The 429,024-nt window shown below is 37.6% G+C and overlaps 3 protein-coding genes and 1 long non-coding RNA gene across 19 annotated transcripts; 2 read left to right on the forward strand and 2 right to left on the reverse strand.

The window, feature by feature from the left end:
• Positions 1 to 36,456: 36,456 nt before the first annotated feature.
• XRN1 (5'-3' exoribonuclease 1) lies at positions 36,457 to 132,431 on the reverse strand. 9 transcript variants are annotated; one of them, XM_072618192.1, is made up of 44 exons: positions 132,231 to 132,431; positions 119,727 to 119,959; positions 117,001 to 117,098; positions 116,102 to 116,211; positions 115,904 to 116,014; positions 113,161 to 113,243; positions 111,407 to 111,494; positions 111,149 to 111,317; positions 109,800 to 109,867; positions 109,360 to 109,494; positions 106,578 to 106,641; positions 106,305 to 106,410; positions 105,410 to 105,499; positions 103,320 to 103,476; positions 100,044 to 100,163; positions 98,774 to 98,943; positions 97,770 to 97,890; positions 97,562 to 97,660; positions 94,095 to 94,198; positions 91,216 to 91,347; positions 87,409 to 87,571; positions 86,730 to 86,843; positions 86,488 to 86,586; positions 84,768 to 84,883; positions 81,841 to 81,987; positions 79,896 to 79,985; positions 79,393 to 79,528; positions 71,781 to 71,837; positions 71,523 to 71,655; positions 70,562 to 70,631; positions 64,860 to 65,079; positions 61,333 to 61,428; positions 55,506 to 55,623; positions 53,822 to 53,883; positions 52,988 to 53,098; positions 52,713 to 52,832; positions 51,974 to 52,133; positions 46,955 to 47,133; positions 44,278 to 44,391; positions 44,083 to 44,185; positions 42,781 to 42,819; positions 42,248 to 42,411; positions 41,245 to 41,552; positions 36,457 to 37,035 (listed from the first exon to the last, which is right to left on the reverse strand). In XM_072618192.1, exons 1-43 carry the CDS (start codon positions 132,429 to 132,431, stop codon positions 41,250 to 41,252), a joined length of 5,373 nt encoding a protein of 1,790 aa, XP_072474293.1. In that variant the 3' UTR covers positions 36,457 to 37,035; positions 41,245 to 41,249. The 9 variants fall into 9 exon arrangements, 7 of the variants coding, with proteins under 7 accessions (XP_072474293.1, XP_072474294.1, XP_072474292.1 ...); XM_072618193.1 differs by having other exon boundaries at positions 36,457 to 41,552; positions 51,974 to 52,130; XM_072618191.1 differs by having other exon boundaries at positions 36,457 to 41,552.
• On the forward strand, positions 85,601 to 100,048 carry LOC140509980 (uncharacterized). Its single transcript, XR_011969028.1, has 3 exons — positions 85,601 to 86,248; positions 87,359 to 87,505; positions 99,118 to 100,048. It is a non-coding gene; the product is annotated as an uncharacterized lncRNA (long non-coding RNA).
• A 932-nt stretch (positions 132,432 to 133,363) lies between the features above and the next one.
• ATR (ATR serine/threonine kinase) lies at positions 133,364 to 251,728 on the reverse strand. Of its 4 annotated transcripts, XM_072618187.1 has the most exons (47): positions 251,544 to 251,728; positions 243,127 to 243,218; positions 241,512 to 241,661; positions 237,894 to 238,771; positions 236,543 to 236,736; positions 235,888 to 236,079; positions 231,570 to 231,778; positions 230,381 to 230,533; positions 229,993 to 230,191; positions 229,497 to 229,759; positions 228,210 to 228,400; positions 228,018 to 228,118; positions 227,126 to 227,297; positions 226,482 to 226,652; positions 224,668 to 224,862; positions 221,402 to 221,587; positions 220,143 to 220,235; positions 214,612 to 214,742; positions 214,283 to 214,426; positions 212,375 to 212,468; positions 202,945 to 203,070; positions 198,813 to 199,019; positions 197,931 to 198,044; positions 194,871 to 194,986; positions 186,070 to 186,190; positions 179,806 to 179,943; positions 174,687 to 174,897; positions 170,826 to 171,004; positions 170,298 to 170,462; positions 168,942 to 169,033; positions 166,915 to 167,006; positions 166,487 to 166,664; positions 164,405 to 164,584; positions 163,522 to 163,681; positions 160,604 to 160,783; positions 158,610 to 158,752; positions 155,268 to 155,365; positions 154,255 to 154,487; positions 153,379 to 153,513; positions 151,718 to 151,924; positions 150,224 to 150,367; positions 148,183 to 148,333; positions 147,275 to 147,431; positions 147,026 to 147,179; positions 144,967 to 145,118; positions 138,648 to 138,753; positions 133,364 to 133,725 (listed from the first exon to the last, which is right to left on the reverse strand). In XM_072618187.1, the coding sequence occupies exons 1-47, from the start codon at positions 251,600 to 251,602 to the stop codon at positions 133,552 to 133,554; spliced, it is 7,980 nt and encodes a 2,659-aa protein (XP_072474288.1). In that variant the 5' UTR covers positions 251,603 to 251,728; the 3' UTR covers positions 133,364 to 133,551. The 4 variants fall into 4 exon arrangements, 3 of the variants coding, with proteins under 3 accessions (XP_072474288.1, XP_072474289.1, XP_072474290.1); XR_011969025.1 differs by lacking the exon at positions 148,183 to 148,333; XM_072618188.1 differs by lacking the exon at positions 220,143 to 220,235.
• Positions 251,729 to 251,846: 118 nt separating this feature from the next.
• PLS1 (plastin 1) lies at positions 251,847 to 418,078 on the forward strand. Of its 5 annotated transcripts, none has more exons than XM_072618206.1 (16): positions 251,847 to 252,416; positions 357,877 to 357,985; positions 367,779 to 367,942; positions 371,587 to 371,716; positions 373,435 to 373,567; positions 377,440 to 377,521; positions 383,929 to 384,094; positions 384,178 to 384,320; positions 387,614 to 387,709; positions 393,732 to 393,927; positions 399,620 to 399,698; positions 406,821 to 406,935; positions 409,204 to 409,337; positions 409,783 to 409,906; positions 415,709 to 415,833; positions 416,107 to 418,078. In XM_072618206.1, the coding sequence occupies exons 2-16, from the start codon at positions 357,916 to 357,918 to the stop codon at positions 416,240 to 416,242; spliced, it is 1,893 nt and encodes a 630-aa protein (XP_072474307.1). In that variant the 5' UTR covers positions 251,847 to 252,416; positions 357,877 to 357,915; the 3' UTR covers positions 416,243 to 418,078. The 5 variants fall into 5 exon arrangements, with proteins under 5 accessions (XP_072474307.1, XP_072474308.1, XP_072474305.1 ...); XM_072618207.1 differs by lacking the exon at positions 251,847 to 252,416 and adding an exon at positions 271,985 to 272,131; XM_072618204.1 differs by lacking the exon at positions 251,847 to 252,416 and adding an exon at positions 272,493 to 272,591.
• Positions 418,079 to 429,024: the final 10,946 nt, after the last annotated feature.

Genomic DNA, 429,024 nt, shown 5'->3' on the forward strand with positions numbered 1-429,024 from the left:
ATTATCATACATACGTCATGATCATTAGTAGGGATTCACCTCCGTTTTCTCCTGTGACCTCTCAGAAAGCCTGGCTGCCGTCCCCTAAGCATCCCTGCACGGGGCTGGACGCCTCTCCTAGTCATCTCAAACTCTACACACCCAAAACAGAGCTCCTCGCCTCTCCTCCCTGGTCCCAGGCCACTCCGAGGGGCTTACAGGGAAGGTATGCAGCAACTATTTCTGTTTGGGTCAGAAAACCCTCCCGTCTTCCTCTCCCTGATTGATGGGGTTTTTTTGAACTAGGTAAAGAGACCATTCTCTGCCTCATTCTTACCTAGCCAGGGGCAGCTAGGTGGTGCAGTGGACAGAGCACCAGGGCAGGAGTCAGGAGGACCTGAGTTCAAATCTCACCTCAGACACTTGACACTCACTAGCTGTGTGACCTTGGGCAAGTCACCTAACTCCAGTTGCCTCATCTTGGGTCATCTCCAGGCATCCTGATGAATATCTGGTCACTGGATTCAGATGGCTGTGGGGGAGAGGTGAAGCTGGTGACCTGCACAGCCCTCCCTCACTCAAAGTCAAGTGCAAGTCATGTCATCCTTTCTCTGACTTCATGGTCTTCTTCGGCAAGGAAGGAGGAAACACACATACCTAGCCAATCATTTATAGGGTATTGCCTCAATCATACTGGGACTTGTTAAAGACCTTTGCTTAAAAAGGCTAAGGTCTCCTTCTGCATCCAGAACCATGTCCAGTCGTCCTGATCTGTAGCTCACCACTGGACCCAGAGGACTCTGGAGGAGAGAGTGAGGCTGGTGACAGCACAACCCTGCTCCACTTACATCCAGTTCCCTTACATGTCATGGCATCCCCTTCCTGGTATCATGGTCCTCTGAGAAAAAAAAGACAAACAACAGTGGCTGTGGAAGTTGCCACCATTCTCCCAGGTATCATGCTGGATTCCTACTTAACTTAATTCCTTTGCTAAACCTTATCATTTTTGCCATCACATCTCAAAAACATCATTGTTTTTCCTCACACAGCCAATGTCGTAATTCAGTTCCTCCTCACCTCTCACTTAGACTTCTGACCTCCTAACTAGTTTCCTCTTTTGCTCTGGCTTTCTCACCCTAGAAGATAAATTCCCTTCCTCTTACGGGTCAGTTCAGTCTGGAATCCCACCTACCCACCACTCCTGGGCCAAAGCCAGCCAGGTGTACTCCTTTCCTTTCTGGGCTCTGAGACTTCTGATTCTCTTGACTTTTTCCTCCTTTTGGACCTCCCCCAGAGAAGTACCTTCCTTTCAACTTCCAGGTTGTTTTCTCCAATTAAAATGTGAGCCTCTTGAAGGTAGGGACTGTCTTTTTGTTTCTAGTTGTATTCTCAGCATTTAGCAAAGTGCCTGGAACAGGGTGCTTAATAACTGCCAAAGTGCTTTTCCTAAAGTACGGGCCATCCTTGTCATCCAACCTTATTCAATAAACTCTAGTAGGTTCCTATTATCACCAGGGTCAAATGCCTATTTGGACATCTAAAAATCTTCATATTTTCCAGGAGACCATATTCATTATTCCCTCTGTATAGTCTTCTGTCCTCTTACTACCCATTCATCTATTTTTGCTTAAATTTTTCCTTTTTTATAACTGCTCAATGTTGAGGGCCAGGGTGGAGTGGGGTTGACAAGATCAAGATAGACCTTGGGGAAACTGTTCTTAGAGACTGTATTCATTATGATCCAGAATGGCTCTCCATGCCCCCCAGATGTTGCTGTCTCCCTGAGACAAACAATTATAACTACTGTTTGTGAATTTCTCTCTATTTTATTTTTATTCATTATCTTCTTTCCTAGCCTCTCTTTTTTTACCCTATCCCTATTACTTTATCTTCTTTCTCCCCTCCCACTCCTCACTTCACTCACCCCTCCAAGAGTTCCTCCCATTTCCTCGCCTACCCCCCAATCTCAATCCACACAACCCTCCTTTCCCACTCTGCCCCCCAGTTTTCTCATCTTTCTACATGTTCAGAAGTCTTCTACACTCTTCCAGAAGTACATGTGGTTTCCTCTTTGACTCCGATGAGAGTAAGTTTCCAACACTGCCAACCTTCCACCCTGACCTGCTTCCTCTGTGCTATTGTGACGGCATAGCTTACCGAGAGGAGCAAGTCTTATGCCTGACCAGCAGGCTGCTTGTCCTCCTGTGGAGCTCGCAAGTAAAAGAATGAGGCGGGAGAGTGGGTCATGAAGCAACTCCGATTTATTCAAGCAAGCACTCTGATTATACAGTCTTTGCCAGCTAGCCCAGCGAACCATGGTAACACACACAAACAAACCCAAAGCTATAGTAATGAACACAAGGTGGAACTATAGTGACAAAAACAAACCAGGGGTGGGGCCTTCCCTTCCAGCACCATCTTGTTCACCCTTCCCTGCACCGGACTCAGTTTGCCTGATGTCCGTCAGTGTGGCGTCCCAGATGGCGTGGTGGTCAGTGCCCCTTACACTTCTGTATTAGTTCTTTCTTTCATGTCCTGTTTTTATAATAAAATTGTTCCCTTTTATCTTTTCCTACCCAATTTTATTTTTTTAGAATTACCCCATCATACCTAACTCAGCCCCAACCTTTCTTTCAAACTACCTTAGTAATGACGACAGTTTTAAGAATACTAACATTTTCATATATATAATAAGTAAACAGTTTGACTTTAATAAGTGTTTTATAATTAATTAGTCTTTAATGCTTTCCTTCTATTTCTTCTGGATCTTTTCTATCAAATTTTCCATTGAGTTCTAGTCTTTTTATTACAAATACCTGAAAGTCTTTCAGTTCATCAAATATCCATTTTTTTCATTCAGGATTATAATCCACTTTCCTAGTTAAATTATTCTTGGACACAATCCCAGCTCTTTTGCTCGTTGAATCAGAATCTTCCAAAACTTATGGTACATTTAGCATCAAAGCTGCTAGGTCTTGTGAAATCCTGACTCTATTTCCTCACTATTTAAATGGATTTTGGTTTTTTTGTTGCCTGTAATATTTTCTTCTTAACTTTAAACTTGGCTATGACATAATTTCTATCATTTTCCTTCTGGGATTGCTTTCAGGTGATGAATGGCAGATTGTTTTCTATTTCTACTTTATCCAGGATAAATAGGAAATAATTAACAGAAGAAAGACACAAGAATTAGGAGGGATTGGGGAAGGGTTCATGTAGAAGGTGGGATTTTAGTTGGGATTTAAGGAAGCCAGAGAGATAGTACTGTGTCACCTCTGCGTCTTAATTTTCCTGGCTTCCTTTAAGATTTAGCTCAAATCCCTCCTGTAAGCAACCTTTCCTGGTTCTCCCTCCCCCCCACAGCTGCTAATGCCTTCCCCTTTTGAATTACTTTCCATCTGCTCTGTACATACCTTGTATTATGTAGTTATTGACATATTTTCTTGCCCATAAGAATGTACCCTCTTTGAGACCATGGACTGTATTTTGTTGGGGTTTTTTTGTATCCTCAGTATTTAGCACAGTCATGTACCCAGCACATAGTCAGTGCTAATATAAGTATTTACTGACTGACTCACCAAGTGATGATCTGTGGGACTTCAGTGCTGACAAAAATCACAAATCTTTCACTACAATAAATGCCAATAAGAGATATGAACAGAAAGATCAGAGAAGATAAATATGTAAGTAAATAAGTTTAAAGGGAACCAAGCTAGGAGGTGAAGTCTTCCTGGGTTGGAGGTTTGTTTGGGGAATAGGATCATGGAATCTCATCTCCCTCTTAGGTATGTCAATATCAGGAAATCATTCTACTCCAAGTAGGTATCAAGACCTGTATCAGAACTGTATCGGTCCTTAGGCACCTTCTACCCTCTGCTGTTAAGACAACTCAAGTCAGGAACATTGAGGCTTAAGGTATTCTAGTATGTAATAAAATTCATAGTTCCATTCTACAGAACAAAAAAATATCTAGAACAAAGTTCATAAGCAGACAGTGTTCTTTTTAAATAGATTTTTAAAATTAGTATCTTTTGTTTTATGTAACCTAGGTTTCCTAATGAACCATTCTTTATAATAATGAATTTTAAAGAAAGAAGAAAAAGCAAAATCCAAAAAGCTAGTCAGTTCATCATAGGTTTTGGTAGCTTACAGACAGAGCAAGAGGAAATGAAAGGAAGAAATTTAGTAAAATCTGCTCTTATACTTTATAAAAGGAGAAGAACTCTTAAAATTATCATTATAGCTTTCACGATATGATAAAACTTGAATGAGGCCTTGAAGTATAGCAAGGTATAACCCATGTTGGATTCAGAAGCAAAGGGAAAGTAAATGTGAAGTGTAGGCTCTTTCCCTTCCTTCTTATTGGATAAATGGTCATCCAGCCTTTGCCTAAAGACCTCCAGCAGAATCCACTATCCTCTAAGCTGGCCCATTCTACTTTAGGGTAGCTCTAATTGTTAGGAAGCTTTACTTTATAGGAATCCTAAATTGCCTCTTTCCATGTCCCCACATCTAATTCTGACCTCTTAGAGTCCAACGGAACAGAGCAAATCCTATTTCCAAAGGACAGCTTGAAGATAGTTAAGCATCTGAAGTCCCCTGCTGAGTCTTGTCTGTTCCAGCCTAAGTCTCCACAGTTCTTTCAGTATATCTTCATATGGCACGATATCTTAAGTCCTTCCTATCTGGTCATCTTTCTTTCCACACTAATAAGCTGGATAAATATACTGCCTGTTGTTTTTCTAATATTTGACCTTCTAGGTAGTCCTATTTTTAAAAGTAAATTATGCACTGGCCCTGGAATCAGGAGGAAACTGAGTTCAAATCTGGCCCCAGATGCTTAGTAGGTATGCAGCCCTAGGCAAGTAACTTAATTCTGATTGCCTCAAAAAAAAAAGTATTAAGATGAATAAAGATTTTAAAAAGTGAATTTCTTTTTGTACATGCATCCAGGGATTTCGATGCATTCAGGAAATTTTTCTAGGCCCTTGAATCCTTTGAGAACTTTTATTTGACAAGAGAATAAGTATTTTTCTCTCTATACAAAAATAAGTATGGTGTTCCAGAAAGGACAGACTACAGGATTTGGAGGCATAGAAGTTGGATTTGAAGCCATCTTTCAAACTTCCTATCTTTGTGACCTTGGGCAGAATATTTGGATCTGTTTTTTCGTCTGTAAAGTGAGGTGGATAAACTGGATAATATTCAATATCTTTCTAGCTCTAAATATGTGGCCCCTCCTCTTCCGTACTATACAAAGTCCTGGACTTGTAGGTAGAGGAGACCACTGACCATTGATCTGATTTCAGGACAGAAGGTTCCCAGGTTTCACACCCTTCCTCTGCCAGCAGAGGAACTTGAACTAGAACTTCATTTCTTCAGTCAATTCACTCTGGAGCTCTTAGACTGGATAACAACTCCCCACCCACCTAGCAAAGAGTGAATGTAATTACTAAATAGTAATTGTTTCTCTTTTACCCAGGAACCCTGAGGGTCTTCCCCTTCCAGTTTGACTTTTTTTTTTTTTTTTATTAAAGGGTCCATCCCTTGAGTGACTACTTGAAGAAGCTTGTTCTTTGAATGGGTGTATCTCACTCAAAGTGAGAATGCGATAAGACTTTAGCCTGAAAGGGTCAGAGTCTCACATTACATCCTGGGCCATCTCCAGTTGTCCTGATAAATAGCAGGCCACTGGACCTAGGTGGCTCAGGGGAAGAAGGTGAGGTTGGTGACCTTGCACAGACCTCCCTCACTCAAATCAAAGTCAACTGCAAGTCATGTCATCATCTGGATATCATAGTCTTCTTCAAGAATGAAGGACAAACACAACAATTTTAGTAATCACTAGGATCTGAATATAGCTTGGGGACCTGGGTCTTGGCTCTTGTACTTTGTGACCCTGGATGAATCATTTAATTGCTGGGCACATTTAACCTTAAAGTAGGAGTGATATATGTTCTACCTGCTTCATAGGACTATGCTGCTGTGAGGTCCAAAAAAGATAATGATCATCAAAGGCTCTGAAAATCATAAAATGCTATATAGATGTCAGCTAAATGATTCAGTGGAAAGTGAGGGACCTGGAACCAGGAAGACTTGAATTTGAATCCTGCCTCTGATAGAACTCTTGTGAAGCCACGAGGACCAGGAGCTTTTTCTTTGTATAGTTAGATTTATTTGCTTTTTATTTCGGATCTCTATCTGATCTTCTGATAGGTTAGGTTGTTTTTTTATATTTTTGAAGGTATTCCTCTACTTCTTTTGTGTTCTCATTTTGTTAGCAAGAAACTGCATAATATGTTCTAATCCTTTTTATTTCATCTACTTTTGCTGCAATTTCCCCTTGCTCATTGTTATTTTATGTAGCAGATAGCCTGTGTCCCCCCATGGCTCGGTGATGTGATGAAGAAGAAAGACATGGGAGGCAGGAGAAGAAAGACCAACTCCATTCATTGAGCTGAGGGTCAGGGTATTTATAGACAGAAAATGCAAGCCTATGTGACATTCTGCTTGTCTCCTGCCCTAGTGATTTAATCAGTCTTATCTTAAAGACTGAGTCTAGAGGGCATCTATTTTACATATCCCTTGTTTTCTGTAATTCTCTTGTTTGTCTCAGGGAGACAGCAACATCTGGGGGGCATGGAGAGCCATTCTGGATCATAATGAGCACAGTCTCAAAGAACAGTTTCCCCAAAAGTCTATCCTGATCTTGTCAACCCTACTCCACCCTGGCCCTCAACATTGAGCAGTTATAAAAAAGGAAAAATTTAAGCAAAAATAGATGAATGGGTAGTAAGAGGACAGAAGACTATACAGAGGGAATAATGAATATGGTCTCCTGGAAAATATGAAGATTTTTAGATGTCCAAATAGGCATTTGATTTATTGAATAAGGTTGGATGACAAGGATGGCCCGTACTTTAGGAAAAGCACTTTGGCAGTTATTAAGCACCCTGTTCCAGGCACTTTGCTAAATGCTGAGAATACAACTAGAAACAAAAAGACAGTCCCTACCTTCAAGAGGCTCACATTTTAATTGGAGAAAACAACCTGGAAGTTGAAAGGAAGGTACTTCTCTGGGGGAGGTCCAAGAGGAGGAAAAAGTCAAGAGAATCAGAATTCAGCATTTTATGAAGAGGAAAACACAAATTACCAAGTTAAAAAAGCAGTCTGGCAGAAATTAGATTTAGACTAACATCTTACACCATATTCCACAATACATTCTAAACAGATATGTAATCTTAATATTAAAGATCATACTATTAAAAAATTAGACAAGAAACCTCCTATACCTCTCACATCTTTGTGTATTTGTGTATGTACGCATTATATGTGTATATATGTATATATAAAACCTAATAGCCATTTCCCAATAAACAAGTGGCCAAAGGATATAAACCAAAAGTTCTCAAAAGAAATGCAAACTGTAACAACCATATGAAAGAATGCTCCATAATAAGAGAAATGCAAAGCAGAACAATTCTTAAGTTTCATTTCACATCCTGCAAATTTGTAAAAATGACAAAATTTGGCAGTATTCAATGTTGGAAAGTTTATTGAATGATAGGCATATAAATATATTGTTGGTAGAGCTGTCAAGTGATACAATCATTTCTGAGCAATTTGGAATTATGCAATAAAGCAACTTAAATGTTTAAATCTTTTGAATCAGAAACTTGATTACTGAGGTTATACCTCAAGGATCCCATTGATGAGAAGGAAGCCAATATGCTCCAAAATATTTATATTTTGCACTTTTTGGGATAGCTAAGAATTGAAAACAAAGTAGATATTCATCAACTGGACAATGGCCAAACAAATTGTTATGCATGAATATAATGGAATATTACTGTCCTGTGAGATATGTGTGATGAATAGAGACAAGCATGGAAATATCTATATGAACTCATGTAGAATGAAGTAAGCTGATCCAAGAAAACACTATAAATGGTAACTACAAGAATGTAAATGGAGAAAACAATGAATGACAATCCAAACCAAAAAGTAAACGTAACAAAATCATACGATTAAGCATGACTCATGAAGAGATGAGGACAGCTTCAACCCTCCCACTTTTTGGAGGTGGGAGGTTAAAGGTGTTCCATATTGCACATGTTTTTGGACTTTTGCCAATTTTATTGTTCAGTAATGCTGATTTTTTTCCTCTCTAAAAATACTATTTGTTATATGCGGTGGCTTTTTGGAAAGGGGGAGGAGAAGGGATACTTGAGATAATTATGATAATGTAGGAAATAGAAGACAGCAATAAAAATTTATTTTCAAAATAAATATTTGTTATGATTTTCCTTGTTGCATTTGAAAAGGCATTGACAAGCAACTCACCTGGACCAGAAGAGAAGAACTTTTTCACTCTAACTAGATTCTTACTTGAACTTTAACGCCTTAAACAAAATGCAGAAGTCATCAAATGTGGTAGAATGGTATTCAGTAACTCTAAGGACACTAGCTTCTGGGGTAAGGACTCTGTTTTTGACAAAAACTCTTGGGAAAGGTGCAACTGGGTCAGCGAGAAATTAAGTTTCGATCTACATCTTATGCTATGTACTACAATAAATTTCAGATATGTATATGAACTAGGTGATAAGTGACAGCATAAAAAAGTTAGAAACATCTTTCAGAACTATGGCTCATGGGAAGATTCTGACCTAAGCAAGGGATAGTAATGTCCCTAAAATAAGACATGGGCAATTTGAATTATATAATGTTGAAAAGCTTCTGCAAGAGAAAATTAAATGCTATTAGAATCAAAAGGGAAATGATTAGGGGAAAAAATCTTTACCTCAGATTGCCCTTACAAAGGTCCAGTATCCAAGGTCTACAAAGAACTGATACAAGCGTGTAAAACCAAGAGACATTCCCTGACAGATAAGCAGTCAAGGATAGGAACAGACAGTTCCCCAATGAAGAAATGTAAGTTATCAACAACCATATGAAAAAATGTTCCAAATCACTAATAATTAGAGAAATACAAACTGAAATAACACTGAGGTCCTATTTCATATCTACATAAGGCTGGCAAAGAAGACAAAAGAGGAAAACAATTATTGGATGGCAAGAGAACTAGGCCACCATTGATAGAGTTGTGACTTGGTTCAAATGTTCTGGAAAACAATTTGGGACTGTTTCCCAAAGGTCACTCAACTAGATATATCCTGTGACTCCATGAGAGTACTATTAGAGAGATATTGTTGACCTGAAAACTTACCAAGAAAAGGCAACATGGCTAAATGCATACATTTTATGATTTAATTAATTAATCAATTCCCTATTAAAGAAAACAGTAACATAATGCATTATGGAGCCAGAAATGTTCTGGCTACCCAGTGCAGAAATCTTCTGGCTTATGTACATTCTGCCGTGAGAAAGGAACTCTCCTAGTTGAACAAATCATAAATTTAGTAAGACAAGACAATTAACAAAGTAATGTTGGTCAGGCCTTGGGATTCCAGCTGGGTAAGCATATGTCTCGGTGATAAGGAAAGAAACCCCACCACTAGTAAGTGGTAGGCTTCCTCCCTTAAACAGATAATTGACATAGGAAAGCGTAAACAATGTTCAATAGAAATTATGATCTAAGATGTCTATATTTTCTTTATCATTAATATGCCATAACATAGTATATGTCTATAGATCAAAGGAAAGTCCCATTATTCATAACATAGTATGTGTCTATAGATAATAAGATTCATCAAAGGAAAGTCTCATTATCCATCAAAGGAAAGTCTTATTATTCAAGATATAGTGTCTTAGGTTAAAGGTCTCCTTAAGGAGTGTGGAGTCGGCCTTGGCTGGCTTTTGCTGACATAGGAAGAGGCACTCTCTGAGTTTACTTCAGAGAGAACAAAGAGATTATTCTAAAATTTTATATTAAACATTATCAATATGTACCCCCAAGAAGATCAAGGACAGGAAAGAGGAATCACACGTACAAGAATATTTTTAGCAGCACTTTTTGTTGTAGCCGAGAGCTAGAAACTAAAAGAAATGGCTGAAATTGTGGCATATGGTCATAAGGGAATTTCCACACACACACACCCCATGAAAGTGAAGACTATGATGGATTTAGAGAAAAACTTGGGAGTACATGTATGAATTGCTGTACAATGAAATGAGTAAAACTAAGACAACAATTTACATTAGGATCATAATAAAAATGTAAGGGGAAACAATGCTGAAGGACCTTTTACCTCTGACCAAAGTATCAATCACAACTTCCAAAAACTGATTATGACCCTTACCTTTCACCTCTTGGCAAAGGGAGAGAGGAAGGAAAAACATTTAAAATTATTTAATATTTTATTTTCCCCCATTTGCACATAAGAATAATTTTTAGCATTCATTTTTTAAAACGTTGAGTTCCAAATTTCCCTTTCTTCCCTTCCCGCATCATTAAAAAGGCAAATCATAGGTTGTACATGTGCAGTCATGCAAAAATATTTCCATATTAGTCATGTTGTAAAAGAAAACACAAACAAAAAACCCCAAGAAAAATACGGTTAAAAAATATATGCTTCAGTCTGTATTTAGACTCCATTAGTTCTTCCTCTGAAGATGGAAAACGTTTTCTGTCCTAGGTTCTTGTTTAGGCCTTTGTATTGCTGAGAAGAGATGTCATTCAAAGTTTATCATCCTACAATATTGCTTTTATTATGTACATTCTTCTCTTGGCTCTGCTCACTTTATTTTGCATCAGTTCATGGTGAATCTTTCCAGGTTTTTCTGAGAGCATTTTGCTCAATATTTTTTTATAGTAGAATAATATTCCATCACAATCACATACCACAATCTGTTCAGCCATTCTCCAGTTAATGGACATTTCCTCAATAGAAAAAAACATTTATTAAGAGTGGATGAAGTACTGGCAATGCAGTCAGGAAGATTCATTTCCCTGTATTCAAATCTGGCCTCACACACTTACTAGCTGTATGACCCTATTAAGGAATTTAGAGATTAATCATTTTAAGATTGGCAGGGGAGAACTCCTGGAACTTTGGCTAATTCTAGAAACTCCCTCTCTTCTTTTTATCCTATTTCATAAGGTACTTAGCCAAAGCTTAACTTATGTTGAAATATTTTAGTGAGTTCTGGGGTACCACTCTATAAAATTTGTTTTAAGAAAAACAGGAATTCAATTCTGTAAAAATGTCATGGGGTAAAACTCAACCCTGTTTGCCTCAGTTTCTCATCTGTAAAATGAACCAGAGAAGGAAATAACAAACCACTCTAATATCTTCTCCAAGAAAACACCAAATGGGGTCATGGAGAGTCAGACATGCCTGAGAAAATGACCGAACAACAACCGCAGTATGTATCAGGCACTATAAATAATAATATTATTTACCAATTTATGTACATTCTGTTCTCATCGGAGCCTTCATTTTGTGAAGGGGACCAGGCTAACCTGCCTTCATTCTCCTCCCAGCCTTGTTCCTGACTTTCTGACTTCAAATCATGTTCCTAGTGGGGAATACTTTTTCATTCCCCTCCTCCTGACTTTCAGTTCCCTTTCCTGAGTTGAGTTCTCTCATTAGAATGTAAGTTCCTTGTAGGTAGGGGTTGTCTTTCTTTTGGTTTGTATTTGTATCACCAGCGCTTAGCACAGTTCCTGGCGCATGTTCATTGTTTTTCCTTCTACCCTTTCCTCCGTTCCTCTATTACTCCACACTCTCTCTCCTTGACCCATCATGGATGCAGCATTACTTTTCTTTCAAGAGTGTCTCAGGAATACTTGCAGCAGTGACGAGTTTCGATCAGTTAAGCTTCAAAAGAGTCCAGGGTTTTTAAAGGGAAAACGCATCAAATGCCCCCTATTCACAACAGAAGAAACTGTTTTGATGTAGCCTGCATATATAATGGTTCCCAAAGGGAAAATCTCCCTGCAGTAAAGGTTTCGCTGACCCTGAAGTTTAGTCTGTGATGCTGTTTATGATCGCATTTTACTGAAGTCTCCTGAGTGTTGTCTGTTAAGATGAACGGTTATCCTTCATCCGGCACGATGACACCTTGTTTCTTCTGCTTCATCACTTACATATTGTTCTACACTTAGTTGCCCTTTGTTTACACTTGTGTCACAACTAATGGATTCCTGTCAATAGAAAGAGAAGCAATCAGTTATTGACTCAGGTCTAATAATGTAGAAGTCATGCTTCCTATGGACACAAAAGCAATACAGGGAAATGCTGAAAACGTTTACGTAGACAACACAGCCCACTCTTTACAGCATTGAAGACCTTGAATTTAATTAATGAACAGGATGTTTGCTGGGGTTGATTTAATAAGACATTTTTTCAAAATACGCTAAATATCAAACAAAGCCCTGTTCCTACATTTAACATTCAGATTATTTTTGTTCCTTTTTTTTTTTGAATGATAGAAAACTTTTCTATTCTTTCACTTTAGCTCTGAGACTTCTTTCTAGCAGTGGCTGAGAACAGTAATTTATTGGTAATTATGAACAATTGGGTCACAAATGCTCAGAAAAATCTTTGTCTTATTTCGTGTTTAGTATTGTTTGTAGATTCTTCTACCTTGAAAGATTTCTAAAGGGGAAATGCAGCCAGCTAAAGACTTCCGTAAAAAGCTTCAACAAAAGAGTCTAAAATGCGGGGGAAGATTAATGAAGTTTCATAGTCTTATACCTAAAATGTTCTCTCTATCTGTAACCTGTAATCTGATGCCGAATTCTCTGCCCCAGTAAGCAGGAACTAACTCCCACTTTAGGTTTTCAGCAGGAGAGTAGATTTTAAAAAAAAACCAAACCAACAACTTTGCAAGATACTTTCTATTTATTTCTGCTTGCAAGTTTGGGGTTACAGAGATGATAATCAAAGAAAGGAAATTTTTTTTTTTGGTTTGTAGAAATTTGTGGCATTATATAGAGACTGAATTTATAACTAACTTTTTTTATAACCTTTACTGTAAATTTCCAAAGTATGGTAACTATTAAAAACATTTTAGTAGATTTTGAAGGTCTAGAAATTAAGGAGATTGGAAATAAATCATTAAGGAGTTTAGAGATTAATCATTTTAAGATTTTCAGGGGAGAACTCCTGGAACTTTAACTAATTCTACAAACTCACTCCTTTCTTTTTGTCTTATTTGATAAGGCACTTAGCCAAGGTTTAACATATGTTGAAATATTTTAGTGAATTCTGGGGTACCACTCTATAAAATTTGTTATAAGGAAAAACAGGAATTCAATTCTGCAAAAATTTCATGGGGTAAACAACACTTAAATTACTTTTTTTTCCTGAAACTTGATACATCCTTTTGTTTTAGTGTAATGTAGGAAGGCAACTAGTTTTAGAGTAAGCCCAGAGTGAAGAAAAAAAATAGGTATGTGATTTATATTTTAAAGTTATGTGGAACTTAATAGCTACTTCATACTAATCTCTTCTTGACCATAAAAAAGCTTCTTTAAATCAGGGAGCAATTTAAAAATGAGTAAAATTTAATTAAGTGTTAAGTTCCCAAAGACCTCATGCCTGCATGAGATCTTTCTTCCCAGCGCGAATGAACGAGGCGGGAGCAAGGATGGTCAGCACTCCGTTTATTCTCAGCTAGATCAGAGTATATATAGGCATTCTTCTACTTCCTTTCATACAAGAGGTTTGTAAATACTGGGTGCTGAGCTTACGTGCTTGGCTGTTGTTCTTGCTCAAGATAATTGTGAAGGTTGGTTATTGCATAAGGGTGGTCCATCATGTAAGTCAGGCAAGGACATGTCATCTCAGGAGATTTCTCCCAAGGGCATCATGACCCTGATAACCCAAGAGTTCTAGATCCCTTACACTTAAGGAGTGGAAAGGGTGATTTAAACCAAAGATGGGTTTATGAGGAGGGACTGCCTACCCCACCCCCACCATTGACCGAACCCAGACCCTGTTCTAGATAATTCAAACAGATATTACAATGACAGGAGGGGAGGAGGTGATCAGGAACTAGGAATATCTTTTGGAAAGACTGAAGTAGAGCTTACAAAGCCTTATCTGACAGAATTAATTGTTTATGTAAGTTAGAAGCAAGGCCACTAAAGAAAATTAGAAATTGTGCATTTGCAAGTTCTTAGAAACCCAGAAAAGTCACAACTGCAATTAATAGAGGCTGTTTAAAAATTTTTTTCTTAAATTACAAAAAAGAACCATAATGAGTGAAGATTAGTTATTTAGATAATTTGGAATATGATTAGGAAATACAGTACTCTGCCCCTAAAAGGCCATTCTGGGGGGTATATTCGCTAGTGTTTAGAATCTCACGAGCTCCAAAGCAAGGGGATGGGACTTTGAGGCTTCCAGGTGGAATCTCTCACTATCTTTCACCTGAGGGTAAAACTGAAAAGGCTTGGATGCTAGGTTATGAATACAAAAGTAGTTTATTTGGCTATTTAGGTGATCTTTTTTGAAAGAAATTAAAAAGAATATTATGCAAAGGTGAAAATGCTACCAGGAACCTTTTAAGATGAGCTAATTGTTAACTCAGGGCTCTAAATTTTAAAGCCCTATTAACTCTGGGAAATTGAGATTTCTCGGTAAAAGTACAGTAAAAATACAGTAAAAATGTAAAAATACATTTCTCAGTAAAAATACAGATTTAATTTGAATGAATTTTGTTCTGGGACTAGGATAATTGTGGTAAATTAGAACCTAATACAAACTGCATTTGCTATATGGTATTAAGAAATTTATTAGCTGTGAGACTATAAGCAAGTAATTTTATCTCTGTTGATAAATGGTCAAAGGATATGAAAAGGCAGTTTTCAGAAGAAAAAAACCTAAGCTATCAATAGTCACATGGAAAAAATGCTCTAAATCACAACTAACTAGAAAAATGCAAATTAAAATAACTCTAGGATACTGCCTTACACTTATCAGATTGGCTAACATGACAGAAAAAGAAAAAAGACAAATGCTGGAGGGAATATGGAAAAATTGAGACACCAAGGCACTGCTGGTGGAGTTGTGAATTGGTCCAACCATTCTGGAGAACAATTTGGAACTGTGCTCAAGGGCTGTAAAACTGAGAATATCCAACAATATCACTACTAGATGTGTATCCCAAAGAAATCAAAGAAAAGGGAAAAGGATCTATTTTTATAAAAATTTTTATAATAGCTCTTTTTGTGGTGACAAAGAACTGGAAATAAAGGTGCTGCCACATGGAATAGGTTCTATCATAGTAGCAATCCCAACAAATCACTCTCTTTGGTTTATTATGCCTACTCCCACTCCTCTAGTTACTCTGAGAAATATCAAAGCATAGTTTGAGTCCAGATTACCATAAAGGTGAGTCACAGGGTCCCCAGCTCCCCTACAAGCACTGGAGGGAGTAATTCAAATATTAGATACAGGATAGCTTCCTGTACTTCCTCACAGAAAATGGAAACAGCCACATTATCACATAAGCACGAAAGACACCTAAAAGTCTGACAGTAGACCATGAGGGAACTAGGTGGGACTATTTGCTTGAACATTGTATATTATATTGGACTTTTTCAATGTGGTGGTTAGTTTTACCACACTGTTTTCCCCACACCCCTTTTATATTCTTTTTTTGTTGTTTTTTTTTTTTGGAATGGCCCTTCTAGCTATCAAGTTTGCCTGTTGAAATCCTTTCTATCTTTTAAGATCTATTTGGGTTGTATGGTCTGTTGAACATATTGTCTCTCCCTTGTAAAAACTGAAATCCTTACAGGCAGGGGCTGGTGTTTTTTTATCTTGTCCAGCACAGTACCTCCCATTTAATAAACATTTATGTTTCTTGCATGATGAAATTAATCAATGAATGAAAAACATTCAACTGAATGAAAAACTTCCCTGACCCCTCTGATTAGAAATGATTCTGGGCTCCTCAGTCCTCAAATCGTACTTTTGGTTTAATGTTTCTCTTAAACCCAAAAGCTTTTTCTTAGACCTCATTCTTCCCTGATCTTTCTGCAGCATTTGATCTCGGTGATCAGCCCCACTTCCTTTGGCTTCTGTGACACTGCTTTTTTCTGATTCTTCTCCTTGTCTGTTTTTCTCTCTTCTATCTCCTCCTCCTCCTCTTTCTCCCCTTTTGTAAATGTAACTTGTCTCCAAGGCTCTATACTGTCTTCTTTTCCCTCTCCACTCTCCATGGGTGATGTTATATGCTCCCATGGGTTTAATTATCACATTTATTTTGATTCCTCCCAAATCTATACAGTCAGCTTTCATCTTTGAACTTAACTCTTCCCCTGAGTCTACAACTACCTGCTAAACGTCTCCACTTGCTGGAATCTCTAACAACATGTCTGAAATTGATTTCCTACTTCCTGACCTGACCCGCCCCTCCTGTAAATGTCCCTATTTCTGTGGATGGCATCACCATACTCTCAGTCACCCAGACTTGAAATTTCAGAATTATATTATTCAGTTCAACACTCGTTCATCATTTACTGCATGCATTGCAGAGAGTGGGTTAGCTTGGAACAGCAACAAAATGAAACAGTCTCAAGGAACTTACATTCTTGTGAAAGGATACAAAGGGTACATAGATAAATCTAGAACAAGGAAATCTGAGGAAGGAGAGAGCGCTAGCAATTAGATGATCCCAAAGAATGTAGCACCTCACTTGACTCTTGAAGGTACGTTGTCAGCTTTTGGATGGTAGGGATTGTCATTTTTTTATCTTTGTAGTACCATTATCTGGCACAGTGGTCACTTTAATGAAAGAATGAAAAATTTTAGAAGGGAGAGACTCATGTAGTATCAGTAACTGAATCAGAAACAACCCAAGAAATTCCTAAAGAAATGATTAAGTAGGAGTATGAGATAAGGAGCTAGTGCATGGCATTCATGGTAATTGGTACAAATGCACAGAAGTGGGAGATGTGATGTCAAGTAGGATAGCTAATAGTCTAATCCAGAGTGCTTGGAACAAAGAGTATGGGAAGATTGGAGAGGATCTTAAATGCCATAAAGGGTTTGTGTTTTATCCTACAGCTAATTTAATTGATTAGCTTTAAAAAACCCACTTTATTTAGCCCCACTTTGTTCCAGGGACTAGGATTAATATTAGAGTTAAGTAGGAACACTCACTATAGCACTTTGAACAAATGCTCTTTGTGTGAGTTCTAGGAGTCTTGAAAGGAAGAGACTTAATCAATTTCCCTTTATTTCAGTTTAAAAATTTGGTAACAAAGGAGTGATCATGTGGTAACTCAGGATCCTCATCAGGAAAGGGAAACTGTGTTAGACTTAAAGAAACCATAGATAATGAACCAAAATCAATATTAAATGTACATGTACCAACTGACAAAGCATCTAAACTAATAAAGGAAAAATTTATTGAATTGCAAAAGGATATACACAATAACACAATAATTATAGGAGACTTTAATATTCCTCTCTCACAGCTGGACTGATAGTGTGTTGATGACGTTCAGTGATCACTAAGACCTTTGATACTTTTTCAGTTAAATTACTCTTTAGCAAATTTTCTCTAACTTGTATTTCTGAAGTTGATTTTCTTAACCTAAGATTAGGATTTAGTAGATTTGGTTCTATGTTCTAGAGTCTAGATCTTGACTCTAGGAAAGGCAAAGGAAAAGGAAGAAACATTTATATAGTATTATGTGACAAGCACAATGCTAAGCACTTTACAAATATTATCTTAGTTGGTAATATCATCCAATGTGTTTGCTATGTCTGTCAGTTTTGTGTCATGTACAAATTTGTTTAACCTACCATATATATATCTTTAGCTAAATCACTGATAGAAGTGTTACACAGCACAGGGATAAGTACAGATCCCTGGGTCACTCCATTGGGGATTTTCTAATTTGTCCTTGAACCACAGTGCTACGCCTGGAGTCAGGAAGATGTGAGTTCAAACCTGGCATCGGTCACTAGCTATGTGACCTTGAGAAAGCCAGTTAACCTCTGTTTATTTCAATTTCCTCATCTGTCAAATGGGGATAATAAAAGCACCTACCTCCTAGAGTTTTTGTGAGGTTTAAATGAGATAATAATTGTAAAGCACATACCATAGTGCCTGGTACATGATGAATGGTACATAAAACTTATCAGTTAAGAGGAGTAGCTGTAGTAGTAGTAAAAGGAATAGGAGTAGTACTAGCACTAGTACTAGATAACTCAACATATATAATCGACATTTGTATTCTCCCACTGGTCAACTGAGGAGTCAGGCAGTATTCATCAGCTGCTTTCTGGAATCATTATCAATTATTATATTTAATAATGCAGTGATTTTTTTTGAGCTTGAATTGTGTGTAATTCCATTTCCTGCTAATGCATGCCTCCTCTTGGTTGTTTCCATTGCTTTTTGAGATTTTATATGCTCCTTATGGAAAATCTTTGCACTAATTTCACACTGACACATTTTTATATCTTTTAATTTTTACTTAACTTTCTCACCTGATTTTCTACTTTCTTCAAGCCATTTTCATTTAATCTTGTGATTTTCTTAACATGACTAATTCTTGCTTAATTTCTTTTGCACATACTATTTATCTACTCTTGAGATATCTTTTGTAGTTGCTTTTACCACCTCTGATGTTTCCGGCATTTTGCTGATCTAGTTATTCTACAACATTTTAAAATTCTGCCTACAATAGAACCTCAAGCTCTAGGTTTATATGGATTAGACATGTAAATCCCAATTTACTCACCCACCCATGTGGAAAAATGAGTCAAAGGGTGATTCATTAGAATGGGATTTATGCATCCACTCCATGTATGCAGAATTTACCCTGGGATCCTCAGAATTAGGTTTCTTTTCTCCCTGACCCAAGGTCTTCTCTGGGAATATCAGAGTTATTTGGTTTTGGAAATATCAGAACATAGACCTTATCTAGTTCTCTACAGTGGTGATTAAAAGGGACCTTGAGTTCCCATGAAAACACTAACTGTAAAGTCAACAACCATTTGTTAGATATCTGCTCTGTGTCAAGAATTGTGTCCTGGACAATTTTAATTTCACCTTATGCAAAGAATGAAAAAACAAAATAGACTCCAAACCCATAAAGGGTCTAGAGGAGAATATAAAAGTTCAAATAACATTTTTTTCTTTCTGATGAGTCTTATGTTTCCCCTGGGTACTTCTTCACTCCTCCAATCAGTAATCATCAACAAGTTGTGTTAAGCTTATTATGTGCCAGACATTATGTACCAAGCGCCAAAGATAAAAAAGGACATAAATATGGCATCTGATCTCAAGGGGTTCACATTCTAATGGGGAAGATAACTTAAGACAACTACGTACATACAGATATATTCAATCTAAAAGGGAGGTAATCTCAGAGGGAAGGTACATGGGAGTGAGCATGGGGATAAAAAAGACCTTTTGAAAAAGGTGGAATTTTAGCTGAGACTTGAAGAAAGATAGAGAAGATGGAAGATGGAAGAGGTGAGGAGGGAGAGCATTCTAGGCATGAGGGACAACCAGTGAAAATGACCAGATTTGGGAAGTGGAATGTCAATGACCAGGGTCATTGTACTGTGAAGGGCTTTAAATTGCAAGCACAGGATTTTCTGTTTGATCCTGGAAGTAATAGGGAGACGTTGGAGTATAGCGTGTGGGGGTGTGTGTGTGATACAGTTTCAGACTTACAGTACCTCTCAGTGGTTAATAGTCCTTTCAGATAAGGAAACTTTCTCTATCAAAGCAAATCAGCCCTTACTTTTTCAACTTAAGGTCTTGGAGAATCTTAGAGACATTAAGAAACTTGTACAGTATCACAGAGTCAACATGTCAGAGACTACCTTTGAACTTTGGTCTGGTTGACTCAAGGGTAAGTAACCCTTTACATAACATTATACACCTTCCCTTCTTGAAGCTGATCCACTGAGCGTCTTCCTGGTGAGTCTCTCCCCTCCCAAAGAAAGATACAGAGTCCTCCAGATTTATATTGTTCTCTCTAAGGTATAAGGTTTGGCTAAAAGGGAATTTTCTGCTTGAGTTTGCTAAAGAGTCTTCTTTATCACCTTCTGATAACCACCTTCCACATAATTTCCCTAGGTGCTCGTGTAGGTCTTCAGACATATAGTGATACTCTAAAATTTGGGGGATTCTCTTTGAAAAATAATTTGGGATTTTCTAGGGAATCAAGATTCATTATTTCCTGTCAGGTGTGTACATTCCACCCCACATGACTCATGTTAGCAGTGGAGGGTAAGTTTGTTCCTCCACATCATGGCTTGATACTTTTCTATTTCTCCAGCTCCAGGATCACATGATTGCTCTACTTCTCTTCAAAATGCAGGGTCCAGGAACTTGAGATTACCTAGAAAATTCTTCCTCCTCTCTCTAGAAATCTAGTTCTAGAAATCCTTGCCACTCCATTACCACCACTGGCTGCTGTCATCTCTTAGGCCATGTTGCTTTCTTCTCCCCAGAATCACATGTTCCAGAAACTCCTTAGTTGCTCTGACATTCTCTCTTTATGGTTACCATTTTTGGAGTTGAAGAGCTTCCTGGAATATTATGTAGGCAATAACTTTTTGAAGACATCGTTTTGGTTAATTTTTTTAAGTTGAATCTCTAGAGATCTTTTGGTAAACCGTCATATCAACAGCAAAAGTGATCATTTTGTTACTTCTTTGCTTATGCTTTTACCACCAAATTCTTTTTCAGATCTTATGACTATAGCTAGCATTTCTAGAACCATATTAAATAATAGTGATGACCATAGACATCCTTGCTGTACCTTGATCTTGTTGGAAAGGCATCTAGTATTTCTCAATTACGCCAAATACTTGGGTGTTAACCTATCTAGATAAAGGAGCCCTTTGTAAGAAAAGTTACAAAACCAAAAACAAAATAAGCAACCAACAATAAAGTGATTTTGAAGGAAATAAAGTTTCCAACTTCCAGGACTAATTCTCCTGAGTCCAGAGATTTCACTCTTCCCTGGTGTTAGGGGTCAGTATCTCTGCTTCCTGCTTTGGTCGCTGTCTCCCTTTAGACCGTGTGTTTTGATTTATTTACAGTACTGCCTACTGTATGCAAAGAACTGTCCTAGGATCTGTTGATAGAAACAAAAGAAACAATCTCAGCACTCAAGGAATTTATCTTCCTAGTGGGATTGGGAGTGGAACGGGTAGGATACAAATGTACATGGATAAGTAAACACAAAGTGTTACAAAGTAATTTCCAGAAGGATAACTGACAAGGGGGTGGGGGAAGATGAGGAAGGACCTTGTATGAAACAGAATCTGCTTTCCCCACTCCAGAAGCTAAAGATTCTAAGTGGGCAGAGCTGAAGGGAAGTGTCTTCAATACATGGAGGGACAGCCTGTGCAGAGGCATGTGGGTGAGAGATGGAATGTTGTATACAGAAAACAGCTCATCTGATTAGTATGGGGAGCACCAGAAGTGGAATATGAAATAAGACCAAGAAAGTTAGTTAGGAGCCAGGCTGTAGAGAGATTCCAAAGCCAAACAAAGGCTTTTATTTTAGAAGTTACAGGTAGATATAGAATTTTTTTGAGTGAAAGGGGTAGATCTGTGTTTTTAGATTCTTAGTTTAATATGGAAAAGTCCCACGAAGAGACTATATGGAAGGTATGCAATCTTAGTAGGAAAAGTGTAATAGCAAGGATCCCAGAATACACAGCAGGGACTGCTGTACAGGTTCTTAGATCTGCTTTTCTAAAAGGAAGCAACTTTTGAGAGGTCAACAATCACTTTAGTCAAACACATGTACCTTTCAAATATCTGTTTCTGACATGTTGACTCTATGATGCTGTACAAGTTTCTTAATGTGTCTAAGATTCTCCAAGAGCTTAAGTTGAAAAAACAAGGGCTGATTTGCTTTGGTAGAGAAATTTTCCTTACCTGAAAGGATTATCAACCACTGAGAGGCACTGTAGGTCTGAAATCGTATCACCCCTCCCACTATACTCCAGTGTCTCCCTATTACTTCCAGGATCAAACAGAAAATCCTGTGCTTATGATTTAAAGCCCTTCACAATACTTAATATACACAGAAAATACAAGCAGAGAAATAAAGATCAACAGAAAGGGCTTCCAACTGTCTGACCATAAGCAATACATACATCACAGATCAACAGACAGATCCAGCTGTCTGACTATTACATGTATGACCATACATACATAGTTACCAGAGAAAGAAGCACCAACATCTGGGTTTTCAAAGCTGGGTGGCTCCTTAGCAGCTGCCTAGAGTCTTGTCCGGTCAAACAAACACTTCCAATGAGTAAGCCCCAAAGTAAAACCTAACGTGGGAATATTTATACACTTTTCAGAGCCAAAGGACACAATCCTCTGACCCAATGCCTCAATAGAAATTATTTGAGGCCCATTAATGGGCAGAGAAGATCTTTAACTCTTCCCCCCACCCACCATTAACCTTACATTAACATTACAACAAGTGATCATGGATTAAAGTATCAATTAAAAAAAGATTTCACCAGTTTGTGGTTCTCTGGGAGTCTTTTTGGTCAGATAGTTAATTGTAGTACTGTAAAAAAGCTCCAAGTTTCCCATAGCCTTAAAACATATGTATTTTTTAAAAGAAGAAATATGATATATTAGAATATTAGATTAGATAGATTAGATTTGAATTAAAATCCTGATTCTGACACAAACTGGCTGAGTCAATTAATTGCTTGATTAGCTAGCGTTGGACAACTAAGCCCGAGTAACACCTCCTATGTGACTAGCACTGCTTCCAGTTTGACCTTGCAGTTATCTTCCGGGTGAGCAAACTCTATGGAGGAAGCCAGCCCAGCTGAAGCATCAAGGCATCCCAAGGGAGAGACAGTAGGTAACAGAGGCCATGCAGATCAAACCATCACCATCACCTCAACCACAACTTCCCCTTGGGTCTGGGTGGGGATTGCCTAGAGCCCTGGGCACAAAAGCTCTGGAAATAGTGAGGATCCTCAGATCACTGATCTAGCTTCTAGCTTGGTTCTTGAAGCCAGAGGAGGAGCGATGCTTGTGGAAGTATGACCCTTCACATCTGCTGCACCACCTACCTGATCAGTAACTTTGACTCAGAAAAGACAGTTCTTACCTCTAAAGTTGTTGGCACTATCAAATTGTTCAATATCAGAAATAGATAAAAGCTTTATCATTGTGTATGTTCATCATTCGTTGCCAAAGATCATGCCATCAGAGAAATGACATGACTTGCACTTGACTTTGTTTTGAGTGAGGGAGGGCTGCACAGGTCACCAGCCTCACTTCCCCTCCAGAGTCATCTGAATCCAGTGACCAGATATTCATCAGGATGACTGGAGATGACCCAGCATGAGGCAGTTGGGGTTAATTGACTTGCCCAAGGTCATGCAGCTAGTGAGTGTTAAGTGTCTGAAGTGAGATTTGAACTCAGGTCCTCCTGACTCCTGCACTGGTGCTGTATCCACTGCACCACCTAGCTGCCCCAAAAGCTTTATCGTTGAAAATGACACTAAAGAAGGTGTGTTATCATCTGATTTATTGATGAACCCTAAGACCTCCTGGGGCTTTCCATCTGACTTGCCATTGAGACCTCCTATTCATATCTTCTCTCAGTAAATGTGAGTTCCTTGAGAAGAGGGACTATCTTATTTTTCTATTTGTATCCTCAGTGCTGTGGGAAACAAAGGAAGTCGTTCTGTTTCCTCAGGGTCAGAACTCCTCTCAGCTTTAAGGGGTAGCAGTTAATCAGAGTTGTGACCTAGAATGGTCAGATGAAAGGTCAGAAACTTGTGCGCAGGCTTGACAAGCTGTTTGAGGGAAAACCTATCAGAGAGGAGAACATGAAGTCACATGGCCAATAGATGGTGTTGGTGGGAAAGTCAGACCTGGAAAGATGCTTTAAAGGAGCTTGCATTGGTCTGAACAAATTGTAGTTTTCCTGTAGCCTTCCATTCAGTCACAGTGCTTAGCAAAATGCCTTGCACATAGTAAACACTTTATAGATGCCCTACGTAACTCTTAAGGACAGTAAATTATAATTGGATTGTCAAAATTGTAGATTCAGGCCAAAGCAATACTACTACTAATAATGGGGAATAGGGATGGGTGGAAGGCAGAGGTGTTTGAGATTTGAGGAAAGAAAAGAAAGTTTTAAAAAGATGTGGGGGGGTAATAAGGAATTAGTGAGGGAGGAATCAGCTATGGTGAGGAGCCAGTTGAAGTTGGAGAACATGAATATATAATGTACACATACAGTCAGGATGGTTGTGAGACTGAGTTTCGCTCCATTCATCGGCAGGTGAGTAGGAATGAAGAGGTGGATGGTGGGAGTAATTAAAGACTAAAATTTGGGAAGGAATGAGTGGCAATAGGAGAAGAGGAAAGGCTGATCGACAGTGTCAAATGCTAGAAAGAGATCAAGTAGGATGAGGTTTGAGTAAAGGCCCTTGGATTTGGCAGTTAAGAGGTCTTTGGTAACCCTGAGGACAGAAGTATCAAGCAAGTGGTGGAGTGAGAAGGTGGATGTTGAGAGGTGGGGAAATGGAACCCATGAAAAGGAAAAGACATACAGGCTGATAACTTTGGTGCTTGGCAGGATAAATTGCTTATTTACTTTTTCGGTTTATCCTCCTTACAGATAATGCTTGCTTTTGGTTTTAGGTAAATTCTGCTTGTTATTTTAAGAAAAGTTTCCTTATTTCCTATGTTTTCTAGTGTTTTTAATAGGAACAGGTGTTGTATTTTGTCAAAGGATTTTCTATATCTATTGATACAATCATATGATTTTACTGCTTTTGTTATTAATATGATCTATTATACTTAGAGTTTTCCTAACATTGAACCAGCCTTGTATTCCTGGTATAAATCCCACTTGATCATAGTGTATGATCTTTGTGATATAATTGCTGTAATCTCCTTGCTAATATTTTATTTCAATTTTTTTTTGCATTGATATTCATTAAGGAAATTGGTCTGTACAAGGGTGGGGAAATGATTTGTTCTGTGAAGTTTGGATTCACTTAAAGGGCTGCACTTGAGGACCTAGAGGGCCACATGTAGCCTCAAGGCTGCAGGTTCCCCACCCCTGGATAGTTTTCTTTCTGTTTTTGCTCTCCCAGTTTAGGTATCCAAACCACGTTTGTGTCATAAAAGGAATTTGATAGGATTCCTTCTTTCTGTATTTTTTTCAAATAGTTTATATGACATTGGAGTTTTTTTTTTTAAACATTTGGTAGAATTTACTTGCAAATCCATCTGGTCCTGGGGATTTTTCTTTAGGGAACTCATTGATAGCTTGTTCAATTTCTTTTTCAAAGATAATTTAAGCATTTTATTTCCTCTTCTGTTAACTTGGACAGTTTATATTTTTGTAAATATTCATCCATTTGACTTAGATTGTCTGGTTTACTGGCATACAATTGGGAAAAGTAGCTGTTAACAATTGCTTTAGTTTTATCTTAATTGGTGGCACATTCATCCTTTTAATCTTTGATACTGGTAATTTCTTTCTTTCTTTTTTGGAATCAAATTAACCAGTGATTTATTTTACTGCTTTCTCCCCATAAAACCAGCTCCTAGTTTTATTTATTAGTTCTTTTTTTAAACTTTCTGTTTTATTAATCTCTCCTTTGATTTTCAGGATTTCTGTTTTGGTGTTTAGTTGGTGGTTTTTAATTTGTTCTTTTTTCTAGTTTTTAAAAAGTTTTATGCCCAATTAATTGATCTGCTATTTCTTTCTTTTATTGATGTATACATTTTGATATACATTTTCCATGATGGTTTTTAAAGTATAGCAACTGGATGCACCCCTCTCTATGTATATGGAGGCTTGAGGCAAACGACCCCAGGATCCAACTTATTCTGTGGGTCTACATCAATTGAAAAACAGTAGCTCACACTGATGTTGTTTCCTCTCCATTGATGTTTGTTTCTAAATTGTCAGAGGATGCAATTAATTTAAAGCACAGGCACTTAATGAAACAGCATAGTAATTAGAGTAGTAACAAAACATAAATCTGGGGCACATTCTCCCATAAATGCAGAATGGTCATGTCCAGGGAACATTAAGGTCAGAGACATCCACATTCGCAATCTAGGCTGCCAGGAAGCATGCGAGGGAGTCTATGTGCCAAGGAACATGTGGAGTCATGGCAAATAAGTGGAGGGAGCCCTCATAGTCCTGATATTGCTAGGTTGCCTTTGTTTCCTGGGGTTATCATCACCTAGCTCCTGGTGAGTCTGTTTCTTGCTATTTTGTGGCCAACAGTCTTAGCCAGGGAAGTTCTGCTGGGTGCATGGGCATCACATGTAGTGTCTTCTAAGTGTTGCTTCCAGGGGCCACTATCAGGTATGTGAATGTGGAGCCTCTTCTATCTTCTGTGCTATCTCTTCTATCTAAGAAGGACTTCCATTCCATTTTTAGCTCAGAACTCAAAGGCTTAAATTTTAGCTCTTAAGCTTTAGCCTTTTTAGGGAAACAGGTTCTTCACATACTGAGAATCACGCAAGAGAAAAATACTTAGCGGCTTCCTCTCCATAAGGAGAGCTTATTTATTATCAGATGTTTGGTTAAGGTAGGCTTTTCCTCTCCAGAAGGAATGTCTTCAGAGACCAACCACCTTTGGAACACAAAATACCCAGCTAGGTAACAAAGTAGCTCCTGAAGGCATTAAGCCTATCCTTTAATCTTTCCCTTTCTACTAAGTAGGAGGTAAGGTCTCTAGCCCAAGCCCCTCTCTGACTTGGGATTAGGAGGTCTTTATAACTCCTAAATAGTTCCTTCTCTCTGGGCTTACAGGGGATCTCAGCAGGTTCACTTACCTATCCAACTTCTCCTTCTCAATCTCCACCAGGAGATAAGTAAAATAAGGGAGAGAGAAAGAGAGGGAGGGAGGGAGGGAGGGAGGGAGAGAGAGAGAGAGAGAGAGAGAGAGAGAGAGAGAGAGAGAGAGAGAGAGAGAGAGAGAGAAATCCAGAATGATCCCTAGGTTGTGAACTTGTGGGACTGGGAGGATGTTTTCTTCAACAATAATACAGAAGTTGGTGGAGCAGTGGTTCTGGACATCTTGAGTTTAAGGTGTTAAGCAGACATCCAATCTAAGATGTCTGAAAAGCAGCTGTAGATGTGAACCTGGGGTTTAGCACAGAGTTTGTGGCAGGATAAGTAGAGTTGAGAATTAGCTGCATAGAGCTCATAATTAAATTCATGGGAGTTAATGGGACCAGTAAGTGAAGCCATATAGAGGAAAAAGAGAAAAAGCAAGAGAGAACTGTGGGTTACCTATGTCAGATGGTGCAATTTGGATGAGAATCCAGCAAAGGAGATTGAGAAGGAGAAGTTGGATAGGTAGGTGAACCTGCTGAGATCCCCTGTAAGCCCAGAGAGAAGAGAATATCAAGGAGGAGAGGGTGGTCAATAGTACTGAAGGCTCCAGAAAGGTTGAGAAAATGAAGATTAATTAAAAGTCTCTGGATATGGCAACTAAGAGATAATGGGTAACTTTGGAGAGCAGTGATAAGCAATGATACAGCTCCAAGCCTCAGTGTAAGGGGTTAAGAAGAGAGTCACAGGAGAGTGAAGGTACCTACTGGAAATGGCCTTTTCAAGGAGTTTAGTCAGAAAGGGTGTAAGAGATATAGGACAATAGCGGGTATGGAAGGGTCAGGTGAGGGCTTTTTTAGGATGGGGGAAACAATATGTTTATAGGTGGTAGAGAATAAGTCATAGGTAGAGAGATGGAAAATAAATGATATAGGGAGGGAATTGTAGGAAAATATGAGAATAAGTCAGGAAACCACCTAGTTCTTCAAAATTCTCCCACAAAAACAAAACAAAACAAACCAACAAACTTAAAATAATGCCTCAAAGTGAATGTTAGAGCCACAGAATCAAAAGTTGGGATAAAGTCATTGTTCAGTCTAACAGTACTTGGGAGGATGTTAGAAGAGATCTGACCTTCTGGGGTGGCAGTCTGTCCTGACAGAAATGCACATACCTCTGAGTCAAGAAACGGACCTAGGTCAGGCCTTAAGTTCACCCCACAATGAGGGGGTTGGGCAGCTGATCAGGGGAAGATTGGCATGCTGACTAAACAAAATTCCAGGCTGTATTTGTGTGCAAGAAGGCACATGCTGGTGAGTATGGTTGCAAAGAATAGGGGTCCTACTGGTTGTGGTCACTGGCAGGAGAGTTGAGTCCCTTGTTTTAATTCTGTGGCAGAGGGGCAAATGGACACAGTTGCTTGAGGGACTGGAGGGACTCAGAGTGTTTTGTGGTGGCAGTGGTTCTGGGGCTCTGATCAAAACCAGGGGAGGTCTATAAGTGACCTCAGGTACTCATCTGTCATTAGAAAAACAACTGACATGGAAAACAGACCGAGGAGAAATAATATGAGAAATGTTGGACTAACTGAAAGTTGTGACAAAAATTCTAGACACTATACTTCAAGAATATTAAGGAAAATGCCCTAAAGTTAGAGCATAAAATAGAAATTGAAACAATTCACCAATCACTGCCTGAGATTCCAAAATGGAATCTCACAGGAACATTATATCTAAGTTTCAAAGCTCCCAAGACAAGGAGAAACAACTGGGAAGAAATAATTTAAATGTTGTGGAGCTATAGTCAGGATAACACAAGATTTAGAAGCTTTTACACTAAAAGACCAAAGGGCATGAAATATAATATTCCAAAGAGCAGAGGAGCTGGAATAAATGGATAGATTTATCCAGCAAAACTGAGTGTAATACTGCAAGGAAAAAGAAAGGTTATTTAACGAACTAAAGGACTTTCAGAGATTCTTGAGGAAAAGACCAAAATTGAACAGACAATTTTACTTACAAGAATGAGGAGAAACATAAGAAGGTAAACATGAAAGATTATTTATAAGGGATTTAATAAGCTTAAACTGTTTAATTCTTACATGGGAAAAATGGTATTTGTAACTCTTAAGAATGTACCATTACTAGGGTAGTTCAAAAGATTATACATAGATTGAAGGTTTGGGACTGAATTGATTATGATGGGATGATCCTAAAAAATAAAATTGCCTAGGGAGAGGTAAAATGGAGCAAATTATCTCATACAAAAGAGCCATGAATTGAAGAACGGTTACAGTGGAGAGGAGAATAGGATGAAGGGCAAGTAGTGGAAGCCTTATTTGCATCAGAAATGGGTTAAAGAAGAAATAACATCACATTTAATAGGCTGTTCTTAATTTGTTTCTTAATTTTCAGAGAAATAGCAGAGCAAGGCGATAGGATAACAAGGACCATATCTTAGAAGGGTATGCAGAGTAGGGAGGCTGTAGTCAGAAATAAGTTAAATTTCTGAGGAGAGGTAATGTTAAAAGAGTGTGAAAGATAAGCAGAGTGGAAAAATAGGAAAGAGGGAAATACACAACTGTAATTATAAGTTTGAATGTGAATGGGATGAACTCACCCATAAAATGGAAATGGATAGAATGGATCAAAAACCAGAATTCAACAATATGTTGTTTACAAGAAACATTTAAATAAGAAAAACATTTTAAAATGAGAGATACACACAGAGTAAAAGTTAAGAATTGGAGCAGAATTTATTATGCTTCAGCCTACCTAAAATAAAATTTTAAAATTTTAGCCATCATGATCTCAGACAGTTAAAATGCAAAGAGATTTAATTAAAAGAGATAAGCAAAGAAACTACATTATGTTAAAGGATATCATAGATAATGAAGTAATATCAATATTAAACATATGTGCACAAATGTTAGAGAATGCAAGTTTTTAAATGAAAAGGTACATTAATTATAGGTGGAAATAGATAGCAAAACTATAATCATGGGGGATTTCAACCTTTCCCTCTCAGAACTAGATAAATATAACAAAAAAAAAAATAAACAAGAAAGAAGTCAAGGAGATGAACAGAAGCTTAGATTAGCTAGATATGATAGGCATCTGGAGAGAACTGAATGGAAATAAAGTAAGAATCACTGGTACATGGAACCTTTACAAAAATTGACCACATATTAGGACACAGAAATTTTATAGTTAAATGTAGAAAAGCAGAAACATTAAATGCATCTTTTCCAGGTCATAATGCAATAAAAATTACATTTAATACTATGGAAACACATTAAAAACTGATTGGGAGACTAAATAACCAATCTTAGAGAATGAGTAGGTTAAAGAATAAGTTGTAGAAACAAATAATTTTATTAAAGAGAATGATAATAATGAGACAATATCTTATTATTGGGATGTAGCAAAAGGAATGATTGGAGGTAAAATTATATCTCTAGATGCTTATATCAACAAAACAGAGAAATAGCAGATCAATGAATTGTGTATACAAATAAAAAAATTAGAAAAAGAACAAATAAAAATCTTGAATTAAATACCAAATTGGAAATCCTAAAAATTAAAGATGAAATTAATAAAATTGAAGGTAAGAAAACCATTGAATTAATAAATAAAACAAGAAGTTTTTTTGTTGGTTTTATGAAAAAAATAGATAAACCATTGATTAATATGATTAAAAAAGAGAGAAGAAAACCAAATCACTAGTATCGAAAATGAAAAGGGCAAATATACCACTAATAAGATGAAACTAAAGCAATTATTAGGAGTTATTTTGCCCAATTACATGTCAAGAAATTTAACAATTGAAGTGAAATGTAAGAATGCTTACAAAAACATAAATTGCCCAGATTAACAGAAGAGGAAATTGAATATCTAAATAGATCTATTTTAGAAAAAGAAATTTAACTGGCTTTCTAAGTTTGATTCCTAAACTGAATGAGCTTCTTAAGGAAAGAAAGCATCAGGACCAGATAAATTTACAAGTGAATTCTACAAAATATTTAAAGATCAACTAATTACAATATTAAATAAATTATTTGGAGTAATAGGCAAAGAAGGAGTCCTACCAAACTCCTTTTATGGTGCTGATACCTAAACCAGGAAGAGCAAAAACAGAGAAAGAAAATTATAAACCAATTTCACTAATGAATATTGATGTAAAAATCCTAAATCAAAAATTATATATTATGACCAAATGGGATTTATACCAGGAATGCAGGGCTAGTTTAATATAAGGAAAACTATTAACATAATTTATTATTTCAATAACAATAGTAACAAGAATCACATGATTATATCAATAGATGCAGTAAGTGCCTTCGACAAAATACAACACTTATTTCTATTAAAAACACTTGAAAGCATAAGTATAAGTGAATTTTTCCTTAAAATGATAAGAAGCTTCTACCTAAAACCATCAGCAAGCATTATTTGTAATGGGGATAAACTAGAAGCTTTTGCAATAAGATTGAGTGAAACAAGAATTCCTCTTAGCGCCAATATTATTTACTATTATACTACAAATGCTAGCAATTAGCAATAAGAGAAGAAAAACAGAAGAAATCAGAATAAGTGATGAAGTAATAAAACTATCTCTTTTTGTAGATGATATGATGGAATACTTGGAAAAATCTTAGAGATTCAACTAAAAAGGTAGTTAAAATAATTTTAGTAAAGTAGCAGGATATAAAATAAACCCAAATAAATCATCAGCATTCTATACATCATCAACAAAGTCCTGCACAAAGAGATAACAAGAGATAGTTCATTTAAAATAACCATAGATAATATAAAATACTTAGAAGCATATTTGCCAAAACCAACTCAGGAACTATATGATGTGATTATAAAATACTTTTTATACAAATAAATTCAGATTAAAATAATTGGAGAAATATTAATTACTCATAGGGGGGCTGAGCCAATACATCAAGTGATAATTCTACCTAAATTAATCTATTTATTTAGTGCCATCCCAAATGAATTACCAAAAATTGTTTTATTGAGGTAGACAAAATAACAACAATTCATTTGGAGAACAAAAGATCAAGATTGTCAAAGAAATTAATGAAAAAAAGTGAAGTAAGGAAGTTTGACAGTGCAAGATCTTGAACTGTGTTATAAGGTGGTAATTATCAAAACTATCTGGTACTGGCTGAGAAACAGAGATCAGTGAAATAGACATTACAATACAATACACATTAGTAAATGATTATGGTAACCTTGTGTTTGATAAATGTAAAGATTCAAGCTTTCAGGATAAGAATTCAGTGTTTGGTAAATATTCTTTGGAAAACTGGAAAGCAGTCTGGCAGAAACTAGATATAGACCAATATCTTACACCATTTACCAAGATAAGATCAAAATGGATACATGATCTAGATATACAGGGAGACATTACAAGTAAATTAGAAGAACATGTAACACATTATTGATCAGATTTATGGGTAGGACAAGAATTTATGAATAAATAAGAGAGAACACTGTGAGATATAAAATGGATAATTTTGATTACTTTAAGAAAAGTTTTTGTACAAATAAAACCAATGCAGCCAAGATTAGAAGGAAAGCATTAAATTGGGAAAATATTTTTTATAGAAGAAACCTTCTCAGATAAAGGTTTCATATCTCAAATATATAGTTTTGTCAAACTTATAGGAATATGAGTCATTCCCCAACTGATAAATGCTCAGTGAGGTAAGATAAGTGATTCAAATGAAATGAGAGACAGAGTAATTTCTGGATAATTAATAATTGATTTATTAATTAGGCTAGCTGATAATCAACAAACTGATGGTCACTGGTTTCTCAGTAGCCAAACCATGGTGATCGCCAAATGCTTAAATACCTTTGGAAAAGGAGGTGCCCCAACAGGTGAAAATCAACTCTGATTGATGAACAATTAATGAAAGGGTAGACATAGTAATGAGGAGATGGGCTAGAAGTCTTCAGCTCCTCCTGCTGAAAAAGTGGCTTGATCTTGAGACCCTGGTGCCTCCAGCAATCTGGATAAAGGAATCAATTCTACCCAGACCACTCTGGTTGGTTTTTTTCCTTCATAAGTTGGGTTATTCTAACCTTCAGTGGAGGGGTACAATGACATGGGTTTACTTCCTAAGGGCAAGAATTCACCTAGATTACACTCTGAAACAGAAATAAGGTCTTCTTCCTGCCTAAGATTCCAGAGCATGTACCCAGAGCATTTAGGCAATTTCATCTGACTGGCTTACAGGGACTGGTCCCTGAATAAGGAAATAAAGGGGAAAACTTTAATCCTAATTTAATAGTTGGTTATTAATGGAAAATAATTTCTTTCAATATGAACAGGTATTTTGGGGCAAGAAATCAAAGATATATATATATATATATATATATATATACAGATAAAAATGCTCTAAATCATTATTAGAGAAATGTACATTAAAACAACTTTGAGATACCGTCTTACACTCATCAAATTGGCTAGAATGACAGAAGGGGAAAATGACAAATGTTGGAGGGGATATGAAAAATTTGGACACTAATACACTGTCGGTGGAACTGTGAACTGTAAACTGTAAACTGATCCAATCATTTTGGAGAGGAATCTGAAATAATACCCTAAGAGTTCTCTTTGACCCAGCAATACAGCTATTAGATCTGTTTCCCAAGGTGATTAGGGAAAAAGAAAAAGAATCTCTATGTTCTAAAATATTTATAGAAAGGAACTGGAAATTGAAGGGATGTCCATCAATTGGGAAATGGCTGAATAAATTGTGGTACATGATTGTGATGGACATACTGTGCCATAAGAAATTATAAGCAGGTTGATTTTAGGAAAATATGAAAAGATTTGAATGAAATAATGGAGTGAAATGAGCTGAACCAAAAAAATGTTGCATACAGTAATAGCGATATTGTTCCAAGAGTAAATGTGAATGAATAAGCTATTCTCAGTTACACGAATACTCAAATCAAGTACAAAGGACCTATGAGGAATATCCACCTCCAGAGAAAGAACTGATATAGAACGATGGATTGTCTAGTTTCATATGTACATGTGTGAAATGTTGGCCTTCTCTAGTGTGGGGTTGGGAGCGAAGGTGGGAGACAGCTGGAACCCAGATGTAACAAAAAAAAAAAAAAAAGAAAATAACTGATAGAGTAAGGATGACAGAGTGGGGACAGGTTGAAGAGTAAGGCCACCTCATCATGTGAGACAGGGATAAAGGAGATAGTAGCATAAGTCATGTATGAGTGAGATGAGAAAGAGAAAGATCACATGGCATATGGCCTCAATTTTTTTCTGTAAAATATGAAGCAAATTTCTTAGCTGTGAGTGTGGGGAGATGGAGAGCCATGGAGGTTTGAGGAGGGCTGAAAAAGTTTGAGAATTACTTGGGAGAGTATAATAGTGAGCCTAGCAGGGATAAGGGCCCAGTAGAGGTTGTGTAACATAAAGTTGTGGTGGATTGTCAGAATGGTTGTATAGCTTCTCTTCATCTCTGTTCAGCAGCACACGTGTAGGAGCAAAGATGAGAGTGATCCAAGGCTGAGGTTTATCAGGACACAATTGGTGAAATAAGTGGGCTACAGATTCAAGAGAAGACAGGTAAAGTTGAATTGATTCACAAGGAATCAAGGTGGGGAAGAGGAGAGAGTGGCTAGTACAAGACAGATGGCCAGGGTGAGAACTGAGGGTCAAAAGATTGGAGGTTACAGAGTAGACAAAGAATAGGTTTTGGTAAGGTAAGGCAAAGAAATGAAAAGTCAATTGATTATGGTGAGATAAGAGATCTCAGAATTCTTGGAGGCCATAGCAAGATCAAGATTATAACCATCTTTGCATGTGGCTGAAGGGGGGTGGATGAATAGGTCATGGGAAATGAGAGATAAGGAGTTGAATGGTTCAAGTATCTTGAGAAGAGTCAATGCTACTTTGAAGTCCCTCTCACTATGACGGCAGGAATTGGAGAGGAAGAAAAAATTAAGCCATGTACCAAACTCACTGTGCAGATCTGAGAGTCTGGAACTACCAGGATTTTGATACAGATAAATAGTATGAACCTCAAAGTAGAAAATGTTCCCAAATAATGGAAGTAGGAGGAGAATCTGGACATGGCAATGAGGAGGATGGAGTAATTCAACTTCCCCACCTTGGCTACTGAACCATGGGGAATGAAAGTTCAGCCAGTACTGGAAAGAATGGTCAGGGAGGGTGAGTATTGACTGGAAGCCAGGTTTCATTAATTGATAACTAGAAGATGAAGAAATGGAAGAGGAAAAAATTTAGGATGAAGGAAAGTTTATGGCCTATGGACCAGACATTCCACAGTTTATGATGGAAGGGGTAGGTGGTGATGTTTAGTTGAAGTTTTGGGATGGGGATAAGAAATCTGGTGGCATAGATGATGAATGAGCTTTTCATGAGGACCTACAGGGGTTCAAGATCACTGGGATATGTAGGTTAGAACAGCCATAATTAAGAGGAAGACCCCATTCTTTTCAAAAGAGACCATACTGGACGCAAGTGAAGTACGATATAGAAAGGCACATGGTCAGATGGTCATATGGAAGGTCCTTGTCTCTGAAGGCCCGAGGTCCAAGGGAAGGTTGCTCCTCTTTGCACCAGAGATTCTCCATATCTAGTTTAGGGAGATTGAGCTAGCTGCAGGAGGTGTAAGTCTTTGTTTTGAGGTTGATAGAAAAAGCCTGGTTAGCTAGGCCCCTTGCCAGGGGAAATGCCGAGCAGCAAAGCAGGCAGAGGAAAGTTTAGGCCCCTTTTCAGCTGAGGAGGGAGACATCATGGACCCCTCTGGTGAAAACTCTGGGCCCCTGTCAGTATAATACAAATATGCAAAGAATATAATAAATAATACAAAGGAGACCAATTATGTTGAAAGTGACCATTATCTTTTTTACAAGTTTAGGGCTGGAGGGGTGGAGCCAAGACAGCAGAGTAGAAGGACTCAAAATTTTGTGGAAACGAATGTTGAAAACTAAAAATAAAAAAATAAGCATTAAAAAAGTTTAGGGTTGCACCAGCTGTGTTCTCCCTCTTCACCACACCTCCACATACATGCTTATCTGTATATATATATATAGTATCCCCCTTGGTAGAATGTAAGCTCTTTCAGGGTCTGGCTCTTCTGTCTTCGTATCCTCTGCACCTAGAGGGTGCCTTGCAAATCCTAAGAGATAAAATGTGTTGTATCATATCATGTCACATATCGTATCATTCACTGCATTGTATTTACTGGTCTCCAGAGGTAGAACCCGGAGGAATGGGTAAGTTTCAGAGAGCCAGTCTTTGGCTTGATTTAAGGAAATAACAATAATTCAAATGACTGTCAAATGCAAATGCTTCTGAAGGTAGTTGGTTCCCCCTCCCTGGTGTGTGTGCAAACACTGGATGATCATTGGATGGGGGATCGAACAATTAGTTCAGTTCAGTTTAACAAAGTGCTTTCATTCGAGGCAAAGTTGAGTGTCAGCCAAAAGGTTTTCTCAGCCTCTTCTTGAAATGCTCCAGTGACCTTATTTAGACCGAGGAAACACTAAGTGACGTGCTCAAGGTCACGTGGTGATAGGCGCTAGGCTACACTTTTCCCAACTGGTGCCTTCAGGTATGATATGGAAATGACACTAGGTTCTCAAGTTATTCCAGTGGAGAATAAGGTTAAATGTTGTAAAACTGAGACACTTAAATATGAGTGATGGAAAAAGAAATCTTTGAAAAGTTTTTAATGATATGAATCCAAACATACAATAAGAAACATCATCTAGAATGATTATCAATTGTTTAATTACAGATGTATACAGCATTTAAATCTTATGGCTGGTTCTTTTATTCCTCCAATGTATCATATACTTTAAAATACTTTTTGCAGAGTCTTTTAGACAAACTACATACGTAAATGCACAACTTAACACTAAACACAAAAATACACTCTAGATCTACTCAAATACAAGTTTAAGACACTTTGCTTGGCAGATAAACAATGACAGGTATTTAAAAAATCATAAACTACAAAATGAGCACAGAAAGGTTTTTCCTTTGGAATTCTTAATAAAATACTGCTCTGTATAAGTTGTAATGAAAAAATTCCAGTACGTACAAAATATTTATACCTATGAGGATAAAGAAATACTTCAAGATATATCTGGAAAACAACTTAATTACACCGTTTAAAACAAATAAAAAGTTGAAGTCATGGATGATGTAGCACAGATCCATTATTCATATATTAGAACATATAAAAACTAAAAGAAACAATTGGGCATCAGGTAGAAGACACTGTATGCAACCTGTGAATAAAAAGAAAAATGAACTGTAAGGTATGAAGAAGGGATGAATGAAACCCATAGCAAACTATGGTACAAGTTCTCATCGGTTTGATTCTGCATGAGAATCTGGCTTCAGATGATGAAACAGAAGCTTAATTTACTGGCCCTGGTCATTCAGGGAGGATTCAGAGCGGGAAGGGACTTTACAGATTATCTATTCCAATCCCCTCATTTGCCCAGGCAGTGACTTGTTCAGGGTCACACAGGGACTAAGTAAAAGAGCTTGGATTTGAATCTGTCTTCTGCCCCCAAATCTAGTGCTCGCTCTGCTGCCCCAGATTTGTCTCCTCCATCTTACAGCAAATGATGCTAAGCCCTGTGAGCTGGGGGTATGGTACTGCTGAAATACTCTGGTTTGGAAAGGGGCTTACTATAAAGATTTCTCTCCTGCCAATGGGAGAGTTAGCGCCCTTCACAAACTGAACTTCCGATGGCTGAATGCTTTGATACAGCCATGTACTTTATTACCTCTTCAGTTCCCATTCTAAGTGTTGGACGTAATTAAAATGGTTTACCTCCAAATTTTATCCCACTATTATTCTAAGAAACAAAAAATGATTAAAAAGCTACATATTACACAAAGATATGATCTAATTTTCAGTATTGAATCCTGTTTCCTCTACACTAAATTTTTTTTTCCTTCTTAAAGAGCAGTATTATAAAAACCTTTTTTTATTTTAGTAGCCCTACACAATGTAAACAAATTCTATCTTTTGTTATAAAACCATCTGGCTGTTCAGGGAGTCTTTGTGGGGGACCTGATAACTGTGATATGTGTATCTTGTTTCTGGGGTTCAAAGTCTCTGTCTTTAATTAGGAGAGGCACCTTCTAAATAAAAGTCGAGCTGCCAAAGTTCGATCACTAAAGAGAACAAAAATATATCAGCAGCACTAAAGATTCAAATGTTGCTCTCCAAGGCCAGTGAACTGGGACTGGTTTCTTTCTTAGTGAAATGTATTTTCATATGTACCCAGGGTCCTCCCACCTCCACCAAAAAAAAAAAAAAATAAAGGTGGAGTGGAAGTACATTTTGACTGATCAGCAATTTAAAAACACTGAGAACTACAATAGTTTTTAATGAAATGATTTTCCAAATAACCTTTAGAGACAAGGTTATTTTGAACAGGCTAGAACAGTACTGGTCAAGAAAGCAGTGCTCTCCTACATTTTATTTTGATATTCAACACTAGCTTTCTCCCCTTCATACATAGTCCTAATCAGGTATAGAAAGTTCTCAGAACCAAAATGAAAACCATCTTAACATCAAAACATCAACATTTTCACTAGCCGTCCAAAAAACAAATCAACAAAAAGCATTTCCAATCATAATTACTTGGATACCTTTTGTTTACAAGCAAGTTCCAAGATGGAACTAAGGTTTATTTATAGACGAATTAAAATCCTCAATTCATCCATCGTGAGATGCCTAAGTATGTAATGTCTGGATTATTTAATCTATAAAAATAATGATAGATTACAAGTAATTTGGAAAAACATGACAAGTATCCTTGAATGTAGAGATGAATGAATCTGTTAAATCTGGTCAACAAATTAATACATTTTGTTAACCAAGTATGTACCTAACTAGCACTTAAATAAAGAGTTAAGGGGCACTTAAGTATTTTTTCTGAAACACCTAGAGATAAACCACTTTGGGTTTAGCTCTTCTAACACCTAATACATTTTAAGAGTCTAACCACCAAGAAGAGTCTGACCCCTGTAGAAAGGGGGCAGCAAGGTAAACAGCTGTATTAGCCTCCTGGGGGACTAATTTGACCTTGCCTTGGATGAAAGGGTTAACCAGAGAATGTAAGCTCTCAGGCCCCAAATCTCGGTCCTAGGAGAAATTCTTAAGACAACACCAGGCTCATGACCATAAGTGGACACAAAGTCCCTTAACTGAACTAGATGGAGGTGGATAAGCAATCTCAGGGCCTTTAAATCTCCATTTCTAAGGCAAAGTAAGCACCATACTAGCCTCCTGAAGACAGTAGGGGAAAGATGTCCGTTTGCTTTGTGTATTTAATTCGATTTCACCTCTGCAGCCTCATACATACAAGCACTTGGAAAAGATCTTCGAGAAAATAATGAAAGCCCTACAGGAGTTCATCACTGCTGACTCATCACTAGGTGGCAACTGTCTCTCTGAATCAAATCAATCATCTGCTTGGCATAATGCCAGGGCAATTCTGCTCTTCTAAGGTGACATAAAATTTTCAGCAAGCTTCATCAGGATTGATAAAGAATTTAAGACGGTACTAAAAAAACAACCAACTCTTCTTGCAGTTTTGGAAGTTCTTTATGTCCTAAAAGAAGTCTTATCAACATTAATGAGTTAAAATGATTTGTTTGTTAAGTTGACACAGCTGCCAGAGATGAAGATCTTAATATACCACAAATGTAAGTTTTTAGTATTAACATCACTGTTTCTATTAGATTTGTTTTCTCTTGGGTTCCAAAACAGGAGTCAAACATTTCCTATTCCTAAAAAGTGCCCCCTATGTATCTGACAGTCAAGAATTACTGTTGGCTATAGAGCAGTGGCAAGGATATAGGGAGTTTGTAAAAGCACGAAAACAACATTGTGAATTACTAGACTCATTAGACACTGTTCACTGTAACCACAATATACAAAGACTTTCTGAAGAGTAAAAAATAAGGAGTTGGTATTTGAAGAACCTAGAAAATGAATACAGAAGCTGGTGAATAGCTGAAAACAGTAACATATCAATTATGACCATCTCCTTGTGCTAAAGGCACTACTGCTGTGTTAATATCACCTTATATAGCTTGCTAGAGGAGCATTGGAATTGGCAGACAGAGGAAAATATTAAATTAACAAATGAATCTTGAAATAAAATCTGCCTTAAGACCTATAGCAGAACACAAGATCAATGAAGTTGGGTGCAAGATTAAAAAGCAATAGCACATTCAACATGTGCTCCTTTTCTTTCTTTTCTTTTTTTTTTAAAATAAAGCATATGACAATGCCCACTCCTTAAAAAAAACAAATAACAAAGACTAGATTCTTATGTATACAAATTTTGTCTCAGTGACACTGAATTTTTAATAAATTTTAAAATAGTTTCATAGTCACACACCAAATATATATACACTCTCATACATGAATATAAATATAAGAAACATGCAAAGAAAATACAATGCCAGCCGGCCACTAACGCAGCTCCAAGAAAGGGTGTAAAAATGTGGAGCTGACATGAAACGTCTGCCATGGAGATGATACACAAAATAGAAGAGTGACTGATGTTTGCTTCAATAGAAGCACACACCCTGGAATTTAAAGTATATTAAAGATTTCTTTAGTCCCCTAGGCAGCACTGTGTTTGGATGAGAGGCAGGTTCATATGGTGGGAAAGCAGCAGCTGGAAAATCATACAGAAGAATTATACTGACATGATTCATGATTTGCATTATAGTCCAACAGTCTATTCATTTGTAGTAATTGAATCCTGTGGATACTTAAATTAAACTATTATTAATAATGCTGGTTCAAGAGCAACCCAAGTATTTTTTAATTACTCAAATATAATTTGCAATTGTTAAATTTCTACACCTTTAGAGAGCTCAAAGTTCTGGTTGGTATTTGAAAGCAGCTTTGGTATAAAATTTGGATAGGAAGCAAGTCTGGCAGTAGCAGCCCCATCAGGTTTGTTTTCTTGTAGGCTCAAAGGACCTACAGAGTCACAGAACACAAATCAAGATGCAGAGAAGAGCCACTCCTCTCTTCCCCGTCCATTTGATTAAACTGGTAAAAAATAAACTTCAGATCAATAAGTGCTGTGTGAGGCCCTGTTTCGGCTCTACCGCTATCCGCGGCCTCAAATCCGGATTAGAAAATGTTATTATTGCTCACACGATCTCCCAGTCGTGGTGCTAAGATGCTCCTGGAGTCCCAGGCACAGCAGAGGGAGGGAGGGAGCGGCTCATTTTTGAGCTCGCTTCTTCAGTGCCTTTCACAACACACAGTTTTGTATATATACTTTTAACAGTCTGAAAAGAGCTTAACAAGTAAAAGATCTGCGGTTTTTCAATACTACAAACTTTTTTTTTTTATAAATAGTGCATTTTTTTTTAATAGGACATATATGATCCTTACTAAAAAAAGTTTGGGGAGATTTTAAAAGAAACATTAATTTAATCCTAAATACCATATTTATTCTGATGGTTTAGAAACACCAAAGTTGACTGCCAGTTTCCTTAGTTTTCGTCTTGAAGAACCTGGTGTTGATTTACCACGAGGAGAACCGGAGCCTGAAGAGGCTACTCTGTCTTGAAAAGTAACTGTAGTTGGAGGACCTTGAGGTGACTTTAAAGATGAAGAACTCTCCTGGGAAGGGAACTGGGCACCTTGTGGAAGCCCTGGGGCCTCTGCTTGAAGAGAAGTGGCTTGAGAAAGACCACCTTGGGCTCCCTTACACTCAATGTTCCTTCTGCTTGCAGCTCTTTTCTTTGTAACCTTTAAAGAAGACACATTTCATTAATTCAGATTTTTTTTTCCTAATGAAACCACTTATATCAAGCACTCCTGCTGTAGGAATCACCTATCCTAATTTACCAAATACCCACAATTAGGTAGGTATTAGTTCTATGGAACACAAATTATTATGATTTTTAGCACCTTCTCTCAAACAGAGAGACTGAAGAGAGCCACTTGGGGCTCTGAGGGTTAAGTAACTAGTCCACAGTCATACTGGGGAAGACCTTGAACTGGATCCTCCACGTCCAGAGGCCAGCTCTCTCATTACTTGGCCATGCTAGCTTGTAAGAATGCAAATTATTATTTCATAATTCCCTCCAATTCAAAGACTAGCTCTAGAGATGATTTTAAAATCAACCTGCCACCAAACAAGGGGGACACGGCTGCTGCAGGACAGGTGCTAATTAGGGGAGTACTTGAGTCTGAGGTTCTATGTGACATAGAGGTTGAGTTGGATACTAAAAGGAGGCCTCACAAGTCGGGGTGCTCTTAGGACACTCAGGGAGGGGACTTGGCCTATGGTAGGGAGTGAGGGGGATGCTGATGCACTTTCAGCCTGAGTAAGACTGGAAGACTCAGACACACACGCACAAATGAATTAATCAACCAATACATACATACGGACACAAAATAAACCTGTACTTGAAATGGAAAGTACTTTTTTCAGACCTTACCTGAAGAGGTATGAACTGATTGTGAGGCGCAACTGGCACTGGTCCTGTGAGAGGCATGTTTGTGGGGTACGGAGCATGGTGGTGATAAGGCTTCCCAGGAATCGGCATTGGCGATCCCCATGGCACTGAGCCAAAGATGTGAGGGGACGGAGGCATTATATTAGCTGTAAAGAAAAGCACAGAAAATGTGACACTTGTGAATGGAGATTTAAGGTCAAAATTCTCAAGAATCAAGGATCTCCCCAACCCTTTTCTGGCTTTCTTTGTCTCCCTTGTGAAAAAGCCTGCATTAAATCTGCAATTAGCTGTTCCAGCTTAAGACATTCTCCTCCTGGAGCCACTCCAGTGACAGTGAACTGGCCACAGAAGTCAATTTATCATGAATAGTTTTTAAATACAAAGTATTCATTTAGCTTCATGTACTGATATAGATGTCTTTAGGGATATTTGGATTGTTATCAAAAGTAATAGAAGGGCCATTATTGTCCCTAGGGCAAAAGCCTGGGCACAAAGAGCAATCTTAAGGATCTCACCTGCCCCAAAGGCTAAGCTGCTTCCATAGTGATCCCAGCCTATAAAAAACCAAGAAAGCTCAAGTCTTGAAATCAGATCACTTTCATATTAACATGTAAATTACTTTTACCTTCCTCAAATATTAGAAATTAGATAGCTTAAAATTTGTTTGGAATACATGTTCATGAACATCTAATTAAAAAAACATTAAGAGACATTAAATAATGAGAATCTAGTCATCAGCACAGTGTCATTTACAGAAGGCATGCAACCAAGTTCACCCAAAGAGTGTTTCTGGGTAGAAAAAAAGGCTTTAAAAATACAGCTTGTTCAAGATTCCAGGAATTTGGAAATTTTAAGATTAATAGAGGAATTTTACTTAGCATTTTATTAAAACACAACTTCGTAATAAATATGATAACCTTTATGCTAAGTGCACATATTCCAATTCAATGAAAGTAGGTAGAAGTTTTTAAATGTAAACATATTGAAAATCTAGAAAACTAGTCCTTGATGCTATCTACAAATTAACTTGGCTGATGGCAGCTGTAAGTTTAAAATATATGCTATGTTACTGTGATCCAGCATGCAGGTCAACCAGCTTTACTTAATTTTCTAAATATATGGTTTTCAAGTAAAAGATGCTCCCCAGTCTTGTCAAATCTAAAGCATGTTCATAGAAAAATACAAATCTACAAAATATTATCAAAACATTCATTCAATATTTGTTTTTTTATCTTGTTATTTTAGCAGTATTTCAATTACAGCCTCAAAATTCTTTGGAAGATTTAAACAATTAATAGGGATAAAAAGTTTAGAAATATCATGCTGTAAAATATAATTATTCATTAAAGCCAGGGACAGCTATTATTTTTCATAGGTTCTTAAACTATCTTAAAGTGAAAGTTTTAGGAAGAATTTTGGGTTCCTACAAATGTCTGATTAAATTATTTAAAAGCTGAACATGCACTTTATCCATTTTATACTTTGGAAGTGAATAGTCAAATAAGTTTCTGTAAGTACACTTTGTACTTAGTATGCATATTAAAAGATCTATAAAATTTTATATAAAAATATTATCCAAAGGATATTCTACATAAAAAATAGCTTCCAGATTTGAAAAAGAAAATTAAGTGCTAAAAAATTTCAGCCTAAATGGATAGTTTCTATTTTAATGGGAAAACAGTTAATTCATAAAATCTTAAATGTCTAATTATTTTGTGTGGTAAGTATACATATGATTATCCCAAATTAGAACCTTGTAAACAGTTCCAAAAACCAAAACTCCTTTTAAAAATATTTAGAAAAATTTCATATTTTACCAGTAGGTTGGGCAAATACTGGAGGAATGGCTCCGGTGGGTACAGCATGTGGATAATTTGGAAACATTGGTGGAGGCAAAGGAAAATTCATTCCTACAGTGCTCTATGAAAATATAAAAAAGATTATAAGAAAATGTAACTATGTTGTAAACAAAGTAATAAAAAATTAAAATAATAGCAAAGAATTAATATTACCAGGTGTTGTAAAGCAAAAAAAGCAGCTTTCTCCTTGGCTTCAGTTTCAGATGGGCATTGTGGTCCATGGATCAGTAAGCCATTAGATAATTTTACTTGACAAATTGTCATTGTCTATGAAACATAAAATATATACCCATAAGACTACGTCAGCAACTAACAATAATAGAGGGACTCCTCTAAATGAAGAAATTTCCTGCAAATTATATATTTTTGGAAGTAGAAGTTAAAAAGTCAATGGTAAACAGCGATGGTTTCCATAAACAGTTGGACAAAAGATATTTAGTAGCAAGTCTAGCAAAAATTTTGGAACTATTCTCTCAATAACAAAATCAAACAAGGAGATGGATGTTCGGATAAAGGACAGAATAAGAACATGAAGGATTTCAGTGGTCATCTAATACAATGCACTCATCTTCCATATGAGGATGGAGACTCAGAGAGGGCAAGTGACTTGTCCAGAGTCATGAAGGAAGTTATTTATAGAGCCAGGATTTGAGCTTAAGTTAGTCCATCACTCTAACGTTCAAGCCCTTTCTACGGCTCTACATTGCCTGTCCTTGCACAGGGAAGCCCTTTGGAAGGAATCATCAAAAATTGTCCAGCTGCCTATGTAGAGCAGCCTGGAAACACTTGAGCAGAATGCACTGTAACCAAAATTGATAAAGGTGTCAAAGAAACACATTTTAATTTACCAATATAATTTTCCCTTACTGTTGACTAGGCTTTTGCTCTACTGATTTTGGGCATGAACTGGAGACCAAGATATATTATGCTGACATTTAAAATCCTATTGATATTTTCCATAGAATGGAGTTCAATAATTCAGTTAGGAAGAGAAAACCAGCCCTCTGGTTGCTAGGATGCGTTGCCTCCAATATGTTGGTAACAATCTAAACAGTTCAAGGTTGCTCAAAATTCCCTTCTCATCCATGAAAGTTTCCTTGATTAACTCTACCATCTCAAATTCTCATTCACTCAGTGTCCTTCAGCATTCACTATGTATGATCAATTTTAGAAAGCAATGAATGTAATCTGAGATTTGTATTTAATGAGATGTGATGGTTCTTTTGTTTGAATATAAGATGTGGTACTCTGGGAATATAAAAAGGTTAAAACACTTGGGATAGCTGGAATAAAGCAAAAATAAAGAATAAGGTCTACTATCCTTTTTGGAATGACAAAATAAGCTTGTGGTCTTCTTTTCCACTGGCATTTTAGTACTCATATACAAATTCTTAAAAGCAGTGTAGTAGTCTAGTTTGATAGGGGATAACACCAGTGATGCTTTCGTGTGTGTGTGTGTGTGTGTGTGTGACGCCAACATTTAAGTAGCAGAAACAATGAGAATAAACAAATTATACAATTTATAAAATGCAGCTGTGAGGGGTGCTTACTTTCACATCTGACTTTTGGCACTTACATTTTGAACATTTAGCTGTTTTAAAAAATGATGATGAAGTGAAGAGGAACATACATTTGTACTATTTGTGCTAGAAATCCTGGGACAGAATTCAAGATGGGATTAAATAAGGACTAAAAAGGAAGCAGGCCTAGCTAATAATGACAGGCAAGATTATTCTGTCTGCAGAATCTGTCAGGACACCATTACTGAAATTTCTCTTCACAGTATGTTTTAGGCCTTGAACAAGAAACATGATTTCTTTATAATTACCCCTTGTGCAAAAACTGGGTCTGCTGATGTAGAAAATAAACAAAGTAGGAAGCTTTTAACCTACTATTTAGGCAAAAGAATAGCCCGCAATGCAGTGAATAAGAAACCTCATAAGAAGTGGAGGAAATGTTCTACAAAGCCAGGCAGGAACACAGAGAAGGGATCATAGATGTCAGGTCAAAAGAACGAAGACCCGACCAAGAACAAAGCACGTGGGCAAATACCTGCCATGAGAAAGCAGGAACATCCCCTTGTGATACAATCCCTGGATTCCCCTTTTTAAAAGCCATGTGCTCTGATCTTTACTCTCTTGGGTGCATGTGCACATGAGGGTAAATAGAGATGAGATTTACTAATAAGACCTTGGTGCTCAGGATTAAATATTTTTCAATCTTCTTATAGTCTAAGGGGAAGGAAGGAAGATGTAACTTGAGGGATAAAGGAAATACTATAAACCTTTATCCAACACAGCCAAACCTCAGTAAGTCGAGGTAAAACGGAAGGGATGTTGAAGGGCCAAGAATGGTGCCTGCAGATGCAATTCACTGAAGGGTCATTTTTAGGCTTTGGCCTGGTGGGAACCTCATTAAGATCACAAAGTATCTTGGGGAGGAATATCTATCCTGCCCTATGTAGAGTGAATTCAAAGTACCCAGCTCTCAAGAAATTATGTTATTATTCAAGCAGGGAAAAAAATGTTGAGTGCTCTAGGTACTATCCTTACTAAATCCAACAAATGGTTCAGGTCCATCATGTAATACTCCCATTTCAACTTTGACTTTTAGTTTCAAGGCACAAAGTATTTCTCTTACTTAAAGACTGAAGATTTAAAAAATCATATTTCTGGAAATGGTAGCAAAGGCCCAACAATATCTATGTTTTTACTACGTCTGGCTGCTGCTCATAAACTCCCTCTTTGAGTCTCATGTTATTTTCTCTAGAAAAGCTTTGTTCCCCTCTAAAATTCCATTAAGCTGTGATAATGATAAAGTAATACTTTACCTGTGGTGTTCTGAGAAAGGTGAAATCTGGTTGTGGCATTCCAACAAGAGAACAAAGTCGAGAAAGCTCTGATACTGGTGTGGACAAAGGAGGCTGCTGGCTGAGGACAGGTCGGCCTAAATTGTCTATTGCTTGAGCGCTATGGCAGTCTGGATTATGAGGCTTATTCATACAAGCAGCTACCAAAAGAAATAAAAATTTACATTTAATAAGACGACACACAAAACACGCAGTGAGACCTGCTCGATTAAGGCTTATATTGCTACGCGAGGGTTTTTGATCAGGGAAGAGTTAATGGTTACAAGACAAAAAACAAAACAACTCACTCTAAATGAAGCATAAGACTTCCATCCAGCCGGCAGGATGCCTGGAACATCAAAGTAGCTGATAAATGTTTATTGATTGCCTGGTTCAACATCACCTCCAAATACTTGCTTTGGAAATGAAGAACTGCTATATAAAAATGTGTAATTTTTGGCAGCAATTCCTTGCTGTAGGAACAGTCTCTGTACCAAGTATCAAAGCATATAGCAACCCATTTGATTTAAATGAATCTTAGGGAGTTGCTTTATGCACAGAATTAAGTGGCAGGGCAGGATGACACATGTAGAATGTGTTAGACTTGTTTGTTAATGACCAATTCCTTCCTGAATTTACCCTTCTTTCTTTTCCTTCTTCCTGTTTCTATTTCCCTGTTGACTTGAAGGTATTTCTACACTAAACTGTGTGTTTCTGCCCTCTTTTTTACCAACTTAAATGAAAGTGAAGGTGAAAGTTGATGAATGATCCTCCTGTTTTCCCCATATTTGCACGAAGTTCAACTTACATAACCCACTCATGTGTCTTAATAAGTTGTCCCATCTTTTCTCCCACTTTTATAAAAATGAACATTTGGAAGACTTTTACACACTGATGAAGAATGAAATGAGCAGTACCAGGAGGACAATTTATACAATAGCAACACAGTAATTACCGAAACCTGTAACAAACGTGAGGATTGACAAGAACAAGGACCATTCACAACCGAGGAGGACTGATGATGAAACATTATGGAAAGGTGACAGACTTAAGTGTATAATGAGACATATTGTAAATATGTATATGTTTACACACACACACTGAGGAAATTTTTTTTGCTTGTCTACGCACACTGTTATAAGAGGTTGTTTTTCTTTCTTTTTTCAATAGGGTGAAGGACAGAAAGGAAAAAACAAATTATTAATTTAGAAAAGTAGATAGGTGGGAAGGGGCTATAGATGTTAAACACTGAAGCATTTTTACATGAGATCACTGCATTATTTAATTATTTTTCATTTTCTTACAAGAGATCTCTCACAAAGTAGAAACAACAGGTAAATGTCATGTAAAAACAAAACAAAAGAGTGTTAGAAATAAGATTTGAACTTGGGTCTTTCATAAAAAAGTATTTATTAGAAGCTTGCCATGGACATAACACTGTGGTAACTGTTGGGAATACAAGTACTAAAGTGAAGGCACTTCCTGCTCTCAAAGAGCTCACATATTGGGGGGGGGGGGGGGGGAGAGTTGGCGGCTGGGGAATGATATTTTGGTTTGCTAAAATTGCAGAGGTGATGGATGAGTGGAGTCCCTGGGGACTAGAGTGATCCACTCTTTTTTAGGAATAATGACAGAGAGGATCTAATGGTTGCTTCTGAAAAGTAGGGTGGGCTGGGATACTAGTTCACTCCCAGGGGGAGCTCTAGGCATGAAAGACTGAAGTTCTCCAAGATCTGTGTTTCTGGGGGCCAGGTGGCCAGGGAGTGAAAATGTCAAGGCTGATAGGGTTCAGCTGTTTTCTGGTCACTGGATAAGGATATCTGCCAATTAGAATATACCAACAGTAAAATTCAATGGTTTACAAACTCCAAGCTGTTTCTATTATTGTAGGTTAATTTTTCTCTCTCAAAACAGATGACTAGTTACTGATTTGGAAGTTCTTCCAATGATTCAGATTGCAACCCACACCTGCCAGCTCCTCCTGTGTGCCACAGGGCTCCTGGCTAGGTGCTTGTGGAGCCTGCTTGCTGTGCACCTGCCAGTGTTTGACTTTGGTACATGACCAGTCCATTTCCTCTATCATGTTTCCTTGATGCCATCTTTAAACTTTTGTTTTTCTTAGTTCCTCATGTTACATGTTGTAGTTTACTCACCCCTATCATGTGCCTTTCCATTGTCAAAGGTGTGACATTAATTTTAAATTCTTCAGAGGTTTTTGGATTCAACATCTACTGATGTATAGTAGCACTACTAGAATGTTGGTGTTAAGAAGGACTTTGTTTCTGGGGAAAGCTTGGGGGCTTTAAAGGAACTTGGCAATCTCCTGAAGGGTAATCCAGTCTGCTCCCTTCCTCTTGTTCAGCTCTGGGTCCATCTCACCGTCCATTGGCATTATCTCTGTTAGATATATCTAATGATAGGAGGCTATCCATCCAAATGCACATCTGAAAGTGTAAGCAAGGTGGATTTTTGTTATTATTTCTTGGAGTCCAGTTTCCAGGATCTGTGGCCATAACAATCTCTTGTTCCAGGTATTTTATACCACTGTACTCAGGTGCTGAGTGCCTGCTACGCACGTGAGCTCTCATGCCTCTCTACACTGAGCCAATCAGGTGTTGAGTAAAACTGTATATAGAGAGAGCTTTCAAGGAAACGAATGTTGAGCACTGAGATGAGCAGCAGTGGTGGTGGCAGCGGCAGCAGCAGCAGGAACTCACCAAGCAGAGAGGAGACCTCTGAGAGTGGAGAGGAGACTTCTCATAGATCAAGAGTGACCCTATGCTAGCAGCCTCCCTGCAGGCAGGATCTGTGCAGATTAAAGGAAAGTATGGGGTCTAATGAGACTGGGAGAGTTGTCTGTTGTTTCCTAGTTGTTGCATTATCTTTCCTGCAGCTAAAGCTCCTATAGATAACAAAGGAGAGAGGGGAGAGTTGCTTTTGGCCGAAGGAAGAGCTTGAATGGAGGAACTCTGCCCCAAAGTGTGCCTGAGGGGTGGGGGCCCTGGAAGCCCCTCAGGACTTGGATGCCTTAGCTCATTCAAGCATGCGTGCAGTGTGGAAAGGACACACCCTTAAGAAGATTTTTAGGATTTGGAGGGGTTGTAACCTACTGTGACCTAGGGGTGGAGTGTGTTGGGTTCTCTGCTACCCCTGGAGATGTACTGTATTAAGGAAGACCCTGGCCTGGGATCCCCTGATTGTATAAACAAGTATTTTGGGATGTACTGAATAACATGTTTTGTTTAAGGCCATGTGGCCACCCTGGCAATAAGTAGTTATGAATTGTGAATGCTTTAGTTTCTTGAATAAGATTTACTTTTGAACAGAGTGTGATTTCAACCCTTAAAATATATGTGTGCGTGTGCATGTGTGTGTGTGTGTTCTGGAATTTGATGCAATTAGCACAATGTCATCCACAAAAAGTGGTACTTGGGAGCTTACCCTGTTCTCAGAAAAATCCTCTTACACTTAGATTCTGAGCTATATTCCTGTCATGGGGGGGAACACTTTGACATGCATATACATGTGCTTGCTTAAGGCCTTCCTTAGTGTTCATGGTTAGAGGGTCATTCGACATAGGTATTTCCGCTTCAAGGAATCCTAAAGGATTGCAACGTACAGAAGATCTTATTGAAAAATGAGACTGTAAGGTGTTTTCTTGTACTGAATCAAATAGTTTATCATAAAAAAAATCACTAAGTACAACAGAATCTCTCATTCTCTGCATCTTTTAGTCAATTATTAAAAGATGATGATGTAGTCCATTGTTGAAATCTTATGAAAATCTGCTTGTTTTCTGCGAATATTTTCTGTTGTAAAGGTTGTACCTGAAGTCCTTTAGCATGACAGAACCTGCTACATTTTACACTCTTTAGAGAACCCAAGGTCACCTTCATACCATGAGGAGGAATTTGAGTGTGACTTTACAGAGGATAATAATTTTGAAAATTTTCAGTACATGTGTCCGGTAAACAACAAACGTATCTTGAGTGCCTGAAGGCTATTCAACTTTGTTCCAGGGACATCCGCATGATGCACTTGGTTCTAAGCAGATCTATGGCTTAGTCACAGCTTTTATGAAAAAGTTTAAAAAATTTTATATTGAATATAGTTGTTGTTTTACATGCCAAAAACACTTTTTCAAACATATATTAGAAAATAATTCATTTGTTTCTGACATTGGGAACACTTTCATTCTACCCAGAAATGTGTTTTCCCCTCATTCTTTATGACTTTTCAGTGGTTCACACCACCATGTAAAGCAAATAAATGCTCTCAGAACCATCCCCACGTTATAAGATGAGATACATCAAATCAGTTTGGCAATTAAAAATACAATGGAATTTCCTTTATCATACAGGTCTTAGGGAATAAAAACAGTATCTTCTGGGATGTCATTAATTGGTTCTAGGAAAATCAATCACTAATAATGTTATGAAGGCAGGGAGGGCTGTGTCTTGGGAAGTTGATTGAATGCTAAGCAAAATTTTGAAACCTGAGTTTTGCTATGATGCATTAATGATACAACTAACTACAAAACAATATCATTAAGTAATGCAACTGCACCCAGATTCAGTTAATAACAAACTGTGTTATAATTTCAGTCTTTGTAAAACATATCAGAATAGTGAATTCCTAATAACTGGATTACACATATTTCTACCCGAGGTCTTTTTAAGGTTAAATGTAATTGGAAAAAGAAATCTGTGGTTTTAGTAGGAATCAAATATTTCAGAAGAAGCGATTTTAAACCAAGGATAACAGAATTAATGACATTCTTTAGGTTTAATATCTGTGGATATGAAGTGTGTATATGACTGTCTACTGGTACATATTTATTACATACTATAACCAATAACATATACCAAAAGCATATTAAGTAAACAATATATTATAAATTCTATAGTCTGATCTTAGGACAATTATACATGATTAAAAAAAATGACTGGACTTTTATAATTATTTTAGGTGATTAGTACAGGAACTATACATTCTACATACCTAACTTCTTGGTTTGCCTAGGCTGTGAAGAAGATCCAAAGACCTCTTTCCTATTAGAAGAGGCATAAGTTTCATTAACTAACTGTTTTACTTCATTCTTGTGGTCCGCAGGGTCAGAGCCATCAATTTTCAGAATTTCTTTAAGCATCTGTGTTCCCTTCTTTAAGAAAATACAACAAAAATTAGTATTATCCTATTTTTGAGAATTACATTATTTTTCTTTTAATGAGAACATTTCATGGTGAAAAACAGTTATGCTCCTTTCCAATCCCTGATTGGAAATGGGCAGCAGCAATGGAAAGATAGGTATGGTGCCAAGGTAGAAAGGGGTAGTTTCAGTTCCTTGGCATAGCTTTGTTTTGCCCAAAACGCCACACTTAACGAGTAGAACATAAGTGTGTATGACATAGAGGGCATTGTCTAACAAGAAGTTAGATGTTCCCTTTTTATAAGAAAAGCAAACCTTTATTTGCATGCCAACAGGTTTGGTTTGGTTTTTTGCTCTAGAACTGGGACTTCATTAGGATAGTGTACTTTCAGGGAGGAAACTTCTTTGATCAAAGCGCATCGATGACTGTCCTGTCACATTTCACCTCAAACAGTGACCTAGGGCACTGATAAAAGACTTAAGTCATCAGCTAGTATTGGAGCAGAGGCTTGGTTTGAACCCAGATTAGAAATTAGCAACACTAGAGAAATGGCAGAAAAATAAAAAGGAAACATTTTTAAGAAAACTAACCATAGCAAATGACTGTGGTGACAAATGTTCTTCACTTGTTGTTGGCTCCTCACCGTACTGTACTTCATTCTCCTTGGAGATTTTCAAGGACATTAAGAAATTTTCAATTCCAGCGTCAGTCTAAGAGAACAAATATGATTTTAACATGCAGACAAAAACTACAGTAATCTATAAGAGTCTACCAGTTAATATTCAATTACAGGCATTTATTTTTATCCAGTCATAATCTCAGTACTTATGATTTTGAGGAAAGAAATCAGAAATCTTTCTCTTACCTTCCCAACTGTATTTGGATCCTCAGGTATAGCCTTTTGTACTTCTGAAGCACTGGGACTTTCATTTCTCTTCAAAAGTTTAACATTACATTTGGGGGTTCCTCCAAAAGTCTGTAGAAGAGCAAATATAAACCTGACCTATTGACCTCTTTCTTCCAAGAAAATCTAAGTACAGCTTTAAAGGACTGTCCATGTTAGTGAGTTAGGCTTGACTTATAGGGCATGTTTCCTCCTGGCACTGTTCCATCTGGCCACACCCACACATACCCCCCCCCCCCCTTAAAATGTAAATTTCCTTTAAGGGATTATTTCATTCATGACACTAATATCCCCAGTACTTAGCACAATGCCCAATACAGAGCAGACTCTTAATAAGTATTTATTGATTTGAAAACAGGAGAATAAATAAGTATAAAAAGATTCTAAGTTCAAAACTTGTCTATATTTACCTCTAAATCTTCACCCTGCTATAGCCCTCTCCCCTCTCTGACTGGTGACCTAAATCCCCAGGGAACCTCCAGATGATGCCTTCCTCCTTCAGAGTGCCTCCATTCTAGTATATATCTATTCTGTATGTTTCCCTTAGAATGTATGCTCCTGGAGGCCAGGAGTTTACTTTGTCTTTCTTTGCATCCCTTGCCCTTAGCACAGTGCTTGGCACATAGATGAGAGCTTAATAATAAATATCTGGACTGACGGACAACTTCTCAGTCTTCTGCAGGGCCTTGGATATGAAAATAAAAAAAGGCTACAGAACTCAAAAGCCAAGAGGATTTATGCAGAAAGTTGATTAGCTATTAGCGTATAAAAAACAAAAACCAAAGTTTAATTTACCTGTTTATTTGCTGTCTTTTGTGACTGACATTCATTCTTGGAAATTTTGCAAATTTCTTTGTCTAGAAATAGAAACCGATGTTTGATTAAATGATAGAAAAAGAAGCCTCAGCCTTGTTCATCTGGGAAAAACACCTTAGAGCTGGATGGGGATGGAGATGAAGCTGGCTGAGCTAGAAAGCAATGTAAGCTGTAGATAAAACATGTGCTGGCGAGGAGAAAAGAAGTTGCAGAAGGGTCAGGGAAAGCAGGAAGGACCGAAGGAAGGCATGCAGCACGCAATCACAGGACCACAAGGGTCAGCCCAGCAGAATGCCCAGGGGAGGAGAGTCTCAGTCCACAAAGAGGCTCAAGTCTAGAGAAAGGCACAACTTAGGAAACCAAGAGAAAAAAAAAGCCAGAGGAGCAATGACCAGTGGAAGATGGTAAGAGTAAGGATCCCATCATACACTGGTATGGTCCTTGCTCATTTTCAAACATGTTGGGCAACTGTCGATGTCTCCCTGGATGCACAGCAGCCTTGGGGGCAGCTGGTACAGACTTTCCTACAGAGGAGGAAACGGAGCCTACAAGATGAGAGGGAACTTGCCAAGGGTCATAAGATCAAGTGGGGTAGAACATTGGGGACCCTAATTAGTAGTATCCCAGACCAAAAACCAGAATTATTTTATTTATATTAAAAACATAATTAACAAGAGAACATAAAGAATGCCTTTTCAGTCAAATGTAAAATCCTTTTAGAGTGCTCTTTCACCCCTCGCTGCTCTCATTATCAAGGGTGTGTGTGTGTGTGTGTGTGTGTGTGTGTGTGTGTGTGTGTGTGTGTGTGTGTGTGTGTGTGTGTGTGTGTGTGTGTGTGTGTGTGTGTGTCTGTCTGTCTGTCTGTCTGTCTGTCTGTGTCTGTGTCTCTGTGTGTGTGTGTGTGTGTGTGTGTGTGTGTGTGTGTTATGCCAGGGTCTGTGTCTTCATCTAAATGTTACACTGAGTGCCTTGTGCATAGTGCTCAGTTAGTGAAGAGTCTGTCAGCTGCTTTTAGAAAACTTAAAATGACCCCTTTTTCATGAACCCATACACAAACAGGTGAAAAACGATACAGTTATTGGTACAGAGAATCACCTAATTCTTACTCTCTGGCAGTGAAGTGGCACAGTAGATACAGCACTGAGCCTGGAGTCAGGAAGACCTCAGTTCAAGTCTGGCCTTCAACACTTACTATGACCCTGGGAAACTTAATTTCTGTTGCCTCAGTTTCCTCATCTGTGGTGAGGATAAAGTGAGATATTTGTAAAGTGCTCTGCAAATCTTAAAGCAGTATGTCAATACTAGCTATTATTTGTATTAAAAACAGATAAAATGAACGCCTATTCATTTTTCTAGAAATATCAAAATGGAAACTTAAAAAAAATACATTTCTAAAGTAACAGATTTTTAAGATATTCTATAACATGAAATGTTTGGGAGCACTTTCATAAAAGAAAAGGTGTAAAAAAGGTGAGCCATTATTACTGTCTGAGAATTAATCAAGTATTACTATCAGGAACAAAAAGGGTACAGAGATTAGCAGTCATCTGCCACATTCTGAAACAATTGACATGCCTGAACTTTCACAAGAACAGCACTGAGAGCTTGGAAATAAAACAGTGCTTAAAGAAGGAAGCATACTACAGCTCTTAACTGGACTTACATTTTCTGTACTGGTCACATTTTCTTTGCTGACTCTTAACGCTGATGTCACTGAAGCCAGGTTTAGGTGACTGAGTGGTGGGAGCTGCTCTGTTTATTTCTTGAGGTAGAACCAAACCCTGAAAGTTGAAATTCCCATAAATTAGCTAACAAGATACTTTAATAACAATACCACCATTTAACTTAACTATAAATCAGATAACTTAAGAGTTTTAAAATGCTCAACTGAGACTTCCTCTTAACAAGGAAAAAGGATTAAATGAAACTGACAAAAATGACTGTGTCAGACAGGGTCTAAAATATTTTACATCCAACGTTAACCACATTTCTTTATGGAGAGAAGGAACTTGTGTTTCATCATTAGGTTTCAAGGATTGAGACTGGTCAAGAAAAATTACCCTTTACGTTACTGTCATCACTGTTCTGGCTCAGCTTACTTTACTCTTGTGTCAATTCACATAAAAGTTTTTCAATGTTTCTGAATTTTTTTTTTTGATTCTTATAGAAGATGCAAAAAACAAACTCCTTCCCTCCCCCAACCAAGCCACCAGCACCTTCCTCCCAAGGCTGTTTTACACATATTTAGATTGCTTCTGCAGCTACGATCGAAGCTCCTAGAGTGTGGAGAGTGCTTCATCTTTGTCTCTGGATTCCCAGGACCTAGGACAGTAACTGGAGCACAGCAGGAGCAGAATAAATGCTTGCTGATTGTGTACTTAATTTTTCCCAATCATAGATCAGAAATAGGCACCTTATTGTGGAAAATTTTTTTCTATTGGGATATATGCCCAATAGTGGGATTACTCAATTAAAGGGTACGAACAGCTCAATTACTTTCCTTAATTCCAAATTTTTTTTTCCAGAATTAGACCAACTGGATAGATCCATAGCTTCAACCGTAGCTATGATATATCAGTGTGTCCATCTTCCCACGGCTCCTCCACAGATCTATCCCCAAGGGCTATCCCTGCAATTCCCAGGGCAGAATCCTAGGTCCCTACTTATACCTCTGAGATGATTATCTCAGGTTCAAGGTACTTTTTGAATCACAAATTCCCACTGATGTACCCTTTCCATAGCCACTCAGAGGATAAAATTATTAAATTATAAGGGCACTTAATGAAATAGAATAGCAAGAAGATTTACAATGGAACATTCTCTCCTTACTCTCCACCTCCCCCCAAGAAAAATAAAAATACAAAAGTAAAACTCAGGAAGCACTTTCCCACAAACATACATATCACCAAGAGTAACAAGTAGACAGAGAGTGTGCATGTTAAGATCAGCTGATTTAAACATAGCACTTCTGGTGGTAAAGGGAGTGCTATTCCTTTTGTAGGTTTTGTTCTGTTTTTGTTGCCATTTCTTGTACTTTTCTGAGATTCTAATTATAGCTACTATGATGTTTTACTTTTCAGGAGTTTTATTCTAAGACTCTCTTACCTCATAGTATCTCTTCATTGTATTATGAATCTTCTTGGCCATTTCCTCAATCTCTTGGCTTTTTTTGAGGGGCTTAACTCCTAAACTTGTCTTGGAATCAAGGACTTTGAGAGTAGGAAGGAACTTTAGCACCCATTTCGTCCAACCCAAGTATTAAAGGAATCCCCATTACATCATACTGTTTAGTGATGAATGACTGACCAAAACCACCTACTAAAGTATGGAATGGTTATTTATGATCAATCATTTATCTTTTAAAAAAACAATAAAACTCATCTTTCTGTCCTGTCCTATTATACTTGCTCAAGTACTCAGCTGTATATCACTGCAACTACTCAAGAAAAAATCTATTTCCCTAAACTTTCCTTCAAGATCTCCTTATTGCTCTAAAGCAGACTGTTCTGTGAAGTTTGGATTCAGTAAAAGGGCAGCACTTAAGGATCTAGAGGACCACATGTGGTCTCAAGGCTGCGCATTCCTCACCCTTGCTCTAGAGCATTAAGAGTTTACAAAGGCAAAGCAAAGGTTTTTTATACATAGATGGATTCACCAGTCTGTATAAATACATTTGCTAAGATACACAATACTGAACATAAGGCAATAGAAATGTATGTTTATAAATTAAGGAATACTGCTGTACTACTTATATTAAATGCTAAAAGTCATAACAATTTCAAGTAAGTGATGCTGAAATAATTAAGGCTGAAGCTGGATTAAAAAAGTTATTTTTTCTTTTCTGTTCAAGAAACATGTCTTAACAATTCCACAACTAGGTCTGTATCCTAAAGAGATAAAAAAAAAACAACAACAAAAAGAAAAAGGACCTGTAAGTACAAAAATATTTATACCACCCCTTTCAATGGTAGTAAAGAATTGGAAACTGAAGGGATGCCCATCAATTGGGGAACTGCTAAACAAGCTGGGGTATATGATTGTAATGGAATATTATTGTGCTATAAGAAGTGACAACCTGGGGGGTAGAGCCAAGATGGCAGAGTAGAAGGATGCACCTCTAGAAACTCTTCTCCCACAGCCCACAAAATACCTGTAAAAAATGACTCTAAACAAATTCTAGAGCAGCAGAAGCCACAAAATGATAGACTGAAAGAGATTTTCAGCTCAAGGTAGCCTGGAAGGCTGACAGAAAAGGTCTATCATACCAGGCACAGAGAGGAGCATAGCCCAGCCTTGGCCTTGTAACAGCAAGGACAGGACTGGAGCAGGCTGCAAGGCCCCACCAGCAGCAGCTGCAGGTCCCCGATTCCTCAACCCACAAATGCCAAAGGCAGCTTCAAAGGTCAGTGAGAAAGCTCTTTCACCTGGGTTAGAATGGAATGCAGAGGTCTAGCGCTGGCTCCAGGCAGCAGTAGCTTCCATTGTTGGAGCCCTGGCCTAGAGACCCTGGAGAATTTAGCAGCTGATCTGGATCTCAGCCCTGAGTGGTGGCCCTGGGGTAAGGAGGAGAGCTGGCAGTGGAGCTGGAGGAGGCTTTGGAGAGGGAATTCTACTCGCAGAAAAGAGTCCTTGTAGTTGCTCCCAGACCAGAGCGCAGGCCAGGAGAGGAATAAACTCCTCCATGATGGTGCCACCTTGGAGGAACTGAGAACTTACAAGTCCCCAGAGTATACCCTCCTCTTGACAAAGAACTCAAAAGTCAAGTAACTGGCTGGGAAAATGCCCAAAAAAGAGAAAAAAAAAATAAGACTGTAGAAGATTACTTTCTTGGTAAACGGGTATCTTCTCCCATCCTTTTGGATGAGGAAGAACAATGTTTACCATCAGGGGAAGACATAAAAGTCAAGGCTTCTGCATCTAAAACCTCCAAAATAAATATGTGATGGTCCCAGGCCATGGAAGAGCTCAAAAAGGGTTTTGAAAATCAAGTAAGAGAGGTGGAGGAAAAACTGGGAAGAGAAATGAGAGCGATGCAAGAAAATCACGAAAAGCAAGTCAACAGCTTGCTACAGGAGATCCAAAAAAATGCTGAAGAAATTAACACCTTTAAAAATAGACTAACTCAAATGGCAAAAGAGGCCCAAAAAAGCCAATAAGGAGAAGAATGCTTTAAAAAGCAGAATTAGTCAGATGGAAAAGGAGGTTCAAAAGCTCACTGAAGAAAATTTTTTAAAAATGAGAATTGAGCAGAGGGAAGCTAATGACTTTATGAGAAACCAAGATATTACAAAACAAAACTAAAAGAATAAAAAAAATAGAAGACAATGTGAAATATCTAACTGGAAAAACAACTGACCTGGAAAATAGATCCAGGAGACCCAATTTAAGAATTATGGGACTACCTGAAAGCCAGGATCAAAAAAAGAGCCTAGACATCATCTTTCACGAAATTATCAAGGAAAACTGCCCGGATATTCTGGAACCAGACGGTAAAATAAATATTGAAAGAATTCATCGATCACCTCCTGAAAGAGATCTGAAAAGAAAAACTCCTAGGAATATTGTAGCCAAATTCCAGAGTTCTAAGGAGAAAATATTGCAAGCAGCCAGAAAGAAACGATTTGAGTATTGTGGAAATACAATCAGGATAATACAGGATCTGGCAGCTTCTACATTAAGGGATTGAAGGGCTTGGAATATGATATTCCAGAAGTCAAAGAAACTAAGATTAAAACCAAGAATCACCTACCCAGCAAAACTGAGTATAATACTTCAAGAGAAAAAATGGTCATTCAATGAAATAGAGGACTTTCAAGCATTCCTGATGAAAAGACCAGAGGTGAATAGAAAATTTGACTTTCAAACACAAGAATCAAGAGAAGCATGAAAAGGTAAACAGGCAAGTGAAATCATAAGGGACTTACTAAAGTTGAACTGTTTACATTCTTACATGGAAAGATAATATTTGTAACTCTTGAAATTTTTCTCAGTATTTGCGTAGTTGGAGGGATTACACACACACACACACACAGACGGAAGGCACAGAGTGAGATGAATAGGAAGGGATGATACCTAAAAAAGTAAAATTAAGGGGTGAAAGAGGAATATATTGGGAGGAGAAAGGGAGAAATGGAATGGGGCAAATTATCTCTCATAAAAAAGGCAAGAAAAAGCTTTTTCAGTGGAGGGGAAAAGGGGGAAGGTGAGAGGGAAAAAGTGAAGCTCACTCTCTTCACATTCAGCTTAAGGAGGAAATAACATCACACTCAATTTGGTATGAAAATCTATCTTACACTACAGGAAAGCAGGGGAGAAGGGGAGAAGTGGGGTGTGAGAGAGATGATAGAAGGGAGGAAGGGGGTAATTAGAAGTAAACACTTTTGAGGAGGGACAAGGTCAAAAGAGAGAACAGAATAAATGGGGGGCAGGATAGGATGGAGGGAAATATAGTTAGTCTTTCACAACATGACTATTATGGAAGTCTTTTGCAAAACTACACATATATAGCCTATGTTGAACTGATTGCCTTCTCAGTGGGGATGGGTGGGGAGGGAGGAAGGGAGAGAAGTTTTAGGAACAAATGTTGAGAATTGTTTTTGTGTCTACCTGGGAAATAAGAAATACAAGTAATGGGGTAAAGAAATCTATCTTGCCCTACAAGAAAAGTGAGAAGATAGGGATAAGAGAAGGGAGGGGTGTGATAGAAGGGAGGGTGGATTGGGGGAAGGGGTAAACAGAATGCAAAGCATTATGGGGAGAAAGGAGGAGAGAAAACTTGAAACTCAAAATCTTATGGAAATGAATGCTGAAAGCTAAAAATAAATAAATTGAAAAAAAAAAAGAAATGACAAGCTGGATGATTTCAGAAAAACCTGGAAAGACTTACATAAACTGATGCAAAATAAAGCAGCCAGAACCAGGACATTGTACACAGTAACAGCAATAGTATACGATGGAGAATTGTGAATGACTTAAGCATTCTCAGAAATACAATGATGCAAGAGAATCTCAAAGTGTAAATGATATGATCCACTTCCAGAGAAGAACTGATACTGTCTGAATACAGACTGAAACATGTTATTTTTCACTTTCTTTCATTCTTTTTTCTTATTTGAGTCTTCTTGTACAAAATGACTAACATGGAAATGTTTTACATGACTGCACATATATCTGACTGCTTATGTCTCAGGGAGGGGAAGGGGACTAAAAGAGGGAAAGACAGAATTTAGAACTCAAAACTAAAAAAAAAAGTTAAAAAATTGTTTTAATATGTAATTGGTGAACATTAAAATGTCTTAAATCTGTACGTTAAAGATCAAAGGAGTAATTTTTTTCTAAGAAGATATCATTTGTAATTATATATTAATGTTACAAAATTATAACAATAATAATCTATATAGCATTTATCAAAATGGTAGTACTTTTTCAAAAACATTTTTTCTTTGGGTTTCCATTAATTTTTTTTCATACAGTATTAGTTGCCTACTAACCTTCTCCTGTGAATTCTGCTGAAAATGTTGAGGTTTCCCTGATCCTTGTAATGACTGCCAAATACTGCAAAATTCATCATCATCTTTAGTAGGTACCTGACAAAGGCACAACATAAAATATTTAAGGAAACAAAATATAATTATAAGCATAACATAGGGTAATAAGAAAAATTTTTAAAATAGCCACCATTTGTTTATTCAGTTTTCTAGAATCTGTTCTTCATCAACAATAGACCATTAATTTGTAAACTGGCTATCTAAATAACTTTCATTAGCTGTATCTTTCAGAGTTTTTTTTTCCCCTTTGAAATAAAGTGTAGTGGTTCCTGAAATTATGTTTCTAGAATAAGCTCTATTTATGAAAGCCAGCTAAGGTTGTAGGTATAGAAAAGTGATCTTTTGGTAATAGATAAAAGTACTAGAATTGGAGCAAGAAGACCTGGGTTCAAATTCCGTTTCAGACACAACTAGCTGTGTGATATGGGGCAAATCACAACAGCACCTACCTTGCAAGGCTGCTGAGAGGACTAAATTAAAATGTCTGTAAACCTTCAAACACTACATGAACACTAGCTCCTATTATCATACACAATTGGTCTAAGATTTTACACTAAGCATTAAAAATCCCATTCCCAAATAGATAGGCATCCCCTAGACTTCCAAATTGGCTTTCTTGCTGTTTGATACACAAGACATTCCATCTTCATGTCTTTTTCCTCATACTATTTTGCTTGTGATCTCATCAGCTTCTATGGTTTCAATGATCATCTCTATGAAGATGAGTCTCAGATCCATTTCTCTAACTCTAACCACTCTCCTGACCTCCAGTCTTGCTTCTCGAACTACCTAAGGGACCTCCCAAACTGGATGTCCTACAAACGTCTTAAAATTCAGCATGTCCTTAACTGAACTCATAATCTTTCCCTCCAGCCTCTCCCCCTATTTCCAAACTTGCCAATTACTATCCAAGGCACACCATCCTCCCCGTATTCCATATTTACAACTTTGGTGTCAATCTTGACAACTCATTCTCTCTCATCTCCTATATCCAATCTGCTGCCAAGTCCCATAGACTTTACCTTTACAACACTTTTTGTATATGCTCCCTTCTCTCCTGAGACATTGCCATTACCCTACTGGAAGACTTCATCACCTCATGAAACAGACTTCTGATTGGGCCTCCTTTTCTCTCCTAACCCCAGAACATCTTCCATTCAGCAATCCAAATGACCTTTCTAAAGCACAGGTTTGATGATGTCACCCCTTGTCCTCAACCCCCAACTCAAACTCCAGTCACTTCCTGTCACTGCAGGATCAGATAGAAACTCCTGTTTGTCTTTTAAAATCTTTCATAATTTGGCTCCTTGTTGTCTTTCCAATCTTCCTAAAATTTACTTCCTCCCAAGCATGATCCAGTGAAATTGGCTTCCTTCCTATTACTTTCACAAGATATTCCATCTTCCAACAGCATTTTCACTGGCTTTTCCTCAGACCTTGAAAACCACCCTGGCTTCCTTCAAATCCCACCTAAAATTCCATTTTCTACAAAAGGTCTTTCCTGGTCCCATTTAATGCTAGTGCCTTCCCTCTGAGATTACATCAAATTTATTCTGTATATACCCTATTTTACATAGTTGTTTGCATGTTGTCTCCCTTGTTAAATGGTGAGGTCCTTGAGGACAGAGTCTATTTTTGACTCTTTCTGTATTTCGTATTTTGTATTTGATTTGTATTTGATTTGTATTGATTTTTTGTATTTCTTTGTATCCTTATGACTTAAGCTTGGTGCTTGACATATTGTTAAGTGCTAAATAAATATTTGTTGACTTATATTTATTACCTATGTATATATTTGCACATGTACACACCATATCCCTTGCTTGAGGGTAACTGTGGTTTAATTTTTTTGTTTGTATCTCAGTTGCCTAGGACAGTGCACAACATGTTCTAGGCATTTCAAATACGCTTAATTTAACATTCTTTATAAACGGGTTTTTCTTATATCTCATTAAAATTAATAATGACTAATAATAACACACTGTATTTCTACAGTACTTGACAGTGGTCAAAGCATTTCTCAATAGCTCTACATCACTATCCTATAAAGTAGGGGGCTGAACCCGTCAGGATGGCTTGTGACATTTCTAGATGCCTGTGTATTCCTAATGATGAAAAGGAGGACCACCACGTCTTCCAAACTGTCTTTCCACTGCCTCCCCAAGCTACTCCAGGACTTGCCATGAGTTCTGCTGTTTTGTCCTGTGGTCCTGGAGCACTGCTGTCTAAATTTCCCATGTAGCCAAAGGACCTGTGGGCCCTGCCATCGTTCCTCCTGCACTGTCAGTACTTTTGGATCTTCCCATCTTCGAGATCGAACTCCTTGAAAGCAGGACTGTCTTGACTTTTCTATTTGAATTTCTAGTGGTTGGCACATAGGAACTTAATAAATGCTTTTAAAATTATTCATTCACTCATTACTGTTCCCATTTTAGAAATGAGGCAACTCATGCTCAGTTATGATAAGTGATCTGCAAAGGTCAGGTGTGGCTATTAAGTAAAGGAGTCAGGACTGGCTCAGGACTGGTTCTTTGTAGTCTTAATTCAGTGATGCTGCTGTTACATCAATAGGCAAGACATTATCTGTAAGAATTAAAAGTGATACTACTGACTTACTGCTGGTAAGGAATTAAGTTCTGAGAGGTTTTTCCAGCAATGGTAAAGAATTTGTGCTGGTACATACATACTTCTTTATTTAGTGCTTTGCCTTTCTGACCAATTGCATTCATTTGAATATTACTTATGTTATTATTGTTGCGGTCTGGTGCTACAGAGGAGAGACAAAAGCTAAGGGTCCCACCTGGGAAAATACAATTAGACACACAGAACTACAAAATTTAAAATATCTCCCATGAATTTCAAAATGGGAATGGAAAAATGGCTAATATTGAATGACATGCAGCTCTGCTCCCCTTTGGTAGTAGAGAGACAAATTTTAATCACCTGCAGAAGTTTGTAAGAGGTTCTAATGTTCCCTAGGGTGGACAAGCAACATACATGAAAAGGTGGGAAGAACTGATAATGACATTTTTAAATGTGTGCCATTGTGTGCAGCTTTGTATACCCTGAAGAAATGGCTCTATACTTTTTCTAAATAACATTATAGCAAAACAAAAGACAAAGGGATAAAATTTATGGAAATCTAAACTTGTTTCTAGAGTAAATGATTTTGTCCTTTAACACTGGAATTCTATAAATTAAGTGAGAATACCACCAATGTTACTATACTACTCACCAATCTTCCATTAATTTAAGTAAAAACACTCCTTAAGTCATATTTTCACCTTGAGAAGAACTAAATCAAATCTTTCTAAAATAAATGCAGTTTGTGCTTGTGTTCTTTCATCTTTTAACATAATTGGAGAGAAGAAGTAGATCCGGTATTATAGTCAGAAAATTTTGGACTGATTTGAAAAACAAAACAAAATATTAATAGAGCACAACTGAAGATAGGTATGTATATGTCTTACTTGAGAAGGAGTTAAAAGTGATCGAGAATTGTTGGGGCCTACATGGGCTTTCTGAGAAGCTGCAGCAAAAGAACCAGTTGAACTTGAAGTGCATGGATTCACAGCAGGCTGTGGTTTCACTATGGCTGTCAATTTCTGATTTCCAGTCTCTGAGCGATTACCATGAGAAAGGTTAATTAAGGCACTTGTTGGCAGTCGATAACCTCTTGCAGGTGAGCACCTAAAATTAGAGAACAAGCTTAAAAAGGAATCAGAAAGAAACAACATGTAAGATTTATCTAAATTAAAAAAATCATTTTAGGCAATCTAGTGTAGTTCTGGCTAGGCTACATTTCTCCATACTTTTCCCTAGAATATGAGAGATTTTGTCAAATATTTTGCTAAAATCTAGGTAAACTGTATCTGTAGCATTCCCTGGCTCTAATAGCCTAGTAATCCTGAAGAAACTGGAAATGACTTTATTTTGGCACACATGACTCGTTCTTCATGAAACTGCACTGGCTTTCTCTGATCACTGTTTCTTTTTCAAAGATTTTCACTATCCCTTTACATATATTAACACATGTTCAAGAATTTTGGTAGGAATCTTAGTCAAGTTCACTGTCACATATTACATGGATTTTGCTCTCCTAAAAAATCAAGAAAGCTGCCAATCTGGCAGTGGTTTAGTCTTTACATGACCATTTCTTTCAGTTTTGTAAGATGTTGACTATCTAGGCATGGTAATTTTGAAGGCATCATCAAAGAGAATATGACATTCTATCACTCTCCTTTATCTTAGTAACTGTGACTTTCTTAGTGTACAGATTAAAACTGAATTTCTTTTTTTGGTCTACTATCCTGTGTATTATTGAGTCATTAAGCTTTCATACATTAAAACCTTCAGATCATTTTTATACAAACTGCTAATTATCCATTCTTGCCCAACCTTTCAAAAATGATTTTATGAATACAAATTTAGGACTTAATATTTATCTATAATACATTTTATTTTCTTAGTTTAGTCATCATGCAATTCTGGTAAGATAGTCTCATATCCTGATTCTATTGGTGGATGTAGTAGCCATTCCCCTTCCTTGAATGCTCTGCCAAGGTTTACACTGTATGCAAATTTGCTAAGTTTGGCTCTCTTTCTTCATGTAAGTCAAATTTTCTTTGGGATATCACTTTTCTTTTTTTAGGTGGTAAGAGTAAAATACTACTTATCTTGCTATTGTATTCAGAAGAGTTAGTTAAAATTCTGTTATAATTACAGACAGAATTTACATTTGGGAACTGACCAAATTTACATTTGGGAACCAACTTGTAATTTTGTATCTAACTTCATGAAATTTCCAGATAGAATACATAATACTACACTTAAAGGCAAAATGATTTTATAGTTTGCCTTTTAGACCCTACAAATATCCAAAAGAACAAGGATGGTGATGCTACTTGGGGTAGATGGGATAATAATGGATTCAATTTGTTCAAACAATTAAATTTGGTTCAGTAAACACTTATCAAATATTTTATATATGAAAAATATTATGGTAGATGCTTCTGGAGCTTAAAAGGCAAAAATGAAACAATCTATACGCAGAGATGTTTTATTCCAATGGCAAAGGGAGGACTATAGCTACATCTACACAAAGACACACACACATGTGCGCAACTGAAGGAAGGAACACAAACAATTGGAAAACCTGTGCTGAAGCCTAAACAAAAACAGGATTCTAAGAAGCAGAGGTATGAAAGGAATGTACTGCGGGCACAATAAACAAGATAAATAAAGGAACAGAGCTGAGAGACAGAATGCCAACTCAACACTGACTGACATACAGAATGCACTAAGGAGATGAAGTCAGTCCAGAAAGGTAGACTGACCCAATTGGGAATGATTTTAAGTGTCAGGTTGGCAAGTTTGAAATCTTGGAGGTCATAAGAAGTCACTAATGATTTTTGAGTTAAATGGTCATACCTGTGCCAAATTTTTTTTGGCAATTGTGACGAGGGCAAATTATGGAAAGAAGAATCTAGAAGTAGAGAGATGGATTACAAATCCAGGTGTGAGGTGATGACAACCTGAATGAGGTTAGTGGCTGAGTGGGAGCAGTTCTGACGGATGCCAGAGAGGTAGTGGAGGTAGAATTGACAAGGCTTGCGTGACAGAAGATTGATATGGTCTGCTGGTCTCTTCAGCCTGTTACAGACTTTAGCCTCTTAGTAAACTATATGGCACAAGTAAATGGATGGAGGAATAGGCAAGGAAGGGGTAGAGGAAATGGAAACAATGACTTCAGCAAGTGTCCTCGCTTATCTCCTAAAACCAAAATTTAACTTCCTTCTTGAAATCTATATACATTCAGAGGAGTGAAGAGGAGGACTAGATCTCCCATGCAAGAAACTAGGCCTAACACCAGGGGAATCTTCTTACCTGTGTACAAAATAAGGAGACATGCTCCAGCTGGCATCACCTAAACATCACGAGGAAGCCTTGCCTATCTTTTCAGGGAGAAGTTATTGAACATAATGCTGAATGAGAGATTAGGGTGTTATTGGGACAGACCATTTGAGTGGCAGCAGGAAAAACCTCCTTCCATGAAAACCCAGGTAGGAAGCCTTAACCTGGGATCCTCTAAAATGGCATACACAACAAATACAGTATTTCTGGGCAAGTAGGCGGCTCAGTGGATACGACACTGGACCTGGAGTAAGGAAGACGAGTTCAAATCTAAATTCAGAAACTTACTAGCCATGTCACTTAACCTGTTTGTCTCAGTTATTGTGAGGATGAAATGACATAATATTTGTAAAGTGCTTAGAATGAAGTGTTTATTTATTATATCTTAGCTAAAAATGTTAACTATTATTATTTGGAAATGGCCAAGTCTGGGGGAGGTACAATTTTAGGGAACAAAGATAATAACTTTATTTTTTAACCTACTAAATTTAAAATCCAATTGTACATTCAGGAGGAAATGTTCAGTAGGAAGCTGATAATATTGAAGTGGAACTCAGGAAAAGACTAGGATTGTATATTAAGATGGGGGAGTTACCATTGTAATGACAACTGAATCCATGGGAGCTGGTGGAATCATCAAGAAATAAGGTATAGAGAAAAAAAGGAGAGTATCCAGGAGAAAATTGTTTTAAGGATGAGGGAGACACAGGCATAGTGAGGAAGCCAATAGACTGAAGATAGAAGAGAGAGATTAATGGGAATGAGGAAGTTCCTAAAAGACATCAGAGAGCATGGGATGAATGGTATAAAGTGACAAAAATTTGCTTTGATAAAGAGAAGAGCCGCCTCTTCCTCAGGGACTGGAACAAAGGAGAAATAAATGAGTGATGATATAAAGGAGTTTTGAAGTGGGGGAGGAGGAACCCACAGTGGCTGGCCACCCCTGGAAGCAATGAAAGAGTAATGGGAGGCGCTGCAGTGAACAGGTTTCAAACAGCTTCCAGGTGGGCCCTGATCATTAGGGGAGGATCACCGTGCGGCAGCAAGTGCCCAGCTGCCAAGACTTGGTTAACATTTGTAACAGACTTCTTTCAGCAGTATTCAGCACCTTATGAGTAAAATAAGACAAGGCAGGTCACTGGTGGAATGAAGTGATCTGGATAGAAAGCAAAGGGATCAGGGTAGGGGGTAGTGAATAGTTGACCTTTTCAATCATAGTTTTACCTGTGAAGGGATGGGAAGGGAAGTCAGAATAAAGGGATGAACTGGCAGGACATGTAGATGTGAAAGGACTAGAGATCATTAGTAGGATGAAGAATACATTACAGAGAGGCAAATTCGGGACTGATGAAAAGTTTCCCAACAATGAGAGTTATCCAAAGGTGGAACAGATTGCTTTGGCAAATAATAGCTTCTCTCTTACTGGAGAACTTTAAACAAATTCTGAACGACCCTTTATCAAGTATGTTGTAAAAGGGTTTCCTGTTCATTACTAGCGCATGTTGGATTAAAGGACTCTGGGATTCCTTATCAATCCTTGAGATTCTGTGACTCAGTTGTCAAATCTGCTACTCACACTCAAACAGGAGTGGAATCATCGCATACGCCAAAGGCGTAGTACTTCTGAATGGGTACTCGCTCACAGATGGAAGGATTCCTTCTTGTCAAAAAAGGATTACATTCCTGGGGCTATGAAGTCTGAGTGGGTGTTTTCTCAATTTGTGGGGGAGATATTTTCAGAAGTGTGCTTGTGAGTGAAATAGTGCAAGAAAGGCTCACACTCCTTTACTTTCTGGAAAAACTCTGTTCCTGGTGGCCAGGTTCCTTTCCCCATGTTTCCCCATTTGTTTCTTTCTTCCTAGGCCAACGTTCCCCTCAAAAGAGCATCCTCTCTCTTCTGTTCAGAGGCCAATGGGGATGGCTGGCCTACGTCTGAGAATATATATTTGAGCTCGCCTGTGGCTAGGATGGAAAGGGGAGAACACCTTGGAGATGAAAGAAGAGTAAGTCTCACGTGACTTAATTAGTCTAATCTTTAGTCAAATCAATCCTCTTTTATCTTCTTAAGTGTTTTAACCAATTTAGACTGGCATTCTAGTTCCTTTCCATTTCCCATACCCAAATATGAAGGAGTGAAAGGAGTATCCCACAAGGGTTTTCATCTATATATGTATTCCACAGCCCAAAGTCATGAGGATGCTTCCCCAAAGTCACAGGATCTAAAACAGGGTATTAAAGGGGCAGTAATAAGGGGTAACAAGTTCCTCAGAAATCAGCAGTCTTAGATGAGCTTCCATCCAGGAGCTGATTCTTTCTGCTAGAATGATTTGCTCTAGCAACAATGATAAAGGGACCAGAATGAGATCTAACCCTGGGAACCTAGCTATCTCTGTTAATGATTTTTTTTTAGACTAGGATGACAGCCTTCAAAAAAGGAAATGGTTTTTAGCTGATGAGAATGGGCCAAAGCTGCTTCTATCATGTACCTATTAATTAATCAACAAGCATTTTATGAAATATTTGTGTGTACCAGGGAGTGTTAGGTACTAGGGATACAAATAAATACAGAGTATGAAACTCAAGGAGTCTATAGTCTATTAAGAGACAACATACACATCTCTAAGTATATACAGAATAAATATAAATGGATGCTTTAAAAAATAAATATAAGATAATTAATGTGGGGAAGGTAGAGGGGAAAAGGCAGTAGCAAGACCAGAAAAAGCTTCATGTATTCATACTCTCTTGATTCCAAGAGCATGCCTATGTGTCTAGTCATAAAGGAAAGCTTCTAAAGTGAATCACCCCTAGATCAGAAATAAAAATTTTAAAGCTGCATATATAGGCTTCCAATGGCCATTTGGGCATGGCTAAAAACCATATGGAACAGGAAACTGGGGGATGACCAATGGTGGACAAGAAACTGCTGACCATATTGCAGAGAAAAAAGAATTAGGAAGCATAAGTGATGTAAAACACCATAATATTGGCAGTCATCCCCTACAGTAAACACGTGTGATTGCAATTGAGAATCATGATTTTTAAGTGAGGAAATAAGGAAGCACAACTAATGGGATTGTGGGGAAAAAATCCCAATTTCAATACTAAGGTTTCTCATTAATCAAAAGAAAGAACTCAAAGAAATACTTTTCAGTTTTTCTTGTAACATTACAAAGCTCATTTAAAATAAAAAGCAGAAATGAATTTAAATTTAGGTGATACTCATATAACGGAAGCATCATCATTAGGAAAGACAAACCTTATCCTTAAACCTCCATGAAATTCTTCATCAAATAATACTTCAAAAAGCACATCTGCTTCTCTGCTGGCTGTAGAAAAGAGAATCAGCAAAAGGAAAAGTCACTTGATATAATATTGACTAACACTCTTTCACATATTCTTCTGAGATATATTATCACAAGAAACCCTTACATTTTTTATTTTATTCATTAAATGGCTTAAGGTTCAAGGATTTAAATAATTTTAACCAGAAAAAAATGGTTACAGACTGAGACTATGCTCTGAAGAATATTAACTGTATGCTGTAATATCAGTTTTTTCTTATTTGAGAGTTTTCAGAAGTCAAGCAAACACGTTTTTCTTCTAGAAAGCTAAAGATCTAGTTTTTGCTTGGCAATCAACACAATAGGAATCACTTGCATATAGATTATATACATTATCTGACTTATTTTAAACCAATACTAAGCTCAGTTTCCTTGTTGTCTGCTTTGAAAGTCCATTGGCAAACATTCTCCTACTTTTACGGGGGGACGATGATTTCATTTTTCCATAAAAATCAAGAGCCCCTAATGAAAGCAGAGGAATATTTCACTTGTCTCTTAAAATAGTTTTCAGACTGATTAAGTGAAAAACTAAGATGAGGACAATTTTCTCTGATCTCATGAAAACTTATTCATACCTGCTAGAGGTCTTGTATAATTTTAATGTGGTAAATAGAAACCTCCAATTTCTCAGCAGCCCTTTCTCAACTTCCCCTTCTTTTAACCACTCCCCAGATGACTAGGCAAGATAAAAAAGGAGGAGAATTTTTTCAGAAAAGGATAAGCTGAAAATATTAATTAACTTTTAAAAAAGATGATTTTTCCACTTATCAGAATGAAAGTCATTCCAACCTACTTTGCAATGAAAAAACCAAACATGTTTGTTTCCAAGATAACTATAGTTTAAACAAATAACTGGCATCAAAATGAAAATATTACCTCCTTTAATTCCTATAATGGTGCCACGGAGACCCACAGGAACTGAAAAGTTCTCTCTCACATTTACAACACGGTCAAAAAGACGAAATTCTGCATCCCGATCAGGAATAATCCCCTGCTGTTGCTCTAAAGGCTAAGAAGAAAAAATTATTCTAGTATTTCTAAAAATCTCCTGTCCCCAAATACGAAAGACTAGGACATTGCGGAAAAAAGTTAAAGAAGCTGGATTTGCTACATTTTGCTATAAACATCACTTACTCTGTACAGTAAATGGGGTTTCACTGTCACTCGTACCTTCTTATTACTCTTCCTTTGCTAAAGAAATAGAAAAAGACATGCTTAGAAATTCAATAAACAAAGGATACATTCACTTGTAAATACTGTTATCAAGAAGGAAAAGCCTCTAAAATCAAGCAACTCTTTCACAAAGTGAAATGATTCAATTTTGGGGTGTGGGAAGAACATGAGTGAAAGACTGAATTATGATCACCTAAAATAATGACTTTTTATAAAATCTAAAATGGCACCAACCGATCAAAAGATTTTTTGTTGTCAATTAGATTCAACAACCACTTATTAAACTTCCCCTACGTGCAAAGCATTGTGCAAGATCCCAGCAACACCGAGACCAAAAAATCAGTCCCTCCCATCAAGAAGCTTCTATTCTGCTTTGGGATACAACATGTAAATAAGTATCCAACAAGTATTTCTAAAAAATCTACAATGTACCAGGTGCTGTGCTGGGTTTAGAACGTAAGTAGAAAGAATGAAACAACTACTTGCAATGAGTTTACATGCTAAACAGGGAGATAAAAAATACATGCAACGTAAAGTTTAACAAGTACATATGTAAGCATACGCAAACACCTACACACAAAATAATGAAAAATAAAGCAACTTGGGAGGGAGGACATTAGCAGTTAAGGAAATCGGGAAAGGCTTCTTGTAAAACATAGTGCCTGGGAGGCTCCTGAAAAGAAAATACAATTCTATTACATGCAGTTAAGGAAGGAGGGGATTGGGATTCTAGGCATATAGGATGGAGTCAGAAGACGGAGCACTGTGTGAGAGGCACGGAAAAGGGCAGCTTGCAGTGAAGGATGCAGGAAAGAAGTCATGTTCAATGAGAACAGAAAGATAAATAGATGCAAAGTAACACGGGGAACCAGAAAGCCCTAGAACTAGAGGGATTAGAAAAGGGTTCCTAAGCACTTTGAAGGCTGAGGTGAGAGGGGAGGCCAACTGACATATAAAACTATGACAATGCAATGCTATGTTTGAGGAATACTCCAATTTGGTTAGAACACATGGGAGGAGGAAGAATGCCAACTACATATGGAAAGGTCAGCTAGAATGTAAAGGGCCTGAAATGTCCAATATCATAACCCTCCCATACACCTGTGGGTTTTTCTTATTTAAATGTTTCACTTTTTTCTTTGTATACTCTCCTAAAAGCAAGGTACTAAACATTCTTAAGCAGGGGAATGATATGATTAAGCTTGTGTTTTAGGAAGATAATTAGTTTGGCAGTTAGTTATATGGAGGATGGATTGAAGAAAGAAGAGACTAGAAGCAGGGAAACCAATTAGAAGTCTACAACAATAATCCAAGCAAAAGAAGATAAAGACCTCGGATGAAGGGGACAGAATGGGAGAGATGTTGGGGAGGTAGAGGCGATCTGTCTTGGTAATGTGAAAAAGAGGCGGGGTCAAGAATGTTCTTGCAGTTGTAAAATTGTGGGACTCAAGGGATAGTGATATTCTCAACAGAAATGGAAATTTTGAGGAAGGATGAGTTCGGAGGGGTAGGTAATGAATTACATTTTTAACATACTAATCTTAGATGCTGAGAGTACACTCAGGTGTATAGTTAGTAACTTAGGATTTATTAAGTGCCTACTATACATTAAGGGCTAGAAATACAACTAAAGGTAAAATAAGGTAGTCCCTGCTCTCAAGGAGTTCAGAGTCTAATGGGGAAAACAATATGCAAACAACTATATATAGGGATCAATTGGGGGTGGTCTCAGAAGGAAGGCACTAAAATTAAGGATGGGGAAAAGCTTCTTACAGAAAGTATGACTGCAGGTGAGACTTGAAGGACACCAAGGAAGATAGGAAGTGGAGATGAGGAAGGAGTTCTAGGTCTGAGATAACCAGGGAAAGCTCTTGAGAGTTGGGAGATGGAATGTTATATGAGGAACTGCAAGAAGGTCAATGGCAATGGACTGCAGAGATCATGAAAGGGAACAAGGTGTTAGAAGTCTGGAAAGGTAGGGAGGAACCAGGTTATAAGGGGCTTTATAAACCAAATAATTTTGTATTTGATCCTGGAGGTAACTGGGAGCCACTGGAGTTTACTGGCAGATCAGTGTAAAAAGCTGAATGGAGGATGGGCTGGAGGGAGAGATTCTGAGTCATCTACAGAAAGCTGGTAATTGTTCCCAGGGATCTTGATGAGATCATCAAGAGTGATGTTATTGAGAGACATAAGAGAGACCAAGGCAGAGACTTGAAGGTCAACAGTTAGAGTGATGGAAGAGGAGTAATGACCTACCAAAGGAGAGTCAGACGGTCAAACAGTTAGGAGAAACAGGAGACAACAGTACAATTAAAAACCAACGAATGATGTCATCTGGAGAGGGGGAAAGGTGCTACACAGGGTTGAAAACTGTGAAGAGGATGACGAATGTAAAAAAGCTGTTGGATTTAGCAATCAGGAGGTAATTGGTAACCTTGAAAGAACTGTTTTAGTGAGTGTTGAGGTTAGCAGCCAGATTTTAAGGGACTGAGGAGTGGAAAGTAAGGATGCAGAGACAATGACAGAGTTGAGAGAACAGAAGTGGGACAAATGAAAGGAGTTTCCTCTAGGCAGCTGAGAATTTGGAATCACAGAGATGAAGAGAAGAAAAGAGAGAGCTCTGCTAGCCATAGGATGGAGAAGGCTACTTGATGGAGCTCCTATCCTCAAGCATTCTCTGGTGATCGGAGGTATGCTCGTACGCTTTCTCTCAATAATTGACATTTACACAGAGCATTAAAGTTTGCAAAGTGCTTTACAAAGGTCATCTCAATTGTTCTCAAACAGCAAGGGAAGAAGGGAGATGAGGTCAGGTATTTGGGATAACAAAAATACCTTGTAACCAAGTTCCCAGGGGTCTGACAACTAAAATTCAGTGAGAGTCCCTTTATCTCATCTTAAGATAGAAGATGATGCACAATCAGATGATACCTTCCACATGGAATAACTTTGGAATTAGTTCCTGAAATTCTTAAGAATAGAAAACCTGGGTCTTATAACTGTCAGAGAAAATATTGGGGATGTAACTTGAAATCCAATATAAGAGCTGATTTTAAAAGTAATTCTTCCTGAAAACAAGTTCAGTAATTCCTCCTCCCTATCTGATGACATTTAGAATACAGCTGAACACCTGAAAGGTGACAAAAGCTTCTCTGTACTCCAAATATGTGTCACAAAGTTAGTCAATAAATATTTATTAAGCATTATGACCGAGCTGAGCACTGGGGATATGACAAAAGGCAAAAGATGATCTCTGCTCTCGAGGACCTTAGTGTTTGCTAGGTGACAAGAGGCAGGTATTCTGAACACGACAGGAACTGACAGCAGAGGGACACGTAAGAAGTATAAAAAGACATTTAGTACATGGGGAATTGGAGCTGTCCTACATCCAGAGGCTCTGAGGACATCCCTACTTTAAAGCACAATACCATAAATTATATTCTTGGAGATAAACCTTACTGCCAAGAAAAGGATTAACTTTACAAAAAGCAGAAGTATAATTTTAGAAAGGTTTATATCTTTACTAAAGTATTTTGTAAATTTTCAGCTCTGCTTCTGAGAATCCCTAGTTTCCAAGTTGGCTCAAGTGCCACTTTAAACATGAAATTTTTTCGGATAGATCCAGCTCAGGTCTCTCTTCTAAGATTCAGTTCTATTTTCACCAACTGCCTACTAGGCATTTTAAAGTGGACTGTCAAAGTCATCTCAAACTAAAAATGTTCAAAACAAAATTGATTTCTCCCCCTTACCCATATCATATTCTTCCTGAATTTCCCTATTTCTGTCAAGTAGACCACCATCTGTCCAATTACTCAAGTTTCTCACTCTCAACTCTTCATTTTCAATTACCCCACATATTGAAACAGTTGCCAAATTTTGCTGCTCTTTTCACATCTTGTGTATTTATTCCCTTTCTTTACTCATCGAGCCAGCACTCTATTTCAGGCCCTCATCATGCCTGAACTATTCCCCCTAATCTGAACTGTTAACTCTGGGACCAAATATAAACTCCCGCTTGGCCTTTAAAGCTCTTCATGACCTGGCTCCAACCTAACTTTGAGATTTACTACACTTTATCTCTCTCACAAACTTTATGGTCTTTAAAGTCTAAAAAGACTTTATTAAGGCTCCTCGCACATGGCACCTCTTCCATCTTGTACCTTTTCACAGGTTGTCACACACATCTGGAATGCACTCCCTTTCTCACCTCTGCCTCTTAGAACCTATCATTTCCTTTGATATTTATTTAGCTAAAACAACAACTTCAGCACGATGCCTTTTTTGCTAGTGCCTACTCCCTGAAAAGAATGGAAGGTCCTTAAAGACAAGCATGGTTTCATTTTTGTCTTTTTATCCTCTATATGTAGCACAGTGCCTAGCACCATAATAGGGACTAAATAAAAGTTTAGAGATTGATAAAAGGGGTAAAAGGTACCTTTAGAATTTTCTGATCATGCTGGATGGATACTGTTCTAGAAAAGTGCTTAAAAGAAAGAAACACACATTCTACTTTAAAGTTATTTGAAAAAGTAAACACTTAGTGGCATTTGAGCCTGATATCTTTGCTACAGTTGTGGTTACTTAACTTGTATTCACAACTCTTAGGGATTCTGCCTGTCTTCCTGGGGTCAGTGGGATGAGTCAACACGTCTAAAACCGAACTTAGAAACGTGAACTAATGCCTCTTTTCCAACTTTCCTATGTAATACAAGCTTCTCATTTAACATGAACCTTTATGTAATATAGAATACAGGCTTCTTGGGGACAGGGACTCATTTAATCCTTGTTTCCCCAGAGACTGGCAGAATACATGGCACATATTAAAGATCTAACAAATGCCTGCTGAGTATCTTCACTTGTGATTCTTTCTCTTCCCTCACCTCACACATCCAGGCAGGCACCAAATCCTAACTGTTTCTATCTCTGAAAGGTCTCTTTTTTTTTCTGGCCTCTCAAATCCTATCTAACCATCCTACTAGTTTACGGCCCTTCTCTCTTCTTCCTCTAACTTCTGGTAACTTCCTCCACCCTGCTGTCCTGGCAGTCCTCTTGATGGACACTGTTACCACATCATTCTTCTCCTCCAAGCACTCTAATGTCTCTACACAGCTTAAGGGAGAAAGTATAAACTGCTTCTGGCAGTCAGCCTGCCTGTATCTTATGTATTACTGCTCTACACTTCCTTAAATTGGAGCATTTTCCAATTCCTGTTCTTACGCTGCCTTTTCCCATCGTGGCCATTATTCCTGTTGCTTTCCCATTACTGAAATGGAATTTCTATTCCTGTCCGCACAGCTCTGTACTGATGTCCTTCCCTTCAGACCCAATGACTTTCTCGAGGAAGCTTTCACTGATAATCCCAAGTGAAAAGAATCTGTCCTTCACAATGACCTCCTGCTCTCTTATTTGTATCCTTATGCTGTCCTGATTGCAAGTTCCTTGAAGGCAGTACCTATGCTTCATCTACCTTTGTACCCCAACTTCCAGACAGTATATTACAAATGGTCGGAAACTAATAAATGTAGTCAAGTCAAACTTACCCGCAGTTCCTATGAACACAGAATAGTGTTATCAAAGAAAATGCTATAATTGAATGTTAGAAAAATGTAATATTATATTAATTTCATCAAAATAAAACAACATATATTCTGGGAGTTGAGTCAGAAAACAATGAGAAGTGTTTCTCCAAAAATTCTATAAAAAAGCAAAGATTTCTTGAATCTGCTAATGTCTTCTTCTTGCAACTTGCTGCTATGTTATCATTCAAAATGGCTAGAGGCAGTGAAGACTTTAATTTCTTTTCAAACTAAGAGTCTGATCTTACTGTTTTCCATATATTAAGATTTTTTTTGGAAAATGAGCAACATGCTGATTTAGACAAGATGGTTATCAACTCAGATGATAACTTCTCTTATATACAAGTATTTAGCAAATATTCTTTGATGATAAATATGTAAAGAAAATAAACTTACATAAGACTATAATGAAGTATATATTATACTGAGCAGACACAGATACATGGCTAAAAGGCAAAATAGGATTTCAGGTTACTGAAGTGTTGAAATACAGTATACATCATCAAATTCATTGCCTTTTATATATATCCACTTTACATTTATTCAGACTATTATACTTATTTATCTAAGAAATGCATTTTAAATTCATAATAGAGGCAGTTGGAACTTTGTAGCAACCCATGTAAAAATAATTATAAAATTATTTAAGAAGTAACAAATATAAAATAATGAGGTGATAACATGAATTTTGGCTATAATCACCTTGGATCCTTTTGGCTCTCAACTGACAAGCATTTAAGTGCACTATGTGTCAGGCAATATACTAATAAGTACTTATAATAAAAAGAAAAATCATCAACAGTCATTAAGCAGCTCATATTCTAATGGAGGAGGCAGCATATATACAAATTTATAATAACACTCTGTGCACATAGTATAAGTTCAATGAATACTTGTTGAGTATTTCATTAAAACCAAGAAATCTGCATTTCTAATACAATCCTTCTTACATTCTTACCTGTCCACTGCTTTATTACAGAAAAACTTACGTGGGCATTACTGACAAAAATTTTGCCTGTTTCTAAACATTATCTACATCATGCTTTGTATTTGGAATGCTAAACGCTCATTTGAGATATAACTGGATTAATATATACTTAGAAAATTTAATTAGTTCTTGTTTAATCAAGATTAAAATGAAAAACAAAAAAGACATAAATTAACAATCTTATAATCTAGGTTGGATAAGACATTGATTTTGGTCAAAGGCCATTGCAAGATTCACAGAACAGAATAAACAGGAATATCTAAAATAAGACCAAAATTAGTAAAATAACTAAGTTTCTAAGTGTAAGAATGGGTAACATCTTAGAAGTGATTTCATGAAAATATATCAAGAATTTATGGACTTTTTAGGAAGTGCAGTGGGAATTCAGATCTGTGAATTAATTTGCGTAGGAACTTTTGAATAAAGAAAGAAGGCAGATACTTGTATTTAACTTAGTGTTCAAAAAACTGCCTGCATGCAATAAAAGACTGAGTGTCAGCCCAGCAATTACGCATCTATTATATGTCAGGGGCAGGATCTGAACAATGGTCTGTTCGACTCATGGGAGAGATCTCTGCCTTGTACTATCTCTCATATAATCTGGAAGTTTTAGTATGTCTAAAAAGTTTATTCTAAAACCAATGTCTTGTTTAACTTTGTTCTCTAATAACTATTCATACTGAATAAGATCACCTTTGGCTTTCCAAATAATTCAGAGCTCTCCAGCCTCATTGATCTTACTGTAATCATGATATATATATTTTAAAATAAAATAAAAGAAAATAATTATACATCTAGCCCTTGCGTTTGCTGTAAATGATAAATCAAAGTCCTTAGAATTCTTTATACTACACTGTGGAAAGATTGTGATATTACCCAAATCCTAGGATTACTCGGTACCAACCTTTGTCTATTTGGCAGTAATACAAAATAAGTCACTTGCAAAATTTTGCAAATTGTCCTGTTGTATTTCATTTACTCAATCCCATTTATTGAAAATGAGTACCTTGCACTTCTCTACTTCTTCTTCAATCTTCTCCACAATCGCTGCATCCAGAATTTGTAAATCACAAGACGAGCGAGACAAAGCACTGACAGGATGCGCCTTTAGCCACATAACAATTTCTTGAACTTTCTCAGCACTACATTAAAAAAAAATTCATTATTTTTTTCCAGAGAAAAAATGCTCTGAGGGGTTACATATATCATTGCAAATTACAACAGTCTCCAGGTTTATGATCTTAAAAGTTAATCATTTAAGTTTATTCTGGAGACAGAGATGCAGTATAAATTTGAAAATGTTATGTCCTAAAACCAAAATCAACGTAACAGAAATCATATCTTAAAAACATTAATTGAACATATGACATGAAAAAGTTCCCATTAGCATTATGATTAAAACACAATTTATTTTACTTGAAAAATGAAGATTTTATAATTAGTTTTGTTAATAAATGGGACTACTGACTTGAACTGCTGTGTCACTAAAATGACACAAAAATTACGTACCCATTCTCATTTTCCCCAGGCCAAATGTCATCTTCATAGAACACATCTTCTTGGCTGTTCTTAGATACATAACTAAAGAGTTCTGGTACCCTACCAACAACAACAAAATGCATTTTAATTATAGTGCTTCTCCATACCATTTGTTCCCAAGTGCCACAGACGACTGCTTACTCTAGCTAGGGAATTTATAGAGAGATTTAAAAGACTTGAGAGCCAGAAACTGTAACCATTTGTTCAGAAAAACCTCTGCAGGTAGGCTGGTCAAAGAATAAGGCTAATAAAATTAAAAAAAAAAAACTTGTGATATTTTAGCGTTCTTTATTCACTATAATGTGCAAGTGTGAATAAATGGGAGAAAAAAAGGTTTTAAGAGTTTGTTATCTTTAAAAGCAAGTTGAGAGATCATATTACCATAATTCTTAGAGTGATGATTATGACTTTAGCTCACACATGTTTAAATCCAAGTCTAATTTATACTTATCACTAACAGAAAATTTACCTTTCTAGAAATAACTTTATATGATTGGATATGTAAGAAAGAAAAGAATAAATATGAAATTTGATATCCCAGTGAAAAAAATATACACACATATATTTAAAACGTTAGTAAAAAAATTTAAAATCTTCTAGCACTTGAAAACTTGAAAAACTTATTTTGAAAGTTAGTTGCTGAAAATAATATGTTCTGATAATATTATGCGGGGAAACATCTAACATATGAAATAAATTTTTAGTATATTGCAAACTAAGAAAATACAGTAGCAAGAATCCTCATCCCATTCCTTCCTTTACCCTCTCAAATGGTTACAAAATGCAAAAAAACCAATTAGCAATATTTATTATGAGACTCTTATGTGTAGAATTCTGGGATGATTAAATCATTTAGTTTATCAGTATAATTTAAATGGCCAGGAAACGAAAACTTTAAAATCTCATATGAAAATTAACATGCTGAGTTTAGTAAATAGGTAGCCACTTTACAATTTCTCAGGTATTTGAAAATATTAAAATACTTCTTAGCCAACACTAAATTAATTGTGTTCATAAAAATATATTAACAGTTGATATTTATTTAGTACTCTGAAGTTTGAAAAACAATGTGTATCATCTCACTTAATCCTTATAATAGCTCTTAAATACTACAGTTACTATTAGATTCAATTTACAGATGAGGAAATTGAGGCTCAGAAGGGCTAGGTGACGTAGCTATTTAGTTCTAGAAATGGGATTTGAACCCAAGACTCCAAGTCCAACACTCCTCCCACCACATCACATAGGAGGTGATATACAGAGTATTAATATGGTAAAAAAACAGTTAATTGGGAGATTTGGGTCTCTTCAACTAACTAAATATATAACTGAACAAGTCATAATGTCTTGGCTACAGTTTTCTCATTTTTTGGACATTTCAAAGGTCCTTTCCAATAAATAAATAAAATTAAAATTTTATAATCCTTTATGGTCCTAGAAGACCTTAGTTAGTATTTATAAAAATCAGGATAACTCATATAAGACTGAAAAAACTCACTGTAAAAATATGACAATTTTAAAAAAAGATTACAATTAAATTCCACATTCTGATTTTTTTTTACATGAGATTTTTATCTGGCTAAAGCAAAGCTCTGGTTTGGAAACTCTTACCATCAAGAATAGTACAACTTTCAAGATATAGTCATAGAATCGATAGCTCAGTAATTTGAAGTACTTTATTTCTCATTTTTTCTTTAATATTAATTATGGTCAGCATTCACTCTATTTTGTCATATTAAGTGATGTGGCCATCTGTGATGGGGGCACTACTAAGGAAAATCAAGTTATGTTTTAAATGCTTATATTTCATTTAAAACCAAAGAACTGAAATCAGTTTGACAAAATGAATTAATGCCACTAAATGCTAAGATTGTGGGGAGGAATAGGAAGAGGAGCTCATGACATGAGCCATTACCTTTCGAGGTACTCTGCCAGGAGCTGCTCCACAGCACAAGAATACAGCCATTCATTGCTAACTTTCTTGGTGTAGCCAGGAACCTCTTCATTCTTCTTATTAAACTTCAAGTTCAATCCCACATTGGCTTTGTGGTCTCCATGGGGACTATTTAAAAGCAAACAAAAATGGATCATTAATTTTGATCATGTAACAAATTAAAATTGTTTCCCAATCGCAGAAAAGTTTGACTTTGATTCTATATTTTACTTATTGTGGCTATTTTTTTGTGGCAAACAACAGTTCAAAGTAGAAGAAAAACTCCAAAAGCTAAACCAAGAAAAATACAGATAAATCACATACTTCATTAAAGAAGAAAAAAAATTCAACAAGAGGCAAGGAATTGAATTTTATTAGAATTTTAATTAAATTTTATTTTTTCATTCAACAAAAATCTACCTTCTCTTCTACCTCCCCACTTCCCCCCAAAAGTCCTGTTACAAACATACAATCAGGCAGAATATTTCCAAATTGGCCATGTCTATAAAAAAAGATCCCAATCTGCACTCTGAATTCATCACCTCTCTATTAAGAGGTGGGTAGGATGTTTCATTGTTTAAGTCCTCTGGAATTTTGGTAGGTCATTGTGCTGATCAGTTTCTGAATTCTTCCAAATTGCAACACTGTTGTTACTGTATACTTTGTTCTAAAGTTCCGCTCACTTCACTCTGTACCAGTTCATGCAAGTCACTCCAGGTTTCTCTGCAAATATCCCTGACATAATTTCTTACAGCATTCCATCAGATTTATACACTCTAACTTGTTCTTTTTCATAGGCAATTTATAAGCACCCACAGTTCCAATTCTTTGTCACCACAAAAAGAGCTGCTATAAATATTTATAGCTTTAATTGTTTTGCTTAGGACTAATTCCTCTCCTTAACATCCTCCCTCTTCCTTTTCCTTTCTGTTTCCTTGTTGAGTGAAATGTACTTCTGCACTCAAGTGTTTTGTGTGTGTGTGTGTGTGTGTGTGTTTTCATGTTCTTCCCTCCTTTGGCTATTTGGAATGAGAATGAGGTTCAAATGTCAGTCTTTCCTCTCACCCCTTCTCTTTGTTTGTGTAGACTTCTTGTGCACCTGGATTATGGAAGATGATTTTCCTCATCCTTCCTCTCTCCCCCAACCAGTCTATCATATTCCAAGGTCTCTATGTGTTTAAAGTGATAACTGCTAAATCCTATACGATCCTGAAGTAGTTTCTTGGAACTTGAATTTTTCCTTTCAGGTTGCTTGCTGGAAGCTCTGGATTTTGTTTATAATGTTCACTTTTGATTTCTTTCAAAAAGTGACCAGCAGATTCTTTCTGATCATCTTTGCCCTCTAGTTCTAAGAGATCTGTGCAGTTTTTTAAAAAAAAGATTTCTTGAAATATAAGGAGGTAAATTTTTTTTACTTCTTGTGTCGAGCTGTTAATTCCCTTCTAGTTTTTTCTTCCATGGCTCTCATTTCTCTTCCAGTTCTTCCCCTAGGGCTCTCATTTAATTTATAATAATATTTTAAATCCTTCTAAAAACTCTTGCTTCATCTTTTATAGGAATTCTAGGCAAACTTGTACCCGTCTCGTTTTTCTTTGAGACTCTGCTTCTAGATGTTTTAGAGTTATTTTCTCCTGGGTATGTATTGCGTATCTGTCACCTTATGTTTTTTGTGGTGAGATTCTTTTTGTTTGTTTGTTCATTCTTCTAGTCTACATCTTGATTTCAGACTTTATATTAGGACCACTATCTGTGAATTTATGTCTGTTGAGCTTGTGTCTTCTAGAGTCTTGCTTCTGTTTTCTTGGGGAAATTAAGTGTTATATTATTCTAGGATCTCAAGGAGAGCCAAGGTTGCACCTCTGAAATTTTTCAGGGCTCCCAAAGTAATCCAATCCATGAAAAATCTGCCCTCTTTGTCCAAGCTCTGCAATCTTGTGACCTACAATGGGTTCTGAGCAACACACTTACCTATGCTGAGGTTCCAGTAGAGTGTTTCTGGACTCAGCTGCTATCAGGCAGTTGGAAATCTCTGTTGGTTATAGGGACAAAACTGTATTCTCTCCTTTTGTCTGGCTAGTCTGCAGGGTAGAAATAAAGATTCCTGTTCCATTCCTGGGGAGCTCTCCGATTGCTGCAAGCTCCTTGCTTAGTACACAGCTAAGGGACACGACCATATTTCATGATGGAACACCACTTCAGATGCAGGTCCTGTCCTCAGACTGCCCTAGATCTTTTCTGAATAGTGAGTAACATAGCTGACAGTTGGTATCACTTCCTGCACCCTTTGCAAGATAAGGCTCATCTCCCCCTTTGTGCTAAATCCAGGACCTCTTCTAGCTCTCACGTATGGCCTCTCCCTGACTGGAATGTTGTGTCCCTGTTCTTAGCTAGGCACTCGTCTCATCCCACTCCGCACCCCTACTCCTGTCCCAGTGTCCACACACCTCTCTATCTCCTATTGCCAATCTGAGACAGAAAAAATATTCCTTGTGATTCTTTCCCTTGGATTTTCTAATCAGAACTCAGTCTGCTGCATTTTCTGTATCTCTGTGTGTGTGTGTGTGTGTGTGTGTGTGTGTGTGTGTGTGGTGTGTATGTGTATGTAGCTTGACTGTACTCAACTGAAGTTCTTCATTTGGGCTCCACCTTTCAAATCACATTTTTAGAACTTACAGACATTCTGATACCTTTTTTCAAGGTTCAATTAGTTACCTATTCCAGTTAAGAATTATTTTTTTTGGACAAGGCATTTCATAAAAGTTGAATTAGATGAAAAATCAGTAATCAGAGGAATTTATGTAAAAGGCTGAGTTAAGAAAAATTACAATTATATTTTATATCAGTATTGAAACATTAAATATTTCATTTTCTTTCCATCTTATAGTATTAATTATTTTCTAAAAACTTACTTTCTCCTAGATCCTCTTCCAATAAAAATACTTCCTGTAAACCTTGAAACAAGGTATCCACTCACTCCAAGACGACTGGCCAAAACATATCCAGGATTGTATTTTATAGAATATTTCTTTAAATATAAAAACAAAAAAAATCATTATGGTGCAGAGCAGAAACATAGAAGTGCTTTAAGGTAAAGGGTGTGAATCTATCACTATACCTTTGAGTTATATCAATGTAAGGGTTCTTAAATGTAGCTGAGCTATTTAGAAAAAAAAATTTGTATGGAGAGTTTTTGTTTTTTACCTTTCATTAAATACTATGTTCTCAAGAATCAAAAGGAAACATGAAAACCTCTCTTTATATATACAAGGAAATGGAATTAAATCTTGTTTATGCTAGGGAAGATACAATGCAGATAGTCTTATCAAAAAAAAATACTACCAGTCTACAAAATTTTTCACTAGGCAAAAAACTGTATCAATTAGTTCTGTTACAAATGGAACCTACTCCCTGACATCAATGATAACAACAATAATAACTTTAAATCATGCTGTAGTTTGCAAAGAGCTTTTATCATAACAGCTCTGGGAGGAAGGAAGTGCAAGTATTACGTCCCCATTTTACAGATAATGAAACTGGGGTTCAGAATGAGCTCATTTACTGATGAAAATGACATACTTTATCAGAAACTTCATTATCAGAGATAGTGATAAAATAGGAACCACAGAGATTTGTTTTAAGGTATATGGAGATTACATTATGATCAACACTCACTAAAACAATCACAAATGACCTATAAAATACATATTTGTGAGTCTCAGGGCAAAGGAAGGGAGAGGTGGTCTAGAGGAAGTAGAAGAGAGGATAAGGCTGTGTTCAGACAGAAAAGGGAATGAATGGTATCAATAATGGATAAGAGCCATACTCTCTGATGCTACCACCAGGACTGCGGATAAAGAAAATAAGGTCATGGTCACCATCATCAGGAAAAGAGGAGACAGATTATGACCTCATGTAATGATACCCAACACAGACAGCTGTCAAAGCATTAAGTCTGGGGGAGAGTAAGGGAGTAGATAACAGGGAAAAGAGAATCTCTCTGTTTATCAGTCAACACTTTTCTCCCTTGCATGACAGGAACCCAATAAAAGTCCAGAAGGAAGAAAGAAGGAAGAGATTAGAACATTTAATCCTATGGGAAGAAGGGTCCATAAAAGGGGTGCTAAGAAAGAAGAAACTTCAGAGCATAAAATTCTGTCCACAGTTAGACTTGTTTATCTCCAATAGGCAGCAGCTCTACTGAAAACTGTTTTTTATCCTATATGGTTTAAAATACAGGTAACTGTGCTTTGCATGATTTATGAAGTTTGATCTTTGAACCCGGACAATTTCTTCCTGGAGAATTTGTTAGCTATAACAACTCTGCACAAGTCTGAACTAACCTTCACTGAAGGTTTGCATGGGCTTCTGAAAGATAAGTACTAAACATACTGTAAGTATATTCTTTTTAAAACCACTTTAATTTTAGGCATTAGAGGTCTCAATCATCAGCAATGAAAGTCATGAGATGGAAATGTTTTATATTTCTAGTATAAAAAATCTATGTTATTACACAGAATAGTTCATTTGTTAGAGAAAGCTGCATTAAGACATTTTAACTTCTTTAATATCTCATGAACTAAGAGATTCTGACAGAGTATTTGTTTAGACAAGGTGAATGGCTATACTCACATGCTGGTTCTGTATTAAGGCATCAAGATGAGGTTCACATGGAATGTTGAAAACCACACGAATTCTACCTTCTGAGATTACATCCCCTGAATCCTGAACCTTTGGGGAAAAAATAAAAGTTTAAGAACTTTTATATTTTATTTCATGCCTAAATTAAAATATAAGCTATATAATTCTATATAAAAAGCTATATAAAAATATGAAAAGAGAATGGAAATCAGTAATGAATAACAAGAACTAACTTCTCCTGTACAGCCATAGTAAGGAGTCCCCAGCATAAAGACTATACTTCTAGGTGGAAATAGGTCATCCAACGTTTTGATGTTAGAGAAATGTGTCTCAAAAGCACTGATATCCTAAAAACAAAAATAGAAAAAAATACAAAAATCAGTATGAGTAAAATTTTCTAAAGAATTTTGGATTTCTGTTGTGGGTTTGTAACTGTATGGAAAGAAAATTTTACCCAAGATTATTTTCTATGAATCACACAATTAGATACTGTAAAAGGAAAGAGGCATCATGTGTCTTTTAAAGTCCATTGTTGAATATTCAGAGAGTAACTATATCTTAAGGTTACTGCTAAAAAAGGTAATTTTATGTTTACTAATTTATTTAGGCTTATTTTATTTATTTTGGGGGAGAAAAATATATTAATAGCATGCAAATCCTTAAAAAAATTAATGCATAGTTGCAAAGAGTGTTTTTACATTCTGGAAACATCTGGCTACCACAGGCTAAATTCCGTTTTACCATCCTATCTAGAATGTCAGCAATTCAGGAAATGTCACATTTGTAATTATAAATCATGAAGATGATTTTCCATTTTAATACCTTAGAAAAGCTAAGAGGATTTATCTTTTTCTTTATGTAGTATGTAATACTAGGCATCAAGAGGAGATTGAAGCCTAAAAGGAGCCTTACCTTGACAACAGTTTGATAAACAAAAGGAAGAACTTGTTTTGACCACTGTTTCTCCAGATGAACCTCACCATTTTGATTTAATTGATATTTATGACCGGTAAGTAACTGAGCATACACAACAACAGAAGTTTCATTTATTATTATTCCTTTTCTTCTCTGGTAGCTAAAAGGGGGAATACAAGGGAGAAACTTACATACGTAAATAAGTAGGGAATAGAACCCAGTCCCTGTCCAAAACTGTTTTAACTGGATTAATAATTAAATGCCCAGAAAACCTTTAAAAAGTATGTGAATAATTCTGGATATACGTTTCAGGTTTTATGTATTGTTGATGTTCTTCTGCTGTTACCTGATCCTACTCAGAAGTATTTATAGCATATTATGAGAGTATGTAAGAATTACACAGAATGCTTACAGATAAAAGAGAAAAAGCTAAAATAAATTTATAGATATATTCTTATAATTATTCTCTTAAGATACCTATATGTAGAAAAAGGCAGCAGTAGAATAAAACTAGTAATAGTGAAAAAAATTACTTATAGATATTCTGCTTTTAAAACTGTGTAACATTTAATTTGAACATATTTTATATTTTTAAAAATGTACTACAAATTACAGATCTAAATTTACCCAATACTTAATTTAGACATTGACTCCTTTGTAAAAAACAATTTCCAGAAGCATAATACTTGATGATATACTATGCTACTGTCTAATGCAAAATTAAAATTGTACCTGAAAGAAGGGAAAAAAAATCAAGACCAATAATTCTAATACAGATATGTGGATTTACTAAAATATATTTGAAAATATAATCTCTTCCTCTGTATCTTGATGACCAATTCTATTCAATGTAAAGCAACAAACACTTGGCATCTAAGTGTCTACTATGGTCAAGGCACTGTATGTAGTAGGAACTGGGGATATAAAGGAAAAATGAAACACCCCTATCCTATAACATGTATACAGACAAGCGAATGTGAGGCAATTTGAAAAGGTTAAGAATATTAACAATTGGGGGAAAAGGAAAGATTCAACATAGGAAGTAACCTTTGAGTAGAAAGCTTTGGAGAATTCTAAGCATAGTGAGAGAAGAGAATATACTATAGGGAAGAGGGCACAAGGCTATGTGAAGGCATGGAGATAAAAGATAGAATGCAAAATTCAGGGGACAGCAAACATTTCATTTTGGCTGGAATTCAGAGTGCATCAAAAGAAGGAACGTGAGATAAGTCTGAAAAGCTGAGTTAGAGCCAGACTTTGGAGAAGCAACAGACAGTCTATGCTTTGAGAAAATTATTTTGGTGGCTAAATGGAGAGGAGGCTAGAGAAGACAGAGGAATGAAGCAGGGAAATTAGGAGGAAAAGAGGTGACAGACTAAATTAGGATGGTGGCACTGTAAATAAAAATAAGAAGGATGTTGTGAGACTAGAATCAAAACCTGGAAAACAATTAGTCTGGAGATGAGGAAGGGTGAAAAGTGAAAGAGGACTCTGACACTGAGAACTTGGGGAACTGGAAAGAGAGTGATTCCCTCAAGAGAAAAAGTAAAGTCTAGATAACAGACAGACATGATAAATAGGAAATACTGATGATGTATGCAGGTGAAGATTAGCTAGTAGGAAGTTGGCAATAAAGGAATGGAGATCAGTAGGTCAGGATGAGATATATAAATATTGTAATTATTTGAACAGAGGTAACTGAATCCATGGGATGAAATCATTAGAGAGAGAAATTAGAAAAAGACCCATGTGGGAGAGTCACATTTAAGGCTTGACTGATGATGATTCTACAAAGGCAACAGAAAGAAAGGCTAGGAGTTAACAATGTTACAAAAGCCAATGCAGTAATCTAGCAGGAAAAGGTAATTGATAGTATAAAACGTTACTAAGAGTCTAAGTAAGAAAAGACCACTGTATCTAGCAGGTAGAAAGACTGTTGATAACTTTGGAGATTGCAGTTTTAGCAGAGTGATACAATAAAGAAGCCAAGCTACGTAGCGTTTAGAAATGAGTGGAAGGGAAGAAAGTAAAGGCGAATATAAATTTTTTTTTCCTAGGAGTTTGGCTATGAAATGGAAAAGGAAAAACTGGATGATAGCTTGAGGGGATGGCTAGGTTCTGTGAAGGTTTTTTCAGAATGGTGAAGATCTGGGCATGCTTGTAAGGTGGAAGTTAAGAGTCAACATGCCAGAGACCAGAAAAATTAATTTTAGTATAGAGAAGTAAGAGAAAGTGACCAGGTTATCACAGATTGCTGGGGGAAATAACAAAGGTCAAGGGCCTTTCAGAATTCTCTAGCCAGCATAGCTATTGCTATCAGCATAGAATAGAGTGGCTGCTAGGATAAGTTTAAAACAGTTTTCTTACCACAATATTTCTCAATCCCTTTTCCATTTGAGGAAGTGGAGCACTGGAGAGATTCACCTAAACCAGGGGGGGGTTCAATAAGTCTTAAAAACTACAAGGGATTTCTGGTCACAGATTAGGTAACAGTTGAAGTGAGAAACTCAGGCAAGACTGTGGAAGACAAGGCAGTTAAAAGGAGTTCAGCTCAAAGAAGAGTTCAGAAGAAAAAAATCAGTTAACGGAAGAGTTCTAAGAAGAGTTCAAAGGGCAGATCTGATCTTAGGTGAGGCCCCGAGAGCTTTGGAGCAGCTTAGCTGAGCAGAAGAGCTTCCTAGCCATTTGTTAAGAGAGCTCCATAGCTGCTGGCTGAGGATGCTGAATGAGAGCTATCACTTTTCCAGAAGGCTAAATAATCACAGCACAGAGGTCAGAGGCTCTAAAAGAAAACTCTGGGAACAGACTGAAAAAGTTGTGGTCTTCTACAGTACAGGATCCTAAGTGGTGGTAGAGGTAGTTAAAGAGCTGTATGTAACCAAAGCACTGCCAGAGGATGTTGCCTGAGGGTAGTGGGCCCTGAAAGAGCTAAAGATCATCACTATCAGGAACCACGGAATGTAGCTCCAGGATGGAAAGGGCAGAAGGCAACGGAGAGCAGCAAGTCCTAGCAGAGAAGAACACAATGGCATCAGTAGGAATTACAGGGAATTTGGCAGCACTCAAGGTGTGAGCTGCCCCTCGATGTGGCTACTCTGGTTACAGCATCTCCTCATGTGGATGCTCCACACATAATTTCATCTGCACTAAGTGTGCACATAGTTTTTGAAGAATGATTGGTAAAACATAAAACATTACTGGAGGCTTGTGGGCTATGGTTTGGAGAGGGTTCTGTTTCACAAAATACTTAGAACCTGGAGTAGTTACCTGGGGACCCAAAATGGAGTAGGGGGGGTATGGTCTACAAGCTGCATTAATTGCATAGCCAAAATGTTTAGAAACATTCTTACTGTACATACAAAAATATGTTGATTCAAACTTCTAAAAATATTTCAACGGAGACAACACTAAAAGAACAAGGTTTCAGGTAAAAAGAAAACCAAATCCAAGAGAAATGATGATTAGACTAGAAAAATAGGTATGAGAAAATTCCTTCTCTTAATTTATAGTGTGCAAAGTTTAGAAATATTAGTGTATTTTGAGAAGTTACTATAAGCAGAAGATAAATGACCTCAAAATGTTAGAAACCAAGTTTTTTCATGTGTGGCACTTTAGGAAAAACGAAATAATATGTAGTTACCAATAGTAGCTCATTCATAATTACATTCCAGATAATTCTTTGTTCTTTTTCTGAGGAAGTAATATCCTAATTGTTCAGTAATCAGCATAATTATTAATGAATAAATTGGTGAAAATGGTAAAATAATGGTCTGTAATATTAAAATATAAATTTTTAATGCTTACGATTCTGAAATTGCTTGCACTTCCTTCACCCAGTTAGATTGTTCTTTATCACCAACATGAACCACTTTAGTTGGTGGGGCAGTTTTTCCCAAGTAAAGCTTCTGAGTTCCTTGAGTTTCTTCCAAGTAAAACCTTCAAAATCAAAACAATGAAACAGATCTGACAAAACTAGTTTAAGAAGGAACCCTTAAGATAAATTAACTGCACTTCTCAGATACCAGTAAGACCATATGATGTGAAGAACACAACCCTGGGAATTTTTATTTACCTGGGAAGCCCTGGTTATGATTCCACTAAACTAAGTGAATGAGAGAAATCTTTAAAAAAATCAAAATTGGCAAAGTTTGTATTTAACACTTTCTCAAATGCTCTAAAGTGTATATAAATAGTCTCATAAGAAAGAGGCATATCCTTGAGCTGAAAGATAAATAAGAGTTAAGGGAAAGATGACCTAATTTAATGAATTGATTGAAAGCTCAATTTAAAAGAAAAATAGTGAAAATTTTATTTACACCAAGACCAAGATTCCTTAAAAAAGGGTATTTAATCAATTACACAGACTGGCCAGTGCAGGCACATTAGTTTCTTTAGGAGTCACTCCTATTCCCTTTCACCTGGATCATCTGCGAATTTATAGGCAGAATTTCCTTTTTTGAATATAACTTCATCTGTCTTTCCATCAATAAGCATGTATTAAGTACATACTAGGCACAAGGAACAAAAAGATAAAAATTAAATATCAATTGTTCTCAAGAAACCAGAGAATTGTCCACCAGAGAAGGTGACAGGCAGAATGACTTCTTTATGATGATCTGGTCAGAGCAGATATGACAGGAGACAGAACAGAGCTCTCTCTTCTCTGGTTTTCTTAAAATTTGTTTTTCTGTTTCTTGCGGTAAGAGTTTACGTTCTTTAGTTGGTCATCTTCTTCTAGGAATCTTATGATTCTTAAGAACCCTCTTCATATCCTCTCAAGGTTAGTTGCTTTTTCTCATAAAGAATGAATGTATTCTTTTAATGTTGCCTTCTGCTGCTCCTCTGCAAAATTTTCTTCCACCTAAATATATGTGTTCCAAATATATCATCTTCTCTTTCTGAGTCTTCTTTGGAGTGTTTACTATGATCTGTATTCTGTTGCTGGATTTTTAAAATTCTGCATTGAGAGCTTTGATTTCCAACCCTAATTTCATTCCTAATTTTAAAAGTTTTCTCTACTGAATAATTTTGGATTTTTCTTCCTGATGTTCCATGATCAGTGGGAGAAGTTCCCAAAATTCTGTTCTAGATCAGAGAATTCTGGATTAACTTACTTTTTTTGGTGTCTTGAATTTTTATTTACTCTTTCTTCAGTTTTTATATGAGTTTCTCTAATGGTTGTTGCATCTACATTTTACCTTTGACCTTCGGGCATTTCAATCATTCTTCTTAAGGTGTCCTGCATTCTCTGTCCCTTCTCACTTTCACTTCCTTATGAATGACATTTGGCTACTTCCTTAATTGAATCCCCTTCTGGTCACAGCTCTGCATGTTCCCCTTCTCTACCCCCCTTTCTTTTGTGTAACCAGGCAGAATCAAAGTCCCCTGTTACATGTGGGAATGGAGAGTGAGGGCGAATGGGTGGAAAACAATCAAGTCAAATCACTGCCATTGGGAAATTGGTTGAAAAGCTATTTATTACACCCTTCAAACATCACAGAAAGTGTTACATATGAACTGCACTAGTTTTAAAATTTTAAAATGTCTTTCTTATTCATGTTTTTAAAAGAATCATAAGTGGGCTTGGGCAGGGTTTCCCATCCACACAGTGCATTTTACTCTTCATGGACAACCCTAAAGCACAAGCCTATGAAATTCCTCACATTCACTGGATCTAGTATGCAGAGCTATTCGGGGAGCAAGGTAGAAACAAAGGGGAGATCCAGACACTGAAGAAGAACCCTAAATACCAATGGCAATTCATGAAGTTTTAGTAATCATTTAATGCTTATTAGTTGACTATGCTCTTACCAGTCTTCTCCCCTGGAGAATTCAAGGCAATCAGATAGCAGAGTAAATAGTGAACTGGATTTGGAGTCAGGAAGACCTGAATTGAAGTCCTACCTCTGTCCCTTAATTAGCTGTGTGACCCTGGGCAAGTCACTGAACAGCTTATCTTATTTTCCTTTGTAAAATAATGAATAATGGCACCTACTGTGGCTCACAGGGAAGTCCCAAGGACCAAATGAGATAACAAATGTAAAGTGCTTTGAAAACTTAGAATAATGCTTAAATGCTAGTAATCATTACTATTCAATTTTAGCTATTCTATATGTGTACAATAATTCCTTTTTAAAAAAAGGTTCTGGGTTCTGCAAAAAATAATTACTCTGCCATCATACAATACACATGATCTCTTCAAAATGTGCTCTCCTAACTAACATGATGAATTTATTAGTTATTTTGTAAAAAGTTGTACATGGTGGAAATTTGCAGTTTCGCTTGAAGTCCTCTTTTTCTGTTCTATGGGCATAATTGTGTTTGTATTTGCTGGCATTGAGAATGACAAAAAGGGAAAACAGGCTTTTCTAAATTATGTACATACAATATTTAATTCTGTTAGCGTATAAAGTTCTATAAGCATGCAAAATGCTGACATCTAAATCATGCTTCTGAATTAACTTCTGCTTCCTACATCAAATTTCAAGGTTTCTTCCCCATTCAAATAGGATTAAACACGACTCTCTTAACTGACACCTTTATAAAGTTGTGTCCACCGCAGAACGTTTAAACTTGGAGAAAAATATTAGTAGAGAAGAAAATACTGACCTCTAAGGGAAAGATAAGTGAATGGACATGCAAAACACAATTAAGGAAGTTAATTTTTATTACGTTTTACTTACTTAGTTTCTCCATCTGATACTGCTACAACCCTAGCTTCTTCAAGGTGAGGCCAGTTAACAAAGACAGACTTTCCAAGTACCAATGAGGCAACATTTTCTATTTGCTTAAAATAAAAAGCAATAATTTTTATTTTAGCTGTTTCATCAGAAGCAAAATTTTTTAGCACTAAATTTTCTGTGACAAAAATTAAACTATGAAAAATTGAAACTTTAACAAATAATCAATATAGCAAGATCTGTGATTTTATTGATGAGGCTACTTCCAATGCAGACTGTAGCCTCTCTACCGCTTAGCTCACAGTCTCATGAGTTGCTGTGGCCCACTAAAATCATGATATGGTAGCCAACCTTCATGTTTATTGGTTCCTCCACACTTAGCAAGGCTAGTCCTCAGTTGACACAGATAACAGCAGTCTGCAGTTGAGCTGGGATTTGGAGCTTTTACTGCCTGGGAAGACCCGCCTGAGCTTGCACTCTGAGGGCAAGGTTTTAAGAATACAGAATAACCTCCATGCCGTGATGAGCAACAGAGCAAGATTGTAATAGAGCAAAAGTAATTACAATAAATGCAAAATAAAATGGCACAATACTTATTTAATTCTCTTGAGGCTTAAAGATAATATATTATCCTCTTTTACATTCTGTTTTCAACTTAATTTTTTGAAATGTCCCATTTTTCCCCATAATACCCATTTGTGCCAACATTTTGGTTCTTTAACAGCCACTCTACCCACACCCCTCTTAGTAGTTTTGCTTTCCTGAATTCAACCTTATTACTTGCCTTTTCCTTCTCTGCACTTTTTCCCCAGGTTTGTTGTTCTGCAGTTTTACTTTCTCTTGCTCAGTTTGTTCCTGGTTGTTTGCCCTTCACTTTACTCCCTCCAAGCTAGTGCTGGCCAGTGAAGAGCACTTTGGCTACTCCCTTCTCCCTCCTCTCCAAGTCTATCTCTGCCTCTGTCAATGGTCTTCTCATCAGGAGAGAGCTGCTGTGACCAGTTCAAAGTACTTTTCTGTTGTGTGGTGAGCAGAGATACCAGGCAGGTGGCCTGTGGTTCCTGCTTCTCACTTTAAGCGGTTAGCAAGGACTGCCTTTAATCCTGAATGAAAATACTTGCTATGTACCAGGTGGGGAAAAGTAAGTTTCAATACAGCCAAGCTGAACAGTGTTGGTCTACAGGTATATATGCCACTGCCTACATATATCAGTCAATGACAACAAATCTTAAAATTTAGAACCTGAGAGTTCTGATCTCATTATGACTCTAAGAATAAGTTCATTCCCTATATTATATTGCTTTAAATGAAGATTCTATTAAAGCTAAAGTGTTTCATAATTCAGTTTATTTATTATGTCTTCTGAATTATGACTCGATAGCTTTACAATAAGAACAAAATTACAAACAGGCATTCCAAATTAGTATTTTCCCCCATTTAATACTCTGAACCATTATTAATAACAACTATTCCTACTTGAACTACATGAATCGACTACTTTTAGAAATGTATGTTAGTATTACAAATCATCGAGATACTAAAAATAATATGAAACCATTCAATGGAAATATACATAAATGAAGTGTTACATTGAGCCAAGCTAAGACGGGTGTGTGTGTCTGTGTGTGTGTGTGTGTGTGTGTGTGTGTGTCTGTGTGTGTGTGTCTGTGTGTGTGTGTGTGTGTCTGTCTGTGTGTGTCCCCACTGCTAAATCCATTTTCAAGTTTTTGAGAAACAGCTGTTTCTTCTTTTCAAGGCTGATGCCTGTCTTAGTTATTATCTAGGAATACTGAGTTCTTACTGATCTTGCTTTCACACATATTTCTTCCCTTTCAAGTATCTTCAACATCTCCTACTGATTTTTCCTTTGGTTTCACACATACTGAGATCTCTCCTGTCCTGAATAACACTTTGACTTACCCTTTAAAATTTCATGCAATTTCATGTGGTGTAGTAGAAAGAGCATTGAGCCTGGAGTCAGGAAGACCCAAAATCAAATCTGGCCTCAGACACTTACTAGCTGTGTGACACTGGGCAAGTCACTCAATCTCTTTATATTTCAGTTTCCTCGTCTGTAAAACGGGGAGAACAGGACCTACCTCTCAGAGTTGTGAAGATACAATGGAATCTTTTTAAGGTGCTTTGCACACCTTCAAGCACTATATAAATGTCACTATTGTTACCTCCCCCAGCCTTCTGAGGCCCTCACCTTCTAGTTTCTGTCTCCACCACACGACTAACGGGTACGTTCACAATGTTCCCCAAACTCAACAGTCCTTTCTCAGTCCTCTTCCTCATGGAGCTCTCTGCAGGATCTGATAGCAACGAACACCCTTTTCTTCTTGGAAGGTCTTCCTACTTCTCTCGCCATTCAGTCTCCTGTTCTAGGTTCTCTTCCTCCTTTTGCTCTGAATTGTCCACTTCCCAAGACTCCACTGACCTTTCTCGAGACTTTTTTGACATGTCAAGCCAATTCGCTGCTATGGATTCACCTATCATCGCTATTTCAATATTTCTCAAATGTCCAGTTCCAACCTTTTCCTTGAATCTCATTTCTCTACACAGCTAACTATCTTTAGGAATCTCTGTTCAGAAATAACCACGATTATGGGTATCTCAACTTCTCACCATCCCGTTACAAACTAACTTCCTGATTCCCTTTAATGGAAACCATCTTCCTAGGCTATCAATGCTTTAGACCCTGGTGTCATATTTGACTGTGTCCCATTAGTCAGTCATACTGCTTCTTCCTTTGTCATTTCTTCATCAGTAGTTTCCTTTCCAGAGTTTCCTTTCCTGTCTCACCACTATTATTGTATTATAGGCATCCCTATTGGAAGCCACTCCTGAACACATCATACTGGTAAGCCTCTGTACTGCCCAATTCATCCAATTTATGAGCACAACATTACTTAAAAAAACAAAAATCAAACCTATTCCAAATGCTAGCTGAAATTTCACAATGCTAAAAAAAACCCTTCTATTACTTTTCCAAAGTCCAAATTCTTCAGAAGGCATTCAAGGCCTTCCATGATTTGGCTCCATCACAACTCTCTTCTTTCACCTTATCTCTTACTGCTGTCCATCCACCATAAACCCTCTGGCTCCAGTCTCACTGGTTATATCACTTTTCCCATTTCAGATTTCAGGAAAATGACCATGCTGCTCCTCAACCCCAGCATGTCCCTGCTTCCCTTTCCCCTTCTTCCCTGACCCTCGTTCCATTCTTCAGAGACCAAATCAAATCTCATTTTCTCCAGGAATACTTTTCAAGGACTAGAGTCTACACTGACTTTGAATTCCTATAAAACAATGAGTCTATTCCCCTCATTTTGATGCCTATAACCATATATGCCATTGTTACCTATTTGACTTGTCTTCCCAAATAGGTAAGTACTGTTTTTTAAAAAAAAACTCTTCATCTGCTAACATAATGCTACACACAATAACTGCTGAATGAATGACATACTTACAAGTTCATCCGAGTCATCATCAACTAGGATTTCTAACATCATATTCTCTCCACGGCTGCTTTGTTGGAATACTTGTACCCCACTTTTCTTCAGAAAAAACTTTAAAAAAAACCCAAGAATTTAATTCTGTAGCCATTATAGTTTCATAGTAAATAGCAGATATGTAACAATTTTATAAATAATAACAATTTGAAGCTAAATTACTGACCTTGTGTTTGATGTGCTTTAAAGTAGGAAATCCACAGAAATACAGTGCCTTCTGGTCAACTTGAGTTATTTTATTGTGACTAATATCTACATGCCAAGCATCTAAAGATATTATTTTATACCTAAAAAATGAACAGAGTCTTTAGACTGAGGGATAATTATAAGCTTATAAACAACAGCAATCTTTCTACCTTTCTTGATTTTTAAAGATTTGCTTTTAAGGTAGAGAATGATAAATCTCTGCCCTCCTTCCCTCTGTTTTCCCTCAATGCTTTGTTGTTTAACTGCTTTAACTGAGGCAGCTAGGAACTATTCAGCAGGCCACACTATCTGAAAGTGTCTTTCTCTCCTTCGGAATCTGTAACTCCCTCCACCTCCTATCCCCACTCTATCCCTGATGATCAGCAGTGTTTCAGAGAAATCATTTAGAAGGCTGGTATGTGGTTACTGGAGTGGGGAATAGGGGAAGGATGCAGGTAAAGAGAAACCTTCTAGGGAGAATGTACAAAAATTGGGCAAAGGGTGGCTGTGTCAACTAGTAATCTGAGACCTATGTTTACTACCAGAAAAAAAGAGAGAGATAGCTTACTGCAGTCCAGTAACAGTCTAGCTCCTAAGGTCAGAGATTTAGACCTGGAAGAAACCACTTGGTTGAACCCATTCATTGCCAAAGGAGGAAATTTATGCCCACAGGCTAAGTAACTTGGCCAAGGTAACAGACTGAACAGATGAAGTCAACGAGATTTGAACCCAGATCCTCTAAACCCAAAGCCAGAATTGTTTCTACTGCCCCTTTTCCTCCCAGAGCAATTAAATTGTACTGGGACTGAATCAGAGCCACCCCAGAGCAGGTAAGAATTCTACCACTCACTGACTATGGCCATATGTGGCCTGTGGACTCTCAATGGGAATGGGTTTCTACCATAAGGTATTCACTTATTTATTCTCAAAAGGGCTGCACTGCAAGGTCTTTCTTTCTCCCACTTCAGACTATCAGTTTCTTACCTGGTGCGGCACTTCTCCAGGGTCGGGAACTTCTCAGGCCAAGGGGAGGGATACTTAAACTCAGCATCCTGGTCAAACCAGTACATCAGGCACTCACTGTGCCTATTCCTTTTCTTTTCCTCTTCTCTCAAATACTTATTGCAAGCCTCCATGGCTTGCAGTAATCGGGTCTTAAAAAAAATTATAGAGAGTTAAGTTTGCCCCCCAAAAATCCTCAATCAGAAAAAGTGCCTTCTGTGTAATGGAAACATTCTCTATATGGGAACTTTTGGAACACCCTGTATAGAACACACACTTCTGATAAAGAAAATCATCAATGCCAAAACTGTTTTTTTTTTTCCCAGATTTACACCAAAAAATGAGGGATGAATTTCTATTCTTGAAGCCCAGAATACTACTGCTACTGCCACCCACTGAAGCTAATACTCCTGTAGGAGGAGGAGAAGAAAGTCAAAATTCAGAAACTACATATTTAACATAGAGAATTATTTTCAGGTCATATATTATACAATAACCAAATCAACAGCATTACATTGGTTAGCATTAACTTGAGTAAACTGTACTAACTGGAAAACATATTGCAGACAGAAACATTAATAATTTTTTGGAAAACAAAATTACAAAACAACTATCAATAGGCACATGCTTTGAATTGTTTTAAATCCAATCTATTCCATTTGGATACTTTTAGAACTATATTTCTGCCTGTATCCCTGAATTATAATGGGAAAAATATAATCAATTTAAAATAAAATACAAGTGCCACTGAAGAGTACAGGTCTACCCTGTGACTTTTGGGGCAAACATCAAGCAAATGAAAATGTGCAAAGAACAACCCTGAAAGCAGGGAGAGAGAGACGCTGAGCAGACTGTACTAGCTCCAGCTAGAGGTGATGCTGAGGGCAGAACCATTAGAAGACGTTATACTCCATACAGATGGTAGAAAAATGGAAAACAGTTCCCCTCTACACAGACTTGAATGTGTGAAGACAGTCAAATTTTACTAATAAGTTGTATCATGCATAGAATAAGAACTATCAAGAACACAACAATCAATTCCTAAATTCTGTAAGACAAGCAATTATTTTGGAACTGAATCTGTGATTCCATCAGTTTAAGGGAACCCAAAGGGAACATCCTATGACTGGCAGGCCGGCCTGGTGCCCGGGGCCGTTGAGGCCAGAGTCAACTCTCTCTCAAGGGCATCATTCTGTCTGTTAGGTAGAAACTGTTTCAGAAAAAATTCATAGACAGACATTTCTGTACTTACTTCATCGATAAACGGGATTAAAACGACAGCTTCCCATTCTTGTTGTTTTCCATTTAGATCAGTTTTAAAATCGGGGGGATAATATTCTATAATTGGAGATTCTTCACTAGTCATCAAATGCTGTGAACGCAGAAAGTAACAAAGGAAAACTGTTTCTGTGTAAGTATTATCGCCGCTATAATGAGTATATTTCCTTAGAGTGGATGATATTATAATTTAAAAGTTATTTATATTCTGAAAACACAGACGAAATTTATACTTTCTAGTACTAAAGACTGTCCAAAAATGAAGCAACAGAGAGCTATATGCCCTGAGAGAAGCACAGAGGGAACACTGTTTGTGCCTTTTCTATGACAAAATGATCTTTATTCTTATATCCTACTGTTTTAACTTTTCTTTTAATCCTGGAGATTGTCATAAAAATTCTCTCTCAGATTTTCTACTCAACCCCCACCCTGCCCCTCTCCTGTGAATGGCGTATCTGAGATTTTCTTCCATTTATTTTGTATATATCTTTTATGTACCTAGTCTCTCCTCCAATAGAAGGGGAGCTCCTTGAGTCAAAGGATCATGTTTCTGTTTCTGTTTTTTTGTATCCTTGCTGACTATGTGAGTAAAATAATCCCCTACTTCACTGTTTCAACCCACAGTCATTTTCAAGTCCTGACTAAAAACTATTTAATCAGTGAAGTACTTAAATGATTCTTTCTCTGTCTCTTACACAAGTTTCCAAAATTAAAAACTGAAATATAAAATCCATTCCTCACACAATTACTAACACTACTTCTTCTATTACCTAAAAGCACATTCTAAATATATGTTTCACTGTCACTGATACCATGAAGAGAGGTAGAAAGTCTGTCACTCCCCTATACTGTACTGGCTCCCTACTGCCTCTAGGATCACATATGCCATTCTCTTTTTGGTTTTTAAAGCCTTTCATAGCCTGGAGTCGTTCCCACCTTCCTAGTGTTGTTTCATACTATACAGCCCCTCACTGCTTTGCACACTCAGACCCAGTGGTCGTGGCCTCCTTGGTGGTCTTCACATAGACCACTCTCTCCAGACTCTGCACATCTGCATGGCTCCCCCCATTCTTGCACTGCCCTCCTCTCCTCATCTCTTGTCTCCTGGCTTTCTTCAAGTCTCAGCTCAAGTTTCACCTTCTCCAAGAAAGCTTTCCCAGTCCTTCTTATTTGCAGTGGCTTGCTCTGAGATCCTCTCCATTTTACTCCCCACACAGATCTTGTTTGTATACAGCTGTTTGCACAAAGTGATCTTTCAGCTCTTTGGGAACAGAGACTGTTATCAGCCCTTCTTTGTATCCCCAGAATTTACTGCAGTGCCTGGCACACAGAAGACACTTAATAAATGCTTGCTAATCACCAGATGTGGTCATTAAGACTGCATTAATAATTTTGAAGGGAGCAGTTTATTTTGAGAGATGTCAGAAGCCATATTCAAAATGGCTGAGGAGTGAAAGACAGTTTAAGGTGTAGGCAGTGAGAGTAAATAATTTGGCTAATAAAGAAATATAGAATAATAGCTTGAAGGTAGGAGGGTCTAGTGAAGGTTTTTAAGGATGACAATGAACAAAAATAGGACAAGACAGCAAGTCAGGTAAAAGTAGATGAGCTAGTTCACTACAGAGTCAAGAGAGGAGGGGAAAGAAGTTAAGTAAAAGTATATATAATGTTCTAAGAAAGCATGAATGAATGGAGGAATGGATGTCTAGAAGAGGACAAATAATGGGTCTAAGAGGGACAAGGCTTAAAGAGAGGTCAAATTTTCTAGAAACATAAAATACGTATGTGGGAGGCTTGCAGAGGCCAGAGGCAAGGCAAGAGCTGGACTAAGGTTTGGGAAAGTAGAAGAGAAAAAGGAGGGGAATCCTGAAGAACGTGGGAGCCTAACATCACATTAGTGGTAGAGTTTGGGGGCCAGTGCAACATGAGGCCACTGACAAGTGTTTGTTTCATGCCAGTAAGGAAGACTTCCTGTGGGAAAGAGAAGTCAATCCGTTCGAACCAATCCTTTCTCCAGTTTCCCTAAAAGGATTAAATTCCATATCTCTGCAGACCTAGTTCAGTAGATTTGTATAATTTTAGTCTCTCAACTCTAGCCATTCTTTACAAATATCCCTATATGATTACTCGTTCTTGAAATTCCTTTTAATTAGTCAAAAAAATTCATTCTATTTTTTAAAATAGAAAACAAGGATAAAATAAAGATATACAGTTGGTGCTATCACAACAGTAAACTACTTTTGATCAAAGCATAATCAAATGAGTACAAACAATAAAAATTACATTAAATAATTCCCCTATTTTGATAAGGAAGCAGGAAGATGGGATATCTGACAAAGAATCATACTGACAGTGTGAAACTGAGGGGCTTGGAGATTCAGAACAGGAAAGGACCTGAGTAGAAGAAACTGAGGACACAGGATTAAGTGACTTGGCCAAGGTCATAAAAGAACAATTAACTTAGCTGGGGTTGATGACTAGGGCCTTGGATCCTCCCTACATAACGGTGGGAAAGATGCTGGATACTCAGAGAGGAAGACTGAAAGAGAAAGAAGGAACCAGCAGGTTGGAACAAAAATTAACGAAGGCTCTGTCCATATGCAAATTGGACACAGAACAATGAAGTTTGCATAGGGGAGTATTTTAGTTTGGAATGCTATCAGAAGTCCTTTCCTACAGTAACTCTCACTTTCCTTCCGTGGGGATAATCAGGATCTTGCTATCATGAAAGAGCACTGGATAGGAATTAGAAGGATTCATGGGTTCAGTTCCAGCTCTGCCACTTTCTGAGCATGTGCAAGATCAAAGGACACCAGAGCTTTCACTTTGTCCAACCACCTCATTTAGATGAAGTGGAAACAGGAAAGTTAAGAAATATGCTCAAAGTCACAAAGGTAATAAGTAGCAAGAAAAGAACCAGTGGTCTGCCCATTATATTACACCTTCTTTATCTCCAAGTTTCCACATACTCTTGTGAAATATGGAGTCAGCAACATTTCTGACCTGAGATCTACATTAGGGGGAGGAGAACCCATACCTATAAAATCCTATCTTTTTGAAACACTGAATTATTATTACTATGATTAGTATTTAAACCTAAACCAAAAGCATTTAACACAATTACGTCTGTATAAAAAGTAAAACACTCATTTATGAGTTTTAAGCAACCACATTTCTAGCTTTATGGTAAATTAACTAAATTTTGAAAGAATCATATGATGGATAAAATATCTTTAACTCTATATCCCACCTGGTAGCACCCTGGAAGCAAATCCTTGCTGGCTGCTGGCAGTACAGCGAGAAGCTGTTCAAATGGCATGAAAGGCTTTCCTAATTCAAAATGAATTTTTAGTTCACCAATGTTACGAATATCTGACAGATAAGGTGCATAATGGTAAGGGTAATACCTACAAAACAAAAATTATATGCTTAATCAAAAACCTTAAGAGACTGCATCAAGATAACTCAATTTATTTTTAATAATAACGTAGGTAGAATGCAAATAATAATAAAAGACCTGGGGATCAGATACTAAGGGGGGGGCGGGTGTGTGTGTGTGTGTGTGTGTGTGTGTGTGTGTGTGCGTGTGCATAATGGTAAGGGTAATACCTACAAAACAAAAATTATATGCTTAACCAAAAACCTTAAGAGACTGCATCAAGATAACTCAATTTATTTTTAATAATAACGTAGGTAGAATGCAAATAATAATAAAAGACCTGGGGATCAGATACTAAGGGGGGGGCGGGTGTGTGTGTGTGTGTGTGTGTGTGTGTGTGTGTGTGTGTGTGTGTGTGTGTGTGTGTGCGTGTTCATCCTTCCTTGCCAAAGAAGACCATGCCATCAGAGAAATAATGACATGACTTGCACTTGACTTTGTTTTGAGTGAGGGAGGGCTGTGCAGGTCATCAGCCTCACTTTCTCCAGAGCCATCTGAATCCATTGACCAGATATTCATATTCATTAGGATGACTGGAGATGACCCAGGATGAGGCAGTTGGGGTTAAGTGACTTGCCTAAGGTCACACAGCTAGTGAGTGTCAAGTGTCTGAGGTGAGATTTGAACTCAAGTCCTCCTGACTCCTGCACTGGTGCTCTATCCACTGCACCACCTAGCTGCCCAGATACTAAGGTTACATAAATTGTCAAGAATAGGAAAAAGTAGTTTTATCTTATGAGAAAGGACAAATTAAAGATTTCCTTTGCAGTATGGATTTTGCAGAGGCCCTGGGAGGAGCAAACAAAAGAATCAGGCCAATCAGTTCCATATAAATGTATTTTTACAAAACATCCAAATTAAATACCAGTTTTAAGTAATTTCAAATTAATTTAATTTTGATTTTTTGGGGAAGTGTTTTGAATAAAATAAGAGAAATAATATTCTCTACTTCTGGACTTTTGTAGATAGTTTAGGTATTTTAGCACGTTTCCACCTGAAAGAAATGATTATTTCTCTCTTAATAACCAGTTTCTATTGTGGAGATCCAGCATTTTTCCCTTCTTCTTTCCTCATTCTCTACTAGGTCAGATCAGCTGGGGGCATGGGGGACAGCGACTATTGAGAGCGACACAATCACAGTAACATGCCCCCAGCCCTTCATTTGACTAGGCCAACCTCTCATTATGATATTAATCCTTCTCATTAATTTTTAGCCAATCAGAGCTGACCGCCACCTGTTAGAAACATCTCCTTTTTCAAGGGCATATGAGTATCAATGATCTGTCATGATCTGTCTTTGGTGAACCAAACGACCATCCTTTTATGAATTATTCACTAGCCGTAATTAATAAAATGGTTAATTACCCAGAAATTACATCTCTCAAACTTTTTATAAGTCAGATACCCCTCTGGCCTGGATGGGAAGGGTGAAGGAATAAATAACGAAATAGCTGAACATCAGTAATTCATCCCTCCTCCAACTCAAATGACAAGTCATAGACAATTTAGATACTTGGTGTTAAGAGTAAAAATTACATGGACAGAAATCAGAGATTATTCATGCAAATAACCCATTGCAAATAGGACAAGATACTCTACGCTATGAGCCATCTCCCAAAACTAGAAATACCTCAGTTACACAAAACTCTCTGAAATAATTTCCATAATTAACAAAATTTTACCTGTTTTTCAACTAAACTTGACAATATTTATTTCATTTGAAAAGTTACCATAAATGAAAGCAGTATAGAAAAGAAAACTCCAAATGATAATATAGTATATCACAGTAATTACCAAAAGATAACACAACATAAAATTTAAGTCATCATGACATTTTAAGCCAGAAGGGGTCATTAGAGATCTATAACCATTTCATTATCTGGATGAGGCAGGGGTCTTACCAACTCCAGGACTGAACTCCATGATAGTAGTAGTGCAGAATCCATTGTATTGCCTGTACGTAACATTCAGCTTGGTCAGCCAGAAAGTCACTGGAAATGGAAAAGAGTCACATGGACATATTTCCCTTTCTCAAAGCCTGCACAGTTTCTAGGCTGCCTCCAAAGCTGGAACTTGCAGAGAGCTTTCCTGAATGTGCCAGGATGGGCCACCTTCATCCTCTGACCTGACACAAAGCTTTGTGTGACATACTCTGAGGCTCTCATGCCCAGTTACATCTGCATTGGTATCTTATGGCCACCCTGGACCACACACATATAACTCACATTTTTACAGCACTTTAAAATAGATGGAATTCTTTTATAAATTTATTAAATTATTTTATTTGTTTTCAGTTTCCTACAATCGCTTCCATATATCTTAGATTTTTTCTCCCTCTCTCCCCCTCCTTCCTCACTCCCTCCTCAAGATGGCATGCAATCTTATATAGGTTCTACACATACATTCCTATTAAATACATTTTCACCTTAGTCAAGTATCCTTTTTTTTGTAAAACAAAAAGTCTGCGGTAAATGGTATTTGCAAATCTTATTCACAGTTTAATAGTAACAGCTAGCATTTATACTGTGCTCTTTGAAGTCTTGCAAAGCATTTTATACCCATTACCTCACTTAAGCTCAGAGAGGAAACCTGGCCAGTGTCCTGCATCTAGAGGGGCTGGAGCTAGGCAACTATGTCAGGTCTTTGGATTCTAGACCCAGCACTCTGCCCACTCTACTGGGTCGCTCCATGAGGTCAGGGAACGGGCTTATTGATTGAAACTCTGTACCTTGCCCAGCACTTAGAACAATATTCTGCACACGTGATACTACCAGGGAAACTATGAGAGGGGCTTACTCTGAAACGATTTCTACCCCCATCTTTGTCATGTAATATGTTCTCTTGTACTGTCTGAATTCTGTTTCAAAAAGGTCATCATCTTCAGGTTCGTCTTCTACGACACCTGAAACAAAGCCAAGAGAATGAGGATATAGAGGCTCAAAAATTAGTTATAAGGTTCTCCCCCTCCCTAATATTATGAAATTATCTACTTTGGATGCCGATGCAAAAAGGTAGGAGACGTGTTCTGCAGAAATGGAGGATAAATACAAGGGAGAATTTTTTGCTCACTCTTTGAAGCCACCATTTCTTCAGTTTTGTCTAAAGCAGCCAAACACATGGAGTTTTCCTGGTCCTAAAACATAAAAAACTACATAAAACCAATGGAAATGTTTATTTCAAGAAGAACAAGAAAGTTAAAAATATTTCAAATACTTAAATGACATTTGAAAGCCACATATTTTGTATTAGTATAAAATGAACTGGTTTTTTCCCCCATAATCAATACTTAAATTGCACAAATGCTCCGTAGCACACAATCAATAACCAGGGAGACTACACAGATAACTGGGTTTTTCAGAAACAAGGCTTTCCACTATCTCTAATTTTCTACCTTTCTTCTTTCCTGTCATTTCACATCCTTAATGGTGATGCTGTCTTTGTTCCCTAATATTTTGCCTTCAGAATTTAAAAACAAATAAAAATCCAATCCAGAAGAGTAGATCTTTCCTTCAATAGCTATTTCTATACTAGAAAAGTAAAATGTATGATTAGCATAAATGATCAATTCTGCAAAAAAAAAGCAACAAACTTGCAAAATAATGCTATCTTTGAAACTCGATAAATACAGAAAGAATTACACATGTCACTGGTTGATAAGGAACATTCTGATCAGGCACACAAAGAAACTTTGTGAAGCCTGGCATGACCTTACTATGTGGCTTTTGCTCCATCCTCAAAATCCTTATTGATTAAACTTTCTGATGTTCTTCACTGCTCACAGCTAGTCTGTTTTATGATAATGATGATGATAATGATAGCTAGAATTTACACAGTGCTTGCTATTAGAGGCAACGTGCTAACCGCTTTACCAAGATGACATATTTTCTACTCCACTTTATCAACCTCAAGTTCAATGATACAAGTGCAGAGGAAGGGGCAATGAACCTGAGGGTTAATATCCCGGGTCTCAGGGGCCTCACTGACTACTGTGAAAGCGACAAAAGGTAAAGAATTGGACAGAAAATAGATGTGAGACCGAATAAATAAGGGCAGACTAAGAGCACATCGCTCCCAGGGACAAGCTATCTGAAAAGTCAAGTTTTACTATGATACAGTTTATCATGGCAGAACAGTAAAGTATCTGAGGATACAACTGACTTTTACCTTGTTTAGTAACTTGTACAGACTCTGTTACCAGGAAGTGACTGATTAATCTGATAATGTCACTGTAGCTGTGGTTACTTATTGGTCTAAGACAAAACTTTAAAAAAGACCTCAAAATAAAAGGTCTTTAAAAATATTCTGTGTTGATACATTTTTACAAATGGAAGTAAGAAACTTTATGAGTACTATGCTTCTGAATAAAAATAATTGTTTCATAAATGTAACATTTGCTTATAACAAAGTACATGACATACAAAAAATGAGATACAATTACAAATCCTGTTATTAAGTAGTTGGTCACTTTAAAAAACCAGCAAACCCTGGATTACTGTTAATACAATCCTTCTCTGTGGATATTTGTAATATTAGGTGACTAATAAAAACCTGTTCTCTATCTCTTTTGTTGATCACTAATTCTCTGAATTCTTCCTACCTCCTTCTTACCTTCTACCTTTCCCACTCAACTCTTTTTTTCTATTGTCCTTTCTTACTCTCTGATGTGTTTGCTGCATATCTACTCTCCCCAAAATCATCATGGCTACCTTTTCTCCTTCTAACAGTTATGTGATCTCTCCTCCATTTCCACTTTCTCTGCTGCCACCTGTGCCTGTAGCCTTTTATTCTCTGCTTAAGAGAGTCTTAAGAGACTCTCTGTGAAGTCTGGTGAAGAGAATGGAGGATTCAGCTGGAGAGCTACAATGAATGTCATCGTTCAGGATAAGCCACATGTACTGCACTGAGAGTTGCGTGTTCTAGGGAAACTAAGGTGTTTCAAGTAACACAAGATCTACAATGTGCTCTATAAACCCCGAAGTGCTATACAAATGCTAGCAAGGTAGAGTGAGATTGAGGCACCCACAGAGATAAAAAAGAGGGTGGGAAGAAAAGCTGAAGTCAATTAGGGACAAGGCAGTAAACAGATTAAAAAGAGAACTCTATCAATAAATTTCATTAGGACCTACTTCCCACCCAATGACCATAGGTATAACAGAGCTCTATATAACAAAGACCCAAAGTTTCGTGTATAATTTTGTTCTATCACGTTCACCGATGAGATGGCATTGAAGTTTGTTTTGTTTTGCATTTAAGTTTAGAATAAAAATAAGAATTGATGTAAAGGACCACACATCTTGCTTTAAAGACAGAATTTTTAAAAAATAACAAGACTAGTCACTAAAGATGCCCTAAGTACAAGGTATAGGATGAGCACACCCTGCCCACAAGGGGCTTATATTCTACTGGAGTCAGTGAGGAGGAGATCCATGTACACAAAGAAGAGGGACACAAGGTGAGGAATGAGAGAGAGTGAAGACAAGAAGAGATCAATATTTAACTATCAGCTGCTCATGGTGAGGGTCAGAGAAGGCTAATTTGATCATTATCTGGGCTCAGAAATCTAGAAAATTTGAGATGAATAAAGGAATATGATCTGGGGTTCAGAGGAAAGAGGAACAAGCTCCGTAAGTTAGCTCAAAACACTTAGAGGGGGATAAAATGCCTTTCAGAAGACCGGAAAGGATATAAAAAAGGCAAAAGATTTAAAAGGAAAAAAAAGACACACACATACATGCAGTCTACAAATGGGAAGAAATATAAAGAATGAACTAAGGAAACCCTAATACTATGGAAAAGAAAATAAGAATGAGTTTTATAATTGTAATTAAAAATTGAAAAAAAAATGACTAGCCTTTAGTTTCTTTTGTTTGTAGGTCTTTGCTTCCTCTGCTGCAATACCTGCTGCTTCATTGAGGTATTTGTTGCCAACTTTGCTTTCAAACCATTTCAAGTCAACGAAAACTTCACTGAAGTGTTCACGATCAAACTGTACAAAAACATTTTAGTTTAACTTAAAATAACTGTAGTAAGGGGAGACTTCTGATGTGCAAAGCTGCATACACTGATAGATGCAGCCACTTTATCAGTTGGACTTGGCTAAGTTTTCTTTGTTACAAGACATAATTTAATTGAGAGGGTATATGGAGAAATAACTTGAGGAAAAATAGTCATATTATGAGTCACTGGTACTATTTAGAGCTGTTATAGCATACCTTATTATTGCAATTATTTGTTATTCAACTAAAGAGGATTCCTTTGCTTATTTAATATACAAATTTTTAAATTACTTACATCAGACAATTTTATAAGATATTTCTCAAACCGAGGTAAGTTGAGATGGCCATTTTCATTAATGTAACCTGCAGAAGACAAAAAAAAAATTCATTCTAACATCCAAAGATATTTGTAATGTAAAAAAAATTTCTAAAAAATTATATATGTAATGAATAATGAATGGATCAAGGTTGGTATAGTGGAAAAAACACTGAATTTGGAAAAAGAAGTCTTCCTTCACATACTACTATCTGTGTGAAGCTGGGCATATCACTTTACCATTTTGTGTCACAGTTTCATTTTTTTCTTTTCATTCTGTCTTTGTTTTGCCAGGGCCTAACACAATGCTTGGCACAAGGCATATGCTTAATATGTACAGACTGATACGTAAATTATAATTCAAAATGACTGACTTTTAAGGTCCCTTCTAGCTCCAAAATTCTAGACACCCTAAGGCATATAACGACATTCTACTAATTAGCATTATAATGAAAATACCCAATTCAGACCTATAGCCCTAGTTTCTATGTACACATACAGTAGTGTAATGTTAAACAAAATAAATGATAGGGGTAGTTAGGTGGTGCACTGGATAGAGCACTGGTCTTGTAGTCAGGAGGACATGAGTTCAAATCTGGCCTCAGACACTTACTGACTATGTGACCCTGGGTAAGTCACTTAACCCTAATTGTCTCTCCCCTCACCAAAAAAAAAAAAAAATGAGTAAGAAAAATAGAATACAGGTCTACACAACCATAAAATTACTCATAATCCATCTATGTAAGCAATAACAGTGTTAGGGTAAAACTAATTAAATACAAAACATTTAATTATTAAAACTTTATTTTACTATGGCTGGCTACTTTGTCTTGGAAGAACCCAAATCTCTGTTTGATCTACCCTTTTCCCTTTACTGACTCTTGGTTTGCAATGTTCCATCTCCCTTCCTGTCAGTCACTTTTCTTTTCTGTAAAACCTACTGATCCACAATAATTTTGGTTCCAAGTCATCGAAACAGTCAGGATTTTTTTTTAACCTTTTAAAACTTATGATTACTATTATCGTTGTGAAGCTAGCAATTTGTCAGTCTTCTTAATACATGCTTCACCAACTTAAAGGGTTAATGTCAAGAATTACAGTAATTATTAAGGAGGCTATTTAACTTTACCTTCACTATTCACAAGGTAGTTGTGGGCTTAAACAGTGTGCTGTGGAATCTGGAAACTCAAGATTTATTACCCTGACCCACAAGGAACCCACCTTCTTTCCAGAGCAGTCATTTGTATAGCTACCTAATAAACTAAGTGCTATTTTTAGTGTGTATGGATGCTAAATTAGTTTCAGTGTAATTGTTAAAGATTTCTTACCACCAAGTTCTGGCAAGACAGTCATATATGTTCTATAAAGAAGAGGCAGTGCATCATGATTGATATGCAAATGAGGTAGATGAGGAATAAAATCATTGCCAACAAGAAATCCCATTAATATCCAATCGTCTATTATCCTTTCAATGTCATATTTAAAGGAAATCTCGTCCTATTGTAAAATGGAGAAAAAAATAAATGCCATGAAAAATTCTACACATAAGCTTTTTTTTTTTTGCACCTGGTTAGTGTGATACTTACCTTTAATGCTGAAAACTCATAGTCAATATATTCTCTCATTAAAGACAAGTGTAGGAGGTGAAATGTAGTTTCTTCTGGTGCACATACCCTGAAAATTAGACAGATTAAAATAGCTACTTAAATTTTTAAGGTCCGAATATCAAAACAGAAACTGAATATCAAAATTACTTATCAAGAAGATAGTAAAAAATTTATTAAAATTTTATAGTCAATACAATGATAGTATGCTATTATAGATAAAAGCAGATTATATTTTATAATACAGAAAAATTAGAATGAAGTTCAAAATATTATTAGACACTTGTGTCCAATAGCAGAAAAGCCTCAAAATATAGGAACACTTCTAACTTGAGAAAATCACATTATTAAAAAATGATGCTTCAATACTTAATTTAGAACAGAAACATTTTAAGGGCCCAAGATCTCTAATTGGAATATGACTCAGTTAAGGTTGTCAACTAGCAAAGAAAGGAGGAAAAAAAGAAAAAAAAAAGTAGAAAAAAATGCACCCTAGAGTGCAGTATCAGGGTTGTAACAGACAGAGAACAGTTCAGTTCCTCTTCTTACCTCCCTCTACTCTGAAATGCAAGCTGTAACAGTTTAACCAAGTAAGGTGAAGAATTAGCGGCAGCTGGGTAGCAGAGCACATTAGTGTGGAAAGCTCATTTGCCTGAGTTTAAGTCTATCCTCAGACTAACTGTATGACCCTGGGCAAGTCACTTAACCTCATTTGCCTCAGTTTCCTCATCTGTAAAATGAGCTGGAGAAGGAAATGGCAAACCACTTCAGTATCCTTGCCAAGAAAACATCAAAAAGGGATCAGGAAGGGTCAAACACAACTGAAAGGACTTGACAAATGATGAAGGAAAGAGAGAAAATTAAAGCAGCTTTCCACATTATGGGTTGGTGACCATCAGAAGTCCCTGAAGCCAAGGAAGAGGTCAGTTCTCTATTAATAAACAAACAAACAAAAAAAATCTGTCAACCACTGATGGTGTTAAAAACAAGAGGGACATAGCAACTATATGCCATACAAGGAAGCCTCATTAAAGGCGCTCCAACGATGGATAATTTATGATTATTTGAAAAAGCAGGGCAGAAGGGTCATTATCTTCGCATCTGAGTAAGTTCCCAAGAATTGGAGGAGCTATACAAAGGCTATGGGAGATGGAGTCTCTAACATCAAAGAACTTATGATCTTACTGGGAAGAAAAAAACTACTGGATATGAAACAAGTGTAGAGTGGTGTAATATGGCACACCTAAGCTTTGCTGCTGTGATTGCTCTGTCTTTTTTGAGTTGTGTCTCACTCTTCATGACCTCGTTTGGGGTTTTCTTAGCAAAGATACCCGAGTAGTTTGCAATTTCCTTCTCCAGCTAGTTTTACAGATGAGGAAACTGAGGCAAACCAAGCTAAGTGACTTGCCCAGGGTCACATGGCTACTAAGTGTCTGAGGTGACATTTCAATTTAGGAAGAAGAGTCTTCCTGACTCTAGGTCCAGCACTCTAGCCACTGTGCTACCTAACTGCTGCTTTTAAGCTGCGAAAGCTTAAAAGTACATCAAGACTTCTGGATGTATGTAGTGAATGTTTATTGGGGAGAGCAATGGTTCTGGTAGAATGGGAATCAGTAAGGGAAATAATAAGCCTTATTTTTCTTTTACTCTCTCAATAAATTAAATGATGACAAACTATGCTCAAACAATCCTGTCTCATGTTTCCCTAGCACATACTTTCCTAAGGCATGATTTACCTTTGTGTTTTTTTGCCACCAAATCGGACCTCCTCCCTTAAAAGAGAGAAATGTGACTCATGACTTGTTAATCCAAGCATAATCTGTTGAAAAAGGATTTAAGAGAAGTTTCTATTCAACACTTTACAATATCAGATTCACTTTTTTTACTATGAATATTTATTTAAAAAACATTTATGTACATATATTTTTTAAAATATGCTTACTATTTATTAATGCATAAAGTATTGTGAAGTGGGATTCTTATAGCTAGAGACTAAAACAGGTTTCCTTTTGTAGAATGTGATGGCTATGAACAGGGATAAACTGAAATTTTAATTTATGTGATTCATTTATCATTTATGTGATTAAGACAGCAGTGTTTGCATGAGACTCAGAGAAGTAAAGAAGATTCCGTTTCTGCCCCCTCACCCTGAGGGACTTTCACATCGTTCACTGCCTATGGCAACAGAATAGAAAAAAGGGTAAAGGAGCCATCAAGGATTCAGACAAGAAGAATAAAAATGAGAAAAAGATATGCTACGCAATTAAACAAGGTATCCAAAATGGAAAAGGGAAACAAAACTGACAGATTACAATTTTGCACAGAAATCCAACCAATGCAAATCAACTGCTGTAATGAAGAGACCCAAAAGACCCTAAAAATGGATGCATTTTGCAAGTGAAGGGATGGCAGCAAAGGGCAACACTGGCTTAGGTTATAAATTCATTTATGAAAACTTAAAGAGAAGAAAGGTGGGAAATTATGAGTATCACGTCATAAAACAGGAAGAAGCAATGAGACAGGGAAAGAAAAAAAAGAAAGCTTTGTCAGAAACCCTGCTAAGCAGTTATCTTGATGTAGTTTAATGAAAAAAACTGGAACGACAGTAAGCAGATGAAAAATGGAAAATCTCGCTAAGTATTTTTATAATAAACTCTTTTTGCCATTATGGACAGTAAAGCCATCATATCTGAACTTTAATGTAACAGTCCTGAACATGCTTCTTAAAGGATTACAAATGGCATTAAGAAAACAAAGATGGGAAAAGTAGGATGACTAAATTAAGGATGTCTACTTGGAGGTCACAATTTTGAAGGCAATGAAAATAGGGAGAAGTGTCTGAATGAAGAGGGAGATACCAAAGGAAGAGTGGGGAGAATTGAACCTTATTATTACCTCCCAAAAGTGAGAGTACAGCTACATTTAATTGCTAACCTACCTATCTTTGTAAAACTTATGAAAATAAACTAAACGGGTTTCAAAACCATCCACAATAAGAACACTGTAAAGGAACATCACTTGATTTTGCAATAGATATTTCACAGCAAATCACAACTTTACTCTACCACAACTGACTGAAGGAGATAGAATTTACAGTATGCTACTGTACTTTTTATTAGCCTTAAAAAATATTCAATTCTGTAGAGCAAAGTATCATTCTTCCAGAAGGTGCCTCCCACGCACAAGCCAACATTAAATAAGATACTTTAAAAACTTTAAAAAACATAGCAGAGACAACCTCATTCAATGATACTCTGATCTTTCACACCTAGAGAAGTATGAAATAGGGCAATATATGTTCTCTAGACATGCTCATCACCCTCACAGAGGGTGCAATGACCAATTTGAAGAGAGATTTCCCATAGAAGGTGATGCTATATGTAGATGACATTGCTGAATTGCATCAAGTACTGAAACAATGCAAAACCTCCTATATCAGAGCCATAATCAATCAAAAGAAATTGGCCTGATTATCCGCATAGGAAAATAACACAAGAGGAAGAATTCCTAATGACCAGATTATGAGCTATATAGCTGAATATAAAACCTATAAAGTTCTTCTATCAGTATATTGTATATAAACACACACACACTGTAAATGGACAATGAACAAAATTTAATAGAGGAAGAGGGAACTGGACTGCCTTCTTTCAAAGATTCTCAAGCTGTTTTCTAAAGCAAAGGTCTGTTTTCTGGGGGAAGGGAAGGGAGGTGGGGACAGCAGGAGTATATTTTTAACAGCTATATTTCTCTAGTAATGTTGTATGATTTTGAGTCATGGTCTGTGATAGTCTCCAAAGAAGTAAACTGAGCATCACTAATACCATGAGATGAAGTTGCAACACACAATAAAAAAGGAGTTATGCAGAAGTGGTATAAAGAATGTTAGTAAAGCCACGTATGAAGGAATAAAATGGAAAACCAATTAAGCTCTTACTATGTATCAGACTGAAAATACAAATATGAAAGTGAAAAAGTCCCTGCTCTCCAAAAGAAAAAAAAACAGTCATTCATGTGGTAAGACTGAAGGCTACTTGATGGAGAGTTTGTGTGTTTCACTGCCTTTCATGTAAGGTCAGAAGAACATGAGGAACAAGAAACAATGAATGAGCTATGAACTGCATTGTTGTAATACTTACATTAAAAAGGCCACAGATCTACCGGGCTACATGCAAGAAACATTGTTATATGTTAGGGATACAAAGACTGAATTAAAACTTGTCTCAGACCCTTGAGCTGACATTCTAAGGTCAGACACTATAGATTCTTGTGACCAACTCTATTCCTCCTTTAACTAAGAAAAACTCAACTACTTTTCCCAGTGTTTTTTAGTGATTCCTTCTCATTTCTGGAGCTACAATCTTCAGTGAGATCTCATCTATAAGCACTACCAAATTTATGTATAAAGCTTCTATTAATCACTTATACTACTGAAATCATGAGGATAGTAGTAAATTTCAGTATCACAAATATACTTACCAAGTCAGCATCTAAACCATAAAGACAATGTCTGATGTTTGGATCATGATCTGGCTTTCCTTTCTCAGATCGGATAAATTCCATGATTTTGTGCTCTCCTTCTCCTGGAGTCTGAATATAAAGCCAAAAAAAGGGGTAATATGCTGTATTTTAGAAAATGACATTCAGAAAAATGCTTCAGTCAAAAGACAAAATAACCTCATGGCCTGATAAGTAGATAGTAACTCCTTGCCATGACTTGTCTGAGGAAATCTTCATATTTACAAAATACTTCAGATGCTCATGTAATCTGGCCATGAATTCAGTCCCTGTAAAAACAAAACAAAGCAAAACTTATCTAATGCCATTAAGGACAGAGAGCCCATTACCAGCAGCAACAAAAAATAAGGCCTGTGTTCATAATCTCTAAGTGGCAAGATACAAAATATATTTCTTGTGGTACCTGAAATGGCAAGCATAAGATTACAACGAGCAGCAGGGTCTTATACACACAGACACACACACACAGATGATGGTATATTTTTTCCTGGTAAACAGGCTAACAGTTTAGTATAACCTCTGCTAGGTAAACAGTCTATGTCTTTATATCACTGAGATAAAGTACCCTAAAACCGAGTCACTGTCAAACAGGAAAGGCAAAAGATCTGTCTTTGTCATGACCACAGGGTGGTAGGGCTCTTTTGGGACAACAGAATGTAATTTTACTAATCACCCCTCCATACCCTGTCCTTCCTTATAAGATTTCATTTTAAGAAATATAACTTTAAGAGTTGTTAAGAATCACTCCCACTATTGCTGCCATTGCTACTGTCTGTAGGGTTGTTCCAGAGAGAGTAGAGGAAGGGGAACACTGGATCATATAGAACAGAGAGAAATGTTTATTCCCCCGTGGAACAGTGGATTTAGTCATTCAGGAATTTAAAACTAATAATAGGAAACTGATTCATCTAATAATTCTCTGAGATACAACTGGGAAAACACAACAAACTGAACACTGTGTCCAGGATAAAACAACCGAAGAATGAAATATCTTTTTGAAATACTTGTCAATGAACATTTTAAACGTTTCTCAAAATTTTTTTTCTAAATATATTTACCTGGTGTAATACAGTTGGAGTCAAATCTCGCTTCTGCAGGAAGAATTTCTCCCTTTTCTAATGCTTTTTTGATTTTGTCCTCTGCCTCCTTTGCTGCCCTTAAAAGTTAAAGGGGAGGGGGGGAAAAGTGTTTTAAATATCCTGAAAAATGAAAATAATGGGCACTATAAAAGTTAATTTTTTCAGACTTAAGATTTTTAGAAAATTTCCTTCCCAGAACACCGACTCCTCTACACTTTCATTCTGCAATTGTGATATTTTAAAGTTTAAAACTTTTATCTCTTGAAAAATGTTGTGAACAAAAAATATTTGAGATAATTTATAAGATTTTATACTTTGGATGGGACACACGTAAATAATTGAATACCTCATGAAACGACTATTAAATTCTATTGAATTGTAACACTGTAAACAACCTATTCACTCCACAGCATCAAGAACTCCAGAAAATAGCATTAGAGGCTCTTCAAAGCTTTTTTTTTTTAGCTTTAGTAGATTAAAACTGCACTAGGGCTTTTGGAACACCCAAAATATATCTACATGTCAGAAGATAAAATGTCTATATTGAGGTATATTATATATATATTAGAAGCTTATATATTAGAAGAGCTTTGATAAAATTCTAAAAATCACAAAATATAATTACAGAATTTTCTTTTGTCCACCATTTCCTTTCAAAAATGCTTCAAAATAAAAAAATCAAATAACATTAATTACCTGTTACCAAGATGATTTCATTTCTTTGCTGAAACATTAAAACAATATGAACCTAGAAGACCTTTTAGAGAACTGTCCAGGACTAACGCTGCCCTGTCCCATAGCTGTACTCCTCTGAGTGCTTGGACCATAATTCTATGCGATAAAGGACATTTACTTAACTAGTCTCACTAGGCTTCAAATGAAGACTATGGCCACAATATTTTTACTAAATGTTGTGATTTTTCTGTGTGCTGAACCTTACCAACTCTTAATTTATAGCATGATGTTCTTGCTAATATAACTGTGCAAACTATAGAAGGAAACTTAAAAGGATCTCAGAGTCATCACTTTTCAAATTTCCACTCCTATTAAGATAAAACTATATATCCAAATATGAGCAGTATTACTAAAGAGTCTCTCAATTTACAAAAGGATTCACTTCAGGATGTCTTTATATATAACAGTCACCTAAGTACTGGTTTACATATTTTAAATGTATTTGACAGGGGTTACAGACAGCAGAAAAATCCCTCAAGTATTAAGAAAATCCTGCTATGAATTAAGATCCTCTTCTGCTAAATCTATCACAAACTATCTCTGAAATAGCGTAATTCAATGGGAAAATATAATTAGATTTTTAAAAACACCATCTGTCGGTATCATTTTTGAGAACGCCTCTAGAGGACAGAGAGCAAATACCATGTAGAAGAATATGGTGTAAAAGACAATAATCTCTAAGGGCTAGGCACTTAATTTTGCTGAGCCTCAGGTGACTTGCCAGGCTACGAGTTCTAGAAGCGTTGTGATACGGCTCAATGGAAGAAGTTTCCACACTAACAAATTCCTGGATCCTTGAGGTGTTGATGCATCAAATGCTTCAAGTTGTAAACACCTAACCGTTATGCACTTAAAATGGTCAAAATTATACTGCTATGATTCAGCAACTCCTCAATGTGTGACCTATTGACTATTAAATAAAAAATAAACATTTTTTTGCTTTATATAACATAAATTCCTGATCTTAATTTCCTATAAGCTATAATGACCATCTGTTTAAAAATTAGCTAAATGAAATATATTTTAATGAAAGGAAATAGTGATTTCAAAGCCCTATCACAGCTTCACTAAGAACAGTTCATGCCTACACTAACATTATTTCCTTTTTTATAGTTACTAAGCTGGTATAATAGAGAAACACTATAGCTCTAGTTACTTAAGATTGGAGTCAAGTACTTCCTACTATTCTTGTGGAGAAATGGATCATGAGATCACAGATCTAGCCCTGGAAAGGACTCAGAAGCATGTGGTCCAATTCCCTTTTTTTCCAATACAGATGAGGAAACAGAGCCTCAGAGAGATTGTGAAAGGTCACTCATGGAATAAGTGGGAAAAAGATCCAACTCCAGAGTGAGAGCCCTTTCCACTGTGCCAAGAAAGAGAAGTTGTTAAAAGTTCAGTGCCAGGCCTTGTGCTATTTACTTTTCTTACTGATGATTTGAATAAAGACCCTGAATCTAATTCACTTGAGGATCTGTTGAAGAATCAGAGGAAATATCCTGGAGAAGAAAAGGGAAGACTTGACAGTTGTTCTCAAGTATTCGAAGGGCTATGATGTGGAAGAGGAAGTAGATTCTGTTTATTAAGTATCAGCAGGCCCAGCTACACGCAAATTGGCTACAACTTTCAAAGTGGCAAATTTAAGTCTGATGTCAGGAGAAACATCCTAAAAGATATGTATGAAAGTGAAATTGGTTGTTTGGAGAGACTGTGAACTCCTTCTAATTGGAGGTCTTCAAACAGAGTGCGGATGAACAGCTGTCAGGTATGTTATAATGTAGATTTCTGTATGGGTTGGACTAAGAGGTCAGTAATGTCCTTTCCAACTCTAGCTTTTTGAAATTTTTATAAAATTCTAGCTTTATGTTGAAAAAAATATCAATAATAGCAATCTAAATTATTACAAGTAAGCAAAACATTATTAACCTAAGACAATACTTCTAAACAAAAGTTTAAAATGTTCACTTTACCGAAAACGTCTCCCACGTTGCTGGTTCATTTTTGCCCTTGGAGCCACACCATCAACTGCCATAAAGAAAACTTTTCTGGGCTTAATAATACGAAACAATACCTCCAAGTAGTGAAAAATATCAGCAAAAATTTTATCATCGGAAATTCTGAAATGAACGTCATCATCATTAGGGTGTGAACACTGATGTATGATCCCATTCATGTCCAGGTACAAGTTGTCAAATTCAGGAATCTAAAAACAAAGGAGAAAAATTAATTTTAAAAAGATACCTTTTAATGAAAATCAGCCAAGGTTTCATTTGCAAGGGAGAAAATGACATCACTCATCAAGCAAAGTGAGAATGCTAATTCTAGCAAAATCAAGTACAATTGACCAAATAAGAGAATGATAATGTGGAGATGCCAGAACCCACATAGTATGAGCACTCAAGAATGATGTCTTCAGAGGTAATTCAGAATCTGTTTTACTTAAGAAAAGGTCTTCAACTTCTCAAAGCTATGTTTCCTCAATTAAATAAGTAGTGTGTGTAAATCAAATCAAAAGGACACTAAAAGGAAAGGAAGACCAAATGAAAATTTGTCTACATGTAGCCACCAAGTCAAATACCATGTGGCAGAGTTGCAATGTAGGTAAGGCCATTAGGAGAAACAGGGGACCCACAAGAAAGAAGAACTCAGTCCAAACTTGGAAAAGAAATTTCAGTTCAACTCAATAAGCATTTATTAAATAGGTACTATGTGTTGGACAGTCTGCTAGATGCTGGGGATACAAAGACAAGAATGAAGTAGTTCCTGCCCTCCAGAAGCTTACATTATACTTAAGAGAAAAGGAGGGAAAACAACACATCCAATAGAAAGTAAATATAAATTACAAACAAGGTTAAGTATCATTTCAGGTGGGAGGGGGATTAACAACTATGGGAATCTGGAAAGGCCTCTTGAAGGAAATGGTGCTTAAGTTGAGCTTTGAAGGGAGCTAGAGAAGTTTCAAGGGGTGAGGAGAGAGGGCGGGGTGAGGAGAGAGGGCAACCTAAGCAGAGGAAGAGCCTATAGAAACACAGAGATACAATGCCTACATTAGCTAGAATACAGTGTGTGTGAATGTCAAGTCATCAAGCCCTTTTAAGCACTACTATGTGTGAAACAAAAATAGTCCCTGCTCTCCCAGAGATCATATTCTTGTTAGGGAGGCAATTTGCAAATGACTGTAAAAACAAGACATCTGCAGGATAGACTGGAGAAACTCTCCAAGGAAAGGCTCTCATTGAGGGAGATGGGAAGGCTTCTTAAAGAACGTGGGATTTTACTTGAAGCCTGGGAAGGTGGGAGGCAGACCTGAGGAGGGAGAGTATTCCATGGCAGGGGCAACAGCCAAGGAAAATGCAGGAAGGTGAAAGAGAAAGTAGGTGTGTTGATCTACAGTGGTGGCTGTGTGAAAAGAGAGAGGAGGACAGATGAAAAGAGAGATGATATGGAGGTAAAATTGGCAAGATTTGTCAACGAACTGAATTATGAGGACTAAGGTAAAGTGAAGTTGTAAACCTGGGCAACTGGAAGTCAGGAAGAAGAAATGATTTAGAGATAAAGAACATTCTGAGTTCAGTTTTGGACATAACAAGTTCGAGATACATATAGGATACCTAGGTGGGGCTGTAAGTTTGGAGCTCAGGAATGATTAAGCATTTATTAAGTTCTATGTGGGTACATACCCCCACATAAAGGGTAGGACATGGATGATGCTCCAGAAAAAGGGACGGAAAAAGATTACTCAGTCATGATTAAATCCACACACACAAAAATAATAGAGCATCTAGGCTGAAGGAGTTGTCAATAGTGTCAAAGGCTGCAGACAGGCTGAGAAGCATGAGAGAGAGAAAGGCCACTAGATTCAGCAATAATGAGATCATAGGTGACCTTAGTGAGAGTAGCTTCAGTTAAAATGAAGAAGGAATCTAGATTTACGAGGGTAGAAAAGTGAGTCCGAATTAAGAAAGAGTCTTTAAAAAAATTTTTTTTAATCTTTTAGAAGTTGGCTGTCAAAGGAAGAAGAAATAAGATGATATCTTGGGACAGGAGTTGGTGGGATGAAGTGAAGGGCTTTTTTTTCCAAATGATGTGGAAAATCTGGGCATATTTGTAGGGAGGAAATTAATGGATAAGGAGAGATTTGGAAGCTCTTGAAATGAGATTCCAAATGAAGGGCTAAGCTTCCAGAGCAGGTGAGAATTGATAGTAGGAACAAGGTACAAACTGAAGGGTTAGCCTTGCAAAGAAAAGGGCCATCTCTTCCTTAACTGAGGGGAAGAGGAAGTTTATGTCAGATGGCTTCAATTTTTTCAGTGAAGTACGTTGGGAGTTCCCTTACTGACTCCCCTCAGCCTTCAAATCTCAGCCAAGGGCCATCTTCTACAAGAGGCTCTTCCTGCTTCTACCAATTGCTAGAATTCTCCTCTTTAAAGTTACTTGTCTATGTGTTTTCTATATACCTGACATGTTGTTTCCATCATTAGAAATATTAGCTGCTGGAGGGCCAGGACAGCTAATTCCTTTTTAGTCTTGGAATGGTGCCTGGCAATTAAGAGGTGATGCTTAACGGATTGATGTCCCATCAAGATAAGTTGAAGGAACTGGGAATATTTTGCCTGGAAAAAGGAAAACTAAAGGAGGGAGAGTGTGATAACTGTCTTTAAATACAATGGCCATGGATTGTTCTAATAAGGCAGTACTATGGAGAATTTTTTTTTTAAAAGGAAAAGGAATAAGTATTTATATGGCATGCCAGGCACTGTGCTAAGTACTTTTTTTTTTTTAACAAATATTATCTCATTTGATCCTCACAATAAACTTGCAAGGTAGGTACTGTAATTTTGCTCATCTTAGAGTTGAGAAGACAGGCAAATGGAGATTAAGTGACTTGCCCAAGGTCTTACAGCTACTAAGTATTTAAGGCCAAATTTGAACTCTTGTCCTCTGGAATCTAGGCCCAGCATTCTATCCACTGTTCCACCAACAGCCTCCATTTTTTTTTTTTTTTTGGAAAGTGTTCCTAAGAATTAAAGCTTTTCAAAAATGAAATGGCCTGCCATGGGATGTAGTGAGTTATTCCTCACAAAAAGCTTTCAAACAAAAGCTGGTCTGCAGCTCCTCCTTGCTTTTCTGATGGACTACTGCAATAAGTCTGTTTGTTTTCCATTCCTGGTACTCCTCTGCTTAATAAACTTCAGTGATTCTCTGTTGCTGATGGGGTACAAGCCTAAGTCAAAATCTTTTCCCCTTTGTATTGGGAGGGCTTTTGTCCCGTTAGTCTGAAAGGCCCCCTGGAAAGTCTGGTCTTTGGGGGGGGCTCCTTGGATTCCCCTTCCATTTCTCCCAGGCCAGATACTCCATATCTTCTATTTAGCATTCTTTTGGTATTCCTCCCTTTGATCCTATTACCAGACACTCCCATCAGGATCCTCCCTGGGTTTGATCTATGGAGACCCTCCCTGGGACCCCAGACTACCTGGCAACACCTGCTTCTGGACCAGGCCCTCCATTGTCTGATATCTCCTGATTGCCTCCAACCCTTGACCAGTCAAGTCACCTTCTCCTTGGACTTCTCCTCAAGACCCTCCCTAAACCCCTCCTCCCATTACCCTAGACTACCAGACCACCCCCAGATCTCTCCTACAGTCATTTGTGTATTTCAAGTCCATTGTGCCTCCATGAAAGCGCTCAGATTCAATCCAGCTCAGACTCTGTCTAGTTGGGATTCTATCTTGTGAAGACAAGCATTACAAATGCTTAGACTCCTTAAAAGCCAACCCAAGGTGGCGAATCTTTAATAAACTTTGTTTTCTTTGGCTTTAAGAAGGCTTGAGTCGAATTCATTTGAGCAGGACCCGGTGTGTAGGTATTTTGGGGTCCCCAGCACCCCAAAACCTCATCATTGCCTCTAGGATAAAATACAAATTCCTATTTGGCCTTCAAAGTCCTTCTCACTCTTGGGTTCAGTTTTCCTGCCCAGCCCTGCCTTCCATTGTATGGCTAGTTTGGCCTGCTCACTGCTGCTCATAGTACTCCATCTCCTTTCTGCCTCTGGGCTAAAGCACAGGCTAGAACGATGGAGTACTCTCCCTCTTTTCTTCTGTCTCTTAGAAATTCCCTTTACCTTTAAAGCTCAGTTCAAGAGACAAAATAGTGTAGATTTGGGAGTTAGGAAGACCTTGGTTCAAATGTCACTTTAGATACTACATCATTTTCAATCCTGGGCAACTCCATTATCTTTCTGGGTTTCAGTTCAGTCACCCATAGAATAAGGAGGTTCAACTCAGTGAACTCCCAACTCTGAATATATGATCCCACATTTGACATGAAGCCTTTTCAGATTTCGCTAGCTAGTAGAACCTTCCCTCTCCCCCACCAAAAGACCTAAACTCAAGTTCCACCTCTTACTTCTGACTGTGTGACTCTGGTCAAGATATTTAACCTCTAAGTACTCTGGGCAACTCTTTAAGACTAGAAATTGTAGAGAAGGTGCCAACATACACTGACAGAGTTTCATCTTCCAGAAGCTCTCTCAATCAATGAAATCACAACTCCAGTTCTCCCAGTGTATATTGTTTATGTTAACAAATTGTCTTTACCCTCAATGTGTAAAAAAGGGACTGTTTCATTTTCATCTTTGAATGCTCTCCCGTATACTTCTTAGATGATCTCATTGGTTTCCATGGTACCATTTTTATGCTCATGATTTTGTGTATTTCACCTCTCAAATAGGACCTCTTTTCTTCTCTGACACTGTCACCACTATAGTGCAGGCCCTCATCACTTCACACCTGTATTACTGCAATAATCTGCTAGTGGGTTTGCCTGCCTCAAGTCTCTCCCCATTCAATCCATCCTCCATTTGGCCACTAAAATGATCTTTTTAAAAAATTCATTTATTTTTAGTTTTCAACATTCATTTCCATAAGATTTTGAGTTCCAAATTTTCTTCCCATCCCTCCCCTCCCCTGACCCCAAGACATATATATCTGACACAGGCTCTACTAATACATTCATATTAAGCATTTTCATATTAGTCATGTTTTAAAGAAGAATTAGAACCAATGGAAGGAACCACAAGAAAGAAGAAACAAAAAAAGAGAGCAAATAGTATGCTTTGATCTGCATTCAGACTCCATAGTTCTTTTTCTGGATGTGGATAGCATTTTCCATCATAAGTTAAAGTGATTTTCTTATGACAAAGGTCCTACCATGTCACTCCCTACTCAATAAACTTCAGTGGCTCCTTACTGCCCTCCAGGATCAAATATACAAAATCCTCTGTATGTAATGTTCATAACCTAGCCCCTTCCTACCTTTCCACTCTTCTTACATCTTAATGCTTAATACATTCAGTGGTGTTGAATGTCCAGCTAACAACAACACACTGCATGTATTGGCTCCAGGCATTTTCTCTGGCTGTCCCCATGTCTGAAACACAATGCCTCCTCCACCATGAGGTGTCAACTAACCTACCTGGTTTTCTTTTAAGTTTTCAACTAAAATTCCACCTTCTACAGGAAGCATTCCCCAACCCCTTTAAATTCCAGTGCCTTCCCTCTTAATTATCTACTAGATCCTTGAAGGCAGGGACTGTCTTTTGCCTATTTTTTTCCCTAGTACTTAGGTGTTTAATAAATGTTCACTGACTGATAGAACAGTGTGTGGAATATAATTAGCCCTAAATAAATGCTTATTGCTGACTGATCACTCGTTGGAAAGAGTATCCTGATTCACATATGGGTTGGATTAGTGGACTTCAATAGTACCTTCTAATTCTGAGATTCTAAGATCTATAACATTCAGCAGGCAACTATATAATCAAAACATCTTGCAAATATTAAAAAAATTTATTATCTTATTACCCAAAAGCCTCCCTACATGGTCCTTTACTCATATGTGTGTTTGCTTTTAGGACTTCCATGGATCTTGTTAATAGTGCCTAGTTTTTCCCTACTTAAATGTTCTTGGAAAAGCAAAGTGAAAATTGAGTGACCACTGAATGAACATACAATGATACCACACACACACACACACAGACACACACACACAGAAATAAAATACACCCAGTCAATTATTTTGGTCTTAGTTGACCTATCCATACAGAAGCAACTGTATTCTAGCAGAGGTAAAGAAGAGGAATGCAACCGCAAAGATTGGTAACACCTACCAAAATGTACATTAAGGAAATTCTCCACTAGTTTAGGGGCTAACAATTCCACACAAAGACTATTTAATGAAGAACTGACAAGTAGCAGATTGTTGGTGATCCTGAGACTGGCCATTTATAGCTCAGCAGAGGCAGATTCCAAGGACGTTAGCCGATGTGGCAGGGAGAACAAAAAGCAATCTTACTCATCACTGACCTTTTTTGTTCCTCTCTGGCAGTTCAATGTCTCAGCTGAACACCCAGAATGCATCTTGCGTACATGTTCCTTTGGCTTAGGAGGCTCTGAATCTTTTATTACTTGATTAAGGGCCTACTATTTGTCAGACATTGTTATCAGGCACAGGGAGACAAAAACAAAAGAAAAGCCCTGGGCCTAAAGGAGCTTCCATTCTGTTCTTCATACCAGGTACGCCACCTCTCAACTTTGGAACTGGCTCTCTCCCCTTTGCCTCATAGAACCTGCCTCTGCAACTCATGCATCACCTTCTACGTGCAAATTTGCCTGATCCCCACAATGTGAATGCCCCCCTCCCCCTTCCTGCTTTGTAGTTATTCTCTTTCTATTTACTAAGAGGCAGCTTGAAATAGTGGATAAAGAGCTGGTCTCAGAGTCAGAAAACTATGGATTCAAGTCATATCTGTGATACATGCTGGCCTTAGGAGCTAGGCCAGTCACTCAACACCCTAAGCAATTCTCTAAAGCTACAGAGCAGGTATAAAATGGTGGAGTAAATTCCCACACAGGAGGAATTACATAATTCCAATGAAATAGATCTGGTCTGATCCCCAAAATTTACTGATCAATGTACTTCCTTCATTTATTGTCTCCCTCGACTAAGCCTGGATTCCTTGGAAGTGGGGACTGTTTCATTCTCTGTGTACCTATCTGTAGCATATTGCCCTATCTCCAGCATGTCGCAATGTGCCTAAGCTTAAGAGGAAGCACTTCATGCTGGCTGATGGTTTGGTTCCAAGGTGAGCAAACAGTAAATACACAGGAAAATGAATATAAAGAAAACACAAAGTAACAGAGGGGCGCGGGGAGGAGGAATGGGGGCCCTAAGCACACCAGGATGGGAGAAGTGGCAGCAGAAAAGCCTTGGGCAGGAGGAGGCTTTGAGTTAGCCTTGTTCAGTATTACACGGGGTCTGAGGCCACATTTGAACTCCGGAAGATGAAACTTCCTGACTTCAGGCATGGAGCTCTATCCATTTTGGAGAAAAGCTGGGATTGGAAGAAGTACAAGTGACCACCCCAGGCACATGGCATGTAGGGAACAGCAGGAGACTCTTCCTGTTCCGGTGCATTTTCTCCCTGGAGCATATGCTTCTCCTTTCAGCCTGCTGAAATCCTTCTCTTTCTTCAAGAGCCTGCTCAGAAGCCATCTTCCCAAAGTCTTCCCTCATCCCTAACTTTCCTTCTCCCTCTCTCCTCCAAGATGGGGGTGCTGGGGTACTGGAGAGAGGGTGGAAAGCAGAACCAGAAATTTGACTACAGAAGAGAAAAGTGAATGAAAATGACTGGACAAGAAGTCTTGACAGGACTTTGGGGGAGTGACTGAAAAATGTGATAGGTAACAAAATTATTTCAATACAGTTACGAAATAAGGTTAGTTGGTTGTATTGACATTTCATGTTAAGTTTTTAATGAAACTTTAAAAAACAGTACACATATAGTGTATTAGTCCATAAGCTCTACCAAGATAGGGACCATATCTTATTTAAACTTTCTATTTCTGGCTGAGCTTAGAATAAGAGTGAGCATACAGTAGGCACTTGATAAATGTTTGCTGAATTGAATTGTCCTTCCTTGTCACATTCGTGTGTGTGTGTGTGTGCGCGCGCCATATTCTCCCAATTAGATTGAAGGGCTTCTAGAGAACAGGGACAGCATTATTTCCCCCATCCTATTTTTGTACCTAGCATGTACATAGTGAGTGCTTAATAAATGTTGAATCTGATTCAGGTGACAAGCTACTGCCAGAAATGCAATCTCTATTTTAGCATTCAGAGGAAAAATTACCATCATCACCACTACAACAAAAAACCCGGAAAATCTTATTGAAGGACTCTAGAACATCAAACTCACTATGCCCCAAAATGAATTCTTTTGTCTTTCCACACAAACCAACTCACAGATTTCTGTGAGGAGTATCACCAGTTTTTCAGTCACCATACTTTTCCAGCTCAGTCATTCCCTCCTTCCCCAAATTCAATCACTTTCCAAGTCTTGTTTGATTCAATCACCATCACTTCTTAGTATCCTTTCCCTTTTCTCCTCTCACATAATCTCCACTAAAGTTTAGGTCCATATTTTTTTCCCTTTGCTAGTTTACCTTCCCTTAAGTTAAGGTTTGACCACCAAAGGCAGGATGACATGGTTGATAGAGACCTGGTCTGGAGGTCTGGAAGCCCTGGGTTCAAGTCTGGTCTCTGACACAGGCTCTCTTACTGAGGATAGGTTATGTAGTCTCTGTGTCTCAATAAATTGTGGAGCAGTTTCAGTTTTGCATTGGTAGGAGTTTCCTCATTGCTAATTGACCTATGTCAAAGAAATCGAAACCCTCCAAAAAACAAACAAAAATAAACCCCACAGGTCTATGTCACTTTCTTCCTCAAAACGCTTCAGCCCCTCTCTGCTGTGTACAGTACAAACTCTCCTGCCTGGCATTTAAAGTTCTTCACATCTGGTTCCAATCAAACTCCCTAGACTGATTTCTTATCATTCATCTTTCACACTTATGTCCCAGTTAAACAGGCTGATTTGTTTCCCTACACATTCCCTGCCATTTCCTGACTCAGTGCCTGGTTACCTTGCACAAAATACTTTCCCTGACCATCTCTGTTAGAATTCCTGTATTTCTTCAAGAAGGAGGTCTCGATCCTTGTCAAATGATCTCTTCCTCCACCAAATTACTTTGTATTTACTTTTAACATTCTATAGTTACTTATCTGTGTATATATTACGTCTTCCAAAAGAACATAAGGTCCTTGAGAAAGGGATTACTTCATTTTATCTTTTATTCCCAGTGCCTGAAACAGTGTCAGAAACGTAGAAAAAGTGCTCAATAAATGCTTGTTGAATTGAACTTACTTTTAGCAAGCTACTTACCCACCGCTAAACATCATTTCCCTCATATGAAACCTGAGGGGTTGGACTAGATCTTAATATGTCCCTTCTAGGGATAACATTCTATGATTCTACCTGAAGATCCTGGCTCTGGGATTTTTAGTTCACCGCTTTATTAATCCTTCACTTGCTTAATGATCTCAGAAACGGAAGCACTTCTTTCACTAATGCAGGTCTCTTTCGTAACTTCTTATGCTGTGAGATTCTCATGCACATCCTTTTGTAAATCCTTAACAGATGTTTTGTCATTTCATGGATATGAGTGTAACTCCTGGGCTGCTACATGACTGGTGACATTCCTTTACTCATCATATCTGTCCTTGAAGATATCTTTTCTGCCATTACTTCTGCATAGTCACATTGGTAATAGGCTTTATAACACCTACTACATTGAATAACCTAGATAGAAATTATTGCAATATTATTCAATGTGTTGAAACCTATATATAATGTATTCCTAGAAACAATGACATGAGTGTTGAGAAGGAAGTTATGATTTTAATATTAATTGAGATGTGTAATGAATACACTAATTACTTAGTTTTCTCAAGAGGCGCTTCTCTGGCTTGGGAGTCAGAGCTCACAATTCAGCTTGAACTGATCAATCAAACCTTTGACAATGCTCACAATCACCAGGTCTTAAGTGAATCGAATTAAGACTTGTAGAACCTGTTCCCTCCCTAGGGGAAGTGATCATGACCCCAAAAGACTTGACTCTAGAATTGTTGTATCAAAGGATTTCTTGTGGGAAACCATTAAAGGACTGTTTGTGATCCACCTTCCCCCCCCTTTCCCCACCTGTGATGTATATAACCTGTGCTTTTACTTCAGTTTAGAGAATATTTGTCACTTGGAAATTAATTAATTAAACTACTACTTGATTGCTGGCATGCCTGTCTCTAGGCAGCTCTAAGCATTTGGAGACTGAGTCAGTAAAAATCCGTTAACAGTGTGCTTTAAAGACATAATAGGCTTCAGAGGTATAAACAACTTTGGAAACCAGAGAGCTCAACCTCTTCATTTTACTAATGAAGAAACAGTCAACAATTCAGAAATTCAGCAATTAAATGGGGAAATCTGATGGAAACAAAGACCACTAGCTGAGAAGTCAGAAGAGAGAGGTTTAAGTTTTATTTTTCGTCTCCCTCACCCCCAAATATACCCATCCAATAGTAGGGTACCGGTTAAATTAGACTACATGGTCTCTGAGGTCCCTTCAAACTTAAAATTCTCCGTAGAACCTCCTCTTAAAAATGGTAAACAAAACCATTCACTGTATCAATTGTAGCTGACACCACAAGTAACTTTCTATGCTAGCAGTACACCATTTCTTAACAGAAAAAGAAGTGTGTTTTAACTCCAGCATCTGGAACTTATACAGACGATTATATTTGACCGAAATTATATAAGCCTTTATTGTAGTCTTTGTTTATGTCATCGTGGTGTGAATATCCTTTCAGTTCTGCTTCCTTTGCTCTGCATCTGTTCATATGAGACTTCCCATGTCTCTGAATTCTTCATGTTATTGCACTATGGTGCTATCATATTCTATTTATATATCACAATTTGTTTAGTTATTCCCCAATCAACAGGCAACTGCAGACTACTATAATCAAGTCCTAATTGGCCTCCCTGCTGTTCTCCTCTCTCCAATTTAGCCCCCACACAGCTGTCTGGTTTTTAAAGCCCCGCGCAGGCTGGCCCTCCCCCGGCCGGCCCCCGCGCAGGCTGGCCCTCCCCCGGCCGGCCGTCCGCGCCCCGCGCAGCCTGGCCCTCCCCCGGCCGGCCCTCCGCGCCCCGCGCAGGCCGGCCCTCCGAGCCCCCGCGCAGGCCGGCCCTCCCCCGGCCGGCCCTCCGAGCCCCCGCGCAGGCCGGCCCTCCCCCGGCCGGCCGTCCGCGCCCCGCGCAGGCTGGCCCTCCCCCGGCCGTCCGAGCCCCCGCGCAGCCTGGCCCTCCCCCGGCCGGCCCCCGCGCAGGCTGGCCCTCCCCCGGCCGGCCGTCCGCGCCCCGCGCAGCCTGGCCCTCCCCCGGCCGGCCCTCCGCGCCCCGCGCAGGCCGGCCCTCCGCTCCCTCTCCACTCCCGCGGCGTACTCCACGACGCAGCGCTACCGGCCTCCCCGCTGTTCCCGGAGCGAGCTGCCTTCCACCTCTCCGCGGCTCCTTTTCACTAGCTTTCCCCCTTGCCTGGAATGCTGTCCTCCCCGGCTTCCCTCAGGCTCCACCATATTACGCAAGAAGTCTTCCCCAAGCCCTAGGATGTGCCGGCGCCGGCCCGCACTCGATCCCGTGTATTCCCCGTGTATTCCCCGTGCACGGCGGCTGGCGGGCGGTCTCCCCAGCAGAATGGGGATTCCTGGAGGGACTGGCCCGGTTTCGCCTCTCTAGCGTCGTGCGTAATTTACACGTCGACCTGACTCCGGTCAGTGGAGTCTGCTCGCGCCGTTCCCCCGGCTCCACAGACTCCGGGGCTCCCCTATACCTCCCGGGGCCCGGGCACCATCCCTCGTTTCCACCTGTCGCACCCACCGTGGCACAGCCCGGCCCACCAGCAGCGCCTGCCGCCTGACCCTCCCCATCCCTCCGGCGGGCGCTACTTTTCTCCAAATTCGGCTGCAGGGGCCCTTCCCCACCAAGAGTCCCCGAGGCTCTGGGATGCCAATGTCCTTCCCCCACTCTCCGGTCTTCTGGGCACAGCCGCCCCCCCCCCCCCCCTCCGAGAACGGAAGCTCCTCGGGGGCAGGAACGACTCGGCCGCCCCGGAGCCCCCCACGGGCCTGCCCCGGCTCTTTAACAGACGCTCGGCGCCTGACGCAACCCGACGGGTCCATTAGGAAGACTAAAGACTCCGCCCCTCTCCCACTTCCTGAAGACAAGGCTCTGGGAAGCGGGTACGAAGGGCTCCTGGTGGCCCCCTCCCCCGGCCCTTCCCTCGGACGCGACGAGTCGGACTTTTGCCCCCTAACCCTAACCCCCGCACGCCCCGACGGGGCCCCGAGCAGGACACCCTCGGGGCCGAGCCCTCCGCGGCCCGGGCCAAAGTCCGGCAGCTCCAAAGTCAAACGGAAACAAAGGGGCCCGGACCCCGACGGCGCGATCGGCGCCGCCCGTCAAAGCCCCCCCGCTCCGCCCCCCCCAGGCCGGGCGCGGGCTGAGGGGGAGCCGCCGCCCCCACACACACCTGATGCTCCTTCACCACCTCGCTGAGGCAGGGATAGCGCTCTGAGATCCAGCGGTAAAACTTAGGGACTCCCATGTCGACCGTCACCGACCCTGCCAGCAGCCGCCGCCAAACCGAAACCAAACCCCCCGCCCGGGCCTCGGCCGCCGCCTCCGCCGTCGCGCCGCCGATGACAACACAGGCCCCGCCCTCCCAGACCATAGAGAACGCCGCGCCGCCGCCCGCCGGGAGCCTAGAGAGGCCGTGTCCGCGCCCCTCCCCCCCGCCTCGCGCCCGAGCCTCTGCGGGCGGCCCCCCGGCCCGGGCAGAGGCGGAGACTGGCTGAGGGCCAAGCCCTAAAAGGACGGGGACTCGTGGGGGCTAAGAGCCCTTGAGGGCGGGGCTTCCTAAAGGCGGCGATGGGGGCGCGCACGGGTGAAGTCTCGTGCCCCGCCAAGGCTGGCCCCAAGGGCGGCAGGCGCCGGTGCCCCCCCCACCCCATCTCGGGCCAGCTGTCTTCCCGATGACACGCACTTGGGGCCCCGGGCATGGAGGCATCAATGGGCATAACTCGGGGCACGTGCCCCATCCACCACGGTGCCAGCAGGCGCGCAGTTCTGAAAAGATTCCCGTTTGGGCTGAACGTAAACCACGTGGCTCACTCCAGATCGGGGGCTTCTTTGGTAATTTCACTTTTCCGTTGCTTGTGAATCATGCTAAACACTGGAAAAAAGTGACTTAAAGATACACGAAGACCATCGAGTGAGGTTTGTAAGAGGCTGCTAGAGGAACGCGTGCCAGTGCTGCCCGCCGCTCCATCTTCGACTTGAATTTTCCGTGGGGAACATCTCTCAGAACCTTGTTCACACAGGTCCGCAAATACCCACTGTTCCTTACTTGCCATGGGCATGCCACACAAACCACGACGCACTCAAGAACTGTCGCGTATGCCAGTCCCAAACCCACGGTTATCACACGGTGGTTCTACTGAATATGGAAGTCTGGGACAGACCTGAAACATGCCCAATGTATTCACGCCAAGGTTAGACTCGAAATACTGTTACAGTATCATTTTAGACAGATGCCTTCCCCCCTTGTGTATATACAGGGATAATGCTATTTACGTGGTTACAATACATATTTTTCTAAAAAAATTTACATCTGAACGTGTAGTTTTATTTTTGTAGTCCTTTAACAACTGAAATAACATTTTCTGAGAAGAAAGTATAGCAAGTGATCTAGAACAGTAATGAATGCAGGTGGCAATCCGGAACTGAATCACTGTAATAACACCACCTTGGAGTCCAAGCAGAAGGTGTTAACTCGTAACCACAGCTCCATTTCATAAATACGGAGTCCAACCAAGATACATCTGGCACAGCAGGTTTTCGTCAGTTGCTTCTTGAATGAGGTGGTGCACGTGTCCTTCAATGGACAAAGGCAGCCCGGTTACTCTGTTCCTAGCTTTGATTACACCTCGAAGGCGCTGCTCGATGTCATGGACATGAGTCTTGGCCTAGAAATGAGAAAACAGAAATAATGTCTACACGTTAAGGTATGGATGACTATATTTTTTAATTCCTCAAATCTATTCCTCAGCTTCTTTGCTTTGTTTTAACCATTTTTGGTCATATCAGAGACCAACACTTTTTCTGGAATGTAGACAAGAAAGGAAAAAAGAGGAAGATACATTTCAGAAGTTTAGGGTTTGGGCATGGATTCGGACTCAGTCAGTAAACATTCATTAAGCACCTAGCTGTGTACAGAACTATGTTGTAACCACTGGAGATAGGAAGAAAAGGTAAAGGGCAGTCCTTGGCTTCAAGGAGCTCACAGTAGAATGATAGGCAACATGACTTGCAAACAACTGTGTACAAATAAGCCACATGGATGGAGGACATGTTAGAAAGAAGTAGAAAGAAGACACCGGAATTAAGAGGGATTGGGAAAGGCTTTTTGTAGAAGGTAAGATTTTGGCTGAGACTTTGAAGGAAGTCAGAAGATGAAGATGAATAGGGAGAGGATGCCGCGCATGGGGGACAAGACAAAAAATGCCCAGAGCCAAGTGATGGACTTCTGTGTCTTCTGTGAGGAACAGAAAAGAAACAGTGTCACTGAATGAAGTGGGGGGGTGGGGGTGGGGCAGATTATGAAGGGCCAAACAGGACTTTTTTTGATCCCAAAAGTAATGGATGGGAAGTGAGCAAGGGTGGGGGAGATGACATGGTCCACTTTGCACTTTAGGAAGATAACTGTCAGCTGAGTGGAGGATAAAAGGGAATGGGGAGAGACTTGAAGCAGGCAGACCCACCATCCAACTATTGCAATAGTATAATAATAAGGTGGGGAAGGTCTGTACCAGGGTGGTGGAAGGGTCAAAGAAAACGAGGCACAAGAGATTGGAGGATGACACCTACATTTTAAACCTCAGTGACTAAAAAGACAGCACTGCCCTCAACAATAATAAGGAAGTTAGGAAAGAAGTGGACTTAGAGGGAAGATAGTAAATTAAAATTTTGGACATGTTTAGTTTAAGATGTCTACAGGACAGATATCCAGCTTATGATGTCAAATAGGCCGTTGGAAATGCAAGACTGCAGGTCACACCAAAACGGTCAGAGCTACATAAATAGATTGTGAGTCTTCAGCATAGAATAGATAACTGAATCTGGGAGCTTTAATTTCTACCTCATGTATCCAACTCTGATTTAATGCTACTTTCTAGACTGTTTGGGGAGATGTGAAAAACTACAGATTGGGACGTGCATGAACTCCCCACACTTCCAAAAGCCCATTCATTAAATAAGATGTTCAAGATAACTTTCTAAGAAATAAGGGATGGTGGCAGTTCGGTGAAGGAATGAAGAACCTGTTTATTGAGAGACAAATGGTGCTTTGACAAAACTTTCATTCAACAATTATTAAATGCCTCCCTGTGACCAGTATATCATACTGTCTTATATAAAGCTTGAGTGTATACGAAGCTTTAACTCTGGGGATTTCGATTCTTCTTGTGACAAGTTAACATGAAAAGAAGGTACAGAGAACCCTGGCACATAAAGAGGGTGGAGGGTTTCAGAAGAGATGGAGGTTCCAGACAAGAAGACTCATGTTCGCTGTGACAACAGTGCTATCTGTGGAACTTTCTTTCCAGCCCAGAGATCTGACTTTAAAAGTCAGGTGACTTTAACTTTGGATTTTGAGTCTTAAAAGGCTACAGCAACCCAATGAAGTGGACATTTTCCTAGACTATTAAAACATCAAGTCCTATCTGTCCTTCATATTATCATCTTATAGAAATTAATTTTGTTTTCCATTGTGCTAAATATACAGTTTTAAAGAATTCTTTCATGTTTAAAACTCAGTTAAAAATTTAAGTGGAAACTTCATTATATCCTTTCAGTCACCATTTATTAGGTGCTAATGTGAGGATATGAATACAAAAATGAAAGTCTTTGCCATAAAATAATTTACATTCTACTCAGGAGATAACATGTATACCGATAAGTAATAAAAGGCACTTTGAGGAAGAAAAGAGTACTAACAACTGGGGGATATGAGACAAAGCTTTGTGTGGAACATGGCACCTGGGTTAAACTTTCAAGTAATGGAGATTTTAGGAAGGAGAGCATCCTGGGCAGGAGAGAGAGCCTGTCTGTAGGCATGGAGACCAAAGATGAAATAACAAGTTTGTGGAGCAACTAGTAGGCATGTTTGACAAGGAGGTAGAGGGCATGAAGGGGAATGATATACGCTAAGTTTGGAAGGGTAGGTTACACTTTGAGTGTGGAAAGCTTTAAATGGTAGGTAGGCTAAAGAGTTTGTATATTATCCTATGAGCAGGGAAGTGACATGGTCAGAAGAAATATCAACTTGGAAGTTATGAAACTGTACTCTTTGGTCTACTATTAAGCATATACCCCGAGGAAGTCAAAGACTTCAAAAGAAAGGACCTAAATGTATGCGAGTATTTATAGTAACATTTTTTTTGCTTGTTTTAGAAATAAGACACCCATCAGTGAAGGAACAGAGGAGGAAACTGGTATAAACGTGCAATAGAATATTGCTGCACTTTATGAAATGACAAATGACTGATTGAGAGAAATCTGGGAAGACTTGTATGAAATGATAAAGAATATAAAGTTCTGAAGGGGATAAACAAAAATTTTGCTACTGCTTTGTTAATTTTATTATACAAACATTTTGCATTATGTAAAAGCTCATAATTTCATATATAGTCTTTTTGTTTTTCTTTGTATATTGAAATGTTTGATGATTGTTAAATTTGTAATTTGAAATGTCAATTTGTTAGTGATTGTTAAATTCATAATCTGAAATGTTAATCTGGGAACCACATGGAGGATGTATTGAAATGAGGAGGCACTAGAAGTAGGGAGAACAGATAGGAAGCAGTGACAAACTGACCCAGGGTCATGGCCATATGGAATCTAATTTGCATATTCTTTTCAACTTTCCATGAGCTTGGGAAATTTTTGGTCAAGTTTTTCATTCATCATTTTAAACAACTATGAGCTGTCTAGTTTAATTTGTGTCTGCAACTTTTTTGGCTACATAAATGCTAATGATATAATCAGCAATCATGACAGAAGTCAGTATATGCAGCATTCACAAACTTAACAATACCAAAGAACAGAATAGTGGCTTCTCCCATTTATACGGTGCTCTGAGGTTTGCAATATGCTCTTGTCACAATCCCTACGTGAGGAATGTAATGCCGTGTTATCCCAGATTAAGAAAACTGTTAGCAGAAGGTACAGTGGAGAGAGTGCTGGAATAACAAGAGGAAATCAAAGCCGTGTGCCTCTGGACAAGTCATTTCATCTTTGCCTCAGTTTTCTTACCTGCAAAACAGGAGTAATCAGCACCTACTTTGTACAGGGGTGCTGCGAGAACAAAATGAGAGTGTCTGGGAGGTGCTTGCAAACCTTGAATGCTAAAGAGATGCTAGTCATCATTATTATGATATTACTGTAAAAATGAAGACTGAAGCACACGTTAAGTGGCTTGCTGAGGGTAGTTAAGGTGTTCTAGGTGAGACTTTAACTGAGGTTATGTGACTTTGATAAGGTAATCAAGTTAAAATGTACTTATAGTTCATGATTACTGAAGCCTATAAGGGAGGTAGTCTGGTATAGGGGAAAGAATGCTGAACTAGCAGCCAGACTACCTGAGTTCAAGTACTCCTTTTTCACCTAGTACCTTTGTGACCCTGGGGGAAGTATTATAACTGTTCAGATCCTCAGTTTCTTCATTAGTAAAAAGTGTATACACAGCAAAGTGGCATAGTGGATAGAATGCTTAGTTAGGCTGGAGTCAGGAAGACTTGATGGGGTGCTTGGATGCCTGTGCTTAGATCCCAATTCTAAAATCACATTTCTCTTAAAAAATCCTATTTCTCCCTAGCCTCAAAACTATCCCAGTCAGTTTCTCCCCAGCCCAAGGACACAGCCTGCCCCAGCAACAACTGTTATCTCCTTGCTATAGCAGCCAGCTGCACCTACAGAACTTATTAGTCTGAACCAGCTGTGTACTGGCTGAGCTGGCTGTGCACTGGGTCATAATGACATTTACTTTTACTACCCACTGACCAATCATATGTATCCTAGACATAGCCATACGTATACTCTCTTACATTTATCTTGTCTAACAAGACGTTGATGAGAATACCCTGTAATTTCTTGGTCATCCCTGACCATTAGTTAACTTAGTTTCCTTTCAGGCCTAAAACTACACCTCCAGGTAGCCCCTGCCTTGGGCTATTTCCCAATGAATTCTGGGTAAAATACCTGTGCAGCAGATACCAAAAGTGCATGTTCCTTTAAGAACTAACCACTCCTTAGCCACTCCCTAATCCCACCCTGAATCACCCACTTAGTATATCTGGCCTATTGAATATCCTATTACCTGTACCCCTCTAAAGTTGCAGGTTCCCTAAGAACTCTTGCCCGCTGAAAAGCATAATTAATTACCTTGACCTCAACAATGCTTGAGTCCGTGAATTCTTCTCCAGGCAGCGCACAGCAGAGAATTCCAGTTCTGGAGTTCCTGTAAACCCCCCTTCCCCCTCCAGCCCTCATCAGACTCATCTTCCTGAGTTCAAATCTGGCCTTAGAAACTTACTAGCTGTGTGACCCTGGGCAAGTCACTTAACCCTGTTTGCCTCAGCTCCTCACCTGTACAATGGAATGGAGAAGGAAAAGGCAAATCACTCTAGTATCTTTGCCAAGAAAATCCCAAATGGGGTCATGAAGAGTTGGACATACAGGAAATGACTAAACAATGACAACAAAAATTCATTTCCTATCTCATAGAGCTGTGAGGATCAAATGAAATGATACAAGTGAAAGCATTTTGTAAAGTGTAATGTGTTATGTACATACAAAAGATTATCAATCTCCATAAGTTATATCTTCTAACCTTTTCGTTGACAACTTCCCCTGTTTCATTCAGTTGTGCTTTTGAACTCCCTTTTACTGGTTTACTCCACTCCACAAGAGGATCATGAATAAAAGTCTTTAAGACGCTAAAAACAAAAACAAATATTCTTAGTAGCATAGACAAAATATAAATTCTATCAATCACAAAGACACAGAAACAGATAATTTGAACATTATTCAACAGATTTCTAGGTAATACTAATTTCAAAGTGATTATCAGGAGCCAATTATAACATCAGTACAAGCAGACACACTGTAATCTTTCCAGTAAAGAAATGAGTGTTTTTTAGGAAAGGAGAAACTTAGAATGCCCAACAGAACAAGGTCAGAAAAACCCAGAGGAAAAAGTATGGAGAAGTCAGGTAAAAATTAGAGTAAAAGTTTTCAGCAAGACCAGCCACTTCTCTACCTCTTTGCCAGTAGCCTTTCCACCTGGAAATCCTGAGACCTTGGGGCCTGCCCTCCCTAGTTCAGAATGACATTTCAGGAGGGAATTCAGTTCTCTCCCAGCTTGACTTACTCCCCACACTTCACCTCCCCACCAAAATCCTTATACCTTCAAATCCCTGCTTTCTAGCTTCCCTTTATGACTTGTCTTCCCTCATTAAAAGTTCCTACCTTGAAGGTAGGAACAGTCTCATTTGGTTATACTTTTATCTCGTATGCTTAGCACAGTACCTGGCACATAGGAAGTCCTTAATAAATGCTCTATCTTATTGATAACTCAAAAACATTTTTTAAAATGCCAAATAAAGTAGATCAGTAACTAAGAGAGAATAACAAAAAGGAACTCTCATAAGTAACTGTGATGGGGAAAAAACTTGCCAAGGGGGCACCCTGTCAGCCACAGTTTCTCTGACTCTTCACCCTTAGCTGAGAGTTAAAGTTGAGCTGAGGGTGTGAGACTCCTTGCTGCAGGGTGGAGGCTTCATCTGGCAATAAGATGCCTCTGAATGTGATGATTACCACCTTTGGGCTCAATATGGGTGTGGCTCCAGCAGGTGTGAAAGGCTTAGAAGTTTTGTAGTCTTTTGTAAACTAGCCTTAGAGGAGTCTGTGGCTTGGTGGTAATTCAATCTGAACACGACAATCCTGAACAAGAGAAAGTTTAGAAGTTAAGATTCTGCTGTGGGCAATGGAGGAGAGAAAGAAGCAAAAAAAGAAAATGTTAAAGCAGGGAGACTAAGGAAATGAGCAAACAGGAAAACTACTAACATACTGAAGGAATCCCAGGATAACCCTGCAACAACTACAAGTAGAAACCTAGAAAATAAAAATAACAGAATTTCATTTTGTAAAAATTTTATTCAACAACAACAAAAAAATTACCTACATCAGTTCTGAGAGTGGTTGGAAGCCCTCCTATGAGGATGAAGAAAGATAGATATGAAATTAGAGCTCCTGCTAAGGATAATAAAGAGCTTGGGACAAAAGCTATAAATACCCTAACCACATGAACAACTTGGAAAAAGAATGGAGGAAACACAAGTAAAAATTAAAAGTGATAGAAGAAATACCTGACCCAAGTCAAAAGACAGGAAAAAAAAACTGGAAGATGGGATGTATGATGAAATATTAGTGATCTGGGACACAAGCCATGAAACAATAAGAATTATCAGACCCTCAGAAAAAAATAACGAAACAAAAGACCTGGATACAACATTTCAAGAATTCAGAAAAGAATTGGCCAGAATTTCTAGAACACTCTTGAGTGCAAGGTGAAAACAGAATCCAAACATCATTTCCCGAAGAAACTTTCAATTCTACACACACTGAAATGTGACTGTAAAACTCCAGAGTTTCCAGGTCAAAGAAAAAAAACTGCAAGAGAATAGGAAAAGACAGATAATACAGCACAAAACAGCAATCAGAATCACAGAGGACTACACATTTAATAGGAGAAACAAAGACCAGAATGGTAAGTCAAATGAAAAAGGAAGGAACACTTTAATCTGCCAAGCTGAATATTATCTTATAGGAAACAGCAGATTTTTAACAATTTGATACTTTCTGCAAACATTTCTGCCTGAAAACCAGAGCTGGATCAGTATTTGAAATCCAAGTATAGCAGATAAAAGAAAGTCAGAAAAGTAGGCAAGTTTGAAAAACCTGAATATGCTTACATCCTGAAAGAGACTTTTGTCTCCTAAATCCCACTGTCTCTTAAAGGCCAATGAAGAAACAATGTAAAATAAGCTCAGTTATTAGGAGTTCAAAAAAGAAACTAAGACAAGAATGCAAAGGAAGAGGGAGCAACTTACTACCCTCATTCCTTGGCTGACACAGGGGAAGACTATTCAGGTATGGTGGTGGGAAATCAGGAATTTGGAATCTCATGAATTTCATTCTTAATTGAGCCAGGCAAGGAAAGGCTGAGGGTGGGATAGGGAAGAGACTAATTGGTTAGGACAGAGGAAAGGAGTTTCAGAGGAAAGGCAGAGCTGGAGAAGGAAGTCATTAATGTAGATTTGTTTTGAATGACTATGCTAATTTGTGGCAAAGGAGGGATTTTTTTTTAATTGTAGGGATTGAGAAGGATTAATGATGTATGTATATAAACACATACACATATATATCTATGTAATAGAGATGTGATTTCATATGTAGCCCCTTTCCTGTTCTTTCTGTATGGAGATGTTTATGTTTATTAGTGTCTGTCACATTCAGATTAACAAAAAAAATTATTAAGGCAAAAAACTGATCGGAGCAGATTTTATTATGCCCCAACTGAATACAAAGAAGCAAAGATGGCAATCATAAATTCAAACAAAGTAATAGTGAAATTGGACAGTTAAACAGGGTAAACTCTACAGTGTTCAAAAGTATCCCAGATAATGAAATTATTTACATTATATTGTAAATATAATGTATGTATGTACCAAATGGTATAATTTTTAAGTATTTAAAGGAAATGCTAACCAAACTAAAGGAACTCCAATAAAACAGTAATTGGTAAGTACTTCAACAATGCCTCTGTCAATTTTAAGAAAAAACATCACCAGGTATGGTGGAACAAAGCTAATTTCTGCTGCCACTGAAAGATCACTTGAGTTTGAGAGATTTCAGTAGGCTAAGCTGAGTGTGTGAACCAATAAGCACCAATAGGCTGCCTAAGGAGAATGAATTAGTCCAGGTTAGAAACAGAGCAGGTCAAAGTTACCATGATGATCAGGTCTACGAGTGGCTACCACACTTTCAGGCTGAATAAGAGAGGGCCCAGTCTAATTAAAATAAAATGAAATAAAACAAAAATCTAATGAACGTGAACAATATAATTATTTGAACAGACTATTTAAAACATATTGAAAATTTTAAGGAATATGTGTTTATGTGTACATATATATATACACACAAACATATACATATATACATATATATGTGTATGTGTGTGTATGTATATATATCTATATACACACACATTTCTTTGTATTTCAGAATTACGGCTCTTATCTAAAAACTGGTCATGTACAAGAGCATAAAGGATTCATCTATAAAAGCAGAAATGCAGCAAAATTAAACATCCTCTATAGATCACAACATAATAAAAATTATAATCAGTAAGAAAAATATGAAGGATTCAGACTTGCTGAATGAACAAAGAAAAGAAATTATATATAAGATAAATGATTAAATTAAGGAACAATCATGAAGAATGGATTGAAGTGTGACGTAAGGCAAAGAGAAGGCTAAGCTGAAGGCTGCAGGGAGATGGACAGAGTGTGCCTTAAGGGTAGCAACCATTCATTTTTGTCTTTATCACCACTGTCTAATATAGAAAGCCAAAGTTCAGTAACAGTAGGTGCTAAGTGTTTATAGAATTAAATATAACCTGCCCCCTCCCATTTTAGAGATGAAGGAACTAAGCCACAAGGAGGTTAAGTTACTTAGGTTACACACTGAACCCATGGCAGACTGCAGACTGAAACCCAAGCCTCTTTAGTACCAGTATCACGTCATTTTGACCAAATTCCATTAAATCTCAATGGAAAATATGGTATGTCTTAATTTAAAGGGCTAGCAAGAGGTCTTGCCTCTTCCTTATGGAAACACTTTAATTCTTGTAACTAATTAAATCAACATTTTCTCCATTTATGTAGTTTACAGACAAACTTCAATAAACAATTTTTATTCTATTCTAAAAATCTGATTTTAAAAATTATGCATTTCTACAAGGATTGGCTGGGAATATTTGTATACCATCAGGAGATCCTGAAGAAACTCAAACAAATCTGGCCCTGAAAGGTTAAGAGATATGCTGAAGCCAAAATAGCTTTACTCGCTAGCTATGTACCTGACTTTCCTCTTTTCTCCTTAATAATACTGTTCACCTTCCTTAACTATACTTCCCAACTCCTCTTCACCTACCTAAATCATATTTATTCTTTAAAATCTCATTTCCCTGTGAAGTCTTCTAACATGACCTTTCTCTTAAGAATGTAAGGATTCTATGCACTGGATCCAGGGGCTTTGACAGATGGAAGAATTACATGGTTGGTTAGCACTAAGATTTTTTGATATGGCTTCTTGTAATTCTTAACCAAATTTCAGACTGTAAATTGTTAATATTGTGACCACAAATCAAAAATATGAAATTCCTAATTATAAGATGACAGTTAAAGGGCAAGAGAAACAAAGAATAGAAGAAAAGGTAAAGACAGAGGATAGAAGGTCAACAACTAAAGGGTAATTATGTATTACAAATTATTAATATTAATAATTTGGCAATCCTTGGGCAAACTATGCAAATGGCAGATTTCATCATCTTCAGGAAAAATTTCTCCTTAGTAATCAGAAGTTCCTTCTTAATTCTTTCATAGTACATTCCTTTTCTTCATACTCTACACCCAACTAACAAGTTACTAATACATAAAAGTACATTCTTTAAACCCAAATTAAACCAAGTCTGATAACTGCTTGATACTTACCATGAAGAAACAATATGTTTAAATATACTTACTTTAAAAAACCCATAATATTTGTCATGACACATGACTATTTTCTAATGAAAAACTCTCAACTTAAAAATAACTAAGATTTTTTTTAAACCTTGTACTAAAAATGATACTTAAGTATAACCATGAAAAGAAAATCGAAGTTCTTTTTGCAGTGGCAAAGAGTTGGGAGCTAAGGGGGTGCTCAGCGATTAGGAAATCACTGAACAAATTATAGGCTGTGAATATAATGGAATACTGCTGTGTTGTAAGGAATAATGAAGGGGACAGTTTCAGAGGAACCTGGGAATACTTGTAGGAACTGATGAGAAGAGAAACAAGCAGAATCAGGAGAACAATTTATATAATGTTATTGTATACAACACTGTAGGACTCAAGATGAAACATTTCTTCCTGACAGAAGAGATGGACTCAGGGTAGAGATTAAAATTTATTTCTTCACATGGCCAATGCAGGAATTTGTTTGGCTTTGATGATGCATGTTTGATTACGAGGGTTTTGTTTTTCTCTTCTTCTCAATGATGGTTGGTGAGTAGGAGAGAGAAAAAATACTTTTAATAACTGAAAAAAATTAATTTTTTAAAAAAAGAAACCAGCCCTTTTTAGAATGTTTTCTTCTGTTATGTAAATAATGACAATGCCTTGAATAATGCTTAACAGGAACCTAATAAATATGGGATGATCTGATCATCAGAAAAAAAAAGGATGTTTTATTTGTTAACATTTTATTTATCCTGAACACGATAAGCTCCCCTGCATTGTATTTCCAGCAACACAACAGTATCCAGAGTTCTTTCTGAAGCTGAAGAAATTCTATCTAGAGAGTGCATATCTTTCATTTCAGATTTGAGTTTTATAGTTAATATAACTTAACTTTATGGATAATTTGTCAGTTATGAATTAATTTAGGTCTTCTTTAAGGAAAATTATATACCAAGTCACACATAAAACTCCCAAATTTAGAGGATGGAATGATGATGGAATGACAGGAAATATAAGAATCCAATTTCTCTCTTTTTCCTAGAATCTGTTTTTAGTTTCCAGTGCCATGCAATACCTAGTTTATTTTCAGAATGGCAAAAGCTTTGAAATTTCTGTTAGAGTAGTAATTTCTATGACCCCAAGCCTTTTTTGCTTACAATAGAGATGCAAAAAGTTGCTAATACTACTGAATATATTAGTCATGAAAGAAATTAAAAGAGGAGTGAGAATAGTGCCATTTCATTATATATGTATATTCTGCACAATGCCACAAAAAGAGAGGGATTCTCTCCTCCAACAGAGACTAATTTAATATGCAACTGACCAAGAGGGAAGAGTCGCCTAAATTCATTCTTTACTAGTTACCTCATTAAAGGTTCTCTTTGATCACGCATCAGTCTCATTGTTACTTCACACGCTCTTCGAAAAAGACCTTCTGTTCCCATTGGACCCATTCCATTGACCATGTTATGAGTGAGGCGAAATGGAACAATCTCCGGAACTTCAAAAGTTTCTCCCTTAACAAGCATAATTTAAAAAGAGACATAAACTTAGGATTGTGCCATATGCATAGAATTTATCATCTGCTTTATTTAATTGGAATAGTAACAATAAAATGTCTAAATGATTTATGCTAACATGCTAGGAATTAACAGACCAAAAAGACCCCTCATGAAATGTAACCACTGGAAATCAATTTTGTAAATTTTTGTAGTTGTTGTTCAGTCATGTTCCATTGTGTCTGACTCTTTATGAACCATTTCAGTTTTCTGGGCAAAGATACTAGAGTGGTTTGCCATTTCCTTCTTCAGATCATTTTACAGATGAGGAAACTGAGGCAAATAGGATTAAGTGATTTGTCCAGGATCACATAGCTTTTAAGTGTCTAAGGTTCGATTTGAACTCAGGAAGATGAATCTTCCTGACTCCACACCCAGCACTTTATCCACTGTGCCACCTAGCTGTCCTTTCTAAGTATAGTGGAGACCTATTATAATGCTAACCAGAGAAACCTTTTTACACAACAGTTTTAGAGCCAGGACTGGCCTAAGAAGTACTTTTGATATTTGCAAGCAACTTTGAATCTAAAATACTGTAACTTATCTCCAATTCAATTTTACAGTAAATGTTACTAAAAAAACTTCCCATGTATATAAATTTTATACTCCACCTAGAAAAGAATTTTAACTTTCTGACTGAAGGAGTTGATCAAACTGCTTATATTTCCTGTCTTGTAGAAACCCTGGCAAACATTCCCCCTACACATACGTCACAAAATTAGAAGAGAAATCAGAAACCATTAATTCCAATCCATACCTGATGAAGAACCCTCTACGATATAATCTAGCAAATAGTCACATAGACCAGCCTGCCATCACACTCTTGAGTGTGACCCAAACGAGATTAAAACATAATTGGGAAATATTTAACAAATCAATGAATTAATTTAAAAAAGGACTATATAAACATGGTTTTTCTAAATAAACATGATCCATAGGGATCTTTATGTATGATTTAATGACTCTTGTTTCTATTTGACTTTGACACCACAGCTCTACACTGTGCTTGAAGACATCTTGTGAGGACTATACCTCTTAAGGTAATTCACTCCACTTTTGAAAAGCCATATTAGAAAGTTTTTCCAATATTAAGCCTTATAATTTGTTTATTTGCAATTTCCACCCCTTGTACCTAGTTCTGCCACTTGCAGCCAAATCAAACAAGTCAGATTCCTGTTTCAAGGGATAGCCTTCAAATAGCTGAAGATAGCTGTCATGCCTGCCCCAGGTGTGTCTTCAGGATATAGCTCCCTATCTCCTTCAACTGGTCCTCATATAGCCTGATCTGAAAAACCTCCCTAAGATGTCCTTTGCCCTGAGATTTTCATATTTTTTCATCCTTTCCTCCCCTGATTTTCTATCCGTTTCCTCTTGTGCTGGCAACCTGTTACCAACTAACAACAGGTCTACTACCATTCTTGGTTCCTTGGTAGCTGAAGGAAGTTGTCTCTGGTACCAAGGAGAAATTGCTAGACAGCATGTTATATAGTGGAAAGAGACTTTTATCTCAGCTCTGATACTAACTTTGTGACCCTTAAATCTCACAGGCCTCCATTTCTTGATCTGTAAAACAGGCATAATACTGCCTTTTCTGGCCAAACAAGTCTGTTGTAGGGAAAACACTGTAAACCCTAAGGTGAACTCAGTTTGCTTTTCCTGTCTACAATACAAAAAGAGCTTTGGACTCTCCTACCCCAAATACTATCCATTAAGAGAGGTGTGAACTCTATGATAGTCAAGAAATTCCCTGTCACACCTGCACTTATATATGCTATTGATAACTAGACTAGAATTAGTAAGGGTCAATTACAGAAACCAACTTGGAGGAAATCTTTGAAGTGACTAAAGTAAGTCATATCATTTACCTTATTAAATAGACAGTTGAAATCCACATGTATACATTCACCAGTCAAAGAATCAAAAAGAATGTTTTCACCATGACGGTCTCCGAGACCCAGTATGTAACCAACCATAGACATTACCGCTGTGGAACGGCAATATGCTGATCGACTACTGTACCTGGATGGAACAAAACACAATGAATGTGGCTGCTGTTTGCTGCATTAATGGAGCTGTGAATATAAGCATCTGGCTAAAACAGGTAACCAACTGACCATGAAGTTGGATCAGGGAATGTCCTCAGAAACCACTCATGGAAAATAGAAGGGTGCCGTGGTAGCAAAAATTCTTGGAACACTTTCAATTTTTCAGATAAAGCAGCTGTCTTGGGCAGCATGCACTGGCGAAGCTCCTTTCCTGTCATGTATACTCCTACAGGGCACAAATTTTGTTCAGTCGTGTTAACCAAATATGAAAAGGAACAAAATTTTCTATTAAAATATGAGACAAAAAAATGTTTCACATCAACACTGTCTGAAAACAACTAAGAGATGAACATCAATAAAATACATAGATAACTGGAGAAGATTTCCGTTATAATCAAGGTAAAAAAAAAATTGCTGTTCAATACAACCCTCCCCCAAAAATACAAGACTGTATCTTCATTTACTAATTAGTCCAAGTCTAATCCCTGAACTATGAAAGTCAACATCAGGTGAAAAAGGAATAGCATCCTCTTGTGATTATCAACATGTGATAAAAATTAGGGAACCCATTTTGCTGTAGAATTGCTTTGAACAATCCATTCTAGTTCAGAGACAGCCCCAGAGGTCCAAAAGATGGGCCCTTTTGCAAATCCCACAGGAAACTGCATCAACTGTAGGAGAGAAACAATTTTCTAAATTCAAAGCTGTTCTGACCAGTAACTGAAAGACCCAGGGTGGAATGGGTTCCTATGAGACACTCTAACTTGAGGCAGGCCTAGAGCTTCCGAAATAGTGTCAGGATAGAGACCATATTAGATTGATGTATTCTATAATTCAATGAGTCCCACTAAGTTTACTTCAGGATGCAAGACATGGAGAACAACTCAGTACAAGCAAAAAAAAAAATATAGTGCAATGTGTTAGCTGAAATTATATACCTATGTTATAAATTAAGAACAAAGAATGTCTTTCAGTACCTTTTTCTTTATATAGTTTAGTAAGAATAAGTCTCAAGCCGGCGGTGTTGTTAACCCATTCAATGATACCACATTCATCATTTAGGGGAATAACTGCATATGTTCGGATATGAAGCTCTCTTCTGCGAGACTCTGCATCTTTTCTTAAGCACTATATATTTTTTCAAAACGGCAAGCAAACAATATCAAAACAGAATAAAAAGCTATAAATTTCAAGATGTTTCAATATATCCAACTGCTACTCTTTTCCTAATAAGAATAATATAGGTTAGCTTACAATCCCTTCAAAATGGTACAGAAGAAAATTATGCTTCTTTAACAAGAAAAAATCATGGTTACTTTATTTCTTAGTGTAACACTAACACAGAAATGTTTAATTCTTTGGAATGAAAACTGCCATCTAATTTTTGTGAGTATAAAACTATTACCAAAAATGGAAGGGGAAGAAATACATGACACCAATAATTGACTATGTTTTTGTCTTAGTTATTCATACTATATTTCTACCACTTAAATATTCTAGCTTCATATGAAAACATCTTCCAACCGAATTGAAAGCTATACAAGTCTTACCTAATTCATGGTTATAACACTCCTAAAAGGGTGGCAGGAATAGTTTTCCCTCTAATTTTATAACTGAAAGGAGTAAACACTGAGATAATAAGTACAGCTCCCTCACATGCCACCTGCTCAATTTCAAAAGAGCTGTTTAGTAATTTTATTTTTCAGGGTTAATCAGAAAACTCTATTTCACACCTATTAGGTTAAGTAGTTACTGGCAAAATGAATGACACTACATTGAGACCTCATTAAACCACTGTTTACTCTAACAGTATATTTAAATTCGTATGTTTAATACACCAATATTTCACATATAAGGCATATTTAAATACGACCCTAAAATTCTTTTAATTACTGAAATATCAAAAGAACTTTGGCATAAGGCAATTTGGCTTAGAAGATAGTCCTATGGTATGGGTTCGCTAGATCAGATTACAATAAAATACCAGAGTTTTGTAAATAGACCACCTTAATACACCTCCAAGTTTATTTTTCTTTCCTAATGATGACAGAGGCAAAGTCCAGAAGAAAAACTGGGACAAATTTAACTAGAGGCCAGGAAAAGACTCAGAAATATCAAGTACCTAAAATCAACAAATAACTACTGAAAAGATCTGTAATTAAGGTACTTGCCATTCTGGTAAAGAAAAAGTAAACTCCTTTGAAATACTGGCTTTAAAAACATTGATTTTGATTTTTCTGTTACTTTTGATTCAGCCAGATATAAACATAATTTGTTGAATTATTTTGTCAATTTCATGATACTATTATTTTGGGCCCGTTAATTTTACTTTATTTGAAACAAGTTCAGGAGCAGCTAGGTGGCATAGTCAGCCACTGGCCCTGGAGTTGGGAGGACCTGAGTTTAAATCTGGCCTCAGACACTTGACACTTACTAGCCATGTGATCTTGTACAAGTCACTTAATGACAATTGCCTCGCCTTCCCCCTCCAAAACAACAACAAAACAAGTTCAATGAACTAGATGAGAGAAAACATGAAGCTCATATCAGACAAGTAAAAAGAGTACTTATTTCACTGCAAAGCTCTGGAAATACTTACCCAAGGAAATAAATGATATTTAGTGCTCAGCAATGCCTGGATTCACAGAAACCTAAATAATGTTACTAAAGGGGTAACTTTGCATTATCTCTTTAAGACAGCTAATTAATCAAGCCTCATGTCACATATGGGGGAGATGGATTTTCAAATCAAATAACCACTACATTGAATATTCTATGAAAATTAATTTTCTTTTTTTGCACTATGGCTAATATGGAAATGCTCTGTATGATTTCACATGTGTAACTGATATCACATTGCTTGCCTTCTCAATGGGTGAGAGAAAATTTGGAATTAAAAAAGTTAAGTGAAAAATAAATTTTACACACACACACGCACACACCATTTTTTTTTGGTGGGGGGGGGGGAAGGAAAACTTGGTATACAAATACTAAAATAAAAGTAAATTATTTCCAAACCTTATTAATCAAGGAATTAAACTCCATAAGTCTACAGTCTTTTCTTAGGTCATCTTTTGGCTTACACATCATGATATAGAATTTTCCATCTGATCCTTTTAAAGATATCTTTTTTGGTTTCTGAAGAGAAGGAAGAATTTCTACCTGAAAGATAACCATTTGAGCATTTGAAATTCAATGGTAAAAATGTAACATATTGAGGGTATTAGTCATAACTGCAGAGTTAAAATAATGAAACAACTGACATGGTTTATAAATTTGCTATTTTACCAATTTTGTTCAAGGCTTGACAGTTTCCCAGTGATGTAGCTCACAGTTCTTAAGAGCACCGAGGCTTACAAAAGGCTTTCCTCTCAACAATTCTGGCAGGTATGAATTCTAAGATCTGAAGTCAGACCTTTTGATAACAGTCCTTTACCCACCACATGACCTTATTTCCTTAGGAGTGGCAGTAGCAGTATTTGGATCAACAGAAAAACTATAAGGTGTGATATAGGGCAGTGATAAAGGTACCAGACTATTTATGTCCAAACTGAGTTATCACACTCAGGAGGCTACAGAAAATGATCCAATGATGAAACATTGCGCAAACTGTTTTGGGAGCTCTTCTTTTGGAATTGTCCTATAGGAACATTATTCTGAATGACTGGAATAATAACAAAAGGAGACAAAAGTAATTTCTGAGACAAGTATGATGAATGAGGTAAATGCTCAAGCCAAGTAAACTCAGGCATGGTTAAAAATGAGACATAAATAAATAAGCCTGATTTTCTTCTGCAGCTTATCAATTGGCTGTGAAGGAAAATTCCAAAAGTATTTTGAGCAAAGGTAGCAGAGTAAGTAAGGTTTTGGTGTCAAAAGGTGATTGTACTTTGAGAACAGTCATTTAAATATATTCACATGTTTGTTTAATACACTCATATTTTATTCTCCCACACCAGGGGCAGTGTGGCAGCTTCCTGGGGTCTGATTCAGCCCTTCAACTTACCACACATCTGCTGAGGGGAGTTCTGAGCCTCAGTTTCTTCATTTGTAAAATGAAGGACCTTCCCCAAGGACTATATGACACAATGTAAGTGACCTGTCACCATCAGTAATTTTTGGAAATAAGACTTGCCTAGTTTTATTCTTATTCCCTCTTCCCCCATTTCCTACCATCGAGCATCTTGTGTTTTTTTCCTCACTTACATTTTCTCCTTTGGGACAGCAAGGACTGTTAGTAAAAAATTTTAATAATTTTAAGAAAAACATACTAGGTTTCATTTTAGTAGCATTTTATAATCTGGATACAAAATGCTTTTAAAGTTAAAGTTCAATTATCTGAAGAAGCGATCAAGTACTGCTTAACAACACTGAATTTTCACAGGGAATGAATACATTTTGACATTGCAGTTATGACGTTTTCCGAAAAAAATGAACACTCATGTAGTGATGAAGAAAAGCAACAAAAACATGTGGAAATGAATGATATAGTCACATAACACCCAATCTTACCATATCATCAAAGCCTGAAATATAGGCCCAGTGTCCAGGAAATGGGTCATGGTTTACATGAGTGCCAGGAGTTGATGGAAGAGTTGGTATCATTACAGATTGTAAAGGAATGAGTATTTCACTAAATGTTGGTTCTTCTACCAGCTTTTTAAGGGTTTTGAAATGAACATTCATGCTTAAAGTAGAACTACTACCACCTCCATCAACCTAGAAAATAAAGACAGTACATTTTTTTACCTCACAGTTCTCAGATGTTTTTTAACCAAAAATCCTAACCAAGCTTTGCCACCACAGTTTCTCAATCATTTTTCCCTACCAGCAAAGCCTTCAATTAAAGTCAGTAAACATTTATTAAGTGCCTGTTACATGTGAAATACTGTAATGATGATAAAATAATATCACAATTAAAATATTCTACTTAAGCTCAAAGTTCTATCAAGGACTTTAAAAAATTGGTCACAAAAATCCTAATGATATAGATAGACGTTAGATATTAGGACTTCAATATGAAGATGAGAAAAGCTATAGTACCAAGCGATTAATAACTGGGCAAGAATTACTTTCCCATTTGACCACAGAAAAAGGATCAGGAAAAAAGTAGCTTCTAAAAAATTATTCGGCAAAATAACAACAAACTCCAGGGAAATATTTGGGCATCTTCAAGGTCAGTTCTGTGCATCAAAGTAAAAGGATAAATGCTAGACAACTTAAACGTTCACTTTGGAAAAGAAACCTGTTATTAAGTTTGGCTATGCCTATATTGATGGTACTGAAAAAGAGCGATTGCTCAAAACTCAGAGATCAATATGAAATAAATCTTTTGACTGATGAACCTACTAACCCTAGGTTAGGATGAACTAAGACTAGGTTTAGTAGGATGAACCTACTAACAGTACTAATCTATTCATACAGCTATTGGTAAGGAATAAATTAAGAATAACTTAAATATTTAAATAAATAAGAATTCATAAGAATAAATTCTTTCTCATTTGATTCAATGCTTGTAATTCAGTGGTTTAAAAGTATACAACAGAACAAGGAAAAAAACCAAGTGACCTCAGAATCTTCTAAGTACACCTTTAACCCCTGAATAATTGAGTTATTGGATTGTCTTTACATAAATAACCTGGTATAATAAAAAGCCACTGACGTTTGAGTTGCTACCAAATTACCATACGTATCAGATATCAGAAACCTGCATACCAGTCAAATGGCAGTAGATACCTCACAAATGAAGCAACATTTTCAAAAGTTTTTTCCTACTATAAAAATGGCCCAGTTTTTCTTAGGATTGTTATTGTTTTTAATATAATATAATTCTATAGCAACCCTTATTATTATATAGAGATCAATGTTCTTTAAATATATTAAAGGTTTAGAAATGAAAAGATGAGTCAGAAGTAGGAGAGACAAACTTTAAAAATCTAAAAATATTTTATGAATAAATATTTAAATAGGTTTTTTAAAAAAAATCCCATACTTAAGGATGGTCCTGATAATAAAAGCTCATTGAACGTTAATAATGCAGAGCTAATTCAGGAGAAGTATACAGTAAAGTAGCTGTTATGAGAGATAAAATAATTCAAATCATGACACCAAAAATTCTCTACAAATACTACCCTGTGGTTAATCTGTAAATAAAATAAGACTTTTTACTGTACCGATCTATTGCACAATTCTAGAAGTTTATCTGTTAGGCGAGTTGCATCACCGATGAACTTTCCTAAAGATTTCTTCATTTGAATAGCTTTATTTAAAATTTCCTTGCATCTGTTTACACGCATGGGATAAGAGGACTGGAAGAAAAAAATATACTTATCAAATTCAATTTACATATTTACTTCTAAAATAAAACTATTCCTGAAACTCTGAAGTATAATATAAATCAAGTGCAAAGGAAATGAATTTTCATTAATAATTCACAACTGAGTCATACACAAATGAGTTAAGGAGCTCACATTTCAGATGACATATAATAAGAACATTAACAAAATATATTGTCATTTGTCATAGTGTCAAATTGTTTGACTGTAGACAAAACCTGTGTCTATTATCTAAACCTTATTAATGTATTAATTACCTCAATTTCCATGGAAATTGTCTATAAAGTACTAAAATGTTAAACTGTGGTGCTTTAAAAAACCCTCACACATGTCCATTTTCACATGTTTTAGTGGGTAAGAAAGGTTTGGATTTGTGATTTCATTGGCATAGCGAATTCCAAGTGTCAAAACTTCCTTCAGTACTGCAGAACAAGCTCCTGTGTAATCAAGTCTTGGACAGCAGCCTGGGGCACAGAATAAACGACAGAGGCAGGCCTTGAATCCCAAGTTTGCCTGAATGCAAAACCAGCTCCTTAGCTGTCTTGCCATGCTGCCTCTATTTTGCTTTACAATACTCCAAAAGAGGGAAAGAACTTGGGAATTTTTTAAATTTACATATTAGTATTAAACTGCTAGTGATAATTAACATGATACAACTACTTGTAGCTTATTTTTTAACTTTATAAACACAAGTGCCCATAGTTCTTAAGTTACCTTCGACACGGCGGTCATCATCCACATTGCTTGCTGGGGGTAGGTTAGAAACACTTTGACAATAATTTCCATCAAAACAACAAAGACCTCATCATGAGAATGACAGATTCGAGAGATCAGCTGGGAAAAAGCCGTTAGGAACTGGTAGGGTGCCAAATAATTTGTGTGCTCTGTGATCACCTTGTTTATTTTGGCCAAATCAGTTCTCATTTGTAAACGATCAGAACGAGCAGCTAAAAGAAACACGACAGTAAATCAGTCTTACAGAAGTATACTTTTCTTTTAAAGTTTCAGAGCTTAAAAAAAAATCTTTCCCAAACCTTCACTTCTGAACCTGTTATAATCATATGCAAAGTCTATGTGTCTGCCTATTTCTGTACATGAAGGTATTCTCTGGCCATATACTGAAGTTTGGAGACCCATTTAAGGCTATCAGCTGTAATCTGAAATAAACAAGATAAACTACTCTACATATGGAAACTCCTTCGAGCCGCTGTCATTGACATTGAAAGAGTCAGAATTTTAGAACTCTCATCAAATATAATCGCTTTGCCGGGTTAAATGGGAATTGAAGTCTAGACAAAGTATTATCTCAAGCCACGAAATTCTTTAGAGGCAAAGTTGTCAAAGCTAAGTTTATTTTTTGCATAGTCTACTTAGCTCGAATTATGGGTAACCAGACATTTCCACTACCCTGAGCCCCATTAAAAAATGCACTAAATCTTCAGTTAGTATGAATTATCCTAAATTCATCTCTGGATTAGGCAAGCCTCATTTGCCCAGATATAGGAAGGCACACTTATCCAGGTAAGGGTGTGTTTTCACTTAGGGGCTCCAAGACATATTATATGATAAATATTCCTAGGAATCAAACTGTATTTATTTAATTTGCCATTAATCTAATTAGTCTCTACACAAAACTTTCACAACTTAATAGATTATTAGTATAAATTTGATTTTACAAAAAAAATTTTCTTTTAAAATTATTTGTCATATTGTAGAAAAAGTTATACCTTTTTCCCATTCGTATGCTTTAGCACCATAATCAAGCCACAGCGATAACATCCTAGGCATTGATTGATATATGAATTGGTTACCATATTGCAGAGACCTGTAATCACACAGTCAAAAAGTATTAGTACATCATTCTTTTTACATTATAAGGTTTGAAATCTAGAGTACATATAGAATTCTGAAAAATCAATTAATAAGCATTTATTAAACTTTTACTAAGAGAACTTAGTAAGGTTCTTACATTGTGCCAAGCATTAGGGGTACAAAGAAGAAGCAAAAAAAGTTCCTGCTCTTAGGGAGCTTATACTCTAAAGAAACAACATGTAAGATGCCTAAAAAATAGATTGCAGCTGAGGGGGTTCAGAAAGTCTTCCTGCAGAAGGTAGTATTTGAACTAAGTTTTTAAAAAAAAGTCTTGAAGTTATCTGATTTGGACCTCTACCTATCCAGTGCCAAAGTTCTACCTTGCGATGGATGGCCTTTGGCTGAAGTCAACTAAGTTTTTAGTTAGACCATGCTCTGTATAATCTTTCTCAATCTTTCTCATCCAGTCTTTCCTTTCTATTCCACTGACATAAGTCTAGTCTGGACTCTTACTATCTCATTCCTGGTATGGTAGAAGCAATATTCCAACTCTTTCCCCCATGAAAGTTAATCTAGTTTTTCCCTGAAAGGTAATTAAAATGTTTCCTGGGGTTGACTGGCCCAGGCCTCCCTTAAAGTAGCTTCCTGAGAGTTTCTCGAGATTCTGACCTAGCTTCCTGGTCATCTAAGAGCATGAGAAGGCCCACCTATGTGTAGCTGGTGCCTTGGACAGACAAGCATTTACATTTTCCTTTAGATTATGATGAGTCATCACATCCTGCCCAGGTACTAACCAGATGGGTTTCTATATGGAATGAGATTCTTCTCCTCAAGCTAAGCACAGGAGTACCCTGGTTAAATATCCTACTTATGCTATGGCTAAGTAAACTTCCTTTTGTTAACTACTGAATGACCTATGAGCCATTTTTGGTTCTAATGCTGATCAAGAAGTAAGGAGGTACCAGCCTGTGTCAGGTCAAGCCTGTCCTTTAGGCCTAGAGAATCACTGACGCGACTTTCTAGGGGACCCAATGGCCTCCAATCTCTTCTCTTCCTGGCCCTGTCAAATGACACTAGACTATTTTTCTGAAATAGTGATTTCATCAAGTTGCTCAGTTTCTAAAAATCTTCAATAGCTCCTCTCTGCCTACACAGAAAAGCTCAAACTCTTCAGTCTTCTGCTTGAAGCCTTCTGCAATCTGACCTTTAACTACCAGTTAACTTAATTTTCCACTAACCATCCCCCTTTCCCATCATGAATCACACGTTCCAAGGAGATTGGAGGTCTTTTTGTGTTATAGACCTTTCTTGTAGCTGGCTAAAGCCTGTGGATCCCTTCCAAATTGAAGGAAATGCTAGAGATTAGTAAAAACAAAAGTATAATTTTGTTCTGATCCAAGTTCAGAGAACCTCCTTGCCTTCTGATATCTCTATATAGGAACTTTGGGGAGTAAGGAGTAGTTTGTAGAACCAAGAGATAGACCTGTGATTTAACCAGAGGTTCCCAAAGTAGACGTTCCTGCCCAGTGGGAGGTGCTGGAACGATCTGGGGGGGGGAGTAGTAGTAGCCTCATATGCAACTGGGGGATATTGAATAAAAATAAGGGGACAGTGGAAGAATAAGGAAAGAACAGAAGAAAATTTTGAAAAACCATTCATACATGTTTCATCTGTTGTACAGCAGAGTTAAAGTCGCAGTGATTACATTATTTTCCAAATAAACACATAAAATGCAAGTTATAACTGAACAGTGGTCAAGTCTGCTGATAAGTCCTAACAAGCAAGTATGGGCAGGTGAATGTGTCAGCATTGTTGGGAAGTCCAGCAGGCATTGGCAAGAATATGTGTGTATAAGACTTGTTTACAATATGATACTATACAGTTTCAAGATGCAACACTGCATCATCAAAATTTCAATGCAGGAAAAAACCCACAAATTTACAATAAATTATTAAAGATATATCATTAAAAAAAATATGTATTTTTTGAAATGAGACAAATTAAAAAACCACAACCTTTAAAGGTTAAAGATTTCTGTTGGGGGGGCATTGAGTAATTTTTATTCTGAAAAGGGGGTGGCAGGTCAAATAAGTTTGGGAACCTCTGAGCTACACCAGTATCCTCACTTTCTTCCAAATACAGCACATTAACTACTGCCTCTGTACATCTGTATCTATAAGAGTTCTGGAATTTTCTCCTTGCAACATTTTGGATATAAAACTGTCTAAAATGTGTCAAACATTTTCATGCCTTTAAACAATGAAAGCAAGATATTACTGCACCTTTTACAAAATCTTTCACAGCACCTAGAAGAATGGCAAAAGGTACTCAACAGAAAAAAAAGGCATATAAAATATAAATTGATATCCAAGATGACACTTTCTAAGACATAAAGCTCAAGTTCAGGCCATTAATTACAGCAGGATAAAACAATCAACAAATACATTTATTTTTCTTCTGTTTACACTTCAATTCTGCAGCAGAGGTATATAAAGATTTCTGCCTCAACTACAAGCTGGATTCATTAATGTCTGAATTTTGTATTAGGAACCTAGTGAAGCCTGGTCAAGACTCTGAAAGGTTAAAACCTCTGATCCAAGTATACTATTTTATTAAAATAATTCTTGCTAATATTGTTGATAAAAGCCAACTGAATAAATTACCCTGATCAATCTTTGTAAGTAAGAATTTAATGTAAGCAGACAGAAGTAGGCAAGGATTATATAAACAAGTTTCAACTTACAAATGAGTTTGGTATTTAAAAGTCCATTTGTTGATTGTTTAGAATTAAAAATGCATTTTCTTATAAAAACATCTTTTCACTAATTTCTCCAAATTAAAAATGTTCAGGTTCAGTGACTAATTAGTGAGAAAAATCTCAGAAGTCTAGAAGGAAATATAGTCATCTGCTTTTATTAACTGCAAATGTTCTATTTCTGCCAAATCCATGGCAGCTCTGCCATTTCATTCAATTTCTAATAAATATAATTTGGTCAGCAGTATGGGAAACAAGTAGCCTTTATTAAAGATGTTGCATTAAAGATATCATTGCAGATATTTTCAAAAATTTTCAGATTTCAAATGAGATATCTAAAAATTTTCAATTTAAATATCCAGTTAACAAATTATATCATAGGTAAAGGAAGAAATAGAACCATTAAAATCCTAAATGCAACAGTTTGCTATGTGAGTATATATATATAAGCCAGTCAGCTCTGCATATTCATCAAGCAACAATATTACATCTTAAATTTTACCTTCCAAAGTGAAGAACAATATATCTTATCAAGTCTCCCTGCTTCTCCATTTTGTTGTCAGTGACCATGGGCATCAATTTGTCATAGTATTTGGCTAGATAAAAGTGTCCATCTTCCCATTCTGGCAAGAATAAGGTTACATCCTGAAAATGATAAATTGGGAAACTTACCTTAGGAAATACTTAGAATATGTGATTGGAAATTCGAATGAGAAGTCTTCCTACAGAAATCTCTAAATAAAACTTTATAGTTTCTCCATAATTTTTCATAACAACCTTGTGTGGTAGGTAATAACACTGGAAAAACTTACTTAAAACACAAATCTTAGTCATGTAACTAACAAGATGAAAGACTAGGCATTTTCTCAAGTTCTCACAAACTCCCCAAAAGAGGAAACTGGGTGTAAGACCAAGAGATCACAGAGTCCAACAAGGTAAGAACTTGATGAATTAGGCAGAGAAGCCTAATGATGCTCATTCCCACACTGGGCAGGAAGACAGACACAACATGTTTTGCCAGCGTGTGCTCTGGGATCCATTCAGCAATTTGTGTGTTGCTAAGTCAGAAACTCCACCCCTGTCTTCACCTTGTGGCAAAGGGCATCAACAAGTAGCAGACCTCAGCTATGCCCACTCCCTTGCCAAGGAGAAGGAAGTATAGGGAAGAAGAAGAGAATTCTGTTTGGGGTAGCAATGTACTGTAGCAAGGCTGAGCCGGAAAACTAAAGAACAGAGGGAAATGCTCACAAGTGCGTGGAGGAAAGGGACTGACACCCAAAGAGGCAGAAGAACCTGTGGACTTCCAAAAGCACGTGGAATCACAGCATAATGTTCCCAAATGGTTCAAGAGAGAAACAGGAATCTTGAAAATAGAGGCTAAGAGATAATGAACGGTAGAGATTATGGCCTACACAGTAGAAATAATTAGCAGAATAGAAAAACTTAAATCCAGGGTGGCAAGAAATGAAAGACAGAACAATTGATTTATAATCCAAAAATACTGGCAAAGGACAATCTGGAAGAAAAAAGTAAAAGGCAGTAATGTTAAAAGAATATGTGATCTCTATAAAAAAGCAAATCATTGATCTTGAAGATCACAAGATATGTTGAAACAATTTAAGTATTACAGGTCACCCAAAAGAACATGAACGTCATAATGCAAGAAATGCAAAACTGTCCAGAATTTTTTAATACAGAAAACAAAATGACAATCAAAAAAACCTCACAGATTACTCCAGAAAAACAAACTTTAACTGCCCCACAGGGTATTTCTCCTACCATTATGTTTCTACATCATTGAGCACACAGGAAGTCTTCAGTAAAAAGAGGTAGCAGCCAGGTGGCTCAGTGAATAGACATGGCCCTGGAATCAGCAAGAACTGCTTTCAAATGCAGCTTCAGACAGGAACTATGTGGCGCTGGGCAAGTTACTGAAACCTGATTGCCTCAGTTTCCTCACATAACAACAGCACTTACTTCCCATGGTTGTTTCGAGGATCAAATAAGATATTGTTTGCAGAATGCATAGTACAATGTCTGCACTTAACAGATGCATTTTAATTTCTTTTCATGTTGTACACAAACTCTCTTTTAAGCTACTCAAACAGAGCTCTCAATAAATATTTCAATAATCATCTTATTATTAAAAAAACTGGTTAAAAAAACTTCATGAAAGCATTTTTCAACATATATTGGGATACAAATGATCAATAATGTTGATGTTTATCCATAATTTTAGTGAATGTCCCTTTCTCATTCTGGAGAGTTCTGAAAATTTTGAGACCATTCAACTGTCCAAATATATATTCTGGTTTTAGTTTAGTATGCTGCTCAAGTTTAAATATTTATCAGTTGCGATCATAATACCAAGATGAATCCTAACTACAAATCTTAAAATACGTAAAATATAAAATAGGAATTGTAATCTATTATCTGCTCTTGATTATTCATGTTAAAATTGTAATTTCTGTTCTCTGAGTAAAGAATTCAACTTACCTTATATTTTTTCATAATTGAGTTGCTTTCAGAGTTGGCTGTTTCTTCCATAAACCGACCCACAAGTAGCATAGCTCGACCATGGATCAACTTATTCTTGCTGTCAGTCGGAGCTTCATTCTCAGGAAAACATAACTCAACCCCTTTCTGAAGAACAATTAATGCCTGGTGAACATCACCCTAAAAAAAAGATTAAAATGTAGAGATTTAACATTCTTGTCTGTAACAGTAAAATACAGTCTAAACTGTTTGAGTTAATATTGTGAATCTACAAGGTTATGAGCCTACTTAATGTCTACTACCATTTGCTCTTCTGACTTGATTCCCACTTAGAGTATTGAGGCAAGTAAAATTCTGTTTCTAAAATAATAAACTCCTAAGGGCACAAGAATTAGAATATTATGTAAAATCCCACAGTAGTACCATGAAACATGCAAAATGATTTTTATCAGCTAGTGATTTATGCTAAAGATTGATTTTTTGTTCCTTGATGGGAGAGATCACTATTTCCTCTTTTAAATATTTATTTAACGTTTAATATTTCTTCTCTTCATCAATAATCCTGTTTTTGAGAGGATTACAAGCATCCACAATTGGTAAATATTGCAGCCTCAACATAGTATGTAATATAGGTCATATTTCCTTCATAATTCCTTACTAATGGTGAGTACTTGGAAGTATGTAGCCTGGGAATTAAGATCTGTTTGTTACACCAGCCCTCATGATAGTTCCTCCTTCATTATTTATACACCTGATTTGAGAACCAAAGGGTGTTTCAGTCTCTATGACCAGAGGTACTGCATGGCTTCAGAAGTAAGGTTTTACTTCAGAGTATCTTTTTTCAGATGCAAGAAAATAGTAAGTAAACTGAGAAATGTCCCTAGGAAGTTAGTCTCATCCTGGGAGAGACTGTGGGACAGCTAAGGGAGAGAGAAATTCTCAGCTACGATGTAAGGAGATGAGAACTGAGCTTGGAATCAGGGTGTCAATATGAGCCCTCAGAGAAAGATGGATGATCTCCCAACCTAAGGCCAGGAGTTAGGAGGAGAAATGGATGTGTTTGCAATCCCCTCACTCCCCCTGTCCTCATAGCTTAAACTCTAGGAAACAAGGAATGGTTAAAAATAATTGGGTGCCAACTACATTGAAAGAATCCACAGATCACCTCCTGAAAGAGACCCAAAAAGAGAAACTCCTAGTAATATTGTAGCCAAATTCTAGAGTTCCCAGGTCAAGGATAAAATATTACAAAGCACCCAGAAAGAAACAATTCAAGTATTGTAGAAATCCAATCAGGATAACACAGGATTTAGCAACTTCTACACTAAGGGATCGAAGGGCTTGGAATATGATATTCCAGAGGTCAAAGGAGGTAGGATTAAAAACAAGAGTCACTTACCCAGCAAAACTGAGCATAATACATCAGGGGAAAAAAATGGAATTTCAATGAAATAGAGGACTTCCAAGCATTCTTGCTGAAAAGACCAGAGCTGAATAGAAAATTCAACTTTCAAATACAAGAATCAAGAGAAACATGAAAAGGTAAACAGGAAAGAGAAGCCTAAAGGAACTCAATAAAGTTGAATTGTTTACATTCCTACATGGAAAGATGTTATTTGGTCATGAGAACTTTTTCAGTATTAGGGTAGCTAGAGAGAATATATATGTGTAGGTGTGTACGAGTATGTATGTATATGTATATTATATATGTGTAGGTATGTATATGTACATGGGTATATGAGTATATACATATGTATATGTATGTGTGTATATACATATGTACACACATAGAGGGCACAGGGGGAGCTGAATATGAAGGAAGAATACTTAAAAAAAAAATTTACTGTTGAATGGAATGTACTAGGAATAAGAGAAAGGGAGAGGTAGAATGTAGCAAATGACCTCACATAAAAGAGGGAAGAAACAGCTTTTACAATGGAGGGGAAGAGGGGGGAGATGAAAGGAAATAATTGAGCCTTACTCTCATGGGATTTGGTTTAAGGAGAGAATAACACACACTCAGTGGGATATGGAAACCTATTTACCCTGCAGGAAGGCAAGGGGAAAGGCGATAGGAGCAGGAAGATAATAGAAGGGACAGCAAACAGGGGAAAGGATAATGAGAAGGAAACACTATTGTAGGAGGACAGGTCAAGGGAGAGGATGGAATAAATGAAGAAATGTGATTAGTCTTTTATAACATAACTATTATGGAAGTGCTTTGCATTGTTACACATGTATGACCTATGTAGAATTGCTTGTTTTCTCAATGAGGGTGGATGTGGAGGGAGGGAGAGAATATGAAACTCAAAGCTTTAAGAATGAATGTTAAAAATTGCTTTAGCATGCAACTAGAAATTAAATTATACAGGCAATGGAGTATAGAAATCTATTTTGCCCTACAGGAAAATAGAGGGGAAGGGGGATGGAAGAAGAGTGGGTAACAGAAGGGAGGACAGACTGGAGGAAGGGGTAGATTGAGGTGCATGCTATCCTGGGGTTGGGGATGGGGAAAGATGGGGAGAAAATTTTGGATTCAAATTTTTGTGGAAGTGAATGTTAAGAACTGAAAATAAATAAATTACGTATTTAAAAAAAAAAAAAAAGAGTAAAGGGTATGTCAATATTGCTTTTGTACAAGACTAGGAAGGCACCCAGGGGCTTCCAAAAGACAAAGAAGCCAGGGACCTGGACCATAATAGCACCAAGAGTCCTTGGTTTCATACAGGATATGGTAGCTAAATGAGGAAGAAGGCTGAAACAGGCTTAGGCATCATCTCTGCCACTAAGCAGGAATGGAGTATTATTTCCAAACCCGTCAGTTCTTATTCCTCATGAGAGGATAGCAGGCAGAGTGAAGCACAGTTAAGACACACAATATATTGGTCATACATTGGTAATACAGTCTTCTTTATTACCTTGGACCACAGCCACTTTGCTCTTTCCACATATAATTCAGCAAGTCGTGATTCTCCTGCATTAAGGAGAGAATTGTAGGCTGTCTGGTGATGGCCAGCCTTTCGGGCAACTCTGGCACTCTGCAGCCAGCATTCTCCAACCATTTCACTGTAGTCTGGTCTAGAGTAATAGTTCAAAGTGCATATGAATAGCTGAAGTGAAATATCTGACCTCAACATTCAATTCAATTCAACACCCATTTATATGAAAAGTACTAAGATACAAACTAAGGAAACAAAGACAAAAATTAAAAACAGTCCCACATACAAGAAGGATGCATAATTTTCCTTCAAAGGAATCTAATAAATATTTCTTTTAAATGCTTACTTATAACTTTAAAAAATATTTACCTTTCATATGTTCTAGGCCCATGAAAATTGATCATAATGAATTGATCTGTATATAAAGGTATAAAAAAACCTTTAAACACAGACATGAACGAATGAACTAGGTTAGAAGCAGTAAAAATAATAACAGCTCTTCACATTTCCTTCTGTGTCCCAATTTGCAAAGTTGTTTTTGGGTTATAATTCTGTGAAACAGATATTGCTAACCTTATTATTCTAGTTTTCAAAAGAAAATCGAGGCTCTGATGAACTTCCTCTTAGTTGTACAGTTAATAAATATAAGCTTCAGGTATGTCGATCTCACATCTCATGTTCCTTCTACTAATCCATGTTGTATCATGGATTAGTATCATGACAGAAGTGTACTTTTGATAACACAAAAGTACTCACTGACTCAGACAACAACCTAGGATACTTAAATATCCCCAAATAAAACTTACAAATAAAACACTGAATTCCCAAATTCAACATGAAGAAAAGAAAGCACAAAGTGCACCTTTTTTGGAGACTCAGTAACGCTCGGCGGAGTGCCAGGATGGGCTCTTTGGCTCGGTAGGAATTCTGGGTCATTTCTAGACGAGCGAACCAGTTGAGGGAGTCTTCTTGACTACTTTCCCCTGTAGACTGCTGAAACAAAGGTCTGATACTATGTTCCAATTCACAGAGCATATGCAACCTAAGGGGAGAAGAGGAATTGATTCAAATTGAAAACTCATCATTTGGTCAAATGAATCAAACCAATCATGAAGAATCAAATGAATGCTGAATTCAACGATTCAAATGTGCAGGGCTAGGAGCTACAGAACTAGTCTCAGAGTCAAGGAGAACTGGGTTCAAATCCTGCCTCAGACACATCTGGGTTGGCTGACCCCTGAGCAGGTCACTGAACCTCTCCAGGTTCTGCGCCAGAGGAGTCAAATGCATGGCCTCCAATACTCCCAAGTGTAGTAAGAATCAGATGAAAAGTGTAATTGGGAAATATGTAACAAAATAAATAAAAATAAAATAAAACACATATACCACACTTAAAACTAAGTTAATATGTGGCCCACAGGGATCATTAAGCACTGATCAGTGTCTTTGATTTCTATTTGAATTTGATGCCACTGCTCTAGACAACTAAAACTTTAAATTCCAGAGAAGACGCTGACCAGCAGAGACAGAAAGATCTTCTTCAACCAATTAAGTTACATGTATAGTCCCTGTTCTTATTTATTCTTGATATGTAAGTGGTAAAATTTTAACACTAAAAACTGCAGAAAACATTAATTTACCAAGCTAGTTCTCTGCTATTCACAATTTTTAAAATTAACTACAATTTAGAAAAAAGAAAGACTTCAGCATACAAGCAACAGTATTAAAAAACAAAAGACTTTTGCATATACATGCAAAATGTCTGGTTTCATGATTGATATGACTATTTGTGGTTATTACTTTGAATTTTCTTTCTAATTGACGTAGTGGGTGTTTTCTATAAGCCCTTGTAACCAACCACATAAATTTAAGCATAAATAGCAAAATCTGTGGAGTACAGACATTGGCAGCGGCATACATACTTATTAACTTAAGTTCTGCCACCCTGGCCTCACTGGCACAAAATCTAACAAAGGGAGCTAACAAAAAATACTGTATCATGCACATATGCAGCTGTCCATATACATATATATATATCAGATTAGTAAATAAAAAAAATCATTAAAATAGCATTTTTCTCCTAAGCAACCCAAAAACTAAAAAAAAATTTTTTTTGTCATTTTTCCCCTCAGGTATAAACAAATACATTAGAATTTATTTTCTGATTGGATATTATTTCTCTGGGAAATAAATGGGAAATAATCAGGTCATACTACAATAGCACCAATAAAATATTTGATGTCCTTTTCCATTAAACGCCTGAGAAATTGTTTCATTATAGGTAACTAAAATTCTTAAAACTGAATCACAATGATATAAATACTACATTACTGAATTAGATGGAACCCAGATTTATTTTGTTGTCTTAAAAAAATCTGTCAATAGACAGTAAGTAAGGTTCTATTCTAATGCATCATTATGAAGTGGAAATAAACCTGGGTTCTCAAAAGGCTATTTGTTCTAGTCAAGTACAAGCAATCATGTCCATCAACCTGAATAGGTTTCAAAGAATGGGTCACTCACACAATGTATTTCTGCAAACAGCATAAGTAAGAAAAAAGTATATTAATAAAGGGCTGGCCAACAGGGGATGACTCCTTTTGGCTACAGCAACTTGTTTTCTTATCTACTAAAATGTGGAAGAAGTACAATTTAAATCAAGTAGGAAAACCCGCAAAGATGAAGTTATAGACCTGCAAAATACTACTGGCATTAAAAACAATTCCTTAAGTGCATCTGAGATTAAAAATGGTTGGCCAGAAAGGTGTTTTCTTTTTAGTAAATACTAGTGATTTCAAGGTAGAAACAAACAATTCAAATTCAATTTAACCAGATATGATACATTATCAACATTTGCTATGAATGGAATAAGTTGTAGACTTGTCAGGTAAGATTTTAAAATAAATTTATAAAAATATCAGATCTGGGGAAACCAAAAAAGCACCTAACAATATATTCATATCCTCGCTGGTAGGAGCCTCTTTCAAAACTTGCTGCTGAAAGAGGTACAATTTGTTCTGATCTGACTAGTTTCAACGTCTCATAGAAAGTTGTTGTGTCCCTTTTTTTGGCTGATAACAACAGCTGTCCCAGTCTCACACTCCATGTTGTTGATTTCCCATCTGAAAAATAAAGAATCAAATAATTTCGTATCAGGTTACAACAGTTAGTATACAATTACCTGCCTCATTTGGCAAAATGTTTACTAAGAATCCTCAGTTCAATTCATCTAAAGTTGTTTTTAAAATGAGTACTTGATTCTACTTTAAAGTATCTAAACAGAAAAAGGACAGTAGCACAGAGGGAAAGACGAATCATGAACACTGGCTGGCTACGTGTATTAAAACTGCTTGTATTTCAGCCTGTTTTTACCTGCTGCCAAATAGTTTTCTACTAAATCCCACTGTGACAGTTTCCAAGCTGCCTCCACTCTGTATGTGTTTAATTCATCTGTCCACTCAGACCTATTAGGAAAAAAACCTCAATCAGTCATTCTATTTAAGTTCTAAGTAGAGATTTTGAAAAGATTCAAGAACAAAGTGTTTTGCTACACAATGTCCAGAAATAATTCAGTTAAGTTCTAAATTTTCCTTTAGTCTTAAGCAACTTCTCCCCCCAGTGGTTGTTTCTGTAATTCTATTAGTCTACGCTCTAAGAACACATTCTAGTTCTAGGAACATACAGTAAATTGTCATTATGATTAGTGAGTTGTTTGCTTTAAATAAAAAGACAAAATCAATTACTGATAAATCAATAAACATTTATTAAATACCTACTAATATTTTCTAGCCACTGTCCTAAGCATTGGGGATACAAATAAGAAAGTGATACAGTACCTATCATGCAGACAGGTAAAAGGATACATGTTAACTGGTAGTAGTAAAATTAGGAAGATTTTTTTGGAAAAGAAGCAACAACTTGAAATTGAAGACAGATTACAAAAAGAGTAAAGTCAGTATCAGATTCAAAGCAGGAAGAAGCACAGGTATAAAGTAAGGCCTTAGACTGTGAACAGCCAGTGAGGCTTTACCAAGGCATATATAAAAGAGAACAGGAACAAAGTAAAGTAGCTAGTTAACTTAGCTTTTTCTATTAAAAAATTATTAAAGTAATAGCACATATATCCATTTATCTCTTCAAATGTCTAAATATAAATACAATAGCAAGGTTTAAAGAAATGTAATGCTATATACAAAATAAGTATTTTTAACCAATGAAATTCCCTTTTCTCACTTTCAGAAACAAAGTGAGTCCTTGTGGTTATATAAAAAGGTACTACCAATAGCTTTATTTACTTTATGTGCAACTTATTAAAAAAAAAGAATTTGTTTCCTATGAACTAAAAATTAGTTCATGTTTACTACTTCCCTGTCTCTTTTTGGAAGGGGAAACAAGTTTTCTGGAGATAATGGCTCTATTATACATTGCTTGGCATTTGCGATGGAGAGCCATTATGCAGACTAACTGTACATGCGTCTGTAACACAGAGACATTTACTGTCTAACTTTTTCTCACTCAAGAGGTTACTCTGGAAACCCTACTCTGATACCATTCATGCTTGTTTGTGTTACTACAAGAACTGCTACTCAGCCTGCTTTTTCAAAGTGATTTGCCCTTTGAATTGTACTTTCTAAAGAAAGAAATTAACTGGCTCTATAGTAGTTTCTTTAATATCTTCTTCTGACAATATGCTAGAAACTAGGTCCGGCGCTTTATTTATCACCAGCGCTTTTTAAGTGATACGCTTTAAATGCGAAATGCTTTTGGAAATTTGTTACCAGAAGGTTTAAATGGCATGATACAAAGATCACTGGACTTCTAGGATCAAGTCATAAAACTCAACCTCTTTAAGCCTTAGTTGCCCCATCTACAAAATGGGATTCGTAACTTTTAAGTGAATATTCTTACAGGGTAACTGTGAGCAAAGTGTTCTCTAAACTGTATCAAACAAATATATCTAAGATATTTTTATTAATTTATAGGACAAAGATCTAATTAATGATGACAATGGTTGCCACCTAGAGGGGAGGTCTTTCCAAATGAACTACAGATAATTTAGGTATTAGACTAAAAAGCACCAAAAGACTAATAAGAGTTCTGCATACAGCAGTCATTCCCTCAAAAGGCAATTTCAAAAACAGCATGTAGCTCCTAAAACAAGAGGTTAAATCAGAAGCTAGGTTGTGAGGACCGAATAAGATAACGTGTATAAAGTAGTTTGCTAACCTTCAAACACCAAGTAAATGTAAATTATTATTATTATTGTCATGAAATAGAATAACATGTCTTTTTTGGAGCAATGCTGCACTGATGATCATAAGCCCTACGTGTTTCATGAGTTTAGAAGATAGTTCATTAAAGAAGACAACTAAGGAAAATTATTTCTTTAAAAATATTACCTGTTAGCATGCACGCCATTCACCTGAGTGATTACGGTGGATAACTGACCAAGACCTAACATGGACTTCACTACACCATGATAATGAACGATCTATAAATTGAAAAATATTAAAAATATCAATGCAACCATAGTTACATCAAGTGAACAAAACTGAAAAACATTTAAAATGTCAATGCGATTATAGTTATAACCAAGTGAACACAGAACTGCTTAAATGATAACGTAATTAAAAATATCATCCACCATTCTATGACTGTTATTATTTGTTTAACAACTGGTTGGTTTAGCAAGATAATCAAGTAATCAATCAATAAGCACTTATGAAGTGCAAACTATGTGTCAGGCATTGTGCTAAAAAGAAGGATACAGACACCAAAACTAGGGAGAGACAAATACATCTGGGAATCATCTTCATAGAGATGAGATTATCATTTAACCCATGAAAGGTGATGAGATCATCCAGTGAGAGAGTATAAAGAGAAAGGAGAAGAAGGCCTAAGACAGAGTCCTTGGAAGCAACCCATATTTAGTGGATGTGGCATCTCTTAGAGAGGAGATTGAGAAAAAAATGGTCAGCCAGAAAGAGAACCAAAATTGAGCAGGATGATCAATAGTAACAAATGCTGCAAAAGTCAAGAGAATGAGGATCAAGATAAGCCCACTGGATTTAGCAATTAAGAGATTATTGGTTAACTTCGGAGAAAGAAATTTAAGTTAACTAATGAGGATGGTGAGCAAGATAACAGAAAATTTAGGAGAGAATGTAGGAAGTATAAGCAAATATACTCAGTTATAATAAGCACAGACACTTTTTTTAAAAGGAGTTTAGAGGAGAATGGGAGGAGAGTTATGATCACAACTACCCCACCTCTACATGCTGAGGTACTCTGGTCCATCTAGAAATCCTCCAAATACGTCTATCCCAGAGAATATGTGTTTGTGTGTGTGTGTTTGTTGACACATACAATACATATGTGTATAATTGTATGCATGTACATATTTACATATACTCAGAAATGTATATAATGACATATGACTTTAAAAGTCAAAGTCTTAAAAGCCAAACATTAAAATTTTGATATAGAGACCACAGTTTTCAAAGTACTTTTATGTATATCATGTTATTTGATCCTCATAACAACCCAATTTGGTAATCACCATAGAAATAAATAAATAAAAAGATATAGATACCTATGAATCCGTATGGTAATGTCGCAAAACTCCTTCTGGCCAATTATATAAATAAGGAAACTGAGATTCCCTGATTAGCCATGAACTGGAATTATAACCCTATACTCCCAAACTCCTAATTCAATGTTCTTACCACTACATTCCTCTACAACTTTTATCTCACCTGGTCAGGTTCTAGTTGAATGGCCCTATCATAACAGGCTGTGGCGTCCCGCAGTAAACCAATGCTTTCATGTTCAAGGATCTGCTCTTTCAGAGATGGTTCTGCTTTCCGAATTGCACTTACTCCAGCCACTCCATCTGGTTCATGCATTGCAGCATATAATTTCTATGTTCAAACATTTAAAAAATATCACAATTATAAAATGCAAAGAAAAGGGTCAATTAAGAATTTTTTTCCTCAATTAAAAAAGATACTGAAAGTAAAATTACTGTTCACAAGTAACATTTTGGCATTCTTTCTTATCTGGTCATGGCCAAAACACTGTATTAATAATGTACATTCAGAGATGCTCATCTATAGCAAAATAAATGATGTTCATAAAAAATGAATTTGAGTAACTACAACATCCTGAAGTCCTTTCTGAATCAGATAAGTATGAAATTATATTAAGTTAATTTTTCCATCGTTTTTGGAATTGTTAAAAATATTCATCATGACTGTTAGTATCTCAATATTTTATTATCAAACCTGTAGAAATCCAAGATGCTCTTGAATATTTTGTTTTTTTTCTGTAATGAATGATTCAAAGTGCATCACCGCTCTTGTGTATGCTTTAGATCGAAAGGAAGCTACTGCTAGTGTGTCCTGAGGTATAAGATCAAGAAAACGTGCCACGCTTTGATAGTTTTCATGGTCCACAGTAGACACTATGTTAAAAAAAAGACAATGCAGTAATTAAAAACTGACAAGAGACAATGAATAAATTTATGTGTAAGTCACCAAAGTTCAGTCTATCTTCTTAAATTAATCTACATACTTTATGTGCATATAATTGTTATAGAGATGCCTACAGGGCAATATTCTGGAGAAAATGAAAAGACTATCACACTAGGAATCTGAAAAATTGGACTAGTTTTGTGACCATATGCAAATCACTTTTCCTCTCTAAGTCTCAATTTCTTCCTCTATAAAGTATTTTGTGCTCAACTCCAATCTTTAAGTGGGAAGGCACCATGTCTGTATTTCCCTTAGCACTAACAGGCATACAATAAGCATTTTTAAATCTCTGATGAACTGGCAGAATTTTCACTTGATCTGCCAAGTGTACTTCACCGGGTCACTGAGAAGCATCCAATGAGATAATAAATTCACAAATTTCTAGCTGGAAGGTCTCAAAAGGCATCAAATCTAACCCTCCTCATTCTACAGATAAGGAAATTAAGGCACTAGGGAATTAAGTGACTTGATCAAAGTCACATAGTAGTAAGAATTTGAACTCAAGTCCTCAGACTCCAACGTCATTTCTCTTCCTACTATACCACACTGCTACCCAGATCACCTATGTGAAAATAGATTTAAAACTACAGAGTTATACAAATACAAAGTGTTACTCACAAAAAAGCACACATCTCTGGGCTTGAAACATAAAACCTGGCTAATAATATTGGCAAATAAAAGAATAATGGGAATGTGCTTCATTTCTAAATATCATTTCCTATTATATTATCACCCATAAAAGAAAGGCTAGTTACATTTTCATAGGAGGTGAGGAAGGCAACTTGGGGTCAAATCACAATGACCTGCTATTCTATCTGCTCCCTGCAGAAATGTTGATGGTGTTTTGAAACACCAACCACCATCAATGATTAATACGACTAGGATACAATTCTTCTCACCCATGTCCCTAGGTAATAGCTGGCAAGGTTACAGATGTTGCTTTGGGATTCTGATAGAGATTTTTAAAAGAGTAACGCAGAGAAAACTAGTATTTATAGGTAGTACAAGAAAAAGAGTACTCAGATAAAAATGCTTCAAAGTCTTTAAGTTGCTTTGTACTATATCAGGCAGTAATGCAAGCATACAAAAGAAAGACAAAATACAGCCCGTACTTAAAATTTGGAATCGCAAAAGTTATAATCTAGGGGGAGATAAACGTACTTCAAAATATTTTTAAAAATTATGCAACAAATCAATCCATTAGAAATAATATAGATATAAATTATATTAGGGTTCTGTTAGTAAAGCAAAGGTATCATCAGACTAGGTGAGAAGTAACTGAGAAAGATATGCTAAAAGAGAATATTTGAAAATGTTTCAGTGACTGAGAAATATGGACACAGTACACGGTGACTCATATGATCTGCGATTCATCACTGTGGGTATTCCCTCCAATGGTACAGATTACAAATGTCCTATGTAACACATCCACGGCCTCCAGTAAATTCACTGTAGAAGCTGCCAACTGTGTGATGACCTTACTGGGGTTCTTCTGACATCTCAGGGATGCGAGTAGAAGAGGGACATTACCAAGGAGTTACTCCTTGTTTTGATCATGAAAGAATTTCTCTATTTTTGTTCATATGCTTCTTTATTGATACCTTTTATACCACTTCTTTGTCAATTTTTGTCTGAATGTATCACAACCTTCTCACACCCAACATGCCCTCTGAGTGAGCTTTAATTCAATTTCTCAGAGAACTGAAGCCATACAAATCACCAGAAGAATCTCTGTATTATTAAAAAGATGGGCCTTAATTCAGGGAGAAGCTTGGGATCATTTAAAGAACTCTGAAATTTCCCAAAAGCAAAGCAACCCACATTTCTTCCCTTGCCCATTTAATTCACTGTCCATGTTCAGTGCCTCTGTTTGTGTGTGTAATTATTCATTAAACACACACATAAGCTCTAAAGGTTGTCCATCCAGTAGTGTATTCTCATCTGGATAGTTTTGTTATTATTGAGTCATTTTACTTCTGTCCAACTCTTTGTGAGCCCTTCTCGGGGGGTTTTCTTGGCAAAGATACTGGATTGATTTACCATTTCCTTCTCCAGCTCATTTTATAGATGAGGAAAGTGACACAAACAAGGTGTCCAGGATCGTAAGTGTCTGAGGCCATATTTACACTCAGGAAGACGAGTCTTCCTGACTTCAGGTCCAGCTGGTGGTGGGGGTTGGAGGGGTGTAGCTCTTTCTATTGTGAAACCTAACTACCCAATCTGGACAATAATCATTCTTTTGATCTATGTGAAAGGCCAAACTATTTAGAATCTCTTTTTCTCATTTGCTTTCCAGAAATGTTTTGGGGTCTTAATGCAATCAACAAAAAGTCACCTATAAACAGGAAGTTCTAAAAGGCTTAACTATTAAAAAAAAGGTTTAGCTATCTCTAAAATAATCTTACTTGGATTTTTCTCTGATCTGCTCTACTGTACTGGTGAATGCCTTTGCTGAATAAATGTCTTTCATGTTTTACTTGAAATATTAATAACCAGAGACTGACCAAATGAGGTTATTGTTATCTTTCAAGGAATCTTGAAAAATTCCAACCAAAAATAAACACATTTAGATTTTGTATTCTCTACAGCTAATAATCAATTAAATAAATATGAAGATGAGATCTACTATAAAATATTGCTTACAAAAGCTTCCTGTTCCCTTACAATACCTCCACTAAGATATCTTTCATTTGTGTTTAGATAATCTCATAAAAAGTTTGATATTAAAAGGAAAGTAGGAATGTGGGTGGATAGTCATTGATGCTCCAGGTCACCATTTTTGGTAGTCGTAAGGTCTGAGATCTCTTCCAAACCTTTGGTAGCTTCCTCTCCTTTAGAAATGTTAAGAATCTATCTTTTCATAGCCTCAAAATCTCATCACTTTAACCACACAAGCTACATGTAGCCTGGTCTAGGGCAGCTGCTTTTCTTACCTGTGTTTCCAATGCCGTTCATGTCCACTATATAGCAACATCTGGGTCAGTGAACTTAGAGTGCAAATGAGGAAACTTCATTATCTCTGACAGTAAAGAGGCTCTGTTATGAAAACCTGCCCAGTACTTTTCCATTTTTATCCGTTTTCCATTATTCTTTCAATTTCATTTTGCCTACCTCTGGAATGATTCTGCTTAGTTTGATGGCTTGCTAAGCTTTCCTTAAAATGGTCTCTAATCTTTGGTACTTATTGCTTATTGTTGTTATTATTGCTTATAATCCTCCACCAACTTTCTCTAAAGTTTTTAAAAAAATATTATAAAAATCAGTGTTGCCATTGGCTAACAGTTTCTCACCCTGGCATGTGAGAGAAGTGTTTGCTGAATAAAGTGGTTTTTAGGTTCCTTTGGTCCCCTCATCACAGCAATTGATTTATGATGGTTAAGTTTTTATATGAAACTGTTTCAATAACTGTTGATGTCTCTTCTTTCAACCTTTTCCCATTTTAGAAAATAGAAAATAGTAAATAGAAAATAATATTTGAGCAAATAAGTGATTAAAAAAATCATATTTGAGGAAAGTTCTTTTGGCTGCTCTCTGCAGGAAGAATAGGGACAGCAGATAAAAAAGTAAAGAACATCAGAACAATTAAACAGGCAAACTGAAATCACCACTCACCCTTTGGTTCTCCTTTCTCTTTGTTTGATTTGCTAGACTGAATTTCTGCAGCATTAAGTACTTGAAATGTGTGCCTAGCCCACTGTGTGAGATGATCGATCATGGAAAACACAGTCTGCGTGCTTAGCTGACTCAAATCCGATGCGCTATCTTGTAGTCTTACACTGTTCTGATCGTCATGCTTTAGAACTGCCATAATCTCTGCATACACCTGCAAAGAAAACATGTTACAGATCAATTCAGACTTCTAATACGAGCAAGACAGTGTACCAGGTGCTCAAAGAACAAAAACGAAAAAGACCACAGCTGATGATCTAAAGGAGCTTACAATCCAGAGGAGGAATACTGTATGCCCCTAAATAACATACCTGGGGCTTACTATGATAAAAGTAAGGATCCAAACAAAGTGGTCTAAGAAAATTTAAGTAGTAGTAAAAAAAACCAATTTCAGCTGGGACGATAAAGGAAGGATGCATAGAGGCAGTGGTACCTAAGATGAGTAATGAAAAAATAATAAAGAATTCAATAGACAGGTGAAGAGGGTGTATTTTTTTGGTTATGATAATATCTTGCCTAAATACACAGAGCCCAAAAGAGGATGAGATCAGTAAACCTCTATAGTTCACTTTATATTAAACACAGAGGGCATGAAGGGAAGGAATTTGAATTGTGTATTAAAAAGTACCAAGAGTTACATTGTGAAACACTTTAAGTCCCAGGGTAAGGAGTTTTTATTTTATTTTGTATACCTACGGTCCCTAAATATCTCTGCTGACACACCTTTGTCAGTAAAAAGTTTTTGGGCACACACAGTAATATCAGTCACTCAACAAGTATTTGTTACTAACGTGTATATGCACGCAAACACAAATATGAGAATCTAAAGAATTAAGTTGAGAGTCACTCAAAGGTCAATTAGCCTACCACATACTACCAACGTAAAACTGTGCCAAGAGAAGTGATAAAAGAAATATCAGCAGAGACATTTATGACCTTAAGAGAAGACAGTTCAGTCCCAAATCAGGGGTTTGTCATGATCAATGAAAACCCCATGTGCTCCAGTGGTATCAATTCAGTGTTGAGAAAACTAGAGAAAACTCCTCCGCACTTCAGGTGAACCCTTAAGGGACAACATGGACAAGAGTCACACAGGTGGATTCATCCAAGAATCAAACAAAATTCTCCAATGATGCCACACTCTATGGCTATGATTTATAAAATATCTCCATCTAGGATGTGGAAAAATAGGCAAATTAATACACTGTTGGTGGAGCCTGAACTAATCTAACTATTCTGGAAAACAATTTGGAACTATCCCCCAAAAGCTAACTGTGCATATCCTTTGACCAGCACAGCTACAAGGCCTCTACCCTACAAAAATCAAAGAAAAAGGCAAAGGAGCCATATGTATAAAAATATTTATAGAAGTTCTTTTCTTTGCAGACAAAGAATTGAAAACTGAGGGGTTGCCCAAGAAATGGCGAATGGCTAAACAAATTATGATATATGAATGAGGGAATACTATTATGCTTATAAGAAATGATGAAGGGGATGGTTTCAGAAAAACCTGGGAAGATTTGTACGAATTGGTACAAAGTTAAGTGAGAAGAACCAAAGAACAATTTATATCACACAGTAACAATATAGTAAAGATAATCAACTGTGAAAGACTTAATAACTCTGACCATCACAATGCTCCACCACAGTTCCTACGGAATCATGATGAAAAATGCAATCCACATCCAGAATAAAAGCACTTTTTTCTCTTTCTTTTTTTTGGGGGGGAAAGAGGGTAGGGGTCTCTTGTGGTAATTTGTTTTGTATGACTTTGTATTTGTAATGAGTTTTGTATTTCTTGACTTCTCAATGGGTAGGGCAAGAGGTGGGAGGAGAGAATCTGGTGCTGAAAATAAAATAAAATTGAATGTAAAACACCTAATAACTAAAATAAAATAAAGCATTCCCATAAAGAAAAAATAAAAATTACAGGTAATCCAAAGGAAAATAGAAAGCCCAATGGTGGATATAAATTAGCGGCAATGTATTACCAATAATGACTCCTTAGGGAATATAGACACAAATGACATGTATATGACGTTTAAAATTAATTATTAAAGTTTACACAGCAAAAATGAGAAATAACAGGTGCACAGCTCTAGTACTACATTAGAACATGAAAATATAAGGAGAAAAAAAACCAGAAAAAAGTACCTAGCATTCTGAGTGCATCCCCTATGGAGCACATAGGAACTACACAGGATGAAAAAGATTTTTAAAAAATCCACAACACCACACAGAATGAAACAAAGAATGAAGGAAATGAAGCAAAGAAGGGCTACAATAAATGAAAGGTTTACCAATACAAATTAGGTCCTAGAACTAACAAAATAAGTGTTCATATACGTGTTGTATATTCTAAATGAATTATTATTCAATCTATGACTAAAAATTACAGAGGACCTTACAAAAGATGGAAGAAAAACCATCTTCAAAATTTATACTGGATGAAATGCAAATAAATAAATTTGGAGTGCTTTGTGTTACAAGTCTAAGAAAGAATATTTCAATTTGTTATTACGCCTCCTGAGCTGATGAATTCTAAATATATGAAAAATGATAAGGGCCAAATGAGATTTTAATGGTATAAATTTGTTTCATACCTCCACTGGCCCCACCTGATTACCTCCAAAAATGTTATCAATGTAAACCATGGGAGGCCCTTTCTTTTTATGGGTCTACAAGAAATATAATAACTCTTCAGGAATTAATAAAACCTAAGTCAATGATATTTGACAGAAATATCTTTACTCAACGTATACAAAGCAAAATTTTAAGAGACTGACAAATACATTGTTAATAGCCTGTCTATATTACTTAGAAATATCAAATACTGAGTACTTCAAATTTTATTAGCAGGTGGTATAAATTAAGATTCAAATAACAAATGCCTTTTTCATTAGAAAAAGGTGTCCAAAAAGCTAAAATGGATTCAGAGCTTTAATAAATAAACAATATCTTAAATCAACTGTTAACTATTCTATTTGGTAGCAAGAAGTCCACCTTTTAGCTATAAAAACCTTGGGAAGCCGACATTTACAAAGATAAAGCATTTCCAGTTTCTGTTTTTCTACCACTTTGTATTAGTTCATTGGACCTTCCTACTATTCTCTGGAAATGTCTCTATTTGTCCAAATGTCTCCAAACGACAACCATTAATATTTATTTAGTAGTCTAAGTTTTACAAATTGCTTTTTTCACAGCAATCTTAAGAGGCAAATTATACATACACTATCATTCCCACTTTATACATGACGATGAGGCTCAGCGAGGTTGAATGAGCAGGGAAACCTTTCCCCCCTTTTTATCATCTGAACAACTATCTACAACGTAAGTGCTCAAACAACCTCCAGACAGCTGAACGAGTACTTATTATGTACCCAGAATTGTACTAGATGCTGTGGAAAATACATGGTGTGGAACCTTCGTGAATGAGGTAAAAGGCTAGCAGACAAGAAAATGAAACAAAATATAATCCATACTCATCTATATGACACTGACTAGAAATGACAGAGAGAGAAGAGATGCTCACAAGGCAGAGAAATCAGGGAAGTTTTCACTGAGGAGGCTGACCACTGAACTGGGGCCTTAAAGACATAGAAAAGATTTCAATTTAGAGGAAAACCAAGCAAAGCAACAGAGGCAAGAAGGGTCATCGTGTATGTGGGGGAGACAATAAGGCTGGCCTGACTGAAGTTGAACACGTACTATTCAATAGTAGAAAAGAAAGCTGTCAGGGTGACTTCATATCCAATTCAGCATGAAAAGAGGAAAAAGATTTCTCTGCAGGGATGGTAACATAACATATCCAGAGATTTAAGAAAAACAGTCTAATAGGAAAGGAGGCTTTTTATTATTTGAGAGGAGAAAGAACAGAGGAAGGGAGACAAATTCTTGCAATAAAACGGGGAAAATGAACAGAACTAGGATGGGATTGAGTATAGTAAGTAAAAGAACTTGAAACACTGATTATAGAGAATGAAAAATTTATTAAAAATCAAAGGTACCACTTCAAAGGTGGGGTCCATGGATGCGGAACACATGACATATATAACATATAATAACCAGACTCTTTGATGTTAATTTGTTTTGCGAATTTTTTTCTCTTCCAATATTTTAATTCTTTTTCATAAGGAATGATTCTCTGGGAGGGACAAAGAAGATGGAAAGAAATATGGAGAAATGTAGGTGATGTAAAAGCAAAAGAGCAACAAAAATCTTTCTAAAAAAATAAAGTATAATACCATGATTTCTGTAATAGGATCCTATTTAAAAAGGCAGTATGCCTCACAAAAAGGAACTTGGAATAGGGAAATCATTTTTGGGGAGAAGGAAGATTAATTCAATTTTGGATATATGATACAGGTGACTTTTAAGACAGATAAGTGGCAAATGTTAAAACAAGGTTTCATCTTTACATAAGATTAATCAGTAAAAGGAAAATTTGCTTTAAAAAGAACTTTATACAGAGCTGTGATGGTTGCTGAGTGCTTTTCTCATAGCTGGGTGAGGGAGATATTTGAGTCTTTTTATTGCCATTTAGAAAATAAGGAAATTCTGGCCCCTGAGTTGAAGTAATTTGTCTATTTTCACACAGCTACCATCTGCGTAAAGGAGTCAGAATCTGAACCCAATTCTTGTGACCTAAAGTCAAGAATTCTCCATTACACCATACTTCCTCCTTGAAAACAGGTCAATGAAGACATCACTTTCTTTTTTACATTTTATTAAAAAGTTTTAAAATAACTTTTGCTTTTATAATACTTTTTAAATACATCCCTCACCTCTTCATTTAGCAATCCTTTGTAATGGAAAAGAAGAAAAACAACCCAATTCAACAAAGGTAAATCAATCAAGTCTAACAGTATTTGAATTTATGCAAATATTTTTTTAAAAATATACACCAAACCTGGTGTCAGATCTATTCTGTTTTTAAAACTACATGCTACCCAATTACAGGCACAGCTCTGGATAATCACCTACATTTATTTCTATTTTACTTCTCTTCAATATGAACTGTATTAGGCACATTCAAAAAACAAACTAAAATGAAGTCTCTCACCTCTTGTTGGTCTTCTTGAGTACACCCCAGCAGAGCATAGACAAGAATGTGTGGAAGAAGATAGATGGTGACCTTGAAGTCATGTTTCATCATAATGCCACAGCAGTTAAACACTTTACTAGCAAGGTCATGCCGCACCTGTAACCCCCCAGATAATCAAGATTTTAGTGTGCATATTACTTTAAAAAATCTGAAGACATAGGGGAAAATTTATGGACAAATGCATAATAAAAAAATACAGGATCTCAACTCCCCCTCCAGACCCATTCTACCTCCTCCCTAGTAGCCTTGCCTACTTCAAGATGTCTTCACCTGGGGACTACTCTCCTGAATGGAGGGTCCATGGCCAGGATCATTATTTCATGAATGACCTCTAACATACTCATACACTCTCAGTTCAAGCGTCCAGTTCAAGATCAGATTGTACCAACAGCCGAATCCTTCTTTCCTTCTTCTATATCTCCTCCTTTTAAAGTCTCCTCCCCTTTATATTGTCTTACTCTATTAAACTATAGATGGACAGTAAGATAGTGCAGTGGACAGAGTTCTGGACCATAGACAGGAAGACTTATCTTCCTGAGTGCAAATCTGGCCTTAGACACTTTATAGCTGTATGACCCTGGGCAAGTCACTTAATCTTGTTTGCCTTAGTTTCCTCATCTGTAAAATGAGCTGGAGAAGCAAATCACTCCAGTATCTTTGTCAGGAAAACTCCCCGCAAAAAAAGGGGATGCGAAGAGGTGGACACGATTGAGAAACGATTACACAAAATGCTTATTCATTCACGAGATAGAAATAATTATTTTTATTCTATCCTCTATACCAAAGTATTATTTCTTTAATTAATAGCAGTGATGGAGATGGTTCTAATTGTTACTGTTTACATAGCACCTTACAAATACTATGGACATCATCTCATTTGATCTCATTTACAGTTTAGTAAGGCAAGAATATACTATGCCCATTTTAAAGGTTAGGCAGTTGAGGTAAAGAGAGTAAGTGACTTGCCCTAGGAACCACAAGTCCCAGGAAGGATTCAAAGCCAGGCCCTTCCTGGCTCCATTTAAAGCCTGCTTTCCACAACATTATGTTGCTTTCCAGTGACATTTAGCTATATCTTGATTATCCAAACCAATGGGTATGAACAGTGATGTAAACCATGAGCTAAGCTACTCCATTACTATCTTGAATCATCCCCCTTGGCTTATTCCATGTTCAATATAAACTATGTATGCTTGTTTTTTGAATACACTATTTTATAGCTATTTTGTCTTTGTAATTATTTTTTGCTGACGCTAATATTAAAATTAGTGTATTCCATGAGCACTTGGATAAAGTGAATAAAACGTGCTGTAAGAGAGGGACTTTTTGTCTGGGATTAAAATCTGCCACAAATAACACACAAGGACATGCAAATGATGGAGAATTGATGTCAAAATCAAATTCCTTCTAAGTAAAAAAAAAAAATCTTTTATCTAATTACACTATTTTCATGTTAAATTCTGGAATTAAAAATTTTTCTGCATATAAAATTATTATTAAGATTCCAGAACAAAATGGAGCTAATTTAATTACATAAACTTGTACATTAGTTAATATTTTCAGTATTTTAAATGATCAAATTTAATGATCAAATTCAGAACTATTAAATGATCAAATTTAAAATTAACATTTTTAAAATCTTGTAATATAATTTAATGTTTTTCCCCAATACTTTTTTTTTGTTTGTATTTCCCAACAATTTTCCTCTAAGATTGGTTTCTTTCTTAAGTTACTATTTCTGGCTTATGTTTGTATTGATCAATTAGAAAGGAGGTTCTTTAATCAATCAAGTGACTGGAAAGTTTATCTGCAGAACATACTTTAACAAAATGAAGCACAAGTCATGAGACATACTTTGGTTCTTTGATTTATCTTTAAAGGGAATTATTTCTATAACATAATGTCAAAGTGAAATCTGAACTAGTTATTGTACAAGTTAAGCTATATCACACTACTCAGACATTTACTCTCCCAACATCCTCCCACTCCAATTACCACATCCATCAGTTGTGTTGGTGCTGATTTGAATCTGGGGAACCAACAATCACTTCAGTTTCTCTAGGTTGTCTTTAATTCTAACAGCATACCTCATTTGTATTCCTTTTAAATCTAACAAAACTACTAGCAATCCTGATTTCAAAGCTGAGTACTAACAAGAGCATTTATTGCTTTAAAGGGGGACAACTGACGTTTCAGATTGGAAGACCACAAGAGGTGCTTATCCAATGGAAATTAATTTTCTCAAAGGGAACTGACAATGAAACTAAGAATGATTTTGTATAAGATTTTTGCATGTCAAATATATAAATTGTTCCCTACAACAATAGTAACAGGTCTGTAAACAGCTGATATAGATTTATAGTTTATAAAAAAATTTAAATGTTTTTTTAAATCTGCCAAACAAAAATAAACCTTTAGAATTATGGGGTTATCTAGTAATATAAGGCTTAATAAGATTATCTATACAGTTTAAGGATTAGTAGTCCTAACACAATTCAAAATACATTCAAGTCCATCTGTAATCAGTAAAGATCACACCTTGCCCTCAAGACTACCTACAATCAGTCTGCTGATCCAAATATGAGAGGATTGGGTCAATATTAAAAAGTGCAAATTCAGGGTGCAGTTTTGCGATTTTGTACTTCTGATGTAGAATTACAAGACAATACCCTGAACTGACACTTTGAATACTGATCCACCCAGTCAAGGAAGGGATGTTTCAACTGACATGCAGCATGCCCACATACAATCCATTTCAACTTTTGATCATCTGGCTAATAAGAATACTTATTTGCTGTGTATTCAGTTAGGTGCACTGATTCCTGCCAGGTCAGATCTCCATACTTTATCTCAGAATGCTTCTATTTCTATTGTTTCCATATTTTATTTCTGTGGTCAATTACTTACATTTTTGTGCTAAAATCTCCACTCAATTACAGACAATGTCAACACAGGAGGCTTTGTTTAGAAAGCATAATCCTACATTAAGACATGTCTTAAACTGAGCTTCTAGTCTCCTGAAACTCAGGTTCTTGCTCCTTTTAAATGGCTATGTTTCCCTGAATAAATTGAATGAATGAATAACAGAGCTGCAAGAAACTGAAAGGTAATAGTAACTCTGACCTCGAAACATTAATTCTCTAACAGAATCTTATCCATTTTCTTCAGGTCAGAAATTCTGAACTTGTATTGCTTTATTAGATTGCATCAGTCACTAGAGACATTTTTCTTGTCTTCTGTTGATTTCTCAGCCAGACAGAAGAAATTTAATCCCATGCGTAAAAGACATTCGATCTTTACCTTCATTTTGGACAGAAATCTGTTCACTAAATTCACAAGTGGTTAGAGAAAAAAATCTCCATGTAAAAAGTAAAATCAAACCAATGTTCCTCCTAAAATGTGATACTCAAAACTAAAAATAACACATCAGGTGTAACCAGACCATGTTCCTCTAGCCCTGGATACAATGTCTAAAATTGCATTAACTGTTTTGGCCGCCATATCATATTTCTGACCAACACTCAATTGTAGTACACTAAAACTCCAGATTTTCAAAGAGACTGCTATTTAGTCATACCTTCTCCTTTCTATGCCTGGGAGGTTGATTTTTTGAGCTACTCTGTAAAATTTCACCTTCTCAGTTTAACCCAATATTCTAACCTACATACTGACTCTACTGTCCAATGTGCTCACCAAACCCTGTAGTTCTGTATCATCTCTAAGTCTGCGAAGCATGCCATATGTACCTTTATTTAAACTACTCAACAATCAAATCTGGGCCAGGTGATAAACTTTGCAAGGCCAGCAAGATGCTTCTCTTAACAATTTCTATTTAACTTGGGTTTTCAATTCCTAGTAGCCATTTTTGTTTTGACCTTTCCACTTCAAAAATGGTTTTTCATGGCAAAGAAAACAGAACCAAAATAAGAATTGAGCAGCTACACCTTTTTTCCCATCCATGTAAGCAGTGTTATCCTATCTGTGATCCTTCCTTTTCTCTCAGTCAATAAACATTTATTAAGCACCTGCTAGATGCTACACTAGGGATACCAAGAAAGGCAAAAAAGACAGTCCCTGCCATGAGGAGCTCACGGTATAATAGGGGAGAACAACCAAGTACAAACAAGATATATTTATAAAGGATAAATAGTAAATAACAGAGTCAAGGCACTAGGATTAAGAGGGAGCAGGAAATGATTCCAGTAGAAGGTAGGATTTTAGCTGGGACATGGAGGAAGCCAGAAAGCAGAGATGAGAAGAGAGAACGTCAGACACAGAAGACTGAGAGAGAAAATGCCCAGAGTCAGGAGGAATATCAAGGATGCCAGCATCATTGAATGGAAGGGCATGTGTGGGAGGAGGCAGGATAAAGGTGATGAAGACCTGCATCAGGATGGTGGCAGTGTCAGAGGATGTGGTAAAGGTGGAATCAACAGGCCTTAACAACAGACTCGATATGCTCCCCCCCCCCCCCCCCAAAATCCAAGCACTTTTTTTCCCTTAGAATTCCTTACCAGCCTTGGTAATTTCCTTAAATTTAGCACTCCTGACACTTTTTACAGACCATGCCATGTGACAGAACACAAAAGAACTGCTACAGAAAATAACTGGCCTAATTTTAGCTGGTCTGCATACTAGGAAACACTACAAAGCCCCTTTCTCTTCTTCCTCTATGCTCTTTTGATTGGTGATCTCATTGGGTCCTGGGGATTCAATTATCTCTGTGCAAATGTTTTTTGGGTCTATTTATCTAGTCCTAACTTCTCCCCAGACCTCCAATCTTGAATTTCCAAACGCCTAAAATATTCCATAGATTAGCTGAAATTCATCATGTCCAAAACTGAACTCATTTTCTTTCCCCTAAAAATTTCACCTCTTCCTAACTTTCCTATGACTCTTGAGGGCACCATCATCACCTCATTCACCCAAGCTTGAAATTTAGGCATCATCCTTGACTCCTCAGTCTCCCTTCTGCACTGCCTTTGCCAGTCCCCTCCCCTGTGTAATTTGTTGTCAAGTCCTATCAGTCAAGGACCACCATGGTGAAGGCCTCATGCCTGGACTCCTGTAAAAGCAATAAGGGTTGGTATCCCTAGTTCAAGTGCAACTCAAGCTGTCCAACTGATTTTTCCAGATCACAAGTCTGACTGTGATACTCTTCCTATACCCAGGACCCCCATCTCCCTTTAGCAAACTCTAGCGGCTCCCTTCTGCCAAAAGCCTTACCCAATGTCCCTTAATGTGAATGCCTTCTTCACTCTGAGATTAGCCTTACTATATCTTATATGTATACAGTGGTTTCCTTGTTGTCTTCCTCATTAGACTATGAGTTCCTGGATAGCATGGGTTTTATGTTGAATTTGTTTTGGGTTTCTTTTTTGCCTTTTCCATGTGTCCCCAGCAAATAGTTGCTGTCACATAGTGGCTGTCAAATGAGTCTGCCTATGAATCTCCAAATCAGTTTGTCTGAGAGCAATACTTTGTGCATTTTTGTATAAACATGCAAGCTGTTGGTTGGATTTTATTGTTGGTTTCTTCCTTGGATTTTCTTATTCTACTGAAGTTCTGAAGACTTCCTCTGTAGACTAAACTTCTTGCTTCATGGTAGCTACCTGTTACAGTCCTGAGTTTGCTGGAATTAAGTAGTTGACTTTTTCTCCCTTACTCCTTATTTTTCAATTGAAGGTTGTCCTTTGACTAGATGTGGAAGACTGCAGGCATATATCTTTAGGGACCCTTGTCAGGTATATACCATTGTTGACAAGGAGACTGTCATTCCTATAGCTTAAAAATAAATAAAAACCCTTTCTCAGTTGTTCTCTAATTAAGCCAGATGCTCCTTTTCTAAAGCCTATGCCTTTGACCAGTCACAGAGATGAAAATATCACTTATACTCCTAAAGTCTTCAGTTTCTTGACTAAGACTTCATAATCCTTAGCAGTGCTTTCTAATTCTTCCTTATAGTATCATTTATGCCTACCTGAATCACCAGGAATCAAGAGTCACCTGATTTGACAAGTCTTACTTAGGAATTTTTATTACTTCTATATCCAGTTACTAAATAGTAAACACTGGGAAAAAATTGTCAAAGATTTGTCTCTACTATTATCAAGACTGACATCAACAAATGCTAGTGAGCAGTGGACCCTGAACAAGGCATTAAGACTAATTCTACCTACAAATTGTGATATCATTTTATAACAAGCAAAAAAAAATTATTACCTTTGTTATAAGATAACCTGCCCAAGATGCTGACCATTCTGCAAAGTTGTTGCCTAGTTTACTTAAGTAAATTGGCTTCTTTACTGTTGACCAGTCTGTGGCCTTCTGAGAACTCTTATACCTATAAATTTGAAATGTAATTTAGTACAAGTCAAATTAAACATGTTCAGAATTTAAGATGAGATACTATAAAATTGGCAAAAATAGTATTATAAGAAAATTGTACCAGTCAGTTTTTTCCAGTTTCAACAAAAATTACATTTAGATTCTGAATACTGGGTAATCTTCCTACATCTACTTTTTAAAACAATCTTTAAAAAAAGAAAATCTAATAATCCAACTCTAGGACTAGATCTAATAATGCTATGTGACCTTGGTTTGACTTAAATGTACATTTCTAAAAAATTAAGATTAGGATTATAAAAGAATGGACTTTTCCAGGGAGAGAAAAATCTGGTACACATGATTAAGCAAGAATTGAAAAATTAGCCCTAAGACATGCAATTAACTCCCATTTATTGAGAATCTAAGCAACAAGAATTCAATTGTCATTTGTTCTTCATAACTTAAATTATAAGATACATATCATAGATAGTATATGTTGTATATACTGCCAATAGCAACTGATTAAATTAATAAAAAGTATGAGTAAAATTAACTTTCCCCCCAATCATTTACTGAGGAGGTCAGAGTTTTTTCTCTTCTAGTGATATTCCTAGTTTACACAATGACAAGGAGAAACAGATAAGTAGAGATATCAGGTCCATCAGTGGTGAGAGTCTGATGTTTAAATGTGGCTTCTCAATGTTTAATACTTCTACCACAATCTTATTTTCACCTGATCTTTAATTTTCTGATATCGTTCATTTCAGAGAAATATCTGAATGGAAACTGTACTTCTTTGAGCCAGTATGCACAAGATTAAATGAGGTAATTTGGAATGGCTTGTGAATTTAGTTGCAGTTCATAATTTGGTGTTCTTTCCAGTGTGTAAAGTGAACATCTAAATAGCAATGAAACTTTATCCCACAGGAGAAGCCAACCAGCTGCTTCCATTTACAGTTCTGATGATCTGCCACCCTGCTGCGTAACAGTTTGCATGTCTGCTAGTCAATCTGTATCGACAATATATACCTGGTCAACACAAAATAAATTTTTGTACAAATTTTAAAAAGAAACATTCAATAAGCAACTGGTGACATGGGGTAAAAGCTCAGGGGAGATGCAAGGGATGAATTTAGAATCCTGGAAGCTATATGCAATGAGAAGATAATGGAACCCATGAGAGCTAATGAGGTCATCATGAAAAGTAAAGAGGGAAAAGGGCACAGACTAGAGCTTTGAGAAACACACACAGCTGTGGGTCATGATATAAATGATAAAGCAGCAAAGGAAACTAAAGAGGAGCATTCAGAAGGGTAGAAGAACAAGGACAGAAGAGTGTCATGAAAGTCAGAATAGAGATAGGATCTAAGGACAAAGGTGGTCCATGGTATGAAGTGCACAAGACAGTCTGAGAAAGATGAGGACTGTAAAACAACAAACTGGGATATCACCGGCACCTTTGCAAAAAGAAGTTTCAGTTGTGAGAAGCCACAATGCCGAGCACTGAGGAGGGAGAGAAGAGAAAGTAGAAGCAATAATTATGGATGGAAAACAAATGAAGCACTATAGTTTGAAGGGAGGGGAGAATCTAGTGAAGGTTCATTTGAAGTTAGTAGGGAAGGACCCAGCTGATGTGGAAAGACAAAAGATTTAAGGGGATGAGTGTCCAATCTGCTAGAGGAGATGGGAGAAAGGGGACACTAAGAGGGGTTGGCTTAAACGAGAGCTCATATCAAACAGCATCAATTGTCTCAGTAATATAAAAGGCAAGGTCCTTTTGGGAAAGGAAGGTGTGAGAGCCTTGAGGAGAAAAGAGGAGGTTCAGAAAAGCATTTGTAGGGACTAAGAGAAGGAATCAATTAACGAGGAACAAAAGCATAGTTAATGTAAATGTCTAATGTACATAGTGTGCACAGCTGCATAACTTCCTTCAGTTCCAATCAGCAGCAGATGAGTAGAAATGGACAATGAATCTGACAGAAGTAATGAAGGGCTGCAATACAAAGGTAGGGGGTCTGAGAATAACGGAAAGTATGGAGTTGTATTGGCTAACTATCAAACATGACTAATTGGTTGAGACTGGAAAGAAGGTAAATTAAACTAGAGCAGGGATAATGGCCTGAAAAAGGACTATGGGGGTAGAAATGTCTCAGACCTAATCTTCATTTTCCTCTCTATAACACCAATCTCAAAATCCTCTCCTAGAGAGGCTATAGAAAGTATGACTTTATCTTTCAGAAAAGAGATGCTAAGAGTTAGAATTGAAATTATCATTCCATGAAGTGATTTCCCCTATGAAGTAAGGATGAACTTCTATTTTTACCTTGATTGAGATCTGTAGGATAAACTACACAGAAGATAGGCAGCTAGGTGGCCCACTGGATAGAGCACTGGGCTTAGAATCAAGAAGACTCATCTTTATGAGTTCAAATCCAACCTCAAACACTTACTAGATGTGTGATCCTGGGCAAGTAATTTAACCCTGTTGGCCTCAGTTTCCTTATTTGTGAAATGAACTGGAGAAGGAAATGGCAAACCACTCCAGTATCTTTTCCAAAAAAACCCCAAAATGGGGCCACGGAGAAATAGACGCAACTGAAATGAACAAGATAGAGCAAAGGTTAGGAGAAACGACTTTTTTGGTGAGAATTGTCTTAACTGTTATTTTATGAAGAAAAATTTTAAAGACAATTTTATAAGAAGTGAATCTGGAGAGAGATTATTAATATCAATAGATGGAGAGAAGCTAAGAAAACAGAATGAGAGGTCTTAATTGATGTAACCTTTATTTTTTGAAGAAAATAAAGAGAATTGTTACAAAGAGATTTCATTTGTTATGCTGAATGAACAAAACCAGCGTGTGAATGTGTTCTCAGAAGTGAAGTTGTTTGTTGTCACAGTTGGGTTTGAGGCAACACTAGTTGTGATTGCTCATCACTAAAAAACTGTGTGTCTTTGTTTTGTTATTAATTTCACCTTCAGATAAATTGTGTATTTAGTAACCTGAAAGTGAATCTCAAAAGCCTAAAGAGTTTACTACATAGACATATAGAATTTTACCATATAGAAAGAAATGAATAACTATTATTAGAAAGAAATGAATAACTATTATTAGGAGTTTTTTCTGGTTATTAAATAAATACTATTTGACTAACTGGTGCGTATTCTGAGCTTAGTTAATTGGAAGAAATGATGAAATCTTATTAATGAGGAAATATATAAATATACTCTCTGGATAAGATTAAATGTGGTAATGAGTAACCCATGCTACTTCTGTATCCTCTGGATACCAGACCAGTCTCCTATTCTGATTCTGTCCCAAATTTCTGTCAGAACATGAGGGCACTTGTAGAGCAAAGGCAGCCTCCATCTGGAATGAAGTGGTAGCCAATATACTTCTGACATATCCTCACTGCTTTGACAGAGGAATTCTTTGAAGAAGCCTCTCTCACAAATTATGCTGTCATGTGCAACTACTGCCAGGGACCTCAGTCAACATCAAATTAAAGCAGGGAAACAGAGAGAAAAGAAATGTAAGTTGAGGGCTTCATTTAGTAAAAACCTCATTAAAATTCATTAAGCATCCGTATGTTCCTTATGCTATAGGTAGAGGACAACATGGCAGTACAACACATGTATTCAATTCAACACAACATTTATTAAGTAATATCTTATTTGACACAAGTGCTTTGTGCTTGCATTGGAGCAGGCACAAAGACAAGAACAAAACTCCCTTCCAAGAAGGAGCTTATATTCTACAGGAAGAATACAAAATGGACACAAATAAGAGTCTTTTAAAGACACTTGAGAAGGCAATTGGGAGGAAGCAGTTCAAGGTTTCAAGATTCATATTAATTTAACACAATTTTCAATACCATAACACCAAATCCCCAAATGATATTGCAAAGCCTTCTGAACAGAAAAGGTACTAGGTAACCTCTTAAAATGATAATAGATCAACTATACAGACTACTGAGGAACTATATTCTTTGGCAAATACATAAAAATTCCTGTAAATAGTCATTTTTAAACTTTTTGTCTTCTAAGCACTCTTCCATACTAATAATCAAATTCTTTAGAGAGCTGGATCTGATATCTGAAGATCTGAGTGCAAATTCTGACTATCACCACCTGGGCAGCCTCAATCAATTATCTAACATCTTTGGGCCTCTCAGTCTTCTGATGGTTAGTTTCCTCTTCTATAAAATGAGAGGATTCAACTAAATAATTTCTACAATTTCTATCTAACATTAAATCCTATGATCCTAAAATAAAGTCAAATGTATTTTAAGGGGAAGAATGAATTAACAGTGCATAAAACTTGGATCGTAGCAAAAATGGAGGAAAAAAATTCTGCTAATTACAAGATAAACTTATTATTAAAAAGGTTTTATTTAGTCTCTGATCCCCTATGTAATTTATAACCAGTGTAAGCTTTAACACATGCAAAATGTAAGGTAAATTCTTTCGTATTAACAGTGTTTTAACAAATGTAAAGGACTGTCTTTGTAGATTTACTCAATTTTTCTTCATAATAAAGCCTCCCAGAATTTAGTTTAAGGAACAGAAAACTATTATTTTTATATCAATATTATGAATAAGGGAAATATTGCACAGACATTAAATATTTTTAAAGACATTTATTTTTGAATACTTCTACAAAAGTAAAAAGTTAATTTTTCTAAAACTCAAGACAAAATGTTCCCAAAAGTAGTTTTAGTATAGCCAAACTGTCCTAAGCCTTGTTTTCTCTCTATATATACCTTCTTTGGGTAAACACAGCTCCCACTGGTTTAATTTTCAACTCTGCAGATAACTCAAAGATCTATATATTGAACCCTAATCTCTTTTCAAGAGTTCTAGTTTCAGGGGGAGGAACCAAGATGGCAGAGTAGAAAGATACACATATGCTAACTCTGAACCCACAGCCCATAAAATATCTGTGGAGAGGAACTCCCAACAAATTCTGGAGCAGCGGAGGCCATGGAGCAACGGAGTGGAGGACATTTCTGTTCCAGAGAGCCCTGAAAAACAGACGCCAAGGGTCCGTTGCGCACTGGACCTGGGTGGGGCCCAGCCCTGCCTTGGCCGGGCAGCACTGAGAGGAGCAGATCCAAGCAGCACCAAGAGGAGTGGATCCGAGCAGCACCGAGAGAAGCGGATCCGAGCAGCACCGAGAGAAGCGGATCCGAGCAACACTGAGAGAAGCAGATCCGAGCAGGCTTCTGGGACAGAATCTCCAGTGGCCGCGCAGGTCCCTCCACCCACAGGTGCCCAGGGTGAGTGAGAGAGTCTCTTTGGCCCACCAGGAGGGGAGTGGGGTGTCTCCATGGCTCGGGCCCCCTTGGGAGGCAGCTGCGGAGGTGGCAGCAGATGGGGGGGTCCCCAAGCAGGCAGGAGCCTGGATTCATTGTTGAAGGTCTCTGCATAAACCCCCTGAGGGAAATGAACCCTGGGTCACGGCCCTGCCACCACCTGAGCACCTGAACTTAATCTCACACTGAATATTAGCCCTGCCCCTGCCCAAAGCCCTGAGGCTGGGAAGCAGCATTTGAATCTCAGACCCCAAGTGCTGGCTGGGCAGATCTGGAGGTGAGGTGGGTGTGGACAGGACACTCAGAAGTCAAGTCAGTGGCTGGGAAAATGCCCAGAAAAGGGAAAAAAAATAAGACCATAAAAGGTTACTTTCTTGGTGAACAGATATCTCCTCCCTTCCTTTCAGATGAGGAAGAACAAGGCTTACCATCAGGGAAAGACACAGAAGTCAAGGCTTCTGTATCCCAAACATCCAGAATAAATATTCAGTGGGCTCAGGCCATGGAAGAGCTCAAAACGGATTTTGAAAATCAAGTTAGAGAGGTGGAGGAAAAACTGGGAAGAGAAATGAGAGAGATGCAAGAAAAGCATGAAAAGCAGGTCAACACCTTGCTAAAGGAGACCCAAAAAATGCTGAAGAAAATAACACCTTGAAAAATAGGCTAACTCAGTTGGCAAAAGAGATTCAAAAAGCCAGTGAGGAGAAGAATGCTTTCAAAAGCAGAATTAGCCAAATGGAAAAGGAGGTTCAAAAGCTCACTGAAGAAAATAGTTCTTTCAAAATTAGAATGGCACAGATGGAGGCTAATGACTTTATGAGAAACCAAGAAATCACAAAACAAAACCAAAAGAATGAAAAAATGGAAGATAATGTGAAATATCTCACTGGAAAAACAACTGACCTGGAAAATAGATCCAGGAGAGACAATTTAAAAATTATGGGACTACCTGAAAGCCATGATCAAAAAAAGAGCCTACACATCATCTTTCATGAAATTATCAAAGAAAATTGCCCTGAGATTCTAGAACCAGAGGGCAAAATAAGTATTCAAGGAATCTACAGATCACCGCCTGAAAGAGATCCAAAAAGAGAAACTCCTAGGAACATTGTGGCCAAATTCCAGAGTTCCCTGGTCAAGGAGAAAATATTGCAAGCAGCTAGAAAGAAACAATTCAAGTATTGTGGAAATACAATCAGGATAACACAAGATCTAGCAGCTTCTACATTAAGGGATCGAAGGGTGTGGAATCTGATATTCCAGAAGTCAAAGGAACTAGGACTAAAACCAAGAATCACCTACCCAGCAAAACTGAGTATAATACTTCAGGGGAAAAAATGGTCTTTCAATGAAATCGAGGACTTTCAAGCATTCTTGATGAAAAGAAAATTTGACCTTCAAACACAAGAATGAAGAGAATCATGAAAAGGTAAACAGCAAAGAGAAGTCATAAGGGACTTACTAAAGTTGAACTGTTTACATTTCTACATGGAAAGACAATATTTGGAACTGTTGAAACTTTTCAGTATCTGGGTAGTTGGTGGGATTACACATACACGCACACACACGCACACACAGAGACAAAGAGCACAGAGTGAATTGAATAGGATGGGATCATATCTTAAAAAATGAAATTAAGGGGTGAAAGAAATATATTGGGAGGAGAAAGGGAGAAATGGAATGGGGCAAATTATCTCTCATAAAAGAGGCAAGCAAAAGACTTTTTAAGTGGAGGGAAAAAGAGGGGAGGCGAGAAAAAAACATGAAGTTTACTCTCATCACATTCCACTAAAGGAAGGAATAAAATGCACACTCATTCTGGTATGAAAACCTATCTTACAATACAGGAAAATTGGGGGAGAAGGGGATAAGCAGGGTGAGAGGGATGATGGAAGGGAGGGCAATGAGAGGAGGGAACAATTTGAAGTCAACACTTGGGGAGGGACAGGATCCAAAGAGAGAATAGAAGCAATGGGGGGCAGGATAGGATGGAGGGAAATATAGTTAGTCTTACACAACACGACTATTATGGAAGTCATTTGCAAAACTACACAGATATGGCCTATATTGAATTGCTTGCCTTCCCAAAGGGAATGGGTGGGGAGGGAGGGAGCTAAAGAAGTTGGAACTCAAAGTTTTAGGAACAACTGTCGAGTAATGTTCTTGCCACTAGGAAATAAGAAATACAAGTAAAGGGGTACAGAAAGTTATCTGGCCCTACAGGACAAAAGAGAAGATGGGGACAAGGGAAGGGAGGGATGATAGAAGAGAGGGCAGATTAGTGATAGGGGCAATCAGAATGCTTGGTGTTTTGGGGTGGGGGGAGGGGACAAATGGGGAGAAAATTTGGAACCCAAAGTTTTGTGAAAATGAATGTTAAAAGTTAAATAAAGTAAAAAAAAAAAAAAGAGTTCTAGTTTCATACCATTAACTGCCTATTCGATATTTCAAAATAGATGTGCCAAAGACAGCAAAGTATCCAAAACAGAAAGTATCTTTAAATCCACCCTTCTATTGAACTTCCCTTTTTCTGCTGAGAATGACGTCTTCCTTCCAGTCTACTAGGTGTGCAATCTTGGCATTTTTCCTCAGCTCTTCACTTTTTCTTACCCCAATACAGAAATTAGTTGCCAAATATTATTTCTACTTTCACAATATTTTTCACATATATTCTCTTTCTTTTCACATGGCCATCACCTAATTCAGGTCATAATCATCTCTTGCCTGGACTACTGCCACAGCCAACTAATTGGTCTTTCTACATGTCTTTTCTTTCTCCAATTCATCCACCACACAGTGCCAAAGTGATTTTCCTACCTACTCAAATAAACTCCAGTGGATCCCTACTGCCTTGACTCTGCAATCAAATGTAAGCTAATTTATTTGATATTTGAAGCTTTTCACAATCTGGTTCCAAATTAATTTTCCAATCTTATTATTCATTACTCCTCCTCTTCACTCACTCTATGGTCCAGTTGAGCTAGCTCTCTTGCTGTTCCTCAAACGCAAAACTTTAACTTTAGGCCCTGGCACTGGTTATTCAGAATGCCTGGAGTGTGTTCCTCCTGTTCTATCCTCTCTCTCTTAGAATCTTTTGATTCTCTATAACTCCACCATCTACATGAAGCCTTTCCTGATTGCACCAGATTACAGTGATATCTTCTCATAATTAGCTTGCACTTATTTTTATATATTGTGTGTGTGAAAGAATATATATATGTTTACAATGCGCGTACACACACACACACACACACACACACACACACACACACGTTTTCTTCCTTGAAAGAATATAAATTCCTTGAAGAAAAAGACTATTTCATTCTTGTCTTTGTACTTACTTTGCACTTAATAAAGTCTACTGATTCATTATCAAGTTACCTTGTATTTAGATGTGGCTCCAAAATTTCCCGAACATGTTCAGGGAATCTCCTCCAGAGTCGGTGGCCTGGACCATCAGTCTCCATTTCTCTGCATTCATAAATGGAAAGCAACTCCTACCAATATACAAGGGAATCGCTGAATCTCTTTTCATCTTTAAAGCTCCATATAACAGACTATGCACAACAATAATGGATTTTAAACCTGATTATTTTTTATATTTAGAGATGTAATACTGCAAAACTCTGCAGCATCAAAGTGTTGCCTAATATCACCTCTTGATAAGGATAAGACTAACAGCAAAGTGGTGAAAAGTCTATAGCGATCACTACTTCACATTTATTTTATTTATTATATCCCTTAGAACTAGGGATTTTAAAAAATGTGAAAAAACAAACTCAAATCCCAATGTGTACCCCAAATAGAAAATACAGTGAAATACGAAATACTGAATCAAAGGTTCTAAAAAATGAAACCAAAGTCCAAAGATAAAAAGGGCCACTGATTTTGAAAAATCCAGTAGTTTTTAGTGTGTAAAACAGGAATAGAGCACCAGACCCGAAATCTTAGAATCTGTGTCTGTGACCTAGATCATATACTTACAAGCTGTATAACATTGGGCAAGTCACTATCTTTCTGAGTCTCAGTTTCTTAATAAGGTTTGTAACTAACATTTTATAAGGCTGTAATTAGGAAAGCACTTTAAATAACCATAAAACATAATATAAATATTAGTTATAAAAGAGATTTTTATTTCCCTAGTGCTACTCATCAAAAGATCATTTTATTTGCATTATCTTTTTGATATTTTCCCAAGTTTTAAGAAAATATATTGCTCTGGTGAAACATTAATTTTGCTAATTATTTTACAATGATTATGAATTATGTAAAAGTAAAATGTTACATAGTTGTGTTCCACAATTAGGTAACTATACAGTCAACTGACAAATATCCAAATAAAGCAAGGATGATAGATGTATGAGATAATAAAAAAGTGTATAGTGTTTGTATTTATATTGGAAAAAGATGCATCTAAAGGTAAAGAATTTCACTTACAAAACAACAAAAACACACTAAAAATGGTTAATTCTTAAGTCAATAAACTGTTTAATTTGCCCAATCCTACTCAAATCACTCTAGTGAAATACTTCATTCTGTGAAAATACTTAGCACTAATCAATTAAAACTTTGCTCAAATGTTCTTCTGAATGGGAATAAAAGTAAACATTGATATTACAGAGTACTTCTCCAATGCAATACAATTTAAAGTAAATGTAGAAGATTAGTCATCAGTGGCTGCTCGGCTTTGGAAGAGAGTGTTTCTGTATTAAGTCTGTGTCCTAAAGGAAAAAACCAAAAAGGAAAAAGACTTATATCTACAAAAAATATTTATAGCAGCTCTTTTAGCGGTGGTAAAGAACTGAGGGGGTATCCATCAACTGAATGAATGGCTAAAGAGGTTGCTGTATATGATTGTGATGGAATACTATTGCACTAAAGGAAATGACGAGCAGGATGCTCTCAGAAAAACCTGGATCTATAAGAACTCACGCAAAGTGAAACAAGCAGAACCAGGAGAACACTCTATCCAGTAACAGCCATATTATATGATGATCAAGTATGAATGACTTGGATATTCTCAGCAAAGACAATTCAGAAGGACTTATGCTGAAAAATGCTATCCATCTCCAGAGAAAGAAATGATAGAAGTCTGAATACAGATTGAAGCACACTTTTTCTTTGCTTTCTTTATTTTTTGGGGGGTATTTTTTGTTTTTGTTTTCTTTCACAATGTGACTAACATGGAAGTATATTTTGCATGACTGGACATGTAGAACCTATATCTAATTGCTTGCCTTCTAAATGAGGGGAGGTAGGAAGGATAAAAGAATATGGAACTCAAAAATTTTTAAAAACTAGTATTAAAAATTGTTTTTATGTGTACTTAGGAAAAAAAATATTTTTTTAAACAAAATCAGAGTTCCCTATACCAGTGAAATCTCAAATTTAAAGATGTACATAAACCAAGTAAATAAATAGGTGCTATAAAAAAAAAATGGTTATCAAAGTAAGTCAGCATTCTAAGTGTTATTAGTATGGTGAAAATGAGATTTGCTTAAATTGTTCACAGTGCAAACAATTTATAATTCATCCTCAGATAATCAAGGTTCCAGCTATAAAATCCAAATGAGGAAGAACAATTTATGTTATCTAGGGACTTTAAGAATTTTCCCAGAAACAATTTATATTCTGAAAGAGACTCCTATAAAGGTAAGAATAAAATGTCAAATGAAATAAGATATTAAAAAAAGATAATGTATGATATATGGCCAAAGTTTTAGTCAAATATATATTTTATATCATGTTTAATGAAAATACAAAAAAAAATTTCAATTCAAGGATCACATATGTGAATGCACATTACCACATATCCATGCATTAATAGACAGTTAATGGTGGCTATGAACAAAAAAAACTCTCTGTTGATGAGCCAACTAAATTTAGCTAGGCTAGACTTACACACAAACACACAGACCATTACATGGCCCATACTCAACGCCTTTTCAATTTGGTAAGACCTACCAGAGTTTGTGCTCCACTGACATGGCCTTTGAAAACCTAAGCCACTGGGGTGACATTGGAATAGATGAAGAAAATTGCTAACTTAAAACATTTTAATGAAAAACATGATAGTTAACAAAATACTAATTTTTTAAATCCTTAAAATGCAAGTTTATGCAAATGATGAAGAGTAAATTTTATGAGCTGTTGAACCAAAAAAAAAAGCATAATGGTAAAGGTCAAAAAATATGTTGTAATCATGGAATGATGCTGAACAATTTAAGCCACAGCATCTATACTGCAAATCTGAGAACTGAAATCAGGAATTAGTGCCCAGCAGGAAGTATTACCTAGAAATAATACATAAAAAAACACTGGTTTATTCAAGAGCTACAAGAATAGAAAATAATACCTTTTTCCAACTCTGTAAATAGACTTTACAGCTTTCTTACGGAAAACCAAAATCGTGAATCTAGCAATGAACAAGTATGTTCTTACTTGAATGGCATAGGCAGCTGAATCCTGAGCACGGACATTATCAGCATATGCAAGGAATGCTCTGGTTAGTTCCATCAATAATCCATATGCAAAATTTGAATCCTCCACTCCAGTCTCATTAACAAGGAAAAAAAAGTTTAAAAGTCAACTGACAGGAAAATTCCTTAAACTTTAATTTTACTGCCCTATAATTTGGCTTCAAATTAGACTTAATTAAAAAAAAAATGGGATCCTAAGGTACTTTGGAAGGAATGAATTATTAAGTTTGCTGAATATAAATCAAAGTCCAAGGCTCTTTTGAACAACTTCTGCAGTATACTGCGATAAGCTCAAATCCTACAATATAAACATTCCAACATTTGGTCTCATTCTCTTAGGTTATATAAACTGTTTAAAAAGAACTAAATTTTAATATAGTTAGTAATGCATATAGAGACAAATATTCATTAGAAATATATAAAAAGGGATAGCTAGGTAGTCAAATAGGTAGAGTGTCAGGCCTAAGATCAAATTTGGTTTCAGACATTTACTAGCTGGGGGACTCTGGGCAAGTCACTCAACCCTGTTTGCCTCAGTTTCCTCATCGGTAAAATGAGCAAACCACTCCAGTATCTTTGCTAAGAAAACCCCGAAGAGTTGGGCATGACCGAATGACTCAACAAATAATATTCAAAAAAAATTCACAACTTTATGGTGATTGACAGAAGACCACTGAAATAGTATTATAGGAAAAGTGTGGGGTATATATATGGTTGCCTATTTGGTATAGAGTAAGTAATGTCCAGGTTAGGTGTAAATTGGACATTTCTGCGTAATATCTAATATGGAAGTTCTAAGTGAATTGGGAATTATTCTAAAAAATTCCCAATTACTGCTACTTACCACAAATGTAACATCCTTTCCTTGAGTTTCACCTGTTGAGAAGTCCAGACGACCAGGATCTATTGCACCTAATTCCCCTAAACATTCTCCACAAAGTAATCGAGCCTGGGAATTTGCATCTTGGCAACCTTTCAAAAGTACTGTCACCAGTTTTGAGATAACAGGCTCTACTGTTTCACTATCTGTGGCATATTTTATTACTTTAACCTAAGTAGAAAAGAAAATTCTTTTTAAATCATATAAAACCTAAGTTCAGAAGACTTGTAAACCCCTCTCGTTACAGAAGATTTTGAATATATGAATGGATATATCAAGCAATAAGCAAGCACATACTAAGAGCCTAAGATGTTTGAGGTACCAAGCTGGGGATACAAATACAAAGAGTAAAACCACTCTCAAGCACCTTAAATGTGAATAAGAGAGAAAACCAGTGAGATAAATTGAATCAGTATGAAGAGGATAAGTAAAAGTAAGTACCATATAGCTAAATACAAGCTGTATAAGGAGAGAGGTATGAGGAAAAGCTTCATGTAGAAGACAGCCAGGTGGCACAGGGGAGAGAGCACCAGGCCTAGGGTCCAGAAGAACTGAGTTGAACTTGAGGCTCAGACACTTACTAGCTCTGTGACCCTGGGCAATTCACGGAGCACCCACCTGTAAGGATCTTGGGAGGACTAAATGAGATAAGAGTTGCAAAGCACTTAACTTAGCACAGTGCCTGGCATCTAGTAGGTGTTATACTTATTCCCATCCCTCCTTTTCTAGAAGGTGGTATTAGAGGAGCATCTTGAAAGATACACACAAAGAATAAACAATGCAAAAGATCTTTAAATTACCCCTACAAGCTTTCAGAGGACACGACTACAATAAGATGGCAGATCAGGACAGGATTACACTGTACACCATAAGATTTAGACCGAGAAGAGACAGTAGAGATCACGTTGTTCAATGCTTTTATTTTACAGATCTAGAAAAGGAGACTCAGAGGATTTAAGTTACTTCAAGTCAATAAACACTTATTAAGTTCCTTGCCCAAGAGCATATAAGTGGCAAGTAAAAAATGGAGGATTTCACCTCAGTTATTCTGATTCTTTCTTTTCTAGGTGGCTATTTCTTACTTACCACTTTACATATTTTAGCCTACTTTTATTTTAGCACCTTTTCCCCCCATGAATCCATAATCTGTTTCTCATTCATTGTCAGATGAAGCAATAAATGAGATTAAAGAGCATTTTAAGGATTATGTACAAGAACTTAGTAGACAAAGTACAAAAGTGGTAAAGTATTCTGAATAAAATGAAGGCAAGTAATGAAACCAAGATGAACAGGATAAAAGACATGAAGAGAATCAAACAGGTCAGAAGGGGTATGCTGTAGAGGGAACAAGACAGGCATTACTGTTCAAATGTATTCTAATCCAGACTTTGCTACTTACCACCTGTGTGATCTTGAGCAACATGCTTAACCTTATTTTCTTCTTTTGTAAAATGAATTGGTAGAACTATATGACCTCTAAGGTCAATCTATCAATCAACAAGCATTTATTAAGCATCTGTGTGACAGACATTGTGCTGCTAGACACTATCGATACAAAGATAAAAAGGAAACAATTCCTATCCTCAAGGAACTTCCTTTGTCCAGAGAAATACCATGTATACATATAAATAAATACAAAGTACTGGCAGGGAGGCCCCTGAGAGAATAATGAAAGAAGTTCAGTTCTGAAGGAAGAAGCGCAATCTAGAACAGAGAGAGTCAGTGCAAAGGCCTAGAGAGAGAACTGGAAATGTAACGTAGGAAAAGCAGGTAGGGCACTCTGGCTGTAAGGTACGGTACATAAAGGGGAGAAGTACAGAAAAAGATTGGATGCCTGGGCTAGTCTGTGAAGGACCTTAAAAGCCAAACAGAGGAGACTATGTTTGATGCTAAGGACCACAGAGAGCCACTGGAACTCTTTAAGCAGGGATTTGGCAGTTGTATAAAGGATCCTCTGAATCTTAAGACACCATGAGAAAGACAGGAGGCTGGAGTAAATCTGGTGGACTTGCTAAAAACTTTTTTGTATCTCTTCACAATAAGGAATACCAGTTAGTCTTGAAAACAAAATCGTTCAGCTTGGCAAATATTCGACGTAAGCCACGTCCCCTGAACTTTCATGATCATGTCATCCCGGGTCATTTTTCTTCATGCTGTTAGTAGCCAAAGTATAAGATGTGAAGACAATCAAGAATAAGCAGCTCAACATTCCCTACTAAAATTAAATGTTAACAACCATTCATTTACAGATCAAGGCATACATTCAAAACCTTAAAAAGCATCATCTTTAAGACTGAATCTTAAGGAGGCACTGATGCCTGAAAAGTGAAATATGAGTGATGACTAATATGAGAGAATATATGGGAATGTATTATTCCCTTGTCTATTGCCATATAAATGCTAATACTAACTATGAAGGAATTAGGAAATGAATGTTAGCTAGAAAAAAGAGGATGCAGTTCACAACCTAAATCACCAATTCTTCCACACACTCTAGACAAGTGAACAAAGAATTCAGAAACACATATTCAACTAACTGAAAACTTCTTAAGACAAGGGACTATTTTTGCCTTTTTTTTTTACATCTTCATAGCTTAGCACAGCGTCCAGCATATAGTAGAAGCTTTATAAATACAAGCTGACCGTCAAAGGGCTTTTGCTTTTAATTTATTTGGTCTGCAATAGCGTACTTCTAAGTTGTCTAAATTATGCTAAAGTAAAACTGTTTTTTATGCCTCTTCATCTAAAGTGGAAGTCACATGGATCTCACCACCTCAGAAGTACAGTAGGAGCAAAAGTAAGGGTTGTGTTGGCTTGTGGAACCTTTTAAATGAACTACTATGCCTTTCATACTACTTGGAAAGCTTGCCTTATAAAGCCTAACTTAAATGCAAGATGAGTAAAGTATGAAAAGAAGAAAAAGAGGCCGGAATCATCAGTAACATCTGACATCTATGTGTATGTGCGTGAGTGCGCATGTGTTGTCACACATGCATGCAAGCATGCACATGTGTGCTTTGGAGTATTTGAGCATCCATGCTTTCCCAAGGTAGGAAAACATCGCATTGGAAATGTTCTATGAACAGTGACATGCAAGAAGGGACCAAGGAAGGGAGATTAAGTATATAATGAGATATGTTTGAGAACCACTCATTTATAAATACACCTTGAGAAAGCAGATGATATTTCTCCCAAGGAAAAGAATAGAAAGTTAATGACCGGTTATTTGAAGGCTACCAACAGGAAGAGAGAGAAACAAAGGGGAGGAAGCTAGAAAAAAAGCCCTAAGAGAGATATTAGAAAGGCAGACTAGAAAATTCAGATGAAAAAGCAAAGCAAAGCAAAGTTGCTCAATCCCATAATGTAATACATGGTTTGTTAGTTTTGCTTTGAATATAAATGATTGTACTGATTGCACTAATTTTTTTCTGCACTACTGCTGACAGAGTTATACTGATCTACCTCATCCATATTCTACTGACTAGTCTCCAAGGGGATTAAAAGCATATGTTTCCAATACTGCTGGCCAATTAAATCTGCCTTATGTGGTTAAGGAAGAAAATGAATTTGCCTGTTCACTTGAAAATTAAATTTATGAATAAGTTCACTAGTGTCATGTTCTAATCAACTAAGTCAGATATTAAAAATTAAAAAATAATACATCTAACAATTACAAAAACAATAATTTTGTATGACAGAACTTTGTTAAAATAAAAAAAAGCGTTTAAAAGAATAACACAAATCACTACATAAAATACACAGCTAAACTAAGCTGTATTCAAGTTAGATTTCATAACTTCCAAAAAGTGCTACTCTAGCAGTCACATCATGAAAAACATTTTCAAAACAGTATTTAGCACAGAGGATCATCTTTTGAATTCCCTGTTTGGTCAGATATAGTAAAGTAGGAAACAGAAGCAAACGGAAAACAGATTAATGGAAAAGATGGACAAACAGAATGGAAAGAGAGACACTTTCACAATAAATTTCCTAATAATAATCAGTCATTAACAGAATTACAAATCTGGTCTATTTGGAGGATGCAAATAAAACTTTCAAAAAAATGTTCAGTTTTCATAATAATTAACTGGCATACCTGATTTTTATACAGAGTTTCCTTTAAGCTGGTGAGAGCATGGATACGGACATCTGCATTCTCATGTTGAATTGCTTTCATGGATTGCTGTAGAGTTGTCTGTAGGTCAGTGCTCTCAGAGGTCTCCTAAACAGACAATACAAATATGTGGCTTAAAAATCACTTCAAGGACAAATTTTAGGGTCTTACTGAACTTGAAACTAGATCCCAAATAAGAGCATTCTTAAAAAAAAACAAAAACAAAAACAACCACCTAGAATATTGCAATCCAAAAAAGAAGGACTTCAGCATTTCAGAGCTGGAGGAAAACATGATTTTGAGAAAGAAATGTTATTATTTGAAATACCAACATTTTCACAGAGGACATTCAAGTTCTTCTTTAATCCAACTGTCCAGGTAGCTGCTGCAACATCATTAATTACAGTGTAGAGTGAGAATTAAGTTGGTCAATAGGAATTCATTAAGTGCTTACATATGCTAGGAACTGGGAGAGTAAAGGGACACCTCCCTCCAGGTCAGGGACTCTTCACATTTGGTGTGGGAAGGAGGACCTGGACAGTCAGTCTGATGAAATTTTTCTCAGGACAATGTTTTTAAATATATAAAATAAAATATACAAGATGACAAAGAAAACTGATTACACTGAGATATAGCTATCAAATTATTTTAAATTATTTAACATAATTTAATACAATATAAATTATTTTAAAAATAAGTTCAGACCCTAGATTAAGAAGCCCTGCTCTAGGTCTGTAGTTGTTCACTGTTCATTTTCAAAGAGGACCAATGATGTTACAGGGTAATGATATCTTCATCCAAAATGCTTGAATTGGATTTCATTGAGGCAAAGTTGCATAAAGTCATCAGACTTGCTCGCACTATGAGTCACTGAAGTCCAGTGGCAAGACAGAAGTCAGGATAACTGGCAAAGGCCCAGGAAGCAGTAGGTGACCTTAGCATCTCTGAGGTCTAACCAAGCTCATGGCCATTGGAACAAACTGTTCTCATTTGCCCATTACACCAGAGAAAGTCTTCACAAGCTTGGGGTAGACATCTTCCTACTTCACTGATGGTCTGAGGCTTCTGGGTTACCTCAACCTGGTTTAGCCATCCGCTGAGAGAATTTTACTGAGATGTGGCTGCTGTGCATGATACAGCATCCAGGAGCTACAGGTGAGATCGGGGTGACAAGTGGACACCAAAGGCAGATAAGCAGCTCCAAAAAGGGCTCAGCAAGTTCTCACATCAGAGGTCATGGTTGTCCCAGAACACTACATACGCCCTGTTCTAGGTAATGACTAAGAGAATAATATTCCACTCATGGGATTTTATCACAGTCTTTTGAAAAGAAATCAGCCTTATTAAGATAAGACATCAAATAAGCAAAAGATTAATGTTCTTCTGATCTCCCAAAGCCCACACCAAAAGTTCTTAAATTATGAACAGTAACAGTATAGTAGAAAGAGCATTAGACTTGAGTCAAAACAACCAGGTCCTGCCTCTTCCACTGATGAACTGGATGACCTTGGACAAATGAATCACATCCCAGGGTTTTAGTTTCCTTCTCAGTTAAATGAGGATAATAATACTTATTCTTGTCACTTTCTAGTTTTGTTAAGAAGAAGTAGAAAGCAGTGCAAAGAGGAAATGGTAAAATACCACTGAAATTGGACCTACCATTATCATTATCATTATTATTATTAAATAGAAACTGAAATGAAATGAAAAGTTTGTACCTTAAGGAGCAAACTTCACTAATCTTCTCTTGGGGAGGAAACATAAAATAAGATGGCCAAGATCCAAAGTAGGTCTGCATGAATTAATTTACATATATTTTTAAATGTGTGGTTCTTCTGAACATGAATTCTGGATGTGAATAAAAAGCTTCCAGTGATGGGAGCATACTGCAATCAAACTATATATAGAAGTGTTCCTGGCAGCTACTTGTAGTTGGATGGTATTTATGGGGCACTGCTCCACCAAATCTTCCAAAACTGGGCAAAACAATGACAATAGTGAGACAACATACCAAAACTTATGGGACACTGCAAAAGCAGTTATTAGGGGAAGTTTTATATCTTTGAATGCTTACATAAATAAAATAGAGAAAGAGGAGATCAATGACTTAGGCTTGCAGTTGAAAAAGCTAGAAAAAGAACAAATTGAAAATCCCCAAGTAAATACCAAATTAGAAATACTGAAAACCAAAGGAGAGATTAATAAAATTGAAATAAAGAAAACTATTGAATTAATAAATAAAACCAATAGTTGGTTTTATGAAAAAACTAATAAAATTGATAAACCTTTGGTTAATCTGATCAAAAAAAAGAAAGAAGAAAACCAAATTACTAACATTAAAAATGAAAGGGGTGAACTCACCTCCAATGAGGAGGAAATTAAAACAATAATTAGAAACTACTTTGCCCAACTTTATGCCCACAAATTCGACAATCTAAATGAGATGGATGAATATTTTAAAAAATACAAATTGCCCAGATTAACAGAAGAGGAAGTTGAATACTTAAACAACCCCATCTCAGAAAAAGAAATTGAACAAGCCATCAATGAACTCCCTAGGAAAAAATCTCCAGGGCCAGATGGATTCACAAGTGAATTCTATCAAACATTTAAAGAACAGTTAATTCCAATACTACATACACTATTCTTGAAAATTGGGGAAGAAGGAGTCCTCCCAAATTCTTTCTATGATACAAATATGGTTTTGATACCCAAACCAGGAAGAGACAAAACAGAGAAAGAAAATTATAGACCAAAAAACTGGGCAAAACTGACTACTTCGATAACCCTGGTGTTTCCAAAGCTAAGTCACTCCACAAATATCAACACTCAGTACTTGTGACAGACCTTATTCACATACTTAAGGTTAAGAACTCAGTGTTCAAAACCAAGTAAGGATATCACACCTGACCATAAACATAAAAACCAAGATAATGATAAAGTTAAAATCCAAGCTTTTAAAAAAATTAAACATTCTGATTACAGCCTTTTTCAAAAATATAATTTCAAATATACAATGTTAAAAAAACCAAGAAAGAAAAGAGAATACTTTGGCTTTGACATACAGGTAGACTGGAAGAATTTGACCTTCAAAACATCAAACATGAAATAAATCACTAAGCTTTCCATTGTGTTTCATCTACTTTTTCCAAAGGGAAGCACATGTCCAATGATGGTATAGGTGAGTGCTATCATAGCCACCCCTGAAGGTCTAACTGTGCTGTGATTTTTAACTTAGTTTGTCTTAAATGGAGACTGCTATTCACACCCACTACTCTTGGTGGGACTGAACTATGGGCTAGTATGTTTCCTACCAGGAAGCTGGTTAGTAAAGAGGATAGAATATTGGCCCTGGAATCAGAAGGTGTGAGTCTGAATCCTGCCTCAGATACTTGCAAGCTATATAACCTTGAGCAAGTCACTTAATTTGTCCTCTCAGTTTTCTCAACTGTAAAATTAGGATAATAACTGCACCTACTTCCCAGGATTGTTGTGAGAAGCAAATGAGATAATATTCCCTAAAGCATTAAACCCAACCACCTAGATCAGGCATCTTCTGTTTGTCTAAGGAGTCTGAGCCTGAATGAAGGTGATCAGGATTATAGCTTATGGCCTCAGCAAAAATGGATGTGTATATATTATAAAAATGAACATCATCAGTAAGAGTTTTCATGTCAGTATTTCCAAAAATGCAATTATCTTAAAACTCTAATTTGGCTGGAATCATCCAAAACTCCTCCATTACATTCTCTCTACATATGGAACTCTTTCCAACATAAGGTTCCAGAATTGTAAGGTTGAAGAGTCATCCAGTCCAATTGCTATGTGAAGCATAATACAAATCTTTCACACCAACATGAAATAAGAAGTTTGTGGCAACAGTTCACATTCAGTATTTTAGGTGCATGATGAACCAAGAGATCCTATCTGTGTGCCTGAGAAATGAGGGCCTTAGAGACCACAAACAAGGTAGATGGTAAAGTAAAGAAACCCTTCTGTCCACACACTTTAATCCTCTACTGCTGATTCTATTTTCAACTGGTGAATCCCATAATGATAGCCATCTGGTTCTCAGGTGGTTACCAACTTTTGTTTGATTTATAACTAGATTCCATATTTTCAAAAGAAATTATTTAAGTGTTATAAAATATTAAATCATAGCCTGATGCAATCTTGTACAGTGCATGTCACTACAATTCAGTCTTAAAAGAAAGCTTTCTATACAAGTACTGGCATATTAAAGTATACTCCTTCTGCCTATAAAGAGCTTATCATACCATAAGGGTTTAATAAATCTTTGTTGAGCAGAAATAAAAACTGAATTCTTCTACAATTCAGTTTTTCCTAAATTTCCTAGAATTTAACAACTTAAAAATCTTTATGGGTGCAAATGTATCACCAGTCTATTAAGTTTTGTACTTTATTTCTTTACAATGAGACTCATCTTCAATCAAATTGCTTGTTACTCTCTCCATTTCAGGTCTAATCTATTCTTATTACTCTTCACCACACAGATGAAATAACCAAGAGTCTTTCTCATTCACTAGGCTATCTAGAAGTGAAAGCAAACGTTTCTGCCAGCTATGCCTTATGGAATACTGATTTGATTTGCACCTTATCCATTGGTGATGCCTCAAGGTATTCACGTATAACTTGAACAAATCAAACTCAAGGATATATCTGTTTCAGACTCAGGAGAATCTCAACCATTATCACTGGTCTTTTTCTTCTTTTTATTTCTTGTGTTCTGGATAAAATATTTGTGAAAATCACACATAAACATACATTAAATTCTTGTCAACGTCCAGCTTGAGTTTTCTTTGAGATGTTCTTTTCATTCCTCTTGCTGAAGAAATTATTTTCAGCAGGTCAGATCCTCTGATATTCCATCAGCAATGGTCATAGTGCATGATCAGGCATGGAAATTTGAGGGCTGGGGTCTTATGGTATTGGCTCTTCCTGGCTGTGGTCCTCCATGATGAAGTCATTCAGAGCCTCAAACCAGTCTTCCCCAAAGAGCTGGTCCCATAGGCTGGCCTACTACTGCCTGTGACCTTGAACCCATGGAGAAAATTTGATTCATTCTCCCTTAAAATTCTATTTACTCAAACTGTGACTTAAGAATAAGTACTAATTCTCTATAATACCATGCCTGAACTTCCTTAATACCAACCTACTCCTCATCCCTTTGCAATCTAGTAGCCATTTGCTCCACTAGTCTACAGAAGCCACTCTGTCAATGGTCCAATCCAATGGCCTTTTCTCACTTACTATCCTTCTTGAACTCTATGCAGAACGTGATCATGTTGACAATACTACTTTTTAACATTCTCTTCTCTCATCTTCTATTTGTTCTTTCCTCTGTGATTACTATTTTTCAATCTTTTCTTTCCCCATCCTCCCAAACCATTTTAGGAGGATACTCTCAAAGACTCTATTGGATTGGACTTTCCTTGGTGATTCTGCCCACTCCTGATCCCATAATTTCAACTATCATCTTTAGGCAAATGATCCCTATATCTCTTCTAAACTTTAGAGCTCCATCTCCACCTTGATATCCCAGAAATTTAACCTCAAAACTCAGATTATCCCAAAACAACTCATCCCTTCAAATCCTACTCCTTCAGATTAACCTATTTTTAGTCAGTGGCACCAACATTCACCTAGTCAACCATTATCACAACCTGCTTCCTTTTCCAACACTCCCCAAATCCAAGTTAGCAAGTCCTATCACATTACAGAAATCTCAGAGCTAGAAGGATATTTGTGCTTAGAAGCTATTTTCCATGAACTCACTATATGAAATATACAATGAAACTTTTTAAGGCAGTAGGATCTTTGTGATAATTTAAATCTCAGAACTGAAAGGGAGAACTGAATGCCCTCAGAACTTGGAGGGCATTTTGTCCAACCCATACCTGCACAAGAATAAACAGACATCCAGATTTCAAAGATGACCTCTGGAGAGGAAGAACTGATTATTTTTTTAAGGTAGCCCATTTACTTTTTAAAGACTTCTAATGTTAAGCAATTTTTCCTTAAACCAAGCCTAAATATGCATCTTTAGAATTTTAGTTCCATGGTGAGGCCTAACAAAGTAAATCCAATCACTCATATATATCCTTTCCATATTTGAATTCATCTATAAGGTACTCCATATATCCAAAAAAATCTCCTCCAGGATAAATATCCCCAGTTCCTTTTACCTCTCCTCATACAATATGAATCTGAAGTCACTGGTGATTTTGTTCATCATCCATTGGAAATTCTCCAGCTTACAACTGTTTCTACTAAAATATGGTACACAGACTTCCTCCCTAGATAGCTGTCTGAATTGGAAGCAACCTCCCTAGCTGCCAAATACTTAATCCAATAAAACCCTGAGCTTCATATCAGTTGTTTTTGTTGGACTAGTTTGGCATCCTTCCTTCTCCACTTCATAATGGTCTGAGTAATAATTAAGAAATTTCAATGAGAGGGGGCAGAGCCAAGATGACAGAGTAAAAACAGGGACTTGCTAGAGTTCTCCCCCCAAACCCAGTCAAATACCTGTAAAAAATTACTCTAAACCAATTCTGGAGCTGCAGAACCCAGAGAATGATAGAGGGAAGCAAATCTCCAGAGCAAGACAGCCTGGAAGGTCAACGGGAAGAGTTTATCACCCTGGGGTGGGAGCAGAGCACAGTTCAGCATGGGTCACGGCAGCACAGGGACCTGAGCAGGCCTAGTGGGTAGGGCTGGAGTACTGAATCACTAGCACCTGTGGTAGTTTCCAGACTTCTCAACCCCAAAACATCAAGGACAAATTGGAAGGTCAGTGGAAAAAACCTGTCTGACCTGTTCTAGCCCCATCCCCAGGATAGTAGAGGAGAAAGAGGAGCCTGTGGTACCCCCAGCAGCAGCAGGGGCAGTTGCAGCCACTGTTTCTGGAGCTTTAGGCCCACAGATTGTGGGGGAATCTAGCAGCTGACAGTGTACCCCCACACTCCCACTGGAAGCTGAGAACTACCTTGACAAAGAGCTCAAAAGTCAAGCAATTGGCTGGGGAAATGAGCAAAAACAGGAAAAAAAATCAGATTATAGAATCTTACTTTGGTGACAAGGAAGTTCAAACATACAACCAGAAGGACACAACAAAGTCAGAGCTCCTATATGCAAAGCTTCCAAGAAAAATATGAATTGGTCTCAGGTCATGGAAAAGCTCAAAAAGGATTTTGAAAATCAAGTAAGAGTAGTAGAGCAAAAATTGGGAAGAGAAATGAGAGTGATGCAAGAAAATCATGAAAAACGAGTCAACTGCAGGCTAAAGGGGACCTAAAAAAATGCTGAATAATACCTTTAAATATAGATTAACTCAAATAGCGAAAGGAAGCCAAGGAGGAGAAGAAAGCCTTAAAAAGCAGAACTGACCAAATGGAAAAGGAGATCCAAAAGCTCACTGAAGAAAATAATTCCTTAAAAATTAGAATGGAGCAGATGGAAGCTAATGATGTTATGAAAAATCAAGAAATTATAAAACAAAACCAAAAGAATGAAAAAATAGCAGATAATGTAAAATATCTTAATGAAAAAATAACTGACCTGGAAATTAGATTCAGAAGAGACAATTTAAAAATTATTGGATTACCTGAAAGCCACACTCAAAAAAAAGAGCCGAGACATCATCTTTCAAGAAATTATCAAGGAAAACTGCCCTGATATTCTAGAACCAGATATTAGATAGATATTGAAAGAATCCACCAACTGCCTCCTGAAAGAGATCCCAAAAGGAAAACTAGGAATATTGTAGACAAATTCCAGAGCTCTCAGGTCCAAGACAAAACACTGTAAGCAGCCAGGAAGAAACAACAAGTATTGTGGAAACACAATCAGGACAACACAACATCTAGCAGCTTCTACATTAAGGGATCAGAGGGTTTGGAATAATATTCTGGAGGTCCAAAGGAGCTAGGATTAAAACCAAGAATCATCTACCCAGCAAAACTGAGTATAATACTTCTGGGGAAAAAATGGTCATTAAATGAAACAGAGGACTTTCAAGCATTCTTGATGAAAAAACCAGATAGAACATTTGACTTTCAAATACAAGAATCAAGAGAAGCACGAAAATGTAAACAGGAAAGAGAAATCATAAGGGACTTACTAACGTTGAACTGTTTACATTTCCACATGGAACGATAAAATTTGTAACTCCTGAGACTTTTCTCAGTATGAGGGTAGTTGGAGGGATTATATATATAGACAGAGGACACAGGGTGAGTTGAATATGAAGGGATGATATATAAAAAATAAAATTAAGGGGTGAGAGAGGAATATATTGGGAGAAGGAGAAAGGGAGAAATAGAATGGGGTAAATTATGTCTCACATTAAAAAGGCAAGAAAAAGCTTTTTCAATGAAGGGCAAGGCGGGGAGGTAAGAGGAAAAGAATGAACCTCACTCTCACCAGATCTGGCTTAAGGCAGGAACAACATGCATACTCAATTTGGTATGAAAATCCATCTTACACTACAGGAAAGTAGGGAGGAAGGGGATAAGTGGGGGATGGGAAGATGACAGAAGGGAGGGCAAATGGAAAGAAGAGATAATCAGATGTAAACACATTTGAGGAGGGACAAGATCAAGAGAGAATAGAATAAATAGGGTAGAGGGAAATACAGTTAGTCTTTCACAACATGACTGCTATGGAAGTTTTTGCATGGCTACACATGTATAACCTATATCAAATTGCTCCCTTGGGTGGTGAAGGAGGAAGGGAGACAAGTTGGAACTCAATAGTTTTAAAAATGAATGTTAAAAATTGTTTTTACATGCAACTTGGAAATAAGACATACAGGCTGGGGTATAGAAATTTATCTTGCCCTACAAGAAAATAGAAGTGAAGAAGATAAGAGTAGGGAGGGGTGTGACAGAAGGGAGGGCAGATTTGGGGAAGGGGTAATGAGAATGCACGCTGTCTTGGGTAGGTGGAGGGGAGAGATGGAGAGTAAATTTGGAACTCAGAATCTTGTGGAAGTGAAGGTTGAAAACTAAAAATGAATTAACAAAAAAATGGGAAAAAAAGAGATTCAGTGATAAACTACAGACTGCATTAGATTTTGTGGCTATTATACTATACTACATACTCATACTGAGGTTTAGAGTCCACTAAAACTCCTACATTTTTTTTCAAAAATATTATTGTATAAAGGGTTTTCAAATGATGCAACAGAAAGAACATTGGTTTCTAAGTTAGAATACTTGAGTTCACCTCCTTTAAACCCAAATCTAACAATTTTTCCGTATGTATATAAGATATGAACTTAAAGAGAAAATATCACATATAGTTACAAATTTACTTCTAATAATAGACTTAAAATATCAACTAAAATTTAAAATAGTTTTGTACTTTCCTAAAAATGGAAGACAAATACCTTCCTGTATTCCTGAAGGGTTGTTTTTATCTTTTCCAGTTCTGGATGATCAGGTAGAAAATATATTTCATGTAGGAAGTCTTGTACAGCATCCCTAAAAGTTTATTAGAAGAAAATGAATGATTCACAAACAGTTAAAACACTACACTTTAAGTTTTGGATGCTTTAGTACTTAATCAACTTAAAAAAATTATTTGTTTCACTAACTCAGACTGGCATTAAACCTGCTAAACCTAAATTAGTGAGGTTTTCTTACATTTAGTTTTGGCTGAACATTTGTTAAAATCACTCAAATGTGCTATTTTCTCCCTTCCCATTTTGGTTGCTTAGATGAATATGAAATTTAAATTAAGAATAAGTTATAACTATCTACTTAGAATTTTGGTTAAAAAATGTCTTTTATAATTGAGATACAGGGCAACAAGAAAATATTTTCTGGTGTAAATGGAAAAAAATGTGTTTTTTTTAAAAAACATAGACCATACTCTTACTCCTTACATTATTGACTCAGGTCTCTAAAAAATCACTGAAAACCCAGGGACGTAAACACAATGCAAATTTTAATCAAACTTTAAATATCCCAATTTATAATGAATAGATAGTAATAGTAGATAGATAGCAAAAATTTGTGATAAACATGTCAAAGCATGTTTGAACCATCAAATGTTGGACCTCTTATACTTCAATTATTCTGTTAGATATAAAAGAAAACATCTACGTACTTATTTATTAATTCAAATATTTAAAAGTCAGCACGTACAGCACATGGTTAGGTAATGTGCCTGATTTTGAGCATTATAAAATAAGGTGGTCCTTGTCCATAAAACTAACAAGAAAAAAATAGAAATCGCCTAAAATTTACATTCTAAGGCAATATTTGTGATATTGCCACAGAAGTGATACAAATTAAGTACTATGGCAAGACTGACTTGGAAGAGATCATTTTCAACTAATAGGATCAAACAAGGCTGCATAAAGAAGGTATATCCAGGAAATACCACTTGAAGGACACAGGACTCTAACAGGCAAAGACAGGTGTGAGGGGAGGAGTCATTCCAGGCAGATGGACTGTCAAGGATGAAGGGATAGAAACAAGAAAGTTCAATACTGTTTTGAACAGACTAGACTGGCTGGAAAGCAAGATTACTATAAAGGAGTAGTGGAATAAGACTGAAAAGGTAAACTGGCACCAGAATACGGAAAGTCTTCAATACCAGACCAAAGTCTCTGAATTTTATGAGGTTACAATGGTGTGTAACTGAACTAGACGTTTTTTTATTTTAAATGGACACTTTTCGCTTTTACACAACATGTACTTCCAAAGAAACCTCCTGAAGAAGTCCATTTTCCTAGAGTGGAGTATCAACCATTAGCAGAAAGGAGAGACACTGAAGAGATAGAACAAGCAGAGGTGGCTATGTGCAGGATCAGGGGGTAGGGACAGAAGCTGAAAGGCTATTATAAATGTCTAGGTGTTAGGGAGTAATGCTCAGGATAGAGTTGGTGTTTCTCTAAGTGCGTAAACATATTCTCACATACATCCAATTTTGTTTTTACCCCTTTTCAATAAGACTGACAAAGACAAACCAGCTTATTCTCAGTTTTACTAGGAAAAAAATATTCTATTATTTTGTTGCAATTCAAAAAAACTGAATTATCAGCAGTTGAGCACACTGAGAATTAAAATCAAAGTAATATTTTTTATTGGTAATAAGTCAACAAGTATTTATCATCTGCTTACTATTTACTAAGCACTGGGCTAAGTACGGGAATAAAATGCAAGTAAACATAAAAATAAAGAACTTTTAAATATGGTCCCATATAACCAATCTTCATTACAAAACCTGAAGTTGCAAAATGAAAAACCTCCCATCCTCAAAATCATTAACTAAGTTATGGTGAAAGTACCTGTTATCAACTATGAGGAAGTGAAAGACAGCAGAAGTTTCCTTTGGCTGGATAGGTATAAGAGGTAGCAAAGCTACTATCACATGACTGAGGAGGGAGCCTAGGTAAGCGTGATCCAAGCAACGAACAAAGCAGTCCCAAGCTCTACGTAAGAAAGAAACAAAAGGTTAACTCTTTGTTTTGCTTTTTGTGATAAAATAAGTTTTTTAAACTCCATACTTTGGGCATTTCAAGTTTAGAGAGCTCTGTTCCTCAAAGCTACAAGCATCCATACTGGCACTGTTGGGAAATGCAACAAGAGCATAAATTTAGAAAACCTGTTCATTTACCTGCAACATAGTTCTGGAAAGTCATCCTTAAATCGGAGTCCAGTTCTCAAAGTGGTCATCATCTTTACTCTCACAGAACTGATATGCTTGGGTCCCATCAGCTTCATTAATGACATCAAACTGTTCAAGGCCTGAAGAGAAGCAAATATATTCTTTTATATGAAGATTATAAACATGTTGGCAGGAACATCAGGGTAAAAACTCCTCATCCAAATTCCACGGCAGCATTCATTCTCTCAAAATAAATTCTCAGATAACATCACCATAACAAATGAATAATCAATCAATAAATGTTTATTAAGTACTTACTATGTGCCAGGCATTGTGCTAAGTGCTGGATAACCACTCATTTGGCTTATTCCAGCATTACCATTTGCTGCATTTCAGACTTTAACCAACCCTTTTAGCTTCCATGGCAGTGAACTCTTTGGCACTTTCTACTCCCTGTTGACCATTATTTTTTCATCTTCTTCAGGACTCTTTTCTTCTTTATGGTCCTATTCCTAGGCCTCTTCTTTTCTTTCCCCAAAGGGGGTCTCACCTATTTCCTAGGGCTTCATTAATTACTTCTACATAGATGACTGTCAAATTGATAACTATTTTCAATTATCTCTTAGGTTACTTTACTTGGCTATACTACTGGAACTTCAAAACCAATGTGTCCAAAATAAATCTCACTATTTATCCTCTTCCTTATCTCCCCAGTTCTATTCATAACATCATCTGACCAAGCTCTAAGTGCTCCACAGCATCTGCTTCAGCCACCTTCATAGCCACTGAAACAAACTGTTCTCATCTGCCCATTCCGCTGGAGGAAGTCTTCACATCCTTGGGGTAGACACCCCCTAAATGATGGTTTGAGGTCTACTGGCTACCCTCCATCTGGTTCAGCCTGTCTGCCAAGAGGGTTTTACCACGGTGTGGCTGTTGTGCATGCTACAGTTTCTTGAAGTCACAAGGGAGAGCTGTGACAGATGGATACCAAAGGTGGATGGATGAGCAGCCCTAAAAGGCTCAGCAAGCCCTCACACCAGAGGTGCTAATCATCCTCATGGATGAATAATATATCTTTAAGAAACTTTAAGTAATTTTTAAGTAAGTAAGTAAGCAATAATATATCTTTAAGTAACTGGCAGAGATCTTTGGCTTGCAGTTTTTCTTCTAGCTCAGTTTAGCTGTATTACCAAATAACTGCACTATGTTAATTTTTTTATTTTCCCCTGGTATTTTGATTATAGTCTTTTCTAATTGTCTCACACACACACAGCCTCATTCTCATAAAGCAAAACACTTAATGATTTTTTTCCATTTCTCTATCCCATTAACTGAGAATCAGTTCAATAGAGTGAAACCAGCTCTACTGGGCTGATTTTCCATCTGTTTGGTACTTACTGTCTGTGTGACCTTGGACAGGTCACTTAATCTCTGTCCTAACACTTATCCTGCCTACACATTACTTACAGATCAATGTTCCTAAAGTATATGTAGCTTTGTTGTCATACCTTACTCAATATGTTTAAATGACTTCCCACTACTCATTGATTAAGTCCAAATTCCTTAGCCAGGCCTTCAAAACTCTCCACAATTCAGTCCCAAACTACCTTTTGAAACTCCTCTCCCAATTCTGCCTAATTTTTACTGATTCTTCAAGGTTCAGCTCATATGTCAGCTACACTGAAGTCTTCTCTGTGTCCTTCTGGGGAGAAATAATCTTTTCCTCACTTGGACATTGTATCTGGTGTCTCTTACTGAATTTCACATTATACCCAGTGCAATATTTATTTACATATATGGCTTACTTTTCATAGTTAAATGAACCTACATGAGGAAAGGGACCATGTCTTTGTATCCCATGTTGTTAGGACTCAGCAGAGTTCCCAGCACACGGTATTCACTCAATAAATATTTGCTGAATGATTTACTTCAAAATTTTTTAAAATTTCTTAATCTAAGAGGTAATTTGATCCCGATCTCTCTAGATCACAACTTCCAGTTTTTCTGAAGCTGCACCAATCTATTATTTAACTTTAGGACATTTTTTAATTCTGATACAGAAAGTTTTACATGGTCTGCATTTTTAAAAAATTAAAGTTAATTAAAATAAGCTTTAATTTGATGATTTTATGATATATCTTAAAACAGAGAAATGCCAAGATATCACAAACCCAGAGCTAATAATTAATGGTTTGAGGAATCTCTGTCCATTTAGATTTATATCCAGGGGTGTTCTCTTTAGTATAATAAGGGAAGAGGTTCCTCCTGAAATAGAGTAATAGAACACAAGACATACAACCATTGCTATACTGGATTAGACCTACAACTTATCTTGCCCCAAATGATATGACAGTAGCACCCTGGGATTTTGGTAAGGGCCACAGTTCTCTTTCCTGATATCAACTTCAAAAGGCTGTAACTTTAAAAGTAATCAGCTTCTGTTACAAGGAGTAAAATGTTATAAAAGTTTTACTTGGAAGATTCTTAAACAGGACATTCTCACTTATTTCAAATAAAATATAAGGCAGCAGTGATGCTGACAAAACAGAAGCTGTTGTGAGCTTAAATTAAAAAAAAAAACTAGTACAAAGTAGTAAGTTTTAGAGCATTTAAATTTTGGGATATTTGTAGTCTTTATGAAGAAATAAGTCTTTCTTGGACCACCAAGATTACTAAGGAAATGGGAGCAAGGGCTGAAACAAAAGCCTACATTCAAGAATTTCTACTATAATCTGAAGGGAACTGACTGCAAAGGAGGCAAGAAACACAAAAGGAAATTTTATCTCTATTTGAAATTTGACTGTAAAATGGATCATGTGGTAACCAATTATATATTATAGCAGGCATCTTGAAACTCCTTTGTGTTGAAAACATTCAGGAACAAGCCTCCAAGATACTAAAGTTATTTTTACTTATAATACCTAAAATCTTTTAAGTATCATCAGAATAAAGTGAAAAAAGTTCATAACCTCACTCCACCCCAATGAAATATTATCATTATTTTATAGGTGAGAAAATTCCAATAATTATTTCTTTTGTAAACCAATTATGACAAGGATAAGAGTTATCAATTGCAGATGGGGAACTCATTAATTTCTCACTCTTAAAACTAGATTTAAATTATATATACCTTGTAACTAGTAGTTTCTCATGTTTTTACTTCCTACATCTTCAAAAATATAATAAAATTCCCAAAGTACACTTATAAACATATCCAAGAAAGAAGCATAACACTGACCAAATATTATTTTTCCTAAGAAGAGTTTACAAAGGAACTGATGGTACAGAACATGCCAACACTATGATGCAATTTATCTTTTAAATTTTTTTCAGTTCGAAACAGGAAACATTCCATTCTGTAATTACTAGTGAATTTCCTCTTCTCAGTCTCTAAGTCCCACTATTGGTGAACATCTTGTTCCTATCTAGAAAATGCAAGGTCAAATCTTTTCTCAGTACCTTGAGCCTTCTATCAATCACTATATAGTCTATATAAAGAATGTACTTTGAAATAACCCTGTAATTGTCTTGAATTCAAAACTATTATCTTTTAAATTTTTGAACAAAAACACAGTGGTGTTACTTAGCATTCTGGCAGTTCCCTTTATTATTTCATTATTAGTTTTTATTAACAATTGCACAATACTATATAAGTTTAGGGCATTTCTGTCTCATTTTGTATATAAGAAAATTTGGGCAAGAAAACACTTTAATTACACATGCGAGGAAAAAGGTAAAAATAGAATTAATTGTTTGATTCAGTTAACCATTTGCTATCTTTTCTGCAAAAATCTTAACCGAAAAAACTATTTTCCCTCCTAGGAAACCAGCTAATACTTCTTCTAACATATCTCCAAGGTTGCACCAGTCTTTTATTTAACATAGCCCTTAGCATATTTAGCATGGTCCACAGCTATATATTTTTCTTTATCTTATAGTTTTCCTTAATCCAACTGGACCATGCACTGCCACATCATCCTTCCAGACTCTCAGGTTCACAACCTCTCTTACCTTTCATATTCAAGCTGTTGCCAACACTTGTGAATTTCAACTTTGCAACATCTCTCAAATAATGCCCCCCTATCCCCTGACACTTCAACATTCTATTGAGGCCCTTATTACCTCAAACCTGGACCATTGCTGCTGGCAAGTCAGCCTGCCCTGCCTCTCCCTGCTTCAATCTATCCCCCATTCAGCTCCCAAAGCACAGGTCTGATCATGTCAATCCCCTACTTAACAAACTCCAGGGTCTTCCTGTCACCTCCAGAAGCAAATACAAAATGCTCTGTTTGACATTCAAAGCCCTCTCCTATCTTCCCAGTCTTCTTACACTTGACCCCCCAACATGTACTCTTCAATCCAGTGACACTGGCCTCTTGGCTGTTCCACGAACAAGACACTTCACTCTATTTGGCTCTGGGCATTTTCTCTGGCTGGCCCCTATGTCTGGAATGCTTTATCTCCTCCACTCCACCTGCTGACCTCCCAGACTTCCTTTAGGTTCTGACTAAAATACTACCTTCTACAGAAAGTTTTCTTCAATCTGAATTAATTCCAGTGCCTTCTCTCTGTTAATTCTTTTATATTTGTTCTATCTGTAGCTTGCTTCATGTATATTTATTTTCATGATGTTGACTGATTTGACTATTTCATCTCTTTCCCCAAACCCTGCCACTGCCTCCTCATCGTCTTGTCTTCTAAGTGCCATACCAGTCAGCTCCATCTTCAGAACGCTCCCTTCTGCTTATCTAGAATTCAATAAATGTTTACTGAAGACTTACAGGCACCGTACTGAGCACGGGGGCATGACAAAAGGCAAAACACAATGTCCCTGACCTCACAACTTAATAAGGAAGACCAAATAAATGTTAATAGATATATACAAGATACCTACAGAGTAGATGTAAGGTCTCTACTCTACATTATTCTTTAGTCAATTCCCATTTCATTCAAGGTAGACTCCTCACTGCTGCTTTCTCCCAAATCTGACTGATTCTTCCCAAATATAACCAATAACCGCTAATACTTACACAGTACTTTAAGGTTTGCAAAGTACTTTACACATATGAGCTCATTTGATTCTCACAACCCTGGGAGGTAGGTGCTACTGTTTTACAACTGAAGAAACTGAGGCATATAGAGGTTAAAGTGACCTGCCTCTGGTCATCCAGACATTAAGTGTCTGAGACTAGAACTGAACCAAGGTCTTACTGACTCCACATCCAGGGCTTTTTCCATTGCACCATCTCACTGTATGTGATATACTCAGATTCAGACTCTTACTATTACTTCTACCTTACTAAGAATGAAAAACTCAAATGACTAATCTTGTTGACTGCTAAATGGAAATTATAGATAGGACTGATATTGCATATAGAACTTCTTAAAAAAAAAAACCTTATAAAAATAGATAATGGCATATTTACAGCATTCCTTCCATTAAAAGGTCCTGGAAATAAAGAGTGTGTCTCTTCTATTTTATACATGAAACTCAGTATAATACTTCAGCAATTCAAACATTAAATGAGTACACCTACCATTTTTTTATCTTCAAGGCCAACACTGGAACTTAATAACTGCATGTTAAAAAAGGCTAATATGCCCAGGAGCTTAGGTTGTAGATAATCAGCCTAAGACCAAAATATAAAAAGCTGGCATTTAATCATCTGTACATAGAGTAAAAAGCACAAATCAACACTAATTCAATTAGCTCAACAGATTGGCTATTTGTATTCTGTTCGACTGAATCATACTGACTCTTTTACCTATTTGGTCACAATCAGTTTACTTCCCTCAATGGTAGTTGTGAAATGAGTGCTTTGGGAGAAATTTGTAAGCATATGAATCCATATCCACAAAATTTCTCTCTAAACTACTCCATGAAAAAAAATTCTTCTTTTTCATTATTTTGATGAAACAAGGGAGAAAAAGTAAGAATGTGGAATACTGAGGGCTAGCCGTACAGGGGAATCATGCTGCTGCCTGAATTGTAGTACCAAAGAACTTTCTCAAGATTAGAGATACTATTAAAAAATGACTGTCTCAAGAAGAGGACGAAATGAGTTCACTTTCCTATGTCTATATCCCTCTTCAGAAAGATACTTTAGTGAGAAGGTAGAGCAGTTTCTCCTGTCTTTCAAAAACTGAAGTATACCTATTCTGTATCACAAAGATTTGAAAGGATAATCAATTTAACATAAAAAGCACAATTATGAGAATGCCTGTTCATGTTTGTGTTTATCAATGCAAATAAACATGTCATAGATAACAGTAACTTCAGAATCTACTTACTTTAAAAATATTCATCCCTATTTCAACTTTCCAGTTCTAAAACTCTCCCTTTTACATAAACAATTGTCATGAAAAAAAAAATTAGATGGGTTTGTAATAAATAACATTCATAGTCATGTTCAAATAATCCAGGGCTTAAAAATTAAGAACCTGGTAAGAATTTAAAAGCCGTTTTCAAATTTTCATGGTTTGTATTCCTCTGGGGAAAGGATCAGGGAAGGACAGGCAGACAAGCAGAAACTTATTTTTAAAGATCATCTAACAAGTCTGCTCCAATCTGAATAAGTAAGGGACCTAAATGAGCTTTAACATTTTTGCTCAATGTAAAAAAGAAAAGATTTTAAATAATTCAGTTCATGAATTTTTCAAACAACCTAGAATATATGTTATTGTTAATACTTAATGAAGCTTTTTCTGGAAAAAGCCTATTTTGTTATTTAAACAAATTCATATTGGATGTGAAGTATGGAAAGTATAGAAACATGTGAAAACAAAATGTTCTTACCATGAGTTCTGGTGATGTAATGTCTTTTGGGCCCTGATATGGATCCTCACTGGAAGCAAATGAAGCCAGTATTGACAAACCATTGAAAACCTGTTGATAGTGTTCTCCAATGCGCAACAGTAGTTCATTATGTAAACCTTGGAAATCTTGTCTCAGCAAGCTACCCAATTCAATCTCAGTTTCATTCTAAACACAGAAATAAAATCCTGAATTGTTAACTTCTTGCAACAGAGGTTTGCTTTCATGTCAGTGATGCTGGAAAGACTCATTTTTAGGAGGCTATTAATAAACAAGGATACAAAACCAGGTGACTAGAATCATTGGTGATATATCTTAAGGAAAAGATTTTTAGAATTAGGAAGGAATTTTAATAATCCTCTCATTTTTTCCCCTTTTATAGCCTTCTTGTCTAGGGGACAGATAGTGAAGGAAAGGTGACCTTATGTTTCATAGAAATAACCTGAGCTAGATTTTAAACTTACTTAGTTTTCTGAAAAAGACTACGATATGAAAATTCAATACTCACAGAAACGTACCTCATCATGCTGTGATTACAAGAACCCAGATCCTTAGACACTACTTTAGGTTACAAAAAGCACTTCAAACAATATTCTTGGAGAAAAGACTGACTGAAAGTAATTCAACAAAATTTAACAGATGTTTATTAAGTACCTATTTTAGGCAAGGAACTGGGAATATAAAAACAATAAAGAAAGCAGTCCTGTCCAAAGAAGCTTTCTGTCTACTATACTAGCCGGATTCAACACAGATGCATAAATCCAGTTCAGAGAAGGTTTTTATAGCGCAAGTGACACCTGAGCCAAGCAAGAGGAGGGTCCTGAGGAAAGAAAGATGTACATTCCACCCATGGTAGATGGCTTATACAGATGCACAAAGAGGAGAGACTGAATACCAAGTCTGAAGAATAGTCCCAGGAGTTCCGTTTGGCAGGACTACAGACAGTGTAAAGGGGAATAATGTGAGATAAGGCTAAAAAGGTAGGTTAGAGTCAAAACATGGAGAGCCCTAAACATTGGGCTGAGGAGTTTGTGTTTTGTCTTGAAAGTTTCTGAGCAGGGAAGTGGCATATAAAGGAAACCTACACCTTGGGAAGATTACTCTAGCAACTGAGCGAAGAGGAAAGGGACTAGTAGCAGTGAGAACATTTGATATTAGAGCAATCTAGAAGAAAAGCAGTGTGTTGGAGATAGAGTGTGGGAAATAGAGGAATGACCCAGTAAGTAATAAAGTGGGGACAGATGCTAAAAACCTATGGAAATACAATAGACAAAATTTGACAAACAACTGAACAGAGGTGTGGAGAAGATGTCTAAGAGGGCTACAAGGTTAGAACCAGAAGTGATTGTGAATAGTTCTACTTGACAGAAACTGGGAAATTTTCCTCAAAGCAGGATGGGGTGGGGAGGCAGAGAAGGGAAGAGAGAATGAATTTAATTTTAAATGAGTTTGAAATACTGCTGGGGCAGCAAGGAGATATCCAGCAGGCAGGCAACACAAGACTAAAGTTCAGGATATTATCAAATCTGGGCCCTTAATCATTGTCTTCTCTGGTTGAGACTTTATCTCTTCCCACAGTAACTGCTCCAAATCTTCTCTTTTCTAAAGTCACCTGCACTCCACTACCTCTCCATTCCTTCACAGCAGATAAACTCACCTCACATTTAACTGAAAAAATTAAAACCATCTTTAAGAAGCTCCCCAGTTACACACTTCAAATCTGCATCATCCCCCATTCACTCTTCTTTGCTCCCATCTCAGAGGATGACACTTTTTCTTGTTAAAACTAATCCTTCTACTTGTGCCATTAATCCCATCACCTCCTATCTCCTCTTGGATACATGTCCCTTTTAAGCTCCCACTCTCTACAATTTCCAAATTCTCCTTACTGTTTCCTTTTCTGCTGCTTACAAACACAACCAAGTCTGCTTCATTTGATGCTACTATCTCCTTAAATCACTGTATTCAGCTCTCTTCCCTTTCACAGTCAACTCAGAAAGTGTTCTCTCTGCTCAATGGTTCCATGTTCTCCCCTCCCACTCACTTCTCAACACTTTGTAATCTGCCCTATCAACCAACTGATACTGCTCTCTCCAAGATCACCAAGGATCTCCTTATTGCTAATCCAACGGCTTTCTCAGAGCTCATCTCTGGCCTTTCTCAAGTGTTTCAAATGATGATCATGACCTCAACTTGACCTCAACTCTTAAAAGTGCAAAATACTACAAAGAGGACAAGAATGAACACTGAAAAAATGTCATTGGATTTAGCAATAAAGAGAACCTTGATGATCTTGAAGAGAGCAGTTTCAGTTGGGGAGAAGTATAAAAATCAGATTGCAAGGGTTGATAAATGGACAGATACTTTCTCCTCTCCAGGTTATCATGATACTAATCTGTCCTGATCCTTCTCAGTCTCTTTTGCAGGATCTTCACTGATGTCCTATCCCATGTTTGAGGATATACCCCAAGGCTCTGTCCTGGGCTCTCTTTCTTTCACTCCACTTTTCTCAATGATCTTATCAGCTACCAAAGATTCACCTCCTATTTCTAAGAAGGTCAGCTTTCAAAACCATATAGCCAGCTCTTATCTCTCACCTGAGCCCTAGTCCCCATCTCTAATTGCCCACAAGACATCTTCACATGGATGTTCCATAGACATTTCAAACTTAATACGTCAAGATAGAGCTCCTTATCTTTTCTCCTAAGCCCAACCTTCTTCCCAATTCCCTTACTTTTGCCAATTAGGCTACCACCATTATAGTCACCCAGGTTCACAAGTCCTACTGATTCTCCCTCCAAAACACTTTCCACCTATACTACAACCACTGTAACTCAGGCCCCCATTCTCTTTCATCTGACTTGTTCTAATTGCCTCTGAATTGGTTTCTTTGTCTCAACCTCTCCTCTTTCCAATCCAACCTCCACACAACTGGCAAACTGATGTTTCTAAAATGCTGTTCTGACCATGTTATTCCTCTGCATAAGAAGTTCCAGTGGCTCCCCATTGTCTTTAGGATAAAATAAAAACTCCTCAATTTAGCATTTAAAGCACTTCAAACTCTGGCTTCGGTCTACGTTTCCAGGCAAATTTCACATTATAGACTGAGACAAACATTTAAACAATGTATAATAACGGGTCATTCTTCTAGTGTCTACATTTTGTTTCTCTCCATCTCCTCACCCAAAAGACCTCCTCTAATACTGTTTTAATGATAACTATAAAATGTTTGACAAATATCAAATTACCTGGAGGTAATGAAGTGCACGTTCCAGTTCATCTTTGGAGCAAGAACAGACCAAGTGGGAAAAAATGTATTTGAAGTTATTTATTAATATCTCTCTACGGTTTACATTTAATTGTTTTCCTATTGTTCGAATGAGAGCAGAGGCTGCTGGACTTGCTTTGGCAGCAAGGTCAGGTAACAGGACTTGCAATGTTCTCTGAATAAAGAAATCAAAAAAATACATTTATTTAGATGGTAGAATTCCTGGATATTATATACACTAAAGTATTTTGTAATGACCAAGTTCCTATGTTAAGTTCCAGGTGAGTTTGAGGTGTTGCTGAGATGCCAGGGGAAGATGTCCAACAGGAAATGCAACACTAGAGTTCAGAATATTATCTAATCTGTGCCCTCACTGCTGCACATCAATTTTTTCATCTTTCTCTGACTCTATCTCACTCTTCATAGCAACTGTTCAAAGCCTTCTTTTCTCTCAAGTTACCTGTATACTTTAAATTTATATTAGAAATGGAAAATATATAGATAACTAGCTAAAAAGATTTTACTTTTTTTACCCAACTATTTTAGACTGTTAAAAGTTAACTTACTCACTTATGATTAAGAACAATGCTTTTACAATTTCTGATGATATTCCAAATTTTAAACTTCTCTGGTAGAGTCAAACTTAAGAACTTTTACACGGCTCTCCCTCTTTACATGGATAAAGAGTGAGGATAATTTGGTTACAGTAGAAACTGTGAAAGCATCCTAAGGACCCTCTTATTCTCTCTTTAGGCTACATATTACAAAATATATTACTTTTGTCTGAGTCCTCAGAGGTGTAATCTAAATGAGAAACTGTAAAGTCTTTCTTTAACTATCAGTTCCAAAAAAAAAAGTCTTATGCTGGAGTTCCTGATTTTATTATCAAAACTCCAACTGGTTCTTACATTCAATCAGTTAGGAAGGGCATATCACTTAGCCTCTATATGTCTCAGGTTCCCCACTGATTTATAAAATGAGGGAGTTAGACATCTATGTTTCTATCTTATTGTGGAATGTTGCCTTTTGTTTGGGAATACTATAAATTGTAATTAGAAATGGCTTAGGTTTTGAGCATTTCAATTCTTAAAATGTTACTTACTTTTTATGTGCATGTTTCTTGTCATCCTACATAAATGGCAAACTCCCTGAAGAGAAGGCCTGTGTATAACACAGTCTTCTTTGTATTTCTCACAGTGCTAAGTACTTAACATTTGCTAGATAATAACAGCGAGTCACGATGATCACGATGATGACAATACTGATTATAGCCAGCACTTATGTAGCACTTAATATGTGTCAGGCACTGTACTAGGCACTCTACAAATATTTCATTTTTTTCCAACAACCCTGGAAAGTAGGTGCTATTAGCCCATTTTGCAGTTGAGGAAACTGAGGCAGAAGTCAAGTCACTTGCCCAAGGTTACACAGCTAGTCAAGTGCCTGAATCTGAACTCAGATCTTCCTGACACCAGGCCATTACTGGAAACCACAGCACCTCCTAAATGCCTAGTCTACTAAGTGGATGAATGCTGCAGTGGAAAACCATAAGATGGTTGACCACTCAGCTTATAATCCCAGAATATGAATTTAGGTTCCTTAGTATACCTTAATTGACTAAATCAAAGTTACAAGAAAATGCTTGAAATTCAGAATGATGAGTAAGATTAAGTTTTTATGGATATATACATGTGATTAGTTTAAAAATAACAAAGTAAATCAAAACAAAAAACGAATGAGCAATAGGTAGAACAAAAACAGTCAATTAAAAATAAACCACATTTTTCAACTTACAGTAAGGAACAGATTACTATCAGTAAAGTCAAAAACATTGGAAATTTCAGATAAGATATTTCGTGTCATTTCCTGCTGGCGAGTAACATCTTGCTTTCTCATCTCAGCATTCTGACATGGAGTGTTGGGGAGTGCTGTCTTCTGGCTGGAATGGAGGGATTCCACCAAAAACTAGAACATAAACAACTTAAATATCAGTTTTTATCACTAGAAGGAAAATTTCTATCACAGAATAAAAAAAAAAACAAACCAAGGTTTAAATGCTTGAATTCTTGGATATGAATTGATTTAATAAGAAAAGCAAGCCATAACACCATAGGAAATACTAATTTTTTCCCCTCTAAAAACCACCATAAAACAAAGGCATAACTTAAGAACAAAAAATAAGGCTGTTCATATGGCAGAGAAAGTAATTAAAGGGAAAACACATTAAATTATCATGAATACGTATTTATGTACAATCTTAAACATGCAGGCATATATCTAGGTATCTTTATAGCTACTGCGTTATAAAGCAGCAATACTTTATCCCAAAATGGAATTCTACTTTTAAGGAAAACAAGCTAAGCTTACATTGTAAGCAATGTGCAGATATCACAGAGCAAGGTTGCTCCTCTATATTTAGCAAGGATACTGGCTCATACCTGGCAGATAGGTTTCTTGTACTGACTGAAAAAGGTCTGCAGTTTAACACATTTGGCTGCAGCAAGCGCTCTGATTTCTGTGTATGCTGCTCCAGAAATAGATGGTGATTTGGACAACAAACAATGCAGTAGGTGCAAGAGTGCAAAAGGTACCAAATCTCCTTTTGCCGCCCTTAAAAGATGAAAAATTTTGTTAGTGTCTCAAGTTTTATAAATGTAAAGTTCCCTCCAGATGAACCTACCTTTCCATAAAGCTTTTCTCGGAAGGCTTTTCATATATAATACAACTAGGAAAAGTTAGTGAAGTATGAATTCATCAAGATATCACCTCATATGTGGTAATGGACACATTTCCTCTTTTGGAATAAAGGCTTTTCCTTATTAGATTATGGATTTTAATACAATGAGAACACGTTTCAGTACATGTAAACCAATCTTCTTTAATTACTTCCCCCCATTAATTCAATATTAAATGTTAACTACACCTTGGTTAATGGAAAGTAATGTATAAAGAAATCACACATTTTAAAGAAGGATAAGATAAAGATGCTTAAGGACTGAGATCAGGGAATACGGGATAAGCAGTGATGTCATGGATTTGAATCATAGCTTTACCACTTATTGTGTGGCTTTGGGCAAGGCTTCAGTTTCGTCATCTGTGAGTGACGCAGTTGCACGAGGTAACCTCTAAGGATCCTTCTAGCTCTAAATCTATGATCTCACAAATCAGAAATACAACAAAGGAGAAAGAACATGGCTAACTACAAAGTTTAGTCTATAATTAGCTTGTTATGTTGGCAAAATAATATTGTTTTTGTTATGTTTACTATATGGCAAAATATAATGATTCAGAGGGAAATAAGTAACATTGCAAATGTGTAGTCAAATATACCTTCCAATATCCCCTGTTGTAAGAATCAAGGTATCCTTCAACTCATTATTTCTTGACATTTGGGCATGTGTATATGCCTCTTTCATTCTCAAGACAAAAAGCTGTTAACAAAAAAATATTCAATAACTGATTAAAGATGTTTTTTGGAACAAGATTTTTAATAATGACAATGTTAAGAAATTAAAAGCCAACCTCTTTTATAAATCCATCTTCAGAGTCCAAGGATTCCAATATATATCTGATGTTTCCACTAAAAGCCATTCTTACATCCTTGTCTGGGTCCTCCATTAAATTTAATAAAGCGCCAAGGACTACTTTTACATCTGCTTCATCTTCCCGAAAATTGAGGTGTTTACAAAGATGAGGTAGATTATCTATGAATGCTAAAGGGTAAAACATATATAACACCTAATTAACACATTTTAAAATATATAAGGAATATTATGTTCATGTTTCAATGAACAAAGTACATTACAATACAAATTTTACATTGATTTTTAGTGAAGAAAGAATGAAAAAACCTTTATAATATTCCACACTTATACTGGAATAAGAACCTTCCAAGCATAAGTTCATTATATTAGCTATTTTTCATTTGATCAGTCCAGTGTTCAATGGCTCAGTCAAAATATAAGTTACAATAAATAGTGAACAGAGCTATGCAGCAGCATCTAAGGAGCTTCAAAATCTCATATGAATATTTCAGTGTATCACATGCACTAGGACAAAACTACTTCTAATTTCTAAATTTTCAAAATTTATTCCTTTTGGTGTTGTAATGGATAGGATGCTGGGCTTGGGAGTCATCAAGACCTGAGCTCAAATCTTGCCTCAGACAGGTGGCCCTGGGCAGGTCACAAATTTTCTCAGCTTCACTTCATTTGTAAAAAGGGATAATAACACCACCTACTTCAAGGGTTTACTATGAGGATCAAAGAAGATCACTGATGTAAAGTGCTCTGAAAAGCTTAAAATTATACAAGCTATTATAATTTTGTTGGAAAATTTAATTTAGCAAATCCTTCCTACAGGTGAGCTAAAAGTGAATGACTGATAATATTCACCGACAAACTGTGACCATGAGGTTTTCTTCAGTTTAATTCAAATAAATAACCTTCAAATTCAAATAAAAAACCAATACTTTAGCCAAGTCTGACCTTCATTTTCCTCATTTATAAAATGGGGAACTTTACTGCCTACCTTACTGGATTACTGTGACAAACATCCTTTTATACTGTATGTTTTACAATGTGAGATTATTTTATTTTGAAGCAGCAGTAGTTGCACTAGTATACTAGGAAAACAGTGATGAATTTAAAGGTAATAAGCATAATGGACTGAAAAGCAGTTTTTTAGTTCTGTGAAATGTACTTTTAACCATTGCTAAAATTCTTATTCATTTGCTCTGATGTAATTTTTTTCAAGCCCCACAGGTCCAAGATGATTTCAAACTAGACAATAAAACAAACTACCACTTACCCAATTTTACTGGACTAGGCACTTTTTTTTTCAGCAAGAAAAGGATTGGCTTGCAGATAGAAGCTTTCAGTAGAGAAAACGACTGTTCACAATCAGAAGTAGCTGTGAGGTTCTTACAGAAGACACCAACATTTCCATCCTCAGAGAGAGGTTCTGTTAAAGGACTCTTCAACTCAAATGAGCCACAAAGAGTACAAATCAGCTGTCCAAGTATTGTGGCAAATTCTTTCTTGACAGCACCAAAATCATCTTTGACTTTATCTCTGTATTTAGAAAAAAAGTTATCTTTCTGAATATTCACCTATGTGACCACGTCAGGAATATTAACATATTCATTTGCATCAACACATCAAGCAGTAACAGGCTATCGTAAAAAATATATAGATTTTCAAACTCAAGTTGCCATCTCCTCTTCATTATCATCAGTAAACACTTATTAAGTACCTTAAAAATGTTAACTAAGTTACAGAATCTAAATGAATAAAACAATACATACATGAGAATCTTGGGAATTCTTTTGTAAGAATTTTTACTCCGTTGATGCAACAAGATAGAGAATCCTCTAACGCAACTAGCACGAATTATTTCATGGGAGCTTTGCATTGCCCAATAATATACTGCTGTTCTCCATTCAAGATAAATACTTCTCGGGAACAAAGTCAGAAGGTATATACACTGTGACTGTGCCTGGGGTGCTGAAAAGATGGAAGTTTACTGAAGTTTTTTATATCACTAATTATAAATACTTGTTGCAAAGACAACATTTGGTATATATTTATCTAATATAATTAAAGGCAGTATCCCAAAATTAAAATATAGTATAAACCATAAGAGAAAACTGATATTAAGGACAGTGAAGGAGACACAATTTTCTCTGCACTTACAGAAACTATCTGAAATACTCTGGCTCAGTGACAGAAGATCAGTACCAAATGTGGTCAGCTTTAAAGAAGGGTCTTCAGAATGGCTATGAATCCATGGAAGTGATAACATTCCACATAGATCCTCCAAAATCTTATCTTCAAATGGAGTTTTTACTGAAAAAACATACACAATAGGTAATTAATTTCATTTCAATCCTTACAATATATCTAAAGGTTTTTTTAAAATAAAATAAATGCATGTGCTGCATAACAACATCAAATGGATTTCTATATAAATGAATTTGAGTTGTGACAGAAAAGTCTTCTATCTAGTTTTAAGGTGGAGATAACTCTGGTTTCTCAAAGACTGAGCTACCAAGTTATGACAGGACTTTCACCACGCTAGAAACTTCAGTTTGGGCCCACTGAAAAGCATGGCTGTCATTCAAAAACATCTGAGCTAAGTTCTAAGAGGCTCCTGATTGATCAATTTTCGGACACATCAACTCCTAAAGAAAGCCAATGGAATCGGTGGTCTTTGAATTAAAAGAATCTATTTTACAAAAAAATGTTCATTGTAAGAAAAGTTAAATCAAAATATTTCACCATTAGGAATACAGGGCTAAGGAATTACTTTTAATCATTTATACGAAGGACAACATTCTGCTGAATCTTGCTGTATAGCAAGATTCAGCAGAATAAATAAACCAGAAAAACAAAGGAACGTATTTGCGCATTCTAAAGAAAGGTAAACTGTGAATGACTTTAACTATTCTCATCAATACAATAATCCAAGAAAATTCCAGAGGACATAAAATGAAAAAATGCTCTCCACCTCCAGAAAAAGATCTGATTGCACATGAATCTGAATGCATAACAAAGCACACTTTTTCTTTATTTTTTCCGGGTTTTTTTTTGGTCATGTTTCACATGGATGTATCACCTCTATCAAACTGTTTATGCTCTCAGTGGGAGGGGGAGGAGGGGAACATGGAGAGAATTTGGAACTTAAAATTTTTAAGAAAATGATAAAAACATTTTTACATGTAATTGGGGAAAAATATTAAATCATTTTAAAAAATAAAAAACTTAAAAAATAAAGACATGTGAATTTAAACTTCAGATACCACTAACTCCATAAGAAAGCTTATTATATATTGATTTCATTTTTAAAGGTTTTTCCAGTTTTTTGTTTATTTCCATAACTTACCTTGCATATAAAACAAAGCATCAAATATTTTCAGCACTCTATCAATCACTGATTCCAGATTAGGCTTCTGAACAGATTCTAATAAACATCTACATATCTTAAGCACTCTTGTAACAAAATCCAGAGACAGCCAGGTTATTTGTATATTCATTACTAAGTCTGAAGACCTCATCTTATTTTTATGGGGAGTGACTTTATAATTAAGGCTGCTGTAAATGAAAAATAAAAAGATATCAGAATAAAATCATTTGATAACGTTCAAAACCAGTATTCCAGTAAAGCCAAAAGCAATAATGAATACATATGGGGTTCAAAATTATTCTGTACCTAGCTCATTCTAATCACAATGGGAGGCCAATATAAATATGCAAATATATTAGTTATATCAAATGTAATCATTTTAAACTTGAGCTTTCTGTCCATGTTTAGGTCTTAGGCAGGCCTGTTACTCTATTTACAAAGCACAGTTAGTAGCAGTTTCATGTTTAGGGAACAAGATGAATATAGAGGGTGTAATGGGAGAAAAGTGCAGAAAGCCAATAATATGAAATAAAGCTGAGTTAGTTTGTAGCCAGACATGAGTGTTCTTCAATGTGCTACTACTGAACTACCTGCTTCTTCTACTACGGGGTTTGAAATACATGTTTCATAATAAATTTTCTTTTATACTGGGACTTGTTCCTTTCTAGCTCCTCTCATATTCTGGCACTCACTGAGACCTAGCTCCCTGCTGACAACACTACATCCTTGGCCTTTTCCAGGGCTTCATGCACTTTCACTCATATATCCTCAATCCTTGGTAGTGGCAGGGGTGTCAGGATTCCCTTTACTCCGCATTATCACTTGCAGATTTTCCCTCTACTGTCATCTCTCTAAGAACCCAACCCCTGGGTCAGTTTCTATCTACCACAAGTCCTACCCTCAAATGAGGAGACTTCAAAATGCATGATGATATTCCCTCAAAAATTCTAACCTACCAGTTCTTCAATCTACTCAATTCCTATGGCTTTCAACTCTATGCCATCTCAGCTACAGAGTTACCCTAGAATGTGCCACCATTCCAACTGTTCTACATTTATGTTCATGAACTCTGACTTTCCTTTAGCTGATCATAATCCTTCATCATTCTACCTTTCCCTCTGCTTATGATTCCTAACCCTGTCAGGATTCCTTTCTCCTCATGACCTTTATTCCTTCCATCCCTCAGTTCCTTCCATCCCTCCTACCACATACTAGGTACATTCTCCTCCTTTCCTTATCTCAACCCTTTGGTGAACCACTTAATCTCTCCACTTTTCTTTACCCTTTGTCCTATCTTGTCTTGCCAAACCCTCAACCCTAGATAATTCCACTATCCTCCTCTTTCACACCTACTCATGTGTTGCTGAAAGAAGCAGGAGAATATCATGAAGCCTTGATTACTTCCAGACTCCAACTGCTTATTAGACATCTCAAACTTACTGTACCACAAACTTAAGTCCAAAATGAACTCATTGTCTTTCTCCCTAAGCCATACTCTTTTCCTAATTTTCTTATTAAGGCTGAAGGAACTTCGTATCCTCCTAGACTCACTCCCAAATGTCATCCTTGATTCCTCACACTTTTTCACTCCCCAATGTCCAGTCTGTTGCCAAGTTCTAAATATTCTACCTTCTCAATATCTCTTGTATATGGACTATTCTGTCCCCTGACACTATCCCCACCCTGGTGCAGCCTCTTATCACTTCACACCTGCACAACTACAACAGCCTACTGTGCGGCCCTCCTCAAGTCTCTATCTATTCCAGTCCATCTTCCCATTAAAGGACAGGTCTAATTTGGTCACTCTCCTATTCAATAAATGCCAGTGGCTAATCTCTGCCTCCAGGATCATCATGAAGTTCTCTGTTTGGCCTTTGCCCACCTTTCCAGTCTTCTTATATTTTACTGCCCAATATAACATGTACACTATAATCCAGCGATTCTGAGCTTCCTGCTCTTCCTTGAACAAGACTGGCTTTCCTTCTCAACTAGAATTCCCTCCCTCCTCACCGCTACCTCTAGTTTTCTTTAAGTCTCAGCTAAAATCCCACTTTTTATAAGAAGTCATTCCTACTCCCTCTTAATGTTAGTGCTTTCTCTCTGAGATTATCTCCAGTTTATCTTGTATGTATCTTATTTGCAAATAGTTGTTTACATGGTATCTCCTATTAGGTTATGAACTCTTTGAAGGCAGACACTACTTTTTGCTTTTCTTATTATCTACAGAAGTTAGCACAATGCTTGGCAAAACATGCTTCTTGACTTAACTTGTTGACTTGATTGGATCCAAAAGAAATCTAATACATAAATTTAAATGGGCTTTCACTGTGGCAAAGCAATCCTTTTATATCATCCCACTCACCACAGAAATCATTCCAAACCTTTCGATCTCCTCTTAACCCTTCCACTGTACTCCTCCCTACAATCTCGGCTGAGAATCTTACTTCACTGGAAAAAAAATGAAGCCAGTGGCCAAGTTTCTCCTTCCCCTTCCTCCTTTCATATCACCGAGAGAGTTTTTTCACACTATTTCCTTATTCGCCCTGGGTCACATGAAGGGGTCGTCTTCACCTTGCCAAAGTCATCTTCTCTACCTGGACCTTTAACTACTATCATTACCACTCTCTCTAATCTCCAATCTCACCTATTGACCATCTAAAAACATGATCATGTCTTTGCATACTTAAACCCTATGTTCAATGTGACCAAGTCCCTAGCTATTCTACTATTTATCTTCTCCCCTCCTCAGCTTGTCTGCTTGAGGAAGTCATCCATAATAGGAATCTCCGTTTCCTTTTCTCTCACTCTTCTACACCCTCTGTAGTCTTGCTGCTGAACCTATCATTTAAATCTATTGGATTCTTCTCAATCCTCATACTTCTTGACCTCTCTGAACCATCTGACCTGTTGATCACCTTTTAATTCCTGAATACACGCTCCTCTCTAGATTTTCATAATGCTATTGCCTATTGTTTCTTCTCCTACCTGACTATTGCTCAGTCTCCCTTACTGGATCTTCATCAAAGTTATGATCATTAACTGTGTGGTTGTCCCCCCAAGGATTCCTTGGGCCCTGTTTTCTTTCTCTACATTCTCTTGATTGGTGAAAGCTGAGGTGAGAGAGGGAAGAATTAAGGATCACCCAGAGCTTTTGAACCTAAGTAATTGGGAAGATGATGACATCATGAACATAAATGAGGAAGGATGAATGGGATTAAGAGAAAGATAATAAGTAGAGTTTTAGACAGGCTGAGTTTAAGGTACAGATGTCCAATAGGCATTTGTCAGTATGGGACCTGGGTTCATGGGTAAGATTAGGGATGGATAGACTTAAGTTCAACTCAACAATCACTCATATAGAGGTAAAAATTGAACCCATGAGATTAAATACTGTAACGATAGAGAAAAAAGGACCCAGAGCAGATCTTTAAGGGGCACCCATGTTTATAGGGTAGGAGAAAGATGAACGCGAGACCAAGAAAGAGTAGTCATGCAAATAAGAGAAAAAACAAGAAAAAAAGCAGTGTTACAGAAACCAAAGGAGAATATTATATTCAGAAAGGAGAGGTCAATAGTGTCAAAAGTTGTAGGAAGGTAAAGAACAAGGGGAGGGCAGCTAGCAGGCACAGTGGACAGAGTGCCAGGCCTGGAGTCAGGACCTGAGTTCAAATCTGGCCTCAAACTCTTATTAGCTGTGTGACCCCGGGCAAGTCACTTAACCCTGTTTGCCTCAGTTTCCTCATCTGTAAAATGAGCAGGAGAAGGAAATGGCAAACCACTCCCAGTATCTTTGCCAAGAAAACCGCAAATGAGGTCATGAAGAGTTGGACGCAACTGAAATGACTGAACAACAATAAAAAACAACAAAGAACAAGGAGAATTTTAAAGAAGGTCATTCTATTTAGCAGTTAAGAGACCACTGGAAGCTTTGAAGAGCATAGTTATAGCAGAATGCTGTGGCTGGAAGCCACACTGTAAGGGACTGAGATGTAGATAGTAAGAAACTCTGCTACTAACTAGCTGTGAAACGTTAGGCAAATCATTTAACATCTCTGAGCCTCACTTTTCTCATTTGCAAAAAGGCATAGCTAATTTAGATAGTTTTAAAAGTACCTTTCAGCTGTAAAATTCAACAACATATAGTCAGTCTAGAGAGGTTTTTGTACTGCAGATAACCTCAAGGAAATGAGCAAATGAGGCCTCCTACTAAGATCTTTTAAACACAAGGTAAATTTATCAATTATGGGCCAAGACTCCCACCAAGAAGACACAAGAAGTTACCCTAAATTGTTTTTACCAGTCCAAGATTTGCTGAGAACAGTGGACGGTACACAGAGCAGTCAACTGCAAAATGACAACAATTCCTTCTAATGTCTGAATAATGGGGCTTTCCATACTATTTTGCTCAAGTAGAATGAGAAGAGATTCAGCTTTCTTGATCAGTGCATTCCACAACATGTTCTTTTCATTCATGTCCACACGATTAATTCTATAATTAATAATAATTATTTCAGAATATTTTCCTTTAAGCAGAAACCCAATTCAAAAAATTTAAACATAAAAATATAAAAAGTGTTTAATACTGAAATATATACTAAACTAGATTTACAGCAAATGGTCTATCTAGTATGTCTTAATGTTGCTTAAATGAAATAATCTCATCTGAAGTTGAATTTCATAAATTACTAGTCTGTAAGATAATATAATGGCTTTAAGTATTTTAAAAAGAAAAATTAAATAGAAACTGGGAAGACTGGTACGATCACTGTACATATCTGCATACAAATTAGTCAATTTCAACCTTACAGTAAGTATGAATGCAAAAGCATTCCTTTAACAAAGTTCAGGCAAAACAAATTGGATATATTTGTCTTATGAAAAGCAAGTATTTAACTTAAAGTGCTAATGAGGCTCTACTAATGTACTAAACACAAACACAATTACAGCCTTACTCTTCTGCCTGCACTGCTGAGTTAGAGAAACGTTTTGATGATAAACTTAGCCGCTGTCTTTTTCGTGGTATTCCATCACTACAGCTGTTCCATTCATCACTGAAAGGAGTATCTTGCTGGGTGTCACATTGAAATTGCTCAAAGATTTCCATACTTTCAAGCTTTAATGCTGCATAAAGTGAGCCCAACAAATACTGGAAAAACAAATTAAGAAAGTCTATTAGTAACCATACTTACACTGATCAAAAATATAAAAGGGAGTGGAAAAAAAGACCTCAGATATGTTACATACTTCTTAATAAAGCTAACATATTTTCAAAGGCATTAATCAGTCTTTTACTCCTCTATCAATATAGCTATTCTTTATTTTCTGTTATTTTTGTTAAAACTATATTCCCGCTCAATAACCATGCCATCTCTCTTCCTCAAAATGACATAAAGATAAATTCTAACAGGGAATTACACAATTACTTCCACAGGGAAAACCCAGCTATGTTTTAACAAAATTATCTACAGAGGAAAAAAAGGTAACGCCTGTTTAGTCATATTTTTTTTTTTTTGCTCAACTCTCTAAGCCAAACATTTTGTTTGCCATGTCTTGCATGCCATGTCTGCATAAGAAATACTTTATAAAATGCTATTCCGCTTCCAGAGCAAGCCCTGATGAACTCTGAATGCAAACTGAAGTATAATTTTCTCACTTCATTGTTTTGTTTTGCAATACAGCCAATATGGAAATATGTTTTACATGATTTCACATATGTAACTGACACTTTATTGTTTGCCTTTTCAGTGAGTAGGGAAGGAATGGAAAAGAGGGAAAGAATCTGAAACTCAAAATTAAAAAACAAAAAAAATGTTAAAAATAAATAAATAATGGCCAGGGAGGGAGAAGATATACTTTATTAATCTATTTATTTACTTAATGTTGGTACCACATCATTTTATATATTTTATATTAGCAATTTTAATCTTCTAAGAGGGCAAAATCTATGAAACTAATGACCAGTGCACTGAGCCAGCCTTTCATTAACAATATAAAAAATTAACTTACCCCACACAAACCAATTTTTATAGATTAGTCTAAGCAAACACAAGGTCTCCTTCCAAAACTGTATTTTAATTACAATTCCTCTAAAACCACAGAAAAAATACATTATGTACATGGATATAGAGGAATGAGGTATGCTGCACCAAGGAAATAATACTTAGTCATGGCTCTGCATTTGGGCTATTTCTGAAAAATAAACTTCCCTCACTAACACAATGTACACAAATGAATGATCAAAGTACATACAACAAACAAATGATAAAGGTACACATCTATCAAATAACATTCAAAATTACCCACCTCTCCTTCCACCTGAACTCCAAGTGTATTCACAAAAACCCTACAAATGCTGCTTACGTAGGTCTTCCTGATCTGGAAGGCAGATTCATACCCTGCTGGCACAAATCTAAGGAAATATTGCAGCAAGTGGCAAAAAGCAGATTTCAGCGATTCAGATTTAAGCTTCACAAGTACATCCGCTTCAAACAGGAGCCAGAGTCTCTCCAGTAACATACTCAAATACACAGGCTCCATATTTCTATGAGCCTCTGCTTCAAAAGGGAACATCAACTTCATTAACTGTGATAAGGGCTCTTCATACAGTTTTAGTTGATCTGAATCCATTTCTGTAACACTTTTTAGTAATTCAAAAAATGAATTGAAAAATGTGTTTGCTGATTGTTCTGGTAGTCCCCCAAGTTCAAAAAGCCTGGTCAAAAGACAAATTGCTAAGGCTTTAATGTTAGGACTGCCATACTTTAGCAGAGAACAGCCTATGCCCCAAAGTAAAAGTTCTTGTCTTCTAAAAAACACAATGGCAATAATGTCATTGAGAATTGTTAATAACGCAACTTCAATAAACTCCACATTTTGCATGCTCAATAACTGCAGAGGAGCAGATAGCAAATATCCCATGTGTTTGTCTAGGTTACTTAAAAATCTGTTCACTATCACTGGCCATTCTATGGTTTGTCCCATTTCACTTCTTTTGTGAAGATAAATCAAGTCCTCACAAAGACGTAATAATTCTCTTGTTAGCACCCCAAAAATTGTTGAACTCTTGCTTTTGTAGAGAAACAATAACGAGCAGATGACCTCACAAATGTTCTTGTGTAATGGATGACAGGATGGAGTCGCAGCAATTCGAAAAAGTCTTGTCATAATCCAGTGACTGAATTCTTCGAATTAAAAAAAAAGTATTAAGAACATAGACACATTATACGTATGTCACAACTACAAAATTTATTTGCCAAATGGCAATGAATGCATAATAGTTTATTAACAAGAATCTACATTTCCTATGCATAGTTAGGGATATGATTAACAAGTCAAACAAATCAGAAAAAGGTAGAGTAAAAGAAATTATTCTATAACCATATTTGAATCATAAAAGACTAAAGCATATGAATCCTAGTTCAGGTCTGAACTTTACTAACAAAATCCTAACTATTGTCTCTGATTCCAGTCTCTACCTGCTCCAATCTATCCTTCTCAAACACTATTCTGTTCAAAAAACTTCAATGGATTTCCACTGTCTAATGAATAACACATAAATCTAGTTTGACATTCAAGTTTGATATTCAAGCTTTCCTGGGATAAGAAAAAGGCATACCTGGAATACAGACTAGCTTGAGCAAAGATACGGACGGGAAAAGTCTACATTTGGGGATAGCAAATAATTTAGTTTCATTTGATAATAAATATATGAAGAGAAATAATGTAAGATAAAGCTTAAGTGATAGACAGAAGTCATGCTGTAGCACTATTTAAATTTCAACTACAGAATATCTACTTTATTCAATGAACAACAGTGCTAATGGTCTTTGAGCAAAGAAGTGACACAAATAATATCTATGCATCAGGAAGTAAAATTTTTAAGTGGGCTCTCTCAAAGGTGAGAGGCTTAGGGACAAGAAAAGAGAGCCTGAACTAGGGTTGTGGCAGTTGGGATAGATTTGAGAAGATGGACTTGAGAAATATTTGAAAAACAAAACTCATGTGACTTGACCACCCACTCAATACATAGGATGAAAGGCAATTTTCAAACAACTGACTTGCAATTGCGCCATCAGAACACAATTTATTCATAAGCTAAGTAACAGGCATAATCTAGTTGTAAAGACAAAATATCAAACAGAACTACTGGGCCCTCTTCTGGGTGCTACAGTTTAAGGACACGGATAAATGGGAGAGCATCTAGAAAAAGATGAGCAGGATGGTGAGAGGTACAGAGAACATGCCGTGTGAGTACCAGCTGAAGAAAGTGTGGCAGTGAGCAACAGTATTCAATTATGGCCTCTATTAAAGCTTAGAGCAGCACCAAGGCTTTGCAGCACTTGGCACTTGCAGAGCTCATGTGTAAGAGATTACACTTGTGCGCCTCAGAGGGCAGAATTAGGAGCAAAAGGCTGCAAAGGCAGATTAAAGCCTGATGTAAGGAAAAAAATTCCCAACAAATAAACTCAAAAGTCAAATAAGCTGCTGCTGGAGAAAGTGGGTTCCATATAACTAGAGAAATCTTTGAGCAAAGTTGTTGGTAGGTTTTAAGATTACTTTTCAAGGATGCTGTAGAGAATCCTGTTCAGTTATGGACTGAATCAGATGGTCTCTGATATTCCTTCCTACTCTGATAGTTTTTTATCTTATGTTTTTAAGTGTCAATGGAGGTTACTGGGAAGATTAAGCTCAAGTACATGAAAGCACTCTGACAAAATTAAAAAACACTGAAAGTACATGTCATACAGCTTAACCCTTCTTTTAGCCAACAAGGAGACCTACAAAGGGTAAAGAGATCAGGGAAAAAGAAACATTAAAAATCAAGCTGGACAAAGAATTAGAAATATGGGCTGAATCAGATGTTCTCTGATAATCCTTCTGAGGCGTTTTGCTCTTATGTTTTTAAGTGTCAATGAAGGTTATCAGGAAAATGAAGCTCAAGGACATGAAAGCACTCTGATAAAATTAAAAGTACTCAAAGTACATATCTTATAACTTAATCTTCATTTAGACATCAAGGGGACCAATAAAGAGTAAGAAGGGTCAGGATGAAGGAAGTATTAAAAATCAATTTGGATAAACAACTAGAAACAGGTACCTATCAATTGGGTAACAGCTAAATAAAATGTGGTTCATGAATAAAACAAGATAATACAATATACAAAATAAGAAACAATAGAATTACAGGAAGACATATAAGCTGATCCAAAGTAAAGACAATCAGGAAAACCACACATAATCACCACAACATAAACAGAAAAAAAAACAATGAAATGAAACTTGAAGTTGTATAATTAGAATGACTAAGAATTGCCAAGGAGAGGAACTGAAAAATAAATGAATGTTGGAATGAATGAATGAATGAAAGAATGGTACATTCCTCCCATTTTGTAAAGGCTGGGGTGTGGGGAGATTTGGTTATGTAACAGTGCTTTTATTATCAGACACAACTGGTAAGTTAACTGCTTTTGCTGAACTGCTTTTTCTGTCTCTTTAAAATCTTAGTTTCACTAGCAAGAATGGAAGTAGGGATATATCCAGAAACAAATGTAGTATAAATTTCTTTTTTAAAAATCAAGCTGGAGAGAACACCCTTAGTGTCATGAAGAGACGAATGAAGGAAATAACATTTTCTATTTCAACTGCCATATCAAATGATACCCATACTTTATTTTAATTGTAGCTTTGTCTGAAAAGTGAGTTCAGTGCAAGGTAAATGGAACTTAAGATTACTTCTGCTATCTATGAAAGTTACTGGGTATATTCACAATAAAAGATAAGTGATAAAGTTTTGCAGTATTCAATCAAACTAACCAAGTCTTCTGAATTTATGTCAAAATTTCACTGAATAATTATTTACAGATCTGTATGGCACATTTCAGGAGGCAGAAGAGATTCCATGAAAAAAATCATGAGACTCACCAAGACAACTATTTTCAGCCTCCTTTTGTTGATGGCTTCCACAGACATTTACAAACATAAGAGGGAAAGATTTCATGATATGCTGGATGAAATCAAGTAACATCACAGAACTTGGTTGAGAGTCAGTTTTCTTCACAAGTTCTACAGCAACTAAAAACAACAAAATATTAATTTTTAAAACAAATTCCAAAAACAGATTTTAAACTTTGTTGAGACTTAATGTGTTATAAAATCTACTTTATAGATTAAAATTAAAACTGATAAAATATTTTATTGTCTCAATCTCATTGTCAACATTTAGACAACAGACTCTGGACATTCTGTTTGATAAGATAAAGTCAAGCACCTCTGCACAAATTGAGAATCATCAGCACAGGTCTTGACCCATGACATGGACGGCTTCCAAGAAAGCTTAAAATTCAGGGAAGAGATCCTGGGGTTTTTGGAAGAGAGCTTGGGGTCTGGAAGGGGACTGCTTCTTTGTGTCCAGGGAGAAGAACTAAGAGGCATCTCCATTCTCCATGGGTAGAAGTTCTGACTCTCCCTCAAGGAGTGTGGCAGTACTGTAGCCAAGGCCTGTGGCTGAGCCAGGAACTGAAGGAAGATCTAAATGGCTCAGCCATATGCACCCAGGGGTTTGTTTGTGCAGCAGATCAACACAGTCAGCAGACATAATGCACCAGAAGACACTGGGGTCTTGCAAGGCCAAACACGTAAGTTTCTCCAGTGGCTGACTGAAAGGTGAGTTGGGTTATGGTGCAATTACAAATTCAGAACAAGGAAGCAATAAACCTAGTGGAGCTAACTGGAACAAATAAGGAATTACCTTCAAGGACAGGACCTAAGACAGTTGGTAGGGGGCCTCAGTTAAGTCATCTTCCAAAAGGGAAAGGACAAGAAGGTAAGTATATAAGAGGTACCCACCCCTCCCAGATGTCCTTGACTTCTCTGACCTGACTAGCTCCATGTGGGCCACTTCCACTTGGAGTCAAAGAACACATCTCAGGAAGCTGCACTCATCATATAGTCTTGTACCACTCTAGGCATCTCTTACACTCAGACTCAGGAATATGTCTGTCATAAAGCCAACTTTGAACCTTACATGAATCATATCTTCATGTGTATGTCTCATCCCAATTCCATGCTAGACAGTCTGTATCCTAAGTTTCTGAAGAAACGGCCTAATGGAAAATCTCTTACTATGCCATTCAAGTAATTGCTTCTGTTCCAATAAAATTGTGTCCTCTGGCAGACCACTGAAAAGTAAACACTTGGATGGAGGGCTCTGTGAGCTATAATTTTAGAAACTGAAGATGAAGTATATATGCTTAGCACAATGCCTGGCACATTGTAGGGGCTTAATAAATGCTTCTGACTGACTGATTATACTTGGGGAAGACTCAACTACCAAGAGTTGAACACAGGGACACTAACTAATAAAAACAGTTCATATCTACAGAGCACTTTAAAGTGTTACACAAAACGCTTTATTTAAAACACTTCTGTAAGATAAGCTGTACAAATATTAAGTTTTAAAACATCAAAAATGAGGCAATGAAATAACATACAATTCAAAGAAACTAATTCTAATAAATAAAAATATTATGTAGCTTACCAACATTTACATCTGTAAGTATTCTATCAATAAACTGACATAGAATTTGTCTTGGCTTCTGTACAACTGTGTTATAGTCCTCTGGTCTGGTGCTGAAATAAAGTAAAGAATTATTACATCTTGCAGAGCTTTATAATATATTACAAAACAAAGTTTTTTACACGTTTAATTTTTTATTTACCCTAAACTTACTCCTTTCAAGTTCACATCTTCATCAGACCTCTAAGTTCCACTACATTTTAAATGTGTTCCATGATCCCATGGTCTCCAAGGCCCCAAACTCTGAAATTCCCCTCTCTAACCATAATTTCTTGTCCTTTCATCTCTCCCTCTAACGTAATCATTTTAACCCTTACTTTTTTTTTTTAATTTTAAATTTATTTATTTATTTGACATTCATTTTAACAAAATTTTGGGTTACAAATTTTCTCCCCTTTTATCCCCCCCCCCCCAAACACCAAGCATTCTAATTGCCCCTATGACCAATCTGCTCTCTCTTCTATCATCCCTCTCTGCCCTTGTCTCCATCTTCTCTTCTGTCCTGTAGGGCCAGATAACTTTCTACACCCCTTTACCTGTATTTCTTATTTCCTAGTGGCAAGAACATTACTCGACACTTGTTCCTAACACTTTGAGTTCCAACTTCTTTACCTCCCTCCCTCCCCACCCCTTCCCTTTGGAAGACAAGCAATTCAATATAGGCCAAATCTGTGTAGTTTTGCAAATGACTTCCATAACAGTTGTGTTGTATAAGACTGACTATATTTCCCTCCATCCTATCCTGTCCCCCATTACTTCTATTCTCTTTTGATCCTGACCCTCCCCATGAGTGTCGACCTCAAATTGCTCCCTCCTCCTCATGCCCTCCCTTCCATCATCTCCCCCCCACCCTGCTTATTCCCTTATCCCCCACTTTCCTGTATTGTAAGATAGGTTTTTATACCAAAATGAGTGTGCATTTTATTCTTTCCTTTAGTGGAATGTGATGAGAGTAAACTTCATGTTTCTCTCTCACCTCCCCTCTTTATCCCTCCACTAATAAGTCTTTTGCTTGCCTCTTTTATGAGAGATAATTTGCCCCATTCCATTTCTCCCTTTCTCCTCCCAATATATTTCTCTCTCACTGCTTGATTTCATTTTTTAAAGATATGATCCCATCCTCTTCAATTCACTCTGTGCTCTGTCTCTATGTGTGTGTACATGTGTGCATGTGTGTGTACGTGTGTGCATGTGTGTGTGTGTAATCCCACCCAGTACCCACATACTGAAAAGTTTCAAGAGTTACAAATATTGTCTTTCCATGTAGGAATGTAAACAGTTCAACTTTAGTAAGTCCCTTATGACTTCTCTTTGCTGTTCACCTTTTCATGCTTCTCTTCATTCTTGTGTTTGAAAGTCAAATTTTCTTTTCAGCTCTGGTCTTTTCATCAAGAATGCTTGAAAGTCCTCTATTTCATTGAAAGACCAATTTTTCCCCTGAAGTATTATACTCAGTTTTGCTGGGTAGGTGATTCTTGGTTTTAGTCCTAATTCCTTTGACTTCTGGAATATCCCATTCCATGCCCTTCGATCCCTTAATGTAGAAGCTGCTAGATCTTGTGTTATCCTGATTGTATTTCCACAATACTTGAGTTGTTTCTTTCTAGCTGCTTGCAATATTTTCTCCTTGACCTGGGAATTCTGGAACTTGGCCACAATGTTCCTAGGAGTTTCTCTTTTTGGATCTCTTTCAGGTGGTGATCTGTGGATTCCTTGAATACTTATTTTGCCCTCTGGTTCTAGAATCTCAGGGCAGTTTTCCTTGATAATTTCATGAAAGATGATGTCTAGGCTCTTTTTTTGATCATGGCTTTCAGGTAGTCCCATAATTTTTAAATTGTCTCTCCTGGATCTATTTTCCAGGTCAGTTGTTTTTCCAATGAGATATTTCACATGATCTTCCATTTTTCCATTCTTTTGGTTTTGTTTTGTGATATCTTGCTTTCTCACAAAGTCCTTAGCCTCCATCTGTTCCATTCTAATTTTGAAAGAACTATTTTCTTCAGTGAGCTTTTGAATCTCCTTTTCCATTTGGCTAATTCTGCTTTTGAAAGCATTCTTCTCCTCATTGGCTTTTTGAACCTCTTTTGCCAATTGAGTTAGCCTATTTTTTAAGGTGTTATTTTCTTCAGCATTTTTTTGGGTCTCCTTTAGCAGGGTGCTGACCTGCTGTTCATGCTTTGACTGCATGTCTCTCATTTCTCTTCCCAGCTTTTCCTCCACCTCTCTAACTTGATTTTCAAAATTCTTTTTGAGCTCTTCCATGGCCTGAGCCCATTGAGTGGGCTGGGATACAGAAGCCTTGATTTCTGTGTCTATGCCTGATGGTAAGCATTGTTCTTCCTCATCAGAAAGGAAGGGAGGAAATGCCTGTTCACCAAGAAAGTAACCTTCTATAGTCTTATTCCTTTTCCCTTTTCTGGGCATTTTCCCAGCCAATGCCTTGACCTCTGAATATTCTCCTCACACCCACCTCGACTCCTGATCCTCCCAGCCAGTGCTTGGGGTCTGAGATTCAAATGCTGCTCCCCAGCCTCAGGGCTTTGGGCAGGGGCAGGGCTGCTATTCAGTGTGAGATTAAGTTCAGGTGCTCAGGTTGGGGCAGGGCCACCTCTTAGGCTCAGTTCCCTCAGGGGGTTTATGCAGGGACCTTCAACAATGGATCCAGGCTCCTGCCTGCTTGACGAGCCCTGGTCTGCCGCTGCCTCAGCTGCTGCCTCCAGAGGGGGCCTGAGTTATGGGGGCACCCCACTCCCCTCTCGACCCGCCAAAGAGACCCTCTCACCGACCCCTGTCACCTGTGGGTGGAGGGACCCGCGTGGCCGCTGGAGATCCCGTCCCTGAAGCCTGCTCGGATCTGCTTCTCTCAGTGCCGCAGGCGCGGCAGGGCTGTACTCGGCTCCCAGTCCCGGTGCCCAGTCCGCGGCGAGAGGTTTGCAGGTCCCTCTGGAACAGAAATCTCCTTTGCTCCACTGTTGTGTGGCCTCTACTGCTCCAGAATTCGCCGTAAGTTCCTTTTTACAGATGTTCTGTGGGTTGTGGGTTCGGAGCTATGTGTATGTGCATCTTTCTACTCCGCCATCTTGGCTCCGCCCCCCAAGCCTTACTTTTTTAAAAAAGGAAGTTTTATTTATTTCAAACTTCACTACAACCACTTGGTAACCATATCTAGTAACCTCTTCTATTTAAACTAATCTCAAGAATTAAAATGGCAATAATTAACTTTTTTTTTTGTTTTTCTATGTCAATTGCTCCCCACTTCCCTCTCCTACCCATTACTTATAACAAACATGTATAGGTAAGGAAAATAAGTCAAAACATTTGCCTTGTCTGGGAATGAAAGTAAAGTTCTGCACTTCTAGTCCATCATCTCTTTGCCAAGGGGTGAAAGGTATGACAAACCTACTCTTCATCCTTGCTTTAATTTCCAGGTCTTCTATCCTTTCTTCTAATCCATCACTGTTGCTCTGGCCTCTTCTTCTCTTCGCAGTCTCAACCCAATAATCTGCCAGCTCAATCATTCTCCAAGATTCTCTTCTCTTTTTATTCTATAGCCATTCAAACTTTACTAATATTAAACCATAGGTTATGCCCACTGTATGTTTCTCCTTGCTGACTCCATGCGGCTGAATACCATTAAAGGAAGTCATATAACTGAGGTTCTTAGGTATATTCCAAAATCCAATTATATGACCTTAACTAGAACCTCATGGCTATAGGGCATACAGGAACTATGATCTCATCATCCAACAAAATTGCTTGTTAACCAGTGAGAGTAGAATGCTTGGGCAAAGAATATCATAAGAAGAGTTCTGTTTTTTTGGTTTCCCAATCAGAGCATCCATTATTATAAACTCCAGAGTGATTATGATTTACTAAACATTTTCAAAAAAGGGACCCAGAGGATCATAAATGTGTTCCTAAATCTTAATGTCTTTTGGGAACATCATTATTACTACTTATAGAGAGATTATTCCAAGTTCTGGAAATTATCAGATGACTAGAGATGATGAAGAGGAAACAAAGAATTCACTTCCCATCTCTGGGACTCTGTCTCCTTATGTATTAACAATAAGGCAAACTAGATGGTGCAGTGGATAGAATGCTGGGCCTAGAGTCAAGAAAATCTGAGTTCAAATCTGCTGTCAATACTAGTTGTGTGATCCTGAGCAAGTTATTTAAACTGTCTACCTCAGTTTCCTCATCCATAAAATGGAGATAAAAATAGCACCTACCTTCCTGGGATCTTGTGAGGATAAAATGAGATCATTTTTTTAAATAAAGCACTTTGCAAATCTTAAAGCACTACATATAGTTATCACTATTTTTGTTATTATTTTGTATCCTATGCACAGTGCTTTGCACACAGTTTAAAACAAATGCTTTTTTCACTCAATGAGCATCTCAAGAGGAGCTGCAGAGAAGATGGGTGCTACACTTGTTTTGAAGTTTAACTCAATATGAGTAGTAGTAGGACCACCTTGTGGGCAAAAGATTCAAGGGTAGAAGATGGTATTTAGTTGAGATTAAACATATGGTCAAAACACTATAGGATGGAAAGCAAAACCAGGGCAATGATGATCAACTAGGAGAAAATTTAGAGGTGGGGAAATTGCAGCTCAGTATGCATTCATTTAACATAAGAAGAGGAAGGGAATAAGCATTCATGAAGCACCTACTATGTGCCAGGCACTGTCATACACTTCTACAAACATCATTTCATTTGATGCTCGCAACAGCTCTTGAGAGGTAAGTGCTACATTAACTCCATTTTACTGTTCAAGAAACTGAGGCAAGCAGAAATTACGGAAATGTCTGAGCCCTGATTTGAACTCGGGTCCTCCTAACTCCAGGCCTAATGCTCTATCCACTGCACCACCACCTGTCTCTAACAAGCATTTACTATGTGCCTACTATACAGTGAGTACACCATCACCATCTCAACCCAACACTGTGCTGTTTTTAAATCCCTTGCACTCTTGTCTTATAGCTCATCTCTGCCAAACCTCTACATACGCTCTGATCGTTCTCCCTAGACAACGAACCAAGCTGGAGATGCCTCCTGCTTGCTCACTGAGCACCTTACAAATTTATGCTCTCACCTCGAATGGGTCCTCAAAGCAGTCTTTTTATTCCTTCCTAACTGATTCACTATCTCACTCCCCAAAAAAGCTATTCCAAATCTTCCTTTCCCTCCCAGAACTTCCCAGACTTCCCTTTCTCTCTCGGATGCTCTTTACTGAGAAAAACTGAAACCATTCCTCGTTAGAATCCTCTTCTTCCAATATCTTTGTCTCATAACTCTTTGACATTATCCCCTCCTCTCTCCTTTCCCTCAGTCTCTAATAAAGAGGTGGTATTTCTCCTGGCCAAGGCCAACCTCTCTACATGTACACTTTGTCTCCTCCCCAAAGTGTCTTCTCCAGCAGACTGTATCCTCAATTACCTTTCCTTATCTACTAGTGCCTTTAAATACGCCAATCTTCCTCATCCTTAAGGAAATAAAAACAAAAAAGCTTTCACTAGACCCTACTAACCCTTCAAACTACCTGTATTTCTCCTCTCTCTGCCAGCTAAACACCTTAAAAAGCTATTTCTTCTTCCTCTGACTCATTGAACTCTTTCTAATGTGGCCTCTAACCTCATCAATCAACTCAAACTGATTTCTCAAAATTTATCATGGATTTCTTAATTGCCAAATCCGATGCTTTTTTTTCCTCTGAGTTCTAATGCAAGGTGGCAAAGTGGATAGATTTCAGGGCCTGCAGTAAAGAAGACTTATCTCCCAGACACTTCCTAGCTGGGCAACCCTAGGCAAGTCATTTACCTGTTTGCCTCAGTTTCTTCACCTGTAAAATGAGCTGAAGAAGGAAATGGCAAATCACTCCAGTATCTTTACCAAGAAAACTCCAAAAAGGATCACAGAGCACAACTGAAACAAATCAATAACAACAATCCTTCTTGGACTAATTGCTGCATTTGACACTATTGACCACCTTTCCTCTGGGATACTCTGTGTTTTCCTAAGATCCACTGCACTGTTTCTCCCCTGTAATTAATTCTTTGTTGGCAATCTACTGAAGCCATCTCATGAGACTCTCAACTGCCCTTTGGCTGACACTTAACTTCATTTCTCTTGAGACGATATGCCTGGAAGCCTTAAGAGCATCACTGGAAAAATATCCTTGTTAAAAAGATGGACCTTTGCTTCAGAAAAATGCTTGGTGATAGGATATGGGATAGGACACGGACCTGCAACTTCACTGGTACAGGAAATTCCTGGATAAACAAACTCCCTTCACCAATGCAAGTCAACACTTTCTGAGCAACTTAAGAGTCTTAGGGGAGCACTGAAAGGTTAAAGGACTTGTCCGGGGTCCCAGGGCTGGTATGAGTCAAAAATGAAATTGCAATCCAAATCTTTCTAGCTTTGAGACCACTTTCTGCCCACTACCCTATGTTATTTTTTGTCATGAACACAACGCATAATTTCTTATAAGCAATCTAACTTGTCTTCCTCTTCAATTCTGGGTCCAATTCACTGTCCACATACAGTGTCTAAGATATCTGTAGTAGTAGTAATAAATAGTAGCTGATGTGCACTGTTTAAAGGCTTGCAGTATTTTACACACTTTATTTCATTTGACCCCTGCAACAATCCTGTGAGGATGGTACCACTGGCTTTATTATCTTCATTTTACAGGTGAGAAGGGTCTGAGAGGCTAAGTGACTTTCTAAAAGTGTCTGAGGCTGGATTCTAAACAAGATCTTTCTCCAAATCCAATACAGTATTCACTACGGCCATACAGTCTTGTAATACTAATTATGTTAATGAGAGTTAAAGATCTTCCCCACCCATTAATGGACCTGCCCATTAAGGGAAGTTTGATTAGGGAAGATATGTTTCCTAGGAAAGTCCATACCTTTCGTTCATTTCTAATGAGACACTGGTTCTCAAGGGCTGTGATGCCCTCTGGCTCTGAAAAGTGTATTAATACTCTGAGGTGAGGTTTTGTTTTGCGGCTAACTCATTAGAAGTGTTTGTTTGGCCAGATGAGACTCTGGGGAGCCGCCAAGGAGCCTCCCAGCTCTGAAAACAGATGTTGGTGCTTCTCTCTCTGGTAACTATGTATGTATGATCATATGTTTGTATGTATGGATCTGTCTGTTGATCTGTAATGTATGTATTGCTTATGGTCAGACAGTTGGAAGCCCTGTCTGTTGGTCTTTATTTCTCTGTTTTTTCTTTGAAGTTCAGCATGCTGACTTTTTCCCCTGAACTAAGTGAATGATATATGTGCTTGATTAAAGTAGATTAATGACCCCTTTAAAAGTTGCTTTCCTTTTAGAAAAGCAGATCTACGAACCTGTACAGGCAGACCCTTCTGTGTATGCCAGGGTCCTTGCTGTTACGTATCTCTTTAAGGCTACTCATTTATATAAAGCTTTAAGATTTGCAAAGTATATATACATGTATGTATGCATAAATACCGATATCACATTGTATTACATATATTCTGTATCATTTTACACAGATTTATCTATAACAGGGTGTGTCAGTAAATGTTCAACAACCAGCTTGGAGAGGGGGCACACTTTAAAAGTTTAATCTTCATGAACATTATCCCCATCAGTTTCTGAAGTATTGACAATCACCAAAAATGTAAATCAAGCATTTGCTGATTTCCGAGGTACAAATGCTCACAATGAAACTTCAGTGATGGTGTCTGGGGACTGTACAAGCTGGCTCCAACAAACACGTGTGTGCGCTTGTGCATGCATGCACATGGACGGATGGAAGGATATGGAGAAAGGCAGACACAGACATAAAGACATGGATACAGAAACGGACAGACACAGATACAGACAGGCAGACAGAGTAGACAACGGTACATACGGAGAGACAGACATAGGGCCCGACAGACAGCTAAAGATGGATTCGGACATAGAGAGCTACGGCTACAGACACACTCAGATGTAGACAGGCACAAAGACAGACAGACACAAACACACAGACTAGACGCACAGGCAAGCATCGTCCGTGTGTCTGTCCGGGCATCTCGCCTGACCTTCACCATGAACCCAGAATGTAATGGCTCTTAGCCCCATTTTACAGATGAGTCGCTGGGAGGAGTCGAGCGTGACCAGAAGTCAAGCCCAGTGCGGGGCAGGGGGGGCAGGGAGGTGCCCTCCCGGGTCCCACCTCCCTTCCCAGGGTCCCCTGAGAGAAGGAGGCCGAGGGGACTCGGGAAGGGGGCGGGGACGAGACGAAGGAGAAGGGGGAGGGGAGGAAACCGCGGCTGGGCCTAAGGACCGGCAACAGCAGGAGGACGGAGGGCTGCGGGTAGGATGGGTGTGGGGAGGTCTCTTCGCCCTACCTGCCCAGCTCCCGAAGCGCCGGGATCATAGAGGCCATCTCCAAGCCCTGCTCCGCCATGCTGGAGCTGAGCGGCGCCGGGAGGCGGACGGCAAACGGCAATCAGCTCGTTCGGCGTCCCATCCGCTGCCTCAGGCGGGAACAGTGGAAGCCAGACCCACGATGCCTCGCAAGGCTCAAAACTCCTCAGTAAGCGAGGCGGCGCGCATGCGCGTATGGTTGCGCATGCGCATCCGCAGCCTTCGTTGCCCGCGGCTCGGCCCCCAGCTGGGCGGAGCTGGGAATGCCCCCGGGATCGTGCTGCCGCGGGAGGGGAAAGGCGCTTAGCCGTCGGGCTTTTGTAAGACTGAGCCAATCCGAAGCCGTGGCGCGCTTTGCGCTAGCGGGTGGCTCGCTTATTCCGAGTCCTCTCTGTGCAGCTGCCACTCGAGAGGCGTTTAACCTCTTCTGCAACTTTGGGGGATGCTTTCGTGAGGCCTGGGATTTGAATAGTGCAGGGCCGAGTCACGGCTTCCCTGGGCCGTCTTTTCGTCCGCAGTCAATAAGCATTGCTTAAGCTCCTGCTGGCTACCGGGCGCTGTTGGAAGCGCTCTAGGCGCAGCCTCCAAGTGCTTCTTTCACGTCTAACTCTCGATCTCAGTATTCTATACGAGCAGAGGCGGCTTCCCCCCTGGCCAGATTCTCCCCTTACGTGCCCTTCATTCAAAGCCAAAAAAAAAACCCGCCTTTGAATTAACCCAATGCAGAATTACCCCAAAGCGAACAATGGAAGAGAGCGCAGGAACGGGAGTGGAGGGAGCTCCTCCATCCGACTCCTGCTCCCTGAAGTGACCCGACCACGAGCGAGGCCGTCCAGTTCTTTGAGACTCCGGTGGTGAGTCTGTAAATGGGGATCGTGACACTGCAGAATGCCCCTCCCGGGGCTGTGGTGAGGATCCGATGAGATAACATAGATGTATAGATATATAGATGTAGATATATGTGTGTGTGTGTGTGTGTGTGTCAGCTATGAGCCATTTGTTTTTTAGTTTCCAATAGCTTATAAAAAATAAAAATATTTTAAATAAGGATAGAACAATGTAGTGTCTTGTCTGCTGTTATACAATAGTTTTCATTCTATCATTAAAATAGTATTACAACAAAATATTTTACAGCGAAGATCTATCAACAAAAAACAATTTAGTAGATTAAAAATATGTAAAATACTTCTGATCTCAATTTTTTAAAAATTTTAACTGAATTCATGGGTATTAACTAGTTGATCTGTGATATGTAAACAAGGGACATACAATAAATACTCATTATGTCAAATGATGGTGTTAGAACAGCAATGTTATAAGATACAGGATACATTTAGTAACTATCTGTGTTTAGGATACTGCATTAGGCACACCTTGCAATCCTGTAACAGATTAGCTGTTAAGTAACAAGTAAAAGACTGAGCCGTTCAGTGATGTAGTAACAAATCAATAACAATGAAACTCCATGCAGTTCTGCATGTTGCATGTCTCCCAACTGACAGGTGACATTTAAATCTCAATGCCCCCTAGGCATCACAAACTTAACATGCCTCAAAACTGGAACTCATTACACTGGAACTTTCCTATTTGTGTTGAGGACGCTGCTATCCTTTTAGTTACCCAGATTCCCAACCTTTGAGTCATCTTTGACTCTTTTCTCTCCCTCATCTTCATTATCCGCTCAGATGCCAAGTTTTGTCCATTTTACAACCACATCTCTCACGTTTATTCCTTTTTCTCCACTCATGCAGCCTCTAATTTAAGTCCTCCTCATCTTTCAGTGGTACAATTGCAGTAGTCTTGTAATTGTCCTCTCTGACTCCAGTCTCTTTCCCTTACAACCCATCTTCCAGTTAGCTGCCAAATGGATGTTCCTTAAAGATAGATCTAACCACACCTCTCTATCACTTCTGAGAGAGAGAGAGAGAGAGAGAGAGAGAGAGAGAGAGAGAGAGAGAGAGAAACGTTTACTAAGTGCTTCATAGGTGCCAGTCACTGTGTTAAAATTTGAAATCCTTATCCTGACAAATAGGAAATCTTGACTTAAAATGCAGTCTCAGACACTTGCTAGTTCAGTTTCCTCAAATGTAAAATAAGAATAATCATAGCAACTACATTACAAAGTCATTGTAAAAATCAAATGAGACAATATTTGTAAAGTGGTTAGCACCATGCTCAGTACATAGTGACTATAGAAATGTTTATTTCCTTCCCCCTACTTTTAGTGGCTACAACAGTCTGACTCCCACTTACCTTTCCAGTCTTATTTCATATATTCCCTTTCATGCACTCTCAGTTCCAGTTCAACTGAACTATGAACCATGTCCATGATATTCCATCTCTTGTCTCTGTCTACATATTTGCTGTATATTTCTTCTTATAAATTATTTAACTTTTCTCTTAAGTATTTAGATGTAGCTCAAGTACTGCCATGGTCAGACCATATCTGTAGTAATTTCTTCAGTTCTGGGGATTACATTTTAAGAAGGATACTTATATGTTGGAGAGTGTCCAGAGGAGAGCTCACAAATGGTGAAGGATCTTAAGTCTATGTAAGGTAGGGACTGGTTGAAGGAAGTAGCAACATTTAGACTGGAGAAGAGAAACCTTGTGGGAGGAGAGGGAGGGAATAATAGTGATCTTCAAATATTTGAAGGGTGAGTATGTGGGAAAGCAATCAGACTTACTCTGTGTGGCCCCAGAGGACTGAATTGGGAGCAATGGTAGAGGATGAAATAAAGATAAATTTAGGCTTGATGTGAAGGAAAACTTCCTAACTATCAGAGCCATCCAAAGGAAAATAGACTATTTGGAGAGGTTTGAAGTTCCCTTCCTTATTGGAGGTCTTCAAGCAGAAGCTAAATGATGACTTGTCATCTGCTGCCACTAAGGTCCCTACCTGCCCTAAAATTCTGATCCTTTGACTTCAACCTCTGTAGGGACTGGATGTGAACCATGCACTAGATATGCTCCATGTCAGTGACCAACACCTTCAGAGTAACACAAAGAGGGTCATCAAACAAAGTCTCAGTTTTTTCATCTTTCAAAGAATCTTGTATAAGTTTGACATCTGTGTAGGAGACAGCTCAAAAGGAGCCTTTCATGTAGAGCTTTGCTCTGTCAAATGCTTTTTTATTCTTAACAAAAATAAGCACAGTGAAGTCTTGTATTGTCTACACTTTCTCAATCCACTGTGTGACTATCAAGATTTGGTCTCCTATGGAATATCACTTGCAAAACCCATTTTTGTCCTCTTCCAATATCTTCATCAAAGATGTGTATGTGTACTCGTCCTTCGTTGCCGAAGAAGACCATGCCATCAGAGAAATGATGACATGACTTGCACTTGACTTTGTTTTGAGTGAGGGAGAGCGGTCATCAAAGATATTCTCAGTAAATAGACACAGGCACATTGGTTGGTAGTTACTGATGTTTTCTCAGTTGTGATTTTTTCAAAGTACTTAATATCTTCCCTTTTTCAGATATTTTGAGAATTAATCCCTCAGTGCCCTGGACATTGTGTCCTCTGTGTGTGCTTTGCCTAAGACAGATGTTCTTGTCATCTTTGTTTTCTCTAATGTCATTTTGACTTTCTCATGAAACTCCTAGAGAACCATAATGCTAGAGAGTCTATGTGGGGTGGCACTACTGTCATTGGTGGGGAATATGATTTGCTATAGGAATATTGACATCTTTTCTATTATTGGCTATCATTGTCTTCTTTTCAGTTTCATCCTTAAATTCTCTGGGAATAATTTGACTTAGTTGAATCTCTCACATTTTTTTCATAAGGCTATTCTCTCTTTGAAATTACATCTTCTTATCCTTTTTAGCCTTTCTTCTAATTTGGTGGTGATTTTCATCTTTGTTCTAATAAGTCAGCTGACTGATTGTGTGCAGGCAGCTGATTCAGGAATGACTGTGCTAGTAACCTCTTCAATTCAATAAGCAGTTAATAAGCATCTAATTTGTACCTAAACTGTGCTAGGTCCTGATAATACAAAGGCAAAAATGGAGCAAAGAGTTTACATTCTACTGAAGAGGTAATTAAATTCAAACATGAAAAATAATTTACAGAGGAACAAAACATTAACAATTGGCAGGTTCAGCCTAGATGGTGCTTTGAAGGGAGCTAAATTTGAAAGTCCTCATCATTCGACCCTACTGAATTACCAGTGACATAAATACCACATGTTCATTTGCCTCTGCTACTATTACAGATATATATATTTATTACAGAGGTGTATGGGGTGTTCAGGGAGGACTGGCACCTCTGGGATGAGGGCTGCTCACCTACCTCTGTCATCCCCTTTTTACCCAATTCTCACCTGTGACTCCAAGAAGTTGTAGCATTCACAGCATACATACCCCAGTAAAACCAGGTTGAGGTTAGCCAATAAGCCTCAAATCTGTTAGTGAGTTAGGTGGATCGCTATCCCAAGCATGTGAAGACCTCCTTTGGCAGAATGGGCAGACGAGAATGGTTTGTTCCAGTGACCATGAAGGTAGCTGAAGCAGATGCTGTGGAGTGCTTAGAGCTTGGTCAGACATCGAAGATGCCAAGGTCATCCATTGCATTTCGAGCCATCGATGGTCATCCTGACTTTTGTCTTACCTTAATGACCAGGAAATGAGTGAGGCTGATGACTTTGCCCAACCCTGCCTCATTTAAATGCAATTCACTCATGAGTCAAGACATCACCCCAGGATGTCACTGGTCTGCTTTGAAAATGAATGACAACAACAGAAATCGAATTACAGAATGTTTGAACTGGGAGACATCAGAAGTCACCAATCTAAAGATCCATTTCAGAGCTCAGGAAACTGATACGCAAAGAGGTGAAATAATTTGTCCAAAGTGACACAATAAATGAATAGAACTGGGATTAGATTCTCTCTTACAATACATTCCAAAACTAGACAAAAAAGCCTACAAAACACTATATAGAAATTATTTGTACCTTAAATCATAGAGAAAGAAAGAGGACATAGAGAGACAGAGACAGACAGACAGAAACAGAGGTGGGGGAGAGAGAAAGGGAAAGAGGGAGAGAGAGATGACAGATTTCTTGGCTGAGTGATCTCTTTGGTTGGGGACTCAGAGCAAAAAAAGCTAGAATTACAAATCCTTTGATGCAGCTTCTCAGAACAATGAAGGATCATTTATGCTGAGAAGCTCATCTAGGCAATGAATCAGTGGTAGGGTGAGAGAGGTAAATGGAGTGGGTGAAGAACCTTGCTTACTACCCCACCCTACCACTGCTATACTTATAAAAATGACTAAATACGAGAAATCTCTGATTTGCATAATAGTTCAACTTTTATTAGCCATCAGTGCTATTTCTAATGCTTTATGCTTATGCTTACTGCATGGGTAGTACTTCAATATTCTTTATCTAAGATGCTTTCTGCTGTAGGCAAAGTAACCACCTAAACAGGGGTTATTAAAATATTTTAAATCCTAACTCTGAAAAGACTGAATGGAGTTACACATCAAATTATGGAGACTATGCCACCTATGGGTAACATGGACATTTCCTGTCTCCTTTCTTAAATCTTTCATCTGGGGGCGTCCTGCTCATTTAAACATCTGTTCCCTGTTTATGAAAGTGAACACTCAAATATTCAAAAGAATCTGTGATGTCCTTGATTCATTTTCTCTTCCTATTATATAATTCTGTGTTAATATCTTTTGGGTTTTTTTGGGAAATTCTTCATGTCTTATACATTTGCAGCCTGCTCACACCTACTATGTTGCCTCTCCTTTGCCTTCTGAGTGATTATTTTTTTGGAGGAGGTTGTATTCCCTATCCCAATATTATATTGCAATACCAATAGGATGTTGGCATTAAAAAGATGGGTCTTTGCAGCCTGAGATCATTAAAAGAACTTTGCAATTTCAGCAGTTCAGCCCACTTTCATTTAGTTTTTCAATTCTGGACCCAACTCACTATATATCTGAACTATCTGTCATTTGTGTTGACTAAGCTCCGAATAAATGCTGTAATCTGGGCAATAAACATTCATCATTCTGTTGGTCTTTCCTGAGTGGATGGTTGAGTCTAACTCTTCTAAGTGGTTTTAGATCTCTTCTGGGAAGCTCTGCTTTATTCCAGGGCTTCATGTCATCTGGAAACAGATGCATCTAGAACAGTAATCTTGAACTCAAATAGTAACAGGGACCACTAAACCACACATACAGATTCCACATCTTTGTGGGGGCCACATATTGACTTAGAAAACCACATATTAATATTATCTATGTTTATTGTATTTTTATTTACCTTGTTAAATATTTCTCAGTTATATTTTAATCTGATTCAGGCCACATTTGGAAGTGTCATGGACTGCCTATGTATGATACCTCTAATCTAGAGGAACTTACTATCTGAAAGAAAAACTCTTCAACATGCTGGATAATAATAATAATTTAATAATAGTGATAATAATTCTGTTGGTTGTTCAGTCATGTCCAATTCTTTCTGACCTCATTTGAGGTTTTCTCTCCCCTGTTTGCAGGTAAGGAAACTAAAACCCATATATAGGATATATACATATATACATACACATACATATTATATATACATATACTTAGGATGCATATATAGGCAGGTAAAGTGTGGTAGTTAGTTGTTCTATTTGTTTGCATTTCACCCGCCTTTCATATCATTTTAGTTCTATTTTTTTTTCATTTTAAGCAACATTTTCCTTGTCAGAAATCATAAAGAAAATGAGCACTCAGTGGTCTCATATAGGGAATACAGAACGAGAAAGAAAGGATGCCCCTCTCTGCCTGCCCCCCCAAACCCTCAAGAGGGAAAGTTTGAAATTACTTGGTTTATTTCATTTATTTTTATTTCTTTTTTATTTCTTTTTTTATAATTAAATTTATTTATTTAACTTTTAACATTCATTTTCACAAAATTTTGGGTTACAAATTTTCTCCCCTTTTATCCCCTCCCCCCCCAAACACCAAGTATTCTAATTGCCCCTATGACCAATCTGCTCTCTCTTCTATCATCCCTCTCTGCCCTTGTCTCCATCTTCTCTTTTGTCCTGTAGGGCCAGATAGCTTTCTATACCCCTTTACCTGTATTTCTTATTTCCTAGTGGCAAGAACATTACAGTTGATCCTAACACTTTGAGTTCCAACTTCTTTACCTTCCTCCCTCTCCACCCCTTCCCTTTGGAAGGCAAGCAATTCAATATAGGCCAAATCTGTGTAGTTTTGCAAATGACTTCCATAATAGTTGTGTTGTATAGGACTAACTATATTTCCCTCCATCCTATCCTGTCCCCCATTACTTCTATTCTCTTTTGATCCTATCCCTCCCCATGAGTGTCGACCTCAAATTGCTCCCTCCTCCCCATGCCCTCCCTTCTATCATCCCCCCCACCCTGCTTGTCCCCTTATCCCCCACTTTCCTGTATTGTGAGATAGGTTTTCCTACCAAAATGAGTGTGCATTTTATTCTTTCCTTTAGTGGAATGTGATGAGAGTAGACCATGTTTTTCTCTCACCTCCTCTCTTTATCCCTCCACTAATGAGTCTTTTGCTTGCCTCTTTTATGAGAGATAATTTGCCCCATTCCATTTCTCCCTTTCTCCTCCCAATATTTCTCTCTCACTGCTTGATTTCATTTTTTTTTTAAGATATGATCCCATCCTCTTCAATTCACTCTGTGCACTCTGTCTCTATGTATGTGTGCGTGTATGCATGTGTGTGTGTGTAATCCCACCCACTACCCAGATACTGAAAAGTTTCAAGAGTTACAAATATTGTCTTTCCATGTAGGAATGTAAACAGTTCAACTTTAATAAGTCCCTTATGACTTCTCTTTGCTGTTCACCTTTTCATGCTTCTCTTCATTCTTGTGTTTTGAAAGTCAAATTTTCTTTTCAGCTCTGGTCTTTTCATCAAGAATGCTTGAAAATCCTCTATTTCATTGAAAGACCATTTTTTCCCCTGAAGTATTATACTCAGTTTTGCTGGGTAGGTGATTCTTGGTTTTAGTCCTAGTTCCTTTGACTTCTGGAATATCCTATTCCATGCCCTTCGATCCCTTAATGTAGAGGCTGCTAGATCTTGTGTTATCCTGATTGTATTTCCACAATACTTGAATTGTTTCTTTCTAGCTGCTTGCAATATTTTCTCCTTGACCTGGGAACTCTGGAATTTGGCCACAATGTTCCTAGGAGTTTCTCTTTTTGGATCTCTTTCTGCGGTGTTCTGTGGATTCCTTGAATATTTATTTTGCCCTCTGGTTCTAGAATCTCAGGGCAGTTTTCCTTGATAATTTCATGAAAGATGATGTCTAGGCTCTTTTTTTGATCATGGCTTTCAGGTAGTCCCATAATTTTTAAATTGTCTCTCCTGGATCTATTTTCCAGGTCAGTTGTTTTTCCAATGAGATATTTCACATTATCTTCCATTTTTCCATTCTTTTGGTTTTGTATTGTGATATCTTGCTTTTTCACAAAGTCCTTAGCCTCCATCTGTGCCATTCTAATTTTGAAAGAACTATTTTCTTCAGTGAGCTTTTGAATCTCCTTTTCCATCTGGCTAATTCTGCTTTTGAAAGCATTCTTCTCCTCATTGGCTTTTTGAACCTCTTTTGCCAATTGAGTTAGGCTAGTTTTCAAGGTGTTATTTTCTTCAACATTTTTTTGGGTTTCCTTTAGCAGGGAGCTGATCTGCTGTTCATGCTTTGACTTCATGTCTCTCATTTCTCTTCCCAGCTTTTCCTCAACCTCTCTAACTTGATTTTTAAAATTCTTTTTGAGCTCTTCCATGGCCTGAGCCCATTGGGTGGGCTGGGACACAGAATCCTTGAATTCTGTGTCTTTGCCTGATGGTAAGCATTGTTCTTCCTCATCAGAAAGGAAGGGAGGAAATGCCTGTTCACCAAGAAAGTAACCTTCTATAGTCTTATTTCTTTTCCCTTTTCTGGGCATTTTCCCAGCCAGTGACTTGACCTCTGAATATTCTCCTCACACCCACCTCGCCTCCTGATCCTCCCAGCCAGGGTTTGGGGTCTGAGATTCAAATGCTGCTTCTAGCCTCAGGGCTTTTGGCGGGGGCAGGGCTGCTATTCAGTATGAGATTAAGTTCAGGTGCTCAGGTTGGGGCAGGGCCACCTCTCAGGCTCAGTTCCCTCAGGGGGTTTATGCACAGACCTTCCACAATGGATTCAGGCTCCCGCCCGCTTGGGGAGCCCCTGTCTGCAGCCGCCTCTCAACTTTTACCTCCCCGGGGGGCCTGAGTTATGGGGGCACCCCACTCCCCTCTCAACCCGCCAAAGAGACTCTCTCACCCACCCCGTCACCTGTGGGTGGAGGGACTTGTGCGGCCGCTGGAGATCCCGTCCCTGAAGCCTGCTCGGATCTGTTTTTCTCAGTGCCGCGGCCGCGGCCGCAGCAGGTCTGAGCTGGGCTCCACGTCTGCAGCGTGATGGACCTTTTGCGAGAGGTTTGCAGGTCCCTCTGTGGGTGGAGGGACCCACGTGGCTGCTGGAGATCCCGTCCCTGAAGCCCGCTCGGATCTTTTCCTCTTGGTGCCGCGACCGCGGCAGGGCTGCCCTCAGCTCCCAGTCCCAGCGCCCAGTCCGCAGCGCGAAGGACCCCCCGTGAGAGGTTTGCAGGTCTCTCCGGAACAGAAATCTCCCTCGCTCCAATGTTCCGTGGCCTCTGGGTGCAGAATTCGCCGTGAGTTACTTCCCTGTAGCCGTTCTATGTGTTGTGGGTTCGGAGCTATGTGTATGTGCGTCTTTCTACTCTGCCATCTTGGCTCCGCCCCCCTATTTCATTTATTTTGATGTGGCTATGGCTTCAAGAGGATGCTTGGTTTGCAAACAGCAGAGTTTGCTCTTCCAGGTGGCAACATAGCTTTGTTTAACCCTTGCTGGTCCAAACTTGATCTACTGATGGAACTGAATACTTCTCAAGATATTAAAATTGTAGTCTTCTATGTACATACATATATATAAATATATATATAAATATATCACTCTCTCAGTTTACTTCCCAGAGCATTCACTGATTTAGAGACTTTTACTGTGTTCAAATAGTTTCTTGTACGAAGAATAAAGTAAACAGGAAATTAAACTAAATGTTTCTTAAAGAGGCATTTTCTACGAGCCATTTCCTATCCCTTGTTCTTGTTTCCCTTCCAGGTCTTAAGGTACAGAGAAGAGGAATCCAAATTACCCATGTCCACAACACGGGAACAATTAATGGATGGGGTTTATACTCCCAAACTAAGCATAAGTGACTGAAAAATGAAAGTGTGGATGATTCTACTTCTTAACTCACAAGTCAAATTAGGATTCCCAATCTCCATTTTAGCAACACGGGGGCTTTTTTTTGCATTGTTATTCTCCTCCCCGCCCAAGTTTCCATTCCTGTTTTAAGTTGGGAATCTCTCCTTGGGGCACTACTTCACCTTCTGATCAGTTCTGATCAAGTCATATTTTCACGTGGTCCCCAATAACAGGGGTCACTTCACTTTTTCTACAATCAAAAGATCAGAAGAGGGAGAACAGGATTCAGAAAAAGTATGTCTTAATATATGGCTCTGGACACTTTTTCTCTTGTCTCAAGACTTCCTACTCTAAGGTTAGGGGATGAGAGCTTCTGTGCTTCTTTCCCCATCCTTGAGTCAGGACAATTTTATTTCCCATTATGTGTCTGACAAATTCTGTTCTCTCTCTCTCCCCCTTTGTAGCAGATTTCCTATCCCTACAGAGGAGGGCAATCTACAGCCTTGTGGCCACATGTGGTCCTCTAGGTCTTCAGGTGCAGTCCTTTGACTGAATCCAAACTTCACAGAATAAATCCTTGGGGACCTTGAGGATCTAGAAGGTCACAGGTTCCCCACCCCATCATGATTTTATAGCCAGTGAAGTGGTGTAGGTCGGGATCCTAAGCGTTAGTATCTCTACCATTTCATTGGCTATAAAATCATGATAGCTTTGTAATTAGGACATAGAGATGTAGGACCTTTAGAGGGTATCTATTAAACATCTTCATTTTACAGATGTGGAAAATAAGGAATAGAGAAAGAAGGGATTTGTTCAAGAGTTTTTAGGTCCAAAATGAGTTCATTCTTCTATAGATTCCATTACAGACATTAAAAGTATGGCTTCCAACCATTTTTGAGTAGGAGGATCCCTCTTCTTTAATATCGTAAAATCTCCAAACTCTCACATGATAGTCAGTATGCTATTTGTATCCACTGATTGAGAAAATACATGAAAAAAGCTCTTAAGAATTTAGCAACACTTTTATTTTTATTCTTTTTTAACTTTTTTTTTTATCATAATCAACAAGCATGAAAATTCCACTATACAAGGGACAAAAGAAATGATATATGAAACCATTAATACATAGTTTCTTTTTTGTAAAGTATATATTAAATTTAAAACAGGAATGGTAAAATTGTCCTGATTGTAAAATACTTTATAAATGTTATTTTCTTTCTTTTATTTTTGCATTTTCTACTACTACTCACAGACAGCCTGGCATTTTACACAGAGAGCTGGCCTCAGAAACTGGAAGACCATGTTCAAATCCTGCCTTTGACCCTTACTGACTGTCTGGTGAGCCATTTAGCTCTCAGGGCCCTGAACAATTTTCTTTCTTTCTTTCTTTCTTTTTTTTAAACATTCATCTTTTAAAAAAAAATGTAGTTCCAAATTCTAGCCCCTTCTCCTTTCTGGTTTGCCTCCTATCTGTCTGGCCACTCTTCAGTCTCCTTTGGCACATTAGCCCTGTCATACTTCTCATCTGTGATCCCAAAGGTTCTGTTCTGGGTCTTCACTTCTCCCTCTACATCCCTTCTCTCAGTAGCTTCACCAGCTCTCACGGATTTAACAATCATCCTTATGCATAAGACTCCTAGATTGATATGTCCAGACTTATTATCTCTTCCTGAGTTTCAGTCCCACATCACCAGTTGTCTATTGGGCATTTCAAGAAGTATGTCCCAAAGGAGGGGTGGGGAACCTGTGGCCTTGAGGCCATCCCTCTAGGTCTTCAAGTGTGGCACTTTGAATCCAAACATCACTGAACAATAATAAATAAAATAATTTTATTTAATAATTTATATTATTATAATTTATAATAATAACAAAATAAAATAATAAATAATAAAAGGATTTGTTCTGTGGAACTTCAACTCATTCAAAGGGCTGCACCCAAGGACCTAGAAAGCCACATGTGGCTTCATAGCTGTAAACTTATGTTCTTCTCTTTCCCTTTAAACCTTCTCCTTTTCGGAAACTTACCTATTTCTATCAAAGGCGTCACCAACCTTCCCATCTCCCAGGTTTTATTATCCTTGATTATCATTATTATCCCAATGTTATTCTTGACTCCTAACTCTCTTTCACCTCATATAGACAATAAGTTGCTAACTCTTGAAACTTGTGGTTTCACAAGAGCTCTCCTATTCAGCCCCTTCTCTCTAACTGTAGGACTAACACTTTAGTTGAGGCTTTATTCTCTCTAAACCAGATTATTCCAACAGCCTACTAATTTGTCTTCTTGATTTAGATCTTTCCTTACCACAGGTCATCCTATATGTGGCTACCAAAGTCATTTTCCTCAAATACAGATCTGACCATGTAACTCCCCTACTCAACCAGCTCCTGTACCCATTCCCTACTGCCTCTAGAATATAATATAAACTCCTTTGTTTAGCTTCTAAAACCCTTCGCATTCTAGTTCCAATCTATCTTTTTAGCTTCACTGAACTTTCTCCTTCCTGCACTCTGATACAAAACTACCTTTCTTTCTTTTCCTTGTTCCCCACATTTCATCCCCTATCCCTGTGCGCTCATTGTCTCTCGTGCCTAGAATGTTCTCCCTTATGACTTCTGCTTCATAGAATCCCTCTCCTCTGTTAATATAAAGCTTATATATTATCTTCTCCATGAAGCCTTTTCAGATTCTCACAATTGCTAGTGCCATTTGTCTTAAACTACCCTGTATTTACCTACTTTGTATTGATATATTTTATTTACATGTACTTATATATATATTTCTAAATATATATTTACATATTTTATAAGCACTTAGTGTTTCTATTACTAGAATGTAAACTCATTATGGACAGGGATTCTTTCCATTTGCACTTTCAGCTTCTAGCACAGTGTCTTTCTACCACATAGTGGGCCCTTCACAGATACTTGCTGTTGAGTATTACTTGTGAGAGTTGGTTTGTTCCCTACTACTTCACTTAGAGATCTCATCATCTCCCATGGATTTAATGACCATCTCTATGCTGATGATTCTCAAATCTATCTTTCCTGACCCAAACTCTCTGATGACCTCCAATCCTACATCTTCAACTGCCTTTCAGGCATCTCAAACTGGATGTCCAGTAGTTACCTTAAACTCAATATGTCTAAAATGGAACTCTTCTTTTCCCCCTAAACTCTCCTCCTCTTCTACTTTGCCTGTTACTGTAGAGGGCAATACCATCCTCCCAATTCCTCAGCCTTTGCAACCTAGGAATCATACTGGATTCCTCACTATCTCTTAACCCCCATATCCAAGTTGTTGCCAAGGCCTGTCAGTTTGATTTTTGCATCTCAAATATGCCCCTTTCTCTCCTCTAACATTGCCATCACTCTAGTGTAGACCCTCATCACCTCATGCCTGGATTACTGCAATAGCTTATTGGTGGGTCTACCAGTCACAAGTCTCTCCCTATTCCAGTGTATCCTCCATTCATCCACTAAAGTGATTTTCTTACAGCACAGGTCCAATCATGTCACATACTGCCGCGCCCCCCCCCCCCCCCCAATAAACTCCGGTGGCTCCCTGTTGCCTCCAAGATCAAATATAAATTTATCTCCAAGATCAAGTATAAAATGCTGTATTTGGCAAAGCCCTTTATAACCTCTCCCCTTCCTACCTTTTCCATTTGCTTACACCTTACTTCCCAGTACACATTCTTCGATCCAGTAACAAACAAGACACTCCATATCTCAGATCCCAACATTTTCTCTGGCTGTCCTCCATTCCTGGAATGCTATCCCTCCTCTCCTACAACAACCTACCTCTCTGGCTTCCTTTAATTCTCAATTAACATCCTACCTTTCACTGGAAGCCTTCCCCAATACCTCTCAATTCCTGTGTCTTCTCTCTGTTAATTATATTCAGCTTGCTTTGTATATATTCGTTAGCATCTTGTCTCCTCTATTAGACTGCAAGCTCCCTGAGAATAGGAATTAGCTTGGAGCATAGGAGGTATTTAATAAATGTTTCTTTATTGATTGACCGATACTAATAACCTTATCAAGGATTCTTTTGACTCATGCATAGCTGACTTCCATAAAGATTTTAAGTTAATATGCAACATGACTAATGTGAAAATGTGTTTAATAAAAATGTATATGTAGAACCCATATAAAATTGCATGCCATCGTGGGAAGAGACAGGGGAGAAAGGGGAGAAAAATTGAAAACTTATGGAAGTGATTGTTGAAAACTGAAAACAGATAAATTAATTATTAACAAAAAAGAGTTTAATTCTATATTCTCTCAGTTGCTCTACTTAAGTATTGAAAATATTTGGGATTTCCCTTCATACCTTTGGTATCTTCCTTCAAATACTCTCACAAAAAATAAGTAGAGTTGATTAACTACTTCAAGACATTGGCCCTGTCCAAAAATGTATCTCATTCCAGACATCTGGTCCATCACTTCTCTGCCAAGAAGGAAGTAGTATATTTTTTTTTATCAGGCTTCTGAAACCATGACTGATTACTGAATTGATCAGAATTCTGTATGTAATATTTCAGAGTTGTTTTCCTTTATACCAGGCCTGTACAACATACCACCCTCAGGCCATATGTTGCACAGGACTGCTTTACGCTTTTGTGGTCATCATGTTCTTTTTCTTTTCATTTCACTTTATCTTCTTCAACAAAAAATGCTGCTACAAGCATTTTCTTTCTCTCTATCTTTGGCCTATTTGAGGATTTATGCCTACTGATAGTACTGTTGGGTCAGTGCTTATGCACAGTTTAGTGGCTTTTTGGATGTGGTTCCAAATTGCTTTCCAGAATGATTGGACCAATTCAGCTCCATCCACAGTGTTTGTCTCCTACAGCCCTCCAACAATGATCATTATCCCCTTTTGTCATCTTTGTCAATCCGATGGATGTGAAATGGAAGCTCAGTTGTTTCAGCTTACTTGTCTCGTTATCAGTGATTTGGAGCATTATTTTTTTTTTCTTTTTTTTTTTATTAATTTTTAACATTTATTTTCACACAATTTTGGGTTACAAATTTTCTCCCCTTTTATCCCCTCCCCCCCCCAAACCCGAGCTTTCTAATTGCCCCTGTGACCTATCTGCTCTCTCCTCTATCCTCCCTCCCTGCCCTTGTCTCCGTCTTCTCTTTTGTCCTGTAGGACCAGATAGCTTTCTTGACCCCTTAACCTGTATTTCTTGTTACCCAGTGGTAAGAACATTACATTTGGTCCTAACACTTTGAGTTCTAACCTCCTTAGCTCCCTCCTTCTCCACCCCTTCCCCTTGAAAGACAGGCAATTCAATATAGGCCATATCTGTTTAGTTTTGCAAATGATTTCCATACTAGTTGTGTTGTATAGGACTAATTATATTTCCCTCCATCCTATCCTGTCCCCCTTTACTTCTATTTTCTTATGGTCCTTTCCCTCCCCATGAGTGTCGACCTCGTATTGCATTCTCCTCCCCATGCCCTCTCCTCCATCCTCCCCCCCACCCTGCTTGTGCCCCTGTCCCCCACTCTCCTGTATTATGAGATAGGTTTTCCTATCAAAATGAGTGTGCATTATATTCTTTCCTTTAGTGGAATGTGATGAGAGTAGACCTCATGTTTTTCTCTTGCCTCCCCTTTTTATCCCACCACTAATAAGTCTTTTGCTTGCCTCTTTTATGAGAGATAATTTGCCCCATATAACTTCTCCCTTTCTCCTCCCAATATTTCTCTCTCACTGCTTGATTTCATTTTTTTTTAATATATGATCCCATCCTCTTCAATTCACTCTGTGCACTCTGTCTCTATGTATGTGTGCATGTGTGCATGTATGTGTGTGTGTACTCCCACCCAGTGCCCAGATACTGAAATATTTCAAGAGTTATAAATATTGTCTTTCCATGTAGGAATGTAAACAGTTCAACTTTAGTAAGTCCCTTATGATTTCTCTTTGCTGTTCGCCTTTTCATGGTTCTCTTCATTCTTGTGTTAGAAAGTCAAATTTTCTTTCCAGCTCTGGTCTTTTCATCAGGAAAATTTGAAAGTCTTCTATTTCATTGAAAGACCATTTTTTCTCCTGAAGTATTATACTCAGTTTTGCTGGGTAGGTGATTCTTGGCTTCAGTCCTAGTTCCTTTGACTTCTGGAATATCCTATTCCATTCCCTTCTATCCCTCAATGTAGAGGGTGCCAGATCTTGTGCTATCCTGATTATATTTCCACAATACTTGAATTGTTTCTTTCTAGCTGCTTGCAATATTTTCTCTTTCACCTGGGAATTCTGGAATTTGGCCACAATGCTCCTAGGAGTTTCTCTTTTTGGATCTCTTTCATGCGTTGTTCTGTGGATTCCTTGAATATTTATTTTGCCTTCTGGTTCTAGAATCTCAGGGCAGTTTTCCTTGATAATTTCATGGAAGATGATGTCTAGGCTCTTCTTTTGATCATGGTTTTCAGGTAGTCCCAGAATTTTTACATTGTCTCTCCTGATTCTATTTTCCAGGTCAGTTGTTTTTCCAATGAGATATTTCACATTATCTTCCATTTTTCGAATCTGCGCGGTATGTTCTGAGATATCTGTCTTTCTCGAAAAGTCCTTAGCGTCCATCCGTACCATTCCAGTTTTGAAAGATCTATTTTCTTCAGTGAGCTTTTGAATCTTCTTTTCCATTTGGTTAATTCTGCTTTTGAAAGCATTCTTCTCCTCATTGGCCCCTTGCACCTTCCTTGCCAGCTGAGTTAGGCTAGTTCTCAAGGTGCCAATTTCTTTAAGATTTTTTTGATTCTCCTTTAGCAGGGAGCTGATCTGCTTTTCATGCTTCTCCCTCATCCCTCTCATTTCCCTTCCCAGTGTTTCCTCCACCTCTCTAACTTGATTTTCAAAATTCCTCTTGAGCTCTTCCACGGTCCGAGCCCATTGGGTGGGCTGGGACACAGAATCCTCGATTTCTGTGTCTTTGCCTGATGGCAAGCATTGTTCCTCCCCATCAGAAAGGAAGGGAGGAAGTGTCTTTTCTCCGGTAAAGTACCCTTCAATAGTTTTATTTCTTTTCCCTTTTCTTGGCATTTTCTCCAATCAGTGGCCTGACCTCTGAATGTTCTCCTCACATCCACCTCACCTCCTGGTCCTCCCAGCCAGCGTTTGGGGACTGAGATTCAAATGCTGCTTCCCGCCTTAGGATTTTTGGCGGGGGCAGGGCTGCTATTCAGTGTGAGAATTAAGTTCAGGTGGTCAGGGGCAGGGCTGCCTCTCAGGCATAGTTCCCTCTGGGGGTTTATGCACAGACCTTCCACAATGGATCCAGGCTCCTGCCCATTTGGGGAGCCCCGTCCGCAGCCGCCTCTCAGCCCCCACCTCCCGGGGGGGCCCCGAGCCTTGGGGGCACCCCACTCCCCTCTCAACCCGCCAAAGAGACTCTCTCACCCACCCCCGTCAGTCACCTGTTGGTGGGGGGGCCCGTGCCGCCGCTGAAGATCCCGCCTCCGGAGCCCTCTCAGATTTGTGCCTCTCGGAGCCATGGCCGCCGCCGCCGCCGCAGGTCCGGGCTGGGCTCCGCGTCTGCAGCGTGACGGACCTTTTGCAAGAGGTTTGCAGGTCCCTCTGTGGGTGGGGGGACCCGCGTGGCCGCTGGAGATCCTGTCCCCGTAGCCCTCTTGGATCTCCTCCCCTCAGTGTTGCGGGCGGCAGGGCTGCACTCCGCTCCCTGGCCCAGCGCCCAGTCCACAGCGCGAAGGACCCCCCGCGAGATGTCCGCAGGTCTCTCCGGAGCAGGAATCTCCCTCGCTCCTATACTCTGTGGTCTCTGGGTGCAGAATTCGCCCTGGCTTGGTCCCCTCTAGCCGTTCTGTGGTTTGTGTGTTCGGAGCTATGTGTATGTGCGTCTTTCTACTTCGCCATCTTGGCTCCGCCCCCCGATTTGGAGCATTATTTAGTACCATGTCTAATTTTAATTTTTTAATACCAGGTCTTCTACACATTTGAAAACAGTATATATTTATGTGAGACATACTTAACCAAAAGAAAATGTTTTATTTATTTATTGCACCAAGTCAGAATGCATATTTAATAGGAACAAAATAAAGGTCAGGGGCTTTGGTCCAAAAATAGAGGCTCAGGCCCCTTGCAATAACTCCAACAGTCCTCCAGGGGGCCTCAGACCACAGTTTGGGAACAACTACACTAAAATATTGTCCCTTGTTTTAATGCCAAAATTACATAGTACCTAGCAAGCTGAAGTTGGGTTATAACAAACCAATGGACAAAAAGGATATAGTTTGCCTTGCTAGAATGTAACCAGAATGTTAAACCAACATTCTGTCTCCCATTTCTGTGCCTTGGCATGGACTGTTGCCCCTGCCTAAAATGCATTCCTTCTTCACCTCCCTCTTACAGAATTCTGAGCTTCCTTTAATGTTCCCAGGTCAAGTGACACCTGCTACAGGAGGACAATTCTGATTATCCACCTTCTCTCCTCCCCCCATATGCCACCCCCAATTGCTTTGTATGAATATTATGTTTACTTTTCTACATACATGTTTTCCCCCCTCTCAACAGAATGGAAATTTCTGGAAAGTAACAACTGTTTCATTTTTTCTTTGTATGAAGTATGGTGCCTAGAATACAATAGGCACTTAATAAATGATAACTGGATAAATGCAGGTACCGACTATGAGGTGTGTGACTATAACCAAGTCACGGAGCCTCAGTTTGCTCATCTGTAAATGAAAGACAATGATAACTTTAGTACCCATCTGACAAGGTTATTGGGAAGTTTAAATGAGGTCATGTGCAAAGCACTTTACATACTTTAAAGCACTATGTGTTCGCTGTTGTTATGATTATTACAGCAATCAAATATTTATTAAGCACTAGGTGGAGTAATGGAGCGCTGGACTTGTAACCAGAAGGACCTATGATAGAAGTTTCTTTCAGTGCCTAACTAGCTGTATGACCTTGAACACATGTCCTAATTAGGAAAGTGGGGATAATAACAGCACCTACCTCACGAAGTTGTTGAGGACCAGGTCAGAAAATATGTGCAAAGTACTTTGCAAACCTTAAAACACTATACAGATGTACTTTTTTCTATCTATCATTATTCTTCTTCTTCTGCTGCTGCTGCTACTACTACTACTACTACATGTTCAGTACTACTACATGCTTTGAGGGTGGAAGGCTGGTTGCACAGTGGAGTACTAAACTGGGAGTGAGGAAGACCCAAGTTCAAATCCTATTTCAAATATTTACTGATTTGTAATTCTGGACGTCACTTAGCCTCTCACACTCAGTTTCCTCATCTGCAAATACAAATGCTAGCTGTTAAAACTAAAAACATTGGTTTTCCTCATGGTTTCTCCAATTCGTTTTAATTCTTCTATGCAATATGACTAAAGTGAAAATGTGTTTAAGAAGAATGTATGTATAGAATCCATATAAGATTGCATGCCGTCTGGGGGGAGGGGGAGGAGAGAGGAAGGGGGAGAAAATTTAGGACTTATGGAAGTGATTGTTGAAAATTGAAAACAAATAAATTAATTAAATTTTTAAAAAACTACAAAGCATGGTCTCACTCCTTAAGGAACTTAAAGTCTACTGTATAGACAAGACCTGAGCATATATGCCCCTCAAAGACTTTTTTCATAGACAGTAATAATAGAATTTAGAGCTATATATTGTGGTGCAGATAGTTTCCGATCTGAGAGAAGGCTAAGTTAATGAGGTAAGTCCTAGCTCCAGAGGAGTAACTGAGTGCTGGCCTGACAGTTCAGTCAGGCTTAAGGTAAAATTCCTAGGAAAGGCATTAGGCTGTCTTCCACTGATTTGGTCCATGTTAGACTATATTTCACCTTTGTTCTTTTCACGCCTTCCTTCCTTCCTTCCTTCCTTCCTTCCTTCCTTCCTTCCTTCCTTCCTTCCTTCCTTCCTTCCTTCCTTCCTTTTTCTTTCTTTCCTTCCTTCCTTCCACAAAGTTGGAGAGAAAGCTATGCACGAAATGTGCTGGAGCAAACAGCAGGGAGGCATTTGGAGTCAGAGAACCTGGGTTCCAATCTTAACCCATCACCTATTTTCCGTGTGGCTCTACGCTCCCTTCACTTTTCTGGGCTTCCGTTTCCTCCTCTGGGAAATAAAGGACCTGGCTTGGGTAACTTGTGAGATGCCTTCCTGCTCTGGGTCTGTCCTACATCCACCTCCCTTTGCCCAAGGGGGAAAAAGCCTCCCCAAAGCCCTTTAATGACTTCAGCTCAGCTCCAGCAGGCCAGATCATGTCAAAGAATGTATCAGGGACCCTTTGCAACAGCAGCATCTGACCTGCGCCAAGGTGACGGTGGGAATTTACCTTTCTGATGTTAACCAGACTTTACAGATCCAATTTTCTTCCTGCAGAGGGTGCCTTTACTTTGGGGAACTTATTCAGTTGGTCTCCTGAACCTAAATCCTATTTTTGCCCCGCGTCCCTTCCTTCCTCCTTCCACCTGCTCCTCACTGTTTTCTCTGCCCTCAGGGGCACAAGGTGTCTGTCCTCTCGATCCTCTCTCTGCCTGCAGTGGCCACGAAAACCCGGAAAGGTGGAATCTGTCCATTTAAACTCCTGGGTGACTCCAGCGCTGGGCATGCTCAGTAGTGAGGGAAGGTGTTGGTTGGCAGAAGGAAGCTTCTGCCCTGCAGCAGAGAGGGCTGGAGCTGAGGTGGAGGTGGTGGAGGAGGTGGAGGAGGAGGAGGAGAGAGCAGCCGCTGGCCAGCGGAGCAGCAGCCGCCCCAAAGCGTGGGAGCCGGAGCCTGTAAGTGGGGAGGGGAATAAAGTTGGACCCAGAGCCCCCGGATGATGCCCCATGTGCCAAAGACCTGGAAAGGCTGCATCTCTCCCACTTGGGCGCGTTTGTTAGCTTCAGAGGGAGTTGATATTTTGTTTCTTGTATGAACAGTGCGTTTTCTCTAGTAGCTACCGCAGGTGCCGAAAAAAAAATACATCAGGGTGTATCAACGTTTAGCCTTTCGTCCTAGTTTACAGTAGCAGTCATGGCAATGTTTTTCAGTGTGTACACTCACAGGGTTGTGGCTACATACAAATGTTTATTTTCAGGTAAGGCTTTACACATTATTTTTTAAAAGAGGTTTAAGATCCACGTTGTTTTTACCTGGATGAAGCTGTACGTGCAGAAAAGTTTTCGTTTTAAAAAAAACCCCAAACACCCTCAAAACTTTCAATTTCTGCTGCTGCAGCTGCCTTGGGGCTCGTCTGTTTTCTTTGAATACTGCGACCTGTTTGTTTGCCTTTGGGCTTTGCTGCAGATGATCAATAGGCTGAAATGAAATCCTGTCAGTAGTTTCCCTTTCTGGGACACGGACGTTGGATGCTGCATAAGAAAATGGCTAGTTTCTGAGTTTCACTGGCAAGGAAAGAATCAAGATTCAGATCTGTTTTCAAGAAAGAGGCATGGAATTTGGAGTTTGTGGTCCTTAGAGTTTTACAGGGAACATTTGGCTACGCCTCTCCATAATAATAGCCTTTTTTTTTCTCTGACAAGAGAAATGCCCCATTTGATATCATTAGAAAGAACTGGAGCTTTGAAAGAGTTTCAGATGAATGACATATAAAGCTGCCCCTACCTGCTTCCTGCCATTCCTCCTGCCCCCATTTCACTTGTCCTGTGTTACAGGTTAAACAATACATTTAACCCTGAAAAAGCTATATTGGGTGGGTAGGGTGGTGGTAAGCAGGACTGCATTATTTCCTTCTCATCCAGTGACTCTCTGAAATTTAGGTGTTAGGCACTAACTCTCAAGGCATCACAGAGATGAATAATAATAGTTGATTTTATGTTATGTAAATTATAAAGCATTTTTACCAGTGTTCCCACATTTGATTTTCACAACAGCTTTGTGAGGTAGGTGGTACAAAATCGTTCTCATTTTACAAATGAGGACAATTGAGATTTGTAGAGAGGTTAAAGTGATATTTAGGGTCACAGAGCTAACAAGAATCAGAACTGGAATTCAAAACCAGGCTTGGTTCATCCCATTCATGCTGCCTCTTAAAATTTATAGTCATGTTGCATTTATGATTATGCATATACATACACACATTACGCCTATGGAAATAGTTAACAAATTCCAGAATACAAAATTTACATTTCAGGGTCTGAAACAATAACAGTTCATATTTCTATAGTGTTTCAGGGTTTATGAAGAACTTTCTTTATATATAAATGTTTGTTTCTCCCCTTCCCCCCACTAAATGTAGGTAGAATCCTAACATATCTGAACTCTAAGGGACCACAGAAATCTTCTAAGTCTAACCCTCTTATTTTATTGATAGAGAGACTTGAGCCTCAGAAATGTTAACTATCTTGCCCAAAGCGATGAAGCTACTTATTGGCCACCTTAGGATGAGATCACAGGTCTGCTGCCTCCTAGGCAATAGAATTATTTAGCTTCCTTTTTTCACCTGTATGAAATATTTTTATAGAGTGGCTTAAGCACAGAACAACGATGCCAGGACGTCCTTTATGTATAAACTACTTTTCTAGTGACTTAGTCATATAATCCTATCAGTGTCTTCCTTACAAATTCCTAGGTTTAGAAATGGTCTATTCATCATCAGTCATTATCCTCATCCTCCAAATCCTTTAGTAAACCTTCTCTTCCCTAGAAAGTTTTCTCTAACAAAACAAAAGTAATTTCGAATCTCTAACAGTATCACAGGTTTCCCTCATTTGAAAGAGACTATTTTTTTTCACCACCTCTTATTCAGATCTCGTAGTTCTGCCCCAAGAAGTTTTTGTGAACAGTTTAATCTAAGGATGAATGGGAATCAAGGCCTTGTAGACTGAAAGATAAGCAGGGAAGACTTCTCTGATCACTAAGCTTATCATCAGTGTATCATCATCATGATCAATTGAGCAAACATTTATTATTAATACTTTAATTAATATAATATTTATTATGAATATTACTACTGTTATTTATTATTAAGCATTTACTATGTGCTGGACACAGTGGATAGAGCACAAAATGTGGAGTCAGGAAGACCTGAGTTCAAATGAAGCCTCAGACACTTACTGGATGTAAGACTTACCCTGGGCAAGTCATTTAATCCTGTTCTCAGTTTCCTGTAAAAAAAGTTGGAGAAAGAAATGGCAAACCATTCCAGTATCTGACAAGAAAACCCCAGATAGACAGTCAGACACAATTGAAACAACTGAGCAATGAGGGCTGGGAATAGAAAAATAAGGAGGAAACAATTCTTGACCTGAAGGAGCTTACGGGTGACTCTTTCAAATGAGGAAACTTTGTGATACTGTTAGAGATCCAAAATTACTTTTGTTTTGTTAGAGAAAACTTTCTAGGGAAGAGAAGGTTTATTAAAGGATTTGGAGGATGAGGATAATGACTGATGATGAATAGACTGTTTCTAAATTCTATTAGGGGAAACAAAATTTGCTCAGACAATTAAGCATGAAATATGTACAAGGTAAATACATATTGATTTTGGGGGCCTGAGTAGAGGAGAGGTCGAATAAGGAAACTCTGTAGGTAGGTAACAACAATTGAGCTGAACTGATCCTTTTCATCCCAGTTTTGTATTCAGTGAGATCTAATGTTTATTGAATTGAAAAGTGTATTATAATATTACTGTCCTTTATTAGATGCCTCTCTGTGGTTTTTCTTTTTCTTAGGTATTTTTTTTTATCTTAGGTATTCTATCAGACAAGTTAAATACAACAGGTGTTCTCTAGAAGCCTGTGATCTCAAACTGAGAACACTGATGATGACCTTAAAAAGAACATGTAAGCAATTGAGCAAATATTGAGGAAATACATAAAGTGCTTACATTGTTTAAATGTAAAGCCTCCCTCTATTCTCTAAGTGATGAATGAATGGGAGATAAGTGAACTGGATGGTTGGACAGGGTAAAAAAAATCAGCTAAGCAAGGCTTTCTGAAGAAGGTTAGGTTTCAGAAGCTGTTAGAGTGAAGGAAAAAAGAGAAGGCTTAGTGAGAGAAGATGAGGGTTAGGTTATCCTAAGCATAAGAGGAAGTTCAAATAGCAAGGGTATAATTATGTGAAGCAATGGGAGGAGGGTTGATGGGGGCAGTAAAAGGGCAGAACAAAGGGGCCTGGCAAGCCTGGAAAGGTTTCTGCAGAGCACAACTATTGTGAATCTCCTTTCTGTCTTCTTTACTGGTTCTTCTTTCTCTCCAAAATGTTGGCATTTACTGAAGTCCTTTGGTTTTTTTCTGTTCCTCAGAGATTTCATTCTCTCCCACAACTTCAACTCTCTCCTCAAAAGTGGAAGATTATCAAAGTTAAATCTTCAGCCTTCATCTTGTCATTGAGTGACTGTTCCACATCTCTTATTATGTTGTGAACATTTCTTCTTCCACTTTGAACCCTTCCCTAATCCCCCTATTTTTAGTGCCCTCTTCCTCCTCAAATTATGGTATCTGTCTTTGTTTTAGGCTTATTATGTGTAAAGTACTATTTCAAGCACAGATATTCAAAGACAAAAGTAAAGCAGTCCATACCCTCAAGAAACTGACATTCTTTATCCCCACTTAATAGTATTTTATTTTTTCCAATTACACGTAAAGATAGTTTTTAACATTCATTTTATAAGATTTTGAGTTCCAAATTTTTTTCTCCCTCTCTCCTGCTCCTTCCTCCTCCCCAGGACAGTAAGCAATCTGACATAGGCTATACATGTACAAGCATGTTAAACATACTTCCACAGAAGAATCAGAACAAAAAGGAAAAACCACAAGAAAGAAAAAAAAGAGAAAATAGTATTGCTCTGATCTGCATTCAGACTCCATAGTTCTTTCTCTGGATACTGATAACATTTTCCACCATGAATCTTTTGGAATTGTCTTGGATCATGGTGTTGCTGAGAAGAGCTAAGCCTATCAGAGTTGGTCATTCACTGCACAGTGTTGCTCTTACTGTGGACAATGTTCTCCTGGTTCTGCTTGCTTCACTCAGCATCAGTTCGTGTAAGAATTTCCATGTTTTTCTGAAATCAACCTGCTCATCATTTCTCATAGCATAATAGTATTCCATTACATTCACATACTGCAACTTGTTTAGCCATTCTCCAGTTGATGGGCATCCCCTCAATTTCCAGTTCTTTGCCACCACAAAAAAGAGCTGCTATGAACAGTTTAGTACCTGTGTGTGCTTTCCCCTTTTTTATGATCTCTTTGGGATGCAGACCTAGTAGTGGTATTGCTGGGTCAAAAGGCATTCATAGTTCCAAATTATTCTCTGGAATGGTTGGATCAGTTCACAACTCCACCAACAACGCATCAGTGTTCCAGTTTTCCCACATCTTCTCCAACATTTATCATTTATTTTTTTGTCATATTTGTCAACCTGATAGGTGTGACATGGTACTTCAGAGTTGTTTTAATTTGCATTTCTCTAATCAATAATGCTTTAGAGTATTTTTCATATGACTGTAGATACCTTTAATTTCTTTATCTAAAAACTGCCTGTTCACAGTCTTAGATGAAGACATTAAAGGTATCTATAGTCATATTTATTTCTTTACATACACGTTATATTCCCCCCCCTCCCCATGGAATGTGAGCTCCTTGAGGGTAAGAACTGTTTCATCTGATATTTATTGTGATTATTATTTATTCATAATAGTTGACATATATTGCTTTAAAGTGGTGCATTATTATCTTGTTTAATCCTCATAGCAACCCTGTGAGATGAGTCCTAAAGGTTTTATTGTCCTCATTTTTCTTAGGTGAAAACAAAGGTCACAGGAGTTAAGTTAGTTGTCCAAAGTCAGGCATTAATAAGTGACAACCTGGATTCAAACTCAGGTCTTCTTGACTCCAACTCTTAAGGCTTCCTGTTCTCAGAGCCTAGAAAAATACCTTGCTTGATAATAGGTACTTAAGAAATGTCTGTTGTTGTATCCCACTTGGATGACTTGCTGTCAAATCAAACTCCAAGGTTCTTAAAACCACTGTCCTCTCCTTCATCCCCAAACCAACCCATCCATCTTTCTCACGTCTTTTTTCTGGTAATTTTTCTGATAGCCAGTTTTCCCTGTCCTCCAAATTTGAAATTGAACATATTTTGTGCTTCCTTCCCTTTATGCATTTACTTTCTCCTCCCATTTCCTTCTAAAATAACCATCCCCTTCTTTTAGGATTCAGCTTGAATTTCCTCTCCTCTATGGAGCCTTGCCTTATTTTCCTAACTAGAAGCACTCTCTTCTTCCTCCAGATTCCTATAATATTTACTTTCTCTACTATTTCTATAGCACCTATCCTCCTTTGCCACATCTTTTTTATTGTATATGTCTTTTCTACTAGATTGTAACTTTTTTGAAGGTCAGGGACATGGCTTATGCATTGTTGTATTTTTTAGATGCTCAGTAATTATTCGTTGAAGGAAGGAGAGGAGGAACCAAAGATAGTGGTGCAGTGCAGAAAACCTGGTAGGTGAGAATATTGATTCCAAATTGTACTATATAATGGAAAATCACTGTGGATTTGTCCTTGAATGGTGGCAAAAACATTGAAGCATCAGGAAGATAGCTTTGGCAGTCATGGGGAAAGAACCATAGAGTCCATCTATTCCAGCGTGCTTGTTTCACAGTTGAGGAAGCTGAGTGCCAACAAAGTTAAGTGACTAACCTGAGGTCTACACAGGTAGTAGGTGTCATTCTTTTGATCCCTTAAAATAGAAGTCCCTGATGATCTCTTATTGGTCCTCCCCTTTATTCTCCCTTGTGAATCTGATTCACTCCAGTGGCTTCAACTGGTCCCCTTATGGAGATGACTCTCAAATTTACATCTCTAGTTCTGGCTCACTTGTGATCTGTTGACCTGAATTTTCACATGCCCATAGGACATCAGAGCTTGATTATCCTACCAGAACCTAAAACTTGATGTGTCTTACCTAGCCTTAGTCACTGAATGGGCATTGCCTCAGTCAGTCTGAGACCTGTTAAGTGCCTTAGCTTAAAAAGTCCACTGCATCCAGGGCCATCTGCAGTCATCCTGATCTATATCTCACCACCAGCCCCAGATGGCTCCAGAGAGTGAGGCTGGGGGCTTTATACAGCCCTCCCTTACTTATATTCAATTTACTTGCCTATCATAGCCTCACCACCCTGATGTCATGGTCCTCTTCAAGAACAAGGACAAACAACAATAAAACCTGACATACATAAAATCGATCTTTTCCCTTGTACCCTCTGACTTTATTTTTTCCACTTCATTTACCTCACCATTCCTATAATCCTTCCTGACCTTGTGGCTGTCTTTCACTCTTCCTTCTTCTGTGCCTTTCTTATCTTCTCATTTACTAACTTGTGTCAATTCCATCTCTACAACATTTCATAAATTGATCGTCTCTTCTCTATTCCCAATGCTATTACTTTCCCAGAAGCCCTTGCTCTCATTCCCCTAGACTATTGGGATGTTCTTTTTCTCCCCTCCAGTCAGAATAATTTTCTTTATGCCTGGATGTGGTTTATTCACTCCTCTGCACAAAGATCTTCAGGTATCTCTCTGTTGCCAATAAAGTGAATTTTAAACTCTTTTGTTTAATAACCAAGGCAACCTTAGGAACCATCCTATCTTTTTAGCTTTATCTTATAGTATCTTTCACATACTCTGTGCTGCAACTCATAAGCACCCTCCATTCTTTCTCCATCCATACCTTTGCTTCTAGAATGCTCCTCTCTCTATTTATAGAATTCCTTTCTTCCTTTTAAAGCTCAATTAAGATGCCACCTCTTTTGTGAAGCCCTTGTTATATCCTTGTAAATTATGCCTTTTCCCTCTTAAGACCATGCTTGTGTCAGGGAAACCTAACTGAGTGGGTAGGGGAAAGTTAGAATCCCAGACTACTTTGTTTTATGTTTCTCTAATTCATTTTTATAGACTATTGTGTTTTATAGTTATCTTTGTCTGTCTTTTTTTCCTGTTAGTCTATGAGCCCATAAGATCAGAGAGTATGTCTCACATTGGAAGGGAAGGGAATACACATTTATATAGTACTGGTCATGTGCCAGGCACTATGGTAAGCACTTTACAAATATTATTTTATCTGTGAGGGAGGTGCTGTTATTATTCTCATTTTACAGTTGAGGAAACTGAGACAAACAGAGGTTAAGTGAGTTGCCTGGGATTACATAGCTAGTGAGTGTCTGGGAACAAATTTGGACTCAGTTCTCCCTGCCTTCAGGCCCACTGTGCCATTGTGCCTTCTAACTGCCTTATAAATAAATTTTCAATTCCCATAGAACCTAGAACAGGGCTCTGAACTAAGGAAGTACTCAATAACTTTTTAGTACATAAATGGATAAATAATTAGGAAGATGGCAATTTGATAGTATTACCCATTGTGGTGGGGAAGGTTAGCACTTAGAATCCTAGATTGAAAAGGACATCTAGTCTACCTCCTCCACATTACCAATGAAAAACAAAACTGAAGCATCAGAGCATGTAAAGCACTTGTTCAAGGTGAAACTTTAGTGGAGCAGAATTGGGAAATCGATCTCTTGACTTCATTCCATTCCTCTTTTCATTACAACATATTGGCTTTGCAGGGAAGTTGACTAGCTCCATTTTCACCATTTTGGGTTGTTTAGTATGTTTTCTAAGTTAAATGGATCTGGAACTGGACTGAAAGGAAAAATTGAGCAGTAGGCCAGTACCTATACATCACTGTGTATGTGCAGTAGTTGATGAGATCATTCATGGTCTTGATTTGGAGAGAAAAGTAGGGTCTGGATGTATCTTCTGGTGCCTAAAAATCAAACTCATCATCTTCTCTCCAAAATCTGCTGATCTTTCCAAGTTCCTTATTTTTGATGATAGTACCACCATTTCCCTAGACATCCATACTCAAATTCTAGAGTTATCCTTGACTCTTTCCTTTCCCTCATCCTTTCCATCCAAACAGGTGTCAACAAGTGACCACACTTCTCCTTCCTGGATACCTCTCATACCCATATCTTCCTCTTGCCTTATATTGCCATCAGACTGGTTTTGATCCTCATCACCTCTCTTCTGGACTGTTGAAATGATTAGTCTTCCTGTTCCCTACTGTCAAAACTTCATCTTTCACAAAGCTGCCAAAATTACGTTTTTAAAACAGAGATGGGGCGGGTAGGTGGCATAGTGGATAGAGTGCCAGGTGTGGAATCAGAAAGACTCATCTTCCTCAGTTCAAATACAGACTCAGACAGTTACTACCTGTGTGACCCAGGGCAAGTCACTTAACCCTGTTTGCCTCAGTTTCCTCATCTGTAAAATGAGATGCAGAAGGAAATGGCAAACTATTCCAGTATTTAGAAAAGCCCAAATGGAGTCATGAAGAATCAGACACAACTGAAATGACTAACAGCAACCCAATGGAGATATGACCATGTCATATCCCTACTCAGAAACCACCATTGCCTCTTTATATCTGTATGTATGTGTGTGTGTGTGTGTATGTATATATATATATATATATATATATATATATATATATATATATATATACACATTGAAATAGTCTATTCTCTGGCCAAACTAGTCTACTGGCTGCCTGATCACAGTCAGTAAGACTGCAGATCTGGCCTCAAACACCTACTAGCTGTATGACCCTGGGCAAGTCACCTAGCCTTTTTTGCCTCAATTTCTTCACCTGTAAAATAGGGATAATAATAGCACCTACCTCACAGAATTGTTATGAGGATCAAAAAAGATAATAATTGTTAAGCAATTAGAATAGCACTTGCCACATAATAAGCAATAATTACATGTTAGCTATTATCATCATCATCTTCATTACTTAGCTATTTCCTGATTTCAACTTGCCATGTCCTACATCCATGTGTTGGGTCCAGGCTGTCTATGTAAGTTGAATGTACTTCTGATACTTTTCTATGCCTTGAAATCCTTTTCTTCCTTCAGTGTCCAGCATAGGCACCACCTCCTTCCATGAAGCCTTCCCTGATCTCGCCCAATCAAATAAAATCTTTTTGTCTTTAAATCATCCTAGTACACCTAGATTGAATCTCTCCCTTTGCCGTTCTGTATTGTGTCATGCTTGTTTCATGTTGCATTCCTTCATGTAATTGTGACCTTCATGAAGACAGGAATTATATATTTTTTTATCTTTGTATTTCTAGCACATAGTCCAATTCTTTACATATGGAGTAGTCACGTAAATATTTGTTGACTTGAATTAATTTGATGGGCTCTCAAGGAATCTCCACACCCAGAGAGTTAATAAGAGGCTTCTGAAAAAAGTCATTAGAGAATGCTCAAAAATGTTCACAGCAGGATAGACCAGAATCTCCCAGTATTCAGGAGATGACTCACAGAACTACAAGTCTATGCAGAAGAATTGATTAGAGGGAAGAGGATCAAAGTAAGTAGAGGCCATATTGGAAAGAATTGAGAAGACAGTTAGTTGAAAGGAAAATCAGAATCTTCTGAACCTAGTTCATGATTCAGGAACTTGCTATTGAATGACAGGAAAGAGGCTTGATAATAGCTGGAAAATATACAAGTCCAGTAATCAGCCTTGGAAAATCATAGTACAAGCCAAATGTCTGGTATAGCATTTCTATACTAAAAGTTCTATCTAAAGAGGTGACCTGGGAAATTCGTTTACTTGGCATGGACTTTGCAAATACTGACTTTGCATATCAAAGTGTGTAGTCTTTACCTATGAACATTACCAGAGGAACCATGGACCTCATCACCAATAGCTTCATCTCCAAATATAAAAGACAGTAATGCAAGTTCATCTATAAATAGAGAAAGGTGATATTTGTGGAACACTTTATTTATAGTTTTCAGACGTTTTTACATGTTATCTAATTCAGTTTTCATAACCTTGTGACGTGGGTCATATAGGTTAAATTGTCCCCATTTTATAGATAAACTGAGTTAGATACAGGAAGCATAACTATTTTAGGTATTTACAAATCCAAATCCAAACCTTCCCCTAATTTTATAGAAAAGGAAAAAGAGACCTAGAAAGGTGAGGTCACTTCCTAAGGGCTCATTGCTAGTTAGAGGCAGAGCTGGGCGAAGCCCTGGATTCCTCCCATTATATAATGCTGCTTCTCTATCACATTTTATATCACCTCTCTAAGATGTTCAAAGTACATTACTGATGGTGTTATCTGATCAAGCTTTCTAACTTCCTTAGGGAAAGCTTTTTACTGGAGAAAAGAAAAGAGGAGACGCACAACGAGCTTGTCTTGTACTTCTTCCCAACCTACTTTCCCTTGACCAGTTTTTCCTACTGGTGACTGAACCAGGTAGCTGCTTCTTTGGAGGCGGTCTTTATCACTTGAATCTGTCTCTAGTTACTGGAGTTTGGGTTGGTGTTGATTCAACCAAGTTCCAGGGAGGGCTTTGCTTCTTGGCAGTGATATCAGCCTAGGTTGAAAGAGGGGAATTAGTCTATGAATCCTTGGCTTGAAGAATCCCCAGGAGACTGTAGGCAGTTAGATGGTTTGGGTGGATAGAGACCGGGCCCTGGATTCAGAAAGGCTGAAGTTCAGATTTAGTCTCCTATGTTTACTAGCGTTGTGACTCTGGGCAAAATCACTTAATCTTTATCTGCCTCAGTTATCTCAGTTGTAAAATGGGGGTAATGACAGTACCTGACTCACAGGGTTGTTGTGAGGATGAAATGAGATAATATCATGTAATGTGCTTAGCATAGTTCCCAGCTTATAGTAGGGGCTTAATAATAAATGCTTGTTTCTTTCCTTCCTTACTTCACAACTAAGGGTTTCAGTCACTTTTGGGGAGACTCGCAGTGTCTCTGAATTGAGGGTTGATCCAAACCCTAAGGCCGATTGAACAGTGGTGCCATGAGAATGCACCAAGAGGGGCTCATAGTTGTCTGAGTTTACTGGGATTCTTAAGGAACAGGGATTTTTACCAGGAGGAGGACATATCTCCTGGAGGGCTAAACTTAGGAGTGAGTCCTTAAAGGATGGCCAAGGGTAGAGACATGGCACAGATACAGGAAGAGCTGGTTTGGCCTCCCTGAGGTCGAAGCAGTGATTGGATTTGCTGTGCTAAAAAAAAAGTGGCCTCCCCTTTCTTGTAAGCTTCTTCTGTAGATCCTGGGTGCCTTCTTTCCTTTTTTCCCTGCCCCCTTCATCGCATTTCTCTTGTTAGCCTACTGCATATATCCTTAGCCTACTCTTTTCGTGCAAACTGAAGCAAATGCAAGGACTGCATTCCATTTTTCTACAATGTCTATCTCTTTTCAATTCTGTTCTTATTTTATTTTATATCTGAAATATGAGCCCTAGAAGTATATAAAGGAAAGAGTGCTAACTTTAGAATCAGTGGACCTACGTGTAAATCTCTCATCATAGACTGTGGGACCTTGGGAAAGTCACTTAACTTTCCTGAATCTCAGTTGTCTCGATTGTAAAATGAGAGGGTTGGATTAGCCATACCACATCTTATGCTCTGAACAATATCTGAATCTGCAGTAAAAGTGGGAGGGAAAGCAGAACCTACTGGGTTTTATCCTGGGTTTTTATTTCCATGAATTTTGTGAGCATATTGACAGCTTTGGTGGTAACTTGGTAGAGCAGAAAGAACACTGAGTTTAGGAGTCAGAGAATCCTGGTTCCTGCCTCTGCCAATAGGAGACCTTGATTAGGTCAGTGGACCTTATTGGATCTCAGTTTCCTTATGTGTAAAATTATGGATTAAGACTACACGACCTTTAAATTTTTTTTCAGTTCTGGATTTTTTCATGCTAAAACCACACGAGGCCTCTCAAGACACCGCGGAGTTAACTTTTATCATGTTGCCTTTTTGCCTGCAGTCCCACTGTACCATAGGTTGCCATTCAGCATTTGTGACCTGAAGCACATTAATTACCATGGCTTCTTTAAAAGTGTCCTTCCTTTTAGTAATTCTCTATGCATGTATAAGGATGAATATATATATATATATATATATATATATATATATATGTAAACGATGTTATTATCATGTTAGAGGTTCGGTTATGAGAGACTATATTTCATTGGTTTAAAACTTCTGTTTGTTCCCCTTCAGAAAAAATTCTCCTGTTTCCAGGATAGTTATAGCTGCTTTGTTTATGAATTTTACAGAGACATTATAATAAGACAAACATCCTGCTTCTAAGTCATTTTCTAATTTAGTTTGTTTAAATATAATATGGGGCGTCTAGGTGGTGTAGTGGATAGAGTGTCAGAAAGACGCATCTTCCTGAGTCAAATCTGGCCTCAGACATCTACTAGCTGTGTGATCCTAGGCAAGTCATGTAACCCTGATTGCCTCTGTTTCCTCGTCTGTAAAATGAACCAGAGAAGGAAATGGCAAACCACTCCAGTATCTTTGCCAAGAAAACTCCAACATGGGATCATGAAGAGTCAGACACAACCAAAAAAGTGACTTAACAATAATGTAATATTCCACAGACATACACGATAAACATATTACATACAGAAATAAAATTCTGTGACCCATCCCAAGATTAATAACAAAATATCCTTAACCCACTGCATATTCCTAGTCAACATCAACTTACATTACATAAGTCTTTATTTATAACAACTCTGAAAGCTGGAAATTACAAATTCCATGATGCAAATAGGGAAACTGAGAGTGAGAGACTTGCCTGAGGTTACACAGCTAGAAAGTATTAGAGGGAGGATTCAATCCCAAGTTTTTTAACACCAGTCCATGAATCTTTCAACTCTTCCAACACTGACTTGTTACCTCGTGGTCCAAGTCAAAAACTAAATGAGATTTGGTTGACTTGAGAAATAAAGAACCAGTTATTATATAGAGCTAACCAAATTTATTTTGTACCTGAAAAAGAAAATGAGCTAAAAGTCTGAAATGTAGAAAGAAACAAGCAGACAGAGAGGAAAGGAAAAGAAATCTTGAAGCTATTGTAGCCTGCTGGAGATTCAGAAGACATTGAGTCACGAAACCTAGAATGGTCATTTAAATTCAGGTTGAAAATATAGTAAGTAATATATAGGAGAGAGAATTCAGTAACATTAGTTACCCTGTGATGCTTCTGTGACAGACCTAGGATCTCATCAATGTGGATATCTCTTCCAACTGTACAGATTACCATCCCTACTTTCCATGTTTTTCGTATTCTTTGCAACTCTTGTCTATATTCTCCCATAAATTCTTCACAGGGGACCCTCCTAATAGGATTGAGAGTTGTCCTTGGAATCTCTTGAAATTGTATGGCTATTAATGAAGTACATGGACTGTTGTCATCCTGTGTTCTTATTACCTGACCCATAGACCTCCTTTTTTGATCATACATCTCTCAGAATCTTCTATGCTACAGATGAAGGAGAGAAATTCTATGAAGAATTTAAAAAGGCCCCCCAAATTAAGTCAACATATATTTTGTGACTTCAATAAAAAGATGAGCATTGGGGAGGATGGCAAAAAAAAAAATTTGGAAAATACAGGACATGAGTAAAAAATAAGACCAATACTTTGCAGACTGTACAGAAAAATCATGTTTATATATCATTTATGCTTTCTTTTTAAAAAATATTTTATCATTGACTTTTGATTTTAGTTGGTCAGTATTTTACATCATCATCGTTTCTAGCTATACCATTGCCCCATAATACCTAATTAGTGAATCTTTCCTTGTAACAAAGAAAAACATGCAAAACCAACTAACACAGTGACTATATCTGGCAGTGTATGTAACGTTCTGCTCCCATAATTCCCAACCTCTCCAAAGAGGAGGAAGGTGCATTCACGAATTTTTTTTATAGAGCAGAGTGAGGAGGCACTAGATATAGCAAGTATCGCACATAAAAATGAAATTAACACAAGAAACTGGTTACTGATATGGGAGTAGTTTCTTAATCAGCAATCTGTGTTAGACTATCAGCTTGTTAGAAAAAAGCTCAAAAGCAACACAAAGCATCATAGTGAAAAAAACTTAATTACTAATGACAGGGGGTCACACGTAGGGAGCATGCTTGGAAGCTTACAATCTAAAATTAAGCACTTTGAGATCCTTGAAGAAAGAGGACCATTGATCTTAAGGATACTACTGCCGAGTTGTTACCGTATCTAGTGCTTTGAATCTGGATTAAATTCATAAAGTGAACAATATTAATTTATAGCTAGCACCAAACTGACTCAGAGAAAAAAAATTCAATCTATGAAAGTAGACGCATTGTCTCAGTTCATGTTTCTACCTTTAATGCTGACTGCTTGACAGTCATTTGACAATGATCTGCGTTTTCTTTCCTTGATGATCAATATATACCTCTATGTAGAATCTAGATAGAATAACCAATAAAATCATAGCATTAGGAAGTTTTAGAAATGATTATTGCCATAATAATTTAATAGTACTCAACAATGCATAATTAAGTGATAAGTCAGCATCAAAGTCATATCCAGTTGGACTTTTAATTCAACATTAAGTTGGTGCAAATGGTGATTGGCACAACACACAAATCCTGAAATAATTAAGCATTCTTTCATGTCAGGAAGTCTCCAAATTTTATCCAAGTAAAATTTTGTCCTAATGAATTCTCCTTTTCTCTAGCTCTCCTCTTAAAGCTTAGACTCACTCACTTTTAGTTGTATTTAGATGATCCCAAGAATCACAGTGATTTCTGCAGTCTTGGAGTGTTATCTAGCCAGGGAGGTGCCAGCCAGAAAGCTTTTCTAATAAAAAACCCAGTGATGTTTTCTGTGAAAACTGTTATGTAAGAGAATTGGTGGCTGAATTCATTTTGGATTCCTTTGCCTGATTTTCACATAGCTAATAAATATCTGAGGCCAGACTTGAACTCATAAAGATGAGTCTTCCCGAGGTTAAGGCTATCTATAATCATATGAAAAAATGCTCTAAATCACTATTGGTTAGAGAGATGCAAATCAAAACATCTCTGAGGTACCACATCACACCTATAAGATTGGCAAACATGACAGAACAAGAAAATGATAAATGCTGGAGAGGATGTGGGAAAGTTGGAACACTAATTCATTGTTGGTGGAGCTGCGAGCGCATCCAACCATTCTGGAGAGCAATTTGAAACTATGCCCAAAGGGCTACAAAAATGTGCATACCCTTTGACCCAGCAATATCGCTACTAGGACTATATCCCCAAGAGATCATAAAAATGGGAAAGGGTCCCACATGTAAAAAATATTTATAGCAGCACTCTATGTAGTTGCCAAAAACTGGAAGTCAAGGGGATGTCCATCAATTGGGGAATGGCTGAATAAATTATGGTATATGAATGTAATGGAGTACTATTGTGCCATAAGAAATGATGAACAAGAAGACTTCAGAGAGGCCTGGAAGGACTTATATGACCTGATGCTGAGTGAAAGGAGCAGAACCAGGAGAACTTCATGCACAGCAACAACCATAGTGTGTGAGAGTTTTTTCTGGTAGACTTAGATTTTTGTAATAACACAAGAACTTCTTACCAAAAAAAAAAAAAAAATCCCAATGGAGGATCTCAAGGCAAAATGCCTGCCACACTCAGAGAGAGAAATATGGAAGTCACTCACATATTGTAGCAGATCATGTTTGTGTATGTGTATGTGTTTGTGTATCATGTTCTGATTTGTTATACGATTTCTTTCATTTATCTTAGTCTGACTACATAGCATGACTATAGTGAAAATATACTCAATAGGAAAGTATATGTAGAATCTATACAGAATTGTATGCAGTCGTGGGGAGGGAGGGGGGTAGTGGGGGGCAGGTGGGGGGGATAAAATCACAATTGTATGGCAGTGATTGTTAAACATTACAAAATTAAAAAAAAACAAAACAAAACAAAACAAAAAAAAAGATGAGTCTTCCCGACTCTAGGTATGGCACTCTATCTACTGCACAACCTAGCTACTTCCTGTGGCCTTGTAGTATGGCTACTGTTACTATCTCATTACTACTACTACTAGTACTACTGCTGCCACTACCACTGCCTAAGATAGCATTTGGTTTAAAGTTATAAAAATAGGTAATAAATTTTTCCTGAAGCATTACATGTTTTCTAAGTACTTACTATGTGCCTCTGACTCCTAAAAAATAGATAACAGCATTTAAGATACTTTGATTCCTCTTATTTCCTTATTATTTCAATAATTTTTAGCATTAGAATGTAGGTTTTTTGTGGTCCATGACTATTCCTATTTTTTTTTTAACTTTACATTTGCGTTCTTAGCCCTTGGCATGATGCCTTGTACTTCTCCCATATTTATGGCATTATAACTAGGGGTCATAGATTTAGGACTGGAACAGGCTTTAGACATCATCTAGTTGAACCCGTTTTTCTCATAGGTAAGGAAAATTAAGGGTAAAGCAACTTGTTCAGCATCGAAAAGATAATAAATGGTAGAGCCAGAATTTGAAGGAACTCCTCTAATTCTGATTCCACAAGTCTGTTCATTTATCCAGTGCACGTGGGCATTAATCGCTGATACCAGAATAATTCTCTCCAAGTTAAACACTTTGAAGATAGAAGCTACTCATAAGAGATAAAGAACTTGATAAAAGTTCAATGCCATGTCTCACTGTGGAAGCACTAGGTTATTTCTGTAGAGCACTGTCTACTTCCTTTCCCAAAGTGCTGATCTGAGAATAGGCAATATTTGCACTGATAAGGCAAGTGACTATTTATTTTTCCCTTTGGGTAAGATTATAGTTGGGAGTATGCTTAGAAATCTCTTCCCTGGGATTGTATTTTTTTCTTTTTCCTGCCAAATTGGTAGTTATAGTTTCATTTTCATTGACTAAAGTAAATGCTTTACATGTAAAATTTATAGTTTTTCTTTTTAAAAGCCTCACAGATTTAAGTGTAATTGGGAGAGAGTTAATGAAATAAATAAAACCACAATAAAACATAGGTAACATTAAAATTTAAAATTAAGTCAATATGCCACCTGCAGGGATGCTTATTATAGATTAATGGCCCGTTTTTATTTGAATTTTGACATCCTTAATTTAGAGACTAATGAATTATTATCAGAAGTAAGTACCACAGAGTTCAACCCTCTCATTTTACAGACAAGGAAACTGAGGCCCAGCAAGGCTAAGTGAGTTGTCACATGTCACATAAGTAGTAACCAACAGGGTGGGATTTGAGCCCTGCTTTTCTGACTCTAAACTCAGGGCTCTTTCCACTCTACCAAATGATGTCACACTTCCATTGGCAGTAAGAAATAAGGCTCTTATTAAGTAAGCTGGGAGTAGTTTGTGGAGAGCTGGATTACAAGGCTAAATGCTAGGACTTTCTGGGGAGCCATGAATCACAAGGGTCATATGGGGGTGAGGGTGGAGGGAATTAAGCAGAGACACCCATTAATACCCTTTTCTCCCCCTTACTGCCTTTGTTCTCACTTAATACTTAACCAGAATAGGATCTAGCAATTTATCTCCTTACCTGTTACTTTTAAATTGTTTTTCAATTAAATTTTATTTTTTAATGAGCAAAAATAATTTTTTCTCTCTCATCCCTGAATGGGAAAAAAGATTTTTTTCCCTGGATATGCATAAACAAAACAAAATGAAACAAGCAAAACTTTTCTTTTTACAAATATTCATAGTCAAAACAAATGACCATAGTCCAAGTCCAAAACCAAACAAACCATAGGTCTCACTTTGCACCAAGGCTATCACCTCCCTCACTAGGTAGCATACATACCTCATCATTGATCCTCTGGAATCATGGTTGGATTCTGATCAGAGATCCTATAGCTGTGAAAGTTGTTTATTTTTAGTGATGTTATTATTTAAATGGCTCTTCCGGTTCTGCTCACTTCACTCTGTGTGAGTTCATTCAAGTCTTCCCAGGGCTCATTGAAATTGTCTTATTACTTCTTATGATGCAGTGATGTTCCATTACATCCATAGACATAATTTGTTCAGCCAGGCCCTAAGAATAATGGGACTTTGCCAGTTTCTGAAGGGTCCTTAACTTCTACTCTAAATTCTTTGTAGAAGTCAATAGGATTGCTTTTCCTCTCAGATTTGAATACAATGAATTATATTATACAATTAAAGCAACTGGACTATAGGTTTATAAAAATTTACCTATTACATCAGATCTCAGAGCCTTTGTGACAAAAAAAAAATAAGGAACATAAGAAACTAGAAATAGAATGTATTTCTAACCTTCCCTTGAATCACCCCTGTCATTGGAACCATCAACACTACCATGTTTTCATTTGAATTGAGAATTAGCTCAGATTGGCATATTAATATAAAGAACTGAATGATTCCAGGAGAAAATGAAGACAGTAACAATTGTGGTCAGGCATGTGACAGCATGATGTAGGGACTAGAGAGCTATACTCAGAATCAGGAAGACTTGGGTTTGAGTTTGGCACATAATGACTTTGATCTTGGGCAAGTCACTTTCAGGGCTCCAGATATCTCTAAGAGGCTAAATTGCTGAGATGCTTCTAATCTGCATTGGTAGGAGGAGACACTGGAGGAGCATGCCCTGCACTGATGAAATCACATAAAAAAAGATTAAGTCCTGACAGTTCTTCTTTGTAGGATGCCTCATGCTTTTTAAAGTACTTACACATGATAAACTGACTTTAGTCCATCAGTAGTTGAGTTCCTCTTTATTGGAGGAGGTGTAGATTATAAGAATGCAAGGAATAACTAGATGCTAAAATAACACGATATTGAGATGATACCTTCTGTTTAGGTATTCCTTACTTCCATATTTAAATACATCTGTGATATTAATACTCCTTCTAAGGAACAGATTGAAACTCACCCACTCCTTCACATCCTGATGATTCTTCTTTCCCTAGGCTCATGTAAATGTGACAATTAATAATAGCTAGCTTTTGCTATGTGCCAGGTACTGTGCTAAACGCTTTACAAACATTGTCTCATTTGATTCTCACTACAACTCTGTAAGGTAGGTGCTATTACGATTTCTATTTTACAGTTGAAGAAACTGAGGCACGCAGAGGTTAAATGACTTGCTGAGGGTCACACAGTGTCTTGAAGTCTGATTTGAACTCAGGTCTTCCAGATTCTGGGCTCAGAATTCTACCCACTGCACCATCCAAGTACTTAATACGATTCCTTTTCTCCTACATATATGAAACAGAACAGTGACAACTGTTTCACCCTAGAAAATGTAGGGTATTGATTTTCTCTAATGCCAGTTTGGTTGTTTTATGCAATTATAAGCAAATTAACTTGTTAATCTCAAGTCAGTCATTTTGTTAAAAGTAGTTATATTATTAAAAATCTTCGTCATCTCTATCTATATAAAGAGGTAGAAGGTACAGAGATAAAAATAGATAAAATCCCCCAGTGTAGCATTCAGGGCTCATTGTCTAGACACCCCTGCTATTACTCCTGGGCTTTTAGAATTTTATATGATGAATCTGTTTTCCAGCAGCTATACATCTTGAGGTTCATATTATATCCATCAGAAGAACAGGACAAGGTAATGTAGAAGTCAAAACATTGTATTTTTCCATTATCCTAGAGTACACTGCCACATTCTTGGCTGCCAGAAAAAGGGTACAAAAGAAGCTACTCTTTCTTGTAAGCTAATTTATTATTAAATATTTGTGAGAAGATTCGTTAGCATCCCCTTTCACATTTAATGTAGACTCTGGCAAAGTTTATGTTACAAATGTTGGTCACATAAGTTAAGAAAGACACCAGGCATTAAAGGAAGCAAAGGTGTGTCAGAACTTGCTTGGGGAATGTAAATTTTTTTCAATTAAATTTTTTTCAATCAGTGAAAGTCAGCCCATATCCCTCCTACTTCCCTCCCTCCACTTTCTCTCTCCCCCCCCCACTTCTCTCACTGAGAAAGCAAGAAAAAAAACCCTTATTACAAACAAGTAGAGTTGAGAAAAACAAACTCCCACGGTGGCCATGTGGGAAATGTAAAATTTTACATAAACAGAACTTCAAAAGTCCTATCTTTCCCTAACTTCCTTTGATCAGAAGTTGACTTAATTGTATGTCAGATTCAGTAAAATTTTGTGTACTTGACTTTTTTGTGTCACTTTTGCTCCCTCCTTTAAAAAAGCAAATTATGTAATTTATATAATTATATAATCTATATAGAAAGAAAAATGATCACATTTCTTCCTAAAAATTGGGGGGTGTGTGTGGATGATATAGGAAGAGACTATTTATTTTGCAATTACCCATGGTTCTAGTGACTCTAGATGTACGAGAATCTCGATTAGGAGCTATTTTCATAGGAAGTACTTGATCGTAATCAAAGTTGATTGTAATAAATGTTGGAGTTTCTTTTCCCAGGTGTCACTGGTGTGATTAACAGACCATCACAACCAATGCAGTAAAGACAAATAACGGCAGGGAAGGATGAAACCAAAGTCATTTCTTTTTGTTATTGTACCAATGGTATTGTGTAGAAAAAAGCTTTTTATAGTAAATTAATACAACAAAATCAAATGTAAATCACTTCAAAGCCTACTTAAAAATGTGACAAGAGAGAGCCAAACTCCAAAGGTTCCCATCCAATCAGGAATATCTCAAAGGGCACGGTAATAGACGCTTATCTTACTGGATATTTTTACTGCCAATCAAAGGAGATAGGATCTCTATGTTCAAGGACCCACCTAAATTAGCCTGCCCAATTAACAGCAGAGTTGTTGACCTCTGACAAAGAAGGACTGAGCCAAGTCTGTCAAAGGCACTATGCCATCACCCCTATCACCTCATCAGAGTAGTAACTTGACAGTTCTGCTGCTGTGAGGGCTTCCTAGTGTCATTGCTGGAGTAAGATAGCGCTATAGAAAATATTGTATCTGACCTATTACAAAATTCTCTGCCCTTCACATAGAAGTGCCTTTTATCTGCACCTTATATAATTCCTCAGCAACTTTATTAGCCAATTCCCAATCACTGGCAAACCTGAAGGGGAATACTGAAGCATAAGTAATTCAAAGTGATGAGTAATTTAAAAACCATTTTATTTGAACATATTCTGATTCTTACCTTTGAACACAGGTATGCCAGATAATGGGGAATTTTATTCCAAACCAAATCAGACCTTTGGAAAATCTGGATGGCAATTGAGTCTGCTGTATCTGTCCTTGCCATGCATTCCATGTTGGGAGTTAGAATAATTCCTCTCTAATATGTACAAGTTTGGTTTTCTCTTAAGCCTTAATCTTTGCCTGGTTCTGGAAGAGTTGGTGAAAATGCTTGGCTTTCAAAGGGCATAAAAAAAGACAGTGTGTAAAACAAGTACTTAAGTATAGTTTTGCTGACACTACATTTGAATGAAAAAATTGACAAGAGTGAATTGAAGTTCTTATTAGAACTTTAGAGCAAGCTATATCTGCATAGGAATTACTATTTCTCTAAGCCATACTGATAATTAAAATATGTAGCTGCTGAACTTTTTTAATGAAGTAAATGTTGAAAATTTCTGCTTTACTGGAGAAACCAAGACGTTCAAACTAAGAGACAAAATTATAGTCTTCTGATCTTTTGTTGGGAGTGGAGAAAGTTGTTTGAAAGTTTAAAAGTAGGGGGCAGAGCCAAGATGGCGGAGTAGAAAGATGCACATACACATAGCTCTGAACCCACAACCCACTAGAGGGGACCAACTCACGGTGAATTCTGCACCCAGAGGCCATGGAATATTGGAGCGAGGGAGATTTCTGTTCCAGAGAGACCTGCAAACCTCTCGCGGGGGGTCCTTACCGCTGCGGACTGGGCGCCGGGACTGGGAGCAGAGGGCAGCCCTGCAGCGGCCGCGACACCATGAGGAAAAGATCCCAGCGGGCTACAGGGATGGGATCTCCAGCGGCGGCACAAGCCCCTCCACCCACAGGTGATGGGGGTCGGTGAGAGAGTCTCTTTGGTGGGTCGAGAGGGGAGTGGGGTGCCCCCATGGCTCGGGCCCCCCTGGGAGATAGAAGCTGAGAGGCGGCTGCAGACAGGGGCTCCCCAAGCGGGCGGGAGCCTGGATCCATTGTGGAAGGTGTGTACATAAACCCCCTGAGGGAACTGAGCCTGAGAGGTGGCCCTACCCTGACCTGACCACCTGAACTTAATTCTCACACTGAATAGTAGCCCTACCCCCGCCAAAAGCCCTAAGGCGGGAAGCAGCACTTGAATCTCAGTCCCCAAACGCTGGCTGGGAGGACCAGGAGGTGAGGTGGGTGTGAGGAGAATATTCAGAGGTCAAGTCACTGGCTGGGGAGAATGCCCAGAAAAGGGAAAAGAAATAAAACGATTGAAGGCTACTTTCTTGGAAAACAGACATTTCCTCCCTTCCTTTCTGATGAGGAAGAACAATGCTTACCATCAGGCAAAGACACAGAATTCAAGGATTCTGTGTCCCAGCCCACCCAATGGGCTCAGGTCATGGAAGAGCTCAAAAAGAATTTTGAAAATCAAGTTAGAGAGGTGGAGGAAAAACTGGGAAGAGAAATGCGAGGGATGAAAGAGAAGCATGAAAAGCAGATCAGCTCCCTGCTAAAGGAGAACCAAAAAAATGTTGAAGAAATTAACACCTTGAAAACTAGCCTAACTCAATTGGCAAAAGAGGTTCAAAAAGCCAATGAGGAGAAGAATGCTTTCAAAAGCAGAATCAGCCAAATGGAAAAGGAGATTCAAAAGCTCACTGAAGAAAATAGTTCTTTCAAAACTAGAATGGCACAGATGGACGCTAAGGACTTTATGAGAAAGACAGATATCACAGAACATAGTGAGAAGATTGGAAAAATGGAAGATAATGTGAAATATCTTATTGGAAAAACAACTGACCTGGAAAATAGATTCAGGAGAGACAATGTAAAAATTCTGGGACTACCTGAAAACCATGATCAAAAGAAGAGCCTAGACATCATCTTCCATGAAATTATCAAGGAAAACTGCCCTGAGATTCTAGAACCAGAGGGCAAAATAAATATTCAAGGAATCCACAGAACACCGCATGAAAGAGATCCAAAAAGAGAAACTCCTAGGAACATTGTGGCCAAATTCCAGAATTCCCAGGTGAAAGAGAAAATATTGCAAGCAGCTAGAAAGAAACAATTAAAGTATTGTGGAAATACAATCAGGATAACACAAGATCTAGCACCCTGTACATTAAGGGATCGAAGGGAATGGAATAGGATATTCCAGAAGTCAAAGGAACTAGGACTAAAACCAAGAATCACCTACCCAGCAAAACTGAGTATAATACTTCAGGAGAAAAAATGGTCTTTCAATGAAATGGAGGATTTTCAGGTTTTCTTGATGAAAAGACCAGAGCTAAAAAGAAAATTTGACTTTCAAACACAAGAATGAAGAGAAGCATGAAAAGGTGAACAGCAAAGAGAAGTCATAAGGGACTTACTAAAGTTGAACTGTTTACATTCCTACATGGAAAGACAATATTTGTAACTCTTGAAACATTTCAGTATCTGGGTACTGGGTGGGATTACACACACACACATGCACACACGCACACATACATAGAGACAGAGTGCACAGAGTGAATTGAAGAGGATGGGATCATATCTTAAAAAAAAAAATGAAATCAAGCAGTGAGAGAGAAATACATTGGGAGGAGAAAGGGAGAAATTGAATGGGGCAAATTATCTCTCATAAAAGAGGCAAGCAAAAGACTTTTAGTGGAGGGATAAAGAGGGGAGGCAAGAGAAAAACATGAGGTCTACTCTCATCACATTCCACTAAAGGAAAGAATAAAATGCACACTCGTTTTGATAGGAAAACCTATCTCACAATACAGGAGAGTGGGGGACAAGGGCACAAGCAGGGTGGGGGGGAGGAGAGAGGGGAGGGCATGGGGAGGAGAATGCAATCCGAGGTCGACACTCATGGGGAGGGAAAGGATCATAAGAGAATAGAAGTAAAGGGGGACAGGATAGGATGGAGGGAAATATAGTTAGTCCTATACAACACAACTAGTATGGAAATCATTTGCAAAACTACACAGATTTGGCCTATATTGAATTGCTTGTCCTCCAAAGGGAAGGGGTGGAGAGGGAGGGAGCTAAAGAAGTTGGAACTCAAAGTGTTAGGATCAACTGTAATGTTCTTACCACTAGGAAATAAGAAATACAGGTAAAGGGGTATAGAAAGCTATCTGGTCCTACAGGACAAAAGAGAAGTCGGAGACAAGGGCAGGGAGGGAAGATAGAAGAGAGAGAAGATTGGTCACAGGGGCAATTAGAATGCTTGGGTTTGGGGGGGGGAGGGGATAAAAGGGGAGAAAATTTGTAACCCAAAATTTTGTGAAAATAAATGTTAAAAGTTAAATAAAAAAAAAGAAAGAAAGTTTAAAAGTACATTACCGAAAAACTAACTTGGTCAAAACTGAAAGTTTTTGTTTAATTTAAGTCCAAGAAGTTTGGTGTATTGAAGATATAGTATCTTCTCCCAATGAGCCTACTGAGTCAGTGGTTTTAGGTGGCATCATACTATGGTTTTTAGAAAATGGGCAGCAGGATTTAAGGAGAAATTGGACAAATCTTGAATGTATTTACTTCTCTGATCTTACTCCTAAAATGCCTTGTATCTACCACTGTTGGTTGTTAGGTCATTTCCATATTCACTCCATTCTTGCCCATTGCAGTGTATGACTGAATTCTCCCCAACATCTGACCGTTCAATCAGTTTTGAATGCATCTAACTATATGATTTTCCTTTCTTAAATTCTATTTTATTTTCAAAACCTCATTCTCTCCCTTACACTTCCCCCTAACCCTTTGAAAAAATATGAAAAGCAAAAACCCATTACAAACATATGTTCAAGGAAAACATTCTGCATTAGATATGTCCAAAAAAATTGCTTCAGTTTGCACTCCATCATCTCTCTATCAGGAGGCAGCTAGGGGCAGCTAGGTGGTGCAGTGGATAGAGCACCAATGCAGGAGTCAGGAGGACCTCAGTTCAAGTCTCACCTCAGACACTTGACACTCGCTAGCTGTGTGACCTTGGGCAAGTCACTTAACCCCAATTCCCTCATCCTGGGTCATCTCCAGTCATCCTGATAAATATCAGGTCACTGGATTCAGATGGCTCTGGAGGAGAAGTGAGACTGGTGACCTGCACACCCCTCCCTCACTCAAAACAAAGTCAAGTGCAAGTCATGTCATTATTTCTCTGATAGCATGGTCTTCTTCAGCAACGAAGGATGAACATACATCAGGCGGTAGGTAAGACTACAGAGAGAAGAGTTAACAGAAAGTTTTAGGACTAAGGAGGAATTCCCCCACAACCCAAACAGGTTTAACTTTGAATCAAAGGATGTCACAATGAGGAGAATTCAATTGCAGGTCTCCCAAGTAGAAATGGAAAGTACTGTGGTGGGGATAAATAGGTGGTATTATCTTCCCAGTGAATAATTGCATGTGAGAGAAAGTATTAAATCTATTATTCAAAAATGTAAGACTGGAAAAGGATATAGGACAGTCATGGATATGAGATAAAATATAAGCAAAATATTTTTGCAAACCTTAAAGTGCCATATAAACGCAAGCTGTAATGATGATGTAGCAAGAGCCAGAGGTCACCTCTGAATAGCCCGCATGCTTCATTGGTACTGACAATTGGTACCTAGTACATTTTTGAGACAGCCCTATAGAAGATTTATGGGAAGCCAAAGACCAGTCATACTGGATGAAAATATGTGGATAAGAGGTGACCTGTATTGAAGAATGCTGAAGCCACAAATCTATTCAAATATCAAATTTTAGCAAGACTTACAGTGGGAACTGTGGAAAGGGGTAATAGAAGGAAGAACTGAGGGAAGGCATGAATGTGGGATGAGGTGATGAGTGAGATGGGTAAGTATGAGACTATGGTAGGAAATTTTCTTTATAGTTAATCTAAGTCTTTCATATACCTTATTATATCTGTGTCATCTTTGTGACCATTTAGTGTATGAGAAAAATCTTAGATATCTCAATAGTTTCTTGGTCAGTCACCATGTTATTGTTGAGTAAAATAATTGATGTTCATAATGATGACTTAAGGGCAGCTAGGTGGTGTAGTGGATAGAGTGCCAGACCTGGAATCAGGATGATGTTAAGTTCAAATTTGGCCTCTGACATTTACTAGTTGTATGATCCTGGATGAGTCACTTAACCCAGTTTGCCTCCATTTCTTCATCTGTAGAATGAGCTGGAGAAGGAAATGGCAAACCACTAGAATATCTTTGTCAAGAAAACTCCAAATGGAGTCAGGTAAAGTCAAATACGACTGAAACAGATGATTAACAACAACAAAAATGGTAATTTCACAAAATGTTGTTGGGTAGAATGTGATCCTGAGTTCTTGAAGGATATCAAAGATAATAAGCTTTAGAAGGTTCTACAATGTTAAAAATCTTAAAATATGTCTCCACCGATTGTGATTATTTTCTAAGAACAGCCTAGTTCAGGGAATTCGACCTTTTGACTGAATCCAAATTTTACAGATCCTTAGGATTTATTCTGTAAAATTTAGATTCAGTCAAAAGGCTACACTTAAGGATCTAGAAGGCTGTGTGTGGCCTCAAGGTCGCAGACACCCCACCCCTGGTCTAGTTCATTAAAAAGAATCTTGTCAGCTGTATGGTGGCCATTTGGTGATAGACTCTTTGCCTATGGCAACCCATGGAACAAAGACTATTGCAAAATGGTCCTGTTTCTGCAGTGATGGTGGTAGAGTGGTGGGATTGGTTTTATTGTACAGGGAGTTATGCTATAATGAGATGCATGTTCCTAAAAATCACCATTTTAAACAAAATCATGCAAAACGACAGGGTTTATGGGGAAAATGGGGTTAGGGATATTTTTTAAGGGAGAGTATAAGAAAACGAGTCTCCTTTTGCTTTTGGTCAATATGTTATTGTCACTATAATTCTTTAAGAATTCTTCAAGGATTCACTGATTTCATTGATATGAGTTCTGTCTTCACTAAGGCAGATCACCACTCCTGGGTCCTAAATAACATTAAAAAATGAGATTGATCATATTCTAATAGACAGGATATGACTGGTTACCTCTGCAGAAGTCTCTTTGGAATAGATTATTTACATAAATAGTAAGAGCTCTCCACTAAACTCTTCCTCATGCCTTCCCCATGACCCTTGGTTCTTGAAGGCTATGCTAATGAAGCTTGATGACACCTACCAAAATCATCAGCCTATAGCCAACCTTTTAATGAGCTTCACTAGGTGGGTGCTTAGAGGATGATACTATACTCTATCACTGGAAAGTCTTCGAGTTCAGTCCCCGTGATGTATTAGCTAGAAGGTTGTCATCTGAGGACCCACCTAGCTAACCTCAGGACAAGACTGGCAGTAGCCTAATTATTTTTTTCTATAGAAATTTTCCAAGATTTAAATTTTAGAGGAGGGGTGATCTGCATTGGTGGAGATGGAACCCGTACCAATGAAATAAATGAATCCTTGAAATACTGAATTATAGTGACAAAAACAATTTCTACCAATGGTAACGAAGACTCATTTTCTTATACTCTGCTCTTAAGGAATTTGTTTGTAATGACAAAATAGTGTGGCGTTTTAAAAAAAAATGACATTTAAGCTCATCATTAAATATTAGCAGGAGTTAAATACATAAGATTCATAATGTTCAGAGATTATTTAGTTAAGGATTGATGGAAAAAAATCTTGAATTTCCCCCAAATTAGGTTATTTGATAATCATTTCTCTCAGAGTTCTTGACCTGTAATCCACAGACCCTATTTATTTGAATATAACCAGTTTCCTTTGTTATCCTCCATGTCTTATTTTCTGCATTTAAGAATATTATTCTGAGAAGAGACCCGCAGGCTTTCCCAGACTGCCAAAGAGACCCATCACACCAAAAAAAGGCGAAGATTCTCAGATAGTTCAAGAGCCTCATTTTATAAACTAGTAAACTGAGACCTAGAGGGATAAAGTGACTTGCCCAAATTTGTACAAACAATAAGTGGAAGAACTGGGATCTAAATCCAGTTCTTCTGCTTCTAAACTCAGTGTTGTTTTCACTAGTTAGCACTGTGATTTCATTATTATGAGGAACTCCAACAGGAGAAACATCCTTCTCCCAATGCAGGTGGGTACTTTCTCTGCAACTTCCAGTCTTAGAGTTTCCAAGAGCCAAGATGTGTCAGAGACAGGACTTGGGCTCTTAATTAATTAGTAATAACAATAGCTAATGTTTAAATAGTGCTTACTGTGTGCCAGATACTTTGCTAAATTCTTTATAATTATTATCTCATTTGATCCTTGCAGTGATCTGCAAGGTAGATATTATTATCTCCATTTTACACGTGGGGAAACTGAGGCAAAAATGTTAAGTGACTTGCCCAAGATCATACCGCTAGTAAATGTCTGAGGCTGGATTTGAACTCAGTTCTTGACCCCAGGCCTGGCACTCTATCCACTGAGACTCTTGGCTGCCTCATTTTTTATTGCTTGTTTTTGGGTACATAAAATAGCGCTGGCATGTTTTTATTAACTTGAAGACAGTTTTAGATATGTATGGATAAGAAAAGATAACAATCATGTGATCCTTTAAGGTCTGAAAAGCACCAAGTAACTACGGCAGGAGATCGTTCTCCTCTACTCCTCATTCTCTCCCCGTGTCCAGTGACCAAGTTTTGTGGCTTCTTCCATCACAATATCTCTCATATACTCCCTTCTCTAACATTGTCACCATGCTGATACAGACTCTTATTTTCCCAAGCCTAGGGCTTGAGCTGGTGCAGTGGATAGAGCCAAAGTAAGGAAAAACTGAATTCAAATCCAGACTCACACATTTACTAGCTGTGTGTCCTAGCAAGCCACTTAATCCCTGTTTGCCTCAGTTTCCTCATCTGTAAAATAAAGATAACAATATCACCTACCTTGCGGGGTTGTTGTCAGGATCAAATGAGTTGTAAAGTGCTTAGCACAGTTCTTAACACATAGTACATGATGTTAGCGCTCTTCTCCTACTTCTCTTCCCTCTTCTTTTTCTCTACCTCCTTTTTTTCTCCTCCTCCTTCTTCTTTTGGATGAAGGAGCAACTGAATCAGCTAGATCTGAACTACTTTACTTAGCACTACTGAAGTACTGAGGTTAGCTCCGTTTAGCCATGTAAATCAATGAGTCAGGCAGTAAACAGTTAAACACCTCCCATGTGCTGCCAGTCCAGGAGAATTCCTTGTCTGGTTATAACAATTTTTAATACTAGGAAATTTTCTTCAAAGTTAATCTAAGTCTCTCAGATACCTGAATACACTATTCATACTTATGACCTTATTGAAAGTAGGGTAATCGTTGGTCATAGTTTTCATTATAACAGTCCTTCATATCCCTGAGACCACTCTTAAGTTGTCTCTCAACTTTTTTTTATCCAGACTAAATAACTTTTAAGTCAAGCAGCATTCTTCTGTGATTAACTTTCCTAACTTTAATCATAATTATTCTCCATTACAAATTTTAAAGATCCTATTTTTATTCACCCCTCCCTTTGTTGAAGAGTTATTGCTGGAGGGCAATGGTTCTTGAAATGTAAGCTAGGGATCCCTGAGGTCTCTGAGACCCTTTGGAGACCCTCAAGCCAAGATGATTTTTGTCTTTGGATTCCGAATCATTTTCCAGAAAGGTTAGTTGTTGTTGTCATGTCCGATTCTTCATGACCCCATGGACCACAACATCCTTACATCCTCCACTATATCTCAAATTCTGTCCTGGTTCATGTTTGTTGTTTCCATGACACTCTTTTTCTCGTCTTCTCTTATCTCCTTTTCCTTTTGCCTCCAGTCTTTCCCAACATCAAGGTCTTTTCCAGTGAGTCTCATCTTCTCATTATGGGACCAAGGAATGGTTAGATCAAATCTCAAATCAGCCGATGGTGTATCAGTCTATCTGCAGCCCCTCCAATATGGACTGTTTCTGTTTTTTGTCAACTTCGCTGATTTGCTAGCAAATATCTCATAAGACATGGGGAAGAAAGGAATATAGGACTGGAAACATTTCAATTTGCCGCTCAGATCATTCAGCCTTGGGGAGGAGGGTGAGAGAAAGAAGTTTGGAAGACAGAGATGATGTTCCAAAACGAAAATGACTTGACTCTAAATAACATCTCTACCTAATCTTCTGGCCAAAGAGTAGGAATTTGCAAGATAGCTGAAATGCTGCTACTCCTGAAAATACAGCATCAGCTGAATTTTATAAAAGCTTTTTGGTGTGATAATGAAGTCATCTGTAATTCACAGGGCAATGGTTTTAACAAGTTTATTGCACTGTGGATGGCATACGGTGGATGGTGATAGAGTAAGACCTTTGGACATTTTTATTACTATACTGAAATAATTAACTAATTTAGTTTCTCTTTGAGCTTGTTAGATGGAGTTTCTCATATAATTCATTTCATAGGCTGTCATATTGTTTAGATTCAGAGATTTACTGATTGCTAAAGGGAAAGGTCCTCAGGTATCATAGCCTTTCCAGAATTTATATTTACTTCAGACACAACAATGAAAGTGAATGAAAAATCTCAATAGACTATCCTTAGTAATGCACAGCTAAGTTAGAAACATATGTTGTATCTCCAGATTTTTTCATAATGGCTGGATTTCTATTTAGTTAGAAGCAAATGGGGAAAGGAGGAGAAGCTTTATTTCAGTTTTGAATTTATTTGGTGACCCAGGCTTTGAATAGGACCATTTGGTACAAACTCTTGAAATTTTTACATGTTTCTTACCATTACCATCTTAAGATAAAGAATGGAAGAGTAGATGGAGAGAACTTTTTCAATAATATAGTTTTCTCTTAACACCAAATTGACATCATTTGTGTTCAATAAACATTAAGTACTTCTACAATAATAATGAGTCTCCATTTTGCAGAGGGCTTTCATATATCATCTTATTGGAGCTTCACCATAACCCTCATTTTGCAGACTGAGGAAACTGAGCCTCAGAGATTCAATACCTTGTACCCCAGGGCTGAGTCCCTTGTTGACTCTGAATCTCATCCCCTATGCCCTATCCCAGAGCTGTCAGACATATGACCTATACCAGGTTAAAAAGCAACTGGGGAATATTTAACAAAATAAATGAAGTACAATAGAACAAAGAGAATGTTAATATGTGGTTTTCTAAGTCAACATGCACATGCAGGGATCCTCATGTACAGTTTAGTGTCCCGTTTCTGTTTGTACTGTGCCAGGCTGCTGTCTTTCTCTGGAAAACATTGAGGAAGTACTGTGCTAAGCACTATGCTGGGCACTGTGGACTCTTCAGTGGGACCCATGTGTTGCATGTTGGGAACACTAATTCTAGAGTGATACATGGCAGGACATGAGGAAACTGGGACTTGGAGAAGTGAAATGATTTATAGTGACACAACTAGCCTTTGTGTTAGGGGTCATCTTACCCAAACCCTCCATTTACAGATGGGGAAACTGAAGCTTGGAGAGGGGAAGAGACTTACTTCAGTTTCCCATGTACGATGTTCCAGACTGGTTGGGTGTCACTACACTCTCTTGGACATCCCAGGCTTGTGGCATTCAGAGAAATGAAATCATTTGTCAGAGGTAGCACAGCTGATGTTCTACATCTGTGTGGGAACTCAAAGTCTTCCTTTGAAATGATTAATTTCTTTACATTTTAAATGTACTTATTTGTGTACATGTCTCTTTTCTTTTACCTTTCCCACACTAGAATATAAACTTTTCAGGGGCAGAGATTATTTTGGGTTCCCCAGAGGGTAGTATAGTGTCTGGCACTTAGTAGGCACTTATATGCTTATTGAAGGAATGAATGAATACAAAGATAAATTAGAACCAGACCGTAAGTTAAGCGGAGCAATAAGTCAAACAGCTATCATTTTGTTCTTGTTGTTAATTTGTTTTTCAGTTGTGTCCAACTCTTTATGACCCCTTTATGGAGAGTTTTCTTGGCAAAGATACTATTCTCCAGGTCATTTTATAGATGAGGAAACTGAGGCAAGCAGGGTTAAGTGATTTGCTCAGGGTCACACAACCAGTAAGTGTTTGAGGCTGCGTTTGAACTCAGGTCTTTCTGACTCCAGGCCCAATGCTTTCTTTATCTACTGGGCCATCTAGCTTCCCTAGAATGTGGAATAAAACTCACATTGCTCTACTGGTTAAAGGCTAACAAAGCTCTTTGCTCACAACAGCCTTATGAAGTAGGTAGTACGTGTATTGTTGCTATTTTCCTGAAAGAGAAACTGAGGCCCTGAGAGGTTAAGTGACTTTCCTGTGATAATACAGCAGGAAGTATCTGAAATCAAATATGAACCGAGGTGTTTCTGTCCAGCATGCTGCCCATTAAAACGTGATGCTTCTTCAGTAGGACTTAGAGACGTTCCCAGTAGGGAGTACTACTGTGGGCAGTCAGGCTGTGTCTGGCACCGAGATATTACTAGGTCTTAGGTCAGAGGACCTGGGTTCAAATCCAAGGATAGCTACTTATATTTTGGGTAATCTTGGGTCACTGTGCCTTCAAAGCTTTGATTTCTATATCTACAAAATGTCCCCTCTAACTCTAGACCCTGTGATATTTTAGGTGAAGGCCCCTCATGTTTTCTCCAGTGACAGAAGGCCCTTTCTGTTATGTTTATATCAATAAGTAAGCATATAGACTTGCTTTGTAAAAAATTTGACCAGGGAGAAATCTCATAGTCCAAGAAGTAAGAGGACCCAAGGACCCCTGAGACAGGGTGTACAGAACATAGAAAACTGAAATAAACATTGACTTCATCTCTCCTCAAGATCCTGCCCTGCCCACTGAGCATCTCTAGATTTTAGTTCCAGTGTTGTTTTTAAGGAGGGTGACCTGGGATGTCAGGGAAGAGAAAACCCATCACCTTTGACTGATCTATGATCTTTCTAAAAGAATCTTATCAGAAGTAAGGTATAAGGGGTTAAAGCTGTAGATTCTCTTTCTTCATGTCAACAACACCTAATTCCATCCCCTGAACCTTAGGGATTGGATAATTATTAATTAATGATTGTTCTGTGATATCTCTGCTGTTGGCACAAGGGAGATCAACTGTTTCTGTACAGGATGGTGACCACAGCAACCTAATATATGAAGTGAAAAGGATTTCCATATGGTAGACACCATAGTTAAATATATAAAGACACAAGGTCTGTGCTTGTGGATCAGCTCATAGCTGATTCTCAGAGCTGCAGGGCAAATTTAAACATGAAAATTTTGGCCAAACATTCCTCTTTCACCAGTGTTCTTTTCTCACATTTGAAGATTCAAAATTAAAAGCTACATCAGGGAAAAGATAAAGAATGAAAAAGACACAGAGTAAGGCTAGAAAGATAAACAGAAGAAGGCAGAGGGAACAGGAAGGGGAATTTGGTGCCTTTTACCAGCCTCATCTTTTACGATATTGTTTTCAGTCAGTGTGACCTATTTTATTTTGTCTGGTACTAAAGTATTGGTGAATGGCAAGGGAAAAGGCTAAGCTTTTAGAGACTTCAATGGCTATTATGTTGCTGAATTATGGAATAAGTGTGGCAAACAGTAGGAAGTGATGGATTTGGACTCAGAATTCTGGTTTTGAATCCCATCTGCATGAACTTGATCAAATCACCTAATTTTTCTAGGCTTTAGTTTTTTCTTCTTCAAAAATGAGGAAATTGAAAATCTCTAAGGTCCCCTTCTCTTCTAAGACAACAACCCTATATGTGTGTGATTCATGACATGATGTAACTTGTTTGTTGATTTTGAATATGCCACCTCAAATCAGTTTCATTATTCTTAAAATAAAGATGGCAGGATGGGTTGGCTATGCACCCTACTTAGGTATTCAGGATAGCCACCATCTACAGTAAATACACTGGCAGATGGACACTCCCTCCACTTCCCCTCCCCCCCCAATAAAACTCCCAGAAGCAAATAAAAAAAAAAAACCCTCTACATAGCCAACAATTTACTTTCTAAAATAAGAAAAGTACAGGGTGTGGTTTTAGGGAATTTTGTTCTTCAATCAATGTCTATCTAAATTGTGTTCACTTTTCTTAGAAGCTTTTGGATAAAATTGTCTCTTCACTAAATTATATTTGGCATCAAAACCCAGCAATTCCAAGGAGATGTAGCCTGGTGGCTATCTTTCTTTCCAGTGATCTCTCCCATTAAACACAACACAGTGTGTTCTTCCTCAATGACCTTCATTCCTCCTAAATCATTAATCTTCCTACACACTGTTCAAAAAAGTAGAAACAAAAAAAATTAAATTGCTACATTTTATACTGGTGTTATCCAAACACTTCAGAGCTTGATACAATCAAGTATCTCATGGGACAGCAAGGAAGTGCTTGTAACAAAGTACTTAGCCATTCTACCCATCCACTCTTTCTCCGCTTTCAGTATGGATCAGGCCAAGGTAGAAGGTACAAATGTATGTGTTGGGTGAAGGAGGATGTTGAAGGGTTGGGGAGTAGAGATGTTGTAGCTCTGATCTAGAATAGGTTGGACAGTTCTATTCTACTGTGGAACAGCCTCAAGAAATGCTTCTGTTAAAGCAATTCTAGAGGTCATTCAGTTTGGATATATTGAGTCAGGGGAGGAGAGATCACCTTTGTTCAGAAATCCTGAGGACATACAATGTTCTCACTTTATGAGTCAACAAGCATTTTAAAAGTACTTTCTACGTACCAGACTTTAGGTTAAGCACTGGGGATATAAATACAACAGTCTCTATCCTGAAAGAGCTTATAGTCTAATGGGGGTGGAGAGGACCCCCTACAATGATACTGAGCTTGAACCAGTCTAAGTTTTTTGGGCTTGGCCAGTTATCCCAGTACAGTTCTGGTCTAGAGCAGCATCCCTCTCCCCTATCCCATTCCTTACTGGCCCACTTTAATCTGGATAAACATCTTTGAGGATAAGCCAAAACCGAGCATCCTTAATTAAGAGTAGAACATGTGATAACATTCACTTCTCTGCCAGATTGCAGCTTTGTTCCCACTCTGCAGTGAGATAAATAAAAATCTGGAGATGCTAAGGGACTTACCCAACGTCACAGTCAGTAATAATTTGGATGTAGAACCTAGGAATTTTTTATCCTGATCCTGTTCTCTGACTGGTAGGTAATAAAACTTGATCACTACAGGAGTGACCTCAATCCAAAATTACTAAATATCTTTTAAAGAAAGAAGTAATCGTGTAATTATAGTGACAGAATTTCACCCAAGAGAAGAGAAAGTACATCTCTTTCCCTTCCTTGAAGTGATGAAAGACTCATAGCAATGGAACATTTCATACACTGTCAGACTTGCTTTGATGTGGTGAGTGTTACTAAACTGCTTTATTTTTACTTTAATTTTTTGGGGAGGAGGGTTAGGATATCTGGCTCAATGGTGGTAGGGAAGAGATATATTTAGAAATTAAGGTAATATAAAAACAAAAGTTCTCAATAAAAATGGAGGAAACATTAAAATATTACAAAAAAAGAAAGAAGCATCTCTGCTAATATTGATCATTCTGGGCAAAATCCTCATACTATCTTATACATTTTTGTTACTCCAGCCTTCTTCTTTCCATCCACTTTTAGCAACTTGATCCATTTTAAATATATCATTGACTTCTAGAATGCGAGAGAATGATTTTGGGCAGAAAGAATTACTTGAATAGAATTCTAAGGCAAGTGTGCCAGCCCAAATTGGTAGCAATTCTCTTGTGGGCATTCAAGGCCAAGGTGATGGGAACATGCTGTTCTATAAAAACTTGGGCTTTGCGAAGTAACCTTATCACCATCACCAATAGGGATTTAAGCACTGATCCTGATTAACCCAAGAAAATGTGACAGGAAGTGATATTTTTGTAAAATGAAATGTTTTTAGGGCCAGATACGAATACAAGTAGTTTAGGAGTGGAGGAATTTCAGAACTTTAGCATAGATAGGCAACTTGAAGTTCCCCTTTCTTTTTTCTATAGCAAAGGTAAAGAATTCTGAGGCATATATATTCCTACAGGGACTTGAATGCTGCACAGAAATAATAATTTTAAAGGGTTTTCCCCCAAACAAAAACTTACTATTGTGGAACCTCAGCAAATTCTGATCTTTTATTTATTTTTCTCAAAGTTGAAGTGATAGCATTAAAACCTTGTTCAAATTATTGTCTGATTCTGGCTTCCAAAGCATATCCTTGTGGGCTCTAGTTGACTTGGTCAGTTTCTTGCTTAATTAAGAAAACCGTAAGTAGACAGGCACATTTTTTTTGTCTAAATTTAGCAGACAAAAAATAAAATGAGTATTTCCATATATAGAGTTGAAAAGAAAAAGAGGATTGTACATAAACTGCAGATCTCAAGATCTATTATATGCAACTTGTTTTTAAGCATATAAGTTTAACCTGTGCCTTTCAAAGTTCTGCTTGTCTCTGCTTTGTTCTGGATTTCCTTCTGTTTTTGTCTCTACATTAAAAAAATCTATCTATGGCTTGGTGGTCCTCTTTATTTTTTTCTTTTTGTTACTCAATCCCTATCACTCCTTATCCTCCTGTCCTCCCATAGCAAAAAGAAAAAGAAACAACTCTTTGTAATACATATATACATACATATGTGCACATATACATCCATACGTTTTATATGTGTGTGTGTATGCAAAACAAATTCCCACATTGGCCATGTTAAAAAATGTATGCCTTATTTTTGCATCTTGAATCCATCTCTGTCAGGAGGTAGATATCATGCCTTACTTTGGTTCTCTAGAATCATAGGTAGTCACTGTGTTGATCAGAGTTCTCAAGTCTTTTAAAGTTTGCTGCTGCTTTTTAAAAATGTTATTGTATAAATTGTTCTCCCAGTTCTGTTAACTTTACTCTGCACATGAAATTCTTCCTAGGTATCTCTAAAACCTGGACAGGTATACTTTTTTAAAGGTGTGTTTTTTAAAATTGCCAAACCTCAAGATTTGTGTGTTGTGAGTACATGCATATGTGTGCATGTATATACATGAGTATGTGTGTATGCATTTGTGTGGGACATGTTTGTGTGCAAGTGTGGATTGTGTATGTTTTTATGTTAGTGTGGTATGTACGAGTGTACATATGAGTATATTTGTATATGTGTGAGTGTACATGTATGTATGTGTGTACATGTATGTAGGGGAAAACCTGACTTGAAATTTCATTGTCATAGGCAACTCCTGAGGAGGAAACTCCCTCTACCAATTCATTTCTGTGCATGTTTTGTAAGGTACATCATCTCAGGGAGCTAGCTGGGACATGGAGAAGTTAAACAATATGCCTGGGTTACAAAAGCAGTATGTGTCTCTAAGCAGCTAAGTGGCAGTGAACAAAGCTTGGGACCTGGAGTCTTAGTTCAAATTCAGCCTCAGAGGCTTACTAGCTCTGTGATCCTAGGCAAGTCCTTTGTCTTCCTCAAGTGCCTCATCTGTTAAATGGGAACAATAATGGTGCCTCCCTCCCGGGATTGTTTTGAGGATCAAATGAGATCATATTTGTAAAGTGTAGGACAGTACCTTGCACATAGCAGGGACTTAATAAATGTTTATATCCATCCTTGCTCCTCTGTCCTTATCTTCCTATCTCTCTTCCTCCCTCTCTTTCCTTCCATCCTTCCTTCCTTCCAGAGATGGCAATTGAACCCAGGTTTGCCCAACTGAGGCCATGCCACAAAGAAAGGAGGTGGGATATTTGAAAGACAACTCATATAAAAAACAGAATTACAAAACAGGAGAACTGGAAGAGAACTCAGAGGCCAGCTTCTGCCTGGTCAAGCAGCTCTTCTACTGTAAACTGAGAGCGATCATCAAACCTCTGCTTTGAAACCTACTTTCTCCAGGTGTAGCCTGTTCTCCTCTTGGGTAGCTTTAATGATGAGGAACGGTTTTCCTGACATAGAACTAAAATCTTGCATCTCTAATTTCCACTTTCTTCTCCCACTTCTTCCCTGTGGAGCTAAACAAAAAATTCTAGTCCTTCTAGATATGATTTCATTTGGTCACTTTTCAGTGGTGTCTGACTCTTCATGACTCTATTTGGGGCTTTCTTGGCAAAGATACTGGAGTAGGAGGCCATTTTCTTCTCCAGCTCATTTTACAGAAGAGGAAACTGAGGCAAACAGGGTTAAATGACTTGCCCAGGGTCACACAGATAGTGTCTGAGGCCAGATTTGAACTCAGGAAAATGAGTCTTCCTCACTCTAGACCTGGCACTGTAGCTACTGTGCCACCTTCTAGATATGATAGCCCTTCATATATTTCGTATCGGCTATCATATCCCCTCTGAGTTTTCTTTTCATGGGTAAATATCTCAAGTTGTTTCAGTTCATTCTTGATTGGATGGTATACTACCCAGTACCCTCACTACTGTCCTGGTTTTCTTTCTTTGGATGATGTCTAACTTAACCATGTTCTTCCTAAAATGTGGCACCAGAAATGTATACAGTACTAGAAATGTGGTATGACTTGGGTAGAGTATAGGTTCACTGTATCACATCCTTCCCTCTTGCTGCTGGTCTCAGTGCAGCCTAGGGTTACGTTAGCATTGTGGTTACCAGGTCACACTGTTGACTCATTTTGATCCAGCAGTCCGTGAAAACAGCCAGATCTATTTCTCATGAACTATCATGTAACCATGCCTTCCCTATATCTGTGCCTTCCTTGTATCTGTGGTCTCATGTTCAAAAAAACAAATATTTACATTATCCTCTATTGAATTTTATGCTCTTAGACTCAGCCCATCATTCTAGCCTGTGTTAAGATTTCTTTGGATCATCATCCTCTCACTCCAGCCTCTCAGTCCATCTTCTTCCTAGACTATATGTCCACCTGTGCTGCATACTCATTACCCCAAACTGCTCCCTTTCTGTGACCTTGAAATCGGAAATTTCCCTTTCCTTATGTTTCTCCTTTTCATCAGTGTTTCTATCTCACTCACCCAAACCTATTTATCATTGCCTCCAGGCTTTCTCCTTGTTTTCCCAGCCCATCACCCCTGATCTGGCTATACTTTTTCTCTTCATAGTTTTGACCTAATAGTTAATTAGTTCAATTATGTGCTGTCTTCCAACTTTGATTTCTTCATCCACGTGTCCTGACATTCCCAGCTTACCAGTCCATCTACCTTTCTCTGTTCCATCTTCCCCAATCACACCAATACTACTCTGGTTCAGGTCCTCACTACCTCTCACCTGGACTACTGTAAAAACCTCCTAATTAACTGGCTTTTCTATTTCCACTTTCTCCTCCAGTCTGTATCCCAACCAGCTGCCAAAGTAAGGAATGATTCTAATTTCACTACCTGAAAATCTTAGGTGGCTCTCCCCCTCCCTCCTCTAGGACAAAATACTGAGACAATAAACAATCAGATATAGGTTATACATGTGCAATTATGTAAAACACTTCCATATTAGTCATTTTATACAAGAAGACTCAAATGAAAGAAAAAATGAAATGAAGAAAGTGAAAAATGGCATGCTTCAGTCTGTATTCAAACAATATCAGTTCTTTCTCTGGAGGCAGCATAAGTGCCAGCTTACCTTTCCAGACTTGTTTCATATTACTCCCCTTTACACACTCAACATTCCTGGCAACCTGGCCTCCCAATCTCATCATTCATAAACTCACAGAAGTTCAGAGGTGGATGAAACCTCAGAGGCCACTTTTTCAACAGAGGTATGCTTGTCTTGGCAGATGACAGAAAGCCCAATTGGACAGGATAGCTAACATTAGGTGCCAGATTCATGATCCAAAAAGATGATAACAAGCTAGAATGATAGACTTTATCTAATAAAGGTTAAACTGAATAGGGGTACCTGTGAATTCTCAGGCTCCCAGAATTAGCTTCATAAGTATGAATGAGGTCTAGGCAGATAACAGTTCATCTATGGTACTATGATTGGAAAAAAGACTGGACAGTTTTAGTAAACTGTAAGACAATAGCATTAAATGGTAGTCTCCAATTTAAGACTTTATTAAGAGAGCCACTGTAATATGACAAAAAAAGGAAAACATGGGATATTGGAAAACTGGGACACTTATGCACTGTTGGTGGAGTTGTGAACTGATCCAGCCATTCTGGAGAACAATTTGGAAATATGCTCAAAGGGCTATAAATCTGTGCATATCCTTTGATCCAGCAATACCACTACTAGGTCTATATCCCAAAGATTGATATCAAAGATGAAAAAGGGAAAAGGCCCTATTTGTAAAAAAAAAAAAAAAATATTTATAGCAGCTCTTTTGTGGTGACTGTAATGTTAACAGAACAGGAAGATCTCCCCCGCCCATTAAAAGTGCTAACAGTTGGAACCTGTGGTCACATGGAGCTCAGACTGGGAGGAACTTGCCCAAGGAGGGGAGGTGGGGAAAGGGAGAGAGAGAGAGAGCATGAGCAGAGAGTGAGAGCAGGCAGAGCAGAGAGAGAAGCAAGCTGTGAGTGGGTGGAGGGAAGAATTTGTTTAAGGGAACATATTTTTGTTGGGAGGCCTGACAGAAAGAAGGTTTAAGATGCCAGTACTCCCTGGATTAGTGATAAATACCTTGTTAAATCTTACCTCTTTGTATTCTAATGATATCCCAAATAAATATTTTGGTTTTGTCTCTGAGGAAGAGAGTTTATTATATTTTGCAAATTTACTCTGGAAATACCCATGCATATTCATAGTGGCTGCTATTGAGTATTGCATTGGCATTATAGTGGCAAAGAGCTGAAAATCAAAGAGATGTCCATCAATTGGAAATTGACTAAACAAGCTGTGGCATATGATTGTAACTGAATATTATTGTGCCACCAAAACTTTGCAAAAGTGGAATCGGCTGGCTTAGGGGGTAGTGGGTCCCTCTTCCCCCACATACGCACTCTGGCTTAGGGGGTAGTGGGTCCCTCTTCCCCCACATACTCACGCTGGCTTAGGGGGTAATGGGTCCCTCTTCCCCCACATACGCACTCTGGTAGATGTATGATGATCTCTTCCTTGTGACAGTAGAAGAAGAAAGTTGTTTTAGATGTAACTTGTATTCAAAGTGACGCCTTCCAACTCTTGGACTCTGTGGGGGTTAAGGGGAGGAGGCAAAATGATTTAAGTAAAAGTAGTTGTGCATAGAGGATAAATTGCATGTTTGCATTATTTCTGAGATTTCAAAAAAATTGTGATGGTTGCCTTTTTGTATCAGAAGAAAACATCATTGTTAATTAACATTAAGCAGGCTTAAGAAAGGTTTACAATGATGAAGAGAATGTATCACTTGCTTTCAAGATGCATGCCATCCCACTGCAAGGTAACTCTCCAAATGTGCTCCTGTGTGAAGCATGCTTATCATCTAGGTTTAAGCTTAGGAATGCTTGGTAGTACATAACTTGAGGTCAGGCTATTCTTTTAAAGTATTTTTTGTATGCCTGCAATGTCCTAAGCACTTCTGAGCAAACAGTGCTCCTTACTGGTTTGCTTATAAGCTATGGTAGCCCATTAATGCAATACGTTATTATCAATGGAAGATTTTTATGGAGATTTCTAAGGTCAAATTAGTCACGTAGCTGTGGCACTTTTTAAATGTAATGGCTGGGATCTGGGCCTAATTGTGCTGCTTCCAACATTAAATGATGATAGATTCATGTAGGAAGGTAATTAAGGAACTCCTCGTCTTTTCTTCATGGATACACTTGCCATTTTAAATAGAAGATTTGAACAAATTTTTAGAATTTCAGTGTTTTATTGATGCTTTTTTTCTTTTAAAAAATTACTGTTGATGAATGACTTCTTTCCTTTCCTTATCTTCTCCTTCCTTTCTCCTCTCCCTTTCTATGAAAGAAAACACATCATCCCACTGGATGTGTCATTTCTCACGCCTACATTCCACTGTCTCTCAGGTATTTCATCATTAGCCAATAGAAGTCATCAATAGCTACTACATTAAAAAAAATAGGATCCTAGATATGGAGCTGGGAGGGACCTCAAAAATCATCTAATCTAACCCTCTCATTTTACAGCTGAGGAAACTAAGACCGAGGGAAGTTAAGTGACTTACCCACAGTCATTCAGGCAGTAAGTGTTCAAGGCAGATGTAGGGCTTGAATTCATGCCCTTGGACTCCTGATGCAGTGTTTCTACTTTGGCGTCTAGCCATCAACTTTTGATGTCTTTCAATGTTACTTTCCTTTAAATGATTGCACTCATTGTATGTACATTGCCCTCCTAGTTCTACTTAACTCAGCACCAATTCATACAAGTCTTCCCAAGTTGTTTTGAATTTTTCATATTTGCCCTTTCTTCTGACACAATGTTATTTCATTCCCTTCCTATAGCAGAGTTTTGTTTAGCCCTTCCCTAGTCAGTGAACGCCTGTTTTTCTCGTAGTTCTTTGCTTCTACAAAAAGTGATGTTAAAATTTTTTTTTAATATATGAGACTTTTAACTCTGACTGATTAATCCCAATGGGGTTTCAGTTTCACTGAGTTAAAGCTTATGTACAGTTTGGTGACTTCAGTATAATTTTAAATTATCTTAAAGAACTTTTAGACCAATTCACAACTCTACCTTCAGTGTCATAGGGCCCCTTCCTTTCCATAGCCCTTCCCAGATTTGCCAGTTTCATCTGTGGTTACCTTTGCCAGTCTGATCTGTGTTGCATTTGGATTTCCAGATGGTGACTGATTTTTGTCTTGAAGTTGGAAGGTGTAACTGCTAATATTCCTGTTGCTACAAAGGCCTATTTTTTTTTAAATGGTATCTGAACAGTTTTTCTAAATAATATTCTACTGTTGATATTTAGCAATGAAATCAGAGAATTACAGAAGGTCAGAGTGGGAAAGAGTGATAGAGGCTATTTAATCCAAATCATACCTGAATAAAAATACCCTTTATAATAACATCCCTAATAAATGGTTATCAGTTTTGATTAATATTCCCAGTTCAACCACTCTTCATGTGATTTGGTCTTGAGAGGCCCATGTCTATCCTGATCCTGGTGCTCTGGACATTCTCCACCTTATCTATACCCTTCTCAAAATATGGCACCCAGAATGGAACATAATACTCCAGATGTGGCCTGAGCAGAGTGGAAGGAGATATCACAGGACTATCCTCTCTCTAGTCTTGGCCACTATGCTTCCCTTAATGTAGCTGATGAATTTACCTTTTTGATTCCCAGGTTTTACCACCGATGATTAAGGTACAGGCAGCTCCCTGAGGTCTTTGTCACATGATCTCTTTTCCAGCCTGGTCTACCCCATCTTATTCTTTTATCGTTGATTTTTTTAAAATCCAAGGATTCATTTTTCTTTAATAAATGTTACCTAATTAGAGTTTCCCAGTGCAAAGATATTTTTGAATCTTGATTCTGTCATCTAGTGTGTGTGCCATTCTGTATAACCTTGTGTCATTTCTGTGTTTGGTGAGCATGCCTTCTATGTCTTCAACCAAGCTACTGATAAAAAAAAAAAATTTAATAGTACAGAGACAAACTCAGTTAACTGGGTCACTCTATTAGATATCATCCCAACATGACGTTTGTTGAAGTAATGTCTATTTGTAAAGCACTTGGCGTAATAGATGCTATAGAAATTATTCGTCTTATGACTCCTACTCTTCCATTCCAGGCATTCAACCAGCTCTGAATAATGTCTAACTGTACTTTCATCTAAATTATACCTCTCCATATTCTCTGCAAGAAAAGCAAGAGAAATTGTTTCAGATATTCTGCTAAAATCTGGGTAAACTATACCCAAAGCCTTCTTCTGGTCTACCAGCCAAGTAATCTCATTTAAAAAAAAAATGAAGTTAGCATGGTCTCACCTGTGTTTATAAAGCCAGACTGTCTCTTTGTGATAATTACTATGCTGCCTAGGTTTGTGTCAGCTTCATGTCTGGCAAACATGCCTTCATCCAAGTAAGAATATGAAACAGCACTCTTGGATTCTATGAAAGTTTTCATTAGCCATCCCCTTTGAGCTTTTTTTTTTTTTTTTTGCCAGTCAAGCTCTCTGGCCTGTAGTGTGTAGGTTCCATTCTCAGCCATTAAAAAAAAAAGAAAAGAAAATACTGGAGTATTTGTCCTTTCCAAGTCTGGGCTACTTTTCTATTCTTTATGGTCTTTCAAAGATGACTAATCACAGCTCAGCAATCATATTGTTCAATTCTTTCAGCACCCTGGGACATATAATTTATGTGAATCCATTGACTTGAACTCAAATGAGACAGCAAGGCGCTTCCTTACTATCTTCCTACTTATCCTCGATTTCAGCTCCTTGTTAGCCATTTTTCTTTGGTCTTAAGTACAAAGATCATTCTCTTTGACAGAGAATATAATCTATCTAAATTAATACTACATATGATATCATATACTTTCATTCCGTTCTGTGTTTTTATGATTACAGTTCTGTTCTAAGATAGGAATCGAGGCTGTTAGAGATATATTAAGGCATTATCATTAAGAGTTAGGCCATAAGTTCTTAGCTGTTAAAACTTTACTTATGAACATTAACCATTAAGCAGATTATTTTATTCCTGATGGTCTAGTATAATCCTCCAGAAAGTTGGGATCACTTTCCCCCAAGATTAGAGTTTATCAGGCTATCTAAAAACATTTCACAGAACATTTAATGTCCATAAATGATTTTCTTAATTTTGTCTTCCCGCCCTTGAACCACTCTGTCCCTTCCTTCACTCATACTTCTACCTTGACCAGAAGTCAAGAAGTAGGAGAGGCGATATGAACACTGGCCTTAGAACTCAGAGGATCTGGGTTCAAGTTTTGCCTGTCACCTGTGTGTCCTTGGACAACCCAACCTTTTACATAAGAAGCACTTAGTAAATGTTTATTGAATGAATTACATTTGTGGGGCTTAGTTTCCTTATCTGCAAAATGAAGGGGTTGGACTAGGAGACCTCAAAGTACTTGGAGTACTAAATCCTAGAGTCTTCGATATGTCTCAGGGACTTGAGTGGCATTATCTGGAGCTTTTGGTAACTGCAGGTTAAATTTGCTGGCTTGAATTTCAGTATCCTCTTACCTTAACTTTCTATAGGGTAAATAGAACTTCTGTATCTTAAAATGTGAAGACTGAACAGATAAAAGAGCCCATTAGGGTGAATACCTTTATAAAGAAGTCTATAGAACAAAGCTGTATCGCAGTAACTGACCCAAAGCAATAGTGTTTTGTTGAGCCAAGTGAATAATTTTCTTTGGAGCAATAATGTGTTCCCTGATCACTGATCCCACAACAGCCATTCTCTATGGAGAAATTGTGCATTTGAACACCCTCAGGGGAGAAGGGGGAGGAAAAGTATAACTGACCTCTGGCTATAAAGGAGTAATTACCTGTAATCTCAGAGGTCACTTATTCCACTCTTGAAAAAAAACAAAACAACGAACCTGCCTCAATTACAAATCATTCACTATGTTAGCCTAATCACAGGAAAATATGTGGGGATTTGGAGCAATAAAAGGGGGAGATTGGTGAGTGTATAATCTTTTCCATTTTCCCTTAATGGGTTTATAACATTTCTTTCCACTTTCTAACTCATTCCAAAGTCTCAACATCAGCATCTCTTTCATCTCCAGTTCCTGCATGGTGGGAAGAGGAGTTCAGAAAATGGTGACAGACTTTATGACAACAACAACAACACTTATTCTAAAAACATTTGTTGTGCACCAAGCCCTAAAGGTAATGAGAAGGAAGACATAGTTCTTGTCCAAGGCAGTTAGAAGTCTAGCTAAGAAGACAAAAGGCTAATGTAGAATAGGTTCAAAAGGATAAATGGGACTAGCATGGCCATAAAGAGTGATTTCAGGAGTGTGGAGAAAGTCCAACCCTTCCCTGCCTCCATCCCCGCCCACCCCAGCCCGGAAAATCTCCACTTCTTGCTCATTGGATGATTGAAATTTTGCAGTGAGAGATTCATTCTTTTTGTTTAAGAACACTTTTAAAATCCAACATCCTAACCCTAAGGAAGAAGTAACATTAAGCCTTAAGTAATCATACAATCCTTTCCCGACTTGGAGTGGAGTAGGAAGGGGAGAGAGAATCTGAAGACACTGGGCCCTGAAGTGCCAGTGAAAATGGAAAAAGAGGTACTGGCTTCATAATCTTGGAAAGACCAGTCCCCATTTAATAAATAAATGTACAAGTGTTTGAGAATTGGGAGAAATGAGTGATTGCGATGGGGATGGGTTGAAATCATGGAAGGAAGTAGACATAGAGTGATAGAGAGAAAAAAGACAGCAATTCTAAGGTGGGCAAAAGGTATTAAGGGGTCAGTGGTAGATGAGTTTAAAAAGATCAAGGAAGTCTGTGGGTAGGGAACTTTGAATACATGGTGGAGGAAGCTATTTTTGATCTGTAGCTAATGGAAGCCACTGTGTTCAAGCAATGATATGATGTGGTGAAAATAGTGTCAGAGGTAGATGGGAGTGGTTATCTTTGGATGAGATGGATTTCTGCCAGAAGAGATTGAAGGCAGTGAGAGTAGGAGGCCATTAATTTGGTCTTTAAATATCTGTAATTACAAAGCATTTGGTGTTTACTAACACTCTGAATTGTACTTGTCAGTAGTTATTACTTGACCTTTACATATTTGAAACTTTCTTTATTGGCTATGATTCAAATGCATCATCCCTTGTTCCCTGTACAACCCGAACAACTTTCCAATCCTTTCTCCATGGTCTGCTAACCATATAAGAGGCAACAAAACCAAGAGCGAAACACTGAATTACAATATAAAGGAAGGAAAGTGATTTTAGTAACTGCATTCTCCACACTCATACACAAATGGGAACAATCTTCTATTATAAGGAAGTTAGAATTTAATTGCTCCTTAATCTCTCTAATTCCCTACTTTAGTGAGAGGACACATCAAGTTGTGACCTCATGGAAGATTCATGACTCCAGTTTTATTGTTCTTCTTTCCATTTTGAAGAGGACCAATGACATCTTGGTAGTGAATGCTTATGGTGCAGTGCCTTCTTTCTCTTGGAGTTTCTTTCTTTTTAGTTTACAGCATTTACTTTTATAAGATTTTGAGTTCTAAATTTTTCCCCTTCTTTCTTTTTTTTAATGTCTATTTATTTATTTTTAGTTTTCAACATTCATTTCCACAAAATTATGAGTTTCAAAATTTCTCTCCATCTCTCCCCTCCTGCCCCCCCAAACACCATGCATTCTGACTACCCCTTCCCCCAATCTGCCCTCCCTTCTGTCACACCCCTTCCCTTCCCTTATTCCCATCTTCTCTCTTTTCTTGTAGGGCAAGATAGATTTCTATACCCCATTACTTGTATTTCTTATGTCCCAGTTGTATGCAAAAACAATTCTCAACATTCATTCCTAAAACTTTGAGTTCCAACTTCTCTCCCTTCCTCTCTACCCACCTATCCCCACTGAGAAGGCAAGCAATTCAACATAGGCTATATATGTGTAGTTTTACAAAAGACTTCCATAATAGTCATGTAGTATAAGACTAACTATATTTCCCTCCATCCTATCCTGCCCCCCCATTTATTCTATTCTCTCTTTTGACCTTGTTCCTTCCCAAAAGTGTTTACTTCTAATTGCTCCCTCATACCATTTGCCCTCCCTTCTATCATTTCTCCTACCCCATTTATCCCCTTCTCCCTTACTTTCCTGTAGTGTATCATATCCAATTGAATGAGCATGTTATTCCCTTCTTAAGCCAAATGTGATGAGAGTAAGCTTCACTTTTTCCCTCTCACCTCCCCCCTTTTCTCCTCCATTGAAAAAGCTTTTTCTTGCCTCTTTCATGAGAAATAACCTGCCCCATTCCATTTCTCCCTTTCTCTTCCCAATATATTCCTCTCACCCCTTGATTTTATATTTTTAGATATCATCCCTTCCTATTCAACTTACCCTGTGCTCTGTGTATGTGTGTGTGTATGTGTGTGTGTGTGTGTGTGTGTAATCCCTCCAACTACTCAAATACTTAGAAAAGTTTCAAGAGTTACAAATATTATCTTTCCATGTAGAAATGTAAAAAGTTCAACCTTAGTAAGTCCCTTATGATTTCTCTTTCCTGTTTACCTTTTCATGCTTCTCTTAATTCTTGTGTTTGAAAGTCAAATTTTCTATTCAGTTCTGGTCGTTTCATCAAGAATGCTTGAAAGTCCTCTATTTCATTGAATGACCATTTTTTCCCCTGAAGTATTATACTCAGTTTTGTTGGGTAAGTGATTCTTGGTTTTAATCCCAGTTCCTTTGACTTCTGGAATATCATATTCCAAGCCCTTCAATCCCTTAATGTAGAAGCTGCTAGATCTTGTATTATCCTGATTGTATTTCCACAATACTCAACTTGTTTCTTTCTGGCTGCTTGCAATATTTTCTCCTTGACCTGGGACCTCTAGGACTTGGTTACAATATTCCTAGGAGTTTCTCTTTTTGTATCTCTTTCAGGAGGTGATTGGTGGATTCTTTCAATATTTATTTTACCCTCTGGTTCTAGAATACCAGGGCAGTTTTCCTTAATAATTTCATGAAAGATGATGTGTAGGCTCTTTTTTTGATCATGGCTTTCAAGTAGTCTCATAATTTTTAAATTGCCTCTCCTGGATCTATTTTCCAGGTCAGTTGTTTTTCCAATGAGATATTTCACATTTCCTTCTATTTTTTCATTCTTTTTGTTTTGTTTTGTAATTTCTTGGTTTCTCATAAAGTCACTAGCTGCCATCTGCTCCATTCTAATTTTCAGTGAGCTTTTGAACCTCCTTTTCCATTTGGCTAACTCTGCTTTTTAAAGCATTCTTCTCCTTATTGGCTTTTTGGACCTCTTTTGCCAATTGAGTTAACTTATTTTTAAAGGTGTTACTTTCTTCAGCATTTTTTTGGGTCACCTTTAGAAAGCTGTTGACTCGCCTTTTATGATTTTCTTGCATTTCTATCATTTCTGTTCCCAATTTTTCCTCTACCTCTCTTACTTGATTTTCAAAATCTTTTTTGAGCTCTTCCATGGCCTGAGACCATTGCATATTTATTTTGGAGGTTTTGGATGCAAAAGCCTTGACTTTTAGGTCTTCTTCTGATGGTAAGCATTGTTTTTCCTCATCCAAAACGATGGAAGAAAATACCTGTTCATCAAGAAAGTAGCCTTCTATAGTCTTATTTTTTTTGGGGGGGGGGCATTTTCCCAGTCAATTACTTGACTTTTGAATCCTTTGTCAAGAGGAGGGTATACTCTGGGGACCTATAAGTTTTCAGTTCCTCCAAGGTGGCACAATCAAGGGAGAGGAGTTTACTCCTCTCCTGGCCTGTGCTCTAGTCTGTGAGCAACCACAAGCACTCTGTTCAGCCCAGGATCTGTGAATACAATTCCCTCTCCACAACTGCCTCCAGCTCCACTATGCTGACACTCTTCCTCAACCCTGGAGAGCCACTCAGAGCTGAGATCCAGATCAGCCACTCAATTCCCCCAGGGTTTTAGGTCATGGGCTCCAAAAATGGATGCTTCCACTGTAGTGACTGCTGCCTGCAGGGCCGAACCCATTCCCTTCTCATGCAGGGGAAAGAGCTTTCTCACTGACCTTTGAAGCTGTCTTTGGCATTTGTGGGTTGAGCAATCTGGAAACTGCTACTGCCGGTGGCACCTGGAAGGCTGCTCCAGTCCTGTCCCTACTGCCAAGTGCAGCTGGGCCTCACTCCATGCTCTGCTTGGTACCTGCTCTGATAGACCTTTCCCATCAGCCTTCCAGGCTGTCTTGGGCTAGACATCTCTTTTGCCCTGTTGTTTTGTGTTTTGTGCTGCTCTAGAATTTGTTTAGAGTTATTTTTTGCAGGTATTTTATGGGCTATGAAGGGGAGCTTCTATAGATCCATCCTTTGCCATCTTGGCTCCACCCCCTTCCCTGCTTTCTCTTCCCCCCTCCCCATAACAGCATCCAATCTGATTTAGACTATATGTGTACAATAATATTAATCATATTTACACATTAGTCATGTTGTGAAAGAATAGAATGAAAAGGGAAAAACTATGAGAAAGAAAAAAACAACAAAAAAAAGAGAAAATAATATGCTTCGCTCTGCATTCCAACTCCATAGTTCTTTCTCTGGATGTGGATAGCGTTTTCCATCAAGCTTCTTTTGGAATCATCTTAGATCATTGCATTGCTGAGAAGAACTAAGTCTATCAAAGTTGGTCATTGCACAATGTTGCTGTTACCATGTACAATGTTCTCCTGGTTCTGCTCATTTCACTCAGCATCAGTTTTGTAAGTCTTTCCAGGTTTTTATGAAATCCACTTGCTCATCATTTCTTATGGAACAATAGTATCCATTACATTCATATAGCACAACTTGTTCAGCTATTCCTCAATTGATGGGTATCCCCTCAACTTCCAGTTCTTTGCCACCACAAAAAAAGCTGCTATAGATATTTTTCTACATGTGGGTCCTTTCCTCTTTTTTATGATCTCTTTGAGATACAAACCTGGTAGTGGCATTGCTAGTTCAAAGGATATGCACAGTTTGATTGCCATTTGGGCATAGTTCCAAATTGTTCTCCAGAGTAGTTGGATCCATTCACATCTCCACCAACAATGCATTAGTGTTCCAGTTTTCTCACATCTTCTCTGACATTTTTCATTTTCTTTTTTTACCATGTTAGCCAGTCTAATAAGTGTGATATGGTACCTCAGAGTTGTTTTAACTTGCATTTCTGCAATCAATAGTTACTTAGGATATTTTTTTCCTATGACTATGGATAGCTTTAATTTTTTCATCTGATAGCTGCTTGTTCATATCCTTTGACTATTTATCAATTGAGGGATGACTTATATTCTTATAAATTCGACTCAGTTCTCTATATGTTTTAGAAATGAGGCATTTATCACAGACATTGACTGTAAAAATTGTTTCCCAAGCTTTCTGCTTCCTTTCTAATCTTGGTTGCATTGGTTTTGCTTGTGCACTGGAGTTTCTTTCTTAGGCATCTTTTAGTGCAGGCTGAAACTTGGCTAACACCTCTCACCTAGGCTCTAGATTCATCAGGATCAAGCTACACCTCCTGAGTTTGGGAACAATCATGACCATCTTTCTCCATGTGATCCTCTTCATTCTCCCTTTCTAGGAATAGCCCCACTGCTTGCGACTTTCACATCTGTCTGCACCACCCCCACGTCTAGTTGTCCATCTACTTAAATCTCCTTCCTTGTTCAGAATTCCCCAGCAATTAATCCTTATCTAATTATATCACCAGCTTCAGCCAGCCTAAGAATTGTGGAAGGTACAGTTCAGCAAATTTCTGCCAATTAAGAATATTCTTTTGACCTAAATGTTATGAGAAATGAATTCTTAAGATCACATGTACTATACAAACATATTACTCCAAATAACAACAAATACTTTTTCAGTAACTGCTACGTGAAAGTCACCATGTAAGGTGCTGAAGGAAACATAAAGATAAATAATATGGGATCTCTACCCAATTTAAGTTACTTGTTGAGACATATGACATTAATACAAAATAATCATTAACTATAAAGGAGAAATATAAATAAAGCACAATTCAGTGTTAAGGAGGAATCCAAAATTTAATCCTCTTGTTACGTTAACACTTATCACACACTCTTATAGTGATCTTAGCCTGTACTAGTTTATGTTTTCTGCAAATCTCATTGCTTCTTAGTGATTTGCTTTGTTGTTTTGCATTTGTAATTTGGCTAGCATTTCTTATCAGCTGGAAATATATTTGTGTATATTTGTATTATATGTGTATATTTGTGCTTATGTTTGAGTATTTTAATTTTTTCAACGACCTGTAATTTTTTTCTTCTGCCCTCTCCTTCCTAAGTGTCAGATCTCAATAATGTTCAGACCCTTTTTGACTTTTTTTCATTTTCTTTTTTGTATTGTTGAAGTTCCAAGTTGTTCACTTTTGTGACAGCAGTGTACAGGGAGGAAATTGGCAAATTGTGGGGGGGGAGCGATATAATGCTTAAATGCACAGAGTCATCAGGGTCCAGCTGATGATGGGTCATCATCCAAATGAGAATCAGGATGTGGGTTTGGGGAGGAGAAAATTTTACTTTTTAAAACCAGTCATGGAATCTTTGATAAACCAGGAAGATAAATAAGACATTGGGATAGCTCATTCATATGATTAATAAACTGAGTAATGGATGTCGTGTCACTTTCTGCTCATTTCACTATTTACTCTTTAGATAAAAATTTATAGGTATTTTTTTTTACCAGGCAAGGCAATTTTTATTAGTATTCATGCTCTACTTTTTAATACCGTTAGAAAACACTTGCAAATTTCTTTCCTCCCCAGAGAATTATCTGTTAGATGAAAACTGGCTCATCTTTGACAAATGATCTCAGTTTCCTCTCCTGTAAAAGGAAGTACTGAACTAAATGATTTCTAAGGGCTTTTTGGGTTTTGACATTCTATGATTCTGTGCATGTTCAGTCACCATTCAAAACTGCTTCTTTCATTGAAAAAAAATCACAAAATCTCAGAGCTGGAAGAGACCTCAGGCTAGCTAGTCCAACTGAGACTCCTGAAGGATTACTCCTACAGGGGCAGCAAGGTGGTACAATGCACTGGGACTGGGGTTGGTATTACCTGAGTTCAAAATCTTCTCTTAGACCTTTACTAGCTGTGTGACCCTGGGCAAAATCACTTTACCCCAACTGCCTCAAAAAAAAAAAATTCCCTTTACAATAGACAAGTGGCCATCTGACAACTTTTTGAAGTCCTCCAGTGAGGAGGAAACTGCTCCCTCCTTAGCTCACTTCACATCTGGGTAGATTGAATCAGTGGGAAATTTTCCTTTATATCATACCTAAATTTACCTTTTGCAACTTCTGTCTATTGCTTCTTTTTTTGCCTCTTGGGGCCAAGTAGAATAATTCAAATCCTTCTTCCAAGTGAGACCATTCAGCCCCTTGAAGTGTGGCCCTCCTCAATCTTCTCTTTTGGGGGCTAAACATTCCTACTTTGTTCTGCTAGGATCATGCTGGAAGGCAACTGAAAGAGTTATCCTGGGACAGCTGGGGTGGTCATTCTGGGGTCCTGTAGGTTAGAATCAAGGCCCTTTCCTGCCAACAAAGACTAGCCATCCCTTGAGAGAGCCCATAAGATCTGAACTGTCTGCTGAACCCAACACATACAGTCCTGCATACTCTTTTTACTTTTGCCTTTTTCTCACTGATCCCCTCTAGAAACTGTCTGCACTTTCATAGAGTGAAAACAGCCTTGCACTTTTTCAAAATAAAATTGGAGGCTGCACCACACACAACCCAACTATAAAGACAAGATGGAACAGCATGGTGTAGTCCTATGACCGAGCAGGCATGATTGTGACATCTTCCTTGAATGACATTCCAGGGGCAAAGAGTCCATGGCACACTGAGATACCGCCTCTATGACTGTGTGTCATTTACATTTTAGCCTCTTGAATGTTTTTATAGTTTTGAAACCACACCCATCCTGAAGCTTGGCCTTTCTACTGAGACCAAGTTCTTTTGTGATAAAATCAACAGTAGTAGGCAGAATACTGCTCAGTGCCGACTTGCTGCTTTCTTGTAGTCTAGACTTTGCCATAGGATTATTGACCATATTAAACTTGAAATCTCCTGAACCTGTATCTACTGTCAGTTGACCGGACCAGCATAACCAGGTATGCAGAATTTACTTTTATTTTGAGCACAACTGTAGCCTTGGTCACTGTGGCTGTTACTGGCCATTTATTCCATTCAGGGCATGTTTGCTTTCCAAGGTGCTCGCTACCAGTGCGTGTCCTGAATGATCAGTAGAATTAAGTGGCGGTTTTGTTGGGTGGAGGCACAGAATTTACAAATCTCCTTCTGTTTTCTTTTCCTTAAATGTCTTCACCTTCTCCTAATTGAACAGCAATTATGACAAGAGAAGGCTCTGTTCGGGCTTATGCAGCCACAAGTGTATATGGCTGGGTTTCAGCTTTTTCTCTCTGAAAGAGTATTGATACGAAGCTGGAAAGGCAATAAACAGAATATGCCTTTTCTAGCAGGCACTGGTGCTACTGCTTTTTAAATCTTGACATTTCCTGTGGGGGAAAAGCAGTTAATCCACACTTCAAATTTTACCTTGACTGGCTATGAGTCCCTCTGTTCCAGATATCCCGGGTGAGGGGACACCAAATAATCCTGTGGTTAAAAACATAACAGCTGATAGCAGAAGCTGTGCAAACCAGACTGAGGATACTGTATAACCATGGTTGAGCATCCTCGGGAGGGGGTACTTAGACTCAGTGCACCATCTATCCTTTCTGATTACTCTTGCCATTCCAACTTTTCCACGTTCTAAAAAATGAATTAAAACACAGAATTATCTCCCTGCTCTGAAGGTTTTTAACTCCCTATCACCAATAAATTTCGGAAGTAGTGAAGGCTTTTCCAAGATTAATTTCTTGTTAAATACTGTCTTTTATGGGGTCATATTTGTTGGTTGATTATTAGAGGAGCCAGATTAATTCCAGTGCTTTTCAAACTAAAGCTGAAAATAGGCAGTTTGCTGTGCATGTAAGACTGAGAAGCTCTTGAATGATGCATGTTAAGGAAACTTTGATACTGATACCACTGATAAATTTGCATAGTACTTACTGCCAAAGTACAAAAACTGACTTGAGTTTTCTGAAAGCAGAGGCAGTTTTGAAAAAGTTAAATATATCTCCTTTTTGCAGCAGCATTCATAAGCACATTGTCTACCCAACTTTGAGAACTGTCCAATTACTTGTATATGAGTTGTTTTGTTTTTAATACATCAGAGAAATGAAAATGATCTGTGAGTGAACCTGAGCTTGACTGTGCTTAAGGGAAAGCACAATTCAGAACTAATTACCTCTAGATTGGGAGTGCCAAGAAAAAAAATATACAAAACTGTCTTGCAGCCTTTAAACATACACACACACACACACACACACACACACACAAACTTCACTGCAGCTTTTTGAGAAAGCAAAATCTCCTTTTCCATGTTAGACTTTGAGTACATCAGCTCCATTTCTTTCAGTCAGTTGTTTTTATAATCAACCAGCCAACTGCTCAATTGTGTTCTTTGAGAGGAGGGGGATAACATTCCTTTATGTTCCCCAGTTTAGATCAGCTTACTACCCAAAGCGTGACATTTGATTACCCTTATTATGTTACTTTGTGTAGCTACAAATGTTGCTAATGGCCAGAGAGAGTTATGGAGTCATTTAAAAAAAGAAAAAAAACTACTTCCACTCTGACCTCCAGTCAATTCTGGAAAAGGCGTAACCCTTAAGGACCACCCAGTAATTTAAGATGGTGGAGAATGTGAAACTACTACTGAAGAACGCAGTTCACAAACACTCCAAAGCTGTTCTCTCCTACATGCCTGAATCCTATTTTCTTCTAAATGTACTTTAGAGTGTTGATTTTAATCTCCAGAACCCTGTACAGTGAAGGAGGAACCTGTTACCTTAGAGATCCGTTCTCCCTCTGCAGTCTGCTGGTTCTAGCATTGTTGACCACGTTGGACATCTTCAGGCCCTTTAGCAAAACCATGTAAAGTGTGTACACCTTAATTTGCTTCTAGGTTAGGAAAAGGGTGAATTTTCAGTTTTCTTCATTCTCTCCACTCATCGCTGCCCTCACTGTCCCATGACCAGTTTTTTAACCTGCAGGAAGTCAGTCAAGTGGTCAGAAATGCATTGAGCCTAATCTATTTATATGGCATTGGAAGAATTTTTTTTCCTTTCTACCCACTGAAAGAGTTGTAGACAGACTTTTCTTTCCTCTGCATCCAGTAGATAAAATCTTGTATCCTGTGGGAATAAGAAGAATAATTATACTTTTTTCTTTGGAATATTCAGTCTTCTTTCTTTACCTGTTCTCCTTGACAGGTGAATAACTGGGTTGTTTTTGATCTGTTTCCATAGCCAATCATTCTGTTTGGAAATTATGGTCTAGAGGAAAAGGCACTGACCTGGATCACATGAGATATTTATAAAGTGCTTAACATGGTGCCTGGCACATAGTAGGTATTATATAAATATATATTTCCTTGCTCTTTCTTTTCCCTCCCCAGAACTGAGGTCCCTGGCTTTGAATTGAAATTTTGTTGATTATTACTTTTGTGACCTTGGGAAAAGTAACTTCTCCTTTCTAAGTTTCCTCATCTATAAAAAGAGGAAGTTGGAGTTGATAATCAATAGGAACTATCTCTTTCAACTTTAAAGCCTATGAAATAGTTGTTTAGAAAATGGACCTTACATGTGTCCAAACCCCTAAATTTCATGTTAGAGAACCTGGGTTCAAGTCCCAGCTCTGCCTCCTACTACCTGTGTGACCTTGTATAAGACCCAGTGGATCTCAGTTTCCTTATCTGTAAAGTGAAAGGATTCAATTCAAAGATATCTAACCCTTCCAGCTATAATTCTGGATATTATGGCATGAGTTGTACTTTATAGCATCATAAAAAAAAATAGAGAATTAGATTTCACAAAAAATGTAAAATGTTTTTCCTGTCAGTCATATCTATTTAAGCACTTTTCTTTGTTTCTTACATGATAATAAAAACTACCAATTGATTCAGTCATTTCAAATTTTAAAAAAATTTAAACCCATTTTTATTGGGTTGGAAAAAAAGAAAGAGATCATGGGGTTTATGGTCTAAATCTGGAAGGACTCTCAGAGTTCTAACACTCTTATTTGACAAATGAGGTGGAAGGCACAGAGTGGTGAAGTGAGTTGACTCAGTTTATATAGGTAAAAAGGAATACATTTGGGTTCTGGTGTACCAGTGAGAGGGGGAAATTCTAAAATCAAAGAGGATTTAAATTTTTTTAACCTAGATTTAACTGTGGGATTTGAACCCAGGTCTTGCTGACATGGGGCCAGCTCTCTGTACAGTATGCCACATAGCTCACTACTTTATCAGAGGATTTAAATCTGGGGTCCTGATATATTTATTCTTTTATGGTTGTTCAGTCATGTCCAACTCTTTGTGACCTTATTTGGGGTTTCCTTGGCAGAGATACTAGAGTGGTTTGCCATTTCCTTCTCTAGCTTATTTGACAGATAAAGAAATTGAGGCAAATAGGGTTGAGTGGCTTACCCAGAGTCACACAGCTACTAGGTATCTGAGGTTGGATTTGGCTTCAGGTCTTCCTGACTCCATGCCCAGTGCTCTGTCCACTGTGCCACCTAGCTGTCCTTTTTGTGTTCTTAGCTAACTCCAAATTTTGTTCTCTTGGACTAGAGGTAAGTCTAGTACCACGCTGTGGGATCTGTAGAAAGTAGTGATAGAAGTAACAGGCTTCCCAGGTGAGTTCCTAGGGAAGCAGTTCTCTGGGAACTTGAAGACATCAAGGCAAGGATAAAACTTCCCTTTAATTTCTTAAAAGGCTTCCAAAGATGGGAGAGGACAGATGCTTGGCCAATATTAGTTATTAGTAATTACAAATAAGGTCCTGTAAAAGATGTTGCTTATGGGAATTCCCAGATTACCTTTCTCTTCCTCTCCCCAGTATCTCTTTGATCAAAAATTTTATTTTAGACTCAGATCTTCTATGTACATTTATAGCCAGAGTGTTTTTCTTGGGAGCCTTGCTGGACATGATGGCTCCAGAAGACACAACTAGCAGAAGTTACCAACAGGGCAGATTTAGGCTTGAGGTGAGGAGACGCTTCCTCATAATTAAAGCTATACACCAAGGGAATGGGCTTCCTCAGGAAGTGGTGGGAATCTGTTGCATCTCGAGGCCTCCATTCCATTTCTGGATAATGTTTGCTGGCTATATTGTAGGGAAGATTCTTGTTCAGGTAGGACTTGGAGTAAATGGCCTCAAGGTCCCTTCTGGCCCTGAGATCCTGAGATTCCAGAACAGAGCCAGGAAATGAAGCCAGATCTCCAAACTCATCTGACTTTCCATTATTTCTTTTGATTAGATAAAGAGGGCATTCTCTGCCTCATTTCTTTTCTATGAACAGTGAATGGGTGTTGCCTCAGTTAGACTGAGACCTGTTTAAGCTTAAAAAGACTAAAGTTTCCCACTGTATCTGGGGCCATCTTCATTCTTCTTGATCTCTGAGATGGCTCCGGAGGAGAAAGTGAAGCCCTCCCTCACTTAAATCCAATTCACTTGCATGTCATGTTATCACCTCCTTGACTTCTTGGTCCTCTTGGAGAACAAAGGATAAGCAGCAGTAAGGAGTTCTTCACTTTCCCTCTAGCTGGCATCATTCTGCCTTGACACTAAGAGAGGGTGATATGGTGGAAATTATGCTTATTTGGAGTCAGAGGGCATGGGTTCAAACCCCAGATCTGTAATTTATTTATCCTGGCGATCCTCCATGAATCCTTTAATTTCTCTGAGCCCCAGTTTTCTCATACCTCAAAAGTAGGGTGGGGACTAGATGATATTTAAGGTTTTTTCCATCTTGAAAATCTGATTATATGATGTATGAACAGCCTATGATGGGGAAAAATAATTCATTTTTTATTTTTGTACTTAGAATCATAAGATCGTAGATTTAGATGTGGAAGAAGACTTCCAGTCTAGCACCATCATTTTGCAGCTGATGGTCCAAAAAAGCTAAGTGACCTGCCAGAGGTCACACAAGTAGTAGAAAATTTGTGTTAATGAATTGTGTCATGTCACTAAACACAGATACACACATATATGCAGTTTCCATTGAAATTTGAAATGCTACACCAGCAATCTGATTTTGTATTCTTGAAATGGCTATGCCAGAACTCAGTAGAGCATAATTATTCATATTTTATTTCAGCCTGCATTAATGGCAACAGTTTTTGAATTTGCCTGTTTTTTTAAAATGAGATGTCAGAATATAAAAAGTTGCAAAATTATATAAGAATATTATATGGTGGGATCAAAAGAGTGGTGATTGAGCCTAGATCCCTCATGTCACAGATGAGTAGACAGAGGCCCTTATGCACCAAGACTTCTTCAAGTTTCCAGTTATCTAGTGGCTAAGCCACATAGTGGGAATGATTTTTTAAAAAGTAACCTAACAAATAGATGAATATGAATGAATGCCCTCCCTTTCAAAGAAGTGCCCTAGGGACATTATACACTGATTCCAGCGTATAATTACTTAAAACATTTTTGGAACTCTATTTGGGGGACAGGCTGCAGGAGAAATTTGCTACCTTGGGTAGTATGGGTTCGAGTCTTGTACTTCTCCTATATATTGGCTTTGTGACTGAAGACCAGTCTACTGAACCTCTCTGGGCTCCTGTTTCCTATAAAATGAGGGCAGTGGCCTTCATGATTTCTAAAACCCTTTTTACTCTAAATAGAAGATCCATACTTGCAGACCTTATAGTTCAGTCTTTTCAAATATTCTTTTTTTTTTCCCTTTCCTTTTGGTCTAGACTTGTGATACCATTGAGGTAGGAACTCAAGGATGCTCCTTCTGCCAGTGCAGAGAAACAACTCTTGTATGGTCTTACAAAGTAGCCTGGTTTGCTGAGAACAGTGGTCAGGGTCCCATAGCCGGGATGTATGAAAAGCACAGCACTTGTGTCAGTACAAAGTTTAGTCAATAAGGTGGTCTTAAAGTTGGGTAATGCCATTTTTAATTTAAAAAAGAAGATGTGTCTTCGAAATAATGGAAGTGGTTTTTTTTCCTAAGGCATTTAACAGACCAGATCAGAGAATCAGTGGTGATATGTGCTAACATAGATTAGATATTATTGTCTGTCATATAATAACAATAATAGCTAACAATAGTCAGCATTTATACAATGTTTCAATGTTCACCGAACACTTTATGATAACTCATTTGATCCTTACATTTACCCTGTGGGATGGATGCTGTTATCATCCCTGTTTTCTAGATGAAGAAACTGAAGCCCACAGAGGTTGTGATTTTCCAAGGGTCACACAGATGGGGAATGTCTGAGGCAGGATTTAAACTCATGTCTTTGTGACTCAAAGTCTTAGCTCTAACCACTGTGCCTCCCAGCTGCCTAGGGGCCTGATCTAGCCCTCTGAACACAGTGTATATTCAGTTGATGCTGGCAATTGAACTGCTGCATTCTTTAATTAAAATAATGAAGAATTCTGTTTGCTCCTTTCATCTTGGTTACTGGGAAGTTATTTTCCACGAAATATTCTTGAGTGACATTTTTTTCTATGCCAGATTGCATAGAAAAAAATTAAGCTACTTTTAATTATGCAAATGTAAACTTTTCTATCCATATTCATGTTCTTCTGCCAACCTGTTGCCTACACTTCCGGTTTGTTTTCAATTATCTGAAATATTTCATATCTTGTTATCCTTATTACTGTCATTGCCAGTCTTGCAAAACTTACTTCTGAATCTTTGATTAATATTCATTGGATTCTTCAAGTTTTAGTCTTAACTTTTAATTGCTCATGCTAAAATGATCTTTGTGAGGAACTAGATCTTTAAAAACTCATGGCTAAATTTCTCTTGAATGTAACAAACAATACAGACTGGAACATTTTGCTTACCTTGGAATCTGAAAAGAATTCTTCACTGTGGATTACTTGTAAATTTGCATACTGAGTCATCTAATTTAGTGTTCTCAGGCATTATGAGAGATTGGATTTCTTGATCCCTGGTAAATGGGGCTCAAATCTCAACCTTGACTGTCTTCTGGGAAGGTGATTCCTTGGCTACCCTGGCAACTTGCTTGGTGACCTCATTGCTTGAGGATATAAAATTCATCCTCCTTGGCCATAGAATCTCAATAAGGACGTGTTTTCTAGCTCTGTCTTTTTAGCTTTTCTTTCTTATCTTATTGTTCTTTGCTAACATGAATAATTAATGTCTAGTTCTCTCATTTTTTTCTTTTCACATTTTAAGGTCACTCATCAAGTATATTATAATTTAATGTGAAATACACACTAATTGTAATTGTAATTATCTCCTTATAATTATCTCCACCCTGACCTGGAATAATTATCATCTTTAAGAAAGAATATAAAATCTTGACTGCTTCTATCCTGAACATTCAATTAGACTTATACTAAATGAAATAAAAATCACGGAAAAAGAAGGGGGTAGAGGATAATCTTAACCAGTGGATTTTGCTTTAAGTTGCTTGAAGTAAAATAAAAATTTCTAATAACTTGACCATCCTGTAACTTCACATTATCTGTCAGTTTAGCTGGTCGAAGTTCTTGGAGGCTAAGCCTAAGGACAGAGCTCGGTAGAGGAGTTGGAGTTAATCCAATCCTAGTTTTGGAGTTACTGCTTGACTGATTCCAATAATCAATTAAATCCCCTGGGGGTACAGAGATGAAAAGGTGATATGATCCCTGCTGGAGAAATGGATGATCAGTTTTTGCTGGCAGTCTGCTCACTGCACTGCTTCTACTCTGGCCCTCAATCAGTTAACAAACATAATTATTAAGTCCTTACCATATAAGGATTTATTAAGTGCTAGAGACACAAAGAAAGGCAAAAACAGTCTCTACCCTCAATGAGCTCATATTATGGGAGAAACAAAAAATTGTACATATAAGATATAAGTGTAAAATGGAAGGTAATATCAGAGTGCAATGGTTTTGGTTCAGTAGTATCTGACTTTTTATGACCCCGTTTGGGGTTTTCTTGGCAAAGATACTAGAGTAGTTTGTCATTTTCTTTTACAGCTCGTTTTACAGATGAGGAAACTGAGACCATGAGAATTAAGTGACTTGCCCAGGGTCACACAGCTAGTAGGTGTCTGAGGCCAGATTTGAACTCAGGAAGATGTCTTCCTGATTTCAGACTGGGAACTCTATCCACTATACCACCTAGCTGCTCCTAGCAGTGGGGTGGGTACCAGGAAAGGCCTCCTCCAGAAGGTTGGATTTGAGTTGAGTCTTGAAGGAAGTCATCATCCCTGAATGAAACCTTGGATCTTCCTTTGAATCTTGGGCTCTTTTTGCCCCATCTTGCTTACAAACAAAAAAATCCAAGCCACTTCCAGGACCGGTCTTCACATTGGCAGTCTTCTCCCTGCAGTGGCCTCCCCATTCCAGCTGCCCTTTATGCTTTGAATTGTTCAGAAAGTGGACTCCTTGAGAGCAGGGACTCTCTTGCTTACTTGTTTTTGTATGCCCAGGGCTTAATACAGTGACTAAGCCTTAATAAATGCTATATTTATCTACCTAATTGCTTAATTAGGAGAAAGGCTGTTGAGATTTGAGTCTTGGAAGTGAATATGAAAGACTCCAAGCAAGGTCTGAGAAGGTTTGATTTGGGGTAACTATGAGGATGGTTGTACTATTAATAGAAATGAGAACGTTGGGAGGTGAGCCTGGGCAGGTTTGTGAAGGAGAGAAGGCCCTTGGGTTCCTTCAAGGCCTTATTATGTTCTGCCTCCCATCCTAGATTCCCAATTAGCCTTCACCACCAAGAACAAACTCTGACACATCTATTCAAAGGCTCTTCCCTCTTCTTCACTCCACCCCTAATGCAAAGATTGTCCCTTCAACACTCAGCTTTTAGGAGTGGCCACACATGATTTACTATAAAAATAGGAATTTTTTTTTGAGTGTGTGTGTTCCCCTTTTTAAAAGATTAGGTGAGTATGTTAGATCGCAGTGACTTGTGGGCCCACATCTCTAAGTGCCATCCCACATCGTGCCTTTCCTCACTTTGCTCCAAACCCTGTCCCCTTCTGCTATAGAGTAGGAGAGAGGAAAAGAATGTCCAGATGGAATAAACAAGCAGTTTAACTCCCTATCACCAAAATACCTGATAGTTAATGATTTAATGAAAATGAACCCATGGCAGAAGTTCCATACATGTACCTTGAATTTAATTGAAATTCATTTTCATTAACTAAGGACAACTGGATTTTCAGTACTCAAAGAAGCCTAACTGAACTACAGCTCTGTTCATTAATCTGGATGTTTTAAGGAATTGGCTCATATTTGGATTTGAGGATTTTATAAATAGAGAGAGGTGGAAATGGGATATGCCACATCAGTTCGGACTTGGCCCTGAGTAGGTGTGGTTACAACCTGAAAGCTCCGGAAAACAGCTGAAAGCAAAGGACTCACAGTACAAACTGGTGGTGGTTTAAAGCCTTACTAATGGGCAGGTGAATTTTAAAGCATAGCCTGAGGCCAAATTAGAAAACTGGCTCAGAGGAGCAAGATTCTTAGAAACTTAATACAATTCAAAAGACTCACTTGCATCACCCTGCAAGTTTTGTTTTTAAGCTCCACCCAAGTGGAGGGGGAGAAGGGGATGGTAAGTCAAAGCAGAAAATAAGTAAACAAAGCCTGACGTTTTCATCCATCAGTGTTTTGCCAAGAAATGTGAATGAACCAGAGCAGTAGTGGAAGAAAAAATACCTAATTGTTAGAGAATTTAAGTCTCCATGTGCTTAGTAAAAGAACACCTAGTCTAAAGTGAGAAAACCTGGTTTTTGGTGTTCAGTTGTGGCTCGTTTTGTGTTGCTGTGGACCATGTTGTCTGTGGGGTTTTTTTGTCAAAGGCACTCTACAGTTTGCCATTTTCTTCTCCAGAGGATCAAAGCAAACAGGCTAAGTGACTTCCCCAAGGTCATGCAGCTACTAAGGTTCTGATGCTAGATTTGAACTCAGGTCTTACTGACTCCAAACACCATGCTCTACCCACTTTTTTGCTCCTTAATTTTCTATCTGTAAAATGGAGGGTTTGGTTTCAATGGTTTCTGGAATCCCTCACATCTCTGTCTTTCCTTATCCCCACTTTATCTTGATATCTTGTTTGTATGGTGTTTGACTGTTATCTCTCCCTTAGACTGTGAGCTCTTTAGAGAAAGGCTGTTGATTTTGCTTAGCTTAGCATGGTACTTTGCACAGAAGATGGGTTTGATAAATTTCTGTTGACTGATATTTTGATGATATAAGTTTTATTCAGGCAAAAAAGTTTTAATGACTTAAAGTCACTCAGGGAAATGGTAAACTGCAGAGTGCCTTTGCCAAGAAAACCCCACTTACATCTCTTAGAGCCTGAATAAAACCATAAGAATTGACGAACTCGATTTCAGTCCTGATCCTACTACCCCTAAGCCTTGAACATCAGTATACTTCACAGATGGATGTGGAGCAGGATTGGGCTTTACAGCTTTTAAAATTAGGTTAAGTATCCCACAATTTCAATATCTAAAACACACTAAACTGAGCTTTGAGCAAAGTAATGTGTTTTGTTTTGTTTTTTCACTTTGGGACAAGCTTTATCCTTTGGTTTCAAGTTCAGAGTTTAAATTCCAACAATGAAGCAGTTCAAGGGAGACTCAGTCCTAAGTGAGCTGTACATGAACTAAATCCAATCTCTCTTTTATTCTTGTAAATCAGTTACATAAATTATAGGAACTTAACTAGTAGTAAAGGAAAAGGACCATAAACTTCATCTGGTGCTTGACCATGCCATAGTGTCAAAGTGAATCCAGACAATCCTTTTTTGTTGAGTTAGTCATGAATTTTAAACAAGAGATTTGGTGTTATAGGTAATTCCAGTACTTGGGTAATTCTTTCCTTAACTTCCACTAACTGTACTGAGTCATTAACTCTCCCACCCCATCTGTAATTTTAGTTTATGTCTGAAGGGTGTGAGGCCTAGGACAAATCAAGACTAGAGTCCCATAATCTCAGATTTGCAAGGGATCTCAGTTATCACTGAATCCAACTCATCTCTGGTTGAGAATCTCCTTAAATATACCTGACAAGTGGTTGTCTTCAGCTTGTGGCATTCCTTGAAGGGGGAACCCTCTATTTTCAGAGGCAATCTATTTCACTTAATGGATAGCTTTGATTTTAAGAAGTGTTTCCCTACTTTAATGCTAAAATATTTAAAAAGATGTGTGATTTCCTTGCATCAGGTCTAAATTTGTGTTTTCATCATTTGGCCCCATTCATTTTAGCCCTTTGGGGCCAAGCAGATCAGGTGATAATCCTTTAAATACTTGAAGATATCCATCCCCTCCACCCGACTTCCCTTCTCTAAGCCAAACAGGTGCAGTTCCTTTAATGGATCCTTCTAGGGAAATCTTGAGGTCCTTCATCTGGATGCCCTCCTCTAGACACTCCACAACCTACTGTGAGTCTTCCTAAAATGTGGTCCTGCGGACTGAATTAAATATTTCAGAGGTGGTATGACCAGAACGAAGGGCAGTAGAATTATTACCTTCCTAGTCCTGGACACCATGGTTCTCTTGATACAGCCCAAATTTAGACTGGCTTTCTTGCCTGCCTAGTAATGCTTGTGACTTGTTGAACTTTATAGCTACTAAAAACAACCCTCAAGACCTTTTCTGTCTAATTATGCCTTCACCATCTTGTACTTGTAAAGATACCTATTTGAACTCCATTAAATATCATCTTGTTAGGCTGTTCTAGATACTGACTGCCAACATGTATCCCCACTCTTTTTGCCTCAGTTTCTTCATCTGTAAAATAGGAATAACAACTGCAGCTAACTCACAGGTGAGTAGAGAAAAGCAAGCAGGCTAAATACTTAATCCCTTTCCTCATGTTTGCCCAAAATTTAATAGGCATGCTATCTATGCTTTTATCAAAGTCATTAGTAAAATTGTTAAAGAACACTGGGCCAACATCTTGGGGAGGGAGGGGGAGAAAATTTAAAACTTATGGAATGGATTGTTGAAAATTGAAAACAAATAAATTAATTATACAAAAAAAAAGAATATTGGGCCAAACATAAATCCCTGGGGAACTTTACTGAGATCTTCCCAGTTGATATCAAACCATCAGTGATTGCTCTTTGGGTCTGAATTCACCTGTTTTGTACTGCTGTCTAGTTCAGGGCTTCTTAAACTTTTTCGACTCTCCATACCTTTTTTCCCCAAGAAAATTTTAGACAACCCCAGGTATATAGGTATATAAAATAGGTATACGAATCAAGCATTTACTGATAATAAGTCATAGAGAAATTTATTTTAAAACAATCCTTTGGTATACATAATGTTACCATTTGTTAAAAACAAAAGCAAATCTGCATACTAATGAGATAGATGTACTTCTTTATTTTTACATAAAAAATTAAATCTTGGCTGAATATTTGCTACTTTAGGACATTGAGCATCTTCAGCATTTTTCAGAATTGATTGATATTTTGATTTTATAATCGTCAAATGCTGAAAACTCTGCTTCACATAAATATGTAGTACAAAATGGCAGAAGTATGTTTAAGGCGATTTCAAAAATTGTTGGAAATTCTATCAAGATCCCAAGCCAAAATTCATTTAATAATTTTTTTAGGAAACTCAAGTTTTAAACCTGTGTCGCTTGATAACTTGGCAAATTCTTCTCGAACTTTTAATGGCAGATGACTGACTTTGTATTTCAATTGATTATGATTTATGAACCCAACTTAGTTTTTTAGAATCAAAATTTGAAGGGAAGTATTTCTGAAACTGTGTCTCCAGGCATTTCAGATGATCAATTATAACTCTTAGAATTAAATCTTTGGGAAGGTTACTTTCAATTCTAAAATCATCTGCAGCTATATAAACATTTCTAAAGAACCATTTTCTACTCTCTTCTTCCATATGTTAACTTTTTTCAATTTTATCTTTTAACATGAATGTTACAGTATTTTCCTGGAAGCAACAAGCCTTAAATCATTGAATTTTTCAAAGATATCCAAAAAATAGTCCAGTTTTGAAAGCCACAAGTCATCATGAAAACAATGAGCAAAATTGGATTTCTTCTCAGTCAAAAATATAACAATTTCATCTTTCAGTTTTAATAATCTGTTTAAACATCACCCTCTTGAGAGTCACCTTACCTCTGCATGTAGTAATAAGCTTTTGTAATCAGAGTCCACATCTTTCCAAAGGTTTGAAAACAAATAACTCTGACTTTGTGCGACTTTTAGTGAAGTTAATGATTTTGATAGTATCAAGAAGCACAACGTCTAACATTCTAGAATTTTGCCTAAAATTGAAGTTAGACTTAAGGGTTTGTAGTTTATAGACCTTATTCACTATCATTTTTTGAAAATTAGGACATTTTGCCTTCTCAGCGATGTGATAACGTTCCTATTTTCCTCAGTCTTTCAAAGATCAGCCTCAGTGGCCCAGTACCCACACCTGGCAGTTCTTTTAAACTTTTATTAAGCACTTTGCAGTAGCTGTTCACATGTGAGACTGGCCTGCTTGAATTCTAGGGGGCTGTTAAGTGTTCTCTTACTGTTTTCCTACTTATCCTTGGTATGGATTCCCTCATCGCATTTTTTTTGTTATTGTTGTTTGTCATTGACAGTTGAAAGACCCTTCTTTCTGACAAAGAAAACAGAAGGAATGAAAAATGGAATAGCTCTGAGTTTTCTCTGTCTATACTTATTATTCTCCAATCCACTTTGGGCGCTGATCCTTCTCTTTTGCCCAGCATGGCTATAATCCCTACATTATCCCATTGGTCCCTGGTATTTTCTCCCTGTAGTTTCTTGGATCTTTTAGGTAACAGAAAGATGTCTTCAGGGCTTGTGAAGGGAAAAAAAATTATCTGGGGTCATTCTAATGTCCACCTATGAGAAGAACATTTAAGGAGTCACCATGCTTGACTGAAAGAGATACTAGAGATGCAAGAGGCCAAGGAGAGAAGGTAGAGATGCACTGCTTTCAGAGTGCATTCAGCGGGTAGATGTTCTTTTGGTTTGATAGAACAAAGCCATGGCCTTACTCCTACCTCTCATAGGTATGCCAGATGACAAGATGGCACCTGACCCCATGCTCTCCTACAACCAGCCAAAGAAGGCATTGAGCCATGGGTGTTGCTGGTCAGAGAATGAAAGCCATGAAGCCCCTTTGCTAACAGGGAAGTTGCAATTTAGCAAGTCACTTCCTTCCTTCTTCCTTTGGGATTATAAGATCAAGCAGTGCTTAACAAAAGGCCTTTGGGGTGAGCTTGTCTGAACGCTCACAGTCAGTGAAAGAGCAAAAAGATGAGAAGGGTGGAAATTGGAAAATTCAGATTAAGAAAGATAGCTGTGGTTTACTCAAGCAAGGAAGGGTTTTATCATATTTTTACTTTAATTTTCATTCAGGAAATCAATATGTGAATGAATAATCCTTTTAGGTCACAGGAAACTGGAAGGACATTAAAATCCTTAGGGAATGGAGGCAACTAATTATGAATTATGATGGGATTAAATTTTATACCCTTAGAGAAGAATTAAGTAGAGCTTGGGAGGATTCTCGGACCAGGAAGAGCTTGTTCCTGCATGTAAAGTAACTCAGGACTTGAAGATGCCATGGACTGCTCATACTGCAGTGACTTGAACTGGTAGCTCTGGACTTTGAGGTCCCTCTGGTTGCCAAACCATATTAGCTGAGTAACCCTAACGACTCACTTAGTGCCAATACAAAATAAGTGCTCCTTTGAATGATGTTTCAGTTCTTCTTATATTAAGAAATATATTCTTATAGTAAGATGTATTATAATAAGGGATACCTGAAGTAAATCTCATAAGTATATGGGTTTAGGCAGTAAAAGTTTTAATGCAGATCCTTGTGCAGATTTTTCATATTTTAGAATCATTTTGTGGATGTCCTAGGAGCAAGCAAAGAATTGATTTAATAATTCTCTTTAAATAACTTGATTAAGGAAGCAATAAGCCAGTAATATTTGAGGATTTACTATGTTAAGAACTATTGGGAATGTAGAAGAAGCATTTTTACTTTGTTATAATCCTTACCCTAAAGGTTTTACATCCTAGTTGAGGAAACAAGATTAACATGGGAAAAAAATCGTGCAAGATAATGTATGATTAAGTGCTAAATTGTTTGATCCAGATAGTAGTGTTATGTAATTATTTAGAGAAATGGGAGTTCCATAAGGAGGGTCAAGAAGGACTTCAGAGAGATGAGACATCAGCTGGACCTTGAGGGGAAAGATAAGGGAAAGAGAGAAAAGAAAACTGAATCACAGAACTTGAGAGTTGAAAGATACATTATATAGTTGAACTCATATTATTATAGTCATGTGGTCAAAGATAGAGGAAAGATAAGATAGACAGGGGTGGGGAACCTGCGGCCTCGAGACACATGTGGCCCTCTAGGTCCTCAAGTGCAGCCCTATAACTGAATCCAAACTTTTCTATGAAAAAGTCATAGGGCTGCACTTGAGGACCTAGAGGACACATGTGGCCTCAAGGCCACAGTTTCCCCACCTCTGAGATAGACTTATAGTTACAAAAATGTTTATAGTATCAGTTGTTATTGCAGCAAAATACTGGAAACATAGTGAATGCCCATCAGTTGGGGGACAGCTGAACAAATTGTAGTATGTGAATGTAATGAATGAATGAAAATGTAATGAATGAATGATTAAGTGCTTATGATGAAGAAAATACTTGGATAAATGCTGGGCATATAAATAGAAAAGTGAGACAATTCCTGTTCTCAAGGAATTCACATTCTAGTTGAGAAAATACATATAAAATGGTTCAACAATGAGGCAGATGACAATTCATTGTGGGGAGGGGGCATGTGTTAAGGCCCAGAGGTCTGGATAACAATCCAGTTTGGCCTGAGTGTAGAGAGGAGATAAAGCTGACATATAAGCACCTTCTTTGTTGGTCAATTCGATCAATAAAACCATATCCATTTCCGAGGTCAAGTTGTTTGATGTGTCACGGACCTCAGTGGTGAGAACTTTCTTTTCTGGGTCTTTGGAAACTTCAGCTATAGAAGAGGAAGGGGTTATATAGCACTATGGAATGGTAGTTTCCAGGGCTGTTTCCACTGGGGTTGCTCCCCCCTGACAAATGGTGGGATTAGGCTGGAGGCAGGGCTGCTGTCTTGAGGCATTTTCGAAGATCTTGGGTAGGAGGTCCTGGGCAACCACCCCAATCAAGCTCAGTCAGAGAGGGGAAGGGAATGGTTGTAGTGGTAGTAGTCTCCCCTGCTTTGATTGTAACATATCTTGTCTGTCAGTATTCTTTGATAAAGTATTATTGTATTGCACTGTTTTGTTGGACAAATAGGATAGAGTCAGAGGAACCTAGGAAAAATTTTTTAAAGCGAGCAGATCCAGAACAATTTATACAATGACCACAGTGATGCAAAGCCAAACAGTTTTGAAAGACTTCAGAACTCTGGCCAGTGCAGTCATGACTTCAGAAGCCTGATGAAGCATGCTTCCCACCTGTTGGAAGACAGGGATGGATAAAAGATGCCCAGTAAGACTTACATTTTTAAACATGGTCAATGTGGTGACTTGTTTTCACTAGATTTTACTTACCTGTTACAAGAGAGGGCTTTTTTTTGGGAAGGGGTTTGAGTTGTTGGTAGCAATGGTGATGCACCATTTTTAATAAGATTTAAAATAAGAGAGAACCTAGTGTCAATGAAATGTTAAAAATGTACACTGAAGAAAGCAGAAGAAAAGGAACACAGACAAGCCTGGGTTTTTTGTTACTACTTTGCTAAATTTAACATATACTTAAAAAAACCCCCAAACTATACACAATAAAAGTGCATAGTTTTATATCCAGTCCACCTTTTTTCTTCTTTATTTATTGAAATGTTCGTGTTTGTTAAGTTGCTAACAAAAAAAGAAAATATAGCAAATGAAAGTATCTATAAAGAAGTCCATTAGCTAAATCGACAAATCCAATTAAAGTTGTTGCTGCCTTGGGCCTACTGAAAGAAATGCTGTTTTGGATTGTATGTAGGAAATGAGGAAGAGGCACTAAAAAATGAGCTGTGGGGAAAGATCACATAGATGTAAACTTTCTTCCTCTAGATTTTGTTTAAGTAGAAAAGAACTGAGTATGATTGATTCAAATCCTATGTTAGTTTATGTTATGGTAAACATTTGTATGAAATAATTATAAAGTAGAAGGAGTTAGTTAAAACACACACAAAATCCAACAGCAAATGTTACAAAGATGTTACAAAGAAGTTGGTTCATTTCTAATGCCCTTGGCTTAACTCTTATAGCTAACTCTGTGACCATATCACTTAGCTATTTGATTATCTTTTAAATGTGGTTATGAAAATGGACTGAGAGTTTTGTTTTGTAAGCCTGAAGCACTTCTGACAAATCATTTGTACTTTGTACCCCAGAGTCCTCAAGGTACAGAAAGCCATAGTTTAAATAAATTATAAGTTTAGAATTGAAGGTCATCAAGGACTTAACCTTCATTTTATAGATAAGGAAAATGAGGTCCAGTGAAATGTATTAAGTGACAGAATTAAGATTTGAATCTTCCATTTCTTTTCAGACCAATATAGAGAATATATACTTCTTTTGAAAAAAAGCCAACTCTTGAGTTTTTTTAAAAGTCTGTCCTTCTGTTTTTATACTAAAAATATATATTTTATTGATAGCTTCATTTTTTTAATCATTCATTTCCAGATATGTCACTGCTCGCACTAAATAAGCTCTCCTGTAAAGAAGAAAACAGTTAAGCAAAATGAACCACCATAGGCTTCATCTGACAATGTAAACAGCATTCTTCACCCATGATCTCTCACCCCTCTACTGAGAAGAGAGAGGTGGTCTCTGTGGCCAAAGTTGTTATTTACAAAATTACTCAACATTCAGACCTGATTTTTTTTAACACAAATATTCTTTCAGTGATGCTCTATGATTGAAAACTTTGGAACATCACAATCTCTAACAGAACTTTTCATTGACTTGATGTGTACTGGACAGGTAGGATATTATAAGAAGAAGAAAAATCACTTTAGACATAGAATCAGAAGGCACTCAGTGTTGTGATCCTGGGCAAACTCTCAGTTGGGACCTGGGGAAAGTTTACCTGAGGGAACCCAAGGAATAGGAAGGAAAAGGAAATTACACATTGGTGGTTTTCTGAGTTAGTACAAAGGACTAACATTTATATGGCACCTTAAGGTTTACAAAGCTGGGTGAAGGAAGTGCCCATCAGGTCACACTACAGCACAAGTCAAACAGAGGGGTCTTTTAGTCTACATGGGATAGAGGTTTTCACATCTGGGGGCAAGGGATTCAGGGTGGCCAGGGACAAGTACAGTGTACCACAGACCCAGAGGGTCTGTGGCTGGGGCTGTGAACTCAGAGAAAATACTGAGAAAAACAGAATTACTCCCATCAGACTTAGAAGCCATGCCAACTCAAATTTGCTTTGGGTTAGGAGCTTAAGTATCTTAAGGTCATAAATTCAGAGCAAGAAGGAGTTGCAGAGACCATATAATACATCCTGTGTATTTTGCAGTTGAAGCCCAGAGAAATTTGTTGCAATTTAGTCGTTTTTAGTCATGTCTGACTTCAGGACCCCATTTGGGATTTTCTTGGCAAAGCTACTGCCATTTTGTTTACTATTACCTTCTCCAGCCCATTTTATGGATGAGGAAACTGAGGCAAGGAGGGTTAAGTGACTTGCTCAGGATCATACAGCTAGTGTCTGAGGCTAGATTTGAACTCAAGGAAGAGGAGTCTTCCTGATTCAAAGCCCTGTGCTTTATCCATTTCTCCACTTAGCTGCATCTAGAGGTGTTTATTAGTATGCTAAAACTCACAAGTCAGTCAGGGAATGAACTAGCATATATTAAGTGCCTAATGTGTACTAGGAACTGTGCTAAGTGCTGAGAATACCAAGAAAGACAAAAGACCGTCTTTGCCCTCCAGGAGATCACAATCTAATGGACAGAGTGGTCAAGTAGGAATGGGGGAGATTCAGGGAGACAAGATTTAAATTCACATCCTCTGACTCTAAATTCAATCCTCTTTCTTCTATCTGACTCTTAAGTCTCTGGTTAACATCTACTGCAGTTGTAGCTGAGATTAGATTTTTGTAAAACATGGTTAAATAAACTGTATTTCATAAATTTCACTTTACCCATGTATGTGTTTCTATGCATTATTTTTACGGTTTTGCCTCTGTTTGCATCCCCAGTGCTTAGCACGGTTCTTGGCATACAGTAGGCTCTTAATAAATGCTAGATGACTGACTGACATTTAAAAATCTCTGATTATGTGGGGTTTTTTTGTTATTGCTTTTTCTTAGTTTCCTAATAAAAATTCTTTATGAAAACCTTCAAACTTTTCTTGGTTGAGGGATTTTTTTCTCTCTCATTCTTTAGCTGGCGTAGTTTTGGAGGACCAGTGATACTTAGATAGTAGGTCCAACAATGGTCACATGCCAGACTTGTTCTAGGAAGCTGGTGCTGCTGGATGGAGCACGCTCAATGAACTCTGTAGGAAAAGGACCAAAGACTCTTTGGTTCTTTTCTACCGCTTGTATACATTGTGTATACAGAAGAATTAATATTAACTTCCAACAGCTTGGAAATCAAACATCTAACTAGGACTCAGGAAAACCTTTTTGAAATCCAGGTTTTCCAGACTGTTGAAGTAAATGTATAGCAATGGAGGCTATTACAGATCTTAATAACCATCTGTAAGTTCATTGCCAAATGTATAGATCCAAGAGAAACCACAAATACGAACAGGTAGTAACAGTTTATGGGTAGCATGTGAATTCCAAAGGAGCAGAAGGATCTGAAATGACCTTTCATCTCATGTACTTTACCATCTTCTTGTTATATAGGCTTGTTACCTTTGCCTTATATACAAAAGTATCCGTTTAAAGTGATATGACCACAAAAGAGAACCTGCTATGGTTTTTCAGTCTGTCAATCAACAACCATTTTTTATATGTCATTTTTATTTTTATTTTAATTAACTAATTAATTTTTAGTTTTATAAGATTGTGAGTTCTAAATTTTCCCCTCTCTCCCCTCTCCCTTCCCCAAGATAGCATGCAATCTGATATAGGCTATATATGTACAATCATATTAAACATATTTCCACATAAGCCATGTTGTGAAAGAATAATCAGAACAAAAAGGAAAGTCCATGAGAAAGAAAAAAAAAGCAAAAATAGTATGCTTTGATCTGAATTCAGACTCTAAAGCTCTTTCTCTGGATGTGGATAGCATTTTTCATCATGAATCTTTTGGAGTTGTCTGAGATCATTGCATTCCTGAGAAGAGCTAAGTCTATCAAAATTAGTCATTGCACAATCAACAACTGTTTCTTAAGTGGCTACCATATGCCAAGAATCATGCACTTCACTGGGATGACAAAAGTCAAACAATCCTCAAAATGCTTACAGTCTAAACAAGGGAAGCAACATGTACATATATTATAATATAAACCAGATGTGCTGTGATTTTGGTGGGGAGGCACTAGCAGCTGAGTGGATCACCAAAGGTCTCATGTAGAAGGTAGTGCTCCAGATGAGCCGTGAAGGAAACCAGGTATTCTAACAGATGAAGGTGAGGAGTATGTTCTAGCCTGTGCCAAAGCATGGGTGGAAGATGGAGTGCCGGGTATGAACAACAGTAAGAAGTCCAGATTAACCAAACTACAATGTGTATGAAAGGAAGTAATGAGTAGTAGGGCTAGAAAGGTAGGTTGGGGCCATATTATAAAATGATTTAAATTGTAAAGAAAGGAGTTTATATTTGATCTTGGAGGCAATAGAGAAGGAACCTTTGGAGTTTATTGAATAAGATGGTCAGATCTGTGCTTTAGGAAAATCATTTTGGTGGCTGTGTGGAAGATGGATTGGAGACAGGAGAGATTTGAGGCAGGGAAGCCAAGTAAGAGACTAATGCAAACAGCCCAGGTGAGAGGGGATGAGGTTCTGGACAAGCACTGTTGTTGTGTGAGTAGAGAGAAATGGATATAAAGGAAAGATGTTATGAAGATAGAAATGACTAGATGTGGCAACTGAGTTGAGAATGAGAGGTCAAGGATGACACCAAGGTCACCAAACTGAATAATTAGCAGAATGGTGATGTCATCTACAGAAACAGGAAAGTTCAAAAGACCAATTTGAGTGGAAAGTGAATGAGTTGTTTGAGACATGTTGAGTTTGAAGTATCTATAAGATGCCCAGTTAGAAATGTTCATTAGGTAATGGGAGTGAAAATCAGGATAAAAACTGGTAAAATGTAGAGCTTGAAATCAACAACATAGAGGTGATAAACCCATAGGAGCTGATGAGGTTATTGTGTATGAGAGAGAGAGACAGAAAGAGACAGAGAGAGAGAGAGAGAGACAGAGACGGAGAGAGACAGAGAGTAAAGGGAGAAATAAGAGAGGACCCAGGTCAGGACTTTGAGGGCACGCCCACAGTTAGGGGCCATGTTGTGGGTGATAATCCAGCAAAGGAATCTGATGGTGAACAGTCAGACAAGTAGAAAAGCCAAGACAGAGTAGCATGATAAAAGCCCAGGGAGAAGAAGGTATCTAGTAGAGGTGGTTGACAGTGTTAAATACTATCGAAAGGTCAAGAAGAATGGTGACTGAGAGAAGGCCATTAGATTTGGCGATTAAGAGACCACTGGTGACTTTGGGAAGGTCAGCTTCAGTTGTCTGATAAAGTTTTGTAGTAAAAGCATTAGAAAGGAAAAAACCACAACCACTTGGATAATTTAGGAGGCCCATGTGGTCTAGCCAACAGCATGGGCCCCAGAGTCTGGAAGATCAAGTTCAAGTCCAACGTCTGATATTTATTAGTTTGACCTTGGGGAAGTCACCTACTCTCACCATGCCAAGAAATTCCTCCGAAGGTATGTTAGTAACCCAGGAGTTTCTTCATGGAGAGAATTCTAAGTCAGTCTATCCAAAAAGGGGAGGAGAAAGGGAGAGAAAGGCCCTAATGCTAGAAAGAAACCCCGAACCAGCTAACCTTTTCCTTAGATTATTTATTTATCTACCTAATGGCTTATTTCAAACTGGTCACAGCTTCATTGATCCTTTGTAACTACAACTATCCAACCTCATTCAAACTGAAACATTGGTAGGAACAGTTTTTAAGTGGATGCGCACTGTTGTGTATGAAGAAAATGCTTTGTCTAGAGTGAAGCACTGCTGTAAATGTGTTATTATTACATGGCATTGTGATAGCAAGGGAAAATACTTTCTTTTTTTTTTTTTATTTTGTAATGTTTAACAATCACTGCCATACAATTGTGATTTTATCCCCCCCACCTGCCCCCCACTACCCCCCTCCCTCCCCACGACTGCATACAATTCTGTATAGATTCTACATATACTTTCCTATTGAGTATATTTTCACTATAGTCATGCTATGTAGTCAGACTAAGATAAATGAAAGAAATCGTATAACAAATCAGAACATGATACACAAACACATACACATACACAAACATGATCTGCTACAATATGTGAGTGACTTCCATATTTCTCTCTCTGAGTGTGGCAGGCATTTTGCCTTGAGATCCTCCATTGGGATTTTTTTTTTTTTTTGGTAAGAAGTTCTTGTGTTATTACAAAAATCTAAGTCTACCAGAAAAAACTCTCACACACTATGGTTGTTGCTGTGCATGAAGTTCTCCTGGTTCTGCTCCTTTCACTCAGCATCAGGTCATATAAGTCCTTCCAGGCCTCTCTGAAGTCTTCTTGTTCATCATTTCTTATGGCACAATAGTACTCCATTACATTCATATACCATAATTTATTCAGCCATTCCCCAATTGATGGACATCCCCTTGACTTCCAGTTTTTGGCAACTACATAGAGTTCTGCTATAAATATTTTTGTACATGTGGGACCCTTTCCCATTTTTATGATCTCTTGGGGATATAGTCCTAGTAGCGATATTGCTGGGTCAAAGGGTATGCACATTTTTGTAGCCCTTTGGGCATAGTTCCAAATTGCTCTCCAGAATGGTTGGATGCGCTCGCAGCTCCACCAACAATGAATTAGTGTTCCAACTTTCCCACATCCTCTCCAGCATTTATCATTTTCTTGTTCTGTCATGTTTGCCAGTCTTATAGGTGTGATGTGGTACCTCAGAGTTGTTTTGATTTGCATCTCTCTAACCAATAGTGATTTAGAGCATTTGGAAAATACTTTCTTAACCCTCAGGGAACTCACAATCTCTTTGGGGAAGTGCAACAAACAGCCATGAAATAGCTCGTGAATATTACTATGAAGATATATAATAAGTGAAAAGTGATATACCACAATCTGAATACACAAGTAATAAGAAGCATGAAAAATCAGGTGGAAGCAATCACAAGAGCCTTCCTAGAGGGGATTGAATTTGAGCTAGGGTTGGAAGGAAGGGATTGACTGAGAAGGAACTAGAGAGTGGCATGTACAAAAGCAAAAATATTGGATAAAGGAAGGAAACGTACATATATTAAACACCTACTATGCACCCCTTAGAGGTAGTTGCTACTATTAACTCATTTTACAGTTGAGGAAACTGAGGCAAGCAGAGCTTAAATGACTTGCCCAAGGACACACAGCTAGTGAATGTTGGAGGCCAGATTTCAACTCAAGTTCCTGACTCCAGGCCCTGCACTCTATTCCCAGTACCACCTGATTGCCCAACAAGCTGACTAACTTGGTTGAATTTAAAGGTCCCGTGATGGGAAGTAAGAAAAAAAAAGGCAGAATGTTGTTGTTTAGTCATTTCATTTGTATCTGACTCTTCATGACTTTATTTGGGAGTTTCTCTGCAAAAATATTAGAGCAGTTTGCCATTTCCTTCACCAACTTGTTTTACAGATGAGGAAACTGAAGCAAACAGGGGTAAGTGACTTGCCCAGGGTCACAAAGCTACTAAGTATCTGAGGCTGAATTTGAACTCAACAATTAATAGCTTTGATGCTTAGAGAGTTTCTTTGTTTGGGTCCCTTTTTGTAGGAAGTTATCATAGCCTTCAAAAGATTAGAAATACATTTAGTCAGCTGGGAACCTGTTGTTATTTTCTGTCAGTGGTAATCAGACATTCTCAACCAAACACTTCATATTGATGCCCAAGGTCCTAGACCTGTTTAGGTTAAAAAAGGAACAGAGTTAGAATTTTCCCCCAAATTGTTCCTTTTATTGCTGGAGAATAAATTAACTTTATAATATCTAATTTTAAACAGTGTCAGGCTTAACAACTTCTGTTCACTCAGGCTGTGTACAATCAAAAATGTCCCAAAGAGAAGGAAGCCTACAAAGTCCAAATTGCCTTCTTACCAACTAAATGAAAAAGATGAGATCTTCTATTTCAATTGGAAAAAAAAGCAGAAATCAGAATTGTGGTTAGTAGGGTAGGCAGGCATCTTTCTAAAATCCAGTTCACCCTAGCATGAATTATGAAAGATCTGAGTTTAGCAAAGCAAATAGAGTCAGGGCTTCTCATATCAGAGGGTCTGGAAATGGAAACACAAGTAAAAAGAACTAGCAAAAAAAAGTCCACAAATAGCAGATTTTAGAAAATGAGTGTGTCTTTCAAAATCAACAATACAAGTTGACCAAGATAAATTATTATAGTTATATGTTGCATAAGGAAACCTACAGAAAGCTAGTCCCATTGACCTATAATACTGCAAGTAAAACTAGGTAAATTCAGAAATTTTCAGGTTTATTTTAGGCTTGAAAGACAGTGATGAAGTTATATTTAGGGGTTAGCTATCCTAGTTTCATATAGGAGATTTCTTCCAGTGACTGCAGGGTATCTAAACGTGTATAGTTTCACATGAAATTTGAAATGGGAAGAAAGGAGGGAATGGAGGAAGAGGTTTGGAATAATAACTGACATTAATATAGCACCTGAAAGTTGTCAAAGGACTTTACATATATTACCTCATTTGAGCTTTTGTCATATATACATATGTACATGCATATATGTTATATATATATACATATATAATATATATATATGTTGAGAAAGAGAGAGGGGGGAGGGAGAGAGAGAGAGAGAGAGAGAGAGAGAGAGAGAGAGAGGGAGAGAGAGATACGAATGTTGTCAGAAGTACCTAGGTTCTACAGTGGAGATGGGGCTGAACTTGGAATTGGAATCTTGCCTCCGATACCAGCTGTGTGTCCTTGGGAAAGTCATTTAACCTCTCACCCTCAGTTTCCTCCTCTGTAAAATGACTTACCTTAAACAGCAAAGTGTCTGAATCAGGATTTGAACTCGTCTTCCTGTCTCTAATTCCATGCTCTGTTCACTGTACCACCCAGTTACAGCATAAAAGTCAGCAGGAGAGGGAACATCCCTACCATGTACCATAGTGGGTTCTCCTCAACTCTGTACATTTGAACAATGAACAATAATAGACTTTACAGAAAGGATCAAAGTGAAAGGCAGCCTCTTGACTATTTTGCTAGTACAAAATGTGAAGTGCTTTGAGGGGAAAGAATAACATAAAGATTTTTTTTCAAAGCCCTCAAATTTTATATTCGAAAAGGGAATCCAAACAGTCAGGAAAAATGACTTCTATTAAACATCAGGGAATAATTTTAGGATTATAGAATATTATTTTAGCTAATGGAAATAGCTGATGCTCTTGAATGACCTGCTGAATAAAAGAAACTTGTAAGAAAACCAGGATTTATAAAACAGATAAAGGGGGAGATGATTATTCATTTTACAGAGCTAGTCTTTGCTTACAAAAGGATTTGATGCAGGGTTAATGCATCCCTAATGCATTTTAAATCGTTAAATTTTTAAAATGACACTGACATGCACTTTCAAGACAAATCTCTTTCATAATCTGTTGTATGTGCTTGTGTCAAATTTGAATCAGTGATGTATGCTGAGGGCTTTTTGTTGTAATGGTAGGCATCATTATTAGTCTTTAGCACTGCTGGGCTCAGGGAAGCTTTGGGAAACTCAGTTACAGACAAGTTTATTGTATGTGACTGATATCTGTAGATGTAAAATCATACCTTTGTTGCACATTTTGAGGGGCACCAAGAAGGTCTCTTTACTCAAAAATATAGTTCTCACTGGCTTCTTTGGCTACCTTAATAAAGGAATTTAATTTAGTCTTTGGGTTTCAGTATGTCAGTGTGCACATTTCAGTATGCAAATATTCTTGGGAGGGCAACTTATTAAGGATGATTAGTCATTTATACTTTAGTGCAAATAATTCATGCTTTCCTTGTTAGTTATGGGGCTGTTTCCTTTTTGTCTTTGCATTCCTAGCTTGCAGTAGGCTCTTAATGTTTATCGCTTGCTTGCTTTGTGATTTTGGCAGGAAAGGGTAACTTTGGAGCATGGAGTGCTACAAGGGGAAGATAGACAAATCTTGGAGAGTGCCATTTAGGGGAACTGGGATGCTCATGAGGGCATGAGGATACTGCAAGGGTGGAGAGATGGGTACAGAAAGGGAGAGGTCATCAGGAGATGGGTGACAAAGACAAATTTTGCCTGTTTCTTCATTTTTAGCTTCAGTGAGCCTCTATATATAGACATAATATTTAACATAACATAATATAACATAATATTTAACATTGGCTTTTAGAACTTTCATGTTGGATCAAATGAGATAATATTTGCTCAGGCCTGAAATGTAGTATTTGTTCTAGTTGAGTCTAGTCGAGCCCTATTCTTTGTGACCCTATTTTGGGGTTCACTTGGCAAAGATAATGAAGCAGTTTGCCATTTCCTTCTCTAGCTCATTTTACAGATGAGAAACTGAGGCAAATAGGATTAAATGACTTTCGCAGAGTTACACAGCTAGTAAGTGTCTGAAACCAGATTTGAACTTAGAAAGATGTCTTTTTGGTTTCAAGCCCAGTGCTCCATCCTTTGTGCCACCTAGCTTCCCTGGCACATAGAAGTGTTACTATATAAATGCTTGTTCCTTTCCCTTTTAATGTTAAGGGAAAAGGTTTTGTGACCCCTTCAGTCACATGCCAAATGTAGATTCATGTTCCAGTCACACCTCCCTTTAAAAAAGAATGCTGATTATAGCTTGCCCATCCTGAAACTCTACAATGATGAATTTGGGTAACACATCACAAAATTCAAGGAAGCTAGAAATTTGAGGTATAGACAAAAAGACCAGGTCTTATTTTATCTAGACTGGTAGATTCATTTTTAGCAAGGGCCTGATGAAACCTTTAGATGTGTGTTTTGCTATGTTAGGAGATGTTTTGAGGATCGGAATGATTATTGAGAAAAGAGGAGACTCTTTTATTTGCTAAATTGGCACTCAGTGCTAGAAGGACAAAAATTGAACACCTCGGAAGTTCAAGCGATGTCAATGGATACAGTGAATATTTTTTTAATCCACGAGGCAAAAAAAATAGAGATAGTAAGATAAAAATTTTTGTTTAAAAAAATTATAATAAAGTTTTTGTATGCTTTGTCTTGCTAGTGTTACACAACCAAAATAAAAAAATACTTGCTAAAATGAAATTATTGAGGGCAAATGAACAGGTTGTCAAAGTGAAACAACAGAAATTGGAGGACAAATTAATATGTACAAAAGTGATATCACCTCAGGTAACCAGAATGGTTGAGGAGAGATGAAAAGTCAGCGATCTAACCACTGGACAGCAGACCTTTCTACTTTGTCTCTTCAGGTCTTAGCAATAGGGTGACTTGATGTTCCCCAAGTTTCACTTGATTCATAGGTTCTTCTTTTGGGGTCACAGCTGCTTAGATGCTAGGTGTTTTTATAGTAGCAAACATCCCACCTTCTACAGGAAGCTTTTCCCAATCACCCTTACTTCCAGTATTTTCCTGCTGCTGAATATCTCCAATTTATCCTGTATGTAGCTTGCCTGGATATAGTTGTTTGTCTCCTCCATTAGACTTTTTGCTCTTTGAGAGCCGAGACTGTTTGTTTTTAAGTTTTCTTTGTGTCTCCAGTGCTTAGCAAGCTCTTAATAAATGCTTATTAACTGACTTGACTAATTCTACTACATCCCAAGCTGTCTCAGAACCTAGTCCAGAGCCTTCCACATGGTAGGTGTTCAGTAAATATTTGATTGGTTCCTCTAAAAGGGATTTGTTCTAAAAGTAAGTTAAACAAATTTATTTTTAAGAAACCGGTTTATTTTGGTAAGGCAACTAATTATGCCAGCACTCAAACTGCCTGCTGTACTTTTCTGCAGTTTTCTGTCCAACCCAAGCCTGTCCTGTCTGGATCATCACCACTGCTGGTGGTCTGGGGGGAAATGTCAAATGTCAGCCCAGTCAAATTCAGAGTTCGTAGTTTGCATCTGTTTTGTGGAGCATCCATGGCACTCTGCCTTCCTTCCTGAAACTCAGTGTGCCACTTTTACGTTTATTTTCTCTCCATGAAATTCAAGAAGTTGGTATGAGAATTCTTCAAAAGGAACCTTTTTTTCCCTTTTAAATTCATCTGACAATCAAATCATACTCTATAATACTTTGAGGACAAATTAGGAGAGCAGACATTTTAAATTTAGGGTACATCAAGACACAGCTATAGCTGATCATCCACTTGGCTGTTTTTTCACACAGACATACCTAGCAAAAATTTTAAGGTATGTACTAAGCCCATAGTTATACACCTACTGTTTCAACAGCCCTCATTTTATTGTATCTTATAATAATAAATATACTATATAACATTATATAACATAATTATTAGATATTATTATAATATTGTATTATATAACATACTATTATATATAATTAATAATATAATAAAATATACATTGTGTCTTATAAAAAGTCAGAAGAATGTGGTACTCTCTATAAAGGCATAGTGAGCTATTTAAAAAATTAGCAGTTTATTTGCCAGAATCTATTCTGCAATTCAGCCACAGTGCCAATGAAGAGTACTCCAAATTTTTCAGTGGTTTTCCAGCTATTTTTCTCTGTCATGGTGTTTATAGAGATTTTTATGAAACATTTTTGACATATTAATAATGTTCAATATCTATTATTTTATTTAAATAAAACCTCAATTCAGTTATGAAATATTACTGATATTATGATAAATTACATTCATGGAGTAAAGTGAGATCCATTTACTCCAACTGCCCATTCTATTTACTTCGGTGTTCTAGATAAATTGTGTAGTTATGTTTTAATCTGGGATGCTGTGTACGCAAACTAACCAAAATTAAAGCCATTTTAGAGCATATATAATGACAAGAAGTTTCTTACATAGATGTAGTTGATCAACATGTTTCATAGGATACCCTCTATGAACTCAGAAAGGTTTGAGTATTTTCAAAATCCCTAAATGCATTTTTTTCAAACTTAAGCCATGCTTTCCATATGTTAACTATTCTGAGCATAAAAAAGGGTCTCCCAATGAGAAGCATGGCATTTCCTCTGTGAATCACTTACTTAATCAGCTTGTCTGCTGTTTTTCTAAGATTATGGGCAAACTAAAGCTATTTTAGGCAATAACAAATGGCATCCATTTAAATATGGCATACAGCGTGAAGAGCAAAGAATAAAGGGCCCAAGTTGCTTTAAAATGCAAGGACGAGAGAAGGGCAGTTCATTTATAGCCCTTCTGTGGTGTGCACACGCTAAAGTTGAACAGCTATTTTTAAAACTTGTGAAGAAATTCCGAGCAATCCAAACTATTTTGAAGGTAGTCAAGTATATTCAGGAAGGCCAAAACCACAAAGATTCACAGCCAACAGGAACAGAACGAGCTTTTTCAAGACCCAGGGAAAGTACGAGAGGTTGGCACTAACTGTTTACATCAGTACACTAGTTTCAAATATGGAAAAGCCCACCAAATGTGATGATACAAAGAAGAGGCATTTTTTTTTGCCCTAAAACAGAAATGATTTATATCTTTGGAATAAGGAAAGCTCCACTTACCTCCCCACTCCTTAGTTCCTTCCCACCTCCCTTCCCATTCTGTTGACCTGAAACACTTGGGATGATTTCTGAGGTTATATTGGAATGAGGGTGTTATTTAAGCAAACAAGAGGAACAACCAGTGGGCTCCGTACAGTATTTCAGAACTGAGAGACATTAATGCGCAGTTACTTAGAAGCATGCACTAGGATGTATTTGAGAGGAAAAACAATGACATTAAGTTTTACGAGATGTTCCTTTCTAAATTTCATTGAATAATAAAATGGAACTGTAATATGTTTCACTGAAGAATTTTAAATACTTAGGGGGGGAAGAGTTGGATTCCTGTGAAGAAGCCTTTTCACCTAATTTCAGTTTTTCTCTTTTTCCTGAGATGTATAAGAGGAGAAATCCACCAGTAAACATTTACTAAGCACTTACTATGTGTGTGCCAGGCACTGTGTTAAGTGCTGGGAAAGGCCATGTAAACAATTGTGTCTGATTTATTTGCAAATTAGCCAACAAGCATTATTAAGCATCTAGGATGTGTCACTGAGGTTAGAAAGGAAGTCTATAACAGCCCTTATTCTCAAAGGCCTCACAGTCTAGTGGGGGAGACAACAGACAAGTATCTATGGACTTAAAAGAGACAAACACAGTTAATGGTAGGTCCTTGTAATGACTGGGTAGTTTATTTTTCCTGTATAATTTTAAAACTACTTTGGCGTTGCTTCTACCTGCTCACACGTCTTGTTTGTTACCATTCTGCTTGCTGTCATGGAATCAGATAGCTTATACTAGAAAATTATGACAAAGATAGGGGAAATACAGAGCCAAAGACGATTGAGGGGAAAAGATGGAGACCATCAATGAACGAAAAACTACTGAAGATCATTGGAATGTGGCAATATTTTGAAAATGTGAAAATTAAAACAATATAGAATCCAGTGTGCTATAAAGTGATGTAAAACTAACATTTCTTTTAACTTGCTAATGTTTAGAAATTCTTATTTTAAATTTAAATTTCAGAATATTTTAAATTTAGTTTCTGACCTTGTTGTCTGTTACATCTATAAAGGCTACACTTTAGTTTGCTGAAACTTAAAAATGCATGTTCTTATACCAAGGTAAGGTCACATGATTTAGATTTAAAGGGTGATCCCATAAGCAGATTAGGGGAGTATGGAATAGTTTGTCTGTCAGATCTATGGTTAAGGGGAGAATTTATGATCAAACAAATGATAGAGAACATTACAGAATATAAAATGGATAATTCTGATTATATTAAATTAAAAAGCTTTTGCACAAATAAAACCAATGCAGCCAAGATTAAAAAGAAAGCAGAAAATTTGGGGGGAAATGTTTATGGCAAGTTTCTCTGCTAAAGGCCTGATTTCTCAAATTTATAGAAAACTCAATCAAATTCATAAGACTATAAGTCATTCTTTAGTTGATAAAGGGTCAGAGAATATGAACAGGCAGTTTTCAGATGAAGTCTGGGACAGTGTAATGCACTGAAGGAGTTATTTATATGTATTGCTTATTAGGACAATCCTGTGCCTTAAAAATATTCCAAAGGACCTGATTTTCTTTTTAACAACTTTGCTTATTCTAGATCTAAAGCATAGAAAGCAACAACATCTGTTATTCAAAGATGGAAAATAATACAACTACCATTTCTCGTGAAGAATTGGAAGAACTTCAAGAAGCATTCAATAAAATAGGTATGTTTTGGGGGAAATAAAATTTTTTAAAATACCTTATTAAACATTAAAATATCTAAAAAGGGTAGCATTTTTTTCCTTTGTTGTCTCCCTGTCAGTCCCCATATCTGCCCTTCCCCCACTCCCCCCAGCCTTTTTGGGAAAATATTACTCCTTTTATTCTCCTAGTAGCATTTACTGAATTCTTTCTTTTCTCTTAGAGATAAGTTAAGACTGCCTTGAACTTCTCAGTGAACTGAACTTTGCAATCTTTGATCGTTTCTTTGTAGAGAATAATCCAGGTTAATGAGTGACAATGTAACTGAATACATCTAATAGGGTGTCCTCACCTGCAGAGTGATATAGAACCACTTCCTTGTGCATAAACTGAACTCTGATCTCTGAATCACTGTCCGTGGCACCACCATTCATTGGCTCCACAAGGTGTTATTTTTCAAGATTATTATCTATATTCTTCTCTATATTCATGCAAGCAGGCAAGGTTTTTGTTTCATCACATCTTTATCTGGATAGCTTGTTAAAAGCTTTTTTATGATTCATTTTTTCTTGAAAATTTGCAGCTTGCTCACAAAGCATCTGTGGAGTGGTAGACAAAGCAAATGTGTGTGTCTCCCTGTGCTTATACTGGAAATGTAGGAAAGTAAAGGCTAAGCTTTGAGATGACATGTTCATGTACAGGGACTCCACACATAAATTCTTCCCCCAAACCATCCTCAAAAGTTAATTTCCAACTACAGTGAAAACTAGAACTATAAAAGTAACAAAGGCAGATGATGGAAATGAGAAGATATAAAATTATAGTTTAGGTGGGATCCTGGAATTCTCATAAATTCAATAAAATGTCCTAAACTAATTTAGATGCAATATAAAATGTTATCTGAAGTCAATACTGAGATTGCAAATATATTTCTGTTTAGCAAATATTTATTGAGTTCCTCCAACAGACAAGGGACTGGGTTGGGCAACTGCATTATATCATATATCTATATCTACATGCACATGCACATATACATACATATACACACATATACACATATGTATATACCAATGAATTAAGACATAGTCCATTACTGAAAGGAACTTACATTTTGTTAAATAAGAAACAAGATGTATAAACAAATAATTCTTGCTGTAGGGTAAAATATAATTAGCATCATAAAATGGAGAATTTTAGAGTTAGAAGGGGTTTCACTGGGCATAATAAAAATTATAGCTAACATTGCTACAGTGTTTTAAGGTTTGCAGCGTCCTTACAAATGTTAGCTCACTTGATCTTTACAAGATATATAGGTGCTGTTATTATTCCCATTTTACGTATGAGGAAACTGAGGCTTTAGAGATGTTAAGTGACTTGCCCAGGACCATACAGCTAGTGTTTGAGATAAGATTTTAACTCAGATCTTCCTTACTCTACATCTGTATTCTACTGGGCCACTTAGTTGCCTTTACTTATTGGGTCCATGTCTATATGAAAAGGGGTATATGTGGTGTTCAGGGAGAACCAGCCCTTGGCATGAGGGTTTGCTGAGCCCTTTTCAGGGCTGCTTTGGTATCCACCTGTCACCCAACTCTCACCTATTGCTCTAAGAAACTGTAGCATGTATAGTGACCACATCCCAGTAAAACCATTTCAGCTGTTGGGCTAATCCAGGCTGAGGGTAACTGAAGGCATCAAACCCTTCAGTGAGTTACAGGGTTATCTACCTAAGCATGTGAAGACCTCCCCTGGTGGAATGCACTGATGAGAACAATTTGTTGCAGAGGCCAGGAAAGCAGCTGAAGTAGGTGCTGTGGAATGCTTAGAGCTTGGTCAGATGCCAAGACCATCCACTGCATCCTGGGCCATCATCAGTCTTGACTTTTGGCTGGCTGCTGGACTTCTATGACTGAGGACTTCGTGCAACTTTGCCTCATGTCAATCTAGTTCTTAGGGGAAAGAAATCACCATAGTGATGTCATCGGTCTTCTTTGGAAGTGAAGGATGAACAGGAATCCTCACTGCAATGGACAGTACCAGACAAAGAATTATTTAGCATCAGACTGAAGCCTTACAGTGAAGGGGATCCTCCTGCCTCCTTTTGGAGCTCATTGTATTCTTGGACAGACATCCTGACATCCAGCCTATTATCACCTCTTTGCATCATGTAACCCACTGCTCCTGGTTTTGCTCACTGGAAGGAAAATAAGTCTAATTTGTCTCCCATGTGACACCCGCTGCCCCAGGCCTAAAATAGTCATCATATCGCCCCTGAGTTGTCACTTTTCCAGGCTAATCATCCCTAGTTAGTTTTCATGTGACATGGACTCGAGGCGCTTTGCCTTTCCTTGTTACCTTTCTCTGGACCCTTTCTAGCTTATTAAAATCCTACTTAAACTGTAGCACCCAGAAACGAACTGACAGCTGAGTACAGTGGGAGCATCCCCTTGTTCCTGGAAGCTATGCTTCTTTTAATATAATCCAAAATCATATATAATTTTTTTTTGCTGTCCTGTCACAGTGTTGACTTATGTGCAAGTGGTAAGTCACTAAAATTTTCTCCTTCTTCTGTGACAAACTGCTGTGTAAGTATCCTGCCTCATTCGCTATAAGACTTTATCTATTTCTTAGTACTTGTCAGAGAGAGAGAGAGAAAGAGAAAGAGAGAGAGAGAGAGAGAGAGAGAGAGAGAGAGAGAGAGAGAGAGAGAGAGAGAGAGAGAGAGAGAGCGAGAGCACTCCAGTAGATGTCTGGATAACTCAAGTCTCCGTGATTATTTGATCATGAGGAAAGTATATCTGAGTGCTCTTCAGTGGAGATCCATAATAGGAAGCTACAACTGAATTTGGTGAAGGAGGGTCAGACTAAGGAGCACAGGCTCTCAGAGGTGGAGGCATCACTGAGGTCATCTCCCTTGTGGTTAGTTGTTCATCCTTTGTTTTAGAAGAGGACCCATGAAGGTGACACCTTAATTTGCATGTGAATTCGATTTAAGGGAGGCAGAGCTTCTTCAAGTCATCAGCCTTTCTCTCTCCTCCAGAGTCATCGGAGTCAAGTGGCAAGATGAAAGCCAAGATGACTGGCATTGACTCACTTAGACAAGGATCCACTGTACAACATATATAATAAGTAATTATACAAAATTTGCAAAAGAGAATCTCAGAGATAACTCATTTTTCCTTAGATTGTTGGGTAGCATTTCTGGCTTTCCCTTTGGTGTCCATCCAAATAGGTTTAATCGCTCTTCCGAGTGACAGCTCTGCAAAATTCTTAAAGACAATCGTGTCTCCCCCCTTGTCCCCCTACTCCACCCATTTACCCATTTACCAAATGTTCTCTTTTCTAGGCTAAATGTCCCCACTTTATTCAGTCAGTCTGCATTTAGCATGATGTTGAGACCCTTTATCATGGACCATTTGTCCTTTCCTAGACCCTCTCCAGTTTATCAATATCTTTCATAAACTGGCACTGAGATTAATAACAAAAATAATAACTAGCATTTACATAGTATCTTAAAGTTTGCAATGCACTTAATGTATATCATCACATATGATCTACACAACAACCCGGTGAGAGGGGTGTTGTTATTTCTATATTCCCATTTTACAAGTGTGGAAACTGAGGCTGTGACAGATTAAATGACTTGCTTCAGAATGGCTCAGTGAATACAGTGCTGGATTTTCAATCAGGAAGACTCCTCTTCTGAGCTCAAATACAGCCTCAGATACTTACTAAATTTGTGACGTTGGGGCAAGTCATTTAACCCTATGTGCCTCAGTTTTCCCACCTGTCAAGTGAGGAGGAGAAGGAAACGGCAAACCACTCCAGTATCTTTGTCTAGAAAACCCCAAAAGTGGGCTCAAAGAGTCAGACATGACTGAAAAATGACTCTACAACAGGAGGCAGTCTCTATAGCCAATAAACCAGCTCCATCCCTGGACTTCTCACCCACTGAAAATACCTTCTGTCCCTGCAGCCTTTCCCTCAGATCTGCTGGTTCCACCTACATTTTAAGGTGGAGCCTCAATCCAGCTTTATCTTGATACTGGTTCAGAGTTCCCTCTCCCCACTCTCCCAGGTGTTTCTCTGTAGTGTTCCTCCTCCCCTCCCCTCTTACGTACCTTCCACTTTCTCACCCTTTCAGCTCCCATTAGAATAGAAGTTCTTAGACGATAGGTGCTATCTTTATTTTTGCTCATATCTATATTTTGAGGACTTGTCACAGTGCCTGGCACATAGTAAATTTTGGATGCCCTGCCCTGCCCCGCCCTGCCTCAGAGCTGAACACAATTGTGATCAGGATCACAATTGTGATTTGGATCAGGGCAGAGGGTAGTGCCACCTCCCAGGGATATGGGCAGGGCTAGACACTATTTCTCTCTTGATGCAGTCTAAGACTGCTTTGACATTTTTTTTTAATTTTTTTAAAATTGAAACCAGTGTCTTCCCTCCCCCTCTTATTAGTAAGTTTGATCTTTTGAATGCACATGTAAGAATTTGCCTTTACCCCTGTCAAATTTCATCATAACCTGGTGTTCTAGCTTGTCCGGATTTTTTTTTTTTGAATCCTGATTCCATAATCAAATGTGTTAACTATCCTTTCCAACTTTGGATCACCTGCAAATTCGATGTCTAGAAAGGCTACATCAATATCCTCTGGGGGCAGGGGGTGGAGTACGTAATGTGCCCGGTAGCAGGCAGACATCAAGGGACCTGTATTGGGATTTTGAGCATTCTGCTTTTCTGATACAGGGTTGCATGGTCTTGGACCATCTAGATGTAGTGAGCTAGGTGAGTTTTTACTCACTTGTCAGGATAGTTCAAAGCCAGACCGTAGTGCTAAAACTGAGTGGATTACTTCTCCACCCCCTCAGGGGGATGAGACTTGGTCTCTATAGGTTCAGAGTAGAAAGTCTTTAGGGGCAACTAGGTTGATAGACAGTGTATAGACAGGATAGAGAACTGGGCCTAGAGTTGAGAAGACTCATCTTTCTAGGTTCAAATCTGACCTCAGACACTAGCTGTGTGACCCTGGGCAAATCACTTACCCCTGTTTGTCTTAGTTTCCTCATCTGTAAAATGAGCTGGAGAAGGAAATAGCAAACTACTCCAGTATCTTTGCCAAGAAAACCCCAAATTGGGATCATGAAAAGTCAGACACAACTGAGCAAGAAGGTCTCTATTTCTGATGGAGAAAAGGGAGACAGTGGTAGGGCAAGAGGGCCAGATACCTGCACTGGGTAAGCTCTTTGGGTCTTCCTGATGGGTAGGAATTTTCAAAGATCAGTAATCACACTTACCCCTTCTTTCAATACCCAAAGATGTTACTTGTGTGGGTCTGGTGACTTGAACTCATTGCAGGCACACAGTAGGCACAATAAATGCTGGTTGACGGCCTGACTTTTTTCTCAGAGAGTTTAGCTTCTTGCTTTTTGGGAAGATCATCATATTCTTGATTAGCTCAAAATACTCAATGACCCTTCTGTTTTCCTTTTGTTACCTTCTTTCCACCCTTTAGTCTTCTCACAGAGGTCAGAATTCCCTTCTGCCTCTTCATATCCTTTTTCTTCTGTGCTTTGACACTGAAACCTTTTCTTCTTAAGGAACTCTTCATTCTTCTTGATAATCTGTAGAGATACATTACCCCAGACCCTTTACTTTTTCTTCTACGTAGCAAGTCACCTTAACAGTTCAAGCGTAGACAGCAGTCATTTGGCCACAATGGAAAAACAAATGTAAATCCATCCCTACACAACTCACTGCTCCCAGTTCTGCCATAGCAGAACTATTTGAACCCCCTTCCAATGTCAGCCATCCAAATACCGAGAGACAGCTCTTATGGCTACCTTAAGTCTTCTCTTCCTCACGCTAAACATCCCCAGCTTCTCCAATTGATCATTATATAGAATTTCAACAGTGCTTTGAAGAGGAGACAGGATTTTTAGAGACAGAAATGCAGAGGGAGGGCATTGGGAATTATAGAAGAAAAAGCCCAAGGGGAGAAAATTCAGGAGGTGTTGGGTTGGGGAAGAAAAAAGGGCTAGTCTTGCTCTAGCATAAAGTATGTGAAAAGGAACAGTATGTGATACAACTGAAAAGATATGTTGGGATGAAAATATGGAGAGCCTTGAATGCCAGGCTTAGAAGTCTGATTGGAGTTTACTCTGAGCAATGCAGGATTTTTTTTTGTTTAATGAAAGAAATGAATTATGATCAGAGTTGACTCAAGTGTGCAGGATGGACTGAAGAGGGAGAGAAGCCACTTAGGAGGCTATTGCAATGGTACAGACACAAGAAGTAAGAAGGACCTGAGTAAGGGTGGTGGCAATTGGAATTGAAAAGAGAGGATGGATGCAAAGATAGGGCCTCCATGCTTGGGTGACTTATTGGATGTTAGAGGGAAGAGAGAGGGCAGAGTTGAGGATGACTTAGAGATTTTTCAACCTGAATGACTTAGAAAATGTCACTCATTAGTAGACCCGAAGAATTCCAGAGGAGAATATAGTTTATGAGTGAAGATGATGAGTTCAGCTTTAGACAGAATGAGTTTGAGGTCCCAGGGGACACCCAAATAAAGAGATTTTAAGTAGGCATTTTGAGAAGAAAGTCTAGGGATATAGATTTGGGGATCATCTATATAGAGGAGATATTTGAAGTAGCTGGAGTTAATGAGATCTCCAAGATATGATGTAGAGAGAAGAACAAGAGGGCTGAGAATGGAAACAAGACTTTGAAGACTACATACACACACACACATCATTATCATCATTCTCATCATCCTCATCATTGTTATTGTTTGTCCTTTGTTCTCAAAGAGGATTATGATATCAGGAAGGTGATATCATAACTTGCAAGTGAATTGAATTTAAGTGAGGCAGGACTGTGCAAAGTCCCCAGCCTCACTTTTTCCTCCAGGGTCATCAGAGCCTAGTGGCAAGACATAGGTCAGGACAACTAAAGATGACCCAGGATGTAGTGGGAGACCTTGGCTTTTTCAAGTTAAAGTCTTTTCCTGTCTCCATTTATCTGAGGCAACACCCATTCAGTGATTAAGGCTAGGTAAGAAAAGAGGCAAAGAATGGCCTGTTCTACCTAATCAAAAAAAAAAAATCAATCTGGAGGGGAAGACTCTCAGGGTTTCTGGTCAAAACAGAAAAAAATCGCTATTTACACTCACTCTGAGCCATCAGAACCCAAACAATGACCAAGTGAGGCTTGGGCTGGGACCTATTGTTGGCCACTGAAAGAAGAACCAGAATGAGCCCTTAAAAAGGAAATCTAACCCTAATAAACCCTAAGATATCTTGTGAGGTTTCAGTGATAAAAATGTGCATTCCTTTGGGCAGAACACTATGTGGCATGGGAAAAGGAAGAAGATTCAGAGAAGGAATTGAAATGATCTAAAACCTGAGGTTTCATGGAAATATTTGTTCTTTGCTCACATGCTATAAACAAAAATAATATACATGCACGTACATACATATATGTGTGTGTATATATACATTCATGTGTATATGTACATATATACACACCTATTCACAAACGTATATCCCCTTTTGCTCCCTAGTCCTCAGAACATAATTTGCAATGTGGTTGAGTTAATGTTACTGAGAGAAATCTCAGTTCCAGTATTTTTCACTTTGGGGTATTATGTGTAATTTTGTAATGAAACTATTACACCAAAATGTGTGCTTTTCACAGTGTTATTGTTAATAGCACTCTTTTATAGAACATTGTGCTGAGTGTTCATATATATCATTTCCTGAAGGCTTAGCCTTTTAAGATAAAAATTGGACAGTGCTTAAAAATCTCCTCTCATCATAGGCAATGAAGAAAAACTTTAAAATTCCATTTCTGTTTGATACTATTAAAGAGGATATCCTGTTAATTTTATAGGAGCAGTTTGTGAATTTTATTTTTTTTTTAAAATGTTAGAGAGTTCTCAATGTGGGGAGTGAATTAGCATTCTTTCCACTGTATTTAGCAATTGAGCACTTATCTTTATGAGTCATGTATATGTAATCTTGGCATGTTTATTTAATGATATTTTGAATCAGTAATTCATTGTAAGAACAATGTCTGACAGCAAAATAACTTGTTTAGTGTTACCAAAAATGTTAATACTACCATTGTGTGTATTTATGGATTTGATGATGTACTGAGCTTTAAAGAGAAAATCTTTTTTGTCCAACTAAGGCACACCTTCTGTTTTAAACCATACATCTTTGTATCCTCATTGGGTAGTGCAATGCCTTGCATTAGGGGTTTGATAAATGTTGGCTGGAATAGAACTGAATTCCATTATACCTTGTATTTGGAGTGATTATAAATAACCTTGTCTTAGTGAAGCTTAATTCGTTAAGTGGTACTATAGTGCTAAAGGAGACAGTATCAGAATGGACCTATCAGGTAGTTCAGTCACAGTCATGGCTGTTTGCTGGTGATTATAAGTTATAAATCATGTTATATGTTCCCACATATACCAATTGCAAAAGGGAAGGAAGGAGGAAGGGAATAGCCATTTATATAACTCCTACTATGTGTCAGGCACTGTGCTAAGTACTTTATAAATATTATTTCATTTTATCCTCACAACAACCCTGCCAAGTAGGTGGTACTATTATTCTCATTTTACAGTATAGGTCAATGAGGCAAACAGAGGTTCAGTGACTTGTCTCACATTAGAGACACTAGTAAATATCTGAGGGTGGATTTGAACTCAGGTCTTCCTGTATCCAGGTCCAGGGTGCTATTTGCTGTGCCACCTAGCCACCCCACTATGGAAAAGTCAGTATTTTAAAAAAAAAAAGATCATTAATTCAGTTAACAATGGAAACACCGGTTGTCCATGGTAGCAGTATCTTTTGGATATATGTATATGTGAGGTAACAAAATTGCTCTCTCTGGTGACTGTATCAATAACAAAATACTCAGAGGCATGATACTGTGTGGAGACTTTCTTAAGTCAATAAATGACTACCTATCCCTAGGAAACCCCAAGGAGGGGCCCCTGATTGAGGCTTGTAATAGAGCCAGGAACCTCTCACACCCAGGAAGTAGGTGGCGTTACCTCCTTCTGTCAATCTCTTTCCTCCCTTTTACTATGATTTAGTGGCTACTTGAGGAAATTCCAACTCTTGGTACAATATTATCCTGTTCTTATCCTCCTAATGTCAATGATTCAGACATGATTCATCTTATACAAGTGCACCATAAATCTTTTCAGGATGCACTAAATTACTAAGGAATGAAATAGAAATATGCAGGAATGTGGCCTTGTGCAAATGTGACTAATGTATCTATGTACCCTTTTCCTCTTGGGATCCCAGGTCGTCATAGTCGTTGGTTGCCAGAAGCAATGGTTAAGATCAGAACTGGCCCAAATGTCTGTCACGTTCCCCCAGTTCCTGGCGTTATTTCAGCCAACCTAACTATTCCTACCCATAGTTATTTGAAACTTCATTTCTTGCTAAATTCCTCATTTTCCAATTCTCAATTCTTACTCAGTCCTGAGTACTTAAAATACAGGGTGTCCCAAAAGTCTTAGTGCAGTTTTAAGTAAGACTTTTAGGATACCATGTATGTTTGGTAGTTGTACGTATGCGACAGAAGTGCAGCTAAAAATTATTTTTATGAAGAGCTGCATGTGGTCTTTTAGGGGTATATAATACATAATTTAATACCGAAGGTCATTTATATCTTTCATCATAACGTTAACATGGTTAGGATCCATAATCTCAAATAGATTCCAAACTTACTTGTGTGAGCAAAGATTGTCAATGACTGAGATCTAATGGTTGACGTTTTCCTGTATAGATATCGACAACAGTGGCTATGTTAGTGACTACGAACTGCAGGATCTCTTTAAGGAAGCCAGGCTCCCCTTGCCTGGCTACAAAGTACGGGAGATTGTGGAGAAGATTCTGGCAGTGGCTGATCACAACAAAGATGGCAAAATCAACTTTGAAGAGTTTGTATCCGTAAGTAATAGAAGCTTCTTCTAGGGACCGAGGGGTTTGCTTTGAGTAGAGAGAGGTTCGTGGGATGGAACACACATGTTTTTGATAAATCACATGGCAGAATGTCAACTTTCCCAGGAGATGCCACTGAGGAGTTTGTGCATGCAATCTACATTCCCAGAAAGGTGGGTCTGTGGGATGCTGGAAGGTATTCTGGACCTGGAAGTCCAGAAAAAGATCTGGGTTTAAATCCCACTCATTATTTGCTAGCTGTGTAACCATGGTCAAATCACTTAAAGCCTCTGAGGCTCAGCTTCCCCATCTCTGAAATAAAGATTGACAGTAACTACTGCTTACCTCCTAGGGCTGTTATAAGGGTTAAATAAGATGCAAATCAAGCCTGAAAGTGCTATCTAAATCTTGGTCAATTGATTATCACATCTTTATTAAGCAGCTGGGCGGTACAGTGAATAGAGCTCTGGGCTTGGAGTCAGGAAGACCTGAGTTCAAATTTGACCTTAGACACATACTAGTTGTGTGGCCATGGACCAGTCGCTTAACCTTTGTGTGCATCAGTTTTCTCAATGTAAAATGGGGATAATAATAACACTTCCCTTCCAGGGTCAGTATGAAAATTCGGTGAAATATTTGTTAAGCATTTAGCACCGTGCCTTTCACATGGCAAGTGCTTAATAAATACTCAGTTCCTCCCTCCCTCCTTCCCTTCCTTCCTTTCTTTCTTCCTTCCTTTCCTTCCTTCATTTCTTTTTTCTTTCCTTCCTTCTGTCCTTCCTCCTTTCATCTCTCCTTTTCTCTTCTCCTTCCCTCCCTCCCTCCCTCCTTTCCTTCCTTCCTTCCTTCCTCCTTCCCTCCTTCTCTCCTTCCTCTGTGCCAGGCCCTGTGCTAAGTACGCTAAAGATACAAGGACAAAAGTGAAATGGTCACTGACTTCAGGAGCCTTAATTGTGTTGGATGAGACAACATGTACACATATATAGTTATCTACACAATGGCTCCCCAAGGATTTTTTCCAGGGGAAAGGTACCAGCAGCTGGAGAATCAGGAGAAGCTTTGAGTGGAACCATGAGTTCTCAAACTCTGCTGTCTCAAGCCTTCTTTACACTCAAAATTTATTAAGAATGCCCCCTTTCCCTCTGCACAAAGAGCTTTTGTTTATGTAGAGTGTAACCCACAGATTTGTTTACCATATTAGAAATGAAACGTTAGTTCTATCATGAAATTGGTTCTGCCCCCTTGAAAACCCCCTGAAAGGGTCCCAGCGACCCCAGGATTCCCTCGACCACATTTTGATAATAGCTGCTGTAGACAATGACACTTGACCTGAGTATTGAAGGAAACTAGAAATTATAAGAGGAAGATGTGAGAAGGCGGTATATGCCAATCATGGCAGATAAGTAGTACAAAGACATGGAGATGGGAAATTGAGTGCCATAGATGAGGAAGAGTAAACAATCCAGCTTAACTGTATTTTATATGAAGGAAAGTAATGTATAATAAAGTGGTGAAGCAGGTTGGAACTAGGCTGTGAAGGGCTTTAAATGCCAAACAGAGGAGTCTCTATTTGTGTCTAGAGGTAATAGTGAGTCATTGGAGTTTGAGGAGGACAGTGACATAGTTAGATGTAAGCGTAAGTGAAGAATCCACTGACTGGAGGAGCATGGGGTGGGCTTTCTTGTTTTGCAAGTACAACTTAAGCTCCTTAAATGTAAGAACTGGTTTTTGCCATTGTATCAATAGTGATCAGCACAGTGACCTGCACATAGACATTTAGTAAATGTTTAATTAAATAGAATAATCTATTGCACAGCTTCATTTTTCAGATGAAGACAGTGAGGCTCACTGAGGTTAAATGACTCGCCCAGGGTCATCTACCTAGTAAGTGGCAGAGATTTTATTTGAACCCACATCTTCTGATCACAGATCCAGTGTACATTTTAAATACAACAAGCTATAGTCCAGTGAGTTTGCCTTTGATTCAGGGCTAAATTTCAGGATGTATCATTAAATGGGATGGATTGTGAGATTTAAAAATGGAAATGGTAATCACAAAGGGTCAGCATGGCTTTTTTAAGAAGAGGTCAGACCTACTAATTTCATTTCTTTTTTTTGACAGGTTTACTAATGCTGCTGGGGAATGCTGTATATGTATTTAAATGACAGTCCTCAAAGAGACTAGTCAGTAATGGATTGTCAGATTGGAGGGCAGTCTAAGAAAAGTATTCAGGGATCCATCCTCAGCCTTGTGTTGTTTAATTTTTTTTTATCAATAACTCAAATAAAGACATAAACGCCATGCTTATCAGATATACTGATGACACAAAGCTGAGATAGTTAATGTATTTGCATCAAATTCCTCTGATAAGGGACTGACATCTAATATATTTAGAGAATTAACACCAATATATAATACCAGTAGCTATTCTCCAGTGGATAAGATATGAATTAACTGTTTTCTTTCTCTTTTCTTTTTTCTTAACAAACACTTAAAAAGAATTAGAAGCTACTAGCAGCCACATAAAAAAGATTTCTCCAGATCACTAACAAAAAAGAAATGCAAATCACAATAACCGTGAGGTTTCACTTCATAGCCACCAAATTGGAAAAACTGACAAAAGATGGAAATAATTTATGTTGGAGGGGCTGCAAGGAGACAGGAACATTAGCATTTGACTGGTGGAGCTATGTATTAAATTGATCTAGCCATTCCATAAAGCCATTTGGAATTATGCTAAAAAAATTGGAGAATTGAGGATAAAAATGTCCATACTCTGTATTTAAGCAGGCAAAAGACCAAAATATTCAGGGTAGCACTTTTTCTTTTGATAGAAAAGAACTGGAAACAAAATAGGTGCTAATCAATCAGGGAATGACTAGACAAGTTGTTATATTTGAGTATAATGGAATATACCATTATATATATATATCAATGGAATATACCATAAGAAATAGCAAATTGGGAAAATTCAGAGAAGCGTGGTAAGAGTTATATGAACTGATACAGTGTGAACTAAGAACTGAGAAATCAATATAAAGTGACTATAATATAAAAACTAAAATTGAACAGTATGTAATGATAAAATGAAACTTGAGAATATACAGCAGCTCCTTCCTCTTCCTTATAGAGCTGGGGGAATGTTGCATATGCTTGTAGACACAGTTGACATATTAGGTAGTTTTACAACATTGCTCTTTTACTTCTTTTAAAATCCTTGTTAGAAGGGATGGCTTGCTGGGTAGAATATGCAGAGTAATTCAGAAATGAATGTGATATTCAAAAGTGAAGGTATGCATAATAAAGATAAGATAATTTTTTAAAGTGCATTGCCTTTCCTAAGTATTTTAATACTTAATAGTATTTTATTTTTTCCAATTATGTAAAGATAGTTTTCATCATTCATTTTTATAAGATTTGGAGTTCCAAATTTTTTCTTCCTCCCTCCCTTCTCTCCCGCCTCCCCAAGATGGCAAGCAACCTGAAATAGTAAGCTACATTTTTAAGATGTGCGTTCCATCCTCGAGTCCATAGTCAATGGACTCTCATGTGACCCTCTACTTTAAAAAATCAAGTAAAATTACTCTTGTTTTCTGCAGAAAATTTTCTCATGATTCACTCTGAATGAAACTTCTTTTATGATCTATTCTAGTTAATGCAGGAGTTAAAAAGCAAAGATATCAGCCAAACATTTAGAAAAATCATCAACAAGAGAGAAGGAATTACTGCCATTGGAGGAACCTCTGCCATCTCCAGTGAGGGGACACAGCATTCTTATGCAGGTAAAAACCTCTAACTTGGGTGTGATCATCCAAGAAGTAACGCATTGACTGACTGCCTTGTAATGATTAGAACTATGTTTAGTAATGAACAGAGTCCTGGTTTACCTGTCCAGTTTATAAGCTTTTTCTTTCAGGTCTACTCAGAGAAAGATTAGAAAGGATAAAGGTACACACTTTTTAGGTACAGCTGGAGCCAAGAGGTTTAAATGACAAAAAGGTTACTGCGGGGAATATCGTCTGTCTCACAGAATTAGCTCTTTGGACCTGCTCCTATAGAAAATCCAAGATCACATCAGCCCACCAGATAAGTTGATTTAAAACCTCTTGCAACTTGTCTCTAAAGGATCAAAGAGGTTCCAGCTGTATGTGTGTGTGTGTGTGTATGTATATGTATATGTGTATATATATATATATATATATATACATGCACACACACACATAAATATATATATATTTTTTATTTTTTTTGCCAAGTTACTTCCACTACTCCCTATTCATACTAGGTTTCTTTCGATGAGGGGATTTATCCCATTTCTTTTTTTCAGCTGTCTGCTCAGTATGTGCTCTAAAAATGTAATTAATTCCAGATACTAGTATTAAAGAGAGGAAAATAAGTCAACCTATAGTATAGATCCAGTGATGGGAATGTGAACTCTGACTCTATTGCTAAATGATTTGCATATTGATAGTAGTAAAAAGCTCCTGAACTTTATGTTTTCATTAGCACATAACTTACAAGATAACCCAGCAACATTTTTTTTTGTTGGAAGAAAAACTGGGGACTAAATCTAAAATAGAAGCAAATTTTGATTTACAATGTGCAGAAAGCCTGAGAAGGTATTTCTGAGTTACTGATAGCAGTATAGCAGTTCAGAGCTGTATCATTTTCTATATACTCCAAATTCTAAAACTTTAACGTTCTAGCTAGAAGCATTAAAAATGATCCTTTATTTGACGACTTATTTCTTTTTGATCTCACAATAGCCAATCTCTGAATTTTATTTATAAATCATGGAGCTATTGATGGCTATAAATAAAGTTTTTTATTCTCTTGATTTTGGTGGGGGGGAATACCCTTTTGCCCTCTGAATTTCTACTTTTTTTCAATTATGTAAAACATTTCCATAGTCATCATTTTGTACAGGAAGATTTGGATAAAAGAAAAAAAAGAAAGAAAATGAAAAATTGCATGCCTCAGTATGTATCCAATCAATATCAGTTCTTTCTCTGGAGGTGGACAGCTTCATTGTTAGTTCTTTGAAATTGTTTTAGATCATTGTTGAATTCTTACTTCTAATTATTTGGTCAATGTCATAGGTAATAATATTAGGAAAAGTAATAACCTTGCCTAAATTAAATTAACTTAAATTCTTCTCATTAAAGAAATGTACCTTACTTCTCCTAGAATATATTAAATAGAAGTAACTGAATTCATTCATAGAGACTCTTCAGAGCTTTAGTACATTTTCAAGAAAAGCCACCTATCATTTTTAAACTGGTATGAAAATGTCGAAATGCGTTTCTCTGTTATTTGTGGTAGTCCTTTATTCTTGTAGTTCTGGACCCGTGACTTTGACATTTGTGTTGGGAATTCTAGGGCAAAAACTCCCTTCCTGACTTGCACATCAGCAACTCATCCGTAGCTCATGATGCAAGAGGAGGAGTGCATGAGCAAGTTGACTTCTGAACAGTCATACTTCTAACTTTCTACTTTTCAGAGGAAGAAAAGGTGGCTTTTGTTAACTGGATAAACAAAGCCTTGGAGAATGACCCTGACTGTCAGCATCTAATCCCCATGGATCCGACTGATAACAGTCTTTTCAAATCACTTGCAGATGGCATCCTTCTTTGGTAAGTTGAATATGATTGGGTTTAGAGTATAAATATTTATCTAGCAAAACTCTTAAGATGTAAGTCAAATGTTTATGTATTTTAAATCCCTCTTGGATTATAGGGTTTTTTTTCTGTTACTTAGTCTAGACTTTTGATTTCATCAACATGAGAAACTTTTGTAATAGCTAATATTATTATAGTACTTAAAATGCTTAAAGGTTTACAAAGCACTTTGTAAATATTATCTCATTTTATCCTCACAACACCCCCGGAAGATGCTATTATTATCCCCATTTTACAGATGAGGAATCTGAGGGAGACAAAGGTTAAATGACTTCCCCAGGGTCATCCAGCTAGTAAATATCTGCAGTCAAATTTGAACTCGGATCTTCGGGATCTTAATTCCTGTGTGCATTGCATTGCCCCACCTGCTCATGCAGATCTGTAGCATATAGTCTTAGAAAAAAAAAGGTATCATAGTGTAGTAGATAGAGAGCTGTACTTGGAATCAGGAAGACCTAGGTTCAGATTCCACTTCTGCATAACTGGCTGTGTGACCCCGAAAACATTGCTCAACTTCTCTTGGTCTGTAAAATGGAGAGTTTGGACTTGATGACTTCTAAGGTTGTTCTTTACTTTAAAAATATGATCCTATGAAAACTATATGGAACACTGTGACATTAACACTGTGCCCAGGGATACATAGTCAGTATGGGTCAGAGGTGAGACTCGAACCCAGGTCTTCCTGACTTTAAGGGAATGACTCTTTATCACAGCTAGGTGGCACAGTGGGTGATAGAATGTTGGACTTAGAGGCAAGAAAACCTGAATTCACATCCTGCTTCAGATACTCATTAGCTATGTGACCCAGGGAAAGTCTCTCAGCTTTCATTTTCTCATCTGTAAAATGGGGATAATAGAAGAAGATTAAATGAGATAATAATTGTAAAGTGCTTTGAAACCATAAAGTGCCACATAAATGCTACCTGCTATTATATTAGAGATGTATAATGTATAACAACATATGATTGTAATGATATATCAATAAGGATACTAGCTAACATTTGTATAGTACTAACTATGTGCTAGGCACTGTGCCTATTATTTCATTTTATCCCTACGACAACCCTGGGAGCTAGGTGCTATTATTATCTCTATTTTAAAAATATGGAAACTGAGGAAAACAAAGGTTGATTTGCACTGTATCTTATAGCTATTAAGTGTCTGAGGCCAGTTCTGAACTCAGGTCTTTCTGACTCCAGGCCCAGGACTGTGTCCACTGTGCCATTTCACTGCCTAATAATATGATCATATAATAATGTATTTATATATAATAATATTATGTAGCAGTCTTTTGAAGAGTTTTTCATGAAAATTATAATTTAGCAAATGAATTGTAATAATCACATGGATAGAAACCTCTTGGCTAGCTAATTAAGGACACTTTGTTGTTCAGTTGTTTTTTCAGTCGTGCCTGAGTCTGTGACCCCTTTGAGGTTTTCTTGGCAAAGATACTGGAGTGGTTTGCCATTTCCCTCTCTGGCTCATTTTATAGATGAGGAAACTGAGGCAAAAAGGGTGAAGTGACTTGCCCAGGGTCATACAGCTAGTAAGTGTCTGAGGTTAGATTTGAACTCGAGAAGATGAATCTTTCTGATTGGCACTCTATCAGCTGCAGCACCTAGCTGCACATTAAGTACTTCAGTTTTCACCAAATTACCTTGTTCCCTTATTTTTAATGCAGTTCTTTCAACATATTTCCAAAGCAATGATGTCAGCATTCTCCAGGTGTACTGAGAATCTTCAAGTGGTGGGCTTTTTATATTAGGAGAATGAATATTAAGACTTTATCTTCCTGTCTACTAGGGATAGGGTCTTCTGGAACACTCATGGAATTCATTCCTTTCAATGCCCAAGTAAAGATGGCAACTGTCTTTCTTAGCCCTGCAGCTCACAAAAGAAAACCAGAAATCTTTGTGAAAAGAATCCTGGTCTAATTTTACGTTTATCTGCCTGAGATGTGACTATAGTCAAGACAGATTATGAAGGACAAGCTAAGAGGTTGCTAGAATGAATGGAAAACTTAAAATTAATGAGAAATTAGGTCCTGCAGTTACTTAATAGTCCTTTCCCCTTCTCTTTTCCTGGCATAAGAAAGATTTTTAATTAATACATTACTTAAGTATTTCAAAAATCTGCCATTTCATGAGTGATAGGTACATTCTTCACCAATCCAGAAGAAAACCCTCTTATGCCATTATAGATCCATTCATGTGAATCATTGTGACTGTGGGTCATACATGTACACATACACACACATGCACACACATAAAGCTGGTTAAATATTTACCATCACACCCTTAGATACAGACATACATATGTATATGTGTATATTATGTATATGTTAAACATTTACCAGCATACCTTAGATATATACATGTACATGTGTGTATATGTGTATATTATATACATGTGTATATATATATATATATATATATATGTATGTATCTAGAGGTGTGCTGGTAAATGTTTAAACAGCTTTCTAGAAAAAAATTGTCCATACACCACACTTTTAAGTTTAATCTGCATTATTAATGTTTTTTCCATCACTTTCTTAAGCCTAAAAACCAAGAAGACAATAAGTCAGCCCTGATTTGTAGCATTTTTCTAATTTCTGAGGTAGAAATGCTCACATAGAACATTTGGCAAGCCAGCTCTCCTGAGCTAGTGTGTGCTGGCTCCTGTATACTTCTACATCTATCTATATCCATATCTCAATCAATCTCCATCTTCTATGTCTATATCTATATGCAGATATAGATATAGAAAGTATAGATCTATCCATCTCTCTCTCTATCTGATTCACTGTACTCTGTATCTGTATCACCTGGTAATCAAACTTCTGGTACTATAAATCTCACTGAACTGAACTAGGCTGGATCTTGGCTGATACACATTTAATTCCATACACCAGAACAGGATTTCAGTGGAGGAACCAAGTGATACCATAGAAAAAAGATTGTAGAAAGTTTTTTGATTGTTTGTTTTGGAAAAGAAATAGATTTTCTGAATTTTACTCCCATGAAATCACTTCTTGTCAATATATGGTACTGTTAATTAAATGAAATAAAAGTTAAATTCTCATGAAGGGAATTTAGGGCTTTGTTCACACAGACTAAAAGTAAATAAGAACTAGGATTTATATAGCATTTTAAGGTTTGCAGGGCAGCTAGGTAGTACAATGGATAGAGTGCTGGGCCTGGAGTCAGGAAGACTCATCTCCCCGAGTTCAAATGGCCAAGTTACTTAATCCAGTTTGCCTCGGTTTCCTCATCTGTAAAATGAACTGGAGAAGTAAATGGTTAACCATTCCAGTGTCTTTGCCAAGAAAACCCCAAATGAAGTCACAAAGAATCAGAAACAACTGAACAACAACAGTTACGGTTTGTAAAACACTTTACAAATTTTGTCTCATTTGATTCTCACAACAATCCTGGGAGGCCCTAGCAGGGAGTTACTTTTATGATTTCCATTTTACAGATGAAGACAAGGAACATAGAGGTTAAGTGACTTGCCCCAAGTCACACAGATAGTAACTGAGGCTAGATTTGAACTCAGGTCTTCACTGCTCTATCCATTGTGCCACCTACCTGTCTTTAAAACGCTAAAGGCTATTGTTGATGTGAAGAAAAAATTTTCTTTAGGTGGAAATCATGTTGAATTTTTGAATTAGCTTTTGACTTCCTTTACAATGAAGAAATTTTCTAAAGGACCTCCTTAGTATGTCTGTTGTAAAGTTTGTTTAGAAGAATTAAATAGAAACATTTCTGGCAGCAAATGAAGCAATTGAAGCAGTAATTTTTTTTTTACTCTCTTCTCCATCCTTTTAGCAAAATGATCAACTTATCTGAACCAGATACAATTGATGAAAGAGCCATTAATAAGAAGAAACTCACACCTTTTACTATTTCTGTAAGTATTCAGACTTTTCCAGTGAAGTAGACCTTTTCCATTGGATATCAACAGACTATAGAATTTTCTTTGCATCATGGTTCATGACATGTGAGGCATGTATATATCTATATCTGTGAATGTGTATATATTTACACACACACACACACACACACACACACATACACACATACACACAGTCTCCTAAAAGTCTTAGAGCAGTTTCAAACTATTAAACTCACAACCTCTTTCTACTTCAGTTTCATCAACTGTGAAACAGAGATAACAACACCTGTTTCCCAAGATTGTTGTGAGGATCAAATGAGATATTTGTGAAGTGCGTCGTGCAGAGTCTGGCAAATAGGAGGCACTTAATAAATCTCTCCTTCCTTCCTCTCTCTTCCTTCCTTCCTCTCTCTTCCTTCCTTTCTTCCTCTCTCTTCCTTCCTTCCTTCCTTCCTCTCTCTCCCTTCCTTCCTTCCTTCCTTCCTTCCTTCCTTCCTTCCTTCCTTCCTTCCTTCCTTCCTTCCTTCCTTCCTTCCTTCCTTCCTTTCTTCTGGCTCATCTCAGCAGAATAAATTCAGAAAACTGGAATAGAAGAGAATAGGGAGAATTGCACATGGGATCAATGTTTACCGGAGAGATGGTGTACAAAGTCCCTGAAGTTTCAATTCCTCCCCAAAAAGTTAGTTCTAGGAATTGAGAGACATGGCTTTAGGGAAACTCTACAACTCTGTAAGACTGACAAGAAGCAGTTGATTTTAATGTCAATATAAACCAACAGAGGCTTTTTTCTCTGACAATTTACAGTAGTTTGACCTTTGTGGAAGCACATGAAAACCCTTTATTAGTTCAATAGAAATACTAAGAAATGACTATTTCTCCAGTCTAAAGTCTTTTCCAGGCTTACTAGAAGGAAGGAAAGTTTATCAGTATTTAATTAAATTTCTCAGGAAACAATGCCCTCCACGAATATCCTTTCCCCTCTTTGTCTTAAGCCTAGACCCTTTCTTTTTTAGGAGAGCTTACAAAATGTGGAGAACAAAAGCTCAGGCCCAGGAAGTGGATTGGGGATGGAAACCAGACCCACGAAAAGAAATACTTCACGTCTAATTAAAATGATTGCTTTCTCCCTTCTCCTAAAGTGATTAGGCCTACTACGAGAAATCCCTTGGTGATTTCAGGTTACCAGTGACTAGAAGGAGGGAGTGGAGAGTCCTTGATGGGAGTGGTCAGAAGGTTTGAGTAGTTTAAGGAAAATGATTTTCCAAGATTAAGTGACTATTGTTCTGGACTGATGAAGCAAAATATTAACTTTTGCCTTACCCTGAATCTTGTAACTATGTTTTGTCATATGGCAAAATTTTCCCTTACTAGCTGGGTGACCCTGGGAATGTCACTTAACCCTGTTTCCCTGAGTTTCTTCATCTGTAAAATGAGCTGGAGAAGGAAATAGCAAACCACACCATTATCTTTGCCAAGAAAACCCCAAATGGGTCCACAGAGAGTCAGACATGACTGAAATGACTGAACAACAGTATAAGGTTGTTGGGAGGATTAAATGTATGTAAAGTACTTTTAAACCTTAAAGCACTCTATAAACGTTAGCTATTAACATGTATGAGTCATAGATTCCTAGCACAACAGAACGTAGCGTTTGAAGGAATCTCAGTCAACTCATACCAGAAGGGAGGGAACAAGCATTTATATAGCACCTATATATCCTGGGCACTGTGCTAAGAGCTATAAGTATCATCTCATTGGATTCTTTCAACAACCCTAGGAAGTGAGTGCTCTTATTATCCTAATTTTGCAGTTGAAGCAACTGACACAAACAGGGTAAATGACTTGCCCAGGGTCACAAGGCTAGGAAGTATCTGAGGTCTCATTTGAACTCAGGTCCTTCCTGACTCCAGGTCCAGTGCTGGATGCGCTGTATTGGTTAAAATTCTTATACATAGAGAATCTTCAACTGTAAAATGGGAATAATATAGTATCCACTTCCCAGGGCTATTGCAAGGATCAAATGTGATAATACGTGTAAAGTTCTTAGCAGAGTGCCTTCATTCAAGTCACTGTTTGCAGCATCGACTATGTTGTTATTGTTTAGTTGTTTTCAGTTGTGTCTGACTCTCTGTGACTCCATTGGGGCTTTCCTTGCAAAGATACTGGAGTGGTTTGCCATTTCCTTCTCCAGCCTCATTTTACAGATGAAGAAACTGAGGCCAACAGGGTTAAGTGACTTGTCCAGGGTCACACAGCTAGTAAGTGTCTGAGGTTGGATTTGACTTAGAATGATGAGTATTCCTGACTCCACGCTTGGCACTCTGCTCTATTCATGGCACAAGGTCAACCACAGATCCTTGGGATGTTTCTCCTTTGCTTTAGGACTCCTGAACAGGGAGTTGCCAGCCTTCATTCTAGCTCTCTTCTTTCTCTGACCCTTCCTCATTGATCTCTCATTTTATGACACCATATTATCGCTCTTGAAGGACAAGGAAAAATACCTTTTCCTAAGGTTTAGTATTCTCTTTCGGGAGAACCATACATCTGTTAAAAGAGTTCAGTGACCCATTTTCACTTACTTTCCTATGTTGGGATATTGTACCCTCTGCTTTCTCACCAAGTGTCGACTCCCCTCTGCTCCTTCTCATGTCTTTTCTTTTTTACTTTTCTCATGAAAGTCTTTTGGGTTAAAAATTTTTTTTTAAAGTAACACATTATTCTCCCTCAACATCCCTTTACTTTTTCTTCCCAGGAGAAGGATTAGCATGCACTTTGATTGTAGATAACAAATACTTGGTCTGCAGCAGAAAGAGCAGCCTGTGCCCTCTGTGCATGACTATAAAATTCCCCATAGTCTCTGGAAACCAGATCTCCTTTGTCAGTTTGGTTCTTAGCTCTTGCGGCCAGTTCTCCTGTGAAGGCCAATGCTGGCAGACAGAATAAACTCAGTGTATTTTCTGTGGGGGAAGAAAAAAACCTCTAACTTTTATAAAAAAAGAAAAAGAAAAAACAAACCAAAACTAAGCCCTTAAAGTTATATCTTGTGAGAGTTTTTGGAGTTCAGTTTTGATTATCTAGATTACTAATCAATACCAAATGACAACTGAAAGAAGGCCCCATCTGCATACAGATGATTCATGTAAATATAGGACATTCTGCCCTTGGAAAAGCTAGTTGGGAAAGATTTTCAATATACAGTTTGACTTCAGCATTTCCTAGGGATAATTGAGAAAAACAGCCATGAGTCAGCTCAAGCCCAAATTTTTCAAATTTAATGTCATTATTTCCTTATCACCTCCCCCGACTGAATTTTTTGTTTTTCCCTTTCCTTTTTGTCGTCATTGAAATATAAGCCATGATATTTAAAAGGATCATGGCCCCAACAAGGGAAAAAGCAGAGGGCATGAGCAAAGACTTGTGTTAAATGAATGTTATTGTTTGCGAGCAGACTTCAGTATGTAACTTTATGACATTTTTAAAGCAGATTTTTTTTTCTTTTGGAGATAGCATGCTTTAAAGAGGAAAAATAAAGCCTGAGGAGAATTAGCCTATATTTTTCAGTATGAAAAATTGTTATTCTTAGGAAATATACATGCATCTTGATAATAATAACTCTAAATAGCCCTTTAAGGTTACAAAGAGTTTTCTATTTGATCCTCACAGTAAGTAGTGCAGATTTTCATACTTAAAATGACCAGAGAAGGAGATTAAAAGCTTATAGAAGCCAATAATTTCTTCAGTTCCATGGATTTGATAAGTAATAGAAGCAGGATTAAAAACCAGGTTTTTTAACGATTTGAGGTATTAGTAAGTAGCAGTCATCTCTAAATTCTGACCTACCAGAATTTGGTTGCTGAATAAAAAATATCAATATTGAAGGGGCATAAAAATGGATTTGTATTTCCCTTGAGGTTAGGATGCTGGAATAGGAATGAATTCCATTCAATTTGCATGTAGCAGACAATACCATGGCAGCAAACTAGGCATTTGTCCTGGTGATTTCTACCCCAATAACTTTACTAGCTACTGTTTTCTTATGTCCATTTTCTTTTTTTTTTTTTTTTCCATTTAGCAAGAATTTATTATCTCTCCTTCCTATACTCCACCCCATTGAATAACAGCACAGAATCAAGAACAAAAACTACAAAAGAAAAAGAAAACATAGAAAAATTAAAAATTAAACCCTCATAACAAATATATATATACATACATACATATAGATAGATAGATATAGTCAAGAGAGACAAATGTTCTCTTTGCACATGTCCAAAAATGTATATGTAATTCTGTATTTTAAATCCACCCTCTACAGGTGCATCGTAGGTTTCATTGTTTGTATTCTGGGCTCATGATTTTCATTGCTTTGACCACAGTTCTATGCTCTTTCCAAGATTTATTTTTCCTTTATAATATTTTCATTGTATACAGTGTTTTCCTAGTTCTGCTCACTTTTCTTTGCATAAGTTCATACAAGCCTTCTAATGTTTGTTTAGTACTGTCCACTCAATAATTACTTAATAATATCTGTCAGACTAATCTACTGTAATATTTTAGCCATTTCTCAGTGAGAGACACTCCATTTGTTTCTTTGTTCTTTTTGCCAATACAAAAAGACCTTGTAAACATTTTCCACTTGTGATCCCACTAATATGCTTGTTAGTATTGTAGCTATGTCAAAGGATATTCAGCATTTACTGAAATTTGGAATGTTTCTTCACATTTCCTTCCAAAGGATTTCATATTCTTTTTTTTTTTTAATTTTGTAATGTTTAACAATCACTGCCATACAATTGTGATTTTATCCCCCCCACCTACTCCCCACTCCCCCCCTCCCTCCCCACGACTGCATACAATTTTGTATAGATTCTACATATACTTTCCTATTGAGTATATTTTCACTATAGTCATGCTATGTAGTCAGACTAAGATAAATGAAAGAAATCGTATAACAAATAAGAACATGATACACAAACACATACACATACACAAACATGATCTGCTACAATATGTGAGTGACTTCCATATTTCTCTCTCTGAGTGTGGCAGGCATTTTGCCTTGAGATCCTCCATTGGGATTTTTTTTTTGGTAAGAAGTTCTTGTGTTATTACAAAAATCTAAGTCTACCAGAAAAAACTCTCACACACTGTGGTTGTTGCTGTGCATAAAGTTCTCCTGGTTCTGCTCCTTTCACTCAGCATCAGGTCATACTTATGTCCATTTTCATGAGGCTACTCATGTAATCAAAATTATCCATTTCACTTCCTGTGATCCTTTCTACATCTTGTTTGGTCATAACTTTTCCCTTACCTATAGGTCTGACGTACATTTTCCCATGCTCCCCTAATTTACTTATGATATTACCCTTTATGTCTAAATTGTTTATCTATTTTGACCTTACTTTGGTATATGGTGTGAGATGTTGGTCAATGCTTAGTTTCTGCCAAACTGTTTTCCAGTTTTCCTGGCAATTTTTGTCAAATATTGAATTCTTGCCCCATCAGTTTGGATCTTTGGGTTTATCTAATACTAGATTACTGTGGCCATTTACTACTGTGTATTGTGTACCTAATCTATTCCACTGATCCACCACTCTGTTTCTTAGCCAGTACCAGATTGTTTTAATGATTACTGCTTTGTAACAGTGTAAAATCTGGTACTGCTAGTCTACCTTTCTTTACCTCCCTACTTCCCCACTGATTTCTTTGATATTCTTGACATTTTGCTATTTCAGATGAATTTTATTATTTTTTTATACCTCTATAAAATAATTCTTTAGTGTTTCAGTATAATTAGTTTCCTTTGAAATACTATGTATTTTATTTTGTACACTTAAACATATTGTTCTGAAAAGGAAACCATAGATTTACCAGACTGCCAAAAGAGTTCAGGACTCAAAAAAAATCAAGAGTCCCTGATTCATTGTCTAAAGGATTATTTAAGTTTTATTGCTATTCAAACTTAATTTTCTTGTCATTTTTATCAGTTCTAAATATTGGAAATTTGGTGATGTGGAATTGTACTTAATTGTGCAATAAAATTTTGCCATGGTATGGAGGTGGCTGATTTTCAAGGGTTGTGGCAGTAGAGTCCACATTTCTGCATAGCTTTGAATTTGGGGTCATTAATAGACTGAATGTCTGTTTTCTGTCCAGCTAAGTTTGAAGAGACTCATTACTCAGGTGATTGCTAGATAATGGAATTTTGGGGCATAGCAAAATATGAAGACTATCTACTAAGTTCTAAATGGATTGTAGTATGTACTATTGGAAGGAATATCCACACCAGTGAAAACATAGATCATTGAAGTGAAATATAAAAAATATTTGAAACTTCTGTAACATGTTCTTTTTTTATTAATTTCAGAAAATGTATAGGAAGATTTTGAAGGAACTGACTGGTAGTATTTCTCTTTTAAAATTAGGAAAACTTAAATCTCGCATTGAATTCAGCATCAGCCATTGGCTGTACTGTAGTCAACATTGGAGCCCAAGATCTGAAGGAAGGAAAACCTCACTTGGTTATGGGACTTCTATGGCAGATCATTAAAGTTGGTCTTTTTGCTGATATTGAGATTTCCAGGAATGAAGGTAAAAAAATAATGATATTCTTTTCCCTTAAAGCATACTTTTGGCCCTAAAATAGCAATGATTTATCATTTTTCCTCTTTTAGCCCTAATTGCCTTGCTAAGAGAGGGAGAAGAACTAGAAGAACTCATGAAGCTTTCTCCAGAAGAGCTCTTGCTCCGATGGGTAAACTTTCATCTGACTAATGCAGGATGGCAGAAAATCAGCAACTTCAGTCAAGATATTAAGGTTTGCCTTTTTCTTTAAATATCTTGTTTCACAAATTGACATTATAAAGTGCGACAAAAAGAAAATGAGGAGATTATGTGTTATATTTATGCTGGGACTAAGTCTGAACCTCTTACAGAAGGCTCAACATCAATTCAGCCACCTGCTTTTCGTCTCTGGGCTCATCTAACACCTCTTTGTTGGTCTAGACACAGCTCAAATTCCATCTCCTCTGGAGAGCTTTCCTTGATCATCCCAGCAGGAAATTTGCTTTGAAATACTATAGCTATTTATTATTATATGTGCAGTTGGTAGTGGGGTATTAGAGTTTAGGAGTTGTCTGTATAGAGAAGATAATTGATCTTGTCATTAAAGTTCATGTGTCATCCCACATGGGGTCAATAGTTTCACCTGTCTATACCAAGATGGCAACCTTTTTCCTACAGGAAAGTTGGCTTTCTGATGAGAAGATATATCACAAGTTTTATCTAACATAAAAGGTCTTGCATAATTCAAAACCATTCCAATGTCATTTCAAGATTTGTTTGCTGAAGTTAGTATGTACTTGGACATAAAAAAAATAATTTTCCCCTGATTTGAGTATAAGTCTAGGATTCCATCCTTCACAGATTTTCTTGAATAGTCTTTCTGATTGCACTCGTCTGTTTATTTCTTCCTTCTACTCAAAGAACCTCCAGGACCTTTCCAGTCAATGTCTTCTGAATAAAGTATAAACTCCTACTCTTCAAAATGAAAGCCCTCCATAACCTTGACTCAACCTACCTTTTCTACCATTTTCTCGATCTCATTTCCTTAACATTCCAGACTTCCTTCCATCCACAATTCTTCTGTTTCTCTCCCTTCTCACTAGCTTTGATCAAACCATTTCCTCCTGTGCCTCAGATGAATTTTTACTTCACTGTCTCCCTTTAATACTCTCACTCCCTTCAAGGCCCAAATTAGGTGCTACAAGTTCAATGAAAATTTTCATGACAGGTTTCCTTTATTTTCCCCCCTCTCCTTCCTTCTTCCCTATTTAAAGTGACTCCTCCATTTTTTCATAGCACTTTCCCTGGATCTCTCATTTGCATGTGTCTCACTTTTGCTTGCATGGGCAGGTACATGGCACCTAGCTTGGAATCAGGAAGACTCATCTTCATGAGTTCAAATCTGGCCTCAGACATTTATTAGCAGTGTGATCCTGGGCAAATCATTTCACCCTATTTGCCTCAGTACCTCATCCTTAAAGTGAGATGGAGAAAGAACTGGCAAAGTGCTCCAGCATCTTTGTCAAGAAATCCCCAAATAGGGTTCCATAAAGTCAGACACCCCTGAAATGACTGGATAGCAACAACACTTTCGCTTGTAATTATTGTACGATTGCCTGTCATTCTTGTATTTGTTTGTAAGGTGCTGGAGGACAGGGTCTGTGTTGATATTTAACCTCTGTTCTGGACCCTGCACTCTATCTCAGGCCCCCTCTCTCCTCTTTTTCTTTTCTTTTCTTTTTTTTTATTCAAAATTAATATTGTTATTAAATCTTTTTCTTTTCTTTTTTTTGTTCAAAATTAACATCGTTATTAAATCAGTTAAGAAATGTTCACTGTAGAAAAATAAACATTGAGAGTTTTAACAAAACTCAAATAGACTTTCTTTTTATACAATAGGTATACAAACTACCTTTGAGGTTTTCATTTTCTGCCGTTTTTAAGATAAACGGTGTACATTAGCATGGAATGTCAGAGTCCACTCTTTATCCTATTTCTATAATTTAGGCCTACCAGTGCAAGGTAATTTATGATGCATGTGCTAGCACTCACTCCCACAAGAAAAAAACAAACAAAAAAATACATCCTCTTTCTCTTTTCATGATCTTTCTGTAGTCTTTTCAGCTCAGTTATCTTCTCTATACAGACAACTCCTAAACTCTAATACCACACCACCGACTGTACACGGGACACTTCCACCTGGATCTATTCTCAATCTTAATATGTTCAAAATAGAAGTCATTATCCATCCACCCTTTTCCCCCAGTGAAGCTCCTCTAAACTTCCCTGTTCAGCTTCAGAATTATCTCTGACTCTTCATTTTTACTCGCACCCACTGTATTCAGTCTGTTACCAAGTTCTGTTGATATTAACTCCAAAGCATCTCTTAAAGTCATCCTTTTTCTCCACTTATACAGCCACAACCCGGTTTGGGCTCTTATTACCTCTTACCTGGACTGTTGGAATAGCCTCCTAACTGATCTCTCCATGCTCAGTCTCTCCCCTCTGTCTGCTGCCAAAGTGATATTCCTAAAGCAAGCATCCTTCTGCTCAAAAAGCCTCAGTAACTCCCTGTTTCCCCTAGGATAAATATAGACACCACGGTATGACCTTTGAAGCCCTTGACAGTCTGGCCCAACTTTCCTTTCTAAGTGGATCATCCATCCCTTACCTTCAGTACAAAATGAACTTTTGCTGTCTCTCAGATACAATGTTCCTTCTCCCACTGGTCCACAAACTGTTCCCCAGGCCTGGAATATTTTCTCACCTCTAACATGTAGAATCCCTACCTTCCAAGTATACTAAGTCTCCTTCAAGTGGCCTTTCCTGGTATTAGTCTCTCTGGTTTGTGTCTATTTCTGCAAGCCTGTATTTTCCTTCAGGAAGCTCTTTGGGGTGAGTGGGTCTTTGTCTCCTTCATACCTGCACCATTTGTATCCCTATTGTCTAACACAAAGCCATGTACAAGTAGGTACTTAAAAAGATAATATGATTCAATAGTCTTGCAGTTGGGAAGACCTGGGTGCAAATTCCACTTCTGCTGCCTAGTAATTGTGGGAACTTAAGCAAGACATCAAATCTCTGCCTGAACTTTAGTTTCCTCATCTGTAAAATAGATATCAAACCAGAATACCCTACCTTATAGAGTTACTGTGAATATTAAATGAGATTATCTATAAAGGACTGTATTTAAACCACTTAGAAGTGTCTGTTATTGTGTTTGTGGAATTGAATTGAGTTTTCTTTTTTTTCCCCCATTAAACCAAACTTTAATTCAGTTATTCCTGAGTTCTAAACTTGAATTGGATGTTCATGTCATTTCTGACATCATATGTTAATAATAATAACAGCTGCATCACCTATGTAGCACCTACTATGTGCCGGGCATCGTGCTAAACACTTTACATAGATCTCATTTGATTCTCACAACCATCCTGGGAGGTTTGATCAATTATGTCGTCCTTTGAGAAGGGAATCATGTCTATAGTTTTAATACTTCTGTGAAAAATGCAACCTTACAAAGCGATTTGATTTCTTTCCTTATAGGATTCCAGGGCCTACTTTCATCTGCTCAATCAGATTGCCCCCAAAAGAGACGGAGATGATGCGTCTTCCATTTCCATTGATATGTCAGGATTTAATGTAAGTATAGTATTCTAGTGTCATTTATAAACCCAAGTATAAACCCAGGTAATATTAGTCTGGTGCTGTATAGGTGGTTGGGGGGGAACAATGAAGGGATAGACCTCAATTCTTAGTAAATCTGATGCCTTGAAAGATCATTTGTTGAATGTTGGAAATATTACAGGGTTTCAAGCCTGGAGTCAGGAAGCCCTGACCTGGGTTCAAATCCTGCCTCTTCTACTTTCTAGCCAACCTCTGAAACCTCAGTCAAACCTCTCTGAACCTCAGAAACTCTGAAATTCAGCCAAACTCATAAGTTATATACTGGTTGTGATCTCCCTTGCCAAAAGAAGTTCCCAACCTGACAAAATCCCAGAGCCTTGACATAGAGATTGGGGTTTAGAAGTTCTATCGTAGCTGTTGATACATGAGGGATGAATTCGCCTGTTGACAAGGCTACTACTGAGCCAGATTTCCTGCCCATTTGTATCATAGAAGTCAAAATCTGAATCACAAAAGGAAATAACCTTTCTTTACCAAGGAGGAAACAGTGATATGAGTCCTTCTTTATTTATGGATTTGCTCTTACTGATAGATTCATTTTGATAGTTGACATATTTCTGGTCAACTAAATAACTGTATAAATTTTCTGAGAATTAAAAAAATAGACTGAATTTAATGACTTGATGGATGATAAGCAAAAAGTCCTTGTTTGTGCCCAACAGACTTTTCTCAGTGCTCCTTCAGGACCAGAGTACTTTGCAATCTTTTTTCCAGGTATAATGGAACAACTGAACTCTTACATAACTACTACAGAGAGCTAAGAAAAACGTTTCTCTTAGGGTATACTTGAGAGTGCCTTGCATGCAGCAGTTGTGGTGCTTGATGAATATTTGTTGAATTGAATTAAGATATTCTCGTGTCTTTTGGAACCTAGAACGTGATCAGATCAGGTTGTCTACCGTATCTAGACCCTGTGGCTGTTGTGACTGAGAGAGAGGCAGAGAGGAATCTTGGCCATAGTGTCTGGAATGACACTATCCCCATCAACAGTATCCCCATCAATATTTCTCTGATAGAAAGAAACTAGGAGCTTCACTTGTTAAAGGGGGTCTTTTTTCTGTAATCCTGTATTAGAGGATAGGTATCTAGTTCTTCACAAGCTGTCTTGTACTTGTACATTACTTTGTGAATTTGCATACTGTTTTACATGCTGAAATTGTAAGAAAGAGGAAAAAACACTTCATATTTTGTCGTGTTGTTGAGTCCTGCTAAGGATAGACACATGCAGTCTAACCTTGCTCCAATCCTCCAACTCTTCTAGTGTATTGGATGAAGCATCACCATGCACGTCACTCTGGGCTTGAAGTGAGGGTGTGCAGAAACCAGCAACATCCTTCTACACTCTGTCACTTGGGAAGCAGCTCTTTTAGCTGTAGGAAACTAGGTGGTCCAGTGGATAGAGTGCTAGACCTGGAGTCAGGATGAACTTAGTTGAAGTACAGCCTCAGATGCATACGAGCTGTGTGACCCTGGGCAACTCACTTAACCTCTATCTGTCTCTATTTCCTTATGTACAAAATGAGTATAATAATAGCAACTATCTCTCAAGGTTGTTGTAAGAATAAAATGAGATATTTATGAAGCATTTTTATATGCTTTTAGCTGGTTTTTAGGGCTGGGGCTGCAAATAAGATATTTTCCAGGCTATTAAGTAGCTACTATGTGCAAGGAACTGTGCTAAGTGCTGGGGATGAAAAGAAAGCCAAAAGCAATCCATGTCTTCAAGGAACTCAAGATCTAATGGGAGAGAAAACATGTAAACAACGATGTACAAACAAGATATATACAAGATAAATTGAAGATAATCTCAGAGGGAAAGCATCCTGATTTTTAAAATCTTTTTTTCATTAAATATTTTCCAATTATATGTAAAAATATTTCGTTTATTTTTTTTTAAATTTTGAGTTCCAAATTCTCTCCTTCTCACCCTACTCCCCTCCATGAAAAGGCAAGCAATTTGATATCCCTTATACATGTGAAGTCATGCAGAACACATTTCCATATTAGCCATGTTCCAAAAGAAAACACAGACAAGAAATAAAACAAGAAAAATAAAGTTAAAAAAGTATGCTTCAATCTGCATTCAGAGTTCATCAGTTCTCTCTGAAAGTGGCTAACATTTTTCACCATTAGTCCTTTGGAATTGTCTTGGATCATGGTCTTGATAAGAGCAGCTAAATCTTTCATAGTTACACACTGTTACAGTGTTGCTGCTACTTTGTACAGTGTTGTCCTGGTTCTGTTCACATCACTTTGCATCAGTTCATTAAGTCTTCCTAGGTTCTTCTGAAACCATCCTGCTCATTATTTCTTATAGCAGAAGAATATTCCATCACAGTTATATAACACAACTTGTTCAGCCATTCCCTAACTGCTAGGCATCCCTTTGATTTCTGATTTTTTTGGCACCACAAAAAGATACACTATAAATATTTTTATACAAATAGGTGCTTTTCTCTTTTCTTTGATCTTTTTGGGACACAGACCTAGTAGTGGGTTGTTGGGCAAAGGGTATGCACAGTCGTATAGTAGCTTGGGCATACTTCAATATTGTTCTCCAGAATGGTTATTTCAGTTCACAACTCCATCAAGAGTACATTAGTGTTCCAATTTTTCCATATCCTCTCCAACATTTGTCATCTTCCTTTTTTCTCATGTTAGTCAATCTGATAGGCATGAGGTGGTAGCTTGGAGTGTTTTAATTTCTCTAATCAATAGTTATTTAGAGCATTTTTTCATCTAGCTATTGATGACTTTGACTTACTTTCTGAAACTGCCTGTTTGTATCCTTTGACCTTATCAACTGGAAAGTGGCTCTTATTTTTATAAATTTGGCTCAGTTCCCTATATATTTGAGCAAGGAGGTCTTTATCAGAAAAACTTGATGCATTTTTTCCAGTTTCTTGCTTTCTTTCTAACTTTTCCTGCATTAGTTTTGTTTGTGCAAAACCTTTTTAGTTTCATGTAATAAAAATTATCCATTTTACTTCCTGTGATCTTCTCTACCTCTTTGTAAAAGCTAACACCCCAAAATACACAAGAAGGCCTGCTATCACAGGTTCTTAGGTCTGCTTTTCTAAAAGGAAAGGCAACTTTTGACAGGTCAGCAATCACTTTAATCAAGCACATGCATCATTCATTTAGTTCAGGGGAAAAAAGTCAGCACACTGAACTTCAGAGAAAATACAGAGAAATCAAAATCAGCAGATATGCTTCCAACTGTCTGACATAAGCAACACATACATCATAGGTCAACAGACAGATCCAACTATGTAACATACATACATACATAGTTACCAGAGAGGGAAGCACCAACATCTGGATTTTCAAAGCCAGGGGGTTCCTTAGTGGCTTCCCAGAGTCTCATCTGGCACACAAAACTTCTACCAAAAACTAAATCCCAGAGTCTTTTTAAACTTTTTTTTAGAGCCAGAGGGCATCACAACCTTTGAGAACCAGTGCCTCATTAACAAAAGTTATGGATCTTCCTACAAATCTTCCCAGGCCTGTTAATGGGTGGGGAAGATCTTCTTTAATCACATTATTCAATCAGAGGCACCTGATTATACTAAAACAAAGAAAATGCATTATCAAATGCACTACTATTTGGTCATACATTCTTCCCTTATGCATAGATCTGACAGGTACATTTTCCCATCCTCCCTTAATTTACCTATAATATCACCCTTGTGTCTAAATCATTTATCTGTTTTGAACTTATTTGGCATATATTATGAGATATTGGTCAATGCTTAATTTCTGCCAAACTGTTTTCCAGCTTTCCTGGAAATTTTTGTCAAATGCTGATCTTACCCCATCACCTTGGATCTTTGGATTTACCAAACACCATTAACTGTGGTCATTTACTGCTGTGTATTGTGTAACTAATTTATTCCATTGATCTACCATTATATTTCTTAGCCAAGACCAGATTGTTTTGATAATTACTGATTTTTAATTTTGTTTGAAATCTGGCACTGTTGAACCACCTTCCTTCATGGTTTTTTTTTTAAATTGATTTCTTTGATATTCTTGCCCTATTACTCTGCCAGATGAATATTATTATTCTTTCTAGTTTTATAAAATAATTCTTTGGTAATTTGATTGACATGGCACTGAATAAGTAAATTAACAGGTAGAATTGCAGTTTTTATTATATTGGCTCAGTTTACCCATGAGCAATCAGTAGTTCTCTATATTTGTGTAAAAAGTGTTTTGTAATAATGTTCATATATACCTTGGGTTTGTCTTGGCAGGTAGATTCCCAAGTATTTTATATTGTCTGCAGTTATTTTAAGTGGAATTTCTCTATCTCTTCCTTCTGGACTTTGTTGGTAATATGTAGAAATGCTGATTATTTATGTGGGTTTATTTTATATGCTACAACTTTTTTGAAGTTGTTCATTGTTTCAACCGGTTTTGAGTTGATTCTCTAGGGTAGTCTAAGTATACCATCACATCATCTGCAAAGACTAACAGTTTTGTTTCTTCATTGGAAAGGCATTAAGATTAAGGTGGGGGTAAGGGGGAGACAGACTTTTTGCAGAAGGTGAGATTTTAATTAGGTTTAAAGGAAGCTAGTGCTAATTACTTTATTACTTATATTGATTTATCTTGAATAATTATAATGAAAAATTTGAGGACATAGGATAGTAAATGTACACAAAGCAATTTGGAAATTATAATGTTGAAATTCTTGGCACTTTGCTATTGTGTTTAATTAGTCCTGATGCAGTCCCTTCATGTAGTCTATATTTTCTGTTCCCATCCAAAACAATGCTTTTTATTGAAACAGGAAAGCTTAGAGGAAAGATCACTAAGGGGTAAGGGATTAGGGAGTATGATTAAGGCAAATAGAGTTATTTAGTGAATGGCTATTCTTTGGAGAAAAATCCAAGGTAGATTGTTCTCTATGCATGGAGTGAGTGGTATCACCTTTCTATATGAAAACATGGTGATACTTTTAATGTAATAGGTTGGTTTGTAGACAAGAGAGGAAGGAATTAATTTCTGAGTGAACAATGATGAATAAGTAAAATTAATTAAAAAAACTATCTGACATTTATACTGTATTTTACGGTTTCTTTAATATACATTATCTCATTGGAGATAATGTATGGAAACTTAAGACTTTATTTCCTGAAATTAGTTAAGCATAATAAATAATTTAATTCTGATTCTAACCTCATTTTCACAAATTTCTTACAACATCACTATTTTAATCAATTTTTCATTCTTTTAGGACAAGTTCTATAATTTGAACTAAATCTAGACAGGGTTGAATGAGCCAGTCCATCTATAGATGCCTCTTGTGTAGGCAATAAGTATCTGACAATTCTTTTGTTATTGTCAACATGGTTCATTGGAGTGAACGTTGGACCAGGAGTCAGAAGATCTGAGATCTAGGTCTGGTTGTGTGTGTTCATTAGGAATGCTACCATACACATTTAACCTCTCTGACCCTATTTCCTCATCTGCAACATGAGAAAATTATTTGCTTTGCCTAAAACTCTGGGTTGTTATGAGAATCAAAAGACATGATAAAAATTGAAACACTTTGTAAGATGCTACACAAATGTAAGGTATTATTGTTGTTCTAATATAGTAGATTAAATAACTCACACTTGATCCCTGATTATTACAGACTTAGAATAATCAAACTCAAAGACTTATTAGAAATTCCTGGAGAGTCTATCTTCTTGTTAAGTCAAGCTGTCATCAGATATATTTCCAGAGCAATGTTTACATATGGTATGAATAAGCTAATAAAAATTTTGGAATTAGCTCTTGAGTGTTTTTGTGTTTCAATGTGTAGCTTTAGAGAATAGTGTTAGATAAAGAGTCTCTTACATGAAACCTATTTGTTTCCAAGATATTAGTTAAAAAATCATGCTGGTGGTATTGATACTTAGCATCATTCATATGTAAGCATATAGAAAATGCGCAATAAATGCTTGTTTCATTCATTCCTTCACAGGAGAAAAATGATCTGAAGAGAGCTGACCTGATGCTTCAACAAGCTGACAAACTGGGCTGTAGGCAATTTGTTGCTCCTGCGGATGTGGTTTCTGGAAATCCTAAACTTAATTTAGCTTTTGTAGCAAATCTGTTTAACATGTATCCGTGTCTGCATAAGCCTGAGAATAATGACATTGATATCAATTTGTTAGAAGGTGAGTTCTTTCAGTCTTAACTTGTCTTGCTCTTTACTGAACACTGTGCTTGCTGGCTCACTCTAACAGTCAAAGATAGCGAGAGTGAGAGCATAATCCAAGAAACCATTTTGTGTGTGTGTGTGTGTGTGTGTGTGTGTGTGTGTACGTGTATGTATTTGTGTGTGTGGTCACATGTGTTTATGCCTATGCGTATGTCAATGGATTTGAATTCAGCAAGTGTTGGATAAAAGAAAACACTAGGGTAAAAAAAAACCCTGGAATTTTCCCAGCTGTTATTACATGGTGAAAACTCCTATGTGTTAAAAAAAAAAATCTATTAAATAATAATATATAATCATGCTAATATAGATAATACATTTTCATTTAGAAGACATTAATGGAATATTTTTTCTGTTTCAAAGCTAAATAGCAATTCCATTTTTCTTCAGATTAGTTCTCTTTGCCGTGACCTTAACTAAGTGGGGGGGTAAAATGAAACACTTTATTGTCTTACCATATATAAGCTGTCATTATCTATCTCATAATTTATAACTTTCCTGTTTTGCTTCATGAAATGCAGATTTGACCCCTCCTAATGTAGGTACTGTATTTAGTACTTTTCTATCCATAAACTTATTTATTCTGAATTTTTCTATTATTACCATTTATTATTTTCTTCTGGGTTGGTGTTTCTTCTTTGCGTTGTTTATGCTGTGTTATCCCTGTCTTAATATGCCGAAAGAATGACTTACTATGGAGAAGCAAAAGTGTAGTTTAAATTATGTCCCTGAAGCGAATCTTTGATAATATAAACTAACCATCTGATTTTCTTTTTTAGAATAGTAGGCTATTACAGTTTAAAACATACTTATTTTGACAATTTAACTTCACACTTGGCTTTTAAAGTCTTTTTTCCCTCCATTCCACATGTGTACACACTTCTCCTGCTTCTTATTTTTGAAAGGGTCCACTTTGATCCTTCAACATAACTGTATTTTGTAATATTTAATTATCCCTTACTTATTGAAGGATCTTACTATACACAGCATATAAAAAGGCCAGTACCCTGTTTTGCAACATGTAATATAAAAGTCAACATAGACAAAAATTCTCTCTATTTTTCCTGTCCTTTTTACCCTCCTATTTCCTCACACCTTGTACATCTATTCATATTAGTCCAAGAATCTAAAAGATAAAAAAAATATGACAGCTACAATGGAAAAAGTCACCACTATTAATGATAATCCTCCTTTTCATTTTGCATCAAAGAATGGCAGTCTCTTCCACCCCTGGAAAGTGGGAACTAAAGTTCCTAGACTTTTCCCTTTCACATATCCTCCTCCCTTGTTTTTGATAATGAGGACATAAGTCAGGAACATATGTCCTCTTCTATGATCTTTTATGACTTCCACCATTATGATAATATCATAAATAAATAATTTTCATTTCTATCACTATGCCTGCTGTGCCAATTGACAGCCATAGTAATTTCTTTTGTATTTAAATACCTTCAAATTTAAAGAATATGTTTCCTCATTATGCATATGTAAATGGCAGTAATGTTTCTGTAAAAAAATGGAAACTTAAACTGAAGTATTGGGAAAAAATTTTTTAAGAAAGGCTAGGTTTTCACAAGTCTGGCAAATCTCACGATTCCTGTGTTTTACAATAAAAGACACTTGTTTAGAATGGCATATTAAAAATGGTCTGCTATTTTTAGCCCCTGGATTCTTGCTAGTTAGAGGTGCATTCTTGAACTTGCTGGCTCTCACCTCCTCTTGTCTTGTTTGGATTCCTTTGCTATAGTATTCAGCATGCTTTTGGTAGATTTTTTTCAGTGTGAATGGTATTGCTGAATATTTCCTTTAGCATTTACCATGTACAATTTTAAGATGATACTGCTGGAAGTATTTATCAATTGCCTCAGAACATAACTCCTGATATACTCCTTTAAAAATAATCTTTTGACTCTACAATCATTATATTTAGGACCATGGGTCTAGAGCAGGCAGGAACCTTAGGTAACTTTTTCTGCATATTTATATTTTTATGCACTAATTATCAAAACAGAAATGTTGCTATATTATCATTGACACATAATAAGTAGAGTTCAGGTAACAGCATCTTCCCCACAAATTCAGACATAATCACCCCCCAATAATCTGGCAATTATCTTAGTGGAGCATATCTTAATAAAATCCAAAGAAATCTTTCAAAGTACAATGAAGCCCTAGATCCTTCTTATTAAACAAAGCGAGATCATATATTGGCCAAGTTCAGAGAGAAACTTTATTGTAAATAATAGAATTATTGAAGAATTTCTTTCTATTGTACACATGAATACTGTCATTCATTTTCTCTGAATGAATGTCCATAATATTCCATTATTTTGTGGCTCTATAAGAATGTAATGAACCTATTTAGTATTCTAGGAGTTCCATCAAAGGGGATAGACAAATTAAAAGAATTTTTTGCATTCTACCACTAAAATTTCTGCAGTGTCCTTTACTTCTACTTCCAATCTGGAAAATACTTCGCAGTCCAGAATGCACATGCTTTTACTTTGCCTAGCATTCACTCTCACACATTTCATGATGTCTCAGGTTTTGAGAATTTATTTACAGATAAAACTAAGAGTGTGATAAATAAATGCTGTTATGAAAATTATTTGCTTTCTAGATAACATTTATTTTTAAATTGATGCTGCTGTTGCTAACACTCAGATTTAAAAATCAGTAAGAAATCTGAAACTGATGAAAGTGTCAGAATAACCTGAGAACAAATAAAATATTTCATTTTCCACTGTTTATGATATCATGACTGCTTGGTAGAATTTAATTATTATTTTAAAACAAAATGCAACCATGTCATTATGAAAATGTGTAATTTATATTTTGACCTTCAGAGTTGCTTCCTAAATAGTTTTTTAAGTCCAAGAAATTGGACCAGAACTTGGATGTTTGACCTGAGTTTGAATCTTGGCTCCACACTTTAATATAAATGTGACCTTGGGCTCACTTAATTTCCTCACTGATGAAGTCAAAGGGTTAGATTAGATGATCTCGAAGGCCCCTTCCAGCTATATTTACTGATTCTAATTCTGTTATTTTGGGGTTGGAAAGGGCAATCCAAGCCACACACTCTGAACCTTAATTTCAGTATTTATATTTGTTGAAGACTATCATTTTGAAGACCAGGTCTTTAATTAGATCGTTAAATAGTCACTAGGAAAAATGAAAGTATGAATTTTAGGCATTTCAACTTTTTAAAATCTAATGTTTTATAAATGTCTATTGAAAAGCAGAGAGGTGATTAAAAAAGAATAATCTTCTAATAGATGCCATGTGTAATTTAGTAGAAATAAAAGCAAAATAACCTGAAGAAGAATACAATGATTAACATAGAAAACCATATGAAAATCCATTGTACTATTTGCCTTTCCCCTCTTAGTAACAGAAATGGTAATCAAGGCTGCTAGGCTCCAGACCTCCCCTTCCCTTTTCTCATCCCTACCCTGACTCTCAGAACCAATATGGTTCTAGTCATCCCTCTTGGCATTTCATTTTAGATCTGCCTAGAGAACTACCCAGTACCTAGAATACTCAATTGACTCAAAGTCAATTTGGAGAAAGGTCTATAGTGGAGTGTCACAGGGATTAGTATTTGACCAGGTGCCATTCAGTATTTTTATCAACAACTTGAGTAAAGTCACTTAGGATTTGCAGATGATACAGAACCGGAAAGGATAAATAGAACAGATCCAAACTAGGCAAGAACTTTGAGCTGAATATGATTTAATAAGGATTACGTGAAGTTTAAATTTGGATTCAAAATATCAATTTCACAAATGAGTAGAGATGACTAGATATTTCATTTCAGAAAAAAAAAACCATGGATTTTAGTAAAAAACCACACTCAATATACATCAACAATGTAATGTAGCAACCAAAACCCTTCATCTTATTTTAGGCTCCATTAGGAGAAACAGAATATCAGAATAAAGGAAGTTATGATACCATTGTATTTTACCCTGGAGATCCCAAGCGTGGAGTATTATGTTCCATTTGGGTACCACTTTTTAGGAAGTACATTGATAAATCGAAAAGCAACCAAGGGACGGTCATCAGTATGGTGAAGGGTTAGATCCTTGAAAGTATGTCAATAAGGATTGGTTTGAAAGAGCTAGTTTTGTTTAGGCTGGAGAAAAGAAGACTCAGAGGACATACGTTAGCTGTCATTAAGTATTTCAAGGGCTGCCCTGTGGAAGAGAAATTACATTTACCCTGTTGGCCCCAAAAGACTGAACAAGAAGCAATGGGTAGAATCTGAAAAGAGGCAGGTTTAGGTTTAATGTAAAGAGAAATTTCCTAACAGTTAGAGCTATTGGGAAATAGCATAGATTGCCTTTTTGGGTAGAGAAATCTCCTTTAATTACGGTCTTCAGACTAAGGCTGGATAACCACCGATTGGGGATATAAAGAGAGGAAACGCTTAGTCATGTGTGAGTTGGACTAATTGGTCCTTTTGGTCCTGAGGTGAGGGAATTTTGTCTGAAAGTGCCTCAGGGGCTTCTGTGATGAAAAGAAATGAAAAACTGACCCAGTTTTTATAGACTTGTGCCCCTGAGAGTCTTGAGAGAATCATAGTTGTTTGAAGTCTTACAGAGTGTACAGCTGGGCTAGCCTATGGGTTATGAGTACCAAAAGATACAAATTCCTTCCTTTTTGCCCATTTGACCCAAGACATTAATGATATTCTAGGATATTCCAGCACTCCGTGACTCAAACTAGGATGATAAGATAAAATTCTCTTGCCAAGAAATAAATCTAGAGTCAATTTGAGTGAAATTAAAGTAAAGCATATGGGTCTGGTTACAATCTGGAAAGCATAGAAAGAGGGATCACTGTATTTCTTAAGAGATTTAATTATTCCTTCATACTTCTAAGATATTATGAGCTACCTTCCTTAGATTGATAACCAATATTGCCATGGTGGGAATCCTGAAGGAGGTGATGGTAGCCACAGGCCACATAGTGGTACTTAGGGCTGTTTCTCCAGTGTTCTAGGTTTAATATGGTAGAAAGTAAATCTTAGCTACAGGTGATGATTAAGCAGCATTTGGGAAGGTTGTAGCTCTGATACCAGTGGAACACAGGTGACCTGTAAATATCACAATATCAGTTATGTCTCTTAATACCCAGTTTAAGGATTTTTACTGTATTTTGCATTGTTCTTAGCTCTCATTCTCTTTCCTCTTCCCCTTTTTTGCCATAGACAAGGTATAAGTTTAATTTCTCCATGTAAAACTAAAGAACACACATTTAGAGGCCACTTTTGAAAAACTGATTTTTAAAAATATTTCCTTTGGCAAATGACAGCTTCTCTGTTTCTACTTAATATGAAAAAAGTCTTGTTAATATTTAGAATCCTACCCTGAAACTGAATTCCAACTACAGGTCTAAAAATATCAACTCTTGTACATAGTGTAGCCTCAAAGGAATCCACTTTCTACTCAGCAATGCTGTAAGCAAATAAAGACTTCCGCAGCAATGATTGCCATTTGCAAAATGGGAATTGTTTTCTAAAGGAAATACAGCATAGGGGCCACAACTAATCACTTATAATTGGCTTAAGTGTGAGAATAGTATGTCTTTCTTGCCTCTTCCTCCCCTCCCCCCAAATCATTAATATGAACTCATGTCTGCTACAGGAGAAAGCAAAGAAGAGAGGACGTTCCGGAACTGGATGAACTCTTTGGGTGTCTCTCCATATATTAATCACTTGTATAGGTAAATAATTTTATTGCTTTCCATTTTCATTGTTAAAGATAAACACTTTAAGGACTAATCCTGAATCTTTAAATAGTTTTTCAAAAACACGAATTTTGCCAGCACGTGGAATCAAGGAATGAGGGATGCCTAGCGATGCAAGGGATTAAAAGGGAAATTAAAATGAAATCAAAGAACTAGCTGCTTAAAGTGTGATTTCAAGTGCTTACATAAATAAGCATTTTAGTAAAAGTAATCTCTGTTTATTTGAGTTGCTTGCCTAGAAATAACCAATTGATTTTGACTTTCAATTTTACTAGTTAAAAGAATGTACTTATATTTTATAAATGCTTATCAGTATTACAAAATCTGCCAAGTTACAGTGTTACAATAGGGATTTTGGGGGGGAAAGAGATATTTTCCCCCAAAACCATTCCCACACTTCCACGTATACTGTATTTATATTGTAACACCTGTTGACTTTTTTCTAACATGAAACTCCTCCCTTGGGTCTCTGGAAAGTTAAAAATATGCACGTACATATATGTATTATATATGTATTATATACATATGCACACACTCATATATGTGATGTCTGGAGACAGGCTTTGTGCCTGTCATCTGAGGGTCATTCTGGTTAAGTTCAGAGAGGTTTATTGCCAAGAGTAACTGCCTGGTGGTGAAGATTTTTGGACAGGACAAATCATGAAACCACTGACTAAGGTGTGAACATCGTCATCTTCACCAGTGAAGGGATGGAGCACACCAATGAAATCAGGGATCTTCTGAAATGCCAAATCATAATGCTTCTGAGCATAATGTTAGTTTTTTACCCAGACAACTTAAATGAGCTATTTCATAATTTGTACTGAAAATTACAATAAGGCATTCATATTGACAGAACTCAAAAGCATTGTTTTAAATTCTTCCCTTTGTATCTGTGAAGGACTTTCTTCAATGTCTCCTCCCAGAGATGGGTGGATTAAAAAAATCCTCTGGTTTCTTTTAATATAGATTCTACCAACTTGTCTTTTTAAAAATATAGATATTTAATTTGACCTTATCAGTGTTAACCTTGAAAGAATCAGGACTTACTTACCTGAATTCATCAATAATCAACTGGCTCAAAACCTTTTGTAAGCAGTAATGGAAATCTTAATTCTCAGGCACAATTATTGCTTCCTGAAAGGATTAGCTGCACTAAATTATCTAGGGTTATTGAAGCAATTGTAAGAGAGTGGTTCTTGAAAGCCCAGAACCTAAGCACAGAAGGAGGACGGGCAAGGCAGATAAACTGCTGAGAAGATGGGCATATACAAGTTGGATCCACATGTGAAGGGAATGCAGCTTTGGTACAACATGACCATCTCTGTGGAGGGAAGACAATGCTTGGAAAAGGACAAACCCTGGTCCCCCCAAAAGGGAATTTGTCTTCATTAACTGAATATGGGTCTATTTCACTTGGATTCACAAGATTCCAAAAGCAGTGATGGTGATGTCAACAAGCATTATTTAACAGTGCTATGTGCCAAACTCTGCGCTGTGCTGGAAATGCAAAGAAAGGAGAAAATAATCCCTGCCTTCAAGGAGCTCCCATTCTATTGGGGGAAACAGCCTGCAAACAACTACGTACCAACAAGATATATATATAAGATAAATTGAATGAAATCTCCGAGGGAGCCTGGGAGAGACTTCTGAAGAAGATGGGATTTTAGGGGAGATTTAATTCAGAAGACAGAGGTGAGAAGGGAGAAAATTCCACAGACAATAAAAAGTAAACCGAGTCAGGAGATGAAATGTCTTGTGTGAGGAACAGTAATGAGTCAATGAATTGTAGAATATATGTGGAGGGGGGAGAGTATTATGTAAGGATCAGAAAAGTAGGAAGGGGGCTAAGTTATGAAAGGATTTTATATTTGACCCTAGAGGTAGTTATAGGGAACTGCTGGAGCATACTGAATGAGAGGTGTGACTTGTTCTTTAGGAAGACCATTTTGATAAGACACTTGAATGGAGAATGTGCAGAGTAGTGAAAGGTAAAGATGTGGAAAGCCCTGCTGTCTTGTGTAGCAAGTAGACAACAATGGACAAATGATGATTGTTTTTCAATCATTCATAAGAAGTATTTAAAAATATCATTGTAACTTTGGAACAATTTGGAAGAAGACTAAGTGACAAATACTGGCCATATTGAGCTAAATCAGAGTGAGATTGGAATTTGCTAATGATGTTATTGCTGTCAGTGGCAAAGAAGACACCTTGCTATGGTTGGACTCTTAGAGCATCTTCTCTATGTCAGTTCTGATTGGAGCCAATTTCAATCTGTTCAGGATGCTAGCAAGATACTGAAAACAGCAGAGTTGGACCCAGTCTTTGCATATTTTAACTATCCATGCAACCTGTGTGGAGCTCTACAGGAAAATGGAGGCAAAGGGTAACCATAAACATCATGAGGGCACCTTGGAAGCAGAACCTGAGGCAGTTGACATTGTTGATTCTACACTCCTGAAAGAATGGATTGAGTCAAAAATTTCAGCAAAGGACAAGTATGTTCTCATTATATGAGTGGGATGTGCCCAGGAATGAACCCACAGGATAAAATCTAATTCCCAGTCAATCTGGGGAAGATCTAGGAAGATTCCTTTATCTATGATGGTTGACCTTAGAAATTATCTAAAGTACCTACTGGTCAGTGGTGTCAAAGAACAGCAGGTGCTATGTATTGTGTGTTAAAATTATATCTTGTTCTGGTCCCCCCTTGCCGTCTCTTGTCCTCTTGTCAGTAGAGTAGGTAAGTTTATAAGTAGTTGGTATAAAGGGGTAATAGCAGGAAAGAAGATTGCAAAGGGGAACCTGGAAGTCACGTACAAACCATCCCAAAGATCAAAGAATAATTTACAAATTGTTTCATATGGTAACCAAAATTCACATCCTGACAATATGTTCTGAATCAGAAGAATTTGTCTAAGTGCTACTGTCAGGGTTCTGGTCCTATAAGATGTAAATTCCAGACAAATTCCAGATCTTCATAATTCCAGACCAGAAGAATATCCAAAAGGTGCTGAGAACTTTAGGATCATGTAAACATGTTAATTTGGCAGTTTTACCAGTAACTTTGAGATGATCTGGATATGTTAATGAACTAATCCCAAGGTGGCATAGATAAGAGTTAATCTGTTTCCCCAAAAGGCCTATTAAAAAAAGACCTTCAAACTCCTGCCCTTTGCCTCCCTGCCAGCACTCTTCCCTCTCCTAAGGGTCCTTCTTGTGCAAATGCTCCCAACTCTAGTCTAGAGTTATGTAAGTGACTCATCCTCCCCATCCTCTCCCTCATGGTTCCTGCCTCCTTTCATCATCCCATTCCCCCATCCCACACTGGCTCCTTCTGTACCCCTTTTGCCTCTTGTCTCTGCCTTCATGTGTTTTTGCCTCCATGCCCTTTGTTCTTAAAGTGTGATTTCTGCCCCATTTCTCACTGCCAGTTGGGGTCTTTCCTGACAAGTACTCAAAAGAGTACCTGCCCCCATTTCACAATTTCATAAATTGATGATCAATTCATGTCACATCTAATAGCTCAACAAAAGAACTGAAAGATATGAGTTTGTATAGATTGTCTTTCAGATACCTAATGGTTCTCCGAGGTGGACTTATGCAGCGGCTACTACCAGATTCCTCTCACAGAGGAAGACAAGGAGATGGCTATCATTTGTCCAGCTAGATCTTGCCCATTTGAATGTATACTTCAAGCTATCTCTTGGGCATCTGTCAGTTTCCAACAATTGATGGAAAGAGCAGCTGGAGACATGACCTTTCCCAAAGAGTTGGTATACTTGATAACATCGTCTTTGACAAGATCCTAGAAGAACATAGGGAAAGAATGATGAAAGTGTTGAATCAACTAGAGGAAAAATGGACTGAAGCTTTTGATTGATAAATGACAGTTTTGCAGAGTCTCTGCTAAGTGCATTAGTCATATAGTAGCTCAACAAACCCTTGAAAGTCTTATAACTTTGGATATATGGATTAAGAAAGGACCCTAGAACTAATAAAGAACAGACGTCAGTGGTCCAAGATGGTTACAGACCTCACTAAGAAGTGTGAAGCCTGTGCTTGTGTGTAAAAAAAAATTTCTGCCAACTGTCGTCTGCCACCATCTCCTCCTTCGGCTCTGTCTCACATGAAGAGGTGGCCCTTCTCCTTACCAAAGGCAAAACCTCTTTACCAGAAGAAGTGATTTCATTCCACCCCCAGACTCAAAACCTAAGAGTCATCGTCAGCTCCTCTCTCTCTCTCTCTCACTCTCCCCCCGCCCAATGCCAGATGTTGCCAAGGTCCATCTATTTCACCTCTGTGACATCTCCCAAGTATGCCCCCTTCTCTCCTCTGACACTGCCCCTACCCTGGTGCAGGGCCTAATTACTACCCTAGGACTATTTCATTAGCCTGGAGTTTGGTCTGCCTGTCACAAGTCTTTTCCCAGTCCAGCCCATTCAGCTACCAAAGTGATTTTCTAAAGCACAGGTCTGACCAAGTCACCTACTTACTCATTCACCTCTGATGGCTTCAGTTTGCTGCCAGGAGAAAATGTAAAATCCTTGGTTTGGTGTTGAAAACCATTCATAACCTAGATCCCCTCTCTTTCTAGTCTTACACCCCACTTCCTCCTTTTACTCTTTGATCCAATGACACTGCTTCTTTGCCTTCCTCAAACAAGACACTTCATCTCTCAGCCACAGGCATTTTCACTGGGTGTTTCCCATGTCTGGAATGTTCTCCCTCCTCATCTCTACCTCCTGGCTTCCCTTGCTGTTTCCATGTGGTCTCCCCCATTAGATTGTGAGGTCCTCACTTAAAGGGAGTGTCTTTCTTTGTATATTCAGCACTTATCAGAGTGCCTGACATACAGCATGGGCTTGCTAAATGCTTACTGATTGACTTATTGGCAGAGCTGAATTGACTTTCTTTCTTTGGAAGGAAAGAATAAGTCCATAAGTCACATTATGGTAGTTACCAGTCATTCCCTAGAATCTGCACGGATACACCTAGCCATGAACCAAAGAGTTTCCACAGTTGTTAAAATATTGTGGGAGAAATATATTCTAATCTATGGACTTTGGGTCAGGATTCACACCTTCATAACAAGACATAGACTTTGAAAGTACTTTTCCAAAGAGATGCTAGCTTTGGCTAGATTCAAGTCTAGAACAATATCTTTCCACCCTCAAGGGGATGCATAGTGTAACTGATACAATTGCAGGTTCTTGATTGAACATGTTGGTGACACCAAGATCAGAATAGAAATCTCTGTGGAGACAACATACAGCTTTTCTGGTACATGAATGCCAATTCCACCAGGATGATACCACCAGTTTATACTGTACTTTAGAAGGTCCGGGTGATAATCATACCTATATATTGACTTGTGTTTTGGAACTTCTCAAGCTGGAAAAACTATAGACACAACCTTACAGAAAAAGTGAAAAAAGTTTACTATCTAGCACCTTCAGTTCAGAAGAGTGCTGACAGAAACAGTCTATGATATAATGCCCAACTTTATCATCAAGACCTTAATCAAGGAGATAGAGTTTTACTAAAAAATCTTCATTAGACACAACTGTTGGCAGAAAACTACTCCATACATAGTTGTAGAGAGATTGGGAACTTTTTTATTTGTAACATAGTCCCAGACCCTCTCTAAAGATAATTCATTACGACTACAGAATGCCTAAAGATTTACTTCAGTGCAAAGGATACCACCTAGTAGTTTTGCAAAGACCAAAATAGACAATGGCTCAGAAATAGAAATTTCAAGGGAAGAAGATGGTATACTGTAAACCCAACAGCCAGTTTAAATGAGGGGGAGGGGAGAGATTGAACCCAGAGGCAATATTTTTCCTGTCTAGAACTTCAGCTGTAGAAACTTCTAGGGCACCAAGAATGCCCACAGAATATTGTAACATTGTTAGCCAGTCTGGACAGTCCACAAGTGCAGGTTCAGGGAGGTAGGATTACACTTTTATAAAAGGCCTATGATCAGCCTATACTGTCAGCTACTTTAGCTATGGTAGCAGCTAGGTCAACTGGTCTCAGGACATTTGGGTTTATTTGACCAGACTTATTTAGATTATTACAGTGAAAACTGCAGAAGTGGTTACAGATACAGCCAGATCACATATTTTCATTGATGTTTGCGGTAATTATTGCTTATTTGTGCACCTCAAATATATTTGCCTGTTAGGTATGCGTAATTTTTTGGGTTTTCTGTTTGCACATATGCTGCTATATATGGATGTTCTGTTGTAATGTAAATTTACTGATCCTACTTATGAAATTGCTTTTTATGCAAATTTACTTGTATAGACATTATATGTACTATTATGCCATGTGCATGTAATGTCATGCCTGTAGTTTAGACCTATATTCACTGAGAGCTCTATTCAAAATGTGAGACTATGGACAAACATGCCAAAGCAGACTCTTGTTGATACAAATTAATCCTTTAAATTAATTGTTTAATTAATATGAATGTCTTTTATTTATATAAATATCCTTTAAATTAATATCAATCTAAGCAAACATGATTAAAGAGGTAAATCCTGGAAAAAGGTATATCCCCAGATAATTATTTTGGATTAATTGCAATTGCTTCATTCTCTTAGTACAGACATTTGACAATTGACCACGTTGATGAACATTCTCTGAGCTCATCAATAAAGTCCTTTTAAAGTCACCCATGAAATGTTAAATACACAGAAGGAGACCTCCAAGACATTGGATCAGTCTTCCGTTGAAGATTTAGTCGGTGGGGGAGGGGGAGAGACATGAGAAAGTATTGCACAGCTTGAGTTGGGGCTGGATTGCCTTTTGAACCTTTGGAGGGTGTACTCGTATTAAGAAGATCACAGAACCATTATAGTACTGTTTGTACCTTAAGAGTTTTTGGTTCATGAAATCTGCTCTACTTATCCCTCATTAAGCACCATAAATAAGCAGCTAACATCTATGGAGTTAGTGAGATATTCCTACAATATTCTAAGCATTGGTTAACCCGGTTACAGTAGTTTGGGGTTATGGGTGAAGCTTACGTGGAATGATTTTTGAACTTGAATATAAACATTTCCTCTTTATTCATGTTGTTCCTAGTGACCTTGCTGATGCTTCCGTGATCTTTCAGCTGTATGAAATGACCCGGGTCCCAGTAGAATGGAGCCGTGTCAATAAACCTCCTTATCCTGCACTTGGGGGTAACATGAAAAAGGTAAATGAAGTAGTTTTGTATCTGTCATTCTATAGACTAGTTGTTACTATATTGATCTCTCCCAAAGACTTGAGGCATTCACGAGGCTTAGAAGTGAGGAGTCTGGCCACAGGGATCTAATTCAAACATTTCTTGAGGTAATTTGCTTTGTTTCATATCTGTTTTTTTGTAGTTTTGGAAAGATATTAGTACCTCAAAGCAAGCATAATAAACAGCCATTTTATGCTATCTCCAACCGGTGGTGCTTTATAACACATAAATCTAAAACTTTAATATATTTCTTCTCTTACTCATGTGTTCCCAAAATTCTGTATCTACTTATCTAGCCTCTTTAGGTGATATCATTCATTCAATAAATATTTTTGAGTGCTTGTACTGAAGTGCACAACACTGTGACAGATGTTATGGGCGACAGAAATAATATTTAATTTTGTCTTCTATCCAAATCACTGGAGATAGTGGTTTTCTTGAATCTCTTGGTTTTTGGCCTCTCCCTAATTCCAGGACGCTATATTACCTTTCTAACTGCTCACTCCTTTGAAGGTTTTTCTTGTTTATGTCAGATAACTGCAGCTATTCCCTAAGGCTAAGAGGGACAGTGTTAGAAGGGAATTCATCCACTTTCCTGGCCTTGGTTACAACTTATAAACATGGCAAATTCCACACTTCATCTGTTTTCTGGTTGGTGTCTCTAGGTACCTTTAGGATATGTTCAGTTGGCTGTTTTTATTAAAATCAAATATTTCAAAAAAGGAATTAATCTTTTCCCTCAATTCTTTCCCAATTTGGCTGTAATTGTCAGTGATATCACTGTCTTCCTAAGCCCCACAATTGCAACCTTGGAGTAGATTTTTTTCCCCTCCAAACTCTTCTGTTTTACTCCATATACATGTTGTAGCCAAGTTGGCTATATAGCATAGTCCCATGTATCAATTTTTAATTAGCAGATTTTTTCAGGCTTTTAGAAAGCATCTCCCATTTTAAATTGTAAAATTAAATTGTATCCACTGCCTATCCTCCCACTAAAAAGGAAGTACTACAGCTAGCACACTGAGACTCCAAAAATTGGACATCTGTTCCTTCACTTTTAAAATTCTGTACATTTGGACTTCTTTTATAGAGAGTATATTTACCTATAAAGTCTACTGGAAATGAGAGAGAATTCATAATATTATAGAATTTCAATCACTGTGTGATATTTTTAAATATTTTAATTTTTTCTAAATGCATAAAAACTGAGTTCTAAATTCTCTCCTTCCCCTGTCCCTTCCCTGAGATGGTAAGCAATTTGATATAAGTTATACATGTGCAGTTATGCAAAACATATCTCCATATTAGTCATGCTGTGAAAGAAAACAGACCAAAAAAAAAAACTACACACATACACACACACAGAGTGAAACATAGTATGCTTCATCCGCATTCAGACTCCATCAGTTCTTTCTCTGGAGGTGGATAGCATTTTTCATAATAAATCCTTGGAAGTGTCTTGAATCACTGTATTGCTGAGAATAGCCAAGTCATTAAGAGCTGATCATCATACAACATTGTTGTTACTGTGTACTCTGTACTGTGCTCCTGGTTCTGCTCACTTCATTTTGCATCCATTCATGCAGTCTTTCCGGGTTTTTCTGAAATCATCCCACTCATCATGATTCCTTACAACACAATAATATTACAACATCACAATTACGTGCCACAACTTGTTCAGCCATTTCCCAGTGGATGGACATCCCCTCAATTTCTATTTTTTGCCACCACAAAAAAAGGTGCTGTAAAAATTTTTGTACAAATAGGTCCTTTTCCATTTCTTTTGATCTCTTTGGGATACAGACCTAATAGTGGTATTACTGGGTCAAAAGGTACGTACAGTTTGATAGCCTTTGGACAAACTGCTCTCCAGAATGGTTGGATCAGTTCACAACTGCCACCAACAGTACATTAATGTCCCCATTTTTCCATACCCCCTCCAAGATTTATCATTTTCCTTTTCTGTCATTTTAACCAATCTGGTAGGTATGAGGTGGTATCTCAGAGTTGTTTTAATTTGCATTTCTCTAACCAATAGTGATTTAGAGCATTTTTTTCATAAGAATGAAGTTTAATTCTTAAAAGGGCAATTGCTTTTAAATCCTCAATTTGGGGTATAAGCAGAAATAGTATTGAATACATAAGATGTTAAGAGATGCTTAGATCATTATCTATGTTAGCAGAATTTTGATGTATACTTATCTTTTATCTTGATAAGGCTTATACTTATATTTGTAGCTTGAAAATTGTAACTATGCAGTGGAACTTGGAAAGAATAAGGCCAAATTCTCCTTGGTTGGGATTGGTGGGCAGGACTTACATGAAGGAAATTCTACTCTTACCCTGGCATTGCTATGGCAGCTGATGAGAAGGTAAGGATAAGTAAGAGCTAAATATACCAACCACAAATTGTCCTTTCAACCAGTCATTTAAACTAAATTTTATAGTTGTTTTCAAATTGCACAGAGAATAAAGGAAACTCCAGACTCCAAACTCTAAAATTTGATTTACTGTTGATAAGCACCATTTAATGTAAACCACAGTGTATCTGAAAAAAAAAAGACGTTCCATTTATGAAATAGAAGCAAAATTCAATGATTAATTTTACAAAGACATTTCATAATGCTGATTGTTAACCTTTTGAAAAAAACAACATGTCTCTGGATTCTTGTTAGTGAACTTTGTTCAATGTAATTAGCAAACTGCGAGGGTATAAATTTCTTTAGAACTAATTATTCTATAATAAGCCGCTAAGAGTTTATATCAGTGACCTGATGTAAGTGTATGTTATATTCCAGCATTTTATTTCCACTGCAGGTATACATTGAATGTACTATCAGATCTTGGAGAAGGTGAAAAAGTAAATGATGATATTATTATTCAATGGGTGAATCAAACTCTTAAAGAAGCAAAGAAAAAAACTTCAATTTCCAGCTTCAAGGTAAATACGAGACTAATATACAAACATGTGAAAGGAATTAAATTTAATGTCAAATGAGAAATATGGACAGTATGTCATATAGCTTAGATTTAGTGGAGGGTTACATATTGGCATCACCAAAGCAAGTTTCGTTACCATAACAAAAACAACAACAATGAAAATAATAAAGCTAGTTACTTGGTGTTGGATAGAGAAAAAAACCCAATTATTTCCATTTCTTAACTTTTTTGCTGGTTATCTCAGCACCCATATTGACAAAGCTGAAGGGTGTCAGAGTAGGCAAGTCTATTGTATGAGAAAGGAAAACAAGCAAAAAGCCAAACGTAACTTTGTCCTTATAAGAAATAAAACAGAAAATAAAAAAATTATCATTGCTTATGTAGGACCTATAATGCTTTGTGCTCCCTGACAGCAGTTTCAGAACTGTACTGACATCATTTCCAAGGCATAACAGAACCAGCCAGATTCAAGTGGGATTGAGAAAACGGGTAGGAAAACAATCTTGTCATCTAATTTATAATAACCCTTAGCATTCACTTATATGCACTTTTAATCAGTGAATCATAAAGCATTCACACCGTACATATACATTCATATATATTCCCACTAATTTTAATGCATTTTTAGTTTTGTGTTGGTTTTGCATGCATGCTCAAGTCAGAAATCTAAGCATGTTTGCTTGTACACATACAGTGAGTCATCTATCCTACTTTGCTGTTTCATCTGCCTTGTGTTTGTGTTTCCATTATAATATATGGGAAACCTTCAGTCAAATTGTACTTTGGGGAAAAACATCATAATAAAAAAAGTATTTTATGGGAGAAAGGAGGGGGAGGAAGAAATTTGTATTTCTTAATATCAGGGGCAAAAGTAATTCAAATATGGAGGTTAGGGGAAAGGAGAAGGGGTCTTCTGAAAACCCATGCTTATCTGGTCTGGGCAAGGGAAGGGTCAAAAAATATGATAGTCATAGAAGCAGAACAATGAGCCAGGGACTAGGCTGCTATAAGGGGGGAAAGAATTTGCAAAAAGAAATGAACAGAAACCCCTAAGAGTATCTAACTTTTTAAAAAAATTGTCATCCTGTCTTTGAAAAGAGTAATAATTAATTCAGGACATTAAAAGTTGTAAAGCCATGAATAAAAATCATAAAATTTTAGTTCAAGAAGATGCCTGAGATCACTTTTTCTAATCTTTTTTTTTTTTTAATGTGAGGAAACCGAAGCCATAAGAAGTTAGTAACTTGCCTGAGGTCACCCAGCATCATAGGACAGCTAGATTTATAGAATTACTTCAGATACAAAGCAATAAAATAGCCTGATGTCAATAAATATTCATGGACTCCCTGCTATGTGCAAGTCCCTCTTCTCTATACCCGGGTTGAAGGGGGTACAAAGAGATATAAAACATGGCCTTTGTTCTCCAGCTTTTTATACTTCAGACATAGAGAAAAAGATATAGACATATGAAAGGTAATTTTGACACAACCAGTCCGTAAAAGGTAAGTAAAAAATTAATAGCATGAGTCACACATGTTTTTAGGAGTTCAGAGGACCAAGAGATCTCTTCCAGTTAGGGTGGTCAGAAAAGAGGTAAGATAAAAGCTCACCTTTGAAGGCTGGTTGGATAGGCTTTAGGCAGGTCAATAAGATGAAAGACAGGTAGCATCCAAAGTTGTGGGAACAATTATAACAGAGTTGTGGATGCTGTCCAGTTTTATTCAGGGGATACTGAACAGAAAGCTTGGCTACATTGGATAATTCATGACAAGAAGTAGTGAGAAATAAAGCTAGAAAGATTTGGATTAGGGCTAGGTTGCAGACAGTCTTGAATGCCAGACTAAGGAATTTGGATTTTATGCTGTAGTTACTGGGGAACTTTAGGCAAATGGTTGGAAGAAACCCTGGTTACCATCTATTCTAATCCATACATGAAAGGAATCCCCACTCTGACACGCAACAAGTGGTCATCCAAGGAGGCAGAACTGTCTCTTGAAGTGACCCATTCCACTTGGTGATGGCTCTCATTGTGAAGAAGTTTTCCTGGCTTCAAGCCTAAAGTGGCCTCCTTGAAACTTCTACCCTTGGCTCAGCTGTCTAGGGTCTAAAATAGTCACTTGACTGCCCTTCAAACACTTGAAAAGAGCTTTCAGGATCCTCTCCTGCTTCTGCAAGTTTTCTGTTCTGTAGTCTAGACATCTGCAGTCCCTTCAGCCAGCCCTCTTATGAGATGAACTGAAGGTTATCTTGGTTGCACTTCATTCAGCTGGTCAAATATGTTTCTTAAACTGTGGTGCTCAGAAGTAGGGCTTGATGAGTGCAGACAACAGGGGGATTTTTACCTCCTTATTCCTGAAAGTGATGCCTTTCTTAAAGCAGCCCAAGATGGTGCTTTGTGGGCTGCTACATTACTCTGCTGACTCACTGAGCTTCCAGTTCACTAAAACCTCAGATTTTTTTCAGATCTATTGTCTATAACCATGCTTCCTCAGCCTTTGAAGTTGATTACGTCCCTAAGCATAAAGCTTTTTATTCATCTCTATTGAGCTTATTATATTAGATTTAGCTCAGTGCTGTAGTCTGGATCCTGGACTTTGGATCCTGACTCTGTCCTCCCCTTTGTTGGCCATCTCTCCCCGCCTTGTGTCTTCTTCAAGCCTGATGAACATACTATTGATGCCTTTATTGAAGTCATTAATAAAAATGTTATATAGCACCAGGCCAAGTACAGATCCTCAGCATATTCCATTAGAGACCTCTTGCCATGTTGGCAAGAAAGCATTAACAAGAATTTTTAAAGGCTGTAAGACATCTGTCATATGTATAAAAAACAAATATTCTTTGCCTCAGGGTTCCTAGGATGGGAGACTTACTGATAATACCATCGTATTGGATATGCTGCTTCTAATAGGGACATCAGGAGGTAAAGGTAGGAGGGAAAGCACTGAGGTCACTTTTAAGCTCATTGAATCTGAGGTAACACTGGGGTATCTTGATGAAATGTCTGGAAGGTCATTAGAAATGCAGGATTGCCAACCTGAAGAGAGAGCAAGATTGGAGATGTATATTTAGGAGCTATCTAGAAGCTAAAGCCCAGAATGGAAGCCAAGGCAATATAAGGAAAAGAATAGGCCTGGAATGGAGAATGTGGAATATTTGTCCTATGTTCCTTTAGAAGCCAAGTGGCAACAAGGTCAGGGCACATGAGAAAAGTGGCATTGGACCACTAGTTCCTTGAACATGGCAAAAACTGCCAACTGGGGTTGGTACCTCCATATGCTGCTTCTCTCTACCACTTAGGAGACTTTTCTCTCCCACTTTAGTACCTTCCACATATCCTCAACCCCCAGGTCCCTGTTTTTGCGACTACAATTTTACCTTCCCTCTTTAATCTAACTGCTTGGCACTGAACCACTTTGCTTCACCGCACATCTCCAGCAGGTTTTCCCAGAAATTACATTCTCTTTCATCCCCATTTTCTCACTAATCTTCACTCTCTCCCTGTCTACTGCCTACAAACATACCCAAGTCTCCTCCACCCTCAAAAAGTCTGTACTTGATTCATCTATCCCTGTTCATTGTTTTACTCTATTTTTTCTTCCTTTTGTGGCTAAACTCCTTAAGAAAGCTGTCTATAATTGATGCCTCCACTTCCTTTCCTCTCACTCTCTTCTTAACTCTCTGTAGTCTGACTTTAGCTCTTATTCAACTGAAACTACTCTCTCCAAAGTTAGCAGTGATCTCTCCCTGGTCAAATCAAATGGCCTTTTGACAGTTCTCCTCTCTCTCTATCTTTCTGAAGCATTTGACACTGTTGATTACCATCTTGTCCTTGATACTAATTTTCTCTAGGTTTTGAGACATTGTTCTATTCTGGTTCTCCTTTCTGCTGGACCACCCCTCAGTCTCCTTTGCTGGATCTTCATCCAGATCACACCTGATAATCATAGAGGTGGCCCAAGGCTCTGTCCTGGGTCCTGTTCTATTCTCCCTCTTGATGATCTAATTCACTTGACCTAATTAGCTCCCATGGATTCAACTAGCCTTTCTATGCAAATGACTCTCAGATCTATTTGTTCAGCTGTAACTTCTCCCTGACTTCAGTCTCATATATCTAGCTGATATTCAGACATCTCAAACTGGATGGCTGATAGACAGCTTGAATTCAACATATCCAAAATTGAATTCATTATCTTTCAACCCCTAAATCTCCCTTTCCCTAACTTTTCTATTACTACTGTGGTTACAATCCTCTTCCCAGTCACCCAGGCTTGCAGCCTGTCATCCTTGATTCTTCCACCTTTTTCCATATCCAATCAGTTTCCAAGTCCTGTCATTTCTACCTCCATAACACCTCCCATTCATGTTCCTCTGAAGCAGCCACTACCACCACTCCAGTCCAAACTCTTATCATTTCTTGCCTGGACTCTTGAAGTAGCCCACTGGTTGGTCTTTCTGCCTCAAGCCTCTCCTTACTCCACTCCATCCTCCTCCATTCAAATGTCAAGTTGATTTTGCTAAAGTGCAGGTGTTACCATGTCAAATCCACCCCCCACTCCAATCAACTCCAGTGGTTCTCTGTTGTCTTCAATATCCAACGGTTAGCTTTTAAAACACTTTCCAACCTGACCCCTTCCTGCCTTTCCAATCTTCTTCACCTTACTCACACCCATGGCCTCCTTACTATTCCTTGCATTCCATCTCCTGCCTCCAGGAATTTTTACAGGCTGCCTTTCATGCCTGGAATGTTCTCCTTTCACATCTCTGCTGCCTAACTTCAAGTCTTAGCTAAAATCCCAACCCTTACGAAAACCTTTTCCCTGTCCTTAATCTTAGTTCCTTTTCTCTGAGATTATCTCTAATTTACTCTGTATATATCTCATTTTTACACAACTGTTTGCACATTATCTTTCCTCCCACCTCGACAGAAAGCTCCTTGAAAGCAGACTTTTTTGGCCTTTCTTTGTATCCCCAGGGCTTTGCACAATAGCTGGCACACAGTAGGTGCTTAATAAGTGTTTGTTGACTGACTGACTGACAGACACATATTTGGCTTCTGCCTGTAGTCCATCTACTTGTCCCCCTCCATCTCTCCTGTTTAGCTAATCTTATGTTTTATCTTTTCCAGGGAAACATTAAGTACAGACTTAACAATCAACAATTTAAAGAATGAAATACATCAATTTATAGAACTTTCTTGAGGTTCAGTGGGTCTGTTTCCCTTGAAGGCTTATGACCCTTATAGCATAGCATAGCATAGTCTAATAGAAAGAACATCAGCCTCCAGGCTGGAATTGAATCTTGGTTGGATACTTAGCTGTGGTACCCTGGGCAAGGGACTCAACTTCTCTGACTTTTAGTTTCCTTATCTATAAAATGGGTGTACTAATACTTGGACTCCCTATATCTCTGAATTGTTGTGAAGAAAGTCTTCTGTAAACCTTGAAGTGGCATCTAAAAGTGAACAGTTATTACATAGTACCAGCTGGCCTGTTAAGGCACTGTTCATCGGCTCCATATTCATTTTAGCTAATGCTTTATAAAATTCCCCAGTAGCACTTCCTAATATAGGCGGTGCCTTGATAATCAGTATAAAGGACTATGGTATTAATGTAGCTACCAAAGGGAGATGTTGGAATGATTAGCTTAAGTGATGTATGCCAAGGGATTGGCTAGAGAGATGCTAGGTTAGATGAAAAGAAAAGTGTGTAATTGCCTTCATTTATATAGGCAAAAGAGGCATTCTGGTGGTTAATGAGGTTGGTAGTAATAAATATATGAATCTTCACCACTTGTTTTTTAGGATAAATCTATTAGCACGAGTTTACCTGTATTAGATTTAATAGATGCTATCGCACCAAACGCAATTCGCCAAGAAATGGTCAAGAGAGAACACTTGTCCGATGAAGACAAGCTGAATAATGCTAAGTAAGTGCTAATGTTTGTTTTTTTTTGGCAAATGAGGGCTGTCCTTTGGATTTTGGAACATTCTAGAAGGAAAACAGACTTTATTCATAAAATTGATATTGTGATAGAGTTTGGGGAAATTTGTTGTAATAGAGTTTGTGCTTCAGAACTTTTCAAGAAATTATTCATATTTACCAACATATTTTACTACTTACTTAAAACCTGATCAGTGCAATTGTAGTACAGTACACAATAAGGACCAGGAAAATGAGATGTTTTTCTTGTCTTTTCAAGATATGCCATTTCGGTTGCTCGAAAGATTGGTGCCCGGATATATGCCCTACCGGATGACCTGGTAGAAGTGAAGCCAAAGATGGTTATGACGGTGTTTGCATGCTTAATGGGGAAAGGACTGAACAAAATAAAATAATGAAATGTGCAATTAATATCCTGCCATGCTAAACATATTGAATGCCTCACAGTTTACAGAATTCTGAAGTTTAGTGGGTACAAAACCAGAGATTATTTGTATGCACAATGGTTATATATTCATTAATGATATTTAGCATCTTGTTTATACTATTTAGAATTTGTCAGCCTTTTTAGATAATATGATTTAGTAATTAATTCTGATTATACAAAGTGTTCATTACCAGGCTCAGATTTTTGGCATTGAATTATTTTCTTTTCCCTAAAATACCATTAAATCATGACTGGTTTGTTTTCTTTCATAATGTAAAAACAACTGACCAACTTAATACATTATTTCAGGACCTGATGGGGAAAACATACTTCATTTTTGTGTCTTTTAATTTTAATCACAAATGTATTTAAAGTCATGCTCTATAATTCAGCCTTTTCATTTTTTTTCCAAATATGCAACATAATCATCAAACTAGCCTTGTCCTCTAAATTTCTATAGTGTCTGAAATTGAAAGTGACAAATATATTGTTCATTAATATTAAACTTTTTATATGAGAACCAATTCTTGAATAAAACCAATATTTTGCTCTCTTGTTTAAACAACTATAGCTTTTTACTGAAAAATTAACCAAAACTGTAGTGCTGTGACTTTCACATTTAGTAGTTTGATAATGTGGCATTAAACATATGGCATATTAAACTTAGCAAGATATCATTTAGAGTCGTATTGTGCAAAAACATTTGAAATATTTAGAGTTATGAGAATGTGTGAGAATTTGCCCAATTAAGTCTTTACTTTGTGTCCAGCAATGTTCAGTTTTTTGATATATGGTCTATGAATGTTTTAGGAATTCTATTCATTTAAACTCACAATTGGTAACCTCCTCCCTCTTTCTTCCCAAGCTCCCTTTGTGGCCAGACCTCTGCTGGCATATGGCTAGACAGGTTGACCTCATCCTGCACTGGCCACAGCTTACTTAGGAACCAATAGATGATATTCTTTCTGTAAAAAAAAAAATGGATAAAGATAATATTTAGTTTATAATACCTTTCCATGTTCTTTCATAGCTGGAGAGGCAACATGGTACAGTGACAAAAAAACTGGATTGAGAGCCTGGGGTCAGATCCCAGTCCTGCTGCTTACCACTTCAGTGACTTTGGCTAGATTGCTTGACAAATATGGACCTCAGTTTTTTCATCTTTGAGATGAGGATGTTGAACAAAGTGACCTCTGAGATCCCTTCTCACACTATATCTATGACTCTAAGTTTCCTTCAGATTGGAAATGAATGGTTACTACTAGTATCTGTTATATACCAGTTGGATTAGATGACCTCTGAGCTCTTGAAATGCTGTGAATAGGGAGTAGATATATTTTAAGCCAGTCCATTCTCATGGTTGGTTGCTACCACTTAAAATTCCAATTTCCATCTCCAACCTCTGATGCTGTGCCATGTAATGAAAGCTCTATCCCTTATATTTCACAGGGAGTAAGTAAACTGGATTTCCTCTTCCATATTTACCACTGCTTAAAGGATGGATAAGTGTCAGGGAAAAGGAAGAACATCCATTTCTTTGGAAAGGAATATTTGCAATAAAATTATTTGCAAGGGGAATCTTAATGTAACATTCATTTGCAAAAACGGTATTTTGCCTTTATTTTCAGTTATGACTAGGTAATTCCAATGTGTGGATTAAAACCTCTTCTAACCCTTCAATGAGATCATTTAAATCACATTTAAAATTTTCCTCCCTGATTTTATCATTAAATTTATATAAATTGTGATGAGAATATTTCCCCCTGACAAAATGTATTTAATAAAGATGTTATATATGTAGAAATGTGTCCATTTTTCTTCCATTTAAAAAAATGTGTAACCTTTAAAATGATAAACCTACATTCCAGAAAATAATGTTAAAGTAGTAAATTTGTTTTTAAATAAAATGCTTTTCACGCTGTTTTTTAAACCACCACCAGGTGGTGTTGGTAGCTGCTCAACCCAATCTTGCTTTTCAAAAAGGATCAGAGTCCTGAGGAGTCTCATGGTTATCCTGAGAATTTGCCTATGCCAATGCATGGAATAAGTGCCTCACTCTCTCTGATTTTCATGGCAGTGACCTTTTATTCCTCAGCTTCACCTCTTGCAGGGCAGTGCCAATTTTTTGGCAAGGGATGTGTACCATCAGTGGAATTGGGAATTCTAACCCAATTAGAATTTGTGTCTGAGCTCTCAACTCAACCGGCCAAACTTCTTGGACTTGCTTTATTTCTTTGAAGCCCTAGTTATATGATCTTGGCATAATGAAATTCTCCACAGAGGATGACAAATAAGTTTTGGATGCCGTAAAGCAAACAAATGGCCTATAATAATTAATATACCATGCTTAATGGAATAAAACGTCAAAGAGTCTAAAACTCTTCCAGTCCTTGGGAGCTCCCTCCCCCTCTCCTCAGGAGAGGAGCTGCCTTAAAATTGTGAATTCCAGGAAAGGCACAGTTTGAATTGGTTTAGTATTCCACAGCAAAGGAGTGCCCATTCATCGTTCATACACAAGTCTAGTAAGGAGGTCTTCAAATGAGGAGGTAGAATTCTCCCTAGGTCTGAAACAAAAGTTCATGACACAGACTCAGGGGAAGGCAGAATACTCAGCAGCTGATATTCTTGGTCCTATGTTGTCCTCCCAGGGTTCACCAGCCTTATATGGCCACAACTCTGCCATCAGGGAACAATGAGGGAACTCAGCAGCAAGAAAGTCACCCCAAACAATGCGCATTCCACCATCCCATCCTCTCTTACCCTGAATGCTGACTTTTTGACCATCTTCTATCTTGATCCAGAGCCTGAAGTCCCCGCTGCTCCTTGAAACAGAAAGGGGAGCTCTAGAACAAGCAGTGCTTTTTTTTCCTGCACTTCTTTGATATTTTCATAGGCAACATTTATCAGGAAAAAAAAGAGTAAGCAAGTGATTCAAACGTAGCACAAACCAAAGTCAGTCTCACGAACCTGTCCTCAGGAAGAGATGATTTAAACCTAGAGTCACAATTATTAAAGCCTCTTTGTTGCCATAGATTTAAAGTTCCTACAATAACTTCTTGGTACGGTTTCTGGGTTGGGACGGAGTAGAAGGAACTACTCTAAACACCAAGTTGCTGCTAGGGTTGACATATGCTCTAGCATTTTCTGTGACCTGACTGATGCGCTGGCATCAACATAAATGGTATCAACACAATGTCTGATCTATAGTTACAACTACTGGGCAGGTGCACAATTAACTGAATCAACACGTCCAAAGAGGGGTTGTCACTGACTTGAATTACTCTCATTGCCTTACTCTGCCAGTTTCTTCAGGGTGGGTATGAGAGGAAAGGGAGATTTGGCTTCTAAACCCCCAAGCTCAGGCTCTAGGTGTCACTAACACAATTGTTGTCCTCCTTGGGCTGTGGTAGAGATTTGAATGTTTTTATCTCTGTTCCTCAAGGAGATACATTTCCAGCTATGGATAATGTACATGTCTATATGAATATAAACTGTATGTATGAAGATATGTATATTTAATCTATATACGTGAAATAAATAGAAAATGTTTTCAAACACATAAAATAAGATATATAGGATAACAAAGAAAAACAATAGAAATTTATGAAAATATTTTTAAAACAAGGTAAGAAAACTTATCTTAAAGAGTTGTATGAGATACAAAGAGATGAAGTGATTTACCCATAGAGGCACAATCAGTATGTGTCAGAGATGAGACTGGGACGCCATATTTTTCTGATTCTTGGGCCAACTCTCTATCTCCTATGTATAATGCCTATAGTACATAGAAAGAACTTAAGAAATGCTTCTTAACTGACTAGGCCATGCTGCCTCTAATGTACAAAAAGATGTAGATACACATATACATATATGTGCTTCAACAGACAGATGGATAATGTCCTAAGTCATCTGAGAGTCATTGTTGATCTTAAATGATCGGACAGGAGAGTCCTGAGGAATGAGTTCCCTCTGTTGTACTTTCTAGGATGTCCTGAATTCTCTCTGGATGCTCAGACTCATCAAACCCATTCTGAATTCCTAGAGAAACCATATTCGTATTTAAGTTTGCTCCTTTAGGAAGCTGTCCCCAGTGATCAGTCCTTCATATGCTGACTTTTCTTTTAGTGTGTCTACTTCATCTTTCTCTGCTCCAGCAAACAAATGCAGTTCTCAATTCTCCTTTGATGTAAATCAGGAGTCTCCCTGAAGACTTGGGTTGCCAGAGCTCCACATCTCAGGCCTCAGTATGTGCAAGCTGGACTGTACAGTACAGTTCTGCCCAGTACAGCACACTCCCCATATTTTCCTGTGATTATTTTAGAAGCCTGAGGCTGGTTTTAAGCTTTTTTTTTTTTTTTGGCTCTTTTAGCCTAATAGTATTTCCCATTTATATTATTCCCTCTTCAACTTCCCCTATTAGAATCTCTACCTTTATTCCAAGTACTGCTTTCTACATTTAGTCTTTCTTGGTCTTCCAAATTGTGTCTCTTCCTCTACCACCAATACCTTGGACAGATTTTTTATCTATCTACATATGTATGTAGGGCAGCTAGATGGTGCAGTGGTTAGAGTTCTGGGCCTGGAGTCAGGAAGATCTGAGTTCAGATTTGACTTCAGACACTTACTAGCTGTGTGACCCTGGGTAAGTCACTTAACCCTGGCTGCCTCGGTTTCCTCATTTATAAAATGAGCTGGAGAAGGAGATGGCAAGCCACTCTAGTATCTCTGCCAAGAAAACCCTAAATGGGGTCACAAAGAGTCAGACATAATTGAAATGACTGAACAAATATATGTACATGTTGTCTTCCTTTGTTAGGTTATAAATTCAAGGTGAGAGACTTTCCCTTTTGTTTTTGTACCTCCAGTGCTTGACACATAGTCAAGCTCAATAATTGTCATAGTCAAGAGGCTTAATAATTGCTTGCTGATGAATTGCTCTGATGTAGCTAACTGCCTGAGGTAACGTTGTTTCATTATGTGTTTTATAGATCAGTGCTTTGTGGAAGTATTCTGGTACCAGGCCAGCAATACACTTAAAAGATAAAGAAATCTGACAACTAAGATTATTTGATTTGAGATAGAATAATCCCAGTGCATCTGTGAGTGACTTTTCTATTTTAGCTGACCTGTTTTTAATTAAATAAATGTCTGATGTTGGACTGATTAGTTCTCATATTCCTGTATGGAAGGAGGGATATGGACTGAACTAGAAGGTCACTGTGGGAACCAAGAGACAACATAGAAGAGTGTCCCAAAAACCTTGGTGCAGTTTTAAGTCATTAAAATTTAAAACTACACTAAGACTTTTGGGACACCCTATATAATAGAAAGTGCTCTCGAACTCTGATTTGAAGGAAGGTGAAAGGTTCCTTGCTTTGGATCCACCTACACTTATTTTCCTTAGAGAATCTGGAGCTGCCTAAGGGCTGGGGTCATTGTGTGCTGGAATAGCTCTACTAGTCCTTAACTCCAGTTGTAGGTTATATATGTCTACATGAGTCTGTCTTTTGTATATAGGGTTTGTAGGGTCAAGTGAAAAGATAGAAACCTCTAGATTCTCCTCTATCCCTCTCCAAGGGAGACTTTGATTCCTTCAAGGAAAGACTTGAGAAGATTGCAGCTGGCCACTCCCTTCTCCTTAGGGACAGGATACCAGTCTGGAATTATTTCTATCTGCCCCCTTAACTACTGAAAGTGTAGGGAAATAAATTTTTGGGTCAAGCCACTCTTCTAGGCACTATCCCTTAACAGGGACTATATCTGAAAGTTTGACTGATTCTTTCCCACCAAATGTCAGTTCCACATAACCATCATACATAGTGCACAGCAAATAAATCCATTTATCCAAGTTGAAAACAAATAGAAAACAGAGAGACTGTACAGATTAGAATGTAATGGCCAATACACAGAACAAATGCACTCCCTGATTGGGAGTGTGAACAGCCAAGAGAGTCCTTGATCTCAGCCAGCAGAAAATTGCCTAAAGTCTCTAGAGTGGCAAGCCGGGAATAGAATCCTCTACATGTTGGCCTCTTCCCAGTGTCTCTCTCCCTTGAGAGATCTCTCCCTAAAGAAAGTCTGGAACTGATGTATTCTCTCAGAAGCCCAGAACCTCTCCTCTCAACTCCACCTGTCACAGTGGTCAAGAGCATTAAGGGATCATACTCTGCTCCAATTAGGAATTTTATGCAAATGCCAGGTTTGAGCCCTGGATTACACAATGAAAATTCATGTTGGGCTCATACAAAGTATGAGAAATAGACCTCTACAATCAGTTGTCATAAATGCTTCAGGGAAAACTGGGGTTGGTTTCAGTGCCTGTAGAGATTAATTTTATCAAACTGCCAAGCCCATAGCCATGGTATTTTACAAAATACCCAGTAACATAACAGAATGGGAGATAGACTACATGATTCTTGACTTCAGAGGGGTTTCAAGCTAATATAGACAAGAAAATTGATTTTAAAACATGCAACATATTGAAAAAAAAGCTGATTAAAAGCTGTTAAAAGTCTAATGTAGTAATGGAGCAATTGGACTGGAAAAGAGAACTGCATTCCAGTCCTGGGTTTTCTACTAACTCCCAGTGTAGCCTTTTTAATCTATAAATTGGACAGAATGATTTCAAAACTCTTCCAGTGCTAGAAGATCAAACCTAATGTTGACTTGGAGTGGCCTTTGAATGACGGGAAAAGATACATGTTGACTGATAAAGAAGTGGGTGACAGTAGGAAAACACGGGGATGATCTAAATTAGAGCATATGCAAAGATGGTAAACAAATTTTTCTCATTGTAGAAGACTGGAGCAGACAGGGTCAGAGCAAAGTTATTCACATGATGCAGTGTTTATTTGGAGCTCTAAAGTCATTTAGATAATGGTACTGTACTGTGCCATAATTGGTAGTTACTCTGAATAAAAAGCCATAACAATTAGATAGAAACAATACATTATTCATGCGTCTGCACTTAGGGCACTTTAATCATACATGAATGATGGATTCATCTAAGAGATCACAGAATTTTAGAAAGTTAGAGTTGGAAGCAATCTTATCCACTTTGTCACTCTATCCAACTCCCTCAGTTTACAGATGAAACAAACAAGGCCAAGGAAAGTTAGAGAGATGACTTGCCCCATGTCTCACAGCAAGTATGAAGCAGTGCTAGGATTGAACCCAGATCTTTGAAAACATATTCAGTGCTCTCTTCACTATTACATATATTTTTAAGGATCCATAGTTTCATTGGTGTAGCTACCTCTACACCAGTGTCTTAATGAGATCTTAATGACCTTCTCAGCCATTAAGAATTGCTATAGCTGTAAAATGAATCATCCCCCAGTTCTGTGATGAACCTCCTTGAGTTTAGCTAGGCTAATCCTAGAACAGACACATAGTTCATTGCTGGACCTGTGCTAGAGCTTTATAGCAGATAGCTGGATTTTTATATCTGCTCCTGCATTTATTGGAACACATTGTTCTGACTGAAGGATATGAAGAAAATTTGACTTTACCCAGATATATATTTAGAAAAGAGAGGATTATTTTAATAGGCAAATAAGGAAAATAGTTAATCTTCCTTTTTCTCTCAATCTAGCGAAAGCCCCTCCCCTTTTTGTCCTTAGCTTTCCACAACAGCTTCAACATATTCTGAGATTTAGCTGTTCTTATAGGGCGGTGCCACTCATTTCGATTCATCCTCAGCTACCTGCCCTAGTTTCTACCTTCTTTATATATCTTTTTTAAAAAAAATTAAATTGTTGGATTAGTTCCCTATCCATGCACATAAATCTCTTTAGAAAGTTCCTCTTTTTTTCTTCCTAATCAGAATCATTTGTCTGTTCTCTTTGGAGTGCTTCCTGAGAACTTCCCATTTCCATGAAATCTTAAAAAGCAATATTCCCCTAATAAAGTTCAACTGGTATTTCCATTTGTGAAAAACTCTGATTAGGAACTTTGTAAGTGATTTCCTTTCTATATAATTTGCCTACCCTATCCTTTGAACTATAGAATTTGCATTTGCTTATTTCCCAGATTACTAGATGTAGCAGAATAAGTAGATTTACTTATATTTTGTACTGAATTCTCAGATTAAAAAAAAACTTTTTGATGATCTAATTATAAACTTTCTAAAAAGTAGTAAATCTTACCAGTATATCACTTAGTTGAGGGATGTGATGATTTGCATTCTTTTCAAATGCTTACTGCTTTAACAGAATTCTGGCAAATAACTGTGCTTTGGTATTTTTACTAAATATATATTTTTACTTTAAATATCTAGTCCAAGTTCATGAATTTACTTTTCAAATAGACCAGTCAGGGTCTTTCTATTCTTTAGCTACACAATATAGACCTATTTAGCCAATTGTCTTGCAAATATATGCTGCTGATCCCTGAAGGACAGTTCTATATAGGCTGTGGGTAGTAGATAAGATAGCTAGGTAGCTCAGGGGACAGGAAAAACTTGAGTTCAAATCCAGCCTCAGATACATACTAGCTGTGTGACCCTGGCCAAGTCATTTAATCCACTGAAGAAGGAAATGGCAAACTACTCCAGTATCTTTAACTAGAAAATTCCATGGACAGCATGGGATCAAGAAAAGTCTGACATAATTGAACAACAATATATAAATAGAATTTCATCAACATTAGTAGAGGAAAAACTTGAAAGTCCATTTAATCATTTGTGTACAAAGAACAATGCCTTATATTTAAGGGCTGAACTTAATAACTACTTTTGTTAATGTGAACTTTTATTCTCCTGTCTTGGCAAGAAAATACTGTTTATATTTGGGGATGATCCACCACCATCTTGCTCCACTCCCCAAGCCCCTTATAATTATCTCCTTCCACAATATCACTTGCATCCAATCCTTCCTTCTAGTTGCACAGCCACCACCTTAGTTCCGAGTCTTATCACCTCTCCTTTAGAATACTTCATCAGGGGGCAATTAGGTGGCATAGTGGATAGAGCACAATAACCGAAGTCAGGACTTGAGTTCAAATGTGGCTTCAGCCATGACTTAATAGCTATCTGACCCTGGGCAAGTCACTTAACCCCAAGGAAAAAAGAGAGAGAGAGAGAGAGAGAGAGAGAGAGAGAGAGAGAGAGAGAGAGAGAGAGAGAGAGAGAGAGAGAGAGAATACTGTATCAGTCTTATAATTGGTATAACTGCCTTGTTTTTTTTTTTCTTAGTCCAAGCCAACTTCCAAATGGCTGCCAAAGTGAATATCTGATCATGTCCCTCTTCTACTCAATAAACTAGTATGGCTCAGTTGTTTTGAGGATAAAATATAAAATCATTTCTTTAGCTTTTAAAGCCCTTCCTAATTAGCCTCCATCTCCTTTTCTAGCCTTTCTCTCTGTCCACCTTCTGTCCCCGTGTGACTTGACTCTGGTTGTCTCCCATGTCTGGGGTTCACTCCCACCCCACTCTTCCTCCTAGAATCCTTTCAAGAGGCAATTCAAGCATCAAACCTTCTTCAATGCCTAACCACTAGTCCTTCCCCTGCCCCCACCTCTTAGTTAATTATTTTGTATTGTCTTTATATTTATTCTGTATCTATTTACAAATGCACTTATTTTCTCCTCAGTTAGAATGTAACATACCAGAGAGTAGGGATTATGTTGTTTTTTTCAGTTGGTATCCCGATTGCCTAGCAGGCACTTAAATTCATATTGATCAACTGATTTGGGCTAATGTTTGACACTTCATTAGTCTCCAGAGATCCTCATCTTTGCCACAGTTTTAGTCATAGCATCTCTCAAGTACCTAGTTTTTCCCCTTTATCACTACAGTTTCAACCAATTGATTAACTATTAGACTGACATCTCAGCATTTGGAGACTCACCTCACCTTTAATTGATTTTGCATGTTTACTAAGCAGTTATTAAGAGAATCACTCTTAAAGCTTCATTTTACCTGCCCCAAAATGCCTCTAATGACACCCCTCCCAAAGGATCAGGATTAGGCCCTCCTAAGACTCCTGTCCTAAGCCTTCAAACATTTCATCCTCATGACTTTTGCTATTTAACCTGTGAGTCTTTACAGTTGTAGCCAGGCAAGCAAACCTGGTTTCCTAGTCTTCCCCTTTTACTTCCCCTCTGCCACCCCTACTACACAATAATTCTTCTTGTTCCAGCCTCTGATCATTTGCCAGGGCTATTTCCTCTATCTGTAGCATCCTGCCCTTTCCCCAGCACAATTCTATTTTGCCCAGCCCTAATCAGACTAAATCCTAAATCTATTTTATCCGGGCAGTCTCCCCTAATCATTCCTTTGTACTTAAGAAAGGTATGATAGCAAGTGTATGGACAGTGCCAGAGGTTGTGGGTTTAAATCCAAGCTCAGTCATTATCTGTGTGACCTCAGACAAGTCACTTAAGATACATGGGACCTCAGATTTCTTATCTGTAAAATGAAATGGATGGAATAGATAGGTCCTTCTGGCTCTAAATCTATGATCCTGGCATCTCTTGGGCCCATTTCCTCTGTGGAATATTAGGCCATGGAATTCTACGTAACAGTTCTTTGAAATTTAGCTTTACCAGATTGAAGACATGTGTTAGTATGTATGATTCTCCACCACAAACATAACATAGATTGGTCACTTATTTCCTTAGTAGATTCCTGGACTTGAAGACCTGAGTTCAAATCCTACCTGATACTTATAAACTCTCAAGGGCCAGTGATTTACCTCTATAAGCCTCATTTTCCTCATATGTAAAATAGGATTTATTGGCATCTGCCTCAAAGGATTGTGGTGAGGAGCAAATGTGAAGCACTTTACAAACCCTCAGGCACTATGCAAATGCTATTTTTCTATTTCTACTTCAGAACAAGTTTCTCCATATTCATCAGAATCAGAATAACAGCAGCCCATGTCCCTTGCTCCAATATACAAAGAATGAAATAAGCTTTAAGACTAGTCAAGAACTTACCAACTGCTCTGCTTTTGGCAAAGTGTGCTCCAACAGATGTCTAAAAACTTTAGACTCATGTCACCAACTGTCTATTTACTAGATATCTCCTAATAAATGTCCCATAGAGATCCCAAACTTAATATGCACAAAACAGAATTCATTATCTTTCCCAACAAACTGTCCCTTCTCCCTGTCTTTATTCTTTCTGTTGAACACCATGATTCTTTTAGTCATCCGGGTTCGAAGCCTTGGAGTCATCATCCACTCTTCTCCTTTCCTCACCCCCACGCCCATCTAACTAATCAGCTGCCAAATCTCCTTCATTTTACTTCCACAATACACCTCCCATATGTCTCTTTTTTCTTCTCTTACTCTGCCATCAATTATGTTCAAGTCCTCACCATCTCTTGCCTGGATTATAATTTTGTTGCTGTTTTTTCTATCAATTCTCCAAATATTTATTTGGACAAATTTGACCATATCACTCCCCTAGTACTAAAAAATATCCAATGGCATCTCCTTGCCTCTAGAATAAAATATCAACCATTTGCTGTAAAAAAACACTGTCATAATCCTGTTCCAGTTTACCTTTCTAGGCTTATTAAACATAACCTTCTCTGTGTACATTTCCATCTCTTTCTACCTCTGTGCCTTTCCAAGGCTCCCTTCCCATCTAACCCCAAACCCTACTTCAAGAATACATTTTTCCTTCACCTATGCTTTATGGAGTCCATTCATTTTATCTTTCCTTTCCCTAAAGTGTATGTGTGTTTGACCTTCGTTGCCGAAGAAGACCACGCCATCAGAGAAATAATGACATGACTTGCACTTGATGTTGTTTTTGAGTGAGGGAGGGCTGTGCAGGTCACCAACCTCACTTCTCCTCCAGAGCCATCTGAATTCAGTGACCAGATATTCATCAGGATGATGAGGCAATTGGGGTTAAGTGACTTACCCAAGGTCACAAAGCTAGTGAGTGTCAAGTGTCTGAGGTGACATTTGAACTCAGGTCCTCCTGACTCCTGCACTGGTCCTCTAGCCACTGCACCATCAGCTTTCCCTAAAGAGGCAGACAGTGAACTACAGGGCCCAGATGTGGTCATTCTTTGTTTTTGTTTAACTCTTCTTTGTTATGAGAATCTATTAGTTGCTGGAGCAGGGTTGCTGGGAAGTGATTGTAGGGAAAAACTGGCCAAGAGTAAGTACCAGGTAGGGCTCAGTATGTTCCCTCTTCCCCATTAGAGTATGAGTTTCCCAGCAGAGTCTGCCTTACTTTTCTAATTAGATCCCTAGTTCCTAAGAGTCCTCTGCATATAGGAAACATTTAAAAGTTGCTTTTAAATTCATTTTAGTCTCAGTTCCATCACTATCCCCACAATCTTGTGCCAGGTCGTCTTGAAAATGTGTATGGAGAGCAACTTGGATTTGGGATCACGGAGACCTGAGTTTCTATCTGGTCTCAGATAGTAGCCGCGTGATGCTTCGGGAAAGTCACTTAAACACTCTGGGCCTCAGTTTCCTGATCTGTAAAATGAGGAAGGAGGACCCAACGGCTTCCAAGGCCCCTTCCAGTCTTTAAACTTGTAGCCTATGATCTCCAACGGTTCCTTTTGGAACTAAATGCCCTTTTCTTTTTTCTGTATGGTCCCAGGATTTCAAAGATTTGGGGTACTCTCAGGGAGGACACCCTGCCTACCCAGGCAGGTCAGCAGCTTAGATCTAAGATTACAACCTAGAGCACCAGGGTTCAGGGAGGCTAAGGGTCTGACCTAGAGTCACCCATCCAGGTGACTGGGCAGGGGCTGGATTTGAACCCAGATCTTCTTGAC

Source organism: Notamacropus eugenii, chromosome 6 (assembly GCF_028372415.1).
Source record: "Notamacropus eugenii isolate mMacEug1 chromosome 6, mMacEug1.pri_v2, whole genome shotgun sequence".
Classification (NCBI taxonomy): Eukaryota; Metazoa; Chordata; class Mammalia; order Diprotodontia; family Macropodidae; genus Notamacropus; species Notamacropus eugenii.

Bases quoted from the DNA above. Each gene is read 5' to 3' on its own strand.
- XRN1 (XM_072618192.1), bottom strand. From the start codon at position 132,431: ATGGTCTGGGAGGGCGGGGCCTGTGTTGTCATCGGCGGCGCGACGGCG. The intron at 86,587-86,729 runs GTTAGTTCTTGT...TTTTCCCCAAAG, and splicing joins ACTATGGCTGTACAGGAGAA to GTTCAGGATTCAGGGGATGT. The intron at 52,833-52,987 runs GTAAGAGAAAGA...TTGTTCTCTTAG, and splicing joins ATCCAAATACAGTTGGGAAG to ACTGACGCTGGAATTGAAAA.
- ATR (XM_072618187.1), bottom strand. From the start codon at position 251,602: ATGGCGGAGCAGGGCTTGGAGATGGCCTCTATGATCCCGGCGCTTCGG. The intron at 236,080-236,542 runs GTAAGGCTGTAA...TATTAATTATAG, and splicing joins TCAGCAGTGCAGGCAGAAGA to AATTAATCGTGTGGACATGA. The intron at 228,119-228,209 runs GTTGGCTTTTAA...TTTTGTTAACAG, and splicing joins AAGATGGATTTATAAAAGAG to CTTTTTGTCTTGAGAATGAA.
- PLS1 (XM_072618206.1), top strand. From the start codon at position 357,916: ATGGAAAATAATACAACTACCATTTCTCGTGAAGAATTGGAAGAACTT. The intron at 367,943-371,586 runs GTAAGTAATAGA...GATCTATTCTAG, and splicing joins ACTTTGAAGAGTTTGTATCC to TTAATGCAGGAGTTAAAAAG. The intron at 393,928-399,619 runs GTGAGTTCTTTC...TGTCTGCTACAG, and splicing joins TGATATCAATTTGTTAGAAG to GAGAAAGCAAAGAAGAGAGG.